Source organism: Anas platyrhynchos, chromosome 5 (genome assembly GCF_047663525.1).
Source record: "Anas platyrhynchos isolate ZD024472 breed Pekin duck chromosome 5, IASCAAS_PekinDuck_T2T, whole genome shotgun sequence".
Lineage (NCBI taxonomy): Eukaryota > Metazoa > Chordata > Aves > Anseriformes > Anatidae > Anas > Anas platyrhynchos.
Window position 1 is genome coordinate 55,878,707 of NC_092591.1, and position 576,716 is coordinate 56,455,422.

The 576,716-nt window shown below is 36.5% G+C and overlaps 3 protein-coding genes and 2 long non-coding RNA genes across 20 annotated transcripts in view; 4 read left to right on the plus strand and 1 right to left on the minus strand.

The window, feature by feature from the left end:
- The first annotated feature begins 31,896 nt into the window (after positions 1-31,896).
- LOC110354040 (uncharacterized) lies at positions 31,897-49,867 on the plus strand. Its single transcript, XR_002405411.4, has 3 exons — positions 31,897-31,956; positions 47,243-47,379; positions 48,862-49,867. It is a non-coding gene; the product is annotated as an uncharacterized lncRNA (long non-coding RNA).
- A 29,404-nt stretch (positions 49,868-79,271) lies between these two features.
- Positions 79,272-324,625, plus strand: LUZP2 (leucine zipper protein 2). Of its 9 annotated transcripts, XM_038179472.2 has the most exons (15): positions 79,272-79,402; positions 87,379-87,439; positions 135,553-135,599; positions 139,291-139,751; positions 220,422-220,539; positions 222,004-222,074; positions 224,770-224,851; positions 233,136-233,198; positions 262,324-262,386; positions 264,416-264,478; positions 278,271-278,345; positions 282,398-282,562; positions 312,855-312,941; positions 323,229-323,306; positions 323,996-324,625. In XM_038179472.2, the coding sequence occupies exons 4-15, from the start codon at positions 139,690-139,692 to the stop codon at positions 324,101-324,103; spliced, it is 1,035 nt and encodes a 344-aa protein (XP_038035400.1). In that variant the 5' UTR covers positions 79,272-79,402; positions 87,379-87,439; positions 135,553-135,599; positions 139,291-139,689; the 3' UTR covers positions 324,104-324,625. The 9 variants fall into 9 exon arrangements, with proteins under 9 accessions (XP_038035400.1, XP_038035397.1, XP_038035396.1 ...); XM_038179469.2 differs by lacking the exon at positions 135,553-135,599; XM_038179468.2 differs by lacking the exon at positions 87,379-87,439 and having other exon boundaries at positions 79,316-79,402.
- An 11,780-nt stretch (positions 324,626-336,405) lies between these two features.
- LOC140002664 (uncharacterized) lies at positions 336,406-349,818 on the plus strand. The gene is made up of 3 exons (XR_011809806.1): positions 336,406-343,447; positions 346,370-346,504; positions 348,929-349,818. It is a non-coding gene; the product is annotated as an uncharacterized lncRNA (long non-coding RNA).
- A 12,364-nt stretch (positions 349,819-362,182) lies between these two features.
- ANO3 (anoctamin 3) overlaps positions 362,183-576,716 on the plus strand; it is a 247,467-nt gene continuing 32,933 nt past the window's right edge. The window contains exons 1-16 of one of the 8 annotated variants that reach the window (XM_038180718.2): positions 362,183-362,272; positions 370,501-370,611; positions 401,956-403,048; positions 518,022-518,234; positions 518,736-518,807; positions 529,030-529,166; positions 544,179-544,331; positions 546,887-546,987; positions 551,046-551,090; positions 556,608-556,739; positions 558,095-558,201; positions 559,590-559,645; positions 561,889-562,010; positions 563,225-563,359; positions 570,728-570,824; positions 576,038-576,098. In XM_038180718.2, coding sequence (XP_038036646.1) covers positions 402,895-403,048; positions 518,022-518,234; positions 518,736-518,807; positions 529,030-529,166; positions 544,179-544,331; positions 546,887-546,987; positions 551,046-551,090; positions 556,608-556,739; positions 558,095-558,201; positions 559,590-559,645; positions 561,889-562,010; positions 563,225-563,359; positions 570,728-570,824; positions 576,038-576,098 — 1,585 coding nt within the window. In that variant the 5' untranslated portion in view covers positions 362,183-362,272; positions 370,501-370,611; positions 401,956-402,894. Of the gene's footprint in view, positions 362,273-370,500; positions 370,612-401,955; positions 403,049-414,806; positions 414,853-476,019; positions 476,173-510,947; positions 511,018-518,021; positions 518,235-518,735; positions 518,808-529,029; positions 529,167-531,206; positions 531,344-544,178; positions 544,332-546,886; positions 546,988-551,045; positions 551,091-556,607; positions 556,740-558,094; positions 558,202-559,589; positions 559,646-561,888; positions 562,011-563,224; positions 563,360-570,727; positions 570,825-576,037; positions 576,099-576,716 lie in introns of those variants that run through there. The other 7 variants (XM_038180723.2, XM_038180726.2, XM_038180727.2 and 4 more) reach the window with 7 other exon arrangements.
- MUC15 (mucin 15, cell surface associated) overlaps positions 576,253-576,716 on the minus strand; it is a 9,330-nt gene continuing 8,866 nt past the window's right edge. The window contains exon 4 of the mRNA XM_072039161.1: positions 576,253-576,716. This exon is cut by the window's right edge and continues 2,192 nt beyond it. The gene's annotated coding sequence lies outside the window, so the exon portion shown is untranslated.

Sequence of the window (576,716 nt, forward strand, 5' to 3'; positions counted from 1 at the left end):
CTGCATCCACATCAGCATTGCTGGTCATTCATTCACTGTAGAGGCTTGGTATGGGTGTGTGATGGGCCAGGTTTACATTGGGAAGTACGGAGGTGCACTGGCAGAGCTGTTGCAGGCTTGGAGAATGTTCATCTCATGCACAGTGTCTCCCAGGAAACAACCAGAAAGGCCTAGAGGAAATGAGTGGAATAAGACAAGGGAAAATAATCCCTCATAAAGCTCTTTGTGATCCATTGCTTGCACAATCTTGTTGTATTAAAACCAGACTGGTGCACCCCAGGTAATGTTGAAAAGCACTGCCTTCCCAGCTGGATCTTATTGTGTTCCCGCTAGGTTCTATTGCTTCCTATTTTTCTGTTTCTTTGCTCATTTTCTAGGAGGGTTGCACTTTAAGGTCTACAAACCTGTTCTTTCTCACCTTGAAATTGTAATTCTATGTGTGCAGTGCTACTTTCGATTGCAGAAAAGCAGTCCTGGCTAACAATCACTGGGATATCCCCTTGAAGGCCCTATTTTGAAGGGCTACAAGACCACTTGCATAAACAAATAAATTTGCTAGGGCAAGTTGCTTGAGAGACAATGCTTTGCTTTCTGGGGAATGCAACCAGACTGTGACATCAGGCCCCAGCTTTCATGGTGAAATCACTAAATTATGAGAAATGTATTTCCTGCATATTAGTAGGACCACCTATGCAGATATATGGAGCAAAAAGGGGTTATCTTTTAAAAGGAGTAGTCTGCCATTCTCAAACTGTGAAAGTGTTATAGTTCATGGAAACGCTGGGTGTTTGTAGCAGCTCCCTAACTACTCTTCAGCCCAAGGTAGGCTGCATGGTGGGTAGCCTTGCTGTAAGGTGTCCTTGCATTGGGAAGATCAGTTTTTCTTGAATAACCGTGATAACAGAGCTTAATAACAGAAGGCAGCTCTCTGCTGCCTTCTTTGAATGTACACTCTCAAAAATAATCCTGGAAATATTCTTTATTTGAATATATGTTTGGCTGTGAGTGGGAAAACCTGTAAAGATAATGAATTCATAAAGGAAAAAAAAAAATCTGTATGTACTTTCTATTTAGAAATATAGAGTGCTTTTAAAATATTCAGAAAATATGAAACATCATCGGGAATCTTGCTAGACAGAGCATTTCTTTAGTACAGAGAGCCTCCAAAACTTTCTAAAGATAAATAAACCTGTGCCTCTTTATGGATGATCTTTCAGTTGTGGCTAAGACTTGATTTAAAATAATTGATTAAGCATTTCATCCATGAAAACCAAAAAGTTTAATTAAAAATGTAACAATGTTAAAGTGAGATCATGCTTGACACATGAAAAATTAGACATCAATGAAATGACCAAGAGAAGAAGTTTGCATTAAAAAAAACATAAAGAGGGAAGCAGAGGTAAGAAGAGACTGAAATAAATCTCCCTTCCCTACCAGAAAAATGTTATGTTGATCTCAGGAAGTTTAGACTTTAGTTCCTCCTCTTGTACCATTGGCCCCTTACGATGTTTGTTTGTGTGTCCTGAATAACAAATAGGAGGAAAAACAAAGCAAAAGTAACCAAAACCCCAAAGCTCTGATTTTGTGGATCATAAAATACTTTGTTTTGTGAAGATTACATTTCTTTTTTTTTCTTCTTGTTTTTTTTTTCACAAGACTGAGGAGTAGGATGCTTCTTTCTTTCAGTATTGATGTACATCCTGACCCCTCACATATTTAAAATGTCAGAACTCTAGAGAAAGAACTTCCATGGACTTCATGGCAGGCACCCTCAGGGAAAATATATGTGGTTTGGGTTAGGGGCAGCCTGCTGGCCACTCTTTGCATGCCTGCAGTGTCCCAAAGGTGCTGGCATGCGGCCTCCCCAGCCACCTTTTTTTGTCACAAGAACTCAGTGGGGCTGGGAACCCCACTCTTCTTCAGGCGCTCTTGTGGGCATGCTCACCCCTCACTGCTGTGGCATGGAAACCTTATGCCTCATCACCTCATGCTGGAAGTGCTAGAAAAAGGGATTTTCTTGCTCTTTACTAATGGTATTGTGGGTGCATATGGGCACGTGTGATTTTTTTAAAAACATCAACCATAAAAAAAAAAGCACTGAAACAGTGTAATAAGTATTCTATTCTATTTAAAATGCTACTAGAAAATTCTTGATAGCATGGTAATTGTAGTATTATTTTATTCAGTCTTGATGAGATCTGAAATGCTGCTGCCAGCTCAGAAGCTTTTCAAAAGATTTATGTAGGTCTTAAATTTTTTTGGATTGCCTCAGACACTGTATTTAATACAACTCCTGAGTCAAAACTCAGACATTACATATGGTAACTATTTTAAACTGCAGTATATATTATGAATTGGTTGTCATTTGCAGCTTTAAAGGTGACGTGTCTGTTTTCACTCTTTTCCTTTTTTCTCTCTCTCTCCTTTATTTATTTATTTATTGTTAAAATGATAGCCTTTTGATATTTGTAACTTACAATTTGTAATCCTTCTTTTGCCTGAGAAGTAGAACACACAAATTCCGCAATGTTAGGTCTGTGGTCTGGTGGGGCCAAAAGTTTGCTCTGGAGTTTTGACTTGAACTTGGTCTATTCTGGCCCTCACTGGGAAGGCTGTTGCTGTAAAACTTCAATTTTAATTTGAAATTAAAATTCATGTCCTTGACATTTCTGCCAACTTTTTGTATCAACTTCAGTGAAGAATATTATCTCTATGGTATATTAAAGGACTACATCAAACATAACAGCAAACCATTTCTGGGCATTCTTGCATGACATTCCCAGGGTCATTGACTGAAATTATACAGGGTTGCTCCATGCTTTATGGTTTGCTTCATCAGAAGTGACCAAATTCATACTGATGGATGTCCACTGTGTTTATGGGAACCATGTAGTGAAGTAAGCTGTGGTGGGGCTTGGAGCGGCCGCTCACCCAGTGGTACCATTCAGTATTGCAGAGCCCCAGGGAGCTTATGCCTCCATGTGGCTGTAATTATTTCCTGAAAAAAATCTGTTAGATTGTAGCTGTTTCCTGAGAAGACCTGTCTTAATTTGCCCAGTTTAATTCCAGGGGTAAAACTCCACCGTAATTTTTAAGACCAACTCACTTAATTGTGTGGAGGCAAGGGTCAACACCACACAGAAATTATAACTGCTGCTCCTGTCTGATGGGAAGGATGATGCTGTTATTATATTAAACAGAGGATGGAGGCAATGTATGTGCAATTTTGGCCATTTTTCACAAGATATCATCAATACATACAAGCTATCTTCTGTCCCCAGATGAACTTCAGAAAGTTCCTCAACCTGTTGCACCTGCAATTCATTAGCCAGTAGTTTTTATACTCCTAAGGTTTTTCAAAATGAGGGAAAGAAAAATAATTGCTGCAGAAAGGACGTGCTCAGTAGCTCTTTGCAGCAAAAATCTACACAGAAGGAAGTCTCCTGACACATCTGTTAGCTACTGTCAGATGTAGGATGAGAAATAGCCATAGGCTATTAAAATGTATTTATTAACTTTTGTGACTTTTGTAATAATGATTATGACCTACGTTTCAATTAAAAGTTTAGCCATTTAAATTGCCTTATTTCAGTTTGAAGGTAACATCTGCTCTGAGATGGAAAGAGAAGATACTGCTTTATTTTCCTGAAATGGAGATATAAATTTCCATTGCAAACCGTAATTCCTTTGTTTCAGAAAAGATCTTCCATGCTAGTAACAAACTCCCCTCCCCCCCAAAATAAAATAAATAAATAAATAAATTGAGACCTGAAGCCTCCCGAGAGCTGGAGCTGTACTTGGAGGTCATCACTAAAGTCCTGAACCAGTCTCGTACCAGAGTCAGGGCCCTTGCTGGTGCTGCGTAGGGTGAGTCTCAGGGCAGCTGGGCTGTGGATGGATGTACAGGTGACAGGGAAAGATGAGGCCTGGGACAGAAACACCCTTTAGCCTATGAAACGTTTTTGACAATGTTTCCGCTGCAGTCAGTTTCGATCTCTGTTACTGTGTAATATGGCTGCAGCTGATACTGGTCTTATTTTGGAATAATAATAAAAATCAAATCTACTTGTTAATAAGTTCTAGTTAATAACTCTGGTTAAACTGTATTTGCTATCATTCTTCCTAAAGGTATAAATTTTTCACCTCAACAGGATCCAAGGAAAATTGTGGGAGTATCGCCATGGGGGTTGACAAGCCCCGTGGTTGGGGACTCTTAACAATGAGGCCATGAGGAATGTAAAGAGTTCAGAAGGAACAAAGAAGGGTGGTTCAGGAGATGCCTTGCTGTCTCGGACTGCTTATTCTCTAGCCGTTAAGACATGGAAGTTTCTGGATGTTTGCTGTTGCTGTGCAGAGGTATTGACCAATGAATAGTTAGTAGGAAAAGTACTGCTGTAAAGCGAATGGGATAAGAAAGGAGCTAGTCCTCAGTAAAAGGAGTGGAAGTTACGTCCTCAATAAAGAAGTAGAAGTTATGGATCCTTAAAGAATGCTGGCCATTGTGTGGTCTTTTTGCCACAAATGGCACCCAAACAGAGACATGAAGATCATTGCACCACAAATGGCGAATGAACAGGGACCACCTGAAGAACAGGGACAGGCTAACAGAACTGGGACCAGGACAGGAACAGGGACAGTGATCACCTCATGAAGAGAGGTTTGGCCAAACTCAGTAACTGTTCAGAGAAGCTTGTACTGAAAGTCGCTGGAAGGAAGCACACCTGAGCTGAGAGGAAGCTGAAGCTGAGAGCAGCAGACCCGCACATACAACTGCCCCTCACTGGCCGAAGGTAAGGAGTTGCATGCTAAAAGGAACCATATGTCCTTAGAACCAAAGAATGTCCTGATAACCTTTTTATTATATATATTATTTATTATATATAACCAGTTTATTCCCTTTATTACAAACCAGAAAGTTTACGATCCTGAAACACGGGGCCAAACTGAGGTCAAACTTTGGGACTCTGCTAGTAAAAAGGACAAGGTTGTGGTGGGATTGCTTGGCACCTGGTGAACAGTCTCTGAGGCCTTAAAGAGCCATGCGGGACCACAGTCAGAAACGTGGTTTGCCAGATAGTGAGGGAGCTGCAGGCTCATCTACAGCTCTGCCTACTATGCCATCGCCTTCCTCACCATTACTGCCATCACAGGCCTTTGCTGTTATGCCCTGTGGATTAGGGACATGACTTCAATATTTCTCCAGTATTCTGCTACAAAAGTTAGGAAGAGCTGCCTGAGCTTGGCATAATGGCATTCATAGCGATGGGCAGATAAAACCAGCAGGAGAATTCGAGCAGGAACCACTAGTGCTGTAGCCAGTAACTAGTGCTATAGCCAGTAACGCTCCTCAGAAATAAAGTGGGTTGTGCAGAAAGGATAAGGAGCCATATCCATTTTGTAAAACTGGGTGATGCATATACAGCAGATATATGTGGTACTAATAAATATGCAGCATTAAACAAGTGCTGTTTGACCACTGAATTGAAATGCTGATATATTCTGAGGAAGGGAAACGAGAGATGGTAACACAGGTAAAATCAAGATAAAAGAAAGTGCTCTTACAAATGGTGTGGCTAAGAATAAGCACATTCTCACAACACTTGCCATGTAATGAAACATGTACCTGGGTTAATTGCAACACAAAGGTTTGCTGTAAATCTAATCTAAGCTAGGAATCAGCACATTGCTTGCCAGACTGAATGGCAATTTAAAAGGAAAATACAAAGCTGCAGCTAGGACAGGAACATACCTGGGAAAAGACAAGCAAAAAAGAGAAATCATTTGAGATAGGAGAGAGAAAGCATGTATAGTCAGTTGCAGCACACAGCCGGGGCTGCTGTGAGGATAATTGAAGTCTTTCCTAATATCATGGTGCTGCTGGAGGTAATCTGAGAAATTCATTTCAGAAGTGTCCTGCCGGTTATTTCTGGGACATTTCTTCAATAAAATATATTTAGATATATCATTGGGTAACTCTCACCCTGCACCAAGTGAGTAGGCAAGTACATTTTAGATATTGGAAAAGGCTAATACAGAAATTACAGGAGCTTTCTAACAATGCAATGAGGAAATATCTTTTTGCATACATGGTTACCCACAAAGACTTCCCAGAAATTAATTTATAAAAAATGTATCAGGAAAAATATGAGTGACAGCTACAGGAAACATAGCTTTTTTGAATAGCTACATAGTGAGAAAGAGAAATAAGGAAAATATAGGAAAATATATAATTAAGCAAGTATAATCCAGGGACTTATTAACTGACAAAATAAGAAAGAGGTGTTTTGATTGTAATGGGGTAGAAGCTTGTAATCGTTACAAGTTATTTCACCTGAAATAAGTAAAAATTATTAATATACACTGGTAGCAAAATGGACAAAAAATGAGAAGAAAATGAACATTTCCTTTTCTCTATATTTTTCCATGCTCAAGAAAGAACAGTTAATAACCTGGGAGTTCATTTCCATGCTGGACACATAACACTGACCATATAGCAAATTGAAAGCTAAATTAGTGGGTTTTATCTTTATTTTCTAATGCTCTTGCAACTATCAGATAAATCTCTAGTGGATAGTATTGTACAATGACAAAAAAAAAAAGGTTGCATTAAAAGCAGTAAGGTATATATTTGCCAACTGCAGATTAGCTACAGCAATGGCTGAGAATGAGGTTATAACTTTTGGTTAGTGTAAGAGTTACGTTTGCAACAGGAAGATTTTCATGAGTGGACAGGGTGGGTTTGTGCACAGAACCTGCGGAATCTGATGTTGGGTAAGTTATCATCCTTTTCCTTTAGGTATTACTGTCTCTTAAACAGCAGTGCATAGTGCCTACAGAAAACAATCAAAGCTGAAGCTTTTTTTGAGTGTTTCATTTAGTGCATTAGATAAAAATCAGACACCCGCTAGCTTATGATGCTTCCATCTCAGCTCCAGATGATGTGAACATTTTTTTCACTTGGAGAAACAAGTAAAATTACCCTGGCTGTAGAAGAAAACAAACAAATCCCTTTAAAGTAAACCACCAGATGGTCATTCTCTTAGTCAGCTAACAATAAGTTCTGGTCATCAAGAATTTAAGAACCAGTGAACAATGAAAAATGATCTGGAAATTAGAAAAGGAAAAGGTGAAAACTGATATGCTATACAAAATGGATTATTTTTGCATGCAAGATGACTTGTGTTTGAAGTACTTGCTGCAATGTAGGTTTGGCTGTGAGTTCTCATTTTTGTGGCAGGATTATCTGTCAAAGGGAGTACCCTTCAGGTGGGTGAGTGTTGAGGGATGTGGGGTGGGAACTGACATTGCCTGCAGGAGCCCCGCATGATGGCTGGGGTCTTGCTGCAGGAGAACCTGGTGATGCTGCAGGGGTCCTGAGGAGGAGGTAAGAGGTGGTTAGCACATGGCACTCCTCAAGTGGTGTGCACTTGACTGAAATATTGAGTCACAGAGGGAGAAAAAAGCTGAGAGATGAAATGTGAAATGACAAAGAAAGCATGCTGTTAGCCTTAAAATTGCAAATTGTACATTGCATTTCATGTATTACAAACTTTATAGGTTAGTGGGGATTTTCTACCATCCAGTATCAGTTTTAGGGCATATTCATCTATACCGTATACCTAAGATTTATTTGTCTTTGTATGTTTATCATAGATGTTGAACTTGTATGTAATTTTTAAAAAAAACCATATACTATTTTTTTCTATTAGATTTCCTATGAAAAGCATCCAAACTGCCTGTGCTTTATAAACAACTTTTGATAGTTTAACAAGCCTTCTTAATATCTGTAAAAGAAATTGCTTGTAAAGTGATTGTCTAATTAAAGATCTACTTTTATCAATTGTGCTTTACAATCCACTTGAGCTTTCAAAGTTTCAGTAAAGCACTTGAATTTTAAAACTTGTGGATTATTGCTTTGAACACCAGGGATAAAGGCAATAATACCACCATTAAATCTCATGGTACTTACTCGTCTCTCAAACTGTCGATAAGCAGTATTTTAATTCCTCACTTAAATTAGCCACTGCTTCTAAACTGGAGATTATTCCTCCTGTGGCTTCATTTACTGGGCAGGACTTTCAAAGGAGAGAGTGCTTTAAACACCTTATTTTGTCAGTGGCCATTAGCAGTAACCATTGGAAGATTATTGACTCCCTTACTGTCTCAAAATATGTGGAGAGCTGTACAGATACAAGTGGCTTTGAACAGTGCTAAGTGCATAGTTTGAAGTTCTATAATGACTGTTTAGTGGCATTTTAATAGGTTTGTTAGGCTGCTTTGTATGGAAGACTGAGAACATATGGCAGAGTTGGACCTAATATCTCTTCGTAAGATGAATTCTAAGACCTACTCCTACCATGGCAAAGCATTCAGGGATTAGCAAAGAACACAAAGAGCATGGAGAAAGGCAGGTTTCTTCAGTAACCTTCCAGCAGTTATCTGGTTTCAGCACCAGGATCTTCCTGGGTCAGATGTGGTATCTGATGTACTTAGTGATTGCTGAACACATGAGGCATTTGTCAGCTTCAGGAAGGGATTCGATTTGTTTATAGACCTGGCACTTCTGACTGCTGACACTGATAGCTCATCTTCCCCAAAGGTTCATTTACTGCTTCAAGGCCAAACGAGCTATCATCAAAGTCAAATGAGCCACAACCAAAGCCAAAAAGGGGGAACTTTTGGATGGAGGGGCAGTGAGAAGAAAACAAGATCAATGTGAAGATCTGAGTGAAATGCTATAGCTTTTCATGTAAAATAGTGTGAGATATTCTACAAAGGACGTACAGTCCAACAGGCAGATGACCTCATGCTGTTGTGCAGTTTTGAGATACAGGACATCTGTTAGTCTATGATTCCGCTTTCTACAGATTTTACAGTCAATATATAAATCTAGCCAAGTCCATCTGCATATGAAACCTACTGCAAAATTGAGTTTCCATGCAAAGGAGCTTTAGATAAATGGCAATGAACAAATAGACAAATGGTATTTAAATTAGGCTATTTGCAAAATAGAAATAGCTAAAGATAACATGAGAGAACTAGAAAGTTCTGTGGTAAAATTCACTTTTCTTATCCTTTTTATTTATTTCTCTTTTATTTCTCAATTCCAACCAAGGAGGTCAGAAGAAAATCAGTCATTGCTGGATGCTTGACCTGCATGACTGCCAGTTCTATTTCAAGTCCCCCAAGCGTGTTTTAACACTATTAAGTTATTATTTTTAACAGAAAACTGTTCTGGTGGATAGTGCAACTGTACTTCATTTCTTCAACAATGTTTCTGGAGTGGGACACTTAGTGCATTTGGGAAGTGCTTTGATTATATTGCAAAGATACCCTGAAAGGGTGAAGAAGTCAGTTGAAATATCTTTTCTAAATAAGTGTCTACTTCTATACACGTTGAATTTGACCGTTAATTTTTGAAGCCTTATCTTGTCTGTGCCTGTGTTATATGCTCTTTTCCCCATGATTAAAAATCATATACAATTCTAATTTTTAGTTTCTTAGGATTTTATTTATCATGTCTTTTGTGGACCAAATAGCTAGGGCAGAAGCTGTCGGTTCTGCATTTGAAATATTCTCTATCTTATACGACGCTTAGTTATCCTTGTTATGCATAAATAATTTCTCCAAATGCAGAATGTACCAGACTGCAGTCTTTAAACAGTTCTCGGTGTTTGCAACCCAGAGATCAGGTACTCTTATTACATCAGTAACATTTTATAGAGACTCAAACTTCATGACATGTCACAAAAAAGAGAGAAGTAATTGAGTAAATGAAATGTTGATGGTTGTTTTAGATGGAAAGATAATGCTTGCTTTTTTGTTTTGTTTGTTTGTTTTTTAAACCAAGGTCTTCCAAACTCTTGGCTTTTGCAGTATCAGGCTATTATCAGCCTTGTGATCCTGATTCAGGCCATAGACCTCAGCGAAGCCAATAGGTCAAAGCTTCAGTGACATGTCTAATCTAAGAGGTAGGAAAGGTGTTGCTCTAAAAGCCAAGCATGGTAGATAGTAATAAATTCATGCAACAAGCTGTGTGGAATGTAATTAAAGGATTTAGCCTATTAGGGAAAAGTACTTTATTCCAAGAAGGATTTTCTTGATCTGCTTCTCTGTTTCTGAGCATAACAAACCTGCATGTAAAACTGACAGTAGACAGGGCCATAAAAAGGCTGGGTGTACCAGCAAGACAAGCACCCACTGCATTGCCTTCCTGTGATCCTGCACCGCCTTGGCTTGGCCCCACGACAGAGAGACCAGAGTTTCATAGAGGTCTAATACATAAGAAAGATGTATTGTGTACTTGGTGGATGCTGGCTTACCCATATTTTATACGCCATTTATGAACACAGATATTCATAAGTACATACGCTCTTATCAGGAATATAAATATTGAATTTCCACAGAAACATAGGTCTGATTAATGATGGAAATTTGAAACAAAAGGCTCTGAAGTGCTCTTACAACAGCCTGTTAATCTATCTGAAGTAATGATAAAACCTTTAAACTAGTGTGTTGTAATTACAGCAGTAAGTAATTAGTACATTTAAAGGGTAGGAATAGTGCTGTGCCTGAATGTAGTGGAGGGTAGCCAGGCAACAATATGAAGTGGTATTTTGTGAGGCAAATGTGAGGCAGTGCACTCTGTCCTGAAATATAATTATCTTTAGATGGATGAAACTGTCCAGATGCTTTTATTAAGGGCGTGTTGGGCTCTCAAAAGCTGGAAGTGTCTGAAACCATAAAATACATGCGGTATACATCAGATGGGTGACCTGATCTTCCTCTCTGAAAGGCTTCCAATTTCTTAAATAGTTGGCTAAGGCAAAGCTCAAGCAGCTGGGCAGCTGCTGAAAGTGGGAAACAGTGAGGGAGGGAGAGGAGGACTGGACAAGGATGAGTGCAGGCAGCATGCTGAAGAAGATGGTACCAATGAGCCAGGCAGCTTTGATTCTCTTGTAAACCTGGAAGTGATGTCCGGCAATGATGGCTTTTCTTCTCTTGATGTAGACAGTAATAGGTTTATTTTAAATGTTGCTTTGTATGTGTGTGGATTCAGTGGTCTTTGTCTAAATGTAAAAGAAAAACAAAACCCTTGTTCTCTTACAACTCTTTTCATATAGTAGTTTCAAAGATGCTTATAGTACATCAGTTAGACCTCAGGATCTCTGTTTTCTTAAGATAGCATAATGTAATCCCCTTTAACTTGAAACGTGCATTACCTACAGTCAGTTTCTCAAATCCAGAGCAAACTGTAGGCATTCAGACAACTAAAAATAGAGATCATTTTGCCTATTGTACTACCATTGAGAAAATTAGAGTTTGGACAGCAGTGCCCTGACTTCAAATCTCCTGCTGTGGATACAAGACTGCAGTTATTTAGATTACATAGAAGAGGTCTGACATACGTTGCTGCAGCTGTAACATGAAAATGGATAAGCACTAGTCTTTGTTACAAAAATAGTCAAAATCATTTTGAAAATAGAGAGAATAAGGGAGATGGTTATTCAATTTACTTACATAAGAGGGGTTCATATTATTTTTTCCTTAAAAGTTTTGTTTTAGAAATTTTCTTTTTAATTGGTATATCTTTGGATTCACAGTCTTTCTGAAAACATTTCTAACCTATCACTTGCGGGAAAACAGAAAGCATAAGCATATGGCCAAGAAGAATAATGAGAAATACGTATTTTTCTAAGTTAGCTAGCTGTCAGAAAATAATGCTAGAGGGTTTTCTGGAGTGAATTTTATTCTTTTTGAAAAGGTATTATTATTTTTTTAAATACAGATACTTATATATACACAAATACATTTTATGTTTCTCATAAAGTGTGCAGTTTCATAGTGAACAGTCACTGCACAAGTTTGCTACTCTTGTCCCAGTGGTATTTCATTTACAGGTAACTGATTGTATTTTTTATATAATTTCTTTTTTTCATCATGTGAACATGCTGTGAGGTAGGAAATAGAATACAAGCTGACAACAAACTAAAATATAATTTTGAGAACTTAATATAATTGCAGGTGAGTTTCATTATAATATCAGACTATTAAAAGTGACCTCTATCAGAGTTACAGGAGGAAATGAAATCTGAAAGACAGCTCTTGTGTTATCTGTCTAGAAGTTAACTTAGAGGAGGTGCTTGAAGTATTTAGGACCTAGATACTGTTTGTGCTGTGTAAGGGCTGGGTGCTTGGTTAGTCAGAATGGAAATGTTTGTTCAGCTAGCATATGGACCATTAAGCTACAGTAAAAGCATGATCCCACAAGGGCTGGGATGCATACAGGAACAAGGTCAAGGAGAGACAGACATTTCCTGTGCTCCCCTTAGGTTAGAGTGTCATGGATGAAGTTTATATACTTTGCTCATAAGAGAGAAGCTGCATGATATTTATTGATACCATGTAGTGATCTAACCAAACTTAATCATAAATTAGCTTTGAGAGGGCAAGGTATGCTTGATTATTTACTGCATAGAGGACAGGGTAAGTCAGACATGTCAGGAGGGTCCTCCTGTTGATTCACAAGGTTCAGAGTACACCCCCATGATTTCTAAACCCCTTGAGCCAAAGAGGTGAGGAACCTAGGTGCGGTTGAATCCACTCCTAGTTGCAGACTTGGTCAGTGGCTTATGCCTAGAAGTTTAATGATTATATGTGCACAACCAATTGAAATTATAATCTGGGCAACATTTAGGAAGGTTAGTAAATTATTAATCATTTACCAGGGATCTGTTGTGGTAAGGAACCTCTCATGAGGAGAGCTCATGCTGTGGTCGTTGTCTGCATGAGCAAGGACAGTGTTTGAGCAAGGGAATGGCTAGACTGATGGTGAGAAGTGGTGGTGGAAGGAGAGCACCCCATCACAGAGAGTCGTAACATCTATGCGAGTAGTCAGAACCAAAGGGAGCTGGTTTGAAGCAAAACAGCCGGAGCTGAGGGCCTCTCCCCTGCATTGCCAAAGGTTTTCATTTTGCCTTGTTCTAGTCGTGTTAAGGGATGTCCATGGGGTGCTGTAGTGTGTTGGGCACACGCTGGAGTGCAGTTGCCAGTTGAGTTTCATCCAAAAGAAATCAAAACTCCATGCTCTGAGATGGATCTGTGGAGAAAACCACAGCAAAGGAAGGGGGTAAAACTGAGAGACTTGTTTCCATATGCACTTCTGATTCAAGCTGCAGTGCTGATGTAAGCGTACTCATGATGTCCATGTAGCTATTTCTGCTGAGAATGGGATGAAATTTCCTGTGCACAGTATATAGAGATTGGAATAAGGGTTTGATGCTTGGTTAGCCAGAGAGGGAACAGTTTTTTAAAAAGAAAGCAAACTCGGCTGAGTCATCACCTCTGGGAACAGCAGGATTAGTGAAGCAGAATCAAAAGATAAAGCATGGAGTAATGTGGAAGATTAATGGAGACCATTGCTGTGTTTCACTTTCTGATCTTGCCTCTTCAGCAAAAGCCTAGAAGGCTGCTGTGATCATTTTTAGGCTGTTCATATTTTGAAAATCAAGAGGAAATCCAAATTCATATCTTAACTAACCACCTTACTATACAAAATTACCTCAAAGTGATGGAGGTGAGAAACAGCTTTGGTCTGCTTTTAACAACTGATCTTAGATGCTGCAAACAGGAACATCCTTACTTGCAGATTTTTACTGGATGCTTGAAACAGGGTAGGCAAAAATAACAGCATGCCTGTCAGGTCCTGATTTGTAGGTGCATATTTTGTATGGATGCCTGCTAGACTTTCTAAGTGTTGTTGGATATATAGATTTTTCTAAAGCTGTGGTTTAACACTTTGGTTCCCATTGTACAAGAGGTGCAAAAGTGTCACCTTTGTAGTTTTTCTTTTGGGGTTTAATTTCTATTCAGAAATTAACTACTCATTTCTAACTTTGAAGTTCTTAATACTTTCAAGAACCCCTGATGCATGTAAAGAATACAAATAAAATGAATTAAAATTCAGCTCAGACTCATCGCAAATTGTATTATATAACATAACATGCTTTTAAAGATAAAGGTTAATTGAAAAGTATGTCGGCCAAGTCATTTCTCTGAAGATTATCCCTGTGTGTCACAAGAAGCCAGCAGCTGCTGGGTTGCAAGTGGGTTCCGGCTGTGCATCGTGGCTGTGCATAGATGGGGAGACAGCACTGGATGAGCACCACATGCTGGCAGGTTCCCATTCAGTCGGTAAGGACAAGGCTTGCTTTGCTTACCCTTCGGGTTCAGAACCTGTGATTTGCTGGAGGAACAAGTTGTGCATGGGAAGGTGCAGCATGCAGGCATAAGGGTGATCTGCACAGCGCCTGAGGATGTCTTTGAGCTGGTGATAATCATACCCAGATCAGGGCTGCCTTCGTTGTCCTAGTTAGTATAGGGATCACGTTAGTTCCTTCTAAACCTGTGGCAAAATTGCTTTTATCCACAGATACCACTGCATTCCTTGGTGAGTGCTGGGCCTGAACAGAGAAGGTGGTCAGTATACTATCTTTCCTGATTAAACCCTTCCCAGGTCAGTTCCTTTCAGTTTCAGCAGACCCAGCTGGCTTTATCCTTTGCATATTTAGACATTCTCATCTGCTTTAGCTTCCATAAGAAGCTTAGATATTGTGTGAAAGGGGGAAGGGAAAAAAGTCTAGAACTCCTTGTCATCTGAGTCTGTGTGTGTACACCTGTATGAAATACACTTGGTACAATTTTAACCCAGTCATGTAAAGTTTTCAGGCCTTACTTCCCCTTGTCAGTGCATTGATTCCTCTGGGACTCTGTACTGAAGTGCTGGTAGAACTGATTTAATTTAAATTTGCTATTAGATATCATTGACCGCATCTGTGCAGTGAAGAATCCACCTGGAGCTCAGATCATTGCCAATCTATCTACTGGAGTACTTGTGGGACATAGGAAATGGGCAAGCGAGAACTTGAGCAACTTCCCCATATTTAAGGTTTCTTTCAAGGTTGTATTTGTCTCCTCAGAGAAGAGGCACAGCACAGTACACCTGTTACAATACAGTAAGTTGAGATGCTTTCAAAGAGAGTATAGTTAAAATGTGAAGTCAACGGCACTAACTGGTAGGATCACTGTGAAGCTTATTCTGTGACAAAGAACAAAAGATGAGAGACTCAGCATGCGTTTTCTTTGTAGTTAAATGTATATAAATGTGCCCCACATCTGGCATATGAGTTGCTATGTTAAAAATTGTTTTATTTGTAACTCATTACTGTGACCACAGTGAAAATTGTTTTCATTTGTATCTTAGATATATTTACATTAAAATATACATACTTCACGTAATATTTTGGTTGAATATTCATCAAAGTTTCCCATTTCTTTTTTTATTCTTTATTTTTAATATATTATCTGCACATGGATATTACAGAATCTTTGCATTCTTGTCAATGTTATTGTTATGCTGCAGAGAGATCAGTTACCTATTTTGTACCTGCAGTCATTTTTATGGAAACTCTTTCTCTCTGACTATTAAGAACGAATCAATAAAAAGTGAAAGCTTAAAAATATTCCCAAGCTGCATGTTAAACAAATGGGATTTTTAAATGCTGAGCTGACATCCCTTCCCACCATACCTCTGAATGAGATATAAAACTAAGGTCCTGACCACTTGTAGTCATTAAACAGATCCCATGGCACTTCGTTCAAGAGTAGAGGTGAAAGCTGCAATGTCATGGCTTAATTTCAATCAGATAATTACATTCTGCCTACTTAAAAATTCCTCACTGGCTTCTGTTAGAAAAGATATTCCTCATTTCTTCTCCTAAACTGTTGTGTTGTGCATTGCTAAAAGGCTTTTGCCCTTTGGCCCAGTAGAAATGCTTATTCCCGGACATTTCAGTAATGACTGAAGCTATCCTTATGTATCTAATTTGTAATAAAATTTCCTAAAGCTTCTCAAATGCCACAGCAATTGCAGAAATATAGCAGCTGATCTCCTCTGCCTCTTACAGACTGTTCAGTACACCTCATTGTTACTTGGTTTGAAAGAGTGGTTAAGAGTAAGCATAGAAGTAACAGGTGAAATTTTTGTTATAAAAATACTTTTGGAATTATACCCAGCTTGTGGGTGGCATTTGTAGCTCAAGCATGTGCATAACAGCTACGCTTGCTTATAGTGTAAACTAGTCTAAGATATAAGATTAAAGTTTTTTTTTTTTTTTTTTAATCCCACCTGACAATGCTCTTCTAAATATACTGACAGTGCCTCTCACACACGCAAAACACAGTTCTGCTTGATGTTCCTGGGAGCTTTGTAAACCAGAGCGCAACAAAAACATGACGTAGATGAAGCCCAATGTCTGTGGGAGACCCCTAGGGCCACAGAAACACCCGAGTGTTTCTAAATGTGGCTTCACTGTGTGAAAATGATGCTTTGTGAGCTGCGCAAATGAGCGGTGGAAATTCAGTCTAGTGCCTACTTTTGCCTGAGTAAGGAGATAACCTGGAAAAACCTGGAGGCTGCGCGTGCTATTTAGGTGCTGTGAATCATCCCATATGACGTTTAGCTCCAATAGGAACAAAGGTATTTTAAGGCTAGTAGTCTCCCAACTGACACATCTGAAGTGTGGTTGCGTGTTCTAGTTTGAGCTTTTCTAAAAGCATGTTGAAAAAAAGATAAAGCCTGTTTTTTATTCCTCTCCCAGGCATGTGTTTCTGCTCCTTGCCTTGTAATGTCTGTGACACTTGCCAGGCCTAAGTTGTTTTTACGGTGCAGACAGGCCATGCAGGACTAGACCCTCTAAATCAGGATTCTACCTCTGATGGTGGGCAAAAGTGACTGGTCAGGGAATGACAGAAAAATCTCTCCTTTCAAACACACTGCAACAATTTCTGGCTCTGAGACTTCCTGAGCCAGAAGAGTGATGAGATGGATTTTCAGTAGATTTTATGATCAGAGTAATTGTCAAGGTGACAAAAAAGACTCATCCAGTCCTTCCTTGAATCCCGATGATCTTCTGTCACTCACAGCACCCCATGGGTAGGAGTCAGAGATTAGCTTCATAACCATCAAAGAACTATCTCCTTTTGTTTACTTTGAACCTGCAATCTGGTGGAAACTAGGCAATACGGTCTCCATCACCAACGGATGATCTCCTGCCATCCTCTCTGACACTCAAGGCTACAAACAGATTTCTCTCTCCTTGCTGACCTATTTTCCAAGCAGAGAAGTTATAACCATGTCCGTTCTTTGGACACAGGTTGTTCCTAAAATATGATCATTCTTTGCAGTCTTCTCTGAACTTTTTAAAGACCTCCTTTATCACTTTTGAGATGGGAGAGTCAAACCACATTAGCCATTGGTCCAAAGTTCTCAGTTTTGTTCTCTTTTTCTCGACTTGTAATTCCTAAGATCTGAACGCTTTTAGAATGTTGTTGGTCTCTGTGGTGGAGTTATCTGTCATAATTCTGGGATCGCCTTCCTGGTAAAGGTCAACTTAAAGCCCATTATTTTATCTTTGAATGTCGGATTGCTTTCTGCCACCTGTGCCATATATTATTCTACTCTGAATTCAATCCACCTTTTGACATAAAGCTGCTCAGTGTCCTAAAGTCTTTCCAGAATTATTTGCTGTCAGCTCTCATCCTTTCTACTCAGAGTAACTTTTTACCATCAATAAATTGTGCCACCTTGCTAATCAGTGCATTTCTGTGACACTAAAGATGCATCAAACTTTATGGGTGTCAATGCAGGATAGTATGAAACTCTACTGGAGACCACTTACTGGAAGTGCTCTCAAAATTATGCCATTTTTCAAACTTGGAAATACAATTCCAGGACTTTTCCATGCATATTTAGGGGAATTCCTGGAATAGAAAAATTTATGGCCCATTCTACGTGGTAGTGAGTTAAGTACACGTACATATTTCTGGAGTCTTTTCTCAATTTTAACCACACAAACACATGTAGATGTGGGGACCCAAGTATTATCCTTGTGCCTGGCTTTTCTTGTAGCTGGCAGAAGCAGGGAAGAGAGCTATGTGTTCTCAGATCCCTTTCAAATAAAGCAGACATTTGTTAATCTGTTATGGGACAACATGTTTACAAGGTCTTCTATTAAATAACAGTCCATGTGAGAATTTGTTAAAGGTGATGTTTTTTGGACTAATGGAGTAATAGGTGTATCTTCTAGGTGAACCCTAAAATCTATTTAATTCTTCTGATGGTTTGAGATATTTACAGGTGCTTAAAACATTGAATTTAATTTCCAAAACAGAAGTTATTTAATTCATTAAATAAAAGGAATATATTGAGCTGTTTTAAAAATAGGCTCATGTTACTGCAGTATCATACAGTATAAGTTGTCAGTTTATAAAATATACATGGGGGAAAAAAGAGAAAAGTCATCCTTGCAGACTCAAATGCCCTACTGAATTCAAACAAATGAAAATATAAATTAGTCTTTTTTTTTTTTTTTTTTTTTTTTTTTTTTTTTTTTTCCCCTCCTCTCTGTAAATGCAGAAAGAGTGTGAGGATAAACTTCAAAGGTTTTGATGACTGTCTCATTTTCTCCTGGGGAGCTTATGAACACCATTATAATGTGCAAGTTTAAGATAAAAATTCTCAACTTGCTTGACTAGGCTATTGTACTTTGATTTTTAGTTAACATCAAACACCTAAGTTAAGTAAATTTGAAGGACTTTGATGTTTTCTTACTGCTATGGTGTTCTAAGAATAGCCTGTTTAATAGATGTAACCGAATTCTTTTTACCCAGTAAATTTAACCTTTTGAAACCTAAAAATACTCCTTTCCTTAGAGCAAGTTTGTTGTTTTCTGTTTTCTCTCCTCCTCTCCTTCAGAAGATGTTTCCTGTATTTTGAATACAATAAAAATTCTTTGATTTGAGTCCAGCTGGTAGAGGTTACCCATGAACTCTTTTATGAAATTTTTGATGTTTTTATTTTTTTGTAAGCTTTTTTTTTTTTTTGTAACTTTCTGGAGAAAAGTGAAAACTTTTAAATTCCACAGTAACTAGCTTCTTTATTTATAGAGCTTTATTTAGAGATGATATATATTGACTGATACATCAGACAAGTTGTACTTATAGGTCCTTATATCTGTTTTGTTTTTCAACATTAAAGTAAGTTGAATAAAGACAAATATAATAAAGAAATACAAATATATATGTAACTTCCAATTTTGCAAAAATTTGTCCTTATTGAATGTGGTCATAATGTCCCATAAGGTGACTGCTCTTAGTCCCCTGCGGCATATTGGAAGAGAATGAACCATATGCCAGGTCTGCCTTTTACTGATCTGTTGCAGTATCTAATGTTAAAAAAGATCAATATCTGTCGGCCTGCACATTTAAAAATGTAAATGGAAAGCTTTATGGCAAGCTATGTTGCAGCACTGAATTCAGCAAGGCAGAAGACGTGTTGCAGCCCTGAGGGATTCAGAGCACCTTGCCAAACTGCTTCATCAGCTGTCCTGCTAGTAAAATCATCCTGAAAAGGTGAGCCACTACTAGACTGAGTAATATACCAGGTTATTTATGAGGTGTGGGAAAAAACTGGCATCTCTGAGACATTGCTGGTTTTTCATATGCCTTCCACTTCCAAAGTGATCAGATCTGCCAAAAACAGAAACCTTTGTTTGTCTCAGAGGTGAAATTTCTTTCTCTCATGATGCTAGAGCGCAAACAAACTGTATTTTTGCTCAGTTCTTCTCAAGGAAATTGGCTTTTTCCATGTCACTATCTTGATAGGAAGTCATCTCCTCCTGTGACACTCTATTTTGTTTGCAGGTTTGTCTGGGGACTGTGGCAGAGCCCTGAATTTCAGCCTGTCCCTTAGACAGTCAGACTAGGGCTGACAGACCCTTTTGAAATACAGAAATGAGATAGCATGTCAATAAATAATAGTGTGTGTTTGTGTTGGTTCCTGTTGATTTTTTTCTTTGTTTGTTTTGTTTTTTTCCTGCCCTGCTGTCCTTCACAATATATTCTGTGTGACGTGCTTTGCCTGTTATGTTGCCAACCAGCACTAAAGCCTGCTAAAATGCCTGCAGTAACTGGTAACGGGCTGTGGTTTCTTTTATTCTCTGTTCTTGTTACTTTTGCTCTGGATTTGTGTTGATGCCTTTAATATTAGAAGAGTTCTGTTTAATGAACTTACCTATCTATTTTTAATGCAATAAATAGCATGAAACTCACTATTTTGTAGGTTTGCTGTTTTCCCCGCCGGTGAGTCTAAGAGAAGTAATGAATATCTGGATTTTAATGATTCTTAGCCTATATATGTGGATCTCTATAGATTTAAAGTTGCTTTTGAAGTCAGTGAGAATGTTACATAAAACTAGTGGTCTGTGTTCACTCCTGTCAAATTGAAACTAAGCTGGTGTGTGACACACGGTTTCTAGGTTGTACTTTCCAATGGCGTAAAAATTGATGGAACTCTTGTGTGTCAGAGTAAACAACAAGCATTGATATCCCATGTTTTGTTATTTGTTTATTTTTAAGAATACTTTTGCATTGGCAGTATCTCTTCCAAATGATTTTGCTGGCTTTAATGACTACCTGTTCTCTGTAGTACTTTATCTGTGCTGCTGAAATCCACCTGGAATGTGGTTGGTTGCTGCCCTCAATGACCATATAATGGTAAATGTGGCAGTAAGAGGGCTGGTGGCTTTTTCCTGAAGTTCATGTACTCTGAATCATTAGATTCACTTGAGTCATACCATGTTTTTTTCTCTAGATTGTCTCTCTCTGTCACCTAAATCAAATCATGTATTGCTACTTTTTCTTCATGGGATTTTGCATTTAAGCTTCTACACTTCTGTTCTTCTAATGCTTACCAGATGCTTTTCTTGGCATTTCTGCATGTGAGTGGAATGCTGTGCTTTACAGATGGTCAGTTCCCCCTCTGCCTAGAGCTTTCCTTGGTCTCCAGAACTGTGCTCAGGTGTCAGGAGTCTGGTATCTGTGACGTTGCGCTATTAAAAGTTGCATTTTTTTGTTTCAAGTAACATTCCCCACCCTATACCATGCCTTAGATTTTATCTGCAGACATCATATCCTCTTATGGCTGTCATCAGATTTTTCCCATCTCTCTCAGCATTTTGTGGCATGGCTTTGTGTTTTGTTTTGTTTTGTTTTTTTAAATATTAGTTTGGCAATACAGGGCACATCCATACTGTACAGCACAAGTCACAGACTTGTAATACTAGTATTAATTAAACCATTCTGGAACTGGAATTAGTTTAGTGCTGCATGCAAACTGACTAGTCATGCTGAGAGTTGACAGTAGTTATTTTTCAGACAGAAATGATAGTACCCTTGCTAAACTTTCTTTTCCTTGCATAAAGTACAGTCTGTTTTTTCCCTACTTAGGAAAGCCAATGCAAAATTTATGTATGTCCATCCTTCCAGGCTTTAGAGTTGGCTGACACATGGAGCTTACATTTACTTTTTGAAAAGGGATTAAATTCCTCTCATGAACTAACATTTCAGGGTAGATAAGCAGACTGCATAAAGATTGTCACTTGAAAGGAAAAGTTACTGCAGCATCTGAACTAAATAACATTGTTGAGGATATACTGAGCATTAAATTTTCTCTTATTAAAACTAAATCACAACTTTCACATTTTAGGAAGAGTTCATTAGAACTTGTCTTATCTACTTAATTAAAGGCAAGTGCCCCTATGTAGAGACAGACAAACAAATTAACATAGTATGCCTCAGCTTCTCCTGAGGAATGAAATATCCTTATCTTTAGAACACTAATTGCTGTAGTTGGGGTTTTGTTAACAATGAATTGATATTTGCTAGGAGTACAGATTTGACAGATGCAGAAAAAATGAGTAACTAGAACAGCGTTCTGATACTCCGATGAAACAAGGTATTTAAATGTTAATAGAGTGTTGTTCTAATAAAAAGAAAATATTAGTTCAGCAAATTAATCCCAATGCATTGATGTCTTTCATGGGATTGTAGTGCTTTGTTAATCTATCATATTACAGAAAGATTTGAAATAAAAGCTATTTCTTTCCTGGAGAACTGTTGCAACATGTGTAATAACAGGGAAGATTAGTTTCTGCCTACACAATTAGGCAACGTATTGACTTAATACAGTTCATGCACGTACATAATAAATTGGAGTTTATTATAATGTGCACGCAGCCATCTTGAATATGCTGATTAGCAACATAATGCAATCAAACATAATCATATATATTTGTATTTTGTCAAGTGCGAATTAAGTCAACGCGTTCCAGTGTTCTGTATTAGCTGTTTTAAGTAGGCAAGCTGTATGGACAGTCAAGAATTGATATTTATTTCAATAAATCCTTCCTTAAATTTACAAGTAAATATCCTATATATCCTAAATATCCTATCCTACAAGTCTTCTTGAGAAGAAGCGAAGCACATACCAAATTAGAAAGACACGAGTAACTATTGAAATGATTTTATTTTTTTCCTGGGTCTCCAGTGGGAAGCCACAAATCTGTCTGCTGGGACGCAGAGCACGAGCAGCCCTGCAGATGACTAAGAAGCGATGTTTGCCTAGACCTTCTTGCAGAATATTTAGCTTTGATGCATCCAGCCCATCAGGTGTTCTTACTCCCATTTTGCTGGTAAGACGATGACCTGAGTCTTTTAGAAGAAGATATGCTACAAAGAAGAGATTCCTGGCTCCCAGGAGACAGGGCATGTGATGCATTCCAGGCTAAGGCAATTGCTTCTAGTCCTTGGCTTCTTTAGTATGACCCAGAAATGAAGTCCCCATGGATAGCTCTCTATATTCTAATTCAGGGAGTTTATACCCTTTCCTCACAGGTCCTGCTGTTATTTACTTGTCTCAAGTACTTGACCAGGATGGCAGTATCTATCTAACATGCCTTGTCAGCTATGTTCTTTGCTAGTGGTATTGATGTGCTTCTGCTAGGGACATGTGTGCTGTAGCAGAGGGATGACTCCTTTGCTTGCCATAGATCTGAGAGCAGCTGATCCAGGATGTTTAATTTTTTCATCCTTGCTGGGTTTGCCATGCAGTCAAGAACAGCTTCTGTAGGTCATGAAATCAGTGGGGCTGATTGCTCTTCTTGATCTTCTTAAAGGTATTTAGTTTCTTGTAATTTGTTGCTTTAGCAACACAACATGCTGTTAACAACACAATGCTCTAAACAAGAAATAAAGTAATTGGTGTGTAGGAAGAGAAATCTCTGCCACTTGGAAGATATTTTTGTGGTCAGTTTTGTTTACTTAATTTTCCTCTCGGAGCAATTGACCTGTGAATGCAATTTCCTTCATCATGGCTTACCGTAATGAAATGAAATTAATATCTGTTTTCTGTGTGGCAGAAACATATATCTATATATTCTATCTATAAATAATACAAATATTAAAATCATAGAACAATCATACTAAAATATCTAGTAGCGCAGAGACTTTTTTAAAGCAGTGAATAGATTTTTAGTGGTTATCATAGACATGTTAACACATAATTAACTCAGATAACGGATTAGTATGAAGGACCATTGTTTGGATGCTTATTTTCAAATTGCTCTTACTCTTCAAAAATGTTGGTCTAGGCTTTACTATTCACTACATAAAGAAAACATTTTTCTTCCTTGAAACATAGCAGTGACATTCTTTGTAGAAGTGTTGTGTTTTTTGTTGTTGTTTTGTTTGCATTTTGAGTTTCAAAATAGGAACAGACATATTACACAGCCCTTAGTGGAATCTTCCAGTGGTAGCAAATATATGAATATGACTTCTATACTGAAATTCAAGCGTTATGCATACTTGAACACTACCTAGCAATTAAAAGGCAATTTGAGAGAAGTAACAGCATCCTCGGTGTCAAGGGAGCCAAGATTCATGGTCTTAACTGACGGACTTCCCGGCTGTGGCTTCAGAGCTATGCATTTCAGCAACACACAATTTATAAGATGGAGCCATGTTATATGAATTATGTAAATTATTCTAAATTATTATTCTGCCATCAATAATACAGCAATTTTAGGAACTCCTAATTTACCCAGTAGGAGAGGGTTTTATGTGACATATGGAAATGAATGAGCCAGACATGTTTCTCTTGCTTAAAACAGAGAACTTTGGGTTGTGTGATAAGCCTATAATATTCTTTTATTATTTATTCTGTATTATTTATTCAATATAATTTTTGTCTACAAAGAGAAATGTCACAAAAGATTTTTCTAAACAGTAAAGCATCTGACGTTGGTAGTAAAGATAAGAAAAGGAGTCCAACTTAAAAAAAGGGGGAGAACCATTCTGGTTTGTGGCTTCATTTACATAGTGCAGTCTTGTTTTGAATCTTTCCTGAAAATAACCAAATTTTGTCAGTGTGGACATTATACTCATTTTATGTATAGAAGTTTCATTCATTATAATATAAATGCTAGATTTTTTTAATTATTATTTTTTTTTCCATTAAGAAATAACATTAAAACATAGGGGCTAAATCTTTCGACTTGGCATAAACTGACAGTTCTTTTCACTCCAGGTAATATCAAACTGTTCTGTAACCACTAAGGATTTGGTCTTTAACAGAAATATCTAAACAAATAAAAATAATAATAAATTAAAAAAAAATCATTAACTAATCTGGACTTCTAATGAGAAAAAGAATGAATTAGAATGGTATTAGGTGACATTCTTCAGAGATGTTTACAACTGAAAATTCTTAAACGGTATCTGTTCTTGAAGATATCCATGGATCCTGACAAATGCCAAGCTCCAGGAAAAAAATGATATTAAAAAGCTGCAGTAAGTCATGTGCATCTAAGTTAGAAGAACATGGGTTTGTTCTTAATTAAAAAAAAAAAAAAAAAAAAAAGGAATCCATTTGTGAATTTAAGAAAAAAAATCAATATTTAATTTAGTAATCCGGTGACTCAAAGTATATTTGAGGAGTTTATGGAGATTATCTGCAGTTTGGACTCAGGGAAATAAGGTCATAAATATATTTATTATAGGCATTTAAAAAGTAATTTCTAACTTATTGCTTAAAGAAAAGCTGTGAAAACAGTTTTAAGTACCTTTATAGTATTGCTAGTTCTTTAAGGCAGAAGCCAGAAAAACTACAAGACTGAAAAATAGTGAAGGAAAATAAGCTGTTTAAAATCTTATATTTAGAAATAAATACTGGGTCATTATAATTAAGCGCCTGAAGTAGATGAGGGTGAATAGATGGCTTAGGTGGGAGTTGTCATTAATATTTTTTTAAATATCTATCTTTAATATTTTTGTTTAAAATTAGGAAATTAATATTGATCTCAAAGTTGACCTAAAAGTGACACATGCAATGGTATCTCAATATGTGTGCCACTGAGAATAAGAATTGTCTTATGACTGAATGTTCTGTTCAGAAAAATCATCCAAAATATGACGAATTTCCATAAGAGAGGGTAATGTTGGGTAATGTTTATGCAATGTGCCTTGTTCGCATAACAAGAAGGTGGACTTGTAAATTTAGCTATTCCTTTTCCTACCAAGGAGACTTCCCTATAGAGATAGGGAACATACAGATGGCTGCAGGGGTTTCAAGGAATCATGGGATTAGAGTTTTGCAATGAGTTTGCATTGGACTACCATAACATCCAAGACTGTAAATGATATAACAAAGTATTGTCTACTCAAGTTGGAAATAGCTGAAGGAAAATAAACACACAGAAAACCAAGTAACAAAACAATGAAGAAGAATTAGTGAGTGATGAATGAGCCATTCAGCCGGAACAGCCCATAAAAGCATAGACCTATTATACCATGAGAGGAAAACTTTTATTGTCGTTATCATAATTCTTTTTGGTAGAGTACTGAAGTGGGCAACTTCAGTTTCTAAAATGATGACCAGAGCCAACATTTTAAGCATTTGGAATGAACACTGAAGAAAATAAAGCCTGAGAAATTGGAAGTTAGAGGACTAGAGTATCTGAATTTTATTGGGATTCATTCTGACTGTTTTTTGAGTCTCTGGCAGCCACAGGAGTAGCTTTTCCAAAGTAGACTGATTCAAGGAGCTAAACAGCAGCACAGTGACTGCATCCCCTTGGTGTGGGATCTGGGGTAAAACCGCTTCAAGTAGGCAGGCTGGTTGTGTCTTGAGTTTTGATTTTATGGGAGAAACAGAAATCAGGTCTAATGCACTTCAGTCTACTGTGCCTGTAAGTACCTGATTTGCTGCTGCTGATCTCTTTCCTCTCCATTAATTGCTATTGTTTTCCTATTGACTTTTCATACAGCCAATGTTAGACGTTCCAGTACAAATGAATCTGACTACACTATATAAGATAATTAAATGTTCCTCTGAAATATTTGCCTGAAATTGGCCTGAAATCCTTGGATCAAAATAACACAACCTCAACTCTTTTGTGAAATAAGATGAACACCTGTGTTAGTATCTTATATTCTAGCAGCTTGCTGCTTTATTCATGACATGGAATTTATTCTCTCTTGATTTCACGCTCCAAGCAGGATGAATGCATATAGTCTTAATTTCTCATAGGGAGGGTGGCAAGCAGTGTAACAGGTAAATTCAGAGCACATTGAAAAGAAAAATGCAATGAGCCGTATTTAGGACTCCAACCATTTTCCTTTCTTCTCATCATTTTGACTGATGAAAATGGAACAGTATGATCTCTCTCTTTTATTTATTTATTTATTTTTTATTTTTTTTAAACTTGGGAGGCTTCAAACAGCGCCTGGGCTTTTGAAATGGTATGATCATGACTGAATCATACATTGCCAAGAAGAATTCAATTTTTCTAAGAACACGGTAAAGTAAAATTACTGAGATTATAAATAAGTCATGGTTTATTTGAGCCAGGAGAAAGACTGCTACAAACTGACCATTTTATCAGCTTTTTTTCTTTTTTTCTTTTTCTTTTTTTTTTTTTTTTCCCTCATTGCTGCATGCAGTTTAACATCTGCACATTCCTATTAACTTTCCAATTTATTTCTGAAGATGGTATTACGCATGGTCTAGTAGAAATAAGCTTGATTTTATCAGGAAGACTGATAGAGAAAAAATGATGGGCAGACACTGACTAGTGTTTTGAACACTGTTTTAGATCAGTATTTTCATTTAGGGAGTAGGGAAAATTTAACTCAAAACAGAATAGCTCTAGATCTTTAAAACTTTTGTCTTGAATTTAAAACTTCTGTCTTGAAGAGACCTTAAGTCTTTCAGGTAAACTGTCCTAATGTCACTAGAATCAGGGGAATAAAAAGTATTTCTGAAGAAAATAAGTGTTAAGTGATAGGCTTGGTGTATTACTTTGCAAGTTATATTATCTAAATACAAATCTAAAAAATTTTTTATGTCTTGCTGCCCTGCCACTTTTTATTCATCCTCTGTTCCTTCTACATATGTTGCCTAGCTCCTGTTCTTCCTCAAAGCTATATATGCTCTCTGTTCCTCCGGTGTGGCTGCAGCTACAAATGTGTGCATCCAACAGTGAGTAGGACTGCCACCATTCATTATGACTTATCTGAGGCTGTTTCATGTGAGAATGAGTATATGCCAAAACCATTCCTCCAAAAAGATGTAATTGTTACTTGGAATGAGGGGGTAAGGGTGAACAGAAGAGATTAAAAACAAAAACCTGTCCCTTTATACTTTAACAAGTTGTCTCTATTTTCAATGCTTTCTACATTTATTGAAAATCTTCCCTACCTTATCATACCGACAGATTACTTGATTAGGTTGAAGAATTCCAGATTCTATCAAAATATAAATGCATTAATGTTATCTGGCTTTGTTTTTGAAAGCAGACATTCTAACAAAGCTCACTACTTTAGTCTGTAGTTCAAAATATTATGAACAGTTATTCTCTTTCTGCTACGCTAGCAAGTTTGTTGGTTTGTTTTAATAGACTCCTTTGGTAATAAAATAAAAACATCAACTGCAGTTGGATTCCGGTCCCTGACTTTTATTGTTTGAAGATTATATCATCTATAACTCTGCCACTGACCACGATGGGCTCAAGATTCTACAAAATATGCAGTCATGCAGAAGGTCTATCTGGTATCTTTAATGAAGTGCAAATAGCACAAATTGCTGCTCTAGCTTATTAAATAGCTTTAAATAAAATAGTGTATATTTCTCGTAGTGATTGTATATAACACATTTTCATGTATTTACATATGGGTATCTACTTCAGGAGCATATATAATAAATAATTGGATTTGCTTTTTTTTCGCATTAATGAAAAATCTGCATATAGTTGTGATGGGTAAGATGGGAAGTGATTAGGAAGACAAGATTATACCTCCATGCACAAATGTGGAGGCAACGATGATGGAGTTGTCACCATTTTTCACTTTATTTTTTATCAAACTATTAAATTGCTATTTATTTTTCTTGAATACGGAGGCATTTTGCATTATTATCAACATACTATTATATAACCAACATGATAGACTACTGAAGCATTAATATAGTGCTATATATAGGCCCTAAAATACATGTCAGATTCACATTTTATTTGCATAGAATCTACTAGCTATTCCTTTAAAACAAGTATGTTTTAATATATAAGTTATTTGCTCAAAGAAGAGATAGTAAGGCTTAAGAAGTCAATGTTTTACTTAATAAGAGTGCGTCTGTGTTGCTTTCAGAGATGATGCTCTTAAACATACAGAAGTGTCATAGGAAGTTCCCTTGGTCATGGAGATATTGTATTTGTCACAAGCACTGTAATCTGCAGACACATAAGTAGAGATGATAGAAGCATTATTAGCTGTGCAGAAGTAGTCTATGGTAACTAATCCAGGACACTCCTACAGGCAATTGAGAGATGCACGATGCTTGACATGACAGTTTAAATCATCCATCTCCCACTCACCTGGAGATGCCTGCCTGCCCTCACTATAGAAGGGGCATAAACAAAGCGTTTAGCTAAGGTGGCTGTTCCTTACTTAATGCTTTATTACAGGAACAGTGGAGCTCTTTTCTACCGCCCCACCACCACCACTCGCCCCCGACACAAACAAAATTCCTGATCAAGAAGATAACCCCCCCCTTTGTAACTTTGTAATTGATCAAATTCAATCAATTAAATACGGTGGAATGCACATAGGTGTCTATGACAATAATATTATGCAAAAAAAATGCACATGTAGGATCAATAACTTTTCTATTAATTGCAAGATATTCTTAGATGTATCATATCAACTGCATTTGGGAAATGAATTGACACATTAGTGATAAATTAAACTTTGGAAACAGTTTCTTCTTCCTTGGTAATGCGTGTTGCACAGTAATGCATCCAATAAAGTTGTTTTCCAAAGGCACAAATATTTAAAAAACAAAACAAAACAAAACAAAAAAACCCCACAACATTGATATAAGAGAGCTGAGAGTGTACTTATGTGGGGATGCTTGTAATTGAACAGCATACGTAGTTTACCGTGACTTTTAGTACTGCAATATTATAGCAATGCAGCTCTTCCTCAGCACGTTGTCCTACTCTGTTAGCTTGATGAAAACCAGGAAGAGATTGCTTCCAAGAGATGACAAAGAAACTCATTTATATTAGAAGCTACTAAAACTGCACTAAATAAACATTAGTGTGTTTCCTAGGGTGGTTCTTTTTATGTTCCTTTTGTTTCAGTTAGATCTCTATAGTTGTCAGAAAAAAAAAAAAAAAAAAAAAGACTTTAATTTAGCAATTCAATAAAATCTCTATTTTATAGCGAGTTGTTCTTTGTCTCCCTCCAGCCCATGCCTCTTGGCTAAAAGCTGCCATTCTGTAGTGACTGATAACTCACTTTGCTCCTTTGATTTCATGTCACGCATACTTGAAGAGCATCTTCTAACTTACTCAGGGCTTGTTTTCCTTTCTGCTTCCAATTGGTTTTGCTCTATGTTTATTTTGTTACCTGTGCCCAAAGGCTGCTTCCTTATGTGGGAACAGCCCATGCATCTTCTGATTTTTGCCATATGGTGTGCTGTACTTCTCTGTGTGATATTCTTGTGATTATATACATCAGCACATTCCCTAAGTGGCAATTTTGACAGTGCGTGTACAGCAGTAAGCATTTGCATATGGTGTTTGAAGTTACCAAACTTGCCCTGGCAGCATGACTTCTCCCTTCTCATCTGCTTCCCCTGGCAGTGTACTTTGGAGGGATATGAACTTTGGGAAGAAACTTGTGGTACCTGCATGTGAAATGCATTGCTGTGCAGACGAGGACGGGAGATCAAGCTTGTGATCTGTTAAGGAGAGGGAATTATGGGAAGAGAGATTTGCTAGGCTATAAGCTCCTCATCTCTTTCCAAAAACAGAACACGCTAATCTTCTCCGAAGTAAAACTGTTTCTGAGAAGAAAGACTACAGAAACCTATTTATTTATTTATATATATACCTAAAACTTTATTTTATGCCCCATTTTGGTTGATAATACAGTCCCACTGTATTATATTTGATTAAGCTCTACATTTTTACAGAAAATAAGGATCATCAACTAACTCATTCCAATGGAACTAACTTCGTGGACTAAGCCTCATCAAGGATATTGTCAAATTATATGAGGCATTTTTAAATAAAAAAGATATTGAGTTTTGTGTCTGTGAGTAATGCAAGATTTTGTGTCGTGTTGTTATACAACGTGCCTGTGGTGGCACTTTAACTTATTACTCCTTGTTCCTTATACAAGAGTTTTCCATAGCTATGCATGTATTTACCAAGTTTTATTGGTTAATAAGTGATTTTGCTCAGCCTGTTATTCTCATTCCTTATCTCCCACTGTGTTTTGGGTGCTTTCCAAAACTGAGTGCAACTTGCATCCTTTACGAGCAGTGGCAAAAAAAATCTCTCTCCAGTTTGGATTGTTCTCCAGAATTTCTTGGTCAAAGCACTGACGTGTCTGAGCTCTTTCTCTAGCAGAGCTCTGCAACACATGGCAGTGAGTTCTGTGGGCATTAGGGGAAAAACAGGCCCTGAACTAGCCATTACAATGGGAGAGAATCTGCCTCATCTTTCTTACTGAGAATGCACAAGAAGTAATATTGCAGTGGCATAAGAAATACTATTGCTTGTAGGTGTCATAGTGGAGGAACGAATCTGTATCTGGGAGCAGTGAAAGGTACGGTCTTCATTTCAGCCTGTGTTGGTTGGCTCAAAGCCTTGTCCTTCAAAGATACAAATTCCAGTTGTCCTCCCCAGGGTTTGTCCACATGTATTAATTACTTTGTTAGACTGCTTTGGGACAAATGGTCTGGATGTTCATAAAAACAGAATGCTTATTGTTACTTCCTTCTATGTAATCATAAAAATTAACATCCAGTCTCACTTAGAAAATGATTTCTGGGTAATTCCTATGTGGGCCAGAGCCTATTTAGGAAATCTTTTGGAAAACTGTTTTATTTTTCCACCATGAAAAGAGAGTTCATGTCCCAAAGCTGACAGTGGAGGAAACCTCTAATGAGTACCAGCTGCTGTGCTCAGGTGAACTCAGTACGTCAATAGCTTATGGAGAGTGGAAAGTTTGCATGGAGATCCCTGTGCTGTTAATGCTACTGGAGAGAGAAAGGACATAGGCAAATCATTAATCCTAACACCCACATTTCTGAGCCTTTAATTCAAGCCCTCATGAGACAATTTTGCACACAAAATAAACACAGTATACTCAGAGGACATGGTATTACTAGTGATAGATGCCCGCTAGAATAAGTCAACTGTTTTTTATTTATGTGATTTTATGAAACAGGAAAGCAAGAGCTGTGAGCATGTACTGCCATGAATCTGAAGCTTGTTGTTGTTGAAATGAGAGCTGTGGCACTTGTTTGGCTTGCTGTGGAATTATCTCATGGGTTGGCATGTAAAGATAATTGGCTAATTGGCACTGATTGTGTGTTACCTCAGTTTGCTGGCTGATAAATGGCTGTGGATGAACACCTGTTTTAGATGTGGTTCTATGAGAAGATGGTGGGAGCGTGATGTAAGTTATGAACCCCTACAGCTATACAAAGTTAAGGTAGTTCTCTTCATTATCCATGACTTTTCTATAAAACTCTAAAGTACTTAAGTTGTTCTTTAGTGCGGTAGAAGGTTAAAATACTAGCACATAAATATTGCTCATGTGAGATTAATAATGTTCATATGTCTATGTGTTTTTTTGTTTTTTGAGTGGAATTCTCTTGTTCTTTTTCTTAGATATTGTGAAATTATTCATGGATACATTTGTGCTTTGCATTTGTTTTAATTGAGTTTATCTACTTATTGTATTTGCTTGCAGTATGAGAGATGTTATCTTTAAAAATAATTTCTGTAAGAGAAATAAAGGTAACTATGGTCCTTTTCATGCACAAGTATTGTTGCAAAGAAATGGACTTTGAAAATCACAGAATAAAACTTGCCAGTATTCACATTATATTAAGAAATCAGAGCAGGTCAGAAGATGGAAAAAGCTTTCAATTTTGTTTTCAACCTTATATGCAACAGAACATTACTTGTTTGAGTGTTCTGGTTAAAACAAGAAATGCCTGTGTGTTCTGATAGCATAGTGATGGACTGGGTGATCTTTTCCCTTGGTCAGCTCTGTTTTTTGCAGCTCACCATGCAACCTCATAGCAACATACTGCCTCTGAGAACAGCGTGCAGATAAATCTTCCATGATCCAGATAGATATTTCCAAAGAGCACACGTATTTGCCTTTGATAAACACTCAATTTCAACAAATGCCTGACATTCTCAAATAATTTCCCTAGGGGTCCAACACGTGAGCTCCTGTAGTGTAGTGTTGTCTTACATTGGCACATTTCTCAACTCTTCAATGTTGTCACTTCTAACAAGTTGCCCACGTTATTTGTACCTGCCAAATAAAAGATGGCAGTGGGGTCTTCACTGTCATACATAACCTTTAAATGTCAGAAAAGTATCATCCCGATATGTAATAGGTGTGAGATAACTTATTTACCCACCTTATGTTATGCCTTCATTACACAAAGAAAGAGGTTCTGGGTAGACGTTGCACAAGGTCAGGTTTTGTTCTTGTATTACTTTGCATGGAGGGGAACTCTCAAAAACAGTTACGTTGTTAAAAATAGCAATGGAACTCACGGGATATTAAAGTAAACTTCCCTAATTACTATAATTTAAATTTACAACATTAATACCCAGAAAACCTATTATGAATAAAAGCTCCTAAGCAGGAAAGAATTAAAACCCCTAAATTCCATTAGTGACATCTGATATAGAAACACATTAGGAAGGCTAAACACCGCACTGGTTGCTTAGTTAGTTTAATCCATTAGCATTAAATACGTTCATTTCATCAGCTGCTTGGTTCAAGGGATCCAAGATGAAATATGTTCTTTTGAAGTGAATAAGGTGATTTCTTTCAGAGGAAGGAGGTAAACAGTGACTGTTATGTCACGGGTTTTGCATGCTGTGTGCATACCTTATCATTACGAAAGAAATAATATGCAATTTTGACTTAACAGGTTTCAAATATATGCATGTTGAGAAAAATGTATGCTTCAAAACGTGAGGTAGAAATCGGCATAGTCTAGAAATAGACCTCTTTTACTTTATTAACCCTTTAAATAAAACCCCACTAAAAATCAACTAAGAGACTAACATTATTCTTATGGAGCTCAGCCTAAAGCACAGAGAAGCAAATGGAAATCGGTTAGTTCCTTCGGGTTTAATCAGGCTTGGGCTTTGTTTGCTTTTAACAAAGTCACACAATAAAGACAAAATTAAACAGATCTACAGCAATATGTAGGAAAGCCTGGCGCATCAGGATGCTCACAAATCTTAAGAAGCGGAAAATGTCTTAAAACAACCAACAAGATGATGTGGGAAAAGTAATAGAAGTATCTAGTGGGAAAAAAAGAGCCTGCTGTATCACTTGTAGAGAGAGAAGAACTGGGGAAAACAATTAAGTGGGAATGGAAGACAATCACTGGCATTGGGATAGGAGCCCTGCTGGGAGCACAGCCACTGGTTGTTAGGTGCCAGTCAGGGGTTGAGAAGGCTTCTGAAAATCTCCCTCATGAAATGCCAAGTCAAGCAGTTTGACATTTTTCTCTGCACTTAATATAATTTCTGCCTGCTCCTTTAGAACTGTGGTACTGCTTTCTGTGAACTGACTTGAGAGAATATTGACCTAACTATTGTTTCTTGGATTTTGAGTGTGTTTGGACTTTTGGTACTGTAAACACACCATGCGTGGTTCCTCCATTGCCAGTTAAGTTTCCTTTTTCTATAACTGAACCACCTGAGAATGACACTGGATGGTGCATTAAAATTCTTAGTTACTGTCTCTTTTATTCGTATTTTTCTAGGAGAGTAGAAAGTTAAACTCAACCTGTCATCTGCTTAAGCTTTGTGGTTTTGTTGTTTGACTATATAAATAGATAATTTCTGTGAATTGCATATGCTTAGCAAGGAAAAGAACCTGTTCTTTTTCACAGAGGTGACCTATAGGCCCTTTGCAGACCACACTAGGAATATATTTTCATAATTAATATGAATGTTATGTGCTGCAAGATATCTAAGATCAATGCTTGTAAAGCAATTCCTCCACTCAGACAAAATAAACTCATCCATCATTATTTTACAATGACTATTATGTTCTATATTGTTTGGATTCGTTGGTAAGTCTTAGAGAAGTATATTAACAGTAAATACAATTTTATTGTGTTATGCTTTGGAGTATCTCCATTAGAGAAATGTCTTAGAAGATAATTAAAGTCAGATCAGTTCGGGGGGGGGAGAGGGAGAAAGAAATTCAAGAAACCAATTAAAATGGGAATGGAGAGCAATCATCATTGTAAAGGATTACCAGGAAGAAGACAAATAGTGACTACAGCGAAGTCAGCTGTTGACTGTTCAAAGCTAGGGATGATCAGAAAACATATCTGAATAAACCTCTCATATGATTGCTAGTAACTGTACCTGAAAAGACATATCTCTAAGAAAATCCCAAAGTCAATTTCAATGGTTCTGTCTCTTACCAGGGGCAATGCTAATTGCTATCAGGGATATTGGGGTAAAAGGAAAAAACACACATACATATACATGTATGTATGTATACGTGGGCTGAGTATACTTTTCTATATGGAATGTATGGCACCTAGGACAATAGCTCCAACACTGGCTTCAGCCTTTGGCTGTTAGCACTGCATAAATATTAAATAATAATTGGAGCCACATACCCTGTGTTACCAGAACCCTTTGTAATTCAGCTCATACCAGCTTTATATTGTACCGTGTTTATTGATCACTTCCTTTTCAAATGTGTCAAGGAAAAGAAGCACTTCATTCCACTAGCTATAGAATTCACACTATGTATGGAAATTATGAGAACTTCTTTATTGTTAATAATTTTGTTTAAATATATTAGGAAATATTCTAATGAATGCAGTCTACGTAGTGCTACCATGAATGCAGCTAAAAAGATGAGTAATTTCCGCTAAGGTAGTTATATAATTTTTTTCCTTAAATCAGAGATATTTACAAGCATTTCTTCTGCCAGACATGATTTTTCATGAGTGTTTGGTGTACAGATTAAAATTATTATGCTATCATTAGCAGATTGCTTTTTTGTTGGATTTAGAGATAATTATACTTAATGCCGTGATTATTTCAATTATCCTTTGTAGGCAGTTGATATTTTATGTACTTAGTCTGGTTTATAATCCAGCAACTGGTGTGTGGATTGTGTTATACTCTTCAGTCCACTTTCTACTAGTGCACTGATGTTCATTTTATGTAATGTGGGGGTCCTTCCAAAATAACTCTTAGGCAGCTATGGACTAATGTCACATACTTAAACCTTTTATTTATTTATTTATTTATTTTTAAATACGTTTAGCTTTTTGTTTAGTGTTGGGGGAGAGAGCTTGTTTAACCATTCTGTTCAGTGTTTGTATGAATTTGAACTTATAGTTACAGAAAAAAATGGAAGTATTAAAGCACAATGAAAATTGAGCTGTCTGTATCTAGCCTTTCTTATCACCCTGTTACATGACTGCTTTACCAAGTCTTCAAAACGTGAACAAGAAACTACTTATTTTTCTCCTTCCTCTTGTAATAGTTACAGATTCACTCATATCTGTTTATGAAGAGGCCTTAAGCAATAAAATTGACAGTGAAGGTAACAAAATATAAGGGAGAAATAAGCATATTAATGAGTGTTTGCGTAGATTTTCCAGTCCAAGAATAATGCTTGATAATGGCATCTAAACCAATAGAAGAAAATCTGCAGAAGTCTCATTATAAAGCATACCTCTTTCTAAATATTGCTTTTTGCAAAAATCTGCTAGTGATTTCCCTGCAGGTTTCTAAGGTCCATTCTAAATGAGGTCCTCTCTCCTGCTTTGAGACCTTCTAAGGAACGTTGATACTCAACATCATATATATGCATATATATACGCATACTCATATGTGTATATATATATATATGCATACTCTCATTGAGCAAGAGTCTCTGTGTTTTTCTTACTTCTACCGACTACGAATGGGGAAAAAAATTCCAAGAAGTGGATTTAAAATTCGAAGTTGCATAAGATTTACAGAGGACTTTATTTTACTATAGGAACCCTCCTAGACCTTCCTTTTTGTTTCCCTGGCACAAGATACTTTTATTATTGTTACTTCAGAAGTCCAAAGTTTTTCAGTTTGCCTAGATGTTTTTTCTCACTTTTGAGAAGTGCAAAGTCTATCTTGTGATGCATAAATTTTAGTGTCTGAGAGGATCTATGCTCTCCTGTTACATCCAGTTCTGCAGGAAGAAGCATCTTTGGTAGTTACAGGAACTCAAAAGTTGGTGGTTTTTCACTTTCCTGCGGTCTTTTTCTCTCCCTTCTGCCACAGTAACCTGATGGTTTGCATAGCAGAATCAAAACCTCATTTATTCAGGAAAATTAGATTCAATCTTGAACTATCAGACTGGGGACTTCTTAGGAGCAGGTGAGATAGGTGATCACGATTCAATCAGGGTTTTATCAATACAGGGCTGGAACTGCTTAGCTGTGTTTACAGAAAGCTGGACATGAGCAGTCCTGTGCATAGGCAGCTCATATATCTGCACATGTATTTTCCTCTCCTTGCTTTGAATGTAGTTTGAGCAAAGTACTTCTGAGTCTGTGGTAGATGTGACATTTGGGGACCTGGCCTTGTTTCAGTCATGTGAAATCCAGGCACAGGAGTAGCAATGTAATGGTAAAGACGTGGATTATAAAAGGGGGGTGGGGGGGATTATCTGTATCTTTCCTTCCAGATGGTGTTTTTCTTTTTGATCAGAAATGGTTGTTGGTTTAATTCCTGAATTGTTGGCAGGCCTGCAGTTGCTTTGTAAAAGATCTGACAGAGCAGACATAGAACTAAAATATAAGCAGCTTGGGAAACATAGCATAGGCAGCAGATCAGGTAAGAAGAATAAACTGTATGCCATTGCTACTTCCAGAATCATAACTTCTTTGGGTTGATAAAGTATTATTCTGTGTAAAATGACTTAAGAGGAACATTTCTGCTCTGCTATGTTTGGAATAGAAGTAGGCTTATTCCTAAATCTCTGGGGGTTTTACAGTGTTTCTGTGAACAACAGGAGGCAAATCTGTGGGTTTTTCCCATTAAATTCATGCTGGTATGTACTTGCCTCTGTATTTTATCTTGGATAATGATATTGTCCAAGGTGCAAAAGCCAGTCTTTTGATGTAAAATATACATGAGAAAGGTATTTTGGGTACAAACCATAGGCCTATTGGCTAGGAACTGTATGTCTATGCTGACTATAAAATATGATAATCATAGTCTTTTTGGAGACTGTAAATATTTTTCAGGCATCATACTATCAGAGAACGATAAATACACATTTTTCAAAGGCATACCAATACCACAAATATACCCTTTTCTTCAAGGAAACATTTGAAAATCTGGCCTATAAAAGGCAAGTTTTAGGACACTTGGATCAGTCTTACTCCCTGCTGGGGTGTCCCTACTGGACCCTGTGTAGTCATCACTACAGGATGTAATGTTGAATGGAATACTGCAAGAAACCACAGAAAATAATAATGATGGATGCACAGCAGCGTTAGCATAAGGTTATAGGAAGAAAAGAGAAACTGCTGAAGTATAATAGTAGTTTCTTCCAGAAGACATCACCTTCCTTTGAAGGGAATGAGGGGAAGGGAATGGGAGGGAAATGCATTCCTTCTTATCACTATTATCCAATTCAAGATGAAATAAATGCAAAGCGTTTCATAATATGAGAGCTGGCTAGTTTTGTATTTTGTTTTGCTGGCTAGGGTGAGGTAAAAATACAGCCTTCTCCTAGTAAAACTATACTGCATCCTGAGCCAATTAAGTCTTTCCCAGTCCAGAAGATTCAGGGAAGGAGAAGAACTAATGAACGGGAGAGATGGCTGGAAGAGAAGCATGGAGGGGGGTGGAAAAAGTACCTAACATAGTCAAGATGTTCCCAGATACTAATTCATCCACTGGAGAATGAGTAAGAAAAAGTAGCACTTCCACTGATCCACTGTTTTTTTTACAGTCTCTTCTTTTATTAATTTAACACCAAATCTACCCAAAGTGTGTAGGATCAATGAGAACCTAAATAACGGGAGAAAAAAAAATAAAAATAATAATTCTGTCCTGTGCAGAATGAATCAAATAGTCAATTTTCTATCTGCTTGGAAGAGAATTGAAGTTTTCTTAACTTCATACTTGGACTCAAACTCAGAGAGACCTATCTTAAAACTCTTATGCTTTTGGAGAATACTTAAGTGTTTTCTCTTCACAGAGTCTTTCATGTGAAGTTGAAGCTGTACCATAACACGCTACTATAATTACCCATGTGGGATTTATTCCTAGGACTGGAAATAACTGGAAACCTCCTGGCACTGCAAGCTAGCTGTGTTTCTTGGTACTTTCATGAGGGTTGTAGGCAGAATATTAGTAGAATAAATATGTTTTTCATAGTAGGGAGAAGATACATTGCTAAATTCAAATTTGCACCAGAAATCATGAATCAGAGGCTGAGTTTAAATTGCCAAGTGTTCTGTGTGCTCAGGCTTTAGTTTTGGACCCTTGAAGCTGGGTTTCAAGTACCTGAAACATTTGTAGAAAGTAAAGTAAAACATCTTGGGAAGCCCATAACTATAATCTGAAGTTTGTGTTTCTTTCCTTCAGAGAAAAGAAGGATAAAAGGAAATAGGTGGGTTTCTGTCTACTTCTATAGCCCTCAAGAGGTCATATATTTGGATGTCAAGTGTTCTGGATATTTCTTTTTTTTTTTTCTTTCTTCTTTCTTTTCTTTAAAAAAAAAAAAAAAAAAAAAAACAATTTCACATCAGGTAATGTAGTAGGAAGGATTGCTCTTTTATATTACTTTAAACTCTGCTGTGCCATAGAAACTGACCTTCAGCTAGCACAACAGAAAAGATCCTGATATTCTCTCCAATTCTAATATTCTCTCCCCCTTCAGGTTACCTCCAGTGGTAATATTTTAGGACTGAGATACAACTTGGTGTTAGTTGCAATCTCAAAATAAAGCTTTACAGTAGACAAATACTTGATTGAATCAAGTCCTAATGCTTTCATTCATCTTGGACTATATATATATATATATATATATAATGACAGAAATATCTCTCATTTCAACACAGCCAATTTTAAGTAGAAGTTGGAATATGAGCAGACAAGTAGTCCTGAGTGAGTCTCCAAAGGATGTCTTAGTGATAGAAATTCTCTTGCAAATCAGTGCCAAAATACTACTTCATAGCCTGTCAACTGTTTAGCCATAATTACAGCTTCTCTATTTGGTCCCTACATGAGAATTTTTCTCTTATAATTTTTAATTTCCCAGGAGTTCTCATTAACGGTTGAAACCATTTGCTTGATTTCCCTTTATTAAATATACTGAAAAGTCAGCTGTCTTGGGAATAAAATACAATTTCATAATTAGGAATATGTGTTTATTCCCTGTGCTGCATTTCTGCTTTATTCTTGTTTACTTCTGTTCTCTGAAAGTCCAAGTTTATTTACAATGCTAAATGTTTAAACAAACAATTTTTTTTTTTGCTGGATTTTTCTCCCAATTGTTTTATTTTTTCCAGTGTAGTAGGCATTTTTGTTTGAATTATTTACAAAATTAGCAGGGTAATGAAGTATAAATTTAAAGTATATGGTAATTTTTAGTCTTATATTGAGGGCTATTCATGATGGCAAAAATCTTTTTTTTTTTTTTTTTTTTTTTTTCCCCGTCAGAGTTTAACGCAGTTCTTTGTTTTGAAACAGTAAATCCCACACTACCCTCTCTACCTTTTTTTTTTTCCCTTGGTCTAAAGAAGACAGAGCATAGCAGTAATGAAATAGCCAACTGAGCAGCAGATTCTCATGATGTATCTTTATTCTTTCTATCAGTATCTTTTATGGAGTTTGAGACTTCTTTCTCCTCTAAGTTAATACTGTTACCAATTCTTATTTATATTCCGGTATCATCCATAAAACCTAATGTAGGCTGTTTGTCCTACTGTGATAATACTGCGTGTGGACAGTGATCCACACCTGGAAATTATAGTACTGAGAACTGAAGTCACTTGCCCAGGGTGACAAATGTAAGTTAAAAAATTAATCTTGCTTAATTACACCTTCATTACACAATATGTCAGACTGTACTGCCTACGCTGGTAAATGACATGCCTTTATTTTGAAGTTCTGTTTTGTTCCAAATATAGCAGTTGTCTTTTAATTGCAAACTCAAAGTTTTACTATTTTCCTGTTGACAGGAATGAATTCCAATTATTCTTATGCTCAGTATAGCCTTCATCCCTTCCCCTGCTGCTGCTTTGTGACTTCTTGTATGCAGATCTCTGTCTTCTTCACAGTTAGGCATTTGCTTTTTTATTTATTCATTCATAGATTCAGTAACACAATAGAGATTTCAAGCGCAGAGATTGTTGTGAGAATGAATAGGAGACCAGAGGCCCTGAGGACAGATGGTTTGTTTTTTTTCTTTAGACTTTTGGACTGAGCATGCTTGGAAAGGCATGACAAAAATGGAACCACAAACACAAGAGAAGAAAAACTGTAGTACATTAGCCCAGGTTTTAGTTTTATTATTATTGTTACTGTATATAACAACCTAGAAGAGGTCAGTTTGAGACATACCTTCAATACTCTTCTCTGCCTGGTGAAATATCTGGCACAGACTTCTGCACCAGAAGAGACCTCTGCGTGTCTGTGTGATTGAATGCCAAGTCACTTTCTGCAGGAGAAGTCAGTTGGCAGCAGGGAGCTAAAGCAAGTATTGCAGCTTCCATGAGCTCCCTAAAGAAAACCCATGGTGTGGGGCACATGTTACACTTCTTTCTGCCCTGTAATATCTATGAGAAAACTGCAGATTGCCTTGCAGTGGGAGCCTGGAAAAAAGGCTGGGTCCTTCAGGAGCACTTTGTTTGTGTTGCTCCATTAGGAAAGCTGAATTAATTTTCTGTTTCTCTTTGGAAGTTCCCATCTGGTGTGTGGCTGTGAATAGCAGCAATGGAGAGAGCCAGAGGAGTGCTTTGCTAGCCGGCTGAGCAGGGAAACCTTGGAGCGCAGGTTATTAAGAGAGGTTGCTGTGCAGCAAGAGCCTTTTTGCCCTCCTTGCCCTGAGCTCGGACAGCTGGAGCAGGGAGCTCTGACAGATCTACTGGAGGAGGTCTGAGGAAGTTTGTGATAATTAAGTGCTCTTTGGATTCCCTTGGGTCTGGCTTGCAGCACGGAGTCTTTGCCAGTGATATGTGTGGATAGGCTGGGAACAAACGATATGTCAGTAAAAAGGATTGCTGACACTTTCTACAGTCGGTGGACAGATTTCTGGAGATTTTCTCACCAGCTCTGCTACATCATGTGAAGTTTTTCTAAATACATGTACAAATCCCAGTTCTTGTGAAGACAGTTTATCCTTCCTTTAGCACTCGCCATATCCAAATGATAGTTTCGGCATCAGAGATTTAGCGTATCTTTCTTTTGGTGAAGCTATTTAAAGCTCTGGATATGACTGTTTTCCTCCTGAGTGAAACCATTCTGTGGCAGAGCTCAGAGTACCCTGCAAACATAAGCTTTTTATGATATTAATTACACCTGTAATTTAGGCAGGGTAAACGATGCATAAAATTTACATGCAATTAAATGAAGGTCAGGAAGTGCTTCAAATGACTCAGATTGGTTGGGAAGAGATCTAAAGCTGCTGTCAATCAAAAAATGAGACAGGTAATTATTATCTGCTGCAATACCTCCATATCAGACACCTGGCGATGAAGTAGACTTGAGAGTTATAACTGAGGTGCCCAAACCCCTTTAGAGAGCAAAGAGGAAAGAAACTAGGGATCCATTTGAAAAACACTGCTGTGGAGTTCCTGTTCCTGGCTGTTCCTCAAGGGGTATAGCATCTGTATCTTCAGGATTTCTCTTTATATTTGGATTTGCAACCTTAAATGAGGACACATATCTATGAGATCTTCCAAAGACTGGAGCAAAGGAAACTCTATGCTTTTATTTTACTTGTCATCTTTTTAAACAAAATGACTTCCCTCTCATGCTGTCCCTGCCTCACTGCTCCCGGGAGGTTGCAGTGGAAGAGGGGGCTTTGCAGTGCCTTTCTGTTACAGGACAGCTTAAGTTGTTTTCTGCTGCATGGCCGTTGTTCATGTTTGCCTGAAATCACCTCATTAAAGCACCTGTGGGAGGTAGATGGCATGTGTTCCCTTTCTGCCAGGCAGAGATCAGCATCTCACAGGCTCAGGGTAAAGCAGACAGGCTTGCCACTGTGTAGTAGGCTGAGGAGGTGGCAGTCTCAGAACTGTTGCTGGGTCAGAGATAATTCAATTTGGTTGATTTCTGTTCAGTTCTCTGAAGATGCGTGATGTCCTGATTCCCACAGTGGAAGAAAGCCTGTATTGTGTGTGTATGTATGGTGGTTTTTTTTTGCGTTTGTTTGTTTCTCCCCCTCTCCATTAAATTTAACCAGTGTTAACCTTAGTGTTAACATTTTCAGCTCTTACTGCTGATATATCTTGCGTGTTTACGCGGCCTTTGTGACCGTATCACCTGCAGAACTGAATTTCAGCAAAGTGAGCTTGCAGTCACTCGCTTGGGCAGCCACTCACTTGGCCTGCCTTGTGATAGCTACGTGTTCGGTGTTAGTCACATATCAGCTCTGACCATCAGACACTGCTGCTCGGATGTTCTTTATCTCCTCATCCACAGCCTGAAATTTTCAGTTAAACTTCTAAAATTAACTTCCTGGGCGGCTAAAAGAAATGCTGACTTCACTACTTCCAAAACACATCTATATCCCTGCTGTGACTGTCTATTTAATATCCTAAGGGGGCAATGAGATGATAATAAAGCGTATCATTCACTTGAAAAGGTATGAGAAAACACGTGTAATTAGGATCACCAACTTTCCCTTATTACCAATGAAGCATGGCGAAAGTAATAAAAATAGAATTGACTTAACAGATCTTGAGATTTTGCTGGCTTTGGATCTGGAAATCAGATTCTGTGAAGTGCAGAAGTAGAATTGTGTGAATTGATGCAAAGATCATCAATAGCAGAAAACTCACAGGATGTACTCTTAATAAGCCTTGTGAAAGCTATAACAGTATTTCTCCAGGTGTAGTTAGCACCAGTTACCTGTTCCCCTTATTATTCAGGGGAGTAAAATTGGCTTTGTAAATCATACTAGAGGATGCATCTGCTTTCTGCCGCATTTTGCAAAGTAATAAAACAGTTGCTGATTGAGGTTTTAGAGAAAATGTTACTAATAAATGATGCCTAAATTCAGAAAACTAAAACCTCACGAATTCAGACTTAACCTTTATTTGTGTGTCTGGGATGAAGTCGGTCCATAAATCTGTAAGGTCCTGCTCTCATATTCAGTCTGTCTTTTGGAAGGTAAACCTGAAATGAAAACACAACAGTGAGCTTACTTGGGTGTGTGAGAGAGGAGTCTTCTTGAACCTCATTCTGCTAGTGGTTCTGTCCTGGTTTTGGCTAGGATAGAATAAGTTTTCGTCCTACCAGCTGGTCTGGTGCTCTATATTGGTTTTGGGGATGAGAATAATGTTGATAACATGCTGATGCTTTAATTGTTGCAGAGCAGCGCTTACACTAAGCCAAGGACTTTTCAGCTTCTCACTCTGTCCTGCCAGTGGGCAGGCTGGGAATGCAGCAGGAGCTGGGAGGGGACAGACCCAGGACAGCTGACCCAAACTGGCCATTCCATACCTTATGGTGTCATGCTGGACAATTAATATGGGATGGCTGGCTGGGGTAGGGGCACTGGCTGTTTGGGGATAGTCTGGGCATTGTTCAGTGGATGGTGAGCAATTGCATTGTGCATTACTTTTTTTTTTTTTTTTTTTTCTGTTCCGATGAACTGTCTTTATCTCAACCTACATTTCACTTTTTTATTTTTTTTCTTTTTTCTTCCAATTCTCTCCCCCATGACAGTAAGCGATGTGGGGGGAGAGGGTGAGCAAATGGTTGTGTGGTGCTTAGCTGACCGGGTTAAACCACAACAGGCTCACATCAAGAAGCACTGGATTGCATAAGCAACTGCATTAGAATTGTACTTGTGTGCTGAAAATTGTAAAGGCTTTCCAGTTTTGCACTGCTTTTAACAGGAGTATAGAGACTAGTTTATTATGATGGAGCACACAGAATGCTTATAATGGAGACAACATCAAATCTTTGGTATCCTGTTGTTATTATGGTGTATTCCTGTTTTGAGGAAGTGGATACATGATACATGTGCTTATAACTCTTGCCCTTCAAATATTCCTGTGAGAAAATGAAAATAAATGCTTTCTCCTTTTATTGTCAGGTGTGTGATAAGGCAGAAGCACTGAACCTCGCCCCCAAACAAACAAAACAAAACAACAAAAATTTTGTCAATAGAAACTTATGCTAATGATTGTCTGGAAATAAAACAAATATTTTTTATAAACAAATATGTATAAACACTCCCTGAATTGGAAGGGAATGTGTGTATGTTCCTGAATATACAAAGCATTGAGGCATAAGATATTGGTTAAATGCTGAAGTAAAGCTGAAACAGCTGATACCTGCAAAGCTGTTTTCTGCTAGACATATTCCAATGCAATGAACATTACACTTGAAAAGATAAAACAGTACAATATGCTATAACATAAATGAGAAAAAAATACATTGTTTTCTTCTCCCATGAGGTTTAGCAACTACTGTGTTCCTATTTTGTTAGGCTATTCAGACACTTCACTTGGAGGGGGTGGGGGGGGAAGGATGAATGAGGCTGGAACTCTATACTCCTTACTGCATGAAATTATCCAGCAACTGTCTCTTTAGATGAACTACAACGTCCAGCTCAGTATAGAGACCTATAGCGTATCTCCCAGGAAAATGAAGACCAGAAAAATATCTAACTTTGGGACTTATATTTAAATCTTTCTGTTGTTAGTTCCTTCATGTGAAATGTAGAATGAGGAAAGATTTTTTTTTTTTTTTGGAGTTGGCATTTTAAAAGATAGAAATTATACAGCTGCTGTAGCGCTTTTTAGGTAAGGTATCAATTCTCAATAGAGAAGTGTTTGAAAGATTATGTCTCTGCAGATAGATCTGCAGCTATTTTGGATGATGGTTGGATGGAGGTCTCCTTTTTCCCAGGGAATGCACCAGCCCATTGAAGGAAGTTCAGACTTGCTCTCATGATTATCTTCCAGCAACCGATGTACAACATCTTCTTGTGCAGTTAAATATTAATACCACCTCTTGCAATGCTTCATACAGTTTCTTGTGTCCACATCAGCATCACCTGTATCATTCTCCCAGAGAAATAAAATGTCAAGTGAGAAGTTACTGAGAGCTTTTTGGTACTGGCAATTTATTATTTTCCTTAGATATACCTTCTGTACCTGGGTTAAGAAGTCTTCCTTTTTCATTGATTGAGGAATACAGGTTAGAAGCAAGTCCAGAAAGAGGCATGTCATGGGTATTAGAGCAGTGTTTCAATACTGCATGAATCCATAGTATCTATGTGCATTAGGTAAGAGGTCTGAGCAGGTTAGCATTCTGGAATGTGGCGTCTGTCATAGCTCAGTCACAGGACCTCTAAAATTCTCTTTAATAACTTCATATTGCTCACATCTAGGTTTTAATTAGGTGATATTCTTCTATTACATAGCATAAGAGAACTGTATGCAGGAACCTTGAAAAATGTTCCAGTTTTGGGTTTGTACCTTATTAGTGCATTTTAACCCATTCTGATGCTGAACAAGATTTTAAAAAAAGGTATGAAAAATATTGCAGTGATTACTGAAGCAAGTTTCATGCTGTGGATTATGCTCATTATTCATAATTATCTCTTCACAATTAGTCACCTGAATGATATTGTTTTTCGTCTCCAGTTTGGATGATTAGAACTGTAAGAAAACAGAGTGATAAGTATTAACCAATGGAATTGTGATTCTCCCAAAGAAAGGGATATAGATAGTTCTGGGAGCAGAATCCATTTATCACAGCAGGGTTCAGGAGCTATGCATTATTTTTTCTCCTTTTGAATAGAAGCTTTTGCAAAGAAATAAAAAATTACTCCTTGGGAAAAAAAAAATAGAGGGAGGTAATTAGAATTCAAACTTAATTCTCTGTATGCTTCTCTATGAACAGAACATAATTCATCTAGCATTAATATAAAGTGAAGGGAGAGAAAGGACATAACAATGTGATGAATCTGATTTTCTAATTAATCTAAATGTTGAGAATCATATTTTTGCACTTCAGACTTGACTTCTGTTAATAGCATAGAATCATAATGGTTCAGTCAATGAAGAAACTCTTATTTAAAAAGCAGAAGGTATTTTTGGGAAAATAAAAATCAAATAAGTTAAACATGAGGAAAATGGGAAGCTAGTTTATATATATATATATATATATATATAAAGTATTGATATGATCTTTTCCATTATGGAAGAATTTTATATCTAAGACTTTTCACTTATTGTCCGTGCTATTTCTCCCCATCTCATTCTTTGTCTAGAACTATAGTTTCTAGCTCCACAACAGTGAACAAATAAACCTGGGAAAAAAAAAATACAAATGTAGAATTTGCATCAGCTTTAATGGATGTAACTTCAGAATTATTAGCTGTTGGTATTTTGGAGCATTTACTTTAACCCAAATATTATAATCCTTATCTACAGGCCAGTAATACCTCCTGTAAAAGCCCTAACTTTACCCAAAAGCCAGGAGTGTAATCACAGATCCAAATATGTTTCATCTGATTGCAGAGGCAGAACTGAAGTGTTTAGATGGTTCACACCGTCTCCATGGTGGTTTCTCGGGCTCACCCTCAGCTCCCAGGAGTTGGTGGCAATTGCCTCATCAGCTGTAAATGCTGTGGTGTTTTCAGCCTTAGGAGATAGAGGTAAGGCAGCAACAGGTCTTTGGCAATTTAAAACTATTTCTTAAGGATTCTTTTAATTAACCACTCTTCATGCAGATACTGGGGCCATCATAATGCAATGTCAACTTGAACGAAAGCTTAGAAGCATTTACAGAAATCATTGATGATATAAGCATGAGTGAAGTTGGTAGGCTTGCCTTTTCCACCTCCAATAGAGCTATTACAGACCTGTCATCATATGGTATAAAATCATATAGCTTCATATAGCTTTGTCTTTGCAGTTTTATTAGAATTTTTAAATGTGTGGAGTGATGTGATTGTGTTATATCAGTTCACTGCAGTCTCCATTTTTGGACTATTTGCCGAGTTTCATCTTCATTCTTTGCCTTTGCAATGAATACAGCCTGATATTATTACTTCAGTCACGTCTTTCTCCATTAGATCATGGTGACTGTCACTTCTTTTTAATTTGAAGAGCTGTTTTGGACACTGGAAGAGAGTGGCTATTATGTTTCACACAAAACCAATTTGGAATTTGGTTCTGAAAGGATATTTTAGTCAAACAACATGATAATGCAGGAAGAAGATGAGGGAGAATGGAAAACTCGGCAAATAAAATAAAATAATGTAGCCCCCAAACCAACATTATGAGAAGAATGTGTAATTGCAATTATGTGGTGTGCAATGTGCTCTGGAAAAAATGAGCAAATAATTTGCAATGAATAATTCATTGTACTAATTTGGCTGTTTATCGCTCTGTGGAAAATTTGCAAGCAGGTTGTAGTGTCCTCAAATCTTAACTGCCTGGGAATGAAGTTTCTCAGGGAAAAAAAAAATAAATCAAGTTCAACATCAATTGGTTAGACAACGAAGACAGGTATGATTTTGTGGGCCCTTTCAGTGAGGCCAATGCATGCTGTTATTGAGACTACTTGAATTTGTTCTTCAGTAAGGAGAGACTGAGGTGATTGTGAGAAATGAATAATTGAAGAGTGTTTCTCCACAATATATATATTTAAGGTAACTCCTAAGTTCTAAAGCTTAAAAATATATATGTTTAAATAAAAAGGGAAAATACATTGGGCAAGCTAGAACAAAGAAGTCTGTTAATTAGCAGCAATAAAAATAACCATGCTTTTCCTTCAAAAGTAATTATATGCAAAAATATAGTTTGTGTAAAAAGGAATAATTAACATAGAAAATGTATAATTGCATTACATACACAAGAATAATTAAATCTGAAGTCTTAAATGCCTTATGAATGACTTTTACAAGAAATGGCTACATTTTTGGTGCCAGTACGAATAGCAAATTTCATGGTGAAACTATTCATGCTTATCAGCTATTGCTGCTTTCCCTCTTAGAAGAGAAACTGAATCAGGAAATTGTCTGTATGAAGGGATTCAGGCACATTAGCAAGGTTATGTGAGATAAAGATGAGCCAGTGAATGCAGATGGCTTGGTATCTCCTCCAATGTTGTATAAATCTTTCTCTTCTTTTAGAAGCTAAACCATGTTAAAACGAAAAGCCAGTACCAATGGAGCCTGCCACCAACTCTACTGCTGTCAATGGGAGTTACATATCAGGTTCCTGTTGAATCTGTTTGAAATTGGAGCTAGGCTTAATCTTTACTAGGCAAAGGCTGCCGGATCCTCAGGAGTGAGATGTCAGCATCGAGACTGCAGGTGGATCTGCTGGGGGTTCACCCCTGCTCACCTGGAGGAGCAGCCACATGGTTTGCATCTAGATGTTTTCAGAACCCTGTGCTCATTATGGTGGGCTAAGTCATCTGATCAGCATTTCACACGATGGAGACTTGTAAGCAAATCTTGAAGTTGGCTTGCTACAGCGAAGTGAAACAGTTCCAGGCAATGGATTATGAACAGTTTCCATACACTAGATTTCACTTGGTTGCAAAATGTAGCTCTGGAGCATGCTTTGTGCTTCAAATTGCAGAGCAAGATGTGGTATTGCTTGTTAATTTCAACAGGATATTAGCATGAGCAGAAAGAAAGTTTAATCTCTTTGTGAGTGACAGAGAATGACTGATTTAAAAACAAAGCCAAACAAAAGTGGGAAACAACACTTCCCAGCCAAAATTCTTAATGTTCAGGTAAGCCATTCCTGGCAAATATTGAAAAATCTAAAAAATATTGACAGATCATAATCTGTTGAAAGATGAAAAATCAGTGGTATTACTCATAAAATAGATGCCAGTGCAAGGATTTAATTTATTCAATCAGAAAAAAATGAGTTTCAGTCTTTGAAGATACTTAGGTAGCCAATCACTTTTGGATTAATGAGAAGTAGAAGCATGAAGTTGATTTAGACATCTTGCAGTATTGGGATGCTTATGAACTTATGATTTAGTAATCTTTGGATATCCCCAGACAATTTAGTTTAATGGATTTTTTTTCCCTGAATATCTCTGAGTCCCAGAAACATTATTCTATTGAAATTGTTCTTCATCTAAGACTCTGATAGAAAAATAAATGAAAATGTACCTTATGATACACTCTTTAAACCTTTACTATAAGAATGAGTTATTACACAATTTTAAAACCTAGTTTAGTGTGTAAATTATGGGGTTGAATGGTGTTTGTGTGTTTGTAAAGTACTCTGTTCATTGCTTGGTAATCAAAAACTATAGGAAAATAATAGTTCAAAAACAAAAAGAGAAATAGATAAAGTGGAAAAGGCTTCATATTACCTATATGATCTTATGTGATTACAAAAATCTTTCTTTCCAAATAGGTATATTATTGTTACAGGTAAAAAGGCCACATTAAGGGGAGCTGTAGGCAAACTATAATGTTTTCTTTTACTAATACCTATTTATCCGTATACATTTTATTAAACATTCATGAGGCACAGGCAGTCTGAAACAGCAAATCTGAACTAAAGGTTGCCTTACGGCTCAAACTGACAAGCTGATACAGTTCCTCTCACTTGTGTAACTATGCAATCATAAGTTTTTCAGATGATTTAACTCAAGATAAAAACACAATCTGCATGTTCTCTGTGTTTGAGTTCTATACTTGACAAGTATGCTGTGCTAGCCTAGGACCACCAACAGGAATAGCAGCACTAAAATTGAGGAATTACTGCACAGCAAGGTTGTGATGATTTTGCTTTTGCACTGTTCGTACTGGCATTAATTTTGTTAGATCCAGCCTTAAAATCTTTAGAAATTAGATGAAAAGATATCAAAACAATCTCACATCATACTGTTTTTCAGTGATTTTGCAGGAGGTAGGATATTTATTTTTACCTAGCTAATCAATGCTGAACATTTTAGTTTGTAATTCTGTAGAAGTAATTGCCAGAGCATTGTTGCTGCTGAAACAAGATCCTGAGATGTATATAATATCTTACAAATTTTAGCTATAAACATTCAAACCTAGAAAAAGCTCCGATTGTAAAAATATATGGCTGCTGCAAATCAGTGATATTTCCTACAAATACTTAATTTGGATGCTGTGTTTGTGCAAAAAGATTTAGTGGAAGGTCAACTTAATTTCATAAGGTTTTATCTAAAACCCTTGTGTGATCTTCAGCTCCATACATTGTCTATCATTTTAATAGAGTTCAGCTTCTGCAATAAAAATAAATAATAATAAAAAAAGGAACGGGCTTCTGGGGAATAAATATGTTGGGAGACTGACAAACAGAAGTGAAGAAACACAATAAAATTTGTCCCAGGGGGCAGAGGAAGTGGCTAACCTGCTCTCTATTAAAAAGAAAGTGATAATATCAGCAACTGAGGCAGCTAGTGGGGTCGTCTGGGTTATTTTAATGTATATTTGGACAAGACTATAAAATTCAGCAGAGATATTCCAAATATTCAATGCAGAATAAGTGTTGATCACAAGGATCTTATTATGGGTGATAAGATCTTATTGGATATTATGATTAAGACTGAAATGCAACTTTGAGAAATAGCACAGACTTCACAGAAGTTTTAGAGAAGTACACTTTAGATACCAGACTTAACCAAGCTGGTTAACAACCCTGTTCTTGTGGTTTAAGAGTACCAAGTTGTTTCAGAAGGCTGACTTACTCTTGTAATACTTCAGGTAAATACCTCATTTATAACACTTGGTTCAGGAAAGGACTACATGCACCCCAGTAGTGCATGGGAGTAGTCTGAATAAATTCTTCAGAATTATTGTGTGTGGAGTGACATAAATAATGAATTCTTAGTTTCATAATTCATTTATACGTTACTCACTGCACACGGAAACACAGCTGAATCAAAGCTTCAGTTCCTCTTAGTCTGAACCAAAACCCTCTCTGATCTCAATGGTGCAAAATGATAACTTGACGTCCTGCCATACTAACAGCATGTTAGACAGATTGGTTTTGATTTCTTCTTAAATGTTTCATGTTCTAATTGGATGGTGATGGCACATGATTAGTACATTCTTCCTACTGCCCTTTTCATGCTGTCTTCTACTTTTCAGCGCTTTCTTTCAGGGTTAGGCTATCATCCTGAAATTGTCTTTCTTTTGTTGCACGAAGGATCTTGTGCAGTCATTTAATGTTATTTGAATCTCCATATCCCCTCACATCTTAGCACTTTAACAAATTTGTGCTACAGCCTGTTAAATTCAAAGAAAGTTCATTTACTTTAGTGGATTTCAGGTGACTGAATTGCTCCTTCTGGCCTACCCAGTCATAAGTACTATAGATGATACATGGATGGCTGAGACCTTGCTTAGGGTAGAGTTGGTTTGCAAGGATTTTTATTTAAATAATTGAACCTGAGGAATGGAGTCAAATATTGCTACTATTTTACACTCGATGATGCTCTAGACCTGCCAGGACAGGAGGTGATTGGGTTATTGCCAGCTGGCTTCTGCTCCCCTTCTATGTCCCCTTGAAAATGCTAGAGGACTTGCCAGTGGTCTTTAAAAATTGGTAGGGATGAAATAGTCATGAAGTACTTAAATAACAAAGCTTTGTGAGAGTTAGCTTTCCACGTTGTTGCAGAGTGTTCTTCCAAGTTGTTTTGAAATGGGTGTTTTCCAGCACTCTTGCTTCCTGCCCACGTCTGTCATTAAGCTCAAGATGCAGAGTGTTGTGCAAGTCAGAGGCGTTTACTTTTCTTTCCCATTTAGTCAAGACAGCAATAAGTGGTAAAATCTGGCAGAAAGATTGGATTCATAACATTCTTGCAATAGTTGTGAATATTCCTGGAGCCTTGTGAGTCTGTCACCCTTATATATATATATATTTAATGATTTTTCTTCTACTGTATTCATTGTAGTACAGTTCTGGTAGCTCCTTTTAAATAGAAGAAATGAAGAAAAGACTGGACAGTAAAGAAAAGGATAGTTTCCTAAACATATCCTATGTCATAAGAACTCATTTTTCTAGCAAACACCTCCCTGAAGTTTTCCTGATCTTATACTGGGTTTTCTTCCTTCAGACATCAGTTTGTTTTCGTCAAAATAGACTAATCTGTCCTCGTTGTGGACAACTGTATTTTACTTCATTTTTTCCTGACCTGCTTTTTGGTTTTGATGCTCACTAGAAAGAGAGAAAGAAAGAATGAGTGTACACTGTATGGTCTGAAGTTTAGAGCAAGATGAAGTGTGAAAAATGAACGACATCAGGAGTGAGAGATTGCATCCTTAATTTCTCAAGGATTATCTTGTTCAAGAATAGATTAGGAAATGATATTAGACTGACTTAAGCCTTCACTTTTCTGATATATCTCACTAGATGCAGTATTGATATTACAGCGTGTTATTAAATGTCATGTTATTCTTAGTTAGTGATAATTACTCCAGAATTTCAGAGTTGAGAACATGCTAACCTTTCAAAAATATTATTTCCTTAAACAGCCAGGCAAGCTGCTAGACCTTAAAAGTAAATGAATACAGTTATAAACCCATACAATTTTGTAGAAACAAATCTAAGATTACCTGTCATAACTGATGAACAATAGCGTTTGAAATCAGACTGGCAGCCTGAAAAGAACAATAGATCTTTAAGATCTCAGACATTTTGCGTATTAACATGATTCAGAAGGTTGTTAACAGGGCAAAGCACTATCAATACAGACCGATGGTGGATTACATGGATTGCTCCTCTTGGCTGCAAGGCCTGTCTAGGTCTTTCAGATGTGAGAGGCCACTGAAGGCTTTTATTTTATTTTTTTTATTTTCTATTTTATTTTTTTTTTTAATAGAGAGCTTTCTATAGGCTATAGAGACTAATAAAAACAGCCCTATTTAAAGCTAAGGAAATTTCTAAGAATTCAGATGGTAATTATCCAAAGGTAGGCTTCATGATCCAGAGAACCCTTGAAGGCATGAAATAATTTCCTCCAAATGTACCACATGTGAATTCAGTGGTCTATTTCACTGGACATTTAAAGTTTTGTAACAATTGCTTGAAGACCTGTTCTGCATGAACTTACTGAACCAGTCATTTCAGTTGTGTGGCTGAAGTTTAACATGTGCTGAACTTTTCTGCCGAAAGCCTAATCCTGCATAACTATTACTATGGACATCTTATGTAAATCCACCCAACTGAATGAGAGATTCTTAGGACTGAGGTCTGAGAGGAAGATTCCAAGTGTTATGTAACATTTCTACTTTAGGAAGCATATTTTATTTAATTGTCCAATCTTACTAAATCATTGAACTGAGCATTAGACAGGTACATCACTGGGTCAACCACACCTGTAAGGTGAACAGGATTCTCTAATTCTGTATACACAGATATCTGAGTTTCAGAGAAAAACAACAGGAAAAAATCTATGAATCTAGGATTCTACTGGTAAAATTGTCAATTATTTCATGCTAAAATGTGGTTTCTGGGGGACAGTGAATGGTATAAACTTTTATTTAAGCTATAATTTTGAATTTACCTTCATGTGCCATCGTCACATCTAAATTTACCAAAGAGAAATGCAGTGAGTGTTACAGATAATAAATGCATGCATTTATAACCCTTTTTTTTTGGCTCTTCATCCACTGAATGTCATCCTGAGATTTGTTAAAACCTCCACATAAGTATGCATATTTCATTATAGAGCTCATCCAGCTCTGAGCTAAAGACGCTGACCTGTTTTCTCATTTTTTCCCCATTATCCTCCCTCTAATGCTACCAACTTATTTACACGACTTCTATTTAAATTATCTCTGAGAGGATACAGAACTTAAAAACGGGATGTAATGTCTGAAACTTCATGTTGTCAACATAATGCCAAATAGCCTGAGAGGCACTTCTGAGAAATGAAGAAACCCATAAAAAAAGATGAAGCTCTTACGAGAAAGAGGAAAGTCACAAGTAATAGCCTAGGTAATTTTCCATATCTTTTTATCCATAGACAGGCAAGAAAATCAAGCAATCAAGTATTTAAGTAAAACAAACAAATAAATAAAAATCTAAATTTAATACTGGTTATTGTTGCCGGTTGGAATTATTTAGGAATATAGTTTCTTCATTTTTGTTTAAATGTATAGTTGCACATTTCTTGCTTTTTCTCTAAAGCTTATATTTCATAATAGGATGCATTATAATAGTTGCAAACATTAAGTGTGACTGGAAACTTGAAACATATTTATTCTAAAGGCTCTTTTTATTAACTCAGTGACATTGCTGCTAAATATCAACAGTGAGCAATAAAGAATGTCTTATTTTGCTTCTAAAGTTTCCTTGTTTCCTTCTAATAGTATAAATTGAAAGAGGAAGCTAGCTCCAGTATTTGAAAACCGGTTTATGTAGCATCCCACTGAGTTCTGGCCTGTGTGAACAGGATTTTTATGATAACATATAGCAGGTTCAAGAACCCAGGTTCAAAAGAGGTTGCATAAGGTTCAGCTATATTCCAAGCGTAGAATTTGGTCAAAAACATTGTGGTCCAAAACTCTGTCTCTTCAGTACCACTTATTTCTGTGAATGAGCTCTAAGAATTGGCAAGGCGTTTGCTTGGCAATGAAACCAATTACAAATGCTTTACTCTTATTGGAGAAAAGCTACTCAGAGAAGTAATTCCTCCAGCTCAAACCCCTTGGGTGAGTTGAATGTAGAAGACATTTGCAGTTGAATTATTGGCTGCATGAATACAATATGGCCATCTTTATTGTCCCTCCTTCTGGCAGCATTCATTTCGAGAGCTCAAAACTCCTTCAGATCAGTATGTTGCTGGTGCTCAGCAACTGGTTCTAGTCACATTCTTTTCCAAATTTCCATAGGGCCATTAGCTTTATGAAAGTTCTTCTATTTCAGCTCAGCTCAGCTGAAGCTTAAACCAAAGGAAGCATTCTTATTTAAAACAGTGATCCGCTGCTTTGTAAAAAGACTTTTAATTAATAGGAATGTAAACTCTCTGGGTCACTTTCTTGAAGGAGGGCTGGTCTTAGTAGCCTCTGTGACAACTGGGAATTGAAAGTAGGAAGTCATTATGTTGCTGTAGTATCGAGATGGTGCCCACTTAGGAATTTGCTCTGGGGGGCTGATGCTCCAGTGCTATACAGCTTCTCCTTCCCATTAAAATAAGATTCACTCAGTCTAGCAGACATTCATTAGCATAAACCTTTGATCAGTGTAATTATCTCCAGGCAAAAAAATACCTTTTTTTTTTTTTTTTTCTTTCATATTAAATAATGAGCAGAATATTGTCATTTCAGTAAATGTACCCCCAACCTCATTTAAAAACTGTACCTAATACATGCTGCAGAGTGCTGACAGAGTAATCCTCTTTTGTAAATCCTCTTTCTGTCATTGATTTGTCACAGGTTTGTTTTCATCAGTCTCATAGCCAAGGTGAACCTTTACTTCAATGATTTTTTTCTTGTTTTATTTAAAATGACTTTTTTTTTTTCTCCTTTCTTTTTCCCCTCCCTCCTCCCCCACTCCTATATTCACCTATGGAGCAAAGTCAGTGAAGTTATGAATGTTAGATCAGGGACAAACTTGGCATGATGTTCCTTGTATTACTTGATACGAGTCAAAGTGAGCATACAAAAAAAAAAAAGAAAAAACAACAAAAACAAAAAAAATACACTTCTCATTGAAGTGTTCAAACCCCTTCAAGCCAACTGTATTGCTTTTGTATGTTGTCATCTTATGCTGCTTGAGAGAAAAGAAAAAAGCAAAAAAAGCTGGACTATGCTGGGGGGGTGTCAATGGCAAGACAGTAAATTCTGATCGCTAGGATGTGCAGAGAAGGGAAGAGCTGTACCTTAATCTGGGCTTTAATCTCTGCTTCCAGGGACTACTTGTTCCGCAACAGAAAAAAGAAGACTTTGAGTCTCCTTCTTGCAAGAAAGTATGCAATTATTATAATTAAAAGAAAAAAAAATCATTGACTCTCCCCCTTCCTTTTGTCAGGAAATTTATTTGCACCACTTTACTTGTTTATTTAAGGTAACTCCCATTTCTTACATGTTTCTGAATTGCCTGTATCCTGACAGCATTTATTCATAAAAATCATGAATCATCTAGGTTGGAAAAGATCTTCAAGATCACCAAGTCAAACCATCAACCTGATTAAGTCAGATCAATAAACAAAATAGTGACCCATGTTCTGAATCTTTTGCATACTACAAATTAATCTTTTTTTTTTTAACTTACCTGCTCAGAGTTGCATACCCCTGCATTCATATCTTGCCTTGAGGGATGTTTCTTATAACTCATGTGCAAGGCTATTGGATTTATTCCCAAGAAAAGTATTGTATATTTTTTAATTTCACCATATGTTTAGGTAAGAGAAATGCATGAGTCTTTTTTTTTTTTTTTGGTTCCCCTCTCCTGTTGTGATCTAAGAAATCATTCAATTTAAAATATTTCTAGAATTTCTAAAATATTTCACAGCTTCTCTGTGCAACTTGACTTAATGTTTAATTATCCTCATCGTTTTCCCAATATGCAGCTGGAACTTGCTGTCAACTGTGACTATGGTTTCTAGTTCTGTAGTGTATATTTTCCACGTGTTGCATTATGGAACTTGTGGGTAAGTAAATGTAACGAGCATGATGAATATGTGCTATGACACTGCCAAATTGTTACCTATCCTTCCCCACTCATGTCCCTCAAAGCTTTCTTACATTAGTGATGTCAGTTTGGAGCTTTAAGCATCAGTGCTAGAGAGATGTGGCCTAGCTGAAGTAGGCTTGTGCCACGGACTGGGAGGGCAACACACGTGGTGTTTTTAGGCCAAATAAATGTGCTAGCCAGTAACAAGTAAACAGATTGCTCTCTCTTGAAAGTCTATCATGCAGAGCCATCATCTAAAAAGAAAATGAGTCACAAATGCACAAGTAATATCAAGGCCAACATTTTCAGGAATGACCAGTATTTATATGTTCTTTGGAATGTTTGCTTTTTTCATGTATTCATTGACAAATTTAGTTCGATGAGTAATTTTGAAAATGCTGTTCTATATTTCTTTTCAGTTTCAGTTGTCTCTGTACATAAAGCATGAGCCACAGCCACTGTTACAACAAATCAGTGGAAGTTAGCCAGAGCAGTTGCCTAGCTGAGGTCTGACTGAATTAAAAATAAATCAGGAAGCTTTTTATTCAGATGAATGAAAATCTTCAGTAAGCAGAATGTGAGGAATTTGTGAAATGCCTAGCTATAGAAATTATGTATAAAAAATAAAAAAGCATGGCAGAATTTATGCTAACCATGCATTTGTGAGTAAACTATCTTAAATTTCCAACTACTTTTAATAATAATAATAATAATAATAATAAAAGTGAACTAACCAATGAGAATGAAGAACTCCAAAAGGCAATTTTATTGTCTAGCTTAGAAAAAAAAGTAATATAGGTTTGGAACTTCTGGATTTTGAGTTCTGGCCTGTTCTGCTCTGTTCTCAGAGGTTGCTTCAATATAGCAGAATCTCATATTTTTCTCAAATACAGATAAAATGAATGAAAAATACAAAAATAAATATTTACACAGTCTCTGATATGTATTTTCTATTTGACTGTAGAAAAACTATGAAGCTATTTTTCTGAAAGGAAGGCTTACATATATTTAAAATGGTGTAGCCTGATTTCATGTTTTAGCATGTAGTTCATGAAATGATTTTGTCTAGGAGATTGTTTTATGGAGACTTGTGGAGATTGGCTCTACACAATATTCTCTACTTCATAAAGAACTTGCTGAAGAGGCAAGAAGAGTTACCAGGGATTCAGTAACAGAAAGCAGTCTAAAACTGTGGCATCAAAACAGAGTTTGTTGTTATATTATCCCCAGAGAGCACTAGGCACAGAAATAAAGGCTGTAATGCAATTCAAGTCTAAACAATGACAACTCTCACTGATTTCAGGGAGTAACTTCTACTTACGCCAGGGCTGTATTTGCTTATTTGACGTTGTATTACTGACAGTTACTTTCCTTGAATGTATTTGTCACACAGAAGAGAAAAATACAACTGTAGGGGAGAGAAGATTCCGTATTTCTAAACGTTTTTTGTTGTCGTTTTTGTTGTCCTGAGAAAAAATTAGAGGAAATTTCAAGAAAGTTTTTCATATGAATTGGTCCCCAAAAATATTATTTATTTATTTACGTTTAACACACTGATTTCAACAGAACAGGCCTGATTCTGGAAAACATTTAAGAAAATTAATAGCTCTAAGCATATACTTCAATCCCATGGTATTTTTGAACACAGATTTTCAGGCTGCTTTAGCATTGGTGACGTCAAGGAAGTGCATTATGCTCATTTTCTGTCATTTTCATTAGGTTTGACCAGAAATCCTTCATGAGTTTTTGTGTGGTTTTAGTTTGATCTCCTCTTTTTTGCTGGATGCATTGCTTACGGCCATCCTGAGCGTCGTTTTCCTTTGATCTGTGTGCTGCAGCACAGGCTCTGTGCATCACGCATACACAACTCTTATCTTTGCCAAATGCTAATTTACAAACTTGAATTTGTATACAGGAATATCTTAGAGGAAGATCAGAGCTGAGCATATGCAAAGGTGACAGAGAAGAGAGAGGACAGCTTGAATTCTGTCTAGGAAGCAGCAAAATATATCTATCTATTGCAAGTAGAGACTCCCTCAGTGGTCAAAAGGGTACAGAGCTCAGAGACAAAGACATAGCCATATGGAAACTTGATCAAAATATTTATATTGAGGAATAAAGTATCTTCATGGTATTTATTCTCTATGAGAATGGTGTGTACTGATTGAAGAAAATATCATGTAGTTCATATGGGTAGGTTTTTCAAAGGTACTTCACACTGTATTAACCTTGCTTTTGCCTAAGGGATTTTCTCAGAAAATTCTCATAATTGGTGGAAAATTTCCCAAATTTTTGCAGTTGTAATCCTTGTTTATTAGCAAAAACTAGCAGAACTGGAGCGTAACCTCCTTGAACAGAGACTAAATTGGACCCAGTTCCAGTTATATCTTCTGTGAGTTAATCCCATCATGGAAGAAATAAACAAATCAAGTCGGATATGATTATAATAATCATTATGTTTAGTAAATCAAACCAGTCCCACTAATCCAAGAACATAAGTAAGAGGGAAAGTCTTTTCTCCTTTGAGGTATTAAATTACAAATATTTGGCTTCTTACACAAAAGCAGATCTATGAATTACTTAATTCAAAGCACTGTATGCTGACAGTGGGGAAGTGCTCATCAGCTCTTTGCTACATTTATTGCTGTTCCTGTGTAGAGCAAATATCACTTTACATACTATTTTTGACATATATAAATGTGGAGTGTGTTTCTTGGAATTGTGCCCTGCTTTGAAATGTTGCTTTTCAAGTCTTGTCCTTCTGGATATAAGGAAGTACATAAACTTTTATTTATTTATTTTAATGATCATAAAATATTTTGCCCAAACACTTCAATTCTACCTCATTTTATTTTTTTTTTTAATAAATGTAACATGACCAAAATATAATATGAGCAAAAAAACATCCAACCGACCAAAAACCGAACTTACCAATTTTCAAGTGGCATTGCTGAACATTTTCAGGTGAACTGATGACATGCTGGTACTTCTCAGACAGAATGCAAAATTCATGTACTGAAAAGGGGAAGGATTTCCTAAGAACGCTATGTGAAACCAAGAGCACATCCATGCCACCTGTGTAGATTACCTGATTTTGATTTGAAAGGTAGCTGGGCCTTCTCAAGGGCAAAGCTGAAGGTGCTTGAAAACACTTATGATATTATAACTGACATCTAGGTAATATGCTGCACACTTAACCTTTCTTCATCATCCTGTGTAGCAGCCAATATAAAGTAAGCTGTCAAAAGGTCAAAGACGTAAATGTGAGAATTCAATCTGAGTAGGTTTTAATTGCCATTTCCACCAATATCACTTGACATTTGTGATTATTTTTAAAATGTAATATATTGTGAAATTCAGAGAAATAGATGTAACGAGAATTCAGTTCCAACATCATCCTTGCCAAAGGCTCATTTCTCAGCAGGCACTAGTCACACTGTTCTGCTGTCTGCCATAGTGTGGGCTACTCATAACATGCAGCAAACCTCTACTGTAAGGTACTGAGCAACAGCTTGTGTTTTAAAACTGGCATGATTAATGGTGAAGCAGTTTTACTAATTGTTGATGAGCATTGCATTGGAAATGGACATTTCCACACATGTGGTAACTCCCAGTTGTAAAATGAAGCATGAGAAAAAACACAGATTTAGTGGCATCAGCTGTGTACAAGTGGAATGAACTGAGAGAGAAACAGAGAGCACTGAAACCTGCACATGAGGTATTGTCAGTTGACAAATGTTTTGCTGGAGAAGGGATGATTTAATTGCAACTCTCTTTTATTTTTCATTTTTTGTTGGTCTGTGTATACATATATTCTTATTCTTATTTACACATCTGAATTAATATGTGTGACTTCGTGCCATTTCCTCTTCTTTTCCACCCTTCACATATGGATGTGGCTCCCTCTCTGGTTAAGATCAGAAATGTTGCCTCTTGAAGACAGAGCAGTTTACACTTGCTATGAGGGACCTAGAAGAAACTTTGTTACAGGAACTGAAGGAATGTATAATGCACTTGAGTTGTACAAACTTCTTACTGTCAAAAAATTGGTATTGCTTTTCCTCATCTGAAATTATTGCCAGATGACCCCTTCCTACAGTTTATGAAACAAGCTGATATGCCAGCTGACCTCTCCACCTTTCCCCCAGGGGAATGAGATTGCAAGGGAAAAGATATTGCTCTGTATCATTCTTTCTATAATTAACATATGTGATAATGTGGGTTACTTTCACAGCTGTCATTTGAAGCTGTGAAATTTCCCACTGGAAATGACTAGTCCTTTATCTAGTGAGAAGAGTTCTGCATAAAAATTAACAGCAATGGCCCCGAGATCTCACGAAAGAATTGAACTGTTTCACAGATACTGCTTTATGCAATCTACAGTAAGTGTAACTCCATCATTTTGGACATGTGCACTCAGGCACACGTTACATATGTTAAGTACAAGTATGAAGTTATTTTGGGTCATTTGTCTGATTCATTGCTAATTCCTTATTTCGGGGCCTTTGAGACTGGCTACTTCTGTAAGAGCTCCTTCCTATCGAGTAGTGCATGAAGGAAATCAATTTCCATTCTTAAATTCTTGCTTTCATAAGCAATAATTAATCATGTCAAACTACTGGTATTAAAAATAGATGATGTGTAAAATAACTTCTTAATTTCCCTCCAGGCCTGTTTCTACTTTGCATGGAATTTAACTTAATTTTATGTTACTGGAAATTTCTTTCATGAACTGGTGTGATTACTTCCCCCACAATAATAGTTTAACAGTTTTTGATGCATCTTACAGTTTTTGCTGCACAGCTTCTCCTATTTGCAGTCTTTTATTCCTCCAGGGATGCAATTAGTGTCTCGTTAGACCCAATCCATTCCTTCTCAGTGATGCAAATGGTTCTTTTGAGCTGGGATTTTAGAATTTATCTCACCTAGATCTTCAGATTATGTTCTTGTTCACAGTGAAATTTCAAACGTTGTTGGATTTAGGAATTTCAGTTTAAACTGGTGTTAAAATAGATGTTTCTTCATAATACAGGTATGTAATAAGAATCTTTAAGAATATTTAGAATTGGGTAACTTGGTTTCTGATCACCAGACTGGATTGTTTTCCATATCGATTTTTTATCTGGATTAGATTGTGTTAATGATAGGAGCATACCTCAAATTTGTGAAATTCTCTTTTCAATGTTGTTGATTCATCCTGAAATACCTTTTTAGCATTCAATAGTAGGTGATAAAAGGATCGCTCAAAGAACACCTCTGTCTTTTTACAAGCTGAACATTTTAGGATGACTCCAGGAAATCCACCTCCTCTCTTTTTTCCTCATTTACATTTCCATGAAGGAGTGATGAGCCAGTTGTTAGTTTAATACCTTTACTGAGTTGGCAGGGAAAATTTTTCTGTGGTTATACCCAACAAAAAGGGCACGACAGACCACAAAGCCTCCTATCAGATGCCATGTTTTTCTTTTCCAGTGTTTAGGAAATAGCTGTGTATACATATACGGATCTATATACCTACAGACAAACATAATGAGATTTATGTAACAACTAATTTCAGACTCTTTTCATCATCCTTAATAGATTTTGAGCTGCTCCTTTAGTCTAATGTTGGAAAGAGATTTTATTTTTCTCTATAAATTTTATTAGTCAGTACAGGACTTGTTATATTTTATTTTATATTTTATTTTATATTTTATTTTATTTTGTATTTTATTTTATATATTTTTCTTTTTTTTTTGGGGGGGGGGGGATGTTTTCTGGTTCTTTTTGTTTGTCTTTGAAAAGAGAATTCTGACTGCATGTAAAGCTATAATATTTTTTGAAAATTCTGCTAAATCAGAATTTAGCCAGTGGGTTAATTTCCATACACATAAAATGCTCATGAAACACAAATACATTATAATCCCATTTTATCTGTAATGCTTTGTCCAAAGTGTAGAATGAAGCCTGTCTGTTTTATAGTGCAGTTTTGATCATGCTCTGATCTTGCATATTGAACCATCGATTGTTGGATTCACGAGTTTTTGTATTTTTTTAATTTTTGGTAATATTTTATGTCAAAATCTATCACATAATGATTTCTACTTTGCTTGAGAAGGGTGTTTTTATTCATTGCTATAATTGTGGTGTAAAGTAATTGATCAGTTAGGCTGAATTAAGGACTAATAACTTTTTGCTGTCCTCATCTGTTGAAATGATGCTATTAAGATGTTCTGTTTTGTTTTGTTAATAACCATGAAAGCATGAGCCTTTTCTGCTCTCTGTGACATATGCTGAAACCACATATATATGAGGTACACATTTTCTACATAAAAATGAGCATGCTATTGATTATAAAATATAATGCTGAAATCTCAAATCAGATGAATATTCTGGTATAAATAACAGTAAGTTGAGGCTATGCCAATTCTTTCTCTGAAGAACTGGAGAGCAATTTGTGTGTCTCTTCTATGTTGTCAGCTTTGCAAGGCACAGGCAGAAATTTGATTTTCAGTATTGACATACTGGAGACTTAAAGTAACAACAAAACAAAATGTCATGGAAGTTACTTACAGATCATGACTAACTCCTTTTAGCCAAGGAGCACAAGTCAGACTTTGGTCCTCTCTTCCATTTCCTGTAGTGCAGGGGGTTTCCCAATGTTTTTTTTTTTGTTTTTTTTTTTTTTCCTGCTTCTCTATTCTGTTAGATGTCACTAAATGATTTCTACCATGTAGTATCTAAGAAGATATAAGATATATATAATTCATCAAATCATTCCTTTCAAAAATGAATAAAACATTCACATCCAAGTAGGCATCAAAAAGTTTCCTATTCTCTTGAAAAGCTAACAATTACTACCTCTCAAGAGGTCTGTGCAGCAGTATTGGATGGTGAGATTCCTCTTTTGTGTACTATATATTTTGTTCAGCTAGATACCAAAGAACAATTTTTCCACATTTTCTTATCAAGGAGTAAAAGAATTCCATTAAACGGAATGTTTTGTTTTCTTTCTTTCTTTCTTTCTTTCTTTCTTTCTTTCTTTCTTTCTTTCTTTCTTTCTTTCTTTCTTTCTTTCTTTCTTTCTTTCTTTCTTTCTTTCTTTCTTTCTGTGGAGGTTCTGCTTAGAGAACTACTGAAGAGAAAATACAGCAAAAAAGAGTATAACTACATTTTGTATGATAAATGAACACTATTGATTTTCATATAGGGCCTTTCATAATGATCATCTTAATATAAATGGAGTCGATTAAACATGACATTAAATATAAAGGTTTAAAAATGTTATTTAAATTGACAGATTTCACAGGAAAGACACTTAGAAAGCAGCTCAGATTAAAGTGTATCCCCTCCAAGATATGAAGATAGATATGGAGGGCTTAAAAAAATAAAAGAAATGTAACGAATCACAGTAAGCAGTCACGATTAATAAGAAGTCAGCAAGTAAAGCCATGACGTCCCCAATGGTTTGAAAATGTTGTAGGAACGTTTTCACTCAGTTAGTGGAGAAGAAGTTAGAGGAAGAGAGAATGACAGAGAGCCATGTAGTTTTGTTTTCCTGAAACTCTGAGATAAAACGTTACCTGTTCCACTGCAATGTGGTGGGAAAGATGATGGTAAGAAGCATAAGTACAGTTCTGGGAAGGAACAATTTTCAGTCTATTCAAATAAAGTGTCATAGAGAGAAATAATAAAGGCTGCTAACCTTTGTGTACTATTGGTACTGTAATTATTATAAATGAATACATTATAAGACTTTGTAAGAACACATTCTGGAAAAGAAAACTATTAATTTCATAAAATAGTTTCCATACTGGTTGTTTGAAACACAGCATTAGAGCTTCCTTCTCATTTCTAGAAATAACTTAGGTGCTTTGAAACCTAAGATTCATTTTTACTTAGGTTTTTGCTTAAGTCACTTTTGAAAGTGAAGCACAGCTTTCATCTTGCCTAGCTTTAATGACAGAAAGAAAAAAAAAAAAACAAAAACAAAACCTAGTCTAATCTAGTTTTTAGGGTTCTTGTGTAAAGATTAGACAAAGAGGGGCCTTTTTATCTCAATTGTTACAAGCCCTTTTCACCCCAAGATCTCTTTATCTTTCTGGTCATATGGGAGAATCCTTTATAATAAGGTTATTATATCTGTCATGTTTTATAGTGGCTGTATAATAATGCTTTGTATATCAGTTCAACACTGCATTCTCTGTGGCTTGCACTCTACTGGAAACTAAAGGCTCTGAATCATGTAGATTTGCAAAGGCTTTCAACATTCATTCTCCCTGGATGGTGGTGAAAATTACAGACCTTTTTAATAATTTGCATCATTAAATTCCTACATTTAGAAAATGACAATAAAAATGTATCTGTGCATCTGTACTTGCACTAACTTCAAGAAATGCATATATTTTCCTAAGGAATATAAATCATGTGCTAAATAATGGGAGTCAGCTTATCCTAGTGGGAAATTTTTCCAGTGTTTAGAATTGCTCAGTACTTTGGCACATTCACCTGACACATCTGACTGAGGAAACTGAAGAGGAGACTTATCTGACCTGATACATATGGCAATGGTTGTCTTTTATAATTATTTTATAGTAGCTAACAAGGTTTATGCATTTACATTGCATAACCCTCCTTTGAAGATTTTCTCTGCTTTGGAGGGGAGTCCATCAGTATTTGTAACCGTCTCATGTATAATTCTACTTTTTCAACTTCCTATTTGCATACTATATTTAAAAAATTTCTAAGCATACCTATTCATTTTAGTGCCTATAACCTAACTCTGATTAAAGCATTTTAAGAGGTATTTTGTAAACACTTTTTTCCCCCATTAGCATTTTTTTTCCCCATTATTTTTCCCCATATCCTTATAATCTTACTTATAAATAGCTACATGCGTTGAATCTGGATTCATTTGAATTATGCAGTAGAAAGCATGACATTCTTGTTTCTTTAAAATTTTCATTTAGATTTATTTCTGATTGTAAACAACCCCTCAAAGTCTAGGTATGTGATGCACAGCATCTTATTAGTTTTTCATATAGACTAAGGAAGAAAAAAAAGTCTTTTAAAGTATTACTGAGAGATGCACGGATAGTAGATATAAGTTACTAAGAAGCAATTGGAATGTAATGATTGATGGAGTAAAATAACTAATGCAAAACAGAGAAATTTGGATATAGCCCTGTCGCAAACCTTACCCCAAACCTTACTGTGTCTGCAAATCCTGCAGCTTTCAACACTTCACAATACCCTCATTTCACTTCTACTTTAGAGAGTTATTGACTCCAGGGTTTTGTAATACAGCTTCAGTAAAAGTTGGCACTTGAAAAACTTTCCAGTTTAAATGAGAAATTTGCAGTCTCTCTAAAAATAGGTATGACTGTAGTAACAGGAGTACAATCTTGCTTGTCAGTATTTTGCAATGGTTCAGCATTCAGAAGTTAAAATTACAATGAAGCAATGTTAATGGAAGAGTGCACATCCCAGTTTCCACACTCATTTAGTATTAGCTCCTGACAGAGCAGGTGTGCCAGTAATGGCAGTGTTTTCTACATCATGATAAGTATTAGCAGCTCATAAAGAGCTAAATGCCATAGCCAAAGAGTTGTCATCTAAGTTTTTATTTTTTATTTTTTTTCTCAATAATTTCACTTATTCTAAGTGAATGATGCAGTTTGGCCAGTTCCAGAGAGGACTTGAACAGCATAAGAGGTTTATCTGCCCAGTCTCTCCTGTGATGTGACTGGAGTTAATGCACACCTTCAGTGCAGCTGTATTCAGGTGTCCAGGGCTTTCTAGAAGTGACAAGTGCAGGCAGCGATGCTCTTGCACAACATTCCATTTGCAGGAAGGATGTAACTGTCATCTCCCATATTTTTCTTTCCTAGGGAAAGAAATAACCCAAAAATGGCCTGCAATTACCATGTCAGGTGTTTTTGTCAGAAGAAGTTACTGTGGCTTGTGCTTAGCAATTGCACAGTAGTTGCAGAATGACTTCTAGATATGACTGCTTTTTCTGGCAGCAGCTGCTTCTTCAGCTGTCATCATTCCTGGAGATCTGGGGACATATTCTTGTTCTGCAACTGGGCAAGTGTGAAAAAAACATGAAAGTGAATGGGAGATGCCTGTCTCCAGCGTGGACCCCAGGAAATAAGGTTTCCAGGAATAGAATATGAGGCAGGGTTGAAAGCCTCTCCCTGAGGGACATTTTGGAAAGAAGATAGGGACAGCCTCTGTGTCACATAGATTACCCCTGTGGGAATTCTACTCTAGAGCATTTAAAACAAAGGTGAGATTGAACCAAAATCTCAGAAATATACTCTGTCCTTAGGTCAGTTGCCTTGTCTGATAACTTTCCAGTATTGCTTTCTTCTTGTCAAGCAAGAAGGAATATTGGCTTTATTCATTCCAACTATCAACCTTGCAAATATTGCTACAATCTCAAATGATATTATTTACTGATGATTTTTTTTTTTTGTCCTTTGAATTGATGAAAGGGGTATTTACAAATGATTCAATTTATTTATTTTAATTTCTAAAGGATGTTCTGGTTCATTCTGTTATGAATAATTTGAGGGAAAAAATCATACAGTTCATAAGAGTTTATCTATTCCTGTTCTATATCAAAAAGATTCATTTCTATAATCATTTATTTTGAGTAGGGGTGACATGCAAACATTTTTATTTCATATACTAACTAGTTTTCAATAAAAAGTGAAGTTCTTTTTTCCATTCAAGATTAATATGAAAGTAAAAGGAATATTATGACACTTCTCTCCAGTTCCTCTGAGGAATTTATTCTATTTTTATTCCACTCTTCCTATTGTAATGGGATTCATCTAGTCAGGGGTAGATATATACAGTGTTGCTACTTCTGAGTTATTTGCCTGTATTTCCTTCAGAGTTGATTGAGACAAACTTGTGTTTCCATGGCATGTTATCTTATTTATAAAATCTAAAATAATTCAAACCAGGTTCATTATATTATATTTTATAAAGAATGCTAACAAGATTTGTTAGATATCATGGATCTCAAAAATTCCTTAGGTGAGAGCTAACTAGCCTAGCAGCCCACCTACACTGCTGGGCATCCGGACTGGAAGTCTACTTTCAAAGACAAATGAATGAACACTTTGTTCATTTACATGTGAATTCTGTCTTTGTATTCAAAAAGCAAGAAACAGCTTTTCAACTTATTAATGCTGAGATGCACAAAATTTCGCATTTCTAGGAGGAGAAATATCTTCATATATAATACTTTCGTGTATAGGTAGGTGTTCACAACATCCAGCCTAGATATCTGGTATTTCCATTAACAAACTATAATTGCCATAATTTCCTGCAATAAAGATGCCATGGATTATAACATTAAGAATAAATCAGGAGACTGGGAACTTGGTCATTCACATGCTTGTTTTGTTTTCCAGCGTGTCATGATGAGGCTTTAAATTTTATTTGATTATATTTATATGTGTTTCTTTTTTTTTTTTAGAAAAAAAAAACTTAGATATAGAAAAAAAGGGAAAAACAAACAAACAAACACTGTTGCATTCTTAATGGAATACAGAGAAAATAAAATTCTACACCAAAAAAGAAAAAGAATTCCTATTTCCACTTTGTATCATCAGAACATTTTATTTAAATTATAGCTTTCAAGCCCTTGATACTGTATTTTTCCAAGAAATATGTATAATACTTTCGTCTTTTAAATGCACTGTATATAGTAAAGCTAGGAATCAAATGAGTCTGTAACTAGCTGAGTGAAAGACATCATTCTAATTTTATTTTTATTATTTGCATTTTGAATCATTATCTTATTCACCCTTAAAATCATTCTTGCAGTGAAGAATAAGACTGGACAATGTAAGAAATATGATTTGATAGTTTATTTCTAAAAAAAAAAAAAAATGAAACAAAGAAAAACATATGGTGTAAGAGCAGTTTCAACCTATTAATTACATTTAAAATATACTTAAGAATATTACATCAGTATCACACTTCTGGAGATGAATGGCTTCTATTCTTAAAAAGTAAATAAAAAAAAAAGAATCCATTTTGCTGGGTAGGAATTCATGCTATTCCAAATTAGGGGCAGTTTGAGCTGTCTGTGCAGTTTTAATGAGAATCCACCAGATGGCATGGGAAAATGAACCTCATTAACAGACTTTTGTAAATGGTGATATTTCAGGTTTGCTGGCTTACTTTATCAAAAGTCTTGTTTTGAGGCAAAAAAAATAAATCATGTGATACTAAAATGTTTTAAAATCAAGCATCGTCTTAAAAAACGTCACAAAATCTGTTTTTTTCCTGTTTCATCTTGCAATTTTCATTTTTTTTATTTTTTACTGTAATGTCTTTAAAGGCATTTTATGTCACCAAAGTTCTGTTTAAATTCTGACTGAATATATTTAAGCATGTTCCTAGCTTTAAGTACTCCAATGTGAAGCTCATAAGAACATTGTTGAACTGGGGACCCAAATGGTAAAATCTTTACATCAGTGAGCTCATAAGTACTGTCTTAGATTTAAGTCATAGGTGATGGTCAGAAAAGGGCTGTGGCAGTCATTAACACCTGAGATTATTGTGTTAACTTCAAGACAGATGTAAAGTATTAATATTGAATTGGCATCCTTCCAATGTAACTATGGAAAAGTCTAAAAAAAAAAAAAAAAATCTCTCAAGAAACCACCCGTATTGATCTTCCATCACTGCATTCAGTGATTTTAGAAAGAAGTGCAAGTGCATAAAATTTCTACTTTTTTTTTCCCTTAATTTTTATTAACTCTTTTAACTTTTTTTTTCTTTTCTTTTTTTTTTTTTTTTTCCTAGAGCTGAGAAAAGCCTATGAAATGGAATTACAGTGAGCTAAATAAGTACAGTAGCCTCAGGAATATATTAATTTTTATCATTAATATATCCCTATAGAAGTCACATTTAATTGTTTCTAAGTTCACTCTACATCATTTTTACTGAAGCTAAATAGGGTCAAGATTTAAATGTATCATTTTTTCAGGTTCATCTGTAATTAAACCCAAAATACTACAGTTATGACCACAGTGCAGAATCATTACTCAAAGCTTGATCTCCCTAACCCTAATGTCAAGAAAAAACTCCTTCTGACTTTACATGGAATACTATCAAATACTGACTTTACATGGAATACTATCAAATATCAACACTCAGCAAAAAATTCTTTGAATTCAGTACAACAGTATTGGCCATTCAGGCCATATCTCCATTAGCAAATAGAGAAGCACAGTAGGAGGAGATCTCCAAAGCAAAGCAGTTGGTGCTGATGACTCAAAATCCCTAGATTCTGCAGAATAGCTCTGGCTCAGTTCTGTGTGTTCTGGAGCCTTTGACAGGTGGCATGAATTAATCAGTTTCGGTGGTACATTCTCCACTGGAGTTTTTTCTTCAGTGAGGTTCAGGGCACTTTTAAGCAAACCTGTTAAGAAAGAACAAACAGGAGACTTGCTTCAGAAATGTACTCTAGAGCTGAACTAAAATGCTGGTGTGAATGAACTGCTTCAGAGGACATTTGGTTTGGGTAAGCAGGACTGACAGAGTTTTCTTTATTTGCCTTACAATGATCTTCCAGCTTTGAAAAACAAAAAGAAAACAAAACAGAGCAATCCCCACAGGTGTGTTCTGTCTCACCTCTGACTTGTTATGAATATTTTTATGACTCTAAATTTGATAACATAATAAGATTCTCATACACTTTCTTCCCATAGATATTTGTCTGAATATTAAATAAGAAAGGTCAAAAATTTCTGGCATCTTTCCTTTTCTCTTTTTCTGTTTACCTCAGAAGGAGTTGAATATTACAAATGAGGATCTTAGATGGAAGTCCCGATGCATTTTTTAGTTTTACTTCTGAAAGATGTACTCATCTTTGGTTCAATGTAGATAGCTACAGTCATCATTTCTGGAGAAATACAGCCCGAGCTTTTGACCCCCATCTCAATGAAAAATTGATGTTCTCTATGTTCAAACACATTTTCCAACTTATTTCCCATATTCCAACTTAAGTCTGCTGCCTCTCATCCTCCCGCTGTCTATATTTGAGAAGAGCGTGGATGCATCTTCTTTCAACCCTCCCATTACATTGTTTCAGATAGGGGGAATTCTCTGAGCTAACTTTAACCCAACCCTTCCTCAGGCTGATTGAGCCCAGCCCTTTCACCAAGTGCTCCAGCCTCTCCCCTTCTTATTAACCCAATAATGTTAACAAGACTGATGTGCTCCATTATTCCATTGCACTGGGGAGACCCAAACTGGATGCAAAGCTCCATATGTGGTCTCGGTTCCAGAAATATTGTCTTTGATTGAGGTGATATATATAGAAAAAGCCTTGGGTGATGCACATGCAACTTTCTGTCCGATGACATCTCTGCACTAAGTATTGCAGCTGACTGGAGCCATGATTGTATTTTTTTTTCTGTGAGTGTAGGTATCTCGATGTAACTTAGAGATTGCCTCCTGAAGTTTTGCTGCAGTCCTTTCTCCCTCTGCTCCAGGCAGCTCTACCAACCTTTGTTAAACTAACAAGGATTAGGCCTTGTGGTGATATTATCTATTTTTTTTTTTTTTTTTTTTTTGCTTTCATAAAGAAGACAGCTTGGCTGAAACTCAAAGTTACAGGATGAACAAAAACTCAAGATAGTTGCAATTTTAAGAAGCCATCTGACAAAGATTATGGTATGTAGATAAGGATTTCTGAGTTTGAAATAAGTGAGTGTGTTCAGTCAGGGCTCTTGTGGATTTTGGATTACTTTGTTGTATTTCTGTTATGACTTTTCAAGGGAAATAAATTACTATGTTTTTTTTTTGTTTGTTTGTTTTTGGTTTTTGAAAGGATCAGTAGGCCCAACAGCAGCTGTGAATGAGTCCCATGGTGTTTCTGTGCACACACGTGCACGTAGAGTGCCTGCCCTCAGTTTCTTAAAATCTAAATTACCAAGGAAGCTGGCAGGTGGAAGAGGTGAGTGGGGTGTCTTGCAGGATCAATTCCAAACTTTGTACCTTACGCTGACTAAAACTACAGCACAGTCTACCTACATATTGGAGAGTCTTCCTCTTAATCATACGTTAACTCTCACATGGATGCAATGACAGCAAGAAGTCAAAACGTCTACTCAGTTCTGTTAAGCGCATAACAGCTCTTGCTGTGTTGTGAATTCTTCAGGTAAAAAGTTAAATTCAGGATGAATTTTAGTCCTCAGTGCAAGAGAACGTGTAGCAAGATAAACATAGCAAAACAGGCCTACAGAAATAACTCAAATAATCCTATCATCTGATTGTATAAATTAGGGCACACACCAAGTAGGAGTTGTTTTTTTGTTTTTTTTTGTTTGTCTTTGATAGTCAGTTTTAGACAGATGAATTTGTCATGATTTGTCATGTGATAATCAGGACACTTTTTTAAATTTAATTTTTATTTTTTTAACTATAAAAGTGAATTGTGAGGAATTATTACCAGTTCTTTGCACAGATAAATGCATATATGCATATTTTTTGCAAACAATGACAGTGGCGCAGGTGTATCTTATACATCACTCTTCATCAGCAACAACTGATGAAGGCATCAGCCCATACAGAAAGTTTAAAATGCACATTGAGGGCAAAAAATTAATGTGCAGTAGTAAAAAATATGATCAGATCAAACCAAAGTTGTATGTTTCTCTATTTTGATGACCCTTAAAATCAAACACACACACACAAAAACAAAACAAAACTTTTTTTTTTTTTCTCCCAGTTCTGATTGGGATAAAAATATAAAAGTTTGGAAGTTTGGTGGAATGAGAAAATAACTATTTGGATGATTGTACTTTCCTGATTCTGGCTATCTGTGCTGCAAATTTCAAGTTGAGAATAATTTTCTAAAGCAGAAAAGCAACTTGCTGCTTTAACTAGTTTAAAGGTAGGTATATTAACTGAAATACAGCTTTACAATGGGGGAATTCATCATAGTTCAGCAGTGCTTAATGTAATGGTTTTGTTTTTAACCAAAATAGGGAAACCCAACTAATAGGGAAAGCTGCTGATTATAGGAGTGGGACTCTGTTATTGACCACAGATGGAAAGCTCATGACATTCACAATTGCTGATCCTAAATTTAAAGTTGCTAAGATTATTATCAAAGAACAACAACAAAAAAAGTCAGTTTCTACACCATGTTTCTTCATTTTTGGCTCTTATTTATGATTTTTCGTATTTTCACATCATAGTATTATTTTTTGATGTTTTCTTTGGGCATCTTTCACAAAAGTTCATAAGATGAAATGTTTTTCACCTTTGGAATGGCACACTAAATTAAAAAATTACTAATACAGTTAATATTAGCAACTTCTAAATGGCACTAATCCAACATTTTGACATCAATTTTCTGTCATGAGTCATGCTGAAAGTTGACATGACAAATAAATCTTTGTTTTCAGTTTTAGCAAATGAAAGCAATGTAAGAACAATGAACTGTGGCACCAAGACTAATCTTTGGTTTAGCTGTCTGTCTCCCAACAGTCTTTAAAGCATCAAACGCATTTCTTCCCAGTTGCATGACTAATAGTCAGCTCCTGCAGAGAAAAATTATACTCTGGGACAAATCTACATTTATTTACAGCACTCCAAATAAAAAGTAAAAATAACCCCTCCCCCCAACCCTGTTTCTACATATCACCATTAGAGAAAATAGAGTTTTCCCTACTGAGATTTTTTGTTGTTGTTGAAAGAACAGACTGGGATTTGTCTCAAAATTATCATGAGAAACACTAAAAAAATATTCTAAATCATGGTTTAAATAACTAGGATAGGGTGTTTTTTTTTTTCAAATTTTGTTAAAGAAAGTCAATTCTGATACTGAACCAATTCTGAGGAAGAAAACCCTTCTAATATTAAAATTGCCATTTACCAAAGATACTGAGGCAAATTCTGCTTTCCTTTTATCGGGTTATTTTTCTCTAATTCAGGAGAATTAAGAAAATACTTCCCATGTCAATTTAAAAACCTGATTTTAAAATACAGTGCTAAGAAAAAAATTATTTTTTTAAATGATTTTTTTTTATCTTAGTCTAGTATTCACATCAAAATTTGGAACATAGTAGATCTTTCTTTAGATTTAGAGCGATATTTTCAGATGTGTCTACTCCAAGTAGTTAACTGTGAACAGTTCTTGATTGTCTCTTTCCTAATGTAAACATGTTTCTTTAGTCTTTCCCTTCAAGTGATAATGTCCTGAGCTGCTTCCCCCCCCCTCCCCCCCCCCCAGTAACTTCTGATTGCAGAAACCGATAGCAGACCTCTCTTTGTCTGTGTGACTAAGCATATTAAACCTATGGTTTATGCTGAAAAATTGGTGAATTCCTGTTCAGTATTCCAAAAATATTGGATGCAATCAGCATATTTTTGCAGTAGTTTAGAATAGCAAAAGCAATTCAAGCAGCGTTAAGAAAAATAACTTATTTTTTTCTTATGTGACATGGATTTTTATTCTGGTTATTCTACACTATAGTATAGATCATGTTGTCCCATGCTGATCCATAGAAATTTTATGGAAATACTTAGAAATATTTTAGGGGAATGATATTTTCCGATGTTATCTGATTTCTTTTGTAATCAGACAGTGGCTGAGGACCAGGGCACTTGAAATGTACATTTATAATTTCCTAATTCTCCACTTCTTTTTCTTTCAATCATTTATGACCAGTAATTATCAGCATATCCTTTTGAAGATTTCCTCTGGATTTCCATCTATTCGGTACAAAGAAATGAAACCTTCATCTTGAAGCATTTCTTAAATGTAAATTACTCATTTCTGTCAATAACACCGTAATTTTGTCTTTATTTTAGTTTTAATGCTTTTCATAACATTACTATTTTCAGCTATTATCTGCCTGTCATATCCGACTTTCTCCTGTGTAATATTGTAATTGTATTTGTAAACTAAGATTCTTACAAAGAGATTGTTCTGAATATTTAATTACAAATAACATACAACTTTGCTAGAAGTAGAGTTGACAGGACATAGGAAACGTTGAATGTTCACATATAAGCACTTGTATATCTCTGAAACTTGTTACTGAGTTGTAATTTTAAGAGGAAAGTATAGGTATCTGTGCATCTGGAGACCTGAGTATATTTCAGACATTTCGGAGAACGTTGGCACCAAAGCAAGGTGTATTTTGATTGTGTGCATTCACATCCATTGCCATTTGCTTATAGACACTCTATAAGCATTTTTTTTTCTATTAATATTATTATATTTTTAGACTACAAAGCTCAGTCTAAAGTCAGTAGCATTATGACACAGCAGCAGAGGATTCAGGTTTTGTAATGCAGGGATCTTACCTGCATCCCTGCAGTGTTTTAATGGTTGTTTTCTCTCACTTTGGTCAATGATATTACGTCAAAATTAGTAAGAATTATTGTTTGCATTTAATAAAAAGTGTTCTTATTTCTACAACTGTTTTTATTTTCTATATCTCAATAAAGCACTCTGTGGCCACCTTGATACCTGTTAGTGAAAATAAATAACAACAACAAAAAACCACTTTTGTTCTTTACCTATGTTTTTTGAATTAATCCTGGGTAATCTAATAATTCAGTGATTTAATTTTAATGATAACATTCAGCTTCAGAAAGGACAGATAATTCCAAGGACGAGTGCAAAGGATTTTTTTTACAGATTTGGTCAATGGATTAAGAAATTAATTTTGACAGAACAGAAAACTACAAGACACTTATCAGTCTTCTGATCACTCTGAGTACATTTCGTGTTTTTTGTAAATGAATAGCTCAGTCAATTTGCCTCTGACTTATAAAAATGATACATTAGGCTTAAAAGTAAAAATGTCTTTTTGAAAAGATCTTTAATTTATGAGGTTAACTACAATGAAATATAAATATTTGTCTGATAAAAGAACAAGTACTTCCCCGTGATAAAGCTATTTGCCACAGGGGCTCATAAAAAGAATACCAAAAACTACTAATAGGTAAAAGCATACATTCCATAAATTAAAACATACCTGGTCTCTTTTTCTGACAAATGTTCTCGTTAACACAATCTTTTGAGAGGATTCTCCAGAAACAGTCCAATTTTTGGCACAGTCCACAGAGAAAGAGAGATGCTCTGTGGTTGGAATTCATTCATTTTGTGTCATTTGAACAGTGAAAATTAGGCTGGTAGAACAATCAATCCTTTGCCTAACAGAAAAATGGACAGCAACTTTTACGTAGCTTAATCCCTTTCCTATAATTTGGGCACCTCGGTTTCCTCTGTCAAAAGCCTATCACCCATAATTAAAACGGCGTCGTTTCTCTGTTTAATTCATTCTTAATGGAGTAATAGAAATATAATTCCTATAAAAATCAATAGGGCTTGTGTCACCAGACCTCAGTACGAGCTGGATTGTGTCCTTGGTGTTTTCATTAATAAGAATCACTACTTGCTTATGAAAACCACAACATGTTAATAAAATGAAAAAAAAAAGAAAAGAATGCAACAGTTCAAGGTAATTTAGTGTCAGTAAACCTTTTCTTGAATGAGAAATGCATAAACCTTTGCCAGATAAAAAATCTTGCTCTGCTGTGTCATGCTGCAAAGTATATTAAGTTTGGTATCAGGTTCACTTGGAAATTGCTGCAGCCTATGAATGTGAAAGTAAGTATAAACTCTCCATTTGTTTTGATATATTAGCATGTTATTTATTTCAAGGAAAGAAGGACAGGAAAATAAAAGGATGATGAGTACAAGTAGTAACTGTGAGTAAAAAATAAGAAGTGCATTCACTATCATGTGGGATACCATAGATATTACTCTACGTTTCAGTGTATAGGTCAATTAAAAAAAAAAATAAAATAAAAATCACACATTCTGAAATGCCTGTTTATAGTAATATATGTATTCTTTTGCTTAATTATTCATCCTGGAATTTTCACAAGAATTAGCATTTTGGTTTTGGCAATTCTAGTTATTTTTGAATACACACAGTTTCTGAGAGTTGCTTGTTCTTGAACGACTATCAAAATCCCACCTACAGAAATATGCTGTTATGTTATTAAACTGTTGTTTGGGATGAAGTTTATGTTCTATCTCATTGTCCTTCAAACAAACAAGCCCCCACAATGCCCAGGTGAGTCCATCTAGTTCAGTAGTCTTTCTTTAGCAGTGGAAATAACAGATGCTTTTTTAAACAGAGGGTATTTTGCACATAAGGTAGCTCATCTTATGTGATCAGTTGCCCTCTTGCTTTCACCACATTCACTGTTTTGGCATTTACCTGAATGTATAACCTATAGTTTGTGGGAATAGACTTTGACAGTCTCCTTATCCTGATTTACTCTACACCCATCCTTTGTGTGAACATTACTGTAGATTACACCATTGCTTATATTTTAAACAAAGCATGAGATTTACTGCCCTTAAGAGAAGCAGTACTTTGCTGCATTCAGAGGAACCCTTATGCAAGTTTCATGTCTTTGGCCTCTCCCATTTGTGAACTCTGAAATCCTTGCAGAGACCAGGAATGTGAAGCTTGATCCCACAAGGAGCAAAGAGTTCACTTCTGGGTAAAATAGAGAGCTTATCGTTAGCTTATTTCACTTCAGTATATTTGATCAGGTTAATGTAACTGTTCACGTATTTAAAGTTAAATATGTGCTAAGGACTTTGCCACACCAGTACTGGAGTGCTGATTAAGCCCCTGATTATCCTGCATACCCAAGCACTGGTCTGAGAAATAAAGTTGAGTTTTTGCAGTGGAAAATTCCACTAACCTGGCACAATCAAAAGTGATTGTGCAAGCATAACAGTATGTTAAGCAGATAAGGGGAAGGTCCCACTGTCCCAAAATAAGGAGGATAGCTACGAAAAACAAGACGAGCAGTGAGAAATCAGTAAAAACTAACAACCATGGGCCCTCTAGTCATGAGAGAAAAAGAAAAAGAAAAAAAAAAAACAAAAAAAAACAAGAGAGAAATTAATGGTTGATCAAATAAATTTGTACATATATGGTATAGTAATAAGCTTTGAGTAGTCTGTGAACCCGTAGTACTCAGCTATTGAGGAAACAGGACAAAATAAGTGTTGGGCAACAAGGAATATAAGGTTATGATATACTTTTGTTCTGTGCTTCTGCTCACAGGATGCCTGCCATTGCAATTGCAAATAAAAATGCTACTTCACTGAGATCCTTGCCTGTGTTATTGGCTGCAGAGTGCTTTTCACGCTGGGGGCACCCAGGCCTGGAGATTCAGCTGAGATAGCAAAGCTAGTTGATCACAAGCAAGATCAACACATTTTCCTTCCTTGCGGTCGCTTTAGTGTCATTCCTTATTTCAGTATAACAATAATTTAAATTATCCTCTGAGGAACTGTGGATATCCTTTCTGGAGCCTGACGTGATGCCACTAGCACTCTCACAGGAAAGGGCTGGCAGCGAAAGGAGTCCCCAGGTGCTGTGTGATTTCCTTGTCAGGTTACCTTTTCTACTACTCATTTGATAACCTCTGCTCCCTAGAAGAAGCATCTCTAGAATAATAGCATTTGACAGGTAGGGGATAGAATTAATACCACTACAGCTGTGTAATTTCTGGTGTTCTTTCAAAACATATTCTTATTTCCTAACATAGGATTCCTGCTTCCCGCTGCTGCCAGGGCTGGTGTCCCACATGCTGGGCTGCCAGCCATGGTAGGGAAAAATCGGTGGCAGTAGCTGGGCTGCAGTCAGTGATTTGCCTCATTAGGGCTGAGTGATGATCAGAAGGGTGAATGACTGAGGCAGGGGCAGCTGGAGGCCCAGTGCAGGGCGGTGAGCAGGCTGAGATGGCAAGCCGCAGGTGGGGCCTTGCCAGCTGGGCTGGCACCACACCTGTGGCACATTTCCACACCAGATCGTCAGAGGCAGGGATGTTTCTGCAATTTGTCAGGAGAAAGGGGGATTTTTGTGGGAGAGAGCATACAGGATACTGCTGCAGTCCTCTTTGATGCATTGTTTTCTTTGTTAAAGTAAATCCTCCGTCTCTGGCAGGGCCCTGGAAGGATGTGCATGGTCAGCAAACCAGTCAGAGGTAGGTTTCTAAAAAATGTTTTAGTGCTTCTGCTGGAAGGTTGAGAAGAGTAACAAATGACAGAGGGGTATTTTTGAACTAATGAAATGAGGGAGTCGTGGTCCGTGGTTGTCAGCTCAACAGTGAGCTGCAAAGGTAGCATGAAAAGCCCTTTTTACCTGGGTGTAGCAGTCCTGCCTTGCTTAGTGTATGTGGTCCTCTGTTAGGGCAGGAAGGCCTCAGCTGAGGTGCTGCTTTTGTGTAGGATTTTGGAATACAGCCTGTGTTGCTGGGCTTGCTGGAATCCGTATAAAATGTGTGTGTTTGGCTCAGAAGGGCTTCTGCTGAGCTAGAGAGCAGTCAGCAAGTCCAAGCAATAAGAAAAGGTGTTAAAATATTCTTGAAATCCTTAAAGAAAGAGGTGAGGCCTAGTCACGGAGCATGAATTTTACTGTCTTCAAAAGATAACCAAACTTGTCTTAAAAGCTGAAGGGAATTTCATAAAAGTAGCAGGTTGTTGCTGTTTGCTTACAGCTAATACCGTGTGCTGTTGGCAACAAGTAAGGTGGTGCTTCCATCTCAGTAATTTTGTGTCTGTTTGATGTTTGTCTTAAAGAAACAGACAGTAAGTATCCACAGCACCTACAAATGGGAAGAGAACCACCAGTTTAAGATAAATTCTAACATAAAAGCCTGTGTTCAACAAGCATGTAGAAGAATTTATGTTCAGCAACAGTATTCAAGCTCCAATATGGTGTAGATCAAGAGTTGTACTGAAGGGAAGATAAATGCTTGAGACTAGGATTAGATGTAGTAATACATATTTATCTTGACTCCCCTTCTGCTTGAATGGGTACCATCCCAGATTAAGTGGGTGAAATCACACTACTGTTCAAGTGTGAGCAGAGCTTTATGTACTTAGAGTAAGAGCAGTGAATGTGTGAACTATGTGATGAAGCACCACTTATAAAGGGTGTATATTTTCTCATCAGTAGCTGTCTTCAATATCAAAACCAGCAAGACCTGAACAATAACAAGGGATTTTGAACTGTGAAGAAATTGGTATTTTATTATTTATATTAGAACATCTTGAGTTTGTGAACAAAAACGAAAGGGCTCATAGAGTGTACTTACATTGAAACGAAACTGAATTAATTTCTCTACACTCAGATATCCAGTCAGAATTCAGGTTAGACATGGAGGAGACTAGGAAATACAGTTAACGCAAAACTAAACGTGGAGGAAAATCAGAGAGCGTAATCACTCTCAGCAGGTAACCACAAATTTGCTGCAAATGTATTTTTTGGTACAAAACATTAAAATAATATCTTCAAGTATGGAATATCCCAGGAAGTACTACTCCTGTAGATAACTATCATGTGAAAAGAGTTAACAAGCATTTGAGGCCAAGTGTTTCTTACTATGTAAGATTAAGGACATTAATTTATTCCTCCCCCCCTCACCCCCCCAGCTTTGGTGAAGTGCTTGGTAAGGTTTTTCCTCTTTTCGTTTTCTTGTTCTTTGAAGCACGATAATCCTGACTTTAGAGGGAGTAAATACAGTAGATTGCTAAGGATTGGAAACCTGTTTTAAGAAAAAAAAAAATAAATCTGCACTCAAAACAAAAAGAAAAATCATTAGCGTGAGGGTAATAGAGTTGTCTTTGGTGTGGGGGTTCATATGTTCTAATGAACATACAAAAAACCCTGTGTGTACATAGAACACCATAGCTAATTTGAACAACTCAACACAGAAGTGCTGTTAGTTTGAACAACAACAAAAAAAGCACATTGACAAAATCTCATTACTAGCTTTGCCTCTGTAGTTACAGTTGTGCTAAATTGGACTGCTTAAAAATTTATGGAAATTACAGTGTATTTTGCTAGTATGCTAACCCATAATTATTTCTGTGGTCAATGTTTCTAATATCTGCAGGATCTGTTTTGAGAGGCATTGCAGCTCTTATGCAGGGTTCAACTGGCTATTGCTCTTGATAAAATCTTGTTGGTTCTTGTGGTGGTTTTACTTTGGTGGGCGGCTGAGCTCTACCACAACTGCTCTCTCACTCCTCCTGCTCAAAGATGAAGGGGCAGAAAATACAATGAAAAGGGCTCAAGAGTTGAGATATGGACTGGGAGATTGTGCAGTAATTATCGTGACAGGCAAAACAGACTCGGCAGAGGGAGATAGTAAGATTTATTGCCTATTACTAACAAGCTAGAGAAGTGAGAAAAAAAGGAAAGAAACCAAAAGCACCTTTCCCTTCCCCCCATCCAGCCTCTTCCACCTCCTCCCCTGAAGTGGCACAGGGGAATGGGTGTTATGGTCAGTCTACAGTGCTTCTTCTCTGCCTCTCCTTCTTGGTCACTCTCACCCCCTGTGCTGCGGGGTCCCTCCCACAAGATGCAGTCCTTGCTGAACTGATCTTATGTGGGCTGCCCACAGGCAGCAGCTCTTCAAGCACTGCTCTCACACAGCTCTGTACCACGGGGTCCATCCCTCAGGAGCTGCTCCAACCTGGGTCCCCCGCAGGCAGCAGCTCCTGCCAGACCCCCTGCTCCTGCATGGGCTCCTCTCGACAGGCTACAACTCTGGCCCAGAATCTGCTCCAGCAGGGGTCTTCCACAGGCCACAGCCTCCATTGGTGTAGGGCCACCTGCTCCACTGCAGTCTCCTCCATGGGTTGTGGCGTGGAACCCTGCTCCATGTGGGACCCATGGGCTGCAGGGGGACAGCCTGCTTCACCATGGTCCTCACCACAGGCTGCAGGGGACTTCTGCTCACTGACCTTGATGCCTGCAAGGCTGTTTCTCACTCCTCTCACTCTCTGAGCTGCTGTGCGGCACAGTGTTTTTTTCTCTCCCCCCCCGCCCCCCCCACCATGTCTTAAACATGTTCTCACACACACAAGTGCAAACACCGCCACTTATTGGCTTGGCTCTGGTCAGTAGTAGGGCCCTTAACCTAACATGGGGCAGCTTCTAGATTCTTCTCACAGAAGCCACCTCTATGGCCCCCTGGTACCAAAACCTTGCCATGTAAACCCACTACAGTTCTGTCTTTAATGTGGCTGCAGCATGGAGCAGAGTGGTTTACTGCAGTTTAAAAAAAAAAAAAAAGTTGTTTATCTCAGGTATACAAACAAAATATACCCTGAGACTTGATTGCATTAAAATAATTAGATTGTATTTATGTGGTATTTGCACTTAAATTTCCAAGTTCTGACTACCAGAAGGAAACAGATGTAGTGTAGTCTAACAACTCAAGAAGTAATGTATTTCTTACGTTATCACCTACTCCTACAGACAATAAATAAAGGCTTTGAAAGCTAACAATTGTGTAAAGCATTCCTAGTTGAATGGGCTACTGCCTGTCTTGAAGATATACTATAGAGAAAGCTGTTTTTATATCATCTGGTAATGCCTAATTGCATCAGTTGCATCTCACTCCTGTTCCAGATGGGAAACACCTAACATGCCTATTCCTTGGGTGCATTACTTATTAAGTGGATGGATGGTTAGGAATGGATGAACTAGAGAGTTTTGTCTCTCTCTCTCTCTTTTTTTTTTTTTTTGCAGTTACACAGGGTTGCTTTTTCTGATGCTTATTTTTTGCTTCTCTATTTCTGATGTACTATGGTATGAATAGAACCATCTAACCATCTGTCTATAGAAGAGTGGCTACAGGCTTCTCAATTTTTCCAATGTATTGCAAACTAAAATTTAATCTGAGTCTTTTTTGATTTGTCAGCAGTGCTGAAAAACTTGAGCTGACAGGGTGGTGCAGGCAAAGCTCAAAGAGTTACCAAGTTTTCTACAAAACAGGAGCAGAAAGTCTGTTTTTCTTGTCTCCCATTGGGAAAGTAAGTACTCGAAATGCGGTCTTGTTTTAAGATCATGGTGTAAGATGGGAGGAAGTAGCTGACTGTGGTGATCTGAGTCACTGTGAGGAAGGCAGAATTCCATGCTTTACATGGATGCTTCAGTCCTCTGTATTTCAGTACGATTCTTTAAGAGTACAGGTTACAGAACGTGGCCATCATGACAAAACCCCAGGAGCTGTTTTAATGGTAACTCATGTTGGAACATGTGAATATTATTTAACAGTGACCCCAAGTAGAGCATATTGTAGTGACAGAACCTAGAGGTCACAAGCAAGGCAATTGTGAGGTGAAGCCATGTCACAAAATTTGTTCAGAAAGATGTCCAAGAAGTCTTCAATTATCTGGTGCTTTTCCATAACTGTGACCTTTGAAAGGAGCATGCGTGATAATACCATGATAGGTGGCTGTAGCCATTCAGTGAAGCACTACTGTATCTATGATAGAGAACATCAAAGAGTTTCTTGGAGCTTTCAAGGTCTTTGTAGAGCAGATGAACATTTTCAGGCAGTTTAATAACCTTAGCACATCTTTCACATAATTGTTCCTTGTCTGGCTCTTAGCTCTTCTCAATTTAAGGGCACAGCCTTTCATTAAATAGCAAGGCTGCTAGCTGAGGATCTGGAGCTAGCAGGTACGCTGTCCTAATTAGTAAGGGAGCAAATGTATAAAAATTTCATCTCCACTGCATCCAGATGAAACAAGATTATGGCAAATTACTGAGGGAAGAACAGACATCAGCGTGTGTGTATAGGTAGATTATGATGCTCGGGGGAGTGAACTGCTTGTATATGCTGATTTGCCTTTGGCCAACAGTTAATACTTATGTTATGCCTTGTACAATTGTGTTGTATAACAGCTGATTTTGAGATGTGATTGTAGTCCAAATGTCACTAGTTTATAAGGTAACTTGGATACACAGTGCAGTCATGGCTCTAACTGCATTGTATACTGAGATCAAAGGGGACTGCTTCACAGTGCTCTCCAGCAGGGTCAGTCATAGTGTTGTTTCTCTCTGAACATGTCACTTGTATCAGTCTTCTGATGTGATTTATTTTTCCTTGATAAAGAAGAGAATAGCTGAGTGTAAAGTCTTAAGATGTTTTTAAATTGAGAATGTTACAGATTATTTAGGAATAGCTCTATCCTTATCTGTGTGCATGCTTAACAAGAAGGAAGAGTTATATTTGTATATAAAAATAAATATATGGGGTATTTACTAGTCCCTGTTACCTAGGCAAAAGAAAATATATTCAGACCCATCAGTGCTGGCAAACATCGTTGTCAGTTTAGGGTAGGAACTAATGGCAGAAGAACCAAGTGGAATGATTGGTTTAATAGAGTCAAAAAAGAGATTGTGAAGAGACCATGCAGTCTTTATATGTATTTACATATATATATATAATTAACCAAGCAAATGTTGCAAACCAAATAATTTAAATCCTCGATTTCCATTTGTTATTTTAAAATGTATATATTTCCTCTTACCTAGCTGTGTAGTAAATAAAGTGAGTTCATGTAGTGTCACTCTAATATTGTGAAGATACTCTAGGATGATATGAATGATATGTCTACCATTATGTGATACAGATCTATCTCATGGTGCCATGGAATAGCATAGTATTGAAGTGTACATGCTAATAAAAATCTTGCTATTGTGTCTGCTCCAGCTGAAACTTAGCAGTGCCCTGAGATGAGCACTGGTCAAAGGAGGTCATATGATGACTAGTGAAAAAGACCAAAAATTGTTTCTATTATCTGAAAAAGATGTTTACTTGCACCACGGTAGTCATTGGTGTAATCTAGATAATTGACTAAAGTCTCAAAGGGACTGAGAACGAGACTTTACTGAACAACAAAATGTAATTCAAACAGATTTCCAGATTCTTAGGTTGTGAGATGTGGCGGGATCACACTTTTACCATGTTATTGCATCTGATTCTGATGTATTACTTCTCTATGAAGTGTTTAAGAAGTTTCACTAATGCCTGAAGTATCATCTCACCAGCCATCAAGAACAGGTGTAAGCTGAACATAGGTTGCAGGTAAAAACAAGTCAGTGGATATTTTTGAATACCGTTTGAGGAAGTTAAGCATTGCTACTTTAGGACCATTCTTTTTTAAAAAAAAAAAAAAAAAAAAGAGAGAGAGAAAGAAAATCACTTCTGTGAGGTTAACAGATTTTAGAGAACAATGAATGAGAGTGAGTGTATCATTTCATGAAAGAATGAGCTACTATGTTTAAATAAAGCATCAAGTTGTGTTGTAATGGTATGTTCTTTCTGTCTCTCAGCAAAAAAAAGAGCAATTGGTTGATCTAATGACTAAAAGTAACCAGTGTATCCTGACAAAAAAGAAGACATGCTTTATTTTCCTATTAAAAGATTGTAGATGGTTTCATTCAAGGTGGTGTAAATAGAACGAATGGTGTTTCTGTTCAACAAGTTGGTCTTTCACATGTATATCCTAAGGCTGCTGAAGTATTCTTTTTTCAAAACTAAAGAGAAGGGAGAAATATTTTAGGCTTGCAACTTCTTTGCATTGTGTAGTTAAATAAACAATACAACTTATTAATATTACGCTTAGTTTAGAAAACAAGCATGTCACTCTGAAATGCAGTTTATAAGCATACAGATCTTAAGGAAAATTCCTTTAGTATGCATCAGAAAAGAATTTGTTGATACAAAAACTTTTCTGGTAGGTACTTAGTCTAAAAGATACCTTTCCAGTGAAATTCTGATTGTACAACTTTTCAGTGATGTTTACCTTACTAGTGCAGAAATATTGTTCGCCATTCTCTTTGTGAGTGGTTCTTGAGACACTTCCAGCTGTGGTAACGCAACTTTTCACTAGAGTATGTAACCCAAACCTTCAATTTATATTTTGTGTCAAAGTTTATTGTGCTCAACTTATTCAGAAGAATTAACACTTTTTTATTCTTAAGAATTACACTTAAGGAGAGGGCTGAGACTCTGGCCTTTGCCTTCTGTCGTATAAGCTAACAGGAAACCAGAATAAAGGAAGTAATGGATACAGAAAAGATGTGTAATACTGATTTCTTTTAAACAAACATGGGGGAAAAATAGATAAATATTACTGGTGATGTATAGAAATCATTGAGGGGCACTGACTTTTACTAGCACAATACTGAAGTGCTATGCTTATTCCAGGTACTGAAATAATTCTTAACTGCCAGTGTCACAGGGCAGTAGATCTGAGTGGGTAATTCCATGACTAAATTACATGCATCTATTTCAAATATCCAAGAGGGGAAAAAATACTTGTATATATTGCTTTATGGTTTTCATTCAGAGAATTTCTTTATTTGTGTTGCTCTTGATATTCTCTGCTGTGTGCTAAAAATTTAGTTTCAAAGGTGTTTAGTGACGTGACCTGCTATGGCTGTTGAAATGAATGATGCCTGCCCCTTGTTGTTATGCTTGATGTACATCTGGAATTAGGCTTAGGTTAACAGCAGCAGATCATGAAGTGAGCACACTTAAGAACTTGATTGATGAACCATTTAAAAAAAAATAAAATACTCTGAACTATATTGTCAAACCCTATAGGTAAATACACTGGTGTCAGCTAAAGGGCTTTGTTGTAACTTTGGTAGCAGTCGGAAGGTAACTAAGATTTTTCCTTGTGTTGTGATTTAGCCAATATGGTCAGAAAATGATGATTAATACCTGTGTGTGTTAGGGGAAGGGGTCAATGACCTGAGGAAGCATGGCTTTTTGATTGCTGCTTTGATTGGGCCTTGGCAAAACATCAGCTTCTATGAAGCAATCCCCGTTGTATCATACAGGCAAGTTCTAATATGGGTATTAAAGTGTACGAGCCCAACTTTTCTATCAGAATGGCTTATGTTCACTTACCATTCAAATGATAAAGGGATAAAAGCTCAGCCAGCATTATTTAACTGTTAAAATGTGATCCAAGGCTTGAAGTGTGCTCTTCTTGGGGAGCAAGGAGGGTATAAAAAGATGTGGGTCTGCTGCTGAACTTTGAAGCATCAAGTCTTGTGAAGTAAATGATCTTGCTGAAAGAATCAAGTCCCTTCATTACCAAAGCTGAGTCTGTTGAGGTAGTGAGTCCCTCTTTCTCTCCTTTTCAGGTTCCTGATCTGATGGTGCCTGGGGGGTATGCAGCTGATGGTGTGATCCAGAGTGACACTGGTGAGCTCTTAGCTTGCTGCTGTTGGTGGCTGTGTATCTAAAAGCATCTTTTGGCCAAACTGAGTTGGATGGGAAGTTTAATCCCTTCCGAACTGTGTTGCTGCCCAAGTGCCAAGGGTCGTAAGATACAGTGCTTGGGGCTTGGAGGGAAAAAAAAAAAGGGGGGGGGGTAGCGGTGGGTGGCTAGGGGAAGGGATGGGTTATTAACGTACAGAGAGAACTACGTTATTGTGTTGAGTAGGGGGCACAGAAATTTTCCTGAAGGCTCTTGAGAAATACATGTTAGTATTACCATAGGTAGTGTCACTTGGAAGCCAAGTACAATGTGGTTTTGAGAGCTAGTTCTTGGTTCCTCAATGTGCAGAAAAAGCACTATGATGCTTGCATTTATTGTTGGTCACATGCTCAGAGTGCTGCCTTTGCCTTGCCTGAACCCTAAATTTCTAGCTATGTATCTGAATTCCTACATATGTACTGATACGGTAAAACCAGTTGTAGTTCTGGCATGGTGTGTGTGCTCTGTACTACTCTTATTCAGATCTTGTTTGTTATACAGTATCCTTCACTAAAATATGTTAAGAATGATTTTTCTGTTCAAGTGAAGAACCCGTTCTAAAATGAATATCTAAAATATTGAGTTAAGTACATCTTCAGTATTCAACGATGAATTGAAACTACTGAAATGCAACATCTGTCCACCCAAGTGGTAGCTAGAGTTTTTCAGCTATCATTTTATTGCTATGGATTCTTCTATGAATCAATTGGTTTCTTTTAAACGCTTGCTTCAGAAGGCTTGATTGTTAAACATTCAAAGTACCAGCATATGGAGCCAAAATAAGGATAAAAATTTCTGTTCTTGTAATCAGGTTCATAAATGAGACATCTATTTCTAGAAACCTGCTTATAATTAAGTATCAAAATAGGCATTTTCTGAGATGCAGTGCTGCTTCAGAAAGAGAAAATATTTTTCAAGATCATAGTGTTCAGAAAACTGCCTAGTCCTATTAGATGGAAATGGAAAAAAACAAATCATTAAGTAGATTTCTTACTAGTTTTTAATCAGTAAGAAAGTTTTAAGATCAGGGAGTCCTGCTGTTTCATTCCAGATAAGAAAGCAGGTCAAGACACCTTCAAAATACCATTGTTTCATTTTGGCACCTAAAAGAAATTCGTTAGGTATAGCATGCTTATGAAGGTAAGAATACTCAGTAGTTAACACCTTCTGCACGTACATTGAGGTTCTTATCTCTGAAAGTCATGCTTGCAAGCAGCGATACTCCTGCATTTGCCTCAGGTTGCCACTGGGTATAATTCTGCTTCATTACCAGTGACTCAGAATGATGCGAAGTGGGATTTGGCATGTGTTATGGTTTTACTAGTTGAACAAATTACTTCAGTCATGGGAAGGGAAGGAGTTAACCAGTGGATGTTTATTGTGAAGGTTTTCTCCCTACTAGATAGCTCTTTTGTTGCAGACCTTTGTGGGACTTATGATCTGTAGCTTCTAACTGCCCTGTAGTTGTTTGAGTAGTGTTTTTGTTGGTTTTTTTTATCTCATGGCTGGTCAAATAGTGATATAACGGTACTAAAGGTTGTGTTCTGTGGTTATATTCAGGCAGCAGAATAACAATCATGGAGTCTCTAGTTGGAAGGGACCTTGAAACATCATCTGGTTCCATCCACCTGCCATGGGCAGGGACATCTTGCACTAAACCAGGTTGGACTAATCTGTCCATGAAAACCTCCAGGAATGAGGCACCCACAGCTTTTCTGGGCCACCTGCTCCAGGGCCTCAACTGGTCCTAAAAAAAAATAAAATAAAAATAAAAGTAGTAATAATAATAATAAAAAGGCCAGGATCTCTTTTTGAAGTAGTGCAATAATACTTAGAAAAAAATAATCAGAGTAATCAGAAGTGAGCTCTACAATGCTAAGTAATTTTAAATTGTTTTTGTGTACCTCCTCTTAGCTTGTTGGCAGCTTATGCTACTACAGAAAGTAAGGTCTGGAGTCCAGAGGAAATTAGAAAAAGCTTCATGAGTAGGTCATTTTGTATCATCGAGAAAGGTTATGATAATGTTACTGCTGTAGTTATATTAGATGGATGATGAAAACCCTTCCTGTAAAGAACCAACTGAGGACAACTGGGGTATTTAGGAAAGTGGAGGCAGTATCAGAAAAAAGTAGGTGGGGAAAAGAAACACAACACTGCAGTTGCAGACAGTATACTAAAGGATATTCCAGGAGGCTGAGAAGGTAACAGTTTTTCCTGTATGCTATGGCAGTGCCTGAGCTACAATCCTCTTAGTGTTTTTAAATGAAGTTCATCTAAATGTCATTTTCCTTCATTAGGAATGGGGGTGCTGAAGGAATATGTGAAAATGGCTTTGTAGATGACAGAGGAAGGATTTTTCTGGATGGTACTCTTTCACGTTGCTCTTCCTTATATGAATGCCTGATATAAGAGGAGCAAGAACTCGTATAGCATGGCAAATATTTAATTAGACTTAGATACAGAACTTTTTTCTCTGCTTCTGCATTGTCTGAAGCAAAACCTGTAATTCCCTTATGGAAAGGGGAGCTCCTCAGTGGTGAAAATAGTCGCTTAGGCTTGAACAGCAGGGAGCTGCATGAAAATCATTACATGATAATTGGACAAACTGGAAAGGTGGATCACTGGAAAATGGAGGGGGTAATAGAAAGCAAAATAACTATTTGACAGCAGGTGTTCTTCTCCCAACAGGACAGGAGACCAATCTTTGTTTCCCAACAAAAAATAGTATGGAGTGCCAGATCATAAAAATCTAACAAATGAGGTTGTGATGTGTCCTAAATAGATAGAGAACTTCTTCACTATATAGAAGGAACTGGTGTTGTATATTGTACAATTGCAAGTGAAAATCTTGTAGAACTAATCCTTTGCAATATCTCCATCCATATAACACTGTGTTATTGACCAAACTACATATAAATAGCTTTTGATGTTAATCCAGCTGCTGAAGAAACAGGAACCAATGTGCTTTTTTCTTTTATTCAGTAATGCGGCTGTATACAAGAGTTGGAGCAAAACAATCTGCCAAATCCAAGATGGTGTTTTTTCACAAGAATTCTTCTGTATTAAAATGACTGTAGAACTGTCTTTTGCAGAACGCTGCAAACAGTGTTCTGGTTGTGGAACAGTAGCCTTAGGAGGGATTTGTTGCCTTCAGCTCTGGAAGGCCTATTCCTTTATGCAAGTAACTTTAATGCAAGCCTCTTGGGGAAAAAATGGGTAACTATTGACTTTTTTTTTTTTTTTCAATGAAATTAGTGTTTTGTTGAAGAACAAGAAGGAAAAGAATACATCTTAGGCCCTGATTTACTTGTATGTGTTTCTTGATATTTGTGTTTCAGTTCTGAACGCTTTCTGTTTCACTGAATTTGTTAGCAATCATATGAAGCAGATAAAGTCCCCAGGTCCTAAGCTTCTGCAGTCTGAATGAATTTCTATCTGTATCACTTTGCACATGGCATGATGTGCTTGTAGGGCGGAAAAAAAAAAGTAATAATTTGTTTTCTTCTCGGTCTTTATTTTTGCTTTTGTATCCCATCATCAGGAACTTCTAGTGATTGATTGGCTGGTTTCATAGTATGACTGTATAAATCTGCATGCAGTTTATTTTTAAACATACTAACTTATTTCTCAGATTATCTACGTTAAATAGGTACATTGATCAAGGAATGTATATTGGCTTAGAACTGGAATCGCCACTGGCTAATCTTTGAGAAGATGAATAAGTTGTTTGGTATTTAATACTGATAGGTTCAGTTTTTCTTTATTAGCTCTAAAAATGAAATTCTGAGTAATTGAATTCTTGATTTTTAGTAATGCTTAAGCCTATTATTGATGATACGGAGCTTTTATTTCTGTGTATATGTGCTGTATGTGTTCTAAGTAAATAAGAAATGGAGGGAAAAAGTTGACAGATTAACAGCCGTGTTTCAAAACTAAATGAAGGAAAAGCAGCCTGCAGATGAAAAACTAAAAAATTCTTACTGATGTTTTCCCATGTTTAGTTTTAATTACCTTCTGACTCTTATTCTTGTCTGTCCAGCTTGTTGGAATGAAGCTCTCTACCTGTTTTTGCATTGTTGCCCAAGGTGATATGAAATAAAATAGTGCTGACATAATTTTGTCACCACCCTGTCGTGAAATAATACAGGAAGGTTAAGAGAAAAAGAGCTTAGAGGTAATTACTTCTGAAGCTCAGCACGTATTAGGTAACCATTGATTTTTATGTTTATAGTATGCTGAATGTTTGCTGGGCTGAAATGGGTAATCCTTCCAATTCCTCTGATTCCTGCCTTGTTTCTAACAGCTATTTCCATCAAAGAGATGGGATGGAAGGTGAACAATGAAAAGGGGGGATGGGGAAATTGGTGCACTATGAATCTTTTATTTTTTTCCTACCTCTACTAAAAAACTTTGTAGTGGGAGGAGGGTAAGAGTAAGATAAGGCACTGACAGAGCCAAGCAGAAGAGCTTTGCTACCATTATCATAGGTGAAAAAAGATCTCTCTGACCTGTTCTTCACCCGTTAATTTAGACTGCTGCTACTGCAGTACCTAAGGATTTGGCCAGGTTTTCTTAGAGCATCTATCTGAAAGTGTAAATTTCATCACACTGCCTTGAGCAAGATTATTTATTGTAAACCATTAGAGAGAATTTCTCTTGTATTCCTGTGACTTTCTAGAATATGACTTCAGTTCCAATGTGCAGTACTTGTAGTGGTTATATAAAAACTGAAATAGCAATAGAATGATGAAGGTACCGACTTTCTCAACTATAGAAAAGCATTGAAGGGAAGAGAAGCCTCTCAATACAGACATAGAGAAACACGCTGTTATGAACATCCATAGCAATATGCAGAATGGGTATGCAACTACTTCAACTCATGGGTGTTCTTGTAGTTTTGTTGTTTTTTTTTTTTTTTTGATGAGCTTCCAGAGCTGTAAAAAATCTTTCCTAGTGCGCTCTTTAAGTGGACATTAATGAAATATGCGATAATGAAAGTTAAGCATTATGACCTGTATAATGGGAGACCTGCACAGATACAATGGTAAAAGGCAGAGCAGTATAGCATAATTTTACTGATGAAAATATCTTTTACCTCCTCTTGAAATATATTGTCTAAATAAAATCATGACTGTATAAATAAAACTCTGAGAGCACAATGATATCTCTTGTATGTTCTTGCAAGGCTGGTTATTTCTGAAAATAGCCACCGAAAACTTGGAAATTTAATTCTGCATTATGATCTGTTCCTCTACACTCAATGAATCATACAGGTTCATATGCACATATCTGAGGAAAGTCTGAATTTGTTTTAGTTGTTCTTTGCACTCTTCACCTATCCCAAAGTTTAAGTGCATTCTCTGTCTCCAACTAGCTTTGCATTCAGTCAGGGTCAAATACTGATCTCTATTGCCAGGAATTTCATGAGAAAAAGCATGAAATAATCCTCGGATAGTGATAGAGATTTATAATGGAAATGCTATATCAAGTAACAGAATTGATTACAGATATTCTACCATGGAATGAGGAATAATGTGCTAATGTGTATACAGTATTTAAATATCAAACTTTGAGGATAGAATAAGCCCTTGTAAATCATAAGACTTCTATAAGCACCCTCAACCCTTATGTAAGAAAAGCTTCCCAAAATGGAAATGTGTCGAAGTGGTATATTTTGCATAGTTAGCATGTTATTTGATAGCTGTAGTTAATATACTTAAAGCATATTATGTTCACCTAATAGCTTGGATAAATTTGAAGTTGGTTGATCTGTTTCAAGGGCCTTTAAACAAAAAAAAAAAAAAAAAAAAAGAAGAAAAAAAAAGAAAACACTTTGATCTTGTAATAAAAATACTCATCTCCTAATGGAGAGTTTACTAGCCCATGAAACACTGACCTCTGATTCAAAGGGTGTTCAGCCAGCCTTACATGGGCTTGTATTTTCAAACTTCACAGTTAATTTTCAATAGGTGTTTCTGACTGTAAAAGTGAAATATTTTGCTGCAGCAATTGTTTCTTTAATACATGATACACTGTTGTGGATCATAAAACATAGTTTTTTGTGTGTGTGGTGCTTTTAACTTACTGAATTCTCAAGTAATTGCTCAACTAATAATAATACAGCATATGTAATCTGAGCTCCTTGTAATTAAAAATACTTTCTGTTTAAGTATGTGTACTCTGCATTTTCAGTTAAGGCTGTTAGAGGGATCTCAGCGTTTTTATAAGCTATAATGCAGTACCAAGGAAATTTGCTTTGTCAGTTCGAGTGCTGTTGTAATAAATTATTGTTACTTTTTGATCCTTTCTGCTGTAATTAAAAAGCAGCCCATCAAAATACTGACAGTGTAAATGCTCAAACTTAGTAATTGTTCAGTAGTAAATGACTGAGCCAGTTTTCAAAGAAGAATACAAAATGTAAATTACATAATGTTCTCAAATTTTTAAAGGCTTTCAAAGCTTGTCCTGCAGCAGTGAAGCTGGTTTGATTTACTAGTTCTCTGAGCTACCATGCTGCAACTGTTGATGGGCTGTGCTGTCTGCACCCAAGTGAACTTGATTCTCTGTGTTTTTTCTGAAGTAGTTCAGATGTGCTGACATAGCTAATTCCTTGAAATGCTCTGTAGCTATAACTTGCAGAAAGAGCAAAAGAAAAAACAAGAAGGAGTTTTTTCCAGCTTCGTTGTCCAAGAAATCTTGTCAAAGATCTGTGCAAGTATGCATCTCTTAATAACTTATAAACTATTCCCACAATGTCATTAGACTTGAGAGTGAATCTGTATCTGTGCCCAGTTATAAAACAAACAGGATAAAACCTGAAGCCCTCCCATTGTCAATAGATGAATTTCATAAATATGAAGTCTATTTGGTTACTGTGCAGTTCCAAATGTTTTTGCCCCCATATGACAACTGAATTGAATTTAAATGCTGTTTTCAGTTGCTACTGAGATGACTTGAAATTGCTCTGCTTGGTTAATCTATTTAATGCTGCTTTGGCTGTAACCAGACAAAAGATTTTTCAGAAAGGTGGGAGTCTGAGGAGGTTGGGAAAGGTGAAGCAGAGATGTAGATTATCCTTGACCTGAATTTCAGGGTTTGACTGTATAGTAAACCTGCAAGTGTTCTGGTTGAGAATGGGAAAATGGGACTACTTGAACTCTTTGTCCTATACTCAATTTCTCAGAGCCTATAATTTAAGTTCACAAGAACTTGCAAAACCCATCATTGTCGCTCTTCTTCTTGTTGCTGTTCAGATCTCACCTCTGCTTCATTTCATTTGTCTCCTGTCAAGCACATTTGCTACTTGGATCATCACCTCACAGTTGTGAGGGTAATTCTTCTTGTGACCTTTCTTCTTTTTATATTAATAGAGAATTTTACGGCTTCCATAATCTTGCTGCTAATCAGAAATGAACAAATCAATTGCAAGTGATACAAGGATCGTTCAGTTTAAAGGCATAGGTTGTTGTGTTTCACCAATGATGTTCTGCGGTTCTTACGCTCTCCTAATAACAGAAAGCATGGAGGTACAGAATCTGTATCTGTTTTCTTTTAGCTTTAGAAAGTGATGTTTTATTGCTTAATTGGAAACTTTTATGTGGAGGGAAGGAGTAGCAGAAAATATGTCACTGGCTTCTCTTTTTTGCTTCAGGCTGTTTTCAGTTAAAGCAAAATATACCTCTTGGTGATGCAAGAAGAATTACAATTGTAGACATCCTGTTTCCACTGAGAACTGCTCAGAGGCATAGTGCCTTAAATCTCAATTGCAGGGGTAGAGAGAACAAAATCGTGAGCTGCAACTTCTGATGCATGGCTGAGATAGTGTAAGTAGAGCTGCAAGTCCTAAATCCCTGATCGCAGAGCTGACTGGGAGACTTTTTTTTTTTTCTTGGCCCTGTTCAGTGTGTTCATCTACTGGGGCTTTATGGAATGCTGAAGCAGCTAAAGATGGAGAAACTACTGGGGAGTTTTCACTCAATCAACAGAGGTTCCTCTCAGGATTTTTCAGCAGCAGAAATTTAGGTTACCATCACACAAATATGAGGCTGACGATCTGGTCAAGGGTGTTTCCCTTGGATTTGGCGTATTATCAGTTCAGCTAGGATAAGAGTATGACATGAATCCCATACTTGACAGATGAGTCAATGACTCCTGCTTCTCAAAGGAACAACAAACTTCCTCTGTTGTTACAAGAAAAGGGAATGGTGTTATGGAGGTTGTAGAAAGTGTGTGATAAATGTGATTTTCCCTCTGTGATTTGGTTACCATTTGCAACTGTAGCAGCAACATAGATATATCTATATAGGAGCTGGATGAATGTTAAGTAGCGTTAAAATATGTAAAACGTTGAAAAGTCTTGACTGCACAATGGAAAAAGCAGGGTATTATATGTTTTCCCTTATATGTTTTCCCTTATCAGGGAAATACCTAAAGTAGGAACTTTGAGAGTCTCTTTTTATTATGGTTGGTCAAGGTAAACTTTAGGTATTTCCCTGATCACATGTCAGACAGCAATATTGTACCTAAATACATGGTATAAAATGTCAATGCAGCAAGGAAAGCTGTGTATTGTATGCACCTTCTTATCAAGAGTAATTGGTAACCAAATACAGAAACACACAACCATATTATATGTTTTCATATAAATATTTTTAACTTTGCTCTATTCTATTGTAGTATCATGCCAAAAGCTGTTTTGTCTGAATATCACACATAGTCTTTTTAATATCTACATAGATAAATATGGAGTGAAGTGCTTAGTCTTGCGTGCCATCTTAAGTCACCTTATATGTACTCATTAATGTAGCATTTTTTTCATCTTTTCTTTTTTACAAATGAAGTTGGGCTTGTTTTAGGCTATCTACTTGCACGTTGGCTGTTGGATTTCATTATGCATGACAAAACTGATTCCCATCCTGCTCTTGCTTAGGTGTAAACCCATGATTAAACCCAAGCCCCAAAGAACTTCAGCTGCAGCATGGGGGTTTGTAGCTTTCTTTGGGTTTGGATTCCTCCATGATGTGTACACATTGTTTTCCAGGAGAATTGTGTGTCTAGATGAATAAATGCTAAGACTCAGCATTCACTTGCAAGAACTGTTGACTATTTGCAAGAAGCAGGACTAAAGTAAAATGAAGTGCCAGAGTTAATTACCTGCCCAAGTTATTCATACAGGGAGAAGGTTTGCACAGTTAATTAGTTTATTTTTTTGAAGAGGCATTTATTGTTTTAGGAGAAGTGTAAAGAGCTGCATTGCTTAGTCCTGAGAATGGGTGGATTAGAATCCTGTTGATTTCAATAAAACTTCATTTATTATATTTAAAGATATATCAAATAACCTTCTCTGATTAGCCCTAACACCATCTCAGAGGAAAAAAATAATAATTATTTGTGCCACTGATTAGATGAAGCCCCAGAAAGTAGGGCTCTCCTGAACATACTTTGAACCAGAGCTACAGGATGAACAGAAGAAGCTTGTGAATAGGAAGAGCTGTTCAGCAAAATTAAGTAATAGACAGAAGTTATCAACCAACTTCTGGCCTCGGTTTAAAAATAAATAAATGTGAGTTGATTTAAAATTACTATAGTATGCTATGTTAATCAATAGAAAGAAGCTGGACTATGAATATGCAGCAGACTCTAAGGTACTCTACAGATGGTTTTGGTGCTCACCAGCAATTATGATGAATAGTTTTAGTGACTGTTAATGAAACAATAGTTCCATGCTACTTGACAATACACAAATCTGGTCAGGTTTGGAAGGTCACTCTTTCCACAGCAGCAAACTACTTATACTTCCTGTACACAAGGCACACATCTAATTTACCATCCCCTCCTCTGCAACATCTCCCTTCAGTCTTGAACTTCTAGAATTCATGAGCTTTGAGTGAGTGATGGCTTCAAAAGTAGGTGAAAAACATCTTGGTTCCAGGCATTGGAGTACCTGTAGCTTTATGCTCCTGGGATATCTAGTTTTTTGTAGTTGAAGTATTCAGTGAGAAGCATAATAACCAATTACTGAATCAAATACACTGTCTCTGCATACTGTATGGTAATAGACAGCATGTTAATATTTAGATGCTTTTAGAGCAGAGTTCATTGTACAAAATATTGAGACATTTTCTCTCCTGAAGTATTTATAAACCAAACCCATCTCTGTTCCCTTAACAGGGAAAAAGAAGAAAAGAAGAGATATCTGGGTCCAGCCGATTGAAATTGATTTTGTTTTGAGGGTCAAAGCCTACAGTCAGTAATCAAACCTTAGTCTGAATTTGTTTTACTATAGTCATCTTCTCCCACTTAATGATATGCTGAAGTTTTTTTTCTTGCAAGTTATCCCTCTTAGTAACTTTGAAAAGATTTCAAAAAAAAATTAATGTTGCAGGAAAACTTTAATTACTGTTCAATTAAGTCTGGCAATGACCCCTGAAGGCTTGAACAGGCTGTATTTAAATGTGCATGGCAAATACAGCTCCATCTTCTGCAATTTACACAGGGCCAATGAGTTGGAATAGATGACCTATATGGGTCTGTTTGAAGCTAGATTATTCTTTGAGACTCTTTTTGGCAAATATTTAAAACATGGCATGAAAATTGTGGCAGTTGATCTCTACCTTTTGATAGTTAGATGATTTACAATTGCCTGCATCGGTGTTTGGGAGAAACTGAAATGTACCACTACGTGCTTTCTAGAAGACCAAATTTACGAAATTGCTTGGCTGATTTACTCATTTTCTAATGTAATTTAGACTAAATGGTTTTGTGGTCTATTAATCTTAGTAAATTTTCTTTAAAAGATGTGAGGTCTTTCAGAGCCATTTCAGGGAACAATTTGGCTTGTGAGCAGATGCATAGTTTTGCTAATATTGAAAGTGAGTGTGAGATGGGTGAGGGCTACCCTTCCCCATGGGAAATTTTCTGGCATGTTTCACGAGCAAGACTGAACTGAGGAGGACTGTTCAGTGGGAGAACAGGAGGAGTAGAGCATCCTTCAATGTGCAGATATGGTAGATAAAGTTCTTAAATCATAAAGATTCTTTGATAGCTGCTTTTTTTTTTTTTTTTTTTTTTTTTTTTTGGTAGGTCTTGTTAAGCAGGGTTTGCAGTATATCTATCTGATGAATGAATAAAACTGAAGGGTGAGACTTGTTCTCACTCTGGAAATGGCTTTTGATGAAGACAGCTCTGAGCTGGATTAGATTTGGTGCTTAGTGTACTTAACACTTTTTCCTGTTAATGATATAAGCTTCTAAATAGTACTATGTAATATTGAAAACCTGCTGTGGCCCTTGCTCTAACAGCTGTTCCCAGAGCTGTTATTTGTGTTTTTTCTGCTGCAAGGTGTTTAGTGGCTGCAGAAGGACATGGGAATGCACGTTAACATACTCTGGAAGTGTCCTACAATTAATTTGCAAAACACTTGCAGATCAGATTTTCTGGTAAAAGGCTAGCTCTTTGCTGCTTGGTTTCCTGTATGTTGCTAGTCCAGTTGGAAATGACTAGTGTGGCTGAGCAGTAATGAAGGTTTCTTTGATATTCAATGAGCTAATTCAGTTTGCTACCTTCATATTGACTCTCCTTTCAACTTTAGTACAAAGAAAGAATGATGGTGAGGGGTTATTCAGGAAGCAATAAAATTTGTGCAAGTTGTTATTGTAGTGACTACGCCTCGCCATCAAAAAAGGTTCTGCTCTGACCATGCTTATGCATCATTTGCACTGAGCAAGTGTCTCTGGTTTCTGGCTTTCCTTATTATTCATGTTTTTCACAACCCTTGCTTTGCTCAGTCCTCTGCATTTTATCCCTGCTGGTTAGCTGTATCTGTAACAAGGGGTGTAAAGATTGCATTGCAGGAGCTTGGACATCTGAAGGTGGGTTATCTTTTTCAGTATTCCATGGTACCTTTTTTTGTTGAGGCAATAAAAATTTGTAATAAGTAAATTGTATGATTAGTACTTTGTCTTCCAGACAGTTTTACAGGCACCTCCCATCTTTCACTCTGACAGTTCCAGGAAAAATTCTGATTGTGACTGTTTGTCAGGTAAATAAATAAAAAATCTCTGAGACTTGGGAGAGTTTGATAGGTGTGGTGTAGATTTGAAAAAAAAAAAAAAAAAAGCTGTGAGTGCGTATGTTGAGCTGACTTCATCCTTGTGCTTTGTGTAAATTGGGAAGTCTTCTATTGAATTAAAAGTTGGAAGGGGGATGCAGTTGAAATCCCTTTAGTTAAGGGAATCTTTTATTTAGTGTGGCTGGCTAGCGTGCTTTGTTGGGCCTAGAGATAGTAAGATGCACTTCAGCTTTGACCCTGAGCTTCACCTTCACTGTGTGAGGGTTTTCAGGCTGCAATGCTATCCTGAGCTCAGTAGTGGGATGGAAGAATGGGTGGGGAGCAAGTAGCAGACTTCTCTCAGGAGCCTTAATTGAGGGGGAGGTATATGAACCAAGACGCCCCTAGCGCAGTTGCATTTCCTTTTGTAGAACCTCTTTGTGGAGAGGTATATCTCCCTAGACTCAGCAGCTTTATTCTGAGCTCTTGTGAAAGGTTCCTTTGCCTCCCTTGTGTGAATTTATTTCCTGGTAGGATGGGATTAACTGAAATACTGAGAGAGGTGTGTGACCAGGGAGGAGGACACTTGGATTAGTATGTGCTGTGGAACAGGGAATAAGAAGCAAAGGAGTGTTTTTTATCTGGAAGACAACTTTGTTAGTTTCCCTGAGAAATGGGGGATCCATTTCAGGAATTATAAGTAAGACTGAACAGCTGATATAGGATATTGTATAAAGAGAATTTAAAAATAAGCCTGGTTTAAGTACTTTACCTAGCCAATTCCTAGATTATTTTTTATTACATTTTAAGACACACATCTATATGTGCATATATATATATATATATATATAAATGTATATATGTAAATGTTGGTTTGTAAATCTAGGGAAAATATGTCCATTTACCCTGCTTCTCAGTCTCAGCTGTGCCCTGTATTTAAATACAGAGTTGAACTCAGTGGTCTGATGATCGTATTTGGAGTATTTGAATAAGCTGAGCAAGGTGCTACTTAACACTGTTGATGTACAAGGATGAATGTCAGGTATGTAGATAGGCAAACATATAGCATGTGTAACTGAGGTAGGCTCCAAATAAAAATTCCTCATAAAGTAATGTTTCAGGTGGCTTTGTATGAAGCTGAATGCATTGAGAAGTACAGATGTCCCAGCTGGATCCTTAGCTTGAACCACTGTCAAGCCCTCAGGGCATGCATTTTCAGCAGGTGAGCCAGATGTCATTCTTAACTGCCCTCATTGCAGCCTTTTGTGAACCAAACCATATACACTACTGGTAGCTTTGTTTTTGAGATTGCAGATCCTTCTTATTATAAACTCTTTTCATCAGCTGAAGATTAAGCTAATTAGAGGAATCCAATAGACTGATACCTGGCTGGGAGGCTGGGGGGAGCAGGATACTGTGAACTCAATCAGCTTCTTTCCTTCTCAGCTGTCTGCATCATAGCTTTAAGTTTTCTTATAAAAATGGTGGATTTTCTGCTCTTAGAAAGCAGAATAAGTACTCAGTATTTAGGATAATGTATTTTATTGCATTATACATCTCCTAGTCTCATAGTCTTAAAAGAAGTCACTTAATATACATAAACAGTATGCAATAGCCCCAAGGTTTGTACTGCTTTTTATAAAGGAAGAAATGAAAATCCCAGTTAAATATTTTTGCAGTTGTTCAAACAGTCATTGTCTCTGTAGTAACTGAACATATGTTGCTGGAATAGTTCATTCTTATCAGGGCAGCTGCAGGAAAGATAAGGGAAAAGGAGTGCACTGTTATCTTTTGGGGGATGGGTTAGATACCCATTCTTGATGGAAAACTAGTCTTGCTACTGTTATTACTAACATGCAGAGCATTAGCAAGTTAGACTTGTTTCTCTGAAACATGAATTAAAAATATCTGTAGACCATGTTGTGTAAAATCAGCCCACGTTCTTATAGTCCTGACTTAGTTGTTTTTTTTTTTTCTTTTTTTTTTTTTTTTTTTATGTCCAATTCTGTCAGTTGTAAAAATGGCTTCTACTACGTGGACTAGTTATCTGAGGCAGTGTTCAGGTCTGTTGCCTCTCATATAACACTACACTCAAAGTTGCAGCAGATCAAAAGCTTGTGATTAGGATCTTGGTGTTTTGTATCTGTCCTGGAAGCTTCTTCACATGGTGCATAGCTCTTCGGTTGTTTGTGTAAAGGTTTGCCTACAGAAGTTGTGAAGCTTAATGTAGTTGTTAGCACCTGGTTGTACAATGTTTTGTTTTTGGTAGTGAAAACATGGAGCTTAAAAGCTTGTAAACAAGCATAAAACTGATTCTTGTTCTTATGCCTTGGCCAAATATTCTTTTTTGTCTATCACTGTTTGTTCTTTTGACCACAGCTATGCAAGTCCTGGAGTTTGGTCGTTGCTCACAAGTTCCATCATCTGTGTAAGGTGTGATTAAACCAGTTTTTAAAAGTTTGTGTGTAGGTAGCATTAACCTGGAGATCCTTTAGGACCCCAGATTCTAATAGATTGCAATTGAAACTTGAGGTTATGCAACCATTTTCAGAACCCGTCTTTTGACAGAAATAAGTCATTGTTAATTATTAGAAGCGTTAATTCCATTAATGTTAGAACAATGCTCAGGATATGTTTGGTATATAGGAAATGAACTTGTATGTAATAGTAGACTGAAGTGTCAACACCAGAACTGATATTCATGTGGAGGGCTAGTACTGTTCTCATTTCCTTTGGTTCTACATTTGGACACTTTGAATAATGCTCTGTAACCCATACTTAATTTGTCATAGATTTTCAACTTTGATATCATACTTGACTGTTCCTTGCTTCTGACCACAGTTAAAGGTACTGAAAAAGAGTTCAGAGGGTTCAGTGTTGGGACATACCAGAATTACTAAACATAAAAGCACCCTTAATGAGAAACAAATTTCAGTTACAATGAAAACACTTTGTCCCTGATTAGCGTGCTGCCATGCTCTGAGCTTTCCAGTTGAGCTGAGAAAATAACGAATTAGATGTATATGCATGAGTGCCTGCGCATGCATGTTTAAAGAAAAAAACAAAAAAAAAAAAAAAGAAAAATCAAGAGCCAAATTGCTGCTATAAATGACCAACTAGAGAGGACTAAAAATACTACAGAATCAAAAGACTCAAAAGGAGAAAAAAAATACAGAAAGCAAAAGTGAAAGATGAAAGGAAAGTTGCAGAGAAGGTTATGGTAAATAATAAGAAATTTATAAGCAACAAAAGGTCAGTGAAGAAGACAGCCAGGCCTCTGTTCGATAGCGGCAGTAATTTATTGACAAAAGAAAGTACAGTGCTAAGAAATTAAATGAATTCTGTTTCACCGCTTGCAATGGAGAATCAGGGTGAGATGCCAGATCTAGTAATAAATTTTCCCAGAGCGTAGAGAAGTAGTGAATAAAATACGGGCTGGGCAAAAATACGGGCTTTAGAAATAAGTGTCTGATCCAGAGACTTAACTAGATGGCACAGCTAAAGGTTGAGTGTCTACGTGTGAGCTGTACCTAGCACTGCTAAGGAAACCTTTGCCTTTTTCATGATTTTTTTTTTCTTCTTTTTCCCTGGGAGGCAGTGCTACTTGGTTAGAGAGAAGGTTCTGTAGGGTCTTCGGTTTCTGTAGAGTTTTTTCCACTCATCTTCCCCTGTTTTCAGCACCCCGTGTCCCAAGGCACTGGTGGATAGTGTCTGGAAGAAAGAAGAAACCAAGTATGGTCACAGAGGCTAGGGATGCTTGTTGCAAATGAGTATTGGCAAATGAGAAAATGAGGAAGACACAGCACTGGGAAATGCTTTAGATGAATGGCACACTGTACAAAATTTGTGATCTGTTTGAACTTCCTGAGATGAAGCTGAAGGACAAGTAGGCATAATCTTTGCACTCTGTTTCAGCTGGGCTTAGCTGCAATGGGAGAAATGCAGATGGCAAATGCAAGTCCATCTTGCAGAAAAAAATTGTAGTTGCAGAAAGAGGAAGATGATGGTGAGTGAAGCCCTGGTGGTGACAGAACGTGAAAGCTGTCCTCCCTTCAGCAGTTAGTTAACAGCTGCCTTGACCTAGACCTGCAGAGATTCACAACTGAGGGAAGGGTACTTTGGTCCATGTTGTAACTTCACTTCAGACACAATTTTTGTAGTTTCCATCTGGATGCCACTGAATAAAAAGGTTCTGATATTAGGATATTTTATGTGAGAGATGAGCATGTGTTTTTTATTTTTTCCTGCAGTAGTGACTAGTGACAAAGTGATCTGCCATATGTGGTGGCCTTTGTGGACTTGATGGTAACTAGAACTTCTCTGGGGAAGTGAAGGAAAAATGAACATATGTCTGTGAGCGAAATGGGAGCGGAAGTTGAAGATCAGAGTAGGGAATGTGAGTGTGTTGAACACGGTAAAAATGAAGTCAAATTTCAGAGGTAGAAAATGTATTGATGGTTAGGGGAGGGCAAAAGTTTTCCGGGATGAATGACTTCTGAAGAGAAAGGAGGTGATAGGAGCAGATGAAATGCATAGTACCCATTTTATGAACATGTTATAGGCTGTCTGCTGCAAGTTCAGAGAGTCTCTTTGCGACTGTTATTTTTCACCTTCTTTGTTCTTGAACTGCATGCTTATGAGAGTTTTTTCGGCAATCTGAGGCTTTTCATTACTAGCCTTCCAAGCGTTCTGCTTTCTATGACTGGCTGCAGAGTAGTGCTAGGAGGCTTTCATTGTTGCCTTCAACATTGGTGTATTACCAACTGTGAGAGAAAAGATGTATTAAAGGACTAAATGGTTGTTTATGAAGTCTTCATAATTAATTTCCTTTTCTTATGTCAAGTAGTTTTTCAAAGTTATGTGTGTAAACAATCTAAAATGCTTTGATCTTTACTTGTTTCCCATGTGAGTTTGAATATACCTGAATTGACAAGTAACCTGTGATAAAATCTGATAAGCTAAGAGCTGTGCATAACTTGATCTCTGGAGCACAGACAGCTTCATTACCTAAAGCTTATCCATGCTTTGATAAGGTACTTAGAGGGAAAACACCAAAATGACTTAACTATTTCGTGCACTCAGGAGCTTCTAGAATTCCTCTTATGAAACTTGAAGTTACAACCTGCTATGTACAGGATTTGTATGTAATAATACAAAAAAAAAATCTTCATGCATCTTTTAAATGTAGTCTGAATTTATTAGATTGATCCCATAGTATCTGATAGCTCTAACAGTGAATTCAAATATATTTGGCTGGGGGGAGCACTTCCTTTTGTTTAGCAAGAGACCTCTGAATTCATTTTAACACTGGAAATGCGAGCTACAGTATATAAAATATTATTCCACATAATGTTAATTACAACCAAGACTGGACCATCATGATGAGTTTCTTGAGTATGGAGGTGGACAAGGTATACCTGTGGTACTGTTACACACCTAAAGCTGTATCTCTAGCCTGTTTTGTGTAATGTTCCTCACCAGGCCATGCATCGACAATGGCAGCTGAAAAAATTCTGTTATGTTATCCCTGTTAGTATTCAAGTATTCACTTTCATATAATTATGTTTATATACGTGTGTTTATAAAGTAAGTGTAAAGAAGTGTGTACCTGTGTCTTATGGGGCTCTTTTTTAAGAGCAGTGATAGCATAAATCACTGGTCCAACACCTGGGGCAATGTTGGTTCTTACAGCCTATTATCTTGTTAGGTGATAAGAACACTGCTATTCAGTGAACGAAGTGTGACCTTATGTTGGAAAGATGAACTTGATGGGAATGAGACAGGAACTCAGTGCTCTGTCTTGTTGATGCTAAACAATTTATTTTTTTTAAAGTTGCAGCTTAAACTTCTGACCCTTGCAATGTGCAGAACTAAGTTCATGCCAGTTATCTAGACAGCAGAGTTGGTGCTCTAGGTTTAGGGATGCTATAGAAAATGAGGTGTGTTTGCCTGAGACAGGTTTGTATGTGAGAAATGAAGTTATCCTCCGTGGATGTTTATTTTCCCTGCCAGTATTAATTACAGCAAGGCTTTAGACCCACCTTTTAGATGTTTATGGTGTCTTTACTGTCTCCTTTGAGCTAGGATAAATCTCACAGCAGTTTTCCTTTTTGGGATAAAAGGAATATAGTTTGTTTCTCCATTTAAACTGAGGCTTTTTTAATGACTGCCTTGCTTCACACAGACTGTGTGTCTAATGGTTATTAACTAGGTAGAGAAGATGAGACCAGAGGAGGATTAGCAAGCGGTGGTTTTTTTTTTTTTTTATTATTATTATTATTCCTTGAGTAGCACCCACACATTGAGGGAATTGAGTGAAACTTGTTTTTCTTCACTTTTTTTTTTTTTTTTTTTTTTAATTTCTGTGTCTGTCTTGGTTTTCTTCCCTCTGTTCTTTTCTGTCTTTATTCCCTTTTACCCCCCAACCCTCTTATTACTTTTGCTAGCTGGAACATCTGAAGAGTTATTCTTAATCAGCGAGGAATTGATAAGTAAAATGCAGGCTGTTCTCTGCGAAATCAAAGACATGCATATGTGTATGTGCCATAAAGGAGAATGCTGGGAAGACTGTGGATGCTATTTCAGTCACTGTTAAATAAATGCAGCTTTGTGTTGCAGCTAACGAATGGCTCTTCTGGGCACCAAGAGGAAGGAGACTTAATTGTGCTGTGTTTCTTCCCCCAGGAACAGCTGGAAGACCATAGTATCTAATATTTGAATTTTATCACACGTGCTTAAAAGCTCTTACTTGTTTTAATGTTATTATGGACATTGTTTTCTGAATGGAAGGATTTATTCACTCTTTTTTTCTGGTACTTTTTATTTTGGCAACTGGGCATGTAGATTCAATTTTCTTTTCACAGCATTGATTGGGAAGTTGCTGCCCCTACCACATACTAATGCCTGTCAAACACTTGGTTCATTCTGCAGTCTGAAAAAGTTTGAGCTCTGCTGTCTGCCAGCGTTACCGGAGCGCTGTGGGCTTGCGTTCCAAGGAGCTGTCACGCTGTACATTGCTTACAGCTCTCGTGCATCCAGCCGCTTCCCATGTGATTGTCTCCTTTGAGAGTGAGCTTCCAGTTGGCAGCACCTGGTCCTTAGCACCAGAGGCTCCACTGGGAGAAAGCTGGCAGGGAAATATTTGCCAAGAGTTTTAAATATGGAAACTGTAACTGAATTAAAGAGTAAACTATGCTCAGATAATGAATAAACTGTTTCATTCCAATGCAAAATGTGTTGCCTTACTGTCATCCCTAAGGAAGGTGGTGGGTGCCAACAAACTCATTTGAATGGAGAATGGTGTATGTAACTCCTCTGAAATCAAGAACTGGGAGGATGGCTGGAACTGCACGGTGTTATTTGCTATCATGTCTTATGTGCAGCCAGGATATATAGACTTCGGGGGTTTACCTGCGAGAAGGACCAAGTTTGTGTTAGTGTGATGTGAACTTCTCCCTAGAAAAGCAATTTACCCACCTGCAGCTTTTTAATGTTAGTTTCTGTGTTGTTAGTGTTTGGTTGTGTCAGCTTAGTATATTGTTCCTGTGTAGCCCAACATTTTCAGAGCTTACTGCATTTACTGATGAATAGAATAATCCCTCTAACTTTTTAATCCTTAAAGCTTTTTTTTTTTTTTTTTTTTTTTTTTTGAGCTTCAATTTCTTAAGGTCTGATCAAATGCAACAATTAGGATTTTTGCTGATTCAGGTGTTGAGCTATATTAGCGGCTAGCTTCCTTAGCCTTTGTAAAATATCTCAATATTACTTTTTCAGTAAAGATATCACAGAAGTGTTAAATATTGCTGCTCAATAGCAGAAGCATTTTGTAAAGCTAATCCTGTATTTGAATTCCTCAGTAATGATATTTCTCTACCTATATAGTAAGGGACTTGAAAGCAAGTCCATTTATCTCTAAAACTGTCAATTTAATGACAGTAAGCAGAAGGGCAGAGAAGGAATACTAAGGGAAAAAAAGCTCTGCTTGAGACAGGATAGCTAATAAGAGTCTTTTAAAGCTGGTGATAACTACTTCTTTTGTGTAACGATGCCAAACAAGAAAGTGGAGTTACTGATTAATGATTTGGCAAGGTTCTACTGAGTAATACATGGTTCTGGAATTTCATGTGTGCCAGATCCTTTTGAATCCGATTAAAGAACAAGCTTTGATTAATGAACAGTTATTTTTTATTAATAAATGGTCCTTTCTCTCTCTACCCCTTTTTCTTCAGCAGTTGCTGGCTTTAGTTCTCTTTTGATTGGCACGTTGTGAGCTGGTAGCATTGAGTGAGGACAGCAGAGAACTTCTGCAGAAGCTATATATCAAAGCTGTCAACGGCTTCTGGATATTCCTTAGGGGGACTTCTTTCCCAAATTACTTTCAGTGTCAAAGAGGGGAGTACTGCTTTTTCTCACAATAGTTTTTGTTGTGTAATGATATAAATAAGCTACCGAATTCATATACGTGAGGCTAAACTGTCTGGCATGAAGTGCTTCACTATGCCTTTCAAAGTGCTTAAAACATGGCATCATTAGTTTGTTTGATATCTTGGCTAAATTAGGTCTAAAAATACTTCTTATGCTGTCAGGTCATGTCCAGAAGGACATGGCTTGGTTTAAAATAGAAAATAAGAAGTTCTGAAAGCTGTTATGAGGTTATGGTAAATTCCCTGTGAAAGTCAGGGAAGAACTTCATTAGGTAAAAGTTGGACATCTCAATGTCATTCTGACAGTAGTTTTTGGCTCTGTATAAGGGACTTAAAAGATAGTGTGCTGGGAGTCAAACTGAGCTTAGGTTGTGCTCAGCTTCTCAACACAAATCTGGCAAGAAGTACGTCTTTGGTGTTCATACAGTGAGTCTCAGTGATACTGTAAGTTGTGATGGCTGCTGGCTAATGTGTCAGATGAACTGAGATCCTCACTGTCCTAGATTTAAATGGCTTAATTTTAACCCAAATTTGACCGTTGGTGTTCCTTTCAAGCTATTTCTGATCTCCACCTATTAGAGAGCTGTATCTTAACCTGGAAGTAGGCCTCTTTAAGTTTTACAGCAACAATGACAACATGAGTTGAAGTAGAGAGCTTTCTTCAACTATAAGGTGTGCTAATCATATAGCTTATACTGAAACTATGTGAACATGCAGCTGGCTGGCTGAGCGGCTTGCTCGCTGTGTGTAGCTTTTTTCAGGCTCTTCCTCTGTCAGTTTAAAAGCAGTAATGAATTCTAAGAAGATCTGTTGAACAGAGAAGTACTGTGTTGTGCATCCCACATAATAAACATCTAAGTTGTACATTGCCTTCTGGCTTCTTAGACTTGCAATCTTTCCTCGGCAGACCTATCCCAAGTGGTCTAGGACTAGGAATACTAGTATGCTTAGGAGGCATGGTTTGAATAATGAACACTTACTTTGAGTTACTTGTTAGACTTCTTGCCTTGGAGACTGTATTAATTAGCCTAAATGCAGAGGCTCTCCTATCAGTACACAGACAGATTGTGATATTTCAAAAACAAAAATAAGATAAAAAGGATGTTAATCATGTTCAAATAACGAGTGAAAGGATGGCAGATTGTTCAGGATGTTATTCTGCTGGGACATTTTGTTCCACAAAGCTTCTTTGCTGTTACGCGTGGCTCATGTATAAATGGTTACATGTGGTATGGTGTTTGAGGTAAGTGACTTGTGTCATAGAAAGCTGCTGGAAAAACTGGGGTGCACTTGAGATGTCTGGAATTTTCCCAAAGGTGAAACCAGATCTAAATGACTGGACCAAGTCTTAAATCATAACATAAGTACAGACATGCAAACCTGACAGTAAGTTCTGAACAGTACCATGCTTTTCAATGTTGTAAGTAGGGTAAAGGTAATCAAAATCCATTCTAGCTGGTAACTTTTACTTCATGATTAAAATCAAGGCTGCTTTGGTATTAGACTTGATTGCGTTTACTAACTTTGATTATTAAATCTAGTCTCTAGTTCTTCTAAGTAGGACAAAGTTTTTATTCCATGTGGACTTCTCAGTGCCCTATTCATATTGAGAGTGTGCATAACTTTAGTATTTTTTTCTAATGCAGAAGTGAAAATTTGAAGAAATTTTGAAGGGTTCCAGTATTTCTAGTCACCCTACACAATTCTAGGGGCAAACCAGAGCTATTTGAGCAGAGTTTCCTGTCAAGCTGATTCCCAGGCATTTACAAGGTGTGTTTCTTTGTATAAGCCTTTATCTTCTAGATTTATCTTGTAGAACAACTCTTCACTGTAACTCTGTTTTATTGGTTTTGTTATACCTACACATGCAACAAAAAATCTCTGTACAGAATAATCTGTAGTTCACTGCAGCTTGTACATTGCTCAATATTCCCTCAGTCAGTTTTGATTTTTTTTAATCTTATCAGTTTTGAACTCCATCAATTAAACTGGCTAAACTGGCACAGCAATTTCAAACACATCCAGTTTTGTAGTAGTTGCCAAAACTTTCTTTTAAAATTTGTTTTTCTTCACTTAGATTCATGAAAGAAAACTAATTTAGGTAAGTATTCCAGTAACTTGGGTAAAGTTTCTGGTGAGCTTATAGTTTTTAACTGCAGTTGAGCAACTTCTTTGAAATCCAAGTCTTTGGAAATAATAACATCAGAATTGAAAGCAAAACATTTGTTGCTTTGCACTTGATTAGACTAAAGGAGTTTATCTTTCAAAGAATTATCTTCTGGTTTCATCTCTATTTGGAGCTGGAAGAAAGCTAAACTGTCAGACTTTTCTTAAGGTGTCATGTACCACCATTCTACCACTAATGCTGCAAAAATAGTGCAGTTCTGGCTCTAAGTATAGTAGGAAGAAGTGTAGGGATCTTGTTTCCTGTTTTCTTAAATTAGTTGTATTGAGGTGCAGAACATATTGTGGAAATGTTTTAACAGTCTTTAGGTCACTCTAGAAACTGTGCAGTGAAGGAAGAGCCATAAGGCGTTCAAAATTAACCTAATTTTTTCATTACAGATAATAATGAAAAGCCCAGTGAAACTGGCTTCTGTGTGGAAGAGTACAACTTGATAATCAACTTTGGAAATGTATTGGTGTTTAGTAATAGGCTTTGAATAACACACTGCTTTTAGTCAGGGAGTTGTGATTGCATGTTTTTATTTTGATGAATATTGACATTTTCAGCTCGAGAAATGAGTCATTGAATTATGTCCAACCATGTCTTGTTCAGTTGCCTCTTTTTCCTGAAGTGCATACCTGCTTTTTGCCATGATGTTTAGGTTAGATGCTAAGAGCTCTGTCAGTATATCCTCTGTGCAGCTTCATAAGCTTCACTTGCCTAAACTTAAGAAGAGTCTAGAAACCCTAGAAACTGAGAGTCAGTCACTGTTCAGTTGTGGTTGGGAACATCAACACCCATGTCTGTGTCCTAACAGAAAAATTTAACCCTGTTGAGGTCCTGATTAAAAGTCCATATCCATAGTCAATCTGCAGACTTTGCTGAATGGACAATGGTGTCTTTTTGTTCTGAGGAATTAGAAAACACTCAAAATCTTTCTGTTATTCAAGCTGCTTTTGAAAACTGTACGTCTGATTTAGTTGATTGGTTTGTCTGCTTTGAGGAATATATAGTATTTCTTTTTCTTATTAACTCCTCTCGTAGGTATGGCTGCCTTTTTTAAGGACAAGGGAGAATGGAAAACTGCAGGTATAGCATATAGCATTATGTACATGTCAAGCATTGTGCAAGACCACGGTTGATTATCAGAATGGGAAGTCTTGCCTATACTGGATTTTTAGGTTATCCTAATGAAAAGGTTTTAATTGGTGCTTTTGTCCTTGGCTCTTCCATCAGTTCTTCAATGCTGAAAAAAATAGCCCCTAACCTTAGAAACGTTGTGCACCTACATTGGATTTTGAATCCTTATCATTACTAATGCTAACTGTGTGGTGCTGATAGGTGCCCATTGTGAGCACAGAAATGGTCAGGAAGTCTGTCTGTGCTGGTTTCACGTTTCCAGGTCTCTCCCAGTGTGTGGAGAGAGGGTGTGAATAATGAGCTGAATTACATTGTTCTTATCATTCTGTAGCTTGAATTGTTATCTGCTACAGTTAGGAGGGAGTTGGTGTTAATGTGGACACGTAGGAATACTTGAGGTGAACAATGGCACATTGCTGGAGCTATTTTTTGAAGTGAGCTTTAAAAAGAGGCAACATATGCAAAGACCTTTTAAATTTTATTATAATTAATATGAAATAATAGGGGCATAAATGTTTGGTTGGGGTGTTGAATTAATTTTCTTCTAAACCTCCAGGTCCCCAGTAATTAATTTTACTGTGGTTGTTTGAGAAGACAGCCATCTTTTGTTCTCAATTTCCTGGAGTCTTTGCCGTCTTGTTCAATTTCTCAATGTTCCTAAGCTGTGCTGGGTAACAGTGACAGATGCTCACCAGCCTTTGCAGACTTCATATTGTAACAGGTCAGTTATCCTCAAGTACTGGTGCTACAAGCCACATTTTACTTTCATTTGCCTTGGATGTGGTACATTGCCAATGAGAGTCAGATCATTAGTTGGGTTTACAGACCAGCAGCATTCTTAAAGCCAGAATTAAGTTACTTTACTTTCTCTTCTGAAACTTGGTTCCTTTTGAACTGTTGGAGTATGCTCTACTAATACTAACAGTGGAGATGATGGGGCATCATGCTTCTGGTTTAACTCTGGGGGTTGTTAGTGAAGCAGTAAAAACAGACTGATACCTAAGAAATCATTCCAATATTCCATTGGTAATACGGTAGTTATAAGTATAAAAAAAAAAAAAAAAAAAAAACAAACGATGGCAGCTTTCTATGATGCTTAGCACATGCTAATTAAACAAATGATTCATATTTCTTGAAATTGAGCTGAAATTGCCGTAAGCACAAATGCTTAAGAAGAGGACCCTTGTTTTCCCCATCTCTAGTCAGTACTCATAACTTACAATAGACCAAAACTTGTCCTTACTCTTTTAGTAAACAAGTGTTTAGACTACTGGTAGTCCTCCTATAAGGTTGCAGCGTTTCCCAGCTATATTTGTAGTCACTTATAAACAAAAACTAATTTTGAAGCCCTGGACTTGGATTAGGTAGTGTGATCAATGTTAGCAAATTCTGAGACCTAAGAAGTGATAGACACTGAGTTGATATTCCAACTGTTATTTTAAGAGTCTGTTTAAGAAATGTGTCAGCATCTAGTGCAGTTCTGAAGTATGGGTCACGTTCTCCAGCAATCTTAGCAGGCTTCACATTCAGTAACTTGAATTTGTTGTTCACTGTACCTTGCAGTGGCTTTCACAGTACATGTGATTGGCAGAAATTAGAACAACAGATAACTGTCTGTGGGTGAATGCTCCAAAATGGAGCTTTTCATGTGTTAAGCACAAGTCTGCTACCTTCTTAGTTGCAGCTGGTATGTAGTGGTTGTGAGCTTGGACAGCACTTGATCGACACCTGGTTTCCCAGTAAGACACTTACGGTAAAGTGTGATACAGAGCCACCAGTCAGAGGCTGGCCATGCACTGTGCTTCTTCACATCAGCTACTTTGAGTGGGAAAACCAGGAGGTTGAAGACCCAGATGAAGGAAGTGGCTGGAAGAAAAGCATCTGCAAGTCAGGGAGATAGGGGAAGACGCATGGCGGGGGATGCTCAGGGGCCTTTGTTGCTAAGTCCCTGGACTAGTTACTGTACAGGGTCAACCAGTATGACTTTCTGCCTGACCCTTCTGGTCCTGCAGTAACCAAGTGGGAATGTAATGCTGCTGGGGGAAGAAGTGGAGCACAAGCAAGCTAGTGAGTGTTAAATAGTCTAGTGAAATAGATCTCCTCTCCACGACCTTTTAATAAATGCCAGTGGATTACTGTTCTCTGTGTCACCTCTGACAGCAATGCCTAGGCATGTGGAATCTTAGGATGGCATTGCACGTGTTGCAGTAAGGCTCTTGGTGTGAAAAAGGAAAAAATTCATATTGCCCACTTGTGTGCATGTGTCAGTGGAAGAGCTGAGAACAGAGTCCATAAGGAGTTTTCCTACATGACATGTGCTAGATTATTCCGGTGGTATGTTACTGCAAAGCTGCTTGTTTTAGAAGTTGTCAACAACATAAGCTAGCCCAAAGTCAAAGGAATTCTGACTAAATAGCTGCATACATTAGGCACTGATCTAGCTACATGCAGATGGCAGAGGCTAATGGAGAGATGTTCTGATTATGGATACTGGTTCACAGACAATCTGGATTCATATGCGGTTACCCACAGAGACAAAATTAGGTTTTTCTTAAGTTCAGCATTACGAAGAAGTTTCCTATTTCTTGAAAGACAACAGGTGTACATGCAAAAAAAAAAAAAAAAAAAAAAAGTAAATTCCACTTGCTGTAGAGGAAAAGCATGGTTGCAATGAGATGATTGTATGTAATAAGTAGTGACAGTGTTTTGTGGCTGAAACTGTCCAGGCACTGAATTCACAGCTGGTTTCTTAACCCCTGTGCAGCAGGGTGGTGTTAATGCTTTTGAAATGTTGCCTTGGCTAATAATATGTATTACTAAAGTCAAGTTTTCTATGCACAGGAGTAGGTAGACTTGTGTAATAACTTGGTTTAAATGAAAGACATTAGCCATAGACAGCCTGACAAGCTGCTGCTCTCCCTACAGTCATTGAGGAGAACAGCAGTTGTTTTGCTGGCTGTAAGGAAGTTAAGAGAACAGGATTTCTATCACTCTTCTGGTTACCAATACATGTAAAGGAAGCGTAAGATGAAGGCATTTAGGTGGCATAACAACATACGTTCAGATAGCTGACAGATCAGAACATGCTGTAAAGTAGTACAGACCTGATACTCATCACCTGATTTGGAAAGCAGATCACGAACTCCTTTAAACACTATTCTCATTTAAAAAATGAACAACAACAAAAAAAAAATACTGTAAACAAGATGAGGCTATAATTACTACCACCACCAATTCCCATGACACATTGAGGACTATAACAGCTGTCTTCAGATCACGGTTTACTAAATCATTGAAGTTACAGAAGCTCAAAACCTTGATTTATTTCAAAACATAGCTAAACTGAATATATACGCGAATGTCATCATTATAAAATCTCCATTTTCTGGAGATTGCAAACAGTCAAAAGGAGTTTGAGACATAATTTTATGATGCATCTTTATTACATAGATGTTATGAACCGTGTTACTGACACTGTCATTAACAACAAATGCACGAAAGCTACTTAGAGCATCAGGTAAAGCAATGCTCCAAGCAATTTTGAGTATCCTTTGATTTCTTCAAAAATTATTTTACTGTTTCTCCAACACTTAAATAACCATATTCCAGTATGGTTGAAGAAGCAAAGCAGGATTAATCTATCTATCCACTTCACAGATGGATAGTCAGAGTGCTAAAGAGTAGGTGATGTACTGGAAAGCACTGTACAAGCTGGTATCCAAATGAATTCCTGGTTATTATAATTGGGTTGCTAAATATGCTGCATCTGAGGACTAGTTGTTCCTAGAATGGAGTGTGGGTTGGTTTCTTTGCTTCTCATTTTGGAAATAGGGTCTTGGAGTCTTTCCTAAGTACTTAAAGCAGGATTATACCCTCTAACTTTTTTTCCCTAGTTATTTACTATCTATATTAGCTTTTTTTTTTTTTTTCTGCTAGCTGTCAGTGTCTTTTTTTTCTTTGTAGGTAATATGTTGGAAGTCAGGTATCATGAGGGGCTGTTATTCCTGTTACTTTTATGCTTTAGCATGTGGCTGACTAGGTGTCATGTGTGCAGTACTAAGTATTGTTGTTGGCTCTGTATGAAAAACTGAAGTTAGACTCTTCTATTATATACAACTAAACATGCAAGACTACATAAAACTTTGCATGTAGTAAAACCAAGCAATCTGAAAATGATTTTTTTCCTGACAGAAATCCTCAATTAGAGATAAACCTTACCTTATTACTCCTGTGTGTAGTGAAAGAGAAGCAATTATAAAAGGGAATATCTAAGAGTGGTTGTGCCAACACCAAGTTTTCATGCGCTGTGATGTTAGTGCAAGGAAGAACACTAAGAAATGTCCCCCGTATAAGTTTGCTCTCAAAAGCAATACAATGTTTTAAGGGAGCTGTACCACAGAATTGGCTTCTACCAACAGAAATGAAGTTGAGGGGCAAACAAGTAGCATTGAGCAGAAGTCCTGGCTAGAGCTGAAAGAGGTGTAAGGTGGATCCTCTGCCTGACTACTGTGCTGCTTGCCAGCAGCTCTAGCTAACATTCTGTAAGTTGGAAAAAAAAAAAAAGGGGGAGGGGAGGGAAGGGGAGGGTTAATGTTACATTTGTATGCAACAGAATCAGCTACAAAAATAAATTAGATCAGATATGATCAATGGGTATTGCGTACGAAAGATGAGTTGAGAAACACTATAGGGGTTGACTTGTTTTTGAGCATTTTTTCATAAAATTGAACATCAATATCTTTTCACTTCTATTTTTCAAATCTGATCTATTGTATTTGGTTTCAAATACAAGATAAAATTAAATTATTAATGTGAAAAAATGTAAATGACTATTTGTGACTTGTTTCTGGTATAGTAAAGATCGTTGTAACATGCTAATTGTGAAGGGTAGACTTCTAAATTCTGTTCTTTTTTAACACGTTTCTAAACTAGATGTACTGAAGTGTATTATTAGAATATTTCTCATAAATACAAATAAAATAGGGGATGACTAAAGTGACAATTATAGCATTTTTAATACATATTTCTCAGTGGTCCACAGAGCAATCTGCTTTGAAGGAAATTAAGGTATAAGAGCAGGGTTTGCTCAAAGAACAGCAAGGATTTTGTCAGATGTTTTCAGTCTCAAGAAATGAAATCTACTGAGTTTCTGAGTGACTGAACTCTGTAAAGGGCTTGATTCTGCACACAATAACCACAGTAAGATACCGTGGTCATTTGAATGCAGCCTGGTGCTTATTCTGAACAAGTCTGCCATTTATGTCATTACACGTGGTGACTCATCTGCACGACATCTGATGATGTACTGATGATGCATGCATCTGACTTCGTCAGATTGCCTGAGTGTTTCCTCTGAGTACCAGTAGTCTTTATATATGTGCTTCCCCCTGTTGAAATTGGGAGTTGCAAATTCCCTAAGCATCCTAATGATAGCTGAAGCAAGTAATACTTGTATTTCCTTTATTTAACTCCATTTGCAATATCTAGTTGGCTGCTATGTGTCACTGGGAGTTGTAAAACAAAACAAGAAAAGCCACAAATGAAACACCCACAAAAATGTAACATCTTTTGCATCACAAGGTTTTTGTTTGTTTGTTTTGTTTATTTTTGTTTGTTGTGGTTTTTTTGGACAAAAAAAAACCAACAGCAATACCTTTTCTGAAAACTGGACATGCATGTAATGAAAGATGATACTGCTTCCATCAGCTGTAGTTTTCTCAGGGCAATATCAGCCTAGCTTTATTTGTCGAGTATTTAGTCAGCAATTACTTGCATTCGGTATCTGCCACTTAGAAGAAATATAAGATTCCAAATGCCATAATTGAAGGAAAAAAAGGGGCTCTACTATTCTAGAGAAAGGGAGGGGTTTAAAACTGAGGGCAAGATAATGCATTGAAACTAAAACTTAACTGTTTAGTTCTTGGCGGGGGGGGAGGGGTAACTATTGTACCTTAAGCTCTGCAAACTGCAATCTAAAAGTTGTAGAAGGCTAACAAGGTTTGGACAGGAAGTTAGCAGTGTCACATGTGGTTCACACTTGCTGTAAATCAAATTCTTTCTGGTTGTCGTCATCAGTGATTTGATCTAGTACTACTGAAACAAACCGCAAAGCTCCCATGGTAGGTGAAGTGCTTGGGTAGAGCTTAAAAGCATTCTTGTTGGCATTACTTCAGTTTGATCCTGACTGACTTGAACAAAAAACACTGAAACAAAAACCTCTTAAGGAAGTATGAGTTGGGACTGAGTACTCTCCGAGCGTGGAGGCTCTTCTGAATCCCACTTTGTACACCCTCCCGAGTTCTTCTACTATTTTCATAAAGACAGTGATAAATTTCAAGACATGGGAATTCACATGAGCTCATCTCCTAATTCTTGGAATATGGATATCCTGAGTAACAACTGCTTTTGCAAGTCTCAAAATACCTGAGTTTTCCTCATGCTCATTACAGTCCAATAACATTTATTTTCTGACTGGGATTGCTACCTCTGAAAAGGGACGCATGGATGTAGAAAGACAAATTGAATGCTTGCAGCAAACAACTTCTCTGTGGTGTTTTACAATATGTAATAGAGCCAGCAACATGCATTTATTTTCAGGAAGTATAATTGATCTCCCAGACATCCATCCTGAATATTGGGGAATAGATTGAAGTTGACAGTTCATTCGGGTGAGTTATTCAGTTCTCAGCTGCTCACAGTAGAGGGACAACTGCTGGAACTGCAGAGAGCCAGCTTCTTAATTGCTCAAGGCTGCATTAGAAGAATTCATCACTACCTCCAACGAATTGCTTTTGGAAGAGAAGCTACTTAGGCTTGTGCAACAACATATTAGTAAGAGTAATCAATAGTGAAATACACTGTTAAATAAAACCAATTAGAACCCATTAAACTATCATTTCACAAGGAATATCCTATCAGTATTTAAGCAAGAATTGGAGGCTTCTTTGTGAACTGAAGCATTACTCTTCAGAAGTAACAGAAATGTGTGAACATATTTACTTTAAAAACTTTCAGCCCATGTGCACACAGAGCATTGGTCTGTATTAGAATGGATGAGATGTACAGTTATACTCACTATCCTGAGAAACTTTTCTGCTCTACAGATTTTATATTATTTTATAAATGGACCTGTACACTAGTTGGCTTTCCAAGTCTTGCAGAGATCTCAGTTTCTGCAGAGCCCTCAGGCTATCTGACTTGCCTGGAAGTACATGCTGTGTAGAGGTTCAGCTAGCTGGGGTAGTGGCTGTGCTTCAGTGTGGCAAAGGAATGCTTCAGGCAGTTTGATGCAAAATGAGGGATTTAGCATAGAGGGACGTGCTGCTTCGAGTAGTATGCATTCCTATAGCGAGACAGATTTTGGAACTAGAGCTCACTTTGATGGGCTGCTCTGCAGGTGGGTATGAACAGATTTAATATTGAACCTGGGTAAAGGTAGACTTCAGATGGTGAAATGTGACTTGTGCTTCTGTTTAATCTAAAAGTCAAACTTCCCACAGATGGTAGAAAACCACGGTTTTAGGGGTGGAGTGCCTCTACTGTGATCTAAAGCTAGATGTTTTTGTCCGTCTTCTCAACAATATACAATACTGTGAATGCTATGTTCAGTTGCAGACAGTGTGCTGTTTGTCTTCTTTTCATGATGAGGACAGTCATAAAAAAATTGGTCACAGTGACTGTTGTAGTAATTGTACAGGCTAAATGGCTGATGATAATTGCTCCAAGATAAATCAACTCTGTGTGATTGTCTTCTGTGTGGGTTTTTTTTTTTTTTTTTTTTTTTTTTTTTTTTTTTTTCCCTGAAGAATTCCCTGGGTGTGTTATTCACTGGAAAACAGGGCAATTCTGACCTCGGGATGAAATTCAGCGAGTGGTTTTGTGATGCTGTGGTTCTGTGCTGGCCTGCTCTTGAATACATTAATATCTACAGTTGGAAAATTGAGCACCCTTTTCAGTAAATGAAGGATTCCACTAAACAAAAAATAAAGATCCATCTGTGAATAATAATAAATGAAAGCTTATGCCAAATGAATAAGAAGTTTTATTGTCACTTATTTTTCTTGCTGCATATGCCCTTCGGTTGAGTGATGTTTCTGTGATGCTTACCTATTCTGACAGATCCAAACTCATTTCCTCCAATGGTTAAAAATAAATAAAATAATGAGAATACTCTTGCTTTTGTGAACTGCAAAAAAGTTCACACAATGGCAACATGATACCAAGTACACCATATGGCAAGACGAAGCACACGTCACTGAAATAAAATATGTATGTATCTTTTAGGTATATATTGCAAATTATCAAAATTACAAAGCAGATTACTTTTGATAATGGGAATATTGCTCTCTTTTTATGCCGTAGAGATCATAATTTTTTTTTGTTATTGTTGTTCCCTTCACCAAAATGTGTATCTTGTGTATCTTGTGTATCTTGTGTATCTTCATGTTAACAATAGAAAGAATCAATATGGGGACAGAATTGCTGAAGATCACCCAATTCTGTTTTCAGAACCTCATGTCAGCTTTACAATAGGTAAATGTTAAAATGCTTAGTCTATCTTGTGATGTCTCTACTTTTCTTGAAGCAGAATCTTGTTATTGGGGGCAACAAATGAATGTATTCAGATGAATTTATTGGAACAAAATTTTGGTTTTCCATCTACTTGAAGGAGAAGCAAAGCAGTAAGTTTCAGTCATGCTGGCAATATATGCAAGCACAAGGTGAGGCTAGGTATTGTTTAAAAGTAACAACTGACATGCTGGAGAAGTATGCATACGTGAAGAATGGAGAAAGAGGAATAGGAAAGGAAGGAGATGGTGGGTAGAGATAACGTGACATGGAAAACTTGATATGCTTTTAAAAGTAGAGAACGAGTAGAGATGAAGGACTTCGATAGGAATTGAGTAGTTATTTGTAGGTTTAAACTTCTAATTAGAAGAAAAAATATTAAAGGAGGGGGGTTGAAGGTGAGAGCTGGGTTTCTATTTCCAAAATGACTCCAAGATAACAAAAATGAAGTTATCTGTCCTAGTCAGAGTCCAGATGGACGCTATTACAAGTTGATTATAGTGATTGCTATTTTTCTTTATGAATCACAAGCCATGAGTAATAGCTGTTATGTCACCTTTCTATGCAGGCATGCATAACACTCTTCCATATGCATATATTTCATTTCACCTATAGTCATATATAGGCACATACTGGAGAATTTTGGAGATACCAACTGTTCTTTCCAAAAAAAAATATCCCATTTCTTAGGGTTAATGGTCTTGTCTGCAACACTTCAAAGGGAAATGCAAGCTATGGAATAGTTTAATAAACCTATAATATAACAGGTGAGGTTTTGTTTTTTCCATTTTTTTTAATTTAAAGGATAGTTGCAGAGAAAGTACATTAAGTCAGTGATTGTTGTCGTTAGTTTCTGTTAGAATTCTAACTTAAGATATTGCCTAATCATTTTTTGAATTAGCTGCAGAAGGCCAGGCTGTTCATAAAAGAACAGTCCTGACCCAAATATTTTGTCAATGATAACTTTGCTTACCCATGACATATGAGACTGAAATACAAAAGAAAACGTAGCTGTGTCACAGGACTTGAAGTAATGAAGATGGGGGAGAGGATACAGAAATGATAGTGTACTGAAACTGAAGCATGACATCAAAAACCCTGTGGTTCATATAGCCATGAAAGAAGCATACTGGTTGTTAGAATCCATGCTCCTTCAGGAAAAAAAAAATGATATAGATAAGTAATTACCAAGGAAGTTGGAAGTTGTTGAAGTTGCTTTCCATCTAGTTTTGTCAACTCTATTTGACTTCTGTATGGGCGTTTAGAGAGAAGATGGATCTTTGTTAGTCTGAGATAACTTTGAAACATAGTTCTTCAACAACTTTGCTCATTTCCTCTATGGTCTGTGTGCTTGATTAGCATATTACTTCTGCCTGCTTAGGTGTGCAACAGTGACTTAGTCAATGACAGTATTTAAATTTATGAAGACCCTGGCTCCCAGTAGCTTTTCCCCATTGGGTCTCACAGAAGGCAATGCAAGATTAACATTCACAGGCCCCTTTTGATCCTGTAAGAAAATGCAAATGAAGGACCAAGTAAATTGATGGGGGTAGTACAGACAAAAGCACATTTTTTAATACATAACCTTATGAATAACTACCACAAGGTATTTTTGAGAGTAAGGCTAAACATTTGAAAACCAGAGATTCAAGTTTTCTATTGAGACTTGTTTTTCCCCTGCAATTTCTGTTTGGGATCTGAGCATGAGTTGTCTGTTAATTTCAGTAGGCCGAGGTTCTTAAGAGTGCCTCCTGTTATTTTTAATTATTTACTTGGTTGAGAAAGATAGGACTCGTGTTACTATTCTGCTGAAAAACACCCTTTGAGATCCTGGTGTTAATAATTTATTTAAAAAATAATCCCTACCTAAAATTATATTTAAAAAATCTTGATTAGACACTTGAGAGAGGAACAGTACTGAAATACTGCTATGAAGGATGTTCACCTTTCCTGGGCACTTAATTGTTAAAAGAAATAAAGGCTAAGAGTTGCTGAAAGAAATGAAGGTTGAGTTTTTCAAATGAGATGTAAGATACTGTGCTTAACATAAACTTCAATATAATTGGAGCAATCACTTCCTCGAAGGTGTCAAAACCGTATATGACAGATGAAGACTCTTAAACAAGCCCTCAAAGCCTTCTGTAGACTAGGGCTACAGATTTTCAGGGTTGGCATAAAGCCTGCTAGTTCATGGCACTAGTTCTGTAGAGTGAATAGGGTATTAAGTTGATGAAAAAAATAAACCACCAAAGTCTGTGTTCTGGAATTGTTTCTTTGTAATAAGTACTGTTCCAGCTACTGTACATGTATCCTTGAAATAAAATCATCTGCTGCTGCACCCAGAAGGCTGACTACTTCCACAGCTTCAGGTATCCCCAGAAAATAAGTGGATGCACCTCAAACTGAACCCTGAGATCTAGGTCCAATATAAGGCAGCATGTTCTAGGTATAGTGCCCTTTTCTTCCTCTTGAGAATTCAAAAGTAGGATTTCTTGCAGGCATTAACTACTGGTTTGCTTCTTTATCTCTTTCACATGCATATATTGGGGTTGTCTGCCTGGGTTTCTAACTAGCAGAACATAACTGTTTTTGTAGATATTTGTATGTGTTTTTTATTTTTTTCCCCACCTTTCCTGCTTTATGTCAAATTAAATCTGTGGGAAAAACTTCCTGGGAAAGACTCTTCCAGTCCTCCTGCTTGCAGCAAGATGGTCACACATATAAGAAAGCCCCATCAACTGTAACCAAAGCTGTAGTTTGAATACCTTAAATATTTAACATGCCCTGCATTATGTTCTTGAACAACATGTAATTAATGATCAAACCAAATACAAGGTGTAATGGTCCTGTTTGTAATTCATGGCAAGGATCAAATTAGCATGTGAGTGTGTGAGTCTGCCTGAAAAAAAAACGAACTCCTAGAAATAACCAATTAGATTGACTATAACTTTTAGACGAAGCATGGTGAATTAATAATAAAATTAAGCTAATAAAAGAAGGGTGCCTAGTTCAAAAAAACAGTGAATGTCTTTCTCTGTAAACCTAAGTCATATTAACCTTGTAATTCGCATGCAATAAATTTCCTGATCTTTTGTCCCGGTATGTGGAAATGAGAAAACTATTTCATTTGCTCTTATAATCACTAGAATAACCCAGGAAAAATAGCTTTTCCCATTTCATCACTACTTAACGTAGCTAGAGAATCAAAGCTATGGAAATGACAAGAGATGAATTCATCCTGCTGTTCTCTTGTTGTATAGCTGGGATTCATGAATACAGATGTGACTTACACCACTGGATCTGTTATCTTGCGAAGCTAGAGATCCAGCACTGCTGCAAGTTACTGCAACTTCATGAAATCCTGATGTATGCTTCTATGAACAAGTCTATTAAACTCCAAAGTTGTGTTTTAATTTTCTGAGCGTTTCAGGATTTGAAAATTGCGTATGCTTAATAGTTTCTTTTGTGTTTTCAGGAAGGCATTTGCAAATCTTGATATGACAATTCATCCTGGAACTCAAGGGTGAAATTTTGTATAGTAGTCAGGTTGGGAATTTTTAGGTAGGGTCTAATATTGAGCAGGATCATTCTGAGAAGAAACACTGAACACGCAGAGACAAACTTTATTCATCATCTTACTCTCTTAGTGCCTTACAGCTGATGTGGAGGATGTGGTCACAAGGGTTTGTCCTGTCCTGTCATTGAGAAGGACAAATGCAGCAGCCCTCATTCTGGTCCTTTAAACTAGGCTGGTGCTCTGCCTAAGCATTAGGAGGTGGTCATTTTCACCTTCTTCACGTGCCCTGGACCATTCTGCACATTGCTCATGATCCACGTATCACTCTACAAAAGTAGTTATCTCAATGTCCTAAAAATCTTTTGGTAAAATCACTCTAACTGGCTTTAGGGAGGAGAGAGACTTGACTTGATATGAATGATAGGTTACTTTCCTAGATCAAAACCAAGGAAATTGGAAAAAAGACTATAAAATGTTGCTTACAGCATGGGAAAATTATTTTTGAATAGAACTTGGAGCACAAAGAAAAACTTACTAATAATTTAGGAAGGAACATTAATGGGCATTGACAATAGATCCATTGGAAAGAATGGGAAACCCAATGTGGAAAAACTCATCAGAAACAAGTAACTGGCAGATTTAGGGTAGATAAATTTAAGAAAAAGATTCTACAATAGAGTTATGTAGACTCATAATTGCTACAACAAAATTCCTGCAGGAAAAGTATTTCATTGTTCTTTTAAGAGAACAGCAAACACCTCAGCTGCTCAACGCTCCTTCCCTCCTTTCCACTCCAGCCCCCCCCAAAAAGGAAAACCAAACAAAAACACACAAAAAAAATAAGCCTACTGAAATCATTAAAACTACTTTACAAGAATTATAATGGGAGTACACCTATGTAAAGAAGCATCGTAGCATAAGAATAGTAGACCAGATAAACTGAAAAATAATTAATTTAACAAGGATGGGGCTTAATGCTCATTTAATAATTTTCTTATATAAATTCTTTTAAGGGAACTGATTAGTGCAGAATATGAGATGGTAAGGAGTTAACTAAAATGATTTGTGTATGAATGTGGCTCTTAGAATAGGCTAAGAGAAATAAAAAAAAGTTTTAAAGTTTGTTTTTTTCAGACATACGTGTAAACTGTAACCCTCAGAAAGGAAATTAACTATTAACTGAAGTTAACCTGCATGTAGGAATCCTGAATAGCAGTTATCAAATTACTCCTATGAAATGCCAAAAAAAAAAAAATACAAAAATTGTTTTTGTAAAACTGGTATAATGTTTTTTCTATTTTGTAGCTTTGAGAATATATGCAAAAACAAAGCTCTGAAGCATATCACCTTGGTTCATTTTTGAGACTAAGTACATTTCTAACTGTATGCTGTAATATCTATTTTTTTAAATCCTGTTACAGTTTTCAGGCTTGCAAAGACCACATTTCTGTTAACCTGATAGTATAATTACATGAAAAATGTCTGTCAATTATTCAGATGATTTACAATTATTCACTACTTACAATGAGTTTTTTATGCAGCTGACTAGCGACCTATGCGTCTTCCAAGGAAGTTATGAAGCAGTGTTTATTCATCACCACCTGCTGATTTGAGAGCAGCAAGACTCACAAATATAGCTGCTACATGGCTGAAGAATACGAATGCCCAAAAAGGAGAATGGCTAAAGAAAGGCAAATATATGTGCATGTATTTATGTATATTGTATATGTATATATTTGTGTATATATATAATATACACAAATACATATATGTTTGTGTGTGTGTGTGTATATATATATATATATATATACACGTTACATACACAGTATATCATCAGTAACATGCTAATTGGATTTGAAAGGTATATTGCCAGGCTGTACAAAAACTACAAGCAGTATCACCTTGTATGAAATTCAAATAAAATTCTGTTTCTTCAATCTATATTTCTATACAGATCTTACTAACTGAAGACAAAAAGTGCTACAATTTTGACTGTTTAGTTTGAAAATGTTTGTTTTCAGATGACGGGTCTCCTCCACAGCTTTATGGACTTTTTTTCATCTTATTTCTTTCTCCCAAGTTTTTTGTTATCTATCCCCCAACAAGTAACTTTTAATTTTTCAAAAAGATATTACTCTTATTATTACCAAGAGAGACTGGTCATTCTTCATGAGTCTGATATATGGCATAATCCTACCAGTTGCGTAGTGTATTTGGCACTTACTCAGCCTTGTCTGCTTCTAGCAAGAGCTGTACTGCAAGGCAGCCTGAGTACTTGAAATCCAGCAAGGTATTACTCTGTCTAAGATGGAAAATAGATTTTTAAAAATTATAAACTCAAACAAAATGGATGAGTGGTTTCAGAAAGCTGGATGAAAGTATTAGGGATATCAAACCTAAACTCCAAAGGGTTGTATTCTAAGCCATATTTATCTGCATATGTTCTTCGCTAAGTTCTAGATCACTCATAATTATATGGAGATTTCCAAGTTTCACAAAGTCTAACAGCTCAGGAGATCAAATAGCTCCTAATGGAGCTTAGTTTATTTTATGTATACATTGGTATATTTTTCTTGTTTCCTCAAAAAAAAAAAAAAGTACAAATGTCCAATTTTATTGGAGTGGAATTAAATACCTCTATAAGTTAAAATAGCAGTAAGATAAGGATTCAGTTGTTTTGTTTTTAGGGTATTGTAATTACTCCTAGTATGAGTAATTTAAATAGTTGAAGTGGAACGAGTGTTTTGTCTCCAGTTAAATTAAATCCACCACAGTTACCTAAGCTATCTAATCTTATCTTGCTTCAGAATATTTCTGCAATCAGGTTCAGTCAAGCTGCCTGAAATTATGGCTGTAAAGGTTTGAGCAAGGATGGGGAGAAACAGTAATGTGTTACTGAATGTGTAATAATAATGTGGTATAATCTCTAACTGTAGAAATGTGGTTTTAAGACTCTTGTATTGAGTACTGTTGAAGATTCTGCAGTAGGCTGAGTGGTTTATTTTGTGGAAGGATGCCAAGGGCAAGAAGTTGAAGAAATATTAAAAAGTTTAAAGGTTAGTGTAGGGATATTAGAAAGATTTTGGTAAAGGAAGGGATCTTCCCTAGATGATGACAAACACAAAATGGGAAGTCTACTTCCCTAAGTCCTGTAAGTTATGTGTCTTCATCATGTAGTCTGCTATCACATTAACCTTTTGATGGGCTTCATGTGGTTGCTTACAGTGCTCTGACAGATTGTGTAATTAAAGATAATTGTATGCCTGGTTTGTAACCTGGAAAACCTATTCTTTCTGTTAAAATCTGACAGAATGAAGCCCAAATTAAAAAACTACAGTAGCAGAGTCTTGAACCATCTAACAGTAAAGGTCATTTAGTATGAAAATATAAAGATCAAAGAAAATACATGAAAGCTTAATATGGAATAAGTTATCAATTTTTCAACAGGAACGAGTAAACTGAAGGAAACTATGAAGCATTAACTTGTGTATTGCAGATACACAGTACTTTCTGAAGTTATTCCTACTGTTTATACAACTTTTCATTGTCACTTCTTTAAAAAGAGTTTTGCACATGAATCTTCACTAGCTAAAGAAAGGTGATTAACTCAAAGATTGTATTAAAAAATCAAACAATGATTGTTTGATTGGCAACCTAGATGCGTTCCTTTTCAAACTAGCAGATTTGCAACAATTGTGGTGCTTAATTTTAAGGCTATAGTAATATGATATTTCATACTTATCCTCCAAGGGTCTCGGCCCATGAATGCTTTAACTGTGGTTTTTAAAAACAACAAAAAAAAATTCTGTTATACCTATCATCATAGACAAGTACAAGCCTGAAGAGCAAGCAGCAATGTGTCTAAATTGATTTGTAGATAATGTGTTGTCCTATTTAGAGAACAACAACAAAGCCATTTACCTGTTATTGTTTTTTCTCCTTTCCTTAATTTAATTTTCCTATTTAAGTCATCGACTATAGGTCAATCTTCTGCTGGGTACCTTGGCTACAAGAAATAGTCAAGATAGTCTCTCAGTCACTTATTTAAAAATATGAAATGATATGCTGCTTTAAGTGCAGAGGGGTTTGTTTTCTGAGAGACTCAATATACAACCTTGTAAAGATAGACCTAGAACTACCAGGAAAATGCTTTGGATTTGGTGGTGTATGATTTCAGTTAAGTTAATATTGAAAAATGAATAAATTAACAAATTTAGGTGAAAATATAGGAGAAGATAGTTCTAAATACATGATTTCATAGTTGTATCTCACATTTAATGAGTGCAGAAGCTGAAATGTGTCTTGAAGCAGAACTTTAGGAAGCTCACTATCAGTGGGCTGAGGAAGGTATTACCACCTACGAGGTACTGTATGAATGTGCTCAGCCCTCATGTCAGACAGAGGGAGCTTAAACAATTCAAGTGGAGGGTAGCGTTCTGAATCATGGTAGATACTGTAGGTCAATGTATTGTTTTACTCAGCTTAGGCCAGAATGAAGACTTGCTTTTCCTAGTGAATTACACTGTGAAGTGCTTTTCCTGCAGGTCTTTATTGAAATGCAAGTGTGGGCCACATCAGCCTACCTCATGCAGAGTTCAGAAAAATGACTTTTCCACAGAACCTACTGTGGTTAAAAAACGGAATTGGAAAACTGCATAGTTACACAGATAGAAACCATTTTGCACGCTGTTCTTCAATGTCGACCTTTGCATGAGCTCATTGTGACCCAGTTTTGCTATGACAAAAAAAAAATCATATCCCTTCTCCAACCTTCTAACCAGGGGTAATAAAACTGGAATAGTTGTTAGACAGGTAGGCTGTTGCAAGAATCGATGTTCCTTGAAAGAAAACAATGATCCACCCAGCAATAAGGTGACTGTTTGCAGCTTTTCTTTTGTATCTGTGCCCAGATACAGTCCCTTGTATCATTATTGGTTTCTCCAGTGTAGCTTTTCATCTTAATGCTGGTCTATTTTCCTTTTACTTTCACTAATAGAAAACCAGGCTAGGGAGGAAAGATGAGAGTAGACAGGGGATCTGTTGGGTTGATAGGTGTTGTGTGCTTGTGTTACTCTTAAGGGATTCACATGTGAATATTTTTTTCAGATTTTAGGCCAAATATCTGTAAGGACAGTGCATGAATGAGTGCTCACTTTTAATGATGAATGGAAGTAATAAAGCAAAAAGTTTTTCCTGTAAATAGAAAATTAACCTATCCTGAAGAAAATAACAGAATTGTCTATATATCTATCTAGTTGGTTACACAGCGTTTAGTGTTGCAGTCATTTTAACAACCATTTAAGCATGGGAATTTCAATAAGATTTTGGAGATATCTGAACTCTGTCTTGAGGTATCTTGCCTACACCCCTTGTTTAAACTTTTCCAAAATAACCATGCATAAGATGGTTTTCCACACTTGGTGAGTGCGTTTCCTTTCTGCCCTGCAGCAATCTCAATGTGGAAGAAGAGGGCTCATTTGCCTTTTTCACTATGTTCCTCCATATCAGTCTTTTAGATTTTTCAGTTATCTTAAAAACAGGCTTATTCACTATTCTTTCAAAATTACTACTTTGCAGGTTTAATAGATTTTGTATTTATGCGAACATAATTTTACATCCTGTTTCATCTAAACAAAGTGTGGACTATGTTTTGGGAGCATTTTTGAACTTCTTACCTTATCACAGTAGTTGCAAGGTGAGCTAGAGAAACAGCTTAAGGTTTGCAGCTCTATCTTCTGGACTGAGCCAAAATATATTAATTAAATCAAAGTCTAACTGATAATAGACATCTTGGGTGACATATGGTATGTCCTAGGCTTGACCAGGTTCTTAACAATGATAAAATGGTGCATTTTATGACACGTAGAAATGACGTGAAAAAGTAAGCAGAAAAAGTAATCATAGATGCCACAGCTCTGAAATTTAGTTTTTGTTGGTTTGTATTGTTTAAAGATGAAGAAATTGTTGTAAGGTAATTAACTAGAAATGCTATGACTTTGGTTTTGATTTGAAAGTCAGGAATGCTGGAGTAAATGAAGAAAGCTCTTGAGCATTATTTTTTCTCTCTCTCTCATTTTCTTTTTATTTTTTTTTTTATTTTTTTTTTTAAATTTGAGGCATTGCATTAGTTAGTTCTATTGTGGCTCCTACAATGAACCTTTTGAGTATAAACGTTTTGCAGAATGGCAAATGATGACAGGAACTGTGAAACCTAAGCAGCACAAATGGATTACTGTCATTCCGTAATTCATGACTAAGTTAAGGCATTTTTTAAATCTATCTTAGGTGAAAACTATTGAGAATCGTGAAGGTATCAGGACTTCTATTTTCCTAGCCTTTCAAAAACTATTTAATCACTTTAATCATTAACTATTTTCTTTTTGGTGGCTACTTTAAGGTCTATTGCAATATCTGTGTAGGACTGCATCATGCTCTTGATGAAATATAACAGGAAAAACAGGGTATCATCTAATAACTTTCTAGGCTCACTGAAGACATGGAAATATGTTAACCTCTTTTATCAACCTGATTAATTCAATTAAACATTTGCATTCACTGAGTAATGTGTTTATTTATTTATTTATTGGGGGGTGGGGGGAGATATTGATTGACTATCAAGTTTACATCCAGTATCATTCTCCAGATTGTCAGGACTTCATTTTTGGTTTTAACTAAGGCACATTAACTCATACACTGCCATTAATGGGATTGCAGCTTGATAGCTGATTCTTCTTTCATACAGATTAAGGGGTTGGAAACCAGAATTAGACTCAAAGCTTTGTAACTTAGTACTGTATTAAAAAGCCAAAATAAAAGCCAAACAAACCCTTCTCGATATCTAATCAGATGTGAACAGTAACACTCATGAAAGAAGTCCCAAGTTACTTTGGGTTGGTTTAAGTAAAATGTTATTTTTATTTATTTATTTTTTTTTTTTTGGGGGGGGGGGGCGTAAGTAAATGTTTTTCAGCAGTATTTTTTATTTTTTTTATAAAAAAATATATTTTTTTCTTCAGAAAATGTGAACTAAATAAAAAGCTTTCTAAAATAATTTTTAGACTACTTATTCTCTTCCCCCCACACCCACATCTTTTTTTTTTTTTTTTTTTAATGGCATTGATTAATTCAGTGGAAAATTACTAAACGGTTTCAATAATGCTAATTGAAATTAAAATGTAGTGACACTGTAATTAATCTAGTGTTCAACTTCTTTTTGTACTAGTGCTTTTAAAATACGCCTGGTATTTTTAAGTAGATGTCTAATTCTATATACCTACTGGTTTTAATTTGAAACTATAGATGAGTAAAGAAAAAGAATTCCTGTGTTATGAAACCTTTTAGGTCAGATTCTGAGAAAACAGTGATTTAGCTGAATTCAGTAGAACCGTTAAGGTTTTCATGAGCTCAGTATCTTTCTTCTGAGCTTGTATTTTCATTGTCTTTTTCAGTTTTCACTGTAGATAGGATCACAGATGGCTACATAGAAGTACAGATGCTGTTTTCCTACTGTGGTTTCCAGTACTGCACAGGGAGGCAAATGCAATGACTTAATATCTGATTCTTTTCAGGTAGATCGAACAAAAAATGTCCCTGTCATACTCGTTTGGTCTGCTTGACTGATTCTTTATGCTGTTCATTGCCATACATTTGTATGGACTGTGTAAGCTTCAGATGATGAATGATATGTACATAAAATGTATGTACAATTAGTACAACAAATATATTGAATAATGTGGTAGTCTGATATGACTGCTTCAGATGGCTTTTACTTTGTGTTGAAAAGATGGTGCAATTGTTCTGTTATAATGCAGAAACCTGCAAGAGTTTTTAACTATGCAATTATAACAATTATTAGTGTGACAATCTCACTGTTGATGTAATGCAGCAATTTTCTCTGATTTCCCATTAATTCTGTATTTATGACATATTGATATTATCTTGATAATATAATTCTAATGCATATCGTATCTAATAAAATTTGATTTAGAGCTGCACTTTTGTTGGCTTTTCAAGAACTATTTATTTCATAGGGTGTAACAGAAAACAGTTGGAAACGTTAAGAATTTCTCTTTACTTTCCCAGGGAAACTCAGTTACGTGCTAGAGCCTTACACTACTTCTGCTTTATTGAGAAAAATTATGCAGACTTGTTAAGGAGAGGGTATGGAAAGGTGCATATGTATATCGCTGGTACAAATGAGATCATGCACTATGTTCTAGTATAACTCTGAAGATAACATGGAATGTTGTCCTCTGCTCACAGTCTCTTACAGTATCCTCTATTTGGTCATAAAAGCGCTGCAACTACCTGTATATTATGAAACAACAAAGGAAAGCAAGCAAAATATAGAACAAACTGGAAAACATATTTATGAGCATCATAAATAGCTATAACAGTTGCAGGCTGACACAATAAAGGTACTGTTTATGCATTTTTTTCTACACCAACAGTAATTATACTGCACGTTATCTAAATCTCCAGTTATACTTTTTGTTAAGACTGCCCATGATTGTATGTAGCACAAAGTCATAAATATTTTGTGTAACATGGGATTCCTATTGAGAAGCTTATCAGTCTTAGCTTCTCTGTGATTCCCTCTCCCCTGCCCCAAAAATGACTCAAGTTATTTCACACCATCAGTTCCTAAAAGGTCAACGGTGATCTAATAATATATTAATTTATCAAAAATGCTTACATACTCTGGGCATATGAGTCTCAGTAGCATGGATATCAACTTTCATACTTGGATCATTGGGATATTTGTCAAGTCCAACACTGAAATAGCCTATTGACTTACTTGTAAGAAGTTTCTTGGCTCACGTTCAATCTCATTAGAACCGTAGAAGGCCAAATGCTTTACAATAATTGGATTTAATTTCTTTCTCAACATTTTTTTGTATTGATAACTGGTGGTGAGTTAGGATTCAAATACAGTACTGGGAGAGGGAATCTCTCCTACATGTAAGTATGGGTGCCCACCAGCCTTTAATGTTGTAAATTGAGGGGGGAAACAGCAAGCACATTTTAAATGACTAAAAATATTTTGAAGAAAAATATTGGTTTAGCTTTTATAGTGTTCCTTATTCAGTGCCTTAATTTCCGAGAGAAAGCTTTGTGATGCTGTAATGAATTGATGATAAACTACTCGATGCTCTACTGAATTGATGGTAAGTATGATATATTCAGCTTAAGAATTCTTAAAAATAAACAAACAACATTTTCTTACATTGTAAAAACTGTTCTGTTCTCAGACAAGGTCAGCCATACCTAATGTACCAAAGAAGCATTAGAGAAGTACTCTTCAACTCAGACTTGAAAAATAATAATAAATACATAAATAAAATATCAAGTTTTTACAGCAAGTTTTAACATGCTTCTGACATACATGTATGTTGAACCTTATACCCAGAGTTAGTCCATCCATTATGGAAGAAGTAGGAATGATTCCTGACCTCTTCAGGGCTACTCAAATGTGACTGAAACTTGTTATCCTTGGCTTATTTTGCTGAAAATGCTATTAAACTATTGTTGCCCAGCTTTTAACCCAATTAGTCTCACAAATGAGGAAAAAACCCAAACAAACAAAAAAAAAACACCTTTTTTTGAGAATTGATTTTAGTTTTCTCTGGGAGGATTACCAGTAGCTTTTGTTTTACAGAAGTCAGACTTAAGCAACTTAACATTATGTATTAAGCAAGGGATTATTTCAGATTTAAACAATAAATAGTTTTTTAACTACTTGTGTGTGGATTGTCATATTGCCTTTGTATGCACGTATTCTTTCTACCTTTGGCATGTAATGCATGTTGACTTCAACTGCATTCAATTTTGGTATGAGATGGCAGATTTGCCCCAAGGTATCTAGTGGATATAAGCAAACCTGATCCCTGAGATGCTGAAAAAAAGAAAGAAGCTCTAAACTGCTGCCTTGAAACACTGTTTCTGAAGATGTCTTAACTCATTTTTTTTTTCTGACATCGGTTAACCTGGTAGCTTTTGTGATTTAGATTTCAACTAGTCTAGTAATAAAATGAGAAGACTTTGTGAAACCTTGGATTTGATGTGCTTGATAACATGTTGTCTGAATAACACAAGTGACAGCATCTCCATGTTAGAGGCATAACCTGTTTCAGATATGTGAGGGGCTGTTATATTTATAACAGCTTCTGCTTCACAGGCTTACAAATGAAAAAAAAAGAAAAAAAGAAAAAAAAAAGAACCTTTTAGGTTTTCTTAATACTAAATAGTGCACTGCAGGTTATTTGTAGATGTTGAGGGCTCATCTATTTCTTGTACTTGTAGAATTTAGGCATCAAGAAGTAAAGAAGACTGGATTTTCCTAGTGCTGTTTTCTTTCAACTCCTCCATTCTCTCTAGCACATGTGAACTGTGAATTTATAGTGAAGTGATTCAGCACTGCTGACTCAATGGTCAAGAAAGAGAAGTCCAGAAATTCTTTACTAAGTTGGCTTTGCTCTTGTTTCCTGCTTCCTAAAATCCTAGAACTTTTGGCCATCAGTAGTGGTTGGATCAAGTCTTGCTGTCACTGCCAGAATTACTGCAGTTGTAATATTACATAAAATGTTGTGTAATAAAGCTAGGCAGCTAAGGTATGTTAAGTATTTAATATATAATCAGTGCTGTTTTGGACAGTGGAAAAGGAAATAGAGGTTTAAACGAATGAAATCAAACACTTTTTTCAATAATCACATGCCTGTGAAATCGCTCGTTTCTCTGCATTTCAACTGCAGACCTCAGTGGGCTGCATGGATTTGCTAAAGGTCCATGGGATAACTTGAGTTGAAAATCTAACCTGCTCAAAGCAAGGGTAATTATTAAGTTAAATGTATTTTTTTTTTTTATTATTTTAATGAGCTTCTGAATTGACTGGTTCTTAGCTACCAGCGAGGAGCTACCTTGAAAGTATTTTAGAAGTTTAAATGACCTTCAAAATAACTTGGCAGCAGCCATTTCTGAACTTTGAAATTTAAGCTGTTATTCCAACACTGATAGGGCATTTTTCTTTTTTGGTACTAAAGTTAGGCACACTTCTTGGGCAGTTGCATCTTTCTTTTAGCTGAATACAAATGAAGTATCATGAATTCTGAGTTCATATTTCCAACTTTGTATTTTATTTTTTTTTATAGGATGGTATTTAAGCTTCTAACTGGAAAATTAGTTTTAATACTTAGAAAAAAATAAAAGAAATGAGATGAGATGACATCAGGCTTCCTCTAAAGATGCTTGTGCAAGTCCAATGAGTTAGCTGTGATTCTGAATACTTACTATTCCATATGTGTGCTTGTAAGAGTATTAATAAATATCCTGTCTCACCTGAAACATACTTTTACATGTAAATGAAGGTGGTTAAAGAAGAAACTGGTAGAAACTTGCCCATGTTTTACCCACTTTTGTCACTCATGTGCCTTCCTTTCCCATGCAGACAAGTCATTCAGAATGAGGGGATTCCTACAATATTTGTAGAAGCACGTGTTGAAATTTTATCTGTGAATCAGTCACTACAAACCTATTATTTCACAAAGTCATTTTTGCTAATGTGTCAGGTCTCAGTCACAAGAGCAATAATACAATTAATGTATGCAGTTGATGCAGCTGCTTGTTTTTGTGCAAGTTGATATGAAATACTGGGCCCAAGTACTTTCCAATATTTCACCTAAGACTTACGTTTTGCCTTACTGTTTTGGTAAGAACATTTTGCTCTTCAGCATCTTAACACACGTGCTGAGAGTTCAGTTAAATCAAGGAGTACTTCCAAAGGCAGAAACTCGGTCTACTAGGTAAGGGAAGAATGAAAATGTGGAGTCAGGAAAAACAGAAGAAAAAGTTGTAAAATGAATGCTGAACCTATTTTTGAAGCTGTAGTGAAATACTTGAGGGGAGAGAAATGTGAATCCAATCTGAAGAAGGAAGGCTGGAGAGCCTTCCTACCCCTCCCTAGGTGTGAAGTAGTTGTTCAGATCTTGGTAGTTGAGTAACCACATCAGAGAACTTCTGGCTTACTTTGTAAGAAAGATTAAGTAGGACTTAGTTCCCATCACCTGCTTTTTAAAACTTTATAGTTCTATTTCCTAACTAGCATTTTGTAAAATAAGATTGTCTTATTACTATTTATTATTATTCAAGTATTTTAGATTGTTTTGCATTTACTGGCTCCTACTCTTCCATCTTTACAGGAGGACTAGTTCTTACAAGCAGGATTCTGGATCACTTATCTACAAAGGTCAGTGGTCCTAAGATATTTTTCAAAAATATGTAAAATGTACCTGATTTAGGAACTACTAACACAAGGGGCAGAGAGAGACAAACTCCCATTGGTGATGTTAACCAACCTTTTAACAAGGCTGTGCATGTGGCAGTGTAACAGGAGACAGTTACTTTCTCAGTCATCAGCAAAGAAGAGAAACTGGTTTCTGTAGGTCTTGCCCCGTCTGCTCCTGCTTAACAAGCTTTACCATCTCAGAATTACACTGGTGGCTATTTTGCATCCCTGAAGTCAGCAATATGTCTGTTACTTAGCTCATAAGAGCTAGCCTTAAGTATTGATGCCTGCTTTTCTATTTCCTGTTATTTAAATTACATGTTATTTAACTTGCCATTTATCAGACCTCAAAGATTGTTATTACTTGGTAACTCAGTGTCTAGTATTTATCCAACATATTGCAGTTCTATGTCTTACTATAAAAGCATATCAAGTTACTGTTCTAGTTATCTATAATGATGCTACAGTTCAACGAAAATAGATGTATGTGTGCATTTGTGTATCTATGTTTGTATACAAACAAACTAAAATCTGGCATTCTCTGAATTGCAGTAGTGATATAGCATCTAAATTATAATAGAGTCTACTTAATAGAGTACTGGCTATGAAATTGGGATGATTGAGCTCTACCCAAAGCTTTGCTTCAGTCACAGTCTTGCACTAATAATAACGATACTAAAGGTATACTGAAATTAAATGTATTATATTTTCTGAAAAGTTCTGCCATTATTCTTCTGAAAATATTCGGTGTAAACTCTTGTGAAGACTTCCACATTGACAATTTTGTTGTTGTACAAGATATGTTAATGGGCTGCTTCATTAAGTGCATTTATAGAAATTTCTATCAGCACATATGCATTCAAGATGACTGAATATCACATACGGCATTACTTCATGATTCTTTCTTTTTTCTTACTGCTATTTCCAAAGAATGAAAGTAAAATTGGAACCCCTGCTAAAATAGTTACTTTAAAAAAAAAAAAAAAAAAAAAGGCATAAGTGAATGTTTTTCTGCTCTGGCAAACATAAGTTTGTACTATATTTTGCAAAGGGAGAGAGTAGATTTCTCTCCCTAAAACAGGAAAACAGGTTACGATCTTCCCATATTATCAGTGTATTTAGTCAAACTTGCAAGAGTGTCTGTGATGACTACTTGGCACTTCTAAGGAAATGCATAATTTTTCAGTCTCATAATAATCTTTGCATTGTTTTATTCTTATATATATTTCATGTGTAGGTATTTGTACAAGAGCCTATATAATCACTTTAATTCTTCTTGCTACGCTAGGAGAGTGATTATATATTCAATAAGACTGTCAATAAATTTAAAAAGGGAGAAAATTTAATTGTGAGTGAAAATTAAATATTTTTGAGTTGTGTGTATAATGTTTGTATATGGAAAGTTTCTGTCAAAGCTCTTCGAAGTTTGTTATGTGCCAATGTGATCTCACACCTTTAAGTATGCATAGCACCAAACATAGGCTTTGTAAAACTAAGAAATTCTACAGTTCTCTCCCATTTTTTTATATAAATAATTATTTTCTTAAAGTGTACCTCATGCTGTTAAGACAGATCTCTAGAAAAAATAAAACAACAACAACAAAATGTCTGGAGCTTAAGATCTGGGTCAGTTAGATGTATTGGAGGGCTAAAAGGATGCCTTTTTATGTGTCTTCAGGTGAACAGCTTGAGCACAATCAAGTCTGACAACAGTTGCATTTAAGATGTTAAAGTGCCTTGTCCTTAATTATAGAAGAAGTTTGCCTCTAAAACTCCGGCTTTTCTTATATCTACCTCCATTCACCACTGTGCATTTCCCTTAACAGTAATAAAACTTCATCTGTGCATATTAGGGTTGCACTTCCTGTGATTCTGGGTTAGCCACTGCTGCGATCTAACAGTCTGGTTGTGTACAGGCTGTGCCTAAGCAGACTGAGATTCCCCATTCCCATATTGTGACCTCAGATGGGAAAATTCACCGGAAATACCTTCACACCAAGTCTGATGTGTTCATAGGCTGAAAATGAGCAATGGCATTATATCCTTAAGTATCTTTATAGGATATTCACATGTAAGTAAGACTAAAGTAGCAGTATTGGAAATCATGGAAAGTTCCTAGTTGTCACTTCTGATCAAGGTGTTGAAATTATGCCAAGAACAGTAAAGTGATGTCTGGATGCCACCAGACTACTTGTGCTGGTGTCACTCAACTTCATGTATACTCAACTTATAAGGGAAAGGAATTCCTTTCCCTTATAAGGAAGGTGAGAACCTTGATCAGAAACCAAGACTATGCAGAAGGCCTCTTTATTGACCCTACCCCCAAAAAAGAGGCAAAAACTGAGATTAATTCCTGAAGTTGCAAAATTCCATTATGTGTGTTAAGCAAGCTTAACTTTAGTCATAAATGATTCTCTTGTGATTCATTTAATGTACTACTGCCTTCTCCTGTTTTTTCCACCCTGTATGCGTGCGTGTAAAGGAAAGATGGAAGAAGTTTTAGCTGCTCATTCATAGGTGCCTGAGAGGTGTCTAGTAGCCTGGGAAAGCTGGCTTTTTCTGGAAGAGAAAATGACAAGCTGACTGCACTTTTTATGACCTTTTTACTGTTCTGTCATAAGTATCCATGGTAACATGACTGTTTCTTTCATGCTGGTATTGTAGCATCAAAATAACAATAAATGCTGATTTCAGTTAATGTGGTTGAATAAAACTTGCTACTACGTGTGCTGGAAAAAATACTATACTTGGGACAGAAACAGAAGTTGTCAGACATCTTTTTTTTTTTTTTTTTTTCTTCTATGTACGTTGCCTTTTCCTTTTCATTTCTTTGTTCTCCCTCTCATTTGATCAGGAAGTGTGTGTAATTTAATTTATTAATTCCGTCTCTTTGCCACATAAGTGCCTTATTAAGGGTCAAACTTTGCTTTGATACAATCCCAAATTACTCCTCAAAGAGTTGAATGCAATGACACACCAGCTTACACTATGGAAACTTTTATGCAAGTGATGTATAATGTAGTTTTTGCATGCCTTTCATATGACCCCCAAAATACAGCTAGAACTCCCTCTTATTATGATCAGATATTGTTCACTTGCAGCACTTGCAGACCTTTTTTTTTTTTTTAATGTGTGGAAAGTTTATTTTTGTTTAAATGATGTGTTCTCGTATGATTTGCCATCCAGTGAACTTCACTTGTGTTAGGGTAGGGAATACTTCAATTCTGAAAGCATCTTTATTGGAAAATGTCATTTATTTATTTCTTTAATTGGATTAAGTAAAAACAGACAGAGTGGGAAAAAGAGTCTTAAACGCTCTGAAAGTCTTATGAATTGTTTCTGGTGGGTGAAGGGTTTTAGAGATGACATCAATGTTTCCAAAATATAATTTTAGAAGCTGTTTGTGTTCTCTGAACTTGATGTGGTAGTGGGGTGAATGAATATGTAATTGAAATATAACTTGTGAACTGTAGCTGCACAGAAGTGATACCTTTCCAGATCTAGTCTGACAGGCTGATTTGTAACTTGACACCTACTTCAAAAAATTCCTGCCTCTGTCTCATGAATCTTGTATAGATTGACTTCTAACAAATGGAGACTCTGATCATAAAATATTGGTGTTTCTTTAATTGCATTTTCTTTCTTCTTCCAGGAAGAATTCCTAGGATCTGTTCTGCTATTACAACCTTAAAGCAAAATGCTAGCCACTGCGTTCTCATCCCTCCCTGCCTGCCACTTAAACGGCGAGTACTAACAAATCCTTCAGGACGCGACTAGAGCCAGCGTGTTGAATAATCACAGGCGATCAGGCTGTGGGCTTGCAGCAGCAGCTTGCTGCCTCGTGACATCACTCCTGGAGCTCAAATCCCACTCTGAGCTCCCTCCGTTAGTCGGTCCGTTGGTCTGTCTGCTCACACAGAGCTACGGACCTCACACGCCGGGCAGGCAGCTCCCCCAGGCAAGGCTCAAGAGCTGCTGGGAGAGGAGAGGGGGTAAGAGACAGTGTGAAGAGCGATTAGTGGGGAACGGAACAAAACAGCGGAGCTACAGCATGAAATTCATCTGTGCTTATTACTTGCTGCCTCTTTTTCCTGCACTAGTCTTCAGCAGTAGGTGAGTACAGAGAGCTATTTTGTGTATAGTTCTCCTGTTTTGTTTGCTGTTTATTCTTTTAGATTCAGTATTCCCAAGAGAAATAATATGTATTTCATCTTGTACTAGAGTAGTAAGTTTAAAGTGCAGTTATCGTTTTTGATTCTTATCTTTCCCCTCACTGATCCTCTGAGAGATACTGAATCTTTTACTTGGCCTTTCTGGGCTTTTTATGATGTAAAAGAGCTGCTCCAATATAAGTTGACCCAGAGCTCATGAGGTGAAGGAAGACAGTCAACAAATATAAGCATCGTATGTGTGTATCTATCTATATATATACACACATACACACACGTATATATACAGCAGCAATAGCAAATACTCTGCTTCACAGGCAATAAGGAAGCCAAAGACCTGAAATTGAGAACATGTTAACATTTTCCCCTATTGAGTGCGGAAAAACAAATACTTGAACAATCTCATCTGAGTTGAGGCTTTTGCATCTGAATAGAGACCTAGGGCTTAGCTTCTTTACTGTCAAATACAGGTGAGATGTTGCAGTATAGTATCAATGCTAGGAAACGTGTTAAAAAGTTACTGCAGTCTAGAAGCGTTCCTTTCTGTGCAAGTATAATATATCACTGAGAAAATATGAACAAAATCTATTGCAGCCTAAAAATAAAAGCTGTTCTGACCGTGCAGTGTTCTGATAAGATAATGCGTATTGCACAGTTGCTCAGAGATGGTATGGTCTCTATGCTGTTGATATAACCTGTTCAGCAAAGGGAAGATAACACCAAAACACTCTATCTCATTGTTTCATTCATAGATGAAGAGTTAATGCCAGGTGTGGAGTAGATATGTCCTAATGACACTGTCCTCAGTTCAGGCTGCTTAGATTCCAGTTGCTTCTCAGAAAATAAGCCTTAATTTTAAGGAAGGTATTTCTCTGCTGTACTAATAATAAGCAACTTATAAGTCTGTAAAGCATATTATCAGAAGATAAAGGCATTTTCCAGGAAATTATCTGTTCCTTTATTCTTGGTCTTTTCTTATAAAATGTAGAATGCTTATTTGAAGTGTCCCCTAATTCCCCCCCCCTCCCCCCGCACTTCTTGTTTCAGATCTTAATTGTTTATAGGGTTAAAAAAAAAGAAAAAAAAAAAGTGCCTGCTAAGTACTCAAGGTAAGATGTAGCAGGAGCACATCTCTGTATGTCCTCAAACCCAGGAAAGTGATAACCAAAATCTGAGTGGGAAAAGACCTGAATGCAGGGAGAAGTGAGGATATCAAAATGCTTCAGTTATTTTATTATTTCACTCCCTTGGGGGGGTATAATTTTTCTGTAACACTTGTGATTTAAAGACTGCAGTGCCAGTCAGTATGAACAACTCCAATGCTCTTTGAAATACAAAACTCAGAGGAGAATTGTAACATACAGTGATTCAATAACTTTCCTTTCTGATTTAATAAGCAGTCTAAGCACTATTCACTAGCAGCCAAGTGTGAAACTTCTTGTGAATTCGTATTAATAGTTCTACTCATTTGAAAGTAGTATTTTCTTCTCTGAATTATGCCACAGTTTGAAAGAAGCGGGTGGGTGGGGTACCAAGCCACTTTTTGCAAATGCGAGTTTGCATCTTGCATGGTTTTGTATAGACTAAAATCTAGTGAAGAGATGTGGAAAATTAATATAATTTTTTATACTTTATAGGTTTTGTAAAATGCCAAGTAAATGACTTCAATGTACAGGGGACTGAACTGCGACAAGACGTCTAGTGTAAAACCCCAAAACAAGTGCCTCTTATCTTTATGAGGAAAACATTTTTCTGTATGAAAACACAAATTCATAAAAATTTGTAGTTCAGTTTTTCAATTTTAGTCATATATTTCCCCTCCAAAAAAAAAAAAAAAAAAAAGAGTTGGGCAGAATATGAAGGAGTTGAAGTTGTCACGTGAATGTTAATTATGAACAGTATGAGTTGGAGTGTATATATTCTTAAGAGTATAACTTTGTGACACATGATGATTTGTATTCTTATCAAAGTGAGGGATGGAAATGATTAGAGAAATTCCATTTAAAATGCCCTTTGAGTATAGTATGTGTTGTAATGTGAAGTTTTGCTTTTGATACTAGATTGATCACTGCGTTCCAAAGGATATTGGCACTCTACCATAGTACTGGTGATTTACAGAAGTCTGGAGGCAGTGGACTGTCCTGGTCAGCAGCTGCCATCAGTTGCCTGATTTTTAACTGAGTTAGTTTTTCAACAGCACGTGTTAGAAGCTTAAAAATGATACGGTGCTATCAATATGCCATCTACTGGAAAGAGATTATGTTTTAATTTGCTCTGGTGGAAGACAGTTCAGTTAGCATTTCTTGGGAACGTACAGTTAATGCATTCGTTGGACCCAAACATAGCAGGTTTTCAGGAGCAATTGAGTTAGAAAAAAGCAGGGTCTAATATCCTGCTGTGTAAAATGCTTAGCTAAGGAAAAGCATCAGCCTCATGGGGCAGAAAGTTTTCCATTTTGAGTTTTTGTTGCATAAGTTTCTAGAGAAGCAGAGTATCCCTATTTAAAGCATTGGTGTTGAAACCACTGAGCGCAGTAGTTGATGCAGAAGTGTACAGCAGCTTTTTCTTCTTTGTCACGCAGTGAGGCTATCGTCTTTGCATCATGACACGATTTTATAGTTTTAGAAGACCACAGCACATCTTCAAGACTAATTGTAAACAAATAAGATTAGATGAGTTGAATGATGTTAATGCTCATGTTGACTTTTCTTTATTTACTTGTCTTAATTTACAGTATTGTTAAAAAGTGGAATACCCAGCTATTGCTCTAAAGATTGTGTCATTTCTGATTTTCAGAGCTGTATGTAACTAATAGCTTGGCATAGCCTAAAGCCATATGCATGAACAAAATGTTAAATTGCTGGAAGTTTGTGTTCTTGAAATGGACACTTTTCTATACTAGTGATTACTTTTAATCATATTTCAAGTTTCTTCGTAGTGCCGAAGAACAAATGAGCTTAAGGTATATTGGTCCAGTTAACAGTGTGTTTAGATGGAAGGAGTTAAAGTCACTGCTCTGAAGCCCACAAAATGTTAAAGGTACTAAATTTGTAAAGGTGAAATTATTTTGGTACAAACTATCCTGAAGCTTGTGTTTGCTTATCCAGTTTTCTATTTCCTTGGACTGTTTGGTTTGGGCAGATGTAATGTGATGATGGCTCATGTGTTACTTTTTTATACTATGCTGAAGTCTATAAGTCTGACTGCACCAAGTGCTCAGTAAATTGACATGGCATGAAAGAGGTTAAGGCTCTGATATTTGCCTGTGTGCTTTTGTGGATGTAGCTGCCTAAACCTTCAAGCTGGGTAAAAAACTATTTGTAGAAGGGAGTATCTGCATGAAGTTACTTGTTTGGGTCAGTAATGGATCTGCAGTAAAGGTGATCTTGTATAATGAGACATGTCCTTTTTTAGCTAGAAGGGCCCTTTTCTGCATATTAATTAAACTTCACCATTGGAAGGCCAGATATTTAAATTCTTGATTGCCAACTTTTTTTTTGTCCAAATGACAAATATCTGACTCTTCAGAAGAGGCTTGGTGTGAAATAACATTCCTTTTTATCTAGGACAGTAATGAAGACATGGACTCTCCTGTCCACACATGAAATTTGACAGATGCAAAGTACTTAAAAAATTTGAGGTAGAATTTTACAGTTGAGAATAGGCCTATAAATCCAACAAGATGCACTTTAATAGCAATTTTAATACTAATACAGCAGCGTGTTAAGTGGATATACAAATAGCATGGCTACAAAAGTCAGATCCTGTATTATTTTAATGGCAGTGAAATGGCTGGTGCTATTTTTTTTCCTAATAGCTCAGTTCAAGGACAGTCTGAAGAAACTGATGTTATAAAGCAATCTAGAATTCAGTGGCTTCAGAAGAAATGCCACCTTTTGTTTTACTTTGGGATAACAGCAGTGTACTAATTTCTGCTTGATAGATGATGCTTAATGAAGGTATGGGTTTTGATCTATGTACGCCTGTTGTTGGAAGTCATGCAAATATCTTGAGTTCACTTACCTTATGAAATATGAGAACCTGACTCAAATGCTAGCTTTTTCCCTGTAATGAGTTTTTGAGGTCAGATATTTCCTTTACAGTGTTTGCTGGTTTGGGGAACTTGTATTAAAGAACATGAAAACACAAATATCTTTAGCTTCTGTCAGATAAAGTTTTATGAAGAACTCAGTCTGAGACTTGAAGATGAGTAAAGGGGAATGCCTTTGGCCTTTTACTGGGGTGTGTCTGTGTTTAAAATCCTTAAATCCTTTTTTTCTAGTTCTTCACCTTTCCCAACTTAAACACCCTTTGGACTATAGCCAGATGTTCAAAGTGACCTTTTCATTTAGACTTACATGAAAGTAGGGAGAACCCTATCCCTTGCTAGATTACGAGGTAGAAGACTGAGACTTACTGTGTGCTGATATCCTTGACTATAGCCGCTCCACTGCGATGTGTCTTAGCCAATGACTAAAAGCAACTCTACTCAGAGATCTCAGGCTGAGGTCCAGCAGTGTCCGTCCTTTTCCTTGTGACTCAAAGTGAACTGTGCATAATGGTAATGTGTTGTAGACTGTTTTAGCAGAGAAGAATGTGGGTTTTTGCTGTAAGCTTCACGGATAACGAAGACTGTTTTAATATCGTGCTTTCCGTATTCTTCTTGAAATGTAGGGGTGTTGACTCTACAATGTGTCTCCTGCTCAGAATTCCTTTCACCCTTATTTCAGCCATCTGAATTTTCTAGACTGCAAACGTGTTTTGCTTTTTATCAGTCTTGGATGATTACGTGTCTTGGGTTAACTGTTTGTAAGTACTTCAGTTGCAGAAGTGGCATTCAGTATATGATTCTCAACCTTTCTATACATGGAGAAAGCATGCTCTTTGCTGTGGACTGTGTTTAAAAGTAATGGGACACATTTTCCTGTGGTACAAAGCCATTATTTCAAGGAATGCACTTAGCTCATTATCTATTGATGTATAAATGAGGACCTAATACAGCAAACTGCTTGGTTTCACTACTTGGTGAAACAAAGTCTCTTCCTTCTTCTAGGAGAGGTTTTGAACTTCAATGCTATTAAAAACAAAAAGAAAAAGAAAAAACCCGAAATCAATAAATAAAAGCTAAACCAGGCTGCGGTATAATGCAGGCATTTTCAAGGTAGTTTTTAAACAAGGTAGTTTGGTTACATCTATATTTAATAAAAAAGCATGCCAGAAACTGCTGTAGGTGGACTTCTTGGCATCAGAATGAAATTGCTTAAGGCTAGTTTGGGAATACCTGTAGTTTCACTACAGTTTACTATGCAGATGCATGTAATCTTAATGCTTGCCTTATGTAGTATACACCAGAGCAATCGCACATTTATTCTACCTGTCTCCTACTTGGGGTGGGGGAGTAGTAGATTCTTGTCAAAAGGTTTAAATTTTATGGGATTTTTTGCTATGATGGTGAGGCTAGTTTCTGGTTAAGAATGATGACCTTGGAATTGGTATAATATAAATGTTTTATCCCAGGCCATAAGATTACATAGCAAAATGCTCCACAAATTTAAGCCTGCCAACATAAATTAAAAGTCCAGAAATCAAGTCTTTCTTGGTGTGGCCAGAAATACTACAAAATAAATTTTGTAATACTTTGTTTCTAACAGACGAATCTGAAAGGAAAAAGAGGGAAAACAAGTAAGGGAAGAAAGGACACAGCTTTAGGGGAAAAAAAAAAAAAAAAAGTAGCTTTCAGGAAAGACTTAGTGTAGATTTGATCTAATCTACAGTTAAAATTTTCTTGAACTTCCATGTAAGATCAGGTAAATCTCGAGGATCTCTAGAATTCAGTTTTAAAGATGTAATCAAATGTTTGGACTTCTGCTTGTTGTGCTATGTATAAATATATTTCAGCTCAGGTGGCTTGCAGTGGATCTGCTTTTGACATTTTAAATGTATTCTCTGTGTTCAGAGAAATTATAATGCTGATACTTCCCTATTTTTTTCTCATTTATTAATTCAGACAGGGATGAATTTAAGGATACCAAACCAAATTTGAAATCCCTCTTTTGGTAAGAATGTGGGTTTGATATTGTTTCTATATTTAACAGAAACCTGTTCCCAGACAGAAATCGTTGTGATGTACCAATCTGTAGACAAATAAATCTCATTTATGCAACTTGTCAGAAAACATTTTCTCCTCATTGTCAAGTTTTGCACAATGGGTGTACAAGCTGCCTTGCAAGGGTCAGATCCGTAAATGTTCTCTGTATAGAAGACAAATAATGTATCTGTCAGAAAGAATGAAGACACTTCATACTATCCTTCAATCTTAATATTTTTCAAAGGTTTAAGAAGTGTATTGTTATATTTGCAATTTCAACATTTCAGAGTGGCAAGTACTTTTTAGAAATTTTAGAATTTGGCATTGCATTAAATAGCAGTTCATGATACTCATATTTTTTTTTTTACCTTTGCTTCTTGAGCTGTTAATCGCCCACCTTCTCCCTTTACATCAATTCACTCCCACATTTAATAATCTTCATTTTTTTATGTGTACTATCTTAGAGAGAACACAAAAAAATTCATTGTTGATTGCTCTAATAGATTTGCTGAAAAAAACTGTTTCAGTGAATCACGAGAGAAATCAGTGGATACGGGTTTTGAGCTGAAGAAATAAGTCTGTGGAATTTCTCAATATTTTATTTGCTAATATTGATTGATTGTTTCTATGGAAAGCAGTACAGTGTAACGTCAAAATTCTGATGTGTTTTGTTTCCACGTGCTGTCTTAGGAAGACAAGACTATTATGCTGCTGGTTGGTCTATTTTTACCAAAACAAGTAATTTTCCTGGCCATTCACATACTTTCATTGCTGTTTATTATGAATACTCATGTCTTGCCAATTTATGTTCTCAACTTCAATGTGGGGTGTAGATAGGCTTGTTACTCATTTACAGAGTAGGATAGTAGAAAGTGGTTAGAAGACAGACTTACTCAGTTTTAGAGAAGTTGCAGCATTTAGGAAACTGCAGAACAGACACATTTCACGTTTACTTGGACATAGAGCCGCAGCAGAACCTTACTCTATGCAAACTTCTCCCCGGCTACCACACTTCTACCAAACATTGTGCTGTCTCTGGCTTAGCTAATAATCCCACCTACAGATCATCAAAATACCTTCTAATTAAGGAGAGGTGTTTACAGTACAGTCTTTGCAATCTTGTAGTATAACCGTTTAACGTTTTTGCAGTAGCCATTAGGGATCTTTGAAAAACTTGGTTCAATAGTGTAAGAGGCCAGGAGAGAGACAAGTTGCCTAGTATTATTTGGGGTATACAGTGTTCTTGTTTTCTGCTACCACATGTGTGGATTCACAGTATGATAGTTCTTTTCAAGGGCTTTCATCCCATTGTTGATGTGAGTGATAACAGAAGGAAGTAATGAAACTTGATCTTGGAATTGGTGAACAGGAGGATCTAGAATGATGGTAACCACAGTAATATACTGTGACCATGTTACTAAGCACCTTATGCTAAGACTTTTTTTCCAGTCCTCATTGCATTTGAATGATTTTGCATTTGTGCTTATTTCAGACTAGCCTGTGGCAGCAAGCTAGAGGGAAAAAAAAAAGTGAGATTTTACTGAAATGTAGATGAGAAAAAGTGTGAAAATCAAATTGGCGTGACGCTGAAAAGCAGATGTGCTCTGGGTGACATTAGATTGGCTGTTGAGGAAGATTCTTCCTACTGATGCAGCATAATGTGTGTGCTCAGTGTGCAAAGAGAATGTCTCTCTTGAAAATGGAGAAATAAAATCAATTCTACTAGTACCTAACTTAGAGATTTTTTTTCTAAAAAAAATATTTTTCAGGACAGGGTGAACCCTCGGCCAGGGTACAAATCAAACACTGAATAGCTAAACCTTTGAGCTGTTTTGCTGAAATTAATTGGTTCATGATTAATTCTAATTTTCTGTGCTAAAATACCCAAGATATACATTGTATTCTCACCACTTCTTAGTTACTGGCTGAGTCCATCAGCCACACTGTAGGTCTACCCCTCTATTCCGTAGAGTACACAAGTTCCTGGCATGCTCTCCATATGCACTGTAGCTTTTTTTTTTTTTTTTTTGGTTTTGTTTTCTTCTTTCTGTGTATATGAAGGAAGCCAAGTTCTGCCTAGAGACCAGACATTTTAGAAAGACTTAATGTCCACTACAGATTATAGGTATTCTTTAAATGTGTGGAATGAGTCTAATCTTGATTCCTTTTGAATTTCAAAAGGGGGGCAGCATGTTGGCTGCACTGACCTTGTGAACATAAATGAGAGAGCTATGTACTTTGAAACTTAGACTGTTATTTAGCTGTTGAGGTGTATAGTGGATACCAAATAGTCATGATGGTTAGAAATCAATCCTAACCCCTTTCAGAAAGCCTAGCCTTGCAGCTAGCTTTGTTTCACTCAGAGTTGAGGAATAAGGTTATTTGGCTTAATGCAGAGGTTAAGGCTTGGGAAATGATGCTGTAACCATGGTGCCCAGATGACAATAGAGCAAGGGGGCTCTTAGAACCCATGGTATCCTTGCTGCTTTCCTTGGGTTTTCTTCATTTAGTGTCTCTAACTTCGCAATTAATGCAGCCTGTACTGTTTAATTTGGTGAAAAAACAGCCTGAGATACTGCTTTCTGTGAAAGCTCTGCATTCATACTTGAATGATGTATGAAAAAAATACTCAAGTGCATAGAGAGTGAAAAGAGACTTCTTTGCAGTTACTTTTTTATTTACTTGCAAAACAACTGTCTGCTGTTCAGTATGCACAGATGTGTTCTGTTTGGCTAAGAAAAGCTTATGAAAGCAGACAATTTAATATCTTTCTTTAACTTGTGCCTTTCTCTCTGTCCCTGTTTCAGTCATCCTACTTCCTTCGCTAATTTCTACCCAGCTGGAGCCCTTTTTGCTCAAGGGAGGAGTTCTATCAATTCCTGGAAGGGGAAAAAAATGTTGGTTTTTCTGAGTCCATTTGAAGAACTGATTAATATTTCTTGAAAATACGCTTTTTTTTTTAATTCAGTTTTTACAGCAATTTAATTCTATCTGTTTAAAGTGATAGTATATGGCATTACACATTTCATATGTGCCGAAGACAACATTTAAATAGCTTTTGAAATTGCTAGGAAGAAATACAAGATGGTGTGTACGCTAGAAGGAAATGAGTAAGGAATACAGGATTCTTTTGTCAGAGATGAATCCCACAGGACTGGTTTATAAAATTTAATCTGAAAGACTTAGATTGTCTGCATCAAATAGATAATGTACAGAAGCTGATACTGCAGTTGGGATTAAATATAATTTCAATACGTTCACCCTTTCCTGTAAGGGCATCGTATGGTTCTTTTGCTGCTTAAACTTGATTATATCACATGTCAAAGTGGTACCTTTATATGTAATAGAAAACCTTTCCCAGTAATATTTAGTTAATACAGGAACATGATTTTTTTTTGACTGGATTAAACCTGTGGAACACTATTGTGTTGATGAGAGTGGTTGCTACCCAAGGAAGGTGAAAAATCTTGAAGGAAGCAGGATGAAATAATTTCCATCTGCCTTAAATGTCTCCTACTTCTAGGGAATTAAAGGATCCTTAACGTAGTTTGAACTATTCCTGTAGAAGAATATTCAAACCAGTACCAAGGGTTTTGTTATTTTGAATACTTGCAAAAGAACAATTTGGAGAAATAAGGAGATAAGTTTTCAGCATTTTAATTGGTAACTAAGCTGGAAACAAGTACACTCAGACAAGCAATCCCCCAACCACCTAACTTGCAGGGAAGTTGTCAGGAAGTTTCTCTATACGGTGTCAGAAGTGAGAAATCACCATAGCTGTTGTAGGACCTAGTAGGATGAAGATACAATATCAAAGGGTTGGTAGTGGGAAAATTCTTTTTAATGTCTGTTAGAAGAAAGTAGATAAAAAGCAATATTAAGTGATGAATGACTGAGCTGGAGTATTGATATGAATCTGGAGACTGTCTTTTTACCTTTGTCTTACCAAAACCCAGCTACATTAAGCTTCTGTTTATAATACAGAAATGAGTAATGTTACATATGTAAGATGTGCATAAAACTCTGAGAAACGTGGGAGCATGGAGGAAAGGAGACTTGCTCATGACTTAAGTTCTGGTATTGGTCTAGGTTTAATTCTTTAAAGCTTAACAAGTTTTAGAAAAACGCTCTGTATGCTTCTTCAAACTTGATAAGTGACATATACCGAATGTTCACTTTAGGATGTATCTTTCACTTGTCAACAGATAACACTAAGAATCTTCTTAGCTGTTGTTACATTACATGTGTTCATGAGGATGGAGAGAATTCTTACCTGTTCCTTCTTAATTTGATGGAAAAGAGCAGCAGCAGGAAAATTCCCTGATTAGATGCAAAGTCATCATAGTGGTTACTGACAAAAATAAACTAGAGATTGCGCAATTTGATACAGTTCCACTAGTATGTTTTTTCAAATGTAAAAAAGATCTTTTGCTTCAGGAAAAATACATAAATATGTATACTGTATGTGCCTGTGTGTAAAGGATTTCTAGTTGTAGACACATAACGAAGTATGAAAAATTGATCTTTGGCCATCTTTTCTCAGTGGCTTGAATTAGATGTGTGCTTCTACTCATATACAGTTAACTGTTTCAGAATAGCTGAATATTTTTTTGCCTTTAAAAAAAAAATCAACAAACAGCTAAGGCATCAAATTTGCACACATCTTTTGCAGTCAAAAGCATCAAATGATTTCTACAAATAACATTAGATTTTAATTATTTTTTAATATTCTACCACTTCCTTCAAATGCAAGAAGTTACGCTGGAGACAAGCATGATTTCTAGCAAATACCATAATAATTCAAGATTAATCTAACTTCTAATATTGCAGTGTTTCAGTTGAACAGTTTTGCACTTAGTATAAAAAAAGAACAAACACTATTGAAATGCAGGGAATTTACAGATCTTTTTAATGTTGATACTGACATTAGTTGTTGCCATAATGGAATTGGCGTAGCACTCCTGAAAAAGTAATGTGAGAAATTGCAGTTGCTTTAAATGCTTCCTCCACAATATGTTTTCTGTGTCTTTTTTTTCACTGTGTTGGGTTATTACTGTAATCTTCTGTTGCATCTTGACACTTTGTGAAGGCTCTTCCAAACCATCCCCATGATGTATGTGGATGCTCTTGTCTCAACTGGTCTTGAAGCTTTCATGGTCTTGACATTTGTATGCTACAAAACTCCAGAGAAAGATCTGAGTCCATTTGGGTCTCAATTTTTTATTTTTTATTTTTTTTTAAATGAACTGAGTGCATTTAACATAACACTGAAGTGTATGCTAAAAATATGTTCCAATTTTACAACCCAGTCATTTTCTGAAGTGTATTTCAAGCATCATTGAATTAATAGGTGAGATGAGCAGAATCCTGCGTCTCTTTTTGAGTAATAATAAAAAGAACTGATGCAATAAATAAAATAAAATATACAATAAATAAATAAAAACACCATGATACTTGTGGTATGCCACAATTAAAAATAAATAAATAAAATGTTTATAATAGTCCGGTCAGAAGGAACCTTCAAAAATCATCTAGTCCAACTGCCTGACAACTTCAAGATTAATAAGAAGTTCAAGCATATTACTGAGGGCATTATTTAAATGCCTTGTGAACATTGACAGGCCTGGGGTATCAGATGCCTCCTCCCTAGGAAGCCTGTTCCATTACGTTGCAGTGTTTGACCATCCTCATGGTAATTTTTTTTTTTTTCCCAATATCCATTCCGAACCTCCCTGATGCAGCTTTGTGCCATTCCACACATCCTGTCACCAGTTGCCAGTCTGAAGAGACCGGCACCTTGTTGTCTGCTTCACCTTCTCAGGTAATTCTAGATAGTAGTGAGGTCACCTTTCTGCATCCTCTTCTCCAGACTGGGCAACACAAGCCTCCTCAACCTGTCATCACAGGACATGCTTACCAGCTCTTGTGTCAGCTTTGTTGCCCTCCTCTGGACATTTTCCAGGTTCTTAAGGTTCTTAACATCCTTTTTGTGTTGTGGAGCCCAGTGAATACATTGTATTCAATGTGAGGCTGCATAATGACCTCCTGTGATTAACATGTGTATATTTATGTTGGTGTACAATGGCTGAGGATTTAACACTCCCTTTGGATGTTAGAATGATTGTTTTCTGCTTCCAGTAGTTCAGGCTTTTGCCCTATGTTACAGTAAACTGTTCTTAAAAGAGGGGTAGGGGTAGGGGGGAAGCTTACAGTCAGTCAGTGATTTAGGATATATACTTACAGAAACCACTGGGACTAGAAGCTGTTGATCTATAGACTTTTATCAAACAATAGTAATACCAATTCTGCAAGACAGATGACTGAAGCCAAGAATATTGTTCATTCTTTCACCATGTGCCTTGCAGCATCACTTGGAATTAAGGTAACTCTGAATGAAGTGTTCAGTGTTGTGGTTCTAATTTTTGAGAGGAGGAGAAAAGTGGGAAGACTTCCTTCTATTTCCTCTTATTTTTTTTTTTATTCAAAAACATTATGGAAACTAGTGTTTGGTTTAAGTATGAATTAAATCCTGTGTTCATTAAAAAAAAAAAAAAAAGGATTTTTTTTTGACATTGTTATGGTCACTGCTAGTTGGTTTGTTTTAGTTTTTCAGCTTGCTGCTAGTCCAAGGATCATGCTAATAAGTTCTTGTAAATATCTGCTTGAAAGAGTTGAAAGATGCAGATTTACACTGCAGCTCAATTTGGAGTATGGGGGAAAAAAAGAAGAATATAATAAAAACAAGTTAATTTGTGGGGTTTGGTACAGTTCTACCTAGTAGATTTGATGGAAATTCTCCCTGGTTAAACTATAATGAAGAGTAGTAATTGCTGTGACCAGTGTATAATGAGTAGAGGACTGTTGTGAATTGTAGTCAGTCATCTTCCATATACTGAAACACAGGAAAATAGGAAATAAGTCTTTCATTATAATACATAGGAATATATATGTGACACATCAAAATGCAGTCTTTTAAAGATTAATAGTAAATGAAAATATCTTCAAAAAATAAAATGATGACTTAGATTCTGTTTGGTTAGAGATGCTTTCTGAAAGCTTAATCCGTTAATGTTTTTCAGTGAATGTTATCTCCCTCTACAATCTCTCCTATAAGTTACTGAAAGACATTGTAATTAGTGTCTGTATACAAGAAAGCTCTTACTTTTACAAGTGAATTTGTTGCTTTGAAAAAAAGCAATTAGAAATAAAAAAAAAAAAAAATCTGCCTTGCCCTTAATGTTTGCTTAATGATTGCTTAGACAACTTTGAAACTTCAGGCCGTGTAAAAAAAACCATTATATTCACAACTATAGACCTGTTTCCATGTGATACTTCACTGAAAGAGACTTCAGATCAAATAAACTTTTAGCCATAAATGAATCCATTTATAGACCCTCACACTACATGAGTCCTTTGCCTACTTCTGGTTTGAATTACTATCTTTGTGATTCTGAGTAAAAGGTTTCTTTTTATATACAAAAATATATTTAAAGCATTTACAGTACCACTATTACAGTGCATGTAAGGCTGCATTTTTTAATACCTGGTTTCAAACTACAAGTGGAATGAACTGTCTGGAAGTTTCTCCTTAGTAAGAAATAGACTTGAGTGACTCTGTCACAATGATGGAGGAAAGTGGCCTACTAAAATATATTAGCTGTAAAAAGATCCTGATGGTTTTTTAAGCTCCATGTGTCAAGGTTATAGTTCTCCATGGGTCAAGGTCATAGAAATGTGCCTTGTTCACGTGACATGTAACCCTGAGAATATTAATTGTCTTGGCAGGATTCTACCAGAGTAAAAGCTGTAGCTTTAAATGAATTATTTGATCATCTTCAGTAATAGCTATAAAAAAATGCCCATTTAACAGCTTTGGAGTCATAGTGCCATCCACCAAGTTGACCAAATTGCTGTGACTCTTAAAATAATATAATGTTCCCAGTGAAATCCTTATAGCCTTGATGTGAGGAAAAAAGATAAATTGGTACCCGGTATAACAGACAGAATGAAGGCAGCATTGGAAGACTTCGGATAGAGAATTCTTTTCTTACAGGGGAGATGGTTCCAAAGTAGTTTTCAGATTGGCCTTTGATACTTAATTCTATTTTCTCCAGCTGGAAAATCTCACTGGGATAATGCTTCTAGTGTGAAGGACAGTTGGTTTTTTAACCCTTGTTCAACTATTCCCTGCTAGAAGAACCTAAGTGTGATTTTTTTACTTATTTGCTTCGTGATTTAGATCCTCGAAATTCTGACCTATATTGAATTTCTGACCTACTTTTATTTCTCTTGTAAACCTTTTTCCCCTTACACATATCTGATTTACCACTCCCTTTAGTAAGCAGCCAAGCACAGTAAAGATGGAATGCATAGTACACAGATCATTTTCCCTTTTTGTTCAAAAGTTTCTTATTTTTACAGCCTACTGACATTTACTGTGCTGGTTTTCGTACAGAGAATTGGGAGACAATGTGAGATTTTTTTGTCTTGTTTACTTGATTTTGGGATTATGAGGAGACGAGGCAGATTCCTGATGCAGATCAGAGTGACTGTCACTTGTGTTATGCGAGTGATCTTTTGGACTTTGCCCACTTCCCTTTTTATTTTTGACATGTGTGGTATTCACATGTATGGATACTGTGCTTCAAGAAGTTAAATTTTATAACTTCAGATTTGAACAAAAAGTACAGAAATGAACCTTGTGTTCTCACTGCCCCGACCTCATGGAATTTTGTTGCCAAATGTACGACAGCTATGACGTATGTTAAGCAATCTAACTTAAATTTCCTTTCTGTTTCTGAGTCATCTGATTCCATGAGGTATGAAGCATACTGCTTTTGAGTCTTTGGAGTTTGTTTTTTATTTCTTCAGTGATATCTATGGTGATCTGAAATATTTGTTCCTGATGAATAGTGAATGAATGCTGTACGTAATTGTTGTGAAAAGTCTACCAAATACACAGCATCCTAAATATACCCATAACAGTTTCAATTCATTTGTCATTTTAAAGCTTTCTTTGACCTAAACATTGTTTTGCTTTTCTTAACTGCTACTGAGAGTTGTTCACGAGGTATTGTTAGATACCTGCATAACATGAAAAGTGAAACCAATAATTGAGAGAATGTTTACTCAATCAGTACTAATTTAATGAGTACTGAGACAATGTGGCTTTTAATCTGTAAAAATTAAGAACACAAGCATTACATAGGCTGTACTTCAATTTATCTGAGAATTCAATAGGGAATTCAAAAGAATAAAGTGAGTATCTGTAAGTAATTGGACGTTGCGCAGTGACAGGAAGAGCTGTCTATCACAGCTGAAGGATGGCTCTGTTGAAAACAGGATCTGGTTATTCTAGTGCTTAAGTTGTGGCTGGATCTGTGCCACCAAGAAAAGAAGAAAACAACACTCTCCATTTAAGGCCTTCTCTCTGAGGTCATTGACTACGCTGCAATGTGAGAATCTCTGTAGTCCATTCCAACACATAAAGAAGAAACGCAGTACTGTGTTTTAGAGTGGAATTGGCTCAGATCATCAGCTGGCATCTGCAACTTTATTCCCGCTATGGATCTGGCCATGCACCAAATGGAGACATCTTTTAATTGTAAGCATTGTATCTTTGCCAATTCAATGATCACTTTCTATATTTTTATTCAAATCGGTATTTGAGACATGATTCTTATGCTGAGCTGTTAAAGAACAACCCCTGCTTAACATAGAACAAGAAAAACAATGATGTTAGATCCCATCTTGTTTCCAAAACAAAACTAGCCTGTTTGAGGAAGCTGCGATATATAAAACAGGGCTCCCTCCAGACTCTTCGTGTGGGAACATGCTGCGAACTTCATGCAGTTCTCCACCATTTCAGACTATATTTGCTTTGTGTCTGTATTCGCTGTGCAGTCTAATGCTTACCTGCATTCTTACTCATCTGCACAGTTACTTTCAAAATGCTCCTTGTTTGCTTGTTCTGCTTGTACCAAGCAGAAGACATGGGAATGGACAAGACAAAACCATGTGTTTATGTGGGGTATAATGGTGCATAATACATCTGTCTCCTATCACTCACCCTCTTTCACTAATAGAGAAAATCAGACCTTGTTAAGAGCAGAATCTTAGTTGAAGTGAACTGTAATAACTGAGTCTACTTTTGTGGATGACACTTTCCTTTTCCTTCTACCTGCTTTAATTGACGAGCTTAAATATTCAATAAATTGGGAAATAAGATTAGGCCATCAGAAATATTCCCAATAAGTGCTAGGCAGTACCGTTATATGTTTCAAGTGTATGGATCTTGGAAAGATATGGGATAGAAATATGTTATAAAATTATCTTACACTCAGGGAGCTGAGTTGAAAATGCCTGCTTCAGCTTTCATTATGGGATGAAAGGAACAGGGACAGAAAATCAGTTCAAATTGAAGAAAGAGAAATAAGGTCTGGTAATGGGGTGAGAGAGATGGAGCTTGAAATCCGATTTCTTTCCCTCAGTGCTCTGATACTCAGTGATGTCATGTATAAAATACTAGTGTCAGGAAAGATTCACGTGGTTTCACCAAATGACTAGCATATGGTGGACACACCACGGTGAGAGAGAGAGCTAATAAATGTTTTCTATGTGAATGCAAGACTATAACTATGGATTTTAATTCCTTCACGAGCTGAAGCATGAATTGTTGAAGAACTTGCTAAATGAAACAGAACTGAAACAATGGGGCTGCAAAGGAATATGTCCTTTTGCTCTCCTGTGCTTTCAGCGTGATGGTTTATGCAGCTGTGAAGAGAGGCAATGTGTCTGGGGCCTGTGTTTGGACAGTCTGACAGGTGGAGGTGAAAGATTTGCTCAGCGGTTGCCTGGAGAAGGAATTGCTGCTGAAAACCTAACTTGCAGGAATACAGCTGTCATCAGGCAGTGGAATTATTTCCAACAGGTAACAAAGTGCACTTCTGGAGGAACTGATAAGTAGGGAAGGATGAAGAGGAACGTTGACAGAAACAGATCTGGAAACAAGGGACTTGTAAAAGACTGAGCTGTAGCACTGGAGTTTCCTTTGAGACTGACTGTAAAATTTATAGGAAGAGTTACAGAAATAAGACAGACGATAAAATTAAACATGCAATCATATGCATGTATTTCTCTAATTTAAACAATGACTCATTATGAAAGCCTCACTGTTTTCAAGTAAAATGGCTGAAGAGACAGTTTTGCCCCTTTTTTGTACTGTACTAGGTCAGAAATGTCTTTGCTTTGTCTTTGCAATAGAACTTTGTCTGGATGGATTTCAGCACAGGACCAGGGTCATGCAACAGTAACCAAGGGAATTGCATCTCGCGCACATATACTTGTTTTACTGTGTACAGCAGTTTGGCAGATGGTCTCAAATTTTTCTGCACCAGAATCCCTGTTATTCTTGTGACATCTTTCCTCCAAAGAATCTTATGGGAAGAGGACAAGGGAGAGGCTTTAAATGAGCAGAATGTGCAATAGGAAGGATAGACTTTATCTTAAAAAAGATGATGATGAAAACGCATCTTTTTTTCTCCTTCCTTCTTGAACTATTCCACTGGCATGAGGAAACAAGCTTTCTAAATGTATTTTGGTAAATTTTGACAGAAGAATCTGAACAGTTTCACTAGAGCTGTGCTTTGACAATAATGAGTAGAAAATATAGAACTTCTAGAGAGTGCGACATCAGAAGTTATTCTGTTCAGAAGCAGATAACTTTCTTCAGGAGAGGAAGAAAAAAAAAAAGCCACAACTATGTCTTTGTCTTCTGAGAGAAAAACATTGGGGAGATATGATTTGCAGAACTGGGGAGCAGAGAAATGCTATGTTTTAAATGGGCTTTGAATCAAAGCTACACTAACTGGTGGCAGTTGTTACTCTGTGATACTTTCAACAGTTGGCAGGAAGGTTCAAGTAATGCCTGCATGGATTAAACATTAAAATGAGTAGGTCATTTGCTTTCCTAAATGTGTTCCATGTGCCTACCTACCGTATTTCTCAGTATTATCTATGGCCAAGACAAAACCCACTCCAACTGCAGTCACACCTCCAACCCAAATCCAGCTCAATCAGAATCCCACTGACAAAACATGAAGGAAGCTGTTGCACTTGAATTACTTCATCATGAAAACCCGTGTTATAATTGAAGGACTTAGTTTTACCATGGTTGCAGTCTATCTCAGCTTTTGCAGCTCTTGAGTCAGTATTTGTAGCAGAGTTGTAGGGAAGAGGGTACTGCTGAGATAGTGTCTTTCAAGTACTGATAAACTAATTGGAAATACTTCCAAGCAAAGCCGTTGCTCTGTTTTTATAATGCCTTGACTTGGCTCAACTAAAATAATGTAAAGTATTGTTGTTGATGTTAACAGCAATACAATCAGCTACTTGGTGCTTTTCAAGGACCTTCCAGTTGAAGAGCAGAACACATTGAAGTTAATGCTTGAATTATATAAAGGAAGTAATTGCAGACACTGAAAGCAAGCTGTGGTGTTGAACCAATAAAAGTTTAAATGCTTATTCTTGGGGGGGGGGTGCGGGGGGAAGTTTTAATATTGTTAATGTAGAAATCTTACACTACTAAGAACTTGTTATTTTGTGCATAGAAAATGTACCATGAATATATTTCTTAACTATTCCTTTAAAAACAACATCCTTCAAGGGCAGATTTCATTTGAGTGCCAAAGGGGAATTGTAGGAGAGAATTGAAATAAGTTTTGAATTACCCTTTTTCTTCCCAAAGATCGTTAGTAGGCTTATGATGGAAATGATGTGGTTCTTATTGGAATATTCTGCTTAGCTTATCTTTGTTTTTCTTTCATTTTATGTAGGCATGGCAGTGTAATATTTGAAGCTTTGGTTTGGAATTTACGTTGCAGGATTATGTTTAACTCTGAATAACCAGTTTTGTATAATGAAAAACTGGTTAGGCATTTCAGGTTTTGATAATTTGATTCCACCTAAGTATATGGTAATGAAACAGCATCTGTTTTATGTTTCAAAACAAAATACTTTTTTTCTTTCTGCCTTAAGGATTTTTATCTCTTGAGTTATTTATTTTTGGAATATCAGTAGGAAGATGAAGCATAAAAGCATACAGTGACTTAAAACCTGTTGTAAGAACTAGAAAGGGCCAGAACCTGCCCCTTTTAATCAATCACAAATGTTTGATTGATCACTAATTAATTGCTGGAGCTTCCAGTTCAAATTATTGAATGGAAATAATATGTCTTAAAATACTAATGCACCAAATATTTTATTAGAAACCCAGTTTCTGATAAAATTTGTTACTGGTTAATGCATTCTTTAATGGAAAAAATAGCATTAAATTTCTTACAAAGGAAGCTATTTTGTGTTACTTAATATGCAGAGATGAAATGTAAGTTTTCTGCACCTCATCAGTTGGAACTTTGAGATTTCTAATTTAATGTAATTTTCAGGACCCATGTTAGAAACATCGAACGTCATGTTAGAAGAACATCTGTTGTGAACAGAAATGTCAAAATTATTTCTACTTGGTGTATTTGTAGATTGGTAATGTATTAGCTGCTGCTTATGTTATTTCAAAATCATATTTCTTTAAACTTTTATGAAGCCATGTCAAGTCACTGAAGTCAACTATTAAAAATTCAATATTTCATTAGAGATGTATATCTTTAATGTGTTTTCATGACTTTTTACATGTTTTAGAATAGAAAAAGTATGAAAATGTCTGTGGGGTGATTCCTTAAACAATTATGTAATAATGGAGAAATAGAGTAGATTAGTAATTAGAGGAAGTTTGACCTGATCCTGTGTCAAACATGGCTTTGTTGATCTTTGTTAAAAATGACTTGTTTGTACTTTCAAACTAAGGCGTTGCAGTTTTGCTTCATCTTTTCATTTTATCTTTATAGGTCCTCTGGTAAAACTTATGTTGTTACTACAGGAAGAGAAGATTATGATATCTTTAACTCTTATGTCAGTGCAACTTCTGGGGCTTCATGAATTGTTTATTTTCTGTTGTATAATTACTTGGCAACGATGGATACAGTATTTTCTGGAAAAATAAAAAAGAAAACTGAGCAGGAAAAATTTGAAACAGTGGTAACTAGTAATGTTTAGACCTTGGCAGGTAAATAACTTCTTGAGAGATTCTTAAGCCTGTATAAGCCCACATAAACTTTTAAGTAAAAATGGCAAAAATAACGAAAACATACTTTAATAATATTACTTAGTTTTTGTGTTTCATTTACTGAACATGGGTCTGGCTTGAAATCAGAAGGAAACCATGTTTTTTACTTTATTGAAATCAGTAGTTGTACGTACCATCAAGAGCTGTAAACAGTTACTGGATGAATTCCTCCTGACAACAGTTGAGTATAATAGCAACATAGAAGTTTGTTTCCAGTTTTCTTGAGGATAAAACAAGATTGCAGTTTTCTTCTGTGATCAAGTTACTTTTCAGTTACATACATTTTTCAATGGATCAATATCTAGATGTTATAGAAAGTTGGTGTTGTACACATAAGTAGTTTCTAAGGAGCATTCAGATGCATTTTTAAATGTCCTTTCAAAAACAACAAGGTAAGGTAATGTTTAATGTTAACAAAAGAGGCAAGAAGTTCAGTGCTCCTATATAAATCAATGCTTAGCTGCACTCAATTGCAAGTCAAAAGGAAAGTTGAAATATAAACTTGACCTAAGAGTCCTAACACAAGAAATCAGTTATGGTAGCAGCGTTGAAAACTGAAGAATACTTGCATCCACACTTAGTGGGGAAAAAAGAATAACCCATTATTGCTATTGAGTTCAGGCAGCCTGGTGACCCTCAAGTGCGAATGATGTTAAAAGGTGCCATCTGTCTTGCTAACCCCTGATGTGAGGTATGAGGTTACCAGCAAAGTATGAATCTAATTAATGTATACTATCATTCTACTGACTCAAAACCAGGGGTATAGCAGGTCTTGTAATTCAAATTGCTTGTATTACTTGTACCTTAAACTAGTACAAGGAAGAGTTAGACTTAGCTCAAAGGTCTGTAGTGGCCCTTAGGTTCTCCTGCTATATTTAGCTCAAGAAATGTTTTCTGAAGGTGATGACACCCAGAGAAATAGTGTCTCTTTCAAGTCTTTTGTTTTGTTTTGTTTTGTTTTTTTTTTGTCTACTAGTTGTTCGTAGTGTCCAAGCAGATAGAGATCAAATTGGCAAAAATGTAAGTAGAGGCTTATTATTTATCATTTTATTGAGAAATAGCTTTCTCCAGTTAAGGAGAATGTTCAGCTCTTTTCTGTTCTGGCTATATTACGTAATAACCTGTTAATGTTTCCAGAGACATTTCCTGCTAAAAATGCCAACCAGATTGTTCTTAAGATACTCTGCCTATGACTGCAGACAGATTTGGCTGCTTTGTTCCTCATTTTTTTAGCAGTAGAATGATGGTGGGAAATAACTTTATTTCTCTGTACCTTTTAATTCATAAATACTATATCTAAAACTCTTTGGAAACTGGTGTTTATTCTGGTTACATACTGGCGAGGTCAAGAACTCTGATATTATGGATAATTCTGTACACTCTAGATTGAAGTGAAATACATTTGTGAAGTGTCGTTCCTTTAGAAAGCTTATAGTTTAAAAAAAAAAAAAAAAAAAAAAGCTTTTCAGCTTTAACTGCATACTTGGAAGCCAAGACAAATTGTTGATGATTCTATGGTATGGCCTTTATGACATAACACATGTCTACCTCTGGTAGAAACAGAAAATTCATTGTAGTCTTTTATATGTGTAACCTCTACCATGTTGTAGTTTGGCTATAAATCTTTTCTAAATATATTAAAAAAACAAAACAAAACAAAACAAAAAAAAAAAAAACAAAACGAAAGAGTACGTATGACTCAGAAATAATTTTTAGGTGTTACTTTTTTAAAGTAACTGAAAAAAAACAAACGCACTATTAAAGTCTGCAGGTGTGATAATCACATTTATGCATATAGACTGTATAATTTTTCATTAATGGTATAGATTTAGACTGGTGAATTTGCTACAGATGTCAAGATGAGGGGAAAAAAATGATCACAAATCAGTCAAGCTCCTATTGTGCTGTGCATTTAACCTGCACAGAATTCATGCTGTAATGAGGATAGTGTAGGCCTTTTAAGTGAATTCACCATAGAAGACTCTGTCTTTTAACATCACGAATCCAACAGTTCTTAAATCACCTACTCTTCTGGTTGACTTTAATGCAGATACATCCCAGAAAAATAGCCAGTAGTCAGAAAGGAGACACTTTCAAGTTTAATTACTATTAATATTGCATATCCAACAGCACCCATTTAAACAGCTTCCCCTGCTACAAGAAAATAGAAAAACTGATTGACAAAAGCAGAATTGCACAATGAATGTTCAGGTTGCTGTCATACAGAGGAGTAGTTCAGACACGCTTTCTCCAGTTTTCAGTGTTAATTGGGAGCCCTTTAGTTGTGGACTTGGTGTATGGTTAATGATCTTTGATGTTAGCTAATTAGCTTTGAATTTTCAGTACACAGTGCAAGTAATTGGAATATTTTGTTCAAATGAATGGAATAATTCCTTTTCCTATAAAAATAAAAACATGACATAGCTGTCCATCCAACAGAAATAAAGGAATGGCTAAATACAAGTCATTTATTCTTTATTAATTCCTAATGTCACATTATAGCTATTTTTCATCTCTTTCTTTCCAGATATAAGTTAAAGCTGTAGCTAATTTGTCTTGTGGGAAAAAAAAAAAAAAAAAAAGGTAAAATGTGTTTGTATTTCCTTGACAAAAATGTCATTAGAGCAATGAGTTATATTTGTTCAGTAGAAATATATAGTTGCTGTTGAAAGGACTGCATGAATCAGACTTTCTTGTTGTTTTAAATGATCCCATACCTGTGATAGCTCGCTTGGTTTTATCTGCTGGAAAAGACTGACTTCAATGAAGACCAGCTAGTGAATGGTAAATGATCTTAAAATAAATTTCAAGTCCTAAGCAAAGTCCTTCATGTCTTGATGAATTTTGTGACAACACAGCAGTGTTAACATGCAGTTAAGGAAGAGATGCTTGTGTCGTGCTTGGAAGAAGTGTTTGGACAGTGCATCTAGATACATGGTCTCAATTTTTGAGTAGACGTGTGATTCCAGGAGTTGGATTTGATGATCCTTATGGTTCCCTTCTAATTCAGGATATTCTATGATTCTTTCTTCCCATGCGTTATTCTCTGCAGCTTCTTTTGCTGACAGCTGAAGCATTATGTATGAGCTATGACAGAAAAACCATGTATGTTATGGTCAGAGGTGTCCTTATCATCTTGGAGAAACTGATTTGGCCTCGAACATTTGAGTACAAGATTCACATGGTGTGGGGAACCACACAGTAGAGGGATATCCAACTTGATTTCAGCTTTCAGTAGGAGAACTGAGATGGCAGCTGAAATCATCACCCAAGAATACTTCTTAACATCAGCAAGAAGAAATAAATAACTTAGCAATAGGATTTTTACTCTGTCTTCCTGTATTTCTGTTTATGGAAGGACAGACTCTAAAAGCACATAAATAATCATGACTTGTAAATGAATTTACCTTGGTCATAATTATTGATGACCACTTTTTTTTTTTTTAACTTATTATTTTGTAGAACTATTTTATTCAAACTAATGCTTATGTAAAGTAAAATTCACATTTGAATATGCAGACATAAGAATTGATGGCAAAATTCTTTCTGCATGGATATTTGCAGCAAAAAAATCTGAAGAATAAGAATTACTCTAATGTGGACAGAATGAAAAACACCTTAAAGTGAATGGCTTTAACATGTCTGAACTGTAAATTTTTCTGTGCATTTAATTGCATGCAGAAAAGTGGATTGATGGTGGTGTGTTAAATAAATGGGTCTGACTATCTCTGAGAAATAAATGGATATAGTGAAATAGGCTTCCAGCTCTGCTTCAGGGTCATCTAATGCACCTGCAACTCTGAAGAAGCGTGGAAAAAGTGAGAGTAGCTGGCATGTGCAGGACCACGGAACTTTTTGACACCATGGTAGGTTGTTAGGATGCCTTTAAAGGCATCCCTTGTGACCTGAAATTGGCTGGACACTTCTCTAGTTCATGGAGAACACTAGTCTAGGAAGTCAGGAAAATAGCTTTGTTGCTTATGTTGTACCTTCTTTCCCGTGGCCCATGATTCTTAAAAATTCATCACAGATTCCTTCAAGTTAGTTATGAGTTAGCTACGTTTCAAGTTCTACATTGCAAAATTTAGAACATATACCAGCATGCAACAAAGCAAACTAACTCCTATTAACAAGGAATAATGGTGGTGTCACCCTTTTCAGGTAGGAACAGAATAATATCAAAAAATCTCATGAATAGATATATTTCCTGTATTGTAAGCTGCAGTAGATATAATTGTGATGTGATTTTTGATAGGATTTTGTAATACCCTAGAGATATACTAGTACTTACATAGTGGTTAAGTCTAATGTTGCAACTGTTATTCACATCAGATAGTTTTCTGGAGATGATTGTAGTATATGTATATAGGAACTGTTTAAAGAGACGCAGTTGTGGATGAATAAATGACAGTGGAAGAATTGACGATTAGTACACAAACAAAATTTGTTCTTGGAATTATAGATTTTTTTTATAGTTCTTTATGTTGTACTTCACAAAAAAGTTTTATCTTGAAAGGAACAACAACAATATACTACAATATTGAATCAATATGCATTGGATTTTGTAGGAACTTTATATGTGAAATTTCTTTTTTTTTTTTTTTTAAATCTATGAAAAGATTCTTCTTTATAGGCATATCGTGAAGTGTTGGGTTTATTTGTTTTGGTTTGTGTTTTTGGTCTGTTTTTTTTTCTCCCTGTATAAATTAGGCTGTAGTGATCTTGGGACATGTTCTTATAGATAAACGTTTTCCTCTGACTTGGATGTTATTGTGAGAACCTCTTGGTGTTTCTGTACTTTGTAGTTTTCTCTTTAAAAAAGAAATGTTTTGTATATTAAAAAAAAAGGATTAAAAAAAAATGCTCGCACAGTAACTAGCGTTAAGCACTTGAAGGATCCTTTTGAGATTTTTTTCCCCCTAACATTTATAGCTTTGCTCTTATTGTTTCAGTGTCTGAGAAACACCCCAGTAATATGAGCAATATTCAGACAAAATGTCCATTTTAGATTAGGTTGCTAATGCGTGCATGTAGGTGCTGGCTGTAGCTGGGTCTAGCTGGGAATGGAGTTTATTTTCTACATAGCAGCGCATATTGTGCTGTGTTTAGGATGTAGCTAAACTAGTGCTAATTAACCACAAATGTTTTCACTTCTGCTGAATGGTACTTGCACAGCATCAAGGTTATTTTACTTTCCCACCATGCCCCCCCATGCAGCAACTAGGCTGGGATGGGCGAGAGGCTGGAAAATGACACAGCCAGGACTGCTGAGCTGAATGGCCCAGGGAGATATTCCTTGCCATGTAACACGTGTTGATGTTGGTCCAATCCATCACCACAACGGTGCGTGTCTGTGTGTCATAATGAGCAATAATGGTGCAGAAGACGTGGAGGAACGTTTTCTTCCAGGGTGGCTGTTTTTTGGAGGCTGGGTATGGATCTGCTTGTGGAAGGTAGTTGCATTGCTTGCCTTTGTATCACTTGTTATCTGTTTGTGTTTTGTTTGTTCGTTTGTTTTTTGTCCCCTTTCCTTCACCTGTTAAACTGTCTCTATCTTGACCCATAGATTTCTCACTTCAGCTTTTCCTGTTCTCCCTGCTGTTCTGCTGGGACTGAGGCAGGAAGAAGGGCTGTGTTGGGTCCATATCTGATGGCTGGGGGTAACACACACCAGTTGTGTAAGGGTTGCCTAGTCAAAACATTTGCAGACAGAGTACTGTAAGATGATATTTTGAGACACACATACACACATTTAAGGTTCCTTATAAAATGCATCTTATAGGCAACCAGGCCTGCAATGCAACTTTTGCTTTTGTTCTTTTCTGAAGAGCCTGGAATTCTATTTCTTTTCTAAGAGCTTGGAAAATATTGATTTGAGAGGAATATATGGTCATCTGTGCACTAAAAGACAAATATGAGGAAAGAGAAATGGCACGAGCTGGTTTTCTAATCATTCAGGAGATTGCATCTCTTGATACTTATGTGCTATAGCAGTCTACTCTCTAATACTATTCTTTGTGTTCTGTGCAGTACTAAGTAAAGTAACTAAAGTTTTTGATCTTATTAAGAATCATTTTAATGTCTTAAAGTTAGATTTGTTCTTAAAGTCTGTACTCCGTGGACTTTTTCTTTTTTTTTTTTTTTTAAAAAAAAAAAAAAGCAAGGGTATTTCTGTAAGCTGTTTCATGGGGGGTTGGGGTCTGGGCATTCTTTGTTTACTAAGGGCTTTTTATGTTTAAGACAAAGCAAAGTCTTTGTCATTTGTTTTCTGAAGAATTCAAGCTTTGGTGTCAGAAGCTGTCTTTTTGATTTGTGCAAAATACTAAATTATTCTTACGATAACTTGTTGTTTCTTTGTAGTTGCTCAGTGGCCTTCCTAAGAGCAGCATGCTCTTGTGATCTCTTAGGGTAGACCCAATGTTCCTTGTAACTTCCTGCTGACTGGGAATCAGTAAGAGAAAGCCAGCTATTCACATTGTAGGTTAAGTTTACTTCAGGGTTTGTGTGCATATTTCAAACAGAAATTGGAAAGCAGTGCTTGGAAAGGCAATTATTGTTTGGAAAAATGTTTCCAGGTTATAATAATTAGGTTTAGTATTTAGTATTTAGTCTTAGTATTTGCAGACTCTTCATACCAAAGGATGTTAGAATCAAGTAGATTTTGTTGAAGTAGATTGTTTTTTCAATTTCTTCTTGGCTGCCTCATTTCTCATTTGTCTTTGCTAGCTCACAAGTGGTGCAGTGTTGAGGGGTTTGAGTACAGAAAATGCAATGTACAAAACCACCTATGGATAAAGGAAATCCAGACAAATGTTTTTATCTTAGTCAGATCATGTTCTACTCATGTCAACTTTTTAATTTGTAGGGTTAGATTTTTGATGGAAGACCTCATATGTGCTTTAAATTTAATCTGCTGAGGAAATGTATAACCATTTAATTTGAGTTAGATATGATTCTCATCTGGAAAAGTCCTTTGTTGTTGTCGTTGTTGTCACTCTAAATGGGAGTACTGTGATACAGAATGTAACATGAGTAATTCAGCTGGATAAAAGCTTCTAACACAATGACTTTGTAAGTCACCACATGAAATTTGTAACAGCCTGTGGTTTCTGTATTTGTTAAATGGGAAAACTGTTTAATTGCTTCCATCACAAATAATTCTAGAAGAGAATATGTTTAAGTATTTTAAATATGGAAAATGTTAATCTGGTATTCACAGCTGGGGTTTGGAAATGTTCACACCTTTATTTTAAAATTTCATTTCAAGCTATTACTATATGCATGATAGTCTAGCTGCAACTTTCTTAGTAACACTATACACATGGGAAGTTTTCATATGTATGCACTGTACTTTAGCTTTTGTATTGCACAAAGATAACTTGAACACCTGTGATCCCTATAAGCTTTATACTATAAGCTTTATAGTATGATCCTATGATAATCAGAGAGAAAAAAAAATAGTGGCTTGAACTCTGACACTCCATTCACAAAATGGTTTGGGGACAGTTAGATCAGATAGCAAAGTAAAGAGCAACAGTGTTCTGTTGCAGCACTAGCATGTGAAGAAACTGGTATTTCAGAGTGGAGTAATCATTTTTCTCTTCCATTTATATTTCATTTTCTTGGAAGCCAAGGTTTGCACTGAATATTCAACTGTAATGAGCATATAGTCTCGTTCTGGCACTCCACAGATTCATTGATCTACTCACAGCTCACCTTGCAACAGGGGTATTGCAGCAAATAATGCTTATGGTACTGATCCTATTGAAAACATGCTAGTTTTCCTAACAGTAGTCTAAAATTGCATGCAAGTCAGCTGGGCCACCGTGTCATTGCAAATGGTGTCTTGGATTTGGCTAAAACAGCTTAATTTTTCCGTGTATAAAGTTTTAGTTCTGTCTAAAATTTTTGAAAATTATTGCACCTATAATGTGGTAATTGGTAAAAGACATGGAGGCAAAATAGTAGTGTACTGTGACACACAGAATTTCTGCTGATATGTTGCTAATGCATGAACTGTCTACTTTGCTGTAGTGGTCCATCTCTGATGGTTTTGAATCAATAACAGGACTTGTATCTCAAATTTTCCATTATAGTATGTTATTATCAAAGTAACATACTAGTTACTATCAAAATTAATAAGTAGTAAAATAAGATAAAGAATAAGAATAAGATAAAGTCAGGAATTAGGAATAATCTTGCTAAAAAATGATCAGATATTGGTTGAAAAGATAAAGCTCTTGCTACTCTAAGGTGGGGCTGCTATCGATATAAAAGCTACCTTTTTCTGTATTTAATGTCAAAGATGTGAACTGTAATTGTAGAACAACAAAATGTATTAAAATCTATTTATAGTCTTGGGTGACATATAACTCGATATAACTGCTGTAATTGTAGCTGAGAAGATTTTTTTTTTAATGTATACATTGAATTTTTTTTTGGACTCATGTTCAGTTCATGCTGTTGTATAAGAATCACATGCGATATGCATCTGTAATTCCTCTAAACTGCTAAAAATAAATACACTTACTAAAAGACTGGGAGGGAGGAAGGGGGGAGGAATAGGAAGCAGCCAAGTGCAACAAGAGATGGCTTATGCTCCATAAGAGGAAAGTGCTTCTTTCCGTTAAGGATGTTTTAGGATCTTTTAGGATCCTTTTTAGATATTATCTGATAATTGGGAAATTCTTTAAAGAGTTAGTAGTGTATATTTTATTGACGTTCTATCTAAAACAACTTGAAGCTTCCCGTAGGTCCATTCTCATATAAATATACTCTGTAGTTTATTTATTCTGTAGCAATATTATAAAAGTCTGCCTCTCTCAGTAGCTGTGGCATCTTCCTTCAGCCCTGTTTGCTGCCTCTCACCTACAGTTATTTACTGAGTACTGGCAGTCACCTAAATGTTAGGCAAGGGTAGCCTGTGACTGAATATGACCAAAAGCATCAAATAATTTAGTTTGCTTTCTACTAGAAATTTTAACTGCCGAAAAGCCCAGTAGAACAAATCTTCAGAACATTAATATGTGTTTATCTTTGTGCCATTTAATATAGAACATAATTATTTCACCTTATGTGCACAAGCATAAACAAATCCTCAAGGTTAGTTGCATTGTTGCAATGTTAGGTTTGGTATTGACGAAGGGGTTACTTTGCCTGCTTCTTCAGCATGAAGCAGAAGTAATTTGCTAGAATTAGTTATATATATTTCAGACAAGTTTTGTTTAATAAATTGAGTTGTTAAACAATATTCAGTATTGTTGCCTTTAAGCATATTAAGAGTCTGACTTACTTGGAAACTTGATTTAGACTGGTAGACCCATATTTATGAAGTCCAACTACCTAGAAAGACTCTCCCATACCATTTTCACAGTACACTGCTCTTGTGTCAGAGGCTAGGGAAGACAACAGATGATTTTAGTGATTTAGCAAATTATGCTTCTAGAAATGTATTTATACACAAAAAAAAGAAAGTATTAAATGTATGTAAAATCTTGGAGAGAGTAAGGAGTACATAATAGCTGGAGAGAGAAAATATAAATAATATAAAATGATCTGAAGTTCTGTTGCTGTTGGATGCTTTGGTTGTTTTGGTCAGTATTTCATTTGTCAAAGCATTAGTCCTTCTGCACTGCAGTAGATTTGTACAATTTCTTTAATAATCCTTGGGATGGGGGTGGGGGTGTTGTATTTTTGTTGTGCTTTGGAATAAAAACTATTGTTCTATGGAAGTCTTCATACTGAAACATTTGTATTGAAAATAATATAGATACAGTTTGAACTGTTGATAAATGTATTGATTAGCTCCTTTTGTAAATTTTGTTAATGCTTCCATTTATAATGGAAGTAGAGCTATTGAACTGAAAGCAAGGATAGATGAGAAGGGATTTTATATGCATTAGGAAGCATTTTCATAAATCATATTAATAAGAGTATTAACTTTTAATGGGTGCTTGGTATTCTTTGCATATTCTTCTAAGTAGGTAATGCAGATTATGGTTGCCACAGTGTAGCAATGTATCAGGGCTGGCCGCAATTTTCCTATCAAAGTTACAGAACAGATTGGGTCTTGCAAATAATATATATCATATTCATCTGTTTCTGCATCTTTTAAGTAAACAGTTTTGCAAGGGGAGCAGGAAAAAAAAAAGGGCTCAGCTGTCAAACAACTGTTTCTAGTTATGTTGTACGAAGCTATTAAGAGTTTCAATGGAGAACCTGACAAGGTATGAAAGGCATGATGTAGAACAAGAGCTTTTTTCACCATGTTTGCCTCCTTTCACTTGGGGCTTAATCATTGTGCTGGCTGTCTTGTTTCATTGCAAAGTGTTGTGTTTTTTTTTTGTTTTTTTTTTTAACCTTTGGAGGAGGGAGGAGGTTGTATATTTTTGAGCTTTTTTAGGGGGGTTGCTTGGAGGAAGCTTTTCAGCCATATTGTAGGAGAGTTCGCTATCTGATGAGGGATGAGGGGACTTTTTATTATTATTATTATTTTTACTAGGGGGTTTTGGTTGTTGCTCAGGGAACTCTTAGGAACTAAAGGGTTAAAGATAATGATCCCTGAAAGCTGAATCATTTTTCTCATCTTCAGAGTTAACAACATAAGTGGCTTCTGGAAGTCATATATTCATTGAAAGAATGTTTTTGAATTCGTATAATGCCAGTATATTACAGGCCATTGCTGAAAGCTTGACTCTTCTTGTGGGCCTTGACTCTTCTGAATCTGTGAAATTATGCAAGAGAATTGAACGGAACCATTCAGGTGATTGTGTTGTTCTAGTACCTTGGAAATACTGGAAGTGTGCAGCACTATACCTGTAGTGGTTCTTTCTACTGTTCCTTACTTCAGCCTTTCATGCGGAATTTTACTTTGTTTTTGTCTTCTACCTTAGCTTTAATTTTACTGTTAGAATGCTCTATTAATATTACTTGTTATTAATATTTACTTGGGTTTTAAAATTCATATATAAGAAAAAATAGGCCAGCCAGCTAGTTTTGCTTTTATGTATATTGTTCTGTATGGTTTTGTTCTGCATTTCCTTTCAGAAAACAACACTGGATAAAATATCGAATACCATGCAAATGATGATTTATTTTTTAAGTAAGATTTATTCCCACATCTTTATTTTTTCTGTGAATTTCTTAACATCGCTTTTATGTTTGACATCTTCTTGTCCTCCTTTCTTCACTTCTTTAGACTATGCTACTGAATAATGCTTCAATGTTATTCAATGTTTGATGATATTAGTAGACCAGTCAAAGTGCTTTACAGAGAAGATGACATATACTTTTTGGAGGTAGAATTTGAGCTTAGTGGGCCAGTTGAAAATTGAGCTATCAAAATATCTGATCTCTTGTCAGCTAATTGGAGAACTAGAGTCATGCTACTCTTTAGTTGAGGAGTAAGCCTAAAGTCTTTATGTAGTGTTGAAGGAAAATAGTAATTACTGACCCAAAATCCATTCACAGCACTTCTAGAATAGTGTTTGGATAGAATTAATAGTGAGAACATAGCACACCTGAGCAGAATGGTTAGCCTTCATCCACAATGACATAAGAAAGCAAATGCCAAGAGGCTTCATGGTGATTTCTATGCACAAATACCACCTTGCATATGAACTCAGGTGAGCAGTTTGTTTAAAAAATAAGACCAAAGTATTTCATAAAAAATGCTTTTTAACCTTCATTAAAACCATTGCTGAGCAAGTGGTATTATATTCAGACTTAGTTCAAACTGTATTCAGACCTTATTTTAAACTTAACAACCTGTTCAAAATTTCAGTTTTGGGAACTGAAGGGATTTTGGTTAGACGTGAAACGTGAAGTTTAATTTTTGTTATAATGAATCTTAGTAGTAAATTAATTTATTTATGCATTCTCTGGGAAGCATTCAACACCATACAGCAGTCTGTTTACTTTGTATATGTATATTGTGTATGCACAAGATAAAGGAAAATAACAAATCTCCAGATACTTATTTCACTCTATCTATAACAGCTGATGCCAAGTCATTTTGCATTAGTAAACATACATGACAACTCTAAATTTCAAACCTGAAGTAAGAAAGACGTTGGATTATTTTTTTTTAAACTGACATATTGAGTACAAATCTGTGGAAACATATGCAGTGTTGAAGCAAAACAAAAAGAAACAAACAAATCTGTCCTTTGCCATTGTCTTAGAGGATTATGAAGTTATTAAAATGATGTACCCCAGGATGAGGTTTCCTGTCACTAAAGGTGCCACTAAAGCTGTCACGGCTGGTGTCTGTTTGCAGGGATTTATCTTGGCACTATTGTTAACCAATGCGTGCGGTTGGGAGATTAAGACAGAATGAGGAGACATGAAGATGATCAATACAGTCAGCACAAGAGTAATAACTGTATCCTCAGTTTTAAGATAAATCCTGTGTCCTTGAAGCAGTTACAAGCTATTTCTAACCATTTACAATTCTGGACAAGCCATTTCAAGTTCCTGATGATGATTTGTTGAAATTACGTTTACATTAGGAATATTTAAATATGGGATGATACTGCTTTTGAAACCAATGGATATCGCTAAGCCATCAAATGAAACGTGCATGTTGCAAGCTTGCTTCCACAGCTCTACTTGTTGAAGGATATTTAAATAGTTTTTATGTTAAATGAGTAATGTATCCCCTGTGCTAGGAAAAATGCAGAGAAGTATGGTTAAAATAATTAGAGATAACAGTCATGGGGGTAAAAGACAACCACAACAAACTTTTTGCATGGATGTTGCTGTTGGTAGTCTTAATGAAATGGAACAGACTATTTCCTAAACTCTTCTCAAATAGTGTAAATTCTGTATTATTGAGTCAAACAAGTGTGTCAGAAATTAGAAGAATAAGATTTATGTTGCAATATTTGACAATGACTTTGTATGAAGTACAAAAGAATATGAAGTGTAAAGCTATGACATTGACAGTTCGTGGGAAGAAAGCTGCTATCTAAAATCAATAATGCAACAGACTTTTTTCATTTATTAATGAGTGTGTCATGCCAGATGGCATGAGTAATGACTACAAATGTAAAGCAACTTGTATTGGTAAGAGACATGCTAAATTAGAGACATTCACCTTGAATGTTTTGTTTGATTATGATTTTTAAAAGTGGAACTACTGTGATATCTAAAATTTGGTGCGCACTTGAGATTTTTGACAGAAGAAAACAGCAAACAAGGCTAAAAACAAACATTGACTTAAAATGTTGAGAATGTGTACTGTGGAACGTGGTGTCATTTGAATGTTTATCTTTAGAGATGTGAATAATTAAAAGAAAAAAAAATGAAAAATAACAAAAATCCATTGTTTCAATAGTTGAATTCCTGCTTTGTTTCACAATGCAACTTGACAATTTCACATTATGAAACCTAAGCTAATCAGAAAAATGGATTGATGTCAAATTTAAAAGAAACCAAGAAAACTTGTTTTTCAAAAGCGGTATTCAAAATATTACTGTCATGATTTTAAACATTTCATCTGTAGGAAAGACATCTTTATATACTTTATGAAGTGTTAATTTTTCATTCTTTTTCTCCACCTAGAAGTTCTCAGATATCATGGATGTACTTAATAGCTCGTATTAGTGTATCAAGAAGTTGAAGGAGAACCATATATATATATATATATATATACACACATGTATACATGTGTATATGTATATATATACATACACATATATGTATATATGTATATATATGCATATACACAGGATGGGATTGTCATTAAAAGTACTTGTATTGGTTTCCAGCTACTTATGGCTTTGGAGGTTCATTTTAGTAGTGAGGTATATTACGTGGCTTATAAAGAGGCCATATAGTGTGTGTATTATCTAGTTTTTTGGCTATGTAATGTCTCAAATGAGAAGGATGTACAGATTGCAGAATTGATTTAAAAAAGAAAAAAGAAAAAGAAAAATCTATCTAATCTTGGAATATCCTGTGCTTGTTTTGTTTCCTGTGTAAGAGCAGAAGAGAGTAGTGAACACTGAAGGTTTCAAAGTAAATCATATTCAAGTGTTTGCCTGGTGAGCACTCTACCCTTATTTTGTGATCAATACCTGCAAATTGTGTGACCTTGTGCAGTTAGAAACATGAAATATCCAAATTATATTGGATCTTACAGCAAAACATTCCTGCATGAGAAGTAGTTGGTGTTTTTTATCCTTGTCAACCAATGTAGGTAGCACTTTAAACTAAGTTAAGCAAAACTGGTCAGGAAAGAACTGAGTGTGGATGGCCACCTGAATACACAAGAAATGCTCCATGGTAGCTGTTTCTACAGAGAGATGTGGAGTCATAAAAATACTGTGTAAATGCAGATCACACACTTTATGACTTTGCAGCTATAAGCAAATGGGCACTGTAAACTTGCAAAAATTCTATCATACTTGTCCACTAACACATCTCAAATAATGCTTTTGTCTTCACACTGATAGAGGCTACTAGGGGTTACAGCATTAGTACTCTATATTTTTAGTAAATGAAATTGTATCCTGGTCCTAACAATGCTACACAGAGAACTGTAAGTGCTTTTCATTCAAATAACTCCATAGCAGACAAAAAAGCACGTCACAGAAACTGGCAAACAAATGGTAGAAAAATTCAAAAGAGCAGTCAACATAGTTAGCCCTGCTCTGTAGGAGCTACTAATGCAGGCATTTGACATAATCAACCAGGTTCCTAAATAATCTGATTTTTAGGAAAGGATACAAAACAAACATGGAAAAGAGAAACAAAGCTTAAACAGTAGTTGTGCAGCAGTTCATACCAAGTGGTTTTTATCCTCAAAGAAGTCTGCACTATTTTTTGTATACCACTTAATTTTTTGGAGCTTGCTGTTCTCTGTCTGACATCCTCAAAGGAAAAGATACTCTGTAGTTAGAAATTTGTGAACTGTGATTAACGAACGTGAGCCTGTAATTAAGTAGGACTGAAAATATTTTCCATAGTACTGTAAAAGACAATGTACGCGTGAACATAGTTGATGCAGTATAGTTTATGTAACATGTTTTGGGGCTGTTATAGGAGGATAGTCAGTGGCCTGGAAGTCATTATATGCGGGTCATTTTTCTAATGCAAACTTCCATATAAGATTTGGGGTAGGCTGTTTAATCTTCATGTCTGTGCTTGCTGAGGTTGCTTCTTTTTCTGTGTAACTTGATCTAAAGAATTAGCAATATTGTACTGTATATATTGAATCCCTGATCCAGGGCTTAGCATGCAAGATTTCAATAAGCATCAGTAGTAATATGTGGGGGTGAGAGACAGAATATCTGTACAAAGAACTTGTCTTGCCTCGGTAAGTATTTATTTATCTTTATAATTGACTTGCACTCAGAGGAGGATGTACCTTCCCTTTATAACACTAAAGTCTAATTCATACAAACCATCCAAATAAAAGATCTGGGACGTAGCAGAAGATCGATTTTCTTATAAAAACACTTTTTTTGAAGATTACTAATAGAGAAGACACCACCCCATGGTTTCACCACCCAGCCAATGCTGGATAGGAATCCATTTGTACCAATGTGTTATGTACACTACGCATAAAATAATAAAGTATTTCACAGGTTTAAATTCTCTTATGAAGAAGTGGGACATATTTTTTTTATTGTTCTTCAAATAGAAGGGAAGTAAAGAACTGCATATTATGAAGTGGAATGTGGTCTATGGTGGTATGACAGAACTGTAAGACAATGGGTTTGTATGTAGCCATAATAGAAATCAAAATTTCTGTGTGCAGCTGGAAACCTGAAAGTTCATTTAGAATCTGTTCCGGTCTAATAATTTTATATGAAAAGATGTCAGTTGCTTGATAGCTTATTTCTGTTTGAGGGTTCTTAGGTAGACCACAGGCATTAAACATTTTCTGTCTGTCTTTCTGTCTATCTTTCTTTCATCTGGTACAAATGAAGGTCTTTCTTATGTTTTGAATTGCTATTTCAGTCAGGTAATGTCCTCTACTGAAAAGTACAAGGAATGCCAGTTTGTCAAAGAGATGTCCCCTGTGGTACTAGTAAAGAGGAAGACAACAATTCTGAGACTTCAGGAGCTTGGAAAAACTGTCTTTAACGGACTGGGATGAGACGGATTACAAACTCTGACACTGAAATCTGTAGTATGGCCTTCTAGCTGTTTTATATTATTCACTTTCTTTATTGGTATCTTCTGTCTGTTTTGGTACTTTTGCTGTCCAAGGTTACAAATTCATGGTCTTCCTCAGTAATTTTACTTTACAAGTGAATGAAATTTCATATACAAGGGCCTAGACTGACATATCTGATATCTCAGTATATTTGCATCAATTTTGTAAAAATAGAATATTTTAAGTTTATTAAATTGAAAGAAGTTGTGTAATTTCTGTACCTGTTATATGAAAAAGAAGACTTCTTGTCTAGTGGAGCTGTCATTACTGCATCACTTTATATAGACTGCAGAAAGAATGATCACTAATTTTAAGCAGACTGTTGAAATTTTTATCTACAAGCGCACAAATAATGCCATTATAAAAAGGGCATATCCTTTTGTGTTACACTTGAACAGCTTATTTTAGTAAATGAAGGTAGTCCAGTCAATATCAAGAGACTTAATTATTATTGTTAGCTCTGCCATGGACCTCCTAATCTGATCTCGAGCATGTTTTGCACTTGTGCATTTCTCTGTTGGCCTCGCTTGTAATTTGTGACTTGTCTGTTAGGTATAAGCAACGTGTGGTAGAAATAGTTTGTTTTAATAGTATTTTGATTGTGCCTTTCTTGTAAGGGCCTTAATATCAAGGTCAGTATTTTGATCCTCTGTCATGACTGTTGCACAAAAAATAGCAAATCATAATTCAATTTTAGATAATAAAGCAGAAAATATCTGAACTGTTAGTTTTTTAGCAATGAATCATAATGGAGCCTTTATCTTGCTTTTGTCCATATTAAAAACTGCTTTCTTCTACCTGTTTATCTGCAAACCTTGATTATAGGGCAAGCAATCAGAAACTAATGGCTTTAATCTCTAAAGCTGGAAAATAGCAATATATTTATCAATGGGACACCTCATTCTATTGATGTTTGCACTACATTTATCCAATTAGATTTTGCTTATCTTTTAAAACATTATAAAATTGTTGATCTTAAATGATAGGCAAGACAAGCTCAGCTGTAATTATAACTGCTTCCTTTTTTAAACAGTATGGAACATGAAAATTCATTAGGAGATTAAAACTCAGAATAGGTTTTTGGCACAGGCAGGATATTCTCTTGTGTTTTGTGTCCTCAAAACATAATAATAAAAAATGTTTGGCTTACTTGTAGCGTGCACTTGTTCTAGATACAATCTGGTAAGACGAATGCAGAGTTGATAATGTCAAGTAGTTAGCCATGGTATTTCCTTAGTAAAATGTTTGTATAGACTTCACATACTATACAAATTAATGTGGCTTCTTTTCCACCATCTTTCCAATTAATGTGACATGTAAGATCCACCTCTGGTTTTCTGGTGTCTAAATGTTTGAGTGTTACAGCAGCTATTGCTTCCAAATACTGATTAATACTGATTCAATCAAATTTATACATAAGAAACAAATTGAGTTTTATAGGTGGATAATAATGGAGAATTGTAAATCTTTCTAAAACTCGAGTCTGTCCTATTTCTTCTTCTACTGCAACCTCTATGATGCCTACTTCAAATTATTCATACAAAAATTCCTTAAAAATCAAAAAGCTATTGTTTTCTCCTATTTCATAAAAACAGAAAAAAAAGAGTGAGTGGAGGTCTGAGGTGCTCTGTAATATGTTTTGTCTTTCTACAGGATGTCATTTACCACACAGCTCCTGTATGAGCACACCAAATCTGAGAAGTCTTTGGTTACATTGTTCCTCATGTCAGAGAGTGAGAGCAGAGTGAAATAATATACACAAAATAAAGGCCATGTGGTGATGAAGAGTCTATATCTGTGCTACTTATCAGCTAGGTGACAGAAAACTTAAAGTGAATCCAGTTCAAGTAAGAAAGCCATGCACACAGAGAAAGTAGGTTGACATTGATGAGCAAGGTGATCGTTCTAATAGGTGGCTGACACTGCTTTATGATTTTTATCCAGCATGGATTTTAAAAGCAATAAACCTGTCCACAGATAAGTGTAACAAGGAAAATACCCTCTCTACCACCTCCAAGTAGGTCTTTTTATTGATTACCTGGTGGTTTACTCATGTGAATAAAAGTTAGACAACTGCTGCTTGAGTCTCAAAATACCAATGAAGATGGGAAGTTAAGACCAGTACTCTGAGTAGCAAAGGTGAAGAAAGGAAACAGATAGGGAGTGTTCAGAATACAGTTTCATAGAAAAAATGAGTAGTTAATAAACACAAGGAAAAATCCTACCTGAGGAAGTCATGATGCTGACAGAATACTGCATCTAGAAGGAGACATGCCAAGTGACAAAAATTCAGAAGTTAAATTGCATTAGCCTTCTGAAGAAAGCATCTGAAAGTAGTAAAATTTCTATAATATACCATTTTTTTTTTTATTTTAAATCCATGATGGGGAGAGAAAAAAAAAAAAGCAGTCTCATCCACCTGTTGTTAAGGGCACCTTGCTCATGAATGATAACATTTCTTCATGTGTATAGGTTTTATGCTTTATTGATGTTCATCTCAAGTTTTCTGTCACCCAAGTGATGGGTGGCATGGTCTTAGACTCAGCAGCAATTTGCATTCATGTGCAGTTAACGTCTGGTAGGTATTGATGGAGTTCATTTTGAAATGAGTGGAGGACTGATCTGGTTGGAAGATATTTTCACTAGTGAATATGATTTTGAGGTATTGTCCAGATACTAACATTAAGAATAACTGTCATAAGGTAAAGAATAAGTAAGAATAATTGTCATATGGTAAATCTGTTAACCGAGACAATAGTTTTAAGTATTTATAAGCCTGAAAACTAGTCAGGCAGCAGTTCCTCTCTAGTTATTTGTTTAACACAGTATGAATTCTTGAGTCTAGACCACTAACATATTTGGATTTTCAACATGAGTCAGGTCTGACCTGTCTCTTAACTCCACGGTGCATTACCCAAAAAACTTTTTTTGTAACTCAAAACTTTTTTGGAACTCATAAATAAACATGCAATTATTCTACCTTCTCCTGATAGCTCTTTTCACAGTGTATTGGGAACACTTAATGTTAATGCTAGCAGATATTTTACATAAATTCCTCTTTAATTTTAAGGTTTAATAATTCCAAAACACACAACTTCCTGGATTGACTGCATGTGCAGCTGAATGTGTTAGTGTCAGATTATACTTACCATCAGAATCATTAAATATAAGCAAATTTCAAAGGTCAAATAGCATTCCTTTCAGACACCGTTTCTTAACTTTTTTTACTCTTATTGTATGATATTTATATCCTTAGGGACTGTCATTAGCAATCTAAAAAACACTGTTGGGCTTGTGTTACTGTTTTTTTTTCCTGTCATTTGGAAGGAGAATGAGAGATTTTATAAATGTTCAGAGGTTTTTTGTTTATTTTTTAATTTGTTGTTTGATCTGATCTTTTTCTGATGAGAGGAAGAGTTGATTTCTTGAGTGAAAGGGCAGATTTTGATTGAAATTACTTATAGGTGATAGCAGTGCTACTCTTTTGAGTCAGCAAGTTTGTGAGCAGATGAAGTGCTGGCTGCTATCACAATAGTGTCAGGCCTCTCCTGGTTTTGGTTTTGCATTTCTTTATATATGCATTGGTAGATGTGTACTCACTTATTGAGACATATCAAGAAATTCTTCCTGGATTCTTCCTGAAACTGTATCCAATCCCTGATCTTTTATCTGTGACTGATGGTGCGTAATCACTGTTGCTGGCATGAACAAGGAGATAGGGTCAGGTGGTGACAGTCTGTCTTAAACTTACTGTGCAGGGAAAAGGAAAGGAAAAGATTGTCCTTGCTGTTGTCACTCAGCTCACCAACTTGACATTAATGTCCACACATGGACCTGGCAACTCAATTCCTACAATACTACTAGTGCTACACATGCAGTGTATTTTATTGGGACTAAGAGAGGCAAAAGCTTTCAGGGTAGGCTTAGGGTTGTTGTAGCTGCTAGCCACATTTGTGCGTAGCATGACATTATTCCTTTCTGTACCTGCAGCTGTGGCAGTACATGGAGTCTGCACAGCAGTGCGACACCTACTGTGGGTGAGCCCCGCAGAGTTAATGCTCTGCATCTACGTGCGCGCAGCCAATCTGAAATCCATTCTGTGCTGTTGGATACTGTTTGCACGTGGCCATAGCAAAGATGTGCTGCTGAGCTGGCATCCTGGTCATGTAATGTTAATGAGCTCCTCATTAACTGTGGCTGTGTTGAAATACACTAAGGGGTGTTGGCAATCTGCACTGATGCAGCAGCTTTACTTTCTTAGGTCTGTCTCTGCTTGGGATTTGGAGCTCCAGTGACAAAATGTAAGTAGAATTTCTAGACCTTTATTTTGAAATGACTTAATTTTTCGCATTTATAACTTTGAAAACAAAATGATAAAGGCATTTGGGCAGTGGAAATAAACTTGGCAAACTAAAGGAACTTGCAAAAAATATATATCATTTTGTACACATTATCATCTCGATGGTGGTACTTAGTATAATGTCCAGTTAATAGCTTGATTCATTAATAGGTAATGTTCCATGTAAATATTATATAGCCATTATATTATATTCCTTAGTTTTATTAACACTCACTGGTCAACAGTTTCTAAACTTGATCAGATTTTTCTCTGGATTGAGACTGTCAGATTAGCAAAGTATTAGTGGAGGGTTTTATTCTACTTTTATTAAAGACTGAAAACAACGTTATTAAAACCCTTTCCAATTGTTCATAAATCTGTAAAGCTACAATGAATAGTAAAAGAGCTGTGTAACTATTATATACAATACGGTAGAGATTCATTTCTCTCCTCCATTATCTGTCTGTTCAAATGAACAGCCTGTGAGTTAATCTATGATAAATGCACTATATTTAATGCAATGGGACAGTCCCTTAATTTGAGCACCTAGCATGGTGTCAGCCTAAATCTCCTTCAGCTGATTTAATTAACAAAGCTCCATGTTAATCAATTTGCAATTAAACTTTTTCAGACTTGTTCTAGGAAAAAAAGAATCCCTTCACAAAACAAAAATTAGAATTAGCTTGGTGATAAGAGTAATTTACATGTTGGTTTTTTTTTTTTTTTTTAGTAAATGTGTTAAATGGTTGATGAATTATTCAACACTTAGTGTCTGTAGCAGATTTACAGATTTTAATGAGCTTTCTTAATTTGACTTCCCATACTACATTATACTATTTTTGCATATTTATTAGTGGAAAAGGATTCATAAGCAAAATATATTCATTGATATATTATCTCTTAGTAATAACAGCAATATTTTTTTCCATCCATAATTATTTATTACTTCATCAGTGCAGAAAGAACTTTATTTCCTATGGGTTAAAACTATGTGACTTGTTAGCTAGTTTCCTGATGAGGAGTAAGAGTGAACTTCTTTTGACTGCTGGTTTCAAAGTTCTCATCCAGATGCGTTTGGTCTTCAGGTGCTTCTTAGTTGCAGTTTTTACAGCATGTAAAATTTCTGTATTTCTGTATTGCTGTGTTGAATGATAACTTTGGAGGGGACAGAAATCATTTCCTGGTATGTTACATTCTTGACCTATAAGTCCACCTTCTCAAAACCTGCTTTTACTTTTTCAGGAAGATTCTGTGGGCCTTTTTTCTTTTCTTTTCCTACTCTTAATTCCAATCTCTTCACAAATGTATCCATTTATCCATAGCTGCTTGTTGTTGTTCGTTTGTTGAAATATATACTGCTTGACTCGAATATGTCCTGGCTGAAGTGTGTAAATCTCACTTGAAAATCATTACATGGCATTTTCAGAGATTTTTTTTTCTCTTTAAAAATGTAGTAAATGTCATATGTTCACATATTAGAAGTTGTCCTTTTTAGTGTAAATGATTTGTGATGTTGGAAACTGAGAATTCAAGTAAATTTTAGCTGACTTAAATCACTGAAAAATAAGTTCCTTAGCTTCTATAAGTTTCAGTACAGATAATTCCAGAACCTTCATCCCACCAGTACCTCTAAGAGAAGACAAATGGCAAGTCCTAATGTAGCATGTAATTGCACTTGTTTGTGGAAAGATGAAATATCAAATGGATTTCAGTAACTCAAAGTAGCTTTCTTAAATTGTGCTTTGATGTTCCTGTTTAAGAAGTCAACATCTGAAATAATCCAGCCAATATATTACAGCATAAATTGGTCTCAGGAAGTTAGTTTCATTTTGTTAGCACTCCACGTGTTCATAAATGGTGAGAAAAAAAGATAAATGAAAGAAAGTAACTCATGGACAGTAGTAGAAAAAGATGGGAACAGAACCTATTTTCTCTGACTGTGATGACTACGTGCCTTCCACCTGTTGTAGCCTGTCTAGGTGAGCATGTGTTCCTCTAACATCAGGGAGGTCATAATTACAAGGATGTGCTATGTAGAAGATTTGAATTAATGTAAGCTTTGTGCATGCAAAGAGCCCTGGTGTTTACAAGAGCACAACTAACCATGTGCTAAACTGGGATGTTGCAGCAGATTAACCATATGTTTATCATTTTGCTGATCTGAGATTCAGTGTGAATTGTTTAATTGAGGATTTGAATATAACATAGTTTACAGTCAAAATAAATCCACTCCAGTTTAAAAACTCCATGTACGCAGGTACCAGAACAGGATTTTGATTTCTATAAAAGACTGACTTTGTTTATATTTATCTGAAATATGAAGAAGCAGTCTAAGTGTATACAGGTGTCAAAATAAGATAATTTGTGTAGCTCATACAGCTGTATTTGCTCAGCTTCTTTTGATTTCTTGTGGTGTATAGAAATCACATTAGGAGCTTGCTTGAGAATCAGTGGTGAGAATCAAAAGCAAATGAAATCTTATTGCTAAGATTTCCTGTCATCTCACAGTTCACTACAACACTTGAATAAACTGATGGCTTCCTCGTTTGGGCTTTATAGGGTTTATTTATGTTTTGGGGTTGTTCTGAATTCAATGTTATTTGCATGATGTTTCATTGTTGGTTTCTGTGATCTTTCTCCCTTTCTGTAGACATTTGTTTTGGCTGTGGAGCAGACAGGGAGGTCTTGGACATGGTAATCTGCCAGTAATCTTAAGCAATACCTTAACAATAATTTATTCATTTGACTTCAGGGAAAACGAACAAGAGGTCAACAGTTTTCTGAAGAGTAAAGATTCTCTGCTGATAAACTCTATTATAGCCTCTAGAGCCACACAGATGTCTCAGGTTAACTGCACGGAATACTACCCGCACCACCACCACACCAGCCAAATCCTTCAGTCGATCATCACATATCTATTTATCTTAAAAGGAATTTTAATATTTTGCAAAATACTTCCCTTGTGATCCATTTCTTTTTGGATTTTTATGGTTTAAAAACAACAAAAAAAAAAGTTGATGGGGAAGGGGAAAAGTAGGCCAAGTAATTATTTCACTAATTAAGGTACTGTTGGGAGCAAATTCTTGAATTTGAACCTGCATTTTTTCTTTATTGACTTTAATCATTTTTATCTGATTTATCTGAAATTATTGTAATTCTTGTAAATATCTTAAATCTAACAGGGCTGTTGAAGTTCATGATCCCATTTATACAGCATGAGACGACATGTCTTCACTGAACATCTAACTTGAATGTTGGTTGTAAAAAAAAAAATGATTTCCTGTCTTTTTACTATTTTTTTTAAGACGCAAACCTATTCTAGAAAGTTCTTATTGATTTGTTTTATGCTCAGTATTGTACCTGAAGTTCAAGGGTCATGTTAGGTAGCATTACAGACACTTCTTAAATGTTCCCAAACCATTCCTAATTCTCTTCAGCGAAAGGACATTATGTATTCATAGAATCATTCACATATATTTTGTTACATGTGCAATGAACATTAACAGTCTCAGTGCTACATTTACAATACTCAGACAGTAATGCTTTATTAGGCTGAGCTCTTGTCTCTTAAGAAATGGATCTACTTGCCCATTGTAGAACATTTAGGAGTGTTAGGACTTTGTATTTTCTTCTTGTGTTCTGTCTTTTACTATTTGTGTCATGGCTTATTTAAACCGTATGGGTTTTGTTCCCAGACAGCATGGTGTCTTGAGGACAAAAGATTAGAATAATTAACAGTTATTATGAACATAATTTTCTATAAAATTTTTTAAAAGTGAAAAACTGTTTCAAAATCATGTTGGATTTCAGAAAAAAATTGCTCTTCAGAAATATTTGTACGTGTAGCCTCCAGGATGAAACACAAGCTGAATATAAAGCAGTGCCTACTTCAACAAAACATGAAGATCTGCTGGATCTTCTGGAAACAGACAAAGTCTTGGGCAGTTTGAGATAAAATCACGGGATGAAAACAGATGAGACATCATAACCATTTCTCCTAAATGTATCATTCAGATGGCACCATTATTTCCTTTTTGCACTTGAATTTATTCTTGCCTATTTATTTTGCTTGCAAGCCATCAGACATATACAAATGAAAAAAAAAAAATTCAGATTCTAGGGCTCCCAGGAGAATAGCATTTTTTGAAGATGAAAATCACTAACTTCTGAGTAAACCCTCTGCAGCCCATAGGCATGCGAAACAATAATGTGAAAAATGAATGTCTGGAAATCAGAATATAAAATAGTTCTTAATGATGAAACTGTGTCCAGTTCAGTTCTGAGACCACCAGTACAGAAGTTCTGCTGTACATAATTTGTATCTAGTGTGGAGAGGACACAGGGAACTTCCAGTCTCCCCTTTGTTCTCTTCAGAATTTAGAACACATGCTGGAGCATCTCTTATTCCTAATGCTCTTTAAATGTGAACTTTATAGGAGAAGCCTGTGGATTTGATTCAAGTCATCACAGTTCAGTGGTTAGAATAGTTTTTTGCCTATATTATGTGTAATGTGAACAAAAATTAGTCACCCATGCCAGTTCTCCATTTTCTTCGGCACCGCACAGTTTTCTCAGTCAGTTTTTCAGAAGAGCTCAGAACTACCTGCCTGTTCAGTAATGCTTGGTATCCAGCAGCTACAATTATAGAGAAAGAAAGCTGTTGGATACTGAAAATTAAAGAAATGAAAAATCCCCAAATACTGATGCTGAGACATTGTGGTGGTTAGGAAGGTGTGCTTCTTCCTGTGGTTGGCTCACAAGCTAAACTAAAAGTACAGATTATATTCTTTTGTGTATTCCATTCATAAAAATTATAGTGTATTTATTTCTTTTTTCAAAATCATTTGTTGCACGTAAACCCTGAGCTGAAGTTTACTTGTAAACAGTTTTTTTTTTTTTTTTCTGTTGTTTTCAAAAACAAACAAAAAATATGACTATTTTATAGTGCGTATCATACACTGCTGAAAATGCATCATTTTATTACCAACGCTGAAAATAGAAGATGATGGCTGGAAGCACTGTGTGCGACCTTCTGGCCATATATCTGGTATGTTCATAGCATGCACAAGAAAGGAAAGCAGCAAACTAGGAAGGTTTGATACCATCTATTTTTCACTTTTTCATTTTACAACAGCCTGTGCTGTGACTCAGAGCACTATGCTCTGAGATATGTCCATTATTATTGGAGTAGTTTGAGGTAGTATGCTTCTATACTTAATGTTTTATCTTAATAATGCTGTTCTTGTTCAAATGCTGATGAGAACAAGGTCAGAATAAAGTGTAATTTGTGCTAACTACTGTGCAAACACCAAGTGTAGTATCGGCTTCATTTGTCTATTATGAAAAGAAATGGGGGGGGGGGGGGGAAGCTAAGAGAGGTGTAACAGCTAGCAAAATATTAATATAATGACAAAAAGTAGTTCCACTATTTTTTCCTGGGGGAGGAAGGATGGCTTAGATAAGTCAAAAAGATAGTGTACTGCAGAAGACAAGAGTGGTAGAGATTATGTTGGAAATCTAGAGATGTTTTATTTGGGATTCTGTACAAATGATTACGGATAACAACAGAAGCTTCAACAGTTCTTTGTGAAGAAAAAAAAAAGTCAGCACAGTTCTAGCAATCAGGAAATTCAAGAATTTTTAAAAGGTCTAGGAGAGTTTGTGGTACTGTTGGAATGTCATGCCTGTGTGTGTATATGTTTATATATATTATATTAATTTCAAGTAAAACAAAGTCTGAACCCTGCTACTTATGTTTGTATGTATACTTACATATACATAAAGTGGCAAATGATAATCAGATATTTATCTCACTTGCCTTGCTTTTAACTTTATTTTGAGATATTGGAACATAGAAAAGGAGGTCCTGGACTGAGGATATTTTCTATCTACAGAGCTGTATCAAGGCAGTAAGAATGTCCTGGAAAGAGTAGTTAGCATGCTATGTTTAGATGTTAATTCGCAAGAGTGCTGAGAAAGTCTTCCTAATTATTTACATCTACCAGGTAGTACCAAACTGCAGATATCAGCTTCCTGGCCCTTTCTGTGATTTGAAACAATTTTAATGAGAAGGAAAACCATTTTACTCTCCTAAATCTTGCCCTGATATTTCTGCCATTTTTTTCTTGAAACTGTAACTTCTGTGAACTGGAATCTTTTCGTGAAACAAAATGCAGTGTGTGGTGGCAAAGCAACCCACCTAGTAGAAAATAATCAAGAGAACAGGAGAAAGAATTGATGCACATATTTTTACATGATAAAACAGTGCTGAGGTTTCTGGGGAAAATTTGGAACCAGCTGTGTGTGGGGCAGGGCCGCTGACTAGGGTGTAGTGCTTTAGGAACCAGGGTCCCTATACTTGCATTGTGTGGCATGCTGTTGTACAAGATCTGTTTTCAGAGTTAATTTGACTGTAGGATTCTAGACAAGCTTTTTGAAGTCTTGTTTATCATATGTTAGTCACTTGGCCCTGCGCTCAGAGACTGCTGTATTCTCCTCAAAGCGCAAGTGAGTTTGTGCTTCATTGTAGGAAGATGTGCTTGGGTTGATCTTAGGATGCCAGAATCCAGTGTTGTCTGACCAGGTTCTTTTAGCAGTATAATGAAATCAGAATGCAAGTTTAAGTAACACTTAGCAAAATGTAGTAATTAGAATATGCAGTTCTCTCACAATACCAGTGTGGTCCCATTATTACCTGGCTGTGTAATATGACTGTTGTCACAGTGCTGAGCTTCTGCAGCTGCTGGGGAGGAATACGTGGACTGAAGCTAGCTCAAGCCCATTGCTGTCCTCCAGTCTGTTGTTAATTGTTCAAGTTTTTTACTCTGTGGTGGCCTGAGCCACATATTCACTACCCCCATGCTGGTCTGGCAAATTCAGGGAGGCATTCACACTCTTTTAATGAAATAAAGTATTTGAGTGTAAGACTGACTTCACAACACTCTGACACTACTCATTTTTTAACACTTGTGGTAAATAGCACTGGGGTAAACACTAGAGGAGATTGCTATGGTTGTTGTAGCTTTGTTTTAGGACAACTTTGTGCAGAGGAAACAATATCTGTCCCTTCCAAGCAGATTGTGTGTAAGAAAGGAGCCTAGCTTTCCTGAAGGTTCATGCATTTTGGGGAGTTTGCCAGCAGTATGTGGAGACCAGCATCTCAAGTAGGCCATTTCTGAGCCAACTTTCCCATTCTTATTCCCTTTTGCACTGCTTTGTGGTCGTATATGACATCTGAATTAAACAGATTTTATTATCTGTGTTCTTCTTTGTATAACTTGGAAATGTAGATCGAAACATATTATGTTGGGTTAAAGACTCAGTATAATTACCAGCACTGCTAAAGCCATTGCTGTAGAACAGCAAGTTGCCAAAATGGTATACTAATAGACAAACTTTTTTTTTTTTTTTTTTTTGTGTGTGTGTGCCTGGCCCCATTCTCTTAATTTTAAACCCCCTTTTTCCTTTTCCTTTTCCTTTTCCTTGATCTTTTTAAATCATTCTTCTGTTCCTTTGATTTTTTTTTTCTGTTGTATTTGAGGCCAGTTATGTTAGTAGCATCCTAGTTGGTTTTAATAATCAAAAATGTCATGTAAGTAGTAAGCGAAGAACAGTACTGCACATTTCTCTCTGGAAGAAAGAATACTTTGCAGTATTTTTGGGATGCTTAAGACCTCTGTGAACTGTTTTTCTACATTTTTTTTTGTCTTCCCCCCCCAACTCTTTTTTTTCATAAGTTAGTATCTATGGCAAAATGTAACCAATTGAAGTCCACTGTTTGTGCCAATTTCTACTGAAAATCACTGTACAGAAATGTGAATAGCTTAATGCCTTTATTTTGGCATGTGCAGTAACTTTTCATTCTCTGTAGTCTTCCTACTCTTTTGTTACCTCCAAGTCTTCCCTCCGATGAAAGTTGCTTTACTTCTATAGGGACATATAGGTTGTGCTTCTCTATAGTATGATGCTCTGTATTCTCACGACCTGGGCTGTATCCTTCTGCACATAACTGGATACCACATGGGCTGTGCCCAAGCATTCATCTTGGCAAGCTTTCAGACACACACCCAGATTGGTATCCAACTCACAAGTCAGAACGCTTGGAAAATCCTGTTGCAGAGCAATATAATCAAATTGCTGTTCCTTTCATACAGTGGTTTTTAATGGGCATGCATAGATTTATATATTGATTGCTGCAGAAAGCATTATATAGATATGGAAGTGGGGATAAAAGGCCCGAGCTTGAGAAGAACATGGAGTTGTCCCCATGTTTTCAGTATTTTTATTCACGTTAATCGAACACAAACCATTGAAATCTGTCAACTTGCCAGATACCACACAAAACAGTAGTTATTTGGTATGAACAAAGGGAGAAAAATCAAACCTTTATTTTGTTTATTTAGCTCTAAAACATATGAATGTTTATTATTCATGTAGCTTAAACAGTGGGTTTAAAGCCCAGAATCTGTATATATTGCACAGCTCAATATGAGCTAAAATGCTCATTTTAGCATTTTTTGCTCCAACCTGTAACTAATAAATCTGGAATTGTTCACAGCAGTACAGTGAATTAGTTGTCTCATTTTATCTTTTGACATTGCTATTACACTTCAGATGTTGCTTTCTGGAAGAGACCATGGTTATTGTTTCAATTTTAACTAAATTGGAGAAAAATGTCCATCATTTATAGCAACTCTGTTGTATGTTGCTCCACTGCCCTGCATGAATGAATTCTATATGGAAAGAAGAAAGGAGGGTCAAGGTATAGGTCAGATGTAACACATGATAGGCTGTGGGTTGGAAGAAATTCAATGCTGCTATGGTTGGTCAAACATGGTTCTGCCCTGTTCTGAGATAAAGTTGCAGTTATGAACTCTTCAGGTAAGAAATGACTGTAAAGATCTTATCTAGATGACAGATGATTGTAATAAGCTTCTTTTGTACCACATGGTGGTATGTTGCTAGAAGGAGTAATGATAAACAGAGCTCTATAGAAAAAGAACCAGTACTTCAGGAAAGAGGTTTTTCATTTATGTGGTGCAATGAGGAGAGAATACAATAGAGAAAAAACATCTACATCTTGAGTTACTTGAAAAACTTGGATCTTTGGTTTTATGCTAGATGTTTATTACTGCTTTTCTTTTCTTTTCTTTTCTTTTCTTTTCTTTTCTTTTCTTTTCTTTTCTTTTCTTTTCTTTTCTTTTCTTTTCTTTTCTTTTCTTTTCTTTTCTTTTCTTTTCTTTTCTTTTCTTTTCTTTTCTTTTCTTTTCTTTTCTTTTCTTTTCTTTTCTTTTCTTTTCTTTTCTTTTCTTTTCTTTTCTTTTCTTTTCTTTTCTTTTCTTTTTTTGAGTCATTGTATTTTCTTCAATAAAATGAAAGCACTCAATCAAATGAACATACGGAAAAGACGATGTTGCACCTGTGGCCAATAGGATTTACATATGACAGTATTAGCTAAAGCTCTTGGGCTTTGTTAGCTCAAAGTATAACTCCAGTCTACTTAAAGAAGTCTGTAAAATCTTGTCCAGGTGTGCAACTGTGTTCACAGTACTTTAGCATAAGTATTCATGCAGTGTTTTAAGATCATTGGCTGAGGGCTGTTGTATGGGCATTCTCATACCACAAAACCAATATCCAGCTTTTAATTTAAAAAGCCTTAACAAGAGCTCTTTGCATAGCAGTGTTTTCATTATTCTGTCTCTTAGATGTCCATCAGTGTGTCAATAATGGACAGGCAAATTACTTGTGTGACCAATAGACTTATTTTTACAATGAGTAATGTCTGATTAATGTTCGTGGTAGACATGTCACCAGAAGGGAGACGTCTTCTCTGTAAGATGTTATTTCTGCCCTGTTGTTATTGAAGTTGCATTGCTACCAACATGAGAAGACTAAGATGTGTCACGGCAGTAATTGATTGCATTAGTGCTTCTGAAATCGTATCATGCACAACCTGACATAAATCTGGTGTGACTAGATGCAGAGCTAGACCTTACGTTACAAAAATTCAGAGATGTAGACATGAATCTAGACACATTTATAAGATCACTGGGCAGTTTGCTATAGGTCTTCACTGAAGTGAAGAATCGATAAAAAGGTTTCTTTTCTGTCCAGAGGTAGCAAACATATTCTGTCCGTAGGATTTTTGGGTAACCAGAGTTTGCAGTTTAGTGTTCACTTTGAAATGGACATTTTTTGAAAACACGGACAATTTATACCAAAACACCTTCCCATAATTGTGATATTCATGGTATTTAAAAAAAACATATCAGAATAGTATCATGATAGCATCATCTATTTATGGATTTAAAAGATTGGTGTTTGCATTTTCTTTTCTTTTTAAAAATTTTTATATTAAATTATATTTAGTATAGAAAATACACATTAAAAATAGGCATGTTGTTAAGGTATTGAGAGCATTTTCCCACTTAAAATCCACATACTTATTCAAGAGTCATCTGCATCATATCTTTGGAGACTCTTTCAGAGTGGGAGAAGGTTGGGAAACCAGAAACAAGTTTACAGGCCATACAATCTGTACGTGGAACTGTGTGTGCTTATGTGTTTTAAGATAATCAACTTCAGAGTGAAATTCCGAATGTCCTTTTTTCTCATAACATTTTAGGTATTTTTTAAAATAAGTGTATCATTTTTTCATTTATACTATGGTTTCAGTTGGAATTAGTGTGAGTTTATACAACTCCTTTAAAGATAAGGGAATGCTGTGTTCATATCTGTTTATCATGGATTGTGGACTTTTAGGACAACAGAGTGTTCGATTGACTGGCTATTTCCTTGGTGAGAGGCAACAACCAGCTCCAAATAACCTTGGCACTGAACTTGAGAGCTTCCTATAGTCAGAAATGTTCTTGATGAATATCCTAGGAAAGAATTACAGTTTATAAATAGCGGCCAATGTAATCAGCACACCTTTGCATCTCCAAAAGGGGGATGTAGAAGCAGTGCAAAGCAGTATCTCTGGCTGCATAGTTTAGGGCTTGGTCTGCTGAGGCTATCACTAGTCCATTGTTGAAAAAGAAGTTTAGAAATTGTGTACAATTATTGTCCTATATATTATGTCTTTTGAGACTTGTGAGGACAGTAAGTTTGGGTAGCTGCACTGAAGTGTGTGAGCATGTAGACTACTAACTCTAGGGGGTGGAAATAGATCTCTGTATGAGCTTTCTTTAAAAAAAAATTTTGTGGTGTCAACTTACTTGCACATTTTGATTTAGTCACTTTATTCTCTGTTGCATTTATTTGTCTTTTTATACAAATGGTTTTGTTGCTGAAAGGAGTTTTGGTTGTTCTTAACCTTGGTTTAGGTTTTCATGACTCAGAACTCACTTGAAACATGGTGATGTTCTCACCAATTTTTCACAGTCCTTTTTCTTTCACTCTGTTTGAGCAAGTCCTCTAAAATTTGGAAAACTGTGAAATCCACCTCTCTGATCAAGTCTGAAATGTCAAGTATGACTTCATAAATCACACTTCTAAAGGACTAAAAAGGGGAGACAAATCTGAAGAAATCAGTAACTGTCGCTGTATATTTGCAATTTGTTTCTCCACTTACTGTTAAAAATCCCTGAGGATTTCTGAGACTATTATCACCGGTTATAAATGCTCCATGTATAGAAGTCTTTCTTGCTCCTAGTCCCATTATTATTTATTTATTTTTTAAATGCTGTTAAAGAGACTAAGTAGCATGCATCTGCAGAAAGGCTGGGTACAGCACAAAAGCGCTGATTTGGCAGTACAGTTTTTGCTTATTTTGCTTGAGGGGTTTGAATAGATAGAATGATATTTGCCATGAACACTGTGCTTTTCTTAGACCCTTTGGCAAAGCCAAAACAGACCTCTTTCAATGTTTCCTTAAAGTATTTTGGTGCTCTTTTTTTTTCTAGAGGACAAGCAAAGTCAGTTGAAGCATTGACAAAATTTCTGACTTCTTAAAAGTCAATCATCTGTTTTAAGTGAGTAAAAATGTAGTGTAATAGGAAAAAATCTCAAAAGAATTATGAAAATGTAGTTATTGTAACAGTGTCACAAAGAAAGCCTATTGTCATTATTGTCCAAGTAATATGCAATTAATTAGCATATCGGTTTAAAAGAGTGTGTGTATTATAGCTGATAACTGCAGGCAATTATATGAGTAGGTTGGCTTACATCTGCAGTAAAGTAAGCCATTGACGGAAAATCACTTTTAAATGACCCAAACCTGGCATTTCTCTATTTTTTGGCTTCTGCCAAGTGTTTCAGGAAGATTAACGTATCCTTTATTAACTAAAGAGTCAGATTCAAGAAGCGGTGTTACTTTTTTCCTCTCCAAATGAGGAAGGATTTTTTTCATGCCAAGGACTTTTTACAACTTTATCTGCAATAACATTTTTTTCCTTGCTGCTTGCAAGGATGCTTGCAGCTCTTTCAGCTTCTCATATGTCAGAGAGTGATCCTTGGCTGAAACGTGCTCCTGGACATCCATGTCACTCTTGTATTGGGGAGCCCAGAACAGGACCCAGCACTTCAGCTCTCTCGCAAGTGCTGAATAAAGGGGAAGGATCCCTTCCCCCAGCCTGCTGGTGACACCTTTTTTAATGCAGCTCATGAGCCCCTAAGCCACCTTTGCCTCAAAGGTATGTCGGTGGCTCATGGTCACCTTGGGATTTGTCTTGACTCCTAGATCTTTCTCTTCACAACTTCTGTCCAGCAGGCTACTTTCCAGCTTCCTTCATTAAAATAATAATAATAAAAACGAGGTCCTAAAACTCTTATGTTCCTTTTTAATGTTTTGTTTCCTTTACTTTTGTTAAAGATAACATGACTATGCTGTGAGGTTAAAATGTGATCGAAACACTTCAGATTAACCTCAAGTTAATGCCTATTTCTCCATTTAGAGCCACACATGCCTGGGTTCTTCAGCACAGATGCCTTTGCAGAACTGATGACTTAAATTAACCCTAAATGCCACTTCTGCAAATTAACTTCCTGACTAAAACAATGCAAATATTAAATTTATTAGCCAGTCTTAGAAGTCAGAAATTATGAACGGATGTTGAAGTTTTATTACATTATTTCTAATATTAAGCATGCTGGCTGAATTTCTGGATTATTTTAATTATAATGAATCTGGCTGATCCTTGTAATGTAGGAAACTCACATTTGAAATATTTTCTGAAATCTCTTCTCAAAACAATTATTATTCCATTTCTTATTATAAGTGCCATATAGTTACTGACCTGTGTTCTTCCTAGTGAGCCAAAAATGATTCCTGCAGTCAGCTTAGAGGGCTGAAGATACTAAATCTCATTTTAGTTAGTGCTAGTAAATGTGGGTTGTGTGATGCGCTTTGCAGAGGTGTATTTTTTAATACAGCATCTGGGGACTGTCTAATTATGATTACTTTCTCGAGAGGGTCCTGTATACTTATCCTGTAGCTGTGAGTCTGAAGTAATTGTCTTCACACTTTTAAGCCTGCTTCCAGCTCGTGTGCTATACTATGTCTTGTGTCAGTTTTCTATTTCCATGTATTTTATTTTTCTAAAAATTTAAGATGATCGAATCCTAATTTTCATCTGCCACTTCTAACCCTTTTTTTTTTTTTTTTCTGAATGCCAATGAGGTATGATTATTCATCATTGCATTTACGATAATGTATTTTAAAAATAATTGTGATTTTTATCCAGGTATCACAATTGCATTAGATACTTTGATTTATAGAACTTTCTTTAGGGAATACAAATATTAAGTAGTGTTTTTCATTTCTTAGATGAATGAGAAATTGCATTAGACACCAGAAAATCAGTTGTTCTTTGAAAAATAGCAAAGCTTGTCTTGTAAATTCTTGACCTTTTCTGAGTTTATTGCAACTATCGCAAAGTTACCATTGCAGTGACACTGATGATGAGCGTTATGTATTGACATATCATGAAGTGTTAATTGTGTTAATTTTTAATCTGTGGAATAATTATACCCTCAATCTAGAGCTGATTGAGAGACAAATATAGGCAATACAAAACAATTCTGGACCTGAGCATCTGCTCAAGCATCACCTTGCAGTCTCTTCTAAAATTTTGGCTAAAGGCCCAGCTGCTTCTGTACCCTTATTAACATAAAAAAGTAGATGTGGCCACCTTGTAGCCATGCAGAGATATGTCTGGTCAGTCCTTTATTCGCAGTGGTGGCTACTTCAGAGGAAGAAGGAAGCTCTCCCTCATAAATCTCAGTGTGAATCAAGACACCACAGGGGTACATTTTATCTAGGCCTAGGCGTAGATAAAGTGATGTTGTCAAGTATTATTACATGTTTTGATTGTACAGCTACATAATAAAACAATTATAATCCACCAGTATTTTGAGTTCAGACTGTATTCTAATCCATATATTTATCTGTGTCTAAGCCACTCACTAAAATTTTAGGAACACTGTAAAATGTGAAAGAAAATGTTCAGTAAAACGTGAAATTAAAGATATTTATGGCAGCTGGATCCAGTATGGATGGATGAACACAAAACATATTTTTCAATTTATGTTGTTGACTTGTTATTTTTATAATTACTGTTCTCTATAAAGCAAGTCAAACTTTCTGAAAGCAAGTGCAGTAAATAAAGGCAGCATTAAGATTGTTAGCTACAGGTATCAAAATATGACCGTAAGCTGTGATACAAAGGCTTGTTCTGAATAACTGGACAGTTAGCTTGTCTATTTTTATCTCAATGGGATTTAACTTCATAAGTTCTTGGTCAAAGAAGCAATTCATATGGAAATTTACTTCACAATCGCTTTTTTGTCCTTACAGCACTGTCTTCAGCAATTTTTGAAAAGAAAAAAAAAGGGGGGGCGGTGGATCTGTAGTGAAAGGATACCTGTAAAGGTTTTTTTGGTAGCAGGACTTAAATCTGAAATTAATTACTTGTTGGTCAGAAATTCACTTGTTTTTTACCACATTGCGTAATATTTGGGCCAAAGTGTATGATCACTTAGGAATTATTGTAGAAGTGGTTTGATTGTATTCCATACTTCATTTGATATTCTGAATGCAACCACCCACCCTAGGACAGGGGCAGTCCCCAGGAGATGGCAGTCCACGGGTCACCCATGCCAGAGCAGGGATGCTTTGGAGGAGCTCCACTGGGGACTGGTGCTTGAGCCCTGAACAGCAGTAAGAAACAAAGAACAGCAGACAACTGCTGAAGGAAAGCCGAAATGAGGAGTGGGGTTAGGGAAGGTAGGTGTATGGTTTAGGATAAATGTGGGGAAGAGCGAGGAAAGGCATTGACTGAAGTAGTTGCTTGATTGTTCATCAGATCCTTTATTTTCCATACCCAAATCAGTGGTTAAATGTTGCTGTTAGTTAGCAATAAAGTAAGTAGAAATTGCCTGGGTTGCGAGAATTGTCTGTGACAGCCACAGAAAAAGAAGAAATAAGGAAAAAAAAAAAAGCCACTCTGATTCACGTAGTTCAGAATTGGAGTTTCCAGGGTCTCTGCTGAGTATCTAGGTATTCCTGACTCAAACTTGTATTTAAGCAAAACAATTACTTATACTATGGTACCTTTGAGAGATGTAGAAATGAAAAGCCAACTTCAAGGTCAAGCTTTCAGTTCAATTTCTGATTCAATTTATTTATTTAACCTGAAGAAAACTCATGAGATGTAAAACATTTGACTTCTAACATGATTCTTGAAAGAGGCGATAAATTTATACTTGTACAAAAACATTCAATATAAAGGGCAGCTGTCAAAAAGCTTTTGTACTATATAATGAAATGAGGTTTTAAAAAAATATGCTGAGTTCAAATCCAAGATCTCAGTCAAGTTAAATGATTAAATGGTGAATATTTTTGAAATCAATAGCCTTTGCAGTCAAGGTGCCTTTCTGGAAGTTCTCTTTAATTTGCATGATGAAACTCAAATGTGAGAAGTGATGCACAAAAATACAGAAAGAAGTATGTGCAAGTCAATTTTTTTTTTTTCATTATGCGTTAATGCAGTACTTTTAGATCTTGTGTGCCTTTTTTCCTTGCACTACAGTAACTTCCTTCCAATAATGGTAGCTCAATCAAAAGCACTAGTTTGTTGTTGTTGTTGTTTTTAATTTATTGGAAGACATGGAGCAGCTGGAAGAAATACTTGTAGCTAATAGTGAAATTCGGTTTTCTCAAAATATCTCTTTTGCAAGTTACATTGTTCTGTCTTTTTTCAGTCTAGGTATTTGCTCAGTGTTTCCCCCTATTATAGCACTTCAGCATCTTTTACGGCAAATGTTAAGAAACAGATTTCACTTAAGTGAAATCTGTTTGGTAGCATCAGTTGAAAATTTAGTCCATTGCTTGTTTCTGTCCTTGGTACAAGATTCATAATCTAAGCAATGCTTTACAAATCATGTTTTCAAGGAAGAAGTGAGTCATTGGTGCTTGTGAGAGCATAGTTTTGTGCATGAAGAGGTTCGTATATGTCTGAAGTAACAAATGTCCACATGGAAATTGCTTTAATGTAAGCAAATGCTGAATGGCTCTTGTCTGGAAGCTGCCAATATGGTGGTTTCTCTCTATACATTTTTAAGCTGTAAATATATGTACAGGAATAATAAGGTTATAGAAAAAAACATTACCAGTGCTTAATCTTCTTTGGCAGAAAGTGAAGAACTAATTTTTCTGTTATCTGCAGGCACACAACTCAAGTGTTTTTTGCTTTGACTTGGTTATATGTTAAGGAGGATGAAATGTTTCCTCAAATACTGCAGTGCATTTTGTTCCCTATTAAATGCAGAATGAGTGCTTAAAAGCCAGGGCTTATATTTCTGTCAGCACAATCTGAACTGAGAATGCTCATGAGGTCAGCTGCTGAGCAGCAACTGAAACCGTCAGAACTTTATGAAAGCTAATTTGGTAAAAATACAAAAAGCTCCAAGGAATTCTGTGATTAAAAAAAAAAAAAAAAAAAAAGAAACAAGAAAAATATTTGAAGTAGAGTTTGACAAGAAGTTTGTGGTAGCAACAGCTGCACTTCAAAAATATGTAAAAATCTTTTGACGTAAGTGTATGTGTTCATGCTGTTATCTGTGTGGCTGTATCTCTGGGTATTTGAATTTGTATATATGCAGTTCCAATAACACTTCCAAGAACACTTGTTTGAGGGCCATTCTTTGACTTGTGAAGGTGTTTACCTTTGCTTTTTTAGTGCCCTGTTAAATTTTTTCTGTTGAAATTATTAGTCGAGGTATTGAGTGGTTACTCATTTATACCTAGTCCGGTCTTTAAACACTTGGCAGCTTTCTTCGGTACAGGTTTTTGGGACTGCCTTTGAACGAGGGATTGCAGTGTGTGGAGGAGTCACATGGGGGTGAATGCTGGAGGCAGGTTTGTCTTAGTGACTCCAGCAGGGTCTTGGAATTTTATGGCATACCAGCATCTTCTGCTATTCCTTCTGTGGCAGAAAAAGAGCTGGATGTGATTTTCTTTATTAGGTATTTGACGTTACATTTAATAACAGCAAGTGCCATTGTCATTTTATATTTCGGCTTTTATCAGGAACACATTTCCTACTTGAAGAAAATATCTATCACTTCAAGCTTTATTTCAGTTAACATCCAATCCTAGCTGAAGTGTAACTGTTACAAATACACTCCGGTGCTTGTACATATATCAGTCTTAGTAGCCCCATGAAATTCAGTCAAGGTAAATCATAGTTCCATGGAGTTGGGGGGTCTATTGCTGTGAAAAAAGCTAAGTGCCTGTAACATGGCAAAAACACAGTTGATGCTTGACAGCAGCAAGCACTGGCATCCAACGTGTGGAACAAAGTGATTCCAATCAGAATTCTGGGAAAGTTACAGTATTTTAACTCACATATCATTCTGACCTATGTTTGCAGTGATAACTCTGTTTCAGCTGTTTAAGAAATGTAGATGATAGTTGCTTTTGCGAAGCCCTTGCATTTTGTACAGTGCTACTAGGCTGAGTGCAAGGGCTGCTTTTCTGAAGGCTTGTTTAAGAATGGTGAGAAGTTTGTGTTAACATCTCTAATGATGTTCTCTGATTTATTTTTTTTTTATCTTGTTTTGGTTTTGTCCTAAATTGTGTAAGTGCCATTACTTAATAGTGGTAAATGATGCTATTCTGGAGAGCACAACTCCACAAGAAAAATGGTAATTCTAGGGGTAGAATAAAAATAAAACAGTGAATCTGTAATTTCATGTTTAGTGAACACATTAGGGGCTTTTCAGAATTGACTACCATTATAAATTAGTTATTACCTATGCTTCAGTCTAATCTAAGTCCATAAACTTTTGGCCGAAGTATAATTTCAAAGTTTAATAAAGCCATTATTTATTAGTATATGTATTTTTCCTATGCTATGCTGAAGGACACTTTTCCTAGATGTTGGGAAAGTGTGATCATGTTAAATTCAGATTGTCAGTATGCCCACAAGACACGAAAATAAGCAAGACAGACTGAATACTTGAAAGATTTTCAGTGGAAAATGAGAATATCAATAAGCAGAGTATTCTGTTGTTCTAGCTAACAGAAAAACAGCAACTGTTTTGTGCGTATCCAACTGTTAGATTCAAGAGTGAAAATCAGCGTAAGTGCACTTAATTACTTCTGGAAATGTTTTTGTAATTGAATGAGCATGTTTCTTCTGCAATGTATTCTTGAATTGTCCAAAAAGGCTTCAGTTTTCACATGGCTGTGTGAAGGTCAGTTTTCTTTGGGCATGTTTTTGTTCAGGATAAATTCTTTAATAATCTGTCTAGTAGATCTAGGTCAACTTTATAGCTCATGAGTCTATGAGCTATTTTCAGGAAAGGTATTGCTGTTGAACTTATGGTCAGGTCCATAACCTTCCCTTACTGTTGCAGACTTCTAGAAGAATGGCTGTGTAGGAAAAGTTTCTGTTCACAAACATTTAATTTGATATTATGCCAGGAAGGGAAAGGATGGAGCATGGTATAATATTTTAGTGGTAATGAAATTACGCCTGGGATGTCTTTGGTACTCAAATTCAATGTAAAAGTATAGTGAAAAGAGTTTGCAGTCTGGTTCTTATATGTTGAGTTTAGCATGATAAATAAAAATTTATTTATTTAGTAGCTCGCAATTTTAGCTGTCAGAGTAAATGTGTATTGGTTTACATAGCTTTGTAGGATAAGCCTTCCAGTGGTGATTTGGTGTGCTTAATATTAGTTCTGATTATCTCATACATGAGTTATATTCTGGTTCATGCTCGCTAACTTTATAGTCACTGTTGTTTCATTCTAGCATAAGACAGAGCAGAGTAAGGATATTTTTTTCATACATAGCTATCGATAGGAGTGTACTATCAATGGGTTGTCATTTGCAGCAGATTGTCAGTTCTTGAATGTGGTGCATGATTAAGCACCGTCCTGACTATCTGAGGAGGAAAAAAACAAAAACAAAAACATAATGCACATGATCAAAAATGGGTAAAAGGAGCAAATATTTGTTGACTTTGCCACTTTGTTCTAAGTTTTTCTTAAAGGCATCTTTGTAGCCTCACTAACTGAAACTAGCTGGAAAAATAAGTGACATCACATGGATATTATAAGCATGTAATTGATTTCAACATGGTAAATGTTAAGAAAACAAATGAACAGTGTTTGGGTGTTTTTGTTTTGTTTTGCCTTTTTTTTTTTTTTTTAATAGGTGAAAAGGGAAAAATGTGGTGGTAGGAGAGGGGAACTACTAGCATTTCACTTAAAACAGATGAATATACTTACCCCAAACTCATTAAATGAAACTTGAGATATCTCTGTTCTGTAATATTTCTGGACCAAGTGAGTTAGAATCTAATGAAGATCTGTTCATTTTTTTCTACCTGTTCCAGTGCAGCCCCTGAGCGCTGGGAGGCATGGGACAGAGCAGAGTTCTGGATGTCAGACTTGGTATGCTTCATCTGACATTCTCTGTGATTTATCTTAACACTGATAATGAGATCTACTCATTAAGAATAGAAAAGGTAGGTAGGTTTGGAGAACAACAACAACAACAAAAAAAACTGTTGTTTGTCAACGCAGTTTTTTAGTGTGGTATCTCTCAATGCTTTGAATATGCTACCATATTGTTGTGGTAGGCTGCATCATCTAATTCTAACAAGCTTCTTGAGGCAACTAACTAAATCTGAATGTGCTTTGTTTTGTGGTTTACAGTGTTTTCTTCTTCAGTCTGGTGCATCTGTTTCAGATTTTCCTGCCTTTCTTCTTCATGTGAATTCCTCCCTCATGAATTTTAGGGTCTCTTGCCAGATTGAAGGGTGTGCAAGGAAAGCCTGACAGCAGGCAACAGAGTGTCTGAGCAGAGTTTATTGTACCATTGCCCATAGTTTCCTTAGGTCTGTTTTGTGCTTGGTGTTAATAAATGACATTTTCCTCTCATGTTGAAATATGAGGAGGAAGATACAATAAATGATGGGCATAGTTATACTCTGTTTAAAATATGCTCCAGCTAGGGAACTTTGCAATGACATACAACAATTTGTGGGGAGATTAAACATTTTTCCTTTCAACTAGACATTAAAGCTCTTACTCTGCCTTGTCTTTCAAGTTTGGATTCTTTTGACTACCTGACAGATGCTGTTCCTGTTTGCAGTTTGCATGTTTGGTATGTAGTAGAAAATAAAGATGAGATTGGAAGATAGTTAGTAATCGTTAATAAATGTTTCTAGGCCAGTACTGGAATGGAGGTGTGTTGTTCCCCCCTCAACACACAGAGAGGTTACAGATACTAAAATTGAGAGTAATTAAACAAATGTACTCTAATGAGTACAGAGTTTTGGGTTGCCTTAAGAATCTGCTATATTTCAGTAAAAATTGTGTTTTCCTCAAGTGTAATAGCACTGTTGGACTGTTGCTTTCATTGTGCTTGTTATCTTTGAAAATCTTTTCATTTTGGAAACAAACATGTTACTCCATTGTTCTTGGAGATGGAAGTAATAATGTTTGTGCTTCTTCCTGCTGACAATTCATAGTTTTCTTAACTTGAAAAATATATATATATAATGATCTAATATTATAGATTCATAATTTGTATAGTATCATATTGTTCTCCTTGGTCATCCTTGATGGTCTTCTGAAAGAATGACTCGTTAGTGTAGAAAGGACAACATTGTTTTCAAGCTAATTGCTGTACAGAACAAAAATAAGTTCCTTGAGGTTTAAATTGCACATATAATTCATAGCAGACTGCAGTCTGTTTGCTAAATATACCTGGAATACTAATTATAACCCTAATAAAAATGGTCTCTTCAGACCTTACGATGAGCTGCTTTGACAATTGGGAACCTGCAGGGTGAGACTGTCTGCAGTAGTTCTGTGTACCGAGTGTTAGAGGGCTCAAGTCTGATTCATTAACTAACAGATTACAACAAACATTAATCTTTGTGCCTTCCAGCATAAAGCTAATGAATAGCAAATTCCTAGTCTGTGGGTAGAGTGTATTTGTGTTTTCAATTTGGCTGCGGGAACTCCAAGGATGACTTAGTTCTATATACATTGCTCATTAGTGCTATGTAGCTGACTGAGTAGGCCACAGATAGTGAAGCATGCTTATAAACTGAATTCAACATCACCAGAAAATGTAGAACACCTGCTTAGCATAATGCTGGATGATCTGTCAGTCTTTAAAGGTGTCTTTGGGATAGATAGCAGCATTGTACCCTGATTATAAGCAAAAAGGACTATGCTTGCTAAAAAGAGCCAGAAGTTGCACTGCTTTTTTTAAAATGAGGATTCATTTTGTTTTTTCTTCCATAGTGTTTACATCAGGGATTTGCCTGGGAATTCACAGTTCTGCTCCACTGGTGTGTGAAGAAAGGAGCTGCTAAAAGGCCCCCGGGCCTTAGTGTGCTGCTTTCTCTGTCGTCCTTCCCTGTAGTTTAAATATGATGCCTTTCTTACCACTTGGCAGTTCATGACTTTGAGAGGAAGCATTTGAAAGGAGGAGGGTGGGAAAGCACTGTGGGTGGACTTCCTTGACACAGCCTGCTTCACTGCTGAACCTGGACGTGGATTTGGACTGCTGTGGAAGTTAAATATTGTAGGAAAAAAAAATGCAATTGTAAGTTTAAGAAAATAATATAGGATCAGATTTGGGTTGTTCCTTGCGTCAGATATCTCAATATGACTGATCAGGGGAAGCTTGTACTTTGAGGCTGTTTCACTAAACAAAAGTAATTTCCTTGGGAGAGACTCTGCATTAAGATTTCATCATTAAAGCTATCAGATTCATTTTTTTCCCCAGTTTTATAAATTTAATGTAAATATTTTTCATGGTTCTCTAATTTAAAAAAAAATGCTATCTGTAACACAGACAGCTTTGTCAAAGGTAGCTTATGCATGCTTAAGTTGTAAACAGGCATTATACAATGAAAGTTCAGTGTGTAGAGGATACTGCAATTATCAGGGAGAGTTTCAGTTAACTAGACAGCTAACTTGGGTTTGGCTAAAAACAGAACTTAAATACAGCCCTTGTCCCCGCCCCCCTCCCCCCCCCCCCCCCCCAATGTACATGCTCTAACTTTTGCATTATCTTTCTTTTCTCCAAACCGTGTTTGCTGAAGAACATTAGTTTCACAGCCTGTTTCAAAAGAAAATTAACTGTAAATGATGAGTTAGACATGGATTTTTGAATGCCTACAGTCCGCTGATCATAATTTCCTCACTTTGGCTACATTAAAAATAGAAACATAAAAATACTTCACTTAGAATATATGAACTTATTCCTGGACTTTTAAAAGCAGGTAATGTGAATGATAATGGATCAGAATTTAATATATACTTAGAAAGTGGCACTGGGGAATCACTGAAAGATCTCTCAGGGAAGCGCACAAGCTTTCTTGAATACAGCAATAAAGAAAAGGTTGTAAAACTTCAGGGAAAAAAGTACACAGGAAGCTAAAAGAGAAATCCCTCCCTTACAATTGTTGTTGTCCTAAATCGGAAACATTCTCCCTCACATCTTTGCTAATCCCTGGATGTGTGAAACTAGCTAAAGGTGCCTTGAAAGTGTTAAGCTTTTAAAATTTGTGGCAGGGAATCACTTCTGCACTGTCTGTAATGAAAAATACTCATATGTCCCCAAGAGCAGAATACTTTGACAGAATAAGTGTCAGCCCTTCCTTTCCTGAAGAAGTCTTTGGGCGATGCCAGCTTATATCCTGTATAAATTATCTTAGAGAAGCTCTCCAAGACAAGCAATGTGAGAGGAGACATTCAATATCTTCCTCAGGAGGTGAAGGTTACTATTTTAGGGCCGTTTCTGATCCATACCAAAGTTCAGATTGCTGATTTTATGATAGATGTCAGCATCTAATATTGCTCTCCTGTAGTTATTTTTGAATGAAATAGAGTAATTTTCTTTCTAATTTGTAAATCTGAGTATCAAATAGTGCCTTTTGAGCTTAAACACTTCATTTTTTGGAGGTAGGAGAGGGATGTATTTCCCTATGAATCTCAAAGAGGCTGGAGGTGCTCTACAACTGAAATACAGATGTTGAGAATCCTGGTTTACTTTCGTCTTGTTCCCTGAATCCCCTCCTCTGCCAGGGGCAAATGCAGGCCTGCAATATCTGCAGTATGGAGCTCTTCTGTACCTCCAAACTAGAGAACAAATAAAATAATTACAGAAAAAAGTTGAACAGAAGGGGGACAGAAAAATCATTATCACATAAAATTTTGTTATCCGTATATGACGGTTTTGCAAAGGGTTGTCATAGTAATGATGGGTAATAAGAAACCTTTGCAAGTGACCTAATAGAAGCAATGTGTCTTAAGAAATCAGCTACAGTTAGCTCAAGGAAGAATCCTTGCTTCAAGCTCAAACATAGACATGCATTAGGCTGCAAACACAAAGTAATTGACTGCTCCCGTTCCACCTATTTTTTCTCCTTCTTAGCCTTCTGTAGCTAAGCAGCAAAGGTGAATTCATTTGGAAATAACTTAGAAAAAAGAGACTTGTTTTCAACAAAGAACTTCTTGTCAAATTGGTTATTTAACTGCTCACTGTGATGGCATGCATGTTTTTTGCTGGAGATGAGCAGAGATGGGCTTAAGCTTCTATAATGAGATTGGTGCGGAGCTTCCACAGACTCCAGTCTCATAGAAAGTTGCTTGTGTTCTAATGTTGGTTTGCTTTGTCAACCAAAAAAGTGTCATGCATTTTTCATATCGTAAACATACATTGAACTGTTGGTTTTACCATATGCGTTAAATTGAACATGACAGTAACAAAGCAAACAACCTCAAGGGTCAGAAATGAAATGATGTATTCTGTCTTCTTTCTAGGGTTAGTTTTTTGGTTGTTTGCTTTACAAGCAATAAACTGTACTAAGCATCCTGTGCTTTTAGACATAAGCTTGTGAATACATTGTAGAGATGGCAGGGTAGAAATAATTAGTTTTGGTTCAATAGCAAACAGACAAAGTTCAAACAAAATATTTCTGTTTTCATAACACCCCTACTTCCACCCCCAGTATTGGAAACTGATCTGTTCAGCTCCTTGAAGTGTTCTTTGTGTTACGCAGGCTGTGGATTTGTACTGCCTTTGAAGTCTGATATGGGAAATATGAAGCTAATTAGTTACTCTGAAAGGTGAGATGATGAAGAATCCATGAATCCCATTTATTTACAGCTTTTTTTTTTTTTTAGCATTTATTTACTTTGTACAGAATAGGATGATTGAGAATGGCTTTGATTTTTTTTTTCTGTTGGAGGAATCATTCACATAAGGAATAGTATTGTTGTACTCCCACCATCATGAATGTTTCTCTTTAAAGGGAGAAGAGCATCAGCAAAGCATGCCAACAATTCTCAATTCTTAGTGATCTAATACATTGTTAAGTGACATTGTCTGAGGTGAGAGCTAAATTAGTGGAAAATGGGATCCTAAATCTCCTAGGTACTAATAACTGACTTGTTGGATATAGGGAATGTACAAGCTTTTTTTTTTTTTTTGATTCTGTGGGTTCATTACTACTTTTTTTTCCTTCCAGCAAGAGTTTCTTGTTAAATCAGACCAAACAGAAATACCTCTGAAATTATTACAACTGCATCAATTAGCATTGCCATGTCCCTCCTGTCAGGTTTTTCCATTTTGAGGTAAAATCTAGGTATCTTCAGAAGATAATCTGTCAAGTGCAGTATTCAGTTCTCTTTGGCAAGTTTTTAGTGATCCAACATTACTGAATGTTCCATCAGTCCCTGGTACACACAACATACAACAATTGGATGTACACCCAACTCTAATAGTGAGACCAGCTTTAGTAATAAAAGGACTGCTCAATCATAAATAGTTAGAAATTAATAGTTTTCCTTTTAATAATAGACAATGCATTTTAGGTAAAAGTGCGTTGGTCTAACAGGCTAAGTAAGAAAAGCAAATGAAAAGCCTTGAAATTTGGGGGTAAGGGAAATTAATCAAGTGTAGTTGCTAAAGTAGGGCAGTTTCCTAATGACTATTTCATGTCATGAAATGACAAGAGAGAAAAGTGCATGAATAGTAAAATTGCTGCTGTTTTCTCCTCTTCGCTTCATGAAATTAATCACAGAACAAGCAAAAGCATAAGAATTCCCAAGTATTGTTTATAATATAAACAACAGACAGTAAGATTAACAGGCAATCCCTATGTAGCTCTTGGTAAATTTGCTACTAAGCTTATATTGCAAACAATAAATGTTATATCACCAAACATTTGGAACTGTTTTCTTGAATTAGATTTCAGAAGATATTGTCCTTTGAAGTGTACACGTTGTTTTTTAAGATTCAATGTGCCTAGGGTGTGTTATTTATTTATTTATTACTGGAGAATGTTACTGGAAAAACACAGGGTTTGTACACAGCATTATTTCTATAGAATTCCATTAAAACACTGAGAACTTTATTGCTTGTATAATGTGCGGAATTATCTGTTTTATTCACTACTAGAAAGGAAGCTCGAGTCATTTTGAAGGGTCTTCACTACAATGATAGCTACACAATATTTATTACAAGGATGTAGTGTCCAAACAACTTTGCTCTTAAAGCCTTTCAATATTAATTATTAACAACTCTTAGCATTTAAGAGAACAACAAAATGATGTGTATGTAATGATTCATCCAAACAGAAAAACATAGTTTGTTATGGATTTCCTCACCCAGGTTCCAATTAGGTCCGTATCAGCCGCTCCCGTTAACATAATAGTGAAGTTGGCCTCTTTTCTATAATTCATGTGCTGCAATTGCATCTACTATTTGCGTGTTTGTGTTGTCTTTGAAAACCTAGACCTGACCGTATGAAAAATAATGTATTTTGCACAGGGAAAAATAATCCGTCTGTTCAGAGAATAGTCTTAGATGGTCAGCCACCTCACTTTGCTACTGTTGTACTTCAATTATTTGATTTTATAACAGCTTTCAGTAATTGAACTGTCATAAATAAGCTGTTGTGTGTGTGCAATGATCATTTCCTGAAAATTGCGGATATTAGCCAAGACTTGCAACAAGAATAGGGAACAAAAAATGCAGGCAAAAGATGTTTGTCTCTGAGCAAACCTGTAATTTTGTTTTTCAAGTTTTGATATAAGATGATGCCGTTGAGTTCAAGAGTACACCCTGCCACAGAGTATGCTGCCTAACTGGCATCTCTGCAGATATAAGAAAGCAGAATTGTTCTGGGTCTCGTTTGTAGCATAAGTGGATGTGTGAAATGTATGAGTTTGAAGGATGATTAGCAAAACACTTTTATCACAACATCATTTTTTATTTCTGAGCTACATAGGAGTGTGTAACTGCATGTGTGCAGGATTTTTTTCTAAATTCTCCCAACTGGGAGTATATGAATATATCATCAAGGCTCTACATCACCTCTGCTGCTCTGCAGTTAATGAAATAAATATAAGATTCTACCTACGATAATGAATAGCATATATAACTAGCAAAGGCTGTGGGTATTTTTCAAGACTTGAAGTGCTTTCAATTTAATCCTCAAGAGAAAGGAATATAGAGGAAAATACCTTGTGTTTTGGCTAGATGTGTTTTTAGATATAAATATGTACGCATGAACTTACAAAGCACTTCATTTCCCTTGGGTACAATTCCTTTCTGGGATTCATGAGAAGAGATGCACCAGGTGGAAGGAGAAGTTGGTCTGAAAATACATCTGTTATTTTTTACTTTTGTTAGAACAGTGAACTATTCACGGGGAGGGAGCGAACAATGATAGAATTATCAGGAAGTCAATACACCAGATCTTGTTGCTTGTACAATTCGTGATGTGGGATATGTTAAATACAGCTTTCACCCTGTAAGCAGCTAATCCTTTCTCATAGCTAAGAATACCAGTATATAATTGAGTATAAATGAAATCCTTCATGCATATTTGTTGTAGTTAAACATCTGGGTGTAAATAAAACAAGGTAAAATACATCACTCTGAAAGACTGGACTTGTCCTTGGTAAGTGATCTCATATTGTAATTCCCCCTGAGAAAACCATTCTCAAGTTCAGGTACAAGCTAAATCAATAAACCCTTTAAATTGCTGCTGGCTTATATAGGTTGTACGCATTTTCTAACCTTCTTGGAAAGCGTAGTGGTAAATAGAAATGCCTCCTTTACAGCCTCCTGAAAGACTGACTACTGTTCACTTTGATGTGGGAGTTTGTTACTAATCTGTGCTAAAGCTTGGATTGTTTCTCACAGTCAGGCTACTTACTCCTCAGTACTACATCCAAGTGCAGTGGGAAAGGTGTTTAAAACTAAGTGCTTACACCAGGGGATAAGATCTTCCCCAGGCCTTTGCCTGTGATATTTCAGGTCCAACAACAGCAAAAAAGCTCAGTTGTCTGTGGCACTCAGTGTGTCCAGAGAAGTGGAAGCTCCAAGATTGAACTCCCTGAAGAGTAAGCCATATCAGAGAGAAGTTGAGTATAAGGTAAAGCTAACTGATGTAATTTATTTAACTGGTGCAAGATATTTAAGTGCCTTTTGATCATCACTTCTTCCTTATCTAGCTAAGTGCTTGCACGACTGTGCAGGAGGGCAGATTTAAGACAGGAGAATACATACACACTAGCTCCTGATATTTCCATGGTCTTTATTTTTCTTGAGAGGGGAATTAGAGAGGAGGTTTTTTAAGTTGTGTATAGAGTTGATCAAATTTGTATTCCTGAACAATTTTTAACGGAACTCTTTATTGTATTTTGTTGTTATGGGAAAAAAAAAAATGAACGATCTGAATTAAATGATGAAATCTGGCATATCAGGTGTTGAGGAAAATTTAAATAAAGTACTATTTGTAGACTGTAAGTTGGAGAGTGTACTGATATTAGTATGCTCATAACTAGGGAAATCTCTCCAGCAGATGTAAAAAATGACATCGTTGAAGCATTGCTAGAACTCATTTGAGTGACACCCGCAAAAGACGATACACAATAATAAAAATAAAAAGTTGTGGAAGTCACAATAAGAAAAATTATAAATGTTGACAACTGTATTAAGTCATGTCTGGCTTCTGGCTGAGTTAAAATAGGCTGGAGCTGAAGGAAGTTCTTCCTTTTGGGGAGAGAAGTTGTGTTGGTTTTACTCAGGCGGGCAGCCGAGCTCCACCACAACCACTCTCTCACTCACACAGAAGTGATGGCCAGTATATTGAACCAGCCTCCTTAATTTGCACATATGGTGAATTTCAGGCACGTTCATGTGCCATTCTCTGAAACAAACCTTTGATCTCACAAAGTGCATTGACAAAGAAGTTCGCTATGTAGCATTTGCTTCCATTGATCCTGAAAATCTATGCAATGGAAATGTCATTCAAAGCAAATATGGAATGAGAAGGGAAACAAATGTATGTTCACAGCTGTTCTGTGTCAATTAGGTACTCTCCAAGCAAACTTGGTTCACATAGCTCTTGGTGTAGCTGAAGAAGAGCTTATATTGCTGTGAACCTGATAAAAACTTTAAAGTGAAGTTAAGAGGTAGATTTTATTCCATCTACAAGATGTACCAGGTGCTAGTTGCTGATGAAGGAGGCATATGTTGAGGGAAGAGTTAGTGCATGAGAAAAGAAAAGTCTGTAGGAAGTGAGATGGGCATTTGCTTTTGGTGTTTGCTTCTTATGTATATATATTTTACATATAGCTGCATTTCACCAATCCAGAAGGATTTTCTCAACAGCAAATAAAAATTTGCATGAAACTTGTTAACAACGTTTTTCTTTAGCACTTGTTTTACACTCTGTACCTGGTAAATTTAGCTGTTTCCCTTCTGATTCCATCCCTTGTATTTCTCATTTTGATGTATGCAGAAAATAAGTATTTTTTTAAAATTTAAAAAAGAAAAAATAGTCAAAACTGTTAGGAATACTTATATTTGCACTTGGTAATGTTTTGCGCTATAATTTATGCTGTGACCTTTGAAAAACCTCTCAGATATCTGTAGTTCTCACAGTCTCTCTAAAAATCAGGAAAAGTTATAAAAGTAGAGTGATATACTGCTGTTCCCAAAGTGACTTAAAGATGAAGCTGCTATGGAATCAGTGTCCAACTGTCAGAATGGTATATTCCTGTAGTTTTAGTTTCTTATTGCTCTGTGTCACAGGAGCATCATGGTCTTGCCTTGAACGAGAGCTATGTGTCAGGGCTTAGCAAGCCCTGGCTAAGAGGAGGATGTGAGCAAGAACAGTGTGGCGAGACTTGGTATAGGCTATGAATCATCAAATGAAACTGCTGGAATGCATACCACAGTGCTAGGGAGGGCTGATCTGACAGTAGGCTTGTATTAACAGCTGGCTATAAAGGTCTGTGTTTGCCCCAAGCTCAAGTGTGCCCAACACATGAGTGGCTAGTGGGGAGCATCTTAGGCAACTGTATTCCGTTGGGTGTATGTACGGCTTTGATTGTGAAGCTTGTCCTGACGCAGCCTGTCCCTTGCCTAATCCATTTAATAAACTGAGGCTACTAATGTCTTGTGTTCCTTTTCCCCTTGTGATACTCTGTGTTCACTAAGGATGTTCACTCTCATGAAAAAATGATCCAGTTGTGATTGAGTCATTTGGATACTAAAGCGATAGATGCTATGGGAAATCCAAGGTCAAAACAAACAAACATTGTTTATAAAGCGCTTTAGTCACTGAACAAGTAAAAATAGTGGGAACGCTAATGTCAAGAAGGGAGCAGATCTCCTGAATACTCTGTCATAGACTTCAAGGGAAAACCATAAAAGACTTGATTTAAGGAGTGCTCCGAATCTCACGTACAAACTAGTAACGTGAGTTTCAGAATGGATAGATGACATGGTAATTAATAGTTTCCACTACCTAGAATTTCCATCATGAAGAAAAAAATTTTTACCCAGATTTTTGGAAATATAAAATCTGTCTTAGGAAAAAATACATGAAATAAACCTAAAGTAAAGAATGAAAGCATATCTGTTTTACTCTTCAGTTCTATTGTGTCATTCTTTGGAGTCTATCGATTCACACATTATTATGTTATTTCAGATCTATTACTGATGCATTGCCAAGCTATAAATATTACAGGCAGATTTTATTAAGTACATATTTTATTAAGCTTAACTATATGAAGACTAATTGTGTACAGTCTTGACAAAGGGAAAAATCAGTATCAGTCCAATGGCAATATCAGTTACTTAACTTCCATATCACTTTTCTTTTTGTGCAACTTATGATTCAGTAAATTTTTGAGTAGAATAAGAAAGGAGCACTGTACAAGAAAAAGGAGTAATGAATTAATATATGTTGCTTTATGTATCTTTTACAAGGAAAACCACAAAGTAGACCACGCATTGTTTTTTTGCATGTACCTTTTTCTGGATAGATTTCTATACCTGGATTAGAGAGGATTATACCTCTGACATATAAATTTGCAATATTTTGGCAAGTGTTAGATACAGAAATACTTTTCATTTATTTTGCATTTATAATTCTTTAAAATCTATTTAAATAACTTATTTATTTATTTTCAGCATGTCTCTTTTTCATGTTTCAGAAGTTGACATGTTTTTGAAATTGCCATTTCTTAGCTTTCTGGGTAATTTTTTTTGTTCCTGATAATTTGTGTTCACTAGTTTTACACTTAGTTATTCCAGGTTTCCCTCACATAACTTCTGCTAAAAACAGACCTCTCAGAATTTTGTTGTTAAGGAGTCAGAGATAGCAGCAGTCCTTAGTTGCTTGCTTAGTTGTTTGCTTAGCTCTCCCAATTGCTATCAAGGACTTCTTACTACGTTTAAGCTGCTCAGGTATTTGTGTTTTGTTTAGATTTCAGCCTGCTGCTCAGAACTTCATATTTATTTTGTGCTGCTTCTATGTCTTCTTTGGCACTCTGACCTTTTTAATCCTGTTACATTTTATGCAACCCATGATCATTCCTATGGTACTGTACCTTGATGCTTAATAGGTACCGCAGTATTTGAATTGCTTTTCCTTTCTCTTTACTTGCCCTATTGGAAAAGAAAGAGAACCTGATGATCACATCATGTTGAAAATTAGTAAAGTAACATCATGGCTAAAGTCAAGATAACAGTTTTGATTGTTTGGCCAATATATGACCCTAACAAGAAATCCTTTTTGGAATTCATATTGTATTAGAAATAGAACTGTATCATATCTGAACAATTCAATTCCAAACAAATGCGTGCTATATCAGCAACAAGTTCAATAGTTCTCAATGCAATAGAGGTCTCCTTAAGTAAAGATTTATAAGAACATGGATGTTTATGCGGAACAGCAATTAAATACATAATTAGGTTTTATGCATATTTTAAGCAAGTGTTTGAAGTTTATTGAAGACGCTGTTCAAGATGTGGAGAATAATTTGCAATAAATCAATTGCAAATGAAAAAGGTATCATGGATGTGTGACTGCATCATTGCTGTGCCAATATGAAGAAAAAAGCAACATTTTAAAAAATTCTCTTTGAATATATTAAGGATCTTGAAGTAATGTTTCAAGTACTCCAAATCAACAGCATTGCAGAACATGCAGTCTTCTGTTTAGTGCAAGCTCAAAGAATATATTATTTTGAGAAAAACTGTTTTCACTGTGGACTGAACAAAGTTAAAGGTGGCTGGATACCATAAAGGCAAATTTAATGTTAAATTGATCAAAGTTGTCCTTTCTGGTAGAAAATGAACTATACAATTGCTTCTGTCTCTTCTGTTTATTGTTCTGGTGCTGCTGTTAACAGGGTGAAGAGCAGGTACAAGGACAGAACTGCTGGCAGAATTGCTGAACTTACACATTACAAGGAGATAGAGTTAACTTTTTTTTTTTTTTCCTTTCACGACAGATTCTGTAAAACAAATGTTTAGATAAATAGAACAGAATATTCTTACTCTTCTTCCTTCAGGAAAGAAGTCTCCTGAAGTGTTTTGTGGAGTTTTTCTTGGGTATAATTATCTAGCAAATAGATTAAAAACAAAACTAATGAAGCAACAAAAATAAAATCATAGAATCATAGAATGACTTGGGTTGGAAGGGACCTCAAAGATGGCCTAGTTCCAACCCCCTTGCCATAATCAGGGATACCACCCACTAGATCAGGTTGCTCATCTAACCTGGTCTTGAATGCCTCCAGGGATAGGGCATCCACAACCTCTCTGGGCAACCTGTTCCAGTGCCTCACCACCCTCTGAGTGAAGAACTCCCTCCTAACCTCTAATCTTCCCTCTTTCAATTTAAAACCTTTTCCCTGCATCCTGTGAATATCTGTTTGAGCAAAGAGGTGCTTTCCATCTCTTTTAGAAGTTGTCTTCATGTACTGAGTGCAAGCAAATGACACGTGATACCAAGCGGGTAGCTCAACATTAAGACAAGTCATGTTTAGTTTTAAAAATTGAGTGGATAAAATTGATTCAAATTAGTTAACGTTGTACTGTGTTGCTAGCCTTTGTACAGCCAGCACAAATGTTGAATGAACTTTGGTAAATCCAGATCTGAAGAAAATACTGCTAGGTGATCATAACACATCTTAGTATGATTATAGGAATCCAGCTTGCATTTAAAGCAAATGTTCCTTGAGACATGTGTCTGTCCAGAAATAATTACCCATGATAGCCATAGGTCTTGTGTATGTTTACAATTGTATATATATTGGAGTGTGTGTATATACAGACTTGTGTATGTAGAATCAAATGATCTGTGACTAATTTTTCATCTTGTTGCCTCTGTTATTAAAAAAAAAAAAAAAAAAAGTTTTAGAACTTTGATTTCTAGAACTGTCATCTGATTAGAGATGACCAGTGACCTTTTCTAAACTAAGTTGCTGAGCAGTGAAACAGGCTTTCATACTATTCACATGGAATTTTTTGCTAAGTGACATAGTATTATCTAAATTTTATCTTTATTGAGATAACAGCTTAGACAGAAAAAGAGTGGGATAGATGTCAATATGCTGCTGTTTGTTTTTATTAACAGCAGAACTAAATGTAAAATTCTAAACCAAGCAAGAGAAGAAATTATATAGCTAGCTGCGATAGAAATGCTAGCCTGACTATTGTCAGAGATGTTGGAAGAAAACATTGTTCATTATCTCTTGAGAATAGTACAAGAGTACTGAATTGAAGGGTAGTAACATTGAGGTCATAGTCAAAAGTTTTAAATTTGCAGCAGGAAATCTGAGCAGAGGAAATATTATAGATAAAAATGATGAAGAATATCAGAACTGAAACATAATTATGTTAACTATCCAGAAGAGAATGTTTTTTGAATAAATGTTTTTTCTATTACAGACTAAACCATGTAGAACTGATATGAAAAGTATCAGTTCACATGCAGTCTATAGTTCTACAAGTTTATACTTGTATATACATATACATACAAGTCTATAGTTATACAGTCTGTACTTGAACGGTTGTGCCAAGTTTGATAACTTCGAGAAGATTTAAGTGTCTGTTCCATATTATATCAGTATGGATTTATGGATTCAGTAAAGATTCATTGCTATAGGTAAAGTGCCTGCTGAATGTTGGATTAAAGAAAAAAAGACTTGGCCCACCTTTCTATGTTTGGAAGGGGGACACTTCTTTAGCATGCAGTCACAGGGTTCTATACAGTCCTTCATTAAGTTTACTCTACTTTTGTGGTCTAAGCAGTTTTCAGTAGATCAATAGAAGTTTGTTTGTTCGTTTTAATGAAGTTACACAGGACAGGTCAACTTGCTGTTTCATTTCTTGGGGCCATGTATCTAAGCCAACTACAAGTTTTCAGAAGTCTCCTTCGGTTCCATTAGTCACTGATGGGAACTGATATTTGCACGTTTTCCCTGGTGGGTCATGGATTCTACAGAGTCAAGAGTCTGCCAAAAAGATGCGAGGTTATTTTTGTTTTGTTTTGTTTTACAATCAGTGCATGCTTAGTAGTCATGTAAGTATTGACAAAGTGGTTTTTATTGGAACTGCTAATAAAACAAGCCTGGACCACATGCTTATTTATTAGTCTCAGTAGACGGGGTGAAATATTCCAACCAAATATTTTAATGCACAAACTATGGAGGTCAGATAAATAATTTGCCTTGGCTTTCCCTAAATCCACAACTATTTGGCTTCCTTTAATTTATTTTTTCATTTTCAAACACAATGTTCAGATAATTCCCAAATACTAAATATATAACATAGATGCTATTTGAGTGTGGAGAATTTTTGTATCTGACAAAGACTGGATTTCAGCAAGGACTTATCTACTGTTCATTTTAAAGCTTATGTGATTTTGTTTTCCAAATGTCATTTTCATTCATAATTGACTGACATCAGATTAATATACTTGAAACTGAGTCTAGACAGTATTGTATCTATAATATATATAATATATATAGTACATATTGCCTACATCATTTAGGTAACTGGATTATTTTGTTTGTTGGCTAATAATGACTTCCCTCACACTGAGTTGCTATATCAAAAATACTCATTTATGAAGAGAAAAAGCAAGTGTGGTGTCCTGTTATCATTAACAGTGATTTCCATCTCAATTTTGCTTATTTTTACAAATTTAGAGATCCTTATCTTCAACTTCCAGGTATGTTGATTCAGAATTGTGATGAGTCTTTCTCACTTGAATACAAACTGCATCCATGTATACCCATCTGCCCGCAAGAATCTCTCTTAAGTGATTGTTTTAGAAACACCTGGGCCATCCTGCACTTGGCAAGTGTACTTTGTAAACAATATTGTTGTTTATGATGCATGGAAAGGAATGCAGTCTACTCTTTTCAGAACTATTGGTGCTTTAAAACAAACAAAAATGCCTAACACATTAAAGCTGTGTCCTTTTCGTAATCTTACCTCACTTTATTTGAATTTACAGTAGGATGTCCTCAACTGTTAATTGTAAGTAGAGCAGAAAAATGAAAAACAGAGAAAGCGTCTTCTATAAGTGACAACAGATTACAAGTGATATAAGAACATGTGACAACAGATTTGCTGAAAGATGCATCCATCTAAGCTTCTTGTCTTAAACTGGAGGTTTACAGTTGTTTTAAATGTCTCTGACTGCAATGAAAGCTTGTGTACCATAAGTAATTGAAATCTGTATAAAAGTTGTCATTTCAAAGAAAATCTTTGTAACCAGTCAGAAAACAAAATCAATTTTCCTTTGTCCTGCTATTCTGTCTAATATTCAGTGAGAAACTTGATCCATATTTTGAAGACTAAAAGCTGCACTTCTGATGTTTAAGGAAATAAGTCAGACATGGAGTGATGGAAAGGTGGAGTTGCTACACATTAGTCTCTGTTGCATGCTAAAACTTAAAATCTATTGAAATGTTTTCTATGATACATTCAGTTGTGTCAGTAAGAGTAATAGAAGAGTCAAAACAGCTGACTAAGCTTAGAACTATAAGGGAATGTTATTCCCTGAAAACAAATGATATCGGGACTTACACTGACACTACATCAATAGTCTGGTAATATATATGCGAAACAGCTTGCCATTACAGTATTGCAGATGACCTTAACATGCAAAGTATTGCTAAATTATTCTGTTTTATAATGTACATTTTAAAAAGCATATTCTTAATAAAATGTTTAATATTTGTTCTAGTCTTAGGTGAGTATGCTGATAATGACAATTTTGCAGAATGATGTAACTGGTGTAACCTACTACTCAGAGAACAGATTTAATCTCTGTATAATTAACTAGTGAAGCTCCTAGAATTAGGTTTAAACTTATTTTCCCCATGTGTAGTTTACTGAAAAAGAAGTACAAAACTCAGACAGTTTTTAAGTTTGGAAGGTTTCCAAAATTTGCTGGAATTTTGCAGTGTTTATGGCATAGTATGGTGCCACACGGATTGAGTCAACTTCTTCCCAATCTGTCCTCGCACCCAAGTTGGGCATAAGCCTATCATTCAGTTGAGAGCTTGTTTTTCTTGTTGCAAGAATCCATTCTCTCCTCACTTTCCCATAATACTTCATCAAGTCTAAACATTTGCCTATAAGCCTCATAATTTTACGTATTTTTCTTTCTCCTCAATGATGAGGGATGATGGCATTCTTCTTAAAGAGCTGTATGATTCAGATACCTAGATAGAGCTTAGATTTCCCTTCTATACAAATCAGAGGAATTACGCTGTTTAAGTCTGGTCGAATTGCTTTACATCTTATGACTTTTTTTTGTTTGTTTTTCTTAATTAAATAACTATCTTGTTAATCACATTCAGAGGAGTTTGATATTTGTCAGGAGCAAATTCTGTATTTCTTATATTTATGGACTTCTTAGCTTGTGATTTAGAGGATTTCACATAACAAATACTGCTACTATGTCATGATGGGAACAATTCATTTTTTAATATGAATTTCAGAAAATAACAGCACAGCTACAGGATATGGGTATGCTGTTGTGGAAAAGTGACTTCTAGAATGGTCTGTCTGTCCATACTTAAAATTATACTGCATATGTGTGTAAGACCTTCCAAAGAGAGTTCATCAAACGAGAGGGAGACTGAATTTCAGTTACTCATAATTCAAGAAGGGAGGAATAAGAAAAACAATTGATTGCTTAAGTCTTTGTTTTATCTTTGCTTAAACTCAGTCCTGGGAATACTTTTTTTTTTTTTTTTATTAAGGTGCAAAAGTGAAGATATATTCAATTTTTTGAAATAATGAGAGTCCTTGAGTAGTTGAATAATCTAAGTGATTCATGACTCAAAATATAGTATACCATATAAGTACAAAATTCTATTTTGTATTGACGAATTCACCTTTTTTTTTTTTTTTAATTTTATTTTTCACTTAAATTGCTCTTGTTTGGTCTAAATGACCTAACTTCTCAATGTAGAAATTGCAGTCGTATTATAAATAGCCATGTGCAAAGTTGAATTTTACTGTCATCAGATACATGAACACTGTCCATGGACACAGTGCTGAGTCAAAGGTTGATATCAGGAGTAATATTGTCAACAATTTAAGGAACAATTAAATTAACAATTCTTTAGCAATTGTCAAAGAACAAACAATTTCAAGTCCTGGACAGGGCTTTAATTTGAAGTGATTATTTAAGACAGTGTTACCACCTGGTTGGTTTTTTAATGCAGGGTTTCACTTTAAACAAAAGCACGACATTTTAGTGGCATAAGGCTAATATATGTTTTGTGCTTCTTAAAGAAGAATGGAAATGGTGACCATACTGAAACTACCTGACTACTTTAGCAGGAGGAAATCCGTGCTTGACCTCTGTTCATTATCAAATTAAAATAGGAGTATTCTCTGAAGCCTGTCAGGCTGATTACACTTAATATTGTTCCTGGCACCGAGGTGAGCCAGCTCTTTTACTGTGATGTATGCCTCATTAAAAATCACATATAGCTGGGGTGGTGACAAAAGCTGTAGGTGTTCATAAAGCTTAATGCAGGAGATTTTATATTTGTTGCATGTAACAACTAAAAGGTTATCAAGTGTTCTATTATTGGCTAGATTTAGTTCAGTAAAAGTAAAGTTTAGTAACGTAACAGTAGGTTGTCATGCAACTTGAGAGAAACATCTGAAGCAAAATGTGGGTTGTAAATAATGCTGAATTGTGGCAGGTTCAAATTCTTGGAATATGGATTTTCCTTGTAAACCTGTGATGTGACTGACTTGTGTTTGATCGTGTACTTCTGATAACATTAGTAATTATATATCAAGGGCAACCAAACTGACTGCTGTTGAGTTACTACATAGGTTACAAGTAATTGAGTCCTGACATAATCTCCTTGCATGGACTTTGCCCTAAGTGTTTGTAAAGCTGTTCTCAGAGGCATTTCTTTTTCCCCAACAATATTTCTAATTTCTCCTTTTATGTGGTAGATGAACAGAACAGAAATGGTATGAAACCACCATTTCTTCTAATAAAGTTCATTCACAAATTGAGAGGAAAAGCAAAACATATCAAGAGGACAAAATAACTTGCTGAAAGCTAAGTACTTTATTTATCAGGTAAAGGAAGCATTACATTTTAGTTTTGTGTTCTTCCATCCTGGGAAAGCTTAAGATACTTTGTTACTGGGGGGTGGGGAAACCCATTCTTGGGGAAATCCTTTCTCCTCTCTTCTTCTTCAGCTGTCCTCTAAAATAAAACTTCTACTGAAAAAGTCAACCTAGTGTGTGCTGATGATCTTCACTGAAAGTATTGGGTATTACGCTGCAGGCCCTGTTCTTATTTTTGCAGCAGTGAGAAAGTGGAGATATTTGTGTGTCATTAGAAAAATGCAAACTCAAACAGCTCCATGCTTTTTGATCTGCCACATTCTGGCAATGTGAGCGGAATATAATTATTGATCAAACTTAAAACTTCAATATAAAGATACTTTGTGATAAAATTAAGATATCTATGGCGATTAGATAGCATATTATTGACTTGCGCTGCTTAAGCGTGTACTCAAAATCCATTAAAAGAATGTTAAGATCACCATTTAACTTCAACGTCCTAGGTCTGATCAGAAAACAGCACCAGTGTTGCAGAGTTGAGGTTCTTTGTTCCCCTTCTTTCTTAGAAACACTAAGAATTACTTGCAAGTAGAGTTACTGCAAGGTCAGTGGAAAAAAAGACTCCGTACTGCACTTGTACAAGGAACGGATGTTTACTCATCAGTCTTCTTCAAAACTGTGATTTTAAATGGAGAGAGGGAAAAAAAAAAAAGTTTAATAAGTATCTGAGATGTCTGCTTTTTAAATGAAATGGCATGTGAGGGTTGGATCTGTATTTCATTGAACCTAAACCAATTTATCAGATGGATTTCACTGGGGATTTTACAGAAAACTTTAAAAACTATAATTACTTTCTAAGTAAAAATTACCATTTTAAAAAGGAATAGACAAAATATTTTGACTTACTAATTAATTCATATATAAGTTTGATTCCTCTTAGTGTATTTTTGGTTCTAGTTTGTACTGCAGGGAGGTTTCAGTTGGGGGAAATTTTTATATGAAATTGTCTTTACAAAGTTCAGACAGCACTGAATCACTCTTTCCCCAAATTACTGGGTGTCATGAAGCTTCATACTGTGAAAGTTTTGCTTGGCTTCGTGTGTGGAATATCTTTCAAAACAAGAAAAATCTCACACTATGCCATCATTCCTGTTAAACACATCCTTTCTGTCTCTTTTTCAACACAAACAATACACAATGCCAGTGTTTTGGTCTGGTTTATATATTCAGATGCAGCATGTGAGGTTAACATTTAAAGCATCTGTTTATCTAAATTGGGAGAAAGCAAGTTGTTATAAGGGTAGGTGGAGGGGGGGACCTTCCCAACATACCAATTTGGGATCTTGCTGGAGTTAATTAAATTTGGATGAACTAAGACTGTTTTCAAATACATTGAGGAATGTTACAAGAGGATCTCATGCTTTTGTTTTCTGTGTTAGACAGGGCTATGAAGAACTGGAGAGACAGCTGAAGGAAGTCTTTAAGGAAAGGAGCAATATCCTTCGTCAATTGTCGAAGACTTCTAAAGAACTTGAGGGAATTAAAGTAAACCTCCAGGTTAGGTTACATCTGGGTTTTTGTAACATAGGATTGCACCCTATTTACTTGAAAAATTTGTTGTTGTTGATCTTTATATGCAAATAATAATTTTGTTGACTTGCACTGAAAGTAAAACGTGTATTTTCAAGGAAAATGCAATCTGAATGAATCTGAAATCCCTCTGACTCAGAAAATAAAATAAAATATAGTACAGTAGAATAAAAAGAGGAACAGAACCAGAATAAGCTGTCTTAGTGAGCTTACCCTGCACGTTTACCCTGGCAGCTACTAGGAAGGGATTTCCTTTACTGTTGTAGGCTGCATCTTTGCTGACAAATTGCATATACACAGCCTAGTGTAGCTGCTGACTTTACCTTGCTGATATGCCATCTACGCAGAGTCACTGGATTTACTGCAGGGGATTACTTTACAAGTTCAACTGATAAATTGTATTAGATGAGCTGGCAGTCAGCCAACTAGAGCTGAGGCACTTCTGCATTTAACTTGGGAGATTTTGGGGGTATTGTATATAAACTGAAACGACAATAGTCAGATTAAGTTCACAGTCAAATCAGCACTTCAGAGTGAAAAGTAGAATAAAGATCCTGCTCTGGATCTGAAGTACTGAAATCACCAGATGATCACTCAAGAGCATGTTTGTCTTTGACTGATACGGTGTGCTGATCTAGTGAAAACATTCAGGCTCCCTTTAAGTTAAGATTTTTCCCTGTATTACATGCCTTTTTAATGGATGGTATTTTTCTGACATTGCATATTTAACTTTCTGATGGTATAAGCTTGCTAGGAAAAAATGTATGGTGTAGCATCCTGCTGTCTGTTCACAGAAAAAATGGGTACTGTGTGTCAGTAATATACTATAGTACATTATTGTGTTATATCATCTTACAAGATTTCTCTGATTCTAATTAACGTGAACTGTTACCTATAGAACATTTTCTTACTCCCCCTCCCCTGTCCCTTGCTGCCTTAAGTACTTTACCAATCCTTCTTTTATTGTATTTTTTTTTCTTATTTGTTATAGAAATGTGATTCACCATGAAGCTACTTTATTTTAGAATGGGATTTTTTAATGCAGCAAAGTTGAAGGTAGTACTCAGCAAAATTATACAGTGAGGTATTTTAGACTTAATGCTTCAGAGATGCAAAGAGGTCTCTGGTGTTATATTTTGTACTCACACTTGTATTTGTCTTGCCTTCTTAATGTTTTTTTTTTTTTTTTTTGTTGGCTTCTAAACTTATATTATGTGATCATTTTTCACCTAATACTTTAGACACAACAGGTGTTCAGTTAGCAGTGCTGAGTTAGGCTGAAAAGTCAGGCTATTCCTCCTTTTGTAACCTTGTCTCATTAATACCTGTAATTCACTGGGAATGTTTTATGAAAGAGGTCCCAATTAATCATTTCACAAATGAAAAGCATTCAAGATCTCTTTGGTAATTTGTTTCTTGCTTTGTTACCAGTCTCTGAAAAGTGATGAAGCATCAGCCAGAGGTGATGTGCAGAAACTTCTGGAATTGGGCCAAAAGCAAAGGTAGGACACACCTTCTTCCTTTTCTTTCCTTTCTAGACAAAAAGATGTAAGATTACAAAAGGCCATCCATCTTTCTGCCTTAAATTATAGACACTAATGTAGTCTGGGCGCTGCTGATCACAAGAGTAACAGTAAAATAAAGAATGTTATTCTGGGAAATTTTGAAAACAAATAACATATAAGCTGATATTGGATATATACGAGGAAAAGGCATTAAAATGCTATAGTGAGATATCTGCTAATGAAAAGGGTTTTGACCCTTCTACATGACACTTTCTATTTGTTAGTACTTTTATTTCTCAGCACTCTGTGACCAAATTCTCTTAAATATTGGAATTCAAACATAACTAATATAGAGAGCAGTCACTTCATCTGAAGCAATGTTTCTCAATGTCTAGACAGACATATATTAAAAACTTAATGAAGTACAGTGCCTACTGCCTTCATTGATAGAAATGTAATACTTAAATTCTTTATTCCTTTTATTGCTGATACTGCATTTAGTAGAAGTACATACAAAATTACACTGTTGTATAGAAGGCTTGTAGTACAAGTAACGTTCAGTTACTTCAGAAGTAACCTTTAGTTCTTCAATACAAAACAAATTGAAGCCATAATGAAATACTACAGAACTTTGTATTTTTACTTCCATGGAGAAGGATCACATACATCAGAATCTTTCAGATATTCCAGATGAATCTATTAAATGATTAATACATTTAGCCCAGCTATTATCTTATTTAAACACTTATATGACTTTGGTACAACTGAAAGGTATATTTCTCAGTATCATAGCTGCCCTTGCCATGGGCTCTATCCTTCATACATAATTGTGTTTTTGCAGTGGTTTGGCTGTTGTGCAACTCTTATAAAGTAGTGACATTAATTTATTTACAAGTATTAAGACTACTCAGTGAATAGATGTTCTGAGTTGCTGATAGGAAAATCCAGTGGGCTAAGGGAAAACTGAATACATTAGTCATATACTCCAAGTTATTTTCATAATAACTTTCTTAAATCTCCCCTTGGTCCCTAAGTCCATCCAAAAGGAAATGTGAACTTGTGCTTCTAAGGGTATCAACTACTGAGTATACCACTGCGCAGCAGCAATTCCCAGAGACAGACTGGGAATCAGTGCAACATGCAGGATGCTACTGAGCAACCCTCACTCACCTACAGCAAAGAAAAGACTTTTAATATATGCTTCAAGAAAATGCCTTGGAACTATTGCGGGTACTTGAAAACTGTTTACAAGCTCACTATACTTTACTATGAGAGCTATGGAAGTCCAATATAAGAAGCAACTGTTAATAATGTTCAAAGGAATCCCCCTCACAGAATTTAACAAACGGTCACAGTTTATTTGCCAAGAAACTCAGGCAAAACTTCTGCAGTAAGTCAAGAACAGTGAACGTAGGGTTCCACTTAAATGTGCTGTATTTGAATCACAATCCAGAATATATTACAATATTAATCTTACAATCAACTTGGTTTGGACAAATGTGAGCTCTGTCTGGTCTGTGGGCACTGCTTTGATTATTTCCTGTGGTGATGGATAATACAGTAAAGTTTGGAGTGCTAAAATCTTGGCTTGTGCTAGCTCTGCTGACTTCACACTAGATTTTTTTTCATTCCTTTTGTGCGAGTTCTTCAGTACTTCTCAAGTTGCAAGTAAAATTTGGTCACTTACTACGGTGTCTCCAGTTTTGTTATTGTTGTACACCATCAACTTTTTGGAATGATCACATCTGTTTGTACAATAAACGGAGCTGTACTGTGCTGATAATACATTGGTTTCATGCTGCTCAGTCACTATCTCAATCAAATCTGTTTGTACCAACCTTCCCAAAATTGCAAAAGTAATAGAGGTGTCAGCTAAGAAACAGCAGCTCAGAAGTTCTGTTCTTGTCTGAAGCCTTCCACTCCAATTTATTTTTCATTGGGTTTAATTATCAGCTGTATATAAACCCGGTTCTATGTTATATAAACCCAGTTCTATGTTGGTCAATATTCCTGGAGGTTTATCCATTCAAGCAGCAGCACTGATAATACTCTGCAGCTGTTCGGAAATATGTCACTCTGGTACTTTGTAACAGCTCCAAAATGTGTCATGTAGGTACAAAGAGATGGCCAGCAGAGGATCTCAGCTTGCTGCAATCATCTTTGGAGACATTTTCTGATTAAATCAGTAATTCAAAGCTTTTTTGATTCAAATAAACAGTCCAAACAATTATTTTTTTCTCTTGTTCAGTTGTATGCCAGGATCTTCTACTGAATTTCCTCTTGTTTCTCTCTAGAAAGAGCCAAGTGAAAGCTGAATTATATAAGAGTATTTTTTACTACTTTTTTTAACAAGTTGTTGATATTAGTGTGGTGCCAGTTCAGTGTACTTTCAGTAGCCTGCTTTTCTTGCTCTTATTGTGCCAATCTCTTGCTAGAAATTATGCAGTGGCAGATGTTTTGCACAGCATGCTGCTTGGTAGATGTGAAAGGTGTAGACAGTTTCCATCGTGGGTAATTTGTCTTGCATTGGTACTACAGTTCATGGGGTCATTGTAGTGTTATTAGCAACACCTGTAGATACAGCACATCTGTCCATTACTCTGAATAATTAAAGGTGTCTTTTCTTGAAAGTGAATAATTTCTTAATGGATAATTGTGATGAAGTTTGTGTTCTGTGTTTTCAACAAACTAGGGAAGAAATGAAGTCTCTCCAGGAGGCCTTTCAAAAGCAGCTTAATGAGGCAGCTGAGAAAGCAGAAAAGCAGCAAGCTACCGTGAGTGATTCCCTGTCCCTCTTCCGTTATTTCTTTTTCTGTTTTTTTTTAAACCTCCTGCCTCAAGAGATCGTTGTAATCTCAAATATGTTTGCACATTAAAAAAATAAAAAAAAATAATCTTATGTTTCAAGTATGTTAGTACTCTATAAGCTTTAGAAGAAAGGATGTGGTGAAAGTCAAACCCTAAGATATTCATCTTCTCTAATTTCTGTAGGATTTAGGTGTGTGTACCTCCTCTCAGAGGTTTGGAACTAAGTCCTTACACCTATGAGGTTACCTTTATAGACCCTCATGTCTCATCTATACCAATTTATGTTGTCATACTGTCATTGACTTTTTTTGAATTGCTACAGATTTTCAGCAAGAAAATAAACAGCAGAAAGTTTGATTTTGACCATAGTAGATATAATCCTCACTACACTGAGGTAGTACGTCCCATTAAGATTTCATGCTTTAATTCATAAGCATGATAATTCATAAGCATAATACATAAATAGTAGGAATAGTTGGATTTGTGTATAGCACTGTAATGCTATGGGACATACATGTAAGTAGCCAGATTTTGCTATCATGGGAAAAAAATAAAAACTATCTTTGCTTAATGCTTAGCTATAAGTAGGTGAATATTGTTAGGTTCATCAGTAGTATTGCTATAACATCAAGATCACCAAGCATAAGTTGACTAAGTAACTTCCAGATGTTCCTTCAGACATCAAGTGTTCTGTGATTCTTGTTCTGGGCCTGCAAACAAGCTGCTAGAAGGTTTTCTAGAGCTATTTTTAGTTTCATATTGTATAATTGCTGATTTATTTGGTAATATTTTACTGGCTTTCGGGCTCATGAAACAAGGGTGTTACCAGGACAGGTTTGAACAGAATTAAATAATTTAACAAATATTTAAAAGTTCCTTCCTTTGCCTTAATTTGTTTTCTATGGGGCTTTATGTCCTTGGTGAACAAGATATGAATTTATTATTTTAATTATTAATTATTTAATTATTTAAGAACTAGTGATACTCCCACTGAAGCTAATGGATAGTCATACAATGTTTTTACTTGAAAAAGAGATCTTTGGTCCAGTTCAGTAATTGACCCAGGGTGGGTAGTCATATGAGGTCTACATGTTAGATTTAAAGTGGCATACTTTGGATTCTTAGTTTAAGGCAGCTGGATCGAAAGCACCAACTCCCATTTTCAGGCTCATGCAAGTAGGATGAGTTCCTAGTAGACACTAGGATCTGGAGTTTTCTGTAATGTACTTTTTGATATGCAGCTGGGATGCAACAAGGACCTGCCATAGATGCTACAGCTGGGAAGGCACATGCAGGTCCTTCACTATAGAGTTAAGCATTTATAACATCAATGCTTAACCTGAATTTCCATATAGTTTTGGATTGTCATTTATATGGGTCATGCTGTATTTTGGTTATAAATATATAGTATGTGTTTATAATATATAATAGTTTTACAGGGTCCCTTCTAATTAGAAAGAAGTTAGATTTTGAGGTAAGTATTTCTCTTGCAGGTTTTTTTAAGTTGAGATAATTATTGAAAGTGGCTTCTCTCTCTCCCCCCCCCCCCCCCCCCCCCCCCTTTTATGCTTGGAAGTCAGAAGGGTAAAGATACTGTTTTACCTGTTCCTTCACACCCCACAACATATAATTACTGGATTGCTGGCACTTGTAGGCTTCTACAGAGAAAAAATCCCCCTTCTGTTCTTGATCAGGAGAAAATCAGTAAACTGAATGCTGAATTGAACCTTGAAAAGAGCATCTTGGATCTTTCTTGGTAATCAGGGAAGATTATATGCATGTGTATATACATACATATATATATATATAATATTATTAATATATATTATATACACACATATAATATATATGTATATATAAAATTATATATATTATAATATATATAAATATATATATATATTATATACAATTGTTAATTATTATAAACATATATAAATCTGTGCTTCTTTTAAGATTTTTAACTAAGGCAAGATATATTGTCCTGAAATAAGAAATTAGAACTTAATCCTCTCTGATAAGTATGTAAAACATGCTTTTCCAAAGTTGTCTTTTCCAGATGCACTGACACTTTGGTGGCAGAGCAAATTCTAGCCCTACAAATTAAGAGTGGAAAACTTTTTTTTTTTTTTTTGAGTCTCTATGTTGGATTTTGATATTGAAAATTAATCCTGCTGTGTTAAATAAATCTCAGCTGTAGTGAATGGATTATTGGCTCTGTTTTTTTTTTTTTTTTTTTTTTTTATGATGTAATGCCATCTTTTTAACTTGAGCAACAGTGCCTTTCATAAACTCAGCCTCCAGCATAGAACTTGGGAAGAGCACAAATCCATTGCAGGAAAACAAACAAACAAACAAACGAAATAACAACAATGAAAAAACACACACGCACATACACAGGAAAAAAAATAAATACGCTTCCTGAATTGATAATAGAAATGAACTTGGACTTGTCAGATGGTTAGAGAAACTGAACTCTTGAGTTGTATTCTAAAACTTGCCAATAACAGAGTATTAAATCTGGCATCGATTTTAAGGAAAGCAATGCTGGCTCCTTGGTTTGTAACATTTATTTCTTTATGCCACAGGGTACGATGTACATAATGAAACTCACCCATACAGTGAGACTGAATGAATATTCAAAAAATGCTTCAGGGTCCTCAGATGAAAGCTGCAATAGAAATGGAAATAAATATTATTACTGTCACAGAGTGTTCAGATGGTTTCTCTGTTTCCTGTGTTTTTGAAAGCAATATGACTGCTTTGAAAGAAAGTCTAGGTACTTCAAGGCGAGCCTAGCTGGAGGATGGGAGCTTGAATTTAATTCTAGTTCAATGAATTGTGAGTCTTGTTTCTAATCAAACTTAAGCACATTTTATTCTACAGGACTCGGTGAACTACATATTGATTTTTATCTGAGTAAATAAGAATAGAAGTACATTTCTCAAAGCCTTCTGCATTAAACACTGGAGAAAACAATGGTTGGATACATATATATATATTCATTTTCTGCCCTTTTAGAGGAGACATAATACAATACTGACAGTATGTTAATTGTTTGTATATGTTCAATGGGGAACATATGATCTGTGTGATGGTAATGACTGTCTCAATTATGTAAATCCAAAAGTGTATGCAAGAATTTAGAAGGATTACATCAGTCAAATTACATGAAAAATAACCTGGAAAGTATTGAAGGGGTTGGAGAAAACTAAATGAAAAAAGATGCTACAGCAATGCATTGCACTTTAGAACCAAATCTTGTGCAACATACAGCAACACTTTTCACTCCCATTTGCACAAATGATTTGTCAGCAACAGTTATAAAGGATAGCACAAATGTAATGACATTTGTTGTGCATGTTTAGCTTGTTATCTATTTATTTGTTTATTTATTAACTATTTAGGATTAGAGAAGCCAAGCATGTTAGGGCATGCTTTTTCTTTTTTTTCTTTTTTCTTTTTTTTTTTTTTCTATAAATTATATGGCAGAATTAGGTTCAATTCATTTAATTAGCCAGGATAATTAAATGTGCAGAGGAAAAGTGTTGTGGTGGGGATAGTTAAAAATTTCAAATAGTCCTGTGTTGCAAAGTTCAAGGTCAAATGCAGTCTTACAGAATGCTTTGTGTTGTGAGGAGCTTCTCTTGCCTACCAGCCAGTTCACAATATAACTATCGTTTTTTCTCTCAAAATTCATTTCTAAAATTGTTTGTTAAGAGCATTCTGCCAGATTTACGTGTACAATACATATACAAAATGTCCTGTCTGTATAGGACATATCCATATAACCTGTTGGCCTCTTTAGCCAACTAGTAGAAGGCTGATAGAGCATTTTGGTATGCATTTAATAATTACCAATGTAGTTTATAATAGGTTTTAGTGCAGTTAATAAAGTCAAATTATGTGTTAATGTGAGGTGGAATTACTTCTTCAAGAAACATAATTAGGGAGCATGGACCAGTTTTAGCTTTTGTTAACAGAAACAGAGGACAAATGACACATTTATGTAACTTACAAGTTACAGTGAACAGTTTTTCAGTGAACTTGAATACATAGATTTGTAGTGATTCTGTATCTCTGCACTAGGTTAACAAGCTCTTGATAGCTTTTTGTACAAGGGCTCTTCACTTGACTGTGCTTCATACTAACTAATAATATTCTTGATGATACAGTTAATTTTTAGGAAGAAAAAAAAATTCAAAGCTGCTTTCCATTAACTTCAAAGTCTACAAAATGAGATAGACTGCTCTTGATGAGTGAGAAAGTAAAGAATGAAACAGGAAAATGACATTGAGGATGGGGAGAAAAAAAAACAGTGAAGGTAGTACACACATTCTGGTAGAACAGTAGGTAGATGAAGCCTTTTTAATTTTGTTCCTGCTGCTATTTTATATCACGGTAACAATTTTTAAAAAGACATGGTGACAGACTTGTTTGACAATACAATTGTCATACAGTCTGTCAAAATAAAGCACAAAATATGTCAGCATAAAATCTTTTTTTTCCAGCTTCTCGGTCTTCACTATGAAAAAATTAGAATTAAGTAATAGATTGTGCATGACTTGCAAAAAATAAACAATGATATGGTTAATCTGATATCAGTAGGATGTTCTTAGTAGTAAAATACAAATAGAACATGCAAAATTGATTTCAGAGAGATTCACTGACAAACAAGAATCTTTAAAGCTATCTTCAACTCATGTTTACAATGCTTTTCATAAAAAGACAAGACATCCATTTCACCTGAATGTGTTTTGTTTACTAACAGTTCTTATGACAGGTCCAAGTCCTAAATGTCTCTGACAAAAATGTTTCTTGATTAAAATACAGCTTACAACTTAAAAGTTACATTCACTGAAGAAATCCTAATAGGCTAAAAAAAAAAAAAAAAAAAAGTATGTTTAGTTTTGCTTTCAGAAGAATTTAAGGCTTTGCCAATCACTTTTTTCCAAAGGTGGGATTTTTATTTTTTATTTTTTTAAATGTAATAGTGTAACCCATTCTCTCTGGCTTTTGGAATCAATTCCTACAGTAATCTGAAAATAAGATGATGAAAATGAATATTGAGTATACTAGGGCTATGAAGTATTACTGAAGTAGTTAAGTATTGGTGTATTTCAGTCTTATCTTAAATGTTCAGGTCTTAGTCCTGAACACTGTACAAGATGTCTGGAGGTAAGCGAGTAAGTGTACAGCTGAGCTTTGACTGTGCAGTAATGACTTTATATTGGTATTCCTTCATCCTTCGTCTGTAGTGAATAACTAACTATTGTCTGACTCTTAGAATTAGATCACTGCCATCTGCTAAAGCATTCTGTATTTCGATAGGGGAAAATTTAATTTGAACGTTTCAAGGTCGCAGACTGCTGTGAGTAAAGGCTACTGGATGGAAGCTGCTGCCTTTAATAAACATAATGAGCTCTGAAGCACACAAAGCTCTGAGTACCTTGGATGTCTGTCTCCAGGAGACAGAAGCAGTGTCCTTGCTTAATATTGCAAAGTTCAGCCTTAGAACGCCAATCCATTTTCATTATGTATTTTCATAATTACAGCTAGATAGTAATTAAAGACAGCCAACATTAAGAAGGAGCTGAATGTCAAGCAAGAAACAAGAGCAGGTAGGAAGTGGAAAAGATGTAGCTTTAAATAAGGGTAGATTTAGGTTAGATATTAGGAATAAATTATTTCCTATGAGGGTGGTGTGGCCCTGGAACAGGTTGCCCAGAGAAGCTGTTGATGCCCCATCTCTGGAAGTATTCCAAGCCAGGTTGGGTGGGGTTTCGGTCTGTTGGGAGGTGTCCCTGTCCATGGCAGCAAGGTTGGAACTAGGGGATCCTGAAGGGTCACTTCCAACCCATTCTGTGAGTTTATGTAGAAAGTTTCATAGTTTTTTTTTTTCTTTTTTTTTTTTTTCTTCAGTTTGTGTATGTTTACGTTAAAGCTGAGCTTAAAAACTTACTAATGTGTATTATGCTATCAAGATTTGGAGACTGAAAGCCAAATTTTACACTTATCTTGAAAAGCAGTTTGTGCACTGTAATTTGCCCCTAAACTGTACATTATGACTTCAGATTCTGAAGCAAAATTATTATTCCCTGTCCTTGGGACTGACTAAAAGCATCATGCAGATAATCTGGTACAGCCTCATCTGCCTTAAAGCATGAAATTATAGACATAGATGTATTTAAATGGATAGATAGATTATCTCTGTAGTAGTTCTAGTAGCCATGCCACATAAATCCCTCCTATATAGCTCTCTACCAATATACATTATGACTAAGTGGCTCTTCAGCTGTTAGAGATTTAGTAGAAGAGCTCTAAAAATGCTGCTGTGATATGCAAGCAAAAATGAATGGTTTCATAATTAATGCTGCTTAATAATAATTAAAAAAAAAAAAGTTTAATAAAGCTTTGAAAAAAAAGCTTTCTTAGAGTTTTAGCTTACTTGACTAATGAAAATGTGTAAGTTATTTAACTTAACTATGTGTAACTATTTAAAATGTCTGTAAAAGTGATATCAGATGCATGTATATGTGAGGAGCAATTAACATAAATTACTGGTTTAACTTGCTAGTTAATTTAACAGTTTGGTGGTGTCATAGATATCTTTTCACTGGAAGATCCAAACTTATATTTACAGGCTATGTACAGAGAGCACAGTCAGTAAGTCTATTACCATATCTTTTCTGTTTTTTCGTATATATTCATATTTAGATAGAAGTGATATGCTCTGAAGGAATATTAGCATTCCCTTGAGAATTAGGGTGAAGAAAAAAACACTCTTTAACAGAGCAATATATTTTTGTAACCATCAAATGGTAGTTCACAAATCTTTTAAACAGCAGAAAATGTATCATATGACTAGTTAATTTCTTATTTTTTCAGTTAATCCTGACCTCATACTTAGACTATGACTTCTATTGTTGTGCAAGAACTTGCTATTTATTATACATTGTACATAGACCAAATTTCATTATTTGCAGACATAATCACTAGAGAAGCACCAAATTTTCTGTTAAAACATGATCCTCACTGGTATCTGTACATAGTGTTTCCATAACCTACCTAATTATTTAGACAACATTTGGGAAGCACTTAAAAAAGAAACTCTGTGTCAGTCTCATGTACCCCCTACTGACTTTTCTCTCTTAAGTGATATTGTTCTCTAACTTCTCTTTTGATATTGATAAGAGTGATGTCAAGCCCAGTGATGGCTAAATTACTGACATCTACCTGCTTGAGTGTGGACATGAACAACTGACAGATTGCATAGATTCACTGTCATTTTTGATCTGCGTCATATTCAAAACTTTGTTCCGTGTCAGCTTATTTGTAGCCTAACTCAACGTTTGAAGTAATTTTTTTTTCTGAGATTTTGTTTTTCTTAAGTTTCTTGCAGTGGCAGACGCACTGTGGTTTCCCAGGAATGTGGGTAGAGCATTGGATCAATGGTGGAGAGAACAATGGATGGGGTATTGAGTATAAAAGCATGAGAATTGTGCAAAATGAAGGAAGATGCTTGTGGATACCTTACAGTAAAGAGACTGTGTTGATTTAATCCTATAATCACCATCTCCTTTTTCCCATTATGTTCTTTAAGTCCAGAGAAAAGTCCATTCTTAAGAGAAACTTCAGCTGATTTGTAAACTCTTTGATAAACTGAATTGAAAGTTTTACCTCCCAAGACAAATGTTTGAAATAAAAAAGGACAAAGGACCAAATTAAAACACTTTATATAAACAAATTACACTTTATTCCACAGATCAGTCTGATGGGAATTGAGAACTTCATCTTGTTAGGGCCAGTAGCATAGCATTTGAATCAAGTAATTGTTAGAAACCTGCTGTTATAAATGTGGTGTTGTTAGATGGTTAAAATATTATAGACTACAATGTCAGATAATATTTTTATAAAAATCTTTAATTTTCTTAAGATCACCTTGGGCTTCACTGCAAAAGACAAATACTATATCTGCTGGTACAAAGCCTTTTTATGAAGTTATTTTCTTATTTTCATTATATGTTTCGTAGTACATATGATAGTGTGCATTTATAGATTATCAGTAAATAACTGTGACCTATACCAATTTGATTGACCGACAATAATTTTCTAAGATACTAGAACACTACTTGTTAGGGCCAGATTTAATTTTATTTTTTAAAAGCCATCAATAAGGTCAAAAAAAAAAAATTTGAGATGATGTTTACCTACATTTCAAGAACTTACTCAGAATTTTTTTAAAACTTCTAGATTAACTTTTTGAAGACTGAAATGGAAAGGAAAAGCAAAATGATCCGTGACCTCCAAAATGAGGTAAGAGGAACATGGAATTTTCAACAATAGATGCAAGAAGATATTTGAAAATTAGTTTCAGGTTTTGGCCATTATTGAATATGTTTAGGATTTTACTAAAATATTCAACAGAGAAAGCAATGAAATGTATCAGTATTTATCCTACTCTTGTGTTAGAATTGTGGAATGATGGAAGTTTCAGTACTTACTGTGATCGGCCTCTGCAGAATATCAAGCAATAAGTATTATATTTCATCACAGAAATTAATTTTACTTATAATGTTGTGGTATTTTAAGAGTGTAAAAAAAATAAGTTTAGACTGAATGATCTAATAAAATGAATTATAATGATTTCAATCTTATTTTCTAATGCAGTTTTTTAATTCATACCATACATATATCTGCTTATTAGCTGAGGATGAAAAATAGTGGGCAATGATTTTCTCTTTTAATCCACATCTAAATGAAAGGTTGGTTTTGACTTGAGGTAGCTGTTTTTCAAATGCATGCTATGAGTGCTAAACTTACCCAAGGATAGTATCTGAGCTTTTATCATATTTGTATGAATTCAAAAGCACTGCATGAGCCTAAAAATAAACTTCTTGAAATGTAAAGGTGGAAAGATAAAACAGGAAACAATGAATGTTATTTAGATTAGTGACTGATGCTGTAGCCTATGAAGTATCCTGGAGTACCCTATCCATAGGTATTTTCCCTCTGATCAAGTTGAAATGAGAATGGGGTTCTTCTCATTAGTTTGGTAGAGAAACTGCTGGGCTTAATCTCTACAATAAGAATATAGCCCTGAATGGCTTTTTTTTTTTTTTGTCTTTTAATTGTTTTTATTATCTTTTTGTTTTACTAATTTGCATGGGTAGAAAAGCTTTTATCAGAGGAAATAAAATAATAGAACATAAGAAACTTTATTATGTTTCTGTTTTGTTTATTTCCACGTAATAGAGACATCAGCATTTTCTATTCTAAACTTGAGTCACATGAGGCCTGCTTTGTGGAAAGCATCAGAAACTCATAGCACATGTGCTACCTTAATCTGTTGTTATATAAGCATTACAAATAAAGAGTATACATGTACGTACTTTCATTATATACGTTGTACAAATTTTACTGTCCTCTAGATACCAAAAAGAGAAAAGAGCTAATATGGATGATGCTGATCATATGGGAGGGGGGAAAGGGATGGGATGGAGGAGCAGAAAAAAGTTATTAAGTACACAAGTGTATATATATATGATTGTACAGCAATGAGATTAATTTGCTGAATTATGATTTTTCTGCACTTGCACTCCTTTCAAAGCAAAGATGGCAACATACAGTTCAACTTTATGTTGGCTTATTTTTGTTTCGTGATCTTTGCCAGCCACTGGCACTTCTGTGAAGAATTCATTTTCAAGCTGCATGTGAACAACTCTTTCTAGGAAATAGTACTAAAATATTTCCCAGGGACTGGATCACATATATATACTTTTAAAACACTTTACGTGGAAAAATGAATACTTGAAACAAGTAACAAGTACGGTTGTACCATTCTTGTAGGAAAATATTTGTAATCTTAACTGAATGTGGAAAAATATCATATGAATTCTGGACGGTTTTCATTTAAAATTCTTCTTTAGGTTCACATCCTGAATATTGACACATTTAAATACGTATTTTCTCTACTTCAAAATGCTAAACTTTATAAATGAAGAAACAAAAAAAAGTATGCTGCTTGGAAAGTACTTCTTGCATTAAGACAGCATTATTGAAATTATTTTTTCAATTTAAGGGTCACAAGGGAAATTGTAGCATGGCTTGCACAATATTCGTAAGAAAGAATCTGAACATGAGTAATGAACCCACATCTGGTATAGCTCCAGTTATGAATAGAGAGTCTGCATAATGTGCACCAACTAAAGGAAAACTTTTGACTCTCTAATAGGACATTCATAAAAGGAAGTTAATGTCTAGTTAAAATTCATCTAGGGTAGATGGTACCGCCTTGGCGAGATTGTTTGATGATCAGAATTCAGTCTTGAGGTTTAGTAAGTATTTTCTGGTTATAAAATTGCATGAGAAATTATCAAGTGCTATTTTTAGGCTTTTGCAAGGCTTTTATATGCCTATGTATTTTGGAAAAGCAATGAGCTGAAGCTGGAAAATAAGAGGGCTGGATGAAGAGGAGAGTGGGAGAGGTGAAGGTTAATGTAAATACTGATTGTATTTCCATTCAGGTATAGTATATGCATTCTATCCTAACACTTTCACATAGATAAATACTGGAAAAGTCTGCATAAGTTATATGCTTTTTGTTTGTTTTTAATTTATTCAAACTATCTGAAATATTTTCATTTTTTATGTTGTCATCTTATCAGATGTTCTAACAGCTGCAGGAAAAGATTGTAGGCACTGTTTATTTTGCATATATTTTAGGAGGAAATACAGAACAGTATTTGTGATTAAAGAAGTGATATGATCCTAGAGTGGCCTGGAAATCAGAAGCTCCAGAATGCTTTTCTTAGAATCATAGAATCATTCAAGTCTGAAAAGAACTCTAAGATCATCTATTCCAATCTTTTAACCTAGTACTGAAGTACGCCACTAAACCATGCTACTGAGTTTTCAATCTACACGTTTCTTGAAGACCTCCAGAGATGGTAACTACATCACTTCTGAGGGCAGCCTGTTCCAATGCCACACAGCCTTTTCAGTAAAGAAATTTCTTCTAATATCTGACATAAGTTGACTTAATCAACTAAATTTTTCATGAGATAGTTTTGATTTGAGAGGATTGCTTAGTCCTGTGCTTTAGCCTGGTGTGTGGAGAAGGATCTAATAGCTATGCCTATTTAATGTTTTTTTTATTAAAACTTCTGTAGTATGTTGTCAGTTGCCAGAAGTCCACTAACAACAGATTTTTCTGGAATTTCTATTATTGTTATTGAACACTTCACATTTTGATGGAGATGGACAAAATAAATAGTATGATTTTGAGGAAACAGTGTTTATCTAAGCTCTACCTCCAGTCACTGAATATACAGTATGCTTTTAAGAAACCTGTTAGTAATATTAACTATGCTGTATATTTAATTAATAGATCGTATTTTATATATAATTAAAATACATTTCTGTCTGCATACAAATGGACAGAGACTCAATAAAAACGGAATTCCTTTCATTGCAACTGTTGCCCTTCTTTCAAATATTGCATTTACTGTCTATTTATATTGGCATGTTTTTAATTCAGCAATCTCAGACTCACCCATGACTGTAAAAATTCCCCATTTAGTTTTGGTGTTTCAGCGCATTCACCCACTGTCATTCAACTCTGCAATTCATAGATAGGAACAGACAACAGCAGCATTGTAACTGAATGCAGAAGCTGTGCTGTAGCATATGAGGAGAGGACAATGTACAGAAAGGTAATTTTCAGGCTGCTCAAGGTTTTGTAGAAACCGTTGGCAACAAAAATTGCCCCTGGTGTGGAAGGGAAAAAGTTCTGTATACAGTACATTGTGATTGTGTCTAAAAATTCCTCTTTGAGTTCTCTCAGTGCTTCCTACAGCACTTGAAAAAATCTGTAAGTCTTCCAGCTGATAAACATTTTTGTGTAATTTGCTTGAGATAAGCAAGTTAGGAATTCCTCCCAAAATTTAATAAATGCTATCATTACCAATATTCTATATGGAGAGCTAGTGAAACGTTATTCAGCTTTGTTACATGGATGTCATCGTTGCCTCACATTGTATTTAAGTATAACTCTGTATTAAAATAATAATAATATTAAAAAAAGCTCTAATGTAAATCATTTTATTACATGTGATTAGATGTGATATGATGGTATATTTTCTCATCTGTGGGGAAGGTGTTTCTCTCTATCTCTGTGTATACCTATATTAACGTATGTTAATCTCTTTACACACTCTACTTAAAACTATCTTAACTATCTACTTAAAACAATCGCATGTTTTTATTAAGTTGGTATAGCATTTTATATCAGGCAATAGCTTTCTTTGCTGTTTAGGCTGCAGCGGAACTTTGAAGAACATGAATTACATGAAAGACACATAGTAATACAGGCAATACAAAGTAAACCAGGAGTGGAAAATGGATTTGGCTGTAGCTCCCAGTAATGTGTTCTTTCTGCTTAGAAGCATAGTTTTAAATAACTACCTTGTAAACAATACGTTTGTTCTATTCATGTATAAATTGTGCTTATAGCTTTAGTGTCAAGTAAATCATCCTAAAACAGAATTTTCTTCAATCTCTCTGTGCTTAGCTGCACTAATAAAAGGCAAAGTCACAGCAGTTTAAAGTCCCACCTGATCTATCGGGAATTTCATGCCCTGCAGGGTGAATTCAATCGAATTGCATTGAATTATGGTGGAAAAAAAATGAACTCCCTTAGTGAAGCAGAAATGAAATTTTAAGGCTTTGAAACTTCATCCTGACACTATCCTATAAAGGAGGACATTGTAATTCTTCGCTCTTTGTACTCAGTATATAAAATTAACTGTGAGTTTTCTGAGTATAAAACTCTGTCACCATGCAGGAAAAAAAAAAAAAAAAAAAGTTGGGTAAAGTCCTGCTCCCTCTTTGGATATTACATTGGTTCTACATTTCAAAAAAATAAAAATAAAATAAAATCATTAAGTATTAGAGGGAGTGTCACTGTCAAAGAAAAGTTAAATAAACGACAAGAGTATTATTGCAGTTTCCAGTAGCATAGTCTGCTAAGGACCTTTAAATTCAATATTGCTTCTTGCCTTATTGCAACTTCATTTGAACTTAAGAAAAAAAAAAAAAAAGAAAAGAATTTTTCTAATGAAATGATATTTAAAATTATTTCAGTATGATTTGTCCTGAAAATGATGGTGAAAAGCTGGAAATGCAGTGTAATCAAGTGAGGATGTCTCTTAGGACAGTACTTGAGATCATAAATAAACAAATCCTGCTGTATCCAGATTCTTAGTGAGATATACTTGTAGTGACGTGATAGCAGCTGCAGCTACAGTGAATGTTAGAATAAGCTTTTCTTTTTAAAGGTCAGTTTTCCTGACCTTGTATACCCAAGAAAATAGGATACGTTTTTTCAGATTCTGTTGAAGGATAATCAGAAAATCAATTAAGGTATTTTAATGGATAAGTCTGAACCTCTCTCTGTCCTAGGAACTGCCACATTTCTGCCACATCATTTTCAGGTATCTAATTCACAGCCAGGAGCTACAAGAAATTGCAGTAGACATTAAAATATGAATGTTTAGATAAAATGCATTCTTAATGGATGAGAAGATTTTAAATGAAATGTGTACCTATTAGGCATCTATTTTCATCCAGTGCTTAACCACAATGTCTTGGCTGTCTCGTTTGATTTTGTGCAATATTGTTTGTATGTTGACTTTTCAATTAATGTTGAAGGTCATAGCAGTGTTCTTTTGTGATATTTCTGAATTCATTCTGATATCTTGATTCATCAAGTGTTTTTCAAGCACTCCCTACTAAATTCTTATTTCTGTCATCCTCATTCATTAAGTCCAAAACTGCAAAATGTCTGAATTCCTTATTTTGTCATATTTGTGTAGTCTCAAAACTGTGTAACACCTTTTGATCCCAATTTAGGCAGTTGTCATTTGTAGCAAAACATCATCTGCAGAGAAAAGCGTCATTTCCAGTCTGTGCTTCCAACACCCATTTCCTATGGAAGGAAATGAAAATTAGAGCTCCTGGGTACTGGTGCTATGTAATGTGAGCTTCTGTAAAAGTGTTGAAGATCAGATTGCTTGGGTCTTTGGTACTGGGGAGATACAAGAGTTGTCTGATACTCTGTTTTGTCTATGTTTTGTCTATTGACATTTCTATGTCAATTTGGCCAGTATATTTGAAGGTAAAGGAAAAGAGTAGTAAGTCCTAGTAGTTTCTTTACTTTATGCTATTTCAAAACGGCTGCCTGGTTGAAATTTTATAATCAATGTAAAACTTCCCCTGAAGCTAGCATCAATTTTGCCAAACGGGAAAAGTTCTGATCTAATTTATTCATGTTATGCAGACAGGTGGAATAGCTGTTTGTTGGTACCAAGATGTTGAAATTACCTAGCAGGAAGACCACTTAAAAGACCACTATATATAATTGATACTTTTACATCTTGAGTAGATAGTATTGATTTTTATCCTTAGATGAAGTAATAAAAGAGTATTTAATGATTAAATTTTCATAGTTCATAAAGAGAAGGTGAGGTATAAATTTCATCATTACAAATAATGCTTTCAAATACCAATGGTTGTCACTTCAGATTAAGAAAAAGGGATGAGCCCTGAGAAGCTCTGTTATCCTAATTTAGTGTCAGACTATTCTTTGCCTCTGAAAACACCACACAATAGCATAAGAATTTTAAAAGGTATATATGGCATAAAAAACGTACGTTTTATTTATTTAAAACATTGCTTGAGAAAGTTATATTGCACCTGGAATACAACAATGCTGTTGTGGGCTGACAACTCTCTTGATGTTATAAGTAGATTTCAATGGAAGTCAATAAGAAATTAGAGAAAAAAGGAGAAGCCCCAGCTGATCATGTTATAGTACTCTATACAAAACTACCATTGTTTTCAAGAGAGAAGGTGTAGTGTTTGCATTTTCTTTATGATCATACTGTTGAATATAAATGAGGTTTTCTGCTGAGTTCAGTGGGAGCAGAAAGTGATTTGGAAAATAATTTTTCTTCTGTGTTCTTCAGAGGTTTAAATTAAACTGGACTGCTGTGGTTTTTAGTAGTTTTAAATCTTAATCATGATGAGGTATAGCTTGAAAAGTTTAACTTTATACTGTAAAGTATGTTTAGACTGAGGTTTGTTACTCTGTGACTTTTAAAAAGACTTTAGTTCCCTCCTTTGGTTCATTAATTTGATCAAACTATGTGCAATATTTGGACTGATAATTCTAATTGATATATAGATATTTATGGAAGATGAAATGATAAAAATAACAAAATATTTAACTGTAATTTACGACAGAACTATTCTAGAATAAAACTTCTAATGAAATTCCTGATTTATCAGTCATGTTGTTACATGAGTTGAAGCATCTATCAGGCTTTTCAGTGAATGCAAAGCCCTACCAGCTGTTTGACTGTAATGTAACTCCACCATGTCGTTCTTAAAGTGGTAGAATCATAGGAAATTATTTTTTCCTGACAGTAAAATGAATTAGTTTCAGCTACTGTGTGTTTCATTTCAGCTTAAAACCCTGGGATATTTGTAAATGAAGGCATTTTTGTCTCTGTAAAAATAAACTATTTAACTAAAAAATGCAGTGTTTTGAGGAGGGCTGTTCAGTTTGTTTAGCTCATGCTTAAGTATCCGCTTTCTTAATGAATATCTCAGCCTTGCTGTGGAATTGGTAGCATTACAAACATGGAAGTGTTGATGGTTCAGTGCAGTGGGAACAGAATGTTTTACAGTCCGATTGGCCACTTCCTATACAGCCACACCAGTAAGTCCATGTATATTATGTTAGTGGTAAGAAACAGTTCACCTTCAGTGTCCAGTGAACCTTCCACTGAGTCTCAAAAGTAGAAATTGTGCTATTCTGGGGGAAAATTGGTCATTTTCTTTTATCCAGAGCATTTTAAACCACTTTGTTCTGGAATCTTTTCTCCCACACTACTCCCTTCAGAAAGTTGTTCCACAGTATATGAGGATGCAGATGCTATTGGAGAAGGAAATATTAAATAGATCACTTGATTTGTCTGTAATTTAAACCGTAATAACTTGAGTGACTTGCATGGATTTTATTGAGTTGTCATTTAAGTATTGATATTAAGAAAGTTTTTTTATAGCTATATTGTAATTTATAAAAATAATTTTTATTAGACACCTCGAAGTGGCTTTGCCATAGCTGTTGTAATAATTATGCTCACTTATCAAGTTTGCCTATAGAAATCTTCCCATGCATTGTCTTCAGTTCTGCAGAAGCCGCTCTGTGATTTTCATAGCTGAAAATATTTAAAACAACAGCCAATAATACTTGAACTATTCACATTTTTAATTATCTAGGGTATTGTAAACAATTTAAAACATGCAAAATTTAATAGATATGGAATTGTTTCCTGGGCAATATGATAAGAGCTTAAACAAACAGGTGATGCTGAAAGTATTCTGTAAGATGCTATCTTCTCTAATCTCAATTCGTGTTTGTGAGTAAGGATGTCTGAGTAGTATTTTGTTTTTATCAGACAGATACCTGAACTCAGGTGGAACCTACATAGAGTAAAACAAACAACAACAATTTAAAAAAAAAAAAAAAAAAAGGCAACACCCCTGTCAGATTGCTATGGTTCATCAGCAACCTGTGCTGTCTTTTTATTGTTTTGTGTTTACCTTTTCACATATAGAATAGTTACTCTGTGTAAGGCTGTTAAGTGTACTTCTGTAAATTTAAACTAAGTGTTCACTTCCTGATTATGTGCATATGTATTTGTGAGTATATTTAAATTAAAATCCTTTGCATATAGGTTCAGATACATATTTGTTTATCTGAATATACTTGTGTATAAGAATATACTGTGACCTTCAATTGCTTAAAGGCATCAAAAGATTTACAGTTGATACACGTGAAACTGTATTGGCTAAGTTTGCCCAGGAAACTTTCCTCTTTCTGGTATTCTGGCTTCTGCTCCAGAGCCTTGAGCACTTCCTGCCCTCCTTCTGTACTGACCTTGGGATCTGCAGGGCTATTTCTCACTCCAGCTGCTGTTGTGCAACAGATTTTTTTCCTTTTCTTAGGTTTGCTTTCATAGAGGCACAAACAACATGTCTTATTGTCTCGGCTCTGGGCAGCAGCAGGTCCCTTTGGAGCCAGCTGAAACAGGCCCTTACCTAACATGGGGCAGCTTCTGGCCTGCTCTCACAGAGGCCACTCCTGCAGCCCCCTTCTTCCCAAACCTTGCCACATAAACCCAATACACATACAAAGCCAGGAAAGCAGATACATTTGACCGTGCTTTTTTCCTGGTAGTATAATTTGTGCTTGCTGTGCATTTTTGCATTGCAACCAGAAGATTCATTGTATTTGTGTTAACCAATGGTAAGCTCTGAGTATTTAAACTGTAGATTTTCTGCTGCTGACCTTTGAGTCTTAGGAGAAAAGAAGTGAAGATCTGCAACCTGAGAGTTAGTTAGTCTCTCCTCCCTCATCTGCCCAAAATGGGCCTAATGAGATCAAGGAAACTCTACCACCTAGGAATGGAATTCATATCCTGTACCTGTTCACTGGATATTTTTTGTGTATTTTTAGTGTTGACGTATTTGTAACCAATACTTCCTTTCTGTAGTGATGTCTGTCTGTCATGTTGAAATAGGATGGACCTTCACTAAGGTGTCTAATGGGGTAGCATTTATTATTATAAAATATATATTTTTAAACTCGCTTTTAAGTTCATAAGAAGATAAAATCTGGCATGTGTATTCAATGTGAAGAGCATGTTATTTTTAGCAGAAATGTAAATAAAATGATTTGGGAAAGAATCAGTCAAATCTGGAACTGCCAAGGCGGTTATAAGTACATATTGAAAGCTTTTTGTGAGCTGGCTCTGCATAGTTCCCCTACCTGTTAAGTATGCCTCTTTGGTATACTCTACAGAATCTGATTTTCTAAAATCTATTTTATTTTTTAAGATTCATGCTACTCCTTTAAGCATAATTTTGCGAATGCACAAGAATTGGCTCACTCAGTTGGCTCATTTCATTATAGTTAATTGCATCCTTTCTGTGTTAGAGGGTGACACTTTTTTTTTAGTTGCACAAGGAAAAATAAAATTTCTTGAGCTTTCTGCCATTGCAACAAGCAAAAGCACCTCTAGCTTGATACTCAAAATATGCAGAGTTGAACAAAAAGCTTTATTATTGCATTCCTCCAAAATGTTTGCTTAGGTAGAAAATACATTTTAAATCTTTTTGTCTTGATGCATATTCCCAGTGACTGCTGCCAACTCTTGTTTTTGTCATTTGGGGAAAAAAAAGCAAGTAATTTACATTTGAAAGAGGCAAGCATGTATGTGCAGTTTGTAGTATTTGCACTGCATTGCTTCCTTCTGCTTAAATTCTCTGCACAGATCATACACTGTCTGAGAAACAATCAGTTCAGTAGCACTTGGTGTGCTAAAGATTTCACGGTTACTGTGTTATAAAATAATACTCAATTTTTATGGTGGTTTAAGCTCAATGAATGATGTAGAAATTACTCAGTAATTTGAAGTTAATTATTTATAATCATTAAGTGTCCCACATTTTTCTCCTTTGGAAAATGTTTGATTTCCTTTTAGTCGTTCTGGCCTTTTTAATCATTAGAAATGGACCTGCAAGCAATAGAAGAAAGGAAATGAAAATTTAACTTTACTTTGGTTTTGTTTTCTGTTATTGTTACTGATGCTTTTTATATTTTAACTTTTTAAGTTTGATTTTGTATATATTTGTATAGCTAAAGTATTTGGTTTAATTTATTTAAGGTTGGCTTTGAAATAGTGTTCTATATTTGTCATATTTTAAGTCTTAATTCCAAAGGTGAGCAGGGGAGTCAGATACAGCACTCAAATTCTGCAGTGTGAAGTAGTTTGTCTTTGCAAGTTTATATGCAGGACTACATATTTATGGAGAGAACTCAAGACCCATGAGTGATAAATGTAAATGTTTAGCTTACATTGTTCTTTTTATTTATTTAATTTTTAATCATAAATCTCAGGAAATGAGCTTTGTGTTGTTGCAAACACTGTCTACAAACAAGTGATTTTAACAATCTGTATCTGTATAACTCTTTTGTATTCAAGCCTTGGCAGAGATGATTTGTCTATCTCATAATTCCCAATAGAAGTTTATGAAGGATTTGGACAGTTAGATTCAATTGAATTTGTTGAGCTTTGTTTGCATCAGGCTCTCTCAAGTACATAAGTGTTTTCTAATTCTCTAACCTGATAAAGCCATGGTATCAGTGTTACCTCTGAGACGGATCCCTGGATGCCTTTGCTGAAGCTTGGATGGTGATGGCTCAGTCAGCTGTTCCTCTTCACTGGGCCCTAACCTGGCTGCTGATTGTTCTGTGCCTTATTTTCCCCTTTCATTACTTCCAAATACATTTTTTTCTCTGGTTAATCAATTATGCCAAATAACAGTCCATAGGGTCACTTCTTCTTCACAGAGTAAAATGAGCTATTATCAGTTAAATAGAATAATTATATTAAATATGTTGAATACAACACATATGCATAGAATACATATAAATATATGTATTCTATATATAAATACATATAAATATATGTATTCCCATAAAAGAGAATAAAAGAGACCACGTACCTGCCTGGCTTGGCAGATCTGAAGTCTCCCAAATGTGATATCCAATTTACTTAAGTTAAACAATATTTATGACCAAAGAAAACTTAGTCTAAATTTTACTGACAATTTTTAGGATTTATAATTGTGGACATTAGATAAAGGTGAATATACCCTTTGTTTTGAGGAATAGCAGTTTTGATAACACGGAACACAAAATGGAAAGAGAATGGCATTTTATTTAAACCAGGAGACAGGAATGGCATAATAAACAGTGTTTTAGCAGTACCTTTTTCTGTTCAGTTGAGAAAGTTATGAGGATGATCAGGTATGCGTTTTACTATGTTGTTGGGCTCCATGGGTAAGTAATTGTTGAACTAGTTTTGTAATAGCTGTCATAAATAAGCCTATAAAATATACAACAAAGGTTAATTTATAGCAACAATCCCAAGTGACAGTGCGAAACATAGAGCTGTAATCTGAATGGCACAATTCAAGAGGGGAGAGGACAAATGTGACTTCTCACCTGGTCTGAAAAGGTTTATACTTTGCCAATTCAAAAGGAGCAGTGCTTTCTATACCAGTAGGAACAGGACCTCAGAATATCTAGCACTATGAGTGCGGATGATGTCTATGCCAATATATGTCAGATGAAAAAGAGCACCGTAGCAGGTGTGCTCCTACAGCAACAAAGATACCTACTAAAAATAAACTGTTTGTTATTGCTTCTATGTAATGTATTGCAAGAAGCAAAGGTTGTAACAGTGGAGTTTTTCATATGCTTGTCTTTATGTAACATTTATCTTCTCTTCATCCATACTGATTGACAGTGTGCATTTAGCTGTCAAAAAGAAACAAAATATTTCTTCCAGGAAAATGATAGTAAGCATAATCAGTTTTCAAGATGACTAGCAGTGGCTTTCCTTTTGTCTAATCAGGAAACTGTAAAAATGATTGCCACCTTACCAGACTCAAGAGGAGATAAGATAATCAGGCAGACACTAGCTAAGTCACTTCACATGCCTGTGTTATAAGAAGTCACAGAAGGCACAGGCAAGGGTGTGTTTTGGTGGTAGACTATAGTTCATTGTGGTGGAACAAAACCATCTGAACTACACCTCAACTTGTAACAAGCTACCGATAAAGCCAGAATCCACAATGACAATGGGCATGACAGGAGATGTTGGCATCCAGCCAATATCTCAAACCAGGAGAGTAAATGTATATTTATCCCCTTGAAGTTATCACCAGTTCTTAGTTAAAGTACAATTAGCAGTTTCCACAGTGACCCTTCTAAAAAGATGAAACTTACCTGTCTGCTTTATCCACTGAAATGATCAAATATAAATGTCTTAGAGTAGATTGATGTAAATCAATCCCTGGAAGTCTTTAAAAGACGTTTAGATGTAGAGCTTAGGGATATGGTTTAGTGGGGACTGTTAGTGTTAGGTCAGAGGTTGGACTCGATGATCTCGAGGTCTCTTCCAAACTAGAAATTCTGTGATTCTGTGAAATGTGTTTTATTTATTTATTTATTTATTATTCTTATTTCTATTGTATGTGGCTCCATCCATCTGTTCCTTCCCACACCAGCTACTGTTGGCTTTGACAGAATCTCCATTTACCATTAAGTATTGAGGTAAATTTTTAGCAGGAAAAATGTGTTGCAGCTGTTACTAAGCTGTGAAGCATGCTATTAGGAAGGGACTGGTAAAAATGGTGGAATTACTTTGGCCCATACTAGAGGCAGCATGAGAATTAGACTGGGGATATTCTAGATTATTCTTGCTATGATTTTGAGGCAGCTGGCTCTCAAACCAAATTATATTTCCATTTTAACCCTCTGACCCTGTAATAACCACAGCATTTAGACAAGCACCAGCTAAGCAGAAAGGAGTTTTTAAAAACTTTAGAAAGGTTTTACATTTCTGCCTTTCTTCTTTGCTTGATCTACTGCGGTTTTAATGCAGTTGATTCCTTCTCACCACCACCACCCAGTTTTCCCTTTTTGAGAAATATATTATCTTAATTCTTTGCTTCTGAAGCCTTGAAAACTTTGCACATTTATTTTTACAGGCCCTAAACTCCTTATAAATAATGAGTCCTGATCCTGCTAGATTGCTTTGTAGGCTAATGCAATATTTTATTTATTCCCATGAATAATTATTCCCAGAGACTGTGATTTTCAACTACTTGATCTAAGGCAATAACTCTCTTCTGTTCACATCTCAGAAATCTGTGCTTGGATTTTTTTTGTTTAGAACATAAGGCTAAAATGATGGTTCATATTCATGTGTCTACTCCCAACCATTTCCCTCAGCCATGGTCTCAGTTTAGGCTACTTGAAAGTCATCTTAATCCTAATTTGACCTCTAGACCATACATGGAGATAGTGTTTCTCTTTTAACAAACAAAACAAAATAAAACAAACAAAAAAAACCACTATATATATACCTTAATAAAGTAAGGGATTTCTCTTGATGCCAGCTTTGACTATAGTATTTTTCTCATCATTGTATTATTTTCATTGTTTCTCTGAAATGGGGATCAAAAACAGCTAAAAGGTCTTTGCAGCCTCCTTTACATAAAGTAAAGGTTCAGAATACTTTATGAAATAAACTGGTGTTTAGATTTTTGCATAAATTGTTAGCAGATCAACCAAGAACAACTTATACTGAAAAGGAGGATGTGTGATAAGAATGAAAACACAGACAAAGGCACCCTCTTGTTTTTCCATGCTTGAGGAAATATTGGTTGTTATTATTTCAAAACACAGTCAGTCGTGCTTGCCAGAAATTGGAGTCTATCAGTCTATGAATTTAGATCCCAAACGTGTGGGAATTTGAAACTACACAGCTTTATTGTAGATATGTTACTTGGGTTTTGAGAAATAATTATGGGTTCCAGGACATGCAGGTGTTGAGCAGGAAGTTCATTAAAAGACTGCTCTTATGAAAACCTGTCTGAGTTCAGAAATACTGAAATATATTTTGCAGATAAAATCATACCCCTGTTAAACAAATACTATGCATAGCCAACTGTGGCTTTAAGAAGCATTCATAAGAACTACACATTGTATGACCTCGAGCCAGATCTCTAAGATATTTCTGAGAAGTATGTGAGTATGAAAGTTATTAAATTTACCGGGCAGATATGTTGCTTAGATTACCTGCCTATGACTGACAGACCAATATTTTACTTGATATCATCGGAATGGGTAAATTACATTTTTACATCCTTTCTTTTTCAGGACAATCTGAAAGTCTGCTCACTGTGAAGTTTGTTCTCTTGTCCAAAGTTCTGAATGTTCAGTTTCAACTAAGATAAAAAAAAAAAAAAAAAAAGGAATTGAGATAGAAAGCAGAACTGAATTAATAAATAATCAGAAATTAATCCTACACAGGTTTTTGTGGGTACTCTTAAGAATAGGTGTCCCAAAAGTTGGCATATTTTGTAAAAAATTAAATCACAGCCCTAAAGTAGCAAAAATTCAGAAATTAGAGCATCCCTTTGAAAAGATGGATGTTGGATCCATAGTCAGCAAGAATGGAATCAAGCCTTAGATGTTCTGCAATCTAGATGAGAAGGCAATGCAACAGCTCTAATTTCCTCATCCTGAGGGAGATCTGAGCTGCTGAGCTTGTGAATACTGACTAGACCAAGACCTGCCCCGAAGCATAGTATTAGTCATGTGAGATTTTAACACTGGATTGAAGGGCTAGGGAGCAAAAAGAGAGACCAGATGAACAAGCATTTAGGTATTTCAAGTATTTGCCTGTGTGGTTAGAGCTTCTTGTGTGTGACCTGCTTGCAACTTGGATTTTATACAACAGTGGTAAACATAAACATGAATAAGACTAGTTGTCTGGCACTCACTTAGAACAAATTGGTGTAATTCAGTTAGCTAATTTCAGTTAAGCTACCACCGTTCACAGCAGCTGACTATTTTAATACATATTCAACAAAATGTTGTAGTCTCTTGCACCGTTTTTGTGCTTATTGTTGTTCTTGACTCTTACTAGCTTATTTCCATGTTCATGTCACTCTAAAATCTGCACCTAATATGCACACAGCTGACATGCTTGGCCTTTCACTTTTGATGTAAGCTTTTTCTCTCCTTCTGGGAGCAGTAAACAACACTGGACAGTTCTATGTTTATTATCTCTCTGTCTTGGTAGAGGAGGAATTATTCACATCTGTTCCTTCTGTGTGTGAATGCATGGATGTTTTTAATGTATTATAGGGACAAATAATGTGCATTTGTCACTTATTTTGCTTTATGTTTTAAGGTATTTTGATGAGAGAGCAGGCCCCTTCAGGCTTTTGAAGCTTTGGATATTGGGGGAACACCACAAAAATGTTTTCTGTTATTATAGCTGCATTTGCCAACTCCCAGCATTAAAATCTCAGTCTGAGTCGTAAATTGTATACAGCTGCATGAAATTTTCAGTGTTTAGTAATTCAAGTAATTCATAGGAGTGATGAACTGGTGCGTGATGTTCTTAAATCACCATAGAAACTAATTGCTACCTCACCTTATTTTTATTTTGTATTATGCATAGCTTTGTTATCACATACCTTGCTAGTGTGTACATGATGTGGTTAGCCAGCACTGCTAACTGGTGTTTGGGGGGGGAAGTGAGCTCTCGGCTGACATGACACAAACTGTGATTCTATACGGATGTATTCCTGGAGGGACAATACCTGGCAGAGTTTCTGCTGCTTTTCCTGATGTTAGTAGATGAAGGTAGATTTCTCTTCATCATTTCATTTTGGGATGTGCAATGTTTTAGTCCTAACAAGATGAAGTACTCATTGTAGTTCTTCAGATATATAATCCCTCTTAATTTTTTCTACTCCATTAGCATGTAGTATTTTCCCATTTTAGCTCTGAACCAGGAAGGAATCCAGAGGAAATGAACCTACACATTAATTCTGATGCAATTCTATACATTATTTGTCACACACTACAAAATGTTTTGTATCACAATAATCTCAAGCAGGAGTAAAATGGAAACGTTCCTTAGGTACATTCATAGTCTACTGAATATCTGTCATGATGAAGTTGAGGTGGGAGAAGCGAAGAAGAGCTTTGCTGTTGTGCAGATTTTTGTGTCTAATTCTAGCATGAAAGATCCCGTGAATCAATATAAAAATAATTGTTATTATGCCTATATTCTGTATGTTAATATAATTAATGTGCCTATGTTCTGTCCAGGAACATCATAAATCTAGGAAATGTGAAATCTCTGTTTCTCATAAAGCATGTTTCCAGTCCTAAAAATACCTACTAATATATATAGGCGGCACTTCCTTAAGCTGCAGGAAACACAGCCAAACATAATCTGCGAATATCATTTACCAAAAAATAAGTTGAATACAATTTTGAGTGATAATTTATTGACAATTGATACTGATTTTTCTGCAAAGATTACAGTAAGGAAAAGCAGACAAAGATTCTAAATGGAAACCCACTCTCCTCCGCTTAAAGAAAGAGCAGTCTCTAAACTGGAAGGTAGGAGCATAGCACCTTTTTAATTCCTGTGTTGTTACACAAAGTAAGCATTTTGTGCTAAACATTTTAAACTGTGATGCTCTTTGTGGACAGATGTACAAAGCTGCATTTCCTTTCAAGTTTATCCAGGACATATCTGAAATATGTTGCTAATAATGCTTTCGAGGTCAAGCCTCAAAAGCAATGTCTTTTCGTTGCTACCTGATTTAGAAGGAATTCCTGTCCTGCATTGCAGGTGCTGGCAGTGGTCAGGAGGTGACCTGCATGTTCTGAGCTCTTTGGTGAGGTTTGGTGTAAGTTCTGGTATCAAGCTGTCTGGAACTGTTGTTGCAGAGATGAGATGGATCTAAATGTGAAGTTCATCAAAAATATAATATTTTTGGCATTGTAAGTGTCCCCAATACTTTCTGAGGCAAATTAAGTTTTGCCATTTGCACATAAGTGCAGCTATTAAGAGAACATTATCAATAATAGTTGATATTTGAAATGTGTACAAAAGCAGGATAACCATAAAAAAGCAAGATAACCATAAAGAATATCAGTGTGGTTACAGTGGAAGAGATTTCTTTTGAATACTACCTTACTTTACGGTGTTTATATAAGATATTTCAAAATACTAATAATACATTTTTTCTGAAAAAAAGGAATCATGTTTTTCTTTTGTAAGGCACAGCTGACTCTTTGTGAAATTTTGAAGGAATGTCTTTTCAAATGTTATAGCCAGAGATTGAGTTTAGGGGGTTATCTTTTTTAATGCATTCAGAAATGTGTTGGTCCAAGTGACTTCAAGGTTACACAATACAACCTCTACTGTTTAATTACATATTTTCTGAGGTAACTGGTCAACACATCCCCTTTGACCTTAGTTAAACATCAATACTGAATCAAGCCATCAATATGAAAAAAAATGCAAGAGTTAATCTACAAAGAGAAAAATGTTTTGTGGTAATAATTTCCAAGAACATTTTGTTGTCATTCCCCATGTGTCAGATCAGCTACTTCTAAAAATGGCTGTTGTCCTAAGAAAATGTTTATTTTAAAATATGAACTTGTTAGCATTTTAGGACGTGACCCCAAATTCTGCTGAAACCCTACCTTGACTTGGAGATATTCACTCAATGGCATGTTCATTAGCAGATGACCAGGCAGATGTTTGTTTCAAGTCTTCTTAGAGGAATGATGTCTAAATCCTAATGTTGACTGAATAGGTTTTCTTATGAGTACTAATAAATGTCTTTTATCTTTTTCTCTTTCTTGCAACTGTCATGATGTTTTTAACTTTTAAGGTCAGAATTACTTAGAAATATTTATTGTTGTTTTCTGAAAATATTTTGTTTATACATTGTAACTTGATCCCAGAAACCAACAAAATTTAAGCTGTAGTCAGATCCTCTTTTTATTCTTCTCATAAAAACCTTTAGCAGCCCAGTATGAAGTATCTGTACCCTATGTTTCTGTACTGAGCTAAATAAAGGGAAACTTTTTCTGACTTTTCAATACTCAGAAAAAGTAGTTCAGTTTTAATTACAAACTGAACAGTAGTTCAGTTTAAATTACAATATACTTATTTCCTCCTCCCTGGCCAAGATGCAATCTTTGCATTTTAAAAAGTGTATTTTCACATGATGATTCGTTAAGGAATAATATTAATGGCTCACGAAGTGTCAGTCGCATCCTCTGAATTAGATCCTACATTAGACTTTGCATCTCACTGAATGAATTTTAGGAAATAATTAGAGTTTAATGGAGATTTGACTAGAGTTCTGTGCCAGTGGAGTAAGAATATCCCTAAGAATATCTGTCTATGCAAACTCTTCTGTGCCTATGTTTGCATTAAGTGAATTGTTCACAGATGTAGTCCATACTGTCTATAGCCAGCAGTCACCCTGCTAATGTAACCTGGCCATTTCAAGGCTAAAGAGATCTCATGCCTTGCTAGCCTGAAGCACAGGTAGTGCTTGTGTTGCTGCCTGCACCTGGTGAGGCTGCTGGTGTGGTTACACCTCTGATGCATTGAAGATATATAGGTGTGCTTTATGTTTTTGCTATAGATAACTAACTATGGCAAATTGCTACCATGAGTTTCACAGCAAGGGAATGTGAATTCAGTTCTATCTCATCTGACAAAGGTGTTGGATCCACCATTGCTTTGCTTCCTGAAATGAACTGTGCCCCTACAGAAAGTATCACCTTTCAGCCTTGTAGTACTAGTGATAATGTCTGCATAGCATGTCTGAATTCAAAATAGTATTTTAGAAAATACTGTAATATCCTGACATGAGAATTATTATACTTCTAGAAATCACTGCAAGTGGGCATAGACTGTATCAGGACAGAGGCAAGAAGGTATTGTCTATTATCTCTTATGTAGGCGCTTTATCACCAAGTATATTGAGTGAGCACAGCATGGTAGGAGTAGTTTATTGTGTGGATCAATTCAGTAGAATGGCCATAGGGATATCTGTTTCCTGATTGAAAGATAGTGTAGTAAGTTCTCCAAAACAGCAGATGTATGCTTTAGATGTTCTTAGATTCCACTTGTGGAACTGCTACGTTTAAAAATTAAATACATTGGCTAAAAAGTTCTGTAACAACAAATACTCAGTGCACTGCTACTGAGAGAATTCCTGAGGCAGAGCCTATTAATATTAAAGCAAACCTGAGTGATATGACTCCACAGAGAGCAGTGTAATTGTATTCCTCAGTCATTTTCTGCCCCTCTCCTTTCAGATCTGTGTCATTTATGTTTCAAGACACATGTTGACAATTCTGGGATGCAAATGTAAAAGGATTTAAAATGTGCTTAATGCAGCATTTCATCCCCTGCTGCTGCTATAGAAGAAAATGGGAAGATGCAGAGCTGAGTGTAACCAGTATGACCCTTCACATTTCTAATGGCAGAGGAGCTTGTTTCTTTCAAAGACAGAAATGTATTTAGTTTCTTTGTGCATTTGGTCATGTTCAAAATTTTCTTTTCATTTCTGACCTTAGTAGAGTAGTCCACTTCTATTTGTATTTTTTTTTTTTTTTCTAGCCTAACCTCTAGCTTGTAGCAGTAGTAGCTTCTGTCACCATTTTGTTCACAAATGCCAAACATATAAAAAGAAGAAGCTTCGGGGTACCATCTACCTAACTAGGTGCTCTGCTTTACTGAGTCCACACACTGTCCCTGGGGCACTCAGCTACCTCTACCAAAGGGAAAGATCAAAGAATTGTCAGGTTTCTTCTCAAGGTAATCCTGCATGGCATAGGCAATTATGTCTCGTATCAGTTAGAAATTCTGTTACAGGATGTTCTATATTTAATACGCTGCTATATTTTTAATTAGAACATCTAAAATAGAAAGAATTAGAAATGGCATTTTCTTTCCCGTAACAAAGTTTACTCGAATGGCTGGAAAAGTGTAATTGAAGAATTACCTTAGTTCATATTTTTCTGTATCATTCTCTCATCACGAGCTGTCTTTACTCAGAGATAACAAAAATAAATGACCCCAATCCATTGAAATACAAAATCAGAAATCACCTTGAAGAAAAATACTTTGGCCAGTACACTGATTCATTGCTATAACAAAATAAATCATTCTCTGAATGATTAGAGATTGAGAACTTTTTTTTTTCATTTAACTATTTAAAATATAATCATAAAAGACTGCGTGTACCAACGTTTCATATTTCATCATAACCTTATAAATAATAACAGTCGTTCAGGAATCTGATTTTCTCTAAAAACAGGTGAGAGTTTTTTCTTTTTTTTTCTTTTTTTCTGAAGAAGTGCATATTTGCAATCTGTCTGAATATTAATATTTAGGTGTGTGTTTCAGTGAATCTAAGAATTCATAAAATTTCACTTCTTTTAAGTGAAAAGAAAACCTTTGAAATACAGAAGGGTGAAACAAGTTTCTAGGTATTAGATAAATAGTAGTGTACCATGAACTTCCTTTTACAGTTGAGATCTCTTTCCAGACTTATTTATTTCTTTATTTTCTGCACATGAAGGTGAGAGCAGAGAGAGATTGAGATGCTTACAGGTCACATTGAAGACTAAACCCTACTTGACAAACACCAGGAACAAGTGCATCTCCTTAATGACTGTCTCCATTAATAAATCATGGCATTCTGGGCTAGCATCATTCTGAGTGATTTTAATTTTAAGGATTGAACAGGAAATATGTCTCACCTTAGATGATAGCTGTAAAGAGCAATACCTGTTGTCACTTACAGGCATGCAATTTAAAATACAGGCTAAAAAAAGATGAAAAAACATATCCCATGTCTTTAAATGTAGCACAAAAAGTAGTTTACATATATTACTACAATTAGTATCGCTGATCAGAACTTCTAGAGATTTTCAGCTATTTGTTTACCTGAAGAAGAGCTAGTCCCAGAGATTGCTGGATAGCTGTTCTTTGCAGCTGAGTAATTGCGTCATGAATTTCACTTGAATTAGACTTTAGCTTTGTGAACTTCAGAGCATGAGAACTTGTAGTAATTTATGAATGATTGAGACCTAATGACTTGACTCCTTAGATACCATTGTGCATTTTTAGTATAAAAGACTGTTATGGAGAATCAGCATCTTAACTCATTGTTTAATAATGTTAGTTTTAAAACACAAAATCAGTTCTCTAATCATGGTTTGAATGTTAATGATTTGTCAGTGAATAGGAAGAGAGGACATGTTAAATAAAAGTGCCTTAAACACTACATCTTGGGAAGGGGAGAAGATTGTCATGCTAGTCTCCAATGCATGCAATATGTTCTGAATCAAGAACATGCAAAATGTTCTGAATCAAGCCTGGCGCTACATATCAGTGAATAACTGGGGTTTGGTCTGCAACTAGTTATCTAGACAATTCAGTGTTGCAAATACTAGCAGTAATAATTATGGCAACTGAATCTTCCTATGAGGTCATTAAGTGATCATCTGCACTTCGAGTGATCAATGATACGCTCTTTAGAGACACAAATGCCACTTAAAAGATTAATCTTTTTAGGAATAAGCTTTTATGGAGAAGCCAGAACTTGGATTTTGTGTGGAAACATTAGAATGTCAAATATATTGAAAGATTCTGAGAAAACAGCACGTATATGGGCAGGCCATCAGGGATGTACTTCGTAATTGTATAACAATATTGTTATGAAATAAATGAAATGCATTTTTTTTAGCCTACAGCAAAGCTTCTACCTTGACTCTAAACTCCTGTTTCCCATTGAATGGTGGGCAAGCTCACATATACACACTGCACTGTTGCATAGTTGTGATGGAATCAAATCTCAACAAGTGCTACAATTATTTTCTGACTTTTGAAAGTTGTTTTTTTACATAATCTGGTGAAAATGTGACTAAAAAAACCCAACTGTATATAATGGATCCAATCCAAGATGTTGCCATCTGATAGCTTATGAATATAAATGCATACCCATATATTTACCTTCACTTGTATATGTATAGAGAAAGAGATTTAAAAAAGGCAAAATTCCAGATTATTCTAAATGTATAATTTTTTGAAATCAGTCTATATATATATCATTATCCATGTAAATTATTCTATATCTCCTTCAGTATCTGTTCCTTATTCTGATTCATTTAACACTGTGCTATCATCGTTATAATAAGCGTTTTATGATGCTGCAAAACTGTGATTGTAGCCATGGCTGAGATGTCTTCAGAGTGTTATTCTACCTCATTAATGCAAAACAAACATAAATACATTGATGGAGATATTTGGAGGTGATTCACAGCAATGGTAGAAAATACCCACAACAAAACTCGCATAATGAAGCACTTGAGTTGCAGTAGTGTATATAGAAGTTGTTGCCTAAATTTATCAGTGTTCTGAACTGGTCAATGTTTGATAGCTGATCAAGTACGGATAGGGGGTAGTGAGATTACATTTCGGTTTTACACATTGGAATTGTATAGGACACAGCTGCAAGAAATGGAGTGTCTCAGGTGTGAGGAATTGCTTATTTGGTAGAGAGGATATTTTTGTGTAATGTTAGGCTATCGCTACATGTACTTGTCATATGAGCACAAAGATGAAGGGATGCAAACAAAATGGTATTTTTCTCAGGAAGAAGCTTCATGTGTCCGGGTATGTTTGCTGACTCTATGCTTCCTTTTCTCTGTGTGCTTCCTTGGAGTGCAATTTATTCCAGATTACTGTTTGAAAGAAGCTGTAGACACAACACTTCTCAAATAGGCAAGGAAAGTCTTTGCTCATTTCACTAGAAAATTTGGTATCTTAATTCTCCTACATGCCTGGGCATTTGTGGAAATAGTGCACTTCTAAGTAGCTGTACTTGCATCTCGTGCTGCCCAACACAAAACTCTTGCTAAATGCTCATATAGGCAATTTTCATGTGTTGTATATCAAGTTCTTCAGTTGAGCTGGGCTACCTGAAATTCTGGAGGAAAAAAATAGCAGCCTCTAGCGTTGGAAAGGGTAGATACACACAGTGAAATGTATACGGTATGTTCGGGGAAGCTTGCTCTTATGTGCCTTTATTTTGAACATAACCTCATTATTTTACAAAGCAAAATAAATAAAAGTAAATAAATAAATAAATTAGAAGATTAAAAGTTGAGATACACCTACCTAACTTTATGAGGAGCAGCATGACTTTTACTTGGGGATTACCTAGTCTGTTTGTCAGCTGTTGGGTGCACTTGCATTAGACATACTGCAGAGACAGATGTGTCAGAGGACATCTGTGGGCACTGAGAGGCTGTAGCCTGGCCATGGTCAAAGTGGGCTTTTCCCAGGAATTCAGAGCTAGATGGACAGCGGTGGTGCTTTCTGAGTTTAGATCAAGACAGATCTGAAAAACACGCTCTTCATATCTGCCTGGTCCTAAAATACCCCCTGGTGGGGAAGAGCTCTTTGGCTGTTTGGCTCACTGACCACTGAGAAACTGAGGGAGAGACAGAGACCCAAACATCCTCAAGAATATTAAGGCAAACATATCCTGAGGGGAAAAAAAAAAAATCACCACATCTTCACTGCCAGATAAGAAAATGTAGAATTGCATTTTGCAGGGTCTTACCTGAAAACCCTCACACAGTAGAGTGCAGGAAACTCGATCTATCTGTCTTAGAAAGATGAATGGCTGAGTCAACCCTGATGGAATTAAAGTTCTTACACTGTTTCCTGCTATATAAAACATATTTTCATCATCCTGAAATATAAAGGTAATATCCAAAGCAGAATGAGTACTGGTACATTGTGGCACCAAATAAATCCAGGTATTTGATTCTGGGCCATTGGTGTCTTCTGATTTTACTTCCTAAGGGCTCAGTGAGCAGCCTTTGTTTAACAGAAAATGGGAAACAGTTTTCATTTTGGCAATAGGCCCTGACATTCTCGCTGAGTAAAGTCCAAGGATTTTTGTTGTTTTGGTGTATTTTTGTTTTCATTTTGTTGTTATTGTTGTTGTTTTTGTTTGTTTTTTTATAGAAAATTTGTTTTTTATAAGAGAGAAATGTTGCAATGATGAGTGAGAGCACAGTATGGTTTGACTTGTGCTAGTCAATAAGGGGAGGTAGAGCTAAATTTATCTTGTATACAGCATAAAACTGCTGTCAGACCTCAGATAAAATGTTTGAAGTGAAGTTGATTGCTGGGAATAATTTTCTAAGAGAGTGTGATTTTCTTGAACATAGTCTGTGTCCTCATGCTCTGAAAGGCTAGCAGGCGAAGTAAACTGGCCTTCTACTGATGATGTCTATGTTGTATAGTTTTGTTCATCCATGGTTGAGATGAACAGGTTTGTTCATCGTTGCTATTTCAAAGAGGTAATATAGATATTAGGAATTATGAAACATCAGCATCAGAATATTAAACCACTCATCTATGTGGCTAGAGGTCAACATAACCTGATTTCACGGACAGACTCTAAAAATTTGTGTATTTTCCATAGGTAGTGTAATTTCACCCTTCTGTAAATTGAGTATAGTTTATATCAGATAACTGTTAATCTCCATAACTACATACATGATATGGTGATAAACCCCTTGAAACAGGACCCAGAGGTAGTTTGTCACAATTAGGACATCTCAACTCATGCTTCATGAGGTGTTTTTTGTATATATTGAATGAGGAGAGGATATTATGAAAAATACAATATATATCTATATAATGATTTTAATAATAAAAGTTGGCAGAAGAGGAAAGAACAAAAACTGCAGCTGTTCACACACTTCTGTTGAGCTTTTAAGTGCTTAGTTTGTGCTTTTCTTTTTACATCTCAAGTCTTCTAATAGAAAGATGGGAAATAAAGATAAGAAAATAAAACATACCGAAAAACCCTATCATGCCTTTGACCTGTTATGCATTGATACCGTAGGGTGAAGGTAGTGATGAGTGGGAAGAAGACCTGAATGTTATTGACATACAAGGTGGTAAAATTATCTAACAACATGGAAAGAAATAACCATTGACATCATAGTTCCTTCATTTTCTAAGGCTTCTTGGACATGGAATATCTTGCTAATTTTCTTCCCTCTCTCTCTCTTCTTTGTAGAGGTGATGTGTTGGTAAAGGTTATTTTGGTGTACTGCAGAAACTTTATTCAAGAGAATAAATGACAGAAATGAAAGAGTTATTTTCAGAAGTTTGAAATAAAGAGACATCAGTTAGTGGTGGGACTTGGTAGATCAGGTTGGCAGTTGGATTTAATGATGTTGAAGGTCTTGTTCAACCCAGATGGTTCTGTGATTTTGATTCTATACACTCCTCCAGCCAGAGCACGAGATTATTTTTTCCTGCAGCTTCTAAAGGCATGCTGGCAGGACAGCTGTCACTACAGCTTCTTCTATCTGCCTTCACATCAGTCTCCTTGTGGGGAGGTGTTTAGGCAACCTTAAGATAGAGAGTTACTTTCAATATTCATATAAAGAAGTCAGTTCTCATTAAGCTTGGTCTCGTGTTTTGAATATAAGATCACAACCCAAACAAAATATGTGAATGTTATGTCGCTATTGGAGGAAATAAAAAAACATGCACTGAGACTGAAAAAATTACCCCAGAAATAAGGCAGAAAGCTTAGGTTCAACATGGAAGTTCTGCAAAGAAAATGTTAACAAATCTGATAGACTGTCCTTGAGAGCTTTTATGTTTCTGAAGGATGATGATACACAGTTCTCACACGTGGTTCTGCTTGTTTTGGAGTGCACATACGTTCAGCTGTGTGAATGGACAACAGGAGTCCTGTGCACATGGCAGCAATTTTCTGCACCAGAATTTAGCGGTGAACTGGAAGCATTGGTGCAAAATTAGTAAATGAAAGATTAAATACTACAGTAACTTGTCTTAATGATGACATGCAAATGTTTCAGCTAACAGTTTGTGCTATACACTTTTCAAGATGTTTAAATACATTAAGCTACCTATTTAGTTTGAGTATAATGGTATTCTTTTTGTAAATCTAAAAGCCTATCTCTAATTAAAATCATTCCTGTATATCATTTTAAGAGACACTATTAAGGACATGTTTACAGACAATTAATTCTTGAAATATGTTGTTTTTTAAACTGGAAACATCTATGACTTTTCTGTTAAAGTACTTCAAAACAAGTTAGATACTTGAAACAAACTGTACAATGATAAACTTTTTGTTGTTGTTGTTCTTTGAAGGATATGTAGTTGAAGAATAAGAGCCATCATCTTGAATCATTAACAGAGACATAAGAGTGAGAAGTTCTGTCCTGAATTTCTAAGCATTTATAACCCAATAATCTGATTAATTGATCTGTTTTTCAATAAACCCATTCTAGCAAATTTACAGAACATGTACCTGAGAAGATGCTTCATTTCATATTATTTAAGTCAGAATCCTGATGAAATGAGGCTCTGGTATACTACATGTGTTTTTAGTGGTATACTTCACATTATTCATATTATCCAGAATCACATTATTCATATTATCCAGAATGCAATCCTGTATTTAACAGTGACATGTAATTTGCTAAGTACCAAAAAATCACTCCAACTTGAAGCAGGAGGTTGTCAGTTGCCTCTGACAAGCACCTACTTGTTACGCTCTTGATAACCATAACCTTCAAATGCTTGCTCTCCTTTCTAAAAATATTAACAAGAGCGGATTAAATCACAGGTGTTTTGTGGTAACCCCGATTTCTGTTTACTTGCTTTAGGCTAGACAGGATTGACAAATCCTTTTAGGCCTAGGTAAAGCTCCAAAATGATGTCCATCTAACTTAAAATATTTTCACAAAGTTTTGTTTTTGGCTACATTTTCCTAATCATATTTTTCTGTTAGACTACTTTGGCATGACACGTGAAAATTGTGATGGTCATCTGCTACAACATATGTCCTTTTGGGGTGGTAGGCTTTCAGTTCTTCATTTCTTGGGTTACTGCAAGGCCTCCACAAAACAGTGCATGTGGAAGTTAATTTTGAGCTGTTACTGTGTTGATAGAAGTATTTCTTAAAATAGCTCTCACTTGGCAAAAGGAAGAAGAATGAGTAAAAATGCAAAGATGACAACTCACTCTTACTTTGGTTCTTAAGTAACAGAATCTGCTACCTTAAACTGACCATTGTCAGACTATAGGGAATCTGGAGGGTAATGAACCTAGTTAGTCAAGACAAAATGATGATTTAACATCCTGGGTTAATTAAGTGCAATTTCCTAATGAGACAGTGCCTTTGGCACATCTGGTTGGCTATCAACCTGAGAGGTGATGCTGATCTTTTATGAAAAAACAGTGACATCCAACAAGTGATCACAGTACAATAAAGATCTTTAGACATACCCCTGGTGAGTAATAGATTTGCTGGGCGTGCTTCATCTCTTTGTTGGGAATTAATTTTTTTTTTCGTTTACCTTTGATCCCCTTGTAACTGCTACCTAACTCCCTTTGTGCAGTCTCGTTCTGTTTCTGCAGTGGTTAGCACTCATAAAGCACTCATCTGTGACTGGAGCCACCACATCATTTTCAAAGAATAAAACGTAATCAACCATGAGACTTGAGAACAACATGTGTTCTCTTTCCTTTCACATCCAACCCTTTGTAAATCACATTTTGTGCGAGGCAGAATCTGTTGTATTATTCGAAGTAATATCCCAGTTGCTTTTTTTTTTTTTTTTTGCATTAGAGAATGGTGTCAGCTTGAAGTGATTTATTGTTTCTGCAGCAATATGTATAAGTGCAGAGGAGACAGCAACAGTGAAATGTGTGAAACAAGATGTCATATCTTCTCATTATTTTGGAATTGTGCAAAGGATGTTTCAATTGTTAGATTTTTTACCTTGGATTTAAATAGAAACTTATTTCAAGAAAACCTCCAAGCTACTAATTCTGGAAACAAAATGTCCAGTGTTTCAGTGGAATACTAAACTAAATTTCAATTGATATCCTGAATTAAATTATAATATTTTTCCTAACACCAGCATATGCTTGTGCAAAATATTCACGAAAGCTACTGCTGTACAATAATAAATATACATTTCTGAAATGTGGTGGGCTGGATTTCTGCATGTATGTTTACAGTTTGTTAGCACAGGAGAAGTTATGTTTTGTGTGTTTTTTTTTTTTTTTTTATGTTAGCATTTGAAGATCTACCTATCAAATATTTAAGTTTCTGAACAGTTTTTACAGGTGTTCACGCTGCAGAGAAATCTTACACTTGACTGTCAATTATAGGATAATGTGAGTGAAGAATGCAGAAGAAATCACTGAACTATTACAAATTTATTTTTATCAAATTATATATATATTTTTCCCCTGAAAATGAGAAATATTTACAACTTGAACATGAAAAAGAGTACCGAGTGGTCAAAATGCTATTAGCTAGCTAGTGTTTTAAACGTTTTGATTACTTACTGTTTTAAATTATGAAATTTAATGAAAAGTTACAGTGCATTTGATCATCAGGGCTAAATGTTAAGATCCTTAGACCTATTACTCAGTTGTTATAATGATTTATTGAAAATGATATTGAGCTATGCCCTTGACATCAGGTTAGGATAAGAGGTTTTTTTTCTTGTTTTTATCTCACATATACAGCCTAAATTGCTCGCTATTGCTTGAGAGTATTGGAAGGTTTCTTGTGCATTCCTCTTTCTATGAAAGCATGTTTTAGTGCCAAGCTGTAGACTTGCAGAATTTTGTCAGAGAGAATATTGTGCCATGATGCAGCTATTTTATCTTCTTATTTGTGTCTTTTTTTGGTGACTTGAAATGTTAGTGATGTATAAAACAAAACTGGTATGATGAAATATTTAAGAGATCCCTTAAAATTTCAGTAAGTCTCGGTAATAAAACTTTTTTTTTTTTTTTTTTCCCCTCAGAACAAAAGCCTCAAAAACAAGCTTCTGTCAGGAAACAAACTTTGTGGTATTCATGCAGAAGAGGTAAGTAAGGTTGCTTTCTATTCTAAACTAAGTATACCCAAAAGAAGCTTGCATCTAGGTCTCTTGTGCTGAGGTTCCAGCAGAGATTATATATTACGCGTGTGTGATGACTGTTTATCTCAACTTCCTGTGGCTTCGCTACAGGCAACTCAAATGTATTAGCAAGCTGCAAACTTAAGTTTTGGACAAGTACAGTAAAGTTTGTGCATAGTTCTTAAAAGTATATATAGCTCTTCAAAGGCTATATTATACATCTTTAATACATATAAAAATAATTTTCTTTCCAAGATCTCCATGCCTATAACACAGGAATTATGTGTTGTTTTTTTTTCTTGCTTTTTTTTTAGTTTCTTCTTAAAGTAACAGAAACAGCCAGATCCATTACTATCAGTCCTTCTGATCAGTTCATGATTTCAAAGATGAGGTGTCACATTACAAAATATTCTCTCTATATTCTTCTATTCTCTCTATAGAAGTGTTAAGACAGCTGATGATAAAAAAGCCTATTTTTTTCAAATATGTAAATGTACAAGTAACTGTATTCATTGGAGCAGTCCCTTTAGCTATTTGCCTTTTTATGAGTGTTTATTAGTATACATTAACATGGTTTACTCATTTGTATGAGTTATGTCATTGGGTTTTCTATGCACATATAACTTCTGTAAAAGTAATTTCACCTTCCTAGAACTGAACAGAAGCGTAACACTTATCTTCTTGACTAAAATTTTATATATTGAGGTTGAAATACCACATTTCTTTATCAAAGACTCTACTTTTAAACTTAGGCAACAAAATTTACGAGTTCCAAGCAGTGATTTTGAGTTATGTTAGGTATTTAGTCTAACTGACAATCTGCAACCACAGTTTCTGAGAAATCCTCAGCAGTAGAAAATAATGATTTTTTTTTTTTGTTTCCAGCTTGTCATAATCTAGTATCTTCCTATGTCATCATTGTTGTTTTCAAACATGCCAGAGTATTTGAGTATAAATATATAATCTTCCCTTGTTTACTGCTTTAAAAAAAAAAAAGGCAGTGAGCAACATAGCATTCTGCTTTCCCTTCTTGTTCGCGTTTTTTGTTCCTAGCTGTATAACATAAATGTACATATGATAATAACATATAAAATAAAAAATAAAATAACCTAAATGTTATACAGCTAGGAACAAAATGTTTTTAATGTTGGGTAATTGACTTGATTATTTAATATTTGCTGCACAAATGTCTTTAAATCTGAGGGTGAATTCTAAAATGAAATTAAGCTCATTGTAGTATGACAAGCTTTGTTGTCCAAGAATTTCAGGAAATCAAACCAAAGCTAACCACCACTCAATGCAGTGGATTGTGAACGTATTTGAAACCGTAGGAAAATCAGGCTTGATGAATCATCCTGGCAAATGTGTGGTTTTTAAGTGGGTTAGTGCCATTTGAACAAACCAAGATAATAAGATTTCAGGATCATCCTTCTTAGCTGTTGTTGTTTTGCCAGTTAGGTGGTGTAGGCCACAGAAATGCCAAGTATTTTCTGTTCTTTAATTAGGTACTATGCATACCAAGCATAATAACTATGTACCATTAGTACATAGTACAATTAGTATTCTTTTAATGATTAGATCAAACACCCTTTATGGATAGAACTGTCTAACAGGAAGCTCGCACTTCATTCTGCTCTCCCAGGCTGCGTACAAACAGTCTCAGTGTGCCCTGAAGATGGTTTTGAAGGTGATGCCTCCAGACATCCTTTCATGGAAAGTACTGAACATCTCATGTCTGAAATATATAAACCAATCAACTATTCATAATAGTGCATATACATGCTTTAGCTCAGTACCATTTTTCTTTTCCCTTGACTCATTTGTCTGGTTTAGACATGTTATCCTGGAAAAGCAACTGGCTTTCATATTGGTTACTTTTCTGCATTTTAAAGCTGATCTCGTTTCTGTTGTTGTCAGATCTTGCCACAGTTTTTTCAGGTCTTAAAAGTAAGCATTTGAAAGGAAAAACACTGACTTTTATTATCCTTCCTTTCAGTCAAAAAAGATTCAAGCCCAGCTGAAAGAGCTGCGATATGGGAAAAAAGATTTGATTTTTAAGGTGAGTTTTCTTCAACATAACTTTGCTAAGATATTGGAATTGCTGTAATGTTGAAGTAATCTGGGAGTATAATATCTGCCTTGATTACTGTAGGTCTAAGGAATCATTCGTTTCCTTCTCACCATACTAAAAACAGCTCAAAACACCAAAGGCAGACATAAAAACATAATGTAATTTTAGAACTGCTACCTAGTTCAGTTGATTTTTTTGCAAACCACTCTAGCAGGGTTAGAGTGCTTTTTATTAATTGTTTTCTGGGGTAAAGAAGAGAAGATTCAAAGCCTAAACGATTCTGATATCTTTGTTTTTAAATAGAAAAAAGAAGTGGTAAATATTAAGTTTGTTTACATGTTCAGATAAAACAATGTTCTAGTTCCTTTCTGGTTACCAAAATCTATTGCCCTATTTTATAGATTGTGTAGGGAGAATTTTGTTCCCTGTTAAAGAGGGACAAGAGGATACATTCTAATCTTCTGTAAGTTATTCTCTACTGTCACAGGGAAATACTGTCTGGGGAATAGTTCCGTGTCTGGGATATAGTTCCTTTTACAGTAGGAATAGTGGCCTATGTTTGGCCATGTGAATTATGCTTTAAAATACTTAACCTATATTGAGTAGACATTGTTTCTGATTATGAAGGAATACTTGAGCCTCCAGCTCAAAAGTAGGTTAGAAATTAGGTAGGGCAGATTCTGATCTAAACGCACTTACTTGCAAAATACAGAAAATTTTTATTTACCTTTTGGGGGAAACTATGAATTAATATAATTAAAAGCACTTCGAGAACCTTAGATGTTAACAAATTGTGAAAAGGATGCTGAAGTCCTGTGTACTGAGAAGTACATATGCAAATACCTGAAATATCTCTTCACTGTTAAGTTGATCGTGGACAGAACTGCTGGTTTGTTAATTTGATATATCCTTTATGTAGTCTTTGTCAGTCTTTTTCCTGAGTAAAGTAAAATTGTTTTTGAAGAAAACCGAATTCCAAATTTCTGCTATCCTCCTAGATAGTCATGTGAGATGTAGGAAACAGTAGGCTCAATGTGCTGATCTGTATGTATTTCAGGTCTGAAGACATTCAATAGAGTAGAAGCTGTTTGGTACAGGGTGAAAAGCTTTTTCAGTACGTGTCTGATCTGATTTGGCTGCTAGATGTGGACAAGGCTAGATATTTTATCATTTCATTTCTATTTGCTTTGATACCAACAACTAGACAGATTCCAAGCTATCATTGCTGTTGAAGCTGTTTTGTGAAGCTCTGATTCTTTTTGATAAAAGATCAAAATGGTGCATGAGTAGTCTTCTGACAGCATAGAGAGTAACCAGTGTGTGTGATGATCTCCTGGATGCTAGTTATTGTCATATTATAGGATTTACACTGCTTCCCCTTACCACTGCATTCCCACACCATTCAACCTTATATTTTCTGCCTGCCTTATTGAGGGCTTTAGGGAATTGTATTTCCTGTATAGATGTGATTGTTGCAAGCTTCTCATAGCTGTTCGCTGGAAGGATGTACACTTGAGTCTAAGATTTTCACAGGGCATGAGGGAGCACTGCAGTCTGTGCCCATTAAGCTATTGCTTTCTCTGGTGGAATTAATAATGAAGAACCCTAAGAGGGTTTTTTGGTTGTGATTTTTTGGTTTTGTTTTTCATAATCAACATTGAGAAACAGGTTCTTAATGAGCTTTAAATTGCTAACTGTTTTATAACTTTTTAAACTTTAAACTGGTAACTCTTATTGTCAATGAAGCTACTGATTAGAGGTTTGGGGAATAAGTGATCAAAACTTAACAAGTGGTAGTAAATAAAACATGAGTTCTCAATTTTTGGCATGTGTTTACTCTCGTGCTTTCAAAGCATTTTATAATCTTTGTTATGTTGCATGGATGTATGTATATCTTCCTACCTATCTATCTGTATGATAAAGTGCCATGTGATCGATAAACAGGGGGAGTCACTAAAGTTAAGTGATGTTCTCAAGGCTGTGTAGTTGTCATCTCTCTTGACATTAGAATTTGAGTTCCTTTCTCTGTTAGTGCTCAGTCCCTTAAAACATGCAGTGCAATAACCTTAAAGATCTGACAGAATTGGAAATTTGCTACGTGTCTCAGCAAGGAAAATAAGGAATGATTAATACTAAATTTTCAGCCAAGAGTTTTGATTTTATAGCTCTCTTTTTAAGTAGGTACCTGCTAGTCCTGAATGAGTCCACTCTTAATTAGAATAGTTTTATTATTGATAGTTTAATAGTTAATGTAAAATGCTGATTCATTACCGTATACTTAAGTTTCAATACTTTGCTAAGTTAAAATCGATGTTTGTTTCAGGCATTCATAACAACTTGTTTCCAAATGTGCTCCTCCACCATTCCCTGTCTTCACGTCATTTTATTACATTGTCCTAGAAACCTCACGGTTCACTAAAATAGAGAAGAATTGAAAATATGTTTTGGTATTCTTGAAACACAAGCACATGCGTGTCTGATATGAATACGACATGAAGAAAAATATAGCCAGCATTTACTTTGACTATCACCTTACACAAGTCTCTTGCATATTTGAAACCTTTGTTCTTTTAAATGTACAAGGTGCAAATGGTTAATTGTTATGGCTTGAATAAATGTTTGTTTATTGCTTTGTTATGAATTCCTAAGGATTGTGTTTGAGTTTCAGAAACATCAATTCCATCTGCCATTTAATGTTTTCTTCTTTGGTCATTTAAATTTTGAGGTAAAATATACTGTTCACTACATATTTAGGATGACAATGTAAATATTATGCCCTAATAAGCTCATCATCAATTACTTTAGTAGGTGCATGTCAACCATTGTTATCCAATGATATTGTGAACATATGTAGTTCATTTCCTTTGATCATTAATAATTATTTTAATTAATGCTAAAGTGAAAGTGCAGATACAGTCCTAGAAAATCAAGTTAAATTGTGAGCAACAGCTAAATAAGCCTATTCTACTGATGTACAGCATCTTCGTTCCATAGTATAATATAAATAAGTAAGTAAATAGCATCAGCTGTATAATAAATTAGGTAACTGCTAATAAATACTCCATATCTGGTCTTACCATGAGCAAGGTAATGTATAATTATGCTCTCTCTACTGAGGAGCAAATTGCCTTTGCTTCAGTTGGGTACATGCATATGGCCCACTATTGAATTTTAGGTGCTAAATATGCATTGTAAATACGTACCTTACGTGCTGACTGTTTGCCTGTGGCCCTGGGGGGTCCTTAGAACTCTTCACAATTTTAGAGGTTCCCAAGCGATAGCGGTAAAGAACCAGCTGTGCAACTGGTTCCAAGAAGACAAATGCAGGGGGTAGGTTTTGGGGGGCATCTGGCAGAAGCAAAGAATGAGGTGCTCAAACAGGGAAAGGTGAGGAATTTAGTGGAGGTGACCAGGAGAGAGGAACAGGATGGGAAGAGGAAGGAATGAAAGAAACAAGAGGAGAATCTTACTCCCAGATGTTGATAGGCTCTGCTGCTCCTCACAGTGATCTAGCTTGTTTCTGCGGTGTAGCCTTGAACCCATACATTTGCATGAACTGCGACATCATGTGTTTAAAGCGAGATGAAAAACCTTCAGTTTTCTCTTTTGCTTCTAAATAGTGCTTCAGGTACTTGAGTGCTCAATACCTCTAAAAGACTAAACCATACAATATTATCTTCTCAAACTTGGTCTTGTTTTATAATTGCCAGTGGAGGCCTGTATGAGAAATGGTAGTTGAAATATAATGTTTTTCTTTCAGGAACTTATTTGAAGAAAGTATCGTGGTCTAGGAAAAACCCAAACAGACTTTCTATGGAAGGGGCAAAGGTTGTGTTTAAAAGACTTACCTAACCTGTACATTTGCCCATGAATTGCATTTGCTTTTGTTAATATTATCAACTAGAGAATTCAGTTGGCTTTATGTATTTGAAAAATGAGGCCATTCATACATTTTAAAGGTTTCTTTGCTATATTGAGAGTATCATAAAATTCATTTTTTCCTCTGAAAAATGCTTTTTTGGAGGGGAAAAAAAAAAAAGCATCATTGTTTTCCTTCAACTTTATATATACATTGATTTATTCAGCACAAAAACAATGTTCTTGTCTTGTTGGTGCTTTCAAGTTGCCCTGTAATACTAAATGAAGGTGATAAAAGAAGGTGATAGACTGAGGACAATTTCATACGGACCTGTCACATCAACTTTTCTGAGAGAAAGCTGCAGCTCTTTTCACTTTCAGACGGAATCTCTAGCCTGCAGTGTGCTTGTTCATCTCACTTGTTTCCTCAGTGTCTGAATCTTCTGTGACTTCCCTGGGGAAATTGAGCAGTGCTGCTTAGGACAAACAAAACAAACTATTATAAAATAGCTGTTATAAACATAGCATAATACAAAATAATTAGAGGTGATTTTTTGTTTGTTTGTTTGTTTTTTCCTCAAAGGGATTTTTAAACTGGTGACGTTATTAGGGATAGGTTGTATAAGCTACAGACTGACAACATCACATAGCAAAACAATCAAGTAGAATCCGGAAGAGGAAATCTCTCAAAGAAATTTTGCTTTTTAAATTAATACATGTAGATTTTTTTCCTTGGTTCTTCTTCCCCATAACTGTTTGCACACCATTACTGCCTGATGTTATTCTGATCTGAACTAGGTTCTTTTGGTCTGTGTCCATTTACAGTGACATTTGCAAGTAGACACAAAAGTCCAGCTGGGCATTTCATCCATACATTTTTTTGTAGTCTGTACCCACAGTGTTCTTTGCTTCTTTTACAAATATTATCACACATTCAGCAGTGATATCATCTTGAGTCATTCATCCCTACTGTGCTATATTCTGTTTGCTTCAGTGATTATTCCTGTCTGTATTTTACACTTTTACACTTGTCTTTAGGGAATGTCATCTTATTTTCTCCAGTTTGTCAAGATAACTTCAGAAAAAAAAACCTTCTCCTATGACATGTAGAGTTCTTGTTTGATGTCACCAGAATATTTGATGAGTGTAAGTTTAATTCATGGTTCAGTTCATGAATGATATATAACAGATAAAAACTCTGTCCCCTAAAGAGCTAGTTTGATTATTCTTTTCGGTATTTTACCAAAAAATGATTGTTGTAGTATCTGTAAGTTATAATCTCTTCTTCTTTCCTCTTCCAAACATGGGTATCATTTCCTCTTTTCCATTCTTCAGGTACTTCATCTACTCTTGGCTGAGCCAGTGAGGGGCTAGGGTCCTAGAGCCACGTCATAGCATACCATATCATACAGCAATAGAAATGATGATGCACAAATGTGACTAATAGAAGACGGCCAAGTGAAAAGTCTTAATTACTCAGAGTGGTATTCAAAAAAAAAAAAAAAAAAAAAAGCTTTGTCTAAAACCATTTGTCTAAAAATGTTAGGACAAGAACTAAAAATAAATATAACTTACCAGGTACTGTGTAGCGTACAATTTAAATTTGGCTGAAAAGTGAAGAAAAAAAATCAGCACACAGAACAGAGTTGAAAAGAATTTGGAAGACAAAGGCTTAAGCTACACTGTGTAAAAGATATCCTTTGAAATCTGCCCCAGATCTTGAGAACTACTACTACTACTAATTACTAACAATAATTACTCAAAATACTACTACTGCAAATAGTAATTATTTCAAACTATGGTTTGTTCTCTTGCAGTGAGGGTCTTTGTAGAAGAAAGCATTGTGACTACAGGCGTTGCAGAATGTTGCTCTTCATCTTGAGCTATGGAACAATTGTCTTTATCTAGTATTGCTAAAGATTTGTGAGTAATGGATCCAGTGATACAGCAGTTATACAAGCAGATCAGGATCTCAGCAAGCTCAGAATTTATGGAGTGCTTTGCATTTCTTGTTCTAGTTCCATTTGTATACATTGGTTTATGTAGAGCCAGGTAGTAAGATTGATGACCCTTCTCCTTTTGAAGCATTTGCAATACAAATTGCGCTAAGTGCTGCGCTTAGTCTCCATGGTTTAGGATCCCCGTAGCTCTTGTTGCAGGTGGTAGTTCAGTCTTTGAAGCTGCTAGATGTTGTTTTTTTTCAAGTGATGAGGCTTATGATAATTTTATTACAATGCTTCTGTTAATTATTCACATACTTTTCATGAAGTCAGAGCTTTTGTACACTTCTAGATATGTAGTTGGATGCTACCCAGTACTGGAAATAAAATGCTCCTTTCAAGCTTATCCACTATTTGTGATTGGATCTGGCTACTTATTGGGTGTAGGAAAACAGTTCGAGACAGGATATTATTTGTTTTTCTCAGTAGTTCAGCACTTTGAGATAGGAAATTTAGATTGGCTAAGGTGATTTTTGTGAAATACATTAGCTCTATTGCATACATACCTGTGGCTGAGATAAAAGGTGGTGAGTGGTGGCTTGATTACTTTTCAGATAACTCTCTTGTTGAGACAGTATACCTAGCATGGGGATAGTTCTGTCATCTATTACTGTGAGTGAATACCTGATTTCATGAAGTGCAAGATTTTTTTTCATCTTGTTTTAGTTATCTTTCTTTTGAAGTAGGTCAAAAGACATTGAGTACTTTTGTTTTGTTTTGTTCTTTGTTTGTTTGTTTTTGTTTTGGTTGGTTGGTTGGTTTTTATTTCCCTGAATGGTGGTATAATTTACTAACAAAACTTAGAAAAATATATGTAGAAAGTCTTATCTAGACACTTTTTTTTTTTTTTTTTTTTGGTTAGGGGCTATTTCACAGATTAAATTAACATTTCTTTGCTGTCACATTTTTTCTATTTCAAATACCATATCTTATTTTTTTGTATATTGGTTCTGTAATGTTACAATCATTCATAATGTGTTAATGTTAGCTGCACAGTAGGAGGCTAAAAATACAGGCTGAATTGGTTGTGGAAAAATACTTAGAATGCTATTTGAAGAAAATTGAAAAAAATAATATATATATATATATGTAATGAGATGTGGGATACAAGAAAGTACAGGGGTGTCACCATGTGTATTTCTGTGTAAGGATTTTGGTTTATGTATTTGTAACATAATTTATTGTTGTCTTTATTGAACAAAATCTCCTTCTGTAATTTTATTAATAGCTTCATGCAATTCCAGAGAACAGGTTTATGAAATGTGAAATACTGTTGCAGTGATTAGTAAGTCAAGTCTATTAGTTTATTGTTAATGATTTTTTTTTATGGCATAGTTTTGAGCATTAAAATGTGTTGAATTTTTTAATGAACTGAAAAATCAAATTTAAAAAGTTTCTGTATGGCCATGAAGATGTAGCCTTAACAATATGGATTTGCATTACAAGTTAATGTGGTCTTAAATAGCTAGTCTGAGTTACTGTGAGATACAAGACTATTCAATGGCCAGCATGAGCTAAAGTTACTTAAAACTAGCAGCAGTAGCTTTATGTTTAACTGGCAGCATTCAGCTATTCAATCAATTTGCATACTTGGTCCATCTCCCACCAAAATGAGCAGAGTTCTACCATCGATATCAAATTGAAATGGATTGGGACTTTGACTGACATGTTCTAAATAGCATAATTCTAATAATGATTTTGAGTGTGCCCAGTAAAGGTGAAAATTTTTTAAATGTTTTCACGTAAAGTATTGAAAAAGTTCAAACTGCCCAAAGGTCAGAGAGAAAATAGGTCAGAGGGAAAGAAATATACCAACCTGAAAGATGACTTAAAGCCTCAAGCACGTACAGATACAAACATGTATTAGGAAAAAGAGGGAACATTTCCCATGAAAGCCATGAATGTGGATCCAGGTGTTCTATATGTCAAAAAGGGACAGGCTTCTGGATGAATAATGCCAAGGTCAGACTTACACCGTCATTTTTCTTCCATGTTTAAACTTCTGCAGTGGTAGATGCTGTATAAATTCCTGAGGAAAAAAATGTGTTTTTGTGGAAATATTAGAACTGAAGACTTGTTACGCTGAGAATACTGGGACAAGACAAGCTGTCAGCCTCCATGCAGCAAGGGAGGGAATGGTCTGGCAGAGGCACAACAAATTGTGAACAGGAAAACCAGGCACCCACAGCAGTGCACACAGTGGAGAAAGCACCCTTCACCCTCCAGCACTCACTGCAAGCTTTACGCCTGGCTCAGGGTACACGCCATGGAACATGTTGGCCTTCCCTGGTAGTGGAGAGGCTGGAGGAACAGACAAGGTGGTATCCTGAACACCACATCCCTGTTGGTACCTGGCACGTGTGGGACTCCAGATCCAGCCACACTCCCAGCCCTGGGGCTCCACACCAAACCATGCTGTGGGGTAATGACTGTGAGATGGCCTGGCTTTGGGCGTGTCCCACATTAGGTGTACTTCCCAGCAGAGCCAACGTGGAACAAATGCTGAGGCATTCAAAATCAGATACATAAAAATTCTCAAAATAATTGGAGCATGTCACTTAGTCTCCTTCTGCTTGTTCCTGTTTTCTGGGTTGTTGCTGACAGCAAACAGCCACCTACACAATGATCTGCAGTATAAAATACTCAAAATTAATGCAATAAATTTAATATTCATTTGGTAGGATTTTTGAAAATTGTGTTACTATTTTTTAACTGATTGGAACCACTCAATTATTTATGAATACGCTGGTATTAACTATGACTGTATATGTTGGATGGTTTGGGCTCTCCTTTGTTTCTCAGCTGAACATGAAGTGCTATTTTAGAAAATGCAAGCTTTGAGATAGCTATCTCATGAAAGGCACTTCTAAGTTAAGTGACATTGCCAGAAATACTAGGTCTATTTTCTTTCATATTTTCCTGGCTGAACTGTACTCTTGACTAGAAAGGTCAGATCCTAGAAGGAAGCCTCAAACCCTAAGAGCTAAAGTTTCTGGCAAGACTTGAACCTCTTTCAAGTAAAAGGAAGTAAGTATTCATAACACACTACTGAAAAAAGGCCCAGAGCATACTGGTATGCCTGAAACGCATTTTAAAATGCTTACTTCCTCAAAGCAGGTGTCCTTACTACCTAAATTAATAATAAAATTGTTTAAAGAAGGTTGACAGGAAAAAGAAAGAACAGCAGGTTGTTTTATTCATGTTGATTGGTTAGCAATGGGCAATAAAATTTAATGCTAAACCATAACGTGCTCTGGCCTGAGCCAATGGAAGACCAGACACAAATGTTAGTGCTGTGGCTTCCTGGGTATTGTCTGAGTGTGTTTCCACAGGTAAACAGCTATTTAGTTTAGAGCTTGAGTACTTTTGTACAACCCCAGAAAAATGCCATCTTGCTTTCAATGTAAATGGTTTTTATGTGAAAGAAAAGTGTGCAGGCCAGGGAACTTGAAGTGAAACTTCCACTATAAAACCCACAAAGGTCTTATTTCCTTTTTCATGTATACTCAATGCAGTCACAAATAAGAGAGAAAAGCATGGTGGCAGCAACAGGAATCAAGAAAACTTAGAATTTTGCAGAAATGATGCTTCTAACTGACTTTTACCACTGTTAGAAGTGCTTTAAGTGCAACTGAGATGTTTCTGAACATCTGGCTGTAGGTATACACCTGATTAACAGGAATCGCTGCCAAAAAGTTTTATTCTCAGTTATATTTTACATACTCTCCATACAGTTACATACTCTGTGAAAAGTAGAATTCAGAAGCATGAGTCTGTGTTTTTCTAAGATACAAATAATGCTTACAGAATAAGCACAGAAAACTTCTATTTACTGGGTAATTTATTCAAGTTTAGCAGTTGTCCCAGTTTTCAGTTAAATGGTTTCCAATTAAAAAGTTGTCCTAGTTAGACAATATAATGAATTATAAAATAAAATGTTGTACACTAAATATTTTATCATTTTTCAAAGTATTTGTTTAATGACTATTTTTTTAAAAAAGTTCAAAATTTAACGTGATAAAAAATCACTTAGTCAATCATGTTCTTTAATTAAGCATTATCTGTGATAACTTTATCTTCAATAACCAACAATTCTTGGTATGTGTAAAAAAAATAAGGTTAAAATGTTTTATAATAAACAGCCAAATTAAAACATATCTTAATCATCCCCTGAAGAAAATTCATAAAGAGACTAGAAATAGTTATGGTTATTTTAAGCAGTTAGAAGTTAAAAACAAAAAAAATAAAAACAATAAAAATCCATCACCATTTACATTTTTTTTTAATATTGAATGAATTTGCACGTGTTGCATAAACTTTCTGGGGAAAAAATGCTAAAAGCTTTTAAAAATATTTTTAGGCTGTTCTAATGGTTGTTTTGTATTTTTAATAGCCATGTCTCCCTTTTTTTTATTTATTTTTAATAGCCATGTCTCCCTTTTTATTTTTGTACTTATGCTTGGAAAAAATTAAATATGGCCATTCTGTGTTGTGTAATTCACAGTGAGTAAGGGTAGGTATATTTGTATGTGGATTTGATCTAGAAAAGTGTACTTTATGGATAAAAATTGCTTAGTGCATTCTTTCAGAGGATGAAAAATTGATTTATTTCAGTTTTGTCTGTAAGATCTGATTCTGTGAAAATGCCGAAGGGAAACAACATTTTTGTTTTCCCAGACCATGCTTTGCAAGGGTCTTTTCCTCCCTATCAAAACTTGCCTTGTGTAGTTCTACTGGTATTTTGTATTTGTTCTACATTCAGTCTCTAAAGCACATTAATTGAATTGGGGTCCTTATCAATCTTTTTAATTGAAATAGCAGTGAAGTTATTGTGATAAGAATCCAGGCTTGATAGATAAAATTTTCAGAAAAAAAAAAAAAAAAGATAATAAAAAAACTCAGTCTGCCATTTTTGGATTTTTAAGTAAATAAACATCAGTATTTCTGAGTAGTTGATTTAAAAAAAAAAAAAAAAAAAAAAAAGAGAAAAAAGAGAGAAAAAAAACATTTTTAATGCCAGGATTTTATTGTTACTTAATGTCAGTTGAATGGTTATCAATATCTGACTCAATATTGAGCCAGATTATCAATATTGGCTCAGTAATCTGTGAAATAAAACCAGTATATGTGAAAGATACAGATAGCTTGCCCATCAAAATACTATGATATTACCAAAAATAAGAATGAGGATAAATGAGGATATGTGCATCATAAATGATGCATCATAAATGATGCACATAGACAAACTTTACTAATAAATATTAGCCTGTCCTTTGGAAGAATACCTTTTCACTGTAAACTGAAAATGTTTTACTTGATATGAGTTGTGTTACCACTGTGTGTTAGATTAATTAATTCTTTTTAATGACAAGTACCAATTAAAGAAATTAAATGCTTATCTTCCAAGTTGATTTTAATATGACTGCAGTTTCATTGAGAACAATGAATTATATAGTATTAGACATTCTTCTGAAAAGAAAGAAAGAAACAGCTGTCACCTGTAACTACAGTTACCTGCTTTCTATTAACTACCCGGATTTTCAGTCACCTGAGTAATTTACATATCTAAGAAAACCAAACACCTTGAAATGTGTAAATCTCCTATTCCACTGATTTAAACTTCAACACAGATGGTGCTGAATGGAAAAGTAGTCTAACAACAAGTGGCAATCCATCATCCTCTTTGTAGTCTTAATCCTTAGCAACGCACACCATCAGAGATGCCATTGTGGCCTCTCACCATATAAACACTATTTTGTATAATTTCATTTTTAATGCTAAGTGAAATTATATATACTCGTTTTCAAATGTTACTCATATTTTAATATGTATTCATTTGTTTAACTAGTGTAGAGTATTTTAATAAGTAACAAAAACTAAAATGTTAATGATGTGAGAAATTACTTGGTCTAGTTCTAGTATCTAATGAGAACTGTCTCTGACAGAACCGAATTCAAATTCAGTCTTTAAAAACATAGAAATGTGCTTATTGTCTGTGTTATGTACTATCTTTAGTAACAACTGCTGATGTTGCTGAACTTTAGGAAAATTCTTGTATGGTAATACACATTTTCCTCTCATAAAGTCTAGTTAAATTATGCAAAATCTAATGAAATCAAGATTCCTTCTGTATTGCCTGCTCTGTCATGCTGATGAGCTGAACCAGTTGTCTGATCTCTGGTCTGCATGTGACAGTGACTAGTACCAGCTCGACGAAATGTGATGCAGTGGAAATGATGGAATGTGGTCACGAGAGACTTCCCTGCATCTGAGCAAGAGGTTGACTTCTGCTTTGAAGCAAGATTGCCTTATCTTACATGTTTTTGACTAATGAAACTGTAGCTGCTCTGATAAATCCACAGATAAATGTCTAAGCCTGTTTTAAAATGTGACTAAGTAGTTGTTTACATGATCAGGGAAATAAAAATGTCAGGCTTTTGCCTTTTTATCAGCCAGTACAGCCTAATGCTAACAGACATCTCCTGAGGTATCTGCTAACAACCACAGGCCTGTCAAAGCTATACGTATCACCTACAGTATGTGCTGCAAGTAGTCATTGCACCAACACGTAAACCAAGTTAAATGTGCTTTGTGGAGCTTAAGCAAAAACAGCATTTATGTTGTGTGGCTACACATAAAGCTATGCTACAGTCAGTAAAGTATGCTTGATCTTGAGAAGTCTGTCAAGAAAACTGTCTGTATGGGTTAAACCTCTGAAACCTAGTAGGTAAGGGGTGGCAGTAAAGAAAGCATGCTTGCAAATACTTGTTCAAAATTGAAATGTGTTACTCTTCCTAAAAGGGAAATGAGCAATGTATCCGATTACTCTCCATGCACAAAATGTGCATTACCTAGTCAGAATTTCAGAGAGAAGAAAACCTGATAGTCTAATACCTGTCTACTCTTCCCTTCATAAACTGGGAAAACAAGAAGTAGGCTGTTATTGCAAAAGTAATAGGAAAAAAAAAAAAAAAAAGGAAAAGAAAACTGTACCATCTTCCTTCTGGTTACATAGTAATGTGCTGTTAATGACAGAGCTGAGAACTGCGGGAATCTGGGAGCTCCTACTGCCCCAAAGTGGGAAGCTCCTGCAGAGAATGAGTTTCCCTGAAATGAGAAGCCTGTTCAACTGTGTCTCATTCCCAGGGAAGGAAAGAGGATAGAAAATCATTGTATTTATTTACTGAGTTTTTAAAGCACCTCCTAAATGTCTGCATTCAATATATTGCATATACTTTGTAGAAAGCTAGATCTCCTTCCAAAGGACTCGGCAGGCAAATAATGTGCAAGGTAAAAAGCAAACAGGCCTTCTGAATAGGGTACAGACTGGGTGCCTGAATCTGACTTCAAGTACAGATCTCCCCAAATGCTTTCTTCCTATGTATTGCATAACTAGTTATTCCTGTGAATTTTCCTTTCATATCTCAAGGGAATGGAGATGGAGAAACAAATCTGAAGTTAACCCCTTGCCTACCAGCAGATAGTAGCATGTCATAAGGAATCCACATGTGTGAATATTTGGATGCTTCCTAATTCCTGTGTTTATTCCTAGTTATGTTACTGGTAATAAGCCCATGTTTAAAAGTGCAAAATCCTGTGTTGAATTACAAACAGAAGTAAGATAAATGAACAAAATAATGAAACCTGTTTGAACACTTGCGTTTTTCAGAAGGATACTATGGAATAATCATAAATATAGTATGAAATATCTTTTACTGCTGACATTGAAATTAAAGAGTAAACTTGTGTTCACAGATTCTGCAGATTTGAGCCCTGTTCCCACATAAAAATACATGTTCTCAAGGAAAAAAAAATATATATCTCTTGAGGCCTTGTCTTTTGGCAACCAATTCTGACCCAATTCATTAAAATAAATAAATAAATTGTAGATTATATCAGCTTTTTCTTCTTTATTCCCACAGGCACAACAGCTAACAGATCTGGAGCAGAAACTAGCAGTTGCAAAGGATCAATTGGAAAAGGCAGCACTTGACAAAGTAAGAAGTGTAACGTGATGTAAGCACATTTGTCAGCTGTGAATGTTTCAGTGTAATTTGACAAAAACAAATGGAATTATTGCAAAAATTCAGATGCATGCTTAATTGCACATACCTGGGAGTTACCTTATTGAAGTCAGTGGAACTAATTACAATGTGTGAAGTTAAATTCAGCTGCAAGTTATTTAAGAGGAGGGAAATCAAGTTAGAAATAAAGATCTCAAAGACCCACTGAAAGCAGAATGCTCTTTATGCATTCAAATGCACTAATGAGAATATGCCTGTTAACTGATATAATTTTATCTGAGGTTTAGTCTGGATAGAAATGTCTGTCGCTTGTCGGGATCGACTTATGTGACAGAGTGAGCTCTTCAGAGGGCAGAAGAGTACTCTCAGGACGGGAGGCCATGAGAAATCCTTAGGGAAGCAGTTTATCAGACAAGAAAACACTTCAATATACTTCTGAAGACTATTCTTTTAAATGTTTGTATGTACATATATATATATTGTTTTTAATAGTTTTCTGCTATTTTCAAGTTCCATTAAGCATGAAGAAAGTATGCCCATTGCACGAAAGCATTTTTTGTTGGTTATTAGTATTACAATAATTGAAATTGTCCTTTAGATGAAGGATTTACCTCCAGCACTTCAAAATGTCATCTACATAAGCAATGATCACAGTAGCACTATCCAAACCTGAGTGTGTTTCTGATATATCAGGTGTTTTTTACTTGTACGCTGAACTGACCTACTCCACATATTAATTGAAAAATGTATACATATACACAGGCATGCTCCCTCACTAGTGCTGTCTGTGGCAATGACAAGAGGACAGTGCGTGTAGGAAACATATTCTAAATGCAGTTATTATAATGCAGACGCATCTGAAGGAGAAAGTAAAGAACGTTTGACATCAGGAACTTCTAATGAGAATGCTATTAAGAAATTCAATCTGCAAATTAAAAGGGGATTTGCAGCACACTCAGCTGACTTATCTGACCCTGTGTTTCATTCTTAGGAAATATTATAGAATTTTAATTTAGGGCTAGGCTTACTAGAAGCCTGCTGTTGTCTTCTGGTAAATAATCACTGAGAAAGTCTTTGGGATGGCATCATTGCTCACATGCTGTGCAAGTGCAGTGGAAATGAAGCAGGTAAACAGGAGTTAAACAGCAGTGCAAATGAAGGAAAAGGATGAAGTTCACACCAGTGAAATTGCAAACAGCAATATGAGACTAGAAATAGCCATGCTTGACTAGTTCTAACAGCAGAGTAATAAGACTATTTAAGCTTCAGGTACCTTTTTGCCCTGGTCGCGAGCTTTCTTGCTGAACTAAAAATAGTTAGAGATGTCCAATCGTCCATCCGTGTCTTCAGTGAAGACTTGGCCATAACTGTTTTGAGAATGTTAACACATGTAGTTTCTGCTAAAGGAGTGGAATAGGTGTAGAAAGCAGAACACATTTTTGGAGCATGAGCTGTATTGGAAATGAATAATTGAATGATTGAGTCTCAAACTGTGCCTATAAATAGGCATAAAATTGTATTTTTCCTTTGGGAGGATATCAAAATTCTCTTCTAAATGTTTGTTTTAAATAATTTTTGCACTGATGGTAGACTCAGTGTTGCTCAGCAGTGTATTTATAATGCAGCATTTTTCTAGTTCCTGTGAGGGATCCTTGGAAAACTGACATTTTTTGCATTACCACAGCCCAAAGTATTCTGTACTGCATTCAACCACATATCAAGAGTATAAACAGGTCTAGTAAATATAAAAAAAAAAAAAAAAAAAAAAAAAACATGCATTGTGTTTTGACGATGTTTTTGACAGACAGTCTATTTGACCCACGATTGGGTATATCCAATGTCACCGAGAACTTTGTCAAATGACATCTTTGGTTCCGATGTTTTTTCCTTAAGTTGTACTCTTGTGCTGCCCATTTATAAAGCTATTATCTGCAAAGTCAAAATTGAATTTTGCTACCCTCAGGATGAAAACAAAACAGATTATTATGCTTTTACATCTGTAACGACAAAATGGCTGGCTGTACCCAAGACAAAGCAAGCATTGACAAACAGCAGAGTGAGGTGAGAGGATGATAAATTATCAAGAGGATTTTAGGGATCAAGAGGCTATTTTCCCCTCAGAATCAAGAGGAGTCCATGTTTATTATCGTGAACGTGTTTGCTGATGTTTAGTGGTGGTGCATCAGGTGCCCAGGCATACACACGCAGGGTGTAGGAAGCATTCAGGGTCATGTAGTGCTATAATGATTGAGTCCATATATTCAGGCCAAATTAGACAGCCTACTGCCTCTGCTAATTTAGCTGATTTGGGCTATGTCAAATGGCAATTTCTGTTCTCTGTGTAGTCTGTTCTTGAAAAGGCAGATAAAAAGATATATAACAGAAAATAAGAGTGCTCAGATTTTCTCTTGTCACTTAAAAATTAAAAGATCCCAAGTCAGATGGATGAAGTAATCCTTACTGTTTTACACTGCCATTAGGTCAAAGATTTACCATCCTGGCTCAAGGTTCATACATTTTAATTAGTTACTCATACAAAATGCTGGCCTCTTTGATGATAATCTAGCTTTCCTTCTCACTGCACACATCTTAAGTGAAAGACACTCCATTTTGTCTGTTTGCAAACAAATGAACTCCTTTCGATCTCCTGTTTCTTTGATTTTCCTTACTGAGCTATGTGCGAACAGTTTTTTGTGGCTGTCTTTTGTCCTGCCAACTGAAGTGTTCCCTGCTGACTCTTGTTTATTTACTCTTTTTTTTTTTTTTTTAATAAATGGTGTTTATTTCTTTCAGACTGTCTTTCAGACTGTCTCAGTTATGTGATAGAGTCCCTAGCTGAATTTCAATGGAAGTTATCTGACATAAAACAAAAATATTAGCCAGGATCGAAGAATAGTTGTTCAGCAAATGAACGAAACCAAAATGATGTATGCTAAATCCCATTGCTTAAGATACTTATTCATACAGCTGTAAATATTTTGATATCATCCATATAACATTTGACATGTAGTATGTTATATTTTACACATCTATTTCCCATCAGTTTTTGCCACAGTATACTTCATGATCCTTTATGCATCTCTTTATGTATCTTCTAAAAAATCTTTGAAGGACAAAATGTGTGGATGTATTCTGTATTTCTAGGTGTAATTTTAATACAAACACTAAAAGCGAGATTTTTTTTTTAACACCAAATGCTGAGTAACTCTCTCTGAAATAAGTATAATAAAATTACTTCAATAACTAAGGTTTGGCTTAAGTGGCTTGCAATGATAGAACTAAGATTTAAAAAGAGATTTCTCCAGTACAATAGTTATCTCACTGTTCATACTGCCTCCACTTATTTCAGTGACAGACTGTTGTTTTGATTAATATATCTATCTGTATTTTTATGAGCAAAATAGCAGTATTCTTTCTCAAGTTACAAGCACTGTCTTATAATTATGGGAATAGCAGTGTATTCTCCAATTGAAAGGTTATAGCACAATAATGGATATGGACAATCAAATTCATAACAGAATTGAAATGCCTGTGGCCTATTATATGGCACAATAACATAATATGCACATGTATGTACACGAGGGAAGTCATACTTGTGTTGGATTAAAATCAATCTTTATAACATGAAAATTACTAATTATGCTGAATATTATAAACAAAATTCCATGAAAGGCCTGTCTTTGCAATACTTGTGTAACATGCTTCTTTCTATTATTATATGTGAAAATATGATATTTGTTGTATTTTTGTTCTTTTAAATATAAAATATTTAATAAGTATTTGCAATAAACGATATGGATAAAATACATGGATGAAAAGGAAGAGTGCCATGACTTTTTAAAGTTTCATGTTTAATAAACAGTAAGTTCATCTATTTAAAAACGGCACTAAACAGCCTTCATTTTTCCTGTTAATAAGAAAAAACAGCTGGTTCTAAATGTGGTGTTTAATGTAGAGAGAGAAAGCAAGCAATTGTGTTCATTATAACACGTCTTGGAGAATTGGTGATTTCTTATTTTCCCCAGGAGTCACAGCTGAAAGCTCTGAAGGAAACTGTGCAGCTTTGCCTGTCTTCTGTTCTGCACAATCAGCCTCCTGCTATGAATCGAATGCCTACAAAACCAGCTGCGAAGCTGACACCCCTAGCTACAAAGGGCTCAAAAGTTCCATTTCAAGTGACAAGCACCAAGGTATGGTTTCTCCCTCACTTTTTTTTTTTTTTTTTTTTAAACGTCTTTGAGTGTTTGTCCTGTAGGATCATCAAACTGGAACTAAGGAAGATTTAAAATTCATTGAAAGATTAGGATGAATTTGGAAGATAATTCTAAGCCTGTTTCCGATGTCAATAAACTTTTACAAAGTTGGGAACTGGGTACTTTTATTTGCTGAAGAACAAAATTCTGTCACTTGCTAAATGGACCATGTTTGCATAACAAATCTACGAGGAAGATGGATTTACATCAAAAACAAGTGAGAATGCTAATTCATAGGATTATTTACCTGCCAGACATTGATAGTGTGTTTGTGGCATTACAGCACTCAACAGTAACACAGTTTGTATTTTCCATAAAAAAGTCTAATATAAAACCAGAAAACAAGCTGGGAAACCCAAACAGAATTTGCCAAAAGGGATCTTTGACTCACACAACATATCCAGGAAATGGGAACAGAGTTTAGGAGAAAGTATAATTTTAAAATAAAATAAATCTTTAATGCAGTGTTTTGAGTAAATAGATTAAGGCATTTTAATGCAGTCAAGGTTTAACAGTGATTGACAGCTATCCTGATAATGTTCATCTCCAGGGTTACATTTTGCTTCTGTATTCAACTGGCTCAATAAATCTAGCACAAGCCTGTGATTTCAATTACAAAAGGAAATGTTACAGAAGAATGATGGATGGACAATTTAATATCCACCTTAAATTTCCATACTCATTCCTGAAATAAAAATGGGAATTGCCAATTCATAGTCAATTTGTAATTTTTATATAACAGCTGTTAATAAACACTATTAGTACAGTGGTTGGAGCCAAAAATTAGTAATCTTTCTGGGTGTAATGAAAATTGAAATATAATTTCAGACATCAGAATGTAATTATAAAACTGGATCTCATGTTGCTAGTCTTAAAATAACTATTGGAGGTTCCTTAACTGTTTTACAGGAAGAAAACTTCACATCAAAAAAAAATAAATCATTAACTCTTGAAACAAAGCAGTGTATTAATAGCAACCCATGGGGATATCAGTGCCTATTTAGATTAAGATTACTAGTTCTCTACAGATCTAATCTACAGATCTTAATCTACAGATTAAGATTACTGCAGCAATGTGGGCTCTTCTCATGGGACTTGCAGGCTGAGCTTCACCCTGGGATCCCTTGAGCACATTTTTCCTAATGAGTGTGTCTGTAGAATGGTCTGCTTTCTTCTTATTGTCTTTTTCATCAGGTTGCGAATGTTTGCGCCTGTCATGAAAGCATAGGTGCACTGAAAGATAAGGCCGAAAAAGTCACTGTGTCTGTGTTTAATATTGATATAGGGTCAGAGGCTTTGAAGTATTTGAATTCTCTTTGGTTTTGCAGGTATTATTGTAGTGCAAAATGTGAATACAACGTAGAGATTAAAATTGCATTTTTTGACATTTGATTGAAACACAAAATATTCTTCATTCTCTTTCCATAATCAAATAGATTTTGTGTTTAATGTTCCTGTTTATAAAATGTAGCAGTATTTCCATGCCGCAGTCTAAGTCCGCTCTATCCCACGAGTGCTTAAATAAGTTATACTGTCTCTTTAATAGACATTGCTCACATTTCTCTGCACATGGCACATGCCATGAAAATGTCTGCAAAAATAATGGTTTGCAGTCCTGCTCTTCCACACATTGACACCTCATTATTATAAATCTGTGTGTTATCTGTGATTATAAAACCACTGAAATCTGCTACTGTGAAATAGGTTGTCAAGTAATCATAGTCAGTCCAGAATTATACTCTCTACATCTGCGCTGTATTATGAAAGGCTTCTTTTTTATGACACCCATTCTTATACATCTTTTCCTTGGCTTTGTTTTACTCTTAAACCAAGTAAATCTAACTACAGGTGTATCGTTCTCTCTATTACATTTGCATAAACATTTCAATATAACAGGATAGTATTTATGTGAATGTAAATGTGTTTGATTACTTTAAATAAGTTTTCCTATGTCAAAAAGGGAACTTCAGATGAGCGGTACTTAAGCATCTTGTCATGTCTGATAAGCAGCAGTTTAACCTTCAGGAAAGAAATGATCATTTGTGTGGCAAATATCTTATTTCAAAGATATTCTCATCCAGCCTAAAAAGTGTTTTCCAGAAGCGTCAAACTTATTTTAAATCTGTGAAAGGGTACATCATACGATGTATGACATCAGTATCACTTCAGAACAGTCATCTACGAGATTGGGCTGCTTCTCATTAAAAACAATATGGATATGAAAGTTGTATTTCTGTAGAGAAGATGCTTAAAACAACAACATGGTATAGATAGGATAATTAGAAATTAAATCAACAGATTTCTTATGAAAGGTTCATTTTAAGAAAATGATTTGCTAAGGATCTATTTGGGTCTTTCAGGAAGCTAATATGAAGAAATTTAAAGTTTAAAAAAAATCAATGTAAATCTGTGAGAAAAAAAAGTGCATAAATCAGGGGGCAAAATGTGTTGATCTGGATAGCTCAGGAATTTGGAATAGTGAGTGGTAATGGGATATTCTTACATTTAAATCATAGATAGAGTTTGCTTAAATTGATCAGAAGCAGTATCAGTCTGATGCATATTTTGCTATGTTTTAAATGAGTTAATATGTAAAATTTACTCCAGTGTAAAATACAGGATTAACAGTAATACTTCAGACCAAACCTACTTGAGCCATCATATACCCATCATAACACAAATGTCAGTGGTGAAAGTATTTACCATTAAAAAGTATTTACCATTAAAAATGGATTGAAGACTGTGTGTGAGTTCAATGGCAGTAACAACTCCAAGGAAACCACACACAATCAGAAAGTTTGCCATTAATCTTGATCTATGAGGTCTTTAACTTTCTAGATCATGACAATTCTTTTTATTATATAGTTTCTTTTTGCACCATCGTGTCTCAGCAAGTAAACATTCTGTATTCTGGAAACGGAAAATCTTCCCAAGTGAGTTTAGAGTTGCCAGAGCTGGATTCAGTGGCAGCAATTTCCTTGCCTCATTCCCATGAACAGAGGTCATGAGGAAAGAGAAAAATGATAATGAGGAGGAGGGCTAACACTCCACTTTGCTCTCCCTTTAAATCTCTAAATCAGTGCCTAAGGACCTGGAATTTCATAGGCATTTAGGTACTGGAAGAGTGTATTGTTAATGGATAGATATTAATAACATTGACTAGATTACCCACCAGAGGAAATGTGGTTTGGGGTAATTTGTGAATTGTGTACTGGTTCTGACTTCCTGTTGAGGCCTTTTCTGCACTAACTGTAGCTTGGCATAAAAAACAACTCAGAAGTTGTTCTCTTCTCAAATATGTGGAGTTATTAGGTGGAATGCATTCTTACTCAGTTTGTTTTAATTTCCCTTTCTGAAAAAAAAAGCTAACATTACACTTAATAAATATTTTATTTAATAGATATCATTCAAATATATTTGGCTGTGGAGTGTAAAGATATCTGTACCTAGAATGGAACCAAATAAGATTCAGTAATTTGGAATATTAATGGTATACCAAAATCAGAAGTGAAACAGAGAAAAAGTTTCTATTTGCACTGGTGAGGTTGAATACAGAAATAATGGGCCATACGGTGACAAGGATACCAGAATAATCACATTGCTCCAGGGTGTTTTTGCCTAACGTTGTTTCACATATTCCCCAAATGAATTCTTTCATTATAAATGCCCTGTGGTTTTTTTTTGTATTTTGTGAACTGCACTATTTTAAGAGTAGAAATATCCAAGAATTTGGAACTGTGAAGAAAATAACAGCCCCTTCCCATACAGTGCATAATTTGAAAGAACACATTAAATGCCACTTCAGTGTCCTAGTCTCGATAGAGAATATATAGACTGAGTATGAATGAGAACTATCCTGTAGAAAAGTAGGGAAACAGCTATTCCAGTGTGAATGCATTGAATGCATTTTTAAAAGATAGAAAAATCTCACAAAAAAAATTACACTTTCCTCCTGGCAACTGCTGCAAGGAGCTCTTGCCTCTGTATTGGATATTCTGACTATTTTGTATTCCAACATACATGGATCAATGTAAAAATCCAGAAAATTTTAAGTACTGTGGGCTATCATCCTTTCTCCCAGAAATAAATATACTTCGTGTGCTATCTAAATGAGTTTCAGGAAATTAATACTAGCTTTAAGCTTAGGAAAGTGTTCTTCTGGGCCTCAGCTTGTGAAACTGTTCAAGGAAGGTACATGTCTGGATATTTGGTCAGAACAAGCCAGACAGAAAAGCATTTTGGAATGGCCATGTAGAGCCCAAGCCCAAGTTTTCTGTGTTGGCACTTTTATGTATTTAGGTTAAATTTAGGCTTGCAATTATTTTGAAGGCATAATGAGCATCTACTAAAGACACTGACCAGGGCTGCTGAAAATATGAGATGCCTTTACTGTGAAGACTCTAAGTTTCCTGACTTAACTTTTTCAGGGTTTGCTGGTGGTTGTTGCTGTTGTATGTATGTGTGTTTTTTAACCTAGAAAATGGTTATGATTCATCTAGGGAAACAGAACATTTCTTAGGCTCTAGACCCTTAACCATTTCATTCTACAAAACTAGAAATGATTGATATAAATATTTTATATGAACTAATGATAGAGTAGTTAATTACTTGTACTGAATATTAGTTATAGAAAATTGTGTATCATATTACTGATAAGACTAGGATATTATAGTGATAATTGACTAGAAGTTTGAAAGGAACTGTAATTACATGTGTAGATTTATTCAAAATATGCATAAACATTTTGAAAGACTGAAGAAACATTTGGAATGTGTAGGTTGGGTCTGTCCGTGTTTATGAAGGCTGAACAATTTTTTTTTTTTTTCATATTTATTTGTAGGTCATTGAAAACTAATACAATAGCTTTAGATTAAAGAAAAAATAACCAGCTGAGTGTAGCATTATATCATCTCATCCTTTTCCCTTTGTAGGTCAGAACACAAACCTAGAACAAATTACTAAAGGAAATAATTTCTGTTTTCTAAAAGTGGAACTATTACTGATCAGATAATGTGTTGTAATATTCCAGTATAAATGAAAGTTCCGACTCCTGAACAAAGCAGCTGAAAATTTGTTGCTCAAGAAAATATGAAAAAAAAATACGTGACTAAAATTGTGGATTTACTTGTGTCATAAGAAAGATTAAGACTCTAAAAGCTTTTCAAGTGCATCTGATTATTTTTACTTAGGGGTGACCTCAGTTGCTACAACATGCTGAAAAAATAACTAGGAAATTATTTCTCTTTAGGTAGTAAATTTCAATCTGACTTGTATTGTGTCAGGAAGCATTCCAAATTTTGTTGGTAATAACCCCACTTCAGAGATCAAATGACAAGTCAAAGGTGTTTTGAAAAATACAAGATGTTAGGCTGAATTTTAAAAAATGTTAGTGTAAGGGATTAGATACTTGACATTCACAATATGCATATGCTTTTTGGTTACATAGTCTCTCTTTCACAGGAGAAAACCAAAGCTCTATAAAGCAAAATATTTTTGACTGTTCTTTTCCAATTTTCTATTGATTTTGCTGAGTACTTTCTTGCTGTTGCCCAAATCACTTTTATCACATTCTGCATCTACTTGGTATTTTGGACCACAAGGCCAGAGTAGCTCAAGGTTTTCCTCTTTTCCCCCACCTTTCATTTTTCCCTTCCTTGTTTCTAAGTAGTCATGATCATTTCTCCTAACATACCACTTTTGAGCATTTTTCTCTCATTCTGTCTAGTTAAATATTCCTCTCTGAGTCTCCTATTCCTTCCCCAAACTTAATAAATTACATGACACAGTTTTCCTATAAAATGAATATTCAGGCCTCAGGGTCCGGTGTTGTCTGAGGCAGATTTGTTAAAGGGTCTGTTTCAAAAAGATAATAAAATAAAAGCTTAGACCTGAAACTGTGATGAACTTTTAGCCTGTTTAGTTAGCTGTGGTGGTAAGTGAAAACTCCATGTAATTGTGAAAACCACATTGAGCAAAACTTCTTTGATGTAAAATTGAACTCTGGGATAATACAAACCAATACAGATGTAGCCATGTGTGTTTGAATCTCTTCAGAAATTCTCTGTTTTAACAACAGAGGAGATAAATAAATAAATGTGTACCCACCTTTACCAGAGGAAACGGGTTGAAGCTAAGGGCACAACATACAACATGTGTGGCCAACTATGAGTAAACAGAAAAAACGTCAAGGACAGTGAGTAGAACTGTGTTCTACTAAAGCCTTAGGAAGGCTGTTTCTGTGGTAGCTCACTGCTTTTCTACGTTTGTTTCCTCCACTTTTATTTCTGACAGAGTTAATGAGATATCGCTGGCACCTGCAGTTTCAGTGACCTGTAGTTCATTGCATTCAGCACAGGGATTGGGAAATGGTAATTAAAAAAAGAAAAAGGCTATTACTAAATGCAGAGTCAGCCATATGTGTAATATGCAGTAATGACATCCAATCATATAACCCTTTCCTAACACACAAACATTATGAAAGTAAAATAGCATTGAAAAATGACATCTTCCTTTGGTTTAGAATTTAATTTCAGAGTAAGGAATACATGTGCCCTTCTAAGGTACTTACATTACAGAGCTCAGGTACTAAAAGTATCTTTAAGCCTAATGCAGTAAGAGATTTGTTTTTAGAAAGATGAAAAGTAATCTAATTACAGAAGCATGACTAGCATAAACTATTCTCTCATGAAGGTCTCTCCTGTTCAGTTTTTTATAGCTCTCTATAGGCTTATAGACTTTTATTATCATTTTGATCAACTAGATACCAACCGTAGTCTTGTATTAGTTTTGCTTTAATGATGATTCATAAGAGAACATCAACAGTTTCTCATAGCTTTTATTTCCTGAATTTGTTTCAGATTGAATGTTTTTCATATTTCCTAAGAAAGCTTCCACATAACTTTTTCTAAAGTCCTTTTTCTTCAGTGACTAATTTTTAATAAAATTTTATTATATGCAGGAAAATATTTAACACCAGAGATCGTTAAAATGAAAGCTGAAGCTGTTTGATTTTATTACTTACTTTTAAGAAGTCTTCATTACTAGAACATGATCTTGACAGTAAGTTAGTTTTAGAGATTTTTTGTTTTTAATTTTTTAACTAAGTACAATCAAGGGAAGCTGGAGGGGGGAAAAAGCAACTGGCATCTCTTATGTAGTCCGTATCCCAGAACTACATCATTCTCATTGAAGTTTCTGACATGATCTTTATAATTACCCTCATTTCATAGATTAAGTGTTTGACCTCTCTCCTTCTTGTAATCGGGTATAAGTAGCTGAACTGGACCATTACCCCAGGGATCCTATGACTCTGAAATTAGCAGAGGGCTAATGAGTTCAGGGCTAATTTGTAACTACTGCTCTTTCTCTGGCTGTTAAATGCAGTTATTTGCCTGTGTATGAGGAAATGTCTCTGAAGAATGTCTTTTTTTTTTTTTTTTTTTAAGATTCATGTTTTATTTCTATAAAGTCTCCCACAACACTGTGGACTACTATTTGACAGTGGCAGAAAAATTGATGGGAGCATGTCATGTTTAAATTTCCTAAGGAATGTGTAAAATACTACCAAAATAAAAAAGGTCATTAGGTATAGCTAATGGTCTTGCATGGACCTGGGGTAATCTGGGATAAGCAAACAATTTACATCCATCTTCTCAAATTCTGCTCCAGTCTAAAACCAGGCCTCAGTGCTAGAGCAGCCTCAGGCTGCCTGTGAAGATAAATAGCTTTCTGGAAAAGCTTATTATTCTTTTTCTCTAGCAGAGGGAGAGGAGATCCCCTTAATTTCATATCAGGTGTATTTTTAGAGATACCTGTCCTCTCCTACTGAAGTGATGGACTTTTTCAACATGTTTGTTTGTTTGTTTGTAGTCTCCCCTGTTGATAGTAGAGATGATTGGGTGCAAACAGAGTATTTTTAATTTTAGTTCACGTTCCAATTAGCAGAGAGCTGGTAACACATTGCTTTATCTTACGACTTTATGAGCTTGTTACATGTTCCATTAGAAACCATGGATATGTAGAAAGGCTGTCCATTGTAATTCTTCATTTTTTGATGACAGAAAAGAAAAAGAAACAGAACTTTTTCAATTCCATATTAGTAAACAGGTTTTAAAATTTGTTAGTATTAATGCTTTTTTCTATGTTCTGTGTAAAAAGATATAAAATGTGCAGAAATCTAATTAAGCATTTTAAAAGGCTTACAAGCTTGAATGTAATTGTGAAAGTACTCCCAAGGGGATTTTGTTACCCAAGGAGATGCACAAAGCTTTACATTATAATTATTAATGTGGTTATCCTGTATACAAAATCTATTAATCTACTGTTGCAAAGTTTCACTTAATAGGTGGAGCCAAGAGAGGTGCATTAGAGATACCTGTGTTCTCTTATTTGAGCAAAGACATGATTTGGAAAACATTCAAGGATGTATCAATACTTGAAAACTGGATATTTGGGCCATTAATACTGAATTTAAAACCATTGTGCTGAACCATCAAGGACAAAAAATGCAGAATAGACTGGTGGCAAACCTAAGACAATCAAGTTCAATTCAGTTTTGAGTAATTTAAGAAATCACGTACTGGGCTGAAACTGAAATCTTATTCCCTAATTCTTAAGCTGTCCCCCATTCCAAATTTATTGTTGTTTAAATCTCAAATGCTATTTTATTTTTCTAAGAAAGTAGTATTTTAAAGGAATGTGCTCTCCGTTCATGAAAAAGGTAACATTCAATTAAAGGAAAAAAAAAAAAAAGGCTTTTAGTATCAAGCCTAAACTTGTTCAGCTCTTATAATTAAATAGGTAGTGTTTAAATTGAGTGTTTGAAATGATAACAAATGGGGTTGTAAAGTTAATATTTAATTCTTTTATTAATAATTTTTGTGATGGTGTATGGATTATGTATATACTCCTATTTTCTAATATTTTTTAAAAATATTTCTCATTTCTGTTAATATAACTGTGGTCATGATGACAGTAGTGTTTTCAGGGACTTTTTTATGATGATAGCTGTTTTTGTAAGATGAGCTTAAAGAAAAAGATGATTGGAAGGAAACAGTTTGTCTTTGAAAAGCTCCCTTTAGCAGGATTCCTACTTTTTCTTAAATCAATAAAGGGCCTCTTTTGAGGCATGCTTGGGGAAAAATATCCCAGTCTTGAAACGAAAAGCATTTCTGTTAACTCGGTTCTGTAACAGCTCCTGCTTCAGAAGGGTTCCAACTTCACTGAGCCTGTCGTCCTGTGGTCTGTGAGTCCTCTAGAACCTTGAAAATGCAAATGCTCATGTTTGTGACTGTAACTTCAGTAGCTGCTTACGTTCATCTGGGAGGCTGTAATTGCCTATAAAGCATATTCTGACACAATGTATTATTTCTGCTCTGAAATGTAAGAAGTGTTATACAGTGTTCATTATCCCCCAGCTAATTGCTTTTTCCTTGGTAAAGGATGTAGAGAATCAAGGTACTTATTAAAGCAACATGTTGATTTGGTTGCTTCAGTTTCTTAAGTATTAACAAGTAAAACAGCAATAAATGAATAAATAAAACAAAACCAACAACAACCACAAAAAACATCTTAAGATGTTTAGGTGTGATAAAAGTTGTGTAAAATAAAGTTTTGAAGTTTTTTTTCTGCCTCGAAGAACAGCCTGTTTGAAAACTTGAGAAGTTGTAGAAAAGTGAAAAGAATTAGATAAAGGAGTTTTTACTCGTGTTAAAATCAAAGAAGCAAAATGGTGCAGAGCTCCCTTTGTCCTTGTCCGAGGGAAGTTTCCAGCTGCCTGAAAGGGGGGGGGGGGCATGGTGGTGGCCCCCTTGTGCTGTGGAGAGCCTCCAGCTCCCTGTAGCATGGATTGTGAGATGGTGTGCTGTGGCAAGATCACTTTGCCCATGGTTATTGGGAGCCTCCACCTTCCTCTAGGGCCATGATGCAGTGAAGTTTGTGACTGTGTATTTTATTATCATAGGCCAATGTAGATCCAGACTCTCTGCCCTGCCTGGCCCTTCCCTGCTCTCCCCTTTCTGCCCTTGCTCACCTGGTTGCTCATCTGCTAGCCTGGTCTGGTGCAGCATTGTAATATTCGTCTGGCTTTGACGAGGCGTCCCCAACACCAGTGTGGTGCCAGGAGTCTGGTGGCTGCATGCTGTGGCATAGCCCTACCATCACCAGGGCTGGTGCATCGCTGGGATATGGCTAATCCAGGAAAAAAAAAAAATAATAATAATGAACAACTGATAAAGTGAGGGAATGAAATCAGGTAGCTGTAGAAGCATTTGAAAGAGCAGCAGCTCAGCAAAGGTTAAGAGAGAATTAAAAGCAGAAGGTTCTATCTGCTACCCAATTTTAAGAAGTTGTGTTGCTACTTGCTGCTGAAATTTGTGGGTTTGAAGGTTAAATTCTGGAAGAAAAAGGATTGTCGAATTGACTGGTTTCCACACCTTTTGAATTAAGACGTGTCCAGTATCAAACCCTGCATCCATGAGTTGCTGATGACACAGAGGATGTCTCAGAGAGAACGGCAAGACTTGTCTTGCTCTTCCTGACAAGAATTAGAGATTTTGCTAGGGACTGTCATGTGCCTCTGTGTGCCTGTCACTTCGATCAAACCCTGGAACAAAACACATTTATTATGTTCTATCTCCTTAGTTCACTGCAAGCTATTACATTTTCTGTAAGTGTCAGGACAAAAGGCAGTGGGCACGAATTAGGACATGGGAGTTTTCCTCTGACCATCAGGAAACACTTGAGCACTGTGCGGGTGGCAGAGCACTAGCACAGGTTGCCCAGAGAGGCAATGGGATTTCCCTCCTTGGAGATCTTTAAATGCCGCCTGGACGTAGCCCTAGGCAAGTGGCTTTGGGTGACCCTGCATGAGTGGAGGAATTGGATCAGGTGGCTTCCAAAGGCCCCTTCCAACTTCAACATTTCAGTGATTCCGTGAAAATGTTTCATAAAGAGTTAAGAATATACAAATAAAGGTCCATGTGAGAAAGTCATTCATTGCAATAGGATAGAACAAAAGTACTCTCAGATGGGAGTTATTTTTTTTATATGTATGTATATACTAATGTACTAATTGAATTGATTTGTTATTTTGAGGCAAGATAGGTTGACTGGGCATAGTGATTGGTGGAACAATGAGCACCAGCAGATGATGGTGAACAGTGCCCAACAAGTGGAAGAATAAGATCAAGCTGACCTTTCTCATAACAAGTTAGTGATGGTAAGAGACTACTGATCTAGATGCCTTTCATCTAGTAAGGGAGATTGATCTAGGAATTGATTAAGCATTTTGAAAACTTTAAGAAAGGAAAACTCATTGAAATTACCATTTTCTCTGAAAATAAAAGTTATAGAATTGTCTTTGAATTTCATGTACAGTCAGGAAGTCCAAATCAGGAATCTGGTAAGAGTATTGAAATGATGCACGAAGTACAAAAAATAATTTAAATGACATCTGTAGCAGTAGTATTAGAGATTTTTCTTTAATTTTCAGACAACCGAAATGCAGCATACTGTTTGCATAGGATGACTCGAACTTTTCAGTAATCAAAAGCATATTATTTTAAAAGTAAATTTAAAAGAGTTGTAAAAGCTAATTTAAAGAGGGGAGAAAGGAGGTTTATTTATATATACATAAAATGCATTTATTTGTACCCATGAATATCTACCTCCTTCTCTAGCCATCCTCAAATTTTGCATAGTACAAAATGTTAGGTACTCCAACTTGCCCAATCTACAAGAAAGCAGATGATAAAATTTAATAATGATAAAGAGAATGAAAAATTCTAGGTTTAAACCATAAATATATGTGATCAGCATTTATAACTATATTAACAAGTTTTTCTCTAATAACGCTTTCTCTATAATTATATATATGATGCTTGAAGGAATACTTGTTCTGTTTTTCAAATCTAGTCAAGTCTACTTCCTTTTCCCGTTGTTTTGGCTGCACACAAATTTGCAGTAAACATCTAGAACTGTTGCTAAACAAATGATTATTAGAAGAAATATAAAGTGAAATATGCCATATCAGTTGTACTAATTGCATTCTGACACTAGACATAGGTGCTCACAACTAATTGGGCTAGTCAAAAATAAAATTGTACCTATGTACTCATGGCTTCTGATATCTGTTGGAATAATATTTTGGGATCAGTGAAAATTGGCATCTGCTATGAATTATTTATATTGAGAATAGAAAAAAACATGCGGACAAAAAAAAAAAAAAAGAATGCGGACATATAATCTCAGCTGGCATATTTGCCACAGAAGTTTTCTATAAAGAATTTGTTGTATACCTTAAGATTTTTAATCTACCAGTATATCATTTGTATAAAAACTCCTTTAAATTAATGTTTTCATTCATGTTCTCAGCACCAGAAATTTAGAAAAAAAAAAAAAAAAAAGTTATAAACATGCTGTGATCCGGTTAAATTATTTAAATCCAGATTCTGTCTGTTCACTGGAAAAACAGACTAGGCAACTTTCTCTCTTTCTCCTGTCATCCATAGTTCATCTAGGCAGAATTAAAACCACCCTCAGTTCTCTATTACCCTTAAGCACTTTTTGGTTTTCAGATATTAGAAGAGCTGAACAGACAAAATCTAGACCAAGACAGTAAATTTCTTTACTTGATAATTTAGCATCTGACATTGTGTCATCATTACTGAGTGTTTCTGGAAGCATTCTAATGCCTAGAAGAAAATGCCACCTGAAAATGCCACCTGAAGCTCTAGGACTTCGTTGTCCAGTCCATTGTTATTTATTAATTCAAATTGCCTAATGTGAGTTAAGCTCTTTCCAAACACTTGGAAAGGCACGTTTTGTAGTTTTAAGAGCCTACAGGAAAAACTCTTTCCCTGTCAAGCTAATATATCACAACTGACTCCAGTGCAGTGCTGGCAAATTACATAGTGGCATGTCATCCCAGCAAGAGCCCAAAATAATGAAGAAAAAGGACACAGATAAGCACATGACGTATTACTAAGTCAAAAGTTACTAAGAGGAAATGTGATGAAAGAAATGATGTGGAAACAAATTCATGCATTAGTGAGCAGTATGTCTAATGCTGTCTTTTTCCCTTGTAAGCCCTGCCTGTTCTCTATTATGGAGATTGACACTATCTTGATGAAACTTGGTTTTAGACTACTTTTCATTATTCTAAATTATTTACAATAGGAATCGTTAAGCATGGGATCGAGGATAATGGTAAACTTTGAAAGGAAGAGATGTTAAATATTAAGCTCTTCCAATTATACTCATCCTATGGTTCTTGAGTTTCCTTTTTTATTTTCAAATTTAACAATGACAATTATCTGTTCAATGTTTCACCAATCACTTAATGGAAAGGTTCTGTAAGTTACAGATGATGGTATTCGTCAGGTCTAAATTTATGTACAAATACTGCTGTGCTGTTTATTTGGTCATCATACTAACATGAGCAACAGTCAGCTTGGAAATACGTGATGGCATTCTAGCAGGAATTCATTTTCTAGTTTTAGTACCCTTCAAATACTGAGTAGAAGGGGACTGAAATCTATGATTCTTAGTGCAACGGTATAACTGAAGCAGGGTGTTTGTAATTGATATTTTTCTTTTCATAAGCTTACATTCCCATTACAGTAGTGAAATGAAAACAATAACCCCGGCTGTCTTTAATTGAACTATCCTGAGGATCCAGAGCAGTCTAGCTTCAGCTGGCAGTGCATACAAAAGGCAGCAGGGAAAGCTGAAGAAGAAAGGAGGACTATCAGCCTTGTTGGTTAAAGCTAGCTGTGTCAAGCCCAAGTGACATGCGACAGTATTTTCCTATTCTTCCTGCTTTTTAGGCAGATTCTTCAGTATTTGCTACTGTGCAAACACTGCTGAGTTTGTAGTGTTGACATAGAATCTCTGTTGTTTGTTGGTGTCGTTTTCTCCCCGGGACTATTTTAGAGCTTTCCAGTCGTTAGTTACTTGATTAGAAAAATTCTCAGCAGGAATGTAGATGAATGTTTGTGATAGCAGACCTGTGAGGGATACACAACCACATTTGGCAGGAGCACATAATAAACTATGCCTGTAAGTACAGCTAATAGCTTAAACAGTAAAGGGATGAATTCATTTTATAAAGGAAAGCTTTCTAATATTTTAATCAAACAAAGTAATAAAATGAAAAAACTCAATGCATTTCTAAAATGCACGTCCTTCAATAGAAGCACACATGTATCAAGCAGACCCAGCAGTTATATTGCAAACAATAACAGCATAATATCTTGATCCTGTGATTGCCCCACTATTTGCCATTTCTTTCTTTCTCTTTCTTTTTTTCTATTTTTTTTTCCTTTGGATTGCTGAGAGTGTTGTTACTGATTCTTGTAAAGAACTTAAATCAAAATACAACCACAAAGTGCCTCTGCAACCTCTGTACCAACCTCACACATAATTTCTCTAAATCTCTGTGGAGAATTTGAGATTTTTGCTAATGCTTTTACTTCCTTTGGTCTATTTTACTGTGAGAGCACTGTGAGTGCATGTTGCGTGGGCTTATTTAATTATTTGAACTTTTTATTCATCTTATCTGCTGTACTGTAGCACGTGATATGAATTTAAGAACGTACCACATTTCTTTCTTTTTTAATCTTAAAAATGTCTCAGAATATTTTCTGCTTCAGTTTCTTTCCAAAAAAAAATTCTGCCATGAAGTAACTTCTTCAATTGAAATATAAACGACTAGGTTAAACCTAAATTATACTTTGAACAGGATGATTATTCACATTTTTTGTAATAAAATAAAAAAAAAATAAAAAGATTGTCTAGTCAGTGAGTTACCAGATCTTGCACTGAACAAGTACAATTAGACTGAAAATATCAATGGTTATATGTATATTTATACTTACATAGACATATATATATATATATATAAGCTTATATGTTCATTTATCTATTATATGCATTTATCTGTAGCATTTTCTATATCACTTTCTCTTTTCTCATGAAATGGTTGCCTTTCAATAACCAGTGAAAGTTAATAGTCCATTTCTTTCTGCACTCATATACAGTGTGTTCTTCTAAGTTTATAAAATAAATATCAGTGACCCATGTACATCAAGAAGAAAATCTGTACCACGGTCAACAACATACTTGTCATGAGTTGTTGATTATAGCTTAACTGGGAGAAAAGGTGAGTAAGAGGAAAATGTATTTGGTCACTAATTCTCCTATTGTGAAACGGTGTTAATGGATTAATGTCAGAGGTGCCTCATCTCTGCATCAGAATTCCATTAGCTGTCCATGGGATCCAATACAGAAGAGCAAAAAAATAAATTTGCAAATACGATGGCTTTTACACAGGTAATTGCTCAAATTTATTAGATAACTTGAAGGAAATTTACTTGAGTAGTTAGCAGACAGTCACAACAAATAGGTGATAAATACAAATAGAAATACAGATTGAATTTCATCTGACTTATGTAAACTTCGGTTTAATATTATTTTCTGTGGGGGAAAAAAAAAAAACAAACAAAACACCCTGTGGTGAATAATGAATGGATGGGTGACTCAAGAAAGAAGAAAGGAGAAAGAAAGTGTGAAGTAGTGAAATAATCTTGATAATTTAACACCAGAGAGAAACTTCTTAGCTTTATGATGCCTTTGAATTCAGACGGCTAAGAGCTGTGCATAAATCAGAAGAAAGCTTATCTGAAAATTTGAGATTATTATTTCTAAACTATTTTGCATATGAAACCATAGATATAGGGCTGTGGAATACCTCACTGTTAAAGAACTATGAATGAGAAAACCACAGTTGTACTAGTTAAAAACTTTATCGGGATTGTTGCTGATCCAGAGTGGAAGTAGTATTATTTGTAGAGAAAAAAAGAGCTATTCTTCCCTTTTGTTGCGAGGTGTGCATCCTTGCTATTCAGTGCTACTAAGGGAGGGCTGATAATGAAAGAAACATGCTCCCCCTCTCTTCTTGCAGGTGAAGGAAAATAAAAAGGTTAGTTCTTTCTTAAATTCAGTACTTTTATTCTGTCAAATATTCACAGAATATTGATGGAGAAACATTGGTGCAGACATTTATATGTGTTATGTAGCTTTCTAATGCTGTTTCTCTAACCACTGCCCCTCTATACTTTGTGCCTTAGCGTGTGCAATACTAGTATGAACAGCTCTGGAAACCTTTTGAATTAAACCAAATTTAACAATGCGTGAATTCACTGCTTGCATCTTTATACATCTATTAATGATTTTCCTTTGAAAAGTGTTACTAATATCCGCTCTTCTTAAATTTCAGGGTCATTGTTCTTCACTCAAAAGTTTTCCCCTGGAGGAAGAATATGGCCATTATATGTTTTTTTGAAGTCCAAGTCATGACCGAGTTAGTTGCTCATTAGTTACTGAGACAATCTAAAAGAATTGATTACAGCCCTCCAGATTTCTTTTCCTGTAGAGAAAACTATTTGCAACACACCTTTTTTCATGTTCTTCAAGACCTTTTGAAAAAGTCAGTGATTTCTGGAGGGGTTTACACATGAAAAGAGAAATAGCCTGTCATTTAGAAGCATCTTATACACAATTAAAAACTGCAGATGTGTTCTATCCAGATGGAAGTTTTACCTTGCTTATATGTTAGTGTTTTCTTTTAAAGGACAGTGAGATTTCTTGTTGTTTTAGAATAGCTACAATTGTTTGGATCTTATATTTTGTTTTTGATAACTTACTGATTTTAGAATCTTTCTGAAGATGCCTTGGAACTGCATACCCCTTGAACCTTGTCCTTTCTTGATAGTGCAACCTACAGGAACACAGTCCAGCCTCTCAGCTGGTATGTCTCAATATCTATGCTGAGTTGTATCAGTATTCTTCTGTGTAGGTGACTGGTTATGTCTTTATTAACATCTAGTATCCCAGTGAGAATATCTTGTGCTTCTAACTCTCGAGGAATTGTGCAGGCTCAGTTTTTATTAGGAAATGAGTGTGAAAACAATGTTTCCAGTACTTGTCAACTAAAAGTGTGGGTACAGAAGAAGCAATTCTTGATTTGTCTCTACCTAAGAGGACTTTATACCTGCTGCTGTTTTACCTTTAAGGTTTAAAAGGAGATATTCAGTATCTTTAGTGGTATATCATAGTCATAAATTTTTGCAGTTTAGAAAATTCTTTTCAATTGCTTATGCGTTTTAAGTTGCTGTATGACAGAATGAATACCAAAGGTACATAGGAGTATGGTACAGAGTAATTATTAAGAATAGAAGATGACATAGTTCAATTGGAAGTGACCTTCAGTCATCATCTAGTCCAACTGTTTGATCACTTAACAACTTGCATGTTTACATGTTGGCATCCTCTGATGACCACAAAATTACAGATGCTAGAGTACAGGGGAGTACTCTGACACAGAGTACTTCTTTGTCAGTACTTGGGCTAGAACTTGAACTGAGTTTTGCAAATGAAGAGAAGGTAGTGCCACCTTCTCAATTTCCATTTGTGAAACTAAAATCATAGGTTGGGCTATCGTGAAGCATAGTATAGCTGTTCTGCTGTTGAGACATATGAAAAAAAAAAAAACCACAAATGTATTTTCGTGATTCATCTTGATGTGGTTGAACTTGATGTTTCTGTCAAGACATGACAGTGTAGTGGCCTAGAGAAGTGCAGAGATGGAAAAGTTTCATGTAACTCCCAATGCAGACTGAGTGGAAGAAAACTGTGAAAGCAGAATATCTCAAATGCATGATTTTAAGATTAGACTAGCCTCGGTAGAGTGGCATCAAATTGTTTCAATATTAATTTAGAGACAAAAATAGCAGAAGCAGATCAGCCAGCTTTTGTGTGAAGTAGTCCATACAACAAAGTTACTGATTTGTGTCAAAAATTCTGTTGAAAAGCAATAAGGTGGTGATAGAAGTGCCATAAGCAATTCAACTTAGTCAAGGTGACCCTTTCTCAAGCAACGACGTTGTGCCTAGATGTTTACAGTACACATGATGTGTAGTTACGTGTGCTTAGCTGAGATCTCCAGTCACAGCAAGCAAGTCTAAATCTCTATTAGAAATTTGAAAATTCAGCTAATTTACCACTATAGCTTTTATTTGTTAAAATGCCTATATTATTTATTGATGAAGTTGGTTGTCTGTTTTTTGAAAGTGCACATTAATAGATCACTGGGGAATACTGATGTGGTAGATATGTTAGCAAATACAAATGGAGGTCTGGAACCTCTCCGTTATGCAGTATAGCACCAGTACAAATGCTGTGCAAACTATGCATATTATTGAATGTTATTAGTTTTTTAGAATAGTACACTGCAATTTGGTATTTCTATACAGAATGTATACTATAGTTTATTTGCCATCCTGGTTTATATTTATTCCCATCTTTATATTTTAAATGCACATCAAGTCTCAGGAATTCTAAATTATATTCACTGACTTGCCATGCTTAGGGCCTAAAATAACTTGGATTTGTTTGGAGATGGAATTGTTTCTGTATTCTACCACAATATTCCTAATTTTGATTCTGTTTTTTTCACTTATCCCTGTATGCGGGTAAACTGTGTAAGATGCATCCTGACCAACTGAATGAAACAAAGTTCTGTTCTTATTATTTCCACTAATTAAGTGATTTTGTGGTTTCCCATACTGTACTTCTGCTTTCTCATCTATGAAGTAAGTGGCATTGGCTATTGAAAACACTGTAGGAGAGCTCTTTTGAGCATGCTGATTGTTAGGTCAGCACTGATTAATTTTTTTCAAATAAGTTTGAATTTATTGTGCAACGAACAAGAACTAAAATTAGGGAAATGAGATAGAGAGAACTTTACATGAAGAACTGTCTGCTGTTGTCAGTGTTATGTAGGCATGTTAGCAGAATATACTATATTTGTACTTTTTCAGTTATCATTAGTCTCTAATGCCTGTTCGATTTTCTTATGTTACAGTGGTTGCCTCTATCTATTTTCTGGTGTCTTGTTCGTAATAATTACAACTTTCTTCCCCCCACCCCATGTGTAGCACTATCTAGGTGATGACTTTTCCATAACCCTAAGGCTCTGATTTGAATAGGTCAGTTAGCCAATGTTCAGTACTGAAAGGAGATATAATGGAATTCTGCAGCCTCAAGTTACATTCTCAGAAAAATTGTCTGGAAGGTGTGCTAAAGAAAAATATTTTTAAAACTTTTTAATACTAAGAGATAAGTGGTGTTCACACAATATGTTGCAAGGTGTAGCAGGCCCTTAAAGACATGCCAAATTCTTTCTTGGAGTTCAAAATTGTACTTAAAAACAAGATTTGAAGGACATTTTTGTTAGATAGTATAAGGCAGCAAGAATTAATCCTGCCTTTCAAAAAAAATATTAGAAAAATACGATAGTTCTTGCTATCAGGTCTGTAGCATAGACAATATTACGGATAATTTTTCATTCAGGTGACTGTGGGGTAAAAAAAAGTAGATATACCTTTTACCATTTACAAACCCATCATTTCTCAAGTTGCCCGCAGTTCTTTTGGTTGACTTATGGAAACAGAAAAGTCGAAGTTTATAGTTGAAACACAAACAATTAATGATATGAATGCTGCAATTCTATTAGTAAGTCCTTCAGCAGTACAGTAATTCAAGAAATTATTTATATGCTACATGATACATACAGTCATATTTTTAGGCCAACTACTGAGAAGTTTCAGATAATAAATGTAATTCTTGTCCAATTTAGAGGTTGTTCTACTTTTCCTTTTATGTCAGTGATGTTGGTTTCAGTGTGCTGGGTGCAATAAAATGCCTTGGAAGTAGTTTAACAATGATATTTTTATACTCTTAAATGTAAGTCACTCAGTGACTTACACACACCTTTGTGATATAAATAAGGATTTAAGGACCCACTTCAGAGAAATTTATGGAACAGCTGTTTGTGGAGTTAAGAATACACTGTAGGATGAATTATAAAAATGTCTTTAGTGCAACTGTTGTAAGCCAGTGACCAGACCATAGTGCCATGAGATCCTGATAGATCCTTTCCTACAGATTGAAATCCTGTAGTGCTACATAAGCATTTTCTTGAAAATCTGTGACAGAACAGGAAATTAATCAAAGGGAATTCTCTGTACAGAAAGTTCATACAAATAGTTTGCATACGGGGATTAAAAAAACAAAGGCAAAGGACTTCATAGTAACTATACCCTTTTTTGTAAGGCACTGAGATTTCTCGGCTTACACTGAAATTGCTCCAGTGGTGCCTAGGATTTTGCAGAAGTGAACCCATAATGTGTTATCAACTGCTTTCCACAGCAGTCAGCTGTTCTCAGAATATTCACGCTTCACTACATCGTTAGAGGCTGTGCTAACCTTCATGACATGTTTGTATCATTAGCCCAGCTGACTTGAAAGAAGGGCAATTGTATAGCAACAGAACATTTCTGTCACCTATAAAAGTCAGGATTAACAAAAGCTAGGTCTGCAAATGGAGTAGAGTAGATCTAAAAAGACTTTTTCTGACTGGATTGTCCAAAGTATAATTTTGTTTTTTAAGGCACAAAATTTCATCTGTTGGATGAAATTCTCATAATAAAGGAGATGTCTTTTTGTTTTTCTCCTCTTTACATATCAGCCAAATGATTAAAGAGAGGCAGAAAATGTAGACAGCTGTGGGAACACCTACCTGCTTACACAAAATCCCAACATATAAGCACACAAAGCAATTATTTTAGCATTTCCACTGGCTTCTCATACAGAATTCAGTGTCACTTACTGATGTGATAATACTGAGATCTCTCATTGCTTTTTACTGATAAGCTGTTCTTTCTAATGGGCTTATTGTATAGGTTTTTAAATATACAAAAAATTATCTTGATATATATATTAGAATAATTTAAGTTTATGAATAATAATCATAGAATTACAGAACTTAGGATATGAATGTGAAAAGCATGTTGGGATATTTTTTTAGCAAAGAAAAAGACCTGATTATGTTTAGCAGAGTATGAGAAGTGTCCTTTAAATTCACTTCACAATTATGTCCTCTGCTAAAGAGGGAAACGAACAATAGGCTAACCTACCACTGGTAGTAAATGAGAAATTATCTCAGTGCTAAATTTCAATGCTAAAAGTTACTTTTTTCATTGGATTAGCATTCAGTAACTGGGCACAGGTGTTTTTGTAATTAGGATTCATTTGGAAAATTTTACAGTGGTCAGTGACCCTCAAAGTTAAATAGCTTTTTTTGTTGTTGTTTTTGTGATGTTATTGTGATGCAGTGCCATTTCAAATAATATCAGAATACCATCTGTCCTCAAATATTTTGTCTAGATTTTTACACTGCAGATTTCTTCATGTATTTAGTTCTCAGTTCTGTTATCTGCAGAAGACTAAAAATATCTTTTTTAATTAAGAATCTTTCCTCTAACTGCACAAGTTTTTATCACCCAAAAGTGTATGGCAGCAGAATTGTTCTGTACACCATATGTGCCTGATTGTCTTCCACAGTTATATATTAAATTTCTTACTAATACAGGTTAGTTCTCTTATCACTAAGGTCAAGCTGCACTTTAAATGACTGTTTTTGTTTAGTTTGGTCTTTATTCATAAGGAGATATACTGCAGAAAAGCACAGGCAAGGAAAAAATGTGGCAGCCTGAATGATTTTGCAGAGCAAATTTAGCTTGTCAAAATGTACCCAGACTGAAATTTTGCTGGGTTATTATTAGGTATTATGTAGATCTAATGGGAGTGAATGAAAATTTCTGTGGTAGTAAGAGCCTTAAGAAAATGCTGTCTGACTGTTTTTGGACTTCAGGCTGTTCTTGGGTTGTGGGGTTATTTATTTATTTATTTATTTTAATGTGAAAAAGAGGTAAAATTAGTCCAAGTCACCATAAGCTGTTTAGGACAAGCAACTGGGGTTGTATAGAGGTGTCCATGGTTTTACAGGTAGTAGCAGGTACACACTGTAACTCACCATATTATTCCAGGTTAAAATATTGTTATTCTAGGTTAAAATGTTTTGACTTTTTATTTTCACACAAATGATAGTGATAGTGGGAAGACTGAAGACTAAAACAATAGAAGATAGAATTGCTACAGTGAGCCAGTAGAGACTAAAGCAGCTGCGGGTAATCAGCGTTCAGTGCTTTGCATTCAGTTTATTACACATTTATACAGACTCAAAAAGTATCGGTGGCAAACCTATTGTTCCACCTTCTGCAAAAAGGGGAGTAGAAATGTCATGCTTCTCTCTGCTGTATTTCTGCTTCAAGTGCTTGATAGCCTGGACATTATACACATTTACTTTGGAAACTACTGCAATGGCATGTATAACTTGAGAAGAACAGAAAAAGTGGCTCACAATCAAGAGTTTGGTTAATTTAGCTCTTTTTTTTCCTATATGCTGAATCATTCATGAGTGTTTGCTAGCATTTTTTATCTTGCTGCTGTTATTAGTGTTACGAAATATTCTAAGACAAAAGGACTATTAAACTCCTGTTAAAAATACAAACAACAACAGGAAATTGCTTCCTTACTTTCCTCTGTGCAAATGAGCATCTACTCTGCTAACCACAGAGTACATGAAAATATAAATTGGGTGCTGTCAAAAATAAAAATAAAAAGAATAATTCATGCTTCTGAGAACTTGCAGTGACCTTCAAATCTAAAGATATCAGCAAGTATAATAACATTTCGTTCAACAGTAACTGTGTCTGCTAGAGGAATACTTGGAAAGCACATAAAAAAAAAAAAAAAGGAAAAAAAAAGAACAAACCCATCACTGCCTCTAACTCTGCTGAAACTGTCACCTTGTCAGACTTATAAAATGATCAGATTGTTTTTGCCATCAGAAATAATGGAAGTGTTTTTTCAGTATCTCCTTAAGTGCATATGGCTATTAACATGCACACAACTTTCAACACAAGACACAAGTGTGTGTTTTTATAGCCTATATCTAAACAGTATGCAGAGTGCCAAGTGCTCCAGAGAAGAGGGTGGATAGCAGTATTACAGTTATGCTAAACTGTAAGTTTTCTTTGAAATGCTTTTAACAGTCCCATTCTCTGTTACTTGAGTGTGTAATGCAAAATTTCATTGCATCATTGTTTATTGAATTTTATTTTTATCTTACAAGTTAGAAAGAATTAGAACCAGGGCATTGTCATATCCTGTTTAGAGGAAAAAAAAAAAAAGTAAATTAGTAACTACACTGATAGCATTTGCTCTCAATGTTGTGTTCTGTTTCACACTTGAGTACATACAAATGCACTAAATTATATCTAAATGAATATATTAGATGGGATGAAATATGATCTTTGTATATAATATATAAACGTGGATGCACAAGCAGGGTGTGTGTGCACTAATTAGATTATTATCCATTAAAATGTAATTTCAGCGGTAAATATTTAGGTTCACCAGAGTCCAAAACTTTGATTTATGGGGTTCTCTTAACACTATGTTTTCCTGAACAGCCAACCTAACAGCTGTCTCCAATAATTTCAGTATTTTTAATTATCAGATATTTCATACAAGCATGTTCCTTGTATGATAAGGAGATGATATTTTGTCTTCAGCCTAATGCACATTATTATTTGTGGATTTCACAAGGTCAATATGAGGAGAAGTATTTCTGTGTTGTTTTTTTTCAGATAATTCAGGTAATTCTAACTCTTTTTCTCCATTTGTCTCTCTGGATTTTTGTTTATTTTTGCTTAATCTCATCAAAGCACATGACTTAAGTATTCTCTATCATGAGTCCTTGTTTGCAGGGAAATGGTAAATGCATCTTTTTGACTGCGTTGAAAACTGAGGTAGAGTGGATCATTACAGAAACCTTTGTATTGATCCCGAGAAAACTCATCACATATGTTTCCATGGTCTCTTTTTTCCAACTTCATGGAAATACAAAGAAAAAAATGCACTTGTTACAAGGAAGTCAGGCAACTGAAAATGTTGGTTTAAGGTTCTACTAGAAAACGTATTTAAGTTATATGAAATACATAGTGCTTTCAAAATAAGCTGTATTAGAGAAAAAAAAAAAATAAAATAGAATTTAGAGCATAATAATAAGTAGATGTGGTTTCTTTTATTTGTGCATAGCTAGGAACTTGGGAAATTGCTTTGAATAGGCATCCATTACTTATTAAGAAGCAATAGAATAGCTGTCCAGTTGTTTCTGTACAAGGATGTTGCTTTGCCACAAGTCTTATCTCCTTCACCAGCAACTTGTGGTTGTCTCTGAGGCAGTTGGACATAAATACTAGATGCTTGTGCATAGGTGTTGGAGTTTGACTCCATATTGAAAATGCAACTGTATCTTGTATTACCAGAGGAAGATAAACTGTCACTACTTTCATCTTCTGCACCTCTTTCACATCTTTAATATAACCACTTTTGTGAGTTGGCTACACATAGTGCTTGGTTTCCCTAGAGAGGGAGAGGGTGCTTTGCACCTGTGTCTGAGAGTAGACTATTATCTTCCAGCAGTCTGGTGTTCAAGGAACACAATACTAGCTCTAGCTTCCTCTAGAAAGGTTGTTAGAGTCATTTCCCATTGTTCTGCGGTGTTTAAGTAAATACATTGTTTTGTTTTCTTTTTAATTATCATTTTTTTTATTATTTTTATTTTTTTATTTCCTAGGGAGACGCACTTTAACTGGGAGACTTCTGATGTAGAAGCAAATACTACAAACAGTGCTAGAAATCATCTACATACTTTACCTGTCTCTTTTCAGTGTGACTGTATGAGTTCTTATAAATTTATTTATTTCCCTCCATCTATTTTTTTTATTAATATTATTTTCAAGAGAGGAAGAATCCTGGAACAATTAACAAAGAAACATGTTAAAACTTTAATACCCATATTAATGTCCAGTATAATATACCACTGAGAGGCAAGTCCACGTGTGAGGGAAAATTATGCATTTAGTAATGTTATGAAAAGGATGATTCAGGAAATTATCTTCTAAATATGGTATCTCTCATCTCAAAGATCTTTTTGAAAGAAGAAATCCTTTCAATTTGATGGATGTTCAGCCATTTGAGCTTATCATGAATGTTCATCTCAGAGAAATTTCATTACAAGCAACACAAATCCACGTGAAAAGAGAAATGCATTCTTTCAGCATCCATGCTAAAGATGTCCCAACAATTTTCAGTTTTAATGGGGAGTGAGGTTGCCCTAGATTATTTGTCAAACTTCTGATGTTGTGCTCAATGCTCAGCGTCAGCATAATGTACCAGAAAGCAACTATTTTCTGCCTTAAATATGTTTGAATATAGTGCAAATGAAAAATTGAGGGGAGTTTTGTTTGCTTAAGAAGCAATATGTAGAAATGTAAAGATCTGGTACACTGTAGGATTTGCAGTCCTTCAAGATGAATTGCCATTTGTTAATGTAACTCTGTAGATATGGATTAAATAGAGAGAAAAAAAAAAAAAAAAAAGCTCGTCTCCTCCCACTTACTGTTGAATACTGACAGTGTAGTAAAGTTAGTTCTGTTGTATACACCTACACATGTATATACACATATACAATGACCATCACTGTCATAGAAATACAGAGGATGATGTACTGTTATTAGTATTGGACTTGTCATTTATTTTTATGTGTTGGTTATGCTGTGAAAGATTTTCAAGTCAGGATGTAAAGAAACGTGGTACAATGGTTTGCCTTATATTCTCTGCAGGTAGTCATGCATATTTAACTGTGATTTCTGTTGTGGAGAGCTACAGCAGAAACATCTGAAATGTAAAGGGCTAGAAGAGCAGGTTAAAAAGTCTATTGTACAATCCAAAAATAACAATACTTTTGCAATTACAAATAGTGCAACTAAAAAGAGAGGGGGAAGGGAAAGATCGTAGGATTGATGCCTTTTTCTTGAACAAAATGAAGGCATTATGTTGCAGTTGGCCTGTGTGCGGTGTGCAGACCAAGTCCCTGGTTTCCAGGAGCAGTCAAACAGAACTGATTTTGGAAAGGAGATATTTTTGGCTCTTGTACTACATACCTTGCCCAGAAAAGTCTGACAACTTCATCCACCTGCTACACATAAATGTGCTGTAGGTTTTTACATTAAGTGCTGCAACTCCTTGAGCAATTTTGGATTTCTTAGGTATGACAATAAATCATATCTATCCTAAAGGAGTAAGACATCTCCCAAAAGAGTCCAGATTCCTGAGTGCACTGGAAAGAGCGGACAACTTTGGCTTTAGGTATAGTTTAGGTTAATCAGAGCTCTTTGTAGTCCCTTTTGAAGACAATGATTAGCAATCCCTCTGAAGGCAGATGAATAGAAGCCCGCCCAGCCCAGGGGGGACTCTCATGCTTACCTTGCTCAACATGACACACAGAAGTCACAAAGTACAGCCAGAGGGACCAGGCATGCCAACTAGCTAGCAAGTCTTTGCCATAGGTAGTTTTGAATGTTTGGAGAGTGGGCTGGTAAACAAGTGTTTCTGGGCAAACTCCAATGATTTCAGCACTTAAAATTTATCAAAACACTCTATAAATATGCTTATCATAATGACAGTGTCTGTCACTGGGGAAAAATTATCTTAGATCTCATTCAAAGTGCCATGCAGCAATCCTCCTATTAGATCCGTATGAGTATCCTTAATTAAAATAAAATTCCTCTTTTAATATGGAAATTGAATAGCACCAGAAATCCTTAGTGTAGAAAACATTAACCTGTGATGGCCTAAATGACAGGAAGTAAATGTCCTGGTTTATGTTGGCAAATCATCCAGCAAGCAGGCCTGTCAGCAGCAGTCTGACATCTAACATCAACAAACGTTGACCAGAGAAAGTAAATTATTCAGTCGTGCCAAAAAGCCATGTGGGAAGGACAAAGATCTGATAAGATTATGTCTAAGATAGTAAAGAATTGAACTGTGTATCAAAGTCAAAACAGATAATGAAAGGTGGAATTCAGTTGATCTAACTTTGTAGGATTTTAGCAGTGATTAGAAGATATTATGATAAAAATGAATGCATTGAGAGGAAAGTTGGTAGAATGTTAAAAGTGAAAAATATATGAAGTATATGTGAAGGAAATTTCAAAGGCATGCAGCATAGGTGGGCTCTGTCATTTCTTCTAATACAGACCTTGGAAGAGAACAGAAAGAAATAATGAGTTTGGCTTGCTTTCCTGTCATAAGTATTCTGGAATTTTGGCTGCAAGCAAAACACACACCAACTGATTTAATCAGCAAGCGTAAGTGCATTGTAAAAGATGTGCTTACTTGAAATATCTGAAATTTAAAGCTCACTTCTTAGTCATATTTGTAACATCACACCAGGAGATACTGCAATTGCTAAAATACTTCAAGAAAAAATGGTTATAATAAAATATTCACATGTGAAATCTTGGATTTAAAAGCTTTGAGGAGGGCTCTGAAGTCTTCAGGCAAATTGGGAAGGAATTCAGAAACTGTTTCCAAAACAGTTTCCAGAACAATTTGCTGCAGAATATTTGGTGGATTTTTTATTAGGTAACCTGTTATCTAGTAAACAGGCTTAATCCAGGCAAAGTAGCATATTCATTTTTTATTAGGAGAAATAACTTTTAATAACAAAGATTCTTGTTGGCAAAGTCTACCTCAAAGACTTCCACATCATTGGCAAGCAGATAAGCCTTCAAAAATATTGATTTATCTATATCGACTTTTTTTCTCTCTGGTTTCATGTAAGATGTCAGTCTTAGTGTCAAAGCATTATAGATTAAATGTACCTTTGTAAAATACAGGAATGCCATATGTGATTCTGGAAGTAAGCACAGAACTTAAATCTCCAGGAATCAGCCAGAGCCTGGCAAGACATGTTCCTGTCTTCTGTCCTTCTGCCACCTGGTCTTTCTGGTTCTGGTATACTTCTTGGACCACTGCAAGACCACGGCCTTTCAATCTAGAAGACGTACAGATTCAGTCAGCTTAGGGTAACCGTATGAAACATAATTGAAGATGATGGTTGTGTAATAGCAGAGGTGTGGCAGAGGATAGCAGAGACTTGATGACTGTCAAGTAGGCACTAGGCACCAAGTGAATCAGACCTGTTGCCATTCCCGACTTTTGGCTGGTGTTTGAGTAATGCCCACTGCTCAAGTGGTTAAGCAGTTGCATGAAAACTGAAAAACATTGAAATTTGTTTGTGGAGAGAAAAAAAGGTGATAATTTTAGGATGGAGTGTTACACTCAAATATTTTGAATATTAAAGAGGATAAGAATGGGAAAATTTGTTTTCATTTTTCTGGAAGTAGTATTTGAAAACAAGACACTGGGAAAATGCTTCCTTGATGATAGTCTCACCTAAGTAACTCAGATTTCCCCTTGTTCTGTGGAAATTAGTTCAACATGCTGAGAAAGCTTATGTCTATACAAAGACATATTTTCTTCTGTTAATAAGGGTTCGAGCTGGCTGTTTTTTCTGGCCTTCCATGTGGATGTAAAGATGCAGGTAGTCAACAAGTCAGGTTGATCTGTGTACTGTATGTACTGTGAGTCATTCACTGTGCATACTCCTTTCGTTTTCGTTAGGAGGAAATTTAGATTTGCAGAACTGTAATTACTGCAGTCCAAACAGGAAAATAACTCAATACGGATAAAAGATCAGACATTAGATTATATTCATTATTTCACAAAACAATTTTTGTATTTATCTGTTTTGCCTGTTCATCTCATGATCATTTTTCTGATAGTCATCTGTTCTATAAAACTAACAATTCCTCACTGAAGAGCTGATAAGCAAAGAAATATTACAAACAGTAACCTGTGCATTTTTTTTCTCCTGTTCTGCAACACTTTTGAAAGTTCTATAGTCATTAGTAATTCAATACAGTATAAGGGACATGAGAAAGGATGACTCAGCATTCCAAAACTCATGTCTGAAATTCAACCTTTTCACAGAGAAATGATTTTGATATGTTCCTTGCTCCCATCCCATATCTGAAACTTAACAAAAACAAACATCAACAAAAACAGAGGATCGTCAATGTTGCTTTTGGAATTTAAGTATTTTCTTGGAATACATTCTAGCAGAATTTTCTGAAAGAACAAGTCATAGCGTTGTGAGGGTTTTTTTTAGCAAATATATTTTTGGGAAATTCTTCTAAATCTTTGCTAAGTCATGTACATTACTAATGTGAGTTCCAGTGGACTTTGAATTAGACCTCTAAATGCAGATAGAAGAGAAAGAGCTTGTGAAAAGAAATGTCATCACTATAAGATGAATACTTTCTAAACAAGTAATTCTGCCAAACTAATAGTAGGGTGCTGATACTGATCATCTCATGAAATTATGGTTCATCCAGCTATTTTACTTGGTTTCAGCAGAATATACAAGCATTCATACGCACATTAGAATTTCCAGTTAATGCAAGTGATATATTTTTCAGATTTTTAGGGATCATTTCTAATTGAAAAGATTCCTTATCATGCTATACCATACTCTATTATTTAAGGCCACAAAATTGTGAAGCTCTCAAGGTAATTAAAAACTACTGAGGTACAAATTTAGTAAAAGCTCTCTAGAAAATGCAGTGCATATTTTTCTCATTTGTGCCTCTTTGAACCTTAGAAGTTGCAGCAGATGTGGAAAATCATGCGTAAAACAGCTAGTATTTCAGTGGAAGGAAATTCGCCGCTTATATGAAGCAATAGCCTAGACTGTAGAGTAACTGCTCCATATAGAAGTCCATTTTGAGTTTAAGGAGGTAAATGAAAGGCATGAAATGGAGCACATTTTGCCAACTCACACTGACGTGAGGTCCCAGCAGGCAGAGACTGTAGGCAGCAGAAATAATCTAAAGCAGTTCATAAAATGCTTAAACTCAAGGCCTAAATGTGTCCCGGAATCCGCATGAGGCAGAGAAATATGAGTTTTCAAAATTCTTTTCTTCTTTAACCCCCTTCCAAATGTTTGTACAAAAAAAAAAAATGTAATTTCACTTGTACTGCATTATTAAGCATTGATCTTCCTTAATAACATACAAAACAATATACCACCAAGTCATTTCTTGTGTGGTCAGCTTTCAGATAGAAAGTCCTGACATGTATTTATGCAGAAGTAATCGTTTATAAAACAATGATTTAATAAGAATGCATGTTAAAGCATTTTTTTAATGAAACTTGCTGAAAATGCAGTATATAAAGTAGTTAACAATTTGCAATATCTGATTTTCATGGTTCTCCTGATTTTCTGATGTGACTTCTATGAAGTTTTATCTATAATAACTGTTTATTTAATTTTATTTTTATTTCTTATGTCTAGCAAAATGCTTCAGCAGAGAAACAGAATCTTCACATGACCTCAAGAAAGGAAGAAAATCAGAGCATCCAGGAGTGCGATTCTCGAGATGTAAGCCAAGTTGACTTAGAAATCAGGTTTTAATCCAGATTGTATGAAAACATGATAACCTTAGATGATTAGCAATGTGCTTTATTTTTCCTAACCACACTGACACATATAACATAAGCCAGCTATCTTCTACTTTAAAGCACAGAGGAGCGAATTGTCCTTGTGGTCAATCCATGCAGGTATACTCTCTGGGTTTCTTTTAAAGATTACTTAAAAGGACTTGTAGAGCTTTTCAGGGAAGAAAAGCAGTGGGAAAAGATGTGATTTGTTCATGCAGCTCTGTAGTTGATGAGCTGCTGCAGCACAGCAAGATGCATAACATTGTTTATGCAACATTTCCAAAAATAGTTGGGTACAGTTGTCACAGATGCTACATTTAATTAGGAAAGAAAGGGGAAGAAAGGAAAAGAAAGGAAAATGAGAACTTTCAGGGAGACATTTAGCTTGAACACCAAGAGATGACAATATAATAGTGACAGTAGGTAAGCGCTACCAGTCTAGGCAAGCCACAAGCTTTATTCTTCTCATGACACATCTGACAGAAAGCTAAGTCTGCTGCTTTTAGCAAGTCAAAAATCTCATCCGTGCAGCATGGTGAGAGCTGGAACATAAATCCCAATTGCATTTACTATGACTGCAATTAGAACAATACAAATAAGACAAAACAGGAAGGAAAATAAAACAGAAAAATGAGAGAGAGAATTTATGCTCAGAGTATATTTTCAGTGAAGTAGTTGAAAAAATATTGCACTGCCATGACTAATTTGAAGGTGCAATATAAAAAATAGGGAAAAAAATAAGACAGTCGTAATGGTTCTTGAATGAACTACTGAGCACATTGCCTTCCTCCAAACACAACAAACTTCTGTAGAAGTAACTGGGTAGCTTGCTGATAGCAATCATACTAGCATATAGCAGCATGACGAAACGTTTGGAAAACAGATCTAGGTGATTGACCTACCCACTTTTTTGCTAGCACCCAACAAATTGTAAAAAGCTAGTATTATTACCCATTTATTGCAAGCATTAATAATTTATTCAATCATAATTGAGCTCCCCTCTGCCACAACCTCTAGAGGGGGCAGAGGGAAAGAAATTGCATATCCAGAAGAGTGCATAATTTGATGCTGCAGCTTTCTTTATATTTAAAGATGAAGAAAATGTCCCTACCTACTAAAATCTGAAGAAGGATATGAAAGAACAAGATTTAAAATTCTGAAGCTGGAGCTAACTCCAAATGGAGGTTGGTTACTGCTTGGGAAAATTAGGAAACATTTGATGGAATACAGTTTAGTTTAGGTAGACCTTTGCAGACTGTTTGTGGAAGGAGGTTCAATAATCTTTTTACTGAAGTGAATACTTTAAAACAGCAAAAAAAGAGAAATTAAAACATTGCTCAATGTGAGAAAGTGTCAAATTTCTATGTTAAACCATGAAAGACACAGAAAAGATGCACTTTTCCATGTAAGTGGGGGTTTAATTATTTTGACTTGGGGGAGAGGGTGTAATTTTTTTTGCTGCTACCAGCTAGTATATTTAGCCGTTTAGTCAGTATGGCTCAAATTAGTATTTTGAGAAAATGAGAAGAGAGAAAGCAGAGGAAGACTCCAACTGGAGTTAGAGGTCTTGAGGAGTTGAACTATTTGTCATGACTGAAGATAAATTAAACCTTAACCCTATTCCCTTTGTCCTTCTAAGTGCATTATAATTCACAGATAAAGAAAGTAGGCTGTATATCTAAACTCGATTAATAAGATTAAGATTTATATCATTTAATCTCTCAATAATTATTATATTTTAAGACCAATTCTATGTTCTGTGGGACTCACATTTCCATTACATTTTAAATCTTTGAGGTGTGTTAAATCTGTGTTTGACAAAATCTACTCTTTGTAGAAATAGCTGTAAAATTAGAGAAAGAATGCCATTGGGACATATAAATTCACTGTGCCTTGCTGGATAATACTCTTTATTGGAAAATTAAGCTAGAAATAGTTTTGTCAGTCTTGTCTTGCCCTTAATTGTGTAGCTATAAATTCATTTTCCAACTGAAAAATAGGTATACTATGTAATATTAATAGTTTTATTCTGTTCACATAAGAAGTAAGATTCACACTAATATGCAAAAAGCTGTCTGTGAAGTTTCACCATGCTGTGCTTCTAGTGTCTGTTGAAGGAATAGCCCTGAGAGATGAGTTACAAAATCAATTGTTAGGATAGCCACACCTGCAAGCAAGGAAACTGTAATCAGTGTGATATTTATCCGTAGTAGAAACAGATCTTGCAGTACAATTTTTAAAAGTCACAGGAAGAAATTAGTTTGTGACTTGAGCTTAGGAGAAAAAAGAGGGTTTATAATCTTCGGAAAAGAGGATGGGCCACTCTATAAGGATGGAGTGGACTATAAGGACTATAAGGGTGTTGCAAGGCTGTGCAGGGACAAAATTAGAAAGGCCAAAGCTCATCTGGAGCTCAAACTGGCTACTGCCATTAAAGATAACAAAAAATGTTTTTATAAATGCATCAACACAAAAAGGAGGTCTAAGGAGAATCTCCATCCTTTACTGGATGTGGGGGGAAACCTAGTTACAAGAGATGAGGAAAAGGCTGAGGTGCTTAATGCCTTCTTTGCCTCAGTCTTTAGCGGCAAGAGCAGTTGTTCCCTGGATACCCAGCACCCTGAGCTGGTGAAGGGGATGGGGAACAGAATGTGGCCCTCATAATACACCAGGAAATGGCTGGCGACCTGCTACAGCACTTGGATTTACACAGGTCAAAGCAGCCGGATGGGATCCTCCTGAGAGTACTGAGAGAACTGGCGGAGGAGCTGGCCAAGCCACTTTCCATCATTTATCATTTCCTAGCTGCCAGTTGACTGGGACCTCCCCTGATAGCCAGTCCTGGCTATCAGGGGAGGTCCCAGTCAACTGGCAGCTAGGAAATGTGACACCCATCTACAAGAAGGGCCGGAGGGTAGACCCGGGGAACTATACACCTGTTAGTTTGACCTCAGTGCCAGGGAAGCTCATGGAGCAGATTATCTTGAGTGTCATCATGCGGCACTTGCAGGGCAACCAGGCAATGAGGCCCAGTCAGCATGGGTTTATGAAAGGCAGGTCCTGCTTGAGGAATGTGATCTCCTTCTATGACAAAGTGACATGCTGGGTGGATGAGGAAAAGGCTGTGAAGGCTGTTCTTGGCTGCAAAGCCAAGAACATGGCACAAGTTCTCACGTACCATTTGTTAGAAAAAGAGATTGGGATGGGAAAAAGAAAAAAAGGGGAGCTCAAATGAATATGCTTAAAATTCAGATGTTGCTTAGAAACCTAATATTTCTACAATGTTTTCTCAGAGCTTTGCAAAGAGCCTCTAATTTTCTCTCTGGTAAAATAAATAAATAAATAAATAAATAAACGTGATTTTTGTCTTAGAAGAGTTACTGTAGTAAAGACTAACTAGAGAAGAACATGCAATATTTCAGTTTTTAAGACAAAAGATAAAGGGAAATGGCAAGTTGTTGGTCTCAAGCAATATTTCATGGTCTGTATGGCTAACCTTTACTGTAGGTGTTTAAAATTGGCAATTATGAACATATGTCAATTTTTCTTGTATGCATGTTCAATCTAATTAATATAGTATACATTGGAATGAATACAGAGGAAATGTTTTTTACAAATAGGACACAGACAGGACAAATGAAACGAGCTGATTTTTAGTTTAGACGCTGCCAACACCTTTGTTGTCATGAAATTTGACATGACTCGTCTTAGCCAGAAGTAGGTAGGATATCCTGTAGTGGAAATAATCCTGATTATTTCAAATCATCTTAAGTTTGTTCAAGACCATGAAATGGTAACTTCAGTTTTATTAAAAATAAAAATAAAAGCAAATAAAAATCTGTTAGATAATTATTATATTTGTTTCTTGGCCTCGCCTAGGTATGTTTTCCCTGTGACTGGCTCCTGAAAGTCTCTGTACAGAACCAGAGTTCTGCAGAGCTCTTTTCCGTGTGTCATTTCCCAAAAGCTCTTGTGTTTGTTTTTTTTTTTTTTTTTTTTTTTTCTCCCAAAGGCCAACTACTTGTATGTAAGAATGTACTTTGTCTCTTTTTCACATCAAATACTTCTAATGCATATCATTTCAAACCTTCTTTTTGTAGTGCTGAATCCAAACAAGAAATATAAAGTACTTCTTGGTTCTCTGTTCTCATCGTAGATTTCTTACTCTGTGCTCTTGTAGACTTCCCTGATAAATAAAAGCGGTAGTGCTTTTATTTACTGCCTTAATTTCCTGCAGTAAACAAACATTGCATGTTCATTAATCATTCAGTGACAAAAGACACTGAGTATTGGACCAAAACTTATACGTTTCTAAGCAACCACAGAGTTTACCTTCATTTTTCTCTGTCTGTTTCAATTGCAGAGCTTTGATCGCATTGTGCTTTCCCATCACTATCCCAAGGGAGTAATGACAGAGAAAAAAGAAATCACTACTGTAGCAAAACTTCAATTATAGAATTCTTGAAACGAGTTTAGTAAGTTTGTATGCTAAATGAAGACTATGCAGGTCATAAGAAGTTACATCAATTTATTTTAATCGTTCACTAAGTACATTGTGCACTAAAATAGGAGAGGGGTATGAAAAGCTGCACAACTGTATTATGAACACACATGAACACTCTTCATAAATACCATACACCGTATCTTCTAAACAATGTGGGTTAAAAAAGATTGAAATACGTATTTATTATAAATTCATGAACAGATCTTATAAAAGGTGTCCTAGAATAAAATGGAATCCTAACTTTCCTAATAAAATTATTTCCACAGAAGAATGGTATTTTAATAGAACATCATCTATTCTGAGTATATGCAAATTGTCAATGTTCAACTTCACAAATTGGAAAAGTTGTGTTATTATGAGAAAAAAAAAAAAAAGTAGGAGTAAAACTATAAAAATATCCATTCAGTTTCAGAAGAAATAAAACATGTCAAAGAAGTATTTACTTCATGTTGTAGAAAGCTAAAATCTTGTGACCCAAAAAATTCAGTCTGAGGTGCACAGAGTATAAAATTGTTATATGAACAAGTAGACCTTTAAGAGGCATGCAGCACATATGTCGTAGACCAATGAGCATATGTGGTTATTGACAGGGTAATAACAATTCAAACATCCAAGTAATTACAACATTTGATAGAATTTCTACTTCTTGTCTAATGAGGAAATATAGCCTTTTCTTATTTTTAACGCATATTATTTGTTTTGTTTTCTTTTCACTTTTAATTACCCTTAGTGGGAAAACTTAGCTACTTTTAGCCAAGTTTGTCTTTTAAAGGTTTCAGGTCATTTCAACCAATAATACAAAACATACAGAAAGATCTGGAAATATGAATTTATCTGAAGCTAGTTCTAGTGAGATATCTCATCTAAGTATAGTCGAAATTCAATGATGTTAAGCGTGTTTTCTTCCTGTGTAAATTATGCTGTTTAAAGCTAATCAGTACCATCCTAACTAAACAATTCCTCATGCTCCTTCTGCCTATATCCCAGATGGCACTTTGCTGATGGTAGTGACGGTAGGAATGATACAGCTGAGCATCACATTCATCATGTTTCTCAGCTGACCTGGCCACGGTATCTGGATTTCTTTGTATAGAACTAGCTGATGACTTTCTCTTTTCTCATGCTCTGCAAGCACATCCCACTTTAACACCTGCTGAAGCTAGCAGGGGGTATGGTGATGTGAAGGAATGCTGGAGCTGAAGTGTTTGGTTTGCTCAGTCTGTACATTAGTGATACCCTTTAGCAGTGGTAGAAATATTTACTTGATTTCCTGTCCACTTGTGGTAAGTGGCATATGAGCAACAAAAAGAATTCTTATTCGCTGTGTCGATACAGTAGGATACCCTTCCAGTTACATTGTTCAGCAGTTTGCAGATGAAATTGCATAGTTTAATAGCCTAGGGACATGCTGAATTTTAACAGGCTTTCAGAAAATTCTTTTTAAATGAAGATGCACACTTGGCTGATCCACCTTTATAATTTATACATCCAGCTGTGAACCTCTCCTGCTCAGCTGTACAATTCACTCGGTGAGCTGAATACCATCACTTCTGAAATTTTGCATACTTTACTGATCAAGCTGCGTATTTTATAACCAGAATTTCATATAAATTCACTTAGCTAATAAAATCGTGTAGTAAACTGATCAAGATGGAACAATATTCCCAGGCATATGCCCCACCCGAATTATCATATCTTGTTTAATCTCTCATATTGCTGTTGCAGATACTTTTTCCTGTTGCATACACAAAATGTATTGCTTAAGGCAGAATGCAGTTGTAGTTAGTGTTGTTCAGAATTCTCGCTGCTGTGTGTTAGAGCTTTTAATATTAAGTGTTCAAACATTAGGTTTTTCCTGATGTCTCATGATAAAAATACAGCATGTGTATTATAATGAATATGTGTCTTCAGAATAAGCCCATAATTATAAATCATTTGGCAGACATACTTGAAAAATCAGTGACAGCAATTTAATGTCAAGGCAAAGAATATTTCCACACATAAAATATAAAGATTGCTGTGTAATTGATTCATGAGTGAAATTCTGAGATCTGTCACTAATGGTTGTATACGACATATTAACTGTGACCATTTTTTATTAAAATAAAGCAATATAAGGGAATTGGTAGAAAAAAATAAAGAGAGAGAGAGAGAAAATGTCTCAGTAAGCTTCAAAGGAACGTATATTTCTTTTTTTGTTTCATTGCTCTTCGATGTATAAAATTATTTCAAGATTTAGCCCTAATTTACTTAATAATGATATACTTGAATAAGTACTGGTTACGATTACAAGCAATGAAAGTTTTCTTCCTGAATCTAGAAAGAGGCAATTGTTTCTGTGTGCACATGCTAGGGAAACTAGGATTAAATGTCCTTAATTGAAAAGTTTTCAGGTACTGAAGAAAATATATAGAGCAGAATCCCTCTTCATCCGATGAACCTCTGATGACAGTCATGATTAAAACTTTAATAAACATTGAATATAGCTGGATGAGGAAAACAACAAAATGGCTTCTTTCAGCTAGGTGATGTATGCACAACTGATATGCTGAAATCTTGATGCGAAGCATGGCAAAGTCACAGTATTTATCTAAAAAAAAAATAATAATAAATCTAAAATCTCATCTTCAGAAAATAGAAAACCACACTGACAACATTTCAACAATTTTCCTTTCTGAAAGCAATTACTGTTTGGTTTGTGCTAGTTTCTACCACATCGAACTATTATTCTATAATACTGTAATTAAGAGTTACACCTCAAATGTGATGGAAAGAGATGTGCAGATGGGACAGCAAACAAACAAAATCTTCATAATATTCAGCATACAGAAAACTAACCCTCCCACCCCCTCCCCCCCCCCCCCCCCCCTCCCCAAAAAAAAAGTATTGTTGTTATTATTATTTTAATCTATATATCACTCATGGCTGTAAAAGATATTCTCATAACTTGGTTTATTATTTTCTAATTTGTTTGAGGTGGACTTTATATGCAGTAGAGATTGTGTATGTATTTATATTTGTGTTTGTGTATGCATACAGGTATATATCTGCCTGTGTGTATATATACACACACAGGCATGTGTGTGAATATGTGTGATGGTGTATGGGATATCTGTTAGGCTGTTTTTAACTCAGTTTATGGTTGTGATGGGAGATGCTATCTCAACTTTTGGAACTCAAGACTTCAAACTGAGAGACGGGGCTTACACAGCTCATTCATAGTGACTGGTTACAGTCCTGGCTATTGTGCTGCTGTTGACAGATGGTGTATTGAAGGTTATTACGATGCTCAATCTGTAATGAATTTGTTAATAATATGCAAGTTTTCACACTGATGAAGAATCAACAATTAATGTTTTGTATTTTAACAACAGAAAGATATAGTACTTGCTTAACTTAGAAAACCATTTCAGTCTACTGTCTTTCCAACAGTGATCCATACAGCGGATTACTCAAAAGGAAAACACTTGTGAGTGGAAAAATGTGAGATACTAGAAACATGAATCTCCTCTTCTTGTTTCCTACCAAGAAAGTCCTTGTTACCTGGCCTATGAAAAGAATCCAAAGGATTAGTCATTAGAAAGCATTCTTTTTAACATTAGTGGTTTGGTTTTTGTTTGTTTGTTTTGTTTGTTTGTTTGTTTGTTTTTTGGGGGGGGCGTAAAGCAATCTTTATTTCTTTATGTCTTAAATGTTTTTCCTCCCCTATTTTTAATAATTTCATCAGTTTTTCTATATCCTATGTATAGGATATAGATTTCCTATATCCTATGTACTGTCTTGGTGAAATAAGTTACCTGATAATTTTTAGTATATACAGTTAGAGTGAATTGTGGATTAGAAAAGGACTGTATATTTCCTTGGTGTTATTTATGTGCTTTTACACAGACTGAACTGTTGTTCCTTTTTTGACCTGCAACATCTTTTACCCTCAGACTGTTCACCTGCAAGTCTTTGAAACCTGCACATTTTTCTAAATGTGACTAAGCTGAAAATGTTTTTATCTAGCTCACTAGTAAATATAGCAAATACGTGTTTTGCCAAGACCACGCATATAAAATTTTGAAATGAAAAATTTTGAAATGAAATGAAAATTTTGAAAACTTACTAAGACTTTCTACTCTGTCATCTCACTCTTTAACCTTTATCTAGAATATAAGCTACCTGTTAGTATTTTATTTTATAAAAGGAGTAGGTGCTTTATTAAGATATTTTATCAATATTACCTGATTATTCCCTGTTCGGCAATGTTCATCCTGCTGTTATTAGCTGTTGTGTATAGTGGGGAAAAATATGAAAAAGTACCGCCACCATAAATCACTTCGAATGCATCATCTCCAAGGCTCGCTTTAGTAGCTTAAACTTGACTAAAAACACCCTGAAGTACTGTGAAGTCTTTGGCAAAAACAGTCTCTTCACAAGGTTTTGGGAGTGAGGCATCTAATTCCCCTCCAAGTAGTTTTCTTAATAATACGTTTCATGTTCATATTCACACCTGTTTGTAGATCAACTTCGTTAGAGGCAAGGGACTATCAGAATTTCTCAAGTGAAAAAGCATAATGAATTTTCCTCCCCCTTGTCAATCTCTTACTTTTTAATTAACTTCAATCTAATGTCATTTGTACTGAAAGGATATTTATACAATTTCTTGATATTTAATTTGCATGATAGGGTATTTATTTTCAGTGTTCTCTGCTGAATGAGATAATTTTTATCCTGCTGTGATTTACACTGCTATAGGATGAATTCAGACTTTCCCTTTTTCTGAAGAAAAACTGTCCAAGTAAAAAGCCTTGAAAAACATATCATGTAGAGACTTTTTTGTCTTGATGACTTTATTTTTTATTTTTTTAAGTTTCACTATATTTGATTGGATAAATTTTTATTACCAAGTATAAAATTTCCAATCTGAGCATTGCACATCGGAACTGTGTTCTAAAAATTGCAATTTTAAAGGAATGACCAAAAATTATCCATATTTTACTGTATTTCACATTTTAATTTCTTCACCTATAGTGTCATTAATCCCAGTCCTGAACGACTTGAATATAATTTCAGCAGAATTTTCAGCACTAGTAAGACTTAATTCTTATAATGAAGATTTACCTAAAACTTATAATTCTCTTTGGTTTGCAATCTACTGTGTAATTCTTCAAGCTTTTTATTTATATTGTTCAAATCCTTTTTCCCTCATATTAAAAAGCATATTGGCAAAGAAAATGACATTCTGGCTGGAATAAAACAGTGATGAATCTGACAAGCCTTTCTATACCTTAAGAGTTCTCTGACTTCCCCATTCAATAAGCTCAATGTGTGATGTACGCAAGAGATGCAGCAGTTCAGACAAAAGAACAGTAATAGAGGAGTCCTGAAGTCTAATGCTCTTGTTCAGTTCTTGGTTACTTTTTCCTCACTTACAATAGAAAATTGTAATTACTAACCTGTTTTAAGGGATCACTGTGGAATAAACTTCACTACTGATGAGATTTAAACACGAGGAAAAAGCTATCTAAGCGTTAAATTACTAAACCTTTACAGCCACATAAGACTATGTAGAGATCATAGGAGAAAGGGATTCACTTGGCTATGATAACTTTTTGTTCTGTTTCATCTACTAGGCTACAAACAAACAACAACAACAACAAAACCCACTGTGAATGTTCTAAGAAAACACAATTTTAGGAAAAAATCCAAAGTAATTATCTGTGACATCTGTATTGACAGGTTGGCAAGACATGTTTGGGGAATCGCAATAATTCAACATCTCGTTTGAAGACAGCTGAAACAGAGAGAAGCTTTCAGGTATTCTGTTTCCGAGAAGTTCTTGTGTTTGTATTAAAAGGTCTTGTAAAGCATACAGTTACTTGTAGTGTATATGCACATTCTACTCCAATGCTTTTGAGATAGATTTGTTTGCTCAGTTCACAGACTTTAACTCTGACAGATTTCCATTCATTTGTTCAAAATGGCTCCTGGCTATTAACAGTTTGCAAAACTATTTAATACTTGAAGAACTGAACTAGCTTAGTAATCAACTGACATTTCAATAATGTGATGTCCACAACACTGGGAAGGGGGGAGGAGGTGGACGTTATCAAAACACTGCTACATCTGCAATTATGTCAAGATGTACTCAGAAATCTTACCAATGCAAAAGTCTTATGTGAGTTGTACTCTTGTGCTCTTCATTTGATAGACCAAGGGGGAGGAAAAAAAAAAAAAATCTTATGATTATAGTGCAGCATCAGATTGGTATTGTCAAAAATTGTATTCTTCATTGTCAAAAATTAAGTATACTTTCTTAGTAGAGATCAGAATTCTTCTCTAGACACTAACAAAGAATATCATGTTCTGTTGTGTTTGATATATCAATTTAACAGAAATACAGCTTTGTGCAAAATTGTTATTGATTTTAAATGTCCTGTTTTATTTGCTTATCTGTGTTCATTTTGCATGTGCAATGCTTACACTGATGCTATTTTCACCTTCAGCAGAAGTTGCACAGCCCTCCGTGGACTAAACCTGAAGATAAAAAATCATCTGAGAGAAATGAGAAAAAAAATGAAGAATCAGTTAGTACAAAAGAAAGAAAAATTTAAATGCTACTAATATACATGTAATAATGCTCATTACTTGCTTTCATGTTCATATTATTTTTAGTCCAGAGGCATGAATAGTACCAGGTTTATAAAGCATGCATTTTTCACTATTTTATGAATGTTTGTAAATTAGTCTAGAATAGACCAATTAGTACCTTTCAGCAATAATCCAAAATGGATATTTGAAGAAATGCTTTGTAATACAGTCCAGGTTTTGAACTATTATTCTACTTGATTAGTAATTGCATATTATAAATTAGTTTCTTTGTAAAAAGAAATTACCATTCTCAAGTATTTTCTCAGTCTGTTCTATTTCATGTACATTTATGGCAAGTTAGGTTTTAGATCAAGAATAAAAGGGTAGCTAAAAAAAAATCTGTGTAAACATAGATAAAATACAATGCAGCTCGTAAGAGCAACTGTAAAAATGGGACAGTAGGGCTCCATGTATATTTAACTTTACAGTAATACCATTGCAAATCTGCTAACTTAAACAATAAAAAGTGTTTGGTTGTTTTTTTCCTTTCCTTTTTTTTTTTTTTTTTCCCTCTACCTGCTATCACAATTAGTCCTATTTTGAGAACTGAACTGTTGGCAGAAATGAAGAGTTAAAGGGATGGAGATAGGAAGAGTCATGGCATTTAGGATCCAAGCAAAAATTTTGCAGGTGGACCCAAGTAAAAATTTCTTAGCTTGGGTACCCATCCTGGAACTTCAGTTCCATCTCTTATAGTCGGGCTGACCTCTGCAATATAAATATACTTTAAATGGTGAAAACACATTTTGACCACTGTAGGTGGAATTTTGATCACTACAGCAAAGATGAGCATTTTGGTTAGCGTGTGCTCTGTGACTTTTATGATTCTTCCAGTTTCTTATGGGCAACATACTCTATTACAATGAGTTTGAAAGCAGAAAGGAAAGGAAAAGGAAGAAAAGCAAGGTAGAATGCCGTCTTTGTGTACACATCGCTGTTGATCTAATTTAGGAATTCGTGTGTCTCATATGATTGAGATGAAAATCTTTCAAGAACTAGTGCCTTAGGAACAATTCACTGTCTGATGCAGTGCTTTTGTGCTTTCCTCTTGCATGAGGTGTTTTAAAAAGCTGTAACTTGTAAACTCCCAGCTCGCTCTTACAACACACAGCAGTGAATTACAACTGTTACTGGATTGAAAGCAGTTTGCTTATATTAGCTTGCTTTTCCTTGCTTTTGAATCAGTTCAAAAAGTAAATAGACAATGTTTCATTCAGTTTAGTGGTATTCTCTGTCCTGGTTTTAGCTGTTTAGATTTTATCTGTCTTTGAACAGCCTCATCCAAAAGCTGTCCGTTCCTCTCCAGTGTGAAACGCATTTCACTCCGACATTTTGCATGTGTTCCTCTACTCAGAAGTGGATATTGCAGAGCGGTAGGTTCTTCTGCCTGGAGAAATCTCAACAATTTTGAAAAGAAAAGAAACTTGTGAGCTGATTAAATAATGGCAAAGTCACACTATTATCAAAGAAAAGATTATCCATGTAAAGTGTCGAAAAAATGAAATCCTGGCCACAAAGATAATCAGATCAGAGATGCTTGTTTTCACAATTGATCCTGACCAGCATCATCAAATCCCACCTATCAAATATAATATGATTTTGTTGCAGGTGGTCTGGGCCTCATAGCAGTCATTTGCTGCATTTCAGTTAAAGCTACAACATATCTGGCTGAAGATAGTCTTCTGTTTTTCAAAATTTCTTGTAAACAAGAGAATTGCGATCCCATTGTATCTACAGCCAGCATCTAATTCCTAGTTCATTGTCAAAACCAGAACCTCTTTGTGTATGGCACACATTAATTGAAATACGTGAGGTATGGACTGAAAAGGCCATTAAAACTGTTTCAGACATCCATCTAGAAAGGGCATAAATCTTCAAGTGTATGTCCCAGACGAATGAGGTAAGCTGTGCCACTTGGCATTCATTTTAATTTTCTGAAGAATTCAGCATTGCTGGTGGCACAGCTACTATTATTATGGCTGCATATTGCTCCTGTGCCAAGAGACAGCTTGGGGTTGGTGACTACAACATGAAAAAGCACACCTTATAAATCAACAGCAATCTAGCTTTTTTATTTTTGTATGCATGTATGCTTTGAGTTTTGTACTTTTTTTTTTTTCTAAGCGATGGTGAAGATAGATGAGAGAAAGCCAAATATATATCAAATATCTATCAAATATACATAGGTGGATATCCTTGCTTATCTTTATACCAGTCGTTTTTAGAATAATTGACATAGTGATTCTGAATTAAGAAAAATAATGAAGGATAAATAGATTTTCTTATCCGTGTATGGTATATCTAGTAAATTTCCTTGGTATTTTTTAAGTTGGGCTATTCTGAATGTTCTAGTCTTTCACTGAGAGGGTGGGACACATCTAAACTGATGTCCTTCATGGTTATATGCATATACAGAGAGAGAACTACAATGCAAAAAGATAAACATCTTAGTTGGAGAGGAAACTTCTGTTCAGTTTACAGGTGGGGAAAAAAGGTTTTGAAAAGACATCAGAATGTATGAGAATTTCTGTGGAGAAAGGAGATTTTGAAAAATCTTTGAAAAGGGAAAAAACAAACAAACAAATAATAAAAAAAAAAAAAAAAAAACACAACTCACAATAATGCTTTCTTGTTTTAAAATTGCTTGTAACCAGAAAAAAAGTGTATATGTTTTCCCTCAGTGGATCAATAACCATTCTTTCATTCCAGCCACGAGTATGAGTAGTTTCACATCCCAGCACTGGGATGAAAATAAACAGACCTTACTGTTTCCTCTGATTTGTGGCTACTCAATGTTACCAAAAACATGCTCATAAAGGAACTTGATTTTATACAATTTAAGTTACGGTCCTGCTTACTTGGTCTCTCTAGAATACTCTAAAACTCTTTTTATGATCAGATTTGCAGAGAACCATGTGGCTGAGCCTACTTCCCTACGAGGACCCACCAAACCACAGAGTGGCACATCTTAAAATGTTTTGTAATGCCACGCAGTTGCTTGGCAACCAGGTCATGGACCATATCTTTCTCTTTGCAAATAAGGGTTATGTATAAGACTTTTTCTATTAGATATTCCCCAGTCTAACAGTTAAAAGCAATTTCCAGCATCAGAGCAGGCCATTTTAAACTTCTATTTCAATTTTGCTTTTGCATAATAGACTTCACCTTTTAATTAATTTCTCTTTCTATCAGTCTGTATGTATTTGTAAACATATACGTGCATATACTTATTCACATAAATTTAGGTATAAATATGCATATATATATATACACAATTATGGGTGAGCATGTATGTACACTTAAAAATCCAGAGAACAACGATTCCTGACAAGGTATTACTTAACATGATAAAATTGGTAACTAAGAGGTGCTCTATTGACCAAAAAGACAAAGATCACAGTAAGGCCTGTATACAAGAATAGAGCACTAAACACATTCTGCTAATTTTCATGTTAAAAAAAGAAATACAAAAATGTTTAAGCCTATTTCTGTTTAAAATAGGTCATTTTCTTCAGTAGTTCATGGTATATCATTTTGTTAGGGTGAGCATACGTACTTCATGACACTTGATTTCTCTTTTAGTCATTAAAAAGCATAAAAATAAATCTTAGTGCTTCTCTGCTTAAGGAACAAGGAATTTCCATTTCATTGTTGACTTTGATAGTGAATGTTATATAGAGAGGGCATTTTTCTTCATTTATCCGATAATCTATGAAGTCTGTAATTTTTTTCAGTAATAATGGGCTATGGAAAGCCAGAAATTATAATGGCAGTCCACTTCAGATGCGTGTGTTACAATGCGGTCAGAAAGATTGACCATTCTATTTAAACAAGAACTTATTTGAATATGAACAGGAAGAGGCTCTCAGTGAGTCTTAGAAAATTAAACTTAAGATACATCAAGTTTTGTGATTCTGCCTGACCTTGTGGCTTGGGGGAAAGCTGCCTCACTTCTGTAAGTATTTCAGTAAGAATGATACAATACACTACTTACTATAATGTGGATATATTGTTATAGGATTAAATTGCTTACTTTCCTGTTTTCATGATTATGAATACCAGATTAAAAGATGTTATATAAACATAGAAAATAGTAGCATCCTTTAATTGCTTGCTTATTTAAAGAATAAATAAATCAATGAACTTATTAAAGTTCTTAAATTAAAATAAATGGATTTCTGGAAAATTCTTGAAACTGTTATAGTAGAAAGAAATGCATATTTTAGTTATCTTTCTTCCATTGTATGTATTTTGAGTGTTCTTTTTTCTATACATGTTGAAAAGATATCTATTAAAAAAAAAAAAGTCAATGCCACTTTGGCTCCACTTATTAGTTAGCTTATTCAAATGGATATTTTTTTTTTTAAAAGGGCAACAAACATCTTAGCCATACCGAGAGATCATAAAATTTTCTTTGAAAAGTATTCTTAATGGTGCTGTGAATTAAGATTATACAAATTAATTACCTATAAAATACTTCAACTTGATTCTACTATAATATTCTTATCTATTTTATTTAATATTTTTATTACATAAGTTTCATCTTAAGTCGAGCCATTAAACAATTCATGTGCCTAAAGTAAATCACATAGTTAGTGACTGTGAGGATAGTTTTGTTGTTCTGGCAATTTACAAATACGTTGTCTAACAGAAAATGTTTTTCCTTAAATTTTTGTAGGTTATTTTCAAATGCAGTAATATCTTGGAGATTTGCTTCAGTGCTTTCAACCTTGTTTCCACACTAGGACAACAGGGTCCCACAATTCTTTATACACTGCTTCAGGAAGGTAAGAGAGATAATGAGAATTTTGTTTTTCTACAGTAAGCTTAACCTTGTACTACAATGATGCAGTGATCCCTCTGTGCTTTATCATGATTAATAGTTCAATTTTAGAAACTCAATATAATTAACACAAGAGATGAGAATTATTTTTTGGTACTTAGTGATCTAAATGAAAATAAACAAAAGTAGCAATTTATTTATAATAATTGTCTTTAATTTATGTAGTTGCAGCACGACACATCCAACTATGTACAAACACAGGACACAACAGACATTTAGAAGAAACCATAGACCAAGATTAGCAAAGCCAGCACTTCGTCCTATATATAGGTACCTATATAAACAGGGGTGTTAGCATCTAATAAATACATGCCTTACAGCAGCCCAGCTCATACAGGAACTTGAGGTGCATCTGCCTGCACCTTTTCCTCAATAGGAGGTCAGCCAAAAATCCAAGTTTTGTTAGAAATGGTCAAAAGCAAGAGCTTCTTAAACAGAGAAAAACAAATTCCCTGAATAAGACACAGTCAGAGAGAGTTTGAAAGTCTGTTTGAAAGGCGTTCCTGCGTCTTCTCCTTGCACCCCTCCTCAACCTATCAGTTTTCTATCACTATGGAGGTAACAGGAACATTTGGACACCCTTCCTCTGCACCTCACCCCGAACAGTACTCTGCCAGCAGGAAGCTGGCCAGCAGCCTCCTCCCAGCGCTTCTCAGAGGGCTCTTCTCTTGGCTGTCCTCCTGACTGGCTGCCAGCTCGCTCTTCCTTCCCCTGCTTTTCCCCAGCTAGCACAGCTGAAGCTTTGTCAGGCTCCCTTCTTGTCCATGAAACAGAGGGAAGCCTTTATTTCTGTTGAGTGTTGTAACTCTGCATAATCTAGAGCACCATCACAAATGGTGAACCCTGTGGTGAACTTAAGTCCCACTAGTGTAAATTTTCTAGTCTTGCAGATGTGATCCCCCCAAATAAAATAAAAACTAAATCATACCAGTGTATGTCCTTGACATGTTCCAAGTCATTTCTAAATTAAAGAACTGAAAATTCATTAGGATATTTTTGTTATTAATTTTAATTCAGAAAAAGAAAAAGGTCAGCTTTCCCTGAACATATATGGGACAAAAGTTAAGTTGTTTTGACTGGAATTAAAGGAAAGGTTATAGATGGGCTAGGAGCCTCAGATGGAAACAACAATTCAAACAATTAAAGTTTTGAGCTTCTGAAAATGGAGCCTTATAATTGGAAGTGTTGAATGACACTGAGGACCAAAGGTATGGCTAGCACTGGTAGCATCACGCCTGCTGTTTGCATTTGCACAATCCTGTCAGTTCACAGCATACCTGCAAATGGATGAGCAAGGTTCACGTAATGATGCATGCATGTGTATATGCATGCGTGTGGCGAACATGCTGCATTCCTGCATACAACACTGAATCATGGAGTATTTAGCTGAAAATACACAATAATAACAGTAATAGCAATAAGACTTAACAAATGCATGGAAACATGGATATTTGGCATGAATGTCTCTCTTTGTAGCTCTAACTTCCCAGGAATAGTTTTGATTAACACTATGACAAGCAACTAATATTTTGACATATCAAGAAACATTTGGTTAAACATCTGTCTTTGTCAAATATTGACCCATAGTATAGAGCGATGTAACATACAGACAGATTTCATTTTATGCATCAGATAATATCCTCTTGCTTTCTTCCCCCTGTCTTTCTGTCTTTTCTCCTGTCAACCTGTCAGCTGGAATGTCAGTTTCAAGGATGATGTTCCTATTAAATCCTGCTAATACAATGCCACAGTCACATTCCATTGACAAAATACATGTTCTGCACATACATTTAGTTATATCCCTCAGGTCACTGACCTTGGACAGCTGATTGACACAGACCTTGCTGGATGAGCATCTGGCATCCTGGTTGAGGTGTCACATCAGGAACTGTTAGCGTTGAACCAGTGTTAACATAGGTGCCATGGCAGGCATACTTCACAGCAAATAATGCGATGGCATTTGTTCTGTAATTAAAGATGATGTTAAACAGAATCAGATAGGGCAAGTGGTAGTTTCCAAGTTGTTCTTTTTTATGGAAGGTTTGTTTAAGACCTGTTGGCCAAATTATTTGTAAACTATGTGACACCAGCGAAGCTTCTGGGAACAAACATTCTGACCTGAAAGGAAGCACACGTATTAAAACTAGCATGCAAATAATTTTATTAGAATTCTAGTGAATAGAAGATCAGAATTTTTGTCCATTTGGTAAATATACTACCTTGCAAAGTAATGTGATTCTTGATTAAAAAAAAAAAAAAAAAAGTGAAAATTCTACAAACATGAAATTTAGAGATAGTGAAGTACAATGTTTTAGTAATGTCAAAGTGTTAGCAAAGATTATATAAATTATATAGCATTCATGAATGTATGATGAATACAAACTGTTATATAAATTTAATATTAAAATTACTTCTGAAAAATATTTATGCACATCAAATTATATGGAAGATTTAGCAAAAGATCTCCATTGTGATATTTTGAACACCATAATAAGATGTATTGTGTAATATAGTGAAAAACATATGTAAACATGAACATGTAAAACTGGTGGGCTCCCACAAAGAAAAAAAAAAATAACTCTAGCAAAATGTTTCATGTTAGCAAAAGTGAGCACAATTCAAACACGTGAATGAAATCTAAAGTTATTTTTCAAGTGGATCTATTGCATCCATATTATTTTTTTAAGTTTTAAGAAGCTTACATCTTAGGTGTTTATATCTAAGTAAGAGAGGCCTTTCAGATTGGAGATCTGTACATGCTTGAAGAATCTGCTCATTTCTCTATTTTTCTGCAACATCCGAGACCTAGAACTAGGCTGGGCATTTTGCTATTTCTTACTAATACAAGCATCAAAATTTAAAAGCTGAACACCAACTACCTTGAAAATTCAAGGTGAATTTGGCAGATGGAATTAAATGGTTAATTATGATTAACTTCCCGAATGTAATATCTGAGCTTAGAAGGAGAGTGATTTTTTTTTTCCTGCAGTAAACTCTGCTTTAGATGCTGATTATTGAAGCCACTGTTAAATATACTGCTGTTTACATTGTTTCCTTGTACCTATCTGCTTGACTGGAGAAGCCATGTGCGCAATGTGAAGGCTTGTAGCTAAACCTCTCCAATTTTTTATGCCCTGCTAGAGCTGTGAGGTTTCCATCCTCTCTTGTACATGAGGAAGTGTCTAATTTAGGCTTTTTAACTTGAAACAAATACGAGGTTCCCACTTTGGCTTTAGTTCTCTGTTAATTTCGCTATCATTTTCAAAACGGAATTTTTTAACTGGTGTTGATTAATAGAATTAATTAGTACTCACAGAGCAAACCCTGAGCTGGCCCTTTTTCATCTTAATTCTATTATGTAACTAATGAACAAGACTGGAATTTTGGTAGTTTAATTAAAAATGCTTCTTAATCAATAAACAGAGGTAAGCTAAATAATAGCTTTACAACTCTGATTGCAGATGTGATTGCTAATAATAAAACATCTATTACTTATTTCTACAGTGTTAGCATATATGCTCTTCAGCTGCTGATAAGCCGACCAATTTCTTACGTTATTAGCATGCAGAGTGAAGCCATTATATGTTTCTGTTAGCCGAGGGAAATCTAATACTTAAAAAAATCTTCTGGTGTCATTGCTCCACAAATGTGACAGGCAAAAGCTCACTGCTAGTAATGAAATTATATTGCTTTTACCTTTTCCAGCACAGATGAGATGGCTGCCATCTGTAAGAAATTCCCACATGTCCTAATATTCAGCTAAATTTAGAGGTGCCAGCTGGGTCCTGTTCTCAGGGTATAATAACCTTAATATTGTAGAACTGTCTTTGATGGGGTAAAAGGTACTGCATGAGTAATGAATTTTTCATTGCCAGTCTGTGGTGCACAGATGACAATCCTATATTTTAATGTCTGTTGAAATAAGCCTGTTTTTTAGTTTGTATGTTACTCTGCATTACTATCCTACAGTACCCTATAGGTGCTTTCTCTCACCTTTCTAGGCTTCTCATCTCCTGATAAACCTGAACTATCAAAAAGGAGGATGATGCTGAATTTATTTCATGCACAGTATGTGAAATCTAATTTCTTATTATTCATCAATCAGGATGTGAAGTATTTGTTGGAAACAAGGCAGTCAGTACTCTTTAAAACTGTTCAGTGATTAATACAGCTGTCTCTTTCCTTTGTTCATTTCTTTCTCCTCCTTTCAGATATGGAGAAAAAAAAAAAAAAAAAGAAAAGAAAAAGAAATGATCATCCTCAGGGAAAAATACTGGTTTGCATTACTGTATGGAGAAAAATAATTCATCAACTCAAAAAAAGCTTGCAAAAGCAAAACCAAAAATGTTTTTGCAAACTTGGTTTTGGAAAACTTTTATAGATCCAAATTGTAATTGCTTGAAGCACAATCAAGGAGAAAAGATGCAAACAATGACTCAGCGGTACTATTTTTGTTTTACCAGCTGAAATGAAATGCTACCCTTGAAGTCATAGCTTTGGGTTCATTGTTTTACTTTTTATTTTCAGACCTTAAAACGATGGAGAGTGACTTTTGGTAAAAGGTATTTTGAGCTTTAGATATTCCATTGTGCTGCCAGGTAAAGGGATCTGTACATCATGGCACTGAGGAAAAATAAAAATTAAAAAAAAAAAGTGCATATTTACCTTCTTTTAGCAGCTAGTAACAGTGTCTTTGACACTCCAACACCATATATGGAATATGCAGTTCTTAACGTAACATTTTCTTTTGAGTTTATAAATCTGTTCACATCTTTTAAGTTTATAAATCTGTTCACTCACTTGGGATTCAGCTAGAACATAGCTTCTATAGCAAGCAGAAAAAGCATGAAAGATCCAACTACTCCTGTAATTATATGCCTGTAAGCACAGATTAATTCATGGTGCTAAAGAAAGAGATTTTGTGCATTACATCTTCCCTGTGTTAAACTATTTTCCATACTTAATAAAATGAGTAGGGATATAGAAAATGATTTTCAAATGTCTAGATACATATGAGGAAGTACATAAAAAAATTCTTGTATGCTTTGCCATCTATTTTTAATTCATAAATATATTTGTTAAACGCAGTGTGTATAAACCCCCCCCCCCCCAAACCCTTCTACACTTCATACAGTAGAGAGAGTATAAGTAATGTAATTACATTGACATGAACAGTCAACCGTAGGCCAAGTGATAAGATCATTAACACTCAAAAATCAGCTTTTAAAATTGGATTTGAAATATTTATGTGGTTAAGATATCTCAGTAATCTTAGAGGAAAACCAGTTAGACACTTGGGTAGAAAGTGGTCTTGCTAGGCTGCAAATTTGATGAGCAGCTATTACAGCAGCACTAGAAGGCTGTTCTACAGTTATAAATTTGTTACTGGCACTATTATGCCTCCCTCAAGTTCTTGTACTTGGAAATATTTGTACCCAACCTTTAATCTGTGAGAACATCACTATGCTATGCTCTGATAACCACTGGAATTTTTCTGGCCTCCCTGGTTTGCAGGCTTGCACCTATTACATTGGTTGCACATGGTATCAATAGGTCTTGGATTCACTTCAAAATTAAAATGAATTCTTGCTTCGAAAGATAAGAATAAAGTGAACTAAAACTTAGATGATGTTACTATTATTCTCACTCTTACTCTGTCTCATTTTTCTGAGAGCTTAGCTGCAATCCAGAGAATCAAACTTAAAAACACATAAAATGTTGTGATGTGTATACGGATATGCTCATGGACAGACAATTTGATTCCGTGGCAATATTCCATGGCAAATTTACATTTTCTGGTGTAGGACCCAGGAGCCTCAGTCATATATTGGAGGTTGATTTTGCCGCAGGTAGCATACAATACATATATATACATATATATTTATTTATTTATTTATTTATTTATTTATTTATTTTTTAAAAAAAGAAGCTGTCCCCAACACAGTCTGTGAAATACCTTTTGTAAGACAGTATTTGTTGCATTTATCACTAAGAATGTCTACAAACAGAATTAGATTTCTGAGCAGTCCAAGTAAAAAGCAAGGAGAACACGTTAGGGTTTTTATACTGATCCTTTTTGTTTTTAGCTAAATATGTAAAGAAGGAAAAGCACACAAACAGTACAGTAGGTTTGAGAGAGAAGTTAACTTTTTTTAAAATTTTGGTTTTGTTTTGTTTGTTTGTTTTCCAGGGAATTTCACTGCCTTCAGCTGGGACTGTTGGAATTATTACAAAATGTCTTCACCAGGTTACATCAGGGATGCCTTGGTCTGGAAGCAATGGATTTGACCTGTCATTGCAGTAGGCTTGTTGGCAGTTACCCAGTAAAAAGGCAAGTCTTGGGGAGCACAAGGTAGAAGGGAGGAAAACTGATAAGGTAAGAAAAATGCCAAAACAGAAAATCCAGTTCTGCCCTGTTTTTCTAGTCTGATACTCACTATTATTGTTCAATAAGACATTAAAACCAGGTGTCAAAGTATGGGCAATGTCTCTCTTCAGATTCATTCTACATATCTGAAGAGCCTGTTTTGCTCTTCCCTCCCTCTCCCCTCCACCCCCCATATCTTAATCCCCAGCACTTCAAGGTGGGTGGTGCACACTGTCCTTCCACAGTATGTATGCACATCGGTCGCAGCTCTGGTGCCATTTTTCAAGGTGGGTTTAGGCACACCCTGCTTCTCTCTTTGTCATCTACTGTAGTCAGGAAGAGCCATTTTAAGTTGGTTGCTGTCCTAGCAATTCTGTCTCCAAATCAGAGGATGGCTCAGCTGGCAGTATGCTCACGGGGCACTGCCTTTGTTCTGCTGCTACACAGCCACCCAGCACTGGGGACGAGAGAGCACGGGTGAGATCAGCCCCGCGTCAGGGCTTGAGACAGCAGTGTGGGAGGCTGCTCAGCACGGATGTTACAGTGAAGCACAGTGAAATGTCAAACACGGTAATTTTGCGTGCTTTCTCCCGTCACCTCCCATTGCACTGCTAGGCAAACATTCTTAGTGTCATCTTGAGCAGGGAAAGTTAAAAACAGAAATCACTGCTTACTAGAGAAGAAAAAAGAACCCTTTCTCTCCACTCAGTTGGTGTCTTTTAATTAAAAATGTTTTTAATGAAAGCAGAAGAAAGCAGACATTGTCTGGCTGCCATTGTTCTAGTTGGCAAGGTTGAAGAGCTCTAATCCATAATATCTGTAATATCTCATTAATTTAGGATTCATATTTATTGTTTTTCTTCTTTCTTGCAGTCTCATTAATTACAGTCTCATCTATAGAAGCAAGGAATATTCTCAAATAATGGAAAGGAACATCTTTTTCATAATAATTAAGCAGAGGAATGGGGAGAGAAAGCAAAATTGCCATGCATCACACATACCAGTAAAGAGGAAATTGTGCTGTTAAAGAGTGTTACAGGCTGAGCGGTAATTCATGCAGTCTTCTCTTTCTGATACAACAGCTTCTATGTTTTGTGGTTGGTAAAGGACCTGGAACTTGTTATTTCTGCTTGTCAAAATGGCATGTTAGGAGGATAGAGCTAGTCTTGTTTTATATAGGATTTATGCAACATTAATAATGAAGTTCTAACCTGTCAGCACTTCACAAAATCTATTGTGCTTGGGACTGAACGTGAAATATTTTGGAAGAGAATCTGTGACAATTATAATAACAACCCATCTTGATTATATATCGGGAAACAACTGTTGCATCTATTAAATTCATCACTGTCTTCCTCTGAGCTCCATACATAAAAACAGCTGTATTTCCATTTCCTTTCGTTAACAAAAGGACTAAGGCACATCATGAGAGAGGACATGCACAGCTGCAGAGATAGTCTATATAATTTCCAAATACACACAGCAGACATTTTGCAGCACTTAATTTCTGTGCCAGACTGGCCAGGCCAGCAGCCCTGACAGGGTGAGCAATTCCATAAAGGCACCTTGGAGTTAGTCAAGGAAGAAAGAGAGAGCTATTATGGATTGTCTTTCCAGCATCCTTTCTAAGCACAAACTACTGTTTCTGACAAAAGATCATAAGCAGATGTTTCAAAGAATTCAGCATAAGATTTTTATATGGTATTTCTCTGTGGAAATTCCTGCATTTTTAGATAATCCTCTGGTACTGATTGTCAAGGATTTGATTGAAACTTGAAATAAGAGTTCATACTCTATCCAATTATACTTGTTCCTTAGTCCCAACAGAAATTCTAGTTTGAACTAACTCAAGATTTGATCTTTGTGAGAAAAATATGTTTCTAAACAAAATACTCATGATTATACTTAGTAGTTTAATTAAATCCAATAGAAGAGTATCTGCTTGCCAGGGTACACTTTGGTTCAATTTCACTAAGCTTTTTACCTCACAGATCTTCTATAAACTTTAAATGTATTTTATTTATTTACTTATTTGAATTTTAGATTTGTCTACACTTAGGCATTTTTACTCCTGTTTTATTACACAGGTAGCAAAAAGATGTTTTTTAAGCTATCTTAGCTATTTGGTAATTTCTTAAGGGTTTTTGTTCGTTTGCTTGTAAATAAATTTGTGGTTTTCCCAATATTCTCAATTTTCAGATAAAACAATTAAAGACTTGTATTTCTTGTTCTTAATTTTTGAAAAAGGTCTTCTGTGTAAGATAAGTGAGAAGTACTTAGCTGTCAGGTGTTAAGCTGTTTCTTGTGAAGTATGCTTTTTTGTCTCTCTGTATCTGCTTCAGAATGTCTTGTCCCATTGGCTCATTTCAGACAATTTTGTGAGAGGACTCAAGGACAATGATATTCAATGCTTTTATATGTTTGAAAAAAATAATAAAAATATTCAGTACAGGAAAGAAAGTCTAAATATGTCCAGGAGGGTTTAATGCCTCGTTCATCTGGAATTTCTGAAGAATCCTTCAAAGTACCCCAAGTGAGGAAGAGGTTAATTTTGGAGTTTGCACCTTCTTATACAGAAAGGTGAACTGGCTTTCAAGTACAGGCCCCGAGACAACCAGACTTCCTTGGTTTTGATGCTATAATGTGTAATTTTGTTGTTGTTGCTGTTCTTTTGAGCTGAGTTGTAGGGCTGGAAAGAGAAAGGAACACACAGAAAAGAAAAGAAGGCATGTGGAAGTTGAAAATATAAGCACAAACAGCAGAGATATTTTTCATTTTGATAATTTAAACCCAAATAGCCCAACTTGAAAGTTTCCTCTAAAAAGTGATTTCTTGCATACAGAGGAAAACTGTTTGTTCTGTATTTCAAAGCTATGACTGTTGTTTTGGATGCATCCAATTAGGTCAAACCCCATTGAATATTCTGATAACATTGCCATAATTTGTTTGAATAATTCTTCATGTTGGTTTGGTTTGGACCTGAATTACAGTTTTCAGTTTCTCTTGCAAGGGGAAATTTATTGAGAAATATCAAGGCAAGATTTTGTTTCTGTTTGAAATTTCAAGCAAGAGCAAAAAAGTTGAGAACTGGAGATCAGTTATCTCATGTATTCTCTTTTAGTTTGGTGGACAGGAAAGTCAGAAGTTTTAGTTCAAACCCCTCATCTTTCATGCAGCCATTATTACCACCTTGACCCTAGTCATTCTCTCACTTTTCTTTGTAAAGTAAACACAGACACAGTGTGTTAGAGTATGGTCTGCAGATCAAAATGCATACCCCTTGGAGAGTTCTGAGGAAAAGATGTGAGAGAGTGGACTATCACTACACTGTCAAGTCAATTACATGTTAAATGTTAATAGTATAGTTCAAGTGACAATTAAGGGTCTCCAAGCAATCTATTTTTTTTTAATGAATTTGCCTTTTAAAACCATAGGATGTACGTTTACATGTCAACTACCGTTTTATTACAGATTTTTATTCACTATATCACTTTTTTTTTTTTTTTTTTTTTTTTTGTCTAAGAAAATTTGTAGTCATCAATAAGGAAAGGAAAAATTCTTCATCCAATATTTAAAGTCTTATTATGAAATGATTATGGCCTGTTGATGAGTCAGTGCTTGTGGAAAAATCTTGTAGGTCTCAATCTCCAGTAAGAGACTTTGGGTGATTCATTCCTGGGATCCAGTGTGAAATTCCTTATGCACCCTCTGAAGCTTTGGTACAAGTACTCATTAATTGTATGAGTACAGATGATGGTACCATCATTGGCATGACTTCGTGTACTTTGGGGGTTATCTTTAATCCGGTCCTATGGAGCGAATTAGCATTTTGGTGCCTCCTTTGGGGAAATGTTGTGATTTAATTTTGTGCAAAATGAATCCAGCTGTTGTGTTCAGGGACATTGTAAACTAAGCAAGGTGAGGGCAGGTGATCTGGAGATTTACATCAACAGTATCACCTCATCTAAACAGAAATGTTGATGTAGTAAACACATCGGTTGGCTCCAGCATTATGAAGCTAATGGTGTACTTCAGAAAGGGGTAGAGGATGAAAGTGTAAGCAGTGGAAGTTAAATCAGGGCTTTGAAAATTCTGTGGGTGTTAACAATCCAAGGTTAATTCTTCCATCCAATGAGGTACATCTTCTTTAATGAGAAAGTCAGGCTGACAATATTCTGTCAGCCGGATGTAGGGTATATTTTTAAGATTTGCATCTACAATTAAGCAATATTTGCACTGATTAAAAATGAAACATATTTATGTCTTCAGTTCATCTTTGCCAGCCAATAAAATTAGTTTATGTTTATGTTCAATCCCATCAAATTTGGTATGTCATCAGCATTATAATGGTCTGCCTTGGAGCTTTAAAGATACTTGGAATAACATTTCTTATTTTCAAGTGAAATGAGCTGGTGTTGAGCAAGAACTGTCTTTGGTTCAAATGTTGTGTTTAGCAATAATGTAAATAGGCAGTTTGAACTGCATGAAAACCATTGAGCAAAATTTAAGGGCTGCATGCATAGCTAGTATCTGTTTCATAGCTGCTTTCTTTTTAATGCTTTGTACATTTTTATATTCTGCAAATTCTTCATTCAGTTACTTAGTTGATGGTTTACGCTGTATTATTTTTTTTTAGCAGAGCTCTGTCCTTTAGCACCTTTTAGAAGAACCCTAATTTTCCAAATGTGCTTAGTGGAAATGATTTTGTAACCTAAAAACAAGAGAAAGGATGTAAATGGGTAACATTAGGTTATTTTGGATGAAACTGTGTTTTAAGACATCTAAACTACTTTCACTTTCATGGTATTATGAAGGCTTTGGTAAAGTTGATCACATATTTTTTATTATGAAATTATTTCCTTTTAACTTGTACTTGTTAAAAAAGTAGCATACAGTTTGACTGTAAAATTCAATGTGGGTCACTGCCTTTAAAACAGCACAGATAGGATTTTGATGTAATGAATAATGGTGCAGAACAAGTAGGCTGACCTGAGTAATAAAGAAATGAACCAGCTTCAAGTTTTATTCAATAGAGATTTCCACTGAAACAGCTCCAGCTGTTTCCATGAGAATTTGGAATAAATAAACTACCTTCTGGTGCTGCTGAGCAGCATACAAAGTAAAGATGTCAGTAAGTCAAGACTGGTATTTTAACTTAAGGTTCAAATAGCCAAACTAATGGACAAGTTCCTTTATAATAGGTTGTATCCCCATGTGTGGCACTGGGTGGGAATGACAACTGAAAATGGTTCAGAGAAGCAGAAAATATCACGGATGAGAAAAACTGACCCAAAACACAATGGACCAATTTTGATATGATTGGTCACGATCAAAAGTAACTTTATGGATTTAAATTATTCCTCAGAACAGTCCCAAAGTTTATTCTGCATGCTTTCACAGACACCTCTGAGGTAAGCTTGTATCCAGCCTTTGTACAGTCTTTGGAAAATGTGCGCATATTCATTCTAGAGCTGGGCAATCCTAGGAGCTTCTCTCACAGCAAAATAACAAGAGAAAGGAGAGCAGTGAAGTGAACCAGGAACTCAAGTAGCCTGTGCTGCCTCCGCAAAAGGGCAGGCAGCACACTATCAGCTCAGAGCTTGATGACCTATGTATGACAAATGATTATCACATCTTGTGTGTGTGATTTGCAGAACACTGTAACAGAGCCAAAAATGCTGCCAAAGTGATGTAAACTGGAAGACGTATGCTAAGAATAGAAGAAAGGGATTTCAGAGCTTTTTTTTCCCTGATGCAGCCTTGGTGGCCACATGTTTTGGACTAGCAAATTAGGTTCCAGTATATATAGAGATCTGTTTATTATATAGGGCTCACTGTGGGGTAGTGAAAAAAACCCAAGCCATTGCAGTGTGAATTATTGTCCCTTTCTTAGCACCGTTGCATAGACACAACCCAAGATAGAGAAGCTAGAAAGTGCCTTCAGATGAGGTGGTGGAAGAGACCATGTACAGCCCAGGTGTTGAGTGCTAAAAATATTTTTTGTCACAGGCAAAGATGAGCAGAAGGCAGAGGGGAGCAGTGGTGAAACTCTTGAGGCCTCGCATCAAACTCAGTTTTTATAAAGGGAATCCTCCACCTAAACAAACTGGAAGTTCAACTGGTGTTGCACTCTCATTAATGATCAAGCCAATGCGTGCTTTCAAGTTGGCAGGACATTTTTTTTAACATGAGACACAATGTAGTGGCAATGATCTGGTCAAGCTGGCATTGGCTGCTCTTGCTTTCCCATGGCCCGGGTACCCTGTGCTTCTCTGTACCCCTGGCAGGTCTTTCATTATGGGGTTGCATCTTTCTGTGTCCAGCTGAGGTTTTGCTGCAACCCTACAGGTCATTGTTTGTCCGATTTTTGTTTGTGTTTTTTGTTTGTTTGTTTTTGTTTTTGTTTGTTTGTTTTTCCTCAGTCTACATTCTGAAAATAATCTGAGACAACATATATAAACAACTTTCAACATAATTAATTTGTCCCAGAAATCAAACCTGGAAGCCTAGTAACCTACATTAAATGTCCTAATTCCCCACTAAGACATAAATCTCTGGATTGTTTTTAGTACACACAGACCACCTGTGTCATACAATCTGCTTTAAAAAAAAAAAAAAAAAAAAAAAAAGTAGCAAAAATCTTTCATTTTTATATTAACTACATTTGTATCCCTCACCAGTGATTTCAGTGTAATTTAGATCTCATGCTGGTGCAGGGCAGCAATTGATTTTGATGGGACTATCTTTATGCAGATAGAAATTACTAGAACTTCATATAAATTATAATGAACATCGTACAAAATTCTTAAGTCACACACTGAATACAATTACATAGTGCAAATTATAAACTAATTTAGGACTCAAAATTAATATCAAAAGTGCCCTATGCTTGACACAGTATAAAAGAAAATGGAACAAACTCAGTCATAAGTATTTTTAGTGGACTTTTCATCTTTTTTTAGAGGTATATCTCACTGCAAAGTGTTAAAACCAAATTGAAAACATATCAAGTGGTTTAAAATATATATATGTAGAGGGTACAATTATATCCAAAGACCTAATGATAGTGAAGTATGCTCATGCAATATATGCAACCATGAGACTTCTCTGAACTTAAGTCTGCATAGATGCTGTACTGTATTTCTTTTTATAATAATTGCATATAGTTCATCTTAAATTTCAACTTAGAGTAAATGAATTGGCTTAAAGTTGTTAATAAAATGTTGGTTCATTTTTAGAAACGTTGGGTTTATTTCCTTTGTTTCTGATAAACCAGGAACTCTAATAGTACTTGTAGTATGCTCTGTAATAAACATGCAAGGGTAAGCATGGTGCCTATGCCTGCAACTGTAGCAAGAAACAAATTTCCCCAGGAAAAAATATGAAGCTTCTTGCTCTTATTTTTTTATGCATCTACATTGAGGGAAGCAAGTTACTCTCATGGTTGGACCAGATGATCTTGGACTTTTCCAACCTTAACGATTCTATGATTCTAAGTCACATTTTAAAGCAGTAGTTTTATTTGTGCAGGAGAATCTTCTTCTGCCATAGCACAGACATGGAAAACATCCATTTGCTCATTAACAGTAATGCCCCTAGTTTTTTCACAGAGAATGCTGAGCTGTTTAAGTTACATTAACAGTCTAAACCTAATGCCATGTTTAAAGAAGACAGATACAGAGCTTTATTCTCAGGGGTGGTCAACCTACAGGAATGCAAGAGAACTTGTTAGGGGCAGGTTTCCTAATTCTCTGTGTAAACATCAGCATTCAATGGTTTGCCTGAGACAGTTGGATGGAGAGGATTTCAAAGGAAAACAAACCATCTCACATCACTGCTCCAACATGCAGGTAAGTCAAGGCTTTGGTACTGTTATGGGCACACAACAGATGCTGTGTTTCTCTCCATTACCAGGGTACAGCAGCCTGATGTCCCAGAAGAATAAAAATCGCACTTACTCACTGGTCTTCACCCAGTAGTGGGCTTTCTGCTGTCCCCACTGGATAGCTTGTGGTACCTGTGCTATCTAACCACAGAGGAGAAGCCTCTGCAGTGTAATGCAGACAGATCTGAATTGAAAAACACACAATGGTGGCAGTAAGTGTGGGTGAAATGCATATTTTTTTTCTTCTGTTTCTGAAAATGTTAGTGGGTTATGTATATGTAATTTTCCTCCAAAACTGAACAGAAAGGTTTTGGCTTTTGTGGTTGGTTGTTTTTGATTTTGTTTGTTTGTTTGTTTTGGTTTGTTTTGTTTTCCTGATGGAAAATCATAAGTAATGAATGTGACAGAATTATTCGGGTCCTGTGAACCCAAGAAGAGTGCGGGTTCCCTGTGGCTGTACAAAGTTCCTCGGCAGCGACACAAGAGTACTGCTCATGGTGCTCTGAGATGTTGACTCTTCTTTCTAAGTGTTGTGTGGGAAGTTGCTCCTTCACTGACGAAAGAGAAGGGAGATTTCTAAAGAAACTTCTAAAAAACTAGAAGTAACCCGGCATTTGCCTTATATGTTCATTTCTGCAAGACTTTAAAGATGCTTTACATTACTAGGATCAGATAAAGGTCTGAAACAGTCTTTTTTTGACCCTTTACAATTCATAGACTTTTATTTCTGAGCCCTTTTTCGAAGTATGTTAGGCTGAGCTAGTATAAAGAGTTGAGAGTTGTGAGTTGCTGACTTGAAAGGTAGAGCATTAGAGTGAGACAAAAATTTGGGCCAGGGAGGAGATGGAAAAGAAAAAAAAAATGTGTAGAAAGGGGCTTGAGAAGAGGCAGAAAAAATGGACATAAGAGGTGACTGGGGAAAAAAACAAACAAACAAACAAACAAACAAAAAAAACAATCTATTTGGAAGAGGCATAAAAGAATTGAGGCAAAGGATGTTCAGTATGTTTATAAAGGTAGTGAGGAGACTTATTCCCTAGTAAGCATCTAATGATTTCCACTGGCTGTGGTGTGCTCTTCCCTCAGTACATAACAGGCTCACGGGATGAAAACCTCCACGCTAATTCAGAGGCAGAGTGTACATCTAAACTGTTTATCTAGTGGGCACCCCCTGTCTTTTCTCATGAATGTTCAAGAAAACAAAATAGCTTCATCTGTAGGGCCTCAAGCACTGTCTGGAGATGCATGGAATAGCAAGGTAGCACCGCAAAGGGCACTTCTGTCTCCTCGCTCTATCTTGTGAAATGTGAACAAGCAGAAAATAGGGAACAAATAAGAGAAGGAGAAAAGTGTCTCTGTCAAAGAATATACCATGGACAAAATACTCAGATGTGACCAGAACCAAGTTAGTAGAGGTATGTATGCCTTGAAAGCAGATTTTTTGCAGATCCAGGTAGGCCCTTTACTTGAAATACAAAGAAAGAGAAGAAAAGGGCTCCCCCGCTGCTATTTATTTTGGTGCCTAAACCAGAGCATAGGCTTTTATTAAGTCTTGTTAGAGCAGAGAATACTTTAAAACAAGGAATATGTGGAGCTGCCCTTTGCAGGGGATGGTTGGTGGTAAATTGCCCTGTCAGCACCTGGAGGCTCTCCAGGCCAAGTCACTCAGGAGGACACCAACTGAAGCAGAGGGGTTTTGTGCTTTGTTTGGCAGCACTGTCCAGTGTCCAACAGTATCCATCGAGCTCAGGGACCCTTCTTCTTGAGAGCAGCTCATGGAATTATTCATGAGATTATTTGGTCAAATAGTCAGGCTTCCTGTATGAGAGTCTGGCCTACAATTTATACATAGCATTGCTAGAGAGCTGAAGGACGTTTTAACTCAAATGTTCAAGGAAATTCAAAAACTAGGCTAAAAAATAAATATAAAAAAAAAAAAAAAAGATAAACCTGCAGGGGTGCTTGGCCATATCTCCTGGGTCCCAGCTGCTGCTAAGAGGGGACTGTCAACTGGACAGCCCAAACTGTCTGGGAAAGCGTGTGCCTAGAAGTCACTCCTTAACAAGAGGAAGGCAAATGTCAACCAGATTAAACAGGCACAAGAAAACTGTGGTTTGCTGGGTTTGAAACAAAGCAGGGGTGTGGGTGTAAATTGGGGCGGTGGGCGGCAGGATGGGTCCCACATCTGCAGGTGGAGGGAGCTGGTGTCAGGGGAAAGTGGGGGCATGTGGGCCGCATGGCTCCTCTGGTGAGGTGCTGAAGGGCACTGAGAAACTGCCAGGGGCATGTTAACATTTTATAAAAGCCCAGCATTACAGTTTTGCTGATATGGATTAAGAATGTTTAGTTCCCTGATTGCTAGCTAATTATGTCATTAATCAATAAATCACTTCAATATTGACCTGGTTTAAGCAACGTGAACAGAGCATTTTTTTCCTGTGATACAAGTTTCCGCATAAGTGTCTCATGTTTTAGTCACAAGACATCATTTCATAAATCCAGATTTGCACAGCTGTTTAATGCAAATTGTATGACCAAAAGTACTGAGGTGGACAACAAGAATGTTTATGAATTACTATTTCTTTTTGAAGCTGATGTGAAACTAATTCAGAGATTGGAGAAAGAAAAACCAAAAAGGAATAAGGTGTTCAACAGGGGAAAAAAAAAAATTAAAAAAAAATCTCATCCCTGTTGTGATTCTGAACATCAGCCTGCCTTTCTTGGGGACCAGAGAAAGACCATAATACCCAAATCCAGCAGAACACTGTCCAAACATTTTAAGTAGAAAATATGTCCATCAGAGATTTGTTTATAGATATATAAAACACAATTCCCTGGTAAATTCTTGTTGGAGTATTGGAAGCAGTGTACATTGCTGATTAATGTGTGCTAAACAGGAAAATTAAATTATCCCCTCTCATAAGCTGCGAACTCTAACTTCTGTAGAATAAAACAACTCTCAATTTTTGAATGAAATAAAATGTGTTTTTAACACTTGCACACAGAATCGCAGGTCCAGGGCGAGGTAAAATCTGCAACACACTGAATATCTGATCCTGTCCTAAAGAAAACTTCGTATGTTTCAGGTATTTGCTCTGCCTTTGTCAAGAACTGAATTGTTTTTATATTTTCAGTGGGTAGCATACAAGAAAAGGGACACGAGGACAATCACCATTCACGTGAACAAGACCTTGTCACCCTTCTTCATGTTGAATCTGCCTTTTCTAGGAGAGGGAAGTCAGCATCAGGCTCTGGCCTTCATCTCCCAGGTAATGTACAGATTGCAAATTTACTTAAAACACATTGGAGAACACATTGTAACATTAGATTAGAATCAGAGGAAAAAAAAAGGAAGGTCATTAGATTAGAAAGAGTAAGCATGGAAATATATATATAAATATATATATATATAAATCCGTTAGAGAATCATTTGCAAAGTGCTTCACACAAGGAACAACATTATGCTCCTGCTGTTTTTGTGAATTCTCCCATTTCAAAATTCAATGTCTGTGCACTGTTGTGGAGCTGCGGTACTCCCCAGGGTAGTTTGCTGCCTTCTTCTCGACCACCTAACACTTGCCCACGGAAGGGCAGTTCTTCATATGCCACTGGAAAGTCCTGACACCTGAGTAATAACACAGTTGATGAGAAAAAGACACCTCTGTACCTTATCTTTGTTCTTTTTGACCATTTCCCCAGCAGGAAAAATGTTTATTCATTTTAGTATGTCTCCTTCTGAATAACCACAGAAAAGCACTTTCATTACTGCTAATGGCTATTGTACGTTTTTTCTGCTGTGATGTGTCCTGACTTGAACATCAGTTATCTCAAAGATGAAATTATGGAAAAATGAGTCTGCAGCATATGCAGTTTGCAGTGTGTGTTGTCACTGCTTTCAAGGGCTGCTTAGTAGAAAAGTAAAAGCCATGGTGTTTGCTCACCCCAGAAAACTGGAGCAACTGCCTATTTTTACACTCTAATCTCAGCATGTAGAGATCCAGCCATTAAGCTCCTATCAAGGTTAATTAAAGTTTTGAAGGCAAAGGTTTGAAATGCAGACTTGCTAGAGAGAACCACATTTCCTCTAAGGATTAAATTCAACTCAGTCACTGCAGCTCTTTTCAGTTTCCTGTTAATTCATGTCTTTGTCCAGGTGGTTTTTACCCATCAGAATAAGACCTGAAGGGCTCAGGAAGCTCAGTTTGTGAGCTGGGGCCCTAACTCTTAGGCTGAAGACCCATAAATTAACCAGGAGCTGTCAGACAGCTCTACATGATCAAACAAAAGCCTAACACTAAGCTGTTTAACAATTCTAAGATATACAGCGATGAAAAGGGAACTAAAAGTAGGACAAAAATATGCACTATGATATGAGAACATTTGCATAATCTTTTGAAAACAAACTAAGTGCTTTCTCTTTCATTTTTTTTCCCTTTATTTGTCCAAATAGGGTGAATATTCTTAAAAATGCAGTTTTAATAGATATATTGCACCAGTTTGGTGTTTCTAAAAATGAAATAGAAGATTCAGCATTTGAAATATCACAGAAAGATATTAGCTAACTGAATGCTAACAATTTCATACAGATGTCTACTTATCATGCAAATAGTTTATTTAGATGCAGAGACACATTAGACTCCAGTGATCGGGAAGTGAAAAACGGTAGTTGCTTCATGTTGTTTCAGCATACGTGACTCGAATTTCAGCATGTTTCCTCTAGTAGTTCAGATAGCAACACTGAAATAAGCAACAAAAATGAGGGACACAAACTGTGTATACAAAGGAGGCTTGATTTCTAATACAGTGGATATTAGCAGTAGATGATGGGCTGCAGAAGAACAGATGCCTTTAAATCAGCAGAGCATTATGCAAACAGCTGTTAACAAGATAAAGCATGTAATTTCACCTACTGTACTCTTAATTTTGCTCCTACCATGCTGATCACATCCTGATTTCAGTATGACATTTAAAAGGAGGTCTCAGCTGGTTTATATACCACTTTATAACCCCTGATTTGCAAAAGGGTAACTGACTGATTCTACTTTTGAGTTCCAGAAAATAATACAGCTTATAGCCTTTTGTGGTACATGAATGGGTTTTCATTAGATTTTAAACTTAAACAGCTTCCTGACCTTTTCCCAATACTATACTTATTATTTTTCTCTCTAAATGAAATGATACTCAAACCCTAAACATTGGTACATCACTTTTATCTATTACTGTTCCTGAAGATGACTTAATTATCCTAATATCTAGTGTAAAGGTCTTGCTGTTGCACCTAATCACTGATAGCATGCAGAATGAAGGGCCTCCATTTACAGATGGGTCAGATAGCCAAGTGTCCTAGCAGCACGTAGTCTACAGCAGAGCACTCTGTGTGCTAAACAGACCACAGAATGTTTCATCTCTTGAAAAACACATCATTTATTCATACTGGAGCAAGTTATCTCTGAAAGCAGTGGATGAAAGCAGAAGTCTTTTCCTTAACAAAGATCGTCTCTTGACTGGTGCAAGTACGTGCAAATTCAGAAAGAAAGAAAGAAAAAAAATCTATTTAGAAAGGGCTTTCTGATATTTCTCAGTGATTTTGTGTTGAAGGGAACCATTCTAGACACCAGATTAAATTCTGTTGTTTACTGTGTTCAATATAAGTATCCAATATTGTTTTCTTTTCATTCTCCATCATTGCCTAGCAAAGCTTGACTGATGATGCTGCCATTGAGGGGGTGGATGGACACCCTCCTCCTTCTCTGCAGCAGCCTGAGACAGGAAGTGATATTTTTTTGGCTGCCCATCACCACCAGTTGCCATCTCGGCTGGCCAAGAAAAGCAAGACGTCGGCAGCAACCTCTAACAGATCATGATGAAGTGATGCCCTCTCGCTGTGGGGCGGCTGGGCCTCAAGGCAGCGGATCCGTAGGACGGCAGTACTACAGGGTGCTCATCCCTGGGTCTTCTTATGAAAGATTTTGTGATTGGTGCTGATTTTTCTACTTTTCTAAATTGTTTTGCAATGTGTTGTGGAGTTGCTTAGGCCTTAGGGTAATAAGGCTTATATTTCACTACTGTGAGTTTTTTTCCTTGAAAGTGGAAACTGTCAAGCATGAAAAAGAGAGGGAGAAGAAAAATAACAGTTACTTTTTTTTTTTTTTTTTATGAATCCCTGTTGTTTATTCTGCAGTGTACACCCAATATCAATTACTTTAATCACAGTGGAGACTGTGTGAATCCATCAGAGAGAAAGTCTATAAACATGATAAAGAAATGTCATATTGTCCTCACTATCAGTTTATCTTTTTTTTTTTTTTAACTCTCTCATATGTGACAGTAGCAATAAAAAATAAAATTAACAAAAACCTGAGGCAACGTGTCGTCCAAACCCCAGTTGTTTTTATGGCATATTTATGCATTTAAGAAGTTGATGTTTTCATCAAAGGAACAACTGATTCAAAAACAAGGCAATTTATTAAGGTAGAATAAAAGAATGTAATTATTTTATCTGAATTTTGTGTTCTTACAGTTTATTAACAAATAAAAAGATGTTCAAAGTGCTTACGATAAAAATATGATGTTTATTCAATAAGTTGCTGCGTGTCACTTGGTTTATTTATAGTACATTTAAATACATAACCATATCAGTGTAAGAGCTTTGCACGGCTTAGTTTAACCACCCAGAACAGCTATAGTGTGTGTGTGTGAACATATATATATTTCTCATATTATTTTTCTGGATTTATTTCCACTGAAAGCCTCTTGGGGATTTTATTGGACTTGGGATTAGAGTCTCAAAGTGTGGCTGCAATGCCTGTTATTGAGAACCATGTGCATCACGTCCCTGACCCCACATCTCAGACAATACCAACACTGACACAAGTGTTTTTCTTTGGAAATAGATATTGTTCTCTTGACACAATCTCACCGTGTGCATGAGTATAAATAATTTGCTGAGGAAGAGCTGTGCCTGTGACATGATGGAGCAGTTTTTGCCCTGGTGAGAACGTAAGCACGCAGAAGTGAAATAACAGCTGGAGGAGCTGCCTGCAGAGACACGATAGCCTCAGAGTCATCCCAAAAATGTTAAAGTAACTGTTTTTGTCTTTATGTTAGCATCATTGATGTTTTCTGTTTCTATCTAGCTGTGCGTAGCTTGGCACTGTGCACACTGTGACTGATGCTCTCTCACCTAAGTGCCAGCTTTTGCGAGGCTGGGTGTGAGAATTGTGACCACAGGATGCTTGGTTGATTTAAGCAAAATTGTCTGGGAAGCCAGACATGAGCCAGCTTTAGACATGAGAGAGACTGTGTACGTGTCTGAACATCTCAAAAACTACCCTGTAAGGTATGCAAAAAAGGTAATATAAAAAAGAGCAGAGTGACCCCAGCCAGATTTTTAGTATGTGGTGTTAAGTATATAAAGAGTGGCAAATGAAGGGTGTCTGGGGACACAGGATTAAAGAGTGAATACCCTAGGAGAGGAAAATGTTTTTCCCTGTAATTTCTTCTACCGCTGTTGCTGCTTTTCATATTATACTGCACCTGCTGCCACAGTGACATTTATAAGTCTGGAATCAGGCACCATCCTCCTGACCCAGAAAGCTTAGGTTTAATTGAGATAATGCAAACAGTCAATAGGAGAAAAGGCCAGAGATGAGTTTTACAGCAAGGTAAGCAGACCACTGGAGACATGGCAGAATGTGATCTCATTCTGCTGTCGACAATGCATTTCTTTGGCAAACATTTTTCTGTAGCAGAGACTTTCATTGTATTTGGAAGTTATCGTCTGGACTCGCACTGGGTTCAGTGCCTTTGAAACTCGAATGCTGTAGATCACTACAGTTTTTAATTGGTTTTACAGTTTGTCAGATGTGTCTTTATTTATTACCAAAGCCAACCAGCTCATAAAGAATGTTGTTTGTCTCAAGTGACTGGATTAGGAGGAGGGAAGGTGCTAATAGAGGCTAACAAAGGAGCTCAGACTGTCAGTGGGCCTCCCCATCAGGTTTTGATATGAATCAGAGGCAAATCTTTGGACATCCTGTTAAGAAGCGAAGCAAAAATGACTTGGGGCTTTGCTGAGATGATTTCTTGGGACTGGACTGTGGTCATTTTACTCAGCTGGGCAGATGAGCTGCGCCACAACTGCTCTCACTCTGCTTCATCAACAGGAAAGGGGGGGGAAAAATGATGGAAAGGGCTCAAGGGTTGAGATAAAGAAAGGAGGGAGATCACTCTACAGTTGTCACAGGCAAAAACAGCCTTAGCACAGGGAAAGTAATGCAATTTATTACCTATTGCTAACAAGGCAGAGCAGTGAGAAGCTAAAAAAAAAAAAAACATCCCCCCATCCACCCTCTTCTACGTCTTCCCCCCAGGCAGCACAAGGGAATGGGGAATGGGGCCTGTGGTCAGTCCCTAACACTTCGTCTCTGCTCCTTCACAGTCTCTCTCTGCCCCTGCTCCCCGTGGGATCCCTCCCACGGGATGCAATCTTCCCTGAACTGATCCTGTGTGGGCTGGCCCACAGGCAGCAGCTTTTCAAGAACTGCTCCCACATGGCTCTGTACCACAGGGTCCATCCCTCAGGAGCAAACTGCTCCAGCATGGGTACCCCACAGGTGGTGGTTCCTGCCAGACCCCCTGCTCCTGCGTGGGCTCCTCTCCACAGGCTGCAGCTCCGGCCCGGGGCCAGCTCCTGCAGGGGCTCTCCATGGGCCGCAGCCTCATCCAGGCCACATCCACCCGCTCCACCAGGGGCTCATCCACGGGCTGCAGCGTGGAGATCTGCTCCATGTGGGACCCATGGGCTGCAAGGGGACAGCCTGCTCCACCAGGGGCCTCTCCACAGGCCGCAGGGGAGCTTCTGCTCCAGAGCCTGGAGCACCTCCTGCCCTCATTCTCTGCTGCCTTTGGGGTCTGGCAGGGCTGTTTCTCACTCCTCTCTCTCTCCCAGCTGCTGTTGTACAGCAAGTCTTTTCTCTTTCTTAAATCTGCTTTCACAGAGGCACAAACGACTCAGCTTATTGTCTCAGCTCTGGGCAGCAGCAGGTCCCTTTGGAGCCAGCTGAAACAGGCCCTTACCTAACATGGGGCAGCTTCTGGCCTGTTCTCACAGAGTCCACTCCTGCAGACCCCTGCTATCAAAACCTTGCCACATAAACCCAATACATGAAGAAAGTACATTTAATAACGTGTTAGCAGTATTTAGATATTTACTTAGAAAAGCTGGAAATGATTAGGCAGGAGAAGATAAGAAGTATTTGCTTAGCGATCTCCCTTGCAGTGAAGGACTGGAGCAAGGGGAGGGGAGGGAGGCAGAAGAAAATTCCCAGAAGGGGAACACAGATAACTGCTGTGCTCAAGGTATGGGATAGAGGGAGTTCTTGAAGCAGCTGACAGAGGCACCTAGCTCTGCTGGGAGGGCACCAGCTCCTTTTACACTGTTTAAGGAAGATTTGGCATGCTGCTCTTCTGCAGCTGTGTGTGTCCAGCAGCCTCTGAGAGTTTCAAGGGACAGGTACTTCGTTCTGCCATCTTGAGGCCGTGAGATGTCTCTGCATGTGTTTTTTACCACTTCTCTGCACACAGCTGAAGGCAATGCTGGCAGTCAGGAGCAGCTCCTCAGGTGGCTAAAGATGGCAACTTTTCATAGACTCATAGAATCCTTAAGGTTGGAAAAGACAGCCAAGATCATCTGGTCACCCTTCTGCCAATGTCACCCTCTAAACCATGTTCCTAAGCACCAGGTCCAACCCCTTCTTGAACACCGCCAGGGATGGTGATGCCACCACCTCCCTCAGCAACCTGTTTCACTGCCTGACTGCTCTTTCCAAGAAGAAATGTCAACAAATTTCTAACCTAAACCTCTCCTGGTGCGACTTGAGGCCATTTGAGGAGGTGCTGTTGGTAACAGCAAGTGGTCACACAGCGTGTAGACCTCACCTCCCGTCAGAGGCCTTTTCCCTCCAACATTGGTTTGGACAGGATGCCTTCATCTATTCAAGATAGAGTCTTGACATGCAAGTGAAAGACAAAACAGATAGTACACTGAACAAGCCACCTGGAGAATGTGGCGAATTCTGGAGGGTGAAACCACAGCCAAGCTGGAGGAGTAGTGGGAACACCAAGAACAGGTATTACAAAAGAAGATGCGTATGCAAACTTCTTTCTAAAGATCATCTTCTCAGGCTTCAGAATATAAAGCCACAAAAAATCCTTAAATCACACTTAAATCTCTTCATTTTTTCCCCCAGCCACAGAACTGGCTGAGCATGCTACATACATGCACACAAAGGATAACCTTGGGGCTTTACAAAGGCAAAACTGCTTGATGTCTCATAAGCAAAATATCTGGCCTGACAAATGCAGTTTTCCACAGAAAATGAGCCTCAAATGCTCAAATGCTGAGAGAGCATAAGAAGAGCAGTTGCAGGAGGAAAACCAGGACATAGCATCATGCTCCCTCTGTGAACTGCACTCCTGAGCCACACAAAGTTCCTGCTTCATGTGTCTGACCGATCCTGGTGTAAAAAGCTACCTCCTCTCAGAAAATGGTCTGACAGCAACCTTCAGAAGCCATGTTTCAAAGCAGAACCATCTGTAAGTCTATTTTGCAAAATATCCAAGATGATTGTCTTAAATATACAAAACAACTAAGACTTAAAGCCAAGACGCAACTGTCTGACATCTCTGCACTATGGTACAAGTTGGCAAAGCATGAAGAAATTAGGCAGAAGTAATGTGTCTAACTGCGACTCCCCTTATTTTTAACACAGAGTGAGAATCCCAATACCATGTGGTAGGACATCTCCTGTGAGAAATGCGAGCCTGACCCTCTCACAGCTCAGGGAGCTCGTGACTCCCCCATTCCCTGAAGGTGTACAGAACAAAAGCACTTAGAGTATTTCTTCCCTCTGATGGCTTTCTATTTCTCTTGGATGAAATAAAAATAAAGATATAAAGGAGATGGATTAGGTTCTAACTTCTCTGTGTATAAACACAAGATTTCAGTCTGCAGGGGTTTTCCTTGGGTATCCATCACTCTAAGCATGCAGGGAAGGGGTAAAACATACAGAAAAGTAACCAAGCCAGCAAGAAAATATAGCGGATTGCTTATTAAATTAAGAAATAAAATGTGAATATTTTTTCCCTGGGAAGTATGGAGCAGTGTTGGCTTCTAAAACTTGTTACTGGCACTGGCTCAGCAAGTGTCAACACAACACAGAAAAAACAAGCTGAGAACAAAATGTTTACATCAGTGGTTCTTTAAATGAAGAAGTAATACCAGCTGCAGCGTTCAATGTGTTTATAATTCACTAGTGCTTAAACAAGGCACATCAACCAGGGCTTTACACATAAAATATAATGCTAAACTGTAATTTTCTATATGATGGGATCTTTTATAAAATACTTCTACTCCATCTCCAGTCCCAATTAAGATTGCAGTCAACAGGAGATGGAAAGCAATTTTGTTTCTGACACAAATAACTTTTAAAGTGATTTGGTAGTCTGATTAAGTTATTCATAACAAAAGAAATGCATATATTTTTCATTAATTTTGCCTTGAAACCCCAAGATACATTTACCTGAGAATATATCTTTTTTCTTTTTATTTATTGACATTGGAAGGCAGTTCTAAGTATGCAACAGCTATGGTATGAGTCATAAAACTCAACTGTAATAATCAAATTGTGTGCAGCTGTGGATGTAGTTAAAAGGTATTTTTTTGAGCTTAAATTATTTACATTATCTACTTTGGTACTTCATGTTGGATCCAACATATGTAGCTAGGTGTTTTTTGTTTGTTCGTTTTGTTTTGTTAAGAATTCTAGGAATTGCATGCACAGGTCAGTGACTTGAGTTTTAAAAACAAAGGATCAGTAGCCCAGTATTGGAGCCTTGGAAAATTCAGGTTTGGAGGGCCCTTTGGAGATCCTGGTCCTGCTCAGCGTGCAATGCTGGGCCAACTTGAAAGCTGGTCAGGTTGTTGAAGACATTGTCCAGTTAAATTCTGAGTTTCCAAAGTGAAGATTGTACAGGAGAAAAATGCCTCCTGGTGAAAATAATCACCACCTCTGAAGAATTATTGTCACTGTGAAGAGTTTTTTCCCTTTTTCTAAATAGAATATCCCTTCCTACAGTTTCTAACCATTGCCTTGCTTCCTTTTCCTGTTTTCCATGTGCAATACACAGGACTTTGCACTTTTCTCACAGCATCACATCATAACAAAACATCACTTAACTGGTTCCCATTCTACAGGTGACTGCATTTTACACTGATTTCTGATCGATTGCAGATTATCGCAGAAATTAGGATGATAGAGCTCTTATATCTGTTTAGTTGGTAGGGCTAGAACAGTGTGGATTTTTGTTCTTTCCCTACTGGGCTAACAATGACATTGGCTGAATGAATTTTAATTCACTTAAGGTGTAGTTATTTTATTTTGGGGCACGTTATGTCTTGTAGTTTGCTTTCTACATCTTGACAAGTTCATAGATGTTCTTTGGTTTCTAGATCCATTGGTCTGGCTTCTGAGGGGCTTTCTGCAACGACTCCTCCACTTCAGCTTCTGCTGTGCCCTGTATCCATATTTAAAATGAAATTTGGATATAGCGTGCAGGCCCAAATATGTTTGGTGACTAAAAACTGTTTGCAGATATTTTAGTTTTCTTAAGAAGTTCTTTTCATGGTTCACCAAGCATGGGGGGAGTATCTTCGCTGCCGTAGATAGAAAGTATGGTGATGGCAGTGGACCCAAAGATGTGGATCCTCTAGGGACCGATCCAGACTTAGGGTGCAGCCCTGCTCCTTTGGCCAGCCACTGCGGGCCCTGCTGGGGGAAGCCGGCATTCCTCTCCAGCACCACCAGCCTGCGCGCAGGGTGGGTGCAAAGGTTGAAGAAATTGGAGTGGGTGAAGAAGGAGGCCTTCCTTTTTATGAGAAAATAAAATAGCATTCTGTGAGAGGGAACAGCTGGCAGGAGGTTATCACTGGTGGGGCAGGCTTTAGTGGGTTTACGTGGCAAGGTTTTGGTGGCAGGGGGCCATAGGGGTGGCTTCTGTGAGAAGAATCTAGGAGCTGCCCCCATGTTAGACAAGGGCCATGATGCTCACCAGAACTGAGCCTATAAGCGATGTTTACACCTCTGTGAGAGCATATTTAAGAAGGGGGAAAAAAAAAAATAAAAAATACTGCCACACAGCACCTGGGAGAGTGAGTGGAGTGAAAAACAGCCTTGCAAGTGCATAGGTCAGGAGGAGAAGAGGTGCTCCAGGTGCCGGAGCAGAAGTTCGCCTGCAGCCTGTGGAGAGGACCGTGGTGGAGCAGGCTGTCCCCCTGCAGGCACATGGAGCAGATGTGGTCCCACATGGAGCAGATCTCCATGCTGCAGCCCGTGGAGGAACTCCCGGTGGAGCTGGATGTGGTCTGGAGGAGGCTGCGGCCTGTGGAGGACCCCTGCAGGAGCCTGCCCTGGGCCAGAGCTGCAGCCTGTGGGGGACCCGTGCTGGAGCAGTTTGCTCCTGAGGATGGACCCTGTGGTACAGAGCTATGTGGGAGCAGTTCTTGAAGAGCTGCTGCCTGTGGGCAGCCCCCGCAGGATCAGTTTGGCAAGGCCTGCACCCCATGGGAGGGACCCCACAGCACAGGGGGTAAGAGTGACCAAGAAGGAGTGGCGGAGATGAAGTTTTTTTCCTTTGTTTCTCATTTCTCTAGCTTGTTAGTAATAGGAAACAAATTTTACTATCTCCCTACGCTGAGTCTGTTTTGCTCATCACAATAATTGTTGTCCTTATCTCAACCCTTGGGCCCTTTGCATCATATTTTTCTCCCCCTTTCCCTTTGAGGAGGGGGATTGAGAGGGCGGTTGTGGTAGAGCTTGGCCACCCACCCGAGTAAAACCACCAGAGTAAAAACCAGGTTTATAGTTATGGCTAAGATACAGATGTAGCTATGAATTGAGCTTCTACAGACAAGCTTTTATCATCCTAATGAGAACCCGCATACACTACTGTGGAGCATATTGCAATATGACTGAATTAGTAGAAACCTCATTTATGGTCTTTCTTCTTGCCTTGCAGTGTGACTGTGGTACTTTTCTTTCATTTAGCCATATATTTTGCCCCCAAGGTTGATTTTGTTCACAAAAGTGAATAAATTACTTCTGAAGAAGAAAGCAGATCACTATCAATAGAATAAAGCAAAATGAAACATAAATTTTATTATTTTAAGATTCTTTGTGTCTTAATTCTCCATATAACTTAGATAACATAGTTGTACAAAACAAACTATGCTTGATATACATTAAAAAAAATTGCAAGTACTTCTAAGCTGTTTACTTATGTGTGTCCTTTAGAAAAAATGGAGGAATGTACGCTTATTTTATATGAACTAATTTTTATTTGAAATAGCATTTTATCATCATAAACCCACACTCAGTTAACATAAAAACATATAAAAATGTGATCCAGAAAGAAAAGTTAAAGAACCTAGTGAAAAAAGGAGTTAGAACCAAAATGTAATTTAACCTGTGCTAGAGAATATCCACAATGACAGAGGATGGAAATGTATTCAAGTGAAAATCTGTAAATCCATCTGGTTATTTTAGTAACCTAATAAATATTAGCACTTCTGTCTGAGAGTTTATGATGATTTAATATATCTGCCTTACTACATTTATGGTCTAATTTAACAATGTAACATCAATTTCTATGAATTATATGTATTGTAAACTGAATAATTCAAGAATGTGAATGCTTAAATGATGAATGTCTTAAGGTTGAGGTTTTAATTTCTTTTTCACAGACTTTTTTCCTGAAATTGGGCGTTTCAAAAACATTAGAGAATGTTATGCATACATTTTTCACTCACTGTTTAAAAAATAAAAACAAATAATAAATTCACAAAAATTGAGTACTCTTTCAGATGAAGCAAGAGTTTTCACAACCAATATCTTTTTCTTGGTGAAGGACTACCTCATAATAAAATTTATCTTCCAAACTGTAGTTTTGACACATCCTAAAAACAGACCACAAGCCAGAACAGCATAATAAATCTCTGTTTATTTATGAGATTGTCCTTACAGTGAGCAACAAGTGAACCCAGAGGAAGTTTATTTAAATTTACTTTAGTGGTGAATCAGGTCAAAACCCAATTACCTCTGTTAAATGCGTGTACCAATGTTTTTACAAGCAACCTCTTCTATAACCCTGCTAGTTTAGTCTTTTTGTTTGTTTCTTTTCTTGGAAAGTGTCTTATTTTGACAGAATCTGAATCCTCAGTGTCAAAATAATAATAATAATAATGATTCCCCAGAACGAATAGTTACTTAGAGTAAAACTGCAGAAATTGGTGCACATCCATTGCATGAGGTCATGTATCCCTTCAGGAATATCTTAAGCAAAGAAATTATATGTGGATAAAACAGAATAGACAATACCTGTCTATTGTAACGTGATACGAGGGCAGACCAACTGAAGAAGTGTTGTTATCTCAATTTTTGAAAACAATTACGGATATATAGACTTCCCAGTGGACTTCAGGGACTGCCTTCTCCATTTAGAGCAGAGCACTGCTCTGATTCCAATGCATCATGCCCATCCCAGAAAGGACAACCATTACTGTCACTCTGTTTTATAATCCTTTCACTTTCTCCTTGCCCCTTTAAATTTGCCAAAATTTTCAGTTACTTTTTAGTTTATTTATTTGTAGGCATAAGTGTACGGCATAAACTCTTGATTAAGAGACACACTGAACAAAAATGGCCCAAGAAAAGGCTTTTCAGAATGAGAAGCCTGCTGTCAGCACGGTATATATCATTTTTTCTCCTTTATTTTACAGTATTTGATTTAAAAAAAAAAAAAAAAAAAAAAAAAAAAACTTAAATGAAGAAGCTAGGCTAGTTTCCCATATGATTTTACACAATCTGTCATTAAACTTCATTGCCGTTTCATTAGTAGCTTTATTCAGAACCTGTCTCTTCAGGCCTTACCGATGCTGATTCCAGCCTTTCATGACTGATTATCACATAATTTTAAAAACAATGAAATCTTAACAGACAAAGGAAGCTGAACTATGCTTTTCTATTTTTAGTCAGATGCAGCTGAAACATCATCAGGGCCCAAGGAAAGATCCATTATGAAAAATTCATCATAATACTCCTCTCTAAAACTTGCCGTGAGTACATTTTAATTATTTTTACCTTTCGGTGAATTAGAGTAAACTCTTAAGAAGGAAGGAAAGAAAGAAAACACAGCACAGCACTTGCCAGGAATAAATGAATAAATAAATAAATAAATAAATAAATAAATAAATAAATAACAGAAACTTGCCAGAAAAACTGAAAAGTAACAAAACTCCTTATAAGTTTTCCAGAGTTATATATATTATTTAAAAGACTTGGTAAATAAATAAATAAATAAATCCCTGTACTTTATTCATGAAAAGATTTCATGGTAACTTCAAGAAGTGAAAGCTCTTTTTTAGGGTAGGAAGTTCAAAGGTATAGCTAAGATTAAACGTGACAGATTGTTTTGAAAATACATGCTTTGAAAATCATGATATGAGGAACCTCTGTTCCCAGGGACTGTGAAGTACAAGCTCTGGGTATAAAAGCCATACTGGCTTTTACTTAGTCTGAGTATCTTTGAAACAATGTGTGCTGCATCACCCAATATAGTCATCTGGTAAATATTTAGGTGGGGTTTTCATCCTTGGACATGGCATCATATATGTTCGTGCACATCATACATATCCCCTGGAAATGGACTTTTCCATCTTCCTTATGTTTTTCCTGCAAATACCAGGCTTAAAATCACATTAAAAGTACTGGGCTTATTGAAGTACTTATTGAAGGGGAGAAGAATATTGAAAACTAAAGGTATAAAACCAAGCCAAAGATCTTACCAGGAGGAAGCAAACAAAGGAAAACAAAGGAAAACAAGGAGAATGAAAAGGGACAAGGACAAGGACAAGGACAAGGACAAGGACAAGGACAAGGACAAGGACAAGGACAAGGACAAGGAAAGGGACAGCAAGGCAAGGCAAGGAACCACCTGTTCTGTTTATTTTTATTCACACTGTGCTATGGTCTTACATGACAGGTGAGAAAGAAGACTTTCTTGCACTGCACTGAGAGATTTAATATGCAGTGTAAATGGATCACAAAGCACACCGCGCAGTGGGGCCAGAATTTTTTGTTTGTTTGTGATCACAGGTGGGCAAAATGTCTATCTTTCTTGTGTACTGTGGTACACAGCCTGGGAACAGGCATTCTGCGATGGCACATGCCTATGAACCATGTGGGAATTTAAATCAATGTATTTTTACTCAGTTCTTCTTGAGAAAACAGTATGTGCAGGTTGCCAGCCCAGGTGCAGGAGGGCAGGGTAGGAGATGTTTAACTACAGTCCGCAGGCCTGGCCATCCCCATATGCCAGCACCGCTCTCACCAAGTCCATGTCCCACCTGCGCCCCTACCACTTCCAGATAATTTGTTCTTTGTGACAGGAGGAATTTCTACGAGAAGGGTCAGGCACTGGTATTGTACTGCACAGGCCTGGCTGGTGGTGGAGATCCGATGTAAGCAGACTTGCTGTGCAAATATTTATTGCCCCTTTACTCATTTTTTTTCCTGTCTCCTCTGCTGGAATAAGTGACCCCAGAGATTAAAAAAAATATATTAAAATGTGGTTACTGTCCAAGGATATGGGATGTCCATGGTGAGAGGAGGATCTGGATTTCAGCTCTCATTTTGGCCAGGGCCAAATATTGCCTTAAGGTCTGACCCTGCCATGCCAGGGGCATGCTCTGCACCAGAGGTATCCTCTGTTTTGCTCTTTAAGCATTTAGAAGCTTCTGTCATAGGTAATCCTATTATGGAAGCTGGTTGCCATTTAGTTTGCTACTCAAATGAATATTATTCATGCTGATGGGTCAACACATAAGGAAAGACATTTTTATTTCCAATTACTCACAGTACCAGAAACAAATCCTATAAACCTAAGAAAACCTGCCCCTGAACATTCAATACTGTATGGCTCTAAACACAAGTCAGTCACACTGCGTGTGAAGCCGTGAAACAGAATGAGATGCCAACAAAATTTTCAGTCAGAAATACATTAAATGCCCCGTGTCCGGAAGACTGGATTTTATTTGATATTTGCTTCATCAAGTTGTCGGACACAGCAGAAAGGCTGTGAAAAACAAGAGAGAAGGTATCATTTTGCTGCTATATGAAGCCTTGGTGTACTCCTGACTAGTGTGCAGCTCTGGTGTTCACACCTCAGGAAAGTCCCAGCGGAGCCCAAAAAGGGGCAGCAAAGTGACTAAAGGGATGGGACGGCTGTGATGCCTGATGAGGGGAAGGGAAGGATGGGGCTAGGGTCTAATTTCACCAAACCCTGATGGTGACAGAGCTGGTGAAGGTGGCACTGCTATTCACCAAGCACTCGGTACCGGGCACCCCAAGCAGCTCAGTTTAAAGCAACTGAGAGCAAATACACAGTGTTTAACAGACTTCCTTAATTTTTTGTCCTCTGTGGAGGCAGATGGTGCCAAATAAAGGCAGTTAGACAAATACCAGGCCAGCAAGTCCAGGAAGAGGTACCGAAAAGGGGCATCAGGATGTGCTCTCCCACATCCCTGTGCTTTGAAGTTACAAGGGGCAAAGGGACAGCAGAGGGGCCGTGCCTGCTTGTGCTGCCCGAACACCTGAGCACCATTCCGTGCCTCCTTTGCATGGGACAAAGCGCATGACAAGATCACGTTGGAGAAGTTTCTGAGTTCTTTTATTTTTACTCTTTCATCTTTCAGGCATCACAAAATGTGGGTGAGCACACACACACCCTGATTGCCACCTGGAGCCACACGGGTGTGTTCACTGTTGCTGATGGCTCCTGCTGCAGCCCTGGTGCTGAGTGCTGCCCTCTGCTATAAAAGCTGGCGGTGGGGGAACAGTTCCTGTTTGATCTGGGGGGCTAGGGTATGTCTGAGCTTTAAGGTGTAGGCTGTAATTCTGCCTTGACTACCTTTTTGCAAACAGGTATGCCAGACTAATACTGGTGGTGGTGATGGAGTTGTTTCTAGCATTTCTGCTGTTGTATGGGTATCTTATGTGGCCTTGGTTTGGGAGGAAATTTGGCTTTTCCTCTTTCCTGTTGGCCTTTGCTGATTTTTGTGACTTCAGTTGTGTTTTCTTTTTCCCAAAGAGCTTTGTAAAGCTTAGCTTTACTTGTTTTCTTTTGTGTCCCAGGTTCTTGGCTTTGTGTGTCCTCCTTACTATCTCTATCTTGTGTCTTGCTCCAGATGTCCTCATTACTGACATACTGGTTTCACTTCTTTCAGAAAAATATTATAATGAGTAAACTGTGGTTTTCTAGGTGGATAAGTGATGCTTTTTTATTTTCACCTGCCCCTATTCTGGTTAAAAATTGTACATAAAGTTAGTATATGAAGAGATAGTATGAAGCGTGGAGGGGAGAAAAAAGCTTTATTTTCTAACCTACATGGTATTTGTTTAATGCTTATATTAATTAACATGGAGTTGGTGCTCAATAGCACTCCAAATGTGGGTATGGCCTTAATAATAACCTGACCCCAACATATCACAGGTGTCTCTGGTGAGGAAGTTCTGCTATGTGAGAGTAGGCTGTGCTGCAGGATTTTTAAGCAACTGGTAGTAGTGAAAGTAGAGGTAGTGAAATCTAATCAATGTGAAAAGCAGACTTAATGTTAATGTGGAAGCTTTGTGGTCTTAGGCCACAAAGGTATGGTTTCAAGTACAATAACTATTTCAGTGTGGAGGGCCTTTCATTATCCCCCAACAAGAAAAAAAAAAAGAGGTATTTCATTTGCAGGAACTGGAACAAAATCCATATTGGTGTTCAGTTGATTTCCTGAAGATCATTTTGGCTTGTTCTATGTTACCTTGATAAGGTGGGGTTTTCCAGTAATGATTGTGGCTTAAATTTGGTTGTGCATCTCTGTTAGTGTCTGCCCAACAAGATGTTAAATTGAAAAATTCCTCAGCCACTCCCTTACTGTGGGTTATGTACAACAGAATACAGAGGAGTTTTTTTCATTTTTTACGTAATGCAATTAAAATTATATTTGAAATAAAGGCATGAGGTGTTGTTGAGATAAGAAATGCTGTATATGTTGAGTTAGCAGCAGCCTCCCAGTCAGGTGACCTGAGTTTCATTGTAGGACTAAGTACGTGACTGACTGTACCAAAATAACAGGTTGAGAAAAGTAGGTTCAGCTAAATGAGTGTTGTTTTTCACAGATTACAAGTGTGGTTTCCTAGTCCAAAGCAAGTTCTTAGCAGTTCAGAGTCTTACCTTGTACATAGAGTATTTTCTTAACTTGGTTTAAAAAAAAATCAACCACCTTTGATCAGCTCCAATTCTATTTTCACTCAAGGGCGGTATTTGTTCTTGGCAAATGCAAGTATTTCTGTGCCAAGTCTTCATTTTATAGCCTCAAGTGTTCTGTGTGCCAGGGTTTTGTTAGAGTACCCAGAAGCTTTAAGCACCCATGTTGACTATTTTGAATTCAGTTCTTGCGATGGTAGAGTGTTTTCTTGTGAAGTCACTACCTGAAAACTATATGAAAGGATCAAATACAGAGTGTTCTGAGTTTTTTAATGTTTGGAGGGGGGGAAGTAAAGGACTTGTTACTGCATCTTAAATGAGTTTTGCTTAAGATTTGTGAAGTTTGGGCAACAACAATGCTTGTGGAGCTCAAGTTTGGGTGAATATCATTGCCATTTTTCAAGTTGTTATATGTAGGGTTTTATTCAGGAATTGTCATAAAGCTTGTTTCTCATCATGCAACAGTTTGCATGTAGCTGTACTACTGGCATTTGTGATGGCATCAAACTTGAAGGGAGGCTTTTCAGTGTGAGTCCGAGTTTGGAGGGGATCAGTGGTTGTCCACTTCAGAGCACAATTTGTACTAGCCAGAAAATCCCTATGCACTACTTTGCCCATCTTTTTTCTTGTATTACAAGTACATTACTTTACACTTGTTTTGGTGTGTGTATAGGTGAATTAAAACAGCTGGTTGATGATCCTTTTCTTTATACCTCCACTCTTTCTCTTGTTTCTTTAAATAATTTAGTTAGGTTTATTTCACTTGTGTTGACAATTTACTGCTAAATATGTATAGTTGCGAAATCACAATGTTGAACTGGCAGAGAAATCACTTCCAGGCATTTTGGTTCCCTGATGTAATTTGTGATTTATTTCAAGTACCAAAGTGTGTTTGAAAGAGCTCCAATTAGTATTCTTCCAGGTAATGCTGTGCTTGGAAAAGAATGATATGCATGTTTCTGTCAGCTAATTAGCAGTGTTGGTGAGAAATTCATTTCAGTTAAACTACAAGATTTTATACCTGGGTCTGACGTATACTGTCATTAAATGATTTTAATAAAGTTTTAGTTACTGGAGATATACATAATGAGGGCACTTGGTACTGAGAATTCAAACCTAAAATTGCAGGTAATGAAGTGGAAGGTCAGGCATCCTCACAAGGACCTGTGTTGCTGCTTCTTTCAGTGTTCCCTTGCAGCCAGGACAAAGACCTCCTTCCTCTATGCTAAGAGCCTGACAGTGAAATAAGCAGGGGGTCTGGAACAGTTATGAAGGATTTTAAGTCTCCAGCATCCAGAAACACAAATGGACAATCTCGTGACAGGCAGAGAAATTGGAAGTGTCTTGGTAATGCTCCATAGCAGTAGTAAATATCACTTGTCTCATGCTTCACCTGCTCTGCAGTAATAGTTCATACAATTCACTGCATCTGTGTTTTAATACTCAAATATCCTTGTCCCTTTGTATAAGTGATATAAACTTGACAGCTGAGAAGTTCACTTCTTTGGCTTTCCAACTTTACATACTAGCACTTAACGGACCTGAATTGAGTTTTTGCATTTTAGGGAAAAAGTGGTGGAAAAGAAATGCTGCTGTGGTTCGTTGCAATAACACATGCTGTAATTATTTACTCAAGGATGCAAATAAAAACTGCATTTGTAGCTTGAGTACATCATGCTGTATAGGAATCTGGTTAGTACTTGGTGTTTAATAACTCTGCTTAAAGAAATACCTTGTTTCAGAGATTATGACATAATGAGATGAAATATATGAAAGTGCTTCAAGTCTGAGATAAACATGGAGCAATTCCTCTGAAGCAAGTGGCTTCATAACCTGAGGAAGAAACAATCTTTAGGACTGATTTGTTGTTTAGGTGCTCTCTAACTGGGCTGACCTTGCTATTGGAGATGCTGGACAGGTGAATCCTGGAGGGGCTCTAGGTGGGAGAAGAGCAGAATTAGAGAGGATGCTGGGAGACTGTCAGAACACTGTGTGATTGTCAGTTAGCAGCTTGCTGCTGAGCTGTAATCATACTTAAGTGTTAGTATGGAAATACATGTATAAGTCAGTGTAGAAAGCAGCCCTTCAGAAGGGATGGAGTAGGTTTTGGGGTGATAAATGGGCATGGTCTGTACTTGTCATTGGTGCCCTTCCTGTGTGTTATGCTGTTCTGTGCAATTTAAGCAGATGGATGGATAAATCTGTTGCAGATATGGACAGTATCTGATTTCAGCTCTGAAATGGCAGAGGAAGCAGGATTCAAATAATCCCAGATGCCAGTTAGCAGTCTGAAGCCTTGGCATGTTGAGTTGTGCTCTGGGCTCAGGTGCTCTGGGATGGTGTTGAGCAGACTGCTGATAATCAGGTCTGTGCTAGGGTGCTGCTGGCATGGGCAGCTGCTTCTCATTTGGGCATCTCTGAGAAACCTGTCTGTTGATACTTTACATTGTGGGTGCTCAAATGCCTTTTTAGACTGTTAGACCATTGTAACCCATTGTTCTTACCCCAAAGGAGTTGCTAATTACAGCATCAGAAGCTCTTATTTGCAATGTGGAGACTCTGGCCCTCCTATTTCCACAGAGAACCATAAGGAAATATGTGTGACAGAAGTCAATTTAAAGCTTGGTAGTTCAGAAAAGTAGGTCAGCTCATTGCTTCTATCCCCCTCAAAAGTGTTTTTTTAAGGCAGTGCCTTTTTTTTCAAGGATCAGAAACCCTTTTCCTGTGCAGCCAAGCAATTTTTCCTAATAAACCAGTTAGACATCATTATTTTCTATTTCCAACATATCCCTAAATTACAGTAATGAGCATTTTTAGGTACACTGGGAAATTTGTTTCATCTTCTGTTGCTCAAAAGGTATTAATAGAAGCACGGGTCTGTGAAGTGTCAACAGGCTGAGGACTTCTTCCTGCATCCGTTACCTCATCTGATCTTATGCAGGAGTGTTTGCTTCAACCTCTGCTGCTAGGAGACTGGTCCTTCATTTTATTGATGAATAGCAACTCCCAACTAATTTCCAGATAAATTTTGCTATGGCTGGTTTTAACTTTTTCTAGTATGACCTCTGCCTCTGCTTAGAATCCCTTCCCTAATCAGTCTTTTCATTGTTCCTGTGTGAGGTTGGGATCTATATTTTATCCATTTATGCAGTGTATGCTTTAATATTGAGGGGGCAAGATAAATGGTAATTTGTCTAAGTGTAAACCTTAATTAAATTTTACATTTCCAATACATTTCCTTTCTCAGCACCATTGTGAAATGATATTTTAATGGCTGTTTTATATGTACTGTGAGGGAAAGGAATAAATACCCAGTTAATGGTTATCTCTGGATGCTGCTTTTGCTGTAGTGGCTAACCTGAAGACAAAGAATAGAAGGGAAGATCAGAAAAAAAAAGTGACAATTAGAGATTCAAGGCAAAAATTTCAAGTTTAACTCTGTTGCAGAATCATATGTGCCTATGGTTAGGTCAGTGAAAATGTCAAGGTAAGGCCTTAAGACAAGGTAACATGAAAGGAATGGTTGCTGCTATTGTACCAGAACTTGATAATTCCTTCTGCAGAGCTCTCTGAAGAGACTCTGCAGCACTAACCCATTAAAAAGAGCCACTAAAAATGCCTCTAGCTTATTTTCATGTGTATGCATGCCTGAATGGCTTGTAGAAGGATTCTCTAATTCTGTTTTTTATTGTATAATACTTAGTATCAATGTAAATTGTGTAACTTTATGGTTTTATAGGGTGTTCACGTGCTGTTGCTCAGTTTTTAGAGCTATTCAACTTGAATGTTTTTCTCTTTAGTCTGTGTTGCATCTACTTAACACTTCAGTGATCTTAAAACATTTCAGATCGTCTCCTTCAGTGAAAGGCAGTGTTCCTCTGGAGTACATGCCTTAAAGACTACTGAATGCTCTTGTGTTAATGCTCAAGGCAACAAAGGGAAGTTGGAGGGAAAGGAATTAAATAGCATAAAATATTTGGTTAGGTAGTTTAAAGCTGAAGAAATTGTTCTAATTGCTTTTTTTTTACTGTAAATGAAATGTTACAACAGTTCTTGAAGGGGCGTATAGTGTGATCTGTACTAGTGCAGAAGAGCATTCAGGGAGAAGCTATGGTGCACACCCAAGGTTGGTGATGAACCCAAATCACTGCAAGTGCATCTTGCAGGGTGTCAGCCCATGCTTGCCCACTTTTTGGGACCTGTAGAAGATTTTCGTGTCAGCTTGTTACTACTCTCCACCAAAAGGGAAGTTTTCTTTGAAGAAATCTCTGGCAAGGTGAAGTTGAACTTGCTTTTATGTGAGAAATTCTGAACCAGCTGGGGTTTGTAACCTAGGGTTATCGGAGCCATCAGCCTGATGTTTCTGAAGGATTTTTCATGCTTTTTCAGCTCTTAAGTGAACTGTTTAGTTCTGTTGAAAATTAGCATTTAGACTGTGGGAAGCTTGGAAAGACACTAGTCTGCTCCTGTGTGACATGTTCTGCTGACTAGTTGGGTTTGTATTGTGAGGTCTGGGACTTCCACTTGTGGGAACTGGGTGGGGGGCATTGGAGTCCGTACAAGTGCTTGCTTGAGAGTTGTGAAATGACTTGTCAGAGGGAGATTATTGTGACTTAGTACTATATTAAGACCCCTCCTTTGTCAGCACTTTTTACAATCCTGAATTTATCCCAATAGTTCCTTTCTCTTTCTGTTGTAGCCAAATTGCTTATGTTGCTAGTTTCCATGGAAACTGTTTGGCTTCTTCAGAGCTCAAATGGTAGATGAAAGCCCCATACAGGTAACCTTTACAGAGCTTAGTCAACTCCTCACTTCGCAGTTAAAAAAAAAAAAAAAGCTTACAGGCTCTCAGGAGGATCTCTGTTTGCTTGTTTGTCAGAGCTGCAGAAGACACCTGTCATGGCCTTCTCCAGAAGTCCAGTCTGTGACTAACACTGCCACGGACCACCCTGTGTCTTTGTGCCTGCATGGTTATGCCTCATGAATTTAATTTGTTGTACTGGCCAAAAGTTAAGTTGCTGGGTGCTCAGAACTCTCCAATCAGTACTGGATTTTGTGTTATGTTAAGTACAATTGATTATTATTACCAAAGTCTTATAAAAGAAATATTTGTCTGGGGCTGCACATTGGAAGAATGATTTCAGATATGAAACCTGAATGGAAATATGAATGAGCAGATGCCCTGAAACAGGATTTTTATTCTGGTAGTTGTCAATTCCTGTTCTTTGTATGAGATGTGCAAATCAGAAGCTAATGCAGACAGGTTAATTGGGGAGTGAGAATAATTACGTAGTCAGATCAGTGCAAGTAGCATTGGTATTAGAACTGCAGTGTGAAGCCTTGTCTCAGGTGGCCTCCCACCAATATTTTCCATGGAAAAGTTTTTTAAAAAAAACTGTTGCTTTGTAATTTTGGGTTGAAAACCTAATAATATTTCAATTAGACAAAAGATTATCAAAACAATTGAGTGTTCAGGTGCCTCACATGATGCTGGGGTAATGGTTAAAGAATCCAATGCTCTTTATTCTTCTATGGGCCTAGGCTTGCTTTATGATAATTTTACAATGAAGGGCTCTTCTCGGGAAGATAGGAATTTGTCTCAGAAAACCAAGTGGAAGAGCCTGTATCATAGGGATGTGTGCAGGGGCTGATCTTTCAGCTTCTAGAAGATGGGTTAATACTGTGAAAATGTACAAAACTTGTTTTTGAAGTTTGACTAAATCATTCTAATAGGCCGAAGGAAAAAAGTGGTTTGACAGATTTCTCTGCAGTGACAATGAAAAAAAGTTTTTTCCTGTTGTGTAATAGTTCTTGTGAGAATACATGACCAGTTCTGCTCCAAGTGTTCTTTAATGCATGGAAATTATTGCCTTTTTGTTTAATATTCAGTTATTACACAGGTTACTTGCTATGTTGCTTTTACACAGGCTTTTTTCCACCTGAGTTTTGAATGTTCTTATAGATGGAGTAATCTATTCAGTTTGCCCCAGGAGGTTTTATTTAGCACTTTACAACAGAGTGAACTCAAATCGTACCTGCTTTTAAATTTCTGTAGTAGGACAGAATCAGCAGCAATGTAAAAATGAAATGGTCCAAGGAACTGTGGTGTGTTGTACCTTGACACATAAAGCTTGGTTGAAGTACTCAAAGTTGAAATTACTAAAACAAAACATCTTTATCTAGTTGGAAAGTATATATTGTGGTCTACTTCTCATGTATTTATTTGATGTCTAGTGAAGGAAGATATCTTTTTACAATTGAACTTGGTCACCGCTACTCCTTCTCATCCTAAACTGTGTTCAGGAGAGGAATTTCTTAAATGTATTAGGCCATGCATGAATTTATTTTCCACCAGTTCATTCAACGATTGCATAAGCACCTTGTCTTGTCAAGGGGTATCAAAGCTAAGAGTGCCATACTTTTCTTGAAATGTCAAATAGGTTTAACACTAGCCTGTTATATAGAAAGGACTCAGGTAAGTGTCTTCCATTTCCTGGGGCTTCATGTATCTCTAGGTGGAAAGGTTATGGATCAAATGCTGCTGGAAGCAAGTTCAATCCAAATGTCAGGACTGTAACTGGGAAAAGAACAAACTGACAATTGCCTTTCAATTTACTGATAAATTTCACCTGCCCTGTCTGATGTAAACCTGGAAGAGCTGTGGATGTTGCATTCCCCAGCTTTCTCTAATGCTTTTGACAAGGTCTCTTAGAGAATCTTAATAGCCAGAGTGGTGAGATAAAGGCTGGCTAGCAGACTTAAAGGATGAGTAGGGAGTTGCTCAAGCTCCAAGGGGCTGTAAACAGGGGTAGAATGGCAAGGCAGCATTTGTTCATTTCCCTTCAGTGTTTCTGGAACAGCATCCGGAGTCCTGTGCTGAGTTCTGTTCTCTACACAGGGAGACTGGTATATTGGAGCAAGTCCAGTGGAGGGCCACCAAGATATTCAGGGGGCTGGAGCAAGTTATAAGAGTCTGAAAGAGCTGAGCTTCAGCCAGAGTAAGAGAAAGGTAAGGAGCAACCTTAGTGTAATGGGGTGAGACAAGGAATGTAAGTTTGAAAATGGGAAACTGCTGTTGGATACCAGCTTCTGTTAACTACAAGGGTGACTGGATGATGGAGCAGGCTTCAAGTAAAATCTGAGTAGCTCCCTCTTAGGTTCAAATCTTAGCCAGACAACTGCTTGAACAAACACTGGAGGTCACACGAAAAGTGACATCAAAAGATGCCTAAATCTCAGTCTGTAATACAAGTGGAACAACAAAAATCATCCCAAACACCTATAAGAAAGGTGTTCTGTTCATGCTTTAAGTGGGGAGATGACAGGAGGCTACTTGGTGCCTAGAGAAATGTGGTCATTGGTTATGTCAGTTGTCATGCTATATTTTTCGTGTTGATTTCTAAAATGGAAACAGATTTTTGGGGGGAATGTTACTGAAGATGTTTTCCTCAATTCAGTACTCTGCAGTAAAGTCTAATTTTGATTATATTTCTCATGTGAGATTACTCTTTTTCTGGAATTGTGTAGTAGAACAAATGCCCTTGAGTTTTGGAAGGCCTCTGGGCTAATCACGTGTGTTGCATCTGCAAATTTGAGATTACTGCTGAAAGTGGAAGCAGTTTATATTCCTTCATTTTTGATGTGGGACTGAGATGAGGAACATATCCTCCTGTCTTATCCAATGAGCTCATAAAATGCATGTCTGTTTTGCAATTACAATGTAAAGAAGTATATATGTTTTGAAGTGTTTGGGGGAAATCCTGTTAGTGTTTGTCGAAATGAATTGCAGAGAACTTTACCTGATATCTGCCACTTAAGGAGTAGTCACTGCTGGAAATTGGATTTTGGTTTGTAGTTGAAAATTAGCATTGACAACTGCAGTGCTTTGAAGTAGAAAATGAGTGTTCTGTGTAACATGGATATTCTGGATATCCGGCTGTTTTGGCATTATTTAATGACTAATCAGTTTGAAAGACTATGGTTAACTTTGCAACTTGTTCTTTCAGTCATTTCTATCTTGATAGAAGAATCTATGACTTAATGTTGGATTAACTTGCCTTGAAAACTCAATCCAACTGCAATTTCTAATACAAAAATTGTATTTGAATTTGGTATTTTGTATACCAAACTTCCCAGCCTGGTAAGGTACAATGAGTAGTTAAATTAGCAAGTTTCAACTGAAGAGCTACTATTTACATGTCTTTCAATTAAAGACATTAAATGTTTCAATTTACCTCATTTGTTTATTTACAAATAAAACTTCTTTCTGCTACCAGGAAACTGTTTTTTAATCAATCCTCTTGTGATAATCGTGGCTCTACATAGGCAGGTTACTATGGTTAAGCTTATTAGGTGGCTTATCAAAATGTCCAGTACACAAGCAGCTGTAAGAGCAGATCACATTTCACAGGTTTACCAGCCTCTAGGGGTCAGTTAAGTTTAAAACTACTGGATATTTAAATGCCGTTGTATGGATAATTGAATAATATGGATAAGTGATGCACTTATCCAAAAACTCTGTAAAGTTGACCACAGAGTCTCATGTTTTCTCTATGTTTCTTGTTCTACCCCATTGTGCTAGACGATGTGAGGGGTGAACTGCAGTAAGTCTACTTCTCTTGGAGAACCTTGCTTTTTTGTCCCATAGGATTAGAAAGGTCCATCTTCTGTTGAAAAACCGCTTGAGGAAAAGATCTATTGCTCTTCTTCGTAGGTAGCTTGTGATTAAATAAACACTTGAGAGAAAGCTGCTTTAGTGCCTTTTCACACAGTCTACCTGCTGCAAGACATTACGTTGCTTTTTACATTCATCCATGGTAAGTACCCTTAGAGATGAGAAAAATAACTTGAAAACTTCCTCATTAGTTATAATCACTACTCAGTATATGAGCTGACATGATTTAAAAGAAATGTCTAGATATTGCACAATGTAATTGTTCTCTTCCGCTGCTTAGTTAAAATTGTTTTTAAGAAATAATTTGCATAAAACAACTGAGCAACTATGTACCTAGTATGTGCCTTTCTTTTTTTCAACTTGGCTTCATGAAAGGACAGCAACTGAGAAGCTTGTTTTTGTTGTCTGAAAGTACGTTGGTGTTGTGACAGGTCTTTAAACAAGAACGGACTATCTATGAATACTTAAACTTAATGATCAGTCTGAGGAGAGAATCTTTAGGGAGATGCTGTCATTTCCTCAATAAAAGATTAGGGATGGGGGGAGAACAGTATATAAAAGTGTTCTTATTGTAAATGTTTAGAAGAAAACATTATGCTGAATAGTCTTGCAGCTGTGGTATTCATTGTAGATGTGGGAAGCCCTTGAGGTTACAAACACTCAAAGAATGAAGTCTGAGAGGAGTCAGAAATGGATGTTGACTGATCTGTTTTGATGAAAGCTGCTTAAGAAAGATAATTATTTGGTTATTCAGCTTCTGGAAGAAGTTAATACTGAATCAGTATTTTACTTGGAGCCATTTTACTGTATGCTTTTTCGCAATGTCTTTCACAAGATGATTTTCCAAGACTTGGTTTCCCATTCAGTAGTAACCAGTAGAGATGCAGAGGACAGGACAAGTCTTTAAGAGTGAAGAAGATTGTCAGAGGAGAAAAAACTGTACTGTCCCACTTGAGGGGAAAAAGTGTAGTTAAAGTGAATCACTTCTCCTTTTTCCAGAATCAATGTGGAAATGGCTATTAACACTGATGCTCTGGTGACCGAGCTGATGTGTGGAAGCTGCCTGCCTCAGCATAGATTTTTCCATATGCATTTGCCATGTCAATCAAATCCATTTCATTATCTTAAGCACATAAATATTGAAAGTTCAGGACTAGGGATATAATACACTTTTACTCTACTTTCATAATAAATTTGAGATAAATCAGAACTGTGAATATTAACTTGGAATATTTCCCCTAAAGGGGAATGGACTTGGTCCAGTGGTGTAGTTCCCGTAGAAATTGCAAAGAAGATGGAGCAAATTGGCAGTGGTTTATGTTACTTGGTTTTTGAACTAAGATTTTCAAAGTGGCCTTGTTTGTGTAAAATGACAGGAGCGACTCTTCTGCTATGTGGGAAGGTGAAATCACTTTTTTTGCAGGTAGCTGCTAGATGACAATTTGCATGAATATTGTTTTGCATTTCTTTATAGGAGATCAAGTACTCTGGAAACAAGCTCACTGTGTTGTGGCTTGCGTTTCTTTGAAATCTGGACAAGCTTGAAAAAGCTGTCTCAGGTAGTTCTGTGCAGAAGCAATTTTAGTACAGAGGCTCATGCAAGATTTCATTTTCTTCAATTTCTAACACTGATTTGTAGAGTTTAGTAGATGATCTGACAGAAATGCTTTAATCACATTACAGTATTGCAAACCAGTAAAACAGGGATGACAATGTAGCATGTAAAAAGCTAAGCATACAGGCTGTGATGACTTGAAAGACACTTGCTTCATTCACTGAAAAAATGTGTAATGTCTTGCACAAACAGAGACAGGGCCCTGTTTTGGAAAACTAATTGGAGGGGTTTGTGGCTGCTTCAGGTCCTTAAAAGCTCACTGTTCACTTCTGCCTCTTGCTATAAATATTTAAGCATGCACTTCACCTTCTGGAGAAACTGTTTCTGTGGTGACTCTTCTGGGCTAAGCCTCAACAAGGGGTGAAGGAGGGTGCGTGGTATTAATGCAAGTGTTGCAGTGTGTCTGAACAGCTGGCTTCACTGCCCACAGAGTATTTATGAAGTGGGTCACTTTACACTGGGAATGGTGTTATGAACTCTTTCTGCAGGGGTCTGTCCTAGATACACTTCACTTGTAGAAAATATTACTGTCAGTGAATTAAATGGATGAGGGACCAGGAGCTTGTGAAATTCACAGGCAAAACAAAATGGACAAAATTTACAACTCATAACAAGTGTGCAAAACTGCCTTAAAGAAAAAGGGGGGGGTGTAATATTTCAAGTGGAAAAAGTTGCTACACATTTCATACTGAGATCAGATAGAAATGGTATCTGCAGAATAATCTAAAAGCCAAGTGTATATTGGAAATGGTGTGTGCTTCCTTTTATGTGTTTTTTGAGCTCCAAGGAATAACTTAACTGGAAGAAGGTCCATATTTTATAAGGAGGAAGTACTTCAAAACCAGCATGGCAGTAGTATGTTTCCACAGACTCAAATCTTGCATAAGTATCCCAGTATCTTTTATAAAATATTGGTGGTAAATGAAAAGAAAAGCAATAGTGTTCATTAGTGTGAGAAGTTAAATAGTAAGATGAAATATTTTGCAGACATTGTCAGAGTTCAGTTCATTGCAATGCCTTGGGGTTGAAAGGGTAGAAACAGTTCCTCTGCTTACAACAGAGTAAGTTGCAGAGTAAAACTCTCAAATGAAAATGAGGTTAAAGATTCTACAGAGTAGTGGTACTGTAGCTGATAACAGTACTATCTGATAAATATCATGTGTAGGGAAAAATCAAAATACTTTTAGTCTTGAAATTGATGTGAATGGAAGTTTGTGCTTTTAGTGTTTTTTAAGGAGCAAATTTGGCAGATAATAGTGGGAAATGAGAAGCAAGGTTGGGCTTTTCAGGTATTAGATGATAGAAAATACTGATAATTCTCAAGCAAGACAACAGCTCAGAAGATTAATTGCTACTTAAATTGAATTGTTTTGGACCTGCAGTCTAGTCTGCTTATCAACTTCCTTATTAACATGCATATCTTAGGTGTACAAAGCTGATAATTAAACCTTAATGGTACTGAAGAAGTGCAAGTTACAAATAAAAACAGTGTTTTAAGTGTGGTAAGCCTCCTAAAATACAGGCTAAGACAAATTCTGTTAAAGGGCATCAGGGTGACACCTTGTTAACCTAGGGAAAGAATGTGAGATCAGTGAAGTTCCTGGTGAGGAACCAGTATTTTGCTTGTGTTCAGGATATGGATTAAAACCATATCCTTGACTGTTTCTTAGGGACGGGGGAAAAAAGCAGTCTTACATATTGTTTGCCACCTTAATTGGAAATGTCTTGGATCTCTATTATAGAGCTTCATATTTTTCTTTTCACAGTATTTTTTCAGGTCATAGCTAAGACGTATAGTTCTAGAAAAGCTAAAATTTTTAGCTATGTATTTGTGTTTATTTTGATGTTACTTTATTGCATCAGTATTTGTGTTTATATCGTGTTGTTTTTCTGCAGTGTGTTTTACCTTTGTAAGATGAGGACTTGCCCAAAACAAGCAATAATGGAGTGTAGATGCACCTTTAGCTATTCAAATTAGATATGGGAAATCAAGTACAGTGTAACCTGAACTGATTTTGGCCACTTGAAGATTCCAGGCACTTAAGGATATTGAGAGATAAATCCATGTATTCCCTATATATTTCTTACCTGTGGTTCCAAGCTGTAGTTGTTGACCAGGTTAGAAGGAAAATGTCAACAGACCATGCAGACTGAGAATTAACAGGGATGTATGTGTAAGAGACAAATGGGGAAAAGCTGCTTGATTTTCTTTATAGATCATGAGATCATAAAGCTTATTAGGACCTATTATTGCAGAATACTATAATTGCAGAACTAGATGCTTTTTTTTCTATGCTTTCTTCAATCATTTGTAATGACCATGACTCTTAATTCTTTTTAGAAGAGATCCTTTGTCATCCTGATGTCTCTGCCACACTAGTTTCTATTTGTAGAAGTTAACATAAGATATACCAAGGCTGTTGACCTAGAAAATAAGAGAAATTGCATAGTGCATTCCTAGAAAATATACCAAATCCATCGAAACACCTGATAGTCTTGATTGATTTCTTACTCTCTATATTCTGAAAAAATTGTGCTATAAAAATCATATGTTGATGAATATATCCTTATTAGCATACTTTTGAGATGTAGGATATTGTATGATTGAAATGCAACTTGGTGCTTGGAATATTAGTTCTATAAATGGAAGTTCTATTTGGGAAACTCCACCTAATATTCTACTTTTGCACATAACTCACAAGTTTAAAAAAGCTTCAGTAGTTTAAAAATAGTTAGGAAAAAAAATTGACTTATCTGTAAGATTGACAAGATAGCAATTCACTGCGTTTCAAGAAAATGTTAATATTCAGGCAGTAGTTTTCAAGCAGCAGTGTAAACTTTGCTCACCTGAAGGAATTCACTTCCACTTCCTTGGCAGGGATTCAAATTTTTACTTATTGTGCCTGCTTTATTTGGCAAAGTCTAACAAACACTTCTTTTAATGCCAACACCATATTGCTTTTGCCACTTAGTGATGATCTTAACTGATAAAACAATGAGATATAGAACAGCCATGCCCGTATGCACAGACTTGCCTTGGTCTATTGCAAATGGTGAATCGCTAATCTACCTCCAGATGAAGGGTCCATCTGATCCATAGAGGTGCATATGGATGTCTTTGCTTTATAAGGATTTCATCAAAATAAATGAATTGTCAAAGGAGGAAGAGAATTCCTTTACGTGTCATATTTGCAAAGAATCAAATGTAAAATACTGCTCTACAGGTCAGTGAATGCTCTCATTTGTTTTGTATGGCTCTACCAGTAGGGGAGTGGAAGAAGATCAAGTGCCTGTGGCACTTGGAGGGGGGTGGGGAAGGTGTTCTTAGTTTGAATGATATCAGCCTTAATTCATGGCAACTTCAACATCCTAAGATGGTCTCTCAAATACTTCTGTAGATACCAGTTAAATGCTTACTTGCATTTTTCACAATTACTGCAGGTGAAAAACTCTACCAGCTTTAAGAGCAGTCTTCCATTGTCAACAGCCTTTCTGACAGGTACTGAAGTAAACTGACACCTCAAGCCTTTCTTCTTTACTTCCACCTGTTAGACATATGAATGCTGTAGTGTCATGTGGTATGTGCTTACTATCCAGCTGTGCTGTAAATTGCTAAATAATGTCCTGAAGTATTTTCAATGACAAAGTGGAATATGGAATAATGACAAATATGAATATACACTGAAATATGATGAAAATGAATCTGGTAGCAAAAGCAGTTGCTAGCTTGGAAGATGGGGTATGGTGTCACAAAATGAGAAGAACGGTACCTAATGCCAGTATCCTCAGTGCTATGAGAATTGTATATGTAAGTCAGCTAAAGAAATAGGCTGTTCTGCAGTGTGCAAGAGCATTGGGAAATGTCCATTCTCAAAGAACTCCAAGTGCAGTGCAGAGGAATTCCTGTTCCTTGTCCAGGCAGTGATACTTGGCTTGTGTACTATCACTTCAGTTCTTTCTGTTGCCTGTAGTGTACATGTATTCCTTGGTGGCTGGATTTAAGCTTCCATGAATAGATGATTGCTTGCTACTTCTGAATTCCTGCCATGTGGTTGCAAATGACTAAATATTTTGTAGGGGAGATGGTTGGAGCTTGTTGCTGGAGCTTGTAATGGAGAACAAGAATCTATATAAGCATCTTTTTTGTGGGGGTGGTCAAAACCCTTAATGACAAAACTTCATATAGCTTGGTGCATTGCTTGGGTTTGATTAGAGTTGGCTTGCTTATGGAAGTGTTTATAACTTTAGGTTATTTAGTAAATGCTAAGCTTTCAACGGACCGAGGTTGCTAATAGTATCTTATTATAGGAGAATTATTTTGTTTAATGTATTGAGTCAGGTGATGCTATGGACAAACCTTATGAAGTGAGTTCAAAATGTCTATATATAAAATACTAGCAAATGTCCTTTAACTGTTAGCCAAGAACTGAGTGCTGCATGAGTCTCTGGATGGATTTATCTATCATTTAGTTTAAACTCGTGTGTGACAACTCTGTAAGTAAATAAAACTGGTTCAAATGTATTTAGTGATAAATTGCAAAGATTGTTAAATGGAACTTGGGGAAAACTAAAAGGGTTACTAAATATCCTTTCTTGTAACAAAACATTGACTCACTGGGTTTTGCAGTTAAACCATTCTTCAAATGCTTTAGCTGAAACTGCAGACATCATAAAAGGTTTTCGAGAAACACTGACCAAGAAGGAAAAAAAAAGATGCTTGAACAGTATGTTGAACAGTAAATGGCTTGGTTCTTAGTTTTATACGCTTGTTGATTTATACTTGGTATTACAATTTTTGGCCAGCTACTGAAATCCTAAGAAACAAGAAAGATCAGCAGCCTTTTTCTGGCATGATTTTTCTTTGCTGTCACTTTCCTGTGGCAAGCAGTTTAGCAATTCACCCTTATTTCTGTATAAAGACATAGTTCTATAGTTGCATCCTTTAATAGTCAGGGATAAATTTAGGGATACACTTGCTAAGTAGTGCACACCATATGGTGGAATTTGCGTTTATTATGGAAAGCAAAAAAAAAAACAACTTCCTATACTGATGTAGTGGCTCTCATACACACATGTAAGCATAAGCTTTATTGAGATGCAAGTTGATGAGACAAATGTGTATCTAGGTTAAAATGAACTTATTTCATGAACTGCAATTTCCTCTCATTAAGAGCAATTGCTGAATGTCTGAATGTCAAGCCAGCATGAGGCAAGGATAATCGTGGGGGATAGTACTGTGAATAAGGTAAATCCTCCTGGAGAACACAAGTCAAGAGACTTCAGTGGGAGGTAACCAGTGTACAGTAAATCTATGCACAGCAAATAAATGTGATGGAAGGGGGCACATCCAGTACAAATGGTGTAAGACATTGTTCTGGGAGTGCTTGCCATTGTTATTGGTGAAACGGTACAGATGATGAGTTCTTCAAATACCGGATGGGAGATGAGAATAACTGGTGAGTTAGAAATGCAACAGTGAGTGGTATAAGCAAGGGGTACTCTTTTTTACAATGCATGCTTTATACTTAGTCTTCTAGTCTGAGCAAAATGAATGGATGTATTGAAATGGCAATTTAGATTCTAGTTAGCTCTTAATTTTGAAAGATCTTTAGAGGGCCTTCAGCTGTACATGCAAGCCAGGAACATTTGTACTACCTCATGTGGGAATCTACTCTGATTCAACTGTCTGTACTAATCTCTTTGCTTGGTTTTCATCTTGAAAGTAAAACTAGCCTATTCATTTGGGTTTTCTGCATTATTGTAAGTGGGACTGTGAAGAAAGTTCCACCTGACAATGATGATGAACTTAGCCAATTAACTTGTCATTAAAAAAACCTTTGGTTTAGAATCACTTCAGAGACTGCTTGTGCTCTGCATGTGAAATGCAGTTAAATGTAAATGTCTCGTTAGTTGTCACTGAATCAGCATGAGCAGTAGTAACCCTTTTGTTACATATTGGGATGAAGATACAGGGTTTTCTCTGCGGAGTTATCAGGTGACTGAGCTGTCAATGGAGTTGGTCAATTTATTGGTCTATTTTTTAATAGGCCAAGGGCAGTATTCTGTACGTATGTCTAGTGAGGTACTACCTTGCCTGTCGTTGTATTGTCAAATATTTTAAAATAAAATTCATATGTGCAGGATACTTTTTCTGTACTTTATGCAGTGAGATTATGCCTGTGATGTACAACAATTGCTAATGGAACAGTGTTCAGAGTGTAAATCCACGCGAAAGTGGGGAAGTACGGATGCTTACAGTAAATATAACAAACTAGGTGAAAATTTCATAGTTTTTAAGTGATTAAAGATTTTTTTCTGCCAGAAGTCTTGAGCTTCCAGAATGTGTTTCCCAAGTAAAAGTTTGTAGCTGTGCAGTTTTCATACCTCAATATTTCATAGGTGCAAAAGAAATGCAGGAGTAATTGCTTTGTCAAAAGGCAAACTGTCCAAGACCATCATTCTTGTATTCAGCAGGCTCTTGAATGATGTTACATAGTTCATGTCCTTTTCCAGGTGCTACCGTGTAATCTTGTTCTTACTGACAGATGGCTTATCCATCTATTCCTGAAATGTCACTTTATTGGCGTACTTGCCAGTTGAATACAGAAAGACAGAAAGCTTATGTGACTACTTAGCCTCAGCTTGTGATGAGTTACAGTCATCATGAGGAGGCTTAGGGATGTCAGAAATACTTGTGTTTTTTCTGGGTTTAAGTGAGATTCTAGGCCTTTAGTCACCCAAAATGAATTCACTGGTATTGTGTCCATAGCTGCTGTTTTTGTAACTCAGTGCAGTTACATTTCATTACTCACTGTTTTGCCTGGCTCTGATGCAAGGAGTACAATGTCTTGTTGTCTTTTCAGTCTGGGTGGGTAGTTCAGATGGCTTTTTTTCTATCTGAAAATGCACAAATTAGGCACTTGAACTGCTGAACCTAAGAGATGAGAGATGATTAGCCTTTTGTCTAAGCATATGTGAGAAGACAGGACCTTAGGCTTTGAGTTGGATGGACTCTAATATTTAACTGTAGATTCCAGGCTGTGAATACTAAACAAGAAGCCTGTAGTTTCTCTCCCACAAATTTACTGCCTCATTCTCCAGGAGTTTTTTGTTGCCTTGTTGGAGAAGGGTTCCCTTTTCTAATGATGTACAGGCTTTGGGTTGTTCACAGCTGGGTGTTGTGGGTTGTGCTACACTTGTTGGTCATCATTTAAGAATGGTGAAAAATGACAAGTAGCAGTTGAGCTGGACAATTTTCAACCTCTATTTGACTTAGAGGTACTTGGGCTTCTGTGGGGGGTTGGGATAAGTCCGACTGTGGTGTCTTCAGCTTGTAACCATGATTTGTCAGCGCTGTCTGCAGTATCTTTGAGGAGGAGGCTAAATATTAAGTATTTTCAATTAAAATATTTTACTGTAATGTGTAAAGAGAACTTATATCCAGTTGAATGTGTGGTAGTTAAATACCTCTCTGAAAATGTTAGTAGTCCATTAGGCAAATGGTATTTCCATATGGCGTATGTATTACAGCTGACCCAGATACGAGGGCTACAGGGAGCAGGGAGAAAGTGTTCCAGGGAAAAAAGCATAGTAACCCTTGCATAAAGTACTGATGTTATGGTGACAGACAACTGGTAAGAGTCTGTAAGCTGAAGACAACTCAAGTTGAAAACTCATCTCTTCCTTACTGATGCAAGGGAAGGAGTTAGTTCAATTCCATACTTTCTGCTCAGGTAGTATCTACTACCAGTGTAATCAATATTAACTCCTGCTATATCCTATTTACAGGCCCAGGAATACTTTCTGTCAGTTGATAGAATCAATAAGCTCTTGACAGATAGTTCTCGAAAGAGGTACCTGCCTTTCAGTATGCATATTGTGTGGGGCTTTGTTAGATAATGGAGATGCCATGCTGCAAAATTACCATTGTAATAATGACTGCATGTTTCATTCTAGAGAGTCGTGTTCAACTATGCTTCAGATCATTTTTCTTATCTCAAACAACTCTGCACTTAAAATACTTGAGCACTGGTATCCTGGTTGAATTTCTGTTTTGCTCTCTGTATTATGTTTTACAGCAGTTGTGTTGTGATTTGTTTTAAAATCAGTTGTGCTTTCCACCTTCTATCCCTTAATCTGGCTGGGGGGGCGGCGGGGGAGTTTAGCAGTTGCTTTCATTAAGTGTTGGTTATATGAAGACATCTCATAGGCTGTACATCTCTGGCAGATGTATTGCTCTGGTTCCTTTGGTTTTTTCCTTTCTCCTCTTTAACCTTTATGCCCTGTGCTCTTTTGAAAAGTTTACATTCAAGTTAATTTTGGGAGGCATCATAGGGAGGTAGAAAGCAGGGGAGGACTGAGTCAAATGTTAATATTAGAACTAAAAAGCTGTCTCCTTAAAATAAAAAAAAAAAAAAAAAGCTTTGTTCTACAGTTGGTAGAAGATGGCTACTATGCTTTACTCTTCCTAAAGAGGAAGGTGCTTTATCCTCCTCTTGTGATTTTTGCTGAGTTCAGTGGTGCATCTGCTGAGCTGCAAACAGACTAAATATGTTCCCGTCAGTCAATTGTTACATAAATGATAATAGTTATGTTAGATATTGAAACACGTAATTTTCTGTTATAAAATTACATCCCATTGATTCAGCCATCATGAAAAATCAAAAACCAACAGCATCTCTCAGATGGATTGAAGGACTAAGATGATGTTATGGTAGTTGCTGTTAAGGGCAGGAGGGAGGGAGGAGAAAGTGTTTTTAGCACAGTCTTGTAACCTTTTTGGAGTACTTCTGCCTATGAATTAATCTTCATGTTAATTGCATAATCCGGGTCACTGCTACCCAGCTTTGCTCAATCCAAATGTTGTTTTTCCCATGCTTTCCTCCCTCATTTTTCCTGTTCACCTCCATGTCAGATTTTGGTCATGGAAACTGCTTTCCAGGCTGCTCACCTTGCTGGTTTACCACAATGAGCTCATGGTCTCTGTTTGCAGCTCAGAGTTGGTGGTCCTACCTGAAGTGGAAAAGGATATGGACAAGTGGATGATGCTGCTTGCAGTTTCCTTGTTCAGCCTGGTGGTAGTAATATCCCAGGTGAAACAAGGACCTGAGAGGGCAAGCTCTCAGCCAGCCAGATGCTCTGGTCACCTTTTTGCTACTGGAGAGCTGCTTTGCTTCTCCTTTGCTTCTGCTGTGAGATGGCTTTTTACTTTTTCTGAAGCACTATTTTATCCTTGGTTTTCAGGTTGCATATGCAGGCCATGATATGAGCTTGTAATTAGAAGCTATTCACTTAATTAGATATTTGCTTTAATGCATAAGCTCCAGTGAAAGTTCCTCAGCAGTGACAACAGCATAAATACAACTCTTGTGAAAATCAACATGCTAGGCTTTAATCTTAGTAACTACACTCTAGAGCACAAAAACAGGTATTAAAATGCCAGTGTATGGAAACCCCTCAGGAACTTTGTTCCTAGCTTTCTTTTTTCAGGTTTCAAAAAAGAAATGGTTTGCTTTAACAAGAAGGTTTAATGCAGGAGTAATTTGTGTACGGTTTTCCACGTGATGTTCCTTTTTACAACTTTTCTGTAAACTTTTCTTCCACATACACACAGATGTTTCTCATGTGCATGTTACCTAGGGGAAAATGGTGAAAGGTGAAAACTTCTCCAGAACAAGGAAAAAGTAACTTGCTTTCCACTTTGTTTTCTGATGCTGCTATGAACTTACTGCCACACTTGGATGTGATATGTGCTTGCTACTGATGTAGTCTGTCAACTGTCCTTACATTTTCGTGTGTGTAATAAAAGGCTGGGTGTCATGGTTGTATTATTTCTTCCTTTTGTTAGGATTTACATTTCTTAAAAATAGGAAAGATTTAATGAAATAGTAAAATTTTTGAGAGCTTCACATAAAGCATGTTCAGAGAAAGGTTCCCCAGAACTGTGAAGCCACAGCTACGCAGCTACCAAAAGCACAAGGGATTTCCTGCTTGGGGTGGGATGAGGGATGAACTCTGAGCATCCCTAGGGAGTTGGGTGTAAACCTGGGCTTGGCTCTATGTGCTAGAGCCAAGTACATGCTCTAATATTCATTGTATTACCCATGTATTTTCTGGATGGCGTAGACCATCTCAAGCCCTTGGAAGCTTAACCTTTGAAATTTTCCCTTGGGACAAGGGTTGTGCAAATACAGGTTGTTAATTAACAAAAACAATACAGCCTATAGGGCTGTGCCCCTCAGCCTACAGCTCTGTAATTCCTAGGGACTGTAGTAAATAATGCAAATATTGTGCAGAGTTCCTCTCAAATACCAAGCTCAAGACTGACTGCCGGAACACCTCCCTGTGTTCACTTTCATGATTTACTGCAAGATGTTGTATGCTGAATACTCTTTTAAGAAAGCCGTCACAGGATTATCTTCTCTTGATGCTTGCACTGATGCAGAAGGAAGCCTCAGACATCTGAGTGTAATCCCAGTTTGTCACTACAGTTTGTACTTGAAATTTCTTGACTCAAGATGTCAATCCTGTGTGCAAAACAGGTGTAAAGAGCAATTCATTATGCTTCGGGAAAGAGATTTGCCTTACAGATCAAGGAACAGCCTGGAATCTGTGTTTTCTTAAACAAATTGCATGCTAACATCCCCTCTGAAAATGTGCTGAGAGCTACAGCTTTGAGTAGTGTCAGATCAAGTGATTTGCATGGCTTCTGAGTATGTCAGGCACAGTTTTCTTCACCGTTTTTCCAGTCTCAAGTAACGTGCCTTCTAAGGGAACTAAACAAAAGAACTTAGGAAGATATTAAATTCCAAGTATGATTAACTATGGGTCAGTGATCTGATAGCTGAATTGGATGGAAGAGTAGAAATTGACTCTAAAAGTGCTGGCAGAAGCTTGAAATCCCTATAGCTAATCACCAGCTCCTTTCAGTGTAAGCAACACATGATTAGAAATAGATTTACAAAAAAAGCTCCTAAGTAAAATTATTATTCAAAGCTTGCTACAGTAATCCAAGTTTAGAGGGAAGGTGTTCATTGGCTTTTGAGAACATCAGATAAATAATGAAGTAGGAGTGGTTTAAGATTTGGACTGTGCTAACATCTCCCAATTTCTTTAGTGCTTAATTATAACTCAAGGCACAAATGCAACATTTGGTTGTTTCTTTCATCAAGTATTCAAAAGAAAGCAATACATAAATGAATGCTTGTTTACAGGATTTGTACAAAAACTCTTAAACATGGCCTTCTGAGTGCTTACAGATGTTGATGGGTTATAATTATAAAAGACACCGATGCTTTCAAAAGGAACCAACCACAATATTTTGCAAAAAATGCTTAGGGGAGAAACAAGTTTTTTATTTCTTGTTAATAATAGAAAAATAAAGGAAAAATGTTTTAGGCTGGAATATCTAAGTACTGAGCCTTATTGAAACAAGTTTCAGACAACAATGTTGAATCTGATGGTCACAGTGTTATTAGGCAGTTGCACAGTGTTTTTCTCAGCATGTGTGATATGTCAAAAATCCAGAGCAATATGACTCTTGCAAGCAACTGGAAGCCAAGGAGTTGTTAAATAGCCATCCGTGTTGTTAAAGTTGCTAATACTTGGTTTACTTTTTCATGCTGAATGAGGGTTAATCAGATAAAAATCCTAAAATACTGTAAGTTGTAAGATACTTGTATTGGGTTGCAAGTGACTGTCTGCACTCGAAGTTGCATGATGTGATAAGTTGCTACTGCTCCTGGTGCTTGTTGTATGCTTAACATTTTCACACAACTGAAGACTGTCACTTGTTTGAGTGTTTCTGGTTTCTTCTACTTCTTAAAAGACTTGATTTATCTCTTTTCTTTGTGCCTTTGACCATATTTTTCATCTTGTAACTGCTGCTAGCAAGTGTCTATTTTTTCCCTAGTACCAGAAAATAACGGCATTGAGTTGAAATCTGTATCCTGTCATCTACAGCTTCACTGAGACACTACAGCATTCAACATACAGCAGTTGTACTGGGTTTTTAAAACTGCTCCTGTTCCTTTCTGGGCACCTATATGAAGGGGTTCGACTTGGATCTGACAGTCACAGTAGTGATTGTTGCACACAATACTTAAAAAATCAATTAAATGTTCAACTAAAACCAATTACCTTGCTTTGTGCTTTCTGTCACAAACTTCCAGCTTCAGTATCTGTCATGACTGCATAGAAGCATGCAGGTCTTGCACCTGAAGGTGGTTATGTGGGTTCAGCAGTAGTTATGGAGAGAAAACACTAAGATGAATTTGCAGGAATATTATTTGTGTACTTATGTTTTCCTCTAGAGATGCTTGTTTTACAGTAGATTAAAAAGAATTTAGTACAAAAGCAGAAGCCTTGTTTCATGTTGCGGTTATATTACTGCTTTTTTTTACTGTTGTGAGGAGGAAATCAATTCCATGGGTCAAAACATTTCATTTTTAATCAAGAAAGCAAAATGTAGAGACTGTTTTATGAAGAATTATAGTGTTGTAGCAAATATCCACATTCATGAGCATTAGGAACTGTCTCATGCAAAACACATTACATTTAATAAACCATAAATGAGCTGTTTTTAGGGAAACCTGAAAGAAGGCAGCATTTCCATAAGCCAGAAATGTGTTGTTTTGGTTTTTTTTAATAACAAGTTCTTCTTAAAAGAAGGAGCATGGGCAGGATGTTCACTGTGAATTGTGCGAAATGCCACCAGGATGGACTAATGTGCTAAAAGAAAGCTACCTCCTTCAAATTCTATATTCAAAACCAACATTTTATACAACACCCATTTTGCTCTCAGGCCTGTTGTTGCTGCTTGGTTCATTTTAGTTATTTATGAGGTAATTATATTCAGCTTCAAGTGTGTAATGGAACAAATGACTCCCATGGCTCAAATAACTTTGTTCTGCTGCAGTATGGCAGTCCCATGCATAGAGTGCTTGCTATTCAAGTTGGTATGTTTGTTGGTACCAAATAGTGTTATGAGAGTAACATTGAAAAGTTGTACAGTTCCTTACAAATATGTAGCTTAATGGCTCAATCTGTGAATAACTGGCATTGTTTGTTTATGGCTTGGATCACTGTGGCAAGTGTCGCATTAAAGGGGTGTAGCTGATTAACCGTTACGGGCCCGGTTGGATTCAGAGTACTGAACCAGTCGGACATTCACCAAAACTGGGGGTCCGTTCGGACATTCACCAAAAACGTATTAACCACCTGGGGGTCCGTTCAGACATTCACCAACAATGCATTAACCGTCTGGGGGTCTGGTTAGATTCAGAACACTGAACTATCACGGATAACCACCCTCACCCTAGTTGCATTAATGAGAGCTATCACAATGCAATCAAGTATGGTTTATTACAGCAACAGATAATCAGGTTCTTTTGGATTGCCGGTGATAGTGACTATCTGCAAAAGCAAGCTAGTATGCATGAAATACACAGGTGTTACAGGGGTTCTAGGTGTGGGTTCTAGGTGTGGGTTCTAGGTGTGGGTTCTAGGTGTGGGTTCTAGGTGTGGGTTCTAGGTGTGGGTTCTAGGTGTGGGTTCTAGGTGTGGGTTCTAGGTGTGGGTTCTAGGTGTGGGTTCTAGGTGTGGGTTCTAGGTGTGGGTTCTAGGTGTGGGTTCTAGGTGTGGGTTCTAGGTGTGGGTTCTAGGTGTGGGTTCTAGGTGTGGGTTCTAGGTGTGGGTTCTAGGTGTGGGTTCTAGGTGTGGGTTCTAGGTGTGGGTTCTAGGTGTGGGTTCTAGGTGTGGGTTCTAGGTGTGGGTTCTAGGTGTGGGTTCTAGGTGTGGGTTCTAGGTGTGGGTTCTAGGTGTGGGTTCTAGGTGTGGGTTCTAGGTGTGGGTTCTAGGTGTGGGTTCTAGGTGTGGGTTCTAGGTGTGGGTTCTAGGTGTGGGTTCTAGGTGTGGGTTCTAGGTGTGGGTTCTAGGTGTGGGTTCTAGGTGTGGGTTCTAGGTGTGGGTTCTAGGTGTGGGTTCTAGGTGTGGGTTCTAGGTGTGGGTTCTAGGTGTGGGTTCTAGGTGTGGGTTCTAGGTGTGGGTTCTAGGTGTGGGTTCTAGGTGTGGGTTCTAGGTGTGGGTTCTAGGTGTGGGTTCTAGGTGTGGGTTCTAGGTGTGGGTTCTAGGTGTGGGTTCTAGGTGTGGGTTCTAGGTGTTACAGGTGCGCAGCCTAGAAATAAACGCGTTAAAAGGATCAAAGACTCTATAGAGATTTATAAGCAAATATTCAGATCTCACCCAAAGGCGTCCCAATGGGGGGGGAAGAGAGGCTCAGCCCGTCGACTGATCCCAGGAGTCAGGAGGTCCTAAGGATGTTGTATGTCCTTGGGATGGTATCTCCCCTGATGATGGTATCTTCCCTAACATCCCCTCTCTCTTGGGCCAATTTATATTATTTTCTATCTTTTAGGTGGAGCTTGAGTGGCTCTAGTCAAGCATATCTTAGTTATGATTGGTGTAAAGTTTTCCCGTCTCCATTTAAAGTAATAGGCTCCGAGAAATTCAGAGCGCATGCTCAGTGAGGGGTGGTCGCACCTTGGAGGCGGGTAGCTTTTGGGATGGAGGTGTGTTTTGGTATTATAATGATATTATAATGAGCAAAAAGTACACTAGGGTACAGCATTTGTCAAAACATGACAGGTCTTTGGCTTAGGGTGGCAAAAAGTGCAGCTTTGTGCACAAGAACAATCGAGGCCCCACCTGATTACAGAGCCTAGCCGTGGTGTCTCCACTCCACTCCACGCTCCGTGGTGTTCCTTAGAGCTAGCACACCAAGTTTCCCCAGCGCGATAGCATCTAAGGTTGGGAGCCTAGGGAACGCTCAGGTAATGCAGTTATGCCCTACCCTGAAAGCCTCTTCAATGCTGTACCTTTTCCTTAAAAGTGTGAATGTTAGCTTTATTTTCCTAGTTACTTCAGGCATTTACACCACAGCAAGACTGGAGGAAAAAAAATAAATTAAAAACACTTAACCATAAAGCTTAGAGAATCTGTATCTCCAGCTGTTTGGGCATAGTCCTGGACAGGCTGTTCTGGGTGAACAGGCTTGTGTGTGCATGTAGGCTAGATGATTTCCAGAGGGCCCTTGAAATTAAATTTCTGTGAAGAGGTGAAAGTCCAGGACAAGGAGGAAATTTCCAAGAGCTGTCTTGCCCCAGCTGAATTGAAGATGATGGGAGGGTTGGGCAAGGTGATGTCAGTGCTGCAGCTTGCTTCAGTGCTGAAGAGGATATGTGAGAAGAAGCATGTGCTGGGATGATGGCATTGTTTTCTGCAGGCATTTGCTGTTTGAAGTGTTCACACAGAGTGCTTCCTATGACTGAAAAGTCCAACAAAAGTCTTGTACTTTCCCCTCCCTTCCTTGGCAAGGTTTAACACTGTATAATTTTCCTTAGATTGTATAATTCCAAAACCCCATGATACAGAATAATTAGTAATACAAAGTGCTGTGTCTATTCAGAATTATGAAACAGCATCTTTTTTATCTTAGGAAATTTGAGATCTATACTCCATATTCAGGTCGGACCTGTTCTCAAATCTTGAGAGATCTGTTAGGACAACTGGGGAGGTTGCAGATGCCCCATCCCTGGAGGTTTTCAAGACCAGTTTAGATGAGGCCCTGAGCAACTTGACAGAGTGGGTGGTGTCACTGCCTATGGCAGGAGATGAGAAACCAGGTGAGCTTCAAGGTTCCCTTCCAACCCAAGCCGTTCCAGGACTGGGAATGTAACGATAAATTCGCAAAAATGATAGCTCTTGCTCAAATTCCATGTACTCTCTAAAGTAGATACTGATATTCTTGCTGAAACTATTCTTTAGTAAAGACCACGTGTTCAGTTTTGAAGTGCACTGGTGCCATCTTGGTGCAAAACTGTCAAGGCCTAAAAATATTCTGCACAGGAAATCTGTGCCTAAGAGCATTGCAGGTACCGTAGTAAATATAACCGAGACTAATAAACAGTACTTGGCAAAAAGAATTCAGGTTTTCAGCAAAGCAACATTTATTTTACAACGTAGGTTTTTAAGAAAAATGTTTTGCTGTTCCTCTTTTTATCTAAGTAGTTTCAATGAAATGTTTGTCTCACAGTACATCTGTAATGCCCAAGTTCTGAAAATAGTGATGTGTAATACAACATGATCAAAGACTTCTATTAAGCAAATGTCTAGTGCAATATGTGATCTCATAGAACCTCTGGAAGTACTTTCAGACTGATTTTTATTGAAGAACTCATGAAAAAACTAGCATTTGAAGTCTAATAACCATAAATGGTGTTTCTTTCTTTTTACCACGGGAAGTTTTGTAATGGGCATAATTATAATGAGGAAAGGAGAGGTGATAGGAAAAAAAAAAAATGGGGTCAGGGTGAATGAGAGGCTGAGATGAGAACCTTCTGAAACCAAAATCTTCACTGAATATTTGAGATATGAGTATATAGAAAGAGAGAAGGTTGAAAACCTTGCATTTCAGTATGCTAAGTAAGCCTTTTTGGTCCACGTCAAACACAAATGAATAATGTAAACTAGAAGTCATTTTTCCTGGGTTTTGTGCTTATATTATACTGGGGAAAGATACAGGCAAAATGAAACTGTTCACATGCAAATAAAAAAAAAAAAACTCATCCCATCCCCAAAGGACTAGAAAGCAGTGGAAATGACTTACTTTTCTGTAAGAAATATCTTCATCTGAGTATCAAACTACATATATACAACTTGACATTCACTTAGTTCTAGTTTTATAAAGTAAAACTAAGGGCTTTCAATTTTCTATGTAGCTCCCAGATAAAATGTGGGAGTTAATTTAAATGAGTAGCTGGTGTGGATTTATGATGCACCATTATGCGAAGCCAGAAAGGGATTTGAGCAATCCTTAATGTGTTCTTTTCTATTACATCTGTACAATGTGTTTGCGCATATATGTATTCATTTTGTCTCTGGGTTTATACTTTTCCTCTGTGTATAAGTGTAACTTGACAGCTTCAAAAACAAAGTGTTTTTAATGAGGAAATGAGGTTTTTGTGTGGAATGAAGGGAAAAACTTAGTGATCAGACACTTGGACAAAATGTGCTTACTAAATGCTAGAGGCAAACTTCTGGGCCTCTAGTAGGTGACAGCACAGTAATCAGTACTATGAAATGTTAGTGGCTGCATAGACAATAAGGATTTCTGTTACCAGTAATCTTTTTCCATTAGCATCAGTCAGGGTGTTTCAGCGTTATTAGAAACACTGTTTACAGTTTTCATGTAAAATAGCGACTTCTACAGATGGGAAGAAGTCATAAGTAACAAGTTATTAAACTTGTTGGAACTATTAACTACTAAGTAGAAATTTCAGAGATGGAATTATGCCCTCCAACATTTTTATGTGAAACCTCTCAGACTTCTTATTGAAAATTGTAAGCAGTCTGGAAGGGCTTATGGCAACAGATAGCTGAAGATGTTTGTAAACCAAGGATTAAATGATAAAGCTTTAAAAGCAGAAAAAAAATATGATAAATTGAAACAGATCCTTAAGTAGAAATTAAAAGCTGCACATAGTCTACAATGTAGCTTTAATAGCTTTAAAGTCTAGTTAAAAAAACTGCCAACTTTGGATTTAGATCTACCTTAATTTTCCATGTGACTTCTGTATCTCAGCAATTAAGGTCCTTTTGGATTGTGAAAACTCTGCAAGCTGACTTGATCTTTCTTCTGGGGACTAAACAGTGTGGAGTTCTCAAGGAATTCTTCAACTCCCTTGAAGATGGTTGGCATTCTGCAGTGGAAGCTGATATCCAAGCTCCTGTAGACACAGATGTGCTCCAGAATCTCCTTACACAAGAAGACAACATAGGCTAGAGCAAGAATAAACCCCCAAAATGAACATTCTTTAGCAGAACTTTTTAGAAATATTGTCAATTTGAAGGAATATTTTGGATTTGCAAATACCAATGAAGTTCTTACTTCGTATCTTCAAATGTACAAACACCTTTCTCTTTACAATTGAAAGGAAGGCAGAGTAGAGCTTAGACAGGCATAACACGCATATTTGAATACAAATGTTTGTTACAAGATTTTCCTTAATTTTTTACTCTCGAAGGGAAATCATGCACTGAATCTTTCATAACATGTTCAAAATATATGAAGTTGCAGAAACTATACTAATTGAATACTTCTGCATAGAAAACTAAGATCTGAAAATGCAAATGGTTTCTAAATGTTCATAGCTCAAATTTTTCACTGAATTCCTGGCTCTTGCTGTATTTTGGGGGAAATAAGTTGTTAATGTAAATTTCTCAGAGGTAGGGGAGAAGGTGTTTGAGCAGTAGCAGATTGTGTCCTGTCCAGGTCTGTTTTACCTTGTAAGGGAAGCAAAGAAGATATGACCGCTAGCTCTTACACTCCAACACTTCTGCGAGTTTCAGTTGTATGAAAAAACAGGAGTTTGCTAGCCTGATACAAATTAAAGGCTAAGGGTTACTGCAAGTGAGCAGAGGTGTATGTTACTGCAGATCAGTGAAAATACTAAGTGCAAATGATAGAAAATATTCTTCTCAAGCAGCAGCTGTGTTGCTGGTCCTTCTGTTTTCCATCATTTAGAAGAACACTTGCCTTAGGGCAGAGGCTCAGAGGGTGGGATTCTAGGACAGCATGTTCAGCAGGCTCTGGTTCCATTGCCTACCTTGTCCAGCAGAAGCAGGTAATTTTGTTTTGGCAACCTAGTTATTGCAGTGTCAATGCAAAGTAGGTCTGAAATGTGATGTAGCAGTTCAAGGTGTAACCACCCTGTGACAATATCAACAGGTCTTACTAATTCTGTAAGGTCAAAAAAAAACAGTGTCACAAATGGGAAAGTGACATAGTTGATCTCTCAAACTGGAGGCAGTACTCTGGCTGGTAATATGTAACCTTGTAACTGCATTACAAACTGTGGGGAAGAGAACGAAGATGCAATGAACTTGAATGCTGTGAGAAAATTAGAGGTTTTTTTGAGGTGGAGTCATTGTGTGGAAATGAACAGGAAGGGTCAGGAAGTCACAGTGCAATGTTATTGAAAGGGAAACAGCAACTACACTGGTCTTTCTATAACTTTTCTTCTTAGACATAAACTATCTTGTGGTTTAAGAACTTGATGTGGTTCCCTACAGGAAATTCATCTTGAAGTTGAAGATGACAGGTAACCATCCCAAACGTTAGAAGAAACAGGTTGAACAGGAAGTTGCAGTCAATAACTTGAAATCCTTGGGAGAGATCAGCAGTGATATCTCTGTTGCAGTTAGGGAAGTGCTAGATTGAGGATATACAAGATCTAACTCCTGTGTTACAACTTGACTAAAATTTTCCAAGATGAGTGAATCCAAACAGGCTGCTGATCTTATGGAAAAGAAATCTGAAACCCACAAAGCTGACTAACTTGTCTTGGGTTAATGGCGATGGTTTTGCAAGTCGACTCTAAGTGCATACAATGTAGCTAATTCTTTTCCTTTTCTGAAGCAAAAGTAGTGCCACAAGAGTAAATACTCTAAAATTGGTCTTTCTGTAGTTTAGAAGTCCTACTTAGATTTTGAAGTAGTAGAACAATTTTCCTGGTAGGAGTGGAAGCAGAATACAACTTGCATAGAGGAGGAACTAGTTAACTTCATGGAAAGAACAGAGTAGGTGAAGGTCTTGGGAAAATTAAAATTGATTTAATATCTCTATTTCCAAAAAATTGTGAAAGGATTAGGTAGCACTTGCACTATATAATTTTGTGATTTCTTGCCGTACAGGAATGAAGAACTGCTTAGGATGACACATCATAAGGTTCCTCAATGATTCTTTCACTGTCTTTGAAAATAGGGGGTGGAATCACTGCCTGTGACCACCAGGGACTATGTTTGAAGACCTCAGTGATTTGTACTGTCCTTGTTTGCCAACACTAACTTGTCAAACTCCAGTTTGCACTTGCTTGACTGCAGAGGTAAAGATGTAGCTCTGAAACAGAATTTTCAGTAGTAAAAATGATCCCCTTGGGAGCCACTTAAGAATCAGTCATTTCTGAAGCTGAAATGCATGCTCCTTACACATTGGACAGGATTTTGAAATCTTCCTATTTCAAGTCCATGATAGCCCTGCAGGCTGTTATCACTGAAGGAAAGTCAGCTAGGTCTGCTAAGCTTATACAAAGCGCCTTGGGCAGCTTTCAGTAAATATGAGAAGACTTCAAGTAGTTAGGCTTGTTTTGATTCCTTCTCTCCCAAGCTATTAGATCCTGTTCCTGAAAGCTTCTTCCTTTCTCATGCAAAAGAACTAACCCTAACATCAGCACAATTTTTTTCATTTATAACCTTTTCTATTTTTTCTTCTTCATTAGGTCTTTGTCTTGGGCTAGAAAAGCATTCGGTACCCATCACTGATGTTGACAAAGAGGATTTGCACTGTTTGTAGGTGTATTTTTGCTTCCTGAAGTCTTCATGTTGGTCCTCATCTTCTGAAGACTTGAATGTCTTTAGAATTTATCTTCTGTTCCCTTTATTTAAAAATCACAGGTAGACTCAAGTATTAAATCTGTGTATTGTATTGCTTGGGTTTGCTTGTATCCAAGATACGTTCTAAGGTGAGAAAACTTAGCTTCCTTAGAGCACACGGCAAAAAAGCATCATTCTGTAGGGAGCAATCAGAACAGTGATTTTGTTATTGGAGCATACCTTCAATTGTTGGTTCACCTTTCCACTGTAATTGATATTAATATCCCCTTCTACAGAATTACGTGTATAGTATTCTATTAGATGAGTGCAAATGGAAGGATCTGGACTCATCTTTTTGCAGTGTTAGATCTGTCAGCAGTTCAAGGGATGCTCACTAAAACTAGAGGCCTTACTATAATGTTGAAATGAAGATTCTGTTGAACAGACTTCAGAGAATCTGTGTGTGCTATGGTAGTGTTGAAATGGGATTATGTTCATTTTCACTTTAACTTCAAGAGAGCTATATTGTAATTTTTGAGGTTGGTGTTTAAAAAGAGTGTTTGGGAAAGAAGAAATAAGTAATTAGGTGTGGCAGTTTTTCTAAGGCTTTTAATATATCCAAAGGCTTTTATATGAAACAGAGCACCTCTAGCTGTCTGTCCAAAGCGCCTGCTAGGGTATCATATGCTGGCAGGGAGAAAACATCCAGCATAGTGGAATGTAGGGACATGCAGGTCCCTCAGTCCTTTTCTGGAGAAAATGTGATGCTGATCCTGCAGCTCCATGGGCTCTGGAGCTGCTGCACAGGCTTGTTTGTTGTGCATGTGCATGCTCCAGTCATGTTCCTTACCCCTGCTTGTACCCTCTTCTCAATGGAAATACAGGAGGCTGCAGGCAGGCAATGCATGTGACAGCCGTTGCAGTTCTGTAAGTTACAAGGGAACAAATTTTCCAACATTTGGTATAAAACTGTCCACAGTGAGTTCGCTGCAAGCAGTTCTGCAAAGCAGCTCTTGACCTCAGGTTTTGTTATATCAGTGATGTAGGATGTGTTCAATTCAGAGAGTTTGTCATACAACAGTTTTTGAAAACTGAAATCCACAGATTATTGGGGAACATCAGAGCTTGAGAGCTCACAAAATTTTCAAAAATAATTCAGCTGTTTCTGTACTTGTCAGGTGTTTGACCAAACGGTGTTGAAACACTTTTTTTTGATTCTTAAGCAGTCTGTGCACATGATTCTTGCTATCCTAGTGTAATTGAATGCATGAATTACCTTATCAGAGGTTTCTTCCACAGCAGAACTTGTAATGCAGTCACCCCTTTTAAGTCTGAAATCACAGAACTCCAGCCAAAAGGTTAGTTAGAATCAGTGTTTTTTCCCTAGTAATGAAGAGGTAATTTCTAGGAGGTACTGAAGGAATTGTTCTTTCCTCTAAACAAGCCCTGATGTTTTGGTGGAATTATGGAATAGTACTGTATTCAGTAAAATAAGTAGTTGTTCCACCCTTTCTCTGAACAGGAACCTACTGGTAGGGAAACAGTTACATTGTTTTTATGTACTTTGATTTACAGAAGAATTTTAACAGCACAGGTGGATAGGATCAGGGATTGAGAGGAAGGGACCAAGGAAACAATTGTTGACATTGTTATAGGTTTCTGAACACAACTGCTGTGGGTTGGGGGGGAATACAGGAAAATTTTATTTCTACATGTTGGGACTTGTGAGAACATCACTGAAATGCCAGACCTGACTCTGACATTTACTTTTGGCTAGTGGTATGTTCTCTATAGACAGTGAACTGCAACCAGCAATACAAAGAGCTGAGCCACAAAATCACGTCCTTTGTTTCCCCCCAAATTTCAGATGTACAGACAGTAGGCCTTCCTGTTACTAAAAGATAAGGCCAGATTGGGGGGGGGGGTGAGGGGAATGGTTTGTCTCTGGTTAAATTGCTCTGATATTTCCCATTACCTTTCTGTTCAACAACAAGCATGTACTATCATGAAGCAAGTCAGACACCTAGTGTCTACTTGAAATTAATTCATTGAGCAAGTCTATCATTCATAGGCTAAGCATGCTCAAAGTGGCTGCCTGGCACTGAGGAAATAGTGTGCATCTCAAAGACTGTACATGTGAATTTTTCAAGAAACAACTTCGGTAATCTGATGGTAAATGCAAATCCAACTTCAAAAAATGCAGATATGAAATAAACAGTTGAATGACTTAGTGCTTTGAGTAACATCCATTGTCTGTAAGGAAATATTATTGCATTTTACAAAATCTTATTTTTAAGTAAGCAGTAAGAGAATGTTTGAGGACTGTTTAATTTCCTGCTGCTTAGGGAGTACTTAGTATGTTATGCTTAATATGTTAAGTTCCTTAACCAGCTATCATTCTAGAGTTTTGTGAACCTAGGCAGCTCTGTTTTGTCATGGAAATAAATCTTCCATAAAACTAAATGTTTCTGAAACCAAATGAATATATGCTTGTCTGTATGGGTCTTAAAAGTATGAAAAAATACTTTCATAGTTCCTATTTTGGTTATAAATAAGGTAGAAACAATATTCTTGATGTCTTGCTTTGTTTGTGAGGTCTTACTGGAAACAGTAAACAGTTGTACAGAGCATTCTGTTGCACCCATTAATATCTTAAATGAAATTTGAATTCCGCAATTGATATCTAAAATTATTGAGCTGAAGTTACTAAACGTAATGCATAGCTTTCGATTTTGTCTTTGCTGGAACCTGTGTAAAACTAGCATATAACTAGAAAAATACATGAAGGCCTTTAGGAAGTTTGTCAAGCATTGTGGAGAAGATTTGAGGAGTAATTGCTTTGTAACTAGAGCATGTTTCGGTTTTGAACTTTGCCACCAGGAGCTGATCTTTGTTTCATTTATCTCTTTGCTGTTGGTATTTTGGTCTTCTCTTTAGGCTACAAGCAACACCTTAGTGGAAATCACACATTGCTTCAACCATGTGAACATTTTGTTAGCAACTGCAAAAGGTCTTTGTGTGACAAAGCATAAGGTTTGTAGTGCGTTATGGGAATGGTCTCTTATCCTAGTAACTATCTGATATTACAACGAATGCTGAAAAGTAGTTACTAGATGAATATCAGTAATGTGTAATAGGTCAACCTGGTTTTAGCTTGCTGTTATCAGCAGATCTTTGTTAGTGGTCTCCCTTCACATTTCTTTACTTCGAAAGTAAATTAATGCAAACTTCCAAGTACTGTTTTCTTATTGGTAATACTGTAACATAAACTGATTGCAACTGTCACTGTTGCTCACAAACAGGAATGATCCATTTTGTGATATGTTTTACTGACTGTGTTCAGCATGCTAAAAATCAAAATCAAATGTAATTGGAAATGTATTAACATTATCTAGGAGCAAAATAAGTATGAGCATTTTGCTCAAGACAAAACAGGTTTTTAATGACTCAGCAATATAAATGATCTTCTTGCATTTGAATGACAGAGTATGTTCTCGATGCATTTTGTATATGTCTTGTCAGCAAGTATATATTGAGAAGTTCGGCTTAAATTAAATTTAGATAACGTATTTCTACAACTAAGAAGTGCTAAGATTAAATAGCCTTCGGGTTTTTGGACTGTAGTTCATTAAGTGCATGTCTGCCTTTAATGGTATTCCCCAATTTATTTTCCTATTATAATTGGTAAAGTTAGGTGATGACAGTGTGCTGTCTGGCTACTTAATTTTGTTCTTTCTTCCCTGGGGAGATGATGGTGACCTATTTTAGGATAGTTCTTCATTGAATCATGCAGTAATGCTTTTAAAACAAAGAATTGCAGTAAACTCAAAAGGGAATTTGAAATTTTTATGGGATAGTTAATTCATAATTAAATATTGCCTCCCAACAACCATAAATAAGAAAATGGGAAGTAGAAAACTATGCTTTTAAGATGGATTATTCAATATTGAAGGCAAAGCTATTTGCAAAACATTCAAATGTGTTAATTCATCAGCAGAGTGTAGCCAGAATTGGTTCATTTTTCTACCAGCTCAAAAAAGATAAAGATGATACAGTAAAATAATCAAATTCAAATAGTGCCTCAATTGATTTAGCAGACAGTCTGAGGTATTCCTGGGTTTGTTAACAGAAGACAGATGGAGTTTTCTTCCTTACCTCTTCTTACAATGTAAATAACCAGTTCTGTGGAAATCTAAACGGCTCGTGAATTAATTGATAAGATAATGTTAAACATGTGCTATGGTAGTATAAACTTTTTTGCTATTTAAAAACTGCTCTGGTTCATTACAGCATGCTGTATTTATGGTCTCTTTATGTATTAGGTAAAACATAATTCTTTTTTTAGGTATAAATGAAGTTCTTTATGCATTGAAGCTGTCTCTGGTACAGATATTGCAACACCGTTATTTTTGAAATCATCAATGTTAAGATGTGACTTAACATCTTAACATCTTAGGAGAGCTTCTGTGCAAAGATATTTTGGGTCAGCTGCTTTTTCTGTTGTATGCCTTTTCTGTTGAGTTCTTTCTGGCTGTTGATGTGGTGGGTTGTCTGTGACCAAAACCCTCAATAAGGATTGTAGCTATTCGTAATAGAAATGAGGTGGTTTTATATTGGACCTGTTTAGATGTTGTTTCAGAACTAGTTCTATTTTCTTCCTTTTGTGCCTTCTCACAGTTTGAGGTTGTGTTAACAAACATCCAGGAATAAGACAAATTAATTCAACTGATTAATCAATGCTTATCTTACTGCTTCTCTTCCATGCTGTTTGGTTTATCTGAGAAACATGCAGCCAGATGCATTTTTTTTCCTTGAAGTGCACTGAAGCCTCTGCTTTTTTTTTTTTTTGTCCATTGATATCTATCAAGTTTATGTCCTCACTGCAAAGTCCTTGCCAATTGCTGTTAGACTACAGTTGGCTTGTTGAACAATATAGTCAGGCTAAAAACTATTATGTGAGAGTTGAGATGCCAAACACCTCTGGATATGTATTCAAACAAAGATAGTGCACTTCTAAGCAGATGCTGCACAGCCACCTCTAGATTACTTCCCATATTCTCAGTGCTTGGAGGATGCTAGCCTTGTAATATAAACAAATACTCTTATCTACTGTGATTGAAATAATATAATTCCAGTGCAGTTTAGCCTTGTTCTACGAAGGTGAGAACTAATTTCCTCTGTTTTGAACGTCTGGTTTATCTGTGGTTCAAATGGGTATGACAAGAGGTTCAAATTAACACATGGATTCCCCACTGACACTCGAACAGAGCAGTCTCTGGGAATAGGCACAGCTCTGTCCAAGCTGAGGGCATTAAGCTCGGATCTTCAATTAAATGAAGGCCTAAGCACTGAAACCTTGGACTAATGGAGAATTGTGTCAATGTATCTTCACTACTGTATAAACATGTACTTCTCTTGAATTAAGAGTTTTTTTCACAAATGAGACAATTGTCTTGACATTCTCTTATTTGTAGTCTTTAAGGGACAAGTATTCATAACTTGGTTCGGCATGACTTGAGTTTTAGGTCATAATATCTGAATGGTTTGTGATCATTAAATTTCTATTATCTCTAAAACACTGCTAGTGGTATAAACCCTACTTTAACATTCCAAAACCTGCAAATTTTGATGCTCTACTGACAAAGCATGAGAACCATGAGACTACTGTAAATAACTTGCCAGTATGTATATGTTTGACCGGATGCATTAGAGTATATCTTCATAGAGCAACTTTAAAAGAGTCAAATTGTTTTGAGACTTTAGAGGAACAGCATGTTTTGGTGCTTTAGATTGTTCAGTTAAGTGCCTAATATGAGCACCTTTAGGCACTTAAGGTTTTGAAAATGGTTTGTTCCTATGCTAGTTGCTAAGATTTTGTTCTAATACCTTGCCAGAAGGGACAATTGGATAGTGTTTTTCCTCTTTGTTACTATAAACCTCTTGACCAATAGAAGTAGTGTTAAAATAGACCAGGCTTCTGGTTTTGCTGACTTCTACTGTTGGTGTTGAAAGAGGAATGAGGATGCCAAGGGAGAGATGCCGTAGACGCCATACCATACAGGACTTGAGCTGCTCACAGGCTGGCTCAGCTCTGCACTGCCAAAGCAGGTGCAGTGTTAGGTCCTTCACATCTGTTTTGCTTTACTAACATGGAAATGTCTATAGGTATCTGCTGCTGTTCTGGCCTTCCGTGGGCCACAGGGAAAAGAAGAGTAGGTTTTATCAAATTTCAGCACTAGGTAACTGCTTTCAGTAGATAAATGAAAAGTAAATAGTCATGATCAATATGCTGTCATATTCTACCACTGTAAAATGATCATTACCTGTTAGCACAGTTAAATTGTATTCCAGGGTTTTTATACACACCCTGTAATGCATAAATGATAAACCAGTTTGGGGAATCTCTAAATTGATGAAAAAATGAGAAGCACTGCCTACTGTTAGCATATGATATACATAAACACGTAACATAAAGGAAAAAAATTATACAAATGAAAAATGGTCATACTGCTAAAGATTTAACATGCCTTAAAGTGATTTGCATATTCAGAGTTACACAGTAGCTATGTAGAAAACATAATAGAAACATAATAATCAGATGCTTCATTTTTACAGTAAGCTACACTGAGTTCAGTGCCTCTGGAGAAACCTAAAACATCAGATACAAATTTGAACAGGAAGTCAATTTGTTTGCATATGCTGGGAAAAATCACAGATACCCAGCTAAGCACAGGAAAATGTGTCACTAACAGCCAGCATTTTCGACTGGGGGAAGATGGTTTTAGAATACCATCATGTTTCTTCAGCTATCAATAGCAGTATAACCAGACTTGATGTAATTAAAAACTGAAATAAGGTTCTATTAACACTGTTGTATGTCAGTTCTGCTCTTCTGCCTTTCTTGGCATGAGTTGTGCTGGAATTGCCTTCCAAACTATGTAACATTGGCTTGCTTGTTTTCCCTGTTACATAACCATTTCTAAAGTTTGGGGAAGTGCTGTGATTCTTTGACCAGGCTGTCTTTTTTTCCCCACTCCTGATGTGCATTAATTGAAGTGAAATGAAAGAACTGCTTCAAATTATTTCTGGCCTCTTGGAAAACCTCCCCTGTGACTGAAATTGTTTTTTCAGTGCCACTTGACTGTTTCTGTTAGTAGCAATGGCCTTGTTCCACACCTGGGTTTCCTGCTTTGACTGTAAGTCACCTAGACAATCTCCTCTTGCAAGTTCCCTTAAGTTGGAGAACTGTCCCACTGGGATGTTTGGGGTTTCCTTGGTTGACAGGTGGGTGCTGCTGGAGGGTACGTTTCCCACACAGGCACAGGGGAGCTCTACCTGCTCCCAGTCAGCACGGGGATTGGAGAGGTAACTGCCAAAGGCTTGGTTTGAAACGAGGCTCATGTTAGCTGGGGTTGCCCTGGCAGTTCCTCTCTATCAACTTGAGTTAACAGATTTGGGATTTGTCCCCTTGGTACCATTTAAGAGACTTTTTCCTACAAACTGTGTGGCCACATAGATGTTTCTGCATTTACTGCTAGCAAACAAGGTAAGCAAGTGATAAGCAGCTAATACCTGATGCATCATCCGTAGGTGCCTTGATTGATCCGTAGGTCAGGCTTGATTATTTTTTTCCCTAGCACAAACTCGCGTGTGGCGCACTTGGAGGAATTACGACTCCTGCTGTAGCAGCTCTGCCGTCCTGCAGGGAAACTTGGAGCCGTGCAGTTTCCCCTGCCACCAGCGGGTGCCTCCCTCGGCACTGCTTAGTGGTGTCTCCAGCTGCCGGGGCAGAGGCTGGAACGAGGGGAGAGGAGCGGATCGGGTCTCGGGAGTTCTGCCGGGGTTTATTGGTATCGCAGCTTGGGCAGAAGTGCAGAGAAAGCTTCCAGGACTGAGCTGGTTTGCTTAACGTTACTACTAGTGGTTTTCCTAAGAAGGAACTTGGTATAATCAAGCCTTAAAAACATGGAGCGGAGGAACCAAGAGCTGTTCGTTGCTTGTTTTCAAGGACTGATGGAGTGTGTGGTGTGCCTACGTCTTGCTGCGTGCATCATGGACACAGACCTGAGCGCTCACCCAGGAAACCGAGCTGTGGAAGAAGCAGCTTCCTCGTGCAGCTGCCAGGCTGGCGTGCGGGATGCACTTGTGTTCATTGGTACTGCTTAGCCCCTCCCAGCCGGACCAGTGGGTAACAAAATGGGAATTAGACTCTTAAAGTTAGTCCAGAACTTAGCGGAGATACAGATGTCTCCACTTAGCCTTTCTATTTTTGTACCAGCTCTACTGGAATGTTATAATATTATTGTCACTCCGAGAAGAGAACTTGTTAAAGAAGTATTTTTCTACCTTAAAGAAGAGCTGCAATATTTAGCAAATGCCGCAGAGCTGGAAGGACAGCTTCATGGAAATGGAGTTTCTCAGTCATTAAGGAAGTTAAAAGCGTTTTGCACTATTACAGCTTGGGGTAATATTTTTATGATAGGAAGTTATTTTTTCCCCAGAAGGCAAATAAGCTGAAGTTAAGGTGTTTTGTTCTTTTATTGACTTTGGTTTTTATTGAGTTACACTGTTTCACAATGTCAGAAGTATTAATTGAACTGGATAAATTTTCTTCAGATGAAATTGAGAGCAGAGAGGATTCCAAGTCAGACTTTAAGGAAGGCAAATTGAGTGATTTATGTGCCGATTATCATGGTTTTCAACTTCACTACTCGCGTTCTGCACCAGCTGGTAAGCCTGCCTTTATATAAACTGTTTCCTCAGCTCTGTGTTCATTGACTCCTGTAACATGTGAGTGAACTATAAGACCAGATGAGCTACGCGGCAGTCTTTGCTGTCACATGTATGCAATCTGAAGTTGTTTTTACTTAAGATAAAGGGTGGAACACACATGCAAGCAAACACTTTTCAGCATCATCTGAGTGCTCCAGCATACAAGGTACTGCTAGAAGAGCCCAAGAGGCTGTTACCTTGTGTTACCTGGATGGCAATCTGTATGTGGGTGCTAACATGGTTCTAATCTAAATGCAAATCAGAGCAGCCCAAGGAGCTGTGCTGGCTGGCGTTATGCTTGGTGCAGTGTGTACCTGAGGTGTGCCCTCTGGTGCTTGTGCTGTGCCTCCTCTTTTGCTTTCCTCTGGCTTTATCACATCAGGGCTTGTGAAGTGGAAAATGTGCATGCTATAAGGCTCTTCCATGACCATTGTTACTCATCTATAGCTTTTATTTTGGGGCAGGTGTTAAAATAGCTATATATAGCTACTCTAGCTGATAGAGCTAGAACAACTCCCCCCCCCAAAAAAAAATGTCAATTAACTAAGTGTCTTGAAACTTGAGTTTCTCTAAAAATTCAATTACAAAAACGTACAGAATGTGGCTGTCTTTTTCTAACAGAACCACGGTTGATCAATGTAATCTCATGTAAGTCTTTAATGCCTACTAAAGCATTGAATGGAAATATATTTAGGGAATCCTGTGTAAGAATGACTAGTATCTTGTGGACTACATGTATTTGGACTTGCACTGCTCCTGAGGAATAATCAGTTTTTATTTCCATGCTTATATGATCAATGGAACAAAATGTAAGCAAGAGAAATAGGCAATATCTGAATATATGACACATGTCCTATAACAGGATAACCTGCAAGATCTGGAAGACTGCAACTTCTCTTCAGCTCAAGTAGGTGAATATGGATATAACTTTGACATTTTCAACTCTGAAGAACTTCTGGAACAGCTGGTCCTTAAATTCAGTTCTTGCACTTGAAAATGGACACAAATGCCATGCTATCTGTTCTCTTGCAAGACAAAATATATTGTGCTTTCCTTACTAGAAACTGTTTTATTTTATTTTTTTTTTTTACAACTTGACTGTATTTCTTATGTTGCTTTTTTCATAGTAGAAATGCTTGTGCAATCTGGGGATTTTATGGAAACAGGTCTTTGCAAGTTCAGGAATTGCATTTGTCTGTTCCCTGGGATCCTGCACTGTAACTTAAAAATTACCTCTCCTACCCCAAACTGTCATTAAGGTACTTGTGCCTGCAGTAGGTGATGCGCTTTGCTATATTACCAGAAAGTCCAAGTAATCTGTTCTAGCCTATCTTGTCAATCAATTAAAAAATGACTCTTCAGCTTAAGTAGTGTATTTTTAGTGGGATGGTAACACATTTGCAGGAGAGAGGGGGAAAAAATAAAACCACCTTGTGGGAGTCTTATGCTCAAAATAAGATACTTTTTGGAAGAATTACTTATTGGAATTATTTGTTGCAAATGATATACTTGGGCTGGCGTGATATGATCATCCTGCATAAATGCCTTTTCTATGCGTTAGGGGTTTTTTTGTTTTTGTATCATGAGAAGAATGAGGTATGCTGATGCTTCATATTTCTGATTTGGATGAATGGTTGTGGTCCATGGAATGGAGTGCTAATGCAGTTTCTCTTTCTTTGGAGCTTTTCCTTGATATACTTTGCCAGTGTTTGAAGCAAGCAAGTCATCCGTAGTTCAGTCTTGCATTGGGTTGGCAGAAATCTGAATGAAAGTGGCCAACTTCCATTCGGATTCCACATGTCATTTCCTAAAGGAACTTCTTGATCACCTATAGTTATTAAAAAAAAAAAAAGCTTTTGCTTGTATTAAAATGAATCTGATTTCTTCAAGAACCATCTGTTTCTTAGTAGTGCTGTCTCACAGGCAAAATGAAACCTTTAAGCAATGGAAGCAAGAAACATTTTTGTCAGGCAGTGACAATAATATCAGAAATCTTCCAAGATGTCAACATGCATCATACCTCAGGGTGTTGCACCTGGTTTTTCTGGTGCTGGCTCCTGTGTGCCACAGTATTCTACTCTCTAAGGATTCCAAATCTTTCACTTAGTCTTGATGGTTTTTAAGAAATGAAGTATTTTTGAAAAGGATTTAAAGAACTGTTCTAAAATCATACCAAGCACCAACAAATGATAGCATAAAGTATAAAACATTAGAACTCAGTGTAAACCTAGAAGAAGCATTAGAATATTTTTCTTCTGCTCACATGCATTGAGTTGTTCTTGAAAAGTAATTTATCACACTTGTGTCGTGACTTATGTACAAAACAGAATTCAATATAGAAATACGGTCACTTCAGAGAAAGCCTTCTCCTGTAGCGTGCCAGTTGTTTAATTATAAACATGGCACTCAGCAGTGCTAATGCAGAAAAATGAATTGTCTGATGAAGTAGTATCCTGAAATAGTGTAATGTTATATAAACAGGAAATGGAATTGTCATTAGAAGGCCTGATGTTTATTCAGAGTTACTGGACACAAACTTCTTAACTTTGTTTTTTGTTCCTGGTTTAACCAAACCCTTATCAATGGGATATAAATGTTCAATTGTTTTCCTATGCAACTCTTCTTAAATAAAAAAATATATATAAGCTGATTTTCTGTATACCACTGTCTTCATCACTGATGCAGGTACCAATTTCGAGGCATATTTATTTGGGATCTGCGAGTATGTCAGTAATGTCAATATATTCTAAAGTAATACCCTAGAATGTGAGGGACAGTGTTGTCAACCTTCGTGTGTTCTGATTTTTCCACATGGACCATCTTGATGGTTTGATGACTAATAGTGTAATATCAAGACTGTTTCAAAAGACAGAATTTTGAACTGACCTTCTTTAACAAAATGCTTAGTTGACCAAGTGAAAGGCCAATGTCAACTGATTGCCATGGCACTAAGGTCAGCTGAACTCTGAGTGAAAGCTTGAATGAAGCAGACATCCTGCAAACACATGATAATGTTGAAGCTGATGGTTTTTAAAGAGACCAAGCAATCCTTAAGAAAATAAAGTGATTTTTTTAATGTAAATACCTTGTTAAAAAAAAAAAACTTCAAAGAACGTTATTATTAACACATGATAACATGAGATAACGTGAAGGCCTATGTTGCAGATAGAGCAATTTGTCTTGACCAATGGGCACCAGAAGGTTATTTAAGTAAAAGAAACACAGAACTAGATCTTTGATCTAGACCTTTTGTATTTGCAGTTCAGAGTTCTCACAAGAAGCAAAGCCAGCCTCTACTCCAACTGTAAATATTTGTTCAGGCTTAAACCTTATCACTGATAGGTGCTATTCTGTTTCATTTCACTACTGCGGAAGTGACTGGAAACATGCAACCTACAATAACGGCCTTATCTACTGATTTTTGTTTTATGACTGCAAGACAAAAAACATTCTCAAGCATTTCTTGACTTACCTTCTAATATGTGCCAGAATGTGTTTTTTGTATAGCTTTCTCATGAATAAATATTTTTATTAAATATCAGCACATAAGCATAAGTGGGGTCAGAGTACAGCCCTCAGACCCTCGTGAAATGAGAAATGTTCTAAATGACACGGCTTGGACTCTTTGACTTCCGTCAGAACTATTGACTTAAGAAGGAATGAAACATCCAGGCTGGGAACAAACTTCATTTTCTGTGATCCTCCTACTGATGAGTGTTTAGGGGAACACACCTCACATTACGATAAAAATGCAATTTTATATAAGTTACTTCCATGGTTGGCCTGTTTGTGTTGGCAATCCCCTAGATACTTAATGCAGACATCAAAGGATCAAAACCAGGTATCCAAATCGTAGTGACTGACACGAGTTACTCTTGAATACTGAAGGATATATTCCTGCAAAATGCATTGAATGGTTTTTGTGGCAACAGCATAATAGGATGCTCAAGGAAAGGAAAATGTGAGTTAGTGGGTAGAAAAGTTAGAAATCAGTAAATGCTTTCAGTAGTTACCAGTTGGGCAGCCAGGACCATCGATGTTATAGGTGTGCATACACTATAACAACTGTGTGTATTTCAGCAAAGCTAGAAGACTGAATAGCCTTTGGGAGTTAATAAAGCAGTGCTAAATGAGCAAACTTCCCTGCAACTACCAACCCCTCTTTTCATTTCTGAAATGGTTATAGGTGGGACTAGCAGACTGAACTGAGTGCTCTTTATCATCCCTGTACATAACAGCCCTCTAAGTAACCTGTCTAGACAGCTTGCTATACCACTGCATCAGAAGAGCTCAAAGTGGACAAATTGTAGTCTCACCTCATAAGAATGAAGTCATATTATTTATGATATCAGCTGAAAGTAGAAGGCAGAGTGGTAGATCCCTGTCTTGTAAATGGAGCATTTCCTTTTACAAATTGAAATATTTAGTAGTTCAACAATATGAAATATCCAAAACCTACATGTTATATATGAGTTTCTTCTGATTGCAAAGCCCGATGTGAACATAAATCCTGCTTAACTATGCTTGACAAAATGTTTCCATCTCCACTGGATCATCAGAAGAATCCTCCTAAACTAGCATTTCCTATTTCTACAGTTTACCAAGTTTTAGTTTCTGAATCAAATTTTCTCCTTCCTTTTTTTTAAATTCTGATAAGTGCTTTGTTTGCAGTGCAATGTCCAGAGAACTGGATAAGTAAGGTGTAGTTTCCTGCAGATGTAAAAACACACAGGAAAAACAATTGAAAATACACCAAACATGGGAAACCATGTCTAATAGTTGCAGTGCAATTGAAGGTCTGTATATTAAAATAAATTCTGGATGAAGCTGCAGCCTGTTGTGGAATCAGAGTTTGAAACACTTCCACTAACCCAATTTTTTGAAACTATGCAAACATTTGTAAAATCAACAATTGTAACAAATGATTACACAAAGCTTAGGTGCTATTTTATACTTTCTCACATTTCTTCTTACACAGTAAGAGGTCAAGGAGTGTGATTTTTTTTTTCCCTTGATATCAAGAAACGAATGAAATCTTGTTCTGAAGATCAGTGTTCCGAAACCAACTTTCTGTTTGTGTCACAGCAAACCACTGCTTTGCTGAAAGGCATCAAGCAACATAATGATGTCAGAAATAGAACAGAAATGATATTAGTCTCTTACCCTCAATGCAGCAGTATGTATTTCATTACTTATGGACAACAGATTGCTACATACCTTATTCGCCTTTATATTGAATTCAAACTTTATCTTGGAAACGAATGTTATGTCCATGTCATTGCTCAGTAATAAATTCTCACTTTGAAAACAAAGCAGGTATCTTGTGTAGGGATGTATCTTTTGTAGGGATTGTAGGAGAAGGGAAACTAGGGTAAAAAGCACCTCTGTTCATGTATTTATGGAGGCTGGAACATTGCATAGAATGCTCTAAGGCTTTAGTACTGACAACAGTCAGTCTTACTATTCAGCCTTAAGATGTACTAGAGGTACACATGGAAGATAGTTCATTTCGGCACTGCCTGCTGTACCAAGAAGTTGATTAATAATGTATAAAATAAGCCTGTGGCTAATGAATAATTCAGAGATTGTATATAAGCTGAGTGTACTGAGGTATTCACCTCTGCCCCCGGGGGTCATGACATGATCCTCACATAGCTAGGATAAATGGAAACTAAGCTGAATATAGAAACTTAATTTTTCCCCGAGGCATCATTTCTCTTCTGTGCTCTTCCTTCCTATAATGAGCTATTTACTTTTGGTTCAAGGGTGGGGTAGGTTAACTAACTCTAAGTAAAGTTACTTTAATGATTTATAATCACAGGTTTTATTTCCCAAATTCCCTCAGTAGCAACAGACGAAATATGTCTACATAAAGAATGTTACCCTCACAGGTATTTCAGGAACTTTGAATTTTTTGAAAGGTGAAGTCAACATTTACAAAACATCAGTATAGGCTCAATAACCAAGGTCAAAAAAATGAGAGTAAGAATCAAGCCTGAGCAATCTTGTTGTAGCACACTACTGTAGTCAGCTTTTTCAGGCTTCGGATAATGAAACACCTGTGTTTTGTTAGCAGAAGTGAGGCTATGTTGGTTTTCTTTCTTGTATTCTTTACACAATGAGTTTATATTGACAAATGGGTGTCCAGTATACTATAAGGACGCAAGAAGACAGCACAGATGGTGGAGGTCACTGTCATATTTAAGGTCTCTTTAAAAATTTTAGGGTAAGGATATATCTTTGTATGGTACTATAATAGAATGATGTTTTGTGACTTCCAAAAAAAAAAAAAAAAAAAATGAAGTTTGTGAGTACTATAAACAGAGTAAACATATTAGTAACTTTGGGAAGTTATTAATGTATCAAATATGTTTGGTAAATTCTAACCTAGATTAGAGATTAGTAGCAAGTTTTTCACTCTGAGGGTGGTGAGGCACCAAAACAGGTTGCCCATGGAGGCTGCAGATGTCCCATCCCTGAAGGCATTCAAGGGCCAGGTTGGATGTGGCTTTGGGCAGCCTGCTATAGTGTTTGGCAACCTTGCCCAGAGCAGGGGGCTTGAAACTAGATGATCTTTAAGGTCCTTTTCAACCCAGGCTATTCTATGATTGAGTAATGCTCTTCAGGCAAGGTAGAATACATTTGTATTTGATATTTGAAGCCTTACTGTAAAGCTTGACAGCTCTGTCTAGACAGCATGCAATGAGGAAACAAATGATGTCAGTACATAATCTATCAGCTATTGCTTAGAATCCGTTTCTGTTTCTTTTATCTTAATAGAGGGGAAAAAAAAAAAACAAACAAACTTGGGGTTCTGTTACACCACCATGAATATACAGACACTCTACCAGTTTCATGTTCCTCTAGACCTTAATATTTCTTTATATACTATGTCCTCAGTTAATCTGATTCTTTTTAAAATAAACTTCCTGAAAAAACATGTTTAGTAATATTTAGAAGGGACATCATGGGACAGAGAGAGAGAGTTATCTGTGCAGGCAGATGAATGTTATAAATAGAAAGAGCTTTGAGTGGTGCTGGAAGAGACAAGTGTGTTTTTCCAAGAGCACATGGTGAGAAAGAATTTGGCTGCCTATTAGTCTCAATCCTAAAATGTTCTGTTTAGCTGGTAAAATAATAAATTGAGATGGTATTTTTAGGAATTAAGCATTTGTACATGCGAAGGTATTATTAAGTACTTAGGTCTCCATCATATCTATGCTTTGACTTCAAGGAGATGTGCTGAGGCATGTTACTTAGATACAAATACAGGCATCTTGAGCCAGTGCAATTATGCCAGATCTCTTGAACTGTGTATAGTTTGTGAGGATGATCAATATCAAGTGTCTGTTTTAACTCTTTGACTGAATGCTGAAGGTGACTATTTCTAAAATACATACATCCTGTTCAATATTAAAATTAAAGAGCTTGTACTTCTTTACAACAACAAAAACAACAGCATCCTAAATTAGATTATGCATCGTAAGTCTTTTAAGTAATAGCCTTCCTTATTTCTCTATTCTTTTACTTCTATCTTGCTCTGTAATGCCGTGTGTTCTATGGAAACTGATATTGTAGTTAGCTATTAACTTTTCTGTCAGAATGTTATTAAAATGAAAAGTAGTTAAACAGTGCTTAGTTAACTTGCTTCCAAGGAACATTATGATGTCCATTGAAACGTACTAAATTGGTCTTACCAGAGCACTGAAGTGCAATCTACTTCCTATAGTACCTTTTTCTTGCATGATTAGAAACGAAGAAATTTCTCATAGTTTTTAGAAAGTAAATTCTCATCTTTATCAGTGTGTTTTTGTTTGTTGGTTGGTTTTCTGGTAGTTGCTTTAATTATCTTTTTCCTTAATTATTATTTTTCTACCTCCTTTTCTGTCTAGAATAAGGAATAACAGCTCAAGCCAGTCTTTCAGTCATCATGGTTATGAAGGTTGCTGGCAGATACCAGACAGGGCTTAGCATTGGGACTGTGAATAAGAGGTTAAAACAAATTTCTTCTTTCCTTACCTAGGCATTGATAGATGACTAAAGAGTGGAATTCCCTGAAGTCATTAAAATAACTTAGAGCCTATTCTGCAAGCTTTTTCTCATTTCATCTTGGTATATCTTTGCCTTCTAAGTTCCAGACATTTTGATGTTGACATTCCAAAGCTGCTCCCACCTCTTTCCATTCAAAAGTTTTCATTTCTGCAAGACTATAAAATATTAAAGGAAAATGCTCTTGTGGGGGATATTTGTTTACTCCATCTCTCCTTCACTCCAACATCATGCTGCTGAACCTGAACAAGGAGTCAGATGAATTATTTAAGTGAACCACCATCAAAGTCCTGTGCTGCTGTGTCACAGATTTATGCTCAAGATTCCTGTTGTCAGATACTATTTTGCTAAGGGGTGAGATATACGAGGTATGTGTGGCTTTTCTCTAAGGTTCCCTGCTAAGAGAAGCTCTATTTGCACAGCTTAAGAGAGACAAAAATTAATGAATAGAGGCCCTCAGCCTGGAGGCCTTGCCAGGCCGAAATGACTTTTTGTTCAATGGCATTTTGACACTGGATTGTCACTTTTATTTTTGGAGAGACAATTCCTGATGTAAGTCAATCAAGAATGTAATTATATTCATCTGTGTTTTTTTTAAATTACTGTCTTCAAAAAAATGCACAGACTGGAAGTTGTGTTTGAAAAAAACAAAGAGCTATTGAAAGAGAGAACCTAGTTTTGCTATAACGTTTGTGTTGGCTGGTCATTGTGGCCCTGTGGAATGCCTGCTATGAGGCTCTGATGGTTGCTGCTTATTTCTATTGACAAAACTTAATATTATTTCAGAAATAAACAGTAGTAAAAATAGCAAGTATATTCTGGGTAGCACAGAGATTTTCTTTCTTCCTGTCAAAAAGAAAGACAAAAGTTTGAGTTACTCAGGATTAAGGAACTGAGTGTGTGTAAAATTAATGCCCTTCTGGTTTGTTTATCAAAACCCAGCAAGACCATAAATCTTCAGAAGTCAAGGATCCTAAAAATTAAGTTGAATGAAGTTTATTCCGAATGTTGACTTTTTTTTTTTTTTCTTGAGAGGAACTTGGCTTTGTCCTCTGAATTTAACTAAATGATGTAACATGTTTTTATATTATTTTCCTTGTTTCTGGAGGAGCGGTTCTGTCATTAGTAGACACTTTTCACACAGGATGTATTTCTGGCTTGTTCATTAACGTCAAGAAGGAAATAGAGGGGCACTGAAAAGCATACAGATAGGTGTCCCATTGATAGACATTCTGTCAGCCTCAGATCCACGTAGGCTTAAATACATTGTATTTCTTCCCACATTCTCTTATTTCTGTTTGTGTTATCAGTTACAGTGGACCTAAACTTGCTAAGTGCTACTTTTATTTTTAGGAAACCTTTCCACACGTTTTCTTTCTGATTTTCTTTGTTTTGCCAGGAAAGCAAAGTAAAGATGACTTGGGATCTCTGGCGGGAATTGTTATGCTTTTCTGTCCTTGATAGGATTTAAAGGAATTCCCTTACTTACGTCAAAAGTCCACCTCACTTGGTATCCGGTTTCTGGCGTGGAACAGTATCTCCCCTTACAAAGGAAAGGAGAATAGGAACACATCCTGTTGGCCATGTTTCCAGAACCTCCTCAAGGATATCCTACCGCATGATCAGAACGAAGAGTGATGAAATCCTGCAGGAGGTATGGCACCCAGCTTGAGAATATTAGTCGTCAGCCTCACACGTGCACAGTTTTTGTCGCTTGAGACTGAAGTTTCCAAATCACTGATTTTAGCTAGTTCAGAACTGGGATAAAGTGTGCTTAAATGGGCTGGGGGCAGGGGAAGACCTGCTAAAAAAAAAAAAAAAAAAAAAAAGATCCTCTTATGATGTACGCTGAAAAGCCTCCAAACTGATTTTGACTCTCTTTTATGCAAATCATGTTTCTCATTTTCAGCTGGTCTGTTTCTCTCTCTCTCTTTGCTCAGGGTCAGAGAATGTTCTCTGACTGTCTGATCAATTCTCTGTTCTGTCTTCTGATTAATTGAATATACAGCACATGAAACAGTCTTCCTCTCTTACTAAATTCCTAAGGTTTTTTCTTGACCTTTGCATAACTAATCATCCGTCCATCAAATTTTATTTGGTTTCATCTCACTTATGACTTTTCATTTCACATGGCATGTCTGGATTTATTTTTAACATTTGTTTTCTTGCTCATTCCTTTACACCTCTCACATGACAACTTACCCAAGTATATCATAGGCTTTAAACATCGGTATTCAGTCTATTTCTTGAAACCAGTTGTCTAACTGTACCTTATTTTTTTAACCACTCTTTTAATACTTTAACATACATTGAATTAATGTTACTTTCCCTTTCTCTTCTGGTGCCAATAGCAAAATTTTACTGATATTATTTCTGAGTAAAAAAGTAAATTTATTCTCTCCTTTTTTAGGTCTACAAAGCTGTACATTTATTTTTTTTTGGGGGGGGGGGGGAAGGGAAAAGAGGGAATAAGGAAAAGATTTCAAAATTGATATTTTTAGACTTTTTTGGGTGCAGCTGACAAAACTATACAAGATCTTCTGTGATGTATGCCATCTATATAACTTTAAATGTCTTCAGTGATAAGGAAACTGCTGTTAGGCAGTTTCTGGAAAATTGAGGTGTGAAGAGATTGAGGAGTCTCAAATCAAAAAAATAAAATAAACATTAAAGTTCTTTCTGATTTTACACAGAATTAGGACCCCTTAGCATTTTTGGGAAACAGGTCCTGATTCATTTGCCTAAGCCCATAAAGCAGCTGGGAGATCTAAGTTCTAGAGAGCTGCTTGTGGGTTTTAATATACATACGTCTACATAGATGTATTTTCAGCTATTCCCAAATTATATTATGAATTTGGTGTGCTATATAATGCTTACTGGATGATCTTCAAGAATAAAATGTCTCCATAACAACATTTTCTGCCTCTAGGCAGCAAAAATAGTTTGAAGGTATTCATGACCCCTTCTCACAATGTCAAATATACATGTGGAATCAGGGTATACTCTGATAAGTACAAAGAGAAGATCACTATTGGAGTTAGGCATTTTTATTTCTAGGCAATAAGCTGATCTTTCCCATTCAAAAATAGGCACGATAAAGAAGAACAAGGATTCCTGCTAATGCAAGGCTGAATTCGCTATTGGTTCACAGAGTTACACCTGTTTGCTTCAGATGAGGAATCTACCTCAAACTCACCATGCAGGAAAAAAAAAAAAAAAAAAAAAAAAAATTTTAAAAATTTTAATCCTGTAGGATATTACCACAGGGAAGTTGAACTGTGAGCAGAAAATCATCTGAACAATCAAGTGAAACACTTCTGTGAAGTGACTTAGGGAAGTAAAGAAAGAAAATTGAAGTTTAATCTTGTCCTGGTTTCAGTTAGCACAGAATTAATTTTCTTCCTAGTAGCTGGTGGAATGCTGTGTTTTGGCTTAGGATGAGAAGAGTGCTGATAACACCCCGATGCTTTAATTGTTGCAGAGCAGTGCTTATACTAAGCCAAGGACATCTCAGCCTTTTGCTCTGTCCTGCCAACGGGCAGGCTGGGGGTGCAGTAAGAGCTGGGAGGGGACAGACCCCGGACAGGTGACCCAAACTAGCCAAAGGGGTATTCCATACCATCTGACGTCATGCTAAACAATATATAGGGGTGGCTAGCCGGGGGAAGGGGGCCGGACTGCTCGGGGTTAGGCTGGGCATCGGTCAGCGAGTGGTGAGCAATTGCATTGTGCATCACTTGTTTGTACATATTATTATTATTTCCCTATTATCACCATATTATTATTATTGTTATTATTGTTATTATTATTTTGTTATTATTATTTTCCTGTCTTATTAAACTGTCTTTATCTCAACTCACGGGCTTCACTTTCCATTTCTCTCCCCCGTCCCAGAGAGGGAGGGGGGAGGGTGAGCGAACGGCTGCGTGGTGTTTAGCTGCCGGCCGGGTTAAACCACGACAAATCTTCATAAGGAAATAGTTCTGATGTAGGAAAGTAGTAATTTACTGATACTCCTATACTTGAAGCACCGATCTTTCTGTTTTGAGTAGTAATCATAATCATACAGCAACTTTAGCTATTTGTGAAGGAGGAGATGAAGTGAGTTTCAAAGAGATTTTTACCTTTTTTTTTTTTTTAATTTTAGAAATGCAAATTGATTTCTCTGGAGGGAGGAATGCTTACAGACAGCTTTGCAAAAATGATTTGGTAACTAACAGCCTAGAGTGAAAAAAATGGTATAGCCTTTCCTCCTGAAAAGATAAGGGAGTGAACCAAGGAATCTCTTAGATGTGCCAAGCTTGTGACAATGTGATTTTTGAAGAATTTTATGTGGTGAATTGAGATGTTGTTAAAACCTGGAACAACTCACAGTGCATATATACATACGTTGACTTCTTGGAGAACAGATTGGGAAGGCGACCACTTGGCACTGTCAGCGCTCCTTTGTTCTATGCAGCACACGCAATGTGAGCATGAAACCAAGGTGTGGGTGCAATTGAGGCTTTGGATTGGTATCGGCAAATCATATGTAGCAGTGTGTGAACGTTTCCTTTCGCCTTTTGAAAAGATACTTAAAAATAAGGCATAAAAAAAACAGATGAATGTTAGAAACGTGAAGCTACTACACGTTCCAAGTTGGCATGTGAGCTTTGTTCAAACTGTCCTCCAAAAATAGTTCTGATGATAATGCCACAAGTTTAATGATGCAATGAAACTCCTCTCTGCCACTGCACAGAGCAGGGCAAACATTTTCTCATTTATCTCTTTTTCTTAAGTAGTAGGAAAAAGCCCTAAATATGTTCTTTACACCTGAAAGAACACACTATCTCCCTAGTTATTTAGCAGGCTTCTGCAGGCTTGTCCTGCAGCACTGGCTTACAGTAGTAAACAATTGCGATTTTCTTTTATGATGGCTACTTGCTGTCAGACTACCTGAGTACAACCCAGACCTGAAGATTCCATTGACTGCAGAAGCAATATTAAAAAATTGAAAGGGGACATAAAGAAACACAATCCTGACAGTGTTTAAAAACTTGAAATAATTGTCATGAACCTAATATGAGGCTACAAATTTTGGTAGAACTTGTCATCCAGTAGTGCATTTTCAATACAAAGCCAACTATAAACCAGCCAACAACTTTACTCTAACAAGCATCCCATCCAAGTCAACTCCAGAAGTATTCATTCCTCACTCTGAAGACTATCAGATGTAAACAAAAGCTACTGCACAGCACTTTCTTAAATGCATTTTGGAAAAGCTATTTATATCAAATCAAGGTCTTGAGTGTTTAAAGTCAAGATGATGATTTTGTTCCCTAGATGGAGTTTCACTCTCGTCTCATTATTTTCCTCTTACTGTTACAGTATGAATTATGTTTTGACTTATTTTATAACCTTACAAAAATAAGAGGAGGACCAAAGAGCAATGCAAACAACTCTTTTTGTTATCAATAGCAACTTATTTGCATCTCATGGTAGAAGACTGAGCTCCTGAAACTGCTGCTATGAGAGCATATTCTGGTAGTACATTGCTTACACTGTGGTTTAGTATCCAGCACTGTCTAAAGCTGTTTGTGCTTCTCTTCTGCAGTGTCATGTATCTAAAATTTTCTATGAAACGGATACTGAACAGCCTGACTGTACCAAGTTCTTTGTTTTCACCCTCTGTGCTGGCACACACCAGCACTGACTCTGAGGCTGCTTGTTTGAGAAAGCCTGCTTTCTTAAGTGTTGGCAGCATAACACGAGGATATGATGCAAGTTAAAATTGTGATTGGTTTGAACGTCAGTTAATGCTTAAATGTCTCCAGCAGCTTATAGCTTCATTGCATCAATATACTAGAACTATACATCATGAAATTCACATACCTTCATTTGTTATTCCTTCCTGAAAATCTTAAAAAAAAAAAAAAAAAAAAAAAAAAAAAAAAAAGTCAAATATTACAAGGAGTTGCAAAATAAATTATCACAACAGTGTCTTTAAATAAGAGTTTAAATCAGCAAGAAGTTCAGATAATGAGTTTTAACTTGGCCATGCTCTTGCAACTTACATGTAGGCTAAAATCTGATATCAGCATTTTGAGGTGTGGTTAAAATTAAGCACCAGACAATGCAGTAGAGAGTTGTAAGCTTAGTCATCCATAGTTTGACAGCTTTTTGTGAAAGTTTTGTTCTGTGAAAACTAATAGTGAGCATCATGTTCTTCAATGGCAGAATATGGATGTTTCCTGACTAAAGCTTTTCTTTTTTTAAGTATATTTAAAAAAAAAAAAAAAAAAAGTAAGAAAAAGTTTATAGATTTGGGAGGAAGATAACTTGTTAAAAATGGCCATTAACAAGGGCAACTTCCACCAGCAATGCATGTTAATTGAGTCTTTGTCATTCTTGACACTTTTTTCATTATTATAAATGCCTTTGCAATTTTAGCCTAGACACGGAACAAAGATTTGTGAAATACCCTTGAAGACAATGGCATATTTTAGTGATTTTAACAGCCTTTTGAAGATTGAACCTACAACTTAAGTTTTTATTTAATTAAGAAACCTTGATATAAATCATTTCTTTGTACTCACTGCATTTTGGAACTTATCTCAAACTATCAGAAACAGTAACACTTCCACAGTAAGAGGGGGCTTCTGCATCTGTGTTAATGAGGAATGTTTCCCAGTATTGGGATTCTGAAGAGATGGGAGGTATGCTATACTGCTGCAATAGTTAGAAAATCTCTGAAAGAACAGAGAAAGTCAGCTGTGCAGCAAAACAAAGGGCATTCTGATCCACATCATTCACTCTGATGGCATTTGTTGCAGAAACTGGATGTGGTAAAGAATCATAGAATCATAGAATCATAGAATATCCTGAGTTGGAAGGGACCCTTAAGGATCATCAAGTCCAACTCTTGACACCGCACAGGTCTACCCAAGTTCAGACCATGTGACTAAGTGCACAGTCCAATCTCTTCTTAAATTCAGACAGGCTCGGTGCAGTGACCACTTCCCTGGGGAGCCTGTTCTAGTGTGCAACCACTCTCTCTGTGAAGAACCCCTTCCTGATGTCCAGCCTAAACTTCCCCTGCCTCAGCTTAACTCCATTCCCGCGGGTCCTGTCGCTGGTGTTAATGGAGAAAAGGTCTCCTGCCTCTCGACACCCCCTTACGAGGAAGTTGTAGACTGCGATGAGGTCTCCCCTTAGCCTCCTCTTCTCCAGGCTGAACAGGCCCAGTGCCCTCAGCCGTTCCTCGTACGTCTTCCCCTCCAGGCCTTTCACCATCTTCGTAGCCCTCCTCTGGACACTCTCCAACAGTTTCATGTCCTTTTTATACTGTGGTGCCCAGAACTGCACACAGTACTCGAGGTGAGGCCGCACCAGCGCAGAGTAGAGCGGGACAATCACCTCCCTCGACCTACTAGCGATGCCGTGCTTGATGCACCCCAGGACACGGTTGGCCCTCCTGGCTGCCAGGGCACACTGCCAGCTCATATTCAACTTGTTGTCTACCACGACCCCCAGATCCCTCTCTTCTAGGCTGCTCTCCAGCATCTCATCGCCCAGTCTGTACGTGCAGCCAGGGTTTCCCCGTCCCAGGTGCAGGACCCGGCACTTGCTCTTATTGGACTTCATGCGGTTGGCGATCGCCCAGCTCTCCAACCTATCCAGATCCCTCTGCAAGGCCTTTCCACCCTCATTCGAGTCCACAACTCCTCCAAGTTTGGTGTCATCAGCAAACTTGCTCAAAATGCCTTCTATTCCTACATCCAGATCGTTTATAAAAATATTGAAAAGTACCGGCCCTAAAATGGAGCCTTGAGGGACCCCACTGGTGACCGCCCGCCAGCCTGACGCAGCCCCATTCACCATAACCCTTTGGGCCCTGCCCGTTAGCCAATTGCTCACCCACTGAACGTAACTAGTGAATAAGAAGTGACAAGATATTTCTTCATCTTTACTGCTTCTGACTAATATATGTATTTAGCTTGGGCATAAGTTAATATTTGTAAGGGAAATCCTCAGACTTGGCTGTTGATGTCAGAATATCAACAAATTAAGCAGTATTAAAAGGTAATTTTTGAATCATTGACGTGTGATGTACTTTTCACATGACATGTAGCGTAGTTATTGACACAATGTACATGGAGAACTATGACATTAGAAGGCCTTGTTATAACAAACTTTGCATTTGAAGAACACTGCAGAATGATGTGCAATATGTATAAGCTGCCAACGTGGTAAGGGGCTAGCTTAGCTGAAAAACATTTGAAAGGTGAATGACTTGTGCAACTGTACTCTGAAATGACTAGGGCTCAGTATGACGCAAACTTCCTTTGACAGAATGCACTGAAACAAGGCTGCTCTGCTGGTATTGTTATTTCTATAATCTCATAAGTCTAAGAAACCATTAGTAGATGTGATGCTGTAAATGGCAATTGTGCTAACTGCCTTACATATAGGTATTTCTACAGAGCTCACGAAATGGGAAGTGCCAAAATAATGATCATACTACTACTACTTCATCTCTACCTATACTTGTTACAAACATGTATTTGAAACCTGTCTATCTTTTAAGGAATAGTTATCGCGTTTTTATTTTTTTCCACAATGACTACATTTCATACAGCATTCAAATAGGACATCTACACAAACCGGGAGGCAATGCATAGACTTAGTTAAGGAAACAACTGGATCGTAAGTTTTCACTTCCTTGTTTACTTTTCATCCTTTTCTATTTGGTTTCTTTCATGCAGTTTCTGGGCTACGGATAAACTAAGCTTCTTACTGTTTCTGCATGTGTAACAGCAGGATTGCACTCTTCGCAATCCCGTGTCACCATCTGAAATGTTTATATTGCTTGTCTTCAAGGCTTGTTTCTTGGGTTTGGACTCATTGACAAAGGACAAGTTGTGTTCTCAGTGCATGTTATTTGGTATGATTTTATTTCTGAATATATTTATTTCTGAAAGTCATACACAGAATAATTGATGGTGTTCAGGATGGCATACAGAACCAGTATAGTTTGTATAATTTCTACTACTGGCAATAATTTGTACTAATGCACCAGTGATTGATACGGAGGTTATAAAGTTTCCACTATTTTCTTAACTTGGTAATAGTGCTGTTATTGTTGCACTATAGAGAAAAGTTATAGAGGTCATCTGTAGTTTTGATATTTTGACTTTGATTAAAAGCTAACTTTTTTTGTGTCAAACTGTAGTAAATATTGGAAGTCAAAATGCAGAGTTTTCCAGTGGCTGAACTTTGGTAGCTCAATGTGAACTGGTTAGGACAAATGACAGAAAGCAGTTATCAAGCTACTGTTGATGGTGATGGAAGCACATCTGGAAACATGACACTGGAAACATGAACCCACAGTTTCAGTAAAGAAACGAGTCTTACACAAGACTGGTAGACTCTGGAATCAGTCATTAAAAAGAAATAAGCATTGTGTCACTTAGCTAATGAAATATATTGCTTATTTATTTTTGATGCTGGAAGTCCTCTTTGATTTGCGTTACTAAAAATGGCTGTGCTAATATGTGCTAATATTCCTCTGAGACATTCATCCTCTGTTCTTATCATGCAATCCTTCTGTAAAACATAAAAATGATTAATGCAGTCTGAGGTTCGTGGCTAATTTCTTCTCATCCTCTGTATTCCTATATCAATAACCTCTTTGACTCACATTTTTTTCTTCATTAACGTGATGGAAGATTTGTACCTTGAAATATGACAATACCGATCAATAAGTACTGGGTAAAATGTGCTTTGCCTGTTCTTATTTCTGTGTTAGTAGTACTGTTGATTAATATTTATTTTTTTCTGTAAAAGGGTCTTGTGACAAGAAAAAAAAAGTTCAATCTTTTCTCTTTTCTCTCTTGAAACTTTTGAACAGGAAGTTTCATATTCAGTTTATCTGCAGTACGAATAACATTTTCCAACAGGCCATGTTTGGACTAGCTAGGTAGGCAATGTCCAAGCCAAGAAGTCTAACAGTGAGAAGTGTTATTTCCCTGCCTTACCCTTAGCCTAAGAGTAGTCTAATAAACCTGAGGAAACTACCTCCACCGAATGGAGGGTAGCAACTTAAAGCAGGATTTTTAGTATTTTCTCCTATTAATAATACTCCTGTCCTCACGGTTCATGTGCCATTCAGTTCATGTTCCTGTGTTATGGTTCTCACTCATCTTAAAGAGGACTTGAAAGAGACAACTGGTGCAGTTGTTCAACACACTGTCTTTAAAATGAAGAATGAAAAGGAACTTGGACTTCTAAGGATATTTTGTTTCAGCAAAATATCTTTTTGGACCAATTCTAAGTCTCTGATGTTGCATATAATAATAATTGTATAGTTAATAGAAATTAAGTCTATTCATGTATTTGGTTTGAAGTTACTTAATCATCATGATCTACAACGTAGAAGTTTAAAGTAGATTTTAACTTTTAGCCTCAATTATAATTGCTAAAAATTTATTACATATTCAAAATGCAACTGTTCTGCAGTTGTTGGAGGTAAAGTGAATGTTCATCATGCTTCTAGTCAAGAGCTTTTACTGTTCTCCCTGAAAACAAAACAACATCTGTTTTTGTTTGAGTTTGCATAGTTTGGGTGTTTGACTTCTTGAGAAATATGCACCAATCAAATATTTTCAGCTTTAAAATGTCTAAATAAGCAAGCAACAAGGCATCCATGACAGAGAACTGGCATTGTTACATGGATAGGAACAATGTCTACAACTTCCAGTGAGATGAAGTAAATTATAAGTAAAAATAGTCCTTTTCAACTGTACAAAATTAGGTCTCGGCTTTTTCTCCTGACTTTAATCTTAAATATTTGTCGTACTGTATGGGAGTCTGAGAAAGATATTCAGCTTTGATTACTTATCTTCACATCTGTAAATTGGAATAAGATTCTCTATTGCTAAAATGAGGATGCAGAGGTATGAAAATCAATTAATTTTCAGAATTCTGGATAATAGAACTGTGAAATGTTGGTTCTTTATGACTTCATACAGAGGGTTGTTCCAGGTTTTAATACCTTGGCTTTTTTGTCCTTTACTAGAGAATGAAAAAAAATGTAAAGGTATGTTTTGCAGAGATACCTCTGATCAAATGAAGACCATTCGATCTATTATAAAAATTATTATCAATTTAAAAAATATAATTTTTTTACTCTTCATCCTTTGTTATCAGTTTTCAGATAGTATTATACAGAGGTGTTAAAAGTAAAACCAAACAATAGTACCAATATGGCCTGGGGGCCAATTCAAACTATATTCTCTAGGGGAAGTAACATCTCTATCTGCACATTATTCATGACTCCATGAGTTTTCAAATGCATTTGTGAAATAACCTGCATAATCTTGAGCTGATCGGGAAAAATATTGTTTCTTATAGATTTCTAAAATAGCTGCTGTTTTTTGCTTTGACAGGTAGCAGTTTGGGGAGGACTAGTAGTAAATCCAGGTATAATAACCACTGAATAAAGAAAACAACAAAACAAAAAGAAGATAAAGCTAGATGTAGAACTAATTGAATGAAAAATTATTGTTGATTTTTTTTTTGTCAAGAACCTCAGCCTATTCCTCTAGTAGTAAATGAAATGTATGAGACTCTTTCTCCAGAGTGAAGTCTAACTGGTAGAGCTTGGTCGATGTGTGTTTGTAAGGTCTTACGTGCTTAAAAAAGAAAGAAAAGAGGGATCTCCTATTGAGTCGTAACATTAATTCCGTGGCATGCACATAACACAGGAATATCTCGTGGTATGTCGTGGGTCGTCATGAATGCGTGTATGCCGAAACAGTCCTGGGAGAGAAATACCCAGCGGTGAGATCAGGCAGCACTGTGCACATGATGTGTTTTGGTGTGGGAGCAGGATCTTTGTGTGGAGACACTGTGGAGACAGCGCTGGCCTTTTGGAACTAGAGCACTTCTTTTGGTGAGCCCGTCCCTGCAATGCAGATATCCCTAGTTCTTATTAGTCCCCAGAGCTCGGTAGGGCTGCAGGAAATGGCAAGTATTACAGGTTGCTAAAGCTGTCCACATTTCCTAGCTACAAGTGGCCTGTACCAGCCACCCAGGTAAGGGCATGTGGTTCTTTGACTGGCCCAGTCTCCATAACGGAGTGGTAGGAGAGAGAGCTCACCTTAGTGAGATCTGCACCCCTTTTGTGCCTCCTTTTTCATGTTCTTGTAAGTAAATTGGTTACGTCAACTACTGTTCTCTCAGCTAGCAGCCCTTACAGCTCTGATAGTATTTGTAGGTTAGACATGAAATTTTGCTATAGCCAGATTACATACATTGAACCCATATATTCACAACAATAGCAGAGGGGAAAAGGTTTCCTTGAAGCAGATGTAGCTTGCTTGCACTGCCATTAGTGCAGTGGCTGGCCCTTGCTTCCACTCGGGGTCTTGGAGGTTTGGTTACAAGGATGATAACCTTACAGCAACATCTCAGTGAGTCAGTTTTTGGTGGTCATTCAAGGCACAGGAAACACTGAATAGACAAGTCTAATCTACACATTATCTCTGTCTACTGCATATGTTCTACCTCTGTAAGCAGGCAGGTGAGCTTTGCCATTGGAGTGGGTCCAGCGAGGCCAAGTCCTGCACCTCCAGCATCCCCTGTCCCTAGGGTATGCCAGTCAGCAGCCTAGGCATGTCTTGGTCACAGAGTTGGAGTTAAAGCTTTTACTTGATTTGGTCTTTTAAAGTTTATCCATTTCTTTTTGCAGTAAGTGGACATATTGTCAACATGAAGCCATTTGCCTCACTGGCCATATGCTACAAGGTAGACACCCCTTCCTGTGTGCCTTCTCTATCCCATGTTTCTCAAGAGAAGTCCTCATTCTGCACTTGTTATTGTCAGTCCATGTTCTTGTCCTAGAGCAAGAGGAAAACAACGAGGATTTTTCTATAGCTTTCAAGAATATAATGAGGATGATACCAGGACTGTGTCTGGTTCTGTCTTGAGCCTATGGGGGTCTTTGTGGAGGATAAGGCATCTCCTGGATAGTGCTAAGGGACGAACTCAGGAAAAAGTCACTGGCATGGTCCCATTGAAATTAATAATTGGTAACCACTGAACCATGTTAACTTCTGGATTGTGCAAGGGCATTGTTTGGGAGCACCATGTTGGCTGCTCAGTGTGCCAGAAACCTTTCGTTGTAATAAAAATTGTAATAATTTATTACATTCCACATTGCTAACAGTATAAGGGCAAAGACCATTGCATGCTTGTTCCCACAACTGATTTGCTCGGAGAGAAATGGCCTCAGACCTTTGCCATGTGGAAGCTACATAGAAGACAGGCATATGCAACCAAAATGACATTGACAAGTATTACTTCCATGTTCAATTCCTAGTCTAGAAAGGATAGAGAAAGCAACTAAAACAATTGGGTTTTGCCCTCTAAAAGTTTGCTCGCAGGACATGCAATGTTTCATTTTACGTGCTAAAAATTTATTTTGTAGCACGCAGCAGTCTGGAAGGGGGGAAGGGGTTTGTGTTGTTTCTGTTGTTGTTTGGGTTTGTTTGGTTGTTTTGTTTGTTTTTAATCAAAACCCCATTTTCATAAGATATATATTGTTTACAGCATTTGTGACAAAACAGCAAGACCTTGGGGAAATAGATCTCAAAATGATCTGTTCTCCCAGAAGTTGCCAGATGGGATTTCTTCTTGGGGGATTAACTCCTTCCTCCTCCCTGTCTTCTCTTTAAGATAAGTGCTTCCTAAACAGTCTGGGTAGTTTGACTGCTAAACTCTACTACTCATTGAGTAATAATCTGTCTTGTACTAAAAGCTTGCTTTAGGGATGGTCCCATATTTTTGGGAAAAGCTTAGCCATCTTGTTTCCAGAATTTCAAATCTAATGTTTGTGTTCATTCCTGTTACACAATGGGTTAGATGCCAGAGGGATTTAATTAAAATTATTGTTCTTTACATCTTTTTAGATTAAAGTGGATTGGTCTGATTTTTTACTAATATCCTAGTCTTTGTTTAAAGACATCTTAGTTCTCTACTCCATGAACTGGAAAACTAGTTTGTTTAACCTGAAAGCACAGTTTCCTGAAGGGTAAAAATGCAAACTAACGCATTTACATTTACATGCCCTAGGAATATTAGATGTTCGTGGATATTTAGATGTTTTGATCCTTCCACTCGGGCTCATCTTTGGGCACCTGAATAACTTCAGTTAATCTCGCTCCTATGTTGGAAAATGGAGCTGCATTATGTGTTTGGGGGACAAGGACAGGGCAGTTAGATGCTGTTAGCTACTGCTACCTACTCTGTTAGCTGCTTATCTGTACTACCTGCTGTGCCAAAATGAAACAATTCCATTGATGATCTTGTCTGTGATCTGAATGTGGACATGACTGATTATTATTGCTCTTCACAAGGTGATTTTCTCAATGTATCTTGTGTTCATTTATTTTCCAAAACTAAAAATTCTTTTTTTTTTTTATTTGTTTTTATTTTGAACAGTCAGCTGGAATCACTTCACTTTAGAAGCTGGAAGACTTTCAGAGAGACTTATTTTGATAATTGTTCTGTAGAAGGATTTGATGTGTTTCTGTTCTGTGTGAGTTTTCTGTTGTGTTGGTTTTTTTTTTGATACTGTGTAATTAATCGATAGTATAGATACTAGTTGAAGTTGTTTCAGGTATATGTACTGTTCTATGGCTGTCTTAATCTCGGCTTATTTATTTCTTGAAAAATCAACATTTGTATTAATTTTACAGTGATTTCACCCTACTTTCATGTGTCTGATTCTTTTGGTAATTTTTTTATTGAGGTGAAACTTCCTTATATCCACCTGAAGTGGGTTCCTGGTTCGAAAATCTCAGATCCATCCCCCCCCCCCCAAAAAAAAAAAATCTAAGTGTCATAAGCCTTAACCATTCTGAGTCACTCTTTGTCAAAGCTCTTTTTACCTTTTAATGGCCATAATTTATAAATTGAGTATCTGTTATAACTTAGCATGATCATCAGGTGGGTATTTTTTATCCCACTTTGATTACTATCTTCAGCTGTCTTATTTTGTGCTGGTGTATTTTGGTCACATTGAGCAAGGAAGTTTTTGACAAAATGTACACAGTTACTTTATCAAACAGACTACATGTATAAACTCAGACTTGTTCACAACTTCATAGTGGCATTCAACTTGATGTAAATATTTATACTGACAAAATGCGTAATATACTTTGGCCTTTCAAGGTAAATGAGACAAGTAAATTCTGTGAAGAAGATTTTCTTAGCATTTTGGATATAGGAGAAGGTAGTGCCTGAAATCCTATTAAAATTTGGTACAGGAGAGGGAACTTTTCTGGAACCTTTCAGGAATCTTTCACTGCTTGGATAAGAAAAGGGGATAAAAACTACTGATTCTGAAAGGACTGATTAACTATAGACATTGCAATGAATAGATGTTTTCCACCTTTGAAATGACAAAACAAGTAAAAAGCAAGCAAGGTTTAGAAGAATAGGTGATAAAAAGTAACCTGTAGGGATAGCAGATTATTTCTATTGCAACATTACAAAAGCTTCAGTTGTAATACTATGAAACAGATGGATGAGATGGGAAGGTATAAGAACAATAATTTCTTTTAGTAATTTTTCATTTTGAGAATAGTTATCAATATGTACACATTTTCCAGGGAGAGTTCAAATTCCAAATACTGTGAAAAACAAATTGTCTGATAAAAATATGTCAAATTTTGGAGTAAGTGTTGACAGAAACAAAACCAAAGGCTTAGAGATAAATGAAAGACTAAATGCAAAGTATGGTTTGAAAAAGGTAGATATCAGTAGGTAGAACTTTTAGGTTCTACCAATTAAAACAATGTTTCTGCACTTAAAATATTCCATGTGAACCAACACAGGAAATTAGTAGTTAAATGAGATGGGTAATCCCACTTAGTAGAAAAATTGTAAATGCTTAGATATGGCTTGAAAGAACAAATGTTGCCAAAATTATGTATGGAGTTGTATTTAAGCATTATTGCATGTTTTATGTTGAATTTAAGCAACATGTTTAAAGTAATGGAGTAACCTTGCATTTCAAACTGCCCATATTAGGAAAGCAAGAAAAGGGGACTGTTTAACTTTGTTTTCTCTTTTTCAAATTGCTCCAAAAATCCAAATTACTTACAAAGGTAAAATGTAAACAAGCTTTTTGTCTAAGAAGCAAAATTGCATTTTTTCTATAAATTAAGTAATAAAAGGAGGAAATGAGAAACATGTTAACAAACACAAACTCTCCTTGAATCTATGTAGTATGGCTACTTCATATAGCAAGAACTCAGTTGTTCCCTCTTACATACCAGTATTCCCAACCAAAATGAGGAAACCTAAACTAAAGCCTTTCTGACAGCATATCGTCTTTTTTTTTGTCATACAATAAATCTTCTGTTCCAAAGCTAACATGTTTATTTGAAGTGCTGTTGCCTCCAATTATATATGATTATAGGTAGTTAGTTGCTGGCAACAGTCCCTGTATTAAGAAAATGGGTTTTATATGTTTTGTCTAGTTCACTATTCTTAACCATTGGTCTTTGGAGGCCCTTATGGTCAGCCATAAAAACATAACTGGCAAGCACAAATAAAGTGATGGAGTGAAGATGCTGGATGGACACTGGTCCAAGACGTGCAGGTTCAAAACTGAATATATTTATTCTTACTCTAAAGTTTCCTTAACTTCAGTTTGGCCTGTGGTTCTGTAAGTCTCATAGCTGTCTTTGTCAGAGTGAATTTTTTTGGTTCCCTATTGATACCAGAGTAATACTTAGCAATACAGGACCCACAACAAATCTGAGTGTTGTGTTAATCAGTTTATAGTATTAGATGTTGAGTATTGATGAAAGCTTGATTTTATTCAAGCCTTCGAGTGTTTATTGAAAATAGTGCAAAGTTGTGACTTCCAACATTTTGATGTGCACAAATGAGGAAGGAAGAGTGGAGCAGTTTATCATTTTGTGGTGATATTCATACCAGTTTTGAAAACTTAAATATCCTTCCTAGGGCAAGTTGGGGGAAAAAAAAAAAAGTGTAGGCCCTTTGTCTGAAGAAGAGGAAAATGTTTTTCAAGCTGAGATTTTTTTTTTGTCATCCTTTGTTTTGAAGGTGAAACAAAATAGTAGAGTGATCATAGTTTATGAAAGAAATTGTCATCCTATTTATGAATGTGTTCCTTTTTGTTTTGCAGTAAGACTTTTTTGGAGAAGGTAAAAATGTATTTATATGTTTCAGTCTAATCTAAATGGATCTTTCTTCACAAGAAAGCAATTATTTTTTTTCATGGCAGAAAAAAAATAATTATCCAGTTCTAGAGTTGCTCACTGTGTTTCTGTTTTTTTTGTTTTTTTTTTTTTTTTTAAGTGATTTGGTTTCTTTGGTGTTTTTCTGTTAGTTTCATTTCTAGTCTTTTTTGCCTAAACAGTAATTTCACCAGCAATAAACCAAAATGTTGTTCATTAGCACATGGTGCTTTTGCAGAAGATTGAAATCACATCTGTAGTTCTCAACTTGGCTAAGGTTTGTCCAGGATTAGGTAATTACCTTTATAAAAAGGACAGGACAGCACTTTATCACATCATGTCATTCCTGTGTTGCAGTAATTGCTTTCCTGGTTCCTTTAAACTGATTTTTAAAAGCTATCTTTTCTCATTTATGCTATCTTTTGTCTTTCAAATACCATTTAATGACAAGTGAGGTATTTTAGGATATCTATGCATCAAGAAGACTCACAGTTTTATAGTTCAGAACAAGTTTCAAATTTAAAAATGGCCTTTTTCTTGTTTTTAAAGCTTTTTCATATGATTATTCTACAGTCTACTGTTCTGCAATATATTTCATCTACTATAAGGAAGTATATTTCATTAATTGTTTCTGTGGTAGCCAATTTCCTTTGCAAAAGGGATTTCAAAACTGATGTTATGAACCTCCTGGCAAATAAGTTATACTCAATACCAGTTGTTTTTACAAAGTAATAAAAAGGTAATTTTCAAAATGTTAAAAGGTATTTGAAATCTTTTTGTGCTGTGCAGGACTGATTTTCGTGATTAAAAGCTCAACTTTCTTTGTTGAAGGAGTTGAAGACTAAGGGATTTAAGGGGGAAAATTGTTATGGCTATTGACTACCTTGAGACTGTTTTTGTGGCTTTTGCTATTTGTGTTACCTTAGAAACATAAAAGCTACTTGAAGAAGGACAGACAAGGTTCACCAGGCTGCCTAGATGTCACCTCTGCCACTGCAGGGTTGACCTAATATTTCCCTACTGCCCCTGCCCTTAGTTCTTACCCCAGGAGAGACCTTGACCAGAGATCACTGGCCTTTGGCTATTTTCAGGTCTCTGGAGTCAATGTGAGGGTAGCGCAGAGGAACAAATAGTGGAACTTGGTCCTTCAGAAGTTCTTCCTGACTTAGATGCCAGAATGAAATAACCAAGGACTCCTTGCAAGGGTGTAACTGAACTTGGCTTGATAGATGTCATATTTCAAAAGCCCAAGCCTGTCAACGGTTGACAAAATGCCATATCTGCCTTTAAAATAAACAGAAACTCTGCTGTGTTTAGTTCTTGAGGGGAAGAATTGAATACAATTAACAGTTTATGCATTATGTAAACCACACGTTAACCTTTTAAACCAAAGATTTGCAGACTTTAAACAGTTTAGAAAATTTCTCAATAAAATTATCTGCTTTCCTTCACAGTATACAGAACACAGAATTTTCTGAAGGGAACTGTGCTTTACCCACACACTTGCAGCATGAGCTCACCAAACTGGGCTCTTCTGTGGCTGCAAGAATGCAGGGCCCCTGCTGCTTCTTCCAGCTGCTGTCCCTGCACAGCTTGGTACTCGGGCTGTCCCGGGGACAGTCCTCTGCTGTGCTGGAGCATCCCTGCATGCTCATGGCAGCATTGGGAAGATTTGAGATGGAAATACAGTCTGCTACAAACCATGCCCAAGTGAATTCAAACCCTTCAATGAACTTTGGATCAGTCCCAATGTACATAAAGCAGCCAGAGATGACTGATGATGGGATGGAAAACATTAAAGAAATCCCCTGCCATCTGGTGTTGTAGATGTCTTGCTGCCATAATGTCCTGCAGAATCCTATGTGTGTTGCCTTTGAGAGTAGGTGTAAATATTGTTCTTTGACCTGACTGTTAAAAGATGTGATTACATTTGGGAGGAAAGATGTAAGAGTGATCTGACCAAGATATATGTGCAGAGACAAACCAAGAAGACTTTACTTATAAGTAACCTGTAGTTATTATCTATCAACAATTACAGCTTCAAGTTAAGTCTTGCAAATATTTGTTAAGTAGCACTTCTTAGCACGATTTTCCAGATGAGATTACATTAACTTCACTTTATATTACTACACTTCCAGCAAGTACTATTCGGATTTTAAAATAAAATCTCGAATCTCTTTGGCTAATGTAAGCATAACTGTTTATAGAGTTGAGCAACAGAAGGATAAGAGATGGAGTCCTATAGGCCAGGTTGCAGAGGGTGTTGGGGTTTTGTTTTGGTTTGGTTTTTGTTTCTTTGTTTTTGCTTGGGAAAGTCGTTATGACTTTACTAATTAATCAGAGAAATAAAATAAGAGGAAGGATCTCTCTGAATTAGTTAGAAAATGTATTTCCAAACCCCAGTTTTATGAAGATTGATTGCTACTTTGTGCTTAGCCTTGTCTCAGTGTTTATGAGCAAAAGACTCATGCATACAGAGGAATTTCAAATACAGAATAACATGAAGACAATTGCTAAAGTCATAATTACTTCAAAAATTAAATGATTTTGTTACTACCCACATCACGCTTAAAATACTCATTATAGTACAGAAGTGTGGTGTGAAACAGCTAACGTGACCAACACAAATTTGCACTACATGTTCTTGAAAAATGCCAAGCAGTAAGCTCAGTAGCAGATAACTTCTACACATTTCACCACACTACATGCTTTGAAAATACAGGCGATTTATGCTGTCGTTGCCTTTTTTCCAATGAAGAACTGTCTAGGAGAAGTAAAATGTGTGATACAGGCCAAACTAGATTTTTTAATTATACATTTACCAAAAAAATACATATGCATATGGAACAGGAAATGTATACATATATTCCTGTAATGTGTGTCAGCAAAATGTTTTTAAGAACAGCAGTTATTTCCTTTTACATACCATAACTATTGTGAAAACAGATCTTCCAGAGCACCAAAGTATTCTGAACATGCTGTTGTACTGGGCCTGTCTAGGAGTCTCAAGATTACAGTAGCAGGTTTCTTAGGAAAACCTATTGCACACAAAATGCAACAGTTAAAACATAGGCAATAAAACATTTGAGGTCTATTTTTGCATTTATTTTGAACTTTGCAGTTTGCATCATGTGATAGGAATGTTAATTCTGTGTAGGTGTTCATATGCATGTGTTCACTTACCCATGCACAGCTATCTGCTTACAGATAGTTATGTGGTCAGTTAAAATTTGGAGGGAAAATGTTAGTTTTTATGGCTCTATACCAAGAATTTAATTTTAACACAGCTACTGGTAGAGTCCACCTAGGTAGAATATAGCTTTTCCTCCAGAAAAATAAATAAATAAATAAATAAAACACAGCTCCTCTATTGAGAGCAGATTGAAAACAACGCTTTTCTGGAAAGCTAATTTAAGAAAATAAAAAAGGGCAAGACAAACTCAACTGTAATAGCAACTAGATACTGTAGTACCCATCTGAAATATGGGAAAATGAATTTAGTGTTACTTCTATTCCCCATTCAATTATTTCCAAAGCATCTTCATGACTATCTGTGTGTCAACTGTTCTGAGGGGAGTACTCTACTCTTTTTCTCATTAGAAGCTTTCTGCTGATCTTGAGAAATGGCATACAGCAAACTTATCAAAACCAGTGCATTCTGTAAAATGTTTAAGTTCGGGCAAATAGTCATTTTCTGTTCATCAAGGTATTCCATTAGAGAATATCCCAACAGTTCCATTCGCAGGTAGTTTTAGTGTTTAAAGGAGATGCATCAAATGTTGATATTTTCCATTTACCATTAGGAGTGTAGTGTATTTTCTTATAGTATTACTGAATTCAAATGATAGGGGGTTGGCTGATTGTTTTAGATCAATAACAATAGCGTGATTTTTTTCTATTTGCAAAAATACGTAGTTAGTACGTCTGTGACAGTCAGAGACTACATTCAATTTTTAAAATAGTTATGCTCAATTTTTGTATAGAATTTGTTCTGCATGGTACTATTTTTAATAACTGAACTGTAGTATGCTATAAAGATGTGTGCTTGGATTGTGTGTGCAGTAGTACTAGAGGAGATCTGTGCTCTTTGAAACATTTTGGGAAGTGTTCGGGCTAATCTATGTTAAATTATAACTGTACCATATAAGATGAGTGGAATGTGACTGGGCGGTAATATTTACTTAAAATTTTATATTTTGGTTGGTCAATCCTCTGAACTGGCTTTACGGAACAGAGATAAAGATTCACTTAACTTTTTTTTCTTTTTTAACACCAAGTTCTTGGTATGTTCAACTTTTTTTCTGACCTCAGTTTACACACAGCTGTACTATCTCCTTATTAGTATTTTTAGGTGAACTCTTGTCATCTTGGATCGAAAGTCAAGTGGCTTGAAACTTCAGCTCAGATGATCCAGAGATATGGAGGGGAAATGGTACAATATGTCCTCCCATTATAATTTGCTGGTATTTGCGATTCAACAGATTTATTGGAAACAAAATAAAGTTTATGGGAGCTTAAAGACTGCTATTGCAAATAGCACTGTAAAAAACCTTCAGTGATTTTAATTGTTCTTGGAAGCAATGAAGTCACTAAACTTGGTATTTCCTCTAAGAAAATATTATGACCTCAGGATAATGTCACTAGAACTATTCCATTACTTTCCAATCCCGTATAAGGGAAACAAAGGAAAACTAAGACCAGTAGTATTATGTAAGATATCCAGACTAAAATCCATTCCAAATGCATTTCAATACAGCAAAGCATTCCTTTCATCTAGTCAGTGACAATTTGAAGTGAAAGCTGCATAGTTTTTTTGAAAACCATCTAAGCAGTGTCTGAAATGTTGTAAGCAATGATAAAATAGGATTTTTTTTCCCCCTGTTACCAGCCACCATAGAGTTCAGTCTGTTTTATGTTACACTATAATTTAGCAACTCGGCCATTTCAGGTACCTTTTCCAGTGAATAGAAGTAGAAACACTATAAAATCCTGCATGGTAAAATTTATTTCATTACTGTTTTTTTAGGTGATATGTGAAAATTACATTTTAAGTAAATTGCATTGAAATGAAGACATTGATGAAACAGAAAAGATTTCCACAGATAAGTAGTTATTCTCTGCATCCTTCATTCAAGCATAAAATGCCTGAAGCATAGCAGAAAATATTAGAAATATTAGTCAAATTGAGCCTTGCACTGTGCCTGGATAATAGTGGATAACTGAATACAGAGCCTAGGAGTTTGCATGAAATCACACAATAAGATAATTATAAGGATAACTCTACTCTTTTGATGGCTTAATTCATTCAGGTTTAATAACAGCCATGTTAACAAAAATGAAAAACTAATGAAAGCTCTGTATTCATCCGTCTGGCAAGATGCCAACGCTTTTATATAGGAGAACAATTGTGCTGTATCTTGTTAAACATTCTGGGCCTAGTTTTCCAGCGTGAAGGATTTAGATTTATTTTTATTGCTTTAAAATAGCATCACTAGAATAATATATGTAACTCAATTATATTTCCCTGTCTTGCAACCTCATTTAATGCTTTGCAGTGTGTTGTCCTTTGGGACTTTTTAGATTGCTGAGTCAAACTGTGATGCTGTTACATTTCAGATGCTTAAATGAAGATACTGGGAAAATGTTGGTTGAGACAAAGATTATCTCAAAAAAAAAAAAACTTGGGAACACTCGATGCACACAAAAATACTGTAGGAAGTCTTTACCTTTGTGCTTATTCTGACTTCAAATGCATTTTACCTTGTTTTTTTCGTGTCCTGGTTTCAGTTAGGATAGAGTTCATTTTCTTCATAGCAGCTGGTATGGTGCTGTGTTTTGGATTGAGGATACATATTTTGTACATAGTAGTAGTATCATCATGATTATTTTCTCTCTTTTTTTTTTTTTTTTCCTGTACTATTAAACCGTCACGTTCAATCTCTCTCTCTCCTTCACCTCCCCGTTCCCCAGGCTAGGTAGAATAGCTCTTCAAAACTTTTGAATACCCTTGGGATGTTCAAACCAGCATGTTCTTATTGTTAGAATGGCATCCAGAGATCTGTCCTGAGGCAGGATAGTTGTGAGTGACATGGAGTGTAGGAGGATATGGGCAGGCACCTAGAACAGTGGGCACATCCAGTGCTTCGGAACTTCACTCCTGAACAAGTGCAGAATCCTAAAAAAAAAAAAAAAAACAATAAAATAAATGGAAAAATGCTTGAAACATCATTCTGACAATTACAGAGTGATACAGATCGCTGCAACATGCTGGGTATTGGCCTATGCTTACTGAGCCACAACCAATGCCACTCTAGCCCCTGCCTGTGACAAGGAGCCCTGCAGCCACTCCAACATGTGTGACAGACCCCAAGGCTAGGCCAGGGAACCAAACTGTGCCAGTATCTGTTGTACCTGTAGGCAAGATGAAACAATGAATGAGAAAGTCAGGTTGTTTAGAAAGCAAAGGAACTTGTTCTCAGACAGTGGAGCAAGAAGTCAAGGCAGGCTACTCCAAAGCAGATGGACTCTCGGATGAACAGGAGGGCAGAAGAAGTTACTATAAAAGCATCAATAACTATCCAATGCCTAAACCAGCATGAGCTACAAGATATGTGAAAAGATTTCAGTCGTCTTCCAGGTGAGCTTATTGTCACAAGGCTGTTGTGTTGCTGGGATAGCAGGGCCAATAGCCTGGCTGAGGAGAAGCTTTTTCAAGAGGTCCACCAAGTCAAAAAGAATGCTTGGGAGAAGCTTTATCAAGAGGTCCACCAACTTAGGGCAGCTGTCTGAGAAAACCACTGCTTCAATTTCTAGTGGGCAGTCCTCCAGATGCAGTGATGAGTACTATGACCAGGACTTAGGGGATCCTGCCTCCAGCCAGCAGGAGGAAAGGAACAGTCAGACTTATTAGACTGTGTGGATTCAAGGGCCTTGCATGTCAGACCCAAAGGAGTATAAGGCTTTGATAGACCCTGGTGCACAGTGTATTGTAATGCCATCCAGTTATAAAGGGGCAGACACGTTTATATTTCTGGAGTTACAGGGGGATCCCAGACAGAAGGGTGAGTGAACAGCTGTGTGGTGCTTAGCTACCTTCTAGGTTAAACCATGACATTTGTTGTTTGTTTGTTGTTTGGTTGGTTGGTTGATTTTTTATTTTTTTTTTTTACTTAAGATACTTTGGATTTCTTATTGTATTCATCATCTGATCTCTCCCCACAAGTTACTGTTTTAGATTACCTGATGTTCTTTTTGCTTAACCAATTCTAATTATTTGATGCAAGGTGACTGTAGTACAGTTTCTATTCAGGGATTCCCTCTGACCTCTTCCACTTGTCCTGGCCTCTCATATCAATTGCAGGGTTCTCCTTTCAGTTGTAGGCTCTGCATGGCAATATTTAATTTTCCCTATCGACCAGTTCCTGGCACAATCACTCTTTTTTGGCACTTGATGGATGTAGGTATGCTGTGAAACACAGGCTCACTTTTTCGTGGAAGGTCAGCACTGTTCCCAGCACATAGCTGAATGGAAATGGAGAGATGAGAGATGGCTGCAGGCCCCATTTCCGTGATTAATGGTCATGTTTTCCTGGGCTACTTTTTAGTTTACATTAAGTTCTCCAATATTTAAAAGGGAGCCGTGCATTTTTCTGGGGTTATGCCTGGATGTTTAAACAAAGGTTAGTTTCCTCTTTCTGATCAGCTTAGCTTCATCAGTTTTATGTATTACACTAATTTCAGTCACTAAAGAAGGTAGAGGATTTGAAATAGGAATTAATGAGTCCATTTTTCAGCAGATGTTGGGTCTTCCACCCTCAATGCTTTTGCTTATTTCAGCAACTTGTGTATGTTTTTTCTGCTACAGCTAAGTTTCCAGAAGCAAATGTAACATTAGTTTGTGGTGACGGAGTTATTTTATGAAAATTGGTAAATACTGATGCAAGAAGTAGGGTTGTACAAGCTTGCTGAACTATGACAGTGTTGATGAAGTTTAACAGCGCATTACAAAAGGAAAGACTGTGGTCCAGTGATTAGATCAGGGCATCGGGGCTTCTCAATTCTCTTTCCAATGTTGCTACAGACTTGGGTGGCTTTGAGTAAGTCAGCTGAGCTCTTTAGAACTCTGTTTACTCATTCATAAAAATGCTATGATACTGCTGTCTAAGGTAGCTGTGTGCCTCCTGCTATTTAAGTTAAAAGAACTTACCTTATATTTTATACTACTATTGCTGTTAATTAGCAGTGTATTCATAAAAAGAAGATGGGGAGGCAAATTCTGTGTGTGTATATATATATATGTATATGTATGAAACAATGACAAAAACAGGTTATCTGTACCAAAATATCATGATATAACTACATTGTCATTGCAGTTACAGTTATTTAGATAATGAAGTGCCAGTGGCACAGAACTGAAGGTCCAAAGCAATAAACAATAGGGCTATCAAGAAAAATGGTTGTTACTGTACTCTTATTTTCTTTGATTACAGCAGTAGAACCGGTGCTGAGCTTATAACCTGTGAAAGTTTGCCCTTCTGTGTAAGTAGATGCCAGCCCAATTGAAGGGGTATGGCAGAATTCCCTGTGTTGGATTATGTTTAGATTTACTGTTAAAATGATAGGAGAGTCGTTGACTTTATTTGGAGCACATCAGCAAAAACTAAAATGCATCTGAAAGGCCTAGAAAGCCACTTCTATTTAAGTACCAATTAATTTCGCTTTTGCAAATGTGTTTAAAATTTTTTTCTAGCATTGTGTGGTATATTTGTGTTTTCTGATTTAATGCACAGGGAATGTGGATTTTAGAATGATGTCAGTGTTATAAGATGGCACGTCTGTAGGACTTGTGATGCTGGTGGGCATCACGGAAACGAGCAATACCCTGTGGCAGCAGAGCGACATCCTCGCACTCCTCTCCCTCCTGTTCCTTGTACTTGCTGTCAGCTGCAATATGTACCAGCTCCTACGTGCATTGAGCTCTTTGCTGAGCTGATTCAGCTTGCAAACCCTGCAGGCAAGCCTTTTCTTTTGGTTGATGTAGTCATCTGTTAACTAACTGCAGCAGCCCAGCAAGAGGCCTGATGGATGCCAGAGCAGGAGTGTGTGGCTGGAATAGGGGTGGGGTGCAGAAATAAAATGCTTTTTGTGACCGGCTGCAATGACTTACTGCTGCCAGAGCTGTATATAGCTTGTTCTCTTTAAATCACCAGTTTCTCATTTCATGGCAGATGTCAGCATTGACAGATTTTGAAGTCTATCCTGAAGTTTATAAAGATGGTTTCTGTCTTTCATTTTGTCTTCCTCCTTTACTCTTTTATTGAACTGAAATGACTTTCTACTGTGATCATTAAGTAAAATGATAATGCAGGCTACAGTTTAGTAAGTTTCTCTGCACAAACGTACTCTTCTCTGCCTCTTTTCTTCTCAACATCTGTAATCTCTGGAGGAAATCCTGCAGTACATCATCTCAAGTGGGTGGTCAGCCTGCACGTGTTTGAGAGCTCCCAGATTGGCCTTTGGAGGAGGTTAGGGTATGTGCAGCGTGGGCTCTATTGTTCTCTTTCCTTCTTAGATGCTTGCGGACAGCAGCGTTACACAGAATTCAAAATATTTCTGACCATTAACATTTTTTTTCCTACTCCATTGTATTGAATTTATAGCTATTGTGTTTTTGGTTCTTAAGAATTTTCTACATAAATGGCAGGCGAGATAGTCATCGGAATGCTGGGCTATACTTGCTCCCTTTCTGTCTCGTTCCATAAACATGTGGGTTCATCAGATATGACTCATAAGGAGTTGCAGAGTCTGAAAGACAAAACAACAGGTATGGAAGCTTCCTCACAGAAATGTGGGAAGCTCAATTGTTCTTCTTAGAACTGCGCTGTTTCAAAACAAAATAAGAAACTAGTATGATACACTGATATGCTGCTAAGGAACAGAGCAGCTGGCCATTTTCCTTCTGTTAGAGTAGACTGTCCTGAGTTGGATGGGACCCAGAACAATCATCCAGTCCAATCCATGGGTCTACACATGAATAACAAACCCTATGAGAGCATTGTCCAAACGCTTCTTCAATTCGAGCAGTCTCAGTGCCTTCACCGCCCCCCTGGGAAGCCTGTCCCAGTGCCCAACCACCTCTGGGTGCAGAACCTTTCCCTAACCTCCATCCTGACCCTCCCCTGTCCCAGCTCCGTGCCGTTCCCTTGGGTCCTGTCGCTGTCCCCAGAGAGCAGAGCTCAGCGCCTGCCCCTCCGCTCCCCTCGTGAGGGAGCTGCAGGCCGCCATGAGGCCTCCCCTCAGCCTGCTCAGCTCTGAATAACTCCGGTGACCTTCTGCAATGCTTTAATCTCGTTTAGACTCTAATGGCACCTGAGAACATCTTTTCTTGTCACCCTTGAACAAACCAAGGCTGAGTCTAGTGCAATGTAAATCCAACTTGTGGTAAACTAGATCCTGTACTGTATGAAGATTTCTTGCTCTTTGTTTCTTCCTATTTCAGGTCAAAACTGTTCCGCTAGATTGTCTAAAGGAGACTGTGGCAGTTATTTTCTTATGCTTTGGGCATTAACAAAATGCTTATCACTGCTGAGAACTTCTGTTGTCAGTACAGATAAGCACAAAGACGTACAATTTCATTAACTTCCTCTCCAGTTGTTGACTGTGCTACTTATGGCTCAATTGGAAAGAGCGTAGAAGTCCTGCTGACATTATTTGCTTTGTACTTACTTCTTGTCCTTATATATTATCACACTTGCTCTGTATTGAAGAGAAAGCTGAGATTAAATTCTATTCGTACTGAATTAGGAAAATTTCAGTAGTTTAATGTACAGCAGCACTGCCTATCATTGCAGAATTTTGGATCAGGCTATATGTAAAGGTGCACACGCCTTCAGACTTTGTTCTTAAAATTTCTCACATATTTTATAGTGCAACAATCTAATAAAATTGAAGGATTGGTCACCACTATATTCTTCTTCCAGTTCTGGGTTTTAAAACATGTAAGGGTTAGATATGTGCATCTTTATTAAAGAGATCTCTAATATTGCTCCGCCCTTCATTCTACAACAAATACGTGCTTTTCGTACACACGTTTTGTCAAATGCAAGCATTTTAATCAATTTAAAGAGCATTAATATTTTTAACCCTGATATTTCAGGGTTAAAAAGAGAAGGATAAGAGAAGAATATCCTTTAGAGGATGCTGTAGAGTCAGTGAGAGGATGAAATGTTGATGGCACTTTCAGTTTTCTGACAGGATGGTTTAAGTGTGCCGTGAACCTATTGTATGTGACCAGTGTTTCAAATTTGTGCTTTTTGATAAAAAAAAATTGAAGGTCAACATCAGTGTATCATAAAATGCACATCTGTAGTGAAAGAAGTGCTTTTATACCTATCAAAAAACAGTGAGCATTTTGAAGTCACATGAGGTTTTGTTGTACACATCTAAACCCTTTAATAGATTTCATCTGTATACTGTAGATGCTGAGGTCTAAAAATACGTTTGTTCCACAGCTACTGGATAGAAAAAGGACTAAAGTTTTTGGTTGCTGAAATGTACTTTTTCCTTTAATTCACATAGCTTACTAGAGCTGTTCATGTCCTTATAAAGCCAATGAATTTTCTGTGGGATAATACTGCTTGCTTTGAACTGCACAAATGAAATATTGGAGTTGAGATGAAATAAGTGTACCAGAAAAGAAATCAATAGAATCCTGTGGATTTACAGTACAATGTGCATGTGGATTAAGGGAGGGGGGAAGGGGAGAGTTGGAAATAAAGGAGTGTAAGGTGGACGTAAGTATTTCTATTAACATCACACCTTGGAGAATGCCTATCAGTAGGCACAAGCTTTGCTGTTTCCCTGTATCACCAGCTAATGTAGCTGTGTATGCACCAGTGTTTTCTTGTGGTGTAGCATTCAGTGTTAAATGGATTTGTTGTGCTTTCTGTAATGACTGATTGACCAGGTGAATTAAGCGCTTCCTGCTAAACAGTACTTGATATTTGCCCATGCAAAAAATCCTATCGTATGTCTGAGTGGTGTTTAGGATTGCTTTTAGTAGCCTTGGGCCCATGGCATCATCCACTAAGCCATGGATGGCCTCCCTGAGTACTTACTGTGATTTTGTTCCAAGCATTATGGTTTTGCCTTGTTACTGAGTACTCAAAGATTTTAGCTAATAGTCTTCTGTGTTAACTATAATAAAAGCTGTGGCCATTGAGATAGAGAATCTAAGTTTGATAACACTGAATTGCTAATCATAAATAGCAAATGCTTTAAAAATAAGAATTCAGATATCTAATACAGAATTGTTGGCTTAACGTTGATTTGGATAGCTTCAGATATTGTTTTGTCACAATATTTTTCATTTCATCTTTTCATTCCTTACAAAAAAAGGGAATCCTCACTTGTCTGCCAAATGAAGTAAATTAATTTTTGTTCACATCTAGCTTCATTTTGTATTGTTCAAAAACTATTTTCTGTACTCTCTAAGCCCTTTGAGAAGCACAATTGCTTCACTGCATGAGTCTCCAGGCTTTAATCCAGGTATTAGGTGGGCCCCCAAATCAGTATCTACTCAACTCATTCCCAAAACCTCACTTGAGCAAAATACATGATGGAAGTTGTGTCGTTTTATCAGGGATGTGTTCAACTAGCTTAGCAGTTCAATCGGGCTTTGACTGAAAAAAAAAGCTTTTTGTTTGAAATATATTTTCTTTAATAGGCTTGGGTAAGAAAAATCTTTTTCCATTCTACTTTTATTAAAGCAGAAATAACACTGAATTTTATTTTACTTTTCTTTAACCCAATGACTCGGTACCATGATGTCATTCTGCAGTTCCTTCTTTGACCTTTGATTCCATGAATGGTTTATTATCAGCAACGAGTGATGTTATTTCACCCTTTTTTTCCTGTTCATATACAAATACCTTGAACAACTTAAATCCCGCTACGGTATCCACTAATAATTTTTCTGCCATCGTACAATTTAGCCAGTTATTCTTATCTTTTTTTTCCTATCTTTCTAATAGGTATCAATCTATTTAAGGAAAAAGCTCATTGTATCTCATGTATCTCATATTATTTTTTGTGTTTGTTAAGGTGTTTTTTTTAAGACTGATAAATTGTTGAAAGGTTTTTGGAAACAACAGCACACATAAGAGCTTAAAAACTAGTCACATGTTTGTCTGCTTGGTCAGGTGGTTGTCACATGCTTCTCTGCTTCTAGTAGATTTGAGACATGACTTGTATGCTCAAGAACTTTGTTTGTGGTTTGGGGTTTTTGTGTTTGTTTCATTTTTTTTATTAATTACTAATTCGTACATGAGGCTTTGTATCATTATTGGTAAATAGCTATTGTGCAGTATTTCCAGGGTGTACCTGACAGATCTGCTTAAACAGTGGAGTCACCTTTGATATCTTCATATCTGTTACACAGTGGCTGTTTCACGTGATAGGCCACTGCAGATAGTCCTACAATTTCCTATTTATCCTTCTATACAAAAATAAAAATAAATTTAAAAATTGTCATCAGAACATACACTTGTTATTAATTTTCTAATTATTTTGATGTTTCAGACAGACCCATTCCTGAATACTGCTCTGAGCTCTACTTCATTAAGTGTATCAAAGGCTGGGAAATATTGGCTTACTTTTAACAGTTAATTTTTACTATTTATATTTTGTGTGATTAGTCCAGTGGAAAAGGTGGCTGTAAGGCAACGCCTGTGTTAAAGCACATGAATAATTCCAAATTGGTGGAATGAGTGCCCTTAGATGAATGTTTGTGCTCTGTCTATGCACTTCTTGCATTTTTTTGACAGATAAAATTGGTAACCTCTCCACACTTGCAGTGGCTTTATGACACAAACTGTACATCATGTGTTATCCACCTCAAAATGTGATTAATAAAACAAAATAGATATCATACTCCTGCAACCAACTGGAAAAAAGTATTTGGTCATATGGATATAGTTTCAAAAATCAGACAAGTTTCAGAGATTCAAAATTGAAAATAACTCTGGAATGTAGGGGATAGTTCCACCTTTTTCCTTCATTGCATTTATACAGAACAGACACGTACTGAAAAAGAACTGGATTGTATTCTTTTTAGGAGAGATTCTTCCCTTTTCAAAAACGCAAATCTTTGTATATTCCCAATTCTACAAAACCACTGCATGTCACTGTAGAGGCATTAATTTTGTAAGCAGTGAGCAGATAGTGCAAGAGAATGACTGTGCACTCCTGTGTGCTGCTGTTGTGCTGACACAATGTTCCTTACAGAGCACAGATAAAATGTCACTTCTGTTCACTGAGTGAGAGATGATGCTATAAAGTACAATTCGATCTTGCCTAAACTGCTGCTTTACTTATGGGTCAGAAAATGTTCATTCTGGTTTGAATCATGATAAAATAGGAAAGATAGTCAACGTAGTTACAATTTGAAAACAAAGGATCAAAGGGTAAATGACTTGTACGAACGAGTCAGATATGATATACCGTCATCACATCTGCTGAGTCTTCTCAGAGCTCACACTGAATTCATAGAAGTTTACGTGTGCATTTCTGAGCCTTCGACTTAAGAAATTAATAATAACTCTGTTCAGATGGACCAAAATCATTCCCCAAACCCTACAGCTAAATACGATAAGCAAGAAATATACAGCTTTGGGAAAGAATCTGATTTCATTATGGCATGCTATTTTTTGATTTGGCAAGTACTTTCCTTGCTGTGTTGTGAAATGAATTTATAGCATTACAAAACTAAGCCGAGTGTGAAATATAAATGAGCAGTGTATGGGAGTGACACTTCAGCTTTTGATCACTGGTTTTCTGGATTTATGGAAACTCCAAGAGCATGTGTTGTCCATACAGGTAATCAGGCAAATTAGGGTTAAAAAGTAATATCCTCTGCCCTGTAACATGGCAAATCAGATACTCAGGTTTTGGTATTCACAACTGAAATACTAACTAGAGGATTTTTAAAAGATGGGATGTTTTCATAATATATGAGTACATAAACATCCCTAGTAGATCTGGTGGGTTGTGTGTGTGTGTGTGTATATATGTATTTTCAGTTAGACGTACCAAGTTAGTTATTTACTGAATCTAGTAAGTATTTATTTCAGTAATAGATAAATATTGGTTATACTGGTTGGTTTTTTTGTGGTTTGATGTTTCTTTCTGGTGCATTCAGAATTTGCAGGCTTTGAAGAACAAAAAGCTAAATTGGTATATGCACGATTCAACAGGGAAAAAAAAATATTTGTTGTATCCTTAAGGTTAGTCAGATCAACCCAGGATGATGTAACTTTGGCTCCATACTCTTAAATGTCATTAATTTTCTACCTCGTGTCAAGTACAATGAAATCTGGGAAACTGTTTTAAGGTGTGGAACATCTCTTAGCACTGTTAGAAAAGGTGATCAAAGCAATGAGGACTGAAAGGAAAATAGGTTATTAAAGATTCGATATGAGACAAACTGAGCTATGTAAATGTTTGCATATAGAGAATGTGAAAACATCTAAAGCAAAAAAAAAAAGCTAAAATTATTTCTGATATAGAATAAAAATTATCAAAGACTAGGCTAAAAGTATTCTATTTTACCTGTTTTTTCTAATGTTGGTCTTGTCAGTAAGAGTTAAACATGCTGACAAGACTATTAGAAAAACAAAATGTATTTAAGCACTTCATGTTTGAATTCATTTGTTTGTAACTACTGATTTTATTAGTACAACGATTTGAAATGGATCTAACTGAGCATCCTTGAAAATGTTGCTGAACCCACTGGGATAAAAGCAATAGCAAGGTCTTTCTAGAGAGACATTCAGATTAGTTTGCTCTGTGTGGTGCGAGAAGTCTGACTACTTAACATTCGCCTGTGGATTCCTCACTTAATAAAAAGCAAAATAATGCCGGAGGGGAAAAAACAAATACAGCCTCAATAGAGGGAGGAACTCTGTTTTCTGTTACTGCCAGAACCATTGTTTTCTAAAACAAACACATGCCCAGAAAATGAGAATTTTTGAGAAAATAAAAAAGCAACCCAAACAAAGCACAACTAAGCCTTAGCATAATGCACTGTGTACTCACATCCTAAGTGTGCTATGTGATCCTGGATGCCTCATCTAAATTAGAGCACAGCAGAGCCAAAAGTGCAAGGGAGGAGGGAAATGGCTAAAAGCAATCAGACAGGGAAAGGACCTGACAACTAAGATCAGATAGAAGGTGATGACGGGAGGGATGCAGTTTTTGATGTTACCCAGGCATTGGAAGACGCACTGTGACAGGACTGAACAAGCAGAAATACAAAACAAAATGGGAAAGGAGACACTTTGCCTTGCTGCCATGTATTGTAGAATTCAAGAGACTTGAAATGGGATTAGATAAAGAGGATATGTTGGGACCACAGAAAACCTGGTACTGATATGAGAGAGCTGCAAGCTTCATGCCGCAGGAAGCTGGCAGGCCTTGCTAGGAGAAAAATGATCTCAATCTGAGCTTTTTCTGTATACTGTTTCCAATATCTCTGTGCTGATACCCCTCATAAACTAGGTTAGAGAGGCATTTTCCTGAGCCAGCATGCCCTTGGTAGTCAGTTGATGATTTAAGCTGTGCTAGATCAGCATGGCAATGGCAATTTCTGTAAGTCTCGTGTACCCCAGTATCTTCCAGTCTCTCAGAAAGCCTGCAGTGTCACGGTGGTCATTGGAAGACATTTGGCTGCCCCATTGACTCTGTGTGACTACTTCCTCACAGATGGATCCAGATGAAATGGGGGGGGGGAGGGGGGGTTGTGCCATAACCTTGTACATACAATGCAGGATGGTTGATAATAGCATTTGTTAAGGAAACCCGGGTACTTTGGAGATATACAATGCTTAGGTGAGGAATACCTTAGGAATGCTTTTTATCTTCAGTTACATGTGAGGCAGGTTATGTAAAATGCTACCACAGATACCCACATAGAGTTCTGCTGGTTTTTTTTAATGGAGGTTTAGTTGTTCAGCTGCAACATAGCCTGGATGCCACGTTGCTCTTCTGCAGGCGACAGCAAAGGTGAGTCAACTGCTCCTCGCTATGGACATTTGTGAGAAAAACACTGTGATGGAGCTCTACGCTTCCATGTCAGGCATTTCAAGATTGGTGAGCAAACGTGCCTGTAAAGTGAGGAGAGTTTTATGTCTTAAGCTGCACGTCCTTCTATTTGACATCTTAACTCACAGCATTCTGCAGGACAGAACCTGGGCAGGAAACCAGCAGTTCCTGGGTTTTCTCACTAACAGGGTAAAGGGAAGCATAGATTCAGAGCAACAGAAGATGGGTTGGTTTTTGGTTTTGTTTTCTGCTTTGTTGTTTTGTTTGTTTTTCTTACCAAGTAAGCCCAAAGCTTTCTTGAAATCACTGCAAAGGAAAACAAATTTAAATAAGCTTTAGTTGCAATCAAGACCTCTGCAACCTAGGTTCTCCTCATACAGAAGATGACTAGCAGTTGCTGGTGTCCAAGGCAACCCCACAGGCCTTTTCCTTGAATAAAGGATTCTTTTTCAGAAGCATATTGATGTAATTAGTAATATATACAAAAATAATGAGTCATATATCAGAGTTTCAGTATCAACTCTTGGCATTTTAATTGGATACTATTATTTTTGAACAAATGAGTTTATATAAATCACTTAAAATTATGAGATTACAGCTCTAATAAATCCTTCTGTTCTGTGTTTGACTGTAGAAATGACTGAGACATCTTTAGAGCCATGAGTTACTTCCAAGTGACACCACTGACGTGCAATTTGAAGGGCTAAGAATCTGCCTTTCCCATGGGAAAAATCTTAGGAGAAGTTGAGTAGGTTTGGCCCAAGCGAGACTTCGTGACTTCTGTTGTTGCTTACCCAATCTTCTGATGTTTAGACTTATCTCACAGAACCTCAGGAAGTCCTCCTACATAGCTTCTCTTTGTTTTCTGTCTTTTAAGCGTGATAGCAGACTACCCACTTAAATAATAGCTAGCGTACAGCTCTCATCAAGCTAAACTTCTTCATATGCTATGTGTTCATCCTAAACTGAAGGAAACACTAAGCACAGATCTTCAGTCAAGATTGTCTATATCTGTTTAATAACTAAGATAACCAATTGATAATCCACTGATTTAATTTGGGTGTGTCAATTCACAAGGCACTTTACATGAATGTTTAAGTTACATGCTTATTCCCTTTCATATAAGATGTTTTTATCCCCTTTCTTATGAGATGAGTCATGACTCATATCCACACAAAAAAAAAAAAAGGCTGGAAGAGGTTAAATAACTTGCTTTATTATGCCGTATGTTCATTGAAGATCCAGGAGAAAAGCTCAGACCACCCATCTTCCAGAGTCACTGCTGAACTAGTCCTTGCCTTATAATTCAAATAAACATTATAAAAAATTCTTCATGAGAAAATAAAATATAATGTCAAGTACATCTATCAGTTAAATCTTTTACTACATGAGTTTTCCTTGTTAGAATGGAGCAACTTCTCTGTTTACTGTAAATCATAATTATGCATTCCTTCCTAGCCCCGCAAATGCCATAACTGACCTTTGAAGGAACTGAAAGGCTTCTTATTTGTTAAGACATAAGCATGCACATCTGGTCTTTGCTGCGTCAGCTGACAGCAGTTGTAACATTAGGTATGCTCGCAGACCTCAATTTTTCACAGTTATGATGCTGTTTGAGTTACCATTTCCACTTGAAGCTTCATTTTGTTTGATGAATAAAAGAAATATGCACTCACCTTTATGAATGCATTTCACTCTGCATTGATTTTACTCATTACCTGAGAATTTAATTAGTTATTATCACAACAGTTCACTGGGATAAGATAAATTTTCAGTCTTTCCTACAAACTGAAGATGTTTTGTTTGACCTCTAAAGCAATATAAAAAAAACAGTGATCATTATAGATTTACCAATAATGAAGGCAAGTGCAAGGAGTAATCTACGGAATAGTTTATTCATTTTCTGAGGAAAATGACCAGCTAAAATATCGCAGATTCATGAAGGGGAATTTAAAGATACTCTTCTCTGCTCAGAGGCTGACATAGCTTTCCATACTGGGAAAAGCTGACCTTATCTGGTTGATCTAACCCTTTTTCATTCTGAGACCTGTATTTTTGTGGCACTTTGGCATGTTTTATACGTGGAAATTTCAATATAGTTTGGATTTAGGTTGATTAGTAACATGATTATTCTTCATGACAGGAACTAAACTAGTGTCATATTAGATATTGTTGAGCTTCCATTCAAATCAGAATAGCTATCAGGTTCATTTTCTGAATCCAATAGTATTATCTCTAAGATGCTGTGATAACAAGTTAATGCGAAAGCTGTATAACAAAAACGTGATACAGAAATAAATATATAGTGATTGAAAAATCTTTTTTCATGTAACTGTCAATTTAAATCTGTAAAACTTGTTTGCGACAGATAACAGTATTACAAAAAGTAAACTTGATCACTTTGGAAGTGTAGGGTAAATATATTTCTGTGATCTATTAGTAATTATTGTTTAATTGCTCCCATGATAGATTTTACTTTGAAGAATTTCTAATATAATTGATTGGGTAAAAATGTATACATCTTACTTATTTGAAATTTTTAGGTGTGACATGAAGGCAAACTTTTAGTTTCAATGGAGATTACTTTGTTGTGAAACAAGTGGTTACAGCAATGTGATGACCAAGGCAGAAAGTCAGGGGGGTTTTACATGACTGGATTAAATTTTTAAGGCTCGTGTTAAAAGATGCGAAATCAAAACATTGAAGGATTAGAAAATTGTGCTTCTGAAGTTGACAACGCAAAAATAGATGTTCTCCTGTGTGAAACTAACTTGAATTACATCCGGGGCAATTTTGCCCCACGGGAGTGAAAAAGTATGTGCTAAATAATAGAAGATAGTGTGCAGAAGATGTTAATATGGTTTCCACTTGAATTTGCAACTTTTTGTGATTGCTTTGAAGGCATGTCAAATATAGCACTAATATGTTTTTTTATTAGCTACCTTAAAAGTGCTATAGAATCTTAGGTATACTGTGAGAAAAACTGATTGTATACTAAGGACGTGCAACTCTAATTTTTATGCAACCATAAGTGAGTGTAAACTGCACTAACGGGCTGCAAAAATAATTAAAAAAGACAAATGAAGCTATCTTCCCAAAATGCATCACATATTTAGAAGTACTGGACTATCTGCTTTTCTTGTGCTACTTCATTGAAAGACCTTTATGTGTTCAGGGTGGGAAAAAATAACTCAGGAACCTATACTAGTTTTAATTTAAACATAGTCAAGAACCATTCCGGAGTAGTGTGTGGTTCTGTTTAAATACATGTATGTATGTTAGTCACACTTAAAATTATTTTTTCTTTATTCTTCAGTTTCAGAAATTCCTAGGAGGACTGTAAGCTTTTAACTCAATTGTGTTAAAAGATTCTCTTTCCAGTTGTTAATGTGATAAATATAACAGGAACTGTTGGAGCTATGCAGTGAAGTAGGATCACGCTGTCAGAGCCTAACACTAAGAAACAGAAGGGAAGGAAATGATGAGAAAATGAGCTGTGGGGAAATTCAGCATTTTATGGTTTTCACTTTTTTCCTATATTTTTATCTTCAGCGTTCCAGAGGGCTATTGAGCTTCCTGTTAATTTGCTTCACTTCTACATGGTCAGATGGTACTGTCACTAGAGGACATTAAAAATATAAATAACTGTAGGTCTTATCGGTACCAAAAACCTAGCAGAAACACAGGTCAAAGTTCAATTTTTAGATTAATCTATGGGTCTGCTGGAGTATAGAACTGGAAAAAAAAATAAAAATGTTAGAGCTCATGGCAAAAAAAAAAAAAAAAAAAAGAAAAGAAAGGAAAGGAAAAATTACAGCAAATGCAACTGTTGGGTCATTTCGATGTTCTTGGTCCACGGGTCAGAACAGGCTTAAAGCCTTTATGCTACTGTGGAAAGCAGAGCTAAGTGCACTGTGGGGCCATTGGCTCACTTAAGACACTGCAGCTGATGCTCTGCACACAACAAAATCAGTTTATGCCTGCAGAAAAAGTCATGGCAAGATGAAATTTTTCAAGCTGGGGTTAGCCAAGAGAGGAAATGGTTTTCTATAATCTGCTCGAACACCTACTATTTGAGATTTTAATCATGAATTCTACAAGGCAGCATATTACTATCTATGATGAAATTCCTATGTGAGGTCAAGGGCAAGCTGGTTATCTTAAAGACTGATTTCAAAATCAGATTGATCTGTTTTTTTTCTCAAGTGTCTTGGGGTGGGGGGTTTTCACTCTGGCAACAATTCTGTAGTTACCAGTTCAGTAAAACATTTGAATAAGAAATTGAAATGCTTAAAAAAAAATAAAAATCCTTTGATAGTTAAAATGCTGCGTTTATCTATCTCTGAAGAATCTCAGTGAGATGACACCCCTGGGAAGCACTGCTGTGTCCCCCTGTTCCTACTGGGGGGACAGAGGGGAACTGCTTGTCTGTAGCCAGGGCTCTGTTCTGTTTTTTCATGCATATGCATATTTTGAAACAAACCAACAGAAAACATAGATATGAAGGGTGGAAGCCATGGTCATAACCTTCTATGGACATGCATGTACATTTTCACCTCATTATAATGACACAGCTACATTTCTCATGAAGACAAGTAACCCGGATGAAGCTCTGTATTTCAGGAAGGAACTAAATTCTCCAAATTGAGACCAAGGACTGGCAATTATTTTTAGTATTTCATTATCATGCAGTGGGGATGTGTAGCATGAGCTCTGGTTAGATGGTAAGAGAAAGATCTTCATGCATTCAGTGAATACTTGGTCTTGTGATTATTTCTTTTGGGCTCCATTTTTCAGAGATTAGTGATTTTTTTTCGCAGAAATGAGGATGTAGATAGATAGTAATGGGCAAGTTTTTATTGACTGCTGGACTGTTCTTTTCCATATGCATTCATCATAAGTCCTTAACACACTTTGAACACCTTAACATTAAACTTCATTCAAATGAATCTAGCTTTCCCAAAATACATAAATGTCTATTGTTAGAATTACATCCATATTTATCTCTGAATCTTTCTACATAAACTCATGTAGCTGCTCTGGGTGAAAAATAGAAGTGGATTTTTTTTTTTTTCTTGCAGACAGAGAAATCTGTTCAGAGAAGTTTTAACATTTCATTCCTAGCACCTCCAGCAGGGGTACTGATCAGGATCTTGGTACTGTATAGGATGATGCAGGGACAGGCTACATTATGTAGTGTAGCGTAGTGATAAATGACTTTTTCCTCATCACCTCACACATAGAAGAAATATCTGACAGAAAGATGTCATTTTAGAAGTAGATCAGACAGTAGCAGCATCATTTGCTCCCTAGGAGGTTGTACAAACCTTTTCTAGTGTAGGGAATTTTAGGGAATATGAATACCTGCCCCCGGGGAAGCCCTGGGCTGTTCTGAACACATCAAGGATGAACTCCAAGCTCCCTTTGCCTCTTTTTTCCCCCAAATCTTATCTTCTATATTACTTGTTACCCATACTATAACTAAAACAGGCTTTATATAAAAAGTATGACAGATGTGTGTTTTGGTGGAACAGGGGAAGCAGTTCTAGTTTGAAACCACTTCCTATTATATTTTGTAGATGAGCTTGGAAAACTTGTGAAACAGTCAAAATCTAAATTCATTGTAATTCAGATGGTACGATTACTTAGCTTTCTGAGAATATGTAAATTTTGGAGGGTACCTGAGAATAAAGAATATATAGAGAGATTTTATGAATGATTAAATGCATAAATTCTGTGAGTCTCAGATTTGTTTGGCAAATCCAGAATACTGCCCTGTAGTGAAATTGTGGTAGAGGTCTTATGAAATGTCATGTCTTCTGGCTGAGGTAGTGTAAAACTGAAACAGGGGGCTTTATCTTTGTTGTATGAGAGAAAAAGAAAAAGCATGTCCAGGGAAAAAGCCAAATGCTTGTAATCTTTCACTTCATCCCAGGAATACTGGAGTGTAACTTTGGGATTTTTTTCCTTTTTTTTCTTTTTCTCCCCTTTGGTTTGTTTAGTGAAATAATTCTATAGGGAGTAAAATACTTATTGAAGCTCATATAAAATGTACTAAAACATATTAGGTGAGATTCCGTATGTGCGTAGTTATAAATAAATTTAGAGCTCCCTCTAGTGAGATTTCAAAATAGTGTTTTCTTTGAGTTCTCAAGTTTTAAAGCAAAATCAAACATGAGTATATCAGGTAAAAACTACTAAACAAATAGGGATAATTCAAATGTAGGAGCATGTCATATTATTAAGCTGTTCGAGCAAGTTGTTATGAATTAAAAAAAAAAAAAAACAAACTACTGCCATTTGACTATAGTCACAGAGTTGTTTTCTGAGACTGAATGTTACTTAGTGCACATGGCTTATGTAGTTGCACTAACTGTAATTTAGTTTTGCTTCTCGAGTTAGATCTTTCGGTACATTTATCTGGCATGCTATATTTAAGTATGAAGTAAATTGAGCTTTAAAGAATGGAAAAGAATGTTAGAATAGGGAAAATAACTACTTTGCACAGTAGCTTTTACATGTAGCTGGAATTTGTATTTGCTAAACAGAAACTGTACCTTGGCTTGTACCAATAGCTAAATCAAATGACAATAGTAACAGTTAAAACAAAACTAAACAAATAAAAACAGCACAAATGGCAACAAAAACAAGAGGAAGATCACAGTTGCGAACTTGAGCTGAAGTAAGCAGAGAGAAAGTATTGGAAGTCCTATCATGATTTGCTGTAATGAAAATAGAATGATGAAGGCATTTTTTGAATTTAGATTTTGGATAATATCTAACTTATTTGGAATGCTGAATATCAAGATTTGACCTATTTATGTTTTTTAATGCAAGAGTGTTGTAGAACATGAGTTCTGTTGAGCATTACAATTAAATCTCAGACTTGTACCTTTTGCTGCTGTTTGTGGCTTGCTAACAGCTGCTTAATTTCTGTGCAGGGTTATTGTAACTATACTCTCTCAAAAACAGACTACAAGTCCATTCTGTATAGAGAACTAAGAGCATCAAGCTCTTTTCCTTATGGAATTTGTTTTCAAAAGGAATTATATGCAGTGTGAACAGAAACACACAAGTTTTTTGTACCACTTAGAGATAAAAGAATACAGCACAGATAAACAGGAAAAGGCAGATGAAATTCCTACGTGATTATGTTCTCCATTGTGATTATCTTCCGCAGAAATTGAACAGAGTAATTAATCTGGAGGTGAACTGAGTACAGATGCTTTAGTACTGAGAGTGCCTTGCACAGTGACCTTCAGCAGCAGCCCACCAGGTCTCCAGGACCTGGTTCTCATCAGAGGACCTGGTGACCTCAGAGCAATGGGTGCCAACATGGGCCCTGCCAGCAGCTCCCTGCCACAGTGGGCGTCCTATGGAAGCTGTCTACCTGTGTGCATGCACGTGGACAGGTTCATGGCCATGGTACCATCCTCTCTCCTTTTAAAAGCTCTCCTTTTTATCGCTTCTGAGATGCCTGACAGGTATTCATTACAATGCAGGAGCATAGCGTAACTGTACTTGGTGTTCATTCGTTTGTTCTCCAGCAATTACTGCTGACACTTCACAAATGCCTCATTGCTTTGATTTTAAGGAGTCTGCTCATTGGGTAGTCCTATGGGAAAGTATTAAAAAGGACTCTCTGCTTGGAATGAACACTACCTCAGCACAGAACACAAGAAAGATGATTGCTTTCTCAAACCCACTGATTGTTGAGACACAGTTACAATTTGCATAAACTAAAAGACGAAGTGTGAATGTATACTGAAGTAAATTCATCCCTGGTTTAATGCCTGTAAGTTATGTTGTAACAAGATCCAAATAGGCACAGTTGGATATAAAAATGTATACAATGCAATTTATTGTCACTGGTGCTTAGACTTAAATATTTTCAGTCAGCAAAGTGTATTTGCTTGATTTTTTTATTACATGTGTTTTATTTAGAGTCTTATAAATCTCACAAGCCAATAGCAAGCCAATTAGCCAGACAAATCTATGGATGTACTTTTTCTTCCACTCTATGTCCAATAAGTCCAAGACCCTTTCTTGGAAGGACACCCACTAGGAGTCCTGAAGGGCAGTCTGTTTCATGTTCTTTGGACAACCAGCCAGATAACCTGACTGCTGTCCTCTGCAGCTTCCCATTTCTCACCCCCAATATCCTGTGACCAATTTCTATTTCCTCTCTCTGTTCCTTTTCTCTGAGACTTCAAGGACTATTTATAAATGAGTTTCATAGTTCAGGTTCAGCTTGGGAATCATAAGTTTTTACTTTTCCTAAGTACAATATCTCAGTAACTTGGGCCTGTAAACTTGCCAAATCTGGTTTCTCACGGGTTTTCCATTATTTCCTGCCTCCAATCATTAGCCTGCAAAATGCCTTTCCTGTGATATTTTGGCTCAACAATGTTGACAGCTGTGAATATGAAGAACTGTCAAGGAGTCCTTCAAATTAGGTTAATTTTGGCTTTGTTTTGAGAAATAATTGGGGGTTGGAAGGGGAGGACAGGGGGAAGGCTCAGATCTTCAGTTGATATAAATAACCTCTATTTTAGGCCAAAATCAGATCTGTCCCAAGTCACTTAGGGAAGAGAAGTATCCAGTCTGCCTATATCCAGTCTGTTTTCTTTTTTTGTTGTTGTTTTTCACTCTGTCAATGCCCAGAGAGCCCAAACAAAATCAGACACTTGCTATAATAGGAAAAGCTCATGCGTTTTTGTATGAGAAATAACCAGTGTTCCAAAGTCCTTATGAGCTAAATATAACATAGATAAGACCTAAGGGAAAGTGGTATCATCCAATTTTATAGGGGAAAAAATATGGTTGGAACTGCTGTCATAGAAGAATAAAAAGGTTTGTTCTCTCTGTTGGGCAGAGGTACAGATAGGCTCGCTCTATCTAGCCCTGAGCTTCCTCGCCTGAAGTAACAACACTTAAAAGGAGAAAGGGCATCTTCACTTGAGTACAGTCCTGTGTTAGTGTGTTTAAAGTGTACTGGACCACGACAGGCTCTTGTTTTGCTACCTCAGAAACAGCTGAGTCAAGGTACTTATTGACTGCATCCCACTTCAGTGCTTCTTTCTGCTAATAGACATTGTTCAGTTTTGCTGCTGCCAGCAATTTGTAGCCCATACTTAAGGCCAAATCCAGACGAGCTTAATTCTAGCTGTTGGGTTTGATCATGCTGGCATTCATTAAGCATGCTTCTGCCCCTCAAAAATCTCAGTTCAGACTTTGTTATGGAAGTTCAGAGTTCAATTGCAGCTAGTAAATGTCATTCAGCACAGAAAATGCATAAGCAAACACCTTCTAGAGTTCACTTATAAAGTGAAATCCTGCAAAAGTTTGGATTGACTGAGTGCCTATGCCTAATAAACTGCTTAAGGAAGACAGAAAGGATTCAAGAGGTTCTGGGTTTTTCTGTAAGAATACTTAATAAATAGAAATGGTATGGTGTCTTTTCCATAGGACTTTCTCCAAGTTAGCTTCTCCTAGTTAGCTTTACAGAACTAGTCTGCGCTGACTGTGTTATTAATTGGTGCTTTCCAAGGGTTGTTTCAACTTGAGCTGATTTGTATGATCCCCTAATCTTATCACTGATCTGCAGGATCAGCAGAGCAGTGCAGCTTGGCCACACTGATCTCTGACCCTCGTGTGTCTTTGTCAGCGAGATGAAAGTAGGATTAATGCAGTAGCAGTTTCTGCTAGATACAGTGCAGTACCAGATTCTCACTTCGGGGGAATTCTTGTTTGGATAACTGCAGGAAGACTTTCGCTCTCTTTTGTCCCCTGTGCGATCAGGAGAAATATCTCCTTGAAACAACATTATTTGGGCTTCAGTACGTGATTCTTTAGAAACTCTACTTTTTTTTTTTTTTTTTTAGTCTGCATATACTCTTGAAAGAACATCTGTGAGGTTGATGGGTTTATTATATGTTTTCCTTAAGATGTGGTGCGATGTTCTTCATGTCCCTGTTCAGGCAGCCTTTGTGGCATAAGGACCACATGTACACCAGGGTTCTTGTAGGATCAATAACTTCTTTATTTATATCAATAACTTCAACTCTCTTATTCAGGACATAACTTCAACTAACTCTTACTGAGGGCAGGCTCCCTTCTTATACTATTCGCTCTACAGCAGTACTTTTCCACTCACTATTCATTGGCCAGCAACTTTTCCTGACAACAGCCAACACCCAGCAACTTCTATGTCTTAACAGCTGGAGAACAAGCAGTCCAAGACAGCAAGGCGTCTCCTGAATCACCCTTCTTTGGTCCCTCTTTACATTCCTCATGGTCTCATCCTTACGAGTCCAAGTCCGATGTTATCACCAACCACGGGGCTTGTCGACCCACATGGTGATACTCCCACATTAGGAGACTCACAGTACCTAGAATGAAAATTGGCAACTTACTTAGTTCATTTTTTAAAGTTTTCTTCTGTGAGTTTGAAATGAAATCTTTTTTACTGGATGTTTCTTTCTTTTTTTTCTTTTTTTTTTTTTTTTTTTTAAAAAAAAAAAAAAAAAAGCTCTTTGGAAGAACTGGTGCAGGCTCAGGAAATGAACAATTGTATAAGGAATATTTCTCAGGACCTTATTCTACTGATTTCTTTCCAAAGGTCCCTCTGAGGACTCTTTTTTTCAAGGTCATGGTATTGAAATATTAATACTTATTGCTGTTATGGTGCCCTGTCCAAACAATGTGTTGGTATTGTTCAGTTTCAATTTGTTTAATTTATTCAATAAGGAATAATAAGCTTATATTAAATGGAAGACTTTAGCTAATTTTAGTGAAAAAGATTCTCAGCAGTTTTCTTTCAAGTAGTAATGCTGTTTGTTGGGTAATGGACTAACAGTATATGTCTTAGGGAAGTAAAAAGATTATAGGTTTAAGTGTGTTTTTGCTATTTAAACATAGCTAAAACAATAAAATGCCTTTCAGTAAACTTCTACACACAGAACTGATGGGTTTTCCAAGCAAATGGCATTTGGACTGCTTTAGATGAATAGTTCATCTTACCTAACGTTGAAATGAGCATTAGAAAATGCACAATGGTGATGTAATTTCTTAGAAACCAAATTAACATGGGTGTAATTAAGAATTTTTTTCTTTCTATATATGGTGCAATGAGCAACGTAGAGCCAAATATCCCTCTAACCAGAGGCAGCAAATTTACCAATGGAAATAAAAAACTAAAGAGGACCTGAGGCTTTCCATTAGCACCAGTGAGGGTATAAGAGTTAATAGCATGCACAATTTTCATCTGCTGACATAAATTTCATGTGGAAGTTGTTCTAAAACTTTTCTCGTGTTTATTAGCTTAATAAACTAAAGGCTCATGAAATTCTGATTAGATAATCATAGAGTCAAAGCACATTTTGACAAGATGTCTGTAAAGGGCTAAATGGCAAGCAGAACTGAATATAATTATATTGTTTAAGGAAAAAAATATGACTGCTCTTGTTGCCAGACTTACTACAACAGAAGCAGACATATTTCATTAAAACTACATTGTTTTTTAGACAAAATGAGAGCCTATTTGGACAAAGTGGGAGAAGGTTCAGTAGACCTACCTAGTCAGTTATGAAGAGAGATGGGTTTGGTTAGCACAAGGAGGAGTCCAAGAGAGGATTTAATTGCTATTTTGCATTAACTAAAGAGCACAATGGGGCAGACAGGGCCAGACTCTCATCAGAGGCACCCAGCAAAAGGATGGGAGTCACAAAACACAGCAAAAACAAATTCAGGGGGATTTAAGGAAAAATTCTTTGCTGCAAGAGTTGCTCAGGGAAGCTGCACATCCTCTAGGCCATAAGTGACCAGCTCAGCCTTTGCAGGTGGGCTGCCAGGGTGTCAGGAGGCTGGGGCCATGCCTATGCTGAGGTCTCACATGGCTCCTTCCCCACAGTTGGTCCCAGCCCCAAAGTAGAGTGGCCATAGGCACCAGCACCCACTGCCCAGGCAGGGGAAGAGGCTGCCCAGCACCCTGACTTAGAGAGGTCTACATGGAGAAAGAGTTTGGACTAGATTGCCTCCATAGGTCTCTTCCAACTTACCTCTTTGTCATTCTAGTCATTCTACTATTCTAAAACTCTGTGATTTTTTTTTTTATACAGTCACAGGGTAATATTGTTTCTGTTCAGCAGCACCTCCCATATATTTCACCATGATACCCAGGGTGCCTGAGTGGCTTAAACAATACAAAACCAAAAAAATAAAAAACAAAAACACTTTTGTTTGCTTGCTTTTTTCTATCATGGAAAATTCTCAAATCATTGAATGGTCTTTCTCCAATGTTCAGAAGTCATCCAGGAGCTCTACTTCGTTTAATATTTCTGAGACAAATTTTGAAGTGTTTTCGTGAGGTTTGTACTAAATGCTAACTTGTATAATCTGAACTACAGAAATGCCATGCTATAGATTTTGGACCCTTTTCAATCCATCAGGAGTGTGAACAGATAAAGATGACGATGAAAATTTGGTTTCAGTGCCTGAAGTAGCAGTCAAAACATCATGGTCCAGCTTCCTGATTTCTGTAATTCTGCAGACATTTGCTACAGAAAACATTAGAACTGCACATTTTATTCTGCAATCGTCTAGCAAAGAGGTTTGCAGAACCACTGTCCAGCTTACCTCTGATACACTCCTCAGCCACGCCAAGTCTAGTGAGTAAGACTGGACTTACGCAGAATATTTCACATGGAAACATTCACAAAGCAGTGGACTGCTCTTAGAGCAAAGTGGTTTTCCTTTCACAAGTCTTTGGAAATTTTTACAGACCGTTCAAAGAAATAATAAAAAACTTCCAACATACTCTTTGCTGACATATCAGTAATAGATAGGAAGTTTATTTCTGCAATGATTCAAAACCAACACCCAGCACTGCAAGAGATTGCACCGTGGTGTGATGGGACTACTCATCTGAACGATCTGATTTCAGATCTGATTTCAGGCATGCGCTCCATATAAGAGATTTATTAAGTATTGTTTCCCTTTTTAATGTTGTTGACATTTGTACAAATTCAAGCACTTAGTAAATCAAACAGCTGATGCATCAACCTGTTGTAAACAAGTAGTATGTTGAACACCTGTCAGTTTACCTGTAATTTTGCATAGATAATTGCTTTCTTCATTGTACTTCTTTATTTCTCCTTGGCCATATTTCCTGTGTGCTTGGAGGCAGCAACTATGCAAAGGAAGAGGAGTATAAAGACAATCACATCTCTTCAAAGCTTTATATATATTAAACTTTTTTTCTATATTTGGCAGATTCTAAGCCACACCGTCTCAGCTATTCAGGGCCTGTTCAGTAGTAAGGGAAAATGCACCCACAATTCCAATATAAAAATCATTTTCTCTTAGTTTCTAAGTACTTTCTAGGAATCATTTCAAAAGTTAGCACCCAGCAGGGTACCTTGAGTTCCCTCCCAACACAGCCTCCTCTACAGGACTTGTTCACCAAAAGTTTAGATGATTACATTCAAATTTAGCACTGTGAAAATAGTATGGAAAGCTGATTGTGGATTGGGATTTCTGTTGGGGGGGGAGGGGGGATGATGATAAATTGATATTTCGTAAAAGAAAAGCGGACAAACTTGGGGAGAAAAAAAATCATGGAACCTTCTTTTGCCACTATTTAGGAAGTGTAAGTACGGTTTATATTAATTTGGAAAAACTGACTCAAGTTCTTTAAACTCGATTGTCAAAAAACTTGAAAGCTGAAAATATTGCTCAATGATCTATCAAAGTGATGAACTCTGTACTTTGGAACTGTTCTTTCTTAAAATAAAATATATATATATATATATATCACTGCTAAAGGAAGAAAAAATTTCTCCACTAGAGATTCATTATTCGGTCTAACAAAGTATGTTAATGTAGCTGCGATTCTAGCTTCATCATAGTGTGTCAATGTTTTTGTAAATCTCAGAACATTTTTTCTTCTCATACCCATTTAATGCGTTTACAAAGATGAGAGAAAGAATCATTAATTGTAGAAAGAAGACCATTGAGATTAAGCAATAAGGCAAAATGCATTAATTCTGTTCATTTTTTAGCAGATTTCCACCCACTTTTGTGGAAAAAATACTGAAGTCTAATATTTTCTGGAAGTAAGATATCTTGTTAAACCACATTATGAGTAGTTTAACATGCATTAAAAACATATAAAGCCATTATCATGTAGATATGGATTATAGTCTGATGATAACAGGACATGACAGTAGGAAAGATCTCTGGTTTGAGGCCTCTTTACTGAAGGCTTCATAGTTCAGTGGTACACTATCACATTTTCCTGGAAGGATTTTAGTTATGAAAAACTGAAATATGCCATCCTTTTAATAAATGTGTAGATTTAAAAGGAAAGAGGCTAAGAAAAAAAGACTATGATCTTCAACCTTACTTTAGGGAGGGCAAGTTAAGGGTCTGTTCCTTCAGCTGAACCATTCTTTGCCCACAGTTTTTAAATATTGAATAATGTGAAACGAGAATCGTAGATCCGTTTTACCTAAAATGCTGACAGGAAGACTAGTTGCAAGATCTCATTTGCAAGAGGGAGAAATGAGTTTTGCTTTCTAACCTTTTTCCAGAATATATTGTATGAAATAGTGTTTTACTGGCAGAAGTGGATTAGGTGGCCTTAATATATGTAGTCATTTGATTTCTCTAGTAGATTTTGGATCTGGAGGATTAAAGATAGGCCTAAAATACCATATATATTTGGCTGATCCCCCGTATCAGGCAAGACAACAGTTTGCTTTGTTTAGGCAGTAGAATTGATATGTTCCACAACTAGTTTTTTAGACCCCTGATATTTTTCCCCTCTCCCATTCTTTCATGGCAATTTTTCAATTTGTGCAATAAAATAACACAAAGACCAATTTTTGTTAGTAATAGTAATCTTAATTTAGCTCTAGAGCAGACCAACCAGAAGAATTTGATGATTCCAGTTCTTTGCTACCAGTGACTTTTCCTACTTAAACTTTATATAATCCCTTCTTAGTTTGACTTTTTTTTTTTTCAATTTAGATGCTGGCCTTGCAGGTGCTCAAGTAATTACATGTAACCTTAAAGTAAACATTTGCCCTTAAGCTATTTTGTCCTTTATTGAACTCCTTATAAATTGAGTTTATGAGATTACATTTTATGAATACTCATTTTTTATTGCTTTAATCTTTTAGGAGAGTCTAAATTTAATGCACTCCCAGCAAAGGAAGAGGCTGTTTGCCAATGGCTTTGTTTCAACAGTCAGATAAAACCACATCTCTCGATGATTCAAAATGCTAAGAGTATAGAGGGCAATACATCCATCCAATCCATATATCTTACCTTCCATATCTCTATAAAATTTTGATTTCAAATCTGTTGATTTAGTTTCTTCTCTTTTCTTTTATTTCATGTCATGCGGTATCCCCAGCCTGCATTTTCTTTGTGTCACCTGTGTAGATTGCAACCTACGTATTTGGAAGCCTGCTCAATAACTTAGTTATAGGATATAAAGGATTTGCATGTGTTGCACGTCTGAGCATATTGAATGTTTTTTTTTTCTAGAAATCAAACATGATATTCGGCTAGTTTTTTTCTCCACTTGTCTGTCTTTTGTAAAGCTAACAGGTAAAAATATATTTGAGAGGTGCAAGAGATTTTTGCCAAGGTATTGCACAGAACAAGAGTGAGATCCTCCTTTGAGACTTGGTCTCCCCAGCACCACCTGTGGCCTGAATCCCAGGAAGCTGCTGCCCCAGCTTACATTTCTGTGAACAGACATATTCAGAGCAGCCTGAGCCTGGGAAGTGGGCAACCCCATGCCTCGTTTTACTGTTGGAGCCTGGTGCTGTCTGCCTGTTTACACAAACTCTCAGCTGGATGTAACTCACAGAGTGCAGCTCCTCAGGAAACTCTTTAATGCTTTTAGCTTCTGCACAACAGCATACCAGCATTCCCACCTCAGCAAAACAGCTGGATAGGTCATGGGCCTTGGAGAGAAAAATGTAGAAGCTGTCACAGCTGTCTGTGATAGCAGGGGTGCAACACGAATCTTAGAAGATTCAGTGCTATGTTGCAGAGCGTGTAGTTGAGAGTGAACCTCCTGAATTCCAGGTGTCTCCTGTCTAGCAGATGGTTCCTTTTCTCTTACTGCTCTAAGAGGCACTGGTTCGTATAAATTATTAAGTATTTATCATAGTGGCAATCTTCACCCAGCTGAAATCCCATTCTATCAAATACCTTCTCCTGTGGTCAGATAAATATTTAATCGGTGTGAAGTGGACTTGGGGAGAGCTGGTCTGAGTTATTCCTTATGCTTTCTAGGACAATATTAATCATGAGACTTATGGCTGTTCAGTGCTGGCAGATGCAGTTAAACTAATAACTATGGAAAAGGAGAGGAAAACATAGGGCTGAACACGCAGGTGTGGGACACTGACCAAGCCAACGAAGGCATTGGAAGGAAACATTAGAGATCCTTTGAAAACTTATCCTTTAATATATTTATTTTCCTCATTCTGCTGCTTGTTAAAATAGGTATAACCTTTGTCATGTTGATTCACAGAGGATAAAATAGGTGGATCTTGACGGTATAGATTTTCTAGGTTTGTCTTTGCAATTACTTGTATTTGGGTTATATTCATCACTCCTGGTTGTAATTTCAAGTTTCAGCAGCTTGTTTCAAAAAGAAAGAAATGCTGAGACTTTTGTGTATCAGTATTTCTTTAGAAATGCAGGGTTGAAATGCAAGTACTAACAGTGAATGGCTCAGTATTTTTTAAGTGAGGCCAGTTAAGGAAATAGAAGCAGGGCGCCTTTCTGAGGGTGGAATAATTCCTGTCAGCTCCTGCCTTCTGCGGGCAGGGGTCTGCTTCCAGCCCCCCTACAGATAGGAAAGCTTGTGCCAGTGTTGTCCTGCCAGCTCCGCCGCCTCTGTGTAGTCCTCTTCTACCAGGGTCCTCTGGGTACTCCAGGACCCATGCCTGCATTGGTTTTGAGAAGAAAAAAAAGTCTCTGTGCATATAGCTCGCTAGGTGCTAGACTGATGAAGTAACACAGGCGCAGCTTGAGCTAACCCCTGCCAAAGAGGAAGAGCACTAGCAGTCAGCTCTTCTCTGAGAGGGTAGGGTAACTTTTGGCTCTCCCTACTCATGCTTCAGTCTGTTTACGCTGAAGGAGGACCCCATGGCACAAGTAACTCACACAAATAATGAACTGATTGATCTGAAATACATCCGAGGCTCACCAGGAAACCACAGCGTGCTTTCTGTTCCTGACGCCTGTCCCAAAATCTGCATCTCGGACAAAAGCAGTGGAGGCCAAATGACGAGTGCCTTGTATTTACACAAACAGCTATTGAGGCTAGATGTCAATGAGCATTCCCTCTACCCCCTATGCTTTACTGTGGGTTGGCACGCTTTATTTCTCCAGTACTGAAAAAGGAATACAAATGAAGGTCAGAATAAAGTTCAGCTACCCAAGCTCCATTCCTCGCTTGCCTCCCACTCTCATCTGCTGCTCTCTTCTGCAAGCACAGGCTCCTTGCTGCAGTGTAAACAGTTTCCCCACTGTGAGCCCTTTGCTACAGAATGATCCGTCAACACCACGATTAATTGATGTATGTTATTGCCATCCTTGCTGTGCTCTTCCTGCCCCCACCACGTGTCGCTGGGGTGGTCCTCGTGTTGAAGCACAGGGAAGAGCTCCAGGCACACAATGTTTGTAGCAGTAGGGATTGTCTCGGTTTGTGCACGTTCCTAACAGGAGAAAGAGTTTGCAGAGAGTGCAATGTGATTTTTCTTTGGGGGGTGGAGGGTGGGGTGTCAGCAAAGCCCTACGTTTTAAAGAAATTGTGAAGAATTTGAATTCATTTTAACCACTCTTGACACCACTAGCTGTGAAGTTAGCTTAACTCTTTTAGCTTTATTCTGTTTTTCCACTATTTTGTTCAGAAGATGAATGCATGTATATAGTTCTTTTATGCACATTGATCTTTTTTTTTTTTTCTTTTCGGTTTGATGGTTTCATGAGGTATGGACAAAGAGGAAACTAATTTATATTCTTTTTTTTTTCTTTTTCTCGATTTTACTTTCACCTGATTTCTCAAATACTTCACTATTCCACTATTCTGACATTCTGGGTGGGTGGTAAATATCTGGCAAATTCATAATGCTAAAGTGTCAGCTGATCTATAAAGAGATGGCTGTGGTCCTCGCTCCACTACAACAGATGTGTGATTTGTTCTTGCCATTGCTTATTGTGCTAGTATTATTATATCGTTATGACATTATCTTTACCTCTGCTATTAATTTGACCTGGTAAAAAATAAATCTCTTTTTTTGAAATATCTAGGATTAAGAAGAAATATCCAGAAGTTAAATTTTAAAATGCCAAGGAATTCTGCATTTTTTTTAATTAGACTGACCAAAAAGCAGATGTATTTTATATAAAAAAGTATCTTCTAATCATTACTATTTTTTACAAGGATTATTTTTCAGACTGGATTTTTGTTGCTGCAATATGTGATTTAGTTATATTTTTTTAACCTTACCTGGGGACACTAAGCCGAAATGTAAAATGTATGGTAGTACAGTACCATAATATCTCAAAAATTTCATATATTTCTGGATAATTTATAGTGAGTTTTATTTACACTATTCTATGTGAATCTGTTTAGATACATAAAGTCCCTATCAGTTACTAAGTTTACTCAGCAGCTGGTGCTGTTTATATTGGCCAGTGGATGTCACTGTTACGATACAAATCTGACTAAAAATAGCTGTAACGTTGTAGATTGCCATCAATGAATCAAAAAAAAAAAAAAATTCTTTGTAAACTGTCACTGCTGTGAATCCCTTAAGCAGGAGAGAAGAAGGTAAGTAGAGGCAGGTAATAATCCTCTGCAACCACTCGTGGGGTGGGAAGCATCTTCTACTCAGAAGCTACATTTACAATTGAAAAATGCAGCAATAGATACTGCCCTAAGCTATGTTCCATAAATACTGGGTAAAGATAAATATATATATATAAAAAAAAAAATTCCTTTGTGTGAAAAGTGGAATTGACATGAGGTAGCAGACTAAGATATCTTTTGACAGCTTTTTGCTGCCTTTTGTCAGCCACAAAACTCATGGCTTTTGTTCTTCGTTGCTATTGGAATGCTAGTTAGTTTAAACAGAAGGATTGCTTGGGTTGATGCCAAACCTATGCCGTATACGCACACACACACACAGACTATGTATATATACACGCACATATGTGTATATATTTAAAATGCATGTATGTTTTTGTCTCAGCTGCCATGCACGACTTAAAAAGTGTTGCTGTTAGAGACGAAGAGATGGCAGAGTGGTGAGAAAAGAGTATGACTTGCAGGGGGCTCTGAAGATTACTTGACATCTGTCTCCCCTGAAGAATCTTAAATCCCAACTCAGTCCCCTGATAGAGTGCATAGTAAAGTATTGTGAAGGACACTAACTGTCCTGTTAGTGTGACTCTTTTCCTGAAAAAAGCAGTGACAAATACGCATTTGTGTATTTGTACGTATGTATTTGTGTAAGTAAAGAGCTCAACCTCTCACCAATTCGCAGGTGTTCCCTAAGCAACCTTTTCCACTCTGTGCTGTCCAGAACCATCCAGGTGGTTCTTAGCAGCTTTAGTTGACTATGGGTTTTGCAGCTATAAGGTTCCCCAGGTAAAGTTCTAAGCTGATGTTGAATTGAGCTTTGACTCGTAAGACCTTTAACAACAGAAACATGGAAAAACATGGGGCTTTTAACTTAGAGCAATACCCATTTAAATTCAAGGTGTTGACAGTGTACCCTACATCTCAAAAAATGTCCAATTTGTAGGGATGCTGCCTCACCACAAGCACCTCGACACTTTTCTTCTTATGTTTCAGAGCCTCTTTCTTTAGTCATGCTGGCTTACCCACCTTAACCAAGTTAGAAAATGAGGTTTTGCTAGTAACCTGGTAAAAAATAAAAAATAAAATCTTAAAGTAGTTAAAAATATGATACTGCTTTTTTGAATCTTAAAATGAATCTTAAAATAGCAGGTATAATGGCTGAATCCTACCTACCTACTGGCTTTCCTGATGCAAATACAGGTGGGGGGGGGAACGTCTGCCAGGTAAGCCTCTCTGTCTCTACATGCATGTTGTATTGGGGACATATTCTGGAATATTCTTCTCCTACAATATTTTGGGAAACTGGAGGGTTAGGTTCAAGAGACACTGTATGAACTTGCTAATGCAATCTTGCTGGAATATAATCTTTTTATACTTCTAAAGGAGTAAGGAAGAGAAGAATGCTTCAGTATTCATTTTAAATATCATACCGCTTTTCTTACGGCTCTGAGTGCACATCATAAAGCCATCGAGCGCTTCTGCTGTGTGCTGTCAGCATGTGCTTTTGAGATCTGCCCAGAAACAAGAAGTGTGTGACAGACTGAGGTGAGCTGGCATTTTCATTCTGAGAAACTGCAGTGCTTGGATTTGGACAACGAGGAGCTACAGAAGTACTATGTAGCTGTTGTGTTCACTTGGTAGGGGGAAATGAAATCTACCGATTTCAAATGCAAAGTGTTTGTGTATATTTCAAAGACAAAGTTACAACGAGTGTGTGGAAACAACTTGCACATTTTGCCTTGGGTGCTTTGAGACTGACAGACATTTTTTCTGATCTTGACAGTTTGCTTCAACTGTGAAGTTCTAAACGATGCTGAAATAAGATATAACACAGACAATTCACCTTACTTCTGCAGCAGTAATAATTTGCAGCAGAAATATTCAGGAACAATGTTTGCTTAAGAGCAATAGAAACAGTTGAGCACAGCTGAGCAGGCTATTGAGACACAGCAATTTAGAATGTGAAATCAAAATGCAGTATGCAAGCAAGAAATAGGTACACGCTGGTTTTTAATTTTCTGTTTGTGATGATCATGGAAATAGAATTGACTACTCGTGTTTCTTCATGCACTACCAAGAATATGTTTCTTAATAAAATGCATGCAAATTAACTGAGAGACCAAAACTGCTACAGATGAGCATTTCAAAAAAGTTTTTAATTTCTGAGAATACTTTTTCAGGGTAACTATCATGGATAATTGAATTGCACAATGCTTCATTGTTTTTAGTAATCAGGATAGTTCCAAGCTTACATAACAATCATGGATGTATGTGTAACAACATTACTGTTCCTAAAAATTTTGAAGGCTAGAATCCTACTTTATACAACGAAGGAAAGGTAGACTTGGGAAGCAGTGTCTGTGCGTACTTTATTGTCCTACTGACTCAAAGATAAATAATCTGATAGAAAGATTTTGTATGCAGTGCTTCTAGGTTTTTGTTATTCAGGTCTGCAGGATCACATAAATGAATGTAGTCAGTGGGATGAAGCAAGCCTGAATTTAATTGGATGATAGATTCAGTTCAGGCTCTCTTTATGTATATTGTTCTAATATGGGCATTTCTGTTACTTGAAGTGAAGATAGCTAACATTTCCTATGAAGTAAAGGCAAGAACCGCATGGATTTTGATCCAGTCTTAAACTCCAGACTCCTTATGCACTTCTTTCTCCCCTAATCCTACCCCAAAAATGAAAAGTGTAAAACAATATGGTAATAAGTTTGCTAATAGGCTTAGTTCAACAACCCAAGCTGTAGAGAACAAATTTTGGAAGAAGCATCCGTTGTTCCTATTTCTCTACTGAGTTTGGGTAGAATTGGAAAGATCGTCATTTCCAGCATGGGTCCTGGCCACTAAGTGGTCCCCTTACCAACCCATAGGAGCCTGCACAAATGCCTTTCTATAGCCTATAGACTAGATACAGACGTACAGATAGTACCTCTATATATTGCTTCATCTTCTCACCCCACAGTTAAATGGTATGAAAGGACTTCATGCTTCTTGAACAGATGTCATAGGGAAATAGCGTGAGGATGGGATGCAGAACAAATTCGTCACTTTTTATTTGCTTTGTCTAAAGAAAACCATGTTAAAACTGCTCTATGCCCTTGCATCTACCATGAAAGCAAAAAGAAAAATGCCACTTTTTTCCTAGGAGATATATATGTGTGTGTATATATATATATATATGTATGTATGTATTTTATCCTTTTCACTGGTGTTAGCATGCTTTCGTAACTTCTCTAATTTCCATTTAAAAGTGGGGGCAGAGGGGGAGAAAGTTAGGCCACTTGTTTCCTCTTCAGAGATGAAAAGGTTTATTCTTCTGTAATGGCTTATAAAATTATACCTAAAGGTGTATGAAGCTGACAAAATTCATATTATGCCACAAATCATTTTTTATTTTTTTTAATTTTAATTTTTTTTATTTTTAAATTTATTTAATATTTATATTATTTAATTATTTTAATTTAATATTTTATTTTTATTAATTTTTAATTTTCTAAATTTATTTTTTTAATTAAGTATTACATCATTTAAATGCAAAAGATTGTGGATAAGACTATTTTTGTAGACAATGCAAAAATACACAGAGATAACTGCAAAAACAAGTACTTGAAACTGAAGAATTTAAATTCAGAAAGTGGGGATGAAGAGGAAAAAAAATATGATTTCAGGTAATTCTGATCTGAATTTTGTTTTTACAGGTGCATCTGGCTAGTAGTTCACAAGTGTCTGCATTCATACCGTAATATATTATTCTTTAACATTATGTATTATATATTCCAAGAATTTATTTTCTTCAGCGTTTGGCATGTAATAAGTATTTGTCTGGGATGCAAGTAATGCACAACTATCCTGTTTGCAGTGAGTTTGCTTGGATCATGTTAGAGGTGTAGAAATAAATGTATCTTCTGAGGACAAGTTGTATTTTACAGACAAACAGACTGTGTATAGGAACAAAGCATAGTCTAGTTACCTGTTGAAATACATCCTTGAGAGCATTAACATTTTGGCTCAAGTCCTTTTAGCTCACGAGGTCTATGACAGTGCCATTAAATCAGTATGGTGCTTGTAGATAAGCAAAACGCTCCTTTCCTATCATCTACTTCCTGATGTCTCTCTTTTTTTTGGGTATCATGCGGTCACATATTACTCTGACTTTCTCGGTTGAAAATTGACAAGACAGTATTTGAATTCTAAAATATTTTTCTTCACAACTTTAAAAGAGAAACACATAAGCATATTTTTGTTATTTGTTATTTTAAGCTAGATTGATGAATTATCACCACCAAATCACAAGCAATTTGAGATCATAAGTATGCTTGAAAATCTTGTGTCACCTTTTTGTTCAGCTACAAGTATTATGAAAACCTAAGTAAAATACTCAGTTATGGAACAAAGCACTTTAGAAGCTCTGTAATAAAAAATAAAAAATAATAATAATAAAAAAAAGCTACAACAATAAATGTCTTTTGTTTTGAAAGCCCACATTGTTGCAGTCGGATTTGATGTTAAATTCTATAGCTTTAAGGACACTCAGATAATATATAAAAGAGCATCTGCACTGTCATTATTGCTTCTTTTTTAGTTAGGTAACAGTATAGTTCTCCTGAGGTCAGGATATAGGATGGCTAGACCAGATGGCACTGTGCCACTTTGGATACAGAAAACTGCCTATAGCACTAACGGCAGGAGGCATGAGTCTTGTGGGAGTTCACCTGGTAGAGCCAAGCAGACGAGTTGTGTGGTGGTGGAATGCAGAAGTCCGTGGGATGGGCTAACCCACCTCAGTATGTTTGTTCCAAAATGATGGGGAGGTGATTGATGCATGGTAAATGCGTGGGGGGGCCTCATAACTCACACGTTTGGCATCGATCCACTCTCTCATGCTGCTGTCGGAGAAAATACATGCTAATGGCAGAGCTGGAATGAGGGTGTAAGGCCCACCGTGGGGTTACATGTATGTAGCCATAAAACAGTCTAATCATGCAGCAGGAAATAAGGCCAAAGCTGTATGTGAGCATGGTACTGAAGAAATAAACTTCTGTGAAGATGCTAACTGAAACACCCTGTTACAATTTTGTTGATGAAAATGCAAAGAGAAAGTAGGCATCTTTGAAGAAATTCTCAGTGGTTTCTTTTGCTTCAGAAGATGGCAGGTTGTCTGACAAGGAATGCAGGCATGCTGTGAGATAAATTTAAAAGTAAAATTATCATATCTGAAGCTACGTCTGATCGCTTCAATGCTTGATACAAGTTGGAAAGGAAAAGTCTGATATGGCTGTATAGCGGCATTGCATTGCTGTGCTAGCTGCTGCCAAGAGGTTGTTATCAGTGTTTGGGCTCAAATATTTTATTGTCTGCATTACTGTAATGCCTAGGACTTGCTGTTGCAGACATAGAGTGTAATGGGTTGTGTTCTGTGAAGAATTGCAAAGAAAGAAAATCTGCCTTTCCTGAATGAATCTTATCAATTAATTTGACTTCTTCCGCACAAGCAAGTAACATGACAAACTCCTGCACCCTTGCCATACTGTTTTCATCTCGCTGTGCATGGAGACAGCCAAATGACTTGTAGGTAGAGGTTTTGTGTATGAAGTGGCTGGCTATGTTCATAAACAACATTCATTTGTCTTCCCTTTTCCATTTTCTTTTTGCTCCCTTTAAGCATTTAAAAGGTACCTTTTCCTTACTTTTTTTGTTTGAGGGAGGGAGTAAAAAACTGTAGTTGGAGAAGAATCAAGTACGTGGCCAAATAAATCCAAATCATAACTATGAGATTGTAAACCAAACTAGCTTTGGAGGTCATGAAAGGCTGTCAGAAATGGAATAGAGGACTAATATCTAAGCCAAGAAGCTAATGACCCAGAAAAAAAAAAAAAAAAAAAAAAAGCAAATCCAGGAGCTAACTTTTAAGCAACAACTTATAATTTTTTTTTCTTTTTTACTGTAGATTTAGACTACACAGCTAAGAACTGACAAATTTTAAAAGTTTCAGTTATTGTTATAGACATTCTTAAGGAACATGGTTTTAAAGAAAAGATGCACAGATTTTCAAAACAGATCTTAACAGTGGAAACAAACATTATACAATAAGTTTATTACTGATAGTGATATTTTTAGTCTATTATTTGGTTCTTTATTTAACAAATTAGGCTGCTAAGCAGAAGCAGAATTACATTGCAACAGTTCATAGGCTGAAACTGCAGAGCTACAGAACACTAATCTCTTCTGCTATTTGTTTCAGAAAAGAAGCAAAATAAGAAAACAGATATATAACATGAAATAAAAAATGACTGTTAAAAGTTGCCTACTTAGGAAATATGGATAGGGTATATAATATATATATATAATATATAGGATATATTGGATGCTGCTATTATAGTTCTCTTTCATGCTCTTCACCTGCTTTGTGACATTAGTGCTTTCTCTGTGATCTTTTTGTATTGTTGTAGAAGGACTTTTTCACTTCTGTAAAGGTCTGTTCTGAGGATTACAATGTGTTCCACATTCAAGGATGCCAAACTCCTTAGACTTCTATTTTGGCCTAAATCTTTTAGAACAAAATGGAGATTCTTTGATGTAAATAAATAAATAAATAAAAATTAAATTTAAATTGTGGAAATTAAAATGTGGTAAACGTTAAGTTTCTCTCTGTTCCTTGATTTAGCTAGATAAATTATGGCCAACGTTGGAAAAGTAACTCTATTTAAAGATGTAAACATGAATCTATAAAGCATAAGCCTAAAAATAAGCATGCAAGTACAGTGAGCTACAGAATCAAGGCCCAAATGCTTTATATCAGGCAGAAAACACAGTTAGACCTTGTGGATATAAGAAATTCCTACCCAGTTAGAGAGAAAAGGTCTATTAAATTACCATAGAAATTAAATATTAAAATATGGAAATCAGTGAGTTTGTGTCTTAGCAACACAAAGTAAAATTTTTATAGAAATGTTCCATTTTTTAATTCATCTGTTACAAGCTTTAGCTCCATGATCTGCTTTCTAGACCTTTTCCATTGTGACTGACAGCTTTATCAGACTTAATGAAGGACCTCCTCATCATGCTCGTGCCTATGGCAAAATTCCTACTGTCTTCAGTAAGAACAGAACATTGGCAAATAATTTTACTGTTCTGTTAAAGAAAACTGGCAAATATCAAACAAGATGAATTTTGTATTGCAGAGCTTTAAAGTAGTACACAAATGTCCTCCTTGCAAGAGTTATGCTCAACAATTCTCTAACCATTATTTTTTCATACTATTTAAATCTGTTGATAGAAAATCAATAATTTTGGATGGTGCTGGAAACATGAAGTGTTAGACAACATTTTAGACCAAGGAACAGCCCTGGTGTTTTCAAAGATCTTGCAAAATATTACCGTATATTACTGGCCGTTTCGCATCATCTTGCTATTTTGCACTTCAATGAGTGACAGAAGTATGCATTCAACCAAGTCCTTTGGTAAACATACGGAAAAAAATGCATAACTTCATAGTTTGTTTTAATAACAGTTGGAAATTGTGTGTTTTCTTCATAATTTGAATTTACTATTTCCAACTTCTTTGAATTTACTTATTATGTATTTTGTTAAAACCATTGGAGGTCATCTAATCTGTCCTCCTGCTTTGGAGCTTTACCATTGTCATTGCTAATCTGGGTCAGACATAGTTTGGTCAAGCCTTATTTTGGAAATATTCAAGAACGGATATTTCACTACTTTGTCACCTGTTCTTCTGGTGCACTACCAATATAATATTATTTTCGTAATGTTCAATCTAAACCTCACACATGGCTGTTGTCATTAATCAGATCATCTAGCACTAAGTAGTTTTTACTGTTATCTATGTAACTGATTTTCAATAAATTGTAGGCTGCTAGAATTCCTTATTTTTTTCCAGTTGAGTTCATTTTCTTCAGACTGTGGCAGTTGTCATATTAAAGACCCCTGATCATCTTGGAGAAGTTCTATAGAACAGCTACACAGTCTTTCAACACTATTCCTGAACTAAGAGGGTGTGGAGGGGCAAAGCTAGACAGAATTGCATATGCAGCTCAAGTAGTGCCAAGGGAAGGTTAATAACCATTTGGTCTGTTGGCCACATTTCTCCAAAGGTTTGCTTTATTTGTGATGCAAGTGCACTGTTAGTTGGCTGTTGTTCAAGCTGGTGTTTCCCATAACCTTCAGGTCTTTCCCATCAATGCTGCTGCTCAGAGTGAATTGATGTACGGGGTTTTTTCCAGGTGCGGAATTCAGCATTTGTTGAACCTCGTGAGTTTCTGCAGGGGGAAGCTTAGTTTTCTTTCTGGGCAATAGGTAACAGCTGGCTACAATTACTTCTTGAGATGCCTACATTTCTCAGGGAAATAATTGGCGTATGCCACTTATCACAGGATAATTATGTTTTAATTTAAGGTTTTAATTTCATGTGGCTTTCTGAAAAGCACTGTGAAAGTACAAAGTTCAATTTAAATCATCTCTCTCTCATAGCATGTTTTCCTAGCAAAATAACATCCTGATAAGTAGAAAGTAAAAATTGGAAACTCAATCTTCCTTTTAGCAGGTGCAATTTTTACAGATCCCAAGAAATAGATATATACATAAAGCTGCACATTCTGTGATCACATGAAACCAAAGGAGGAACTCTTAATTTCTAATCTGTCCTGACAAAGACTCCATCTCATGAAAAGACACGTCTGAGTCTGTAAATCTGTCCATAAAACAGAGTTCATGTCAAAACTGAGTACCTCAAACCTGAGCAAAAACTCAAGATGATGTACAGGCATGTGAACTTTAACTTTTGAGTCACGATTTTGATTCTGGTGATTACAGACTTAGTGTTTAAATCTAGTTCTGTTTGTTCCTGATCTCTTAATTGAGTCCACAGTTTTGATGCATTTTAGAAACGGTTTACAAAATGTCATACTGAAGCATAGTGTGAGTCTCACCTTAACGTGACTTCAAAAGAGCGTTCATTAGTGAGTGAGGGTGGATTTTTGAGTTCAATTTAACCTTCAGAGTCGATGTTTGTATATATGAAGCTTAAGAATTTGTGCATTTCCTATATCTCTTAGCCATTAGTTCATATTGTTCTGTTATATATAATATAAAAAGCTATCTAAACTGGACCACTAACTCTCCTTTTCTGAAGAATTAATGTTCCAGATTGTGATATTATCATACTTTAATGCTATCAAGCTTATTCAGTTGACAGTGTCAACAATTTAATTTAAACCACCTTTGTAGAGGTATTTTTATTTCTCTTTGCAGACCTTACCCCCAGCTGTCATATTTGTAGTTTCATGCATACGTGCTACACACTGCTAAAAATAGAGCCGTATTATTAAGAAACAAGTAGAAAAATAACACTTTTCTGTCTTCAGGTTTAATTCCTCTGCTGGGTTTCTGAGCACAACCTTAGTTTTAGCCTTAGTCTTTCTCTCCTCATTGTTCTGTGTACTAATAGGGTTGGATTAACCTGTATTCAGGAGTTCTGTAACTCTCCATGTAAGACCGCAGACAAGAAATGGGAGTAGCTGATGGCCTCTTTTCTGAGGGTGTGCGAAACACCCTCAGAAAATACAGGCTCTCTAGCCTGTATCTTTATTTACTAACACCTTTTTTTTTTTCTCCATATTGTAGGTTATTATCATACAAGAGCAGTTCTCTTATTGGTTTCCTCTGTTAACAGAGGGAGCAGAAAATGTTTCTCCTCTACTTCTCTCTACTCTACCTTTAAGTCAGAAGTGTCAGCCAAGGTCTCCTTTAGGATTAGGTCTGGCCTACATCCTTCCAAAGGTTTAGACTATTATGATGAAAAACTACATCTGCTGCTTGCAGACTATATATGATTAGTTATTACTAATTTTATAGTATCTTTTATGTTCTGTTTGTATTTTTTTGTTGTTGTTTTGTTTTGTTTTTCTCTTGACTGTCAGTTGCTGGGTTTACATTTCAGTTTTACTTCCCTACTGCTTCATTCTGATGTAATTAAAGCTTGAAAGTAAAGAATTTAATTCTACCATTTCTTTTGGCCTGCTTCTGATTTTCCTGCATAGCTTGATGAACAAGAGCCAGCTTGGCTTCTTGGCTCCGCTTGCTTTATTCTGCTGTGCAACACCAATAGTGCTGTCTCTCAGCAGGAAAGAGCTGTTCCCAGCAGCTTTGGAAGCAGTTTTCCTGAGATTGCAGGAGTGGAGAGGAATGCCTCATCTCTTACGTTCAGTGTGCAGAAAGACACCAGAGACTGACAGATGAGTAGGATCATGTCTTAACAGCACCACAGCTTCTGTATCTTTTCTTAAACTGACAACAAACCTTTTGCAACTGTTCAAAAACCACCCCACAACATTTGGTCAGCTATCCTGAGGAGGTAAGTTGGTTTTTTTTTTTTTTTTTTTTCTTTTTCCTTCTTGAGTTACGATAACAGTTGGACCTGTCAGCTTCATCTTACATAAGTGCTGCCTGGTATACTCTAAAAGAGATTCCTGGGAATGCCTCCCTGCCATTTAAAAAAAAAACAAACACAAAACTATCTACATACAAGCGTCTTTGTATGGATGTATTTGTTTATGCATGACTGTTTAGTATGTTTTCGTAGTGTAAAAAAAAAAAAATCTTAATATTTATATATTTATATATAGTAGTTATTTAACTGTACTGGTACAGACCAAGCAGTACAACTTCCTAGTACAGACCGCCCTGTAGTAAGGGGTGGCAAACATGTCATTTGTTAAGCAGATGGTGTGCTACAAACCCCAGTCAACCATGGAAAAGTTTTAGCTTGGCTTTACTATCAGACACCATCTCTAGTACGCCCTTAGCATGCGAGCAGACCTGCTGACTCTGTACGAATGAAACAAATTTTGTCACCAGCTGCAGAGGTGATTTAATTAACTTCTGGGAAGTAAGTAATGTGTGTGACCCTCAATGGAGAAAAGGTTTGCTAGATAGTGCTGGAAGCGGGGTGGAATATGGGACTGAGCATGCAACTGACCGAATTGAGGAAGAACAAGGAAACAAGATTATTGTGCTCAGAAAGAAATGGTAACAACATTCAACAATGGTTGAGTGATGCTACCTCAAAACTTAGGATAGCACAAGCCATGAGCAGGGGGAGGCAGGGAAGGAAGTTAAGGCTTATAATTTTGCATTTTTCATTATTTTGAATGATCCTGTTGGCATTCGTCATGGAGAAAAGGTAAATTAGGACATAACATAGCAATAGGACGCAGCAGGCCTCAAGTGTGCAACATAGTGTCTTTCTGTAAAAAGCTATCTGTAGCAAGATGAAGACTAAGCTTGTAAACATGTGAAAAAATCTGGTGGCATAACAGGAGTTTGATGAGAGGAAGAAGCGGCTGACACACCAAGTTACACAGATGTAAGGGCATTTATCGCTGTGGAAAGGAGGTGCGATTTCTGTAGGTGTTAACACCTGGCTTGTTTTCAAGGGAAGAGGGGCAGCAGAGCGGGGTGATGTCGGGGCTGGGGCTGAGGGAGCGGGGCCCGGAGCCGGCCCCATCCGCCCTCCCCGGGGCTGCCTCAGGGGCGGCCGCCGCCATACCGCGCGGCGGGCCGGGCCGGGCCGCCCGTTACCATGGCAACGGGGGCTGCGGGCCGGGCCGGGGCGGGCCGAGCCGGGCCCGGGGCGGGCCGGGCCGCCGGGCTCCCGCCCCCCGCAGCCGGCGGGCCGGGAGAGGCGGCGGGCTGCCGGGCGGCAGCACGGCACGGCACGATGGTGCACCACTCGGGCTCCATCCAGTCCTTTCGGCAGCAGAAAGGTAAGGTCAGTGGCGGCGGGGCGGGGGGCGGCTGCGGGGGCACTGCCCTCCGCGCTCCCACCGGGGGTATAGGGGCAGCGGGGACACCCCCAGGACGCCCCTGGGGTCCCCTTGGCTGGCAGGACATGGGCTGTGCTGGCCGGCAAGCGCTAGGGTGAACGCATCCTCCGCCGGGGTTAGGGATGCTGTGGAGCCTTGGCTGTGGTTGCGATGGAAAACGCTGCTTTCCTCAATGAACTCCCAGTATTTGTTCCTAATCTTGGAACCCCTACTCTTTTCCTGCGTTATATTCTTATTTTGTTTCTCTAATTCTTTGTCAGGTAACGCGAAACCCAGCTTTCTTTCATAACCAGCATCTTTCTGTGCTTCCTCTTGTTTTAGTTGTTAAACAACTCTTTTTTTTTTTTTTCCCGATGAGTGCATTATGCCATAAATTATGATTTAATACGGCGTTCTCCATACATAAGTCATAGGCTCGCTTATTGGATTTGCCCTCATTCAAGTTCTTGTGTTTGAATGGCTAGTGAGAAATAAATAATTCAAAGCACTTATTCCATTCTGGTAATCCCATGATAAATTTAGTTCCTTGCTGTAGAGGTTTTGCATTTACTGCCTATCCTACATGCAGTAACGAGCAGTGCTGTTGCACGTTGCATCTAGTTTATCAAGTACAAAGTTAATTAAACGAGATAAGAGTTTTATTTATTTTTTTCAAATGTAGTGGATGCGGTTATAAAAGCATCAAGTGATTTGAAGCTATGCTGTAAATCCTTAGGTTTTGTTGTTCTAGTTTTGTTTTTTTAATAAGAAAACATTTTTTAAGTTACAGCAATGATTAGCTGGAGTCCCTGTCAAGGCTCTTTGGGAGCTGTTCAGCTGCTTTGTAATAATATTGGGGAAAAATACCCCCAAATTAACTTCTTCATATTCTAGTTCAGGAATGATATTTAATTGCTTTGAAACCAAACTGCGTTGCATGATTTAAGAAATTGTGTGTTTGTGGTAGTCATAAAACTTAATAATAATCTAGAGTTTTTAAACAGTAACCTGCTGAGAAGCAGATGTTTCTCTTCTCCTTACACCTGAAGAAATCCTGAGTAAGGTACTGAGCCAGTAACGAGGTTCTGAGAAAGGGAGAAGGCTCTTGTGGAGCTATGTAGTCTGTACAGCACAACTGGGGTGTCTGTCACTTTCTTGGTAATCTCATCTGCAGTGTGATGTGTGCTAAAGCTACCTGAATGAGTTTGGTTTCAGCTTTTCTCAACCTGCTGCTTCTGACGATGCAGGGGGACAGCATGAAATCTTGGGCGAAAGGATACAGAAAAACTAAGAAAACATAAATCACAATCAAGAACTCATCATCTAATCAGGAGGTGTTTGAACAAAGCGGAGAATCTAGCACCTTGTCGTTGACAGAAACTGATCTCAGCAGCAGGGCATCATGTCATTGCCTTCAGTTTTTCCTAGCTTGGTCTTTTATGTTATTCTCCTACTTTAAGATTCCAGTGGAGTTCTATTCTAAGCTAGCATAGCTGAGATTTTGACTAAATGCTCTATTTGTTTTCTAGCTGCTCACAGAACTGTGCCCTAAATTCCTTTTTTTTTTTTTTCCCAGAATCAGTGGTAATCCCCATGAAATGGCCAACTGCCCATCGCAGCTGTGCCTTATATGCTTCACTTGCATTGAGACCAAGCTCCATTTCTTTTGGGGGATTGGATGGGCATAATTTTTATGTGGATTCTCAATCATATAGGAAAGGTATAAAGCAACAAAAACAATAGGTGATAAAAAAAACAAAAGCTGATATTAACCTTTTTAGATGCAGCAGCTGTGTACCTGCTGTCATCTAATGCAATATTCAAACCAACTTGAAGGGAGGTAACGTTTAAGATAGGAGATTGAATGGGTTAGAGAGCGTTGTGTTTCCTTACCTTACCTGCTGTGAGTGCTTTTTACTAGCTGAGAAGACAAATAGCATTTTTTGTACCAAAGCTATCTTTGCAAGGCTTGAGAAAATTAAAACCAAGTTCTCCAGGCTCTCGGGTGTGTGGGAGTCCTCAACAGAGGAGAAAACCAAGAAAAATGCATGTATACCCCAAGGATTTGTCTCTCGTTGGAGTTTGTTTTCTTTCTTCTGTTTTTCCTCCTTGACAGAGTGAGGAGGTGTTCACAGTAGGAGGCTGCCACTGTAACGTGCCAGCGTGGTTGTGTCTTGCTGCTGCTTCAGGTTGTGTACGCAGAGTGAAACCCTCAGTTTTCAGAAGCAGCAGTATAGCACAGTGCAGTGTTATGAAAATGCTGCGAGGTTTGAAGAAAAAATCTCCTTCACCCCTACAATTTTTGTTCCCCTTCTCAGATCTGAAGGTATCCCGATCAAAAAGAGCAATGTGCAGAAGGTAAACTAATCCATGTGTCTGCACAGTAGTGCATTAGATCTGTTGAGCCATCTGTAGAATATTTCATTGCTATTTTTAACTTCTGTTGTGGCAGAAACTGCTTTTTCTGAAATTACTTTCCTCAGAAATATTCTCCAAGATGTCATTATTTCATATACTGTGCAGTACCTTTATACTCCTTTACTCTTCAAAGGGGGATTCAACCAATGACCTCGTAAGAATGATGTAGGGGTGAAAAGGAAGAAGTGTTTCTTAGTTCTTTAGAAGAGAAAAATCTCCCATCAGATGGTAATTTGCAGTTTGGCTTAATACCACTAAGTAATAAATAGCTGTCCAGGAAGGACAACCAAGAATGAGGTAACGTTGCTGAAGACAAAGACTATCTCTATAGACACTTTGCAGCTTAATAATTCCAGGGAAAGACAGCTGGCTGGAATTCAGTAGTTGATCTCAAACACAGTCAAGTAACATCCTTTTAAACACAGAAGATCCAAGTGTATGGCGGCCTTATGGTAGACTTTGTGGGGCTTGAAATGGATACGGGGCTGGTGCAAAGCAACTTCTTGTTTCCTTAGGAAGCTTCACTGAAAAATGCTTCAGAAGCAGAGGCAACCTAAGGCTTGGAAGAGATTCTTCTTTTAACAGGCACTTCATTGTGAGTGGGTTTGAATGTTTCTGGCCTGACTGACAGAAGGCAAAACCTACATTCTGGGTGTGGGTCAAAGCCATAGTGATGCTTTCAGATTTTCAGATCTAGGTTTTTAGCCCTGATACATAGACCACAATTCCCTCTGTGCTCTGTTGGGTTGTCTTAGTGACTATTGTTCTTTTTTTAATGCCTCTATCAAAGCTTTTTAATGAGAGTTAAAGGCTGGGAGAAATAAAATAAATTCTTGCTGTAAAACTGAGTTTTTTTAGCATATTGCTTGAGTTTTAGGGACATGGATTGCAGATGAAATCCAGTGCCTAGCTTGAGGTACTTCTTATTCTTTCTGTTCAAGTTGTGTAACAGGACAGAAAGGCATTCAGCAGCTTCAATTCATGGTATGGCTGATTTAGCTCCTCGAGGGATTTATCTTGAGATTGCCTGATTTCTGAGCAAATCAGGTATTTCCACGAAGGACGCACTCCATGATGTGAACTGATCAGTGCCAAATATTGTTTAATTTCTTAAATTTGTTATCTGAAGTTGTAGTGAACTTTAGATAGTATGAGGATTGGATTGAGAACCTCTAAAAAGGTACAGCCCTTGTCCTTGTAAGGGAGCACTTGTTACGTCATTAACTGCTTTTTGTTAATGAACAAACATCTTTGAGCTTCTTAGAGGAGCCCTACTGTTTTGGAGTAGAGCTTTTTTGTTGTAATTTTTTACTCTAAGATCTTAATGACCTGCATTATTTACAAAATAACTTGTGAATTCAATTTGTGTTCAAGTTGTAAATTTAAAGGAGGGTTTGTAAAGATTACCCTTGTTTATAGTGCTCCAGAGTTTTCAACATTTAGAAATTTGGAGGTCTAATTAGGATTTTTTTGGAGAATTCTCCAAGGATGTTTGATGCTTCAGTGGCTCTGGTGGACCTAGTACACTTAGTAATCCAAAGAAGCTGCTGAAAGCTACTAGAAGATGCATTCTGTCTTGCAAATTGATGAGAAGTTGTCTTTTACCTGTTTTTCACAAGAGCAGAAAGAACAGGTTTTCATGTTAGCATGAGGACAAGAATGCTTAGGGCTCGACTCTTTCATTTGCATTCCCAGGAGCAAACTAACATCTACCAAAAATTTCAAAGCTATCCTCATCCTGACTCTGAAAGCTGAGAGCAGCACAGCTATTAATACCCTCCTTTAAAACGATACCACATGCAAGTGGTGCTGTTTCTAATGCTCTGTCAGTGCGCTGAAAAGCCAAGTCTAATTTTTAAAAAGACTTAAACCTGAATATATTTGCTCTTATATTTATTGCCTGGTACAGCTACACAATTTAAGGTGCACTTCTCCTTTTTCGATCAAACATGTTAGAAGAGCCCATAATGAGTCTTTTTATTCCGGATTGTGCCATTGTGGTATAGAACTTGATTGAAAATGGTCATTAAATACGGCATATTTAACCTCCTGTTATACAGTGCTCTGGAAGTCTTGTTATGTTTTTCCTCACTGAGCAACTATTTAAAATGAGAAACCAAAGGAAATCTGAGTTTCTGGTTTGCCGCATTGCTCTGCCATCAGGCTGCAGATGATGACCCTGTGGTAAGATGTCTGGGCATTAGCTTCCTACGCTCTGCTTTAAGTACAGCTTAGCAGGGTATTAGCTGTGGTCAAACCTTGTACCTGTTCCAAAGCTTTTTGGATCTCCATCACTAAGGACCTGTTAAAATAGGCAACCCTTGCCAACATTGGCTTTCTTCAGAGCTCTCATTTTAGCATTTATGCTTCATTGCACATCACTGCAAAAGTACAAGTTCTGAGCCTGCCTTTGTCTTTTGTTTTGGTTTGTTTCACTTATTTTTTTCAGTTTTGAATTCTGCGAAGTGAAGAAGATCTATGAAACAAGTCTGGCAGTGTGAATTCTCTTTATTCTCAGTATTTGTAATAATAGTTTTAGTGTACTGGATTTGATTTTATAAAATTTTGAAAGAAAATTAGCATAGTCAGCAGTTTATGATTAGGTATCTTTTATAACTTCAACCATGACAAATTGAACGATTGTCACAAATATAAATACCGGGAGTCCCAAGTCCCAGGCTCTGCGGTTAGGTAGCAGTGAACAAAGTGATGTGTTTTTTCATTGGAAAGTTGGGGTTGGGTCAATGACTTGCATTTTTGGTATGCTGTGATAGCAGAAACTAATTGTGCTAAATCCACGTTTGACAAGCAACAAGTCTGGTTTTCTGCTTGGGCCTGTCTACAGTGAAGAAGGTTGGGTGGCTGTGTTGTCTTGAGCTGGATGCTAGATGAGATTTGCAGGAAGAATGATACATGTGTAGCATTACCCAGGATACAAATCCTGCCTTCCCTTTACAAGCTCATTTTATAATCACTTCATTTCTATGGTAGATTATTTACTGAAGATGAGTGTAACTCAAAACTAAGCTACAGTGTACAGCAATATGTTTTAACAACTCTGAGCCTCAATGAATGCAAATTCATCTCTGTTTGCTCAGAATGAGATTCTGAGTCTGCCTCAATTTGGGTTATCATCTGGCTTGTGAGGGCTCGAAGCCAGTGTGACTACTTAAGTGAGGAATTGTTCATTTCCCTGACTGGTGAGTTTGCAGCTTAATTCACGATTCGTTTGACTGTTTTAAATGGGGTTTTGAAGACGATATCTTAGTTATGCTTTTGGGTCATCTCCAGTAAGCAAAAGCCAGGAAAACAGTAACATTCATGATGCAACTATTTGATCTGTTTAAAGGGAGGATCGCTTGAAAAAAAAAAAAAAAAAAAAAAGAACCCACGCAAACATGCTGAATTAGCTTCTATCTTTGCAGTTAGGGGAAGGGAGCATAGCTTGAAGAGTGCTCTGTATGAAGAGTACCTGCAGAAATCACTTCTGAACATCAGCACGCTGCTCTTTGTATGGTATTTGTTTTCCTACTTAGTAATAAAGTACAGCAAGATGACACATGGGTTTTCTTGCTGCTTTGTTGCAATTCTTACTGGATTTCAGCGTAGCACTGATTGCTCAAGGGAAATGCACAAACAAAGGAAAGTAGAGCACTCGCAGATATATATTGAAAAATTCATAATTACAACACAGTTACTGAAGAGCTGTAGCTAGTCACGCACACTCCAGATAATTACTGTGACGATGGAAAGATTTTGAGTTGTAAAGTGTTTGAAATGTCACTGCTGGTCTGACTTAGTACAATTACTCTTGCTCAAAACAATTACGTATTCCTTACTGTTTGTTTAGCAACTTCCTCAATATGCCTTTCTAAGTCAGAAGGTGTGATATAGGCAACATTGGCATCGTTTTCCTTCTGCTTCCTTAAACCAGTGGAATTGGTACCTTTGATGTAATTTTCCTGAACCATTAACCAAAATTTTAGGAGAAAAAAGTCCTTCTACTTGTTATCTTAGGGCTATTGTGTGGCACTCCGTTCCCTTTCCTTTCTGTGTGGTCGTTCTAAAAGGAATTGCGCTATATGAGAAAATAGCAGCAAAAGAGCAAAGGGAAAATGGTAGAACAGTCGGTCCTAAGAATTTCCCGAATTTAGGAATACGTTGAGAGGAGGAATATATAAGCACAAGAGTGAATGACAAAATATAGAAAGGTGAGGAGCGATGCAGAGACACAGAGATGGTAGGTGGGGAGAGATGTATGTATATAGAGTAGTAGCAGGTACCAAGCACAGATGCGTGTGGGAGCAGCGCCGCTCAGACGCTGCACCGCTGCAGCCTCATCAAGCCCTGCCTTGCAGCCAGCCTCTGCAATGAGTATTGATTTCCAAGTCAGTTGCCAAAAGAAAGTGAACAAAGTAGCTGATAGAAACAGTTTTCTGCTAAGGGGTGATCCAGCGAGGATGGGAATTGTATCGCGTGCGGGTGGGCATAAAGCCAAAGGCTTGAGATGGAGAAATAAACAGGTACCACCCGAATGCAAAATGCGTATGGCTGAACACACAGCAGAGGCTGGATTTCTCAGCTGAAAGGAAAACGCAACACCTATGCACTAGCTTTTACTCCCACTTGAAATTAATGTGGCTTTGTGGGCATCATACTTAAAAATGGAGTGTGGTGACATGTCTTGCTGGATGCTGAATCGTCGAAGTGGAGAGGCATAGGGGGTCAAAATTCCTCTTGTGCAGAGTAGTTCCCTCTTGTTGATGTATTTAAAGATAGATGAGAGATCGATCTGTATATAAAAATTGACTTCTGGCATATATGAAGCATTCAATGAATATATGTACGCCTCAAAAGGCTGGTCATAAGCTGGTGCTTTGTAGAGGAAGGTTGTGATTTCCAAGCTGTTTAGGTGAAATTCCACTTGATGCTGTAGCACCTAGGGGCTTTGGATTGCTCACAACCAGATTTTTATTTTAAGATTTGCCAAGATGCAGGCGAGTATTCTGTCAGGAAGTTTAATGGCACTTGGATGCTTAACATGCAGTAATTGTTAGGAGTTACATGCTTAATGCTGTTTAAAAGGTATTGGAATTCAATGCAGTCCAATAATTAGATCTTTAATAAGCTGACCTTTAAATATATATATCTTTTTTTTTTTTTTTTTTTTTTTTTTGAACAAGGAGTCTTTTAAACCAGAAGAGTCAATTCTTTCCCCAAAATATGACTTTAGATCTGAATAACTATTCCTGGTTAACTCTTCTATAGGTGCATTCATCCTGACATAGTCATGGCTATAACCAGAGTTAACCCAGAGCTATCTCATAGAAAAGTTTCAGATTTTATCTTAGGTCATCCATCTTTTTGAGCGTAACTTGCAGCTAGTGTCTGTTGGTGTATCACTGAAGTAAATGCAGTCTAAGAAGACAAAATGCTGTCTGGGACTGGTGGAATGGCCTCTCCTGGTTATCTTCTGCCAAGTTTTGTCACCGTATGCTTGTGACAGCAGGAGTGTTGGGTAGCTTCAGCCTGCAGCTACCTGAACGTGCTGTCACCGGGCTGAAGTGTGGGTGGAAAGTTGCACCTTTTGGGTTCTCCTCACATGTGGAGGAGCTGATCAGCACAGTGTCAGGTGGGGGAACCCCAGAGCTGTCCTGCCAGGCCCATCACAGCAGAGACATCAGCCCAACAATGGCTTGTCCCCACATATGGAGAGGAGCCCAGAGGCACAGTGGCAGCCCCAATTACCCTGGGCAGAGAGGTGAGTCCCAGTCCCAGGCTGTCCCAGTGCAGCCCTCACTGGGGCACATGTGGGGATGCAGGGGTAGAGCACCTGGGGACTGTACCAGACTTAGCAGGGGAGGAAGCAAAGCAGCAAAAGAAGGGATCAACATGGTTTGGGATCAACATTTTACAACCACAATAAATTTTGTTGTTGTTGTTTTCCCATGTGCAAAAGCAAGGATTTTTCAGCAAAAAAAAAGTTTTGCTTGGCAGTTTGCTTATATTGTAATAAGTAGGTGCTCTTGTCTTTCCAGCAATCACCAATGCATTGCTCATGCTATTGTGAGGTACCTTGGCATGTAAGATTGAGTGAAAAAGGAGGAGAGAATTTTCAGAAGCACAAATAGTCCATAGGAATAAATGAATAATGCACGGGAGCTTAACCATATTGCTATTAATAATTCACTCTTTTCAGAAATGCAGAACTTTGAAGTTGCTGTTTGAGAAATCCAGCATCGAAGTAAAATGGAAAAGCTGAATGGAAAAACAGCCTGTCAAAAGGAAGCACTTACTATTGCTGTCTTGCCTGAAAGCCGCTTGGGCTCAAAGGTCTATCACAAAAACTTCATGACAATTGATTTGGAAGCTATCTTGAGCATACTCAAACATTAAAAATAAATAACTACATTTCTGGATGCACTCCACGCAGAAGCCCCATGTACTCTCACTGATAGCAATGGGATTTCGGTGCTGTGCCCGGGAATTTGACTTGTGAATGAGCTACTTTTTAGGATGTTACTAAAAGTAACTTTTTAAAAAGTAAAAATAACATGCTGTTAGGGATCAGTCCTAGCTTACTTTTCTTTTGGTCTGTAGGAAAGGAGCTCCTCCAACCTTCTGTTGTTATATGTTGTAGGAAATCTAGAAATAAGGATGAGTTTGACTTGCATTCGCTTGACTCGCAGCAGAAAATTATACTGTCCATTGCTTAATTAGCCTGCAATGATATGTTTGTGTCTGGAAGGTTTACACAGAGCTGCTGTAACATTTTCAGTAATTGGAGTAGCAAGATTTAAGATGGAAGCAAAATAAATAGGAAGGAAGCTAGACACGAAATAACATTTCCTCTAAAATATTTTATCTTCCAGTGAAAGGTTGTTATTATTATGAGCGGCCTGTCTGAACACTGGCAGAGGTTTCCTGGAGAGGTTGTGGGGTCTCCAGCCTCGGCAGTATTCAGCACCTGACCACACGCAGTGTCAGGCAGCCCGCTCAGGGTGACCCTGCTTTGGGCGGGGGGCTTGGACTGGGTGACCTCCAGGTTTCCTTTGTAACTTCCACCATTCTGAGATCCTGTGGTGGTCCTCAGCTAAGGTTTAACATGAGAACTCGTGAGTTACTAATAAACATTCAGACTACTAAAGGGTTTCTTTCTTTTTTTAGATGACTAAGAAGCCTGACTATGAGTTATAGTTGAAACTTATCCTAAATTAGTTCAGGATACTTATAGGTTTTCTTAATTTTTTCTGCTTTTCATTGTCATCATATGTTGCTTTTCTGCACATTTTTCATATAGAGAACAGCAATTAAAATGGAATGAGCTAATTGGAGTAAATAATTATGTGGTGCTTAAAAAATAAATAAGTCTTGTACATTGTAGAAGCAGTGCCTGCTTGCGTGGGGATGTGGACAAGCGCCACAAGTGCAAGTCCTGTGAACCACCAGATTTTTCACAGGATCAAATGAAGCAAAAAGTGCTTTTTTTCTGAAATGTCAATATTCATTTCATCTGAAAAGAGTTATACAACTACTCTGTGCTGTTGACTGAGCACCTATCACAAGAAATCAATATCACTGTGGCTTGCAGTCTTGTGACACCTTAGTGATTTTATTTTATTTATATTTATTGTTTACCCTTTATTAGACTTAATGACACAGTTTGGTAAGATTTGGAAATTAATGCTTGTGTTTAGATCACACAGGACTTCCCTAGGCCTCTTTGCTGCTGCTGCATCTCTCCTAGGTGTGTCAGTCGGTCAGGCAAATAGCCACCATCCTGCCTCCCCTTCAAATCCTGCATCACTTTGGCAGCCGGATGAGCGAGCTCTTGGAGGATCTTGGCATGTCCGATATTCTTGTGGTTAGCTAAAAGCAAAGAAAGGTGCTGTGCTTGTTACCTACTATCATCTAGTTTATATATAATCTCATAGAAATCTTTCAGTTCACATCTAGTGGACATCTGTAGGTAGTTGATGTCAGAATTTTTATCTAGATGGAATCTAAGTGTTTTTGTTTTTGTTTTAGCAGGATGGAATGAAAAGGCAAGGGACTTGATGAAAGCTGCTATTCAGTGGAGCAGAAAGACCATGAAAAGAAATCTTCCTTAGAAAAGAAAACTTAGAGAAGCATTTTTACAAGTGCTAAATTCTGCTTGAGGTTAAAAATCTCCATGCAAGTCCTACAGTTGTTATAATTTCTTTCAGAGTAGCTTTGGGCTGGTCTGAAAGTCTTGTAATAAAAAGAAAATTAACTAACAGCTTTGGTATGGGTGGTTAAGGATGAGTATAATCGGTAAAAGTATTAGGCATGTAACCTCTTTACTAAATACTTCATAAAGTACAGGAAAAAGAAAACAGAAAACTGGAAAAAGAGAAACAGCTAAAATATGGGTATTTTTTAAGATGAAGAATATGACGTCTATTTCTCATTGAAATGGACAGGCTACATAGTACAGAGGATACTTTTTCAAAACAAATGTTTTTTAATGCAGCTGTTTGTTTTTTTTTTCAGTGTAAAGCAATTAATTCAGAAATACAGAAATCATTAGGTAAAAACAGAAGGCAATGGAAGGAAGAAAGAGAAATGTGATGCTTGAATGGGGGGGGAAGATGACTTTTGTAGTTTAGAGTACGTCAGTGGGAACAAGAATATAAAAGCTGTGCTGTGGATTTTTATTTTTATTTTTTAGTTCTACTGTAGAAAAAAAAAAAAAAAAGAAATAGAAATAACACTTGCTTTATTTTCTAACTTTTAACTGTGAACAATTCTCCTGTTCATGCTGAAGCTCCCAGAAGACATGGATTTTAAGGCATCAACTTCAAGTGCTATGCAGAGGTGGAATAATTAGAATATCATTTTAAATTTCTTTCTGGTTTTGATAATTATTCACTTGTTTCTACTGCCAGTCACTTTCTTTTTACTGGAATTTTTAATAAGCTGACTTTAAAGCTGTGTTAGTGTGACCTTTTAGAAAAGTTGATAATGTTTCGAGAATATTCTGGTCCCCTGAAAATGTGCTCTTAGCGTGGCAGAGTCACCATTTTGAACATTTCTGACCAGTTCTAGTAGTGGAGTTGCCAATTGATGAACAGGTAACCAAAAAGCATCAAGTGACAGAAGGATTCCAAGGATACTTCACTTAGTGTCTGGTCAACTGGGAAACGCTGTCAAGAAAGTGTTCAATAAATTGAAGCTGTAAGATAGAGTTAAAGAGAGAGGGTTTGTCTCATAAGTGTGATAATCTGTGATAAGTGAGATAATAAGAGGTAATCTAATTTTATAAACTTGCAGGTGTTGGAAAAATACCCCGTAACACCAGGTAGCAGAACATATAGTGAAGAAAAAAAGAAAATTAGTGGCTTTATGCTATCTGTTGATGCCTGAAATGGTGGGTATTAGAAATGATGGGAATGAAAGCATGTGCCCCACCAGGACGAGAAGTCTTTATTGCTAGACTTTCCTACCATACCAATATTTATTTTTGTGTTGTTCCTAATTAGGTCATTCCTTGTGACCAAAGTATGATTACAGCTTTGGTAGCAGTCTCTGTTGACTACGAGCAGGTATTTCTTCCTCTGCACTCATCTGCGGATCCTTGTGTATTACTGGGGCCTACACAGCCCATTTCTGTGTAGTTAGGAGATTTTAGTTGATTTTCAGAACGTTTGTTAAGCTGACAAATATAAATTCATATTTTATGTCCTGTACGTATAACCATACTTCAGAGAAACCATCTACAAAAAGATGCTAGCTTCTTCAACCATCACTTGTATGTTAGTTATGCGAGCATTAATACACTGTGAGAAAGGAAATCATGTCAGCTGAATTCAAACCAGTAGCAGTTTTGTCCAAATGTTTCAATGCATTAATAATATCTGCAAAAGGTATACTTCCAATAAAAACATATTTTAGTTTAGAGATTTTAATCTTTAACCTCTTAGTTTTAGCATTACTAGGGTATTTTGCTTTTCTTCTTCCGTTCATTTAAAATTCACTGTTTTCAGGATTAGCAAAGGGAGAGGAATAGAATTCCTTTTGAATGCTTTGTTGTTGCTATTTCTCCCATTCATTTTTACTCCCTGTGTTTATGAGATGATAATTTCTTAAAGTTTCTCTCAGAAAAGTGCGTATTGGTGTAGCTTTGGTTATGCATTTTCTTTTCTTTGCCATTTTTTTCTTTGAATTTGTGTTAATTTCTTGTAATAATACATCTTCTGTAAACAGGTTTTCATTACCAATTCTGTTGAATTTTCATTTTATATTTGATAAATGAGTGCTGAAGTAATCTCAAAGAAATGTAGCCTAGAGATTGTCTATAACTGTTGGATGTTTTATGTTAAACGGTAAATGTTAAGTTAGTAATTGTATTATGTTTTTTAAATGCATACTGAAACTAGTCAGAAAGCAGATGCAAATCCACATTGCTGTTGCATGCTCTCTTGCACGTCATTCTGCATGTTGTGTTGGACAAGTGAATATGCAGTTGCAAATGAGCAACTTTATATGTTGTATGTTGCTACTGAGACTTCTTTTTTTTCCCAGTGAACTAGCCTTATGGATACTAATCAAGTAAGAACTGCTTATTGAAGCATAGAAGTAAACTACTCATAAGGAAACCAACCTTTGAGAACTACTTCAGCATCTATCAGCAGTACACTATAGCTCTAGCATACTGATAGCAGGTTGCCTATTCTTTGCCCAAGTTTTAAAATGACATAGCACTTGGGTTCAAATTCTTTTCGGATTTGTAAAACATGGTCCTAGTCTTCAGTTTTTGCAAAAACCTGACCAAAAATCACAAGTCATTTATAGACAGAGAGTGGCTGAAAAAATCTCAATATACTGATTAATCATTCTTTTTCATATTCATCTTTTCCTAATAATCCATTAATCTGGGCATCCTATAGGTAAATATCACACTGCTATATAGAAGCCAACACTGACAGAACTACTACTGATGGCTCCCATTCAAGAGCCCACAAAGAGAGAGAGAGAGAGAGAGAGAGAAGATCCCATACATTCTGGTTATATCCATGGGAATGTTTTTTCCCAGTGCAGGAAAAATCGCTATTTGTCAGAGTAGGAAAACGGTACTTTTTTAATAAATGCCTTGTGAGAAGTTATTCTGTCGGGAAAGCACTGATTTGCAATCCTTCTCCTAATTGTCTGTGATGAATTTCTCTGAGTTTTACATCTGCCTTGTAAACCTTAGATAAACTAGTCCTGAGGGATTAGGTTTTACATGAATTTTGGTTTATGAAAAAGGGTGATCTTGAGGCCAGTACTAAGAAATGGGACAACTGCTTAAGGAATAGAACTGTTTCTTAGTCTCATAGTTGTAGATGCTGAATGAATGCATGGCACATAGTCAATTTTCCACAAGTAATATTTTTTCCCAGTGCAAAAACTCAGTCTGATCTTGGGAAAAGGACTGGCTGAAATGCAGTGTTGTCTCTCTTCTGCAGTGAGATTTTACACAGAGCTGTCTCTATATAGCCACGTCTCTCTCTTCTCTAACTCCCCGTTTTAGGTGGTGGGCTTCCCTGCAAGTAGTGGAGTGGACCTGCAGTTAGCTTGTGTCTCAGACTTGTCTTCACTGTGCTAAGTGTTGGTTTCTCCTGTGCCATACATCCCAGCTTCCTTGTCTTGGTAGCCCCCTGCTGGAGTCTCTGCAGGGTGTAGACACCTCCTGTACAGTCAGGTCCCCAAACTGGGCACTGTTCCAGATGTGGCCACAGCAGCATCAAGGGAGGGGATTATTCTCTTCCCATCATGTGCCGGCAGTGCTTTTGCCAAAGTAACTCAAGAGGGACTCAGCCTTCATTTCTGCAGGGGCTCACTGCTGACTGCACTGGGAGTCAATGTTTTGGCAGGTGTGCTGTCAGCTGCTATGGCCAATAGCCATTGTTAATTTCTTAATTAAATTAATTATAGTAAGTATATCTTGTTGACTCCCAGTATTATTACAGCTTTCACCAACAGTCATTGAACAGAAATACAGATGTTTCTATCCTCTGACCAGATGGGGGATGGTGAGTGATTTGGCTGCTGGACCGGCTAGCTTTTGTCTTGAGATGCTGAAACTTTTTAAGGGTTTGAACACGTAGTAGGTCATATAGAAAACTTTGATTTCAAGGCTCCCAATACTGAATGCCCTTTGATTTGACATGGTGTGGATGACTCATGGAAGGGCAGATCACCAACTCTAGATGAGCTCTGCTGGTTTTATTCATTTTAAACCCAACGTACTGAAAGAATAGTACCTCAAAAGTTGCCATCAAAACAAACAAAAAAAGCCAGCATTTAAAATCAAGTAATGTGTTCTGCCAGTAACAAAACATAAAGAACAAAACCCACCCTCCCCAAAGCAACTTCTGGGTTTGTTTAGGATGAGGAGAAGCACTAATAGCACATGTCCCATTAGTTTGTTGGTAATTGCCTGTTAGATGTCAGGCTCTATCAGAAATTTGTGTACTTAAGAACACTGAGCTGCTAGGGAAAGTGGTCCAGCCTCCTGGAGTGAAATAGACCTTACAGAGAGAGCTTTGCAAAACATTGAAGACAACTGTGAGTGCGCTAAAGAGGAGCAGTTATATCCAACAGAAGCAACTAATGAGCCTAAAGAGATACAAAATACGTATTTGTGACCATAGCTGTTCAAGTTGTTGAGGGAGCCAGAAGGATTTAGATGTTGTTTGCTACAAGGCGGTATTAACTGCTCATAGTTTGCAACAAGAAGGATGAACTTATTTTTTTGCAAAGCCTTTTTGTTTATGTTTGATTTTTTTTAATAAGTATATGTATATAATAGTGTATATATAACAAAAGCTTTGCGACCCTATCAAACCATTCTGTTAGTGTGTACTGATATCATATAAGATTCAAATCCCTTCAAGTATGTACTGGTTAAATCCAAAGTTACATTATTTTTTTTTTATTTTTATTCATTGTATTTGAAAGAAAAGGAAAAATTTCTGCTAAAAATGTTTTTTTGTTGATTAAGAGTGACTCTTGAATAGATGTAGCTTTACTGTACCTTTACAAGAGTTTTACTTATGAAGATCACATTTGTTTTTCGGTGAGATCAGAATTTTTAAGACACCTTCACTTGACACAATAACATGGAATACATCCAACATTTTTGTATGCAATGGCTTCTCAGATCTTGCATCTAACATGCATTTTTATAACATTGATTTAGTAAATGGCAAGGAATGTTTTACATTTTTTTTTTTTTCTTCAGGAGAACAAAGTTCTGAAGAAGTCTACATTTTCAAGTAGCAGATGTATCTTAAAATTTCATTTGATTGGACAATGAGTTGAAAACAAAAATTCTGTTCTTGCTGCTTGATTTTATTGAATTAATTTATATTTTTGCTATAATACCTGCCAGTATCTAATCTGAAAGACTTTAAAATGCAAGTCTCTAAATTCTTCTTTAGAAATAATAATGTAAAAATGTCTGCGTATATTTTGGATGCTCTAGTTAGTTGTATAAAGTCTCTAGGTCATCTTCTTGAAATCAGAAGAGTTATACCCTTCTAAAAATAATAAAGGAATACATGTATTACTATGAGTTTTATTTTTCAGATAAATTAGATATTTATTTCCATTATCAGTGATATTTGTTGTGTTTCAGTAACAAATCCAGCAAGAATGCACTCAAAATGAACAGTGAGTACTAAAGTGTTCCTAAGGATAGTGTGAAAAGGTTTTCCATCAGCAGAATGTAATTTCCTTAGTATCTGGAAACAGCATTTGAAGTCAAAAGCTGTAAGATTGTGAAGAAAGGCAGTAGGAATCACTGCAGCAGAAATGTTTAACCTTTTTGATTTCCTGCAAGCGTAAAGTAAGGTTAGTTTTTATGTTATCTCATATTGAATCTAAACATTTAATCAGAACAGTACTGTGGTATTAATTCTGTAGCAGGGCAAAAAATCTATTTGGTGAACTTGGTTCATTTGTGAAGTTTTGGATTTCTTTTTATGGTGTAAGTGGGAATGTAGTTGACATTGAAAGCTATTTTTCTCTTTATATACCACTCATTAAATTTCAAATAAGAGCAATTATTTTGCCTTATTATACATTCACTGAGGGGAAAAAAAAGATGAAACAATAGTATTGACATTTCACATTCTGTGTTAAAATGCCTTCCTATTTCTTTTGCAATATTACCTGAACAAATTTAAATGCAGAACAGTGAGTGCAGCTGCATGGCTTTTGGTTAAAGCCAAGGAAGAATACAGAAATTTTACAGTATTAAAGGAATGATCTATTGAATCAGTTCACTTGCATTTCATTTGCATCAGTTTTTTCAAGACAGTAGAAGTTACTTGAAACTCTTACAACTTAAACCCTCAAATCATTATGTATCTGCATCTCTCCCTTCACTGTTTGGAAGTAGAATCAAATCTTTACAACATTCAAAGAAGCTGTATTCCAGTTGTGGTTAGCAAATCATGTATATGATTTCATATGTGAAAGAATTTTCTTTCTACTAGCTTATTTTATAGCATGGTTGTTTCAGAGAAAAAAAAATAAATAGGAAAAAAAAAAAGTATTGTCTTACATTTCATCACTCCTGACAGGTTTTATGAATGTAATTCTAAACATTAGTTCTAGAAAATGTGTGTCAAAATGCGAGAAAATTTTAAGCAGATTAGGTTTTTAACTCGTTTATGAGAGAGAACTGCTTTCTTGCCTGAGACTTCATCAGAATCACTTTTTGACAAAGATGCCTAAATTCACGGATACTCCTTATATGAAATATTCTTTATAGATTACTTCTGGGATACAGAAATCACTGTTCCTTACCCAAATAATTCCATTTTTATAGTTCTGCATGCCCAGCTCCCATATTTTTTATTTTTTTTTTTGCATCCACATTGACTTACTTATGTTGAAATAGTACAAAAGTTCCTCACATAGTGATAAGGTTTCATTTTCTTAGAAATGAAGTGCCTCGCTCCAGTAACAAAATTTATGTGCTCATGTCTACACCATACTATGTAACATGGATTCTTTATTTTTAATTTTTTATTTGAGAAACAATTATCGGTCAGCCTAGAATTTTGTAAGTGAAATACTAACCTTAAGGGTTTCATTTGATACCTTAAATAAGTAGATCAGTAATTGCACAGAGTATGTGATATTTATTCCAACATCAAGACTCTAAGAGCACAGAGAGGCAAGTTTTGCAGTGGGAAAGATATCTTCTATTAGCTAATATAATTAGAAAAGCTAGACAATCTTCTAAGCATGTAAGCAGTTTTTGAAGTCTCAACCAAAAGCTGCAAACTTCAAATTTAAATGAAAAAGTTGTGAGATTAGTAACGTATTAAACAGTGTCCACTGTCTTGTCTTTCAGAAGGTCTAATTGATTTAACTGAATTTTAAATTGATCATGGGCTTCTTGCTATTTCATAACTCTTATGCCACTGTGGTTGAGAATTTTATGCTGTGATATTAGAAGGCTGTGGGCATACACTTGTTTTATTATAGGAAAGTTTGATGTTAATGAACATAATTTTCAAAATCTTGAATACTTGTCTGTTACCTTTCAGCACACCAGTGGTCCTCTCAGATAATGGGTGGCTAAGTAGTATTACTAGTAATAATTAATATTATTATATTTAAATTATAATTAAAATTAACTAGCAATAATTAATAAGTAATATTACTAAGTTGAGGCTATGGAGCATTGCACTGTAGTAGTTAAGGAGGTAAATGCTAACATCAAAGCTAGGTTGAAACTTTTTCAGATTGCCTGTCTCTGTTTCTAGGTGTGAAATCAAACACTTAAGGGTTAAAAGAAGTATTGAGTTATGTGCTGAATAGTTTTAAAGGACATTTTACTTTCAAAATACCCTCCAGTAAATTTTATGCAACCCCAGCTGCAGTATCTGCTGAGAGCTGCTTGTTAAACAAAGTCAAACTATTTTTTGATGCATACTTGAATTTAATACCTGTGAATTTTTCTGCCTTCCTCAGACCATCTTCTCTTTCTTGTATTAAACGTGACTTTTTTCTTCTTCTGCACTCCATTAACCTCTTAACTTTTCACAAACGAATGCTTTCTCTATTACCAAATATAACAAACAGATAAACAATATAGTAGCATCACCTGTGATTAATTTCTTCTTTTAGCATTAGATAACTGTGTAGCAACAGAGGAAGAGCATATTTCCTGGAGCATTTTATAGAGAGTAAAATTCCACCCTTTTTGCTGTGCTCTCATCTTTTTGTAAACTAATTCTCTTCGATGTGACCACCGTATATTGTATGAGAATATGCTCAGTTCAAAACTGGGCTAAGCAGGAGATGAGACTAAAATCTTTGTCTAAGAATGAACCTAAAATCTGTCTCACTCTTAAAGGATGATGTAATATGCATGATAGGTTCATCAGGATGCTTCATTTGTGGTTAAAATCTAGTACAAAGTCTACAGTCTAGCTCAGTCTTAGTAGCTAGATCCTGTTCTCTGTGTTCAGTGGGAGAGCTTTATCTGGAAAGACCGTTTGTCATCTAAACTAATTTCTTGTGTGTGCGATGTTTCAACTTTCTGTAAGAAGAGATGCAGTGGATATTATGAGATGTGACAAAATAGTGGTTAAAATGTATTTGTGCTTAGGTTTGATATAGAGAAATAGAAATTATGTTCCAGCTGAGCAATTTTGCCATTTCATAAAGGTAAAAAACTTTCATAAAATACATTATTCTTGATTTCTTAAAGGATGTTATTCATGAAAGGAAAAAATATCTTAAAGTAATACAGAAATCTAAATTAGGTGCATAGATGAATAGAGAAAACTTGCATAGTTCTGTACAGTTGGCTTAATTGTGTTTGTTGAAAGGATATCATTTTCTTTTTAAATCGTAGACTAGAAAAGAGCACTGGTAATTGTTTTTCAGATACTTAACCTTTAGAGTTTTTAAGTGCTTCAGTAATGATCTCAACTTTTCCCCTGTAATTTTGGAAAATTATAAAATTACAGATTTTTAAAATAGCTCTGTACACCTCCACAGCATGTCTCAAGACACATTGAGCTGTCTTACGTGGGCCTGATGTTCAGGTAGGTGACTCGAGATTGGTACAAAGGTTGCTGAAGGAGGCTAAAGAAAGCCTTCTAATTAACAGGCTTTTCATTGTGTCTTGCTGTAAGAAGCCTTTGTCACATGCTAAATCTCGTCAGTCACTGAAAGCTAGCAGGGAGCTACAGCATGCTTCGTAAAGAAAAAATTCTTCAGTTCTGCAGCATCAGCAGCTGTGGTGATTTGCAGGTGAACAAGAGTTGCAAAGCGATGAAATCCATGTTCATCATGTGCTGGTAGCTCATTTCTGACCTATAAGTAAGAGAATCACATCTCAGTTTGTGTGTGCAAACATGTGAGGTCATAGACTGAATTTCATTTCACAGAGCCAAACTAGCTACTGGTGTTAAGGGCAGTTTGCTGTTCTAGGTGCCACAAATTGCCAATTCTTCTACAACTTGTCAATTCTTCTGGGTCTTGTATCAGCTCACTGTGTGACTCTTGGTCAGCCTTTATGTGCCTCTTTCTGTAACATCAGGCATGCAGTCATCCACTTCTGTACCTTATCTGAAGGCATTTAGGAGAAATACGTGCAACTCTGGTTCTAAATAGTGCTCTTCGGTTTTACTGGTTCTGTCACCAGTGTTCACTTTCTTCATTTAAAGTTTCCATTTTAAAAATTTCTGGAGGTATACTAGATTTTCACATGACCTGGAGTTATACTAGATTTTCACCTGAATGAGTAGACCTACATAACAAGCAAATTCAGAAATTATTGTCCTAGAAATGTGTCTGAGCTTACCTCATCATCGGCAGATACCTGTAGGGAGTGGAGTCTGCAGGCATCTTCAGTTTAGAACCAACGAAGTCTTGGCTGGCTGAAGTTCCTCAGCAGAACTTGTCTGCACAGTAAGTGTTTCTAGCATTCTTCTGTGCCATGCTTCTCAGTGATGAGGTGACTGTAGAAAAAAAAAAAAAAAAAAAGCTGTCTTTTAATTACAGACATTATTAATTAGGAGAAATGGAGATTGTTTTCATTGAGGTATTTAATTGGTGTAGCCATAAGTAATGACAGATGTTACAATCTCTCCGGGCTTCATATTCATCTTGTCAATCTTACCAGGAGTGTTTTTAAAGTAGTAGTAAAATACATGTGCTTTTTCTGAAAAATCTTTATTCCACTTAATAATAAAAGCAAAGCATTTCAGATAACCATGTAACAGTGAAAAAGTATCACCATAGCAGCTGAAAAGCAAACTGGCAATATACAGTGAGCTTACAGGAGAAAAAAAAAAAAAGGTAGTAAGTTGAAAATATGTTGGACTGAATTCCTTAAAGTATGAGCTAAGTTATTTGTCTACAGTATAGCTATTGCATACGTAGAAATGGTTTCAGCTTCTGACCAGTGCATGCTCTCTGGGATCCAAAGGATGTCATTTGAGGGAGTCTCTACTTGGGGCGCATGGGATCAGGTGCTGCAGCTCAGTCTGTCTGATGCATCTTCCTGGTTTTTTAGGCAGAAGAAATGGATGCTAACAGATATCTGCAACAAGTTACTGAAGCAAAATTGTTTTTTAAAATAAATGGGTGAATGTGTCTTTGACATAATCAGTCTCAAGAAAGAGATGATTCAGAACCTGAGGATCTGAAATGTTTGGAAATTAAACTTCTAAATACTTGAAGCAATCGGGTCACTGATGTAGTATATGATACAACTCAAGAAATCATTTAAAATAGTTTTGCTTTTATCCTATCTTCTAGATGCATATAGGAAATATGCCAGGTATAGTTAGGAAAGGATGTAAAAAATTTCTCTTATGGGAAGAAAAAAATGACAAGTGACTGGGAGACATTCACACCGCCAGTCCTTCCTTGTCACATCTTATAGTAGAAATAAGACTCAAAAATAGTTTTATTTTCTAACCAGTAACAGCTAAATATAGCGATGGGCCTCCTCTTGAGGGTTTTAAAAAAAAAAAAAATCCACAATATTATCATTCATCTTGTGCCAAAGATAGTGGTTTTGTGCAAACAAAAGCTAGCACCAGCAAGTTATGAAAACCTTGTAAAGTGAGTTGGCTTAACCAAATAAGAACATGAAATTTATTTTGGGCTGTATTACTAAAAACTAATTGTTTCAGGCCATCCTTCTGGTTGCTGCGTAGTCACAATTCCAGTAACACAAAGCAAATTGCTCAGGGCACAGCTCCATTGCAATGGGAAGGAACTGTGGGAGCAGCACTTCCACCATACAGACCGCAGTGAGAGGGGAAGCAAACAGCAATGAACCCGAGTTGCCAATGTAAAAATTCAAGTGGCTAATACAGCAGCTAATGTAATACTAGTGGTCAGTGTGGTTTAAAGGCATCAAGACAGCATTAAAAAAAAACTATTAGAAATGAAATAAAGTGAATAAGATGAAAGGGAAAGAGCCCTTATTTGTTATAGACTGAGATCGTGAAGGGCTACGCAAGTCAAAATAGTAAATATTTCCGTGTTTGGAATGAAGCAGAGTACAAACACTGATGTGATGCTGTGCGAGGAATAGAAAGTTGAGCTTTTGTAACAACGGATGGTGTTCACAAGCTGTTCAGAGACTTCACAAGCAGCCAGCTTGGATCATTTAGACTCAAGAATTTTGTCATGTGTCTAGGCAACGTGTGCGGATGCGCATTTGCTCCTTCTCTGTACTCTAAACCAGTGGGATGCAAAACAGCTTCAGTCTGAAATCTAGACAGATACATTGCAGTTGTGGTGAGTCTCTGCCTTGCCTTCTGCCGTACTGAATATTTTGGGGCAGAGGCCAGCTGCCTGCGTCCAGCGGTGTTTGGCACGTCCTGATGTGCATGACCTGCAGACGGAGTTACCCAGGCTGTGGGTTTGGAGGTACGGCGTGTGGGTTCGGCAGCGGGGTCATGGGAAACACAGTTTGGAGAGGGACTTAGTGAAAATAACTGCGTTGGATGGGAAGAAAAAAAAACATGTGTGAGCAACAGAGGGTTTTAAACATGCAAATAAATGCTGGAATTATTTTTTGTTTCTGCACCATGAGCCGGGGAGCTGGGAGGGTACAACATTTGGAGTTACGTGGCGGTAACTAGTTGCCTTGATTGAAATTAAGATGTAATCTAATCTTGTGCTTTCATGTTATTGTTTGAAATTTCTCCTGTATTTTCTACGTGGGTACTTGGTTATGGTCTAGTTAATGAAGCATTCGTTACGGATGCCACTGGTGCCAACTGGAGAGTGCTCTACTCTGGCTGGGTGCACGTCGAAGTTGCTGAGAAGTGCTGAGAAGTGGTGCCTCTGGTTGTGTCGTACTTCAGGGATCAATGGAACCTAACAGAGGGGAATTCAGGAACTTGCAAGTCAAAGGGGCTTAGAAAATGTGGTTTAAATATATTGAAACTGCAGCTCCATACTGGATAAGGCCTTTAATAATGGGTAAGGCCATAGATCGGTCTACATTAATCAGCTCCCTGCCTAACCGCTTTTCTGGGCTGGTTTGTACAGAGGTGATCGAGTCACTTTGTGTTCCAAGGGCTGTTGGCTTCCCCACTGCACTCTGCCTGTGCCTCCTTTGCTCTCCACCTTTTGAAGCAACATTATCTTCTTTTCTGTTCTAGTGTTAAGGAATGGAAGCTGAGTATTTTAAGTGTGTAGACAGCTATTTTGATGTATTTTTCAAACGTACTTAGTCCTATACTAACACAACGTAACAGGAATTTAAGGTCAAGAAAACCATGATGCAATAACATATATTGCAGTATCTTTCTACCTGCTTGGCATAATTAAAATAAGCGTAAGTAATGCATACCATTGCATAGCATCAATCTGAAACACAGCCTTGGAAAGAATTCTCCAACCAGAATTTCTTAGATTTAGTCTTTGCTGAACACTGATTTAGTGGATACCTGCCAGAATAGCAAAGCATATGTTCAAAAGCCTGGCAAGACTTGAAGAGCTTTGGCAATACTGTGCCACGCTTACTCTGTAGCTAATTCAGCAATGTGCTATTAAAAACAAACGGTACGCCTCAGTTTTCACTGATAAATTTTCCAAATATATAACTGATATTAGTCAAGTCCTCTGTAGATTCTTTAGTAAACAAAATTGATTAGTGAAAACGCCTACATAGAATGTAGAAGAAATTCTTCTGACTGTAGGAATCAAGATGCTTTGCACTTGGAGTCAAAAACCTATTTCTCTTCCTGAAGTGCCAAAGATTGTAACTTTTTATCCAGAATTTATAAAGCTATTTTGGATTGTGAGCATTATGAAATGCCTATGCTACTTAATTATCAGCAAACCAGTGTGCAAACATAGTATTAAAAAATAAAACCAGGAGTAGTCTAATAGCGCTCTGTTTTACATGCTTGTGAAACCCAACATTACCCATCCTGTTGTGCAAGAAGGCTGTGTCACGCGTTTTAGTCGCTGGCTCAGAGAAGGGTGCCATGCAGTGCTCTGTTTGGTTCCTGGTTTATTGCCTTTTTATTTTATGGTATGAACGATTGTCACAGCTCCTTAATGCAGAGAATTAATTTCAAAATGAGAAGTATTATGACAGTGCTTAAGGGACTGTGTCTGTTTTCTGTCTGTTGGATGTGAGAGTGTGTGCCTGTTCCTTGCAAAGTGATGAAAAAGCTTCCATATATTGCCACTGGCTCGTATTTTAAGTCACTGCTGTGGTTGTGCAGCCTTTGCTCCCTTCTCTGTGAGGATAACCAAGCAGCTATCTTCACATGCTCCTCAGGCTAATTGTCAGAGCAATACCTTGTACGGCACGGTTGAAGTAGGAGAAAAGAAAGCTGTAGAGCTCCAACTATGAGCAGAAGCGTTAAGTTCTTGCTTGTAGTGGTTTCTTGTCAGTATTGAGACCTTGTCAGGAGCTCAAAGCTGTCTGCCTGCGTGCATTCCTTACAGAAGGCACAGCAAGTTCACCACAATGCTGGCTGTGGAGCTCAGAAGTGCCTGGCTAGCTCTCCAGTCTCGTGGCTTGGTGGTAGAAATCCAGGTTATGCTACCCATAAGCATAAGCATGCTTAAGGGACTTCCTAAAGAAGGGTAGTGCCAATGGTTTTACTTTTTTTTTTTTTTTTTCCATTGTAATTCAAGAGGCTCTCTGACTGATTTAATAAGTCTTTTTTTAAAAAACAAAAGGTGTCTGAGACTTTGCCTAGATTCCAAACACTGGGAGAGTAATATGTATGTGGTGTGTGAGACCAAATGCAGGTTGCAATCATTCAAACACGTTTCTTTTAAAATTCTGATTCTAATCTAAAGGATTTTAATGAAATATGGAAGTACTGTATCTCCTAACCAGGTAATATTAATGATAAGCATTTATAATACCTCATTTGCATCTCATACATGACATATTTTATCCAATTTCTTCCAGAAACAATGTCCCAGTAAAGTAGGAATTGCCAATGATTTACTTCTGAGTGCTTGTCTAATACCACATCTGTTTTGGATTTATCGTACTTTACTCAGGAGCGTGCCTGGCATACGAAGTACTCTTACCCAGCCATCAGGCAGCAGTCACTGCTTTAAATATAAGCACATAAAAGTCTTCAGAGGAGGGCAAGTATAATCATTTGTATAGGTAGTAAGGAATCAGAACAGAATTGCTTCACTCCAAGCTGCAGGAAAATACAAAAGGAGAACAAGTTACGTAATAGCGACCATAACTCAGAGTAAAGCAAAAGTCTCCTTAGGGATGATATTAACATTTAAGAGAATAAGAAAAGACTTTAAAGATATTATGGCAGAGTGCCAAACGCCAGCTCCCATTGTCTTTCTCAAAAGCATGTGCCCACACAGCAGCAGGTACTGACCTGCCTTGGAAACAAAAGAACTTGAAAAATACATGCATAATTGATTTTAAAAGCCATCCACAATATATGTCCTTCCCTCATGGAAACAGAGATGTCAGAGAGTAAATGGGATAAAAGGATATATCCAGTCTTTCAAATTTAAACCAGGCATTTCTTCATTTCTAGTATTCTGCTGAGCATACTCTTCCTTTTCCTATCAGCACGAATAAAGCCAATATGATGGTACTGGAAATCACTGCACTTGGAACTCACAAAGAAGAATAAACGATCGCTTAAATGACTGTGTGTGTTCACTTGTGATTGTGCTTTCTCCCAGTGGGAGAAATACCTATAATAATGTGGTCTTTACCCTCTGTGCTAATATCTGAAAACAGCTGTTATGTTGAGACTTTCTAAGATCTTGATTTCTTTTTCCGTGTCCTTTTCTTACTTCAAACTGATGTATTAATGCTGTCATACCTTCAGTGTGCGTTTGACTGAGCAGGCAGTGGTTTTGGACTGCAAACGTAACCAGTATCTGGCACCTTGCTTGGGATTTGCAGAAATTCTCAGAAAATGAGCAGGACTCAAACTGTGAAAGGTCATGGCTTTCTGAAGCATGTAAGCATTCTTTTTTGTAGGAATTGATTTGAAATCTGTCTCAGTGGTCCACAGTATTGATTGAGTCGTCCACATATTCCAGAAAAATGCAGCCAACTTCTGGCAGAAGATTTTGGTTTCTGTCTCTGTGGGTTTTACTGGAATAGCCTGCCCCATGCAATATCATCTTTACTACTATAGGCATCAATATTTTTCTCCTGTCACCATATTGAAAGCTGTGATAGTACAGAAGTCATGCTCAAATGAACGCATAAATTTTGCATACCCGTAAGTATTTTCCGGTAGACATTTATTGTCTCAGTCTGTGCTATTAAATGATTCACAGTCAAAGGGAGCAGAAATATGGCTCCTGGTGATGGCTTATGGACATCCTTGCTTTGGGAGAGTCAAAGTGTTTGCTGGAGGTTTAAATCCCAGTAGAGTGAAAAATGGGAACATGATTGCATTGCCACAGCTGCTTCATTACACAGCCAAGTGGCTGTAGTGGGGCAGACGGTGAGCCAGGCAGCAAGCATCAGGTTGAGTGTCAAATGTAGTGCTGGCGTGGTTCAGGTGTTGCAGTGGATAAGCAACCTTCAGCAGAGGGGCAGAACCTGCTTGAGCAGAGGTTCAGACCAGCCAACCTCCAGAGGACCCTGCCAACCTCGGGGGTGATTCAGATAAGCGGCAATAAAGGCTTCTGAAAAAGATACAGCTAACTTGGATCTTCTTGGTGCAGGGTGGCATAAGTATGCATGAATTAATAATCACCTGTTTCTAAAATTGCTGGTATAGTTTTTAATGCCATTACAAAGGGCAGCACAAGTAATAACAAGCATGAATATGATGAATGGTGAAAAAATCCAGCAGTTTTCTCTGTTTCTCATATAGGAATTATGTTACTAAGTGTATGCTGTAGTCATCTTTATCAGGTTTTACTTCTAAATATTTTATAAAGGATATTGCAGATTGCCTTTCTCCTGCATGGCACTTATATTCTAAATTATTGTATGATAAATTGTTTGTTGTGCATCTAGGCTTGAAAATTACTAATTGGAAATAGAACTAAATTCAAACATCTTCTGTTAAGGTAACAATCATAATTTCTGAAGCCAAAATTGACAGTTTTAAGCGCATGTACCTTCAACAACAACAACAAAAGAAGTAATACATGAATGTGGGAGTAGGGTTGCAGTGTTTCAGTAGTGCTGTCTGCTGGAGCATCCTGACTGTTTTTCAAACCATGAGCTTAAGCCCACCTGTATACAGAGAAGAATAGTATGGGATGAGTCAAATTTAATACTGATTTTGATGAGCGCAGAACTGAATTCATGGTGACCTCTGGTTTTCCATAGTAAATACTTTTCAGTGTATATAGACTTCAAATCAGTTTTTCATAAAGGATGACCTCAATATTTCTACATTTGTCAGGGATTGTCTATCAAGCTGGTGACAACCATGCAAGAAACCTAGTTTTTCTTATCCTGAACCCTTACCTTACTCATCCCCCAATGAGTAATGGGTAACATAATTTCATCTTAAATGTTCATTTAAAACACTGATTGATTGCAATATCATTGAGTGCTTTAGTTCTCCCTTAACAGATTTGGATCAATTTTCTGTAATTGAGTTTATTCTTGATATACTTGAGAAATTTTACTTCACCAAATAAATCGTGGTGATTCCTAGTCTTGGCTCTGTATGTTTTGTGTATTTTTATTAAGTATTCATTACTGTGACAGTATTTAGAGGCATTTTGAAAAGCATATAACCATATAAATGCATATTATAAGTCTGCACAAAGAGCTTTTAAGCCATTAGTGCCACTGTTGTAGATAAGTGCTTAGGGATTCTTATATCCAGGGATTATTTGACTGCTTCACATGATGAGCTATTAAATCCTCATGTGAAATTTTTTTTGGTGATTATGGATTAGTTTATCATTGAGTTTAGCAGCGGACTTGTTTGTCATCTTTGCAAGTAGATGAGAACTGGTAAGTTAAGCAGTCGGTAAGACTGGCTGATCCTCAGCTGTGGAAGCACACAACAAAATTGAAAACACACCCCACGCCACCCCTGAAACTTCCATCTTATGTTAAATTTTGTCTGGAAGATTGGTCCACAGCTTGCTTCTGAAAGAGTTAAAGCCTGTAGCACATTTTTTGTTGTTGTTGTGGAGATAAGGCCTTTGAAGCTGTGAAATCCTAATGGGACTATTGTAAAAACTAGGCCATCTGAAGGAAAGACTTCTGCTTGTACCAACCTTTAAAAGCACCGTGTAAGCACATCTTCAGTTTCTCCACTCTTTCATATTTCTCCAAGCTTATCAACTAACATCTTTTTTGTAGTTTGGGTACTGGAGGCTGGAGAAGAACTTTCCCGAATCATTTGTTGAAGGCAACTTTAAAATAATATATTGATTTTAGATTAAAAAGCCAGGTAAAAGGAAACTAGAAGATGTGATTTCAATGTGTTGAATGCAACTAAGGCTTAACATCAGGTGCAGTCTTAAAATCTTACAAAAGTTGATAGGGAACTCACTACGAACGTAAGTAGTAAATAGCTGAAACTTTTCATATTGTATTTAATATAATGCTGTGTTAACTCGAGCTTATTCAGTTATTCCTGGAACCATAAAGAAATGCCAGAAGGTAAGTGGGTACTGCAGGCTCCATTGCAGGTATTGGATGGTACATCCTGCCGTGTTTAATCAGCTCTCTTGCAGTTGACTGTAAGAAGAACCTGCAAACTCAGCAGCATCATCCAAATGCTCCTGGATGATGCTCAAGTGTGAGGCACTGCCAGCACACCTAGGCAGACAAGACTAAAGCAGCTTCACTTTGGCTTGGAGTTCACAGGGGACCTGTTAACAGCTGCAGTCAGGAAATGCCGCTGTTCTATCACAGCACAGGGCTGGAAGGGTCCCCAGGAGATCACTAGGATGTTCCTCATCCAAAAGTTGTGATTACTTTATTATTTCTGATATATTATTTCAACCTATTCTAAACAAGAATGATTTAAGAAAAGGAGGAGGGGTGTTAAAAAAAAATATATATGCACTTTATTTTAGGGCTAGTAATCTTGCCTGTTAAGAAGTTTTTCTAGTATCAAACTTGGTTTTCTTGTAACTTAAGCTCACTGCTCTTTTCACTAAGCGTTGTGGACAGGGAGAACAATTTATGGCTCTCTTAAATGCATAAGCTTATGTGCTTGAAGACTATTATCATGTCTTTTGTCTATCGACTAAACAACCCCAGTTTGTTCAATACTTCTTCACTGGTCATGTGTGCCCACTCTAATTCCATCTCATATCCTGCTTTGTAGACTAAGTGATCAATTTTTCCTTTCTGAAAAGAAATGCTAAGTATTTCAATCAGTTTATAGTGTCATACATTGTTAATGAGAAAACTTGTACATACATATATTTGACATGTGGTCAGAGTAGTGCCCGACTGCTTTTGAATCCAAGCAAAGGCAGTTTTGCATAGTCTCTGAAATCAGAATTGCATAAAAAGTATAATCAAAGTCTTTACAAAATCAGGATAAGAGGATATACAGTATGCTTCCCTTACACCCACAAGACCCGTTACTCTATTTTCGAAATAAAATCAGGGCAGTGTGATATGACTTGTCCCTGAGATATATGGACTGGCGTCCACTCAACTTTCTAGGTTCCTTCTGGTCAGCAGTGTGCAGCCAACTGTCCACAGATCTTGCGACCTAAAGAGGTTAGGAAAAATAGTGTAAACAAGCTCTCAGAAAATTATATTCTTGTTGTGATCAGTGTTTGTATTTGTGATAATTCCAGAGGTTTTTAACCAGAAGTCCTTTTTCAGTCTGTTTCGCTACAGTCATGTGTCTTGGTTTTTTTTGTTTTGTTTTCGTTTTTCCCCCTCTTCTTCTCCCTCCACCCACCCCACTCCACCCCCAGTAATCTTCCTGGATTTCAGCAGTGTGCTTTTAGTCACTTGTCAGAGTTCCCTTGTGCGTGTGTCAATAAAGCTGGACAAAAAGACCAGGCTACAGCATGCCTGAATTAGTAATGTACAAGGGTAAAAAGGTGAAGGGTAGAACGGGTGAAGTACATAACTCTGGAATAAACTATTTAATACATACTAGAGATTTTCAGGAGTTTATGCTTTGACCAAATGTGGGTGTATTTTTTCTTCCACACTTTAAAAGCAAGGCTCTTGCAAATTCATATATCCCCTTCCTAAAGCACGTGGGCAAGATATCAATTCAGTGAAAATGTCAGAGGAATTCTTTTTAACATTAGCAAATATGTTTTTCCCAACACTTTTGAAACAGATAAAGCAGTTTTTGGTTGCATCACTCCCCCTCCCCCCAAATGTTGTCAAAATGGATGCACTTATTCAAAATTTTATGAAACTTCAAAATGTGAAATGCTGGTTGTTAATCTGTAGGAGCTCTTAGGCATTAATTTTATCGGTGCCTTTTGTAATTTGTCTCGGGTAGGTATGTTTTCCCCAATTTTTCTAACAGTGTTACTGTTACTTAGTGCAAGCCAGGAGAGGAACATCTACATAACAAAGAGAGGAGGATGAGAAGATTCACATCAGAAGCAAAATTCTTCCTTCTGCTATTTCCAGTAGCGCAACTAGCACCAGAATTGTCTTTGCTTTCTGCAACACGGAGAGCTGCAGGCATGTGGGTGGTGTGGGATGATCTGGCACCTTGTCAGAAAACAGTTTGCACCCTTAGAGGTCCACTTGTTGTCACAATAAAGCTTAGGTTTTTGGAGGGGCCTACAAAGTCCTGTTCAGTAAAGACTACCTAGCTGAACTGCAGTATATGAATAATGCATTTAAAATCTGTTTGCATTTTGTTGCATGTAATCACATCAGTGAGCATCTTTTGGTTTATGTAACTAGATGCTGACCCTAAAGTCCTCACTAATGTGTTTGCATCATAACTGCACACCTGGTTGTGCAGCAAAGAGAACAGGCGCATTCAGTTCCCACAATTTCAGTGTTTGTAAGTGGTAGTGCTGTGCTTAAATGGAATCACATCGCAGAGCTCTTCACGGGGCTGTGTTCTGTGAGCAGCGCTCCTGCCACTATCATCATATTTTTGGACACATGAGGAGAAATAGATAAGGTACAGCAGCTCCTCCCAGTGACAAGTTATTAGGCTGATGCACCCTACAGAAAACATATATACCCTTTCATCTGCATGGGTAGTATAAACAACAAATCAGTGTTAAGGTGCTAGATGAGTTCCTTATCTTTTTCTCTTATCTGACAGATGACAAAAATAAAAATTAAGAGAAATGTGCTTTAGAATAGTAGCAGGGTAACTTACAGACAGGCATGGAAAAGTGTGAGCTCTGTGATTGTATTAGCACAGTGTTCAAATGAGAAATTTTAGTTTTAATGTCTTTAAAAAATAATGTGTCATTGCTCATGTTTACCATGTTAACCTTTTGTTCAAGAATACCGACTTACTCTATTGTCTCTTAAAAAATGTATTTGAATCATGTGTTTATTTGGAATATGATTGAAATTGTAATTAGATTTAAGAATGTCTTATTAATTCTCTTGTAACAAGAAAAAGCAGCTGTGAAATTATGCAGTACAGGTTATGTCAAACCTAGGAACTTTTGGATTGATTGTTTATATTTTACCTCATATTCTTTCTGTGAAATATTGCTTTGAGATTTGGGATTTTTTCAGTCATAAGGATTGACAAGAAAATCCATTGTGTGAGTTCTACTGGAACTTGCACAAATGGCTCCCTTGGAGAAGAAAGGAAGGCAGCTCGACCTGTCCAAATTATTTCCTCAGTACTGTTTGCTTTATGTTGCTTTTTTAAAACGAAAACAAAAATCAACCAACCAATGAAAAAAACACTTCAATCTAAACAGAATATTAAAGCTATTAGATGTTTGTTTTTTTCTGAGTATCTCATCTTAGTTTATTTTGATACTGATCTTTAGATTATATGTTTATTTTTGACCATTTCTTGCCTCTTTATTGTGAGACCTACTTCCACAAAAGTAGCAGTTTTTTTTCTCTTTTTTTTTTTTTTTTATACAGTAATTACACCTATTAAGATTTAGTTCTGTCTTTGCAGTGGGATTACATGGCAAGGTTTCAGTTTCATCTTCCAATTTTCAAATTCACCAAATTTCATCTTTTATTTTTTACAGCCATGGAAGTTGCATGCATACTTGCATTTAGAAATAGTTTATTTCATACTCCAGGGCTTTGTCGTGTGTGTTGCATATTCTGTAACCTGCCTGGCCATAAGAAACTACTCACAGCTTTTGCAGTGCCTGTTACAGAACTGCACCTTCTGCAAAAGGCCCATTATTCTGCACTACACACAAGAGTCTATCTCTAGCACTGCGCAATGCTTTTAACTTCTGCTGTTGTCCATCCATGCAAAACTGCCAATTGCCATCTGCATTGATCTCTTTTCATTTTAACATTACTGACAAGTGTGAAAATGTCCAGAGAGCTTTTTGTTACTATTATTGTTACTTGACAAAATGTTAAACTTTATTTTATTTACTCACTAGTCTTAAAAGTTCACCACACTTGTATTTTACCATAGTCTCTTCCATTACACCATTCCATCTGCCAAACATATACTAATTCTCCTCAACAATATCTGGATTTCTCTTTGAGAACACTAGTTTTATGGTTGCTTTTCAATATAGTCAGGTTTAATCCAAAGCAGAATATTATTCCAAAACAAATCTCTTTTGTTTATTGGTACAAATTCAGGTTTTTGTTTAGTTTCATTGCAGCAGTTTAATTGCAAGCCTCAGTCAAGTCATCATTTGGAGCACTTTCCAACTGCCTGGAATTCTCAGCTGTAGTTTTGCAGGCATCGCTTTGTCAACAGAATATAATCCATGTACTTGCAGGTTTCTTTGAATTCAAATCAAATGTGATGTGTAATTAAGCAGCCATTCCCACCTTGGAGTCGATTTCTGGAATTCAAATGCAAATCCATGTAATCTGCAAGATGATTTTTTGTTGTCCGTTTCTCTTAAAGAGCTAAATTCCATTGAGATTTGTGCCAAAGTCTGAGGAATACCAGGGTATTACTACTCTACTGACTAAGCAGCTCTTTTTAACTCAGATTTGCTCTGCATGCCACATTGTCCATTTTACCACAGGCAGATTTTACATAGGTTTGATATATTGTTTTGCAAGGAATATGCAGAAAGCTGAGCAAAATCAGCAGTTAAAATGTGCATTGGGTCATAAGACCCTGCTTCTGCCTTGCTGACTTGTCATCTGACCAACCATCACAGAATACAGATGTTAAAAAAGGACATGCCACAGTCAACCTTGCCTGTAAAGGAGCTGGCTGCTACAGACCGTTCATCTCCTAAGGTGAAAAGTGGAGCCATTTGGTATACAGGGAGAGAAAGCACCAATTTTCTGACTTGTATTCCTTTTGGGGTTGTTTGCTTCTGTTGTTATTTTTCCTTTGTTTGGCTAGCACATAAACATTATTTGGAAAAAAAAGAAAAAGATAACTGGACTCAAACCCCTTGATACCTATTAATTTTATGCTTGGTGCATTTAAGCAATATCTTGCTCTATTAAAAGGCAATAATGCACTTTCTTCCTATTCCTTAACCTCATTATGTTCTTGCTAAATCAACTCAATTGTAGCAGTTCTGGTCTCCTGAGGATTCTCTGAGAAGGCATTTTCAGAAGAATTTCAAGACTGAGGCCTGTGGAATAGCCTACTTTGAGATGAATATTCTCAAGATTTACTGTTGTTCTTTGGGGGAAAGGGAAAAAACAATATTTTGTTTCATTTGTAATGTTTTCTGGCAGAAGTGTTTGTTACAACGTTGGAGATACTCCAGACTAGTTAGCAGCCTGCTGAAGCCTCTTAATTCCCATGTTCAGTTAAGCACAAAAATATTTTGTTTTATTTTTATGGGAAGTGTTATTGATGACTCAGGCACACATTTCGTTGCATTGAAATCAATGTTTAAGTGACATAAGAACAGATATTCTTGGAGGTAGGCTTTATAGAAGATACTTCATAAAGCTTTGGAATGATGTCATTAATTAAATTATTTTTGTCCCTTTTTTTCCTTTCACTTTGGCTCTTCAAAAAAAAAATCAACTAATACCTTTTTCATTAAAAATAACATGTAGGTGGTCTAAACCAGTTCTCAGATAGAATAGAGTTGAAAGAATATTGAAAGAATAGAGTTGGGGCCTGTATTATGTAATCGAGAATATAAGGGGAAGAAGTAAGGTGTGAAGATCTGAAGAAGAAAAAAAAAGGCATTTTTCTAAAGTAAGCTGAATATTATTTATTCTGAATGAGGTAATGAAGTTTTTCTTAAATGGGAACACTACAATTATTTTTTTGTGTGTGTGTGTGTGGCAATCCAGACCATACAGGGGCTAAAAGTCTTCAAATAACAGCTAGAGGGGCCTATACATGGTGTTTTATAATAGAAACCTGTATTTTTTCCAAATTCCATGAGCATAAGGTACAAAGGGATGCTTAGATATTTCATGAAATAAATTTTTATTTCAGAAAAAAGTATTCTAGTGGTGTTTCATTACAGCAACCCTTAAGTACTGTCATTGGCTACTTCTGTAAATCTTGCAACCTGGGACAACTTCTATATGTATCTTAGATAAAAACACACCTAAAAAAGTGGCTGTATTTTTTTTTTTTCTCATCCTGTGAGTTAATTATGTATTTTTTTTATCAAGGTAGAGCTGTTTAAAGTAGTAGACCTCACTTTAATTTTGAGTTGATTGTTACAGGAATTATCCTAATAGGCACCATGTGGGATCGAGGACAGGCATTTGTTAAATTTAGGAGAGGTTTGTGCAGATGCAGGTCATTTGTTGATTCTGCTGCCAAATTTCCTGGTGCTTCCATAGGGAAATAGGTCTTTGCTTCATAGGCCAGAGTGCAAGAGGTATATAGAATGGAAGAAAAATAATTTCCTATTCTTTGTGATCATGTAGTAGATCGGTGTGTGTTTTGTTGGATTTTTTGTTTTACTCTCCATTTGGTATAGTTAGGACAGAAGTAAGGCCATGTCTGTTTAAATAGAGTTTACAATCAAAGCTATAGAACCAGATAAGATTGTTTCCAAAAGTAACTTAAATGGGAGGAAAGTCTTAAACCTAGGTTCTTTAAAACCTGCAGTGTTGTGGCATTATTGGTTTGCTTCTGTTGGCACAAAGGCAAAATGTCTGGGTGGAGATGGTTTTGTTAGAGACTAAAAAGAGTTCCATATTGATAGGAATATCACAAGCCAGCCCAAGCCCAAATAGCAGACTTAGTAATAGTAAAACAGTTGTTGGCTAGGTTTCTTTCCCAGCAGAGTCCTCTAGGGATCATTTTTAACCCTAGTTGCTATATTTAGTAGTGAACTGGAAGTTTACTTAAAATCATTGCTGCAGTAGTGTGCAGAGGTCATGAGGACTGAAGCACTGAACTGAGTACCGGCCAACAAGAAGCATTTCAGTACAGAAGTTGGAGGCTTTTCCTGGGAAACAGTGTTTTGGATTTAAATTTTTGCAAGTGGCAGCTATTTATAACAGATCATCACTGTCCGTGGAAGACCTATAGGCAGGAGGGCTAAGTATGACTTCGGAGCTCTTGTGTTTGCCATTGTTACAGTGCTGTTGGAAAGCTGCGTGCTGTTCTACTGCCAAATCAAGAAAGAACCACAACATTTTGATAGACTTCCATTAATCCTTCATTATAGTGCTATTCTGTAGTTGTATGTAATAGCTCATGAAAAAAAATAAATAAAAACTTTGATTTAGTGTGAAAATCTATGGCTACCTGAAAAAGTAAAGTAATAGCTTTCTGCTTCTTAATCTGTTAGATACAGCACTATAAAACTGAAGCTTAAAAACTGAAGCGTAACAAAACTTCATTATTGGAAAGATTTGTGGAGGAAAAAGATTTTTCACCACTGAAAACCGCTATAGCATAAATCGGTATTCTGAAATAATTATTAACTAAACTTTTTTTTTTTTTTTTTTTTTGAAGTCCTATTTTGTATATTGTGTTGATCAGTTAGATGATCCCACCAGTTCATTCCGTTCTCATTTCTAAAGACTAATTCTCACCCATGTAACTGAGGAAAAGAAAACCTAGCACAAGTATGGCATTTACAGTTTACTTATTTATGTTCCTCTTTTCACAGTATTTGTAACTGGGAAAAAAATAATCATGGTATTAAATGGAAACAATCTTAAAAGGCATGATTGATGATATCATTAAACTTCAGATTATTTCATAAACACCTTCATAAATCAATTTTATTTGTGGTGTGGGATGAAAATGAAAAATGCCCTTACAATGAGTTATCATTCAGGATGTATTTATTAGCTAGCCTAGGAGTTATATTCACCCAGTGGCTACGTTTGAACATTTAATAGAAATAATGTTGACCTATTCATTTCATAATGGAAAAGACAGTTAAAGGCAGTCTGGAAAAATACCTTTAGAAAATTGGGATTCATAAGCTTGCTTGATGCACTGATTGTATATAAGAGAAATAAGATTTACCTTTGAGGCTATTTTCTGCCTGGTTACTGTGTGTCTTATTTTTCCTTTCTTCACAAGGAAAGGGTTGGCTAATCCTAGTTTTGTTCAGGCTTTGTACTTGGGTTTACCGTATCATAAGGATACTTGACATTGGTTTCTTTTTCTGTAAGAACATAAATGGGCTCTGATGTTCTCCAGTTTGGTTTTACCTTTTTTATGAAAAAGGAAAATGGGTGAATTTCTTAGTCAATTACATTTCTAATGTCTGAAACTGAATAATATCCTTTGTATTTCTTGAGATCTTACAAATAAATGAGAAAAGTAATATCTGTTGGTACCGAAATAGTTTGTTTCTTCATTATTAGGTATCTTTTGATCATAATTTCCCAGAATTTTATAAAGAAATTGTCATATATTGTTTTCTTTTGGAGGTTGCTGTTGCCAACCAGACTAAGCTTATTCTTTAGCAGTAAGTACCTGTTATATCCATTGATTATTGAAACCTAAATTTTATAGTGCTCTTTAGACTGAAGCTGTTTTCTACTTCATACTCAAGAAATGTTTTCACATAAAATTTAAATGTCACGAAAATCATTGCAACTTCTCTTTGTGTTGTATTTCATTAGAGAGCCTAATTATGGTGATAGTGACAGAAACGTTTGAAATTTCTGTTTCTCAGTCTGTTTAATGTGTTTTATAAACGACACTTCATTATTTCATTTTAATTAGACTTGTGTGGTATGTGAAGCCAAAGGATTTACACAGGTTTTTTTTCCTTTTTTTTTTTTTTTTTTTTTTGCTTTGTTGTTACAATTAAGAGGGTATTTTTATCAAGAAAAACTTATGTTGACATGAATTCTTGGTAAGACCCTCATGTTGTTGACATTGGTTGTGAACCTTATTATATACTCCATCTCTAAAATTGATGCTATTGATTTGGCTTTTATAGCAGTTAGTCCTGTTTCAAACTAAATTTTATGCTGGATTAATAGGCAAATTATTAGGCTGTTCTTTTTGAAATTACCACTGATCCGGTCTTGCTAAGTGTGCTTCTGTCGTTAGGCTGACAGTGTGTATGTGCTACCTATAAAACTTTCCTCGTATAAAACGCAGAGCAAATGAAATGCAAATAAATTTTTTGTTACCTTGTAGTAGAAATGATTGGCTGTATTTCACAGAATGAGGCTTAGGAGATTTTTTCCTTTATGTTTTTAATGGCCCAATCCAGAAGGCATCTGAGAGCTGGCTTTATTTAGCATTTATTGAGATGGGCATAGTGTTGAGTGTGCATTAAATTGTGCGTACTGGTTTAACGATCAGAAAAGCTCATCACACTCTAGCTCCATCCTTCCTGCCTGCTCTGCCAGGAAGCTATGAGAAGATGTAGTACAGCTGGCTATCCTGGCTTTGAGCCATGCGGGGATTTGCCTACATATCAGGAATCCCCTCCTTTCCCTCAGAAAAATAACTCTCTCTTAGGCAAAAGTGCTAAAATAAAAGACAAGATCTAATTACACCATAAACTTTAACCACCTTTTTCTCCTATGTGAGAAATTTCTGTATTCATGCTGTGCTCGTTTTCATACTCATGCTAAGTGCAGGGCGAATGTTTTATAGGAAAAGATAAAATGAATGCAGTTTGAAAAGAAAAATGATTATTTTTTTCAGGTCATGGTCTTGCATGCCTGAAAGCTATCTTAACTGCATGTTTCGACCATTTTGCTGCAATGCTAATATTGCTACAATACAAATAATTGTCATCTTTACCACAGTTGAAAATGTTTGCACGGGTCGTAAAGATTTCCTCCCATGAAATCCCCTGTTTCCCTTGAATTTGACAATGGATAATGTAACCTTGAATTTGGTTACTTGTCTTTTATTGCACTTCCAAATATCTTTGACTGAGCAAGTCAAGTACTGTAAAGTTGCAGTTGAGAAGGTCCAGATTCCAGAAAAAAAATAAAAATAATAATTAAAAAAAAAAAAAAAAAAAAAAAAAACAACACCTTATGGCAAAGAGAGGAAGAGAGTTTCAGTAAATCAGTTGTGCGACCCAGTTTATGATGGTAGCCACAAGCTGTGTGTATACCAGAGCTGAATAAGCATTGGCATGCAATAGCAAATGCCACCAAAACAAGCGGGTCGTGGAACTGGACTGTGAAGCTCTACCAGAGAAGAGAACAGATTAAATAGTTAATTTTGAATCGTGGAGGCAGATCATACTGCTGTGTGCAAACGTGCAATGAGGTTGCTTTCTTTCTTCTCTCATGTGACTCATTCTCTCTAAGCAGAAGCAGCATTGTATGTATTAAGGAATCAGCTTGAAATGATGTGGAAGAATATAAAGTAAGAGAGAGCAAAAGGAAGTAATTTTCATTTAAATTGAGGCAGTGCCTCATAAAAGAACTGTACTTTTTAAAAACGTGTATCACTTAAACTGTTGTCAAAATTGAATGACAGTGTGTGTTATTTGCATTACCTTAAATTTCTTCGGTAATAAAATGATTCATCGTGCTACATACAGTGATTCCAGTAAGAATGCAAAAACTTTTTTTTTTTGCCAATGTGAATAATTATACATTAGGGTCCATGATTCCTGTCAGTATGTGGCTGCTGAAGAAACTGATCGTTACCCAGAATAATTACAAAGTACATCTCTTTCCATATTATTCTGTAGTATCCATTGCTCTAACTGTAGATTTCAGCCTAATAAACATGTCCATTAACGAAGCACTGCAAAGAATACTTCCCAGAAAACTTGCAAGTAGCCTGGCAGGCACTGTCTGGTGTTGCTCTGTCTGATCAGGACAGGGTCGGGGTTATAGCCTCGTGCCACCACGCACTCTACTGGCACTGAGCCTTCACTTCAGAGTCATTAAAAGCAGAGCCCTAACTTAAATTAACTATTTAAGAATGCCTGGCACCTTCTGAGGCAGGAAGACCAAGAGCAGCTACACTGCGTGGCAGATCTGGAAGAACTGTCCTCAGTGGACTGATGAATTTCTGTGTTTCCTGGTGGAGCGGTGCTTACTCTGGTGCAAAGCATGGTTGGTGAGCTCAGGGAGGTTTTGAAATGAACTTTTAAGGCTTTAGCCATTGTAGATAAATACTGGAACTATCCTGCTAATCAAAGGACCTTCATTATGGACTCCCGTTAGAGCTTCAGAGAAGAGACATCCTTGCTGAGTGTGACGTGCTTCTTCGAGTGGCACAGATTTTGTTGAGGAAAATTCCTCAGAATTTCGTGGCTCTCCGAGCAACAGATAGATTTAGATTGCATGGTGGTTTGTTTGTTTGTTTGTTTGTTTTGTAGGTTTTTTGATTTTTTTTTTTTTTTTACATAGCACAAATGGAGAGAGGTAAATCCCAGTCTAAGAGACTAGGATTTTTAAGGAAGTGCTACGGTGTAAATTACGCTCTCAAGCAGAGAAATAATGTAGTAAAATGGACTCTCTTCATTAATTGTCTGAGGATCTTTGACACTGTGTACAGCGATCACAGAAGATCTGTTAATTTTATACAGATAGGAGGCCTTAGCATTCTTCATAAGCAAGCCATAAGACTATCCAATGCAGAGGTAAATTGTACAATTTAAATTACTGCTTGAGAAAATGCTTGACTTCTGTCGTGTCTTCTGAAAATGTATATGGCTTTCTTGTTTTTTGGAAAACACTGAGAATCAGTTTCACATCAAAAAGGGTGAAAATATGAATGCTAAATAAAACAACGTGCTAAGTTTAGTCAAAAGCAATGTTTTGGGAGGACCCAGTATGTTAATGAACGTGTGTGACTTGTAATATTCATTTATTTATGAATATTTATTTATTTAAATATTTATTTATGGGGATTTAATACCCACTCAGAAATGCATGAGACAAGAAGGTCATGCCACCAACAAATGATGGTATATTAGTTTTTCATTTTAATCATTTTCCTTGCTATTTTTTAATTCTTTGGTATATTGCTTTTAATAGTGAAGTGTAGAATCTAAAGCTCGGTTTTCTTTTGAGACAAACTGATATGCATTTGGTACAGAAAAATGAATTGTGAGTTTTCATTGAGACTTTCTAGTGTCAGTATTTCCATAGGAAGAGCAGTTCTCAAAGAAGCTCATTTCCTGTAGCTAGCATTTCATTTTAAATGCCTTCAAAAAGACAAAATATTAAACTTTATATGTCTGTTTCACTTTTAAGAAATAAACCAAAAGTAATCTGGTCAATAAACCAAGTTACTGTATTTTCTGACATGCACTTTTGCATGGAATGCCTACTATTTGTTGTGTGTGTGTATTTAATTGCTGTTAAATTGTTTCATGTCTGCGTTTCTGTAGTGTAATTAAATGAGAAATATGGTGTGTTGATAAACAATTCTGTACTGGGACTACGACTGGGGATGTTCTGGTGTTGGACTAAGACTCTTTTCCAGAGCATCCTGGAAAAGAGCTTTTTATGCAGAGAGGCTGTACATAATGTCTTGTCTTCCCCTTATTTATTGTGAATATAACATAACCGATCGTGCTTTTCTTAGACAAGTGCACTTGGATTGTTTACTGTTCCACTCTGAATCTCTAAAAAATCATGAATTTTAGAAATTATTACTACATTATTGCAATTTATTGTTAACAAGCACTACAATTTATATAAAGTATATAAAGTTTTTTTATTAAAAATTTGTGAGATGTATTTTGGGAACGGAGAGTTGAGATGTTAGAATAAGACAAACTCAGAACAGGGATTGATATTTGCATCACTTTTAGATGATTCACTGAAAGCATTGATCTTCACATTTTTTCATTTAAATTAACAATCTGCTCTTTCAGGTGTTCTCGTTGGTTTTACACAATTGACTAGTATCAATGAATGGTGTGACCTGAACCTGAAGCTGGGCAACACATATGAAAGCCCATGATTGTGCACGTGTCTCAGAAGAAAAAACAAGAATTACCTAATAGATTTGTAATAACTCAGAAGTATTTTAGGTGTATTTCAAAGGAGAAGCTGGTCATGAATCCTTTGGGAAGTTCATGAACATTTTTTGCTTGTATGTCTTTTTTTTTTTTTTTTTTTTTGTATCTTGGAGGATTTTTATTCATGAAATTTTGGTAGACAAATTGTAATAGGGTTAACACTGGGTACTGTCATTTGATTCCTAATGACTGGATAACATATATACCATTAAACTACAAGATTAAGAATATTGTCAATGTGAATCCTTGGTTTTTGATGTAAGAGTAAGTGAAGAATTCCTGGATTCTCTTTTTAGCTCAGCATTCTTCTTCAAACTTGAAATATTTAAAACATTTTTTTAGTCGTGGAGTTGCTTATTAAGTGGATGAAAAAACTTGAATTTTCAAAATAAGCAGTCTGTCTTCGTTGTTGCTTAATACAGCTTCATTTTGTCTTTCGTCTTTTCCAGGTATGAATACCAGCAAGAGTGAGACAGTGAAAGAACATCCCTTACAACCCTCTAGAAGATCGCTGCCATGCTTAGCTCAGAGCCAAACTCATCCTCAGAGTCTGAGCAAGCATTCTTCATTTCTGCAGCCAAATCGTGTGCAGCCACAGCCTCGGCCTCAGCCCCTAAGTGCAGGGACATCTACAGCTACAGTGGATGTAGTGTCAGAGCGAGGTAAGAGACTGTCTCTCAGCAGCTTCTTTCAACAGTGGGTATGGAAGGGCTCCTTGGGAACATTATTCATAGTCCTGTGATACCTTAGATACAGTTTTTTAGCATCTTCCATTAAATTACAGTGGCATCTGATAAGCTTTGATATGTTTGGGTATCTACAGTTTGTTGAGGAGATGGTGACAGAGTTGTATGCAACAGCTAGAAGAACCTTGGTGCTGAGTTTTTGAGTATAATCCCTATGTTTGAAGCTCAAATTTTGTAAAGTCTTTCCTTAACGTCGATAGGCACTAAATGTTACTCTAGTAAGTTATTTTACGAAGTTAAACTTCTCGGTGGAAGAGTGAAAGTCTTCAGTAAAGTGATAGTTTTTTTCTTCTGCCAGTGGAAAGTACTTATCAACACTTGAGCATATTTCTTGTGTTTTGAGTCACTGACGGCTTTAAAAAATGTATCGTGCTTTGATACCTGTGTATGATGATATGACTATTGCTTTTATTCCAGCTAAAGTGATGGAGACTTTGGAAAACAACTTGATCAAGCTGTCTAATACAGAATACAGTGATCCATTTTTAGGTAAGGTTGTCTGAACTAAAGTAATAACAAATTGCCGATGCTTCTATTATACTTGTGGTATTTCTGTGTGGAAGAGCAATACTCATCCTGAACTGCCAGGTTGTTTTGAAATGGGAGAATAAATGTGACTAATGAAGTGTGTGCTATCATAGATATTTTAAGGGAGACATTTCAGAAAGTTCCGTAATACTTTCTCAATTTTTAGACCAACAGTAAATAGTGATTAAAGAGACATGTATCTTTTCATACATTTAATGTAACCTCTTTCCATAACAGTCCTTCATAATACAATCACTTTGAAGCATACTTTAGAAATTCCTTTGAAATTGTGGGTTTTTCTGCTATTATTATTATTCCTGTATATTACTTTGTTCAGGATTGTCATGGTTGCAGTTGTTGTTATGTTGTTTTTGTTCTACATATTCACACACACAGGATCTGGAGGAAAAAAAAAAATTACACAGAAAAATAGCTGTAATTGGGGCATATTTGTACCTGCACTTAATGCTATTCTGATGCTGAAAGCCAAAGAAAGTAGAAAAGCCTTAAAATAATGTCATCCTTGCAATGTCAAACAGAGACTATGTACACACAAAAGGAATAACTTGTAGGTTCCAGAACTATTTTTTAAATTCCTTGTCTGTATATCCCCCATTAGAAGTACATAAAGATTTTGCTGTACCTTGCACAACTACTGTGAAAGCTTTTTTTGTTCAGAGTCAGTGTAGCATCCAACTAAAAATGTTATCTTCATGCTGAAGGAAAGAGATTTGCTTTCAGAAAGCTATTTCTGCTTAGCTCTCACTCATTCTTTTTTTATTGATTTTTCTTGCTTCCTAAAATACATGATAGAGAAAAAATTCTTCAGAGTCTCCTAAAGCAGTGGCTACTGGAAATGTGAGTGAAACTGATAGTTACTCCAAAACAAAGTAAAAATGTTTCAAAATCATGACAGAGTCCAAAAACTTAGCATGAAGATTGTGTTAGAAAAACACACGTCTCAGGTTCCTGCTGAAGTTAGTGCTGTCGCTCAGTGTAATTGGTATCATTGGGTAGGCCAGTATGGGTATGAGAAGTTTACACGGTTACTCTTAGTTTGTTTGTTTTTTTTAATCCTGTTCTTTTATTTTATTTCATTTTTTTATGTATTTCATTTTATTATTTTATTTATTTCATTAATTGCTTACATATACACATATTGATATTATTGTGTATTTATGTGTGGTAGAGGAAATCTTTTCTTTTAGTAAGTGATGCACTATTCTTCCTTCATATCCACTTGGTTTTCACCTGAAAATAAATGTGGAGACCTCAGAGACTGAGGAAAAGATAGATCAAGTCCCATCAGCTCAAAATTGTATTAAACTTTTCTGTGGATGGTCTCTTCTGATTATGGCCATGCTATTTGAAGAGAAAGAAGAAAATACTTAAATGGTAGCCTTTTTCTAAGGTAATTTGCATGTGTAAATCGAGACACTCCCCAATTATATCACTAAAATAAGTGGAACTATTATATAATTAAAGAAGTGTGATTGGTTGGGATCTTCACCTACAGGCACGAAACAGTATTTATAAATAAATCCCAGAAAGGAGTAGTAGAGGTTGTATTAGATAAAATCAGCATTAAGCTCACCAAGAGAAATCAGAGACAGTTAAAAATAAATAAATAAATAAATAAATAACCTCTCTGTAAACCTTCAAAATTCATATATTTTTTTCCTTTTGAGGATCTTGTTTATGTGGATAAGAAATTGTCTGCAAGACTGAGCCATTCTGTGATTCTAAAGCGAAAATAGTTTTTTTTCCTGAATCTGAACAGTCAAGGGAGTATTGCTGCTTGAGCTTTGATCACCAAGGAAGTGAGAATGATGCAGTGCTGCTCCAAGCTTTAGTCGGCATTCTGGCACTTTGATAGAGTTTGCAAAACAGTCTGACTAATGGGTATCATCTTTTTAAGAAACCTTTTCAAACCGTTCTCCTGAGAACATGAAAGAATACTGAATTAAGTGTTTGTGGTGAATTTTTAATTAGACTGTATCGTGGAAGTGTACACAAAATAGACTAAGTGGCTTTCTTCTCCTTCAGAATTGTAACTGACTGGATCTTCTACCTTTTTGTGAGAAAGGGATTTATAGGCATCAGATAAACGATTTGAATTCAGTGGAAAGCTTCTCCTTTAATTAATTGACTGTAGCTAAGGCCATAAATGTGTTGCACTTATTTAGTCAGTAATACTGATGAATTTGTAAAGTAGGCAGATCATGTATTACACCTTTGTTACAGATAACACAGCCAAACAGAATCAAGGACATAATGGTTTTATGTGTTCATTGTTTTGTGTGGTTTTTTTTCTCCTCTGTCAGTTTTAGGTGGTGAGTAGTGTTTTTAATTTGAGGAATCAGGAAATTCAAGGAAAGAAATAGGCCCTGAACTTTTGTAATGTATAATGTGATCTGTGGGGTTTCAGATGTGCTGTAATGCTCTGTGCTTAGCCAAAGCTTAGTGCAAATTCGCATCCAGCAAAGGTTAATGGGGCCTTTAGATCTTACACAAGCTTGAAAGCACCTGATGCTTGGTTCTGGACCTTTAATAAACAGGATTCATTGCATTTCTCAAAGTGTGGTTGTAGAAATTTTCTATTCTCTCCAGAGCAAATCATGCTATTGCTTTTACTTCCTTGAAAATGTTCCTTCTCTTCCTAAGTTTTTGAATTATAGAAGAGTATTAAGTTATTTTGTCAACTGTCTGACCCTGTCTCTTATTTTAGCTTGAGTTTTCAATAGGCAAATCTGAAATCTGAGCTTGCTGTTCACCAAGGACATTAATCACTCAAGCTTCAGGGCAGCTTCTTTTATGACTTGTACTTTTCTAATGAGTTAAATATTCCTCAGTTTTGAGTGTTGAGAAAACAGCTTTTTACCTAAGACCTTCCCTAACAGACACATATGCCTGCTAACCAATATAGTATGGCTCCAACTCTGGATGTGTACATGGAAAAACCAGTTACAGTGAATTTGTTCTCAACAGAAATAAATTTGTCAACCCATTTAGCTACAAGTAGCTAGTCAAATCCAGTAACCACACATGTGGGGGAATTTCCTGAATAAGTTCCTTGATGCGAAAATCCAAGTTCGTCAAGACTTCTTTGAAAATATCTGTGGGAGAAGATTTCTGACAGTGGGGGAGATGTGCAGAGTAACCAGTACCCTGACAGGCAAGCTGTCTGTCAAGGAGTGGAAAGCTGAGAGCTGAGTTACTGATTTCTGCAAGAGTGGTACACACAGCAACTTAGTGACATTGTTACAGTCTGTAAAACCTGGAATTTTTCTTGAAAGATGCCTGAAGTTTTTGTTCTAGTATTAAACTGGAAAACTTCAGAGCAACTGTTATAGAGACAGTATTTACTGCCTAGCTAACATCTTTGATGCCAGACACGGCGGAGATGCTTATGTAGGATAACAGACACACTCAGGCTGGCTCAGTATGGTATTTCAAGTAGGAAGAACAGGATGTTTGTGATAGAGCACTTACCTGCAGTGCGTTCTCATGTTAACAATATGGCCGTACATTTTGTGATGAAAACTACAGGATCTGTATGACTTTGTGTCACGTTGCACAAATTAAATTTCAGGAGACAATGCATGTTATGTTGATGTGATAGTCACAAATAATTAAAATGTGTAGTTATAGCAACATGAGAAAACCCTATGCATGGAAATCTGGGTTACACAAGAACATGGACATTAATATTACTGAATTTATTACCATAAAAATATTACAATGTCATCCATTTTTAATAGGTTTGAAAGTCATACCAATGCAACTCAAGCAGTTGACATTCACCCTCTCAAAGGGAATTCAACATTGTGCTTTCTAAGTCTTCTCTCTGTGGATATTTGCTTGAACATACTGGTTTATATTTACGTTCTTTTCTGATTTTTTTGTGCTTTGTTTTTCTTCTGAACGATGTGCTCAGCAATTAGTTCAGTAGTGCCAGCTGGATTTAAATGACATGGGAGGTTTGATTTCAGTTACTAAATTTGCCTTTACTGCAGCTACCAATAATAGTGGCTCTAGGTAGAGTTAGACAAAGTAATTAAGTGGGAAATATTTAGTAGGAGCAACCACATACAGAAAGTCAAATGCCAAAAATGACATGAGCTCCTTCCTGTAATGCATAGTATGGATTAAATATATATATATATATATATATATATATATATATATAAAACTGTCTAAGGCTCACAGAAACAGGAAATAATCTTCCACTGAGTATTTGGACAGATAGGTGGCATGTTTTTCTACCTGCTAAGTTCATTTGAATCACTAAAACTACTGTCATTAGTGTTGCCAGGTTTGAATTATTTTATGTCTACTTCCAAACCTCGTAAGCCAGATTTACAAAGGGATTTCTTATTACAATACAGATTAATGTTGTTTAAATTCCTGTTTAACGCGTAAATAGCTAGGGCACCAAGATTTTGAGAAGTTAGGCTGTAGCAAAAGTACAGTTAAACTAGGAGGAAAAACTTGTGAATCTGATGCTCAGTCTACTTGTTAACTTGAAAATCTAATTTGCTCGTTCTGACAGAAATATATGCATATAAGTAGCTTTCTAAACTGTGTCAAAGTAGGCAGAACTATGACATGCTGAAATGTCTCATTTCAATTAAGATGTCAAAAATGAGCAATGGATAATACAATCAATAGAAATTGGCATTCAGGGTTTAGCTATAATGAGCATCTAATTTTAATTTATTTGGCAGTTTTTATCAGCTGCCTCATTAACAATTAAAACTTCGTAATTCATTTATTCTTTTTTTTTTTTTTTCCTCTGAATTAGGTCAATTATTAGTGCTTTATGCATAGTAATGCAGAGATTGCAAAGAATATGATTCAAGAATATGACTCAGGCTTAATTTCTGCTTCAACAGAAAAGTGATGTTTCCATTGTGATTCTTAGAATACATTTTTCAAAACCTTGTTTCATCTTCAGGTAAAGTCAGCATGGGTTAACTGCGGTGACATCTATTCGGACTGTGTCCTGAGATGGCAGAAAATCTGCCTTAGGATACTTGGTAATGTACACAGTGTCTGAGGGCATTGTCCAGCTGCCACAGTAGAGCTGGTTCTAGCCTGGAGAGCTGGCAGCATGAGTGATGCAGCTAAGCAATCCATTAGGAACGTAATGCTCACTGGAACTAGGTAAGGATTAGTCTTCTGAAAGTGTAATATTGAGGTTCAAAATATGTAATTACTTTGGGCATTTAATCCACCTGTACTAATTCTGTATGCCATCTTAACTCCTCCAGATAGCTAAAAACCTGCCTGGCTCCCTTTTTAAAACTTAGATATATTCTGTGTAATGGTTACAATTGTCTGAAAGCTCCTGAGAAATCGTACACTAAAAAAAAAAAAAAAAGCCTGCACTCATCAACTATGCTAGCATTTGGTATATAAGTACGTATATTCAGGCAGCTGAAAAATCTTTAATGGCATATTTACAATATAGCATTCCAGGTACCTACCAGAATAAACTAAGATGGCCTAAATCCATCACAACCTCATTTATCTGAGTGTCTAGTGATATCCTCCTGCAGGTTATTTGTTGTTTCTGGGACTAAAATTGGGGCAAAAGGGGATTAATTTCTTGACCAATAATCTAATTCTTTCTAAAGCTTACATGGTCCAACAAGAATCATCTTATCAAAATTTGTGAAATAAAACTATCAAGGAATAATTTATATATGAATTTCCCTTTCAATAGTAGTGTCAGGTTTCAGTTGAAAAAGATCTTCTATCCTACACCAGTTATCTAAGATATCAATGGATAGTGTGTTGCAGGGAAATTGGGACAAATACTTTTTATGTTTTAATTATCATAAAATTAAAATGCATTCTTGGCCCGTCAGAATTATGCAATAGAAAGAAAGGTAGCTAAGCACTGAAGAAGACAAAAGGTGAAAATGCCAACTGTGGACCTGGAAATTAATTTTGAAGTGCTGCTGTGCTGTTGGGTAAAAGACTCCTAGAAATGAAAATCTCTCCTTTTTTTCTTTTTCTTCTTATAAGTGCCCTTAGGGTAAGTCTCACTATCATGCATCAATCTTAATAAAACTGTATGTCAGAAATAGTAGATATCTGTTGTGATGAATAAAGACTGAAGTTACTCATCTTGCCTCTGTGTTACAAGGTAGAAAAACAGACTAGTAGGCTTTCAAACAGCTTTGAGTAAGAGATGTTATCCATTTGATTAATGCTTAATTTTTAAAACAGAAAATCACTTTGTACCTAAGTCTGGATCCAGGTTGATGGTGCAGATGGACTTAAATGTTCAGATATACTAACAATTTTGTCAGTGCTATAAATAGATACCCAGTTAAAGAGATGTCCTTGATTTACTGAATTGAATAGAGAAATTCCCATGGACTCCATTGAAAATTGAAATATGATCGGTGATTGCCTCTAGAATTACAATCTATCACCCTTTTCTCTGACTTAATATTCTCGTCTTTATTTAATCTTTTTTTATTTTTTTTTCCCCAGGGTAATACCACCACAACAGCAAAGCACATGTAGGGTAGGAGTTGTTACCAACAGAGGAGAGAACAAATCTGGGGGGAGGCAGGCAGTTGCCTGAGGTCTGTTAAGGAGCAATGTGAACTCAGTTTTCCTTTCTTCCTTTTTTTTTTTTTTTTTTTTTTTTTTTCCCCACCTCCTCTGGTGACTTGCCTACTCTCTCCCCTCCCCAAATCAGACAGGCGACTTGGTGGTTGGCACTAGAGCCCATCCAAGAGCTACAAAAGTGGTGTAAGCTGGCAATTGTTCTTGCCAGTAACAACCCGTTCAGTTGTTGTAGGCCAGGGAAGGCATGATGGGAAATAAAGAAATGAAATGAAGTAACCAATGGATTTCCCACAATGTAGAGTGAAGAGCTTGAAGCATGCGAGTTTTTCTCATGATGTTTTGTGGAGCTGCAGCCAAATCAAGTCTCTGTGTTTGAATTTCAAGATGGGTACTTATAATGCAAGAGAAAGAGAGAAACAGTCCATTTCACTGCCTTTGGGCTATGTTGCATTAAAAACATCTTTCATCCCTGAGCAGTACAGCTCCAGCCACAACATCCAGGGATGCTATCTTGTTTTGGCTTGTGACAATCCCAAATGGCAGTTAAAATGCAAAAATAAATAAATAATAGAGATTGTAGAGGAAAGGATAGCAGAAAATAGTGTTACTTCATAGATTAAAATAATCCAAAAATGTCATGGAAGTTTTAAAACTGCAGTTATTTAGGAAAGGTTGCAGAAGCTAAATGACCGTGTATGTATAAAACGTAGCATGCATTGGTGACCCTAGTAAGAATTGAATTTTAAGTACCTTAGGTCTTATAATTTTATCTTTAAGAGCATGTCATTTTGGCTTTGTGGGTGGGAAAATTGCCCAAGAGAGACTTTACCTTTTAATAGAAGAGGTGGATATCTTATTGCAGAACAAGCACTTGGTCATAGGAGAATTCCATTAATAGCATTGACTGCTTTTTTAAGTTTCATCTCATGATCTTCCAAGATCATTTTCTAAAATGAACAAATTTCATTTTGTATTCTTCACAAATTTTGGAACTGTTCAAAAGAAATTTATAGGAAGTTCAACTTAAGAAACAAAATATGGCTCCCAAAACCACATACATTTCAATTCTTCTTTCTAACCTGTTCTGGTATATAAATGCCATGCAATCCGTTTACGTTTTTCTTTGGAATTTAATTATTTATATTAAATATTTTGTCTTAATGTATGCTGCAGAAGAGACAAACGGGACAGCAAGTTCATTCAAAGTATTGCAAAGCATGCTTCCTGATATTAATGCATATTACCATTAAGAAAAATACACACACTTAGATATACTTTTTAAATATGGATTGTATGCTATGTCTCTGACATTTTTTCAGACAGGCGTAACATACAGTCTAGTGCAATAATTAAATGTTGTGCGTTAATCTTCATTCCTCCCATTTTTACTATATTGATACCATTACCTTGTGGAATAGTGTTTTCAGTGCATAAAATAAGTCATAGACTGTTAAAATGTACAGTGCTAAATGTTGTTAAGTTTTACAATCTTTTAAATTCTAAATTTGTGGTTTTTTTTCACTACTAAAATCATTTTAGTCTATGTTTCAGACAACGTAGCTGGTATCTCTGAATGGAAGGTAATCTTCTTTAGAGAAAATGGATGGCACAATTTAAAAGTTGTGGCATTGAAAATTTAAAAAAGTGGTTAGTAACTAAAGTATATTGAGCAATAAAACTTAAATAACTTATATAAAACTTCATAATTTAAAATTATTTAAATAAAACACAATGTACTTTTGCAAAGCTTTTTGTTTGTTTTAGATCTACTCAAAATCTCTTATCCTATAAAACTTTCCCTATAAAAGTGGACTTTTTTTTTTTAATTTAAGTGAGGTCTTTCAATTCAAATGGCGTGTCTAGCTGTAAGAGGTTAGATTTCATAGGACTTTTTTCTTCTTTTCATTTTACACATCTGGGAATGAGTCAGATCAGCGCATTTGTTTAAGTATCCTGTTTCCTACCTTGTACTACTTACAGCATTTTGCAGGCTTTTTGCTATTTCCCTGTTTGTTGTCTGGAGAGTAACCTGTATATTATGTTAAAATTTTCTTTAGATTAAATAAAGGCTAAGTTTGGTGCTCTCACAATCAAAACAGGCTATTTCATATATTAAAAAGTCACCTCACAGATTTACCGAGGTTAGTATCAACGTCAGAAATCACTGAGGGCTCATTTTGTGTAATTATAATGTAAGTAACTAAACGGCAGAAAAAACAGCTTTCTGTAAATGTTCCAGTTTAATATTCCTTCGCAGAAATGTTTAGGCTACATGAGATAATTGTGGTTGTTTTTTTTCTGTAATATTTACTGTGGAGAATTTAAGGGACAACTTAATGAAAAATACTTTGTTGTTGCAGATGAGCTTTTCTGAATATAAAATTCAGGAAATTCAAGATTGTGGTTCCCACAGCAACCATGGCTTGTTTCTTGGCTTCTATTTAGGGTTTAGAATTACTGGGATAAATGCTGTTCCCAGTTCCCTTGACTTTTCCCATGTTGATATGAAAGCTGAGATGAGAACTTGGCTCAGGATTTATGGGTAACTTTTTGGTCTGAATAGTTTCTATTTGCAATTTGTCCAAGATATAATTGCGTGGGAATAATTATTCCATCTTTTTATCGTTAAAATATTTTTTTCAAAACTAACCATTTTCCAGCATTCAGTAGAAGTTATACGGTCCAATATTGTACAGGCATTATCCTTCATTTCACTCCTCTGAGTGTGTATGGTAAGCCTTGTCATGATCTTTTCGATAGAGAATGTGAAGGGAAATTCAATGTCTGAAAAACAATCCTCCTTCCAATAGAGGATATAGAGTGACTCGAAGACTTAACTACAGTCCATCTGTCTTGCCTGTGGTTATGATGCAGAAGGAAATCTGACTTGTAATAGTGGGTCTTAATAAGCTTTGATGAAGGTCCTCAGTCATGTACTACTATGATGGAGTATGCAAATACTTTTATAAACACTTTCGTTGAGTCATTAAAAAGAAATCCACTGCAGAAGAAGAGTACTTTGTTCATGGTGTCAACTATCTTCTACAACCTCTGGGTACACCTCTTAAGTTTTCAGTGCAATACCTTAATATGCAAATTTTCAAATACTGTATTTAATGATGAGCAGCATGTGCATAGCAGGAGCTAGCATTTTGATAGCTTCTGTAATTTAAAAACACACAATAACGTTTCCATATATACAGGATGCACCTGCCAATTTAATAACATATTTTGAGTCTTGACAGTTATGACTCAAGCACCAAAGCAGCTGAATATTTGCATTGTGATTGTTGTATGTTTTTGGTCAGTTGTTTTTTGTTTGGTTGGTTTTAACTACTGTGAAGGATGTTGTTGGATTTTTTGATTTAAATGGCAGTAGAGAAGAATTTTCAGTAGGATTTCTACTAAGAAGAAAGTCAATTCTAGTTTAAGACAATCAGTTCAAATAAAAAGCTTTTGCAGGAAAGACTAGAATATAAGTTATTGAAAAGTTAACACTTCAGAAGTGTATTCTGCTGCAGATATAACTTTACTGTCAGTTTCTTTCCACGATAACCTAAAATGAGCCCACTATTTTCTTCTGTTTTTCCTTCAGATGTAGGAAAAGACAAAGACACATACACAGATGATTCAGAGCATGGGAATTATGATGTTCGTACAGATCAGTCATTGCTCATTCAAAACAAGCTTGCCAGACAGAAAACAGAACCTCGGACTAAATCATCTTTAAAGGTAATGGACAGAAAACTTTATTAAATTGTATCAATTGCCACAGTATGCTTAAATATTTTTTAAAATATGATTTTTAATGGGCTGGTTAAGCTAAAGTTTAAATTAATAGACATCTCACAGTAAGAAATGTAGGAGGCTCCTGTATTACCATTTGACCTATAGAAGTAGTGAATAGAATTCTCTGTAGCAAAAATGACCAACGTTTTGTAGGATCAAAGGATCTGATGATTTGCATTGGCTCATTTAAATGACAGTAGTTTTTTTAAAAAATTAAGATGTAGAACATTTACGACATAGGACTCCAGAATGGAGTGAAAAAATCATGTCAGCTGGGATGCCTCAAGAAATAAGTAGAGTTTAGAAAAACCATTACGTGTTGCAGATGATCAGTCAAAAGTGATCTGAAGTGTGTAGGGTTTTCATTCTAAGCAAAATCCACAAGGTAGGTAGAAACATGGAAGACAAAATTCACTTGCTTATAGGAAAGTGTAGGAATAATCTCAGGAACTTCAACTAAATAACTGAAAAAATCTCTCCAGATAAAACTGACAAGTTATCTCACCTAGTAATTAGTTAATCATAGTATTCATCACAATGCATTTTCTACAACACTTCATCCTTTCTAATGCCAAAGAATTATGATTGATTTTCAGCTCAAAGCAGATTTTTGTTGTTGTTGTGGACTGGGAGACCCTTAATTCTCTTTTCTATCAAGCATAATTTCTCGTAAACATAAGACATGATCTGTTCTCAAAAAGTTCTGAATTATTTCTTTCTTCAAGCACTAGTGATTTCAATTTTCAAATAGTGGAATCTACAGTACAGTTTTTACCAGCAATTCTATGTTTTTTGCTATATAAAAAAAATCAGTAATACTGTGCTATGGATCTACAACTGCCTCAGTTACTTAAGGAGTCTGTTTTTCATCGACTGTACCCTTCAGCAGGACATTCATTACACAGTTCTGGCATCCATTATGCTTGTGGTACTTCATGATTCTATCACTGAATGCATGCTTCATGAAGAGTCTTTTAATCATTGTAAAGCTTGTTTTCTCAGTCATGTTGTATTATCATTTCTACAGGATTCTCTAAGACAGGTTGATGTGATCTCTGAGACCACATTTTATGGGATGCTTTGGAAAAAAAGGTTTTTTGTTGTTTTTGTTTTAATTATAATAGCTATCTAATAATCACTTAGGTTGGTTTACAGATAATGGTATTTACAGTTTGGAAACTTAGGACCTGAAAATGAAGCTTCAGTAAAGACAGAGAAGGTTTATATTTTAATCTGAACTACAGAAATGAGAACGTGTTGTGTTGACAGATTTTTCTTTGGTTTTGGAAGGCTAGATGAGTTAAGACAAAGAGCTTTTCTTTTATTTTTTAACAAAATCTTATTTGGTTTTGTAATTACTTAAACAAAGCCTTCTATGTTAAATGTGAGATAAAAGAGAAAAAAATGCAGAATTTTCAGGATTTAAAGTATGTTATTGACAATTAAATATTTTGCATAACAGGTAAGACTGATTTAAAAAAGAAAAGGCTTAGCTGGCAGATACTGTCCGTCTGTCTGTCTAGTAACAGACTTTTCAACAGACCCTTCATTCTGCTAACACAAGATAACTCCTCTATTTTCATGTAAAATATAAAACGATCACTTACTGTGTGATCCCCAAGAAATGCATTTAGGACTGATACAAAGTTTATAGGCAACCAGTAAGTTAACTTTCTTTCAAACTTTAAAGGGTACCCTTGTATTTGTATGAAGTTTAAACAAAAATACAGTTTTTATGTCTCAGTCTTTGTACTTCCTGACCCTAAATCCAAATCAGCTGAAGCCACGTCTGGCTTATAACCTCAACAGCAACTTTTATCACAGCAATTTCTTAGGAAGCTTCCTTTGGCTTTTCTATTGTTTTTGTAAATGAGGCAGCCAAGCAAGATTCTCCTGTTTACTGTTTGCCTGCCTCCACAGGAAAAAGGCATGGGAGATTTTGATTAGTCATAGAGTAGAAGAGAAGTTTACTAGTCTTTCTTTGGAATGTTGCGCAAGTCCTGTCAGTTAGTGGAAGATCTTTCTCTAAACCGATACAAGACTAGCAAAAGAAGTCATCTGTTTCCTTTTGAGATGGTTGAAAGTTACACTGGAAAGCAGGGACGAAAGCTTTACAGCTGGTAAGTACCCATATATTTGGAGAATTAACTGATTTATCATTATATTAACAAAAAAAGAAAGTTTTCTTAGTCTTACCAAAAAATGAAGATCAGAAATACTGCCTTGATAGGGTGTACAAGGATAAAAGCTCATTATTCTCTGCTTATTTATTATTCTAATTTAGGCTTGTTTTAGAAGGTTTTTATTTTTTTTAAACTCCCGAGAGTTTCAGGGACAAATAACTAAGAACAGCTATTTGCAATCAATGCTTGATGCTATTATTTATCTCAATGATAAGCTACCTGAATATTTCAAAAATAACAAACTTGTCCTGCTGGCACAATGAAAGTCAATATGCATTTATATATTTTTTAAGCTGTCTAGTGTTTCAGATTGCATATATGATGTGCACTCTCCATAAATCTAATTTGCATCACTGCAGTTTTAAATCTTTAGAAACATTGGATAATTTAGATATAGCACCTGGATGCCAATAGTCATCTTGATAGTCATCTACTTTACTCATTTCCTTTGTTATGATGTATAACTCAGAATCCCCTTTAATGTGAGAGGGTGAGATCAGTACAGAATCCACATATTTCATATTGACAAACTGAAAAGTGTTAAGATCCACTAAAAACTATCTTCATTAGCTATCTCTGCTGTCTTCTCAGCACCAACTGCTACTGAGATTGTATAGGAAGTACGACTTCATGTATGTGATTGTCACAAGATCTCATGCAGAAGGGTGATGCCAGCAGGTGGCGGCTGAGCAGGAAATGGAAGTAGTATCTGCTATTGCAAGTGAAATGTAGGGAGCAAGCAGGTCCCTAATGGTAAAGCTGATATTTGAAATGTTCTACCTTAATGAAGAAAGGAAAATTAGCTAAACACATTTTATCACTTAAATGGGAAGCAACATACACCTAATGAAGTAGTGAGGTCAATAGCAGTGAATTCTTTCTGTACCAATGACTGTAATATGTAGAGCAGTGAGAGGAATATGTGAGATATTTTCCAATATTTATCACTATGGGTTCAAGAACTGCAAAGAAATGTACCTCTACGGTAGCCTAGTTTACTGCTCTTTGTAGTATCCACTGATAACTGCTATAATACTGCATGTCCAAACCAGCTTTGTATTGGATAGGATCTGACACAAGTTCTCTTTCAGTCTCTGGAAATGTTATGTGACTTCTAATAAACTTTAAATAAGACCTTAAATAAGCAGTTGCCTAAAACATGGAGAATTTTTTCCATTTAGCAGAACATAATGCTGAAAATTCAATACAATTTCAGCAAAACTCAGTATGTTCAGTGTAGATTATTACAGTCATTATTAAAAGTTAAAACTACCAGTGAAAACCTTAAATATATTTTTTATGCTTTTTATTGGATTCTTTTGGACTCTGAACATATCCATTACATTTTTCTGCAAAACAAATATTTACTTTTCAAAGTTTTATGTAGGTGGTCTTGAAAATTTGAATAAATCAAATGTAATATCTGTAGAATAAGTATATTCTTCAATCCTATTTTTTCTTTTCCATTCTTTTGCAAGAATTATCTTCTGTTTTCATTTTCTTCATGTGTAAGTGCATGTGATTGAATTGCAGTTTCTTAAACTCAATTTGTGCTATGTGTTCTAATCCTGTCCATTTATCACTAAATTCATCTACATTATTTCACTCAGAATCTTGCTCTTATGTTTAGTGGGTGCCAGGCATGCATGCTCAAAGAGAAGGTTTGGCAATAAAGTTGTTTTAGTGTATAAATAAGAACAAGATGTTGTCAGCTAACAATGTCCTGGAAAGGAGAATAGGAAAGGGAGTGTAATAGATAAGGAGTAGACTGTTAATGCAGTTTAATAACAGAAAAGTAAATAAAGTTTAAAAGGAATGATAACAGATAAAATCATTATCCCAGAATAGAATGACATGGTCAAGTGCAACACAAGTTAACTTCATGTTTATGCTTCCAGTGCATGGTTTTCATCTGCTGTGAGGTTTGATTTAAAAAGAAATAATAATAATAATAATAATATTCAGGAAATGAAGGGAAAGTAGTAAGAAATTCACAGTGAAGATGAAATCCTATGAAAGAAAAAAAGTTTAATTTAAGAATGAAAGTTTAAAAAAAAAATACAATAGAAAATGTTCAGTGATCGTGTCACTTCCTGTTTAGGTCTTCCTATTAGACCTAAAGAGCAAATAGAGGTTATTTGAATATTTTAAATGAAAAGCCTACTCCTGTCCAAGCATCTTCCATTGCCACTTCCCCCTATAGTAATAACGAGCAGACTTTCAATGTTTTGCAGTAAATCCCATAAACCTGAAACTAAAATATATGTATTTTTCATACTTACATCCTAAGTCTAAATAAAATGAAAAGGGGAGAAAAAAAAAAAAAAAAAAAAAAAAGGTAACAACTAGTTGTATAGTTTATTCCTAAACATTAAACTACAGTTTTATTTTCGGGAGATAAGATATTTCTTCCTCTCAGCTCAGAGAATAGCCTGAGTTCTGCACAGTATAATGTGGTATATGCAGAAATACATTAGCATGGGTAATTATGGCAGCATTGATATATGTCACATTAACCAAGCTATGTTGTCTCTGATGCCCAAGATAGTCTGGATAACTCTGCGAGTACAAATAGGTCCCCAGTATTCTGTTCTAGTTTCTTATGGTTATTCAAAAAAGCAGGGCTGGGGGGAGAGCAATATACATGTAAAATCAATTATTCTGTACTTTTGGAATTAGGTAATGGAAAGGATAAACATAAAAATCTACTTTAGTTTATCCATTCCCAAACTCTTTAAGCACAAGATGATTACTAGCTTAGCCATATCCTTAGAAAAATTCTCAAAAAGCGCATTTTGGATTACTCTTAAGTAGAACATGATTTTAAAAATGTTAAAAATGAGTCTAGTACTATTTTATTTAAGTGCACTGCTGTAGCCTAAAATATTTTTTAAATGTTTTCACTACTAGTTCCATGTAACTTAAGAAGTCTGTTATCTTGTTGGAGTTACAGGTTTGATTTTAATTATCTTGAAATAAAGTAAGCTGTAATTTGGAATCTCACTTTCGTTTATGGAAATCAGCCTGCTGTAATTAGCATTGGTAACATATTTGTTTCCAGAAAATACTTAAAGCTGAATTGAGTCATAAAATCTGAATGTAGACACAAACCATTGAAATAATATCCTTAGGCATTAAAATTCCTTACGATGTTCATGGTATCAGTATTAGGGAGAATTAGTAATAAAAATAAGAGGGGTGGTTTTCATGAACCAGCTAATAATCTCTTTACTTAGTAACATTTAATGAACAGGAGTAAATGGTATTGATAGAAAAATTTCCCGTATTTCTGGTAGAATAACCATTCTATTTACAGGTCGAATGGGAAAGACGTTCATTTAGATCTTGCAATTTTAGGTGGTTATATCACCTAAGAAGTTCACATAGCACATTTCTGCCCTAGTTCCTCAAATTGTTTCCATGACTATATCAATCTCATACATGATTTAATAGTCCTGAACTCATCCATTATTATCTTTGAAGCGTCTCTTCAAAATCAAGAGATAAAGAGATCCAAAAAACTGTTTCTCTCTGCCTCACCTTTGACTACCAGTGTGTTTTAATTGTTGTTCTTCTCTCATTGCTCCATTCCAAGCAGATTCTCTCTGCAAGCACACAAAGTGCTTTTAAATGCTGTAGGATGTTATACACAGCCCTATTTAGGCTGTAAGACTCCATGCCAATAAGCTTTATGGTGATGTTTATAATAGAGTTTAGGGTGTCATCAGTAGGTCAATGAACATGTTGTTGCTTCCATGAGGAAGCAAAAACATTTCAAGGTCTATTTAGGTTTCTTTAAGTGTTCTTCACATGCTTTTTGGTTCTACAGCTTCTGGCAAAGTGGTGCTATTATGGAGTGGTGATGCTCGGTGGGGTATTATGTTTGTGCTCTTTATTATATATAGAAGGCATTGATATACTACTTAGAAAATCTTGAAATAGATTACTGTCAATTAAGTTTCTACAATGATGTCTGCTATTTGAAGATAAATTTGAAAGGTCTATTAAAAATGAGAACTATTCACTTGTAAACTAATTTACTTATATCTAATGAATACTTACACATTTGCTTATATGCTGGAGGCTAATAATCTATATTCACAGAGTAACTGCTAACACCTTAGCACAAAATATTTTACCAGATTTTTTATATTGTTTGGATGGGGGTGGTTTGTTGTTGTTTTTGTTTATTATCATATAATAGGATGTTAGAAGGGTAAATTGTACCTCAAGTGAACTTCTCAAACCCAGACACTTGAAGTTTGACCTCAAACTTGGTATAGATGCTAGACAAACGTATGAATACTGTGCTGCAGAATTGAAGAGAGGAATACCTTTAACCTAAAGCATGAAAATTAGTTTACCTGAATTATATTCTATTCCTACTGTGATGCCACCAATTGTCTGTGAATGATACTGGACAAATTCTTTACTTTCTCTTTAGCCTTGCTGACTTGCATGGAAATATGGTCAATTGATTTCCACAGCCCTCTTGTATGTGGGAGTTCTGTTTCTGCTCCTTCAACTGATACTATGCGTTATCTAGACATGGTTTAAGTGACCTTGACAGCTAACAGACTATCTGCAGGGAAATGTTAATATTAAAGAAGGTAAAGCTGTGAACTTGGAAACAGAAACGTGTAAGTTCCACCTTACCTAGTGTCTTACCAAAGCCCAAGGGGTAGTAGGAACTGGCCAAGCAAGAGAACCATTTGCTGCTTTTCGATCTATGCTAATGTTTGTAATTTTGCATGCATTAGAGTGTCAGTAAAGAAACTGTATTAAGAATATTTAAGAGGTTTGTTGTTTTCTTTTTTTATTTTGAAGAGGTAATACACAAAAGATTAATTCTACAGACTATATAATTAAAACTTTATTTAATTTATGTAGTCATCTTTATCATTTGAAATACAGATTTGTTTTGTACATCAGAAATGTGAATTGTACATACGTTATAAAATGACATCATAAAACATTGTGACTTATGAAAGGGAAAAAAAAAATGAGCCACACTGTTTACCAGAATCAAACCAAATTTAAAAGTTTTTTATATTCTTCTCTCACATGTCTTCTTTGAAGTTACCTATATTTTTATTGTCTTTGCTAAATACCATGCACTACGTTACCAGAGAGACTGTCTGGATTCAGCGCTTCCACTTCCAGTAGCAGCATCACTCTTTCTGTTGTTGCATTCTTCCTTTCCCTTCCCTTCTTATAGTTTCCCTGGTGAATTTGGGGGAAGCAAAGGCATTTGAATAAGTCTCTTTTTAATATGGTAAATTTATCAAAGTTATTATTCCCCAGCGCACTTAGCTGTTAGAATTCACCAGCTGTCTTAGGAAGGAAATTAATTATGTTCAAACCTTATAATAAAGACATCTTGAAGAGAGAAATTTAGTAAATTTCAGCTGTAAGAGAAGAATTTGGGGCTCAGCTGTCTGCAGCCATCTATATTTTGTATCACAGGTTCTACTTTCCTGGTATGTTTATTTTCCTTTACATAATTTTACAAATTTAAATCCAAATTACATCACTTATGTGGAAGGAAGTTGAACTTCATTTCTACTAGAGGCAAAATAAACAATGTTCTGTGGAGTCTTAATTTTTGTGTGCTGTATCGGTCAGCACTAACATAACTGAATGCTACCATTGTTGATCGTGGCTGGGAAATGATATTCTTGTATGTTCTTATAAATGTGAAACTTCCTCAGGTTCTTTTTAGAAAGTAAATTACAGTCCTTTAAGTCAGAAATTGAAACACAGACTGTTCTCTGCCTGAGCTACACCCCAATGTAAAAGTTGTTTCTTGCTATTTGGGTGCCTTGGGTCAGAATAACCTGTTCTGGGCAGAGTCCAAGACACTTTGTGCATGCTGCCAGACTAGCACTTGCCCTGTGCTTTTGTCTGTGTGTTATTTATGACTATTGATTTTGAAGTTGGTAGGCAAAACTACGTCTGAAATATATTTTAACGCAACTTAGAAGTGTTAGAATACTTGTCAGCCTCTGTGCTAATGTGTACATGTGTATAAAGTAAGAGAAATTGTACTTATTTTCATTACCATTGTTGGCAAATTTCAGGAACCTATGAAGCAAATCTTAAAATATAATTACTAAAGGTCTACTTTTCAGCTCCTCATCTAGCCTTCATATATTTGATTATGTAAATGAAAACTATATGTAAAATTGAAAAGCTAGTCAATTTCTTCACGACAGACCTGATTTACCGCATGTTTTAAGTTAGAATAAATGAATTTACTGAGAAACACCTGGCATCTAGTAATAGGGCTTTTCCTAGGTTAAGTTCACAGTTAGGTACTTTGATGTTTTGCCTGAATAAAAATTTTGTAACTGTTCAAACTAGAGTCAGTTATGATTGAATTTAGGGAAATGTTAGGATGATGAACCCAATACGTGGAAGTAAAGCTTCAGTTGGGGATTTCCATGTACCTGGTTAGTTGTTGCTGTACTATTTCATTGTATAAATGAACGCAAAGAAAATTTGAGTCCTCAAATGGGTGTTAATTAATCCCTTAGAATAATGAACATAAGAATACAAACTGCAATGGGCTGTTTCTAAAATCAGTCAAATGAGTACTGATTGAACTTGCAAACTTAAGAAAATGAAACTTAAATGAAGAGGTTCCTTTTTTGTCATGAAAGGAAATTTTATAAGAGGTTAGTCTTTTGCCTTGGCTTGAATGCTTTTAGTGTGGTTCAACATTAAAAGCTGACTTTAGGTTACAATATAGGCAATATTTAATATTTTTTATATTTAATATGTTGTTCAGTTTTAAATATTATAAAATACTATTATAATATGTAGCATATGCATAAAGTGTTATTTGTATATTTGTAAAAAAAAAAAATATATATTTTTCCTGTGATCATATTTTATGTTATTAGATTGTGTCTGAGTGTAGGTAATTGTGAGGTTTGTTAATGAAGTCTGTTGTAAGAGGAGGACTGCACATGTTTAGCCAAAGTGTAGTGGTTGCTTTGAAACAGAGTGATTTTTCATTTAAGTAAGGTATGTTAAGAGTGCAGTTAATTTTAGATGGGTATTTGAGTCAATTTGTTTCATTAACAGCATTAAAGTGTGTGGTGGTTTTACTCGGGTGGGCAGCTGAATTCCACAATGGCTGCTCTCTAACTCCCACTACTCAAAGAGGAAGGGAGAGAAAATACGACAAAAAGAGCTCAAGGTTTGAGATGAGGACAGGGAGATTACTCAACAATTATTGTAACAGGCAAAACAGACTCAGAGAAGGGAGACAGGCAGCAAATCTTAAAATTACTAACAAGCTAGAGAAGCAAGAAACAAAGAAAAAAAAAAATACCTTCACCCTATCCACCCTCTTACACCTCCTCCCCCCAAGTGGCATGGGTGAAGAGGGATAGTGGTTAGTCTACAGCACTTCCGTCTCCACCACTCCTTCTCAGTCCTCATCCCCTGTGCCACAGGTTCTCTCCCACGGGATGCTGTCCTTTCCAAACTGATCTGGTGTGGGATTCCCACAGGCAGCAGCTCTTCAAGATCTGCTCCAGATATGGGTCTGTACCACAGGGTCCATCCTCCAGGAGCAAACTGCTCCAGCACGGGTCCCCCACAGGCAGCAGTTCCCCCCAGACCCCTGCTCCTGCGTGGGCTCCTCTCCACAGGCTGCAGCTCTGGCCCGGGGCCTGCTCCTGCAGGGGTTCTCCACAGGCCACAGCCTCCATCGATGCAGGTCCATCTGCTCCACCGTGGTCTCCTCCATGGGCTGCAGCGTGGAACCGTGCTCCACCGTGGTGCTCCATGGGCTGCAGGTGTACAGCCTGCTTCACCATGCTCCTCGCCACAGGGGACTTCTGCTCCAGAGCCTGGAGCACTTCTCCCGCTCCTTCTTCACTTGGTACCTGCAAGGCTGTTTGTGAGGCAGTGTTTTTTTTTGTTGTTGTTGTTTGTTTGTTTTCCTTTCCTTTTCTTAAATATGCTCTCACAGAGGCACAAACAACATCACTTATTGGCTTGTCTCTGGTCAGTAGCGGGGCCCTTACCTAACATGGGGCAGCTTCTAGATTCTTCTCACAGAAGCCACCCTTATGGCCCTCTGCTGCCCAAACCTTGCCACATAAACCCACTACACAGTAATGATAAAACACTACATGTTTTAAGAAACCACATATATTTGTAGGATTATGGCCATGAAGCAGTAATTTAAGTTATTTTCACCCAGGTTCAGAACAAAGAAAACAAGAAGGCTCTCCCAGAAGTGACCTGTGGAAATCCTTTGAAAGGCGCTCTGGAAACTGTATGATTACATGGATTCAGGGGTAGCTGGACAATGTTATGTAAGATAAATTCCATAGGATATTACCAGATACATAGAAAGAGAAGCTAAAATTAGCTGAATATCGGGGTAGAAATAGAAGGAAATATCACTTTTCCTAGTACATGCTCTCCCCTAGACAGGTTTCTTTCTGTAACTTTTATTTGTAACCAGATTAGAGATAACACTTCATAATGGTTTGAACGTACTTCAGACATTGTGGTTTTGCTGCTGCACAGCTCAAGTTGTAAAAATTTGAACAAGTCAAGTGGAGAAAAAAGACAGTGTACCAATATATTACAATGCAGCATAATTTTCAGTCATTTTAAAAATTTGTTAGTGGTTTTCCTGTTAATGAAATACACCGAACCTGAAGCCTACCATACCATGTCATTTGCTCTTAAATGCTTCTGTAATTTTGCTTCCTGTTTTTGGAAGGCTTCCATCTTGCTGTTCTAGAATATTTGTTGCTATGTATCAGGTGAAAAGTTGGCAGAAGTTTAATCTACAGAGCAGAATGGTATACTGAAATCAGTGGAATTGAAATATTTTTAATTGCTGTAAGTGGTGCTATTTAAATTAATTGGGGAGTGAAAGAGCCTGTAAAACAGCTATTCCCTGTCTGTAAGGATGCCTTTGCTTATTAATTATAACCTGAAAAATAGTGTCTTGAAAAATCCCATCATGTTGGCTAAATCCAAGGAAATTCTACTTGTACCAGATTTGGATGGAAACGCAAACTCTCTTTATTTCATAACTTTGACAAATATTTACGTTGTATTTTGTTTGACTTTTTTTTTTTTTGGTGACAGAAAGATGCTTTTTTTCTATGTTAAATCAATCAACTTGTTTCCTGCCTCATTTAAATGGTGAAATTCATTGAATGAGGTCAGTATTTTTGAATTGTACATTTCTGGACTTCAAAGCAATATGTCATGCTGTGTGTAATAAAGATTGAAACAATATTTAAAAAAAAGAAAAAAAAAAAAGAAAGAAAAAAGAGAAAAAAAGGCAAATAATGAAGAAAACCAAAGAATTATGGAATATCTGTAGTGGATAAGCCTCAGTTAATATTTCACGCTGGTGCAAACCTCTGTCTTATAAACAAGTTTACAGTTTTGTGAGGAAATGCTTCACAGCCTAGATATTCTTTAAAGTTCTCAAGTTTAAAGATTTTTGAAGAACAAGGTGAAGGTAAAACTTTGAGCTTGCAAGATGAACTGTATGGCAAGGTACCAAAAGGAATATTAATTAAAAAAGCAGGTGGATACTGTTTCTGGAAAACTAAGATGGAAGACGATTAGAGAGAAATATGAACATTGGTCTGTTTGTTTTCAAATAAACTTTCTAGGTGAAAATCTTGAAAACAAATGAGGTGGGTAAGGACTTTGTACAAAATATTTCTTTCAATGCTTTTCTTTTCCACTGTGCTTAGTAAAGGGTAAAAGAATGAATCTCAGAACTATTGGCCTAAACCAACAGTTAAATAATAATTGTGCTATTGCCCATTATACCAAAAGACTGATTCACTGCACTAGGTGTAGTTAGTGGATAATATACTTTGACTGGTACATTTAATTGAAATTACTGCTCCCTATTCTCCTTACACACTATGGAGCTCCTGCAGATCAACCCAAGAAGCATCTATTCACCAGATCAATTATTTTACTGACACAGGTATTCCTCCTAGCATAGGTGGAGAGTGTTGCTCAAGAATTACACTGACGTGCAACTACCCAAGTGCACTGAAGTAGCACTGAAATCCTGAAATCAATGTAGTTTGGGTTCACTGCACGATTGTGATAAATGGCTGCGCTATTGCACATTTCATCTGTGCATCTGTAAGAACAAGATCCTGTGAAAGCGGTTTGAGATGAACTGATGGAAAATTTCTTTCTACTGACAGTGCAGATCATTATTTATCGAATGCTGCCCCCAAAGATTTCTGTTCAGTGCAGATGAACCCGAGGGCATATTTGCATGCTGATGTTGATCTGCAGAATGAAACAATAGTTCTTAATTAACTTTGTCCTTGCAGTAATGTGAGTGGTTTGTTTTTTTTTTTTTTCAAGACAGAAGAAAAGCATGTGTTTCAGAACTGAGGGGGGAAAAAAAAAGGCTAAAAATTATCATCTGAAAGAAAAGTAGAAGGGTCTTACAAAAGAAGTTAAATTGAATTTGCAGAATGTCTGTACAGAAACTGCATCAGCAGAAACTGTAAGAAATATTCCAGGTCTCCCCCGTGGGGAAATTTTGAGCAGACTTTTCGTATGTGATTTTGCTTCATTCGCAGACCAAAAAAAGCCGATTCTAGTCTGCTTTTGTGATTTACTTACACTTCATTGCTGAAGAGCAACTTCTATCCCAAAGAAGCATACTTTGTACGCTTTTCAAAGCGGTCAAGTCATTGCAAAGAGGAGTGGTAGATGGAGGATGTAACAGGTAGAAGGAGTAATGAGAGATTATTTGCAAGCAGCAAGGAAAATGTAACAATGAGCACTTTTGGCACTAATGCTGGTACCCTTTGAAGAATATAGGAGCAAGTTGAAGACAACAGAGTGAGGCCATGTGATTGGTCTGAGTCATTAAAAAGATGGGTGTCATTAAGACAATGTGTAGTTAGACCTGTCAGTGATGCCAGTAAAGAGCAGGCCAGAGAATACGACAAATTCAGACTGTAAAAGCCCAGAAAGCTGGGCAAAACTAGGAAAATCCAACAACCCTGCTTTATCGTTGAATTTTGTCTTCCAGGGGCAGAATGGTATAGAAACAGGATTTCTGCATTACAGATGATGTCATGTTATTTTTGGCATTTCTTTTTTTAAATAGAAAGAGTAAGAGATGAGAATGAGTGGGCCTGTGTACAAGGATTGTGCTACTCCAGTCATAATTTCAAATGCAAATTGTAGTGTAAGTTTTAAAACATCTTCCAATTTACTTTGAAGTTTGCACTTTTCTAAATAAGATATCAATGTTTTATCATGTCAGATGTCTATAGAATGGTTATAAAAAGGGGTGGGAGGATAAAAACCTTTCCTCCTTTTTTTATGTGTTTTTGCTTGTATTTTTGTTTATTTTTTTATATTAAAAGAATTAGTGACAGCAAAGCTTCAGGCAAGTTGGACAAAGTTTGGGCTTCTAAATCTCATTTTGTTTTTACATTAATAAAATACATAAGCAGGTATGCTTAGAGAAGGTAACAGATGATAACTTTTCAAAACAAACCATAAAAGCATCTGGAAAAGAAAGATGATGCCATCACCAGCTGCTGAGGAGAAAAAGAAGTTTAATTGTACTTAAACTGAAGCTTAATGTATTTAAATAATGATCCCAGAGGTGTGATAATGCAATTTTGTAATGACGGGTGGTCTGAGAAGGATATTTCTTTGGTTTTGTCTTTGGGAGGGGGAAAAAAAAATCTTCTTCAAAAATTTCAGATTTTGCAGACAGAGATTTTCAGAAACACTAAATTTGTAAAGTTAGCTGTGAGGTATGTGGGAGTATAGAAAAAAAAATCAGAAACAAAAAAGCTGGTATCCAGTATTTGTACTGCTGATATCACACACTAGCATATGGTTCTGTTTATCAAAGCAGCATGTTATCGTTGGATATAACTCCGAGTTTTATTAATTTCATATCAAACAATCCAAATACAGTGAATTTTTGTGACTAACATCCTATTTGCTAAAAGATAATGCGCTATGGATAGATGTCTGGTCGTGCACGTGTGTGTGACACATCTTTCTTAAAACTACCATTGTGTTCTGGACGGTTTTTGTTAAAATGAGTTTGCATTCTCCAGAACTCAACAACTATTTCTCAGTTTACTTTTTCAAATTTCAAACTCTTCATAGAATGACACCAGTTGATATAGTCACTGTCTATTCTGATTCATGCAAAAACAATGTAAAAATAGCTTTGAGCAGCAACATGTAAAGCAGGGTTTTCCATATCGAGGTCAGAGAATCCCTTGTGTTTACAAGCATGGTGGGAAGGAACTAGACGAGATTTAAGCATTGCTAACATGGCATTAAAAAGAACTTCAACTGCAATATCCAAGAAAACATTCACATCAATCGTGTTTCTCTTCTAATTTGTTGAAACTTGGTTTAATTTATTTGCCTTTAAATTTTATTAATTCCAACTGGAAAGTAAGTATTAACAGGAGCTCACATCTATGCATACTATACAGTAAATGTTTTTTGGGGGGTGCAAAGTTGAAGGTAATGGCTAGATTATGATTGTTATGGAGTCATTTTAGTTTGTTTTATTCTAATTGGTTGGAAATCCTGGACTAACAATGCATAATAGCTGTCTGTTCTTGTGACTTGTTCTTTATATAGTCATCTTGTAGTTATGTGGACATTTCCATGCTTTAGGAAGTGCTGTGTTGCAGGGAATTCATGACGGTTCTGTTCATCTTTATGAATGACGTGTCTACCATATTTTTATCTTATCCAGACCGATGCCATGGCGTCGTCAGGTCTCTTCTTCAAAGATGGAAAAAAGCGCATTGATTATATCTTGGTCTACAAAAAGTCAAGTCTGCAGGTAGAGAAAAGAAGCACGTTTGAGAAGAATTTGAGAGCAGAAGGGCTGATGTTAGAACGAGAGGTGAGTTTTGTAGCTTATGTGGTATAAAGCTATTTATTTAGATGCATTATTAAGTATTTAAAATACTGTCTTACTTGATTGAATGTATAAAATTCCTGGTGTCTTACAAGTCTTTGTGGTCAGGCTGGTCCCTCTGTTTAATGCTATTATACTAACAGTTGTTTGATAGCATGTTTAACATGTTAACCTGCTCCTGCATGTTTATATGCATATGTGCACATGCACCCACCCAGAATAGAATCAGTTTTAAATAGGAGCAGGTTTAGTGCAGTATTGAGGGAAACTTCCAGTTCCTGACACCTACAAAACAGAAGAAGCTTCAGTAACCCATATTGTTACTTTAATATATAACCTCTGTCTTTCAGCAGGATGCATGGTATTAAATCTCTCTGTATTTTTAAAGGGCTAAAGATGTCAAACTAATCCATCCCTCGTTTGTGTGTCCTAATCTGCATTGTGCTCTTTGAGCTAGAATAGTTTCAATTTAAGTGCTACTGTCCAGGCTTCTAAATTTTCCAGAATACACTTAAAAACAAATAGAATAATAATAATAAATAAATAGCCTGTTATTCTGATTGTATTAAGAAGAAAAAACCTATTTTGTGCCCAGTTTCAATACTATCCCCCTTTTTCTTTAAATGATGAAACTCCTAAAGACTAAGAACTTCAGGTATTAGTAGGGAAATAATTTTTTTGTTGTTGTTGCTATAAGGGAAGAATTTTGTCATCTTAATTCTGATCTATAACAATTTATTTTCCCCAAATTCCAAGTTAATGTATCATTAGGCTCCTAATACATTTGCTGATATTACAGAGATTAACATTTGGTTTTGTGTGCTCACAGTCAAACTTCAAATGAATGTTCTCTGCTTTGTCAGAGAATTATGTTATTTTGTTTTGCTATTTGTGTCGGCTTCCATTTTCTTTTTTCATTCTTTCTGTGTCTTAGTTTGAGTGCTGCTCTGTGTTGCACTTCGGTGTGGATATTCAGGAATTTTCATTTCCCTACTGTGAAATGTGAAAAAACATTTCAAAGCGTTAAGTTGTTGCTGTTGTGGTTGGGATATCGGTAATGAAAGAATTAATATAAAAATGAAGGAAAACAAAGTCAGGAAAACAGCCTTGGAATTCTGCTGTTTCATGAATTACTTAAAAAGCAGACGTGTATTTGCTCTATCCTGAAATAAGCTCCTATACTTCACGTGTCTTTTATCCCGTTTTATTCTGCTCTTCAGCTCAGCAGAATTACCTTGCATGTTCTGTATTGAAGTAATGAGGTTTTAACTGTTGGAAGTCCTTGCAAGTACTGGCTGACAATAAAGCGTGTTAAATATTCATAAATAACTGACCTGATGGTATTGTTAAATTTATTTTTAAGGTTTTAAAAAATGATTGGAGTCTAATAGAAAAAAAAAATAAATAAATATTGGGATGTTTACTGAAATTAGAACAATGCCAGCTGGAATCAATTCACAAGCACTGACCTTTCAGACAAAATATGCCTTTATGAGATAGTAATTTTACATATCAGGTTATTTAAATTTTTACAATATTATTTTTCCACATCTTTTGCAAAAAAATTAAACCCTAGAAGCAATATTTTAGAACTATGACATGACATTATGTCACTAATAAGCATAATTTTGAACATTTAAAATTGTATTAACTCTTCAGTTGAATTTTCTTTTATCTTTACTTACCAAACCATGTGTTACTTAAGTTTTTGGGTGGCTTTAATCAGACTCACCTCTACCAAAATATTTACATATAAAAATGCATAGAATCATAGAGTATCCTGAGTGGGAAGGGACCCACAAGGATCACTGAGTCAAGCTCCTGGGTCCCCAAAGTACCACCCAAAAAATCAGATCATGGGTCTGAGAGCGCTGTCCAAACACTTAAGGAAATATAGCTGGGAGAGGAGATTAAAATTGAAATATTGATTAAGAAAGAAAAATTTAAGAAATTGTAATGCTGAAATTCTTGTTTTGTGTTTATATAAATACATTACATAAAACATTTGCATAGAATATTACTTGTAATTTTATGGAAGTTCTCAGTTCTTACAGAGATGACATTTATAAGTTGATAGAAGGCATCACAGTTACTTCACTGTTCCTGGATTTTCCATTTAGGCCAAGTGGGACCTGCAGACTTCTCTCAGCTGTTCTTGTGGCTCTTACATTCTTCTTGAATGGGACACACATTAAATGGTCATGAAATGGCTCATCAAAAATGATTTTTGAGGGGATGTTTATTTATTCCGTGTCAAAATGCTGCATAAAGCCTTTCCCTACTTCTGTTGTGTTTATAAGCAAAGATCTGTCCTATGGGTTCCTTTTTGACAGTTTCTAGGTTATTCGTATTACAAGATTTGTGGAGGGATTTTTATCAATTTTCCTTTGTTCGGGTCAGAGCACTTAAAGTATTTTCAGATCTGTGCAGCAGCTTCATGCAGGAAAGCAGAATTTGCCCCTGAAGAATGCTTTTAGAAACTTGAATGCCGTGTGGTTTTGAATTATTAATATGTGTTTATTTGTTACCTCTTTTTGCAGCCAGCTGTTACAAACAGTGATATCATGTTTGTTAAAATTCACTGTCCATGGGAGACTTTGTGCAAATATGCAGAAAGAATGAACATCAGGATGCCTTTCAGGTATTGTGGAAACCATTATAAGGAACTTGTAATTTAGTACTTAAAATATTACAACTTTGTTACTTACCTTAAGTCTAAAATTCAATCCACTCGCTGCACTGTGGTCAGGCATGTTTATATTTTAATTTAGTGAGATGAAAAGGAAAGAGGAGAGTAGAAACAAAAAATAGGTACTGTTCTTTTTCACGTTAGCCTGTGGTATTTGTTTTCATGCTTACCTTCCAAGTCAAATCAAACGCAGACTGTTAGAAAGTATTGTTAATAGTTGACACGTTAGTGAGAACTCTCAAATTCTTGGTCCTTTAATGTTCCTTTGCCAGAAAAATAACTTGACCTCAGTTCCTCATCTGTGTGCTAAACAAATTCTATTGTACCTATTAGCAATAAAGAGTGTAGGACAAGTTAACCTCTCCTGTAATAACACAGATTTTAGAAGGAGCAAGTGTTCCTTTTCAACTTAATTAAAGCTGTTTTTGCAGAGAGAGAAGAGCTTTGTTGTGTGCTGTAAACTTCACTGGGAGTCAGAGTGGTAACTGGATGCTAAAGCTGTGTGACTCACAGAAAATACCCTTACAGAACTCCTTTCTCACTTAAATTGCCAAGTGTTCTACCTCTTATGTCCCTGCTGACTTGAGCTATCACGATGTGGCTCTCTTGAGTTAGTCCTAAGCCATAAACTTAGTCATTGTGAAGCATCCTTAGCTCAAAGCTAGTTTTAAATACCCAGTTTTATACCGAGTTTCCACATCATTGCATTAAGTCCTTTCCATTAAATAATGTGTTCAGTATCAGTCATCTTCTGAATGCTTAAGAATATTATTATAGTTCCCTTTGAGCTTCCCTGTTTGAGTAATTCTTGTTTATGTTTTAAATATAGAAGTGTTTGCATATGTGTATGCATGCAAACTAAATTCCTATTCCAAAGAGTTCTTTCTTGCTTTTAATACTTGAAGTCAGAAATGATAGCTTTTAGCAGTGGTTTGAATTCTTCCTCACTTTATTAAATCCATAGATCAGCAGTGCCCTTCAGAAAATACTGGTTAACTTTTACAACGCTACTTTATTTTGAAGCCATTCTTAGTTGTTGTGTTAGCAATTGACAGGTAAATATATTCTGTCTTTTCCAAAGTGTCTGAGCCATGTTTCTTTGGTTTTGGGTTGATGCTTCAGCTTCCTTCTATCCTAGGCATATCAGATACACAAAAAGTAGTTAAAATGCTAAATTCTGTTGCTTAACTTTGTTAGTTTGTAGAGTGAAACAATTACCTGGTAAGAAAGAAAGAAGCCTGCTGCCCACCTCTAGCTCTGTGAAAAGTATGGAATTGATCACCATTTTTTTGTGTCTTGAGAAAAGATTTAAGAAGGAATTAAAATGAGATTGCAATGTCAGACTTGTTTGAATATTTCAAATAAGCTATTTCTTTCATTTCTGTACTTTCTAAAATAACAATAAGCGTGGCAGTTTTATTGTGAACGCAAAGTGGACACAGCAGATTTGAACAAAGGTCCACCTTGCTTTGCCAGCAGCCAGTCTCAGACATTTAATACAGAAGCAGAGAAGTATTTCATGATGCCCTCTGGTTCCAGAAATCTATGGTTTAGAGGCTTTCTGAGACAGAGCTTGTCTTCATGCGTGTTTTTATTTGCCCCCGATGGCCTTTTCACTGATGTAAAAATAGCCACTTGTGCTTCCATTACAGCATCACACGGTCACACATTTTGTAATTTCGTTACATGTTCTGGAAAAAGTACTATCATTCACTTAAGTATTGAGCTTACTTATTTAAGTTAGCAAGGCATATGGAAGGCATATATTTTTTTCCTGAGGTAACTATTTTCTCTCTTCAGTGGATAGAAGAAGCTTAAATCATACCATTGTGCTGTAATTGCAATGAACTAGTGCTCCTTTCTAAGAGCAGATTATTTCTCTTCAGCTTTGTCTGATTTATCAGCAGCTTCTTCCTGTCTATTTTGGATGCGTAATTTAAGAAGAGAGCTAATGTTCCCTGCAGTGCTTCAATGCAGTACACCCTTATCCTCTTGCACAGGGTTGCAAAATTTTGGCTTTCAGCTACACTCCTTAAAATATCAGTACCACGTATGAATAATACATGAAGAAGAAGTCTCCTGAATTATACTCGTACTTTTTAGTATGCTCAATCTAGGAATCGAAACAAAATCAGTATTCTTATTACACGAGAAGTATTTCTGTTACTGAAAAGTAACTAATTTTTTTTGTCTGACCAAGGGACTAACCAGCATCCTAGAACTCATTTTTAGCATGGCATTATGCCTAAATGTGTTGGCAGATACATAGTATGCGTCATATATGCAATCTAAGATGGAATCTCAGTGTTTCAATTACAAAAGGAAATTTTCCTAGCATTTCAACAGATTACAGTAATCACCGTTGCTGTCTATATGCATTCAAATAGGACAATGTTTAAATTATGACTGCATGATACTTTGATTTTAAATAAATTTAAATATGTGTTCCAACAGGAGAAATGTAACTGTGATATGGTTCTGAAACCCAGACAAAAGTTTCATTGTACCAGTGTCTAAAGGAAGTCCTTGTGAAACATAAATTATCAATGGGTATAATGAAGAAAAAATGTTTCTGTAGCTTAGCTGGACCCAATATGTGCAAAACAGCTAAGGGTGATTAAAGGAAATGAGTAAAGCGTTTTTTCAAATATCTGATGTCAAAATCCTTTAATAATTCTTCATTATTACATTTAAAATTCTGCCTAGTGGTACTAAATATCAGGCTGCCAACAGCCTACAGACTGGTAGATAACTTTGCTATGACCACTTCTTTTCTAGGCTCTGTTTCCTTTTCACTCTTTTTACTATACTCATTTTGTTATTTTAATATAAGTAATGCACCTTAATGAATCTCAGCTACTCTTGAGATGGGCAGTTGCAGATCTTGTGAACTATGTTGGTTCTGGGTAAAGTTCTCCTCTGATGGAGATTTCGTTGGCTAAGTATCCAGAAGTAATCCAGTGGAAGTATCCACTAAGTATCCAGTGGAAGTGCCATTTTTGTGTGTGTTACCATGAAGGGCAGGGGAAAATAGGAACTGACAACAGGGTTAAGCCCTCATAGTAATGTATCTACCTAAACTTGTTTTAATTACTAATAAAAAATAAAATAAAACATGCAGGAGGAAAAAGGGTTTAGGTGTAAATGTAAAGTATGACTTGAATTAAGCAAGTAAAAATGTCCTGGTGCCAAACTTCCCCGATGATTGCCATGGTAAAGATGCAGATACCCCAAGGAATCTGTAGGATCTTGGCCTTTGTTTATCTGAAATGTGGCGGGAAAGGGTAGAAGGAGGCCAGAGGAAAATTAAAAACTGAAACAAATTATGGAAGGTATGACATTGCAGCAAATATGTCTCTATATTGTTTTCAAACAAACTGTACTCTGAAGACTTCACTGGCAATTTCTGATATTGTTTCTCTGAGGTTACTGTGACCGGTGAATGGTGGAGAGAAAAGAACCGTAACATAAATGTGTTTTGTTTCAGTTAGTGCTCTTAGATTTGTAGGGCCACATGTTGTTCTTCAGTTGGATGCAAAAAGCCAAGGGAAGGGAAGGTGATGGTACACCACTCCAGAGGGTGAAGTTGGGACCTAATGGTGCTAAGTGCTTATGGTATTAATGCGCAGAGTGCATAAAGCATTTATTAGCATGGGAGTTCTGGTAATTCTTCTAAAATTAGTTCTATGGAATAAAAAAAAAAAAAAATGCTAAGAAAGATGCGATGAAATGAATATGAGCATGACAGCATTTGATCCTTCTCTAATGGGTGTCTTGTGAATGAATCATGGATTAGTTATTGTTATTAGCTACAATGCAAAGAAGTAAATTTTACTCCGGAGCAAATTTTAAACTTGAAAATATGTGAGGTCACAATATTTTAAAGTGCTTTATTCATCTTTCTATGAATATGTATGTTTTTAAATGTCCAATGTTCTTTTATGATGTATATGTCCTTTTCAACTGTCTCCTGCTTGATTATTCTCAGCTGATTTCTGCTGTTCTTTCAGGAAAAAATGTTATTACACTGACTGGAGGAGCAAAACCATGGGCAGGTTGGTGGGTGATGTGTAGATTCTAATTTTGTCAAATAGTCACCCTGCTAAAGAAAATCCATTTGCAGTTGTAAATTTATCCAGGAAACTTGGAAAATTAGATTATTTCCCTCAAAACTCAAAATATGTTAGCTCTAAGTGCTAAAATATTCATCTGTAACAAGATGCATTTCTCTAAAGCTTTGCCAGTTCTCCTTTTAGAAATGCAAAAGTGTTTATGCCAGGAAAAAAGTGGCCCTTATCCTGGCAGCAAAGATTTAATACTGTATCTATCTCTACAGTTACGTCTGCTGTTACTAAGACATGTTACATTAGCGTGGAAGATACTTTTGAGTGCATGTCTTAAGTAAACTCTGGTAGTCAGCTATTTCCTTAAATGCATAAATGTAACTTTTCTGATGTGCGTCCTGTTGATCAACTGCATCGATGACGCCCTGAAGGCTGGTTTGAATTCTTATTTGATAGCTGACAGTATCTTGTTTGCTGCAGTGAAAGACTTTTAACTCTGAGATTTCATGAGGTTACTATCTTCTAAAGTATCTTTCAGTCTGTCATTATCATAAATGGCTTTCTTTCCTGAAAACCGTCCAGCTATAGCATTTAAAGCCCAGGGAGCTAGTAGTGAGTAGCCAGGCTAGGATGACAGGGCTGCCAAATGAAGGCCAGTGCACACAAACCTCACCTGAACCTGAGGCTGCTGCTTCGGTGAAAGGAGCCTGGAGGAGCTAGGATGGGGGGATACTGTGAGCTGTAACTGCTCCTTCTTGCTCTAGTCAGGCATAATGATGTTTTGTAAATCCTAATTACCAACAGAAAAAATGTGATTTTTTTATTGTTTTTTACGTTAGGGAAAACTCCCAAAAGAGTTTTCTGTGGTTGGTTTTCTTGAGATGAATCTTGATTACATTTGATTTAAGTTCTCCCATTTTTACTTTAGATGATGAAGAACTCTCGTTATTTCCCAGGAATAATTTATATGGTCTCACGGTATCAGTTTGCAAGATAATGTTTTAACAAAAATAGACAAAGCACTGCTGAACATCAAAGTAAGAAAAAACTGCATAAGCAAATAAAATATATTAAAATAAAACAACCTGTTACATAAATTTACAACTGCATTTTTCCTCTTCCCAGTCATTCACATGCTTGCTCCATTTTACCATGCATTATGAAAAATTTAAGTGATGTGCTTTGCCTTTGAAAAGGCAAAATTAACAGAGCTTTATTTTGTCTTAATTTATCTGAAACCCATCTGGTGAGTCCTAGATATGAAATCAATTTATTTTCCTTATTTAGAATGACGGAAACATGCTTTTGAAGTTGTGCAGTGAACTAAGTAATAAACAATTTTAATGCCAGATTTATTCTACATTCAAAACAAATGTTTTTACCTGTAATATACCTGGAATTTGGGAATCTAGTTGTTTGTTGTTTGTTTGTTTGTTTTTTCCTCTGGCACTTAATACAATCCAGTGCACAGAGGAACAGTGTAAAAAAGAAGCTGTGTCTGAAGTTGCAAGCTAACTGTAAGGTTGCTGACATATCCATCTCATCGTTCTAACTTCTGCTACTGTCATCGTCTCCCTGCATCCTAAGGCTTTTCAAACCTAACTTCTCTGTAATTTATCAAATAGTTTTTAATATTTCTAAGTGGAGTTTACAATAGCTAGGCTGAGGAATATGTATGAAAATATTTGTGTATCGAAGGTAAAATTTTGATGCTACTGAGTTTCTAAAATTAAGAAAATGGGCTTAGACTACTACATTAGGCCCTGCTGTGACATGTACACTTCCCTGAATTTTATTGGCATGGTAATATGGTAGATGAATATGTTTGTACGTGTCTTTAAGTCCACAAAAAATTATTAGGAGCATGGTTAAAAGAATAAAGGTAAGTGTAGTGCTTATTGATATACTGTGTTTCTCATATGTGATATCTACATGGTATCTATCTACAGCCAGTTTATTTATTTGCATACCTTAAAAAAAGGCAAAATTGTATACAATAGTGTGAAGCTTGATTTCTATTCATAGGGCTAGTCTACAGAAATTGTATTTAATAATTTAATTTTTAATAATTTTAAGTAAATAATGCATGTATCAAAAAAAGTCTGAACTCCCTCAGATTTATGACTGAATAATCTTATGAATCAGTCTTATATGTGCCATATCAGACACCCCAACACTGGTTAAGGGATGACATTAAGGAGAAGAAAATGAAAAGTTAGTTGCTACAGTATGCGGGTTCATTCTTGTTAGTGAAATGTTAACATAATTTTATATTTGTAAGGCTAGAGAACCAGAAATGAATTTGTTCAGCAATTTAGCTGCAGTATCCTGCCTTGCAAAAAGACTTTTAAAACTTTTTTGATTTCAATTTGTACACTGAAGTAAATCTGTTAATGTCATTCCATAAGATACATGCTGCAGATTTTTTTTTTTTGGTGGTGAAAACATTGCAGTATTGTGTCCCTATATTGAAACTGTCAACCATAACACATTTACCATTACAAAGCATACCACAAGGTCTATACAATTTGGTGGCACGTGGCTGACAATTTTTGACCACTGTCTTGCGTGTTAAAGTACAAGAGGCAAACACTGAGCAAGCTAATGGCTGGTGATTGCTGTCAAAAATGTCTTTCTGAAGAATGGCATTTGCTCAGTTCTGGTGTCTCGTTCCACTATAACCATGAATCCTGGTCAGAAAATTCCAATAGCAGTTTCATAAGGAGAAGTAATTGCTCCTTTAAGTCATTGTGGTTAAAGAGTGAAAGGCTGTGAGGAAGAGATAGGAGTGATAGAAGGTCACTGTTCTGCAAATAGCACAGTAGTATGGATGTATTGTAGATCAAGCTTCCTTGACTCCTTGAAACTAAAGGCACACCGGAGAGCCTAGTCATGTTAGATTAATTCTCAGTGCACCAAGTTCACCTTTGAGGTGCTTCTTTGCATTGGAGTCTACTGAGGAAACATAATCTGCAAGGATTTTTGGACTAAACAGTTCTCCAAAAACAACAACCAACATAACAGAATGTAACAGAACATTTGAGCACAAAAGTTGAACAAAGCCGAAATTACAAGCATCTTCAAAAATTTATTTTCACGTCTGAGACTAAAATGCTTGCATGTTTCAGAATAACACCTTGTAGTCTCGTAGTTTCAGTAAGAGTGTATCTGCACACTGTTCAGATGCATTCCCAGCAGTGTTTCCAGTAGGGCACTTTTAATCTCATTGCATGAACCAACTTCAACAGTGATTTCACCGGACCAGACCTGTTTGCCTTCACTCCTACTGAATAGACTACACTGAACAGATCTTTCTGAACAGAAATCTTTCTGAACAGCTGGTTTTGACCTGGAAAGTCATTCTGACTAAGTGTGCTAATATTTAGTCCTCAAACAATCAGTCAAACATTTATCCAAAATTTGTTTTTGCTTTGAATGAAAGCTCCATGAATCTTTAGTGTCATCATTAACTGTAGAGTCATGTGAGCCAAGAAGAGAGGCTTGTTTGCTGAATTAGTTTTTATATGAGGAAAGATGTAAATTTCAGTGGATGTACTCTATGCTGTCTGAAGAGACTGGGTTTTGGAGTGACCAGCCGTAAGGTAATGAAAACAGATTAGTAAGTCATCTTATCTCCTAAGAAAAGTTGCATATGTAACAGAGACATGATTTTTAGTTTATTCCAGTAGTGCTCTTCATCATATTGCATGTTGAAAGAAATAGACTTAGTTTTTTAAAGGGCTAATTTCTTTAAGATAAAAAATATCGGCTAGTGTTTTTTAAATTTTGGAGATGAAACATGGTCAAGGTTCTTTGCAAGACCAATTCTGAAGTAATTTCATAACCAAAAATCTGATATCAGTTGCACTGGATACTGTTCTTCCTGATGTATCTATGTACTTTCCAATTTAAAAGAAAAGACTGTTTTTAAATCTAAAAAAAAAAAAAAAAAAAATCAAGTGCAAACTACCTGCATGGATTGTATATAATTTTGTGCTGGAAGAATTTCTACTGAAACCATTAAAATAATCAACTGGCACATTAAGGTATTATTTCAGCAAAGGAGGCACTGAAGGGATGCACCTGCGTAGGAATTGTTTTTTGTGTTTCAGCTTTATGAATATAGTTCACATGAGTATTTTGTCTCGTACTGCTTAGTATCAATAGAGTGCTGTCCCTCAAGTGCAGTACCAATTAAATATGGAGTGTGCATGGACTCCTTGGTAATACATAGCAAGAAGAATATATTGAGGATTTAAAATGTATATGGAAAATTATGATCCCACATTTAGTTTAGCTTTCTGTCTGACATGGTGTTAAACAGGGGTACACCTTTTGCTATTTTTATTGATAATAAAACATTTTCACAGAAGTGGCTTTACTGCCTGAGAGCAATTTGCTGCGATCATTTATTCCTCTTAATTTTGAAATGGGGAGCTGTGCTTCTGCTTAGCACAAGCAGTTACTTCCTTCCCTCAAATAAAAATCTCGTACTAAGCATTACAATTTTTGTGGCTCTGAGATCTCTATGCTTTTTATATCGTGCATTCATGGTAATTGAGTAAGGCCCATATCCCACTGACCATTATTATTTGGGGAATGTTTTTCCAAAATCCAATTTCTGTCAAGATCTCAGACATGATTGATGATACAGCATACTGTAATGAGACCTATTCCTTAAATACCCACACTTTTAGCAGTTCAATATGAGAAAAATAAAGGTCAGCAAGAAGTGCAAAATGGAAGTAATAAGGTAACTTCTAGCATTTGCTTGAAAATGAACTGTGCTATGCCATATTTTTCCATCTCTAAAACTTGTGCTGAGATACTTTTTAGCTAGGACATCAGTGAAAGAAAGACCTTTACGTTACCAGTATATGATCTGATCAGGAATAAAAAATTATGTTCTGTTTGTGTTACAATGCCAGTTTTTAGGGAACTGCAGGAAGCAATATCATGTTTTTGCTGGTTTTATTGGAGTTTTTTTGTTAGTTTCTCTAAAGACTGTATAACAACTTGTGTGTAGTGTAGCTTTTTACTTCATTTGATATATCAGTATATCATATATCAGTATATGGTTTCCTAAGGTAATATCAGCCCTTGGATTTTGATGAAAAAAACAGGGGAAGGCTTTATTCAGATCAGAAAAACAGAACAATTTGACAGTGAGAAATCTTGTATTCACCTTTAAATTTAATGATTTTTACTGTCCAAACACCAGGGAAAGGAGGGAGCTAGGGAAGAGAGGGAGAATCAGAATCCCACTAATGTTAGAATGAGAGGCACTTGAGTCAATTCTGCAAGATCGGATCACATAAAGAAAAATACAAAATGAAAAAAAAATAATAAACCAACTGTTAATTATACTCCTTAACTCCTTATATTATTTTAATGGGAGAATTTCCTGCTTTCATTTAATTTCTAGTATGATGTCAGTAAATATACAGTGATGGAGTTCAAAATAGCAAGCAGGTAAGAGGTTGTAAATTTGATTTCTTGCTATCTCAGTTTGCAGAGGAATATGAGAGAGCTGAAAAGCTGGCTGCCCAGAAATCCAATGAAGCTTGATAAGGAGGCCCTGCCTGATCTTGAAGAGACTGATTGCTACACAGCACCCTTTAGCCGGGCACGCATACACCAGTAAGTGTTGGAACTGGAAATACAGTGCCAGAGATCAGAAGGATTTTGTATTTTCTCACTACTAAGCAAGTGCCGTACAGGCAGCCATTAACAGATGGTCACTGGCAAATACCCAGTATCATGTCTGCTATTTTCTATGGATTTACTCTTAAAACTAAAAGCTGTTCTCTGTTACTTGCTGTATGACAGTCACAGGGAGTAGTATGGGCAAAAATTTGACTGAAAAATCAACACCACCTTTTTGGTTTAGAAGTTTTGCTTTCCATTACGTTACAAAATGCAAATACCTGCTCAAGTTTGCTTAGCTTAATTACATATTTTACTTAGGCAAAACCTGAGACAGCTGTTGAAACTGTGGAAACGCCTGGAAATGGGCTAAAAATAGTGCCAGGGTTTTTGTTATCAAATGTGCATTTGAAAAATGCATTTGTCTCTGAAAGAATTTATGTGTATGTGTATATATATATAAAAAAATTTTTAAGGACAAAAGCAGTCTTGAATATTCTAGCTATTTGTTTATTTTTAAATTATTTGGTCATAAGTCTTTAGGAAATTAAAGTTCATATAAAGCAGAAATGTAAGCTGGGCTAAACAGACTGTTTTCTTTTAAGTGAAGAAGCTATATGCTAGTGGGCTGACTATACCCTAGAAGGACAGAATAATTGCATTATCATCCTAATTTTTATTTTTTTTTAGTAATTAACTATATTGCATTGGGACAATCACTTGTTCACGGTGTTATTTCTCAACCAGCTCAGCTGACGTTATGAATTGCAAGAGTGTCATCTTTGGCACAGCTGAGTAGGCAAAAGCTCCTTCATGTCAGATTTCTGGCATTCAGAATCCTGAGCCATCTGGGAAAGAATATTTGTGTTATTTGGCTCCATCCTAGGATTTTCTGTGGAGCTGCTACTAAAGTGTCCAGTGCCTGGAGCTAAGTGTTGTTGTTTTTTTTATTTGTTTGTTTGTTTTGTTTTTTAATTCCCTAAATAACAATGGTAGCAGTTCTCTGACTTGCGCCTCTGCCAATTTATCAGTAATATGAATTTCAGAATGATCATTACTTCTGAATATTATTTTCTTAAAATTTATATCCAGCATGGAAATGACCTAGATAATAGGACATAATAGAAAAGAATTGGTTTATTTGCTCATTTTCCCCAACAATCTGTGATAAAGACAAATCTGGGGGGTGATCTGAGAAGATGCTTTCAGAATGCAAAATCTTATGTCTTGTGCAGTAAACAAGAAGTATAAAGATACAATAAATCACTCTAAGAAGAAAACATTGAGCAGCTATATTTCAACACCTGTGCATTGTTTTGAATATTGAAAGACATTCATTATTTCTCTAGTTTTACAATAAACAATAAAGACAGCTTCTTCAGCAACTCCACGAGAAGTAGAATCGTGCATCACATGCTACAGAGAACAAAGTATGAAGATGGAAAATCCAAAATGGGTAAGAATGCTTTATCTTTTTTTTTTTAACCCATTTTATGCCTTTACTTGCCTGAAATAGTATTTAGTGGAGTAAACTTGATTAATTTTTGCCATGCCCTTGAAATCTTAGTTCAACCAGTAATACAGTTGAATGAAAGCTGCAAGCAATTACTCTGTTAAATAACTCAGTGAAAAATAGCAATAGTTTTCACTTAATACTCTTTTTTTTTTTAAGTAAATATGAGAGATTATAATAGCTTTTTATGATCAAGAGCCTTACAAAAGATAATGCGTTCCCCAGAAAACTGACAAGAGTTTTTTAGGACTGGCCCTGATATTGCTAGAACCCAGCAGTGCCAATCCAGCAGAATCAGAGCTGCACTTAAATTATATGAGATCTCTAGTGCAGCTTAGAGATGGTTGACTTAAGGGCAATTCAATTTTTATTGACACTTCTATTACGGTACTGTATTTCAAAAGGTCTAGTTACTCCTTTTCATTTGCAATTAACAGGGAATGTATGTATGATCTTCTGTTTTGTTTACAGGAAATAAATTAAGAATTTAATATATAGATAGACAACTAAAGCCTTATAAAGACAACAGCAATTACAGAAAGTTGTTACTTGAGTTTCTGGGAGAAAAGCAGTAGTTAGAAAATCTTAGAAACTGAGGGTGAAATCTAATGCTATTGAAATTGATGATGGCAAGTTTCATCTTGAGATTAGTGTAATTTGTATGTTATGTTTGAATGGGCAAATCTGAAATGTGTCATGAGAATTTATTTCTTGGGTAAACTTGGCTGTATAGGTATCCTCTCACAGGCTACTGAATCTTTTTATTGTTATTATTATGGTTACTGCTTATTTTTTATAACGTGCTTTGATAGTAAAATAAATCTGGCTTTAGGAGGACTCTAGGAACTGATCCAAAATGCTGTAGCAGAGCATTGATCTGATACAAACTCCTTCAGCTGGTTCATATTTAAAAGTAACAGGTTAGCTTTTAACCCTGCAGGGGTTTTGCTGCCTCAAAGATCATCTGTCCATGCCACTCTGTGTGTGCCAGATCATCTGGTCACCCATAAAATCTGTATCGTATGCTCTGATTAATACAACATGAGTGTAACTACTTTCTCACACTTGATCTAGCATGAGAACCGGACCATGAAAACAAAGTTGCAGACACTGGCCCTCAGAAAGTTGTAGTTTAACAGAGCTAGGGAGCTTAAGGTATCAGTAAGACCCACGGTCAGTGCAACAATTTATGACTGTCATGTTTAACAGCATTCTGAGCATCTAATGTGAAGTTGCATTCTCATTTCATAACCTGACAATTAATTCTTGGTGCGTGAAGTTCAATATATATTAAAAATCATATTCAAACTAATGCGTTTTTTTCCTTTTAGGTATTAATAGATTACTAAATAATGGAACTTATGAAGCAGCATTTCCACCACATGAGGTAAGCTCATTAGTTTTGTATTTATATTTTGATAAAAGCTTGCATTAATATTTTGACGATATAGTTATCTATTTTGTCTTGCAAACGTTTTATTTCACTAAGCAATGTTGAGTGTTTGTTTGTTTGTTTTTTACTAACAGCTCTTTAATGTTGGCTTTTTGAAATACAAAAAAAATATTTATTTTTATGTAATGCATTGTGATAATCCTGGAACATTTCCTAGAACATTATCTTACCGATCTAGACTATTATATTTTTTTCTAAGCAGATAGTGCCTATGGAGTTCTTAACAGCAATGTTTATTATTTGAAATTGTTGTAATTAGTTGCGTTAAATTGTTTTTCCCTGACACCATTCAAAATGTTTTGTTTTTTAAATAGGTTGTGCAATGGATCAAATTTAGGGAAGCAGTTTACTTATTTCCTATTTAATCCTTTCTGTATAGTTCTGGATAGTTTCTACTTGATAATTCTACTAGGTTAAGGTCTATTGAAGAACTGAAAAATGAAAAACTTGTCTTTGTCTTCAGGGGGTTATCAGAGAGTCTTTGTGCATTGAAAGGAAAGAAGCAAGCCACAGATCTTTGGTTTGATCAGATAAATGCTGATCAGTAGCTGGTAATTGCAGCCGTGAACTCTGGTTGATTGGCTGAATACTGTGACTTGATCTTGTGTTTCAAAGGATTGGCCTATGCTTTACAAATTGAAAGTAATTTTTAATATGGTATAAATAATTAAATGCAGGGAATACAGAGAAGGAATATTTTAGGTAAATAAATGAATATAATTGTTAACGCTTCAGTAGGGCATTACAGACTGTAGGAAAAAGCTAGTCATACTGACAGAAAAAAAAAACTGTGAAGCTTTCTCTGGCTTCCAAATCCATGCTCTCATATGCATTTCCTGTATATATTCCTTTGTTATATCACAAGCTTCAGTTTCAGAGTTTCAGTATAAGCTTAATGAAGTCACATATTTAAGCCACTCATCTTAATTGCAGCTTAACTGGTGCTAAGGATAGTGGTTAAACACCCTGCACTTTTTTTTTTAATCACACAGGCAAATGAGAAATTCAGTCCCAGAGTGAACACTGAGACTTGGACTCTGTCATAGATAAGCAATGCAGAAGGAAGTACGAAAAAAATACCTAAAATGTACATGCTGGCTAATGCTTTACGCATTGCATTCATTCAGACTGTGAGAATAAGCTGATATTCTGTTCCTAGGAACTTCTCAGTGTTGCAAAGGCCACTCTGTGCTAACATTTTGGTATGGCTCTTTGCTGACTTTAATGCGGAACATTGTTTTTAAGTCATTCTTAAACCAGAGGGGTCAGCAGACTCCAACAAGTAAATAACACTCTTTCAATGTGAGGAATGTTCACTATTTCAAATAAATTATAAAAATCTAAATGACTAAACAGCTTGAATTTATCAGGTTCACAAATCTGACTCTTACCAAGAAGTAGTTTGGATTACTTGCAGTTGTTTGATGAACAATTTTTTTTACCATAATTGAGAGTTGTCTAATGAAAGGACATTTCGGGGGGAAGAAGTTCAAATAAACATGTCCTGCCTCAGAATTGGGGTAAAATGGCAAATACAAGCAATTCTGTTTAGGATGGGTCTAGTGAATCCATGTTACTTCTCAGTTGCTGCGCATGAGGCTGTTCTTTCAGGCTGTCAGGCGGTGTGTAAATGTCAGGCAAGGACTCTTTTTGAGCCAGATTGATTCTGTTTTGATTTTAATGCCTCTGAGACTTCTGTGCAGGCTTCAAAATAATGCCAGTTCTGTTGTTTCCGTCATCGTAAGGAATATGTACCACAGTCATAGGAAATGTCTAGGAGAGAAGGATCAGGTTGACCTACAAGAATTTTCTGAAATTTTATGGGAAAAAAACAAAAAGATACCACAAACACATCTCATGCAAATTTTTGAAAAATTGAAGTAGAAGCACTGTTCTTGAAGTAATATAGAGTTGTGTAGGTCTTTATAGCCTTGTGCTAGTATGATTTTGTCATTAATTCTTAGAGAAATTGGCCATTTCAGAAGTGTATTTACCATCTCTCTCTCATAGGCTCACGTTATCTGTAGGTGAGGTCTCCTAGAGTTGTCCGTAACAAATTGAAACTTATTAAATAAGCATAGTGAAATCATAATTTAAAATTATATTCAAATATCTAAGAAATGTATTTATATTCTATAGAGTCTGGCAATATATTGTTATTTATTTGTGCTTTTCAGGGAAGCCACAAAAGCAGACATCCCATCAAAACGCACGGAGCTCAGAATCACAGACACCTTTTATACGAGCGTTGGGCACGGTGGGGAATGTGGTACAAATACCAACCTCTTGATTTAATCAGGTATTAGTACTTCGAAAAGCAGCTTGCTACTGTGAAACAAGTAGCCCGATAACAACACACAAATCATACTGCTAAATCCATTGTCCTTACACTTCACTGTAAAATTTAGCTATTCTCTATGATCAGGAAAGACCGGAATTTTCTAAATGGCTTCTTATGGATGGTCTTTTGTGCAAGGCTATTGATTTCAAGTGAGGCTGAATAAAGGCACATAGATCCAGCTGCTTGATAGTTAACAGGGTGAAAATACCCATGAAGTGGTCTGCTGATCAGAGACACCTGCCCCTCATGACAGCACTTTTGAACGCAGAGTCTGTTACCCACATGGACAGAGTTACCAGATCCACTGGGGATCCGAAGTTTCCTTGTGGGTTTAAATAAAATTCTGTTTATATATGTGTAATTAATGTCATAGGTTCCCAACTGTAAAGAAGAGAAATATCGTTAATTGCAGTTAAGTAACTGTGTTGTTTGGGTTTCGTATTTTCCTCAACTTGGATACAGAATACCAGTAATTCGGTTTTCCTTGATGTCTGTTCTTACTCCTGATGTGACAATCATAAACAATGATTATGACCAATGTTGTTCCACTGAAGGCTGTGGAGCTAAGAATGTGCTACGCAACAATTCTGTGCTAATCTAATAGGATCATCCAGATCCAGGATTTACTTTTTTTCACTGCTACTTTGTCTTTTATAGTAACTGATATCCACATTTTGAAGAATTAAAGCTGAAACTTTAGCTTGTGTTTTCAATCTAAAATATTTTCTACCTGGTAATACTTCAAAATATGTCATATTATATGATTATCCATCATAAATTATTTTTATAACGGAATTATTAGGCCATACAAGCTTATGTTATTCCTTTCCAGAAACTGTGTTTGTATCTGTGTGTTTGTGTGTGTAAATAAAGTTTCCTGCATTTTAGCAATGCTTAAATTAATATATCTACCTAGTCATTGCAAGGACGTGAAAATTGCAGAGCGCTTCAGTTACATCCTTACAAAATACATGCTCTAGTAGTAAGTCTGCAGTTAGTGTCACTAGAATATTGTGCTAGCCCGAATTAAAACATTTTGGTAACATGACAATAGTTTTACTGTAAGTTTGCAATGGTGATTGCTTATTAGAGTTATTCTGCTACTGTGAAGATAGATATTGTTCACCACAAGTTTTAACTTTAAAAAATGTATGCTTTCCCTCTTCATGTAGGCGATATTTTGGTGAAAAAATTGGACTGTATTTTGCCTGGTTGGGATGGTATACTGGAATGCTGATTCCTGCTGCCCTGGTTGGGCTCTTTGTTTTCCTTTATGGATTATTTACGATGGATTCCAGCCAAGTAAGGTAAAATGCCATCTAAAAATATTATAATAGCCTGTTGAATATTATCAGTCTTGCATAGGTTAAATCATTTTACTTTTAAATGCTTTAAAGATATGGTAATCACAATACTAAACAAATACAGCACTGGGTTCTTCAATCAAGTGCATCCACGTTGTATATCTGTTTTACATCAAGCTGGGTGCATGCCATTTACAGCAAGTGCTCTTACCACTGCATCTGCAATGATTCCAATTCTGTCTGTAAGAGAAATGAACAAATACTGATTCTAATGTCACATGTACTGCGATGGTTATCATTCTAGTCAAGGCTCATGGGCAAAAAATAGAAATGAAAAAACTGAAATGCTTCAGTTTTTACTTCCATTTTGTTTTTAACCTCCAGAGTATAGTAGAGCTGTAAAACTTCAACTTATTTTGTGAATGCTTTTTTTTTTCCTATACAAAAGTTAATAGTGTCAAATTTAAGAAAATTTTTAACTCGGTGTAAACAGCTTCAAGGACATTGCCACCACATGAAATGAACCTATTTTTCAAGTTTCTATTCTATTTCTGCAATCACTGTTGTGATTTGCTCTGAGAGTGTCAGTTTAGAAATAGCGATGAGATTGTTAGAGTTAAGTGCTGGCTGTATTTTTAGGAACTGTTACTAGAGGAAGCACCCTTTTTACATCAGGTGTCATCAGACAGAAGGGTATCAGTGGTTTTACAACTGCAGCTGTTGCTCCAAGCAGTTTCAATTCATAGGCAGTAAGCACAATGAAATCAGATTCCATACGAAGTGTTCCTTGGCCTTTGAGCAGCAGTACTTCGCATTTCTTTATGGAATTGTCTTTATTTTCTGACAGTTGTTATATTCTGCAGTGCTGCAATTAAGGCTTTTTTTTAGACAGTCTGTTTTACGCCAAACTCCTAAGAGACTTGGCAGCTTCAGACTGCATTAAATGCAATAAAATGCAATAATATTAGCCATGAAACTATGCACAGTTACCTTGCTTGCAGGAGGCTTCAGGGAATGAGTCTCAGAAGGACAAAGGTAGGCTAGCTTCCATATTTTCCAGTCTTTCCCTTTGGATGCAGTTGAGCAGCTGCAGACAGAACAGGCAGATTTTCACTTGCTCTCCATGGAGGCTGATTGTTTAAGATCCTATCCTGAGGTGCCTCAACGTCATGCTAAGGAACCAACAAGGGGCTTGGGACTCTATTCCAGAAGCAAGAGCCTGAAAGTTAGGTGATCCGCTGTATAGCATCAGATGCCTACAACGGGAGGGGAGCAGTTATTTATACACTTGCCGAGGCAATCGGCTCCAAGGCAGACACGTTGTACAGCGGAGGAGGGAATTGAGGAGGGCAGTGATTTTTTTTTTTCCGGCATCGAGGCAGCTGAAGGAGTCACTGGGACCTGGCAGCCCTCATGAGGGAGGCTGATGAGGCATAGGGGGTGCCAGCAGCAGCATCAGGCGTTGCCGCCATTTTGCAGCCAGTTCTACAGACAGCTGGCAGAAGTTGTGTAATCACCAGCGCTTGTCATGGGGGACTTCGACTTCCCTGACATACCCTGGAAATACAGTACAGCTTAGAGGAAGCAGGCTAGGAGGTTTCTGGAGAGTGTGGAAGAGAGTTTCCTGACACAGCTGGTTAGTGAGCTTGCCAGGGGGTGCCCCGTTAGACCTTCTGTTCACAAACAGAAGGACTGGTGGGAGATGTGGTGGCTGGGAGCTGGCTTGGGCAGAGCGACCACGAAATGGTGGAGTTCTCCCTTCTTGGTGAAGTCAGGAGGGGGAGCAGTAAAACTGCTGTCTTCAGCTTCCGGAGGGCAGACTCTGAGCTGTTCAGGACACTGTTTGGCAGAGTCCCTTGGGAGGTGGTTCTGAAGGGCAGAGGGGTCCAGGACGGCTGGGAACTCCTCAGTAGGGAAATCTTAATGGCTCAGGAGCGGTCTGTCCCCACGTGCACAAAGACAAGCCGGCGCGGAAGATACCGGCCAGGCAGAGCAGAGAGTTGTGATGAAAGGCTGTGTATGTGGTCTGCCTTGATTTCAGTAAGGCTTTTGTCAACATTTCCCACAGCATTCTCCTCAAGGAACTGGCTGCTCATGGCTTGGACTAGTGCACGCTTCGTTGGGTTAGAAACTGGCTGGATGGCCGGGCCCAAAGAGTCGTGGTAAATGGAGTCAAGTCCAGTTGGAGGCCGGTCACCATTGGGCTCCCCCAGGGCTCAGTACTGGGGCTGGTCCTCTTTAATATATTTATCGATGATCCAGATGAGGGGATCGAGTGCACCCTCAGTAAATCTGCAGATGACACCACTTTAGGTGCGTGTGTCGATCTGCTCGAGGGTAGGAAGGCTCTGCAGGAGGATCTGGATAGGCTGCACCGATGGGCTGAGGCCAACTGCATGAAGTTCAACAAGGCCAAGTGCCGGGTCCTGCACCTGGGGCACAATAACCCCAAGCAGAGCTACAGGCTGGGAGAGGAGTGGTTGGAGAGCTGCCTGGTGGAGAAGGACCTGGGAGCGATGGTTGATAGTCGGCTGAATATGAGCCAGCAGTGTGCTCAGGTGGCCAAGAAGGCCAACAGCATCCTGCCTTGTAACAGAAACAGTGTGGCCAGCAGGTCTATGAAAGCGATTGTCCCCCTGTACTCGGCTCTAGTGAGGCCGCACCTCGAGTACTGTGTTCAGTTTTGGGCCCCTCGCTACAAGAAGGACATCGAGGTGCTTAAGCGGGTCCAGAGAGGGGCAAGGAAGCTGGTGAGGGGTCTGGAGAACAAGTCCTACAAGGAGCAGCTGACGGAGCTGGGCTTGTTCAGCCTGGAGAAAAGAACGCTCAGGGGTTACCTTATTGCTCTCTATAGGTACATTAAAGGAGGCTGTAGCAAGGTGGGGGTTGGTCTGTTCTCCCACATGCCTGGCAACAGGATGAGGAGGAATGGGCTAAAGTTGCGCCAGGGGAGGTTTAGGTTGGATGTTAGGAAGACCTTCTTTACCAAAAGGGTTGTGAGGCATTGGAATGGGCTGCCCAGGGAAGTGGTGGAGTCACCATCCCTGTAGGTCTTTAAAAGACATTTAGATGTAGGGCTTAGGGATATGGTTTAGTGGAGGACTGGTTAGTGTTAGGTCAGAGGTTGGACCTAACTTGGAGGTCTCTTCCAACCTAGATGATTCTGTGTTTCTGTGATATTATTATAGCTAAGATGAACAAGTGTTAATTTCAAAATATTGATAGAGGGTGTGTTAATGCAGAGGCCGTTGTCGTGTGCTTATGGCAGTCCCAGGACATCTGTAGTCTGGTGATGTGTTAATTCTGGGCAGAAGGTCATCTCTGTTTACAAAGGTGTGAATCCGTGTGTTCACTCTGACTGGTCATGACACAACCGTGTCAGCTCAGTGCATTGCTATGACCAAATGAGAAAGACATGCTGTGAGATGTAGATTCAAGAACAACATTTACCTAACTCAAGTTGACTGTTATGACCTGATAAAACATATGTAGATATTTTCTCTATCACCCATGTCACCTCATTACCTACCTGCTGCAGGTGTTCCTGCTTGAGCAGGGTCTTTGGACCAGATGACCGCCAGAGATCCCTTCCAACCTTAACCATTCTGTAATTCTGTAATTTTAATGGACAGTGACAGCAGATGTTGTTCCTCGCTTTATTTTTTTGCTTAACCCAGAAGAGGGTAGAGAGGGTAAGGCAGAAAGTTCACACCTGTAGAGGAGACAGGAGCCATCCATAAGCAGGCAGAGAGACCGCACAACCTAAAAGTTGTTATCACCATATTCTGGGGATGTGAGCTGCTTGCTTCTGATGTGTCTGCAGTCACTTAAAGAAACTACTATGTAAACGTTCATGTTAGTTTTGATATATATTATTTGATTTTGAGCACTGTGTCTACAAATTTTTGCAAACAACTCTGTTTATCAGCCATCCAGAAGAAACTGAGTCAGATACATGACTCTGGCAAAATCTAAGGACAGGCATTGCAGTCACAATGCGGAATTAAGGCTTAGTGCCAGGGCATTATGGCAATGTTGGAAATGCTGCATTACCCCAACTTCAGTATTATTCAGGGCAATGCTTTTTCATGTGAAACCGAGGTTTCATCCTACTAATACCTGTAATTAGGAATCAGTGGATGTTAAGAAGTGTTAACGTACAGTACTATAAATTCTGTGGGGGGAAAAAATGGTTTTCATGTGTTCTTTTACCACGAAATTTGAACTTACCAATTGATCAAATTATTTTTGTAGAAGCATGCTCTTCTCAGGCACCTTTCGGGGTGGTTGGCTTGCAGGTAGCTATCGTGAATCCCCCTCTAGTGGCGGCAGGCAGAAAACGAACGTTTTATTTTTATAGCGAAGAATAAGCATGTGCATGTATACATGTTACGCTGCCATGAATCAAATATTGACTGTGGTGCCAGCCAGAGTTTTTGTGCAGCAATAATTAGGGTGTTGTGAAGAACGTTGTCACATCCAAGAAGCAGTTTGTCTTGCTTATAAAATGTTACAGGTGTCTGCCTCTGTACCATGCCCAGGGGCTGGTATGAGGTGGTCACAGGGCAGCTCTTGCTGCTGAACGCCTCTGACCCAGGACCCCAAGACAGGCTGCGTAGTTCATTCCTGGCTGCCACAAGCAAGTCAGAAGCTGAGGATATATTTGATCCCCTTTGGTGGTACCCTTCCTTCTTTTCCTGGGCAAGTAGCCCTCTCACACACTGCCTTTGCCCCTTATTGGAGAGGATCCCTCCTTTCCCAGTTAGGGACACTTTTCTTGTTTATCGTAAAAGAGGTACATAAGAATGGCAGTTTTATTGAAAGCAGTTTGGGATGGAAGATGTTGTTTTTCTTGCATGAGTTTGGAATAAAGCTTGGTAATACTCCCATTGCCAGGATTTGGCACTGAGGTTCCCCAGGTTGACTGTGTGTCAACCACTAGTTCCAGGATTCAGTTGTGAAATTAATGTAACCAAAAATCAAAAAGTCTGGAATTGAAGGGAACTCCACAGTAGCTTCCAGAAAATTTGGATTACATTTTTAAGGCTCAGACGTGCAGAAAGAAAAAATAAATATTAACAGGTATATCTGGTTTCATACACTTTTAAAAATATTTTGATCCGTTTGCCCTACTTGAGTTAAACTGTGAATAATGGGTCTGTCATACGGAAGGGCTTAAATAATAGTCCTTTAGAAGTCCTTTCTTAAAAATAAATAAATAAAAATTATGTGGCATATCTATTACAGAATCACAGAATGGCCTGGGTTGAAAAGGAACTTAAAGATTTAAAGATCATCTAGTTTCAATCCACTTGCTCTGGTCAGGGTTGCCAACCACTAGAGCAGGCTGCCCAGAGCCGGCCTTGAATGCCTCCAGGGATGGGGCATCCACAACCTCTCTGGGCAACCTGTTCCAGTGCCTCACCACTCTGATTGAAAAACTTCCTCTTAATATCCAACCTAAATCTCCCATCTTATCTTAAAACCATTCCCCCTTGTCCTATCACTACCAACACATGTAAACAGGCGTTCCCCCTCCTGTTTAAACACATCTTTATTCTCAAGTTAGTTATCAAGCTATTACATGTTGATTACTCTATATAAAATCTGATGATTTTAAAGAAGGTTGCTTTCGATGCATCTGTGCACCTCATTAATTATCACTGGTCTAATTTGTCACACTGTTGTCAGTCAAACAGAAAGGCCAGGCATGAACACAGCACAGCTTTAGGCATATTCACATCGTGTGCTCTTGTCAGATTTCAGATCTGTGAGAATAATCCAAAGATGTTTATTTTGCTGTGTTATGGTGAAGATTTGAATTGCAGTAACAATTAACTTAGCACTTCTCACGAACACTTGTGCAACGCGTGTATTTACAGAGTAGTGCTCAAGCACGTAACCTGTCACTGGCAGTACAATTTGCTGAAACTCCATGTTATCAAAAACAAACGTAGACTCTAACTCAAGATATAGAATACAGAGAATCCAGCATTTATAATGTTGAATTTAAATTTAGAGTAGAGTAGAATTTGGCCTTATATGTGACAACAGTCTGCATTACTGTCAAACCATTATATCACTTTGTTGAAATATGATTTTTCATGCTTACTTTTTCGCATGAAAATGCTATCAAGAAAATTCTCATTTGTGACACACTGTAAGCTGTTACTCTGCACTTCTGAAACAATGGGCTCTGCTCTTTCTGGCTTTCAGGGTTGCTTAGAACAACTTCTTAAGTCCGCATTATGTTGTATGTTTTTAGTGAATTACTGGTTATGATGTTATGTGAAGTATGAGCAAAGATCACAAATGTGACACCTGGGCAACACTAATCTTTTATTTCTGTGTACCGTTACGTTGGACAGGATTTAATAGGTGCATTCATTTGGTAATAAACATAATCTTCCATATAGTATTAGAACTGTGAATTCAGGTTTTATGAGGAGAATGAAAGCATAATGTTTACTAAAACAAACCAAGAGAGTAATTTCCTGGCATTTCCTTTATAGCACTACTTTCCTAGTGTGACATAGGATCATTTCAGGCATGTCAACATTGCTGAAGGTGATTGCTGAGTTTCTCTACTTACTCACTGCAGTTAAAATTTGCCTTTAAATTCAGCTTGCACTTCTGGTGCTTCTACTTTGCCTTTGTCAAGGCACTTAAGTGGTATGTTTTCAATATGAATAATCCCAGTGAAGTCAGAGATTTCATAACCCCCAAATCTTAAGCTCTTTAAGCAGTAGAATGACATTTGAAGGTATTTTACCCCCAAAATAGGATATTTTGTTTTGTTTTATTTTATTTTATTTGATGTAAACATAAGATCTTCCATACATAATAAAAATGCAAAGACTTAAACTGCTAATGCCAGAAATGCCTGTCAGTGGGGTTTTAGACAGTGACCTCCTGACCTAGGTACGTATGCAACCATACTGTGGGACAGACCTTCAGCTGATGTAAACTGGGATAATTGACTGAAATTGGCGAAGTCCATCTTCTAGTGTTTGGTATCTTTTACATCATATGGATAAACATGCAGTAATTTGCATGTCAAGTAGTAAACAGTATTTTGTTCTTCAGTTTGTGATATTTCTTTTGGAGAAAATGGGATATTTACAAGCACAAGTATCAGATAAATATCAATAAGATATTGCATCAACTCTAGGGCCCAAAATTTTAGGGTAGTGACTGACTTGGGGTTAAACTTTTTGTGCCAAATATTCACTTCTAATTTATTTTATTGTATCAGTTTTGTGGTGTAGGCATGGTGTTAACAAACAGAGGCCACAAATGGTGCAGCCTCAGAAAATCTTGCGAGTGCTCATTGCATGTTTGTAACCTTTGTTTTCCTATCTTATACTAAAGCAAAGAGATCTGCGAGGCAAATGAAACCATCATGTGCCCTATGTGTGAACGCAATTGCACACTACAAAAACTCAATGAAAGCTGCATATACGCCAAGGTAATTATTAGCTTACTGCTATCAAGATAATTTTTGTCTCAAGGTCCACTTTTATTATGTAATGGCAGCCTTGTTCCAGCAAAGACTGCAAAATGTGTTGTTTATCTACAGAGTTTTCAACCTCTGCAATCCGTGCTTCTAATAAGGGAATAATCTGAAATATTCAGAGATGACTCTAAAACTTGTTTTACTTTTTTAAAACATTTCCTTACAGAATCCTTAATATTTCGATCAATTTATAAAGTCCCCTGAGCAACAAAACTTTTCTTGGAAGTTTTATCCTACTTTCCCTTAAAATTAACTTCTTGCTTTGTTTTCCTTGGTTGTTTGTTAATTGAAATTCTGCTCCTGCTAAAGGAATTCTCCAGCATCACCTAGGATTTCAATGTGTCTATGGTGTGCTTTTCTTTTTCAAAATAATGCAAAGAGTTTACACAATAAAATATTTTTCTACAATAAGCTGTCCTGCAAGCTTAACTAATCATAAGCACTTCAGTGTATGTGCAGTGTTAACAAGTGAGTAATATATATTTTGTTGTGTGCTAATGTTCATAACACGAAGAGCAGCCTTGCCATTTTTCTTGTAATTCTTTAGCCCATAAGACAAATCTTATTCAGAAGTTTCTATTTGTGGAGCGGTGATTGTCTCTAGGTTGTGGCAATGCAACAAGACTAAGCAAAGTGGAAGAGAAAAATCAATTTTCATTAAATTTTTATATTTGGTATTTAGACAGGACTTGGAGTGAAACTCAACATTTCAAAAGTATGTGTGAAGCAATATTTGAAAAACATATGATCTTGGAAAAAAAAATATTTGTATTTTTTTAATTTAGCTTTCTATTTTTTAATGCAAAATTTAAAAAACGGACAAGTTGTTTTTCATTTATGTTATACTGTTATATATTATATAAATACAATATATTTAAGGCCAACTTGTGTTCCATTTTTAAATACTCCTGTAACTTTATGACAAAATATGGCGGCATTAATTTTTTTCCTAGCTTTTTGAACTCATTTCATAAGTTTTTACAATGTGTACCGAAGGTAAAAGCTTTCTCAATTGAAATAACATTATGCAAATCTTACATCCCATCTGAGAAATGTCCCTTTTTAGAATATGACAAGTAACTTATTCAGTAGTCCACTCATTGACATAAAATTAGTACATTTAGTATTGCAGGACCCTTTAATTTTAGGTCCTATTATTTTAACAATCCCAGTTAATAAAAGCAAATTTTGTCTCTCATATATATTTACACTTACATCTTGTGCTTAAGTCCTGCATTTTAATATCACATTGTAAGTAGTTAAATGCAGCAGAAAAAATGTGGCATTTCATCTGTACTTCTGCACACTTTTAAACCAGTTGTCTTGAAACAAAATCAGATGATATCTGGGGAAGATGAGTAGTAAGCGCTCATATTCCATCTTCACGAGCACTCTTTCCCAACGTCCACAAAACCTGGGGAAAATAACATAGGCTCCCAAATTTTCCTGCCAATGGTTTTGCTCTGAAAAACTGGCCAGCCTTAGATTGGTACACAGAAAACAAACAAAATTTTTCTTCTACTAGGATTTGCCTCTTCTGGATCTCCCCCAATTGGTTCTAATCATGTTATGTATGTTTTCTGCATACACAGGTAATGCGTACTTCAAAAAACTGATTCTCAAGGGGTAGAGAGAGACTTCTCTTTGGGAAGGAATATGATTACCATCTGGCCTTTTCAATGGCGAAAAAATGAGCTTTTTATAACTGAGGATGTAACTGTAATGCCTTCACTCACCATGTTGTCTCTAAAGAAAATTACACTGCAGCTTCACTCGTTTCTCTCGCTAGGAAATGTCAGGTTTCCAGAAGGGCTTGTGATCCTGCTGGATGCTGCTGTGTTGTTTGAGTGGAGCAGCAAATACCCAAACGTATGTCAGCAATTCCTCTGTGCCTGCACAGAAAGTAGTGAATGAAAGCAATCTGTAAAGCTAGAGAACTACAGTCTGATTTCAAATACTCCTTTGTACTTTCTGAAGCATCATTAATAATATAAATAGAAGTAACCTATTTGAAAATAAGGCATCCAATCTGCTGAGAAATGGAAATGGCACTTCCTCCTTTCTTTCCTGTACCTGAAGTGGAACTTATCTGGCTTTCCTTCTGGTTTTGTTGCTGTAGGAACATGACTTATTTCTTCATCTTCCCCACACACAAACCAAGGACTGTTTGCAAGAAGCTTTTCCTGTTTCATTCCAGGGAAAGGCATTCATATTCCAGGATGTGTTCTGATCTTTTTTCATTTCTTTGAAATAACCCATTGTGTATAAGTATGCTAACACTGAGTTTATTAGGAAAAGTGACTTCACTTTGATTGAAGTCACTTTGATCTCCCCAAACCTGCTTATGTCATGAGACCTGTCCCATTTAGACAAGGACTTGGGTTCATATTTCATGTTACTAGAACTGCTGTCAGGATTTCCTGCATTAAATTTGCCTTTCTTTCCCAATATTTCCCAAATTTCCCTTTAGAGAAGTATTTTGGATAAAACAAAGTAATGCAGAACAAATCATATACTTGAAATGTTTTTTTTCATCCAAGTTTCTTGCAAGGCTGGCAGACAAAATACAAAAGGTGCATTTTTCCTTCTTGCTTCTGCCCGTTTATTTCATCCCCTCCCTTCTTTCTTCATGTCCATTTAAAAATACCCCATTAAAAATGAAGTTATTAATTTAAGGGAAGGGAATGCTGCGTCTGAGTTGTAATCTGCATTGCTGAATGCCGTAACTGTCATTCTTGCCCACGTTAGGTGGATTATTTGATGAGCAGAGGTGACTAGCACAATGCATAATGGGTCTTTGGCTGGTACTGCTCCTAGCACACCTTGTCCTAGGGCCCAGTGTCAGGGTATTAAATCTGGGTGGACTTGGAACGTGTAAAGTCATGTGTGATGGTGACAATATCAGTCAGGTGTGCTGACTGACTGGCACTGAGTTGTGGGGTATTTCACTTCTGCTTGGAGGGCTCTGGTCGACACTTACTCCAACTGCATAGTTAGCCTGTAAGACAGTCGAATCTTAATTCTGAGAGCGGTACTGAATAGTATATTCCAAACACCTTCCCTCAAGACAGAGCTATGTCAAGAGCAAGATACATATTTTCTACTTTTAACAATGCTAAAATGCTGGGCTGGGTGGGGTTGGGTTTGTTTGGTTGGTTTATTTCCTTGGAAAGATGCACTCTACTGAGCAGAATATCCAAAATCACTTGCTCACGCACATGTATATTCAAAACTGAAAGTATTCATGAGGTGTACTCTACTGCATTTATTCACCTGTCACATTTTTGGCACCATACCCATTATGGTTGTATTTTCCTTAATGGAACCATATTTGGACGTATTTCTATGTACAAGTGATCCCACTATAGGATTCGTACTGGGACCATGTTGGATTTATGGATACCTAATACCAGATAGTAAATTCCCATTTCTTCAGAAGCTTAAAAAAGTAAACAAAACAGAAAACTGACATACTGGTTAAATCTATGTGGTATTTTCAGTAAATTCTCACAATATGAGAGTTAATTTACTCAATAAGAAATAAGATAGAGACAAAAGCAGTACTGTTTCTATTAACTTTTTTTTTTTTTTTGCTTGCTTAAGTTTTCTCTACCAAGTAATTTTGCTCACCCAACGAAGCCAACTTTCTCTGAAAGAATGAAAATCCATCCGCATGGGCAAGGGCAGCCCTTGCTGGAGCCCGTTAGGTAATCTGCTGGAGGCGGGCTGCCAGCTGCTGCATCCCCAAACACCTCGCTTACAGGATGTTCCTGCTGGCCAGAGTAACCTCAGATAGGAGAGAAGGTCGTGGTACAGCCCAGCTCCGTCTGGTTACCTGCCCAGTTCCAGTGGCATAAGAAAGGGTTCCTTTTTCATGAGAAAATGATGATTGGTCCTACAGTTTTCATCGGAGTCGACACCAGTGAAAGTAAATTCTTCTCAAGAATATGATGTTCTATTCTGAGTTCAGAGAGCAGGAAATAGCCATAAACTTTTTCAATGGTATAGGACAATACATTTCAAAGCAATTTGCTGCACTTTTTTATAATTATTTATTTTTATCTTCAGGTGATCATCTTTCTAACATATGTCTTTTGACAAAGTGGTTTGCTCTATTATCTCACAATGGTTTGTGCTTTGGTTGTTTCTTAAGTTTTGCCTTTTTGTTTTTTTCCTCTTACTCATATAAGAATGTGAAACCTATGCTTTGTTGACTGATGCTCAGCAGCATCTTAAACCAACTTTCATTAGAAGAAATTCAGGCCTGCTGTCCATGTATAAATTACATTGCTGTCCACTGGCAACCTTAAATTTGTTGAAAGTGCATTGATCTTAATTTCAGCTTCTTAGCTACTGTTTCTTCTTATGACTTGAATATAAGAAGCTCAGGATTTTTGTAATATAAATTCTGATGTTTGCATAAGGAGACATCACATTCACTCATTCAGATGCTTAGTGTGTTCCCTAGGCTAACAGAAACTACTTCTTATTTTCTACTGGTAAATCTTGGATTTTACAGCAGATAAGCTTATAAGGAAGAGTGAGATAAAAGATAAATCCAACAAAAGGAAAACATTCAGGAAGTGAACTTGTGCGCAATTTAGATTTGCATTTCTCCAACAGTGTTTTAGAATTTATTTTATATTTGTGGGAGTTGAGGGACTCTAGCCTTTTAAGAAGGAGAATACGCTAACAATTTTAGAGGCTGAGATTTCTGGATGAAGATAAATATATATTATTCTTACCTGCACGGAAATTGCAGGATAGCTTAGAAGCAGTAGAAAATGAAATCAAAAGGGACATTAAGTAACATGTAGAAGAAGAAAAGTGAAAAGTCTGAAGTGATTTAAGCTTATGAAAATCTTAAAATAGAAAACATCAAATGGAAATTTGACCCAGGATACAAGGAGAATTCTGGAGTAACTTTTAGCCTGTCTGGACAGAGAGCAGCTCTTACTGTCTCTGAAGCAAGTGCCCTGGAGAGGCTTGAAGTGATAGGCTGTAAAACAACAGTGAAGGAATGGGCCAAACATTGGTAGAAGAAATGTGTGAGTAGGCCTTCTTGCTGTAATGTTTGGCTTTTAAGTTATGTACTCTGGGCTTCTTTGGGGCAGAAGTTAAGGTAGCAATATTGCTTGTTCCTGATGTATTTGTTTTCTATTCAGGTTACACATTTGTTTGATAATGGAGGGACTGTCTTCTTTGCTATTTTCATGGCAATCTGGGGTAAGTAATTTTTGATTTATTCTTTTTTTTTTTTTAATCAAACTGACCCTTTTGGGGATTGCTGAGTTAAAGGAGACTATAGTTCATAATAAAACTTAAAGAATGATTTTGTCACACAAACATTTTTTCCTCTTTTCATCAACTTCAATTTCTCTGTACTCAACAGTACGTGAAAGTAATACCTTTTATACCTTTTGTTGTTAATGTAATGACTGTCCTTAGTATCTTAAATATCTTTAAGCTCAAATTTTATACCGTGCATGTTAGAAGTCTTTTACAGCAGCAAACATATAGGGTAATTTACTAGTCTGGAGTCAGTACAAAAATCAGAGTCTATAGAGAATTGTTGTAGAATAAATGGGAATGCATTGTAGGAGCTAATTAGAGGGAAATGAAGGGAAGATTTGATGATAAATGTTTACAGCAGTTTAACTACTTATATTCAAAATCTCTGTCTAAATATCTATTCAATATGTTCATTCTAACATCACATGCCATGTCATGGGGCGTGAAGTAGGGTGCCAGGACAGATGTGATGGTTCCGGCATGAAATACTTAGAGGAATTAGCTTTCAATGAATATAATACTTTGCTGTTGAAAAGTAGGAAAGACTGGTAT

Excerpts from the sequence above, each read along its gene's own strand:
- LUZP2 (XM_038179472.2), top strand. The coding sequence starts at position 139,690 with ATGAAATTCATCTGTGCTTATTACTTGCTGCCTCTTTTTCCTGCACTA. Across the intron at positions 139,752-220,421 it reads GCACTAGTCTTCAGCAGTAG|ACAGGGCTATGAAGAACTGG; the intron begins GTGAGTACAGAG and ends TTTCTGTGTTAG. Across the intron at positions 262,387-264,415 it reads GTGGTATTCATGCAGAAGAG|TCAAAAAAGATTCAAGCCCA; the intron begins GTAAGTAAGGTT and ends CCTTCCTTTCAG.